Source organism: Lutra lutra, chromosome 3 (assembly GCF_902655055.1).
Source record: "Lutra lutra chromosome 3, mLutLut1.2, whole genome shotgun sequence".
Taxonomy (NCBI): Eukaryota; Metazoa; Chordata; class Mammalia; order Carnivora; family Mustelidae; genus Lutra; species Lutra lutra.
Genome location: NC_062280.1, coordinates 15,049,572 through 15,626,287, shown reverse-complemented (window position 1 = coordinate 15,626,287; position 576,716 = coordinate 15,049,572). Strand labels below are relative to the sequence as shown.

The window sequence follows — 576,716 nt, the reverse complement described above, 5'->3', positions numbered from 1 at the left end:
TATATATATGGACCACATCTTCTTTATCCATTCATCTGTTGAAGGGCATCTTGGCTCCTTCCACAGTTTGGCTCCTTCCACAGTTTGGTTATTGTGGACACTGCTGCTATGCAACTAATGAATGGTTGAACACTACATCAAACACTAATGATGTACTATATTTTCGCTAACTGAACTGAAAAAATAAAATACACACACACACACAAAGTATTGAATGTCTACTGTATCAGCAATCATGCTAGATGATTAAAGTATTTACTTCATTAAGCCTTACAAAATCCTTAGAGATATTTCTACCTGGGCTTTATAGAAGTAAGGCTGAAAAAATGAAGTAATTCCCCATGGTCATATAGGATGGAATAGACATCTATGATGGCCCTAGGGGTGTGATGAGTCCCAAAGGGTTAAAGACAGAGCAAAAGAGTTCAATTTAGAAAGCTATTCTTTGTATTAATAACCAGAGCTACCCAACAGTGAGATGTGCTTCCTCAAAAAGCAGACAATAACACTGAGTGTGTTCAAGTTAAGGCAGGATGATCACTCATTAGGATGCAAAACAATGTCTGAATTAAGGGGAAGTCAGGGTAGATGCTGAGATGACCTCTGAGGCTTATCCCAACCCAGGTTCTTTGGCTCAAGGGTGGGCAGGGAAGCCATTGAATAAAAGCTTTTGTTGAAAGCTTAATAAGTACGTGAATTTATTCTTATGGGCTGTAAAATCTAGTAGAGAACTAGCAACCTGCAGCCCATGTTTCAAAACGGAGTTGAAGTTGTCATGAGAGCATAGTTCCTCTTGAAGACCATTCTCTCTCATCTTTGAGCCAGTGATCCACTTTCCATTTCCCTCCCTCTTGCAAGGACCAGTCCTCAGCATTAGCCCGGACTCCTCCTTATATCCTGATACACACTGGGATCCAAACGATCAGAAAATTGCTTTTGAAAGTTATCTGAGCCTTATAAATTTTCCCAGAGTGTTTTAGGACCACTAGATATTCCATGAAAAACATCGTCTCTGGAGATAGCGTTTAGTTCATAATTACTTGAAGACACTGTATGAATAATTTTTTTCTATCTTTTTTGTAAAATCTCTGAAATGAAATTATTGTTTACTTCTTTCTCCCAAACTTGGACTGCAGAAAATAATATCAGTAAATCAAGAGTTCAGTTGAACTTTGGATCCCCAATCTGATATAACCTTGGCTTCCTTTCAACAGCCAGGGATACTTTGTGCTTTGTGGTTCTCTTAGCGTCCTTATTTAATTGGGCTCCTAACCTTGTTATTTGTCTTCCTGTCATATTCTCCCTATGAGATCATGAGCTACTTGGATACCAAGATAAATCTTCTTTGTTTTTTAATCCTTGCAGTACCTTTCTTTAACACTATTTAGCGTGTGCTATTTGATTAAACTGCTCAAAGTTTGGCTATATTATAATTTTTAATTTATATGGATCTGATTATATTTCACTAATAAATAAGAATTTCTTAGCTGTAGAGTAAATGATACCTTCTGAATTCACATCAATGTGATGTCCTCTCAGCTTGGAAAGATTAACAACTTGTTATATGTGGAAAGCATTACAACCAAGACTTGGAGATTTTTCTTTGTTTTCTGTCAATTTAAAGATTTGCACTTTTTTTCTCGGACACACCCACATACTTAATGATTGCTGTTTAGGTTTTTATTTTAATTTTATTTTCTAAATTAACACATAACAAAGTCTACTCTTTCCATCTATCCATGTGTACAATTCTATGAATTGTTACACATGGATAGATTTATATCACCATCACTACCATCTGAATACAGAACAATTCCCTCATCCCAAAACACTCCCTCATACTACTATCCATTAGTAGTCATGCCCTCCGCCCAGCCCTAACCACTAGCAGCCACTCGCTCCAGCACTATAGTTTTGTCTTTCGAAGAATGCCAAATAAATGACATCATACACTATGTAAGTTTTTAAGACTGGCTTCTTTCACTTAACATAAAACATTTTTAGATTCATCCAGGTTGTGTGTATCAATATTTGTTCCTTTTTATTGCTAAGTTGTATTCCTTTGGGTGGATGTATCTTCCTTTGCCCATTCATTCCCTCAAGGACATTTAGGTTGTTTCCATTTTGGATGATTATGAACAGAGCTGCTATATACATCTAAGTACAGGTTTCTGTGTGAACATAAGTTGTCATTTCTCTAGGGTAAATACCCAGGAGTGGGATTGGTGGGTCATATGGAAAGTGTATGTTTGTCTTCATAAGACAATGTCAAACTGGCTGTACCATTTGGCTTTCCCACCAGCAATGCATGAGAGTTCTGGCTACTTTGCATCTTCACCACCACTTACTAACACTTTTTTAATTTTAATCATTCTTGTAGACATGTAGCTATACCTCATTGTTTTTAGGTTTTTATAACATTTATAAATGGGGTAATTCTATTAAAGGTAGGGGGTGGGCAGAATATGTGGCCCCATAGCTGGTTTTATTAACTTATTTCCCAATATCCCAAGTGTATAATGTAGTATCTCCCTTATAAAATATTTTAAGGTTGAGCTTAGAACTGAATTGCCATTTTCTAAAAATATATTTGAAGTTTAACCGGTGGTATATAGTAATAGAGCTACTGGATACCCCCACTGAACCAAAGCAGAAATTATGACTGGACATATCAGGAAAATGCAGTAACCCCAGAAGAGGGAAAAGGCAAAGTGGTACAGAGTGTAAAAGAGATTACCAGCTTCTATGCCATAATCTCAGGGTTGGGTTCTTCTTCCCAGACCCCTCGCACCCTACACTGCAGCCATGCCCAGCCAAAATCATTCCCACATGAGGGCTTTAGCACATTCTGTCCTCTCTGCCTGAAGTGATCTTCCCCCATATCTTAGTAACGGTTGGTTCCTTCTTATCATTCAGATTTCCATTTAAATATCATCTCATCAATGATATCGATGACATCCATCTCAGTGCAGGCCCACAGGTCACTCTATATTTGCATCATGGTGCTTATCATTGCCTTACTTTATCTTGTTTATTTATGATCTGTCTCTTTTCATCAACTCAATAGTTCCAGTGTCCAAAACAACGCTTTATACACAGTAAACACTCAGTAAAGTTGTGTTGAATAAGTGCATGACTGAATGGATAAACATGCTTGTAGGAAACTTTCTTCCTACAGAGACTGTGGGGGGATGTGTTACTCATGGTACTTTAAACCTAAGCCCTGACTGTAACTTAGTCTTCACATCTTTGAGGCACTGATGGGAAGGGGTGAACAAACTAGACCCACCATTTCAAGGTCATAAGCTCTTTCTGCCGTATGAAGTGGAGACTCAAACAAATCTTTGGTACAGACTATAAGATCGTTTGAGTAGATCTTTCATATCTAGAACAAAGACCCTAATCATAAATACACACATCTGAGATGACGTCACACCAGAAAAGCAAACCGCTCTCTGAGAATGTAAAAGGTTGTCTGTAGGGTGAGCAGACCATGTTTCCTTTGAAGAAACGTTTCTTTTCTAAGAACGAACTTGGATGATTCTGGGTCTGCATACTCACTCTGGTTCCCATGGAACAGTGTTTTGTATGAAGAGAGGCATGCAGAAAATCTGTGGCTGGGACCTTGGAAATGAAGAATGTGTAGACCTACTTCATTTCATTTTAAAGTAAGGTGGGCTGGGCCTGGTGGCACACCATCAGAACTCTATCATTACAACCCAGCTTACGTGTTACTAAAGCCTGAACAGCCCAAACTCTGAGAAAGATTTAAACTAATTAAGTAACCCAGCAAGCAAGCTGTCTGCCCTTTAATTTTGGAATTCAGAAAGGAAACACGAGTACTTGCACACAAGTACACACTTATCCACATATGTATACCTCTGTATGTGTGTTGTCTATAACAATACTGGCCTATTATGTTCTGTTGTGATTGTCTGTAATCAACCCCATGAAGAGGGGTGACCTCCTTTAGAAATACGACAATCTATGAAATAAAAAGAATCCTGGGAAGTTGGATCTTGGAATGAATTACAAAAGAATCATCTCCCATTGTTTGGGACCTACTGCCTGGAAACTGGACCCTGAAAAACTAACATGTATTCAGAATACTCTTTATCAACAGTTTTTCTTTATAATAAAATGACGGTACTTATGACAATAGCATCCTGGTTTTGAAAATAAATCCTTCATCTTCAGAGAATAACTCAGCCCAGCCACTCAGGCATATGATAAATATTTGTTGAATACCCACTACATTCCACCTTATAGGCACTGAGAATAGAGTGATGAGCAAAACAGACACCATCCCTAACTTGTGTCACTCACAATATAGTAAGGAAACAGACATTAGTCAAATACAAAAATCCAATTTCAAATCATGAATAAAGCAAGGAGGCCCTAGAAGCATTTATCAGAGAGACATAGTCTAGAGTAGGGAGCAAAGGAGGTTCTCCCACAGAGAGTAATTATTACTAAACAGCATTATTACCAAGAAGTAATTATTCCCAAGCTGAGATCTCAACATTGAATAGGACAAAACTAGGCAAAGAGGAGAGGAGGAATATCCCAATGTCCAAAAGCCCAGGAGAAGGAGAGAGCATGGCACAATCTAGGACTGGAAGGGAGGCCAACAAAGCAACAAAGAGATCTAGGAGGCAGCTCATGCAGAGTTTATGGGCCATAGCAGGGATCTTTGCCTTTATTGTGATAGCATAAGAAACTTTGAAGAACTTTGGAAAGATCTCCCTTGTGCAGGGTAGAACTCCCACTGGAAAAGTTAAGAGATGATTCAGAAGCATTTAGCAGGCGTGCCAGTCATTGAGATGGTTTCTCAGCTCAAATTGACTTTTCTGTACTACGCAGTGTGGTGCTGAGGCTGGGAGTCTGAAAACATTTCTACATTCGACAACTGGACCCGTTTGGTTCTGTCAATAGAGGCGTTGAAGGACACTGCGAGGCCGAAGCAAGAAGGGTCTTGTTTTTTCCTGTCGGCTCCACATTCGTGTGAACAGCCTCAGTGCCTCCCATTAACATCAGCTGGATCCACTTTACAACTTTCTTCCAAGACTTGCAGAGTCAGCGTCATCGCTCCCACCCCGTCTCTCCAGAGCAAACAGTGCTAACCAACTAGAGACCCCTCGTCAGAGCTCAGGGTCCCAGACAGATGAGGGTCCTTCTGTGAGTTCCTAGGCTTTAGTAATCCTAACCTCTTCATCAGCCTCTTCAGGGAGGTTGCAGTTACCATCTCTCTGATACGTTCTCTCTTGCTTCTCAGCTACCTACTTCCCATCACTAGGCCGGGCAAACTCTTTATGTTAAATTCTTTGTGCTCAAATAGTGTGGTTTCTGTTCCCCGATCAGACCCTGGCAGGTACAGGTGGCTACTGGAAGACCACAGCAGACAGTAGAGGTAACAGAAAAAATAGAGAACTATAGTTTTTTTCCTGAAGTTTCTATTCCAACTTGATTACTCCATAATTGATTTGTCCTTGAAGATTAAGAGGAAAGGGTCTGTCTTCTTTTTAATTTGTAGAAACTAAGTCCATAAAAGGGACCTAATAAATATTTACTGAATAAATTTAAACGGGCTTTATAAAACTGTAAAGGGTCTCAAGGGACAGCTTTATAATTGCTAATTTTATTCTACCATCTTAAAATAGAATATATGCCTATATATGTTCAGTAATAGGTATATTTAGAAATCAATGCCTAAAAAGATATAATGGCCCAGTTTACTCTGCTAAAAAAATAAGAATATTATCAAATAATTTTAATTCAGGATTTTGTAAAACACCCTTTAATCCTACTGGTTGATATGAGGCACAAGTTATTTTGCCCAGCTTGATAACAGACTCATTTCAAAGACTATTTCCTCAGCAGAAATGAAACACACAGCTGTTGTTTGATTTAGGGTACAACTTTAAATGCCTCAGGAGAATAAAATCCATGAGCTTTCATTTATCTGGATTATGAAAAAGCAGACTTATATTCCAAATACTGTTAATAAAGTATTTAAATTGTTGATCCATCTTTGAAAATTTTAATTATTCTTCAAAGGCTATAACTTTTATTAAATTTTTAATTCAATTTCATTTAAAATTGTAATAATGTCTTTTAATGTTTGTGTCATTGTACTGATCAAGGCTACCAGTTCACAGAATCACTTCTCTGTCAATTTAGCTCATTTTTTTTTCTTAAATATCTGAATTTTTAAAATATTTTTGGCATGGAGCCCAACATGGGGTTTGAACTCACAACCCTGAGATCAAGACCTGAGCTAAGATTGAGTCAGACATTTAACCAACTGAGCCACCCAGGCACACCTGAATTTTCTAATAGAAAATTAGTGTATTAGATTGTGGCTCACCTTCTCACATTATAGTATTTCAAGTCACATCATTTTCCCTTCTGAGTTGCCAAGTCCTATTAATTTTTCCTTCCCAGTTCTTTCACATCCATACTCTTCTATCCGTTTCCTCTTGCACTGTCCTGGTTGGCCTTTGTTATCCCTCACTTGGACTATTATAGTAGCCTCCTAAGTATGGTTGCCAGATTTAGCAAATAAAAATACAGGACACCCAATTAAATAGGAATTTCAAATAAACTACAAATACCTTTTTAGTATGTCCCAAATATTTCCCAAATATTGCATGGGACACACTTATACCTTAAAATATTTGTTGCTTATCTGATATTTAAGTTTAACTGGACATCCTGAGTTTTTTTTCTGATAATCCTACTCCTGACTCATGTTTTTATCCTCTCCTTGTCCAAATCCCCCCTTAAATATTCCTACCAATATCTAAAAAATACACATCTGATCATATCACACCATTATTACCTTTCATTTTTCAGGCAAAAAGAATTTATTGATGATTTTAAAACACAGGCACATAAAAAACTAATGGTATACTATATGGTGACTAAAATAACATAACATAACATAATAAAATAAAAGAAAATAAGCAAGCACCCTACCCTCACATTCAAGGCTATAACAATATTCTCTTAAAATCACAATTTGGCATTTTAACTTAATTTTTCTCAGTTATTTTACACTATTCATTGACCCCATAACTCCATGTTTTCCTGTTCCTTTATCTTGTTGGTATAGTCCAACTTCTAGAATACCTTTTTATCCTTAAGGCTTCATACCAGAGACAAGGAGTAGTAATACCTATCCAGAAAGCACTCAATAAGTGTTTATTTTTATATTGTAATTGTATAATACTTTAAAAAAGAAAATGGATGAGATTTTTGAAAAATAGAGCAAAATATTGATCCAATTCTCATTGCACATTTACTACATTGAATCCAGAAGCTCCAACCTGGAGAAAGATTTATTATCCTATAATCAATGTAAAAGTTATTATGGAAACTAACTCACAACGCTAAATCCTTGACACATGAGAAATCAATTAGAGTTGTCTAGAATGGAAAAACTTAAAAACAAACCACCTGGCACCTATAGGTTAGTGAAATGAAAGTTCCCCACCCATACCCATGCTGCTCCAAAAATAAGCTGAAGTTGTTTTTCTACTTTCTATCATCCTTGAATCTTAATTTCTTCTTTCTATTTATATTGTGGAGTCATTCTGAAATTCTGAGATTATCCTTTATGCCAAAATTCGGGTATTTAGGGCTGAACTCATATTAAATACATAGTTTAATTTTCCAGGTGTGCTAAAAACAATAAATAAAATCTCAAATATCCCAATTTTGTTGTAAGTTTATACACACACCCAAAAAAGCCATCAAGATCCCAGCTTTTATATTACATTTCAATGGGTTGTAGTATTAAGCAATATATTTTTTTAAGTTAATATATTTTTTAAGATTTTATTTATTTACTTAAGAGAGAGAAAGAAAGTACAGAGGAAGAGGAAGAAGTGAACCCCTGCTGAGCAGGGAGCCCAATGTGGGGCTGGATCCCAGGATGCTGGGATCATGACTTGAGCCAAAGGCAGACATTAATCAACTGAGCCACCCAGTCACCCCTATACATTAATATTTTTTTTAAAGATTTTATTTATTTATTTGTCAGAGAGAGAGAGGGAGAGAGAGCGAGCACAGGCAGACAGAATGGCAGGCAGAGGCAGAGGGAGAAGCAAGCTCCCTGATGAGCAAGGAGCCCGATGTGGGACTCGATCCCAGTACGCTGGGATCATGACCTGAGCCGAAGGCAGCTGCTTAACCAACTGAGCCACCCAGGCGTCCCTACATTAATATTTTTAATGGTCTTTTTTAAACACTAGTAACAACAGTGTTTGCATTATGGGTTTTTTCCCACTTAAATATCACCTTACTTGGAAACTTAACCTGAGAAAAGAGATTGTCTTCTGAGAAATGACATAAGGCAACTTATAGTATATGAGTTCAGGGACTCAAGATGGTGAAGTAGAGACAACCTACTTTTCCTTGGCCTCTCATTTTACCAGTTTGCACATTTCCAAGTACTCTATATAGACATTTTCCAACCTGTTTCCTTCTACAGTCTTCTGAAAATAGCTTTCCCACTTTGAGAATAAATTGTTTTCTTATTAAGAATACAAGATGCTAATCCTAATGGAACCTCTGGCATCCTTGAAGTGCCCCAGGAGAATGAAGCGTAGACATGACTAGGGTTGTGACCTCAAACAACTGGGAAATGACTCAGGTTCTCACAGGGGCATTCAGTCCCAACAATAATGAATGGATGAGCCAGCACCTTCCCCTCCTTGTGCTGCTGAGTGGGCCTCCAGGAAATGATATATCTCCACCAACACCAAACCCCAAACCAGTGAGAGGAGCAGTATTTCTGGCCTTAATCATACCCCACTCAGCTCTATGGAAACAAGACTGCTGGCTTGCAAAGAAGCTAGAAATAACACTTCCTCTACTGGTTCAGGCAAGAGCCAAGAGATACCTTGAAAGGTTCCTGGGTTCATGCTTCCCTACCTAGAACTACATCTTATTTACCAAGTATCTTGGAGCACTATAGTTTTGGATGGGAAAGGGGAAGAGAGTAAAGATGAGAGCTATGAGCTCCATCATTTCCATCACTGTCTCCCTCATGAGCACTGTGCCTGGCTCACAATAAGAGCTCAACCAGTGGGAGCTGGAGCTGGTTCCCACCATCCCAGGAGACCTGGCAGTTAGCATTGGTTCACAGCTTCCTGATGAGTGATACCATGTTGGTAGTTCAAAATTAACTGTTGTGGGAGTATGTACACCATGGAAATTGCAAACACTTTGAGTCCTCCTCCTCTCCTCCCCCAGAGAGCCGGTAGTTAAACATTTATCAACCTACCACTGGGCTCAGTTAATGTTTATTGTTGAAAGTTATGGAATGCTTATTATATTCCAAGTGTCTTTATAAGTGCCATCTCACTTAATCATCACCATGTTAAAGATGGAAATAATAAGCAGATAAGAGTGTAAAGTAGCTATGCCGTCTGTCATTGCTTTGAATGCCAATGTTCGCCTTAATGGCCTTCATCTTGCCAGATAGGTAAAGAGACTGTGGCTCACATGATTAAGTAGATTGCCCATGGTCATCCAGCCAATATGGGTATATCTGGAACTTGAACCAAGGCTTGGTGAAATGAAAGCTGTGCTCTCTGTCACACACCACTGCCTGATGAGGGAAAACCCCAACAGGGCATTGAGCTACAGTTTATAGAGATATTACATGAATAATAATAAAGTTGAGCTTTGATCAGGTTAGTTGTTGGAAGCAGTACTGCCTTTTCCTTAGAACCTAAGGCCCATGTCCTTAGACCCATCTCGGAGGACCCCTACATTTTAGAATGCCTTCCTTGAGTTCCCCTCCAATATCTGGGAACACCCAGAATCAGTAGTACCATCCAGGCAGGAGCCCAAACAGGAACTTTGTTGGCTCCAGTTTCTGTTCCTCCCTTTGGGGATGTCCACCACCCTACCGGCATAGGAAGTGGACCATATGACACAAAGAGCTCTACGAATGTGCTGTGTGGTAGCCCTCGGCCCCATGGCCAGGCCTCACTCTAAGAGGGCAGCCTGGTGAATGGATATTTCCTGCGGGCCGATAGAGTATTTCTTTCCATGGGTTCGTGCAACACTAGGCCTCCAAAACGGTGCTGATATCCTGAGGTGAAGTGAAGCTCAGTCATATCACATACAGGATGAATTCAGTGCTTTAGGACTACCAGCAACCCTTGTGGTAAGGCAGAATGATGGCCCCAAAGATATCCACGCTCCAGTCCCTGGAACCTCTAAATTTGTTGTGTTACATGGCAGAAGGGACTTTGCAGATGTAATTAAGGTACAGACCTTAAATAGGGAAAGTAACCTACATTGTGTAGGTGGGCCCAATCTAATCACGGGAGTTCTTAAAAGCAGAGAATTTCCTCCATGTCTGAAAGCAGAAGAGAAATGAGGCAGAAGTAAAAATCAGAGAGATTCAAAGCATGAGAAGGACTCAAACTCAACCTGCTGCTGTTGGCTTTGAAAATGGATGGAAGTTGAGGCACATGGGTGGTGCAGTTGGTTAACCATTGGACTCTTGGTCTTGGCTCCAGTCATGATTTCAGTGTCCTGGAATCAAGCCCCATGTTGGGCTCCACACGTAGCATGGAGTCTACTTGAGATTCTCTCTCCCTCTGCCCCTCCTGCTCATGCCATCTCTCTTTCTCTCTCAAATAAATAAATAAATCTCGAAAGAAAGGAAGAAAGAAAGAAAGAAAGAGAGAGAAAGGGAAAGAACGAAGAAAAGAAAAGGAAAGGAAAGAAAATAAAAGAAAATGGATGAGAGGTCATAAGCCAAGGACTGTGGGTAACATCTAAAGGTGCAGAAGGACACCTGGCCAACAGCCAGCTAGGAAACGGAACTTCATTCCTATAGTCACGTGAAACTGACTTTTGTCAGCAATCTGAATGAGCTTATAAACAGATTCATCCCAGAGCCTCCAGAAAGGAATATAGCCCTACCCACACCTCAATTTTGGCTTTGTGGAATCTAGAACATAACCAGCTGAGCCATGTATGCCCAGATTTCTGACATTTATGACTGTAAGATAATAGAGAAGTGTTAAAGTTGCTAAATATGTGCTAATTTGTTATGGCAGCAATAGAAAATGAATACAGACCACCACCAACTGACCCTAGGGTTGGAGCCGCATATGCAGGCCCATGCATAGGCTCTAACTGTCCATGTTCTGACAGCACTGAGGGAAGTGGGAGCGGAATCAGGTGTGTTTTATCTTGTGCAATGAACCCCTCCCACCACCACTCATGCTTCCACCACCAAAGGGCCCTTCCAAGTGACATCTTCCCCTGCTTCCAATTGGCATGGTGGTCTCATGCTCTCCTGGGTCAGTATTAAGCTGTGCCTTATGTAAGGACACACATTGCTTACATAAATGAAACCACTCTTCTCAATCTGCCCATGAGAACTTTCCCTCTCCTCCCAGTTTGCACAGTGTATGGTAGACAGAAATGCACTCATGATTGAAGATCACATTCTAGGAATGCAATGATAGTGACCTAAAAAGTTCAAAAGTTCAAAAGAAGGTGTGACTGGAAGACGTGCCATTCTACCTCATTCTATAAAATTCTGACCAAAACCAAAACCTCTTAAGCTGACTGGGCCTGAGTTTTCTTATCTCTCAAGTAGAGGAAGGAATTAGATCTACTTCATAAATTAGGGTTGTTAGAGGGATTATTAAATGAGGTAATAAATTAATAAATAATAAACATAGCACTTGGTATGTGATGGGGTCTTAGTAAATGGATGGAGTGAATGAACTAATTAGCTAATTAAGTAAATAATAATGTAAGTTAAATATCTAAAATGAGTAATTTTCTCCTACCTCATTGACCTACTCTCTATCCTCCCTTGATCAAGACTTGCTGTTGTCAGTGGGAAGGTGGAAATCATATTAGAACAATTCCCAACTCATTTGTTGCAACAATTTTGGCCTATATTGAACTGTCTAAAATAACCATAACAACATCAGCAGGGTCTAGGTGGGGAGGGCACTCTCCAGGGAGTAAAATGGCTTCTCCAACACAATTTGAGAAGCTCCATTCCCTGGCTTCTCACTCTTCCTGCCACAGCATTCTCTCCTTTTCTCACCGTTATGCCACATGCCCTGCCCTCTGAGACTGCACCTCTGTGTGAGCGTGAACTGAAACAAACTGGAAGTCTTCAGTGCCAAAGTGACACAGTACAAATCAAGTGAGATATGACACCTTTTTTTTTTAATCCCCTAAGTATAAATGGCCCATTTAGCTCTATTTCTGATTTCTTATAAAACCCAAGGAAATATTGCCTGAACTTAGTTAAGGAAAACCTGATTAGCCCCCACAAGGGTTTTAAGGACTGAAGCTCTCCAGTTTAGAAGTTTCTAGAAGCACAACTCCTATGCACAAATCAGCGGTCTCCATGAATGGAAAATACCTGTAACCCATTCCAGTCCAATACCATTGCACACCAATAATGTACAGTTTGAAAAAGAGGAAAAGAAAAAGCAAAATTCCCTTAAAGAAAATATTTATATGAAGCTGAAAGTTTCTAGAATAGCAAACTTTAAACAATTACATTTGAAATCGGTCTCAGAGTAGCAAAGGGTTTCAAAAGTAAGGAACTCCTTGCTATCATGGTTACTATGGGCATGTATCATTTTGTTTTGTTTTTTAATAATCCATGTGGAGCAAGGTTTTTATCCTCCTTGGGGTGGAGGGGTAAACTGGAGAGGGTTATATAGTTTAATTTAGTTCATATCATGGACAGTTGTCATTTCTTCTGGCTGCCTACCATGTGAGTGTCCTGCCTGTATTTGAAGATCTGCCTTTCTTACGAGTTTTCACGGGAGGCAGGGCCCACTTGCAACTCTAAAAACTGAAACGCCAGCTACGACCTTTCTAGGCATCCCTGGCCGGTAGTCAAGGGCGCAGGATCTAACCTCCACCAATCAGAAGCACCCACTCTGGAGTGTGAACCACGTGCTTAGAGACACAACGAAGCTGTAACTTGGAGACCCTCTCCGGAGGTTGGGGCAGTGGCAGCTGGATGCTGTTTCCATGGCAGCAGTTTCCAGTCCAGCTTGGGCAGTGGCCATGGCGACCTCCCCAGAGCAGCGCGCTGCGTGATGGCAGGCTGCGGGCCTTGCTCGGGCAGCTCTGCGCCTAGCTAGCTCTCCAACTCTGCCAGGAACCCTACTAGCCACCCAATGTCATCTTAATAAGTGAGGTAAAACTCAACTGGAGTCTACATTGCCCACAACCAAGACAGAATCTCTGACAGATTGAGCACCGAAGGGGAAAACAAAGATTCAGAAAGCTGGAGCCGGCTGTCCCCACCTCTGGGGGAGCCTTAGGTCTGAAATGGTCTCTCCTTCTTTTCAGACCCACCACCAGAGAGCTGGCCACCTGTGGGGGGCTTCTAATCTCATAGCCCACAGAGCTACATGTTCAGTGGAGCATAAAAGCAAACAGATCAAAGCAATGAACGGTACTGTGGGGCATGCAGAACCGTGGAGAGACAGGAAGCAATAGGCACCCATGAACTGTGAATATTTAAAACCACAAATTAAAAATCTATGCTCCCTTGGGTCTTCTTGGGTCTGTTTTAAATAAGGCCCCCAGTTCTGTGAAGGTAACTCCAGAGGTATTCAAGTAAGTGGTTCAGACTATTTTCTTAAAAAAAAATAATAATTAACTCAACAAAATTTTAGCAAGGATGTATCCTATATAGAGTACCAGGTTAGGTTTGTAAATTAGATTGCAGGCCCTAATATCCCTACATTTACAGAAATATCATGTTAGATGCTCATACAGTACTCCGATTAATTTGAAGTGTTACATTCTTTTGATACTTCCTTGGAACAAATGTTTCATTAGCAAAATCTGGTTTTTAAAAAATTTCTAAAATATTTTTTAATTATATAATAATTTCTTTTTTTGTAAAAAGAAGAATTTATTCTCCTACATAGATAAAATATATTTATGCACTCTTGTATACACTTATTCAATAAAATCCCACACATGCTCTGGAAAATCCAGTATCCTGGATGTAGAAAAATCTCCATCTGGCCCATAGTTTCATGAACAGAAAAGTTTCATGAACAGAAAGTTTTATGAACAGAAAACTCTAAGATGTACCTACTCTTTAAAAATATCTATTTCTATGAGGATTCAGGGGAAAAAACTTCACCAAGATTCTCAGCAAATGCCTTTGTAATGACATTGTGAACTTTGATATAGATGTGTCAGTGCCTAATAGAAGAGAAGGAAATAATTTTGCTTCACACAGAGCTCTGAGAGTATCATATGATAAGTCAGATTTCAGTATGGTCTTTTTCCAAATTAAATACACTTCCAATACCAGGAATGAAAATCAGTAAGATTTCACCACAGGCCCTGGGTATGGCTGTCTGGGGCTGGGGCCGTCCAAGCTCATGGGCATTATGCTCACAGCAGGACCAGACACGGTGTAGTCACAGGAACCTACAGCTGTCCCTTGGCCCTGCATTCTCCACTCCACTGAGTAACAACATCTTGTCACAGCAGGAAAGCCAGGATGAGATATGCCACTTCCCCACAGAAAGCTCAGGGTCCAGATGAACTCCATGGACACTGACATTGCTGTTACTCTGGGTCTTCAGATCCATTAGACTCCCCAAAGAGAGAGCCTCCCCCCATATTTGGTGTCCTGCTCTTTTGCTGCTTGCTCACGGCTGCTTCTCTTCTGTGGGCCCTTGCAACAGTTGGGTCCTGAGAGATTACTCACTGTCCACCTGCTGCCAACTGCCAAACTGGGGACACCCAAGGAAGAAAAGACCGACACACCTGACTTTCCAGATCTCCATGTTCTTTGCCCTGTGACCTAGGTCTTTGGGGTTACCGTGTGGACCTTCCCTTCTGCAAATCCTACAGTCCACTTGTCCCATTGCTGTCTGCTCTATCCAATCACCCACAACCAAAATATTTTGGCAGAAGTTGCAGAAAACTTCTGGAGTCAGTAACATCTTTTCCTGATTTCCATGCTCAATTTTTGCTCAGAAAGTAGCTCCCCAGGCTCAACCACAACCACAAGGGGAACCGCTCAAGACTGAGCATTATATATGTTGGATCTCATAGTATAATAAGCAGTATATTTGGTATTTATCCCTGGTTCCTGACACAAAGCTTCTAAAACCCTTGGAATTTCCTGAGTAATAGCAGTGTATTTTGTTACTCATAATGAGCTCCTTTCAATCACACCTGAGTTTATGCTAATAAACTGACTTAAGATAAGACCCTTAGCTAGCCTCTGGTTGGAGTGCATCACCAAAGAGAGGAAGTGATCAGTGGGTTGAAACATTCAGCCTCACCCACTGACCTTGATGGAAAGGAGAGAAGGACTAGAAATTGGGTTATAAAAACTCTTTTTTTTTTAAGATTTATTTATTTTAGGGGCACCTGGGTGGCTCAGTTGTTAAGCAGCTGCCTTCTGCTCAGGTCATGATCCCAGAGTCCTGGGATCGAGCTCCACATCCAGCTCCCTGCTCCACGGGAAGCCTGCTTCCTCCTCTGTCACTCCCCCGGCTGTGTTCCCTCTCTCACTGTCTCTCTCTCTGTCAAATAAATAAAATCTCTTTAAAAAAAAAAAGATTTATTTATTTTATAGAGAGGTGGGAAGGGACAGAGCAAGAGGGAGAAAGAGTCTTAAGCAGACTCCACACTGAGCCCAACTCAGGGCTCCATCTCAGGACCCTCATAACCTGAGCCAAAACCAAGTCAGATGCTTAACCAACTGCACCCCCCAGGCACCTCAGGTTATAAAAAACTCTTGAATAATGAGATTGAGAGAGCTTCTGGGTTGGTAAATACATTGACGTGCTGGGAAAATTGAGTGCCCGAAGAGGGCATAGAATCTGTGTCACACACCTCCCCCCCACAACTTGCCCCGTGTATCTCTTCCATTGGCTATTTCTTGGTTGTATCCTTTATCATAAACCAGTAAATGTAAGTAAAGTTTTCCTGAGTTCCGTGAACCATTTTTGCGAACTGTCAAAACTCAGTAGGGGGTCATGAGAACCCCTGATTTGTAGCTGGTTGGTCAGTAGTACAGGTGGCCTGGCACTTGCAACGGGGGTCTGATGTGAGGTCAGTCCTTTAACTTGTGGGGATCTGATGCTGACTCCATGTGGATAATGTCAGAATTGAGCTGAGTTGTTGGACACCCAGATGGTGTCAGAGAATTTGTTGGTGTCAGAGAAAAGACCCGAGAGACATCCATGACTCCACCCTGAGAAAGACTTGGTCGCGAGGGCCTTAAGAGACACCTCCTATAAATGCCCCAGCAGAGAAATGTCTTCTTTTCCAGGATGCAGTTTATTTGCTGTTCCTTTGTCAATGGAAAAAAGTTAAATGCAAACTCGCCCAGAAGCCACAGACCAATAAATCCGAGTCTAGTTCTTGAGGGCTGAGGAAATGATTTAGTCTGCTTGGGCTGCCATACAGAATGCCATAGGCTAGGTGGCTTAGGCAACAGAAAATTATTTTCTCACAGTCTTGGGGGCTGGAAGATCAAGAGGCCATCAGGGCTGGTATCTGCTGAGAGCTCTCTTCTTGGGTTGCAGACAGCCACCTTCTTACCAAGTCCTCACATGGTGTTTCCTCTGTGCACGTGCAGAAAGAGAGAGTTTTGCTGTCTTTCTCTTCTTGTAAAGACAACAGTCCTCTTGGACTAGGACCCAACACTTTTGATCTAATTTAACCTTAATTAATTACTTACAGACCCTATCTCCAAATACTGCCACCCTGGGATTTAGGGCTTCAACATATGAATTTTAGGGGGACATATTCAGTGCATCACAGGAGGGATGCCTCTATTTATTTTCTAGAACCAAACCACATCACTACATCTGGTTACTGGATCATAAAATGATAGAATGTTAATCATGAAAGGAATATCAACTCCTTCATCTCTGGGTTCCAGATGGGTGGCGTGACTTGATCTTGGAGATTACTCACAGTGGAGCTGGGAGTGGGGCCCAGATTCCCCCACCAGGTCAGTGCTCTTTTCTACTACCTCATGCAGCCCCTAAAGGATGGGTTCTTCAGAAGAAACTCTGAAGGGCCAGATCTTGATTTATTAGCAAAGGAGGGCTTTAGAACAATGAAAGGAGCCATGAAATGTTGTATGACCCATTGAAACTCATGATATATACCTAAGTCCAACACTTGAGGATTTTCTCTGTCAGAAAATGATCATGGTATTAGTCAAACTGGATTTAAAGATTCTAGTCAACTCTGTGGGTGTAGTATAAGCAACTCCTTCTGAGTCCACGTGGGTTTTCTAAACTATAAAGGGGTGTCACCAACACCCCTTATGCCTTGACCTCATTACTCAGGAAACACACTCCTGCCAGGATACAGCCATCAAACCCAAGTATCCTGCCCTCCCCTTGGTATCCTCACATCTCTTCAGCCAACCAGGAGTCAAGTGACCAGGACTGCATGGAAACTGAAACTCCTATTTTTGTCCCACCTTTGCAAAACTAATTCTTTCCCCCTGGCAGCCTAAAGCAATTCTCTCATGACCCTCAAACAATGCTGGCAAGACACCCACATGGCCCTGAGACAGGTGAGGCAACCATTGCCTACAAAACTCTAGAAAAGTTTTCCAGGACCGTCTAGACACAAGTTATGGAGCCAGGTGCCCCCTGACAGCTGGGAACCCCACTGGTGACCCTGAGCACACCATAGACTTTAAGCCCCAGGTCGTCCTCCAGACGCCGCCTTGTAGATTTGGCTCCAGTCCTAACACTCACCCCCCCTTTCCTGGACTGACCTCCAATTCACCGTAAATACTGCAGCCAAAATCACCTCAGGGGATGCCATTTCTCTTTCCCACCTTCAAAATCATATAGTAGTATGATTCTGAACATAACCCCTAGATTTTATTGTATTCAAAACAAAATAAAAAAGAAGCATAGACTTAGATCTCTTGACCCCTTCCCTTTTTATCCTCTCCCAGTTCGAAATGCTCAGCTCTACCATTGGGCTCCACACACTCAACCTCAGCACAGTGTCCTCTGTAGTTTATTTATAGTTTATCACATATACTACTATATGTTTTAAAGGATTATGTTGCGGATGTAATTTTTCCAATTCTTCTGCACTCTTGGAAATGGCTTTTCTCAACTCACTGATGGAGAAAATGTCTCTCTCCCTTCCTGAGTCCAGTGGTCTTGTCATGCTCCAGTTAGAGGCCTCTCTGCATGGTCACTAAGATAATTCACCCTCGGGGGCAGAAGTTAAAACTCCCCCACCCCCCTAACTCCACCATCCAGAGTGTTTTCCCTTCTCCCCACAAGATCAGAAAACAGGGGCCTGCCCTATGGCTGTGCTGGGAAAACAGTCCACAACATCCCCTCCGCCAACCCAGCCATGAGTTAGTGATTAGGCACATTTGGTTTTCTTTTACTTTGTTTCTAAAATAAACCTCCAAAGAAAACTTAATAATGGAACACGGACACAATTTGGCTGCTATTCTTCCCTCCTGATCGTTCCAGGTGCATCTTATGGAGAATGGGAATATAGACAGGGTGTTGTACCTGCAATACAGAAGACAAATGTTGGACCTATAGTCCTATGAGAGTGACGCTAGATCGGAAGGAGGGGTAGGAACGCAGCATGTGGTACGTGCAAGGGGACCGGGCAAGGCCAGGAAGTGACTGATAAACTGAGATCTACAGGATATAAAAGATTTACCAGGATAAGGAGTGTTTCAAGCAGAGAGGGAAACAGCCGCAAAAGCCCCTAGTGATAGAGACCATGGTGCTTTCTAGAAACGAAGAGACTACCAGCATGGTCCAGCCAGGGAGAGGACAAGGGAGCTTAGCGCAGAAAGAAATAGTTGCCATAGACATGGAGACTGAATGGAAAAAAGCTTCATATGAGACAAGCTCATGAGAAACCAGTTTCTCTTTCTACAGGAGGTCCTCTTGAACTACAGACACACAGGACATGTGGCCTTCTCCTCCTTTCCTGTGACTCTCATTTCCTAAAATCCAGAACCCACCTCATCCCCTCCAGACAGTCCTCCCCGATTTCCCTTCACAGCACCCAAGCGTTCCTTTGTCCTAATCAGCAGACTTCCCTATGCCAGTTGGCAGTAAGAATAAAACATGGGACAATCAAAAGCAGAAATGGCTCTGGCTCCTGGCCCACCCCCTTGTTGAGTGAACTGTGGGAAAATGCAAGCCTCACAGGATTTTTTAAAATGTCATCTTAGTCATTTAATAGAGGAAAGGATTCCCTGGCTATTAGAAACACATCACCAAATGGAAGGGAATCTAGGCATACCCGTCCTTCTTCATGCACATCGGCATCTTAAGGCAAAATTTCTCCCTGGTTACACAGAGAGGATTCTTGAAAGTCACAAAAAGTATTGAATCTACCCAAAACAAAAACAAGTAAACCAACACAGGGAATAAGGCTTTCACAAAAATAAAGTCAACCTCGTTGGATCTGAAGGTGTCGCAGTGGCTTACAGTCCTCAAATTGCAAGGAAACATACTGACCCATAGATGGCGCCAGCTGACTGCCAAATAAATACTTTGTTCCAGATGACATCATAGACTCGGTTGGTTCTGGTAACCCAGCTGCCTCAAGGCTGGAGAGGCTCCAGTCCATCCCCCTATCTTTGCTACAACCACGGACTGGCTGGGTAGCTTCTTTCTCTGTTCCATTGCGTAATTGTGGAGAAAGACAGATGTCACCGTTTTTTTTTTCCAAGAACGTCTGGTATTTTAATTTCAATGCTGTATAAAAATTAGCCCAAATTCCCCAGACCTTGGTGCTGTTTATCCTACGGACCTCCTCAGTGGGCAGATCCTAATCTGGCCCAGTGCGCTGCATGGAAACTCCAACTCTTCGTCATGTCTGTCCTTGGCCTCTGAACCTCCTGTGTGTTTTCCACAACCTCCCTTGGTATTATGCCAAGCATGGTCACAAACACGAAATCCACTTGGACAATGACCGTTGGAGCTGAAGGCCTACTTCATGTTGTTAAGTGTTTATCTTTATTTAGTGAGGATAATTTATGAAGTCCTATCTTTGCCTCTCTAAATCCTCACAATGATACTATGAAAATAGTAGTTATCTCCAATTTGGAGGTGAGAAACAAATTTTAGAGGCCAAGGGATGCCTGGGTGGCTCAGTCAGTTAAGGATCCAACTCTTTTTTTTTTTTTTTTTAGATTTTATTTATTTATTTGACAGACAGAGATCACAAGTAGGCAGAGAGGCAGGCAGAGAGAGAGAGAAGAGGAAGCAGGCTCCCTGCAGAGCAGACAGCCCGATGTGGGGCTTGATCCCAGGACCCTGGGATCAAGACCTGAGTCGAAGGCAGAGGCTTTAACCCACTGAGCCACCCAGGCGCCCCAAGGATCCAACTCTTAATTTCTGCTCAGGTCATGCTCTCAGGATGGTAAGATCAAGTCCCGTACCGTGTTGGGCTCCACAATCAGTGGGGAGTGTGCTTGATTTTCTCTCCCTCTTTCTTTCTCCTTCTGCCCTCTCCACCTCCCCAAATAATTAATTCAAAAAAAAATTCAAGAGGTCAAATAGTTAACATTTCCCAGGCTTGTAATATCAGATCAAAGAGAATGATAAGTGACTTCCTCAACCCATCTGGGTGTGTCTCTCCGTGCTTTGTTCATGTGTGTCCTTCTAATTTTGTTCTTTTTTTTTTTTTTTAAGTTACCACACTGTAAATACTGACCCATAGTTAGTTTGCTGTTAACTGTTATGGTTTATAGAATTTACACTTCCTGCATATAATCATGTCAATACTGCTAACACTACCCTCACTTACAAAGCCTTTCCAGAGTTCAGGCATATTTCTAAAGCACTTCTTAACTGTGTTAACTCAGGTAACCCTCACCACAATCCTATGAAAAGTAAAGCACTGTTATGAATCCTTGATTTACAGATGAGGAAGCTGAGGCACAGAAAAGTTAAATAATTTCCATGAAGATCACACAACAGATTGTAGCGCTGGGATCTGAACACAAGCCATCTGACTTTGGGTCCATATTGTTACCCACTATACTCGTGTACATTTAGAACTATTACTGGATCATGGAATAACTAAGTTCATCTTCCATCTCCTTAATAAATTTGTGACAGGTGGTTTGAGGTCGAGCGTAGGGGTGGAGATAGCTCCTGCCTGGAAATTCACAGTGTGGTGTTCCTAAGTCCACGTCCCCCGAGGGAATCTAGTATAAACCCAGGAAGGCTCCCCACAAGGGCTTGGAGAGGCTTCCTAGGGACGAGCCAGGGAAAGTTAGTGGAGCCCTCATTACCAAGAGAAGAGTAACTGAGCCTTCTTTATGTGTTACCCATTTCTAAAATGTAGATCACTCCATCCAGCTCACTTCAACAACCACTACTCAGATGTCCCCTATCCAGAAGGACACTACTTGGTGGGCAGCATCAACTTGTTGGATCCAGAATAAGACGCTCCTCTCAGGTAGAATTTCCATGTGTGGTCTCAACAATTCCACATTTGTAAAAATTAAATAAAATATAGAATGTAAAGTGCATGTTCTGGTTCCTCAAAAGGCTAAACACGGAATTACCACCTGATCCAGCAAGTCCTAGGTGCGTACCTAAAAAATTGAAAGCGGGGACTCACACAGAATTCTGTACACCAGTGTTCATAGCAGCATGATTTAAAATAGCCAAATGCTACAAGCAGCCTGCGATGGTCTCGATGCTTGTGGCTCCCTAATAGGTTGAAATCCCTATGTCCAATGTGATGATATTCAGAGATGGGGAAGAATCATTACTAAAGCAATAAGACATGAACATACACACAAAGAGAAGAGATGGGGCCTTTGGGAAGTGATTAGGTCATGAGGGTAGAGCCCTCACAAATAGGATTAGTGTCCCCCTAAAAAGAGCCCCCACAGAGATCCCTCACCCCTTCCACCATATACGGACAGAACAAGAAATTTTCTTCTGCAGCCGAGAAGAGTGCTTTTACCAGGACCAGACCATGCTGACACATCCAGCCACCAGAATCAGTATTTTGTTACAGCAGCCCAAACAGACTAAGACAGAACCCAAATGTCCACTGACAGACAGATGGACACACAGTGTGGTATATCCACACAATGGAATATTGTTCAGCCATAAAAAGAATTACTGACACACGCTATAATATGAATGAACCCTGAAAACATTATGCTAAGTTAAGTGAGCATGTCCCAAAAGGAAAATATTGTACAATCACTTATATGAAACACCTAAAATATGCAAATTAATACAGACAGAAAGTAAAGGAGAAGTTAACAGTGGCTGAGAGGAGATGGGAAAGGAGGGGTATTGGTTTAGTGGATACAGAGTTTCTATTTCAAATGATGACATTCCGGAAATGGATGATGGTGATGGTTGCATGACTTTATAGATATACTTAAGTGCCACTGACTTATGGTGACCACGATTCAGATAAGGGTAACCATGTGACTCACTACTCTATGCAATGAGATCTATGTTCCATTATTGAGTGGGGCTTCTGGGAAAGTTCATTAAAAGGTAGGGGTGGAGAATGCTGATTGATCTGGCATGCTCCCTTTTACCTTTGATCCTTTCTTCCTTCTTCCAGCATGGAACATGGGCGTGATGACTAACACCCAGCAGCCATCTAGATACTACCAGGTAGAAGTCAGCACAGGGGCAGCAGAGCAGAAGGAAGTCTGAGGCACCACTGGCAGTGTGGAACTGCTACACCTTTTGTGGAATGCTCTTCTCTGGACTCTGTCACCCGAGAGAAAAGAGAACTCATGTGTGGTTTAAACCAGTGTTTAAACTGCCTGCTGCTGAACACAAATCCTAACTGATTCAGTACGTTACCCTCTATGGTTGGTATTATTGCTATTGGTTCTATTACCAAGAAAAGTGTGCCCAGGCCAGGGTTGGTCTGACAATGTCAGCAATGCTCAGAAGACTGCAGATGTTGGAAAATGAGTTACCCACCGGCCCAAATGATGTTCACTCAAAGCTACAGGATTCAGGAGAACAAACCTGTCAGTCCCACTGCCACAGATGCATCATAAAAAAAACAGAGACATCATCGCCTGTCCCCTGGGGGGGATGTTGATTGATGTACTTCTCTCTCACCTCAAGTGTGAAGAGTTTTCTGCTTCATAGAGAAGAAAGGACTGGTAGGCATCTGGCATCTTTTCCTTGCTAGATTTAAAGGGAAGCTGAGGGGCACCTGCACCTGGGTGGTAGTCCGTTAAGCCTCCGAGTCTTGACTTCAGCTCAGGTCATGATTTCAGGGTTGTGAGATCGAGCCCCATGTGGGGCTCCATGCTCAGCAAGGAGTCTGCTTCAGATTCTCTCTCCCTCTGCCACCCAGTCCTGTGTTTATGTGCTCTGTCTCTCCAAAATAAATAAATAAATCTTTTAAAAATAAACACATAAAATTAAAGAAGATGGGATCAGTGGGAGACAAACCATAAGAGACTCTTAATCTCAGGAAACAAACTGAGGGTTGCTGGGGGTGGGGTGGTAGGGATAGGGTGGCTGGGTTATGGACATTGGGGAGGGCATATGCTTTGGTGAGTGCTGTGAATTGTGTAAGACTGATGATTCACAGACCTGTATCCCTGAAGCAAATAATACATTATGTTATTTTTTTGAAGTAAATAAATAAATACATAAATAATAAAGCTAAAGGTTTCTCTAATTGCATTTCACAACTTAACATAATGACAAACCCCAGGATAGAAGGGCTGGCTCGTCATCCGGCTGTTATTCTGACACCTCACAGTTCCTTGAGTCTGCGTCATTGACCTGTACCTGCACACCACTCAGGGCCAACAACTTCCTGGTATGGCCACACCCTGGACCTTGGCAGGAATGAAACTACTACACCAGAATCTTGATATCTGAAATTTCATTGTCTGACTGCCCCTCCCTCTTCTCCTCCCTATTCCTGTGCTTCTGCTCTTTGGCCTCATTATGATGGTCAATCCCATGGGCGGGTACACTGGTTCAAGGAAATTCAGCACTATCTATCAATATTTTAGATGCACATGCCCTTTGGCCAAACAGTGCTAGTCCTAGATATTTATCCTATAGATCTCTGGAGTGTGCTCGATAAGACACATGTATAAGGATAATTATTTCAGGAAAAAAAAGACTTTAAAAAAAACTTACCGACAAAAGACTCATTAGGTAAATCCATACATAAAATTGAATGCTATGCAATTATTTAAAAAATTGAGACAAATCTTTATGCAATAATGTGAAAGTTTCCCCCAAGATGCACTTATAAAAGAGGCAGAGTATATTATGTGCTACTACTTATATGGGTAATTTATGTAAAAATAAATTATATATATATATAATATGCATACACACACACACACACACACTGTACCTAGTTTATGGATATAATACCTATACCTGTAATATAAACATGTGTATATAATATCTATACCTATAATACATACACACACATAGTACCTACCATACTATCTCTGAAAGGATATACAGGGAACACTAACAACAAGGGAAGACAGAGATGGATGGTGAGAAAACATTTAATTTTCACTGCATATTCTTTCATACTTAGATTTTATTCCATGTGCCAATGTTACCTATTTAAAATAATTTTCAAAAAGATGTTCATCTCACTATTCCCCTGCTCTCCTAGGCTTCTTACAGGTTTGCTACCTCTCTGACCCAACCACAAATCCATGGTCCATCTGTAGCAGACCCTCCTGATGCCTGGTCTTTATCTCCTCAGGCCTTGTTTTCCCAGGGGCACCAGGAGACCAGACTCCCCACAGCCAACATCTCTTTGCCTGACAACTTTCTCTGGCCATCCAAGTTCTCTGTATCTCCAGGTGGGGCGGCTCTCAGCTCCTGTGTGGCTATCCCTGGAGCAGGGAAATTAACTAATGGAAATCCTCTCAGGGGAGATAACTGGCTCCCAGAGTCCCCCCATCAGGGTGAAGCTCCCATCATCTGCAGTGCATACCATTTATTGGCACCTTTCCCTTCCCTGTCACACTCCCTGCTCTCTCCTACCAGTGTTTTTCCTACAATTGTCTCCCAGTAAACTGCTTGCTCTCAAGTATCTGCCCCGAGGTCTGCCTTCAAGGATCCCAAAAGAAGACCCAGTCATTTCAACCGTGCCTTCTTTAAGACTATCAATTTCTCTTGACTTTCTGTGGGCCTCCCGTGGCAAAGTCTACCCCAACCACCAGTTTAGTGCCCCTGAGAAAGATCACTGATCTGTGTTGACTGATCTTTCCCCAATTTAGTATTTACAACCTCAAGCTAACTCTTCAGCACTGTTCAAAATTCCCATCAGTTCCTTTCTCCTCTCCCAGAAACAACATCTTCAGACTATTTCTATTAATGAGTTCTACTTACCCCCATTCCCTGCTTCGGGGTCCCCAGCTACTTCCCTGAGTAAAGGGAAGCAACGGCGGTGAACTGGTAATTTCTATAACTGTGCAAGTATTTCATATGTGTTTATTTATTCTCTCTGATGGAAGATTTTTCCTTTTGGGCTGTCCTTTGTATTTGGTACAGAATGACTGCAGGACTAGGCAAGGCAGGTTCACATCCTGGTCTGCTATTGTGACGTCTTGTGACCTTGGGCAATTGACTCCGTTTCTCTCCTCTATAATAAAGAGATAGAAACAGTACCTGCTTCAAATAATAGATTGAGGAGTAAACGAGTTAACACATGTAAAGCACATAGATCAGAGCCTGAAATATTGCTAAGTACTTAATAAATTTAGTTATTGTTCCAAATGTTCTATAATGAATCCCTGTCAATTTTGAAATCAGACAAAAAAAGAAGAGTATTACTGTATATTTGTTCCTATTTTGGTTTACCTGTTTACCTCCTGACTCCTTTCTTGAAAGACCAGAGGTCTCCTCCACCTGTACTCACTAACCCAGTCTCTAATTTATTATCTAAGACCCTGACCTTCAGTTATCCCCTCTTCTCACTTATATTCCCATCCTTTCCTTTTCCATTGAATCAGCCTCAAATAGGCTCAAATTGTTCTCACCCAGAAAAATAAAGAACTGGCTTCCTTCCAGCCCACTGTCATATGACGTTAACTCTTTCCTGTCTGTGGCTCCTAGATTTCTCACCTCATCTTGCCCAGCAAAATCAGACTTGCCCCCTGCCATTCTAATAATCTCTTCTAGCAGTGGCTACTGATCTCACAATTAACAAATAGACATTTTTTTTTAAAGTTCTCTTTACTGGACTTCTCTTCACAGCATTTGACAATGTCTATTACCACCACCCTTTATTGATTAATTCATCATGGCTTATCGAGCATTAACCATAAATTCTGTATTATGTACAGCATAATACAGTGATAAAGACTGTCTTAGGTTATGTTTCTCCAGGAAGCAGATCCAGAGATAAGAGTTCACTGTGAGTAGTTTATTTGGGGAAAGATTCTAGAAACTCTGGTAGGGGAGTAAGGAAGTAAACAGAGAAGGGGGGAAGCCAATATAGGTGTATTCATTAGCAGTAAGGATAATTTGGCTAAGTCCTGCTGTGGACCTCTCAGAAACAGCAGAAAGCAAATTTCAGCACTGTTCCTGACAGGGGAGAGAGGAAACTGGAGTATTCTGTCTCCTCTCATCTGTCAGTAACTTCTGGAATCTCCAGCCTGCCTCACTAGAGAACCAACATGCTTGAGGAAGCCTCAGATAGAACGTCGCTGAGACTTGCAGAGAGAAGCTGCTGGTATCTATGGCAACAGGGGTATGTCAGGGGCACCAGCAGAGTCTGTTTCAAAGACAGGCAAGTTTCCTGTTCTGTGGAGCTTCCAGAGACAAATAACAAAATGTGAGCAAAAAATGAACAATGTAATTTCAGATAAAGACAAATGCTGTAGAGAAAATGAAACTGTACAATGTGATGACCACTGGGTGTGGGCACTGTGGGTTGAATTATATCCCTTCACATGATGGAATCTTAACCCTCAGTACCTCAGAGTGTGACTTTATTGAGAAACAGTCCTTACAGAGATAATCAATTTGAAGATCATTAGGATGATAATCCAATATAATGGGGTCCTTATAAAATGGGGGAATTTGGACAGAGAAATTCACATAGAAGGAGATGATGGGATGAGACCCAGGAAAAAGACAATCATGTACAAGCCAAGAGAAGAAGCCTAGATCAGATTCTCCTTCACAGCCCTCAGAAGGAACCAACCACAACAGTACCTTCATTTTAGACTTCTAACCTCCAGAGGGTGAAACAATAAATTTCTGTCATGTAAGCCTCCTGGTCTATGACAGTTCATTATGGCAACCCTAGGAAAGGAATACAGTAGGGATGGCCAGAGAAGACCTCTCTTTGGGGGTAGTATGTAAGCTGAGGCCTAACTAAGGGTAAGAGCCAGCCTTGCTTAGGCCTGGGACAGAGCACTTTAGACAAAGGGATAAGCAAAGGCAAGGGCCCAGAGGCAGCATGGACTTGGTATGTTCAAAGAAAGGAGAAAAGGCTGTTGGCTGTTAGTAAGCAGTAGTGGGAGAATGTGCATGATGGGGTTGGAGAGCTGGACGGGAGCCAAATGTGGGTCCACTTGGGTCATGATAAAGGTTGGATTTTAGGCAAAGTGCAATGAGAAACCACTGGAGGATTTCAATTAGGGGAATGACATGATCTTATTTGTGCTTTTGTAAAGGTGTTCTGTCTGCAAGGTAGAGTATGGTCTAGGTAGAAAGAGAACCAGATCCGAAGCAGGAAGGCCACTCAGAAGACTGTTACAGTTGTCCAGGGGAGAGGTGTAGTGTCTTGGAGTCCTGGGGTGCCTACAGAAGGAAAAGTACTGAAATTCTTATATAATTAGAAGCTGAATTGATAAGATTTGCTGATGGGAGGAGGTTGTGGGTGGGAGGTAATCTGAAAGGTACCTGTTTGCTTACTTGAGCAGCTGGGTGGATGATGAGCCATTTAGTGAAATGGGAAAGCCTGGGAGAAGACAAGGTTGGGGTGAGAAAGAAGGAGAATCTGTCTTCCCTTAGTTTTCAGGATCCTGCCCTCTCCTGCTTTTCTCCAACTCTCTGACTCTTCTTTCTGTGTTTCTCCTCTTTCTCGATCCATGGAAATGTTGGCCTTTCACACTCCTCTCTCTTTGCTCCCCAACCCTCCTTGGTTGATTTCATCCAGTTCCAAGACTCTGGTACCACCTCTACACCAGTCACCACCAAGTACATGTTCAGCCCAACCTCTCCCCAGAGCTATCAGAACTGCACATTCAACTGCCCTGTAGATTTCACAAATGGAAATTCCAAGTCTCCCTAAGCCCATCCATGCAGCCTCACCCTCAAATCTGCTTATCCATGTGGATTCTCTAGCTCAGCCAATGGTTCAGCCATTGTTCTTGACTAATAAGTCATTTACCACTTCTGTGTCTGAGTTTTCTAATCTGTCAAATGACTAAGAAAATTAATACCATCTCTTTGCAACTCATAGGAAAAAGAAGATTATTATCATTAAAGATGTCAGGGCAGAAACATAATCAAATAGAACATTGAAAGAATAATCGATATCTATTAATATGACTCACTACATTAACAGATGGAAGAAAAGTAGTCATACAACTATTGAGAAAGATGCCCAGAAGCAATTAGAAAAATTCAACATTAATTTATGATTTTTAAAAAAAACTAAAAAAAAAAACTTATCAAGTTAAACAACTTTTATTTTAATTTTTGGATAGCTAGTTACATTTACTATGTGTTTCTCATAAATGTAGTTTAAAGTAAAGAGTTTCAAAAGCCCTTGCTTTCAAAAAATGCTTTTCTCTCTTCCCTTTTGCGGGCACTGCTAAAGCACCAATACCCAAAATGAAGTTCAATCCTTTTATGACTTCTGACCAGAGTAAGAACCATAAAAGTCATCTCAAGGTACCATCCCATGTTTGCAGGAAGATTATGCCTTCCCCTCTTTCCAAAGAGCTGAGACAGAAGTACAACATTCGATTCATGCTCATCCAAAAGGATGAAGTGCAGGCTGTGGGAGGACACTACAAAGGTCAGCAAATGGGCAAAGTTGTCCAGGTTTACAGGAAGAAATATGTCATCTACATTGAATATGTCTCGGATTCCTGCATAAGTCTGAGGAAAAACACTTCTGGGAGCACTAACACTTCTGGTTAGTTCAGTCCCTTAAGTGTGGACTCTTGATTTCAGCTCCTGTCATGATCTCAGGGTTGTGGGATCCAGCCCCCCCGTCCAGCTCATTGCTCAGCCAGGAGTCTGCAGGAGATTCTCTTTCTCTCTCCCTCTGCCCCTCCCCCACTCTATCTTTCTATTTAAAAACAACAAAAACAACAAACTTCTGAACCGAGACTCTGTGTGTGTGTATGTTTGTGTGAGAGTGTGTGTGGGGGGGGGGTGAGGTGGTAAGATGTCAGCACACTGAAGCCAAGTTTCCCAGAATTCACTGCCCTGTTTAAAAAAAAAAAAAAGGCAAATCTCACCAAGTAGGAAATGAAAAGGCCAAATATAAGGAAGAAATAATTAAGTACATGCAGGAATTAAGTAATCTTATATATGACTCCAAATCAACTACTAAAATAGCTTTTCTTTTTTTTTTAAGATTTTAGTTATTTATTTGACAGACAGAGATCACACACAAGTAGGCAGAGAGGCAGGCAGAGAGGGGAGGGGAAGCAGGCTCCCCGCTGAGCAGAGAGCCTGATGTGGGACTCAATCCCAGGACCCTGAAATCATGACTTGAGCCAAAGGCAGAGGCTTTAACCCACTGACCCACCTAGGTGCCCCTAAAATAGCTTTTCAATTAAAAAAAAAAAAAAAAACTACCCAACAAGCATGAAAGAATAGAATTTGAAGTAGAATTTCATTATTTGGAATCATTTTAAAGGTTTATACTTGTTGCATTATTTTCTTTTTACAGATACTGTGGGTCACAGCCTTGATTTATTGCAACACAGTCTTAAATCAGAAATACAGTCTCTGCAGCGCCTGGGTGGCTCAGTGGGTTAAGCCTCTGCCTTCAGCTTGGGTCGTGATCCCAGAGTCCTGGGATCGAGCCCCACATTGGGCTCCCTGCTCGGTCTCCCTCTCCCACTCCCTCTGCTTGTTCCCTCTCTCTCTGTCTCTCTCACTGTCAAATAAATAAAATCTTCAAAAAAAAAAAAAAAAAGAAAAGAAAAGAAAAAAGGAAAGCAGTCTCTAATAACAGTGTGAAGGAACACTTGCCCCAGGAATATGGATGGGCTCAACAGTATAAGAAGCAAGGGCACAAAATGAATTTTGATTTTTCTTTTCTCTTCTTTTCTTTTCTTTTCCTTAAAGAAATTATCTGCAGACATTCCTATCTCTTTCCAGCCACTCAAACTGACTATTTCTAATTGGAACACAAAGACCAGTCGTTCAGCTATCCCACCCCTGGCCTTTCCTGCTGCTTCCACACCACAGAACGAATGCTGTCAGCCTTGAATCATTTCCAAGTCCCTGGTAGTGCAAGAAAGCTAGCAGAGTTCGTATTTAGGTCTGCTTTCTTCAGTGTAAAAGTGAGTTGCCTGTATTTCAAGCCATGGAATTACAGAGCATTATTATTGAAAGAAGTCTGAGAAACCCAGTCTAAACCAGAAGTTTTCAACCCTGGCTGCACACTGGAATAAATAAAGGACTTTTAAGCAATCAATGATGCCGTGACATCACCCTCAGAGTCTAATTTAATTAGTCTAGGAAGAGGCCCTGCTTTGGTGGTATTTCATTTTTCTTTTTAAGGTAAAATTAGCATACAATGTTCTATTAGTTTAAAGTGTAAAATATGATTCAACAATTCTATATATTACTCAGTGCTCATCAAAATAAGTGTACTCTTGGGGCGCCTGGGTGGCTCAGTGGGTTAAAGCCTCTGCCTTCCGCTCAGGTCATGATCTCAGGGTCCTGGGATCAAGCTCTGCATCGGGCTTTCTGCTCAGTGGGGAGCCTGCTTCCCCCTCTTTTTCTACCTGCCTCTCTGCCTTCTTGTGATCTCTGTCTGTCAAATAAATAAATAAAAATCTTTAAAAAAAAATAAGTGTACTCTTAATCCCCTTTACCTATCACCTCCCCTCTGGCGACCACCAGTTTGTAATAGATAAAGATTGATAGATAGGCAGATAGATGATAGTTTTTTTTTTATTGTTGTGTTGCGTTTTGTTTTGTTTTGTTCTGTTCTGTTTTGTTTTGTTTCGTTTTGTTTAAGAGAGAGAGAGCATGAGCAGGGAAAGGGGCAGAAAGAGAGGGAGAGAGAATCTCAAGCAGGCTCCACACTCAGCACAGAGCCGACACAGGGCCTGATCCCATGACCTTGAGATCATGACTGAGACAAAATCAAGAACCCAACGCCCAAATGACTGAGCCACCCAGGTGCCTCCGTAATCTATATTTAGAGCCTATTTTTTTTCCGTTGTTCATTTGTTTTGTTTCTTAAATTCTACATGTAAGTGAAACCACATAGTATCTGTCTTTCTCTGACTGACTTATTTCCCTTAGCATTCATTATACCCTCTAGGTCCATCCATACATGAATGAATAAAGAAGATGTGGTACACATATTTATAGTGAATATTGCTGGCTTTGATAATTTTTTAAAGCTCCCCCAAGTGATTCTAACATGTAACTGCAGTTATAAAACACTACTCTAGTTTAATTTTTTCATTACCTGAGCAAACACAGACCCAGAGTGACCATCTAGGTAATGGCAAATCTCATTGACTTATAGGTACTACTTATGTTAAGAAGACTTCCAAAACTTGGAAATGAGTCAAAAAAGATAACTGTGTCCATTCAATGCCTTCCTAAAACATGGTCTTGAGCCCACCCAAGGGTCATCTTTTAAGACATAAGGTATTTGTAAGATGTGTTTAAGTCTATAAATGTTAGATATTAATTTGTGGAAATGAATATTATACAAATGAGTTTTTATATAATAGAAATAAAAATTATTTCTATTCAGCTGAGAAGATAACACCAAAGGTTATGATTTTATTGACCAATGGGACATGAATCAGTTTTGTATCTAATTTAACAACCCTATTCCACCACACTTTTTCATTTATATTCTTGTTCACTCTTGCTCCCTCTCTTCCTCCCTCCCTCCCTTCTAATACATCATTTACCTTCTCAGTGTCTTAGTTTTCTAACTGGATTTATCATCTTTCTGGTTGCCTCATTAGTGAGAAATAAAACTTTGATACTTTCTCACTACATATTTATATGAAAATTATGAATATAAAATTATGAGAATTATGTTTTGACACTTGAAAATTATATAAATTTTGCTAAAGTATCCTAAACCATTAAGAAGCTTTAATTGATCATTCAAGATGTAATTTACTCTGTTCTCCAAATGTATTACTCATCAACCACATTCAGAAGCCATAAAGTTGGCAACATTTACTTCTGGCAAAGTGGAATAATGAGGACCTAACCAACACTCTTCTTTAAAAAATAAATAGACAAAATATGTAACCCTATAGTTTTTAAATATTGGACACCAGGCAACGCAGGATAGTGATCCCTGAGAAAAGGGTAAAAACAAGGAGAGCTCTATGAGAGTCCTAGTTTACTGCCTGTAAAGAGTTTCTGAGGGAGGTGGGCTCCCTAAATTAAGGAGATGGAACTGGAATACAGGGATGCCAAGGCAGCTAGAGTTTCACAAGTGAGAGCTTCATAGAGAGAGCTTTAGAGATCTGAGAAGTTCTCCCTGAAATGTTCAGGTAGAAAGTGATCAGTGTATATATGTAAGGAACTACCTGAGGCCAGGGAAAGAATTAGAGGAAAAAATACTTGTTGGTCACTTAAGATTGGAAATAGCTCCTGTTCCCACTGTTTTATATTTCTTGGCCCATTGGGTTGAAGGATTAGTAGTGAGGAAAAATCAGCCCTAGACTAGAAGCAGCTCTGGTCCCATCTAATAGGGTTCAAAAGCAAACCTCAAAAGAACGCAAGTAATTTAGCCCAGAGCAAGCATCAAGAATATTTATAGGAATATAAAAATAACCAGCACCCTACAAGGGAATATTCACAATGTCTGACATTCAATCCAAAATTACCAGGCAGATTATATTTCTAAAACTTTTCCTCTGTATGAGAAAGGATTCTCAAGAAATTGAGATCTTCTAACAAAGTATTATTAATCCAATGGGTAGAAAGGAAACAAAACTGAATGCAAAATTGTATTTATTAGTAAAAAGTAAAAAGTGGAGGGTTGTTTTTGTGTGTCCATTAAGTGCAATTGACATTGAGATTTTTTTGTTGTTGTTTTAATAGGGCTATTGTGTTGCTATGGTTACAAGTTGCACTGGCATTTTCACTAGGAAGTGATGTGGTCTGAACATTCCTCCCACTTTTACATCTGCCCACATGCTCCAGACAGTGATTTGGTAACCTGCATTCTAGCCCTAACCTCCTCCACCCAGTAAGTGTACATTTTTCATCCCCTTCTCAGAAAATTTTAGCTCCTCTGAGATATGAAGTTAAGCTCTGGCTCCTTCTCAGAAAGCATATTGTCAAACCACAAGACCCTGATCAGCGTCCTCTGTGCGGCTCAATAACCTTTTACCTCTTTGGCACAATATATATGCATGAGATCACCATGAGATAATTCATTAATTTTAATAATAAACTCTTTAAAAACACATTTAGAAATAAGTTTAGTCACTACAGAAGATATCCATCTTGAAATTCTGGATGTTTTTCTTAAAGCAATCCTTGTAAGATATTTTTGCAGCCTCTTGATGATTCTTCTGAGTTTTACAGGTTCATATGTCTTTCCATTTCTCCTCTCCCTTTCCCCGTTTCTTATCTCCTCCTCCCTTCTCCTTACCAATTTTTCTTGTAACGGTTATTCCCATCATTCAAGCTTGTATCTCTGAAATTTGATCCTGGAATCAGATAATTGGAATGTCTCCTAAAAAACAGAGGCAGGAGGCAAAAATCATTCCCAGGACTGGGCCTCCTGAGAACTGGCCCAGTAGCAGCAACTGCAACTGATTATCCTCAGGCATAGGAAGAACTAACCATACCCTAGCTCAGGTTCTTATCATTTCTAATTGGTCTTTATTTCTGAACCTCCTTTCCAACCTCTATTCCTCCATACCCTAACCTGAGTGATCTTTCTAAACTGAAGTCTGTCACTTGAAATCCTCCTAACAGATCCTCACTGTTAGTAAGATGATGTCCAAGCTCCTGAAAATAGCATTTGAGGCCCTCAGTGATCTGGATCCTGCCTCCTACTCTGAACTCAACTCTCAGTGTTCATGCCCCTCCCTATCCCCCTGCCAGTCCTCTATCTCTCTTTCTCCCCATCACCCAGCCGCAGCACACTCCCTATGTTTCCTAGGTTCCCATATTTTCCTGTGCCACCATGTCTTTGCATGAGAGGCTTTCTCAGCCTAAAACCCCCTCTGGTCTTCATCCTTCCTCCTTACCAGTCCAGTGATACCCTATTATAAAAATATAGTTTCCAGGCAGATCTTTTATCCTAGAAAAGGGCACATACCACTCTGTCTCATAGCTCCTGTGGTCTCTGATCTTTGCAGCCAAGTTTATTTATAACCGTGAATTGGAATTCTCTGCAGTTGTGGTTTCATGATGTCAGATGCTAGCAGGAAACTGAACACTTAAATCAGTGATCTATGTGTCTGGAAATATGTGAATGCTTCGTACTCTGTAGCTCTGGTTTAAGAAGAAGTTAGTGATCAGTGGGTCATGGGGTTACCACACTCTGAAATCTCCAAGTACTTTCAAATACATCATTGCATTCACTGGCTTTCTCATGGTGACTACAGTGGCTTTGCTCACATTCTGCTGCTCCACACCAGATGTGTTTTACGAGCCATAGTAGCACAATTTCTAGTTGCCCAAGTCATGGACAAGTATGTGGCAGCCTTGGTACTCGCTGATATGTGACCCACCACCTCCCTGGACACACCTGACCAGTGACCGCAAGGCTACTCTAACCCAAATGTATGAACAGAACTGTGATATCCTGGAAAACACACAAAACTACAGGAGACAAGACTTGAAATTAGACCCTCACTCAATACCTCTACCTCTATCGTATAATCCTAAAGAAATCATTTCCCCTTTCTGTGTCTCACATGAGTTGGACAAGATCACTATTCCTTCACCTGGGATCCACAGACTTGCATCAGAATCACCAGGCATGCTTTTTGGCCATACAGACAATTGGGACCCTCCCCATCCTACTGAGTCTCACTCATAGGGGCCAAGAGGGCGGGGGAGGCTAGAGAACAGGAGAAATCCAAAATCAACATTTTAAATAGCTTCTTAAGTAATTCTTGTGTTTATTAAAACTTGGGCTCCACTGCAATAGATGATCAGGCAAGCAATGGCTCTCCACCATTTTCCCACCAGCTAGGTTACTATCTGTTATGAGATGGGTTACAAAGGAAAAAAGTTACTAATAAATTTTAGAAATTAAGTTCAGAACTATATTTACAATATGAAATTTAGAATTGTATTTAAAAGTTAACTATAGAGAACTCAAGGTGATGCTTATAAATTGCACCCTTCCATTCATTTTCCTTTTTATTTGCTTGTGTGGGAGAGCAGAGACTTCCAGCCCTTTCTTAAGTATGTGCATAGTCCTGTACATGCATGTGGCCTTCCAGATTTGTAGGAATACAGCAGAGATTTTCAAAACCTCCTAATTTACCAGTTTTTCCTCTTAAGCTTTGTGGTCAGCCTTGAAATGCCACAAGTCTTACTGTTCTTACTGAGATTTAGCTATTTTTCTTGATTAAATACTCCCAGGATTATTGCAAACATTTAATTTCCAGAGTTCTAAAAAAGTTGACTTTGATAGTTGTTGTCACTCATATGGAAAAGCCGATTTCTGGAGGTCTTTACACCGTTGATTTGTTTCTTTTTATTTTTGTTTTACCTTACTTTTTGTTTTGTTTTACCTTACTTTTTGTTTTGTTTTACCTTACTTTACCTTACTCATGGCCTTCTCTAAATCCGACCCCAACCATGTGCAAACATAATCCCAGAATTTCGGCTGTTAAGCTCCCAGGAAATCCTCAGCTATGGGTGACTGGAGACACCCTTCAGAGGAATGCTTCCAAGAAGCATACTCTATGCTTCTCCAAGGTCCTGGAAGAAACCGACCCCCATAGCTAAATGTGACAACCTCAGTAATGTATCCTTAAGTTAGCTTCTCCTCCTTCCCTACCTCACCCTCCATTCCTTCACTCTTACTTCAAAGAATTGCCTCCCAAATAAACTCATACCCTAATCCTTGCCTCAGGCTCTGCCTCAAAGAGAACCCAAACTAAAGGAGCTGTCAGTTCAGTGAACCATGTATAGTTGTAGCACTCGGGAATTACTGTAATGCTTTGCATCACCACAGTTTTCTGGGTTTTTATCAAATCTGAAAACATTCAATGGGGATCTGTAGCACTCATGTGTATCCCAGAATAAGAGAGGTGTGAGCATTAAGAAAAGCTGTTCTAGGGGCACCTGGGTGGCTCAGTGGGTTAATGCCTCTGCTTTCAGCTCAGGTCATGATTCCAGGGTCCTGGGATCAAGCCCTGCATCGGGCTCTCTGCTCAGCTGGGAGCCTGCTTCCTCCTCTCTCTCTGCCTGCCTCTCTGCCTTCTTGTGATCTCTGTCTGTCAAATTAATAAATAAAATCTAAAAAAAAAAAAAAAGAAAAGAAAAGCTGTTCTAAAGCACAATGATTTCTAGGTCAGAAAAGGAGTTGTCAGCACTTGGATTGAGGGGTAAAAGCAAATGTAACAAAGGACTGTGATGTATGGAGACCTTTGCTTTTTACCCCCAAATAAAACCAGATTTTTATAACCAGAAAAACAGCCTCCTTTACACTAAGTGTATCATATAATTAAGTAGAATGAGGTCTGGGCAAGTTCTTTCTCGGTTAATCACTGCAGGGCTTGATAATAATGATTATGATGCTAACAACAACAGAAATGATAGTGTCCGTGATTGACAGCTGACCATGCTGGGCACACACCATAACCACTTAAAGCTCAGACAACTCCAGTTAATGAGAGTTAGCACCTGATGGGAACATGCATCTAAGTCACCTTCCTTTATTAGGTGCCTGAAGGCCATGGTGTCTGTCTAAATTGAATTTGGATTTACATAAAGTGTATGTTCATTCCCAGACTTCCAAATGTCCTTTTAACTACATAAAATCTCATTTGCAGCATCCTTCCATCTGGAGATTCTTGTTACTATTCCAAGTGGCCATGAGATGCATTAACCACTGGGTCACAAGGTTACCGTTACCAGGTGTTCACAGAAAAACTCCCACCTAGCAGTTTCCAGCCAGAAGCCTAGCAACAGACTCTGGAAGGATTTGAGAGGCCCATGTTATCGTTTCACATGTGGGTAAGGGGTGATTCGCCTACCAGCAAGAAGCTTGTCATCCACATTGGTCTGTCTTTATAAGCTACCATTGGGCCTGTCTAGCCCAGTCATGCTGTCCTGATTCAGGGCCTAAAGGCAGCTTTCCATTAAGGACTTGACACAGACAACACAAATTTGTATAAAACTTGTAGAGAAATACTGAATCCACTTTGTGGGATAAAACCACAGTTATGTACACTGTTAAAATTATAAATAGTATGTAACTCAGTAAAAATAGTTGTGAAACCTTCTGACAAGAGTGGTTAGTGCTTAAAAAAAAAAAAAAAAAAAAAAAGAGTGGTTAGTGGTAAGTTAAGCGCCTAACAAGAAGAATTATGACCACAAGAGGTGCTATTTTTTTTTTTTAAAGTACCAATCATGTGCCAGGAACTTCACATTCATGGCCCCTAGCCTTCAGAGTCACACTGTAAATAGTACTCTTGTGTGACCCCCGTTTTACATGTGGGGATACTGCCAGTCCCAGTATCCTCATCTCATTTAGAATATGGTATTTGAGTGAATGAATATTTGTGTGAATGAATAAATGAGAATGAGTAAGCAAAATCAGCTAATTAAATGAAAGGGGAATTGGGACTGCTTCAGAACAGTCATATTGGTTCAGAAATAATATCCATCTTTTTTTTTTCTTCTCTTCAATACTTCCTGCCAGGCTGGTATTTTCCTGATATTGGATCCAAAATTAATTTTCCTGCCCGCAACTTCTTAGAGTTATTTTTTGACCCGACTAAAGATAACTGACAATATATGTATTTCTGCCTTTGTGTAAGGTTTCACTATCTATGTAATGTCAGAAACAGTGAAAGAATGACTCTAACAATAACCTCCACAAAATGCTTATGAATGGTTGGTGTCACAATAAACTCTTGCACTTGAATTAGAAAAATATTTAAGTTTGTGGATTTCTTTTTTCATTACAAAAACATGTTAATGATGGAAAGTCTGTCAAAAAAAATAGATTAACTTTTTTTTTTAAGATTTTATTTATTTATTTGTCAGAGAGAGAGCGTACAAGCAGGCAGGGTGGCAGGGAGAGGCAGAGAGAGAAGCAGGCTCCCTGCTGAGTGAGAAGCCCGATGTGGGGCTCGATTCCAGGAACTGGGATCATGACCTGAGCCAAAGGCAGAGGCTTAACCCACTGAGCCACTCAGGTGCCCCAATAGTGGTTATTCTTTTTCACACTTTTCTGGGCTATTCTCATGCACTCATTCTTTCATTGGAATATTAAGATCATTTGATGCCAACTGGAAAGAAATTTGCAGGCATTATACTTGAAACTGCATTACATGTATGTATCAGTTTTGAGCTAATTGACTTTACATTCAGAAATATGATGTCTTGGGTGCCTGGGTGGCTCAGTTGGTTAAGCGACTGCCTTCAGCTCAGGTCATGATCCTGGAGTCCTGGGATCGAGTCCCGCATCAGGCTCCCAGCTCCACGGGGAGTCTGCTTCTCCCTCTGACCTTCTCCTCGCTCATGCTCTCTCTCACTGTCTCTCTCTCTCTCAAATAAATAAATAAATAAATAAATAAAACTTAAAAAAAAAAAAGAAATATGATGTTTTTCCATTTGTTGTTCCCTATCAGTCACTAGGATTTTGTAATTACCTTCTGAGACCCTCTGCTTCTTGTTATATTCATTTCTAGGTATTTTATAGGTTTTTGTTTCTATGATGAATGGAGTCTGACTTCTTCAATTCCATTTTTTTCAGAACTATGTTAAGTACTGAAATATATGGGAAAGCTATTGACTTTTTTAATATATCTTTATGTAATTAGTTTACTAAATTATGTCATTAATTCTAGCAGCTTTTACTTTTAATCAAAATCCTTTGGTTACCTAGATCAATTATTTCACAAGGAAAAATGAAATCCTTATTTTCCAATCTTGATTGTTTTCTTGTCTTATTCCAGTTGCTAGTACTCTAAGATCATGTTAAGTAAGAATGGTGATACTGCCATCCATATATGGCTTCTTATTTTAATTAAAAATGGTTTGATGTATTGCTACTTGTGATTATAGTTGCTATTAGCACTTAGAAAACAGAAATAATCATATTTAAAGAACCTCATTTTATTCCTATTTTGCTTATAGTTTTTATTAGGAATCAATGTTATCAAATATCTTCTCATTATCTATTGATATCACATCTTCTCTTTTAATTTATTAATGAAATAAATGAAATTAATTAAATAAATGATAAAGTCTTATTTTTAAATCATTCTTATAGTCATAAAATAAATTTTATATGGTGATACTGTATTATTATTGTGATATATTGCTGGCTTCTGTGTGCTTTTTTATTAGATCTATCTATTTCATTAGTAAGTTTGGTTTATAGCTTTTTGTTTTTCTTTGTACTATATCAAGTTTTGGCATTAACATCATGCTCACATCATAAGAATTATTCCATCATTTTCTATAGTCTAGAATAGTTATATAATATTAAAAGTATCTGTTATTTAAAGGCCAAATAGAACTCAGGTATAATGATATCACATCCTAAAGCTTTTTCTTAAATGGTAGGTCTGCAATTACCTAGCCTGAATCGTCTATGGCAGCATTTCCTAAGTTCACTGAAATTAGAAACCAATGGGGACTCTTAATAAATACAGAAATTACAAGACCCTGACCCTGGGGATTCTGATTCATTGGATCTAGGACACAGTCAGCTGTAGGAATTTATAGTTTCAGCAAGTACGGATGATTTGTATCATAACTCCATAGTACTTAGTCAAATTGTTTGCCAATTAATTTTGGTTAGTTTGAGTAATTACATTTTGCTAAAAATTACTTCTTCTAAGTTTCCAAATTTGTTGCAATTGAGTTATATGTGGCATTATCTTACAATTCTTTCAATCTCTTACATTTCTGTGGTTATGTTTCCTGCCTCATTCCCAATTTTATATATTTTTGCTCTTTTTTCTTTAATCCAGTCTTCAAGGAATTTATCTATTTTATCAACTTTTACAAAGAACCAATTTTCAGATTTATTTAGCCTCTGTGCCATTTCAAAATTTATATTTCATTAATTTCAATTTCCTTCTATATTAGTTTCCTCTTAGGTTATACACATTCAGATAGTTCACAGTTATCCATTTTGATTTAACTACATGGATATATCACAAGATTCCTCATTACCACTGTTTTCTCCCCTATCTTTTCCTGTCTTGAGGTCTTTAAATTTATTTATTGCTTGCTTAAAGTCTTTCCTTCCCCAAATCCCTCAGATTTTAAGTCTGCTCTGATTATTTTATTTACTCTTCTCTATGGCTGCTGGCCCTTGAAGTGTAATGTTATTTTCCTTTGTCCTTAAAGATATTTTAGCACTAGAATCTTTGGAGTGGTAGAAGCGTAGCAGGCTCTGACTTTGGCCCATTACATTAATGAAAATGTTTTACATCCCTTGCTAAGAAATTGAAAGGATGCCTCTCTTCTCTGTGGGAGAAGACCTTGCTTTTTTTGCTTTGGCTTCCTGGGGTGGGTGGGGGGGAGACAGGCACACTCATGCTTGCCAATGTCAACCTTCTCCATGAGTGCTTGGGGATGTCCATGTGCCAAACCCTTCCCAGGAACTGTAGCTTTCAGACTTTCCCTAGGCTTTCTCTGGTCTTCATCTGGCTCTAGAATGGTAGGGGGAAAGGGAAGCTTGGCCTCCACATTCCACCTGCTTCCCAGCTCTGGCTCCCATTTAACCCAGGAATTTTGGCTTGCAGTTATTAGCAATAAAGGGGAAGAGAAGGTGGGTCTTGCTGAGATATAGTGTTCCCAGCATTCCCTATGCCATGTTTAATATATACCTTGATTATAAGTTCTGAAAAGTTTTATAGTTGTCACAGATATGTGTTCTTCCTTTGAGTGGCTCCCTCCCAACCCTACCTGGCCCAGCTCCACCGCCTTGAAGGGCAGTCCTGCTTGGTTGAGGAACCAGGAAATCCAACTCCAAGGTATATGGTCCAGAAAGCATCAAGGATATTTCTCTTTTTTAATCTGAATACCCTTTGTCTGGAAGATAACCCCCCAGCTGTCTGTATCTTGAAGTGAAACTAAAAGAACTGAATAAGTTACCTCAGCCATGAAAGAGAAGTAAAGGGTGAGGTTTCTACCAATCAGATGCTTTTATCAGGGACTTTGATTCTTGTGGTGGTGACACAAAGATCTAGGGATGACTGAGAATTTGCTCGTGGTGACAGTACCAGCATTGTAAGTCCAATGAGGTGGAGGCATTCAGAGGTGGGGAAACTCTGGCCATGTTCACTGCCGCCAAGTCTCTCTTGGTTCGTGTCTATTTTCCAAGCCTAATTTTTTAGATCTTCTATTGATTCTGTGAGTTGCCAAACAGTTCCTTTTTCATTTAAGTTAGCTGGGGTTGATTTCTGATGCTTATAACCAAAAACCCCTGTGAACATAGAATGCCAGAAAACTCCTTTATATCTAAGAACTGGTTAAATGGCTATACCTTAAACCAGGTCAATTTCATGGCAAATTTCAGGATGGCATTCTACACTACACTAGCAGCTATGCTTTTTTTTTTTTTTTAATTTTTTATTTTTTCAGCATAACAGTATTCATTATTTTTGCACCACACCCAGTGCTCCATGCAATCCGTGCCCTCTACAATACCCACCACCTGGTGCCCCCAACCTCCCACCCCCCACCCCTTAACAAAATTCTCAGATCGTTTTTCAGAGTCCATAGTCTCTCATGGTTCACCTCCCCTTCCAATTTCCCTCAAATAAGTGAAACCATATGATAATTGACTCTTTCTGCTTGACTTATTTCACTCAGCATAATCTCTTCCAGTCCCGTCCATGTTGCTACAAAACTTGGGTATTCATCCTTTCTTTTTTTTTTTTTTTTTTTTTTTTTTACAGCTTTATAAACATATATTTTTATCCCCAGGGGTACAGGTCTGAGAATCGCCAGGTTTACACACTTCACAACACTCACCATAGCACATACCCTCCCCAATATCCATAACCCCACCCCCTCTCCCAACCCCCTCCCCCCATCAACCCTCAGTTTGTTTTGTGAGATTAAGAGTCACTTATGGTTTGTCTCCCTCCCAATCCCATCTTGTTTCATTTACTCTTCTCCTACCCCCTCAACCCCCCATGTTGCATCTCCTCTCCCTCATATCAGGGAGATCATATGATAGTTGTCTTTCTCCGATTGACTTATTTCGCTAAGCATGATACCCTCTAGTTCCATCCACGTCGTCGCAAATGGCAAGATTTCATTTCTTTGGATGGCTGCATAGTATACCATTGTGTATATATACCACATCTTCTTTATCCATTCGTCTGTTGATGGACATCTAGGTTCTTTCCATAGTTTGGCTATTGTAGACATTGCTGCTATAAACATTCGGGTGCATGTGCCCCTTCGGATCACTACGTTTGTATCTTTAGGGTAAATACCCAGCAGTGCAATTGCAGGGTCATAGGGTAGTTCTATTTTCAACATTTTGAGGAACCTCCATGCTGTTTTCCAGAGTGGTTGCACCAGCTTGCATTCCCACCAACAGTGTAGGAGGGTTCCCCTTTCTCCGCATCCTCGCCAGCATCTGTCATTTCCTGACTTGTTAATTTTAGCCATTCTGACTGGTGTGAGGTGATATCTCATGGTGGTTTTGATTTGTATTTCCCTGATGCCGAGTGATATGGAGCACTTTTTCATGTGTCTGTTGGCCATCTGGATGTCTTCTTTGCAGAAATGTCTGTTCATGTCCTCTGCCCATTTCTTGATTGGATTATTTGTTCTTTGGGTGTTGAGTTTGCTAAGTTCTTTATAGATTTTGGACACTAGCCCTTTATCCGATATGTCATTTGCAAATATCTTCTCCCATTCTGTCAGTTGTCTTTTGGTTTTGTTCACTGTTTCCTTTGCTGTGCAAAAGCTTTTGATCTTGATAAAATCCCAAAAGTTCATTTTTGCCCTTGCTTCCCTTGCCTTTGGTGATGTTCCTAGGAAGATGTTGCTGCGGCTGACGTCGAAGAGGTTGCTGCCTGTGTTCTCCTCGAGGATTTTGATGGATTCCTTTCTCACATTGAGATCCTTCATCCATTTTGAGTCTATTTTCGTGTGTGGTGTAAGGAAATGATCCAATTTCATTTTTCTGCATGTGGCTGTCCAATTTTCCCAACACCATTTATTGAAGAGGCTGTCTTTGTTCCATTGGACATTCTTTCCTGCTTTGTCGAAGATGAGTTGACCATAGAGTTGAGGGTCCATTTCTGGGCTCTCTATTCTGTTCCATTGATCTATGTGTCTGTTTTTGTGCCAGTACCATGCTGTCTTGATGATGACAGCTTTGTAATAGAGCTTGAAGTCCGGAATTGTGATGCCACCAACTTTGGCTTTCTTTTTCAATATTCCGCTGGCTATTCGAGGTCTTTTCTGGTTCCATATAAATTTGAGGATTATTTGTTCCATTTCTTTGAAAAAAATGGATGGTACTTTGATAGGAATTGCATTAAATGTGTAGATTGCTTTAGGTAGCATAGACATTTTCACAATATTTATTCTTTCAATCCAGGAGCATGGAACAATTTTCCATTTCTTTTTGTCTTCCTCAATTTCTTTCATGAGTACTTTATAGTTTTCTGAGTATAGATTCTTAGTCTCTTTGGTTAGGTTTATTCCTAGGTATCTTATAGTTTTGGGTGCAATTGTAAATGGGATGGACTCCTTAATTTCTCTTTCTTCTGTCTTGTTGTTGGTGTAGAGAAATGCAACTGATTTCTGTGCATTGATTTTATATCCTGACACTTTACTGAATTCCTGTACAAGTTCTAGCAGTTTTGGAGTGGAGTCTTTGGGGTTTTCCACATATAGTATCATATCATCTGCGAAGAGTGATAGTTTGACTTCTTCTTTGCCGATTTGGATGCCTTTAATTTCCTTTTGTTGTCTGATTGCTGAGGCTAGGACTTCTAGTACTATGTATAATAGCAGTGGTGATAACGGACATCCCTGCCGTGTTCCTGACCTTAGCGGAAAAGCTTTCAGTTTTTCTCCATTGAGAATGATATTTGCGGTGGGTTTTTCATAGATGGCTTTGATAATATTGAGGTATGTGCCGTCTATCCCTACACTTTGAAGAGTTCTGATCAGGAAGGGATGCTGTACTTTGTCAAATGCTTTTTCAGCATCTATGGAGAGTATCATATGGTTCTTGTTCTTTCTTTTATTAATGTGTTGTATCACATTGATTGATTTGCGGATGTTGAACCAGCCTTGCAGCCCTGGAATAAATCCCACTTGGTCGTGGTGAATAATCCTTTTAATGTACTGTTGAATCCTATTGGCTAGTATTTTGGCGAGAATTTTTGCATCTGTGTTCATCAAGGATATTGGTCTGTAGTTCTCTTTTTTGTTGGGATCCTTGTCTGGTTTTGGGATCAAGGTGATGCTGGCCTTATAAAATGAGTTTGGAAGTTTTCCTCTATTTCTATTTTTTGGAACAGTTTCAGGAGAATAGGAATTAGTTCTTCTTTAAATGTTTGGTAGAATTCCCCCGGGAAGCCGTCTGGCCCTGGGCTTTTGTTTGTTTGGAGATTTTTGATGACTGTTTCAATCTCCTTACTGGTTATGGGTCTGTTCAGGCTTTCTATTTCTTCCTGGTTCAGTTGTGGTAGTTTATATGTCTCTAGGAATGCATCCATTTCTTCCAGATTGTCAAATTTGTTGGCGTAGAGTTGCTCATAGTATGTTCTTATAATTGTCTGTATTTCTTTGGTGTTCGTTGTGATCTCTCCTCTTTCATTCATGATTTTATTTATTTGGGTCCTTTCTCTTTTCTTTTTGATAAGTCTGGCCAGGGGTTTATCAATCTTATTAATTCTTTCAAAGAACCAGCTCCTAGTTTCGTTGATTTGTTCTATTGTTTTTTTAGTTTCTATTTCATTGATTTCTGCTCTGATCTTTATGATTTCTCTTCTCCTGCTGGGTTTAGGGTTTCTTTCTTGTTCTTTCTCCAGCTCCTTTAGGTGTAAGGTTAGGTTGTGTACCTGAGACCTTTCTTGTTTCTTGAGAAAGGCTTGTACCGCTATATATTTTCCTCTCAGGACTGCCTTTGTTGTGTCCCACAGATTCTGAACTGTTGTGTTTTCATTATCATTTGTTTCCATAAATTTTTTCAATTCTTCTTTAATTTCCTGGTTGACCCATTCATTCTTTAGAAGGATGCTGTTTAGTCTCCATGTATTTGGGTTCTTTGCAAATTTCCTCTTGTTATTGAGTTCTAGCTTTAAAGCATTGTGGTCTGAAAATATGCAGGGAATGATCCCAATCTTTTGATACCGGTTGAGACTTGATTTAGGACCAAGAATGTGATCTATTCACATTGAGAATGTTCCATGTGCACTAGAGAAGAATGTGTATTCTGTTGCTTTGGGATGAAATGTTCTGAATATATCTGTGATGTCCATCTGGTCCAGTGTGTCATTTAAGGCCTTGATTTCCTTGTTGATCTTTTGCTTGGATGATCTGTCCATTTCAGTGAGGGGAGTGTTAAAATCCCCTACTATTATTGTATTCTTGTCGATGTGTTTCTTTGATTTTGTTATTAATTGGTTTATATAGTTGGCTGCTCCCACGTTAGGGGCATAGATATTTAAAATTGTTAGATCTTCTTGTTGAGTTCCTTTGAGTATGATATAGTGTCCTTCCTCATCTCTTATTATAGTCTTTGGCTTCAAATCTAATTGATCTGATATAAGGATTGCCACTCCTGCTTTCTTCTGATGTCCATTAGCATGGTAAATTCTTTTCCACCCCCTCACTTTAAACCTGGAGGTGTCTTCGGGTTTAAGATGAGTTTCTTGTAGGCAACATATAGATGGGTTTTGTTTTTTTATCCATTCTGATACCCTGTGTCTTTTGATTGGGGCATTTAGCCCGTTAACATTCAGGGTAAGTATTGAGAGATATGAATTTAGTGCCATTGTATTGCCTGTAAGGTGACTGTTATTGTATATTGTCTCTGTTTCTTTCTGATCTACTACTTTGAGGGTCTCTCTTTGCTTAGAGGACCCCTTTCAATATTTCCTGTAGAGCTGGTTTGGTATTTGCAAATTCTTTCAGTTTTTGTTTGTCCTGGAAGCTTTTAATCTCTCCTTCTATTTTCAATGATAGCCTAGCTGGATATAGTATTCTTGGCTGCATGTTTTTCTCATTTAGTACTCTGAATATATCATGCCAGCTCTTTCTGGCCTGCCAGGTCTCTGTGGATAAGTCTGCTGCCAATCTAATATTTTTACCATTGTACGTTACAGACTTCTTTTCCCGGGCTGCTTTCAGGATCTTTTCTTTGTCACTAAGACTTGTCAATTTTACTATTAGGTGACGGGGTGTGGACCTATTCTTATTGATTTTGAGGGGGGTTCTCTGAACCTCCTGGATTTTGATGCTTGTTCCCTTTGCCATATTGGCAATAATTCTCTCCAATATACCTTCTGCTCCCCTCTCTGTTTCCTCTTCTTCTGGAATCCCAATTATTCTAATGTTGTTTCGTCTTATAGTGTCACTTATCTCTCGAATTCTCCCCTCGTGGTCCAGTAGCTGTTTGTCCCTCTTTTGCTCAGCTTCTTTATTCTCTGTCATTTGGTCTTCTATATCGCTAATTCTTTCTTCTGCCTCATTTATCCTAGCAGTGAGAGCCTCCATTTTTGATTGCACCTCATTAATAGCTTTTTTGATTTCAACTTGGTTAGATTTTAGTTCTTTTATTTCTCCAGAAAGGGCTTTTATATCTCCTGAGAGGGTTGCTTTAATATCTTCCATGCCTTTTTCAAGCCCGGCTAGAACCTTGAGAATCATCATTCTGAACTCTATATCTGACATATTACCAATGTCTGTATTGATTAGGTCCCTAGCCTTTGGTACTGCCTCTTGTTCTTTTTTTTGTTGTGAATTTTTCCGCCTTGTCATTTTGTCCAGATAAGAGTTTATGAAGGAGCAAGTAAAATACTAAAAGGGTGGCAACAACCCCAGGAAAATATGCTTTAGCCAAATCAGAAGAGATCCCGAATTGTGAGGGGGGAGAAAGGGGATAAAAAGGGGTTCAGAAAGAAAGAAAAAAAAAACTATTAAACTATTAAACTATTAAAACTATTAAAGACTATTAAACTATTAAAAAAACTATTAAAAACTATTAAAAACTATTAAAAAACTATTAAAACTATTAAACTATTAAACTATTAATCTATTAAAAAAAAGAAAGCCGATAAAGAAAAAATATAAAAAGAGGAAAAATAAAATATATATTAGATAAACTATTTAAAAAACGCTAAAAAAAGAAAACGGTAAAAGTTAAAAAAATTTAGCAGAAGAAGAGAAAAAGAAAAAAAATTGAAAAAGAAAAAAAAATTAAATTAACTGCAAGGCTAAAAAATCATGGGGAGAAAGCCATGAGTTCCGTGCTTTGCTTTCTTCTCCTCTGGAATTCCGCCGCTCTCCTTGGTAGGTGAACTTGGTCCTGGCTGGGTTTCCCGTTGATCTTCTGGGGGAGGGGCCTGTTGTAGTGATTCTCAAGCGTCTTTGCCCCAGGCGGAGTTGCACCGCCCTTACCCGGGGCCGCGCTGAGTCATCCGCTCGGGTTCGCTTTCGGGAGCTTTTGTTCCCTGAGCGCTTTCCGTAGAGTCCGGAGGGCGGGAATGAAGATGGCGGCCTCCCGGTCTCCGGCCCGGAGGAGCCAAGAGCCCGGGGCCCCACTCCTCAGTGCGCCCTCAGAGAACAGCGCCCAATGACTCCCGCCACCCTGGCCTCCGGCCGCGCTCCGAGCTGACCGAGCCTGCGACCGGTTCAAGGCAACCCCGAGCTGAGAGTCACTCCTCGGCTCTGTCTCTGCAGCCGGCTTCCCCGTTCTAATACCGGTAAGCTCTGCGACACTCAGACACCCCCGATCCTTCTGCGACCCTGCGGGAGCTGAGGCCGCGCTGACCCCGCCTGGGCTTCACCCCAGTTAAGCCTCTGGAGCGATGTCCCTCAGCGGAACAGACTTTTAAAAGTCCCGATTTTGTGCTCCGTTGCTCCGCCGCTCGCCGGGAGCCGGCCCCTCCCCCCGCGGTCTATCTTCCCGTCGCTTTGGATTCACTTCTCCGCCAGTCCTACCTTGCAGAAAGTGGTTGATTTTCTGTTTCTGGAATTGCTGTTCTTCTTCTCTTCAATCTCCCGTTGGATTTGTAGGTGTTTGCAATCTTTAGATAAGCTATTTAGCTGATCTCCCGCTACCCGAAGTAGTCTCAGCCTGCTACTTCTCCGCCATCTTGACTCCTCCTCCTTTAAATGATTTTATTTGTTTATTCGACAGAGAGAGATCACAAGTAGGCAGAGAGGCAGGCAGAGAGAGAGAGAGAGGGAAGCCCGCTCCCCGCTGAGCAGAGAGCCCGAAGCAGGGCTCGATCCCAGGACCCTGAGATCATGACCCCAGCGGAAGGCAGCGGCTTAACCAGTTCTAAACACCACCAGTTTCTCATCACTGTCCCTTTAAGTCCTACCCTATCCCACACTCACTCTTATCTTCCAGTGACTACATCCCTGGAATGATCAACATTCCTCTCCTGAAATGCAGCCAGATTAGATCATAAAAGTAAGAATATCCAACATTTCAGATTACTTTTTTTCTTTTGCTCATACTTTTATTTTCAGATGAGAGTCATATGATTATGTAATAACATCCTCTGGGATATCATGGGCTTAAGTGCAGGAATATACAAAATAGTAAGAAAATAAAATATTAGGTGGAAACTGGACCAAGCAATCTGACAGAGGTTACTAGAGGTTATTTGGCAAAAATTTTATTTGGCACAATTTTTTTAGATTCACTCGCTTTTATTAAGATCATAATTCATTTACTTCTAACTCCTGTTTCCCCGCCGTCCATACACCTAAGCTAAGAAAATGGCCAATGCCCAGCAAATGCTTCAGCACCAAAAATGTTGGAAAATGAGAAGAGTCAATTTGTTCACTTCTAATATGAAGCTTCTCATCCTACATCAACAGCTCAATACAAACCAAAAGAGGTGTTTTCCCTAAATATGGTTAATTTGATTAATACCTACAGGCATACAGGGTGTATTTGATTTTCTATTAGTTCTGTGCCTGTAAGAGATATGGACTAAATTTTCCAATTTTCCACATGTGCTGGTTTTGACATTTAATACCTTCTGGTTTTCAAGGAAATAAATAAACAAGCAAATAAATAAATTTAATTTGATCAACCCTCATGAAACTGCTTTTAAGCTTTCTGACTCTGTATCATAGAAATCTCTGGTTCTGACTCAACTTTTTAGAACAGTAGATAATCATATTTCTTAACACATCACCTTTATTGAGTCACATTTTGCCTCTTTGAGCATCTGTCAATTACTTGATAATCTTCTAACTTTTATATATTCTACTTTTGCCTCTACAGGAAAGTACCCCCAAAGCATTTGCAAGATCAATGCATTCTCGTTAGTGGCTAAATCTGTCTCCTTTGGAAAATTTCTCTGTTGTCCATCTTCATTTTCACCCTTTGGTTCTAGAGCAAGGTTGTGACCCATCCTTCTGTAAAGTTCAGCAAGTTTCCTCTGATCCTGATGCTGCACCAAGGGCTTATGGAGCATCATCTCATACCAGCCTCACAAATCTATAGATGGAGGTTATTGCTCTCTTCATGTCATAGATGGGGATCTGAAACTGATAATTAGGCAACTTGCCCAAGACCACACTGTGAGTTAGTTGAGCTGGGACCGTCTCTCCGTCTTATTTCATCTGTGCTTGAAATACAATACATTTTGCCACTTTTTGGCTGAGGTGCATGCATGTCATTTCCACAGGAGAAGACAAAAAGGGAAGCCTAATTCCTTTAGCTAATTATTTGCTTTTACTGTCATTATCCAGGAAAGGTTTCAATATACCATTGGCCCTACTTCTAATTACTGTTCCAAAGTAGCTCAATACCAACTTTATCAAAAATATTTTTGGGGTTGCCTGGATGGCTCAGTAGGTTAAGCCAGACTCTTGGTTTCAGCTCAGGTCATGATCTCAGGGTCCTGGGATTGAGCCGCTTGTCTGGCTCTGCACTCAGTGGGGAGTCTGCTTGAGATTCTCTCTCTCTCCTTCTCCTTTTACCCCTCCCACTCCACTCCCCCACTTCCTGCTCTCTTTCTCTAAAATAAATAAGTAAATAAATACATAAATAAATCTTAAAAACCCCATCATATTTGGTAGATGACCACTGCTCTAATATTTAATGGTCTTTTGGCTAACAACCTTATAAAACAAGTCAAGTCAGGACACAATAGCATGTATTTTGTAATCCATTTATATTGGAGGTTTCTCTAGAAAATTTGAAATTATCAAAGAGAGATATTCTATAGGTTATTATTACATCAAAACTTTTAAAAACTAAAATCATTATGGCCATGATCTAATGCTATGGGTATTTAAATTTAAATTAATTTAAATTATATCAAGTTAAAAGAAGTTAAAAGTTCAATTTATCTGTTATTCTAGTCATATTTCAAGTACTCAATAGCTAGAGGCTACAGTATCAGGTAGCACAGATATAGAATATTTCATTATAGAAAGTTCTATTGGACAACTCTGGATCTAAGGCATACACCCTTGGGGCCTTGATAATTGTCTCAGAAAATTGAGATTCTAGGGGCACCTGGGTGGCTTAGTTGGTTAAGCATCTGCTTTCGGCTCAGGTCATGATCTCAGGGTCCTGGGATCAAGTCCCACATTGGGCTCCCTTCTCAGTGGGGAGTCTGCTTTTCTCTCTCTCTCTCTCTCTCTAATAAATAAATAAATAAAATATTTTAAAAACTTGAGATTCACTTATTTGTGGAGCATAACAAATAACATGGAGGACATGGGGAGATGGAGAGGAGAAGGGAGTTGAGGGAAATTGGGAGGGGAGGTGAACCATGAGAGACTATGGACTCTGAAAAACAACCTGAGGGTCTTGAAGGGGCGGGGGGTGGGAGGTTGGGGGAACAAGGTGGTGGGTATTAGGGAGGGCACGTATTGCATGGAGCACTGGGTGTGGTATAAAAACAATGAATACTGTTAAGCTGAAAAGAAATTTTTAAAAAATTTCAAAAAAAATTGAGATTCTATATTGTTTCTTTAATTTTTTATTCAACTTATAAAATGGCTTCTTTATAAAAACAATACATGTTGGTTATGTTTCTAATTTTAAGATGATCTGGAGAGTCTTATTTTGATTGAGTTAATTAGAAGTTAATCAATGTGGTCAGAATCAGGAGATTAGTTAGCACAAAGTTGGTTTATTGGTTAGGATCCTTAGCATGCAAATGATCCCAAAATAATAGTAGTTTAAATAAAATACCTATTTATTTCTCTCTCATATAAATGAAATATGTATATAAAAGACCTTAGACAGGTATGACCCTCTCTATGGGGTCAGAAACCCAGGTTCTTCTATTTTTGCTCTGTATCACTGGAGTTCTGTCTTTGTTTGTATTGTTCAAGACAATTTTCTACTCCATACACATTCCAGATCCCACAAAAGAGGAAGAAGAAAAGTAGGGCATGTCCTTGCCCTTTGAGAACATTTTTATGAGTTTACAAATTACTTCCGCTCGCATCCTATTGGCCATAATTTAGTCCCATACCTATATTCTATACCCTGCTAAAAACTCTATTGTGGGATGCCTGTGTGGCTCAGTCAGTTAAGCATCAGCCTTTGGCTCAGGTGATGACCCCACGTCCTGGGATCGAGTCCCACATCAAGCTCCTTGCTCTGCGGGGATCCCGCTTTTCCCTGTGCCTGCCGCTCCCCGTGTTTTTCCCCTCTCTCTCTCTCTCTCTCTCTCTCTCTCTGACAAATACATAAGTAAAATCTTTAAAAAAAAAAAAAACCCTATTGCTATAAAAGAAGGGGTCAGGAAATATTTGTGCAATAGAAATCCCTTTAAAGTTGATGAATAAAACTTTCTATGGAAAGCATAGTTTTCTACTTAACAGTTTTCCTCATCAAAGATTCCATGAATATAATTTTTATTTCAAGTATTTAAACCCTCAAAATTATAAGTCAGCGGTCTTTGAAACCATTAAAACTGTTAAAATTTCGATATTTTGAAAAATTATTTTCTTCTATTAAAGAGAAAGAAACTCAACACGATGCTAAGAAACAGAATAGGGATTAGATTAACCCAAATTCTGTGGTGACTGATACACAAATTTTTTTAGTTTTATTTTTTTAATTTAAATTCAACTATTTAACATATAATGTATTATTGGTTTCAGAGGTAGATTGTGGAAGTTAAGAAACAAAACAGAGACTCATAGGGGAAGAGAGGAAGAAATAAAACAAGAAGAAACCAGAGAGGGAGACAAATCATAAGACACTCTTAACTATAGGAAACAAACTGAAGGTTGCTGGAGAGGAGGGGGTGGGAGGATGGGGAAAGTGGGTGATGGTCATTAAGAAGGGCACGTGATGTAATGAGTACTGGCTATTATATAACACTGCAAGTATTTTCTAACATAGTTTTTGTCTTTCAAAACAAGATGTTAAGAAGCCAGCTGAATGTTTTTTATTTCCAAAGCACATGTGTCAACAATTCTTCATTATTTCAAGGCGCCAGTTACCAAATCTGATTTCAGCTTAATTTTAATCAGGCTAAATTAACAAATTTGAAATTTGTATTTTTCTTTTATTTCTGTAATTATCCATTCTTCTGTGTGCTGGAGTTGAGTCCAAATTGGGTTTTTTTTTTTTCCTTTTTTAAGATTTAATTTATTTATCTACCAGAGAGAGAGAGCAGGAGCAGGAGGAGCAGCAGGCAGAGGGAGAAGCAGGCTCCCTGCTGAGCAAGGAACCTGATATGGGACTTGATCCCAGGATCCTGGGATCATGACCTGAGCTGAAGACAGATGCTTAACCAACTGAGCCAACTAGACATTCTGAGGCCAATTTGTTTTAAAAGAACATGTAGAAGCTCTCTCCGCAGACCAGTTTTCTCCCCTCACGCATGTTTGGAGAAGGGGATGACTATCTATTTAGATACAGACCCTGAGTGAGTTTCTCTGGTTCCTCACTGCCTTAAAGGAAAAGGCCAGCATAAAATATTCTCACATACCCACGGCGTAACCTAGAATTCATTGCTGTTCAAGAAGTAATATTTGTGAAGGACTTCTTCACTGCCCTGGTCACACTGCACTTGCACACTGTGTTTTGCCTCTTGTAGAATCACTTTTACTGATGTAAGCCTTGGCTTTGTGCCATAGTCAGATATTAAAATACATTGCAAAGATTTGCCCTGTGAAACTTGTTATTATACTTATAGCAAAGATATTAAGAATGGTGTCAAACCATTATTCACTGACTTGCCCTATGATTCATAAAAAATGTTTGTCCCCCCCATAAAGAGCTGTAGGTAGAATCCAGCACACGTCGAGCTCAGCTGCTTATACACCTGAGCCACAGGGTCATTGTCAAGGTGATGACTCAAATCTGCCTGTAGAACATATGTTTGGAAATCATAACCTTTGTCCCTAGAATAAACCCCAGACATGGCTCCCTAAACAAACTTTTGAAATTTCCTCTGTGGAAGGAGTTCCTAGTGTGTATGGGGATAGAAGACAGAAGTGTATCAGGACCAAAGTAAACACGGACTCATGACCACAAAAAAGGAGAAACAGAAAAGCTGCTCAGCCCAGGAGGGAAATGCACCAAGAAGTTCCATTCACACGAGAGCGCTCCTTGCTTTGGCAATATCGGGGACCCAGTTGCCTCCCTGCTTCTGCCAGGCAGCCTAGGGAAAAGGCGGGTTTTGAATAATCGTCAGCCTGGAAAAGTTTTCCCTAACCTTGTTGTTAGAGGCTTGGGACAGAAATAGGAGCTGGAGGGGCGCCTGGGTGGCTCAGTGGGTTAATCCTCTGCCTTCAGCTCAGGTCATGATCTCAGGGTCCTGGGATCGAGCCCCACATCGAGCCCCACATCGGGCTCTCTGCTCAGCGGGGAGCCTGCTTCCCCCTCTTTCTCTGCCTGCCTCTCTGCCTACTTGTGATCTCTGTCTGTCAAATAAATAAAATCTTTAAAAAAAAAAAGAAAAGAAATAGGAGCTGGATTGATTTTTGCTTTTTAACAACTGCTAAACCTGCAGGCCAAAGGTCTAGCTGTATAAGGAAGATAAGAAAATCGGGATTCAGATGGACATAGAAAAAAAAGGGAGAAGGAGGAGGAAGATATGAGATATGAGAGCTAAATGAGGTAATTTGTATAAAGCCTATCACGTGGTAAACCTTGGTTATTAATTATTATAATGATTCTTGTTAATTACAAGGTTCAGTTCTGCCTTTAGTATCAGCCAAAATGAACTGCACTTAATACATCATTTAAAGGGTTAAGACATCCAGTCTAGCAAAGAAGAAGAAAGGGAGAGAAGGAAGGAGAGAGTAAAAGGAGAGAGGGATGGAGAAGGAGAGTGAAGAAGGAAAGAAGGAAACAAAATCTGGAGCCCAGATTTAAAGTTAAAAGATTATCTTACAAGGTGTAGCATTTGTCTTATTACAGGTTAGTCTAAAATTGCTTCTACAACTCCAAATTCAGTTGAACAATGGATATTTTAAACCAGCGCTTCCCAGTCAGAGGGCAGAGAGCTTCTAAAGAGCTTAGGGAATTTTATCAATAGACACACGGATCCATAGATACAGGTGTTGCCACTTCTGGCTTTATGTAGCATTAATAAAAGATGCTGCTGATCATTATATTCATATATAAATAATATATGAACATACTATGTATGTTTTGTTAAAAACAAAAAACAAATTTGTTTAAAAGTATTACCAGGGGTGCCTGGGTGGCTCAGTCGGCTAAGCGTCTGACTCTTGATCTCAGCTCAGGTCATGACCTCAGGGTCAAGGGATGGAGTCTCAAGTTGGGCAGGCTTCACACTCAACAAGGAGTCTGCTTGAGATTCTTTCTCTCCCTCTGCTCCTCCCCCACCTCTCTCTCCAGCTCTTAAAAAAAAAAGCATTAGGGGGGCCTGGGTTGAACATCAGTTGAACATCTGACTCTGGATTTTTGGCTCAGGTCATGATCTCAGCATTGGGAGATCAAGCCCCATATCAGACTATATGCTCAGTGTGGAGTCTGCTTGGGATTCTCTCCCGCTCCCTCTGATCCTCTCCCTGCTTTCTCTCTCTCTCTCTCTCTCTCAAAGATAAACAAATCTTAAAAAATAAAAATAAATAAAAGTATTACCAAAATTTCAGAGGCTTCTTGTCATTATCTCCTCAAGCAAAAGATACCATTACGTGGGAAAGGTGATAAGGTCAGGGTCCATGATATTCTTAAAAGAAATTCATACTTCTATTTCCAATAATGACAAGTTTGGTTTTTTGATCAGTTCTTCTGCTGAAAATAAGGTATATAGTTATCATTTTTATGGACTTTCTTATGGGCTTTTTTTTATAGTGGGGACACAAAAATGAATAGATTATGGTCTCCATGTTCAAAGAATTCATAAAGAACACACAAAAGTGGGAACTACCATAGATGGTGGCAGAGGTAACACAGAAAACTCAAAGTGGGGGTGCCTGGGTGGCTCAGTGAGTTAAAGGCTCTGCCTTCGGCTCAGGTCATGATCCCAGGGTCCTGGGATCAAGCCCTGCATCGGGCTCTCTGCTCAGCAGGGAGCCTGCTTCCCTTACTCTCTCTGCCTGCCTCTCTGCCTGCTTGTGATCTCTGTCTGTCAAATGAATAAATAAAATCTTAAAAAAAAAAAAAACTCAAAGTGGAGTGAGTTTCACCTTTTTGAAAGAACTGAATTTTGATCTGTCCTTGAATTCTGTGAATTGCCAGAATTATGTGGGGAAGGCATTCTAGGTGGAGAGTACAGGCAACTTTCCAGGGGAAAGAATTTAAATCCTGTGGATGGATAGCAAAGGAATTGACTTGGCTAGAGCCTTAGCTCTTGGCCAGAAAGATCCTGATGATGAGTGTAAAAATCTAGATTCCTTATTAAAAAGGATCATAGCATGCACTTCCACGTGATCCCAAAACAGGACATTTCTGAGTAGATAATAAATAATTGATTGATTGATTCAACCTGACTCTAGTGCAACACATATTTTATTCAGCACTTACTCTAATACGAAATGAAGCTAGGGACACCTGGATGGCTCAGTCAGTTAAGTGTCTGCCTTGGGCTCAGGTCATGATTTCACGGTCCTGGGATTGAGCCCCACGTCAGGCTTCCTGCTCAGCAGACATCCTGCTCAGTCTGCTTCTCTTTCTCTCTCTCCCTCTGTCCCTTCCCACCATGCGTTCTCTCTCTCAAATAAATAAAATCTTTAAAAAAAAAAAAGAAAAGAAAAGAAATGAAGCTAAAGAAACATGAGCAGGTTGTTGGGGCGAATCATTCTGTTGAGGGGATACCATTGGCCTTCAGTTCTGAGAAACTGGAAAAGCAAAACTATATGAAAATTTCTGAACAAATTCTTCTTATTATTCCTGTTTATTTTGGTTTGTCAAGTAAAGGCCGGAGATACCAGAGAAATTCCCTCAAGATTCTGTATCAGAAAGAAGTGACTTCACTCAAGTAAGCCTTCTCCTTTTCCCTTTTTCATGCTGTTCTTGGTCTGCTTAAACGATTTTCATGTCTCTCCTTTCCACAAGCTACTTTCCTACACGATAGAGAAGGGGGACAGTGGCACATCCATTATTTGAGCTGGTTTACAGAGAACCTCCTCTTCTCCCTTATTAAATCTGGAATTATTTCTTGAGCAATTGATTCCTGGCATTAAAATAACCAGCTGTGTATTCACCACTAATCTTTAGATTGAACATGCCAATATTTTGTTTTTGCCATCTGTCTCGGCTACTCTGCACAAAATAGGATTTTTGAAGAGAGCTTCAACCTTGTAAGCTAATAATCTAATAAATAACAATTGCTTTTATTTTTTTAAAGATTTATTTATTTATTTGAGAGAGAGAGGAAAAAAAGAAAAAAAAAAAACATGAGCAGAGGGGAATGGCAGAGGGAGAAGCAAGGTCCCCACAGAGCAGGGAGCCAGATTCAGGGCTCGATCCCAGGACCCTGGGATCATGACCCAAGCCAAAGACAGACACTTAACTGACTGAGCCACCCAGGAGCCCTGACAATTGCTTTTAGAAGCCCATCTTGATCTCAGTTCTCGTGTACAAATTCAGAGTTCCGGAGAGATCAGTTGGAATACTCACACCATCACCTTCAGTACAGATCGGAAATCACACATGACCATTTCATGGCTGTAGTACCCCCCCTTTTTTTAAGTCTTCCCTTTTGAAATAAAGGCAGAACTTCTGTGTTGTCATACAAAATGGAAACATCCCAGAAAAAATCAGCTTTCAGGGTTATCCAGATTGCAAGTTTAGCTTTAAGATTCAATGGTTTTCCCTCAAATACACTCCACGGTACAATGAATTATTACGGGGTTTTCCATACTAAGGAAAATTTCAAAGTTGCAGATTGAAAACCTCCATTGAAACAAATGCATTCTGGCACTTGGCAATAAGAGCATCTGTAAATACTTTACAGAATAATGTTCTTTGTTCAGCAGAGGAAGGTCAGATGATGCAATACATAGCTTCCAGCTGTGCTTTCCTCCTTGGGTAATTCAGCCTCCTTTGGTGCCCTGTGAAGGCTTCCGACCCCTTACTGTGCAATCGTGCTGATGTGCTTACACTCAGGTCCTCGTTTCATCACTCATGAGGAAGAAGGAATAGAAATTGTACGAGAATGCATGTGTGTCCACAAAGCAACAGCAAGATGGTTATCTTTCTCTTGGGCATTCTTTTATAAAACACAAATGGTGCCAAAGGAAGAGGGAAATCGGTCAGAGACCTTGGGGAATTCAGAATGAGGAAATCCTTCCACAGGATGAGCCATACATCCCATAGAAAGTTCAGAAACAGCAGTATAAGCTGGATATTGTTGTGATTTCTCTGAAGTTTTACATTCCCTAAGTGTTTAAGAACATTCATCGTTTTTATTGTGCCAAAATAGATGAGCTAATAAGTTGGCTGCCTGCTTGTAGGACGCTAAAAGAGAGGCAGAGAAAAATCCCCTAAATAAAACGTAATGGATATATTTTAGTTGATTTAAACATATTCTTAGCAGTTAAACGTGATAGTATTATCAGGGCTGAAAGTTAAACAATGAATAAAGAAAATCAGAGTGTTGAAGTGAAACAGATGTTTAGTTGACCATTTAATAGAGGGGAAGAAAAAGTGTTTCAATTAATTTTTTCATATTGTAGAGACAAAACAAATGGCTGATAGGCCTTTTAACTTTTCAACCTGGTGTGGGGTAGTATTGTATACACATTGCCATCACTGAGTCTTCGATTGGTGTGAACCCAGAGACTGGACTTTTCCTTTTTTTTCTATAAATTTGTCCCAAGGTCAATGTCCTATACTCCACCATAATGGAAATTTTTAAAAACAAGATTCATGATGGGGAGATCTCCTATGTAGACTTTCAAAGGTTTCGGGTTGTAACACCATTGTTGGGACACGGATTAGACCCTCAGCCATAGTCATGTATCTTTCCTTCTCCTACACATGCTCTCTGACCCGCACCCCAACACAAACAGAGATGCGTATCAACACCATGCCAAAAAGTTAACCACTCATAGAGCCAGGTGGGGTTTTGTTTGTTTTGTTTCCGCCTTCAAAACCTGGATACCTCCTGTGGCGGCAGCAATGGGAAACCTTGAAGGATCTCTCTGATCTTGCCCCAGCATCCTTGCCTCCCCCATCACCCACGTGCCCCTCCAGTTCATGATGACCACTGGCATGTTTAGATTGCTCAGATCTAGAAAAAAAAACTTCAAAAGTGTGAATTCTTTTCATGCTGGACACGGCCTATACATTTCTGGGTTTCATAACTGTGAGCAATAAAAAAAAATGGAACCATTTGAGGGTACACTTAGTAGTGTTGGGACTCTGGACATAAATATACACAAACCAAGTTCACCCAATTCTGTAATTAGTATGAAATAGTAGGCATTCTGCTCCAAACAGTTCATGCAGATACTTTAAATAGGCATCAAATCTAATATGTTGGGAGGTAAACTACTGTTTGAGGCTCCTCATTCCTTTAAATGAGTCAGTATCTGCAAAGCATCTCACACTGTGCCTGATCCACATAGACCTTGATACTTTCTCCTTCCAGATGAGCCTTATCTCTGCATAGGCTATGAAGTACCTCCAGTTAATTTTCCACGACTGTAATCAGCTCTTGATCCAGCACCTGCCCCAAATCCACTTAATTCATCCCCTCTGTGTGTCTCAAAATCAGATCCAGGGACAATCCCCACCTCAAACACTTGGTGAAATGTAATTAAAAAGGCACGAATTGCATGGAGCACTGGGTGTGGTGCATAAACAATGAATTTTGGAATACTGAAAAAAACTTAAAAATTTTTAAAATGCGGATTTCTGGGTCCTGCCCCAGACTTACTGAATCCAAAGCTTTTCAAGGGAAGGGGCCTAGGAATCCACCTTTTTTTTTTTTTAATCAAGCTTCCAAGGTGATTCCCTAAACCTTAAGAATCTCTGATGTAGACTTTCACATTCCATCCTTCTATTGACTTAAACCCTGGAAAAAATAATGTTTGCTCCTTTTCAACAGTCTGTTGCAAAACTGACTTCATTATTACTTCTTAAAATTATTCCTTCTGTTTTTATGGATTCGAGAACCATCTGAGGGTTTGGCTTCAGTATCTTTTATACTAGTGAAGTTAAGATTCTCCTCACTCCATACATTTTTGTGTTTTATACAAGAACCCCATCCCATTTATTCATGATTTCATGTAGTTGCAGAAGGGGAAAAAAATCTCTCCGCTGATGGATTTACTTTCTTCCTGTTGGCAGAAAATGAAAAGTTTGTAACACTGTGTTTCTCTTATAACTTTAGCAACTGGAAATCTTACAGCAATTTTCTTGCCCAAATGTGATAATCTGTTCAACTCTGTGGTCTAAATATATTTATTCTTTTTCCTCCTTGTAGGTGAACTCAGTTTTGTTTTACATTTAAATGACATACTGTACAGATGTGGTTTGTGGTGACCTCTAAACCACTGCAGAAGGTACAAATTTTACGAACTAGAGAGTGTACATTTTCTTGCATACAATTCTTGGCATGCAGCAATTCCTGAAAGGGCACTTGAGTCAAATTTAAAAACCTGCTTGTTTTAAGATGAGGAACTAGTAGTACCGTATTCTGTCCAGTTGAGTCTCGTCATTGGATTGGATGCTTGGGTCCAGTAGTGTTTGTCTTACACATCTGTTTTTACAAGTAAAAGCCAGAGACAGGGAGTTATGATGTGTTTCCAGTGCCTTCAGAATCTATTCTCCCTTTGTAGGCTATGAATTTCTGAAGCAGTACAGCATCTCTATGGCTACTTGACAAAATTACTAAGGCTGTCAGAGCCTTCTCCTATGCGGCTGAGTGTGAACTAAAATCACTACTGCCTACGCAGAAGAGAGGCTCTGTATCGCCAAGCCCTGTAGGGGGAGATGTTGAGTGTCCAATGAGGGTACAACATGCTTGGCAGTGACTGTAGCAAGATTTACTTTGGTGCTGGCCAATCCCTCAGGCATAGGAAATAACACCATGGATCATTTTTAGCCCCCATACCTCCTAATGCTATTCGTCACATAGGGTAACCATAATTTAGGCAAAGTTTGTGTTGGACCAGCAATCCATTTTGTTTAATTCAACCTCTGTTTCTTCTGCTTCCCCAGCCCCCTTCCACACAAAAGCATTAGTTACTTATCAGGGCCTGTCAATGTTCCTAGAAGTTTTTTTATACATTTCTGTCATGAAACACCTTCCATGTCTGTCCAATTCAGACACAACAAAGAAATCCACTTTAAAAAAAAATTTTTTAATTTAAATTCAGTTCAGTTAATATATACTATATTATTTGTTTCAGGGGTAGAATTTAAGTGATTCATCAGTTGCATATAACACCCACTGCTCATTACATCAAGTGCCCTTCTGAATACCCTTTACCCAATTACCCCATCCCTCCGTACAACTGCCCTCTAACAACCCTTAGTTTGTTTCCGATAATTAGGAGTCTCTTATGGTTTGCCTCCTTCTGTTTTTATCTTATTGTATTTTTCCTTCCCTTCTCCTATATTCATCTGTTTTATTTCTTAAATTCTACCTATGAGTGAAATCATATGGTATTTGTCTTTCTCTGACTTATTTTGCCTCACATAATACCCTCTAGTTCCATCCATGTTGTTGCAAAAGGCAAGATTTCATTCTTTTTGATGGCTGACTATTCCATTGCATGCATTTTTTAAATTTTTATATGTATATGTATAAATATGTATATATTGCATATATATATGGGCCAGTAGATGTTTTATGTTATAAATGTATAAATATGTATATACTGCATATATATATGTGTGCCACATCTTCTTTATCCATTCACTTGTCGATGGACATCTGGGCTCTTTCCATAGTTTGGCTATTGTGGACATTGTTGCTATAAACATTAGGGTGTATGTGCCCCTTCAAATCACTATTTTTGTATCCTTTGGGTAAAAACCTAGTAGTGCAATTGCTGGGTCATAGGGTAGTTCTATTTTTCACTTTTTGAGGAAAGTCCATGCTGTTTTCCAGAGTGGCTGCCCCAGTTTGCTTTACCAACAGTATAAGAGGCTTCCCCTTTTTTCTGCATCCTTGCCAATGTCTGATGTTTCCTGAGTTGTTAATTTTAGCCATTCTGACTGGTGTGAGGTGGTATCTCATTGTGGTTTTGATTTGTATTTCCCTGATGCTGAGTGATGTGGAGCACTTTTTCATGTGTCTGTCGGCCATGTATATGTCTTCCTCATAGAAATGTCTGCTCACGCCTTCTGCCCATTTCTTGGTTAGACTTTTTGGCTTGGGGGTGTTAAGTTTGATAAGTTCTTTATAGATTTTGGATACTAGCCCCTTTTCTGATATGTCATTGTGAATATCTTCTCCCATTCCTTAGGTTGCCTGTTAGTTTTGTTGATTGTTTTCTTTGTTGTGAAAAAGCTTTTTATCCTGATGAAGTCTCAAAAGTTCATTTTTGCTTTTGTTTCCCTTGCCTTTGGAGATGTGTCTAGCAAGAAATCCTCTCTGAAATATTCCTGCTGAACTGCATATACACTACCTGATACAAAATTTCCTGAGGGAAGTGGGTTTAAGTGCACAGGCTTGGGTTAAGAAAGATCAGGATTCAAATCCTGACTCTGCCAGCCCCTTACCATCTGTGCATCCTTGGGCAAGTTGCTTAATCTCTCTGAAACTTGGATTCCTTATCTGCAAAGTAAAGGTATTTATAATAATAGCGCCTTAAGAGTGGTTGTTAAAAATTTAGTACATAGGGAAAATGTTTGCCAAGGAGCACAAATGTCTAGTTATAAAATAAATTTAAGTTATGGGGACCTAATGTACAGCATAATGACTATGGTTAATAATACTGTTTCATGTACTTGAAAGTTGCTAAGAGAAAAGATCTTAGATGTTTTCACCATAAAAAAGAAATGGTAATTATATGACATGATGGAGGGGTTAGCCAACCCACGGGAGCAATAATTCTAAGGTCTATAAATGTATCAAATCAATGTATTATACACTAAACTTACACAACATTTTATGTCCATTATATCTCAAAATAAAAAGAATTTAGCACATAGTAAGCACTTAATTAATTATTATTTACTAGCACTCACAAAATATCTGGTCCTGGAATGAACAGTTTGATTGATTGTATTTTTTTATAGTTCTTTCTTATACTAAAAAGATTAAAGTTCATTTCATTAATAATATCACTCTCTGCTCTGAGTTCTGCCTATCTTCCATACAATAGTATTTTAAATATTTAAGGAAGCTACCATGTGCCTCTTTTCATGTATTTGGGAATAGCCACTATTTTTCCTGTTTGATTATCTTGAGTTCCTTCACCCATTCTCCACACACTTTTGAGCTGCCTAGATACTTACCGATCACATTTCCTTTCCTTGGGCCTACAGAATACCTTATTTCCCCACCTCCCTAGACATAAGGTTGTGGCCAGTAAAATGAGGGCAACATATGTGGGCCACTTTCATGCCAGGCCAAATGGCCCGTGAGATCCTCCTTGCTCTTTCACTTGTAGACCTGCTTGATGCCAAGGATCCAGTAGATGATTCCAAGGAGAACCTGGAAGATACAGAGGCCAGAAATGGAAGACACTAGAATCCCTGAGTCATCGCATAAAAAGCTACCTGTCGGACACCTGCCAGTGACACAAGTAGGATATAAACCGTTATTGAATTAAGCAGTTAAGATGAAGATTTATTCACTACTGCAATATATCAGAGCCTATTAAGGCTAATACACTTTTGTAGTTAGCCTTCTCTGGACATAGACCAACATGTCAGTGGCCCTCTTAAAAGATGACACAATTTTTGTATCATCTGAATACAGTTTTTCAAATGTGACCCAGGTCTGATGGAAGAAAATGCCCTCCTTATTTTCCTGAGTATATTTTATCAACACTTTCCAAAGTTGCCTTGTGCTTAGCAGCCACCTCACAGAAACACGTGTGGCACGAGTTAACCTTGTAGCTAACAAAAAACACCAAAGTATTTTCAAACCAACTTCTCTTAAGCTAGGGGCAGGACAGTTAATATTCACCAAATATCCCACCTACTTTCCTACACTTCCCAGCCTCCCTTGTAGTTCAGTTGAACCTAGTCTATATTTCTGAGAGTGGAAATGGCATGTGCCGCTAGAGACAGTGCCCCCCGCCATTGCTCTCTTCATTGCAGTGAACTTGGAAGACGTGTTCCAGATGAAGGTAGACTTCGTAACTTGCATCAGATATTGCATAAATGAGAAATAAACATCTACTGTGCTAAACTGCTAAAATTTGAGAGTTTGTCTGTTATCACATCTACCAGTAATTAACTTGACTCCCCAAACTGGTATTAGTGCAATTCATTTGTTTATACTTTAATTCAAAACTTCATAATTGGGGTGGCTGGGGGCTCAGTCAGTTAAGCATCAGACTCTTGGTTTTGGCTCAGGTCATCATCTCAGGTTCTGGGATTGAGCCCCACTTTGGGCTCCACACTCACTGTATAGTGTCCTGGAGATTCTCTCTCCCTCTCTGCTCCTCCCCCACTCACTCTCTCTCTCTCTCTAAAATAAATAAAATCTTATAAAAACTCTTTATGTTTACCTCTATCAATTTTTAAATTATTTCTTTATATGGACCACAGAAAAGTACCATAACTGAATTAACAACCCAATGAATTTTTGCATAATTAATGCACATGTTTAACACTGAGATCATAAAAGAGAACATTATCAGCATCTCAGAAGCCCCTTCAGCAACCATTGGTATTTTCCCAGATGTTTTATTCTTTTTGATGTAACTGAAAATGGGATTATTTTCTTAATTTCTCTTTCTGATAGTTAATTATAAGTGTATAGACATGCAACAGATTTCTATATGGTGATGTAATCTGCAACTTTAGTGAATTCATTTATTAGTTCTAACAGCTTTTTGGTGGAGTCTTTAGGGTTTTCTATATGTAGTATCATGTCATCTACAAATAGTGACAGTTTTACTTCTTTTCCTATTTGGATGTTTTTTATTTGTTTTTCTTGCCATGGCTATGACTCAAAATACTATATTGAATAAAAGTGGCAAGAGTGGGCATTCTTATCTTATTCCTGATCTTAGAGGCAAAGGTTTCCACTTTCCACCATTGAGTATGTCACTTGTGGGTTTGTCATATATGGCCTTTATCATGTTGAGGTATGCTCCCTCTAGACGCCCTTTGTTGAGAGTATTTTTCATAAATGTATGTTGAATTTTGTATGTTTTTTTCATCAATTGAGGTGATCATATGATGTTTATCCTTCATCACATAGATTGATTTGCAGATGTTGGACCATCCTTGCATCCTTGGAATAAATTCTACTTGATAATAGTCTATGGTCCTTTTAATCATAGGACTGTTGCTGATTATTGTTGAGCTTTTATAGCAAATTATTGAATTCAGTTTGCTAATATTTCATGGGAGAGTCACCTATGTTCTATCAGAGATACTGGACCATAACTTTCTTTTTTGTGGTGTCTTGTCTGATTACAGTATCAAGGTAATTCTGGCCTTGTAAAATGAGTTTGGAAACATTCCTTTGTCTTAAATTCCTTGAAGAGTTTAAGAAGGATAGATATTATGGGACGCCTGGGTGGCTCAGTTGGTTGGACGACTGCCTTCGGCTCAGGTCATGATCCCGGAGTCCCGGGATCGAGTCCCGCATCGGGCTCCCAGCTCCATGGGGAGTCTGCTTCTCCCTCTGACCTTCTCCTCGCTCATGCTCTCTCTCACTGTCTCTCTCTCAAATAAATAAATAAAATCTTTAAAAAAAAAAAAGAAGGATAGATATTAAATCATCTTTTAATATTTGGTAGAATTTACCAGCAAAACTATGTGGTCTTGGACTTTTGTTGATTAATGGTTTGTCAATTTAGTTTATCTTCTCAAGGAAGCAGCTCTTAGTTTCATTGACCTTTTGTATTGCTTTTTTTTTTATTCTCCATTTCATTTATTTATGATCTTTATTATGTCTTTCCTTTGACTAACTCTAGGCTTTGTTTGTTCCTCTTCTAGTTCCTTTAAGTATAAGGTTAGATGACTTATAGAAGATTTTTTTTTCTTGTTTCTTAAAGTAGGCCTGTATTGCTATGAACCTCCTTCTTACAACTGTTTTTTGTGGCATCCCAAAGATTTTTGGAGTGTTGTATTTCCATTATCATTTGTCTTAAGGTATTTTTTAATTTCTTCTTTGGTTTCTTCATGACCCATTTGTTCTTCAGTAGCATGTTATTTCATTTCTAAATATTTGATTTTTCTATTTTTTCTTTTAATCAATTTCTGGTTTCATACCATTGAAGTCAGAAAATATGCTTCATATGATTTGAATCTTTTAAATGTATTGAGACTCATTTTGTAACCCTAACAGGTGATCTATTCTGGAGAACGTTTATATGCACTTGAGGTGTCTGTGCATTCTACTGCTTTTGGATGGAACGTTCTGTACATGTTAATTAAACCCAGCTAGTCTCATGTGTCATTTAAGGCCAATGTTTCCTTATCGATTTTCTGTCTGGATGATGCACCCATTGATGTAAGTGGGGTATTAAAGTCCCCTATATTATAGCATCGCTGCCAATTTCTCCTTATAGGTCTGTTAATATTCGCTTTAGATACTTAGGTGCTCATTTGTTGGGAGCAAAAATATTTATAAATATTGTACACTTTTGTTAGATTGACCCCTTCAGCGTTATGTAATGCTCTTCTTTGTCTTTTATTACAATTTTTGTTTTACACTCTTTTTTCTGATATAACTATAACTATAACAGCTTTCTTTTTGTTTCCATTTGCATGGATTATCTTTTTCCATCCCCTCACTTACCATTTATGTGTGTCCTTAGATCTGAAGTACATCTCTTATGGGCAATATATAGATGACTCTTGTTTTTTTATCCATTCAACCATTCTGTCTTTTGATCAAAAATTTAGTTCATTTATGTTTAAAATTATTATTATTATTATGATTATGATTTTAGAAAGAGATCACAAGTAGGCAGAGAGGCAGACAGAGAGAGAGGAAGGGAAGCAGACTCCCCACTGAGCAGAGAGCCCGATGTGGGGCTCAATCCCAGGATCCTGGGATCATGACCTGAGCTGAAAGCAGAGGCTTAACCCACTGAGCTATCCAGGTGTCCCTATGTTTAAAATTATTATTGATAGGTATGTACTTACTACCCTTTTGTTGATTGTTTTCTGGCACTTTTTGTAGTGTCTGTCTCTTCCTTTCTTCTCTTGCTCTCTTCCCTTGTGGTTTAATGGCCTTCTTTATTTAGTGTTATGTTTAGATTCCTCCCCCATTATCTTTGTGTATCTATACTATAGGTTTTTGCTTTGTGGTTACCATAAGGTTCACATATAATAGTCTATAAATACAACAGTCTAGTTCAAGGTGATAGCAACTTAAATTTGAAAGCATTCTGAAAGCTCTGCATTTTTACCCTCCCCCCAACTGCCAATGTTTTATGTTTTGGATGTCATATCTTGCATCTTTTTTTTTAATAGCCTCCAAGTAATTATTCTAGTTATAATTAATTTTACTACTTTTGTCTTTTAACTTTCATATTGGATTTGTAAGTGGGTAATCCACTGTTGTTACTATATATTCACCTTTACCTATGATATTTTTAATTTCATATGTTTTCTTATTAGTTAGTCCCTTTTCTTGTTTCTCATAAGGCTGGTTTAGTGGTGATGAGCTTCCTTAACATTTGCTTGTCTGGGAAACTCTTTATCTCCCCTTCAAATTCGAATGATAGCCTTCCAGGTAGAGTATTCTTGGTTGGAAGTTGGTTGGATTGTTGGTTGGTTGGTTGGTTGGTTTCCTTTCAGCCCTTTGAAAATATCATGTGACTCCCTCCTGGCCTACAGAGTTTCTGCTAAAAAATCAGCTAAGTCTTATGGTTCCCTTGCACATCATAGCAAGTTGTTTTACTGTTGCTGCTTTTAAGATCCTCTCTTTAACTTTTGACATTTCAATTATAATATTTCTTGGGGTGGATCTTTTTGGGCTCATTTATTTGCAACTCTGTGTTTCATGGGCCTGGATGTCTGTTTCCTTCCCTGGATTAGGAAGTTTTCAGTCATTATTTTTTCACAAAATTTTCTGCACCTTTCTCTCCCTCTCTTCCTGACACCCCTATAAATGCAAGTGTTATTTTGCTTCATGTTGTCCTATAGGTCTCTTAAGCTATCTTCACTTTTTTAAATTTTTGTTTGTCTTGTTTTCTATTCTGTTTGGGTGAGTTCCACTGCCCTGTCTTCCAGGTCATTAATCTGTTCTTCTACTTCATCTAGCCTGCTGTTGAACCCCTCCAGCATATTTTTCAATTCAGTTACTGCATACTTATGCTCTGTGACTTCTATTTGGTACTTTCTTACATTGTCTATTTCTTTGTAGAGGTTCTTGCTGTGTTTGTCCATTCTTCTTCTGAGTTCTGTTCTTTTTGACCATTAATTACCCTGAACTCTTTTTCAGATAGATTCCTTATCTCTGTTTCATTTAGGTCTTTTTCTGAAGTTTTGTCTTGTTCTTTCATTTAGAACATACTACTCTGTTTCCACATTTTGCTTGACTTCTTTGTGTTTGTTTCTATGTTTGGGTGAAACAGCTACTTCTCTCACTTTTCAATGAGTGACTTTGTGTAGAAGATGAAACTTATTGATCAACCTTGCCCTAGCTCTTGGTTGTCTCTTGAACACTTATGATTGTCTATATAGCCTAACTTATTCTCGATGAGTCTCAGTTGTTGAGGGAAAGCTAAGACCTGTCAGTGTTCCAAAGGAAGGGATTCTAGCCAGGTCTCAAATATGGTGTCTTCCAGCCTATATTTTCTTAGAGTACCTCTTAACCTCTAACTGTGTGACAAACCTGAAGTTTATCCCTCATGCTGAAACTCTAAGACAATTAAATGAGCCTTTTTTACAGGCAGACTGGGGATGTGCTTCAGGGTGTGGAAGGGATGTGATGGGTGTGGTAACCCGCCCAGGATTGTCTTTCTAATTATTGTAGTCCTGTGATTCCTAGAAACACAAGCCCCTCTCACCCCCAGTGCCAGGAGATCAAGAGGCATCTCCTGTTGGACTGTTTGCCTGCCAGCTTTGGCAAGGCTACAGGAGAGTTTTGAGGGGGAGGCACATCCTTGGCTTTAACAATGCCTGAGAAGCACACCTGGGGTGGGGCACAACCATGGTTTTAGCAAGGCCTGGGATGAGCACTGGGAGTGACGCATGCTCATAGCTTTAGCAGGGTCAGGAAAGAGTGCTGGCAGCGGGGATTTAGTGTTGTAGGAGAAGGGTATTGGGGCAGGGCATGCCTTCAGATTTAACAAGATTGTGTCCATACATGCCTGCCTACACTACCAAGGTAGAGGGAGAGTGTAAAAATGGTGCCCACCAGCACCTCTGTCCCAAAAGAAAGTCTTAACTGTAGTGTGATTGGCAAATATATTCTGCTATTCTGTGGTTGCCTCTTTGTTTTCCTATTTCCTTTGCTGTGCAGAAGCTTTTTATCTTGAAGTCCCAAAAGTTCATTTTTGCTTTTGTTTCCTTTGCCTTTGGAGACATGTCCTGAAAGAAGTTGCTGTGGCCAATGTCAAAGAGATTACTGCCTATGTCGAAGAGGTTACTGCCTATGTTCTCCAGGATTTTGATGGATTCCTGTCTCACATTGAGGTCTTTTATCCATTTTGAGTTTATCTTTATGTATGGTGTAAGAGAACGGTCGAGTTACATTCTCCTATACACAGTTGTCCAATTTTCTCAGCACCATTAATTAAAGAGACTATTTTTTTTGTGCTTTTGTGCTTTGTTGAAGATTATTTGATGATAGAGTTGAGGGTCCATATCTGAGCTCTCTACTCTGTTCCATTGGTACATGTGTCTGTTTCTGTGCCAGTACCATGCTGTCTTGGTGATCACAGCTTTGAAATAAAGCTTGAAATCAGGCAACATGAGGTCCCAGCTTTGTTTTTCTTTTTCAACATTTCCTTAGCGATTTGGGGTCTTTTCTGGTTCCATACAAATTTAAAGATTGTTTGTTCCAGCACTTTGAAAAATGTTGCTGGTATTTTGATTGGGATGGCATTGAAAATATAGATTCCTCTAGGCAGCATAGATATATTTTACAGCGACTAACACAACACAATTTTTTAAAAAAGTCTTAACTGGTCCCTGCTCTCCTAGCAGATGCTTTAGGATTAGCAAATGAATCTCCTTTACATATAATCCAGGCTTCTCTCATTCTGCTGCCTTTGTGTTGGTTCCTGGTATAAATGAGTCTACATGCAAGCTTTCTTAAAGAAGCATCCTAGATCCCTATGATTCCCAGGCCTCAAGGACATAAATCCTGTTGGCTTCCAAAACCAGATGTTTGGGAGTCCTTGTTTCTCTGGTTCAGGTCCCAAGGGTTGAGATGTCCAATGTAGGACCAAACCCCTCACTCCTCAGGGGAAAGCTCCAAACTCTAAGCTCCGGCCCTATTGTGTGTCACCACACTAGGGGTGGGATTTTTTGGTGAGACCTCATCTCCACCTCTCCTCCTCATCTAGATGTGGCCCTTTTACCCCTTGTTGTGGAGGCAGCTGCTCAGCTACCAGTTCTTTTTCAGAGGGATCTATTCCACATGTAACAATAGATTTGATATAACTGTGAGAGGTGGTGAATCCTGGCTCTTCCTATAGCACCATCTTAAACCCCTATGCTTTACCTTTTAAATTTATATTGGCAACTCACTATAATTAAATTTGGGAGTATGATACGAGGTAGGGATCAGGTTGGTTTTTTTCCATTTGGATATCCAATTGACTCAATGCCATTTATTGAAAAGACCATCCTTTACCCATTGCATTGGAGTAACTCCTTTGTCATATTCAGGTAATAGGTACACGTGGATTCTGCTTCCAGACTTTCTATAATTGTCCTTTGGTCAGTCTGCCTCTCTTTTGCAAATACTATTTTAATCAGTCTTGACACATCTGGTAGTGTATATCCTCCAACTATGTTTTCATGGATCTTAATTTTCTAGAAGCCACTTTCTCCCCCCCACTTTTTTTTGGAACTTTAAGGACTACAGCTGTTCATTTCTAGTTTCCTGTCATGCCTCCTCTCCTCCCACAATCTTTTAGAAATTACTGACAATAATTTCTAGGGTGCTAATGCAAGTGCTGTCAGTTCTCCGGGTTACAATCTGTCTGTGCCTGAGAACTAAAATGCCCACAAAGCAACAAGGAAATGTCTTGTTATATCTTTACTTAGTGTATCAGTCAAGGTCCTGGAAGGACATGGAATCCCCTCCTTACTCCCAGAGGATAATATCAATAGACTTTAACAGGCAAAATACTCACAGGGATGTGGACAGACTTAAGGAAAAAAACAAAACAAAACAGGGATGGTAAAAAGACCAGAGATGGCAGGAAGCTGGTTAGACCCTGAATCAATCAGGGTACCAGTAAGAAATAGATGGCACACTTGAGGGAATGAATAGTTTGCTGACAAAACCCTGGGCAGTGTTTCAGATAAATGAGGAGCGATAGTGTAAAATCCTAGAGCTAGTAAGGGAGGGAGATTAGGAACAAAAGTATCCCCGAAGCCTAAATGAGTAAGTAGAGAGAAGTGCTGCTAGAATCCACAGATATTACAGTGTGGAATAGCTCTGATAGAAGCTATATTTGGCCTTAGGTGGAGGCCCACTACCCAAAACCAACACAGCATGGCAAGGGGAGTGAGGATAGAGAGGGATAGGGGACAGAGGAATAAATACCCCAATCTCACTCTCCCCACCCCCACCATCCGAAATCCTACTGATGCCTCTCATTGATTGAACACACCTGGGAGCCAGAGAAAAGGGGGCCTTTTGGTGAAGTCCCTACAGAGTAGCCTCCTAGACACAGAGCAAGAGGGACAATAGGGGTAAGTAGATCCAGAATTGCAAAGGATAGCCAGCATAGCTCCTTTGGCTGAAAGGGACAAGAGGATGAAATATTACTGGAGCCCCCTGCAAACTAGAACTGGAAAGGAAGAGGGGTCATCTGGTGGAAAGCTGTAGATGTGAAGGAAGGAGGCACCAAAGCAGGGGAGGGTTCAGGGAAGAACACCACACCTTCTCTCTTATCTAGCTCTCAACTCCTGCCCCCTGATTCAAACCCAACAAGAAGCTAGTTAACAAAGGAGCTCTTGTGATATAATCCATTTAGGGCTATCTCCCAGAATAGGGAGCAGAGCAGGAAAAGATAGAGATGGAGACTAACCAGCAAATTCGATCTTAGAAATTATCTTAACCATGTTTATTTTACATATCTCATTTGACGATAATTTTCCATTCTAGAAAACAGGGAAATGAAATAAGAATTTAGTCATTTTGTCTTCTTAATATCATTTCATATAATCCCTGGCCAAAGAGTATGTTTTCCTTCTTTTTTCTCCTTTCTACTAAGTTCTTCAAAAGCTCTTTTTTTTTTCCTTAAGAACTTTTTTTTAAAATTTCTTTCTTTTTTTAATTTTTTTTAAGATTTTATTTATTTATTTGACAGAGATCACAAGTAGGCAGAGAGGCAGGCAGAGAGAGGAAGGGAAGCAGGCTCCCTGCCGAGCAGAGAGCCCGACGTGGGGCTGGATCCCAGGACCCTGAGATCATGACCCAAGCCGAATGCAGAGGCTTTAACCCACTGAGCCACCCAGGCACCCTCTTTCTTTTTTTTAACACTTTTCTAGATATGTCTAGAAATAAAAGCAAAAAGAAACTATTAGGATTACATCAGAGTAAAAAACTTTTGCACAGCAATCAACAAAGCTAAAAGATAATCTACTAAATGGGAAAAGATATTTGAAAGTGACATATTTGATTAAGAGTTAATATCCAAAATATATAAAGAACTTATACAACTCAACACCAAAAGCCACAATGGTTCATCAGGGAGTCCCACATTTTGCAGAAATAGCCTGCATTCGAATTCTCACCCTTTTAGTCATTGGCTGGCAGCAGCCCACAGAAAGTTTGGGCCTCTATGTGAACACAGTGTTAGATCAGGTTAGGGCCAAGTTGGGGACACCATCAATCATGCTCCTTGCAACAGGAAAGCTGAGTGACGTGTTTTCATGTGCATCACAACTACATTAATAGATAAAGACTAGAAAAGCTATAAGATTGACTTTATATAGCAAAAACATTGTTTAAGTTCAATGCCCATTTGTGATTTTAAAATAATCCTTAGCACATAGGATTAGAAGTGAATATACCTAATTGGAAGAGAAAGAAAGAAAGAAAGAGAGAAGAGAAAGGAAGAAACCTAGAGCAAATATCAAGCTTAACAGTGAATATTGAAATCCTTCTCTTTTAAATAAAGACCAAAATAGGAATGCCTGCCCTCACCACTTCTGTTCAACATTGTACTAAAGCTCTTAATTACAACAAAAAGCAGGAAAAAGGAATAAAAAATATTAGACTTGGAAAGGAAAAAGAAGTCATCATTATTCATATGTGAATATATAACATATGAACATATGTAACAAAAAAGAATAGCCAGAAAAATTGTTAGAATTAAAAAGAGGGTTTGACAAGATTGTTGGATATATGGTTAATATATAAAAGTCAATTACATTACTGTACACTACTGACAAAACATTAGAAATTATATCTTCAATAAATTTTTTCTCCTTTAAGTTATTACATATATTTCCCAGATTCATTCCTAAATACCATATTTTTTAAAGATTTTATTTATTTATTTGACAGGGAGAGAAACCACAACCAGGAGGAGTGGCAGGAGAAAGAGAAGCAGACTCTCCGCTGAGCAGGGTGCCCCATGTGGGGCTCAATCCCAGGACTCTGGGATCATGACCTGAGCTGAAGGCAGACACCCAACTGACTGAGCCACCCATGCACCCCAGATACCATATTTTTATTACTTTCTAAAATGGTATTTTTTAGAAGATGAAATACATGCAACATTCTGCCATGTATTTAGATGGGGAAACTTAATATTATAAACATGTGAATTCTCCCCAAATTGACCTTTAAATTCAAAGAAACTGCAATCCAAATCCCAAGAGAATTTTTCTTGGAACTTGACAAAGCAGCATATATAGAGAAGACCAAATAGGTAAGGTACTGCTGATGTAGAAGCCCAGAAATCTATTGCAATTAGGGGAGCACAATTTCAGCTCAGCAAAACAGACAACTAGACAATTGGAACAAAAGAGAAAGCTGAGAAATTGACCCATACCCATGTGGGGGCTTGAGGCAGAGGTGGCATTGGGTATCAGTACAATGATGGGACAAATGGAATCTACGTGGAAAAAAATAAAACTATCTCAACTTTGTACTTTATTCAAAAATCACTTTCAAATAGATTGTGGGCACAAATATGAAAAGCAAATCATAAAGATATTTGGAAGGGAATATGTTTATGATCTCAGATGAGAGGATTTTTTTAAAAGATGTATTTATTTTAGAGAGAGAGAGAGAGAGTGCATGCATGGAGGAGAGGCACAAAGGGAGAGGGAGAGAGAGAGAGAGAAATGTCCAGCAGACTCCCTGCTGAGTATGGAGCACAGAGCCAGATCCCAGGACCCTGAGAGCGTGCCCTGAGCCAAAATCAAGAGTGAGATGCTCAATCAACTGAGCTACCCTGGCACCCTCCATGGTAAGAGGATTTTTTAATGAGACATAAAACACACAAAACCAAAGGGCAAAACTTATAAACACAAATTACCAATTTTATCTTAGCCATGTTTATTCAAAGGCGCTATAAAGATCAGGCAAAGGTAAACCACAAGATAGGAGATCATATTTGTAACACAAATCAGTAATAGGGAACTAGAATTCAGAAAATCTAAAGAATTCCTTAAAGTAAATGAGAAGTCGACACCTACCCCGCCCCCCGCCAAAAAAAAATAGATAAACGGATAAAAGACTTGTCCAGGCATTTCACAGAAGAGAGGATATAAATAGCCAAAAAAGTTGAAGAAATATTCTCATTTGTAATCTGAAAAATACAAAGTAAAACACATTGAGATACTATTTTATACCCATCATACTCATAAAAATTAAATGATAATGATGTTGGCAAGGAGGTGGAGAAACAGATATCTTAAACATTGCTGGTGGGAAAGAAAGTTGATACAATACATACAATACCTGGAAAGAATTTGCCATTATCTACAAAGGTTAGGAATTAACATAACTTGTAACACAGCAATTCCACCTCTAGGTATGTGTTCTTTAAAGAAAATCTTCTGTGCATGCACAAGGAGATACTAGCTTTCTTCCTTAAAATAGGGAAAAAGCAGAATATAACTTAAATTGGAAACTGGACTGATATATAGTCAAACAACAGAAAAACCATAGTTCAGTGAAAATGAATAACATCCTAATGAATAAATACCTTAGGTTGAATAGTGAGCAAAACAGCAAGTTGCAGAAGAAAATGTAAAATGAATCTTTACATAAAGGCCAAAAACATGCAAAACTAAAATGTACCTTGCTTAAAGACACATACATATATAACAAAATTAAAGCAAACCAAGAAAATGACAAAACACAAACCAATATTTATTTCAGATAAGGAAAAAGGGACATAGAATAGAAGATGAATACAGGAAACTCCCAGGATACTGGCTGTGTTCTACATTCCCTTTCTTATTCTAGGACAGTTGTCTGCAGGTTTTCATTATATTATTTTGCTTTGAATCATGTGTGTGTACACACATTACATGTACATTATTTGGAATATTTTGTATGTATGATATAGCTTATAATAAAATAACACTTTTAAGGAAAAGAAGAAGACAAGCTCACACTTCAACCTTTCTCCTTAGTGCTATATAGATATGATTCCCAGAAATGAAGTAAATTACACACAACCTTGAATAGCCACATAAGAAAGATGGTGGCATGGAAAGACAGAATAAGCCTGGGTTTTGTTTGTTTGTTTGTTTGTTTGTTTGTTTAAGATTTATTCATTTATTTATTCATTTGAGAGAGAAAGAGAGCAGAGCATGCAAAACAGAACATGGCTGGCAGAGGGGGTGCAGGCAGGAGGGACAGAGGAAGAGGGAGAAACAGACTCCACACTGAGCAGGGAGCCGGGCTGGGGCTCAATCCCAGTACCCTGAGCCAAAGATGGATGCTTAATTGATTGAGCCACCCAGACTCCCCCAAAACAAGTTTGGATCATGTAGTTAAGCCCCTATATCAGCCCTGGACAGCCTAGGAAACTTCTTGTGATTGAGAAATTTGCTACTAAAGCCAGGCTGTCTTTGGTTCTCACCTGAATGAAATCCTAGAGCAAAGGTTATTGATGAAACCCTCAGGATTCTAGTCCCAACTATGTCTTCTGTCTTAATCCTCTGATCACACTGATGTCAATGAAATATATTGATCCATACCCCATTCTGATATTGATATTAGATATCAAATCTAATAGCAACATGTTTACAACACATTCCCAATTTCTTCACCTGCTAGAACTTCCATTTTCACCTATACTTTCCAATTCAACTACTTGCTTCGTTAATTATGTCTAGACTGGTATAGCTCATTATGTTCCTATGCATCATTACCCAAGCAAAGGCTGAAAATTCAGAAAAAAATCAGTAAAGCTCTAACAGAAAATTATGTTCTGGAATATTATCTGCAAATAGTCTCCTACAAAAGATATCTATAAAAATGTTCTCTGTATCTATAAAGATTATATTTTTAGAGATTCTTTACTTGAAGGAAGAAAAAAGTATGGCTTCTGGGTATATGGTGACCTGAATTTCTCCCCTCTATTATTTATAAGTCTTTTTTCTTGTTTATGATTGTTTCTTGATTCATATTATCAAAAGCTCTCCCACCCTTGACTTCAATAGCTGACCTTAAAATTAGGTTTCTCATGAAGCTCCTGTATCTAACTATATTGTGCTTTGTGTGGTCATATGATCATACAATCACACATGCACATAGAGCCACATGCATATGCATTAGAGATTAAAACTTTGATTTTGAGAAAGTATTGTGAAATTTCTAATTTCACATGCCATTAAGAATTCTTGTTAAAACTTTTGGCTGGGACTATTTAGAAATCTTTCTGGAAACTGACAAATTCTATTGCCCTTGTTTTTAATCCATGATCCAATTATCAAATACAGGGATAAAATATTCTGCAGTTCTGTCGTGGTGCTGTGTCCTTTCTTCCCAATGATTAAAGTGTTTAGTTAAAAAGAATGTTAACTGAATCATTCAAATCATGATAAACATGGAGTCATTATGAAATCCATGTCAATAAACAAAATAAACCATTTTTTCCAACATCCACTGGAGATATTGAAGATGGATGGATTCTGCACCCATTGGTCTGAATTTCCAGAGTAGCCCAGCCTACTCTTCTCTCTTTAAACTATTTTGGTCTTCCTTTAGGGCAACCCCTGGGGCAAAATAGCAGCCTAAAGAGAGCAAGAAAACTCTCCACATCCACATCTGCTCCAGCAGGGAGTGCTGGTTGTCCAGAGAAAGACTAGGACCTTCACTGATGTTTACATAATTGTACCCTTCTATTTCCTCTCCCTCTCAGCCAGTTACATATGCTCAATTAAGTATACAGATTCATTTAAAAATTTTCTAATAGTACAGTCAGTATGGGTCTGTCCTTTAGATGCAGAAGGCTAAGGTTCAACTCCTTTCTCTAGTGCATGTGCTACCATAACAACCACTTCAACTCTCTGTGCTTGGTTCCATTATCTATAAAATTGGAACAATATGTCTACCTTAGAGTGTTGCCATGAAGATCGGCAGAGAAAGTATATGTGACAAAGTTACATAAGCTGAATTGTAATATACAACTCTAGTTTTATTGCTATTATTTTAATTCTCAGCTTCACACTGGGTAAGACAAGTATTAGCAACCTTCTGTAGAGGCCAAGGACAGAAACAAAAAGAATCCTAAACCAGCATCCCAAAATGTGATGTAGAATACTATTTCTATGAGTTACTAATAATTATAGTGTGTTAAAAATAAGTGGAAAGATCAAAATTAGTTGGGAAACATTTATCTAAAAAATAAATCAGTTTTTGGAGAGCATTAACACAACCTATAGAGTTGTCAAATCGCTATGTTACACGCCTGACACTAATGTAACATTGTATGTTATACACCTGACACTAATGTAACATTGTATGTTACACACCTGACACTAATGTAACATTGTATGTTACACACCTGACACTAATGTAACATTGTATGTTATACACCTGACACTAATGTAACATTGAATGTCAACAATACTTCAATTTTTTAAAAAGGTAAATCAGTTTTTTAATTACAAGACTTCTCAGAACATTTAATGTGCTAAGGTACATGGTCACTATCTGAAGGGAATATTATCTGTAGTGTTTCCCCAAATTTTTTGAACCCCATCTGTTTTCTTTTTGCAAAATGCTATCTCTAGCAAGCACAACTTTATCTTTTGCCCATTCTCTTCCATTTTTGCACTTGTATATTTTGTTACTCTTAGGACACGTTAATTTTTTTATGTTAGAAATCTATTAATAGGGCGCCTGGGTGGCTCAGTGGGTTAAGCCGCTGCCTTCGGCTCAGGTCATGATCTCAGGGTCCTGGGATCGAGTCCCGCATCGGGCTCTCTGCTCAGCAGGGAGCCTGCTTCCCTCTCTCTCTCTCTCTCTGCCTGCCTCTCCGTCTACTTGTGATCTCTCTCTGTCAAATAAATAAATAAAATCTTAAAAAAAAAAAAGAAATCTATTAATAGACAGAGACAATAGATTTTCCAAAATACTGTTTTGTTGGAGCAAAAACTACATGGGTAAGCCCATTCTATATGATATATTATAGCATATAAGAAAGTAAGGAAGAGGCACCGGGGTGGCTCAGTCAGTTGAGCATCTGCTTTTGGCTCAGGTCATGATCCCTGGGTCCTAGGATTGAGTCCCAAGTCAAGCTTCCTGCTCAGTGGAGAGCCTGCTTCTCCCTCTCTCTCTCTGCCTGCTGCTCCCCCTGCTTGTGCTCTCTCTCCCTTTCTCTATCAAATAAGTAAACAGACAAAAAAAATTTTAAAAAGGAGAAGAAGAAGAAGAAGAATGCAAGGGAACGAGGATGCCTGGGTGGCTCACTCAGTTAAGCATCCAACTATTGGTATCAGCTCAGGTCATGATCTCAGGGCTGTGAGAGTCCTGAGTCAGACTCAATACTCAGTGGGAAGCTTGCTTGAGATTCTCTTGCTCCCTCTCCCTCTGCACCTACCCCCACTTGCATGAGTGCTCTAAACAAATAAATAAATAAAATCTTTTTTTAAAGAAAGGAATACAAGGGAACAAATTATGAAAAGGAATAAAAAACATGAGTTATACTGTAGTTATACTTTCTGACCTACAAAACAGGTTTTCAAAAAGGTAAATAATCAACATCATAATTTATATTTAATTATTCTTTCTTATGAAATAATAGTATGAAATGAAGTCTTAGTTGTAGGTCCCTTTACTGTAGATTTTCAACACCCACCATCTCAGTTTTTCAAGTTTTGAGTTACATGGTAGTTTAGGTGCCTGCACTATACAACATGGGGTTCAATATAGGCATTGGTTTGCATGCAAATACAAAGACAGAATGCATAGTAAGTTTTTTTCATTTAGCACATTTTAGGCCTTAGCACAATATAAGTGACACTCAGTTCCTAATCTGGGGCATGAAAAAGTTCCAACACGCTCTCAAAGTCACAAATTTGCTGTCCTATGTGTGTCCATTCATATCTGCCTAAAGCACACACCTTCCCCTTCTCTCAAATGTTTTCATGCTTCTATGAGTCAGATCATAAGTTCTTGGGCCAGACCCAACTCCCCTGCCCTGCTTTTTTTCCTTTTGTATTATATTTAGTACTTGTAATCCTTCCCAAACACCCAGAGGCCACCCAGGTGTAATATATTTGTGACTGTGGTAGTTTGTGTTTCAAAATATTGCCCACACCTCCCCCTAGCATGACCCCCACACTCCCACAGACCCTCATGGCTCATTTTCTCCACTCCAGCTAGGAGAAGCAGGCACAAGCTCCACCTAATTTATAAATGACTACATTCTGCAAAGACCCATCTACAGTCAGAAAACAACCTTGGATTTGAGTGTGAAAACCACGTATTCACTTGTTTGTTACAAGAGTTATGAAGATGTATTAATCACTTCAAATTCTGGACTACTCCCCACCCCCCACCCCGGAAAAATGAAGAAAAGAAAAACAAGTGGGAAGGAAAACTCATACAGTATTATTTCATGCCTTGACACAAAAGCTCACCGAATTGTAGAATCTCTGAATTAGAAGAGTTCTGAAGGTCACGATGATTTAAGCACCTAGCCCACAACAAGACTGACACGAGCACTAGTGAAAAGAAAGGATGCTTTGAAGTTGGAGAAAATGGCTGACTTTGCCACTTCTTGACACATGGCCTTAGACAAGTTACTTTACTTCCCTGGGTCTCCGTTCCCTCAAATGAAAAATGCTGAAAATAGTGTTCAGGTTTATCATGAACATAGAAGGTTATATGTTTAAGAAGTTTAACATTGTGCTTAGCACCAAATAAATGGTAGCTATCATCTTATTTATTTACTTGCTTAATTCCTGTATATTTAATAAATGATCATCCACCTATCTTCACTTTAGAGATGAGAAACTCTTTGCTTGCCTAGTCAGTCCTTTCCTTCTTTGGAAAATTATCTAGCAGTTCGTTACAAAGTGTGTCCTTGATGTTGTGGGGGCCAACTGCCCAAGGAGGAAGACACTGGGGCTGGATGGTAGCAAGGGCTATATTGAGGTCTAACAGAGGAGACTGTGGATTCAGATAAATAGGAATAGATTATAAAAATTCAGGCTCAGTCAGGTCAGCATGTGCTCATTAGCCCTCCTACGCAGACATACCCGACCCTCAAGGCCCCTAGGCTTAGTCACAGAGGGTTGAAAGAATTGGACTACATAGGTGCTAGCACAAATGTGAAGGGGTTGGCAGTGGTAAGCACTTCGGAACCGGCAATATCCAAGCAATTCCCAGCATAGCTCATTCTCTAGGTAAGTGACTTGTCTCCACAGGTGAACCTCATGGGGAAAAAAGTCTCAGATTCACATCCAAGAAATTATCACAAGTCACGGGCACCAATGAGTTGCAACGAGTTGGAAGAGACCACATAAAGCAAAATGGTTAAGAATGTGGCTCTGGAAATATATTCCCTGAGTCTGAATCCTTAACAACCCACTTAAATTCTCTAAGCCTTAGTTTCATGGTATCTCAAAGGAACAAAATAATGGAGCCAATCACAAAGAAAAGTTGTGAAGATTGGGTAAAACTATGTATATAATGGACAAGTTACAGTGCTTGGTGCTTGTAAGCATTCTCTAAACATTGGCCATACATCACTATTGAAGATTCAAATATTAACTTCTTGAATGCCAATATATGAAAAGCTACACATATATACATGACATGTGGAAGGAATTTAGAGGTAATAGAGGCTACGGAGATACTGAATGCAGATGAAGGAGTCCCAGCAAACACTGATACTATATTTTGGCATCTTCATCTGCAAGCTTAAGAGAATATAGTGTTAAAGTGAGCTTACATAGCAAACTACCCACCAAGTCAAGTCTCCTGATTCCAAATGTTATACCCTTTCCCCTTTGCCATGCTTTGTTTCACTGCCCCTCCTCCCACCTTGAGATAGAGTTTAATTCTCCTTGCTTAAAAATGGGTTGGTCTCCGTGACTCACTTCTAACCTCTAAGGCAAACTGCTTCTGCTGGATCTCTTGAGGGATCCTTGCCTTTGGCCTCCAGCTGCCATACAATTAGGAATCTTGGGCCATATGGAGAGGGTCCATGTTGACCAACAGCCTCCAGCTAATAACATCCCCTGAAATCCTAGCCAGACAGCAACCTCAGCTGCCAGACTATATGAGGAAGGCTTCAAGTTGGAAAGCCTTGGAAAACTCTGGAAAGCCTGGAAGCTTTCAAGCTTTCAAGAAGCTCCAGAGGCCCACTCACCAAGTTGAACCTAGTCAACTCTCAAACAATAAGAGACAATAATGACAATATACTGTTGTTGTTGTTGTTGTTATTATTGCTGTTGCTATTATATGCCATTAAGTTTGGGATGGTTTGTTACATACCAGTAAATAACAGAATGGAAACAGGGGTAGAGAGTGAGGAGAGAACACTCACACCTTTCAGTACTATTTGTAGATATAGGCAACAGCCCTCAAAGAACCAGTTGATCTACATAAGAAATAGCTCTCCCCATATGTAAAAGGAATATAGTGCAAGCTCTGATAATTTGTCTTTGCCCCTCTGATATCAAGTCATCCTGCACATTTTGCACGAAGAGAAGACTCGAAGAGCTTGCTTTGCAGAAAACAAATCCCGCTTAGTCCATTCCTTTCTATTCAGCATATAGTGCAGCAAAAAGGTCAGGATTGGATGGTTGAAATGGCCTTTCCCCATACTCTAAATGAAATGAATGTTCAGGGCTCTCTGTACACGTATGTATGAGTGAAAGGTGACCAGAATCTCTCTCCAGACCAAGATTCACTGCTCTACCCAGCCCTAGATCCCCTTCCCCAGCACTATCATCCCTCCCCATTGCTTAAGGATCTTTCACCATCTATGACTTCTCTTATTCCTTCAGCTTCCATTTCTGCCTTTCTACTAGTTGCCCTGTTTCCTTAAACAGCTTAAATCTTTGTCTTTTTACAACAACAACCAAACTTTCCTTTACCTAATTATTTCCCTCTTGCTTACAAATCAACAGACATTAGAGGGTCTGCCATGAACCGTTACTACATAGTGTGCTGAACTTTGGAGATACAATCAAGAAGCTCCCAGACCAGTAAAGGAGCTCAGGTGCCAAGAAACTGCTCTTCAGAAGGAAATTTCTTGCCAGAAGTTCTACTCTCTTGATTTACCATTTTTCCCTGTCCAATCACAATTTTTTTTGCTAGGATTTCACTTCCACCCCTACTGTTTCACTGTAAGTAGTCTTACCCAGGCCCCAATTGCTAAATCCAAAGAGCTGATTTCATCCCTCATCTCACCTAATGACCACTGCTGACCACACTGTCAGACTTAGAACTTCCATCTTCTTTAGAGTAAATGTAATGCTTTCTCATAACTGTATTTTTAGTTCAAAAATAGTCAAATAGCCAAGAAAGAAAAGGGTGATAGTAGAATGCAGGGATATTTTTTTAGCACAGTGAAACTATTCCGTATGTTATAATGATGAATACACGTCACTATATATTTGTTAAAACCCATGGAATGTACAACACCAAGAACGAACCCTCATGTGAACTATGGATTTGATCAATAATGATGCAACAATGGTGTTTCACTGATTGTAATAAATGTGCCAGTCTGGTGGGAGATGTTGACTGTGGGGAAGGCTTTTGGGGACACAGAACCCTCCCCATGTATATGTATATGGGATCTCTCTCTACTTTTTCACCTCATTTTGCAGTAAGCCTAAACTATTCTTTCAAAGAATTATGTACTAATTTTTTAAATGTCAAATATTAGCAATTTTACATGATTCAACCTAACAGTTCTACTCCCTTCCTCTCCAGAAGCTCCTTTAAGTTTCTGCAGGTTTTCCTCTCTCAGTCCTTTTCTTAGCTGTTGGTACTCTATAGGGTGCTGTGTTTTCTTCTCACTCTGAAAACACCACAGGAAAACATTTTCTGTCTTGAGGATCCTGCATATCAGGGTGCAGGAAATGCTTTTCTACATCTCTTATCCTATGACCACAAAATGCTGGGTGAATGCTATGAAAGGTTGTAGGTTGCACCTCTGCCCATTTCAGATGCAGACTCTGCTTCCAAGTTTTGAGAATAATTGAATGCCAGGAAATTTTCATCAAAAGAAAAATTAACCCGTTAAATTTTTCCTCTCAGTATAAATTCAATAGACCCTTTTAAAACAAGATATCACTTCCCACTACTACTAAACATCCTTTTTCTTGCTTCTCTTTCAGTTACAGTTTGTGGTTCCAGAGGTGCTCAAATATTAGTACATATTTGCAATAAGGTCACATAATATTTTGGAATATTTTGCAATATTAAACAATTAAAAAGACTCCAAAAATTATGTATCTGTAAGCCTAGACAACATGTATGAAGACTGAGGTTGACTCTTTAGTATCATAGGTTAGGTTTCCTGGGACCAAACTCTGAGACTCAGAATTCATTAGAGCTTTTGCAGGGAAAAAAAAAAAATACTCAGTAAGTAAGTAAGCAATGAAGGAATTACGATTGAGCACAGGGAGAAACCAAACTGTGATGAGTTGCTGTTTTAACAGAAGACTCAGTCAATACTACTAGAAGTTCTGGAGCAGAGATGGTTGGCCCTTCTGAACTCTCCCAATGGTGGAACTTTCAAATTGACAAAGGCTATTCTAAGGGAGAAGGTGTAACTCTGGTAAGGCAATTGCCATCAGCAGAGAGCAATTCCTAGAAAGGGTACTGTCAGAAGCAAGCACTCCAACACCTCAGAAATGAAGGTCTGGTCCTGCAGAGAATCTGGATGGCACATCTTAGCACCCACCACAATTGCGTGGGCAACTAAACGGACATTACGTGGTAGAATCATGAAGTATACAATATTTATAAAAACATTATTACCATTTGGTTAAATCTTCAAAAGAAATAAATAAAATAATCTTATCTTAATAATTTTTCAATAGTCAAAAGAAAGTCTATGAGACTAAGGCTAACATGGTTGGAAAGAAAAATGTAAGCAAGCCAGAATTTTGGTCCAAAATACAGAGGTCATATAAGACTCATTGTTTGTATTTGGCACTATATGAGATATGATTTCAAATATGCTGTGAGTGGTAACTTTCTCTGAAAAAAATTGAAAGACTGCGCAATATTTTATGGATTTGCCAAAAGACAGAAACCTTCATGAAACAGTAAATTTGACTTTACAACTGTTTTTAAACACATGATGGGAATCCAACTAGATACTGTTAAAGCAATTAAAGTTACCTTAGACCTTAGAATCCATTAGAAGAATGAAGTGGAATAACAGAAGATCCTTGAATAAAAAACATATTGTGGTCTTGTTAGAAAAATGAAATTACTTCCATACTTGTTCTGGCTACACTAATTTGGTATGGACTATTACTTGTTACATATTATAAAAAGAAATAGATCTAAGTGTGGATGTTTTCTTTTTAAGAGAAACTTAGAGTATTTTTATTTCAGAGTAAATTATTCTTCTAAATGAGAAAAAAACTACATGTGAAATATACAACAAATGTGGCATTGTAATAAAATATAAAGACATGGATATGAAGAAGATCCACCCATAAATTATCCTGAAACTAATTTCTCTACAGACTACTTTCTGACCATTTGAGATCAAAGCACAATCTCAATTTAGATGAAGAATTACAATGAATTATAATTATGACAGATAAGTTGTCTCATTCAACATTACAGTCAATAATACATACACAAACTGTGTTTAAAATCTTGATTATAACACTTATGATTTGTGCTGAAATAAAAACAAGAAGAATAAATTTTATGGCATTAGTATATGATAAATTTAAAAACACTGTGCTAAGGTAGAACAATACAGAAAAGTGCACAAATCATATGTGTACAGCTCAGTGAAGTTTCAGAGCCAATAATAACCAACCCCACCCCCCCGCAAAAAAACCCAGCACCCAGTTTAAGAAACAGAGCATGATATGTGTTTTAATCTGATTGCTCATCCAGACATCTCAGCCCATTAGCAGAAGACCCAGCCATGTGTGACAAATTCAGTTGTCATTGACAACTGCTAACTCTTGGTCTTCACATATATTTTTCTATTTTATCATCATGAAGGTATATTTGTCCCAGTAGGGGAATAGAACATATTTATTAACACTTTGTTGTCTTGATTTATGATGTTTAGGTGTTTTCTGGGCCCTCCATCAGTTGGTACTTTATCCCGAGCTCCATGAAGATTAGGACTTGGTCTGCCCATGACTTCTAATTTAAAAGGCCCTCTGTTTAAGACCTCCTTAATACTCTGCACTCTGCAGGTCCAATAGAGAAACCTTACCTACCCACATATTTCTTCCCCTGCCCCCAGTTCAGGTTTGTTTTATGCTGTTATTCTATCTCATAAACCATATTCTTTTTTTCGCAGCGCCTACCTCAATCTGTAATTATGCATATTTTTGTAAGTTTTTGTGTTACTATCTATCTCCCACCTCTCTGAAAGCTCCATGAAGTAAAGAAACTTGTCTGCTGTCGCCATTTTATACCCAGCATGTAGCCCATAGAACATACCCAATAAATAAGTGTTGAAGGAATAAATGAGAAAATGAATGAATGGATTGATGTCTGACTCAAAAATCTATCTCCTGGCCCAGGTCTGACTCCTGAGTGCCACAATTCTGTGTCCAGCTGCCTGAGAAGGTATCTCTACCTGGATTCCCAGAAACATGTCAAATTCAACATAACCAAAGTGAAATTCATCATCTTCCTTTCCCACTAAAATCACTGTCTCCTCCTGCATCCCTTTCTCAGTAAGTACCACCTGGTGTAGCACACGTTAGCACCCAGAGAGGACCCTCTCCCCTCCCTCTAATATCTCCTAGTGAGCTTCCATCCTAACCTTTCCAAGTACCTTTCAGTAACCCCACCCTCCATCCCACATTCTTGCCCCAATTACTACAGCAGCTACTAGAGCACCCTTCACATGCTAGCAAAACTCTCTTTCCAAAATGCTAATCTAATTAGGTCCCTTGTATGCTTAAAACTCTTCCCAAAAATTGGGAGGGTGGGAGTTAATGGAAGTGAGCTAAATTCTTCATCTTTCACTGTGGAGAGTCTGTAAGTACTGTAAAGTTTGACAAATCAAGAAATATGAACGTAAACATATTTTTTTTAAGATTTTATTTATTTACTTGGCAGAGAGAGAGAGATTGATCATAAGTAGGCAGAGAGAGAGAGAGAGAGAAGTAGGCTCCCCGCTGAGCAGAGAGCCCGATGCAGGGTTCAGTCCCAGGACCCTGAGATCATGACCTGAGCCAAATGCAGAGGCTTAACCCACTGAGCCACCCAGGTGCCCAAGAACATAAACTTATTTATTACGAAAATAAATAGAAACTATAAAAACTGAAGACCAGAACTAAGGGAAGGGACAAGGAAGTAGAAGACTTTTAGTTTTCATTTTGTGGCTTTCCATAATGTAAGGTTATTAATTATAAATTATAATAATTTAAAGTGAAGATATATATAAATATATGTAAATATTTATATTTATTTACTTATTTTATTAGCTTTCCAGTGCCCTTGGAATAAACTCCAAATTTCTTGGCATGAGTTTGTCACAATATGATGTCAGCCCCATGCTACTCTCAACTTTTACACTCTCCCAAATTTAACCTACTCTCCAGCCACTCTGAATTCACATGCTGAACTCCTCAAAAGCACTGTGCTTGTGTTGTTGTACAAGTTGGTCTCTCTACCTGAAATGTAAATTTCCTTTCGTGTTCTGGCAAAGTCTCCCTTGTCATTTAAGATTTGGTTGTGTCATGTGCTCCACAAATACTTTCCTGAGTCTCCCCCACTCTTCCCATGGGTTAAATGGTGCTGCATCCTTGAGCTCCAATATCTCCCTAAAACTTATTTATAACATATCAATAAAACATGGGAAAGACACTGTATCTCCCATAACCTGGAAGCTTTCTGAAGATGGGGGTTATTCCTAACTCCTGTGCCAAGTTCAGGGCAGGCACCAAATGAGTGTTTCCTAGATATTGAAAAATGAACAATGAATCAACAGCTTACATCTTTTGTCACTATAATGAAGCAGTTACAACCAAAGGGCTAGTTTCCTTAAAGGGTCTCAAATTAAAAGGCAATAGAACAGAACTGAAAGAAATGAACAGAAAATATGAATTGACAGGTCACAAAAAATAAGATATAAATTACTCTTAACCATATGAAAAGATAATGAATCTGATTCATAAAAAAGGAAATGCAAATTAATTCAGTGATATCATTTTTGAACTAACAAATTGGCAAAGATCAAAAGTGTTGATAACACAGTATTATTGGGAATAAATGGGATGAGAGCCTCTCTCAAACATCAGTAGGACCTCTATACAAAGCAAATTGACAATAAAAATTTAAAATGCCTGAGGTTGGGGGCACCAGGTGGTGGGTATTGTAGAGGGCACAGATTGCATGGAGCACTGGGTGTGGTGCAAAAATAATGAATACTGTTATGCTGAAAAAATAAAAAAATTTAAAAAAATAAATAAATAAATAAAAATTTAAAATGCCAACACTCCTCCTCAAAGCATTTCTACTTCACACAAGTTTGAGAAGATGCATATACAATAATATTCATTCCAATCCCGAGCGAGATATGAATTTCCAGTCCACAATCACCTTTGAATTCTGTATCATTTAATCGGAGCTTAGTATCTACTATTTATGACCAGTTACTTCCCCAACCAGATAGTAAGTTTCTGAGGTCAGGACTCTGTGTTAAACCTCTCTGTCCTTCTCAGTGTCTACCACTATCATGAACACATGCGTGTTCAGTGTGCATTCTTTTCACAGGACACATGGCTTCCTCCGGGAAATCCCAAAGTCACTCTAGAAATTCATGTGTCATCCCAAGGAAAATCAGTCTTACCTGAGTAACCACTGCCAGAAGCTAAGAGAAACTGAATCAATCAGGGTCAAGCCCAGTAAATCTACTTTGATCTTCTGATAAGATTTCATTAAAAGAAAGAGGGGCTTTTTTTCCCCCTAATTTTAACCCACTAGTCTAAATTAATTTTTAATTTAAATTTTTAAATTTAAAATATAATTTTTAATTTATATTTTTAATAAGGTATATTTTGATTTTTTAAATTTAATGTTTTTTTAATATTTATTGTTTTACACCTACTATGACCTCCCTCTCTTACTGGTGCCTAGAATTTAAGGAGCATTAAGAAATACAGGAATAGAATGAGACTAGTCAGCTGGAAGAATCTTGAAAGACTTTACTGGTGTGTAATGTCCTATAGTGCAAGGAAGTAAGCCAATGTTCCTGGTCTTCACATATATATTTAATTCAAAAATAACTATGAATTTCCCAGACTCCTTCTAAGAGGTGCCCCTTTTCATTAGTTCATATAATAGAAGGAAAAGAAGGAGAAAATCTTACTGATCTCTTGTGGGGGTCTTGTATCTTCTGCTCTTCTACAATCTATAACACCCCAATGGGTAGTATGTTCGAGGAAGCAAGCATCCCAAGTTTCACATGTCAGCAGATATGAATATTGTCCTGAGTGTGGTAGTAACATTTAGTTATTCAGAGTTATCAGAGATTAATTACTGAGTAGATCAACAACACAAGATACTATTGAGTCAAGGTCTGTTTATCTGCAAGTAATATAATCTATGAGTATTTATGAATATCAGTAAGCATGAAGATGGAGTTACTAATTACATGCTTTAAGAGTCACGAAATAGAAAATCCAACTCAAATACCTTAAATAATACAGCTACTTATTGTCTCACATGACAAGAAGTTGAAGAAAGAACAGCTTCAGTGTTGGTTCAATCTGCAGCTCAACAATGTCATCAAAACCTGGGTTCCGTCCCTCTTCCTGCTCTGTCTACCTCAGCATGTTCTTCTCAGGCTAACTCCCCTCACAGTCCTAAAATGACTGTTCCAGATGTCGCTTACAGACACAACACTCTGCAGCAGAAAAGAGACTTTTTATTTTCGCAGACATTTTTTTTAAGAGCAAGGGAAAACGTAGAAAACACTACCATGGCTATTGGTCCAAATATTGTCACGTATCCCTGCTTAGGACAGTCACTAATGAGAAGATAGGACCACTATTCTGGCTTAAACCAATCATTATCCACTCCCTGGAACTCCCAGAAACACATGGAGGGGAGATACCTGAACACAATTACAGTCTGTTTGTTGCCAAGGAGGGGGAAATGGGTATTGCTTCTGAATGTCTGAACAATGTCTGAAAATGTATATACTAATAGAATACATTTCACCAATTTAAGAGTTGCTGAATCTTCATCAGTAGTCCCCAATCTTCCCAAGTCTTTTCATAGTAGTCAGTTCATCTAACCTGTCAAAGACCAAAACAGGTTGCCGATATTTAATTACACAAAAGATGTGCATTCATTCATCCATTTATTCATTCAGTTAAGATTACCCGAGCACCTGTCATATTCAAGACAGAGTTCAGCATGGGAGACTAAATAATATAAAGTTTATATCATCAAGAAGTTTATTATTTCAGGGGTGCCTGGGTGGCTTACTCTGTTAAGCGTCCGACTCTTGATTTTGACCCAGGTCATGATCTTAGGGTTGTGAGAGTAAGCCCGGCATCCAGGCTTCGTGCTCAGTGGAGCGTGAATTCTTACGATTCTCTCTCTCCCTCTCCTCCCCACTGCTCACACTTTCAGAAAAGAAAAAAAAAAAAAGAAAGAAAGAAATTTATTATTTGTAGAATGACAAACTCTAAAAATGATGTAATAGTTTCTTATGTTATCATGTGAAGGTGCTTTTTATTTTTTTATTTATTATTATTTTTTTATTTATTTGACAAACAGATCACAAGTAGGCAGAGACAGGCAGAGAGAGACAGGAGGAGGCAGGCTCCCCACTGAGCAGAGAGCCCGATGCGGGACTCGATCCCAGGACCCTGAGATCATGACCTGAGCCGAAGGCAGAGGCTTTAACCACTGAGCCACCCAGGCGCCCTGAAGGTGCTTTTTAAACTAAATTCACAAAAAAGCCCACAAGTTCCAAAAATTTTTCATGAGTTCTAGCCTAAACTTATGAATAAAATTCATTATTTTCTTAAAAGAAAGTGATGGAAAACCTTGGTGCTAAATTGTTGAATTTAAGAGTTATAGGAAATTGTAGGTGTATTCAAATAATCCTTACTGACAAATATCAAACATAAAATATTTATATCTATAAAACAGGAATGTGATGGTGGGCAAAACCCCAAAACAATGGCATTTATTTGGGGCAGAGTTATAATAAAGAATATGAAAACTATTATAAGTATCAGGCTTGAGGTTATTTAGTCTAAACCCCTCACGTACTGATAACTATAAAGTAAGAGTAGACTCTGCCATTAACTGAAAAGTTCCAAGGACATCCCCACAACGAATTCCAAACCTAGTGTTCTCCAGGTCACAGATTTTTTCTTCTGAGATCTGAGCCAGGAAGCTCCTTCTTACATTACTCCTAAAAAACAACCTCCCCCTCAAGCCCATCAAGATGCATTTCAGGAAAAATCAACCAACTGAATTAAACTGCGCAGAAAAGACTAAAGAAGGGACCCAGGAAAGAAATTTTTATTGTATTAAGAATCATTCCACTTTTTTGGTTGATTTTTAACTCTTGCTCATCCTAGATAATTCCTGTTTTGAGAATGAAGATCTAATTTATTCTATAGAGAGCTCAGTAACCAAGTGGCAGAGAGCCAAGCATCCTGTCAGCGCCTCAGTAGCCCATATGTGTGGCCATTAGAGAAAGGTGTTCTCTCCCAGTGGACATAGCTCTTGCAGGTGAGTAGCTTAAGGGGCTCCTACTGGATTTCAGCCCCCTCCAGCCCCTTGGCTTGGGGCCCTTGCGTGCGTCATATAGCACATAAATGCACACAGTAGCCCTGAATGATGGAGAAGAAAAATCTGGGAATTCCTGAGGCTGTTCATGTAGACTCAGAACTTGAATACCATCAACAAAGTCAGGATAAATTCATTCTGCCAGAATCTTTATTCATTACTGACATCCTAGACTGCTGGTATAATGATCTTAATCATCTGACCTTTTAGAGGCAATTTCCTGATCTTGGCTGGACAGATCAGGCTAAATGCTCCATTTGGCCCTATTTTTAAATTGCCCAGATGGTGTGAATGGGTGTGTGGCTTAGGGTGCCCACGTATGCTGGACTGCGTCCAGGAACTGTTTGTACCTTGGGTGTAACCAGCAGCTGTAGACGGGAGTCAGGAGTGGGGATGAAGGAATGGTAAGGACCGGGTCAGTGCCCTCCTTATCTGAGTAAAACCGATTTCACCAGTTACCTGTGAAAGTTTGAATTCCAAGGGGGGGGGTCACTCTTGGTCACCCATAAAATGGCAGCCAAGTTCAGACTGAAAGCACAGGCGATGGGCAGAAAGTAGGAGGCTAGTTCTGAGACAGCTGCTTCGGACCTTTGCAGCACGCAGCCCATGTTGAATTTGACTGTGCTATGTGTGGAAGAGTTCACAGGGAAAGTAGTCCTGTTCGTTACATAAGACAAGGCCGTATTTTTTGCCCTCTGCTTGCTGTGACTCAAAATTTACTTTGTTTCCTTGGAGATGAAGAGGATTTGATGCTTAGAAAAGAGCAGAAAAGGCAAACACGACCTGAGAGAAGAGTAACCACAATTCCCAAGATCTGTAAGCTTTAAGCAAGAATGTGCAGGGGACTCCATCGTTCTGAAACAGCTTCTCCTTCTCTTTACTTATCATGTTCCCATTCCTTCCACCTAAAATGGCTTTCCCTCTGATGAAGTTTCTTCTTTCTTCTTCTTGAATGATCCATGCCCTTCTTTCAAAACAGATATTTAACATCCACCACTCCCAAGAAGCCTTTAACACATCCAAACTGATTGCTTCCAGCCCTACAAATGCAGATGGTGGCTGGAACTCAAAGATGTGCTTGTAGCTAAAATTGTGGCTTGGGTCTAAGTCAGCAAACTGCAGCCTGCAGGCAAATCCAGCCCACAGGCTGCCTTTGAACAGCCCATGAGCTAAGAATGGATTTTACGTGATAAATGATTGAAGGAAAAAAATCAAAAGAATACTCATATTGGGTGACATATGAAAGTTATATGAAACTCAAATATCAATGTCTACAAATAAAAGTTTATGAGAACACAGACATGCTCATCTGTTCACATATTGTCTATGGTGGGTTTTGCACTCCAGGGGCAGGAGTTGAGTAGCTGCACAAGACTGTGTGTTTGCCAAGACTAGACTAGTTATTCTCCAGCGCTCTCCAGAAAAAGTTTGCCCATCCCTATCTAAGACATTAAATGTGTTAGCAATGTTAAATAAGAACATCTCAAAGAAATAAATTTCAGGCAAACCAACCAAGCAAAGGCTATCAAAGGGTCGCATGAAGGTGTAAACCCATAATTCAGAGTAAGTGGTTATCCAGAGGAGGAGCAGAGCCCTTCAAGAAGAAGGAGAAGAAGAAGGGCTAGACCAAGTCTACATTTTACACTTGGCAAGGGAGGAAAGAATAATGCCCATGTTGCTCAGTGCCACATCCCCAGGACCTAGCCTGCTTCTTGGAGCTGAGCAGGCAGGTGCTCATAAAGTAGTTATTGAGTGAATGAAGAGGAAGAGAGGAGAAAGAAGCATAAAACAAGTGAAACAAGGGTTGGGAGTGGAAAAGTCTCCCCAACAACAAGCTCAAGTATGTCTACCCTTGTATAATATGCCATGGGTTCTCAAGAGTTCGGAGCTAACATACCATTTGGAAGCTAACATATCAAATGTTAAGTACGCACCCAAGAGACGAAAGATATGACCACACTATGGTTACAGCCATGATGCCCATTCGAGCCCACCTTTCCCCCTCTTCCTCCTTCACCAGACACTTACATATTTAGTCCAGAGACTAAATTGAGACTTGGAGATTAACGAGGGGAAGGAAATCGAATATAAAGCTCATGAAATAAACAGCACCACTTGTTGATCTTTGATTAACTGGCTCTTCTTTCCGAAATGGGGCCTCTTTTTCTTTCTCTCTCTCTTTGCTTGCAGGTGACACCCACACATATCCTTCAGTGTTGGCAGAGATGCTCACTCAGATAACAACTGGAGTTCATGCTGCACATTTTCATCTTCATGTGTCATCATCACCAAGTAAAACCACAACTATAGGAAAACAAAGCTGTTTGCTGCTCTCTTGTCTCAACTGACATTTCCAGCCAGCTCTCACAACTTGTTCTCTGGAGCCAGAGGCACGTTTAATCTGTCATTGAGATAGCACTATCAGATGCAGGGTAAGGAGAATCCAGTCCACCCCTACCCTGAGATAAATTCACCCTTCTGTGACTTTTTGTCCTCTCAAATTCCTGGCATGCCAAAACTTTCACTGTTTTAGTTGGCAAAAAGGATAGGAAACAGGGCTTGGAAAGCTTACAGTTTGGTCTTCAGAGTGGCCTCAACAATGGGGTCAGCTTATAAAAGACAAAGTATTCTTGGATCACCCATATTTCATCCCAAGCTTTTTTTAGTTATGGAACCCAAGTGTCCATACACCCTGAAAAGAACTAAAAGAACTGCCGATAAAGTGTGCTCTGGACAGTGGTCTAGGTTTCTAAGGGCTGAGAACCCATGAATCTTCGAAGGGAAAGCACACACTCCTTTGGGATGTCAAAGCAGAGAAAGTTGAGAGGTCCACCCACTCAGATTTGATCCTGAAGAACCAAACTTCTTTTGAGGACCAGGAAAACTGCCAAAAAGTCAAGAGTTAGAGGGGTACCTCAGTTTAGGAGACACAGATAAGTTACCAAACAAGGGTCTGGTATGACTCCCCTACCCTCCCTTTTGCTGCTGCTTAGTGTGATGGTTAAACATCCTTTAAGATGGATCCAGAAGTGGGGCACCTGGGTGGCTCAGTGGTTAAGCCTCTGCCTTCAGCTCGGGTCATGATCTCAGGGTCCTGGGATCAAGCCCCACATCGGGCTCTCTGCTCTGCGGGGAGCCTGCTTCCTCCTCTCTCTCTCTCTCTGCCTGCCTCTTCACTCACTTGTGATCTCTCTCTGTCAAATAAATAAAATCTTTAAAAAAAAAAAAAGATGGATCCAGAAGTTTCCTTGATTTTTCTCACTCATTAATTATCTTTGTTACAGGTAAGATGAGAGAGGAGAAAGAGGGCTGCTTTAAAAGAAATCCCTATGTTTTATTAGATTGGAGAAAAAAAGTTAATTCGGGGCTGTGAATGATTACACCATTCACATAGTTAGTAGCTAGAACATGGTGGGAGGTCTGTCAGGTGAAGTTATGAAGTTTGCATTTTATTTCTCTTTGAACTTTTCATAGAACTAGGTTACACTATTTTTATTAGCCCAACAAAGGAGTGCTTACTGAACAGATTCATTTAAGGCTAATTTTGACCAATCTTGTCCCTTACCGACTGAATTGTTTCGTCCAGTTGAATTCATGAGTGACTAGCTAATTTCAGTCTTTCTTGGAGTAGAATGACACATATAAGCTCATTTTTTTTTCAAGTTCACCTTTATTTAACTTAATGAGCTCCATTTCAACAAAGAAGAGTCGCTTTGGAGAAGAACTCACAGCACACCTATCTGACTTCAGGCCACTTTGAAAGCACAGTTTGCGATGAAATAAATAGGAGCTTCTATGTAAATTTCAGACCCAGCTCTGTGTATCCTGTTCAAGGACTTTCCCCTACCCACAAGCTCGATGTCTGTGCGTCTATATGTGCATGGTGATTAACATGTCTGATTTGAATTTTCAGCTTACTCCAAGTGCTCCAATTTTGTTCATTGTTGTTCTTTTATTTTTAAATTATTGCAAGCAATTAGAGTGTTCAGTTATGAGCATAACAGGTAAAGCAGCTGAAATTGTCTGTCCCCAGCATTCTCATCTTTGAGCTCTTTTTGAATCATAGCCAGGCAAGGCATTTATAGAATTTGTTGGGGGGGGTGGGGAATAGAGAGGGAGAGAAATGAGTAGCAATTCAATAGTAAAATGGGATTTAAACTAGGCAACATTTTTAGAAGTCTTAGTCTAAAGTAATATTTAAAACATAGTCAAGAGTCCATTAAGAATAGATGTGGAAACTTCAGTGGAGAATCAACCTTCTCTTGACTGGGCTTATTTAGCATGACTTTTCAAAATGTTTCTTTCTAACATTATTAGTTTTCCTCACTGCACAAAAATTTCTAAAATGTGAATGAACTTCCATCCATCAGGTTTTCTTTCACCAATTTCAGCAGTAAATATATATATGTATTACCTCCTGTTTCACTGACAAAATGGATTTGGGTCCTTATTAATAGAAAAGTAGAAAACAGAACTGTCTTTCTCCTTCTCTGAATGTGATTGGTACATTTAAACTGACCATTAATCCATAAGGTATATTAAAGTCATTCATTCAATAAATATTTATTTTATGCCAAGTAGTATTCTAGACATTGGGGATATGGCAATCAACAAAGCAGACAAAGTTCCATCTCTCATGGAGCTTACACTCTAGTTTGGGGAAATAAACAATAAACAAATAAATAAGTAAAAAATCTAGTGTAAGAGAGGGTGAGATGCTATGGAAAAAAGGCAAGTCAGGAAAGCATATAGGGTTCGGTGGGGTGGGGTAGGGAGGTTGTTAACTATGGTGGATAGTGACATTTGAGCAAGGGCCTAAAGGAAATGAGGGAGAAAACCAGGTGGATATCTGCAGACAGACATTCCAGATATAGGAAACAGCATGTGCAAAAGCCCTGAGGTGAGAACATGCCTGTGATGTTTGAGGAGGAATATGTCAGAAAGTATGCATATATCTATAACAGAGATTTCCTAAGCCTCAAATTTCAAGAAGTCACTCAGTCCAGGACTTGAGAAAGTCATTGCCATGGTCCTTGACTTGGGTCAATAACCAGTCCATGGCAGTGATGACCCTGGTTCTGGTCCATCACTGCCACCATCTCCAACCTCCAGCATGTACTTGAATTTAACACTGGGATCAGTCCCTGGGTAGGCCATGGCTCTTATCCAGCAGTGGAAAAAGCTGGAATAAGGGATCTAACATCCATTTAACCATCAACATCCCCATTAAATTTGCTATGAGAACTAGTGGTTCACTTAGTGAACCCAAGGGACCGATGGGATCAAGGCTGAAGTCTGATCTCTCTCACAGAGCATTCACGTCACACAGAATGCACACATCCCAGAGATATAAACCATTGGTTTGATGAGAGATTGTGACTAAAGCCAAGTAAACAAACCAGGAACGTACCTTGCTTGAAATAAAACTAATATATGAAAGTTTGGTATATTTTTAAAAAGTTGAACTGGAGATTTATTAAAAAAAAAAAAAAGATTTATCCCACACTATTTTTAAGTAGCAAGTTTTCTCCAGATTCATGACCAAAAGTTAAACATACCTGCTCTGAAAGATAAATACTAAAGCTCAAATTAAAAACAGGCACATGGTAGTTCAGTAATTTTACCACTGAATACACAGAATATAATGTAACTTGGTCTCTTTAACTTGGCCTGCTCAGCCCAAAATAAGTGAGCTCACAATCAAAAATTATAGAAATACTACTAATTATCAGACTCTTACAATAATAGCAGCAAATGACATCGTTTTCTTCATAATTATCATATCGGAAACTGCAAAAGCATTGCTCCAACCACTGTTTTTAAACCATTTCTTGGCTCATACTAATAGTGAAAATGGACTTCCCTATTAACATTTCTACTTTGGTTCTGTTCAGAGTGAGTAAGAGAAATCTAAAGTGTGATTCATCTTTGGTAAACCTATTTTTCCCATCAGAAAATAAAACCATTTTTTTTTTTACCAAAGATCAGATCTTCCCATTTTTTAAATGTATTTTTTGCCATTGCTCTTTATATAATTCTCTAGCTCTATCATTTTCAAATCCAATTCAGTAACTTAGATTAAAGAACTCTGTGTGCCAAGAGGCTAGCAATGCAGAACGTGTGCCAGTATAAATTCAAGAGTTTTTTGTCACTCCAGTTCTAGTGAGTTTGACCTTCTCTGGATTAATTATTTTCATGGTATGGATGCCCATTTCAAAGTCAACCAAAGTACAATATTTTCTGCTGGAATCATAGGATTCTCCTCTCCACGTCACAAAAAAAATTAAAGAAGACCTCTTTTTATACATAAAAGTGGGAGACAGAACACTGCACATTTCATAACAAGCTAAAATATTCCAAAACAGGAAAATGGTAGAAGTTAAGAGGCTCTTGGATTTTATAGCACCTTATCCCCAGATAGTGGGTTTAAATCTGTTAAAATATTCTCTCCCTTCTTGGGGCATGGCCCAGGATATCTTTTTTTTTTTTTTTTTTAACTTGAGAGAAAGAGAGAAAGAAAGACCACAGAGGGAGAACCACACTCCCCGTTGAGGAGGGAACCTGATGCAGGACTCAATTCCAGGACCCTGAGATCATGACCTGAGTTGAAGGCAGATGCTTAACCCACTGAGCCACCCAGGTGCCCCCCAGTTTAATCTTTATACATTATTTATATGACAATAATAATAGTAGCTAACATTATTTGTCAGATATGGCACTAGTGCCAGGGACAAGTAGAAGAAAAAAAAAAAAAAGACAAACTTGGGCCATGCCCTGATGGTGATTATAGTATAGGGACAAACAATTATGATCATTACCTCCACTTTATAGTTGAAGAGTAGAGTCTTAGAAAGTCAGTGACTTGCTTAAGGCCAACTAGAAAGGGGACTTGGACCAGATCTATTTTACCTGCTTCCAAAACCTAGACTCCTCTAACATCTGAGTAAATCAAAGCACAAAACAAATTGTAAAGGTAGCAGTAAAGCTGTTCTTTAAGGTCCCCAGGCACACACCAGTTGACCCCAACCAGAGGCAGAAAAATATCCATTGTCATGACAAGATCAGGTCTTACAGGGTCCGGCTTTGCAGGATATCTTGAGAACTTTGATGCTGTCTTAAACATACACCAAATACACAAAATATTTTTCCATGTCAATGGAACTCCAGGGTAAACACACAGCTGAACCCACAGAGTTCTGGAGTTCTGAGCCCTAAATCATATAAAGTCCCTGTAAAGGAACTCTCGCCTTGTCTCCTCTGTCTTCTGGAAATCTTCCATCAAATATTGACCACTCCCCTCAGTACATCGGCAAGAGTCACATGATTCCCTTCTATTCTCCTCCTCCAGAAGAAGTTTCTTGGGACTCATCCCCCAGGCCCTCATGAATACCAACAGCCCCTTTTCAGAGTACCATCACTGCTCTGGATGTCCTTTCAGTCTCCCACTTGAGATTTCCACACAGATGACAAAAAGACCAACCAGGCAAACCTGAAATATAGGGAACAGAAAAGCCCCCTATATGATTTGACAGGAATGATCTTCTGAGGAAGTAACCCTTCTTCAGAGTATTCAAATGATTTTGACATCAAGTGGCTTCATTTCCTGACACATTCTTTCTCGGTAAGGGGGAAGACTATTTTATGCTTTTCAAATCATATTGTGAATACTACATTGCATTCCCATCACAGGGAGTAAAGTAGAGCAAGACTGTTTGCCTCAAATTGCTTCAAATGAATTCCATTGGTCAAGATGACTAAATATGACCAGAGTTCATCAAAAAAATAATGTCTATACAAACCAAAAGAGACTCTTAATGTCACAAAACAAACTGAGGAGGGCTGGAGGGAGGGGTGTAGGGAGAGGGTGGTGGGGTTATGGACATTGGGGAGGGTATGTGCTATGATGAGTGCTGTGAAGTATGTAAACCCGGTGATTCACAGACCTGTACCCCTGGGGCTAATAATACATTACATGTTAATAAAAAAAAATTTAAAAATTAAAAAAATAATGTCTATACCTTTCTAAACTAAAACAGTATTAATAGGAACTAAGTGGTTCATTTCAGGAATGAGAGAGAGTGTTTTAATGGTTTTTGAAATGTGTAAGTCTCCGTCCCCTCTCCCCCACTCTAAACTATCCCCACTATAAACCCCCATTTAACCAAAAGGAATGTTTTTCTATCCTTTCTTCTCCATCTAAAACGTCCTTCCATATCGCATTTCACTTGACCACAATGTTCAGGTGAGTGAGAAAGGAGTGAAATGGAAAGCAGATTTCAAGGTTGACAGAATCCATGGATTTTGTTTGTTTGTTTGTTTGTTTGTTTTCTACTATAACCTCTTAAGTCAATAAATACGTGGTAAGTTGGCATTTGGGTCATGGCACTACAAGTTAGAGCCTGCCACAATAATATTCTTTAACTTCATTTCGGAGTCTCAAAAATAATGTTATTTGGTCTAGTCATTCAAGAAAAATTGGCATCAGTGGCTTAAGAAGAGCCTGTAGAAGGAGCCCGTGGCCGGCTGAAGACAAGGCAGGTTTTTCCTATCCAGAGCAGTTGTGTTGGGCGGGTGAAGAGCTGCCAGCCGGCTTGCATCTGGATAGGCGTCCATGTCAGGAACGGTATGCAGCAAAGTCGCGCGCTGGTGCATAGGGTTGATAGTGCCTTCGGGTGGGCCCCGGTCTCCGGGGAGTCATGTTCATGTAGTCACTCTGAAGGATCCTGCTCCTCCTACTCTTCATCTGCAGAAAAGAGAAGTGTCTCTGTGAAGGGGGCCAGGGAACAGAACAAGATGTAGTAGGAGTAGCTCTAAGACTGGGCAGGGGTGGGCAACTACTCAGAACATGGACTGACAAATGAAGCTGAATAAACCTGTATTCATTGAGTGTCTTGGACCAGGATAGTGCCTAATCAAACCTAATTTCTTTGGACTCTTCTAAATTAACATGCAAAATCTGAATCAAAGAAGGTATTTGGGTTGAATGTACCCATGTTACCCTCAATGCAGTCATTTGATCTAAATTCCAAAAGCATATCTAATTAATATATCCACCATTGATGTGTAAATACTCTTAAAGGCCCTTCCTCCTTTGAAAAGGTTAAGCATCCCCACTGCAATATTCTTACATCTATCATTTGCTTAACAAGCCATTTTTGCATCATTAATCCGAGAGAACCTTCACCCCTCTAGAGTCTGAAATAATCATAAATTCATAGCCCTGGAGCCCAAATTAGTGGAGAGGTATAGTTTAAGACAACAAGTTACATTCCTATTCTCTTGTGTGTATGTACATTTCCATAAAGATAATGGTGTCACTTATCTCTGTTCCTCAGATTCACCTCCTTCTCGATGAATTTCTAACAGGGGTGAGGGATGTAGGGGCAATACTAAACCCAGAGCAAGAGTTACATGCACTGTGAATCTTAGTATAGTTTTTACTGGAGGTTAGGAGCATCTTTTCTGAACCAATGTGATGGCAAAATTTACATGTTTGTTAAAAGACCCATAAAAATTCTAAAAATAGCTACCTGGGTTTCTGAATTCAGAATTCCCTATTATGAAAAAAAAAATGTCTATTTCTAGGCACCTAGGCCTGATGCGTAGATACATGGAACGTGAATGACATGAACACTTGAACAAGTAAGTGAGCAAGTGACTTCTGCCCTGGTCTTATTTCCATGCTCCTCCCTGAGGCTTGTCAGATGAGCATGAGCAAGCTGGAAAAACCCCAGCTTCCACATTACTAAATCCAACTAACATGTCCTCATCTTTCTCAGGCCTCATCTTTTGACTTCTTGGTAGCATTCTCTACTAATGATTACTCTTGCCTCTTTGAGATGCTCTTCCACTTTGCCTTCCCTAAGATGGCACCATGATGGTTTTCATCCTACTTGTCTGGCTACTCCTTCCTTGCCTCCTTTGCAAGCTCATCCTTCTCTAAGTAGCCATTCAGTGTTAAAGCTCCTCACAGACCTTCTCCTTTACTTACTCCATCCTCTCTCTCTAGGCAAACTCATCCCCATTTGCAACTTCAATTACCACCTATTCACCCAAATTTATATCTCTGGATGGGACCTCAAAGACATTTCAAACAAAACCTGTCCAAAAGGAAACTGAGATCCTCCCCTAAAGTCTTGTCTTCCCCCAGTGTTTCTATCTCAGTGAGTGACACTTCTGCATATACAATTGCCCAAGACTTCCTGAGCCTCATCCTTGACACTGCCAGCTCCCTATCCCTTGTCCCAGGGGACATTTGACAATGTCTGAAGGTATTTGGGGTTGTCACCACTGGGAAGAATGCTATGGCATCTAGTGGGTAGAGGCCAGAAATGCGACTAAACACACTATGTTGCACAGGGAAGCCCCTGACACCAAAGCATTACCCAGCCCAAAATGTCAATAGTGCCAAGACTGAGAAATCCCGATCTAAGGAATCTGATCATGAAAAAGAATGGGATGAAAAGGAAGTAAATGATACAAAACATGGGACCAAATTTAGAATGAATATTGTCGGATTGCTTGACCTTTCCTTTTTGCTCATCCTCAGAAATGACCAATGATTTGAGCCTGGTAGACTGGAAGGAGGCTGTTCCATCCACGGATATAAGGCAGGACAAAAGGAGAAGTAGATTTTTAAGAGAAGGTTACAAATTCAGCTTTGGTCATTTAGGATATAAATGATGGACGGGTTATCCAGCTGAAACGAAGAAGAGGATAGTGTTCAACAGACATAATTGAGAGATTCATTCAAGAGAGGTAGCCATGGAAACAAAATGAGTGAGGGAAGTTGCTCTTCAAACATCATGGCTTTACATCCTTTCCATAAATAAGGACCAGCATTCTCTCGAGCACAGGGTTATGGCAGGGCAGGATAAGGGCAAGGAAACCTCTGCCTCTGAATACATGTGGAAGGCTGCTGCTGATACCCTGGAAAGCACTTTAGTACTTACTCCTGCTCTGACTTCCCTTGCCAGAACACGAAATGGCAGTCTTTGCCTCCAAACACTCAAATACAACTATAGCTGGTAGAGAAGCCCCGATAAGGTCTTCACTGTTCTATTAAGTCCACTAAATATGTGTGATATCAGGACCATTCCTCCCTTGCCCTCGCACCACCCCCACCCTTACCCACCTGTTTCCTGGAAGCAGCAGCAAGACACAATTCACTTAAAGACACAGTCTTCAAGGGCATGCTTGGTTTAAAGGAAGATACCACCTATCCACACACTGTCCACATTCCCCACATTGTGACTGATCATGGAGAAGAACGTGTTTTCAAAAAGGTTCCTTTAGACTAAGAAAGAGACTAGGTTTTCCAGCTCAGCTGGGTGAGTGGAGGAATGAGTGACAGTAGCAGGTGCTGTTCCCCAGCAGGCTGGTAGAGGGGAGCACTTTATTTATTCAAATGTAAGCAACAAGTCAAGAGCTGAGATAGAATGTGCAGCTGCTCCCAGAAACCCGCTCAGCCTACAACTGCCTACGGTAGCACATCACAAGCCCTGAGGAAGTTCCAGAGAACAGCCCCTCACACCAAGGCATAGAGCAGATCAGCCAAAAATAGGCTCCCAGAATAGGACCCAGGAAATGGCTATCCTCTTGGGATCAACAAGGTGCTGGTTGCTTAAACAGTAACAGCAGCAAGAAAAGATGAGCTGGGGTGGGGGGTGTGATGTTATCTTATAAAATAAAGATATATATTTATTTCACACCCTTTGGGTCAGATAGTACAAAGACCTAGGCAAATAAAGGGTTCTTATTGGACAACCTAATCGACCATAAGAGGCCGCAGAAGATAAGATCATGCCAAGCACTGGCTCTTCCTAATTCACAGGGAATTTACGAAACAAAATAAGACCAAAGTTAAGTTTTATCAAGACAAAGCAAGTAGTGCTACCAAAGAAAAACCTGTAGCATCTATGATGCTTCCAAGTTGAAAGTGAACTGTTTAAATTCACTGAAAATGAGAAGGCTTTTGTTCTTCTGGGTGATGCCAGTCACTGAGCCAATTAGTGCCTGATTATAGTAACTGATATTCTAATGTGTGTTTACAATAAGTTTTAAATGATGAGCAGTACCCTTCTGGCCACCGAAAGTTAAAGTAAGTCTCAAAACTATTTCCTGGGAAGCTGGTATGACACTGACCTAGGTCAGCAATAACAAAGGAAGTGTACCCATAAAGCCACTTCACCTATATTTTAGATTAAGAAGTTGAAATTCCCAAGAGATAAAAATAAGGACTAAGATTCTAACCTCTAAAATCATTTGGCAAACACCACAGAGGTTCAAAGTGGGAACGTAACGTGTATGAAGACCCCAAGATCAAGAAAGATGAGGGACAGAACTGACATCAGAGAAAGAATTTAAGCAATATTTCTCTACATAAAAGGCTCTCAGGGTGGGGCAACTTGGAGGAAGCAAGACGGGTAAATATCAAGTTGCTATCTAGTATAAGGGATTTCTAGGAATCAACAGCCACTTTTTTCCCTATTCTGCAGAAGAGACAGATTAGGCAAACAGGCAGCCTAACCAATGTCCATCTCTGCCCCTAGAGTTTCCAAAATGTTAGCAGCATGTGGGGATCGATCAAGAGGTAGACTTTGGAAATAGGCCAACAGAGTTTAAAAGGAATAGCATGGAGGACATTAGGAGAAAAAAGGGAAAAAGGAAGGGGGAAAATCAGAGGAGAAGACAAACCATGAGAGATTATGGACTCTGCGGAACAAACTGAGGATTTTAGAGGGTAGGGAGGTTGGGGGGGGTGAGTTGGCCCGGTGATGGGTGTTAAAGAGTACATATATTGCATGGAGCACTGGGTGTTATATGTAAACAATGAATCTTGGAACACTACATCAAAAACTAGTGACATACAGTATGGTGCCTAACATGATAAAAATAATAATAATAATTTAATAAATAAATAATTAAAAATAAAGGGATCTCAGGTAGGACACCTGGGTGTCTCAGTCAGTTAAGCATTGGACTCTTGGTTTCAATACAGGTCATAATCTCATGGGTCATGAGACCAAGCCCCATATCCGGTGCTCAGCAGGGAGTCTGCTTGAGGATTCTTGCCCTCTGCCCCTCCCCCTCCACTCTCATACTCATGCTCTTTCTCTCTCAAATAAATAAATCTTTAAAAAAAAAAATCTCAGGCTAGATCCGTCATTTACATGATTGTGAACCCAAGGCTGCCCCCCTCACCTCTGTCCATCCCCTGCCCTGCCCACCCCAGCACCAAGTCTTTAGTAAACAGAATGGTTTCACCAGGTGTGGGTTGCAGAAATCACCGACCCATCTATGGTTTAGTTAAATGTGTAGAATATCCCTTAAAGATATGTTCATTTAAGTCCTTAGTTTGGCCTTTAGGAAGGTTATTAATGCATAAATCTGATAAGCACTCATTAAGCATTAAAAATGCTTAATACCACATGGATGGTATATATCAAGAGAAATGGTCCTTTATCCTTGAGGAGCATACATTGCTTATTGAAGAAATGACTCACACATGCATCTAACATAGGAAAAAACTCAAAGACAACGTGAAACCAATGCAGGAGACATTCTGTCCCACACCGTGTACATGAGAAAGGGAGGTTTCTGAGTAAGGGAAAGACCGTCGGTAAGGGAGTCCCATCTTAACGTTGGATATGGTCATCCAGGTGTGTTCAAACCTTCAACTTTGAAGGAGGTAAAGAAAAATACACCAAGCTCATTACATGAACATTTGCACAAATTGGTAAACTCTAATTCAGTGCTGAGAACTCAGAAAAGTCTAACTCCCATTATGGTTTCATAATGACAGCAACCATACTTGGCCTCACGAAATTCAACTGCTTCAGAGGAGATAAAAATATGACTCAGATAAACAGACCTAGTTTCTTTGCTAGGTTTGAATGCATAATTTCAGTAACCAAATTTCTCACAATTTTGGACCCTGAACAAAAATTGTGCATTGGTTTCAGTGCCTTGATTCCCAAGTTGTTAGATTTTTATACATATATGTATATCAAAACTATTTTATATATCATCATGATATTGCAAAAGGGGGAAAAGAAAAGTAACTGGCCCTAAGACTCGATCCCCACTTCTCAGCTTCTTTTTTTGCATGGCCACCTAATTACTACCTTCTGGAAAATAGAATTCACATTAGATTTTCATCTCAAATAAAGCTAAACAGGTTAAAAGAGAAGGGAAATAACAGCAATAATACTAACAATCATGTATTAAACAGAAAATGAACCACATGGGCAAATTTCTTGAATGTGTTCAGATTACACATGCATGGAAAAGTTACACAAAATAGTGTTGCTTCTCTTACCCAGCAAGCACAAAGAGCCACTGTTACTAGCAAGCTATAGAAAACTAGGACTCCACACACCACCACCAGTGCCCAAAATGGCTTAGAAGATTGAGGAGACGGCTGCACTGGACAAAGATGTTTCTCTGAAAAACAGAACAGAATGGGTTAAACATGGGAGTGGCACTTGTGTATATTCCCTTCCTTCTGAACTTTATAGAAGAATGGGAAATGGATCAAAATATGCAAAATATCACCAGTTTATAATGTGTAGACTTCCTCTCTGGGACTTATCCAACCCCACCATTGATCATGACCTAGTTTTCAAGACTGCCACTGAAAACTCTTACTCTAGAGCGGTGCCCTGGTAGAGTTATGTGTTACCTTTCACATGGATAATGGTCCCATTGCTCTTCTCATTGTCTATGTAAGGAGGTGGATACATGACCTCGATTTTGCAGAAGTAAATATCTGTTTGGTTAACAAACAACTTCCGAAGGTAGAATGTCACTGTTTCATTGCCCAGTTTCCCATCACAGTCGAATCCTGTGCTTGAGTAGAACTGAGGCTGATGGGAGTAATTTCCATTCACAACACAGACTTCCACGGCACTGTCTACTCCCTTATAAAGGGATGCCCGGAACTCCTTTGAGAAGAGGTTGTGGGTATACTTGCAGCTCAGGTTGACCTCATTGTTGTACACCACAAGCATGGGCAACTGCTTCACCAAAATCTTGTTTTCTGAAGAAGGAAAAATCATTTGCTTAGAATAAGAGCATGAGGACTTTTCCCCCACCCTGAAATCAAGACATAATAATTAACAAAATAAACGGATCTCCAGCAAAGGCTTTCTCCTGGCAGATGAAGCTGCAGGAGTGCTTTGGAAGAAAATTATAGTGAGAGTTTAAAAGTTTGCACTTTGATATTATCTGCATCCTCCTCTGACTGGGACAATGCAGTGTGTTTTCACTTGGAGGGCAGAATGTGGCCTTCTGTTGGCACTGAGCACCACAGCTACGCATTTGGAATTTTTGAATCTGTGCTAAGATTCCAAAGATGTTAATCATGCTTAATTGTTTATCTTCCTGATTGAGTGGGATCCTTGGAAATGGCTTTGGAACACCTGACATGGATACCCAAATAGATTTGGCTTTAAGTTGTGATACAGGCTTTTGTGAACTAAAATGTTTTGAAACTTTTGGGCTTTGTTTATTGGCCATTCCAAGAGTAGGATAAAAAGTAAGAGAAGACACAACCCAAAAAGCTTAACTTACCTTCCATAGCAAATTCTGAGAGGAGCCTTCTCAAGAACTTCCTATATTTGTTCTCTTAAATCACAGGAGATGGAAGGGGTGTACAAGAGCTCCCCCTCTACTCCATTTTTCTGCCTCAATGCTATTCCAGTAAATGATCAAAGACTCTGGAGAGCATCCAGTTCAATCTTCTCACTTTTAAAGCAAAGAACCTGAAGCTAGGTATTATAAACCTACATGAGGAAGAGAACACATGTATTCCATCTTGTCTCCCACATTGCCTCTCTAAAATCACTGAATAGATGGTGAGCAAAGCTACGACTAAAAACCCAACTACAACCACCTGAGAAACAGACCATTTAGAACCACCATTCTTAACCACTAAGAATCAACTTTGCAAATTTTTCTAAATTTTCCGTCACTCTTAACAATGAATTTCTCAAAAATAATGAATGGCTTTGCGTCTCTGATTCAAAATTTAATTCCAAAAAAATTGCTGTTATTTTGGGTCATGCTAATAATTGTCTACGTATTTGCATTCTTTAAAAAAAAGTTTTTTGAAGCCACACCCCACGCACCCATACTGAAGGCCCAAATAAAATAAAAATCTATTAAAACCTACAATTTGCCCTGGATTTGCATTCAAGTGCTCAGGTGTTTTGTTTTTGCTTTAGGAGAAAGGAAGATGCATAGAACTAAATTACTAGCCCCTTTCTATCACCTGCATTGTTCTCAATTCTGGCTGTACATCAAAAACTTCAAAAAAAAAAAAAAAACCCTTATATCCAGGTCCCATTTCCAAAAATTCTGATTTAATTAGTCTATGCTGGACACAAGAAGGGATTTGTATTATTTCTTCTCATTTTTTTCACACAACTTCCTGAGATATAATTCATGTACCATAAAGCCACTCTCTTTTTTTAAAGTTCACCTTTTTAAAATATACAATTCAGTGGTTGGGTTTTATTTTGTTTTATTCGAGTATAGTTGACACACAATGTCACATTGGTTTCAGGGATACCACACAGAGAATCAACAACTCTATAGTTACGCTTCACTCACCACTGCATAGCTACCATCTATCACCACACATCAGTATTTACAATACCATGGACTGTGTTCCCTATGCCGTACCGTTCATTCCCAAGTCTTACTCATTCCCCAAGTGGAAGTCGTATCTTCTACTCCCTTTCACCCATTTTGCCCATCCCCCCCACCTCCCTTCCCTCTGGCAGTTGTTTTTTTTTTATTATATTCGCAAATTGCAAATGGATGGCCACTATCTGATTCCAGAATATTGTATTTTTATTGCCCCCAAACAGAAATCCCCATACCCGTTAACAACCACTCCTCATTCCTCCTTCCCTCTAGCCCCTGACAACCACTGAACTATTTTCTGTCTCTATGGATTTGCTTATTCTGGGCATTTCATATAAATGGGCTCATACACTTTATGGCCTTTTTTGTCTGGTTTCTTTCACTTAGCATCATGTTTGCAAGGTTCATCTCTATTGCAAAATGTATCAGGACTTCATTTATTTTCATGACCAAATAATATCCTCTTGTATATATATATATATATATATATATATATATATATACCAAGTTTTGTTTTTCCATTCATCATTTGCTTTCACTTTTTTGCTGTTATGAATAATGCTGCTATGAACATTGATGTATATACTTTTTTTTAAGATTTTATTTATTTATTTGACAGAGAAAGATCACAAGTAGACAGAGAAGCAGGCAGAGAGAGAGAGGGAAGCAGGCTCCCCACTGAGCAGAGAACCCGATGCGGGACTTGATCCCAGGACCCTGAGATCATGACCCTAGCCGAAGGCAGTGGCCTAACCCACTGAGCCACCCAGGCGCCCCGATGTATATACATTTTTGTATGGACATATGCTTTCAGGTCTCTTGGGTGCATACAGGAGTGGAACTGCTTCGTTATATAGTAATTCTGTTTAGCTTTTTGAGGAGCTGACAAACTTTTCCAAAGCAACTGCACTATTTTACATTTTTTTTTAAGATTGTATTTATTTATTTGACAGAGAGAGATCACAAGGAGGCAGAGAGGCAGGCAGAGAGAGAGAGGAGGAAGCAGGCTCCCTGGCAAGCAGAGAGCCCGATGCGGGACTTGATCCCAGGACCCTGAGAACATGACCTGAGCCGAAGGCAGAGGCTTAACCCACTGAGCCACCCAGGCACCCACTATTTTACATTTTACCGAAAGTGTCTGAGGATTCTGATTTCTCCACTTCCTTCCCAACACTTGGTGTTGTTCATTTTCTTTACCATAGCCATTCTGGTGGATATGAAACAATATCTTATTGTGGTTTGATATGCATTTCTCAAATGACTGATAATGTGGAGCATTTTTTATGTGCTTTTTAAGCATTTGTCTCTCATTCTTTTTTAAAGACTTTATTTATTTGACAGAGAGAGAGAGAGTGAGAGAGAGCACACAAGCATTGGGAGGAACAGAGGGAGAGAGAGAAGCAGGCTCTCTGCTGAGCAGGGAGCCCAATCCCCGGCTCGATCCCCGGACCCTGGGATCATGACCTGAGCCGAAGGCAGACACTTAACCAAACGAGCCCAGGTGCTCCATTTGTCTATTATTTTTAGAAAAATGTTTTTATTCAGATCATTTGCCCACTTAACCAGACTGCTTTTAATTGTTGAATTATCAGAGATCTTTACATATTTTTGATGCAAATTCCTTATCATATACAAATCTTACCAGATTTCCAAATATTTTTTCCCATTCTGTGGGTCATCTTTAGTATTGTCATAAAGATTTCCCCCTTTGATTCTAATATTTAGTGAGGGTTGAAAATCACAGTCTTGTAACAGATTTCTCAAGGTGACAGCATATTAGAATCAGCTGCAATTTAAAAACCCTTGATTCCCAGGTCAATTTAAGCAGAATCTCTGTGTATAGAACCCAGACATCAGTATTTTTAGTTTCTCAGGAGATTCTAATTTGCAGTCAAGTTTGAGAACCAGTGACTTAACAATTGAAAATTCATTTCTTATCCTCAATTCCCAGGCCTCCACAGGTTTTTCCAGTCTCATCTCCTCAAACCCAATCTTCCCAATCAGCCAGACTATTTAACATCCCAGCAACATACTGTGCGAGCATTCCTCTTTCCATACTTTGCTAACTAAAGTTCATGGCCTAGAGCGTCTCTCCCTTCTTAGGTCTCAAATGATTACTATCTGTATCACTCATTTGCCATTTGGTCAGGTTCTACATGTGGAACACCTCGTGCTTCATATACTTCAGGCTTTTATGTGTATTTATTTCCTCTAGACTTCCAGTTTCTGGGTCTTCTTTGAGCAAGAACAATCTGTTATGTTTCTTTATATACTTCTGTGTAAATGATAAGATCTCATTAAATAATCAATAAGTGAAAGGTGGTAATCTGACTGTGTCATTGTTATCAGCAGCGAGGTCTGATTACCATCTCATTAAATCCTTATTCAAAATTTGTGTCTCCACAACAACATTAGCTTCATTTATTATTCACTCAAAACCCCCTTAAAGCACTGAAAAGCACATGTAGGTAACCAAAATTTAAACCCATCAAGATAGGGAAATTCATGGGGCACCTGGGTGGCTCAGTGGGTTAAAGTCTCTGCCTTTGGCTCAGGTCATGATCCCAGGGTCCAGGATGGAGCCCCACATTGGGCTCTCTGCTCACCAGGGAGCCTGCTTCCCTTCCTCTCTCTCTGCCTGCCTCTCTGCCTACTTGTGATCTATGTCTGCCAAATAAATAAATAAAATCTTTTTAAAAAATAGGGAAATTCAACTTGTTTTTGTTGTGTTTCATTTTGCTTGGTTTTATTTTTATTTATGTAGAAAGAATCACTGGGCCAGTTCTGATTAAAAGAGCCAAATCCAGCAAGAAATGCCTGCTTTTCAGGGAGTCCGGGTTAGGTGCTGGTATTTCTGCTTACTGACACCTCCAGGGATTGTAACTGTCCCTAATTATCTGGATTCTGTGTCAAGAGGCAATCAAATTCTTCCTACTCTGCCTTTGAGAGATGACATAAGGGGAAAAAATAAGCATAGGAGTTCTTTGCTAGGATAACAAAAGGGAGCATAAGCAGGAAAACCGAGGAAAGCTGGAGAGAAACCCTGGACCCAGTTTGGGTTCCTCTTCCTAGCACCCACAGTGAGGTGGAGAGAGGGAAGGGAGAGGGAAGAAGGAAGAAAAGCTCTAGCATCTATACTCCAGTAGTTTGCTTAACATGTCCTGTATACTCAGAATGTGACACCCTCCCAAGAGGCACACAGAAGGAAAAAGTCTATTTCCCAAAGAGAACAGGGCTCAGTTTCTATCCTTGGGCAACTACAGTCTGGTGGGAAAGAAAGATTCATAAACAGCTACTTTTAAGATAGTGGCACAGTGATCTGTAGGGCATTTCTGCAAGCAACTAGAAAACCAGCTAAGGATTTCTCAAGGTGACTGCTGACCTGACGTGGAAGTATGCACACATTTATTCAACAAGTTTATTAGGTAAAAGCCTTGCAAGATGAGCCTTTGTGTCAGGGTGAAGTGAGGTAGGAGAGTATGTGGTGGAGAATAGGGTGTGAGGTCATTTCTCTTTTTCAACAAGAGAAAAAGAAGGGTCTGTGCAGAGGAGATAAGGAGGTGAGAAAGAGTACAGCAGATGTAAGGAATTAGAGCTGCCTCCATTTTGCCGGACCATGACTTGTAAAAGAAAATATTGGCAAAACAAGCATAGTTCACAGCTTGGGCTCTCTTGCTGGTGATGGGGACCTATTGAAGTATCGTGAGCAGAAAGGTGATTTCATTTGCTATATACCACTTTAGTAAAAATGTGGAAGGCAAATTTGAAGGGCACAAGCGTAAAAACATGGAGACAAGTTAGGATCCAATCATAGTGACCTAGGTAAGAGGTGATAAGCGTCTGAACTATGAGTGGATGAGCTGCACATATTTTGTGCAGGTTAAAACTGACAGAACTCAGTGTTGGCTTAGATGTGGTGAGTAAGAGAGGAGGAGTTAGAAATGATTATCCTCAGGCCATACAGACCAACCAATAAGTAATACTGTTTTTCTTTTACCTACATCTCTTCTTCACTCATTATGAGAAACTGAGGTGAAGGTTAGACATCTGAGTTATGAAAAAGACATTCTTCCAGCCTAAGAGATCACTGCAAAGAGCATATTAGTTACCTCAAAACTAATTGACTCCCTGGAGTTTAGTTCACCGTTTTCTGTTCTCACAAGGGAGAAGTGGTGGTCTTTCTCTCCTGGAACTGGCTTTCCTTCGCAAAACAATGTAGTGGGATAACTAGAAGATAGACTTTACTTCCGCTCATCATGGGGCCTCCAAATTTAAACGTGAGCATGGTTATAGGGGATTTCTCTGAACCCATTCTACCTCAGCACTGCAAATTACACAACCTCTCAGAGAGGAGTAATCCAAGTTCTCAGGATCTTGACTGGGGGTTACATAGTCCATATTCTCCTGGTTGATGGCACATCCAACAACTTCAAAGGGGAAAGAAAAGTCCTGTTTTCTGTGACTCCTTGTACTAAAATTTGTTGGAAAAGAACTTGAAAAATAGTGATGACATGGCCATTTGATAAAAAGAGACATCCAATGTATTTGTCAATGTTTACTTTTCTCTGCCTTCCATGTCAGCACACAAGTTTAACGTTAAGTGCTATGCATGAAGTGGTGTGCCACACTATATGCTAGTGTGTGGCAATGATTCCCTAAGCTTAGGGTTCAACCCAAGTTAAAGATCGGCTGATAAAACTTCTTGTTTTCATCATTTATATCCTGATAGCCCTTGGTCCCACCTTGGTTCATGTCAATCATTTAGAGAAACCTAAGTAAGAAACCATCTCATAGGATTTCAAAATCTACTTCTGCTTTGAAAACACACTAAATGAAGGAAATTCACTTTTGGTGGTAGAAAAAGTGAACCAATTTCTCTAAACGATACTGAATATATGTGATCATTATAACTTACAATAGACACAATAATTCTTATTTTTTTCTTAAAATGGAGCATTGTGAAAATGTGCACCCCTCACTCTACTGGAATGAGTATTAACATGGATAAGTCATAGCTACCAATAACAGAAACATCAAGTGATATTTGGCTTTGAAATGTATTTTTAGTTCTCTGAGTTTCAGGGAATCCGCAAGACATCAAATAATTTAAGAACACATTGCAAAATTTAAGAACATACCCAGGCTCAGAAGACATTAGAGAAATATTTAGCTTCCCTATACTATCTTGTATTTGAGTCCTTTCATGCTAGGAATGAAGAGCACCCTTCTCAGGTTATTTTGGTCTTGCAGACCTAGCCTTTCCTTTCCTTCTTGTGAGTATTTAAGCAAGGTCCACCTAGGTCAAACCTACTGCATTAAAAGAGAAACATTGTCAACCCATCAATTGTATTTGCTTCTGGTATCAAAAGATTCGCTTGGCTGACATTTCTCTAACTGAATTGACAAGTTGTTTTGATGATGAATTTAGTGCTTTGCTTTCAAAGCCTTTCTTAGCAGCTAAATCAGCTAAAGGTGTGGAGACAGGAAGCTGTAACCTCAAACCTCTCCCTCACAACTCCTCCTTAACAACAGGCAACATGAAGAGTAATACTGGAGGTGAAAAGGTACTTATCTGCTCCTTGTAAGTAAGGCAGTGCGAGCTAAAAGATTTCCCACAGATAATCTGTGAATCTTGTGATACAGCTGACTTAGAAAATGGGAAGTTACTTGTGCTTCCATGAGAACTGGTCACCAAAAGAACAAAAAACAAGACAAAACAAAAAAACTTTCCCTTTTTGCCTGTTGTAAATGGGTCAATTACTATATTAATAACCCATCAATTCTCTGCACAGAGGGAGTGGATAACCATCTCTTGGGTGTGGTTCCAAGCACCAGAGAAGAAATCCTGCCCCTAAAAGGACCCTCCTCACCAACTCAGTTAATGCTTGGATTTCAAAAGAAGATGAAGCCTAAAAGGCAATATGGGAAACACATTGACTTAAATTAGTAATTGCGGCCTGCATTCACAGGGCTACAAAGTGCTTTTTCCTATTTTATTTTTCCTATTTTATCTCATATGAACTCCATATTAACCTGTGAAATAAATAATAGGACAGTCATCTCTATGTGCATTTCACAGATGGGGAAACTGAGGTTAAAGAGGTCAAACAAGTTGCCCAAGTTTATAGGACAAGTGACCTTTATGACTTGGCCCATGCTTCATGACTTCTAATCTACTGGTGTTTTTTTTTTTCCCTCTGTTAGTTGGCATCAAAATTTCAACACAATTTCAGTGTTTGATTCTAGATCTTCTCAAAGTTGAAGGATAATTGGATGGTATTAGAAGTGAGATTTAGGGAGGAAAATACCATTGAATAGGGGAGTAGATGGAGTGGAATCAGGACAAAACTAAGTTAAAATTTCATTTTCTCCAACATTTTGCTGGAGTGCTCAGCTGGAAGGAACTCTGGAGGTGACCTAAACCAAAACCTTATTTTATAGAAGAGACAACTGAAAACAAAACAAAACAAAAAAATTGACTTTTTAAGCAAGGTCACACAAATAATGGAAAAGCTAAACTTATTTATTTATTTATATTTCTAGGAATAATGTTTGAAGTCATGAATGTTTTATTCAGAAAGCCAACTTTGTGCATTCAGCAGATTCACTTGATTTCATGGTCCTATTTAGAAAAAGTATGTTCTCAAACTTTCTTGGCTTGTAATGCATGTGCACAAAACATTTTCTTATGATTTCAGAGACTTCCTAAAGGTTATGATGGATCCCAGATAAGGCCTACAGACAATACCGTCACGTGAAATGCCTCTTCTAAATTATTTCAGATCCACAACCAACAATGATGCCATCTCAGCTCTCCTATTTCAGCTTGCCCAAGTTTCTACAAAACACTTGGAACATGAACATTCGTCAGTATATAACGTCACTTTTCAGTCTAAACCTCATTGAGCAAATTCTCAACCTCAGGACCTTTGTGAATTGCATACATTTATCATGTCTAATTTAGGATATGCCATCTTTCCTTTTCTCTATCATAGCACCACAGAGAAACAGAACCAGAGAGTGGAGTAGACCGCACTCAAGACAGAGATTTGCATTGAAACGTTAAGGAAGCGGTAGAAGGAGATATGATAAGTCTTTAATTAGCAATTTGACTTTCTTTCGGAACCTCTTAAGAACTTCATTGGGTTCCATCTCTGCACATCACAATCGGTTTCTTTTGCAGCTTAAAAATCAGATCGTAAGATCCTAATCACGTCGTTTCCTTTTTTAAAATTCTGACTGAACAGAATTTAACATGTCAGGCAGGAACCAGAGCAAATGAAAGCTTTCTATTTTCAACCATCTTGCCCTACGATGTTTGTGAACACACTGTGAAGGTGACACTGGTTTCCCTGGCACAGAGCACCTCCCTCCTGACCACAGAACTGGTGAAGTGACTGTAACTTTCCTCTAAGTACATTTCCTGTTCAGGCCTAGGATACCCTTCAACACGTGGCCCTCTGACCACTTGTTCCTTTTTAGGCTCCAGAAGGGCCAGGCTTGTTCACAGGGCAATGCAGTGTTTGCTCAGAAACCTGCAAGACCAATTGTGCTTTCTGGGAGGAAAGTGGCTCTTTCCTCTGTTGGTGGCTCTGGAAATCTAGCTGGTGGCTCAGCCTCCTACAGATGTGAGAAAGAGGAGTAAAAAACACTCATCAGTCTTTGACCGTCTTCTTTGAGTTACTAGGAAGATAAAAACAAAGCTATGAATGACCTAGCATACCTTAAATGGCTCCAGACCCTCTGAAGTTCATGATAAAGTGCGCAGGGGTTGGGTGGAGAGTAACAAACATCACATTTTCAAAATAACTTTGTGGTCATTCCATCTAGTTTTCTAATGGCCATCATCTTGAAACTCTCCCTGTTTTCCCAAGGCTTAAGATTTAAGGAAAGCTCCGCCCAAAAGGGGCTGTAAAAAAGCATGTGGTGTATACATATGTTATCCCATTCAGGAGCCCAGCAGAAAACAAATGGCATACTCAAAATTGGGCAACAGGAGGAAGGTATATTTTTAAAAGTACTGTTGGCAAAGGTGTGGAGGCCACAAGGCAAATGCTAGAAACTGTAGTTCATGGCAGCAGAGTTATGAGCACCCTTAGGTCTAAAAGTTCATGGGCAGGGTGAGGTTACCAGAACCAGAAGGAAAGAGAATCACATAGAGGGGGCCACCATGACAGATGCAATGACTTTGTTCAGACAAATAGACCAGGGATCACCCCTGCCCAAGATTGTGTGTGTACAACTATCAGTTCTGTCTAGCACATTTATTCTTATCGAAAGGGTGACTTTTATACAAAATCTAGAGACCTTAGTTCAAACAGATGCAAATGATTATAGATAGGTAGCAATAAAAATAGAAATAATAACCTAATTAATACATTTACTCAGCAAGCTGCCATTAAGCAGCACCAGTCTAAGCTCCATAACTATTGTGCTTCTTACAACCGTCAGGAAGTAACTCCGAGATCAAATAGTTCAGTAGCAAAAAGTCCCAAATGAGTATCTAGTCATCAATTATGAAGAGAGAAAAATTACCAAAATGATCAATAAGTACTTTCTGAAAAGAAATTTCAATGTGTCCGAAAATTGTTCTTTGGTATTCTGACTTCTGCCATAATGAAGTCATGGATTTATTCAGTGAATAAATAATAGAACCAAATGTACTGGGTTCTTGGGAGATGGAAGATGTAAAAGATACAACCCCTTTCTTCTAGAAGAAACCCTAAGGTAAATACACCATTAGCTACACTCTAGTGCCATGTATGGTCCATGAGCCCTGTCTTAACAGTCGTATAAAAGAGGCCTTGTTTCCAGTTGAGATGATTTTGGAGGTTTTTATGAAGACAAACTGGCCTTTAGCTGGGCCATGAAGTCGGGGGTAAATTTAGACAGGCTAAGATGAAGGAAATAGCTTTTATTTTTTTTTTTTTTAAGATTTTATTTATTTATTTGACAGAGAGAGATCACAAGCAGGCAGAGAGACAGGAGGAAGCAGGCTCCCTGCTGAGCAGAGAGCCCGATGCGGGACTCGATCCCAGGACTCCGAGATCATGACCTGAGCCGAAGGCAGCGGCTTAACCCACTGAGCCACCCAAGCGCCCAGGAAATAGCTTTTAGTAGAAAGGTTTATTGGGGACCAGCAGAGCATTCCATTTACATAAAGGGGAAATAGGTAAAGATGGTGGCTTCCAATCACAGAGAGACTTTAATGCCAAGAAAAGGCACATGGATTTTGCTAGGAAGGCAACAGGAGACATTGAAGACACCTGAGTTGAGAATAGGGTGGTAAGTGCCCCTTCAGGAAGGTTAGCACAGTAGTGCAGAGCACACTTGCTGGAGAGGGTAGAGAGGAGGCAGAGACCAATTGGGAGGCTGTTGCAATAGCTTTGATGTGCAATCACAGGGTGTGAGGTGCAGAGGAGGCAGCTGGGATGGAAAGGACAGATGAGGAGTGGATACCCGGTTGTACTCACTGACGGTGAACGAGAATCAGAAATGACACGGAGTTTGTGGGCTGGGGAAGGGTGAAAGCAGAGGCATTGTTGGCAAAATTAGGTTTGTTTGGAGAAAAGCTGCTGGGTTCAGTTTCAGATACACTCGGTTTGAGTGGTGGGTAAAGCATCCCGAAGGAAAGGTCCAGGAGTTAGATGTGTTGGACTAGAGCTCAAGAAAGTTACAAATAGATATGTACATCAGGATGTCATCTGTATTAGGATTACAGTTAATATTAAACATGCCTAAAGCCATTGCCTGCACTGTCATCCATCCCAAATGCTCAGACACACTACCCAGCAACGCAGGGTGTAAGCGCTCCAGGATTGAAACTTCCTAAACACAAAGCAACATAAATGGGTATGATGTGACCCAGCCCCTACAGTTTGAAGGTCTACAATTGTCCTCTCAGTCCCTAATGCTAGAAGATAATCTAAGAGGCCAAGAAGGCAGAGCACCTTATATGAAAGCTTCCAAACCCCTCCCAAATATCCAATTTTATTGCCCTAAAAGGTTGCCTGCAATCCAAACCGTAGGTAACTAGGGCTTCATAGCTTTCTACATAAACAGTATAACAATAACTCAATCTTACATCTCCAAAGAGTCTGTGCAGCGCCACCTTGACACATACAGAATCTTCTAGGCAAATGTCATGACTTGGAAGTTTGAAAATAATTACTATGTGGAAACTTAACATTATATAGGAAGGTGGAGGAGAAAAAGAAAAGAAAAAGCCAAGTCCTGCCATAATTTCCAAGCATCTTTGGACCTAACACTCTGGTTTGCAGTCTCTCCAAGCAGTTTCAGATATTGCTGTTCAGCAGTTCTTTATATTTTCTCTCTCAGATCGTAAGAGCATCCACAAAGTGGTGGGGTGGTTGAGTTGTCTTGTTAAAACTGATAAAAGCCAGTTTTATTGCATGTAAGAAGGATGTTTAAGCCAGAAATAGACCTAAGATGTCTTCAAGTCCAACCCCCTCACACATCAGACAAGGAAATGAAGGCCTAGAAAAGATTTTGTCACATTTCAACAGACTAAAACTCCTAATCACATCCCCCCTACCTTGAGAAATAAGTGGTGTTAACTTTTAAGTTTTAAAAAAATAAAAGGGAATGGAGGATAGAAAAACAGACATGGTCTCCCCAAAGCCAACGGCAAGCAGCTACATCCTTGGTCCAAAAAACACAGGGAGATGCTGAGACTCAATTTCCTTACTAGAAACTGGAGCCCTGCTCATGATATTGGGCAGGATTGATCTGAACCTCGTGACCCTCTTATTTCAGCCATGAGCTGAGGCCAGGCCAAGCCATATTGTACATTTTCGAAGGCTCAAACAAATTTAAAATGAGATGGGCGAAGTAAGTCTTCAAAGTCAAGGCATGTGTTATCCAGTGGCCCTTACTGATACAGGTTTAACACTAAAACCTGTTCTGAAAGAATGAAATAGTTATATTTTTTAAGTAAAAGTTTTTAATATCAAGTATGCCAGCATGTAATCACTCATCTATCCCGTCTCCATCCTAACATTATATGGCTGCCTGTATAAATCTCTTCTCTCCCTCCCCATTCTTCTTAGAGATTTGTCCTCTTCTCTCTAATACTCCCATCCTCTGTGCTCCAAATCTTTCTCCCCATCTCCAGGTGACAACTGCCTCTGTCCTTCATTGTTCTCCCTCCTCCTCTTTTATTTCCTAATGGCCCTTCAACATCACATACACACACACACACACACACACACACTCAAGAACAGCACTTGGTTCCTTCTACATCTTAAACATAATAAATGCACTGGGTTTGCAAACATTTATTACACACCTACCATATCATATACAAGAAATGGTGAACATCACAGGTGATAGAACTTCCCAATTGTCTTTACCTAGCAATTTCCTCTCTTTCTACTATCTCTATATTGTTCCCCTCCACTTTTTCTTGACCTTTTGAAGTCTTATCTTCCTTTCCTACCATTCTATCTAAGCTCAAAAGTCCCAACTGGCCTCCTTTTAGTCAAAACCAATAGCCTTCCCAGGCCACTATTCACTTCTTCCCTTATATAATTGATGTTATTAAGCACTGTCTCTTTTTGAAATTCTTTCCTACTTTGGCTTTAGTGATGTTCTATCAAGTCTCTTTCTCCTCTTATCTCTTCAAACATGTTCTTTGTCTCCTTCACTGGTTGATCATCCCCTTCAGCTGACTCCTAACCAGAGCAATTTTCCAGATACAGTTCAACTCTCTCCTTTCTACTGCCATCCTTTCCCATGACATCAGCTTTACTCCAAAGATGAGGATTCCTAGATATTTTTTTCTTACCTGGCTCCCATAGCTTCAGGTTTGTACAGGACATTTTTCTGCCATTTCAAGCCTTTACTTCAAACTCAATGTTCTAAAACGAAACATCAGTTTGCCCCAAAACTCAATTGCACAACATCTTGATTGTAGGTGGTGATACCACCATTCCTTTATGAAGCCAAAAATCTTGACATCACTCTTGATCCCTCCCTCTCTTTCACAAATCAGGCACTATATCCTGGAATTTCTACTTTTCAAGCATCCCTCAGAATAGTCACTTCTTGCTGTTCCCACTTTTGCTACCCAAATTCTAAACTACTACCTCCTGGCCAAGTGTTATAATGTGAGCCCCTTGCCATTAGTCTCTATACATTCTAGACCATCCTGCTTCCAAAAGTTTCCAGCTGCATCAAAATGCCTTGAAAATAAAGTCCAAACTTGGGGTACCAGTGCTCAGTCCTTGGTTTGACCTGATTCTACCCTACCTATCCTCACTTGCACACATTCAGTTCTGGCCAAGAACACAAAACAATATCCCTGGTTTAATTTCTTTATTTGTATTGCTTCTCCCTTCTGAAGTTACATAGAATTGGTTAAGAATATGAATCCTGGAGCAAGGGTCAGGATTGACTCACTTACTAGCTGTGTGACCATAGGCAAGTTGCTCTGTTTACTCCATCCTTCAGTTTCCTCATCATACAGATAGAAGATCATCGCAACTGTTTCAGAGGATTTCAGGGAAGAACACATTATTTAATATAAGGGAAGCCAGGGAGAATAGTGCCTGGCACATTATAAGTGAAAAATCAGTATTATCTAGGAATTATTATTAAAAACATTATCCATTTAAATTGTATCTAGCTTTAATGTCCCATTCAATTCCCATAAATGCTTACTATTCTATATTACTATTCTATATTAATCTTACTAGAATATTGATGTTATGCTTCCTCATTTTAGTACTAACTCATTCATTTCCTTCTTCAACAAATATCTATTGAACACCTAATAATGCTTCCAACACTGTGCTGGAATCTTCAGTTATATCTTTGCTGTGCTGTGAAGTTATAATAATGAATAAGACATGATCCTGTCTGCAAAGAGTTCATAGTCTAGGAGGAGAAACAGACGCATCACTGCACAATAACAATTTTGGGAACCCTGAGAAGGAAGGAAGTCCCTCACTTTGCCATTTAGGGTCTCAGAGAAGGCTTCTTCAAGTGAGAGGTGTAGGAGACATTTCAGATTACAAGCATAATGTATACAAAGTCATTAAGGCATGAAACAGCAGGAGAAGTAGCCAAAGACTTAGTTATCTGTTTCCCCACAGCTATATCATGTCATGTTTGGTCTTCTCAGCTGGATCAAAAAGTCAATGGCTGCAGAGAGAACTTGGTTAATTACACAAGCAGTTCTTGTGTGCTAAGTCCTTATACTTCTTTTTCTCTTTTTATATTCCTTCAGACTCCCATAAAGATTAAAATACAACCGAGGTTTAATAAGTCTTTGTTAGATTGAGTTATACTGCCACTGGAACTCCTCTTTCAAGTCCATAATAAAGGCTGAATACCCAGGGAGAGCTTCCTCAAAAGAAGTGAATCTTGCACTATAGTCATGAAACGAAAGATGAGTAGGATTTGGATAGGTGGAAAGGGGGAGAGAGGGAACCCCAGGAAGGCTATAGCATCAGAAAGGTCAAAAACGCCCAGAGCAGTCTTCACAGGGACTGTGAAGAAAGCTGCAATTTGGGGTTTGAGGGTCTTATATTAGGGTGTGAAAGAAGATTGATTGGATAAGCAAGAGGGGTCCAGCCTTAGATCATCCAAAACATGCCAAGGAACATTGCAAAATCACTTTTCTTTAGCATCTTCCAGGAGCCATCATCACAGCCAACTTTTCAATAGCTTGAGAGATATCTAAGTCCTTGACCATCTCTAAATGTCTCTGGTTGAATTCACCAGTTATATGGATGCTGCTGCTTATAACTAAATTAAATTATTACATACAGAGAATAAATAAAATAAATTACCACAAACAGTGAATCATTCACGATGATGCTAAATTGAAAGAAAAAAATTCTAGAAAGATTTTACAATTCTCACTTTTACTTCATTGAAGCTCAGACTGGGTTTTTTCTATCAGTCTAGAATAGCATCTAGAATATGTTAATAAATACCTATCAATAGCATCTAGAAGATGTTAATAAATACCTATCAAATGGGCACATGAATGAAGACTTGTCCTGCTAACATGTAAGAAGAAGGAGGAACTTTACAGAACAGGAAGCTAGTACTTTAGAGAACAGTAACCTAGTAATACCCTGTTTTAGTCTCCCCGGGAGCTTCAGCAAAAGGAAACATTCTCACCCATATGTGCCCATTCTCACCCAGTTTCTATGGGACAGAGTCCGTGGATCAGAAATGGAACCCTCCTGGACCCAACATTCCTAAAGATGGTCTTAAATTCTGTAGCCTTATTAGTAGTAGTGTTCAATACCAAAGAAAGTCATCGGGTTACATGGAAGCTGATTACAGCCACAGTGATGTTCTGATATTTCAACATCTGTTAGGTATCCCTAAGCAATGAAAAGCACAACCCTCTACCTTCTCAGCAAGTGTTAAAAAAAAAAAAAAAATCAAACAACCACCTATGTTCCTAACAAGGGAATCGATGTCACTATTACAATGTAACACATGTCAGTAATGCAGATTCTTGTATGAATGAGTGGGTGATGAACAGGAATTCCTGCCATAATCAATACATTACATTGTGAATTGTGAGCCACGAAGTTCACTTAGATACTGCAGAAAAGGGTCACCGATTAGATCAGAGGTCAGAGTGAACTATGAGTGGGTGACATTTATGACACCATCAGGAACCATTAACGCAGTTACCGTGGCAGCCAGAATCCCACAGATAATGAAGATGATGACAAATGAAAAGATGACGGTAATGGTGATGCAGAGATAAAGTTGCAGCTCAGAGTTAAGTAAGAAATTCTCCACCACGGTGCAGGTTTTCATCCAGCTCTGAAAACATAAACACACGTAACCTGCACGGTGATACACAGACTCAGTCAAGACGCCAATGACCTTAATATTTAAATACCAAGGGGCACCTGGGTGGCTCAGTGGGTTAAGCCTCTGCCTTCGGCTCAGGTCATGATCCCAGGGTGCTGGGATCGAGTCCCGCATCGGGCTCTCTGCTCGGCGGGGAGCCTGCTTCCCTCTCTCTCTCTCTGCCTGCTTCTCTGCCTACTTGTGATCTCTCTCTGTCAAATCAATAAATAAAATCTTAAAAAAAATAAAGGTAACAAGCAAGAAGTTAAACAACCATTTTGCAACCACTTCCCCATGGGGCCTGTGTTCCCTTCCCCCCGGCTTCAGGGACCCCTTCTCATGCAACAATTCTCAGTCTAAAAGCTTGGGGTACCATGTTTTGATGACAACACCGTGTCAAGAAATCGCCATAAAAGAGACAGATTTTTCTAACTAACACAGATTTTTCGAAAACCTGAGTCCCCTTCAGTCAGTCACAAAACCACCCAGATGTCATTTTTTTCCCAGAAGTTCAGCCAAACCAACTACTGAGAAGAATACTTATACTGGCCTCTGTGTATTTCCATAAGTAACAAACTTCTTGAAGAAAAGAGGCAAGCAAACATTTGACCGAGATGAAAGGGGAAAATGAAAGATTTTATCCTTTTCAGTGACCTGCTGCAAAGTAACTGTGCTTTGAAAGATGGCCTGCGCTCTGATTTGTAGACAAGAAAGTTGGCAATCGTGTCTCCTTATCTATGCCTACACTAGTTAATAAAAGAGCTATTGTTTTAGAGATGATAAACCACAAACGGAATTTTCTTCTAGGATATTGGTAGCATAAAAATTTTCATTTTGTAAATGTCAGCACACTGCCTACAGGAAATACTTGAAGGGAACTATCCACACAGGGTAAAAGCTGAATGGTACTCATGTGGCAATTGTCCACCGGTGAAAATAGAATAAAGACATTAAAAGGGAGGACAGTCTATGTCTTAAGAAGAGACAAGACGCCCCCCCCACCCATAAGAAAGGTTTTATGTGAGAGCTTCAGAGTTATCACAGATTCATTTCTCTTTCTAATCTGTCTGTGAAAATGACTCATTCTATTTCTTGATATTGATATATTGATACTGATTTTACAGTCCTTGCTGTAAAAGTTTTTTCTGGATGGTTGCCTTTGAAAAAAAAAATGTAATATCCTGTCTTAAACAACATCTATACATTTGAAATGCCCATTGAATTTACTTGAGATAACAAAACACCCAGTCAATTTTTTAAGTCAAAAAACAAAACAAAACAAAACAGGCTACTGTGCAGTGGACATCAGGTAGATAGGCAATCTGCGGACGACAATGCCTTTTCAATGCTCATCTCTCCCTCTCTCTTCCTTTCCTAAGCCTACCCTCATGGCAGCTCTTCCCTATAAGAGGTCAGTTACTTGCCATTATGAACAACTACCTCAAAGGAGGCATTTGCTGAACTAAAAATGAACTCTTTCATTACCTTGCTTTGCTGAGGATTTTTTATTAAAAACCAACCATCTTCCTGCCTTCTGTGCCTCTCTCAGGGAAAAAAAAAAAAGTGCCAAGGGAAATCCAGAAGCATTGGAGAAATCAATCATGTTCAAACTGGCCATTTTGACAGTTTATTTGCTGAGGTTTGGGGAGAAATGAAAAGAAATCCTCTCTTGGAAAAATAAGTTGTCCTGATTTTTATCTTCATACTAGATGATTAGCCTTGTTGAAAAATGACCAATATTGGCTGAAAAATCTACGAACAATGCCATCTATTTTAGGCACACTCCTTCTATCATCCATCACAAATTGGTTCCCTTTCAAGGAACTACAGTTTTAAATCAGACTCCTATTTGAAAATCCAACAAAATCCTCTCAATTTATGGATCTCCATTGCATAATTACTCAAATCTGGTAGGAAACATGTGACTTTAGGAAAGAAATTGTGTAAGTGAATTTTTCTTCATGCTCCCTATATGCGTCTTTAAATTAGTTCATAAAAATCTTTCCACAGTGTCATTAAAATCATGAAGAATTAGGTTAGGTTGAACTTTCATAGAATAAGCATTTTAAGCTATGCTGGGAGCCAGTGAGTTAGAATCTTTAAATTAGTGAGGAAAAGGACTGTTCTTCCTTTTTTCCTGTTTCTTAAAAAACTTTTTTTCAAATTCCAGTTAGTTAAGATACCATGTAATACTGTTCTTCCTACACACACACATACACAACACACCACACACATCTCAACACAGCCATACCAGAAAACTTTCTTAATGCTGGGGAGGACCAGAGAATTTTACCTTATCTATAATTTCTTCATGGAGGACAAATACAGACAAAAACATATGGCAGGCAGGCTTTGCCCATTGATTAGAATGGATCATGCATTTTTGGTATGATGTAGTTATTTTATCACAAAAGTTTTTTTTTACTGAGAGAAGCACTTCAAAAGTGCCTTCTCTAGCCCTTTCCTACTTCATTAGATGGCCACTCAGCATCAAATCATAAATGTTGTTTCAGGGGTGAGTTGGTCTTCGCAATGTAGATGTATCTCAAAATAGAAAACAAAGGTCCCACGTGTGTGTATCCTTAACAGGGTTCTGAAGCTACCCCCCTTCAATAAATGTTCTAAAGGAAAAATCTAAAGCTTTGTGTCTTACCAAAAACATCTTCAAAAGAGATTCAGTGAGTTGATGACAGATGGATGTCCACAGAGCACATCAGGAAAGTATTTTGTGTACAAATACTTAAATAGTTTCTGTGAGAATGAGCTTCTCTTTCCTTTCTGCCTATTCTGTCTATCCTTTCCTTGTAATTAATTAAGAAATTTTAAATATTTTACAAAATAAATTCTAAAGATCCCTTAAGATAGACATTAAAGGCCTTCTTTAAAATAAATTTTAAAGATTCTTTTTAAATATATTTGGTAGCTCTAAATGCTTGGCACCAGATAGATGCTGGGGCATAACCCAGCTCACCAGCTTATGTCTTTCACTGAATGGGTACATTTTACTAATACACACAGTTTGTAAATATGCTCACTGGCACAGAAGGCAACAAAAATAGATGGGCGTAATTGTAACTATGTCACTTGCGCACATTGGGAAATTATACCCTTTGGAGCCCATGCACACGATGTTAAGAATAACAGCAAATAATGCAGCCTCTACACCCACCAAAATAAATGAGAAAAAAAAAACTGAAGATACTGGCTTTTCAATGTATCTTCAAGAGAAAAAGAACGATTCTTATTTAAACGTGCTCATTCATCAGTACGAATCTTGAGCCAAGCGAGACAATTTTCTAACTCTGAGAACAAGTCGAACAAATACCTATCTCCAGCCCACCAAAGCAACAAGCTCTTTCCGTTTGGAATTGTGATTTTCCAAAGATGGTTTGACCCTTGGAATTTTCTGGAGCTATGAAATTATAAACCATATCACGTTAGATGGAATAATGTCATGGTCAGTGGCATAGGCTGAAGAGTCAGATTAAAGGTGGTTCAGATCCTGAGTCCCATAACTAATATCTGTATATCCTTGGACAAATTCACATCCCTACCCCTCAGTCTCTTCATCTGAAATGGAGCTCTGTTATAATAGTGTTAGGTATATCCTCCTCATCATCGTTGGGAACGTAAGGGATTTTAATCTAAGATAATAGATTTCAGCCAACTGTAAAAGAAAGTAATTTATTGGCATTTGTATCGTGTCACCTTCTGTAATGACTCCAAAATTCATTCTGACACATTTGATTCGAGTAGAGTCGTACCTACAACTAACATTCATCTTGCAAGACAAGCTCCGACTATACTAAGCATTTCACACAGAATATTTCATTTTATCCCCACAATGAACTTGAGATGAGTTCTACCATCCCCAGTTTATAGAGAAGAAAACCGAGGCTTAGCAAGTCCACATACTAGTCTAAACCTAGCCGGTAAAAAAATGGATCAGCGGTATGAATCTTGGCAGTCTAAATCCAGAACTTTCAGGACCCACCTACTTATAGCAGTTGTCATACAGTTGTTTTTTTTTTAAAAAGCAACATTTTCGTAGCTTCCTGTGACACTATCAATTAATAACTAAATAAACCTCATTTAATTCCAAAGAATGTTTGTTAAAATATTATACTGTAGATGGAGACTCGGTGGATTTCTAAGTAACAGGCTGCCACGGTAGAGCAGAACTACATTTCAAAAGTCCACATTTCATAAGTTGTCTGAAATTTAAGAGAAGCCAGGCCCACCAAAGACTTGGAAAGAAAAACCCAGAGGAGAAAAGAAATAAAAAATGTTTACCTGCTACTTGAATCGAGGGGAAGAAGTTGAGAGCCAGAAGGAGCCTGAGGATCATTGTGCTAATGGTGGGCCAGGGCTCCAGCCCCTCCTCCCAGAGGAGCCCAGAGTGTGAGGGGAACAGAAGATGTACCTGCTGAAGCCTCAGCGTCTCCGTCATCCACAGCCCCCACCAACTTATTTCCCTCGGGGCACATGATCAAGGGACTCAAACCACAAGGCATCATGACTGCAACATTTCACACAGGATATTACATTGTTTTGATGACTTTAGACTTTTCCTCTTCTTTTAAAGACAAGCTTTTCTTGTCACTGAAAAAGAATGTCAGTTACTCTATGATGGGCTCATGAGAATTATTCTCCACACACGTGTATCAGAGCTGTGGAAATAGGTGCTTTGAATTCAGCAGGAATTGAAGGGAAGACAAAGTATTCTAAAGGAGGAAGAAAGCCAATCACAGAGGAGAGGTTTTCGGAGCATGGGGAAAGACTGTGTCAAGAAGACAACAAGAATTACGTGGGATTTGGGAAGCATGCACATCAGTGTGGGAGGAGTTATAGATATTAGGAATTGAACTTTTGTGTGAGGCATAGGTAGCCCTGTGGAGCATTTAGCACACACTGCTCAGTTTATACCGAGCCTTCCCCAGCTCGCTTCCAGGAACACACCCCACCTACAAGTGCCAACCAGTGAGCATTTGGAGGGGGTTTCCTGAGCAAAGGGAGACTCCAAAAGCATGACAAGGAGCCATTCAAGGCTGAGTAAGAGGCATGAACACAGGCTCTGTAACAGGCTCCCCAGGCCAGCAACCGCACCTTCTGCAACCCTCTTCAGCGGGCCGGGCCTTCTACATGGAGTCATCCCACTGGTGGGGCCGACCCTGCTCTCTTCATCTGCCATCCGGGTCAAGATCTTGTACTCAGTGGCTTCCTCAAAACCTTCCTGGTAATTTTTTTCTCCTTCCCTGATAATCTAAGCTTTATATGAGTACCCTAAGTTGGGGTGTTTTTAAAGATAACTTACATGGTTTTTTATTCTGACTGTTAAGGTAGGGTATATTCACATAGAAAACTTAGTAAAAGATACATTTTACATTTTTATATGTTAAAAATAATTATTAAAACAAACTCACCCATAATCTCACCACCCTGATACAAACATTGTTAATATTCTGGCCCATTGCCTTCCATATGTTTTTCTATCAAGATTTTTACATGTTTAATATCATGTTTTATTTATATTTTTCAACAGATATATACTATTATCTGTTACACACTAAACATTTTCCCATGACACTTAAGCATTCTTTATAAACATCATTGTTAGTTAATGCATAATATTCCATCCTATAATTATGTCATAAATTGCTTAACAATCCCTTAGTGTTGTAACCAATTTTTTGGCTATTTTAAAATGTTACCATGAACATCTTTGATGATCTAGCTATAAGTGAAAGAAGGCTTCATGTCTCTTTCTCCTCATCTGAGAAATGATAGATCAGAAGTATTTTGTCTGCTGACAGACCCTCTTTGTCCCCATTTCAATTTTCTCACAAACAGATCTTGGTGACCCTTTTGTACCGACATCCCTCTCTGCCCTTTGGAACAATTCATCCTTGGAAATGGTTCACTTACACTTCTGAATTAAAGGTAAATGATAGGGGCGCCTGGATGGCTCAGTGGATTAAAGCCTCTGCCTTCAGCTTAGGTCATGATCTCAGGGTCCCGGGATTAAAGCCTCTGCCTTAGTCATGATCTCAGGGTCCTGGGATTGAGCCCCGCATCGGGCTCTCTGCTCAGTAGGGAGCCTGCTTCCTGCCTGCCTCTCTGCCTATTTGTGATCTTTCTCTCTGTCAAATAAATAAATAAAATATTTTAAAAAATTTTTTTAAAAAGGTAAATGATAAAGTCATGTTCCCAGCCCTGGGGAAGATTTACTTCTCGAATTTGACCCAGGATTCCCGGCTCTGATCCTCTATATCTTACCCAGGGCCTGATGTCGTTCCAGGCACAACTTACAGAAGGCAAGGTGCCCTTCTCTAAAAGATAATCCCTATTATGGAGCCACCGGACAGCTCAGATCTACCATCTGAGGCTCTGAAGCTCATTACACAGATTAAGAATATGTACAGTAGAAACAAAGACTCCCTAAATTTTCCTACGATTAATAACAAAGGCTAAGGCATGAGTTAATAACTATCTTCAAGTATATTAAAGATGACTGTATAGCATCTAGTTAATATTATATCTATGGCAGTGCTTAATAGAATCAAATTAAGTGGAAAGAAACCATGCAATTATCTGGTCTAGATCCTTTATTTTGCAGAGGAGGAAGCTGAAGAAGCCCAGAGAAGTTAGAAGGCTTACACTAACTCACAAAACAATAATTAAGTGTACTTGATTTCACTACTTGACCAACTTTATTTGGTTTTCATTCTTTAGCATAAAAAGAAACACAGACTTTGAATGTTTTTAACATGTATCCCACTAAAGAAGTAAATCATTTCATTAGAATCCTTTCACATTTCTTCTTGAAATTTAATAGTATTCCCATATACCAGGAAGTAGAAATGATAGAGGTAAAATGATAGAGTACAGGAGTACCCTACTCCATTTCCCATAATAAGAGCAAGTACTAATGTGCCAAGCGCTTTACCCTCCTGATCTCATTTACTTACACAACCTGTAAGGAAGATGCTATTGTTATCCCCATTACACAGAAGAGAAGACTGACCCTGAAAGAGAGAGGGTCAGGAAGGAGTCCAACCAGGATTAAAACCTAATTCTTTTGGGGTGCCTAGGTGGCTCAGTTGGTTAAGTTTCTATTTCTGCTCAGGTCACAATCTCAGGGTCATGAGATTGAGCCCCACATGGGGCTCCGCACTGAGTGCAAAGCCTGCTTAAGATACTCTCCCCCTCCGTCTGCCCCTCCCCTCTACTTGCATGAGCCCTATCTTTCTCTCTCTCTTTCTCAAGACAAAACCAAACAAAAACCTAGATCTTTCAAACCTGAACTGCTGTTCCCTAATCACAGCACTTTACTGATTCCCTACTTTCAATCCTCCCCAGTATTGTAAATTCCTTCAGGATGAAAGAATAAGGAATGCACATTACCTTTCCATTGCAAGGCATATTTAACAAGATGTCTTATTAGAGTCTGTATTCAGAGTCTGTGTGACTGGAGTATGGACAGGAAAAGAGCTAATGGCCCAAAATGGCACAGGGGAGATATAAATCAAACTATGTTTCATAAAACTGCACCTGTACTTTCCTGAAGAAATTCCAGATTGCTTAAATCCACACCTGGTCTTGAAATGCAAGGACATATATATATCATGACGAAACAAATGACCTTAATCGATCAACAAGTATACTGAAGTCCCAACTACATGGCTTGTCAGAAAAAAAATATGTAATACAAGTGGCCAAATTCTATAGGCTATTTGAAACATAATAGGAACTAAGGCTGGGGTTAAGAGCCTTATGGGGGACATAGGGGCACGGAGAATCTCCGAACATATAAGATCATGATATAAGACATATTTTGGTCTTTGTCCTTGGCTCCTGCTAATAACTCCTAAAACATTTGGAACTTCCTACTCAATAAAGGTGCTAGGAGCACTTTTGTTTTACCCTTTGAGTCTTTGACCTAGTTTCTGATGCAGAGCTCCTAAATCCCTTGGAATTTCCTGAGTGACAAGAGCATCTTATATTCGAAGGAGGCAACTTTGTTGGGTTCCTGGATAGCTTTAGGATGGGAGCTGGTCACCAGAAAAATCAAGCCATTATTGAAAGTTTGGAACTTTCAACACCAGCCCCTATCCCCTAGGCAGGGGAGAACAGTTAAAGAGTGAGTTAATAATTGATTATGCTTACGTGGTAAAGCCCCCTAAACTACAGAGTTCAAGGAGCTTCAGGGCTGATAAACCCATCACAAGCTGGGAGAGAGGTGCACCCCAACTCCACAGGGAGAAAACCTCTAGAACTCAGGATCAAGACCTCACCCTATGTATCGCTTCATCTGGCTGTACATTTGCATCCACTATCATATTCTTTATTATATAATAAACTGGAAAATAAGTGTTTTCATGAGTTCTGTGAGCTGTTCAGGGCAATTTATTGAACCTGAGCAAGGAGTGGTGGAAACCCAGTTTAGGGGCCCCTGGGTGGCTCGGTCAGTCAAGTGTCTGCCTGCCTTTGGCTCAGATCATGATCCTGGAGTCCCAGGATCGAGCCCCACATCGGGCTTCCTGCTCACTGGGGAGTCTCCTTCTCCCTCTGTCCCTCACCTTTCTCATGTTCTCACTCTCTCTCTCTCTCTCAAATAAATAAATAAAATCTTTAAAAAAAAAAAGGAAGGAAAGAAGGAAGAAAGAAAGAAAGGAAAGAAGGAAACGAAAAGGAAGGAAGGAAGGAAGGAAGGAGGGAACCCAGTTTATAGGCAAGTCAGATGGAAGTATAAGTGACAACTTGAGGCTTGGAATCGGCATCTGAAGCAAAGGCAGTCTCCTGGAACTGAGCCCTTAATTTGTAGGATCTGACACTAACTAAACAGTGTCAGAACTGAACTGAATTGTAGGACATCCAGTTGGTGTTGAAGAAATGGTAGATATGGGAGAAAAATCACGCATCTGGAATCCCAGCGGCTAAAACTCAGGATTTGCAGCCTTGTGCTTGGGGGTCAAGTCCCAGGTGGGCCACCTCGTAGCTATCTGATCCTAGAAATGGGTAGCCTGAATTCTTCATGTATAAAATGGAGATGAGATTACCTTACTCAACAAGTTGATCATATCTCTCAAAATGTGTAAATTTTGCCCCCCTTAGGATAGAAATCAAGATTTAATGGATTTCCATTTCATACTTATTTACAATGGGCTGAATAAATGTTTGTTGGATCAACCAAAATGGATCATTGAATATATGTCCAATATATTTGTGTGGATTGGTTTTTCTTCATAGCATGAGTACCACCAAAACTCTGTTTTAGAAATTAGCACAGTATTCCTCCTTGGTGCTCAGTGCTTTAATAATAATATACACTAGTAAAAAACTACAAAGTATCATTGAAGAGTATGAAGATTTCTAGTTGTCAAGCCAGTCAACCATAAGAAGCCGTGTGGTTGTCTCTAAGTCATATACAACAAGCCTACCTGGATAATACCTTCTTTGATCTAAATTCCCGAAACTTGCCTTTCATTTTAGTTTCTAATGCTCCCCAAAGCTCTGACTTACAGAGTGTCAAATGCTCACATGGCGATTGTGGGAAAATAATGAAGCCTGAGATTCTCTATGAGCTCTGTGGCATCACCCCAGCTTTTGGTAGGAAAAACTTATTCAAAAAATAGACAAAGATGACATTAAGAAAGTCGTGCATACTAGCACAAGCCAGTAGGACGAAATCCTGAAAAAAATTGCACCTAAAAGAAATGAAAAATAGGAAACTACTGTCATATTTGCTGACTACTCCCACTGAGTAAATAGCTATTACAAAAAGATCTTTCTGCATGAACAATCTAGAAGGCGTTAGCAAGGATTACATGAAAAAATGTGGTTTAAAAAAAAAAAAGTAGCCTAAAACAATTACTTAGGAAGACCTAACACCCCGAGTGGTAAAAGTGGAGCTAACACTTCCTGGAGGCTTTCTGCTAGGAGCTGTTGTAGCTGACTAAGCATTACACTATATTATCTCATTTAATCTCCACAACAAGCCTAGAAAGTGTGTACTATTAATATCTCCATTTTATAGATAAGGAACAGAAACTTAGAAAGGTTAAGTAATTTACCCACCACCACACAGAAAGTAGCAAATTAGGGATTTGAGTGATTTGGTCTAAATCCATGTGTCATGGTAGAAACAGACGCAATCCTGGTCAACCAACAGCTTGAATATGTAATTGACGGTGCAGTGGTTAGGAGCAAGGTTTTTAGAGAGAAAATGTGTCTTTTTTAATGGGCTCATCTGATCTTTAGCACCAACTTCAAAAAGAAGCAAAGAAACAAACAACAGAATAGACTCTACTTTTTATTATTTTTTATTATTATGTTCAATTAGCCAACCAAAAAAAAGTAGACTCTTAAACATGGAGAACAAAGTGGTGGTTGCCAGAGAGGGGGTGGGTGGGAGACAAATGAATAGATAAAAGAGATAAATGGATAAAAGGTACAAACTCTCAGTTATAAAATAGTCACAGAAATGAAAAGTACAGCATAAGGAGTATAGTTAATACTATTATAACAATGTCATATGGTGACAGATGATGACTACACTTATCTTGGTAGCACTGAGTAATGCATAGAATTGTTGAATCAGTATGTTGTACACCTGAAACTAATACATGTTAAGTATACAAAAAAAAAAAAAAAGATTCAGCAAGAATTCTATGTGACTTGCAAAGTCTTCCTGAAGTGAAAAGTACACCGTTCTCATTACCTCCCTGCTGACCCAGCCAAGAGGAAGAAACAAAATGTGTGTAGTTTTGACATCATCAGGAAAGGAATCCACCATGAGGAGACCAGGAATCTGTGTGCCATCAGCAAAGACACGTGGTGAGCCTAGGCAATGCTAAACTGAGCTTTAGGTCAGTTTCATGACCAACAAGTTCATTCACTTGGTAATCTGAAGAAAAAAATAAAAATAAAAAGCAGAAGGGGAGTGGCAAGTACTGAAAATATCAGTCATCATCATAGAAGATTGAGAAAGACTACTACCACTACTACCAACCAGATTCTGGCTAAACTGTTATGACCATGTAAATTTATAGGTTTTAGGACCCTGAGGTATTGTTATGAGGGAAGTCTACTATGCTATTCTCAAATCTTATTTCAGAAACTCTAATGGTCTCATGGAGCCATGTTCTTTCAGTCTCCTATAAGACCCACTGCCTGCCTTACTGCTGGCATTACACAAAGGTACCAAGAGCCCTGAGTCAGGCTGAATTTTTGATTTTTTGAAACCACTGGGACATTTGGATATTTTCTAGTAACGGGAATGTTAATTAAATATGACTGGGGTCATATTTAATTATTTAATTAGGAGGGCAAGGTAAAGAATGTATTTCACTCCACATCTTGTATTAAATCTGATTTGACCCTCGCCTATTCCCTACTGTGCAATCAGCGGAATGGTAAGGAGGAAACCTCTGACCTCTCCAGGAAGTACAATCTTGTCCTGGCCTTGGGAAAACTGTGATGCCTGGTTTTCCTCATTTTAGAAAAAAAGTTAAAGGGCCTTCATCCCCTCACATGTTTTTAAGCACAGAACCTCCAGGAAATTGAACTGTTCACTTCAACAGTATTTTCAGTGATCTCTCATGTTACTGGGCCCCAAGGGAACCTTCCCACCCTCCCCGCTGTGGCATCTCCCTTCCCCCTACCCCTTCCCACTGGTTCCCACACTCACTGAATAAGGAAGGTCAATCCGAATACATCTGTCCACATCTCTGGAATGCCACAGAGGAGTAACAGCTGTTGACCTCTGTTCCAAACACATGATCCTGTTTGTCCCAAAAGTAGCTTGGATGAACTCCAGCTAATATATACAATCTCTACTTCCTATGGAGAATGGAGGCCCAAGTATATTCCCCACATATGCTTTGGTATAAAAACAACCTGCTTTCAGGTACTGGATCCTTTTATACTAATGATAACATTAAAAATTATAAGAGCAATTGTAGCAAAAATTTATTATTTCCTATGTGCCAGATGTACCACTAAGCTAAAAGTGCCTCAAGTTGTTTAAGTTCTAATTTTTCCCTTAAGTTTTAGAAAAAGAAGGATTTTCCTCTCACTACATTTCCACATCTTTATACACACACACACACACACACTTTTACTAACCTTCCATACGTACAAGTTATAAATTGAAGATATGACATTTATGTCTAGAAATGGTGGAGGAGGGAAAAAGAAAGGTAAAGAGGATAAAAAGAAAAAAAAAACTATAACTGAGATGGGCAAGAAGCCCAACAGTAAGGGAGCAAGAATGTTATATGGTGACAGATGACACTTCTCTTGGTAGCACTGAGTAATGCATAGAATTGGGGTGGGGGGGCCAAAGGCTATGGTCTGAGGCAAGGTCCAGACAAATCTACTACTTAGAAAAACCAATTAACACCACAGTATGTATGATGTCTTTCATACACAATCTGGAGGAAAATTTCAGACTGAACTTGTTTAGTTTCTATTTTATGAGAGGCCATATATATTATATATATTATATACATTATATATATTGTATATGTATTATGTATAGCCTATATATGTAGGCTGCTCAGATTTGAAGTGACTAAAAGCTAACTCATCATTCTCTTCAATGAGGGGACAGAATCTATATTGGAAACACAGGGAAATCTCACCCATGTCAAGACCTCTAATCTACTCTGATTTCTCACGCTGTTGTTCATTGTGTGAAGTTTATCCAGCTTTGCTATGCCAAATTGTTACAGGAATTTTCTAGAGAAATGGGAATTATTTAGAGGGCTTCAAAGTGGGACAAGAAGAGTAGGAAATCTAGAATGACCTTGAAAAGGCACTCATTCACCCAATAACCCCAAGCTCAGTGCCCACGATAGAGAAGGCCTTGTTCTACACCCTGAGGGTCCAGGGGAGACTCAACTCTGGAAGAAATCCTGAGGAAGAAGCTCCTAACTTGCTTAGAGAAACTTCTCGGGGCAGGGATGCTACAGTTAGGAGGATAAACAAAATGGGCCCCGTCAGCAATGGGGAAGAATGGTAACTTCCTTCTGGGCAAAGAATATACTATTTGCAAAACCCCAAAACTGCATGGCTTATTTAAGGAACCACAAGAAGCTCTTTGTGGCTGGAGCAGGAAGAACTCTGAGGAAAGGCAATGGAGGTGACAGGCGCTCAGGGCAGTCATGCCACAGGAAGAAGTTTACTCTTGGTCCTGAGAACAGTCTGGGTCGGCAAGCCTGTCTGGGCTGCTGACACAGTTCAAGGAGCATCAGCAAGCGGGGTCCAGGCTTTCAGGTAGGTTTACTCTCTTACATCAGTGCCAGCTGACTGGTATCAGCTTCACAAACCACAGCGATGATCAGGGTTTCTGAGACAGCATCCGGGTTCGGTAGGAGCATGGGGAAAGCCAGGGGAGGGACAGGAAGGGCTCTCTGTGGCTTCCTGACCAGGATTATAATAAAGCCACGAACACAGATCAAATTGCAGCCGACTTTTCTCCACCTGTCCCTTAAATCTTGGCATCGCTCCATTGCTGGGCTTTGAGGAAGCGAACAAATTATTCCCTTCTACTTGCTAATTCAGTTCTAAATCAAGGACAACTAAAAAAGGCAAAGGAATCAGGCCACTGGGAATGCAAATATGGCTGCTAGAGTACTACCCAAGACCGTGCCTAAGACAGGCAGCCCCAACAAGCACCCCAGGATCAGGCACCGGTTGGGGCATTACTGGAAAACTCCAGGCCCCACGTCCAGGAGCAGAGTCTTGACCACTAAGCTACCACTGGGGCCAGAACAGAACACGGCTCTCTGCACACAGATGAGTCCCAATCATAGGATCAGGAGGCAGCAGGAGCCAGAGGGAGGTGTGAGTTCAGGAGGCGCAGCTGGTTAAGGCGGAAGGTACAGGGAAGCAAGCGTATTTTCATGCTCAGACAAAGAAGACACTGCGGAAAGACTGAAGAGGTAAGATGGGATCATCTGAAGGAGGAAAAGGAAGAGGGTAATAGGAACTAGACCTAGATCATAATCTAATACCTCAGCATTAATTTAAAAGGAGGACACTTCTTTGAGACCAGCACATTTGTCTAGGAAGACAAAAGTTACAGCAATCCAGATTAGTGAACACTGACCAGGCACTTTTCAGTTCACACACATGAACTCCTAGAAACCCTGTGTTGGAGCCATGATGGTTGGTTCATTTTAAAGAGCAGAAGACCACTAAGTAGCAGAAAAGGCCTGGAACGCACTGATCTGGCTCTGAAACTGATCTTAGGGAAGTTGAATCCTCCGATCTGGTGTTCTGTGCCATGAAACCATCATTCCATTAACCCGACCCTTTAGAAAGAGCTTCCACTAGACCATAAATCAACAGGAGAGACATTTTCAGAAACCATCCTTCAGTTTGTCTGGTGTAGAGTGGAGGATGGGAGCAAGTGAATGGCCTCTTAAGCTTTAAATTCAATTTTTTAAATCTCTGAAAAAGTGAGCAAACATCTCTTTTTCCCTCTCGTCTCCCTCTCTTCAAGATGCAGAAATAGAGGGACACCTGGGTGGCTTAGTCTAAGTATCTGACTCTTGATCTCAGCTCAGGTCTTGATCTCAGGGTTGTGAGTTCAAGCCCTGCACTGGGCCCCAATCTGGGCATGGAACCTACTTAAAAAAAAAAAAAATGCAGAAATAGAACTATTTTAATTTCAACAAAGAGGCATAAAAGGATTTCTTATCTCTGGGTGCCACCTCAGACTTGGGAAACCAGGCTGAGTTCTCAGGGCTTGCTATCAGTGCTTTGTCTCTGCAGAGAAATTAGACTTCCTAAAAATAGCACCTATCAGGTGGCTAAGCTGTAGGAGGTGGCAGACTGGCTAATAATTTGCATCGTGTGTGTTTTCGATGTCACCTCTGAGACCCTGAGGCTACAGCCCAAGGAAATGGAGAAGGCTCAGGCCTTTTCCAGGAGGTCAGAGTTGTAAGATTATGGTGGCCCTTTTCTGGCTGTCTGCTTAGGAAGGGGTTGTGAAAATGCACTCTTTGTACCCAAAATTATGGACATGTTCCCTCCTCTCTCTGTCCCTAGATTAGTCCTTCTCTTTTCATTTCTCAGAAACTCAGTCTGCACAAACGTGGGGTTGACGAGTACTTACTGCCCCAGTCAGAAAACAAAAAGGTTTCCTATGAAAGTGGACATGTGGACATTCGGTCCCCAACATTCCTATTACACTTAACCGGCAAGACTGTGTCCATGAAGTCTGGTAGGTCTTAGCTTTTTTTATGTCAGGGACCCACTGGCAATCTGGAAGCCTAAAACCCTTCTCACAATCACATTTGAAATGCAAAACAATAAAATACATAGCATAGCAAAGAAAACCAGAAGTACTGAAATGCAGTTTTCAAATATTTTTAAAACATGATATAGTAATAAATGTACTATATTAACACATTAAATAACAAGATCTACCTGTGGTATGATAACTACCGTAATGTTCAAGTAGTGATACACATAAGTGATATTTTGAGATATCCGCAACAACTATGGGATATGAAATATCTGTGATTTCAACTGATGACAAAGTCACAAGTACGGCTGAAATTACTGTGATTTGCGGCCTAAGTATATTGTTGCAATGCAAAATCTCAGCTACAGGGGTTAGTGAGAACAAAGATGTAATTTTTTTCCTGCCCGAGATTACTTCAGAACCCTGGTTAAGAACCCCAGAATAAACCAGTGCATCTGGCTGATGTCAGCAGCTCGTCTACCAACCTGTGGGACACACACACACACACACACACACACACACACACACAAAAGCACTACATGACCCGCAGTCTCAACTGGAATCTGACAGCATCTTAATGACATTCATAGGACACTTCCCAGATGTCTCATAGCCTGAAAGATCAAGGAGCAGAAAGTGCAAATAACATTAGAGACGCCAATGTCAGTTTCTCGTTAGCCTCCAGTTCCCAGGGCCAACCGGGCATGGATGACTACTCCCAGCCACGGTTTTCTCGTGTGGGCCAGATACTGGGCCAGACTTGTAAGCTCTACAGCTCCACCTGCCCTTGTTTTCCTCCTGCATTTTAGATGAATTCCCGCTTTCCTTTCTGCCACACAGTTCCTCAGCAGGGTGAGACCCATAGCACTGAGACTTTCTACACACATGGAAGGACCGCACTCGGGTTCAGACCCCTTGCTCTGCAGGATAACCTCAAGCCCCCTGAGCACTCTACAAGCTTCCCACATCTTCCATTGATATTGTCCCTGGTGTTGGATCAGAAAACCGTTGGAAGGACTTCTGCCAGTTAGAGCATAGTCCTCCCCCGCAACCCCCCATTCTGCTGCAGACCTATTTCTACTGAAACATCCATTTCTTTTAGGCATTGGGTCATTCACATGAGCTTTTTCCTCTGTCTGGAATGCTCTTTCCCTTCTCTCTTCTCAAGATGTGCTTCTCCTCCTGACAGTCATTTCCGGCCACCTTAGATAAATTAGGTACTTCTTTCCTTCCCTACCTCAATATCCAGCTTATTTTTTTAAATGCCCACAATGTATAATTATTTTATATATTTGTGCTTTTGTCTATCTCTTCCATTAGAGGCTAAACATCTTCAGGGCAAGGACCACATTGGGATTGTTCCCCTTTATATCTGGACACCAGTGCAATGCCTGGCACATAATAGGTGCTCAGTAAAAAAAATTGCTAAGTGCATTCATCAGTAATGAGCATTCCTTTTTATAATCTTCAGCTCTATCATCTGTAAGGTACACACTGAGCTCTCACAGCAGAGCAGTAATGGAAGGTAAGGCAGAGTCAAGTGTCGGATAGTATCTATTCAAAAGCATTCCTCTGCTTTATGGAGCAAAAACGGTACCCCATTTGGCCTAGTTTGACTGTCACCTGTTGATCCAGCTGCCACAGTTCACCGGACTTGCTACGTCAGTCTGGTGTAGATGATTCCATGCCTTACTTCCCAGGGAAGATGATGGTAGAAAGTAGAGTTGTTTAATCTCTGGAACCATGGTGTTTGTTGCCTCAGGGATGCTCCAATACTAGATGCCCAGGCACTCCTTTGGGATACTGGTCCCCTCCTTGAAATTCACATCCTTTACAAGCCACATCTTCACGCACAGATGACTAATGAGCATTGTACTCAGTGATGGGCCTGTTCGTGTGGGCTGGAAAAGACAAAGGCAAATGAAGCATGCCCTCACGTGGCTCAAGACAGACAAGTAAACCATTAGCCACTTGTACAAAGTGAGCTTCTGCTTTTACATTGAAAGGACCACAGAGCATTTTCTTGGTTCATATAGACATTCTCTTCCCAAAACATCTGAAACACTATTTAAATGAACCAACATAAGGGCATCAGAGATAGTGTGTGTGTGTGTGTGTGTGTGTGTGTGTGTGTGTGTGTGTGTGTTTACTTCTGTCCATCTCTCACAAGATCCTGAAAGTGAATCTCCCTCCAAGGGGCATGTGAACATGATCACTGTTGCTTTAAGGGAATGTCTGGGGTTGCAGCACCACCCAGCCCAGTAAGCACAATGGAACATTCTCCTTGGAATTACCTCACTCCCAATGACCCACACAGGAAATAATTATTTTGGTAGTCGCCAGTAAACAGTGAAACACACTTACTTGAAAAATAAGCTCTTTTTGGCCCTGCAAGACAGTGGCTTCACAAGCATAGCTGAGCTTAGTTCCTACCCAAATTCAATAATTTTATACGTAAATAGTGCCTTATTCTTGGATTGTGGGTTTCCAGATCCAGGCCACGCTTCAGAGTTCTGCCAAAACACTACAGCAAACAGTGGTTGCCTTGTATTTCTGGCTAAAGAAGAATGTAGCATCAAAGAAACATTCGATTTCTTTCTTGGGAGAGAATATGGAAATTCCATGGATGCCCTGGCAACAAATTCAAACACTATAGTCATGTCTGAGAAAGTACTTCTGCTCTTATAGACATCACTCATGGGGAGTACCAGAGAAATATGGCAACGTTTGGATTAAGTGACAGCTCTGGGAAGGATTTTTGAGTCTAAGTGAGAAGTCCACAGTTCCACTCTCTATTCTAGCTGAGGCCTTTCTTGGAGTGACCTCAGAAGCTCACAGAAAAAAGTCCCGGTTAGCATGTAGCATGTAAGCCTTTTTTTTTCTGTGTAGCCCCCCAAGAGGCAGCACCAGACATGAATTCTACAGAGCTCTGAGAAGAATCATGCTACCTGTTGAAACAAATGAATTGTAATAACGAAGCAGTGTTCTCAATTAAATTGACTCTACTCTAATAAAATCTAAAGTCACTGATTTAGGATAAAGGCTTGACTGTTTTGACAGAGATGTAGGATAATACTGGTTTAACACAATCAGTGGTTCTTCCCTCTCAACTAACAGTCTGGGAGTGAGTGGTCCTGGACTGGTATGGCAACTCAAAGCTCAAGGTCCAGATGCCTTCTACCGTGTAGTTCCTCAATGCTTAGACCCACATGGTCCCAGGGGAATCACCATCACACCAACCTCCTAGGCAACCAGAAAGTATGATGAAGAAAGGAAGTGCTTGCCCCTTCCCTTTAAAGGCACAAACCAGAAAAAACACCACTTCTGCCTATATCCATTGGCCAAAACCTGGTTGTAAGACCCAACAGAGCTTCAAGGCCGTTCCCAGCTACATATGAGGGGTTACTATGGGAAAAAAGGGAGAATCAGTACCAAGAGGCAGCCAGTGGTTTTCTACAATTGTCAATTTCATGTTAATGCTTTGATGACGGTTAAGTCACCAGAAGACACAGCCTCTTTTCCTGCAAAGCTATTGCATTGTGCCACCCTCCAAAATAAGCCCATTAGTCAGACCACCCGTGCCAGTATGGTACACCAGTAGGCCTAAGGAAGGAAGGGCCATGAGAGCCAAATCCCCAACCTGTGCACTTTGTGTGGCGGTCTCTGGCCAGATCGGTACACAGGGCTGTACCTCCTCCTGGGACATTCCTCTGCTGCTTGCTTTGGTTGGTTCTGAGTATTGCCATCATTTATTCAAACCAAAGACATGACTTTGGCTACCTTAAGACCTAGAGGTTATTCCGTGGTTGTAAGGATCACCTTGTCTAGGGGCACCTGGGTGGCTCAGTGGGTTAAAGCCTCTGCCTTCGGCTCGGGTCATGATCCCAGGGTCCTGGGATCGAGCCCCACATCGGGCTCTCTGCTCGGTGGGAAGCCTGCTTCCTCCTCTCTCTCTCTCTCTCTGCCTGCCTCTCTGCCTACTTGTGATCTCTGTCTGTCAAATAAATAAATAAAATATTAAAAAAAAAAAAAAAAAGGATCACCTTGTCTCATTCTGGCTTCTCTACAGCCCTAGTAGGAAAATAATGTAGTGATGAGTCAGGGGCACAAAGTCTCAAACAATTTCAACTTTGGACAAGAAGGAGGATTTCTCCAACCTTGAAACCCCAAAAGAGTAACCTAGAACAAGAAAGGGCTACGTGCTAACCTGGACTTTTTTCTGTGAGCTTGTGAGGTCACTCCAAGAAATAGGTTGTGAGTAAAGGAGGCGGGGGAGTAATTTATCCAGCCCTCTTCCTGAGTCATTTTGGAATGAGACGCATAGACTTCAAAAGGTATAGAAAATTCCTGAGCAGGGACTTCCCAGAGATTTTCATTCATCAAGGAGGAAAAGAGTGAGGGGCTCTATGCTGAATGGATTAGGATCCCACCTGGTGTTTACACCCAACTTCAGGATGTGCTTAATATCCTGGCATGAATGGGGCCATCACTTGGCAGAGACAACAGCACCTGTTGACAGTATGTGATCTGGTCAGATAAACTTAGTGATATTTACTCTAGAATCGAGTGACATAAAAACCAAAGATATGGATGTTTAATGTCTTAAAGATAAGCTGTGAAGTGAGTCATTAAAGGAAGCCAAATTGCAATAATGCCTACCTAGAAGGATGATATGGAAAAGTGAATTTGTTGTCTTATTAGCAGAAATTCTGATATATTACTACTAAATTATGATAAAGTCATAGCAAAAAAAAGTGAGAAAATCCCACACTAAAGGAGAAAATCATCATCACCATTTGCCTTAAGATTTATAAAGTATGAAAGTATACCCATTTACAGTAGATTTTTTAAAGATTTTATTTATTTTTTAGAGAGAGAAAGAGAGTACATCAGCGGAAGGGACAGAGGGAGAGGGTGAGGCAGACTCCCCACTAAGCATGGAGCCTGTCTGGGGGCTTGATCTCAGGACCCTGAAATCATGACCTGAGCTGAAGGCAGATGCTTAACTAACTGAGCCACCCAGGTGCCACTACACAGTGGATTTTAGTGATTTTTTATAGTACCTGTATCATGGCTGATTTTTTAATATAGTTGATCACTCATATGTATAGTATAGGACAACAGAGTCCTAACAACAATGATTTTAATCACAAAACTATTCCAACTTCCAACTGAGATCTCTAGTCAGGGAACATTAGGACATCCTCTTCCTGTTTCTGCCTTGTCCAAAAGCTGGAACAGAGCTCTTGGAAGGGATCCAAGATGTCAGGAAGAAATTATTTTAAGTGCTGTTATGCTTGGGAGAGTCAGCAGGACAACATGAATTGAGCTCTATATCTTCATCTGTGTATAGTAATAATAAAGCATGCCCTAAAATGACTCCACTGTGTTAATTTCTGGCAATGGACAAGGGACATTGCACAAATATGCACCCAGGCCTGTTTAGTCACTTCTTCCTCTGCTCCCTTAGCACATGGTACATCCCTCCAGGAGCACTTACTTCATTCATTACACTGTGACAACTTGTTCACAGGCCTGTCTCTACTGGTCTGTGACATGGGATGAGGTCAAGAAGACTAGCTCTGGGGCCAAACCAGCTAGATTTGAATCCCAGCTCTGCCACCAGTTTCTGTGACTTGGAGCAAGTTCCTGAAACTTGCCAAGCCTCAACTTCTTCATCTACAAAATAAATTTAGCAGTGGTATCTGTCTAATACAGTGGCTGTCAATATTTCATGATGAATGATATGAAAAACATGTCCCGCCTTAAGGTCTACCTTCAACAACTACTGTCAGTTCTTCTGATCACCAGATCACCATCCAGGGATAAATCACATCCTATTCATCTTTGCATTCCCAGCATCTGGGTGTCCAGCTCCTGGAAGTCTGTAAGTTGAATGAGTCAATTAATGAGAAAATGTGGTCAAGAAAAGGCAGTCCCAGGGCGCCTGGGTGGCTCAGTGGGTTAAAGCCTCTGCCTTCAGCTCAGGTCATGATCTCAGGGTCCTGGGATCGAGTCCCACATCAGGCTCTCTGCTCAGCAGGGAGCCTGCTTCCCTTCCTCTCTGCCTGCCTCTCTGTCTACTTGTAATCTCTGTCAAATAAATAAATAAAATCTTAAAAAAAAAAAAAAGAAAGAAAGAAAGAAAAGGCAGTCCCCTCTAATATTCTTATCGCACTCTGCTCCCACAGTAGAGAGAATTCTCTGCCTGGTAGATTTGGGAAGAAGATCTAGGCAGGTGTGGCCCAGTCTCACCCCTCTCCCTTTTGAGAAAGAGCTGCGGTCAAGGGGTACAAGCTAGACTTAAAGCTTCCAGCTCTGCCCTGGTAAGTAGGCCTTTCCTCCTTTGGGGAGAAGAGGCAAATTGCCCACAGGAAGCAGGCATTCTCTACTCTCCTCCAGAAATAGGCTCTCCCCAACACGGTTTGGTGCCAGAGGAGACTGATGAATTCTGGGCTCAGGTGGTAGACTCAGAGGTCCTCACGCTAAGTCATTCCCTACAACCTAAGGTGACCAATCACAAACAAGCTATTTTGGCTTCCACCTGCCATTCATTTGGATTCTGTCCTAGTATATTCTATTTACAGAGCCTTCTTCAAAACCCTAACATTGGCTTAATAACAAAAAGAATCTTTTTAGATTTTTTAATTTTTCAGAATCTTAAGGAAGTGCTGCTTTGGGGAGGAATTGAAAGCACATGAAACTCTGGAGAATTGAAGAGTCGAAAGAATAATGTGCTGGTGGTTCTTTTTTTTTCCTCTCCAGACCTAGTCTTCATTTTCTCTTCTTTGCTGGACCTCGAGAGGCTGGCCATTTTGGCTGCATCATCTGGACTGTCTTGCCGTCCAGCTGGGTTCCAGCCATTTGAGAAGCCCGAGGGTGGGGACAGAGTGAGACTGGAGTGTTTATTCTGTCTGCTCCTTCCCTGACTGGCGAGGTTTGGGCAGTGGCTGCATTCCTCTCCTTATGGCCACAGCTCCTGTTGGCTGCCCTTCCCATGGCTATGTTCATGCTGGGTTCTCTAACACCACTTGCTCTCCATGTCCCTTTAGACCTAGGAGCAGTAACAGCACCCCAACACTGCTAGTTCCCTGGGTGCTTCATCACCTTTGTGAGTACCCTTAACCCTGCCCTCACCCCTGTAGAGTCCTTTTGTTATCCTCTCTTCAGTGATATCTTTGAGTGTGCCATCTCTTTGCCCCCAGGACCCTGATTGGAATAAGTGATGAAGAGTAACAGAAAGGGGCACCTGGGTGGCTGTGTCAGTTAAGCATCTGCTATTGGCTCAGGTCATGATCCCAGTGTCCTGAGATGGAGCTCCATGTACTGGCTCGCTGCTCAGCAGGAAGTCTTCTTCTCCTTCTCCCTCTGCCTTGCCCTCTGCTCATGCATGCGCTCGCTCTCTCTCCCCCTCTCTCTCTGTCTCAGATAAATAAATAAAATCTAAAAAAAAAAAAAAGAGTAACAGAAAATACTTTTGGGAATGGACACATTGGACATGCAGAGCCTGATGTCACAAACAAAAAAATGACCGTTCTTCTAATTACACTTCACCTAGAAACTTTCTGATAACTTGGCTTTCCATGTTGTTCTAGCTAAAAAAAATAGAAGACCCTGGTCAGGCTGTCTCTACCTACAGGTTCTCTGGATGGTACAATATCTCCCCTCAAATCAGAAGATTGTTATTGTGCTTTATAAAAATAGTGAATGGAAAGTCAAAGGGAAGTGGAGGTGGTAGAATTAACTTAGTTCACTTTTAGTTCTATGGAAAAAAAAAAATCACAGAAGTGAAGGAGTGACATTATAAGATAAAGAACTCTAAGATCAGTGTTCAAAGATAAAGAATCTGAGGTTTACCGGGCACGAGCTTCTGCAAACAGCCTCTACATGAACTTGGGCCCAGACTCAATTTTTGTTTTCTAACTAACTTATTTCCATCTGCCCTTTTATATTTCAATGTGTTTGCCTATTTACCAGTGTTTACAAGTATTGACAATTTCTCACCGCCTTAAACTTCAATGCAAGAATGAATTCTGGCTCACAAGATAGCATCAGTAAAGATCAGCACTCTGAGAGGAGACAATAGCCAAACAATAGTTACTTTTCTGCAAAAAAAAAAAAAAAAAAAAGTGAAAAGCACAAAAACAAAAAGCCTCAGTCCAGCATTTCAAACCTTTCACAGTCCAAAGCCACCACACCCAGTAAACTCACCGACCTCAGAAATACATCACACTCCTTCCTGCCATTTGTCCTTTGCTCATTCTATGACCCTCACCTGAAACACCTTCCCCACCCCCTCCGTTTATCCCGACCCTACTCTTCAACCTTCGACACTCAGGCATAACCGCTTTGCTCCACGATTTTCCCAGCATGGCAGACCAGTGCTCTCTCTCTTCTGAGCACCTCCCACACTTACTAAATTGCCACTCACCAAATTGAAAGTCACCTCTTTATTCCTTGAGCCATTTCACTATCTCCCTCCAACCCTATTCCTGGAGTAATTCTTGGTGATTTCAATATCCTTCCAATAGAATGTGATCTCTCATAACCTTTCTATTCACTCCTATTGAGTTGTCCTCTACAAAACTTGGGCCACCCAATCCTATCTTGTCATTACCATTGACTGTACCCCTTCCATAATCTCAATTTCAAGCATTCGTTCTCCAACCAATTACAATCTCCAATATTCCTGATGATTCCAGTACCTCAAACCCCTCTAGTCGACCATGCCTACCATCCTTTCTCTCCTGCCGTTTGTATTCTCATGTTCCTCCTTATCCAGCTTAAAGACAAGATCAGTTACTATACTCTCTAACTCACATACACCTTAACTCCCTAAACCTTCTCTCCTTCCTTCATAGTCCTCTGGCAAAACCCCAAGCCTGGTTAAATTCAAAGCCCTACTTTTTCTGTACCTGTAATTGAGCATGGCTGGGGATAAGCACACAACTCCTTTGACTGTCCTCAGTTTAAATTTAAGACTCTCTTTATTGACTTTTTCTAAAGTATTCAACTTGGTGTTTGTGGAAACAATAATCCTCTTTCTTTTTGTTTTCATAGGCTTACCTGCTATTTCATTAAATAAAAACTAAATATAGGAAAAAATGCAAGTGGTATTAACAGGTTTGGGAATGAACCAAGCTGTTTCTTAGTAAACATATAATCCACTTGGGAGAACAGAAGTGTGGGTTATAACAGTGTAGCCTGCCACTCTGGAGTGTTCAACGTGCCATGGATGTCAGCCATGGAGTATTACAGAGAGTGTGGAGAACCTCTCTTAGTCTGGCAAGTAAGTTTCTTGGGGGTCAGTTAAAAGAATGTCTACTATACATGTACACATGAAAGATATAGATCCTGTCAAAAAGATTCTGTAAATAAGCAAAAAAGGATTTACTTCCTACCACTTCATTATTGCCAATACAGAGCCTATTTGAGCCCAGGTTTGTTAGATTTATAGTGAGGCTGTTAAGAAACCTATCAATTTGCCTCAGCATCTTCCATCATTTATTAACCATGCCTCCACTTGGCCTCATCCCATCATGGTCATTTCCTAGTTACTGCTATAGTATAAACTATGTACTATATATTATAGTATAACTATAGTATGAAGAGAAAGTAAATTTGCATAGAAGTAGATTATCTCCTCTGCACAGCATGAAGATAACATGAAGGGCACTGTTTCTAAACTATTTATTTTCATTATAGCTCCCAACCCAGGAACATTTTTAGACATTTTTTTTCTACTTACTCCCTACACCATGAAAGTTAATATCATAGATATACTTTATGTCTGTTTCTATAAGCCCATATGCTTATACATTAAAAAGTAATATTTTATACACATACACACAAGAACCAGTTGTCATCTCCTTGGGAAGGTTATCACACTATTAAAAATACATGATTTAGGGTATATGAAGTACATCCTATATATGATTTTTTACATAAAAATTGTGTATATTTAAAGTATACAACACAATAACTTGATATACATATACACAGTGAAATGATAACTGTAGTCAAGCTAATTAACATATCATCTCCTCATATAATTACCTTCTGTGTGTGCGTGTATGTGTGGTGAAAGAACTTGAGATCTACTCTCATACCAAAATTTCCATATTCAATACAGTATTCCTAGCTATAGTCATCATGTTGTATATTACATCCCGAGACTCATCATCCCACATGACCACAACTTTGTACCCTTTGATCAGCATCTCCCCACTTCCTTCACCTCCCCACCTTGGTACCACCTTGGTAACCCCCACTCTACTGTCTGCTTCTATAATACAATCCTTATTCGGCTGTAATCTGTGGCTGACAAGGTGAACACAAGGCCTATGGATTTGGGGAAGTGGTCTATTTTAATTGTGGAGCTGTCAGTAATGTTTCATTTCTTTTATTCCATCTTTCTTAATTAGCTATCCTTATTCTTAACCAATTCACTCTCCAGTTTTTATGAAAATGGCAAACAATTCAATCCCAGACTAGACTAAAGATCATATTTTCATCAAGGATAGCATGATATTAGGCAAGAGTAACAAATGAGCCTTTCCATTTTTTTTTTTAAGATTTTATTTATTTACTTGACAGAGAGAGCAAGAGCGCATAAGTAGGCAGAGAGGCAGGTGGGGGGATGCGGGGGGGAAGCAGGCTCCCCGCTGAGCAGAGAGCCCGATGTGGGGCTCGATCCCAGGACCCTGAGTTCATGACCCGAGCCAAAGGCAGAGGCTTAACCCACTGAGCCACCCAGGTGCCCAAAACCTTTCCTTTTCAAATGATCAGCAGTTTCCTCGACCGGAGAAAATACAGCACCTGTGAAAAGTACTGTCCAGTATGACCACACACCACTTCACGCACCCTCCCCTGTTCCATGCTTGTTTACTGTCAGTAACATATGTATTATTAATTATTAGCAACACAGTCCAGAGGTCCACATGATAGCATTCAGGGGGGATAAAAGAAAAGAAAAAAAGACAAACAAGACAAAAAATAGAAAAGAAAAGAATGCTGGGTTTTTTCCCTAATTTATATCCACAATTTTCAAAAGGAGCTATGAAACATCAACTTAAGAGTAGTGTGCTGTCTTACTATATTAAAGAGGTCACTTTGCTCTTCCAGTGTTCACCTTCAGTACTGAAGTTATTTTAAATTATTTTCTTAGATCTGGAGCCAGAAATAAAAATATGCTGTGTCATGTATAATTATTCCATAAGCTTCTAAGAGTAGTCTTCCTGACATTTGAAAAGCAGTGCAAATGACTACTGCACTTATTTTCTATCTCTGCAACTATGTACCCTTTCACAAGCTCAATATGCAAGAATGTACACCCTGATTATAGATGTTGATAATTTTTTGAGCTCCAAAACTTCCATTCAAAACAAGGTTCTGACTCACTAAGTATCAAGACCATTGAGAACAACTTTAGGGAAAATCAGACTAGTGTTTATGAAAAAGTGGTTTTTGTCATTAGCATCTGAACCAAGTCAAGCAGCTGAAATATCTAAAATAAATACTAATTTTTACCCTTTTCCCATAATTTCCCATAGAAATTATGCATCTTGAGTTTAGAAACTTCATCACTGCAGGAGTATAGAAGAGGAGAGAGGAAGAAAACATGAATTACATTTCTTACAGACATCAAAAAATTTAACAAAACTTTAAATGTTCCTGCCATTTTGTGCTAAAATCTTTTATTTCAATATTTTTACCTACATTGTCCCCTTTGGTAGAGTTAGAAATTAGATACCTGTTGATTATTTATATAAAGTCTGTCCTCTTCCGTCAGTCTGTCTGCTTCACAAGAACCAACGCCATGCCTACTTTGCTCACCATGACATTCCCACAACAAAACAGTACCTATGCATAGTAGATGCTCAGTAAATTTGTTAAGGAGTGAATAAATTGTATGGGAGGAAGGACATTTTAATATTCTTTTTTATCAGTGCAAAATGATGCAGCAAGCACATCAATTTATGTTATTCATCCATCTTGACTTCTTTATTTACCCATCGCAGAGCTCCTCTGTGCCAGGACATAGACATTAAGACACAGTCCCTGGCCCTAAGAGACTCATGATTCAGAGGAGGAGACCAGTATATAAAACAATTAATCATAGTACACAGGGATACAAGAAATAATACATCTCCTCCCATGTAAGGGGGCTAGACAGAGAGATAGCAATCCAATTGTCTCCTATTGAAATCAGAATTGTGTCTCCATCAGGCAACCAGTGAAGGGTAGAAAAAAATAAATTTGAACCGGTTTTGTTTGGTTTTGTAACAGGATCACTGAAAATAAAGCCAAACTAAATTGGGGACTCACTGTGTCTGTCCAACTCCATTCAGGTCTTGAGAGAAATCTCCTCTGATTTCTCTTCACACACACACACACACACACACACACACAAACAGACTGGAGATTCCTCTTCACATGCACACACTGGGTTAGGTCTCTTGTCACACACAGCAGGAAGTCTATGAGGCCAAAGAACATGTCTGACTATCCACTGACTTATATCTCTAGAACCTAGACCTATCTTGGGCACAGACTAGGTGCTCAATAAATGTTTGCTGAATAAAGTCTCCCTTGCAATATATTTGTCTTTCTCTTTTCAAACCAATTTATCTCATTTTCCTTTCTATAAATTGAAAAAAAAATCCCTTTCTCTAAAGAATCTTTTTGCCTTTTCCTTCAAGATGACTATTTTTTCTAAATGTTTAAAGATATCATCATTTAATAACTTGAAGCAAATTGCCTTTTATGCATCTATGCACAGTAGGGGATTGGACCTGAATTGTATATTTGAGGCTTCTACCTTCACCCCTGCCGGGTACCCCAAGGACCAGCCTATATATGTAGATTGCCAGGAAAGGTTCCCCATGGCATTTCTACTTACCTTTTAGTCACATAATTTCCAAAGGATTAGGCTGAAGAAGGAAGCCTTTCTTCTAGAGAGTAGTTAAAGATTACTGTCCTCAGGGGAACAATGAAAGTCAGCATTCACTCTCTGTGCCCAAAATTAATTATTACCCTCTGCTTTACTAAAGGGAGGAGGAGAGGGTCAGGATGCTGGTTTCAGGCTGAAAGTGCTCCAGATACTTTGCAACAGAAACTTAGGGAGTATCCTGAAAAAGGTTTCAATCATAAGGCACCAAGTTCTGAGGTCAATGAGTCTTGTGTTTGGTCCTTCCCCAGACCAGGCGGCAGACAGAGAGAGATATTTTAAGTCATGCCAAGGCCATGTGGCAACCTCAAAAACCACACCCTTTGAATTGAGCCTTCTTCACCAATGTTGGGCACGTCTGATAAAAGGCAAGAAATAAGGGCTTTGCTATGGGTAGACAAGCCCCACCGAAATGCTGTTGCTTTAAAAAAAAAAAGTTATTATCATTTCCTTCTTCTTCTATTTACCAAATGTTATGCTGAAAATTGAAAAACTCAGTCAAATTTGGATGTTTCCAATGTCCAGATGTGTCCTAGATACAGACTAGATGTCAGGAAGAGGATTGAATTGATTTAAATAGGAGGTATTTTTTTCTCACTGTAGAAGTATTCTGAATTATCCACAGTCTTTCACATAACCTTTAAAGAAAATAGGGAGATATAGTTACTGGGGAAGAATAATGTTGCCCCCATAAATACTGGCTAAAGCAGACATGTGCTGAGAGGAAAAAAAGTTTCAAAGTTTCTCTTAATAGTGTCTTTTTCAACACACACCATTAAATGATCACAAAAGGAAAATAAGAGGATTTTTAAGTATGTATATATAAATATTTTAAGTATATATATATAAGTGGTTTTTGATGTTTCAGTTGCTACATATAGGATGTTATACCATTATATACTAATGTTAACAAGTGATAGAACTGAAATCTGCTGGAATTTCCTATCAGTTATTACGCTATCTAGAAACAGGGATGTCCCCTTGTTTCCTTAAGTTAAACTAACTCAAACTGAGGGGAGGAGTACCATCTGATTAGTCTGGGGATAGCTGCTGCCACTCACTACTCACTCACCTGGGAAATAAACCAAAGAATCACTCTAAGATTCCTCCTAATGCTAACATCCCAGAATTCTGCAATCCCTCACAATTTCACTGGAGACAAATCAAGGGGGCACTGAGTCAAAGGGCCAAGCCATTTCTGCCTAGATCCATTCTGCAGCTATTTCTTCATTGGATTCTCATCACTTCCCCTTGAGCCTTGTGAGCCTAGAAAAATCTACTTTTTGCATTTTGTATTTTGTTTTTGTTTTTGCAAGGATGAGCAGTAAAGCAATGGAGAAATGAAAATAGTGAAATACATCATCTAATACTTCAAAAATTGCAATAAATTTGGGATTAATAAACTTAAAAAATATTGTTGAAGTTATAAATTTGAAAGAAATCACCATGGGAAAATAATACATAGAAGGAAGGAAGGAAGGAAGGAAGGAAGGAAGGAAGGAAGGAAGGACACTGAGTATTGAAGGAGGTAAGCATAGGAAGAAAAGTCCTACACTGAGTAATGTATATAATTGTTGAATCATTTTATTGTACACCTGAAACTCATACAACACTGTATGTTAATTATATTTCAATTAAAAAAGAAGGAGAAGAGAAATCCTAGAAGGAACCTGAAAAGGAGAATCAATATAGGTATAAAGAAAACAGTAGAGCTTTGGAAGAAACAAGGGAACTGTTTTAAGAAATCCATGGTCAGGGTGCCTGGGTGGCTCAGCCAGTTAAGCATCCAAGTCTTGATTTCTTCTCAGGTCATAATCTCAAGGTTGGGAGATCAGGCCCCATGTCAGGCTCTGCAATGGGGGTGGAGCCTGCTTGGGATTTTCTCTCTTCCCCTTCCTTTCTCTCTTCCCCACCCCATGACCCCACCCCTACTGACCCATGATCGCTCTCTCTCCCTCTTTCTCTCTCGAAAAAAGAAATCAGTGGTCAACAAAGCCAAAGCTTTCTAAGGACATGTAGGAAAGCATTAAAGATAATGATGTAGAGTGCTATTAGCAGTGAAAATTTCCATAGGGTGATGGTAACAGAAGGTAAATGGCAAGTGGCTTGACAAGCCACATGAGAACTGGAGCTGCAGACTGAATTAACATTTATCCCCTCTCCATTATGAACACTCAAACACTCAAACACAGTGTTGCAAAAATATGCAACACATAGTTGAGCTTTATCAGAGAAGGAAAGTGAAGACAACTCCAATTGGTGCTACTATAGTCTAAGAGTTCAGAGTTTACAAGCTGGGCGGCAGAGTGAAGACAGGAGACATGGTCTAGGGCCTGAATAATGAGAGGAGTTGAAACTGAGACCAGTGCATATAGCCACAATCTTCAATGGGCTGCCCAGTCCATGAAAATTGGTCTAGAACCACACTATCTAGTATGGTAGGTAATAGCTGAATATGACAATTAAATTTAAATTAAATAAAATTCAAAATTTTAGCAGAGCTGTGCAGCAGAAGCATGCTGGGCCCATAAAATTCAAAATTTAATTCCTCAGTCACACATTTCAAGTACTTAATAACTACCTGTGGCCAGTGGCTAATACATTAGAAGGCACATATTTAGAACACTTCTATCATCACAAGATGTTTTATTGGACAGTGCTAATCTAGAAAGTCTCTAGCTATCATTCTAAAGAAGCAGTGAGGAAATATGCTATTTGTCTCCATCTTTGGATGAAAACAGAAAAACTCTCCTTATAAGAAATGGGTACACAATGGGCACCTGGCTGACTCAGTCAGTTGAGCATTTGACTCTTAATCTCAGCTCAGGTCTTGATCTCAGGGTCGTGAGTTTGAGCCTGCTCCTCCTCCATGGAGCCTACTTTTAAAAGTCAAGAAGAGGGGGCGCCTGGGTGGCTCAGTGAGTTAAGCCGCTGCCTTCGGCTCAGGTCATGATCTCGGGGTCGTGGGATCGAGTCCCGCATTGGGCTCTCTGCTCGGCAGGGAGCCTGCTTCCCTCTCTCTCTCTCTCTCTGCCTGCCTCTCTGTCTACTTGTGATCTCTCTCTATCAAATAAATAAATAAAATCTTTTTTAAAAAAAAGTCAAGAAGGAAGAAAAGAAAAGAAATTGATACACCAAGCAAATGCCCCACCCAGGTGAGAGGCCCAAATCTGTACTATGCACATGGGCTAGAATCCCAAGCCAAAAATCTAAGAGTGCCAGCAGGATCAAGTGCAGGACATCTCAGTAGGTCACATTCACAAAGCACTGTATAGTACATACTTACAACGTAAATCACACAGGGCTCCATAGGCAAAAGCAAATCCCAGCTAAAAATAAGCTCATCACCAACAAGCACAAACCTCAGAAAGAATCTGACCAGGCACTTCACAAAAACAGATATCCAGATGACCAATAAACATGGGAAGAGGTGATCAACCTAGTCATCAAGAAATAACTAATAAGTGAAAATAAACTACATAGCCTCCAGAATGGCTAAAATTTGAAAGACTCACAATAGCAAGTCTTGGTGAGGAAGTGAGGCAACTGGAACTCTCATACATTATTGGTGAAAGTGTGACTTGTGTATTTTATGACACGGCAATGCCAATTCTCTATGTATGCAACAGAAATGGGCTTATATAAACATATACCCAGAGCATATACCCAGAAAGAAATACAAAAGAAACATACAAGGTGTTTGTAGTGGACTATGTGTAATAGACAAACTGAAGACAACCTAAATGTCCATCAATAGACAACAGATAAATAAGATATAGGTATTCAAATAATGGAATATTTTACAGCAATGGGAACAGACTTTGACTAGACCCAATAATGTGGAGGAATCTCACAAAAATAAAGTTGAGAGAAAGTTCAACACCAACAAAACTAACCAATGATGATGGAAGTTAGAATTACGATTTCCTTTCAGAAGGTTAGTGAGTGAGAAAAGCCACAAGTGGGACTACTAGAATACTAGTAATATTCTATTTCATGATCTAGTGGTTACATGAGTTACATTCCCTTTGAGAAAATGTATCACGCTGTAAAGTTATCATTTCTGCAGTTTTCTCTATATATGTAAATACAATTGATATACATTAAATATTGCACATGTTTTATATAAAATTAAGATTTTGTTAATATAATGACTAGCTGGGTGAAATAAAAAGAAAGTTTAACTAAAATTCTAAACACCAATAACCTGAAATATGGGATGGGTTTGCCACAGTTCAAACATGCCATAGCACTTATATTGTTCTGAGGGAAAATAGAAATATTTTTAATGTTAGATCTTATTAAGCAGATATGTTAAAAATGTAAAAGTAACCATCAAAAAATGAGAAATATATAAAGTTTTAGCATAAATTGAGGGTGAAATAGTTCTAAAGAAAAATTGATACCAAAAAACGTGGAAAAAAAAAGAAAATCATTTAAAATCTCCCCCCACAGTGATATAAATATGCCCAAATAAGTCAGTAATCACAATGAACATAAATGAGCTATACCCACCAATTTAAAAATAGGTATTTTCAAATTGGATTAAAAACAAAACAAAATGCAGCAACAGATATCTTACAAGACACACACCTAAACATAGTAACACATGTTCAGAGTAAAATGATAAAGATTTCTGTCAGATGTTGGATTAAGCTAGGGTTTAGGATTTGTTGGATGAGAGCAATAGGAGGACAGAGGGTCAGAGAGGTAAAATAAAACGGTGAGAGTAGTCAAAAGGATAGGCTACAGAGTATAGGTTGGCTCATAAGGAAATGATGCCAGAAGACAGCTGATAGGGAGAAAATATAACAAATGTGACAGAAATGTAACAGGAAATAAACTATAGGAAACCATAGTCTAATGGGATCCCAATACAAGTGTAATGGCACTGGGAGCAAAGGTACAAGTTTGGTTTCCGTCAAATTTAAATTTAGATCTAACCAGGCCATTCGCTCATTTTTTTTTTAAACCTTGCCCAACTTTTTTACTATAAATAATCTACAGGGCTCGGCAAGACATAAAGAATTAATTCATAGCTATGTCCTTCAAAGTTGAAATGTGTTTTACAAAGTTATCAATCTTTAAACTATAGTCAGCCTTGAATTCTGTTTTAGAGTTGTGCATATGGGGCCCAGCAGAAAAACCAGTCATCTGCTCAACATTCAAAATTTCATTGACTTTCATGGCAATCAGGGCACAGAAATCTAAAAAATATCTAAGCAACTCCTGACCTTTCATGTAACAAACTAAACACACATTCCTTTATTAAACCTCACTTTTTTTTCCTGTGTCATACACACTAATTTGAGGTGAAAATAACCCTTACAAATGTTTATTATCTGAGTAAACTGCCTCTTGTTTTTTCATTGTGACTTTCTTCTTTTAAGATTTATTTATTTATTTGAGAGAGAAAGAGTGAATACAGGGGTAAGGGGCAGAGGGAGAGAATCTTTGAGCAGACTCCCCACTGAGTGCACAGCCCACCACAAAGCTAGATATCATGACCCATGAGATCATCACCTAAGCTAGAACCAAGAGTCAGACACTTAACCACCTGAGCCACCCAGGAGCCGCTCCTTTGTCCCTCTCGGTAACCTTGTGGACCAGTGTGTGAACCAGAGAAATGCCATCTTGGACAGACCCACCATGGTGACCACTCTGACCTGAAGCCTTCTTGAGCACAACTATTCACTGTCCCACATTCTTTCTTTTTGTTTAACCACACCCTTAAGTATAACCTTGGAGCATAACATCTTTGGTCAGTTCTGGAGGTACGACTATGATCCTCAAACATTCCCTCCACGGTGGTCTCCTTGCACGAACTCCCCAGCCTTTAGGGCTACAAAAGCAGTTTTTATAGGAGGTGAGGGTGTGGACACTACTCATCTTGCCCCCACCCAAGACTCACTTCTGTCCCTAAGTCCCTTTAACAAATCATTTCTTGTCAAGCTGGATCCGGCCTTTTTCTTTTGTCTTTCAAGACTCCTCTAGGCTTCCAAAGTCGTTTTGCTTACACCTCCCTTTCAAGGAACAACCAGACATTGTTGTGATTTCTCTCCTATCGGTGAGACGTGAGGAGACTGGGTAATTGGCCTGATATCACAAAGCCAGCTTGCAGAAGAGTCAGGATTTGCACACAGGTAGTTTGACTCTGAAATCTAGGCTGTTAGTCACACCTGTAGCTGTTCTTCTCATAATTCCAGTGGGGTCTTTTTTTTTTTTTTAACCACATTACATTGGTCTCTAAAGGCATTTTCACTCATGAGTAACTCATCAAGCTTTATCCTAAAACTAAAAATAATATACATATATTTTGATTGCATAAATATTTATTGAAGTCTATTGTATAACAATCCCTGAACCAGGTGCCAGCCCAATGAGTGTCCATGGGCACTCGTGCTCAACTATAGACCACAACAGTTAGAACCAGAAATAGACAAGACCACTTAACCCATGCTCTAACTGAAACCCATTGTTCTTTCTTCTTATCGCACTTGGAGGCGTTGACCAAGATGTTTTGCAGTGACCACAATACTCCAGTCACCAGGCCAGAAAAGCCCCGATAGCAATGGAATGTCTAGACCATATTCCCTTCGCTGCCCATGATCACATGCTAAACACTTTCCAGCCCCCACCTATGAGCATGTGCTCTCTCTGCCTGCTCTCTTTCACATAACCACCACCACCATCCAAACCTCTCTCTATAAAACTCTAGGTGTCTATCTTGCAGAGGAGATGTTAAGGCTAAGCCTGTCACCTCCCCTGGCTGTGGCCCCCCAAATAAATGCCTCCCTTTCTTTTTCCAATCCCTCGTCTCTTGAGTTGTTCCTTCTCTTACAGTGAGTTCATCCAAATTTATTCCGCAATGGTGTTGGCAAACCCAGCCAGGGACTTTTTTTTTAATTTTTCTATTTATTATTATTTTTTTTATAAACATATAATGTATTTTTATCCCCAGGGGTACAGGTCTGTGAATCGACAGTTTTACACACTTCCCAGCACTCACCATAGCAAATACCCTCCCCAATGTCCATAACCCCACCCCCCTCTCCCGACACCCTCCCCCCAGCAACCCTCAGTTTGTTTTGTGAGATTAAGAGTCACTTATGGTTTGTCTCCCTCCCAATCCCATATTGTTTCATTTATTCTTCTCCTACCCACCTAACCCCCCACATTGCATCTCCACTTCTTCATATCAGGGAGATCATGTGACAGTTGTCTTTCTCTGATTGACTTATTTCACTAAGCATGATACCCTCTAATTCCATCCACGTCATCGAAAATGGTGAGATTTCATTTCTTTGGATGGCTGCATAGTATTCCATTGTGTATATATACCAGCTCTTCTTAATCCATTCATCTATTGATGGACATCTAGGCTCTTTCCATAGTTTGGCTATTGTAGACATTGCTGCTATAAACATTCGGGTGCACGTGCCCCTTCGGATCACTACGTTTGTATCTTTAGGGTAGATACCCAGTAGTGCGATTGCTGGGCCATAGGGTAGTTCTATTTTCAACATTTTGAGGAACCTCCATGCTCTTTTCCAGAGTTGTTGCACCAGCTTGCATTCCCACCAACAGTGTAGGAGGGTTCCCCTTTCTCCGCATCCTCGCCAGCATCTGTCATTTCCTGACTTGTTAATTTTAGCCATTCTGACTGGTGTGAGGTGATATCTCATTGTGGTTTTGATTTGTATTTCCCTGATGCCGAGTGATGTGGAGCACTTTTTCATGTGTCTGTTGGCCATCTGGATGTCTTCTTTACAGAAATGTCTGTTCATGTCTTCTGCCCATTTCTTGATTGGATTATTTGTTCTTTGGGTGTTGAGTTTGCTAAGTTCTTTATAGATTTTGGACACAAGCCCTTTATCTGATATGTTGTTTGCAAATATCTTCTCCCATTCTGTCAGTTGTCTTTTGGTTTTGTTAACTGTTTCCTTTGCTGTGCAAAAGCTTTTGATCTTGATGAAATCCCAATAGTTCATTTTTGCCCTTGCTTCCCTTGCCTTTGGCTATGTTCCTAGGAAGATATTGCTGCGGCTGAGGTCAAAGAGGTTGCTGCCTGTGTTCTCCTCGAGGATTTTGATGGATTCCTTTCTCACATTGAGGTCCTTCATCCATTTTGAGTCTATTTTCATGTGTGGTGTGAGGAAATGGTCCAATTTCATTTTTCTGCATGTGGCCGTCCAATTTTCCCAACACCATTTATTGAAGAGGCTGTCTTTTTTCCTTTGGACATTCTTTCCTGCTTTGTCGAAGATTACTTGACCATAGAGTTGAGGGTCTATTTCTGGGCTCTCTATTCTGTTCCATTGATCTATGTGTCTGTTTTTGTGCCAGTACCATGCTGTCTTGAGGATGACAGCTTTGTAATAGAGTCTGAAGTCCGGAATTGTGATGCCAGCAACTTTGGCTTTCTTTTTCAATATTCCTTTGGCTATTCGAAGTCTTTTCTGGTTCCATATAAATTTTAGGATTATTTGTTCCATTTCTTTGAAAAAAATGGGTGGGATTTTGATAGGGATTGCATTAAATGTGTAGATTGCTTTAGGTAGCATAGACATTTTCACAATATTTGTTCTTCCAATCCAGGAGTATGGAACACTTTTCCATTTCTTTGTGTCTTCCTCAATTTCTTTCATGAGTACTTCCCAGCCAGAGACTTTGGTTTTGATTTGTCCAAGCAGCTGGCCACAGCAGAGCACCAGTGCTCACCCATTCATTTCCAGAGGTAGCGGCTATGACAGATCGATCAGTAATATAAGTGCCAAAAAAGTGTTGGCTGAACCAATCAATCTGTGAATGACTTTATTATAATGGGCTAATGATACAGGAACAGAGACGAGGTACGTGCCTGCACACATCCTGGGACCTAAGACATTTCCTGTAAATGATGTATACTAAGCTGAACCCATACACAGAGGAAAGATCAACCAGACAAAGAATGAAAGAAAGGAGATTCCAGCCATGCTAAGGAGCTTGGGGTTTATCTGAGGATGATAGAAATTCACTAAGGTATTTAAGGGGGCGATATGAACTCAGACACGTGCAAATGCATATAAATAGAAAGAGTGACACACAATATATTCAAAATATGAAGAATGAACCTCCCAAAAGCCATCAAAACTTCAAGTGGAAAACTAAACCATCAGGACTTAGATTATTCACAAACATATCCTGTTGGAGGATAGGAATGTGTGGTTCATCCCTGTCTTACCTCCCTATACATGGACATGGAAAGAATGGATTAGTGCTCTTAGTTAGTTGCCTGATGGAGGAGGACCAAAAAGAGCTGGAAGAAATGGAGACTTGGCCTGGGAACCATCAGGAAAAAAATGGGAAGTCCTGCCTTAGTTCCAGTATCAGCTCTTAGAGTTCTAGAAAATGGGAGCAGAACTAAATCTGAGTGACACACGAATTTTCTCTTTGACACTTAAGTGAAATCCATTAGGATGCCCTACCCTGAGCATCCCCCAGAAAATAGAATTCTTCTCTTTTTCAGTTTTGTTTACACTATTTTTTAAAAATCAGATGTTCTTGGAACTTTTGTTAAGAATTATAAACACCATAGGGGCTCCCATGGCTCAGTCACTTAAGGGTCCAACTCTTGATTTTGGCTCAAGTCATGATCTCAGGGTTGTAGGATCAAGCCCTGCGTCCAGCTCTGTGCTCAGTATGGAGTCTGCTGGCGATTGTCTCCTTCTCCCTCTGCTCTCCCCTATTCTCTCTCTCTCTGTCTCCCTCAAGTAAATAAATAAAATCTTTAAAAAAAAGAAAAGAATTATAATTTCTATATCTTGGTATCTCTAAACAATAATAGCAAAAAAAAAAAAAAAGCCTTCTCATCTTCCTTTTTGTCCTATTTTTCCTTACATTTTGCTTTATCTCCAAAGAATTCAAAATTTATTAAATAGATTAAATAACAACCATTCAGGGAAACAGGGTTGCTGGTATCACCTGTTCTGTGCATGGAGGATTTTCTTCATCAAAAAAACAAATTTTCTAATGTTCTGTATTAGGGTTCCAGTGGTTTTTTTTGTTTGTTTTTTGTTTTTTATTTATTTGACAGACAGAGATCACAAGTAGTCAGAGAGGCAGGCAGAGAGAGAGGAAGGGGAGCAGGCTTCCTGCGGAGCAGAGAGTAGGGGTCCAGTATTAAAGGTGTTTCCCTTGGGGCGTAAAGCACAGAAAGTTCAGAAGTAAAATGCTTTCACTCCTACTTGCCCAAACCAGTTCAGACTTGTAAGCTTCCTCTTCAATAGAGGGTGTGTTGGAATCTGAACTGGGACACACAGCCAAGCACCCCACAGTCAAAAGTGCAGGGACAGCCTTTCTTCTTTGTCCAGGAGTCCACCAAAAGGGACATGGCCTTTCCCATGACAAAAAAAGAGACATGACCCAAGAGATTAGGGTTGAGCAGAGATCAAAGCAGCCCTCCTTTTTGAGGGCCCCAGCAACGCCCCAGCTGGTCCTTAAAGAACATCATCAACCTCTGTGCAAGGGCACAAGGAAAGGAGGTTGGGGGTGGGGCAGGAGACAGATAGTTCACTTCCTGCAACTGACATGAAAGCCACCAGAGAGAATGTCCATCCACCTGTAACAACCTTGCTTACCCTTAGTCTTTTCTCACCCATATCTTGGCAACCTCGGTGAAAAAAAATTACAAGTCACCCAAACATTCTAATAAAAGACAGAGCAGACTTCGAGTATTAGAAATACCTTAAACCAAACCAACATAGCAGTTAGAAACCCCACGTCACCTGCTCCTTATATAAAGAAGAGATTTGGTTCAACAATCAATTATTGACGTTTTGTCATAGAATCGTTAACCACACTGAAGGGAATTTTCATGAATGAATTTAAATTATCTATAAATTTCTACTACTTCAATACAAATATTTTCACGTATATGTACCTACTGCAGGCTTAACCACACATGGAAGTAAATATTTATATACACAGTTATGGGTCTATTTTTGAAGCTAGCTACAAAGAAACTTTTCTATTTTACAAAATACTAAAGCCAAATGAGGGAACGATCGATATAGAGTATATAACAGTTGTGTTTATAATACCTCAAATTTACTATCCATTCCCAATACCCCAAATTTTGGAGACCTAAGCAAAGCTGATTATTAAGAATAAACTAGCATTTGATAAATATCATCTGCTTGGTTTCCCACCCTTTAGAAAGCCATGTGTTTTTGTTTTATCCCTTTAGAGTTTGATATTCTCTTGTTATATGTTAAAAAAAAATAGTGGGTTGTTGACAAGACTAATATACTCACATTTCATTTTTTTTAATCCCTTTAACCTCTAAGACAAGAAGTTCAAAAGTGACTGTTCTCATACCATGTCAAGTGGCTGATCACCTATGATATTTTGTCTCTCTGGGTGTGTTCCAAATACAAACTGTGTGAAGCCATGGTTGTCCCCCATAACAGTGAAGGATAAATACTCCTCTTCCGTATTCTGTATCAAGAAAAGAAGTGCAGTTCCTCTTTCTAAAGGCAAACCTCTCCTTATGTGTTCTCAATTCTATTTTTTTTTTCAGGGTAATATTTAGTGATTCATCAGTTGCATATAATACCCAGTGCTCCTTACATCAAGTGCCCCCTTCACCCAGTTACCCCATCCCTCCACCCACCTTTCCTCCAGCAACCCTCAGTCTGTCTCCTATGGTTAAAAGTCTCTTATAGCTTGCTTCTCTCTCTGTTTTGATCTTGTTTTACTTTTCCTTCCCTTCCCCTATGTTCATCTGTTTTTGTTTCTTAAATTCTACATAAGAGTGAAATCGTATGGTATTTGTCTTTCTCTGACTGACTTATTTCACTGAGCATAACACACTCTAATTCCAACCAGGTCATTGCAAATGGCAAGATTTCATTCTTTTTGATGGCCAAGTAATATTTCATTATACATACATACACACACACACACACACACACCCCTATATCTTCTCTATCCATTCATCAATCTGTGGACATCTGGGCTCTTTCCATATTTTGGCAACTGTGGACATTGCTGCTATAAACATTGGCCTCTGAGAGCCATTGAGCCATCCCTTATTCTAATCCACCCCACTCCACCCATTTATCTACACAAATGCCCAAATCATAAGGATGTCTCTTCTCGGCCCTCAGCTACTATTTCATCACTTTTTCTTCTCTTTATCAAACTTCTTGGAATCTGTCTGTCTCCACCTTCTCATCTATCTCAACTCGGTCCTTACCATTTGACTTCAAAATCCATAACGATAGACCAAAACATTCTTTTCTCAAAGACACCAGCATGATCAAATCCATTAGCCCCTTCTCAGTCATCATTCCCATCAGCTTTTTTCCTATCTGAAACTGGTACCTCATTCCATTCTTCGGCTCCTACTTTGCACTGTCCACCAGCTACTCTATCTGACTCTAGTTTCCACTATATCTGTCTCCTTTGCATGCCCCACTTTCTCTTATTGTCCCCTGAATAAAGGCATTATGCATGGATCAGCCCTCGAACTTCTCATCTCCCTGGGCTTTGTTTCTCCAACAATCCTTTCTGGACAAAAGATCCCCAAATGCGCCAGTTCTTAGCTTAGCAACAGGTCCACATTTGTCTCTGCTTGCTAGAGATCTCCACTTACATGCATTTCAAACCCAGTATGTCCAAACTGGTTTTAAAGTTCTTGTTAAGCCTGTTCTTTTTCCCCAGATACTAGGAGAGAAATCTAAGAGGAGTCTCTGGTTATGTCCCCTTTCCCAGCTCCCACATTTAATTACTGTGTTGTGTATATCCTGACACATTCCCACTCTCACCCGTGGCCTTTTGTCTGAATTGTTCTAAATGCCACATGTAGATAGTTCCACAGATCCAGTCTCTTTGTCTTCTGACCCCTAAAACATCCTATATACGGCTTCCAAAGTAACCCATTAAAAATGGTTCTTACGGTGTCACTCTCCCGCAAAATGAAGCCCAAATGCCTTCATGTGCTGTTCAAAGCCTCACAAAATGGCCCTGCCTCTTATTACACCTGCTCGCAATACTTCTGATTCAACCAGCAGCCTAACACTTTGCCATTGTTCATGGCTACTACTTCTCCTGCACAGTTTTCTACCTCGCAAGCCCTCTCCACCTACTAACTCTAAAGACATTTCAATTTCTACCTCTTCTGTGAAGCCTGCCCTGTTCTCTTAGAATTCTTCCCTTCTTTGTGAGACTTAGAACTCTGCTACATTAAGGTAAATAAATGTCTTTTATAAGCTCAAAGTGTATGTAGAGATGATATTTTATGCCAAACGTTACATTCAGGATACAGAGAATACACAGTCTCTGGCTTCGGGAAGCTTCTGCTCCTAGGGGAGAGAGAACACTTGGCAGATTACATTGTCATCATGGGTGTGCCCTTCTGTACTAGAGATGCTCGTGTAGGCACAGGGAAGGACCACTCAACCCAAAATGGGGCATCAGGATGACTTTCCAGAGAAGCAACACCTGACCTGAGCCTTGATAGAAGGACAGTTGCCCAGGCAAAGATGGGCGTGAAGTGCCTTTCAGAAATGAGACTAACGTGTATAGAAGTTCATAAGGGACTACGTCCCATTTCAGGAGTTTCAGATAAACCAGTAGTCTAGAACTTAAAATGCACTGGGTTGTTGGGACAGGAAGCTAAAGAGGTAGACAAGGCCATGTGCAAAGAACCTTGAGTGCCTGTCACCATTGTCTAGCGCCCCAATGGTGCTGCAAGCAAACCATCCCCACACTCTGTGGCTTAAAACAGTAGACATTTATGAGTGCTCCTAAGTCTATGGGTCAGCGGGTGGCTTTCCTAGTCTCAACTTGAGTCGCTCACGTGTCTGTAGTCAAGGTATACAGCTGGGGAGCACTTCCGCGGCTCTTCACTGCACATGCTCACCGTTTAGGACTTGGCTGGCTGTCAGCTGGATGTGATTGGTGTTGGTTCTTCTCCACATGTTTCTCATACATCTCAGGTGGGTTATCCTGGGCATGTCCTTGTGACAAGGCAGACTTGAAAAAAGAAAATACGCCCAATCATGCAAGACAGCAAGAAGAAACACACAAGTTTTTCAAATCATTGCTTGCCATTGTGTTTGGGAACATTCCATGGACCAAAGCAAGTCCCATGGATGAACCCAGAGTCATAATGGGAGCTTGCCTCAGGTTGTTTGCCTTCCATGTTCTCCAGCCTGGAATATGGTTGCCAGAGATGCCTACGTGGCTCATCAATCCTCCATTCAAAGGTCACCTTATCCAAAGAACTTCCCTGAATACCCATTTTGAATTAGCATCATGGCTCCCTTCCCACCAGATCATTCTATTCCTCTCTCTCTATCTTTATTTGAATACTTATTTATCATTTGCCCCTCCCACTAAAATTTAAGATCAGTGACAGCTGGAACTTACCTGTCTTGTTCACTGTTTTATTATCCCCAGAGTCTAGGATATAGACTTGGTACATGGTAGACTGTCAACAAGTGCTTGAACCAGGTAGCTTTGCCCGAGCCACACTGCATGTAAGCATTAAACTCAGGCTAACTCTGAATGAAATTGGTTGGGTTTTATTCATCCTTTCTCTTTCAGATCCATTTCTCAAGACTATTCAGCATTTAATTTGGCTACGATACTAAGAAAGTTAAAGAAAATGAATTATGCGTTTTTAAGAGGGACCGACTTTAGACATTGGCTTCAAGGAAAAGGGAAAGTCTTCCAGCCAAATTCCTAAATTAATGTGCATAAGAATAAAATAAACTTGTCTAATCTCCCTCAAATCACTTGAGTCGTTCTGCCTAAGGGGTGATAACACCACAAGCTTTTCTAAATGCCAACCTGATCTTTTCACAATGAACAAGCCCCAGATTTTAAGTACATACATTTTAATGATTTTTCCAACATACCCACCTCAAAATCATCACACTATAAGAATCCATTGCAACTTGAGGGGCGCTTGGGTGGCTCAGTGGGTTAAGCCGCTGCCTTCGGCTCAGGTCGTGGTCTCAGGGTCCTGGGATCGAGCCCCGCATCGGGCTCTCTGCTCAGCAGGGAGCCTGCTTCCTCCTCTCTCTCTGCCTGCCTCTCTGACTGCTTGTGATCTCTCTCTGTCAAATAAATAAATAAATAAAATCTTTAAAAAAAAAAAATAAGAATCCATTGCAACTTGAGACTCATTATCCAGGCCTCACCAAGCTATCTCATGTCCAACTGGGTGTCACCAAAACAAAAAGCAACCCAGCATTGTGGCCCCACAGGAACAAGGCTCAATGCCTGGGCGGGGCCACCTGGCAAAGGACCTCCCACGCATTTCTGTTTCTTTCATTCTGGTCTTTCTTTTACCATGATTTGCTTTTCAGGGGTACCAGGCAGTATTTTTCAAAACGGTATGCTATGGCATCCCGGCTTTGGATCATCTTACCAAATTTTGTAAAAATGATCTTTGCTGCAACGGAATATATCTATACTGTTCCCGAGGTCTGTTGGGATTCATCTTGTAAAGAGTAAAAGACGGGGCATCGGCGGATCAGCAACAAAGAGAGATTGCTTGTTTTCTGAAACACGTCAACACTTTGTTTCACCAAAAAAGTGAGGGCACGAACGGCCTTTCTCAAACACAGGCCATGCGGAGTGGCAAGTCCAGGAGTGGTGCTCCTGCTGGAGTTACTTTTGCAGACACCAAGAGATATTGTTCTATCATCATGGAAATGCTGGGGTAGTTTTGGTTCTTTGAAGCCCTGCGTTGGTGTTGCCGGTACTTCCAGCACTTGAAAGCCTAACGCAGAAGACTGAGAGCCTCCAAGATAACCAAAAGATTTATGCTTGCATGGAAGACCCGGGGCATGCATACAGATTTTGGATATTTTTGTGGTTCTCTGATTTTGGTTTCCTGAGCATATTCGCTCACACAGAACAAGGGGGAAGCTGAATTGAAGGGTGACTCTGCATCCCAGAGGCCATTTTCAGAAATGAGTAGCCCAAGTCAATTAGATCAACCCTAAATCTGATGTCTAGAACAGAGGACATTACATAATCTCAGAAGTTCTCCTTACTCTAATTTGTGCTTTGAGATGTAACTATCCCTCAGGGTGCCCAAAATAGGAGACTATGAGAATCAGAGTGCTTAAAATTCCCCCAAAGTGTTCCTCCTCCTTCTGCCCCTCCATCTTCCAACTAAATTGTACTGGCAGCCGCTTTCGCTCCTGAAGGGTTGTGTCTGAACCAGACATGATGCTGGGGCCTCTTCTGAAGTTGCTTTTGCTTCAGTAAATTTTGTAAGAGAAATAAACGGGAGAGCTTCCCATCTCTGTCAATCATATCAATTCACAATAATAGTGCTTTCGAGGACCAGAGGGGGTAGGGAAGGAAGGGAGGGGGGATGAGGGAATGTCATGAATGGTTCCCTTGCAGCTGGCATTGTTCAGCAACAACTGTTCGTGCAAAACAAAAGAGCACTTCAGAAAACCAGTGACAGACAGAGGCAACAGCAGGAGATCATTATAATCATATTTTAGAGATCAAACGGCTTGAATTACATTTGCTGGAGCCTATTTAAGTTTCCTCCTCGTTTGTATATATAACAATTTAGTGTATCTTCCTATAATCCTATGTGGATACAATGGCAAACATATATAATAGTATCCCCCAGGCATCTAGCATCCAGCAGGTTTCTTCTCTTCTATTTACCTTCCACCCTATGGTGGGTAAAAGATCAAAGATGTTCTAACACAGGGAGGCAGTATAGCACAGTGGTTAAGAACACAGCCTTGGCATCCCATCAGGATGGAGTCCCAGCTTTGCCTCTTACTGCTGTTGACCTTGGGCGAGTTTCGTACCCTTTCCAAAGGTTCAGTTTCCTCAACCGCTACATGAAGGTTGAAATGTACCTGCTTGCTGGTTGTTGTGAGAATTAAGAGAGATAGCGTAGTAAAACATTGAGCACAGTGCCTGGGGCCATACAGAGCACTTACGAGATGTTTGCATTTGTAATCAAGAAATGGATGAATAAACAAATACTGTGTTTTCCCTTTTAGACTTCCCACAGCCTATCCTCATCCCACCACCAATCTAAGCAAAAAGGAGAGAAGGCTTTGGAAGTAGTTGCTACATATTGGCCATGTCATATTGCTAGAGACCGAGATGACTAATTGGCTAGACCCAGTGTTGCTACTGGATCAAAGGCCTGCTACACAGCTGTGCCTGCCCCCTCAGGCACGTGCCCTGCAGGTAGGACTCCAGTCACAGAGCAGCCACTGTGCCTGGCCACATGGGAGGTATTATTTTAAGTGCTCAGGTAGTTCTCGTTGGGAGGTAAGGATTACGTGACTGTTACGTAGAGACAGTCTCCTGGGGCAAAAGTCCACAATGATAACTGGAGCAGGGGCAGCTGGGTAGAGACCTTCTAAAAAAAAATCGTTGTCTAGTTTTTAATAGACAAAACTATGAAGTGTTGCGAGCTTTAGATCTTAGCTATTTCCCTAAGATGTTTATGTAAAGGTCTTACTTAACTTCTTCAAAACATCAGAATGACTACATACCCCATAACCAGAAAAAAGACAAGGCAGTGTTATTTACGTCTATGTAAACAATGAAATCAAGGAGGAATTTTCCAATTACAGGTTTTCTTTGACCAAAGAACCAAAAGGCCTTCTGCACACTCAACTGATTTGACAACTGCTTTGGCCTCAGAAGTGGGTGGTACCATCAGTCAGAGTGGCTTAGAGACTGTCTGACAGCCTAGCCACGCTGGGGAAAGCAAACCTAGTCACGTGCAAAACCTGACTGCTGCTTCTAATGAAATTCTGTCAAAAGAACGTTTTTAAAATGCTTCCTAAACGAATAGAGAATGCATAAACATGAAGGTATTTGCCTGTGTCAGACATTAGAGAAGTGCTAAATGACCCTGAGCCTCGCTGGCTTGGAGCCCCGGGAAGCATTTCACCCTGATGGAAATGAGAGTGCTGTCATCGTGTCGTAATAAGCCTTTAGAAAGTGAAGCATTGTTTTTCTGCTAAGTCTTCAGGATCTGGTTTCCTTCAAGGAAGAGGAAGAAGTGTCTTTGCTTCCATAGAAGAGGATAGTTACTTAATCTCAGGAAGCACGCATTTTGCTGATCCTTTTTAAAACTCTGCCTTTCAAAGAGAGCTATCTTTCACCCAAATTTGAATTCTGTGGAATTCTGCAGAAGATGCTGTGGTCTTTTGCTCCATAGACTTTTGGGTTTTTTTTGTTTTTTTTTGTTTGTTTGTTTGTTTTTAGAAGTGCATTTGCTGTTGATAACTGGCTTTCTACTCAAGAAACCCAATTGGGGGCACCTGGGTGGCTCAGTGGGTTAAGCCTTTGGCTCAGGTCATGATCTCAGGGTCCTGGGATCGAGCCCCGAATCGGGCTCTCTGCTCGGCGGGGAGCCTGATCCCCCCCGCCCCCGCCTGCCTCTCTGCCTACTTGTGATCTCTTTCTCTGTCAAATAAATAAATAAAATCTTTAAAAAAAAAGAAAGAAAGAAGGAAAGAAACCCAAGTAGAGGGTACACTATTGGAAATGAGACACACATATGATGCTGCATTTCCCTGAGCCATTTCCAGCAACAAGTGTTGAAACTGGACGGAAATTTAGTGAGCAAGACTACAAGGTGTTCCACATTTTTAAGACTCAACTGTTCCACGGGAAGTAGGTTCAGCCGCAAATGCTCCAGTGTGGGGAGGCAAACCTGGTGAAAACCAAGAACGGTCCCAGGCCCAAAAAGGCAAAAGTAGATTGTCATTGTAAAAGGTTGGTCACCAGTCAGGAAAGAACAAAGATCACCAGAATTCAAATTCTACATTTTCATTGTTTTGTTTTTTATTCCTGGTGTGGTATAATGTGGTGCTTTACACTAGAGACTGTCCAGAGTAACTTTTTATCTTAATAAAATAACCTTATGGTTATTAGTACCTAGCCCAATCCTATTCTTGCCCTAAAGTGCACCTCTTTTGGTTTTAAAAACATGAATTTTCATCAATGGACATATGTTCCAAGTTGATTTTGTTACGAGCTTCAGATCTAATCCCTGTTAACTTGGAGCTTCTGATGGTGTCCCTTAGAGACGCTGAGGTGTTCACTAGAGTGGAGGGCAAGGAACAGCTGATCTTTTTTTTTTTTTTTTCTTTTAGTATATCTGTACCTTTGAGGAAATAATAATAGCTATAGCTCCTTTTTATCGAGTGTGACCCTAGGCACCTTGCTAAAGTCTTTAAGACATAAGCTCCTTTTGGGGATAAAAATATATGTTTATAAAGCTGTAAAAAAAAAAAAAAAAGAAAGAAAGGATGAATCCCCAAGTTTTGTAGCAACATGGACGGGACTGGAAGAGATTATGCTGAGTGAAATAAGTCAAGCAGAGAGAGTCAATTATCATATGGTTTCACTTATTTGTGGAGCATAACAAATAGCATGGAGGACAAGGGGAGATGGAGAGGAGAAGGGAGTTGAGGGAAATTGGAAGGGGAGGTGAACCATGAGAGACTATGGACTCTGAAAAACGATCTGAGAATTTTGAAGGGGTGGGGGGTGGGAGGTTGGGGGCACCAGGTGGTGGGTATTGTAGAGGGCACGGATTGCATGGAGCACTGGGTGTGGTGCAAAAATAATGAATACTGTTATGCTGAAAAAAATAAAAAAATTTAAAAAAAAAAAAAAAGACATAAGCTCCTTTTATCTGTACAACACTTTTTGAAATAGAACCTACTATCTCCATTTTACGGAGAAGAAAATTAGGGTTCAGAGAAGTTAAGCAGTTTGCCCGGCATCCCAGAACTCAGAAATCAGAGAGCCAAGAGTTAAAGTAGACTGATTTTTACATCTCTTACACAATGTAGCCTCCAAGCCCCGAGTCTATTTGTCTTGGGCAAATATTACACTTATATTTCAAAACCCAAGGAAAAAGAGGGAGGCGGAAGTTGCTAAATGAGGGAGAAGCAAATGGAAAATTTTGTGGCTGTTGATCCATCCTCACAGTTTCCTGAGGAACAGACAAACTTTATAAGATCCTTGCAGGGTGGTGGTACAGTTCCTACCCTCAGGGAACTAACATTTTAATTGGGAAAATACCTAAGAATAAAAATCAAAATCAAATAAGGGCTTCCAAAGAAGTATACACAAAGTATTGTGTGTAAGAACACGGAAGAAAAGTGATTTTTTTTTCCTGATGGCTTGGCAAACAGTTGGAAAGATTTGTTTTGCCTGCTAATCATTAATAGCACATGTTTTAATCTAGTCATTAGGAACATTTGACATTTGTTTGTCAAAAGTATTGAATATTAATTTTGAATATTTGAAGACTTTCAAGTCAGTGAACTAAAAAAATCTGCTTCTATATTCTCAAATGTTTTTGCAGCAATGAAATTTGGTAAAATTTAAGAAGAAAGGTTTTTGGAAAGCACACCAGTGACATGGACCAGACTTCTAGGAATTTATCTACTTTCCTGATAGGTTCTTGACTTAAAGATACATGTGTAAGAATGTTCACTCCTTGCTTGTACCAATAAACTGGAAACAACCCAATGTCTATTAACTGGGGATTAGTTAAATTCTGACATAGCCATATGATGGGCTACTAGAACCTGTTAAAAAGAATTCAATACTCATTTAAGGAAAGAAAATCTCTATGACAGATGGTTGAGTAAAAAACAAAGTATACAAGTCTATGATATCTTGTATATAAATACACACACACACACACACACGGATGGATAAAATAAACACATAGATGTCAGGAGAAATTTTAACATTTCTTGGGTCCAAGATGACTTATTTTTTAAATACTTTTCTATATTGCTTGGATTTTCTACATCAACCTATTATTTTTGTAATCTGAAAAGAAAAACAAGAAAACTACTTTATTTGGGGAAAAGGGGAATATATTTCCTTCTGGACTTACATATCATAAAACGATATATTCCAGAGATAATATTTCAAAATGTATTTCTATTGAAGTGGTTGTAACTCACCCTGAACAAAACCTTTTCTGTATCAGATCATAGATGTGACTTGCTTTGCAGAGTTGTCATCATCAGAAAACCATAACCATGTCAGAGAGAGTGTATATGGGGGCGCCTGGGTGGCTCAGTGGGTTAAAGCCTCTGCCTTCAGCTCAGGTCATGATCTCAGGGTCCTGGGATCAAGCCCCACATCAGGCTCTCTGCTCAGCGGGGAGCCTGCTTCCCCCTCTCTCTCTGCCTGCCTCTCTGCCTACTTGTGATCTCTGTCAAATAAATAAATAAAATCTTTTTTAAAAAAAAAAAGAGAGAGAGGGATGCCTGGGTGGCTCAGTTGGTTAAGCGGCTGCCTTCGGCTCAGGTCATGATCCTAGCGTCCTGGGATCGAGTCCCACATCGGGCTCCTTGCTCAGCAGGGAGCCTGCTTCTCGCTCTGCCTCTGCCTGCCATTCTATCTGCCTGTGCTCACTCTTGCTCTCTCTCTCTGACAAATAAATAAAATCTTAAAAAAAAAAAAAAAAGAGAGAGAGAGAGAGAGAATGGATATGGAGTTGGACTTGGCTGTTTTGGTCTTCGATGCAGAGAGACAGTCAAAAATAGTCAAAGATTCTATTTAGCGTATGATGTATGTTCTAGCAGGGGAAACATAGGTCTACACCTTTTATCCATGTCCACTCAAGCAATGACACTAACTCTGAGGACCTTTCTAAGGTGATTCCACTGACTTGTAACCAAGCTTCATGCCAAAGAGCCCAAGGAGCTGGAAGAAATATGTGGACCTTTGTTCTTTGTTCTTTTTTCTTTTTTCTTTACTAGTATTTCTGTGCTTATAAACTAAATGACTAGAGGGCCCAAAAGACATTTCCAACTTTGCTGCATTATAGTACACACCTCCAAAGCCAAATCAACAAAGGAAGCAGGCATTACAAACTCATTTCATCAGTACTACAAAGAAATGATATCATTTACATTAGGTTATACGAATCCGATTGCTGTGATGAAAGTAACTAATTTGCACAAAGATCCCTGGGCTATTGTTTTCTCTTGTACAAAATTAGACCTCTTTTATGGGTAACAATCTAAGATTCTATTATTTACAACTCTAGCAAATGTCCTCTCAAGGATTTAAAAGTTTTATGGTTCTCAATAGATAACATCTCAGAATAGAGTTTATTCCAATCATGGGAGTGAACTAATTATACGAGGAGTATGTGTTGTTCTTGCTGACTCCGTCATTACTAAAAGAGCACAATTATCAATCTTTCTAAATTATGGTTAAGTGAATTTGATGTAAACGACCTCGAGCCCAGTGCTGACACATAATAAAAACATATATAACTCAGTAATGAGAAGTGGAAGAAAACTATTAAGAGGAGAACGAAGAGAAAAAAGTGTTTTTAATAATGAAAATTATGGAAAAAGAAGATCTTAAAAAGTCTAATGAATTAAACTGAGGGGAAACATCCAGAAAGAGAGAGCTAGCCTCTATAGCCAAAATGATATAGAGGATACGCAATTCATGCTTTTAAATGAATTTTCCTAAATTGTCCCGGGTCCTCTCCTTTGTCATTTAAACTATCCTTACCAACTTTAAATAAATGATATATGATCCACAAGTTCCAAAACAAGGAAAATCCCTAACTCTCATACACATTTCTGAGGTTAAAAACCAAATCATTTTCTACAAAAGCATATAATTTCCAAGTTTTCCCAGGACCAAAATGAAAAGAAAGTTCTTAGACTCTCAAGTGGTTTACCCTTTCATAATGTTTTAACAAATAAATGATGGTACATCCAGGCCAAGGAATAAAAAATGCAGTCATTAAAATGAGGACAGTAGATCATGTATCCTGACATGGAAAGATGCCAAAACATAATTGTTCTGTATTTCTGATGGAATTCAAAATTAATAACAGAAATGATAGAAAGAATGGTAGGTGGAAAGGAGAAGAGAAATATGATGAGTAAAGCTATTTTGACCAAATGTGGCCTCGCTTAGTAGCAGAGGAAGCGTCCAAACTGAAGAAGGCCACCAGTCACCCAAGTTGGAAGACAGCAGGAAGCATCAACAGACCACACACTCACGAAAGCCAATGTGCTCCTCTTCCTCTGACTTGGACACCACCACGTCCTGAGCTGAAATGCTGTGGAGCCCCACTTTCTCCATCCCCATCCTAAGGGGGTAAATGACAGGCAGAGAACCCTTCATTATAGCGTCACCAGGCAATGATATGGACACCAGCACTGGGGTTCATCAAACTCTCCCTAAAAGTCACAGTCAAATGTCGCTTCTTCTGTGATTCCATAAAGAGATGTGCCTCAAAGAGCATTTTACTTGGTGTCGGCCAAAACCAATCTAATGGGACAAGGCTTTGTCTCAGAAAATCCGAACTATCTAATTTGTGCCTAAACCCTCAGATTAACATTTTGTTAATAAATGGAAACCTAAACACTTTTAAATAAGGAGCCCCTGGTTTGTTTTCAAATTTGAATTTGAATTTTTCAAATTTGAATTTGAAAACTACCTTCCTTCTTCCTTTGCATGTGAATGTGAGTGGGTAGACACACCCACAAGGTACAGTAATCCTGTTTCCCCCCATTGCCAGGAAGAGCCTCCAGAGTCTGCTTGTTAATAATCCTCTGGCCCAAAACCTTCTGAAGTGCAATGTAAGCTTCTTTCTTCTTGTCCTGTTATTTGTGGAGATGGGAAACCAATGTCTTTCTTATAATGACCCATCAAATCTGTGAGACCTTTATTCTCTAAACTAAATAACCCCACAGCTCTTTGGCCTTTCCTCTTAGCCCTTATTTTCCAAGCCCTCATTATATTTTTGCTCTTCTCTGGAGTTCTGCCAGTTCCCCACATCCTCCTTCGAGGGTAGACCCAAAGTAGCCACAGTTGGGTTAGACCATGGCTGGGAAGAGCTGACAGGCCACTTCCTGCCTTTTGCCTTTCATGCATCGCACTATCGTATTGGCATTATAAATAAACAGCATTTATTTAACTCCTTCTATCAGGGCTGCCCTACTGAGATGAAGTCCACCTTTCCCCTCTGGTGTGGTAGCATTTTGATTTTGTCCTGTAAACTTTTTGTGCTTACCCCTTTGGACTTTGTCTAATTCAAAACATCTTACCCAATGAATTGTCTAGGTCACCTTACTTTTGATCCCTACTTTTTCCCACTTCTTCACAAAACCTTGGGCAAATGCTGAAAGTGCCTTCCCAGAAGCTAAGGGACTGATCAAGATCTACTGAGATTTTCTCCATCTCCCTCACATCAGCCCCCAGCAAAGGCTGACCCTGTGGTGATAAGAACCACCCTTCACTGAGAGATTATGCTGGAAAAGCTTAAATACATTATTTTGCTATTTCCTCACAATAGCCATATGAAGTAGATCATATTACTTCCATTTTATTGAAGAGAAACCCGAGTTAGGTAACAATTCTGTAGTTGGTTATGGCCCCAGACAGGTAGTGGATTCAGACCTGGGTCTCTCTGACGGCAGTGTTGGCTGTGGACAAGGCCAGGAAATCAGTGCTCATTGGCATTTGGGTATAACCCACTTGGCAAATGTAACTCCAGTTGCAAAGTGTATGGATGCTTTATCCCCCAAATCAGCAGCAATCATGGGTGCCTGACAAACATAGGAGAAGGAAAAAGGATGAAAGTCAAGGACAGGGCAAGAAGGACAGAAAGGGGAAGAGAAGAGGACGTGGTTGACGGTCATCAGAATCCGTTTCAGATGACCCTCAGTGAGACTTTCAAGTGGCCTGTTCTTTCTGATGATAAAAGCAATAATGTGAGACAGAAACAAACTGTTTGATGGTCCTGACAGAGTGTAGCACAGCTCCTACTTTCCCCTGGACACTAACAAAGAATTACCCGACTGTGACCAGGAGTCATCAAGCCAGAGAAGAGTCCCTAATGAGACACCTGTGCTTAATTGGCTGTTTCAACTGTTAATTTACTACTAGCCATTTGGCGGAGATAAACATTATTTGTCCTGTTAAGTCTGCTACTGCTTTATCAAGAAAATTAATGTTATGGAAATAGAATTAAAATGCTAGGGGAAAATTCAAATGTCATAGGTCTCTGTGCCAGCGTAGCCATACAGGTATAGAAACACCTAGAAAGAGGATTGGACAGAACCGGGGCCAGAGACAGTATGGGGAAAGGGGAAGAAGGGGGTTCTTGGCTCTTTCAAACAATACCACCCGGGGGATTGGGGGGGCCTGGCTGGCTCAGTCAGTGGAGCGTAGAGCATGCAGTCTTGATCTCACGGTCATGAGCTTGAGCCCCACATTGGACATAGAGCCTACTTGAAAATAAAGTACATTTCCAAACAATACCACCCAAATTATAAGACATTTGCATATTATATGGTTTTAAATTTTTTAAAGCGTTATTGTTAATATGTTGTCTGCCCAAAACCCATTTTAAGGAATTTTATTGTTTAAATAGAAAAGAAGTCTCAGTTCTATGGGCAAAATATTAAAGAAAATACTGTAAAATAAAGTAAAATTTAATAAGAAATGTGGATTTGGGGAAAGTTGGCTCTTAAAAATTGATTTCACAGAATCAATTTTTAAAACTCCTAAGCAGAAATAGAATTCTTGGTTCTCGATCGATATCAGTTCTTCAAACCGAATATCATTAGGAAGAGTGACCCAAATGTTAAACTTTTCCTCAAGGATTTGCTGGACTTTATCTACTGTTAAAAAACAAGTGTTCTAGTTTTTATTATCGATTCTGACTAAAGCTGGACCCATACTATATCAAATAAGAATGATTTTGAAATTTTGAAACTTGTTTCATGAGTTTTCTAATAAACTTACCCTTACATATCTCAGTAACATATTTTTATAGAAAACGGACAAGTTTATCAAGGCCATCTTTAAATATCGACATTAGAGAACCTCTATTTGCAGCCACTCAGAATTAGATGCTTTTCTTATGATATAAAGACATATGTTTAACTTTCTAAACAAAATGTTTTCCAGATTTCTCAATAGTCTTTCTAAACCTGCTTGCCTCTGTGATCTGCTTGTTTGCCAAAACAAATCTATTCTAATAATTGCCTGGTCAAAGTTTCAACTTAAAAATTTACTCAACAGATAATCAATAAATGGGTTGATCTGCTGATGCAGTTGAGAGCAGCTAGTTAGACCTGACCAGAGGGCATCCTGCTAAAACAATAAACAACTTATTCTTGATTTAATTCAGCACAGAGAACCCAACATAGTAAGAAAAACTACATGATACAGATTTAGTAATAATATGCAAGTCCTCAATCAGTTTTTGTTGAAATTGACATGAATTGAAACACGTGTGTAAGTTCCTCCATTGTAGATATGACCATCATTTGTAAATAGTTTAGGTCTACAATTAAGTATTATCTGTTTTTCTACAATAGAATTCCTTCAATACTGTAGTGTTTGTTATAAAATCATATTTTAAGAAGCAATACTCTAAGAGTCTAGAGCTCTAGACAAAATTAATGTTCTCAGAGTTGGACATTGGCTATCTTTAGCCAATCTTTAGCCAAAGACAATCGCTATCTTTATATAGGAAAGTTTCATAATGAGAAAAATACATATAAATTGTTCTATGAAACCTATATGGAATTACCTTAATTTAAACATGATGTAATTAGGCCACCTTCTGGTTGACTGTGCATCAGACTTTTAAGAGTAGTGTTAGAAGAAACTTAAATGGCAGATCTCTATTCTCAGTTTTGTTCTTACAAAGCTGCTTTGGCCTGGAATATCTGTAGGCTCAAAATGTTTGGGGATCTTTCACAGTAGCTTTGAGAAAAACGTAGTCAGTTTGAGTACACAAGAGATTTTTCTCATCTTATGGTGACTGAAGGATGCCAGAGAAACACCAAAAATTTAGCAAGTAAGTTCCAAAACTCCCATTTTGGAAGTAAATGCATCCTATACCCACTGACCCGAGGTCAAGGTCAAGGAGGACAGGCAGGTATCATCGTCAACATCTGCATTTCTTTCCTTCTTCTGCTAGAATATGATGACTATCCCATGACTTCTCATGATACTAGTATAATATTCATGCCTTATCGTCTCCTACTTTCCTCCCAAGTCTCCGTGGAAATCAAGGAAAGCAATGGCAAATGTTCAGAGTGTCTCAAAGTCAAATACTGGGCAAGCATGCTGTCTGAGGTAGAGTTCTAGGCACAAACATAAGACAATGAGGCAGAGTCATACCAATGGTCCCAGGCTGGGTCCCAGTCTTGCCACTATGTCAGGGGAAGTCCAGAGACCAAGAAACTCACCCACCAGTTGCTGAAAGGCAGTGTAGAGCATGGTTGAAGATGAAGGCTTGCAACCAGAACACCTGGGTTTGCATCCCAACTCTGGTGCTTCCTAACCAAGTAACACTGAGCAACTTTCTTTCCTACTCTGAGACTCAATTTCCTTCTCTAAAAAAAGAGTGATGTTCAATAGCACCAACGTCAAAGTGTTGTTGTAAATATTAACTAATGCTATAAAGCACTTACAAAGTGGTTGGCATATGGAAGCACACAACTAATATTAGCTACTCATCCTCATAACTCAGTATCCCAAGCCTCCAGATGGTTTAATGCTTGGATTTATTATCCTTAATTTCCAAGCCTATGGTCTCTACCACCTCTGAACCACCTTGGAATCTCTGCCAAGTTAAGCTTTCCAAAAAGCTTCTTCCACATTTCACTTCTATGCTCAAAAACTTTCAAGGACTCCCTACATTTAGGAAAATGTCTTTCCTTCTCAACCCAGGTAGCAAAACTGCCTATAGCTGGCTCCAACCTACTTTTCCAACTCCATCCCCACTGATGGCCCTCTTCTTTGTATCAGCCATCTGATACATATTTCTACTTCACTTTTCATATACAACCACTAGATGCACACCAGGTTGTTAGTAACTATTTGCTAGTGCTATTTTTGCTCTAGCCGCCTGGGGTATGGATGTTTATGTGTAATTAGAGCAGAAGATCCTGAAGGCTGTGGTCTAACCAGTGGAAAAATAGGCACGGAAACTCCAGCCTGTCCACAGTGGATCGTGGGAAACTCCATAATAGTAACAGGGGTAAGCTAAGGCCAGTAGCACGGAGCTACCATACTATTTAGCCTCTGATGTGCTAAGGAATATATACCATATATTAAAGCTAATTTGAACAATATCCCTAATGAGGAGTTTAGAGAGAAATTCTCAGGTGAGAGCTCAAAAAATAAGGCTCTAGAGACCTAGAGGATTTTTTAAAAAACGTAGTTATGTCCCTGGCTCAATATTATTAACCCAGCTATAAATCTTATTCATTCAGGCTTTGCCCCATCGGGGCACCCACTTTAGGAGGAACTTATTTTGATTTATTTATACAAAGCAACAAAGTAATCTTTCCTTCTAATCAACAAAAACTTCCGGCCCTATTCACAAAGCTGACTTGAAACTCACTGTTATGATGGTTTGCTTCCTTTGCGGTGCCACTGGGGTTTGGGGAGGACATAAGAGAGAGCAAGCCCAGGGTGCCTGAGATTAAGGACCCGTATGCTGATAACCCCTGAGGTTGGAGTGGGCAATGGAGGGGGATTCTCAGTGTTTATTCCCAGCTACTCATTGAGGAAGTGAAGGGCAGTCCCTCCCGACAACTTCCAAGATGGACAGACATCTTCCTTCCAAAGACATGTCCTTCATTTCATGACAGTAGGCAAAGGACAGGAAAAAAGAAAGAATTTTACATAATCTTAGATCGTGATGGAAAGTTTGGACAGTAGCTTTCCCTCATATAAAATGGATTTACAAGACACTTTTTTAAAAGATTTTATTTATTTATTTGACAGAGAGAGAGGGTACAAGCAGGGGGAGCAGCAGAGGGAGAGGGAGAAGCAGGCAGGGAGCCCGATATGGGACGAGGTCCTAGCATCCTGGGATAAGGACCTGAGCCGAAGGCAGATGCTTAACCCACCGATCCACCCAGATGACCCTACAAGACACTTTCAACAAATAAATACAGCTAAAAAATTCAGACCCTCAATGTTGAGCTCTCACTAGATAGGGTCACAGATTGGTGGTCCTTGGGTACAACACAGCTCACAGGTATGTTTTGTCTGGTCAGCATGCTGTTTTAATTTATTTTTAATTTATTTAAAATCCTTTATATCAAATACATGTTCTGAAGTTCAACACAGTCCCCACCATTCTCTGTGGTCTTCTACTCTCTAGTATTTGTATTTTCCACTAGTTCCTGCCTAGAGGCATTTGAGTTTACAATTCCTACTAGAGCCTGCCTCTTGGATAAGCCTCCTATGGGTGGACTTAGGTGATATATCCAGCATATGGCCCTCACAGATACCTTCATTTCCCTTCTACCTCTATGCCTCATTCTCTCCAAGGCTCTATCAATTTTATACCTGGTTCCTTTTCTGAGCAATCCACTGCAGAGTTCCCTGGAAGCTCTTTTCTTTTTTTTCTTTTTTTTAAATCATGCAATGAGAAGAAGCCATCCCTACCTCACATCCTTAATCCACTCCCACTCCTCCACTCTCACTTAATCTACAAGGCTCTCAGCTAGGTAGATGGGGCTGCGAGAAATCAGTCTCTGCTTTCATGCTGAAAAACCCCACCTTGAATGTGCCATCAATCACTCCTGGCTTCACAGTATCTTAAGGATAAGAAATCGCCTTCTGTAAAAGGACATGGAGAGCACGGTGAAGTGGAATTTTCTTTATAATGTTCAGCCTGTCCTGAAGCCTCTCTAGGACCACCTGCCTTGTCTGGCCCACTAGGAAAGTGAAGCGGGCTTTGTTGCTTTGGGTTTCACCAGAACATTTCATCTAAAGTGAAATGCATGCCATTCCATTTCTTGGCCATGAAAGAGGATAAAGGACAGAGTCAGCCTTTGACATAAACAGGACTCATCCAGTAAGTAGCCAGAGGGAAATGTTGGCAACATGTAATTAGCCGGCTGGTCATCCTCTATTTAAATCCACCCTCTTCTCTAAATGCCAAGTTTTGAAGAATTAACTATTTTTGCATACCAGGCATCGTTCAAACCCAGATTTTTTAAAACGTGTTTTCATGTTGCCCCCTTTCTGCTTAACCAGTATCATGTACAAACGAGGGGTCAAGTAAGTTAATATCTTAAGTAAAAGGGTGCTGAAACTTTTGGTTGGAGCCAATTGTGAAGTCAGTGTAAACTTCTCTGAACTCTTGCTCAAGAAGAAAACTTCTCGGGTCTCAATTATCTTTGAGGCTGGAATGCTCAAATCCAGTCCAGCTCCTTCAGTAGGACAAATATTTCCTTTTTTTCCTGGGTTACAAAAGATAGGCTTGGTTATCGAAAACAGACTCAAAGCATGCATGAAGTAACTGCAAATTACTGTTGCACGTGACACGGTGTGGTTCTCAGTTGGGTTTCTTTGTTGCTGGTTTGTTTGTTTTTCCTTTGCAAACTCCAGTCTGCTGTTCAGGAGGCAGGGAAGAGCAGTAGTCTATCCTGAAATTCTGATAGATCCCCTACTTTTCTGCCTTGTTTGGGTTCAGCTTGGCATGCCACCTACTCTTTGTCTTTCTCCTTGACTTGTAATATGTTTACTTCAACTATACTAAACTCAAAGGATGTGGTCCTCATCCAAGTAGGAACATTTTAACCCCTCAAGTTTTCCTTTCACTTTCTGATATTCAAGACTAAAAAAATCTTAAGTTTGGATATTCTTGGACAAGAAATATGTAGTAAGAGATAAAAAATGCAAGGGTTAAGGACTCTTATCATGGAAATGTTCAGATTCTGTCCTACATCCTTCTCAGGTTAAACAGCAAACAGTTTATAGGAGATTTCGGCGGCGGGGGTGGGGGGGGATGACTCTCACAAAGGAATAGCTTATGGGAGACATTCCACATTGGGGCATTCATTTACTGAGATAGTTTCCAATTTGGCTATTATAAATGCTCTTTACAAGGAATAATAAACATTCTTAAAATTCTAGCTCAGAGAGAAACGACAGCATGTCTTCTTTTGCTCTTCAAGCCCCAGTGCTCTGCAATGCACATAAAATTTACCATAGAGCCACTTATGAGAATTTAATCTCTGCCAAATATGTCACCAATTTATGGGTTTTATTTTTCAGAAAAAGCATGATTAGGACAATGGCAGAGCAGAGTCTGGTGTGTTTCCCACAGAGGCTGTTATGATACTTAGAGCCAACATATTTTCGTTCCTTTTACAACTCAGAAGAGAAAAATGCTTGAATTTTCTTCTTACCTACTTCACTTCATGCCCAAACTCCTCGTGTACATCTGGGGCCAGAGGCTAAGTAGATCCATGAGCCAAAGACCGGCAGATGTCATGTGAGCAACAGCCGAGGACACAATGGAAGTCGACTTTGACAAATTGCTCTTCTCCCTCACAAACCCCAAATTCCTGTCGCCCATGCCTGGCAGCATTGCCAAATTTCTGAGACTCGGTTTCTTCCTTTCTTGTTTTTAGCACCCACCTCCATTTCCTGCCCCACTGTGCCTTCTGGATCACAGGCTGACCCAGCCCCCTGCCCCTGGCTACCAAGGACTAGTAGTGCCTCGCGTGCCCTCTCTGCCTGGCCATTGCCTTATGCTGGCTACATCCACTGGTTCTCTGTAGTTTCTGTTATGGGTGGAATCATGTCCCCCCAAAAGATATGTTCAAGTCCCAACCCCACTACCTATGAATGTGACTTATTTGGAAATAAGGTCTTTGCAAATGCAATTAAGTTAAGATGAGTTCATATTGTGGCACCTGGGTGGCTCAGTGGGTTAAGCCTCTGCCTTCAGCTCAGGTCATGATCTCAGGGTCCTGGGATTGAGCCCCACATCAGGCTCTCTGCTCAGCGGGGAGCCTGCTTCCCCCTCTCTCTCTGCCTGCCTCCCTGCTTACTTGTGATCTCTCTCTCTCTCTGTCAAATAAATAAATAAAATCTTAAAAAAAAAAAAGAAGATGAGTTCATACTGAAGTAGGGTCCTACTGAATTCAGTCTGACTGGTCTCGTCATAAGAAGAGGGAAGCGTGCACACAGGGACACAGTACACAGAAGACACACACACAGATGGAGAACACCACACAAAGACAGAAGCAGAGATTGGATCATACAGCTGCAAGTCAAAACACCACCCAGCAGGGCGCCTGTGTGGCTCAGTGGGTTAAAGCCTCTGCCTTTAGCTGGGGTCATGGTCTCGGGGTTCTGGGATCGAGCCCTGCATCAGGCTCTCTGCTCGGTGGGGAGCCTGCTTCCTCCTCTCTCTCTCTCTCTCTCTCTGCTTACTTGTGATCTCTGTCAAATAAATAGATAAAATCTTAAAAAAAAAAACAAAAAACAAAAAAAGCCACCACCCAGCATGGCCAAGCAAACATCAGAGGCCATGAGAGAGGCATGGAACAGACCCTCCCAAAGGGGCCTCAGGAAGGAACCAATTTCACTCACACCTTGATTTCAAACTTCCGCTGGCTTCCAGAACTGTGAGAGAATACATTTCTGTTGTCTTAAGCCACCCAACCACTGTGCTTGGTCATGACGGCCCGAGGGAGCTAATACACAGTTCCTTTCACAATATTGGAAAATCCCTCAGTTCATTGAACAAATACTCATTCAGCACATGTCATCTGCCAGGGAATGTCCGAGGTACTGAGAAGACCACCATAAGCGAAACAGTCTCGGGCTTCCACTTGTCAGGGACATAAGGTCATGCGATGAGTACGGTGACAGAGGCATGCAAGGGGTGCTGAGAAAGCAGGAGGGACACTTCCTCCAGCGTGGGGTGCAGGGAGGGCATCCTGGAAGAGATAAACGCCTGAGAAGAACCTTGAAGGCTTCACTCCCTAGAGGAAATCTGCCAGACAGCTTCTCTCCTTCCATATCCACCCCCCTCTGAAAGCAGCCTCTTCCTGCAGCAGAAGTGTGGAAAGGGCAAATCCAAGCCATGTTGCGCCACAGCAGGATTCTCCGAATGCTTTTCCACAGCCTCAGACTTCTTGCCTGTCTGGCTTTACAGGAGAAGAATGGGGTTGAGGAGGGAGATCCTTCTTTTTTTTCTTTTCTTTTCTTTCTTTTCTTTTTTTTTTTTTTTTTACCTTTTGTAACTAGAGTTTATATAATTGGAAAGATTAGTGCCATATCGTTTTTATTGATGGATATTATTGCCTTAAAACACAAAATGCTTTGAATTAAGTAAGTTAAAGAAAGTTAGGTGCAAGCTCTTTCAGAAAGGAGAATTTATTGGGTCCTTTCCATTACACTAGTAATATATATAAAACACACACACACACACACAAACGTAAGAGAAAGGTGAGGCACAGATAATCTGGAAAATGGAAAATTAGAAAGATGGTGTTTTAAAAAGATACTCTTAGCCCCACTACCCAGAACCTATAGTCGTATTAATATATTTTGATGGATTGGCTACTAGATTGTTTTCTCCTGCAGTCTTTATTCTGTTTCTCCATTCTCCTATAAACAATCTTGTATCCTGCCTTTCTCACACAGCATTATAGCATAAACATTTTCCCAGGCCTTTAGAAACTCTCTACAAACATAATTTTAGTGGCTATAAAATGTTTGGTTGCACAAATGCCCATCGTTTACTTAATCAGGCCCTGTGTTGGCCATTTAGGTTAGATCATAACTTCTCAAATTGCCTTCAGATAAACTTAATGAGTTTTAAAATAGAGATTTCAAACAATTTCATCAGAGACTGCTGGTTGCATTTTGATACAAAGACCATTTTATCGTCAGGAAGTTGATTTTAAAACAAACAAAAAGACAAAGATGTTGACAACGTCAGCAACTGTTGTCTCCAACCCACCCCCGACCCTGGAGATTTTCCCTTCATTGGCCATTGCTGGGCCCAGTCACATCCCGCTCCTCCCAGTTTCCAGGTCCATCCAGTTTGGTGTGAGTCCTCTGGGGCCTGAGCACTGCTCTCCTTGGGCTGAGTACCGATGAAGTCTCCGAGTCATTCTGGTCCAGGATGAGTGCTTCAGTGCTAACCTATGACATTATGCTGGAAGCCAGCGGATACACGCGCGCATGCGCGCACACACACACACGCACGCACGCACGCACACACATTGATACAACTGAGTTCTGCATCCGTTGCTATTTTTCCAAGTTTCTGTTAGAGTAATCTATTTGCTACCAATGTCCCTTGATGCCCTAGCCTTCGTCTTGACCTCCCCTGATACCTGAGACTCAGACCCTCTCACCTGTGCTTCTTTACCTGGGCTGTTGAGAATCAGCTACCTGTGGAGACACAAAGCCACTTCTTGAATCCCCGGAGCCTGCCATTTATTTGCCTGATGATGGCAAAAATTGCCGTGCATTTTAAGCGAAACACCTCGGGCTCCAGCTCAGAGTTTGTTACTGGAGGGGCCCACCCTGCCCACCTCCCCCAACACAACTCAATGTCCGTCAGTGTCGCCCAGTGTCGCTGCCACAGTGAGAGTGCCGGCAGAGGCTGCAGCCAGCCCCTCCCACCCCCGCCACCACCTTTCTGACTGGCTATGAATTTGAAGGTAGCCTAACAACCACTTTTTTTTTTTAATTCCAGTATAGTTAACATACAGTGGCAAATAATTTCAGGCGTAAGAATCGCTTTGAAAGATATTCAGGTACCAGTCCTAGAAACAGATCCACAATCTATTTCTAACCCACATCCAAAAAACTGAAAACTTCATCTTTTATTTCGTAACTCATTTTACAGCAAAACCTGACTATATTAGTTTCCTGGGGCTGCTACACAAATTATCGCAAACCTGGAGACTTAAAACAAGAGAAATTAAGGGGCGCCTGGGTGGCTAGGTCGGTTAAGCATCCGCCTTTGGCTCAGGTCATGATCCCCAGGTCCTGGGATGGAACCCTGAGTCAGTCTCTCTGCTCAGCAGGGAGTCTGCTGCTCCCTCTCCTCCTGCTGCTCCCCCTGCTTGTGCTCTCTCACTCTCTCTCTCTCTCTCTCTCAAATAAATAAATAAAATCTTTTTTTAAAAAAGGAAAAAAGGCAAGAGAAATTTATTCTCTCACAGTTCTGGAGGCCAGAGTACAAAATCCACTTCACTGAGCCAAAATCGAGGTGTGAACAAGGCTGCACTCCCTCCTGCGGCTCTGGAGAAGAATCTGTTTCTTGCTGCTTCCTGTGACTGCCATCAACCCCTAACTTGTGACTGCATCACTCTGATCTCCGCCTCTGCGGTCACGATGCCTTCTCCTCATCCATGGGTATCAAATCTCCCTGTGCCTTCCTCTTACACGTTTGGTGGTATTTAGGGCCCACCCAGATGATCCAGTAACCTCACCCGTCACAATCCTTCCCTCAAGGATATCTACCAAGATCCATTTCCCTTAAAAGGTGGCATTTGCAGGTTCCAAGGATTAGGACCTGACATCTTTGGGTGGCCATTTTTCAGCCTACTATACTGACCTATGTGAAAACAAGGCTCTCTCTCTCTCATAATGGGAACAGTTGCATCTTGCCAAAGAAATATTCATGTGTGAGATTACAGGATACTATTTTCCCTTCTAAAATCAGAAAAACTCTACTCCCTTCTAAAACGTATTCAGCTACAAAGGTGTCAGATAAAGGTCTATAAACCTGGGGTTCCTGGGTGGCTCAGTGGGTTAAAGCCTCTGCCTTCAGCTCAGATCATGATTCCAGGGCCCTGAGATCAAGCCCCACATCGGTCTCTCTGCTCAGTGGGGAGCCTGTTTCCTCCTTGCTCTCTCTGCCTGCCTCTCTGCCTACTTGTGATCTCTGTCAAATAAATAAATAAAATCTTTAAAAAAAAAAAAACAAAAAGGTCTATAAACCTGTTTTAAGTCCACATTGCCTGAAGCCTGACATACGGAGGTGGCTCTGAATTCCCCTTGAGAAAACTCAAGCGACTGGGTGTTTTGTCTTGTCTAAATCCCGTAATTTGTTAATAGCAAGAACCAGAACCGAACTTTGTGCTTCCAATTCTCAGTGCCATGTTTTCAGTTCATCAAATCTCCCTCCCTGCAGAGAGACAGTCTGAAGTGAATTATTCTTTAAAACATGTGATTTGAATATTTTTACTGCCGAAGATTAGAAATAGCACTTTGAATCCTGTCAAATGATAAAACAGATAGGCCGTGAGCCAAGATTACACAAAGGAGACAGGCAAGGTGTAATAAAATATTGCCTAGAAACTAAAGGCAGCTATGAATGCTGTATTGCTTATTGACTTGCCTTTTTATTTCTCTGTATTATTTGACTTTCTATTTATGCGTTAGCTGGTTTTAGAATTCAGGGAGGAAGTCTGCATTCATATAGAAATTCACATCATGTCGCAGACATGTAGACATTTATAAAATGAGGATAACGGTGCTGCTTTTGCAAGATTATCATGAGAATTAACTAAAAATATGTGAAATTTCTAACACGGAGCCTTAATAAATAGCCCTTCCTTGGAAAAATTCATTATATGCCTCATTCTGTACTTCGACTTCCTCATCTCTCAACACCTTTCAACTTTTTAAAATAGGAACCTGTTCTATCTGATGCCACCAACGACCTCCGTATTCCCACTCCCAGTGGACACATTTCAAGCCTTGGCTTACTGGAATTTTCTGCTGCATTTGATGCTGTTGACCACTCTGCCTCTGTGAAACTCTCTACTCCCTCAGTTTCTGTGGAAATATAAATTTGGGGGTGATCATAAATGATCACTATGAAAAGAATGAACTCACCCTTCGTGGTAGCTATAGGAGAAGAACAATCAGGTCAGAGCAAACTTGAACTCTAGAGAAACTACTCTGGCCCTCTTTCAGTGATGCCCCTTCTCTCAGGGTGAGGAATCTGCAAGACCCAAGACCAGGATCCTAGAATATTACCCAAGTAGCCTCCCAAGGCATGAACAATCCTCTTGCCCAAATCCTTGCTCACCACCAGGATGCTCAGAACTAACCCTGAGGGATCGAGGGGGGACAGACAGTTGTTTACAGCAGTGTGAGATGAACTTAGACACATAGGTTGGGGTGACCAACACTTGTACACAAGGTGCTTCAGAATTTGACTGCAGGTATTGGAAGGAAGGTGATAAGCCATGGCCAGTGTCTGATCTCCCCCCTGCTGCCATATTCCAACATGGAACGCTGAGGAGTAAGAGAATTCCAGGTTACGATGAAGCTGTATTTTTTTTTTAAGGTAGGAAAGGAAAACATATATTATTTAATAGTTTGCTAGCTTGACCTATAACTTTTAAATATTTAGACATAAAGTATGTGGCCTCCATGTGCACTCTTAATCCCAGACCACAAATGTTAGGCATAGGCCCATGCAGGAGCTGAGTGTCCGTATTTACCAAGACAATGACTAGCTTTCCCCTTGGCTGCCGCCTGCAATGCATCCACTGAGCCTACGTGAGAACTGCTTTAAGAGCCAGTGGGGAGGAATTCCTAGACAGATTAGTGATGGGCACAACTAACACCTTCCTTGACCTGTCACACTTCTTCATTCGATGTAGGAGAAAATTAAATTCAGGAGAAGCTAAAATACTCTCCCCTTCTGGTAGCAGGATAGCACTAGGACTCAGGTCCTCTGACTCTAGGTCAAGGCATCCGTTCTTGCAATGCTGGAAGCAGGACACGTCTCCCTGAGCTGCCAGGCTCAGAGGCAGAAAGATGATCTAACAGAATGATCTAACAGGATAATTAAGGGCACCTGCATGGCTCAGTGGGTTAAAGCCTCTGCCTTCGGCTCAGGTCATGATCCCAGGGTCCTGGGATAGAGCCCCACATCGGGCTCTCTGCGCAGCGGGGAGTCTGCTTCCCACCCCCTCTCTCTCTGCCTGCTTCTCTGCCTACTTGTGATCTCTGTCTGGCAAGTAAATAAATAAAATCTTTAAAAAAAAAAAGAATGGGATAATTAATTTAAAAATGTGCCATGTAAAGAAGATGCAAGTACAGGGATTTTCTAACAAAGCCAGAAGTGTTCTAAGTTATGTAGAAATTACCCTGGTTTAATTTTAATGAAAAGGATGTGAACAATCAGCTTGGAGACATGAGGAAATATTTTAATAGCAAGACTGAGTATGAGGCATCTAAGTGGGGATAAACTAGTTGCGTCTCCTGAGGGGACTATTTTAAGAGAACACACGTAAGCAAATAGTGTTACTCTTGTGACAGATCCTAGGACGTAAGTGGCAGATATGAGGTGAACAGAGGAGCATGACCGATGTGGTCTGGAAACTAGGTGCACAGCCCTGGAGAGGCGAAAGCCCTTACTTATTCTACACTTCGCCTTCTTCAGGTGTGACCCAGGGGCAATCCTGATGGCTTATACTGTTGCCATGATGATTAAAGAGCATTAGGAGAAAAGGAGATAGAAAACAAACGCAGAGAGCAGGCATTTGTGTCCTTGTCTAGGTGGATTCCACCATTCATTCAGCCACACAACAACCCTTTAGTGAGTGTCCCCTTTACCCCAAGCACAACCACAAGCACAGTGGGTCCCAACTTCCGGGTCAAGGGGAAGAGAAACGAAGCCAGAGCACCAAGCTGAAGCGGGTACCCACCACGCTGGACTACAGTCCTCGTTTTGCAGACTTGTCACCCCTGCAAACCAGATGCATTCTGAGATTGCTTCCAGTCTTTTTCGTGGGAAGGTAACAAAACCTCTGAGTTTAATCCCGAGAGAGAGTGCTTTGTTTGGTGTCAGAGGCAGCTCCGTGCAATGGTTAGAGGCACTCTGTGCAGCCCAACAGCTTGGGGTCAACGTTCAGCTGTGCCACTTAGGAGCTCCCTCAGTTACGTGATCTCCCTGTGCCTCAGCCTCCTCATCTGTAAAATGGGAATAATAAAAGTGCCTCTCCATAGAGTTGGTGTGAGGTCTAAAGCAAGGAGCATATGTTATCGATCATAGTTTTAAAAGGGCCCCTCCCCACATGCTCACTGCTATGTAAATGTTAATTATTGTTATTTAAATCTCGACTGATACCCTATCCAAGAGTTTCCTATTTCCATTGTAAACTGTGGGCCTGGCCCCTTTGTAACTGTTCTGCCCTGGCACTGCGAGATGCTTAGAAGAACTACAGTGTGAAAAACCTCAAACTATTGGCACTAAACAGATAAGCAAATTATAGGTACATAGAAAAATTCCAATACCCACCCTGGTACCACTTAACACAGGGTCTAGCTTGCCCATAACAACCTGTTACATCCCTGAGTTAGCCCAGCCGTTCCCCCTTCAGTCTCACAGTTGAAGAAAACAACCAGGCATTTAGAATGAAAATACTTGTTCCAAGTCCTTCCAGCCGATGATTCCCCTTCTGGAAAGCCATCTTAAATTGCCATCCTAAGAGAAATTCAGAGGTATACATACAAACATCTTTGTAGCCGGAATTAAAACTGAGGCTTCACCTGAAGCACAAAGATTCCAAAGGAGGTGTGAGTCCAAATGCAAAATTTCTCAAGGATTTAGCTGAAAATTGGTTGTATGTGTCTCTTACATTCCTGGCTCACAGTGGAGATAATAAATGGCAGAGAGAGAGTGAGGAGAAGGAGGGTTTTTGAAGAGAGTGTCTTGAGAGCAATTGTGCCATCGAACAAGATGTGAAACTCCTAGAAAGACTATTCACAAGAGGTCATGTTAATAGGAATGCTATGCAAGACCACCTGGGTGCTCATGACGGAACCCCAACAGAGAAAGTCTGTGCAGAGTGGGTAGCTGGGAAAAAAAGGGCCACGGGGAGAGCTGCCAGCCCAGGGGAATCACCTCTCCTCAAGGCAGAGCATCCCTGGGAAGGAGTCAGATGTAAACTGCCTGTTCATCTTTTTTTTTTTTTATTTTATTTTTTTTCACTGTTCCAAGATTCATTGTTTATTCACCACACCCAGTGCTCCATGCAATACGTGTCCCCCTTGATACCCACCACCAGGCTCACCCATCCCCCCAACCCCATCCCCTCCAAAATCTTCAGTTTGTCTCTCAGAGTCCACAGTCTCATGGTTCGTCTCCCCCACCGATTCCCCCAACTCACTTCTCCTCTCCTTCTCCCAGTGTCCTCCATGTTATTCCTTATGCTCCACAAGTAAGTGAAACCATACAATAACTGACTCTCTCTGCTTGGCTTATTTCACTCAGCATAATCTCTTCCAGTCCCATCCATGTTGATCCAAAAGTTGGGTATTCATCCCTTCTGATGGAGTCCTAATACTCCATTGTATATGTGGACCACATCTTCTTTATCCATTCGTCCATTGGCCACAGCAACTTCTTTCAAGACGTGTCTCCAAAGGCAAAGGAAACAAAACCAAAATGAACTTTTGGGACTTCATCAAGATCAAAAGCCAGTTCATCTTAACACAGTAGGAACCTTCCCATGCCTGCCCTGACCCCTTATTCTTCCCCCACTCTGGGTCAGAAACAGAAGCTATTGAGGAGAGAAGGTCAGCAAGAAAAAACTGATCGCAACCTGCCACTGGCCTACCTGCCATGGGAGGGGACTGGCTTTCAAACGAAGACTGGAATGTGGCTTCTTATTCCAGACTGGATTTTTTAATTTCTGAATGGAGATCAGGAGATCTGTAATTAGCAAAGTCGCGGAGCTACCCAAAGTTTTCATTCCGGGTCAGAGGAATACTTTCCCTCACTGAATAAGTTCTTTAAAGTCAAAATTTTGAGGGGCAACCAAGTGGCTCAGTGGGTTAAGCATCTGACTCTTGATTTCGGCTCAGGTCATGATCCCAGGGCATGGGATCGAGCCCCACATGGGTGCTCAGCAGGGAATCTGCTTAAGATCCTCTCCTTCTCCCTCTCCCTCTGCCCCTTCCTCCTGTGCTCTCTCTCTAAAATAAATAAATGAAATCTTTTAAAAAATAAATAAAGTATACATATTAAGTCTTAAATTTAAATGTGGAATATTAAATTATATATGTGGTATGATTTTTGTCACATAAAATACATACAGTTGCATAATGAATATATATATGGAAAATATATTACAAGTTAACAATAGCTATCTCTGGAGGTATGAAGGAGGAATTTTTATTTTCTGCTGCGTACTCCTTTGTCTTTTTCTAGTCATTCATAATGACAATGAACTAGTTCTGGGGTCCATTCTCTGATATTACTTGATGCAAGCTGTTTGGCTGGATTCTACCTCCAGAAAGTCTTGAATGAATTTCTCTCTTGGTCTTCCCACGCTATTCAATCCCTTCTCCCCTTTCTGCTGTGGCCTTTTCTTCACCATTTCTGCCTTCTAAAGCCTCCTCTCACTTTGCCCACCTCATACCCCATCTTCTTGACATCAGAATATCTTTATTCCCCTTGCTTCTTTACTCAGTGAACTCTTGCTATGGATTTACACCCAAATATCCATGACTTGATGTACTATCCAGGAGAAAACTCAAGTTCATGGCCAAAAGAAAAGATGGTAATTCTACAATATACACATTTTTATACACATAACTGAGAAAAGAGAAGCCATCTTGGAAAAGGAAGCCAACCCCGATTAAAACACGGAGGGCTATATCATCCAACGCCATCCTCCCCTGGTGAGGTCAAGTCAGTTTTGCTCCACAGCAAGAGTGGAAGGAACGCTTCTTACCCAAAAGGGCCCCCAAACCCAGACACACAAGAGTCAGAAATCTAAGTCACTGAGTACCTCTATCACCTAGTCATTTCTGTTTTATCCTGCTTCCTCTCCTCCTTCTCCTCTCCTCCAGTCACACCTCTGGCACTGCCTAACCCCTGGCAGTCAAAAGGTCAGTGACACCCACGGTCATGGAAGCCAGTATGGACCACTTCTCTACAGGTCCTCTCCCTTGCTCCATGTCTGAAAACTGTACTCTGCAAACCATTCATTCCAAGACATGTGATTCAGGTTAACACATTAAATATTTGTTAATGCCTTTCAGGAAAGTAATGCCTTGAAATTTGTTCAACCTAGAATTTTCCACACTTTTTTTTTTTTTTTTTTTTTGGACCATACGCAATGGTTAAAAAGCAATCAAATCCAGTAGCGGTTTAAACAACCCCTAGTGTTCTGAGGGAATCCTGTTTGAGAAGTGCCACCCTGACTTCAGCTGGAAAGTGATTGCTAAGGAAGCAGGTGGCTTTGGGAGGCCACATTGTTCTTTCCAGCAAGTCTTCCTGACATAAATCTTACTACTGTGCCCATTAACTGGGGAGAAACTGCCTATTGTTGTCCAAAGAGACTCACCCCACCCATTTTAGCCAGAGACAGCTAAAATGAAGGGAAAACAGTCCATGATTGGTGGATGCAAAGGTCAGAGCACTTCAGAAACATAGGTACGGCTTGGAGCGTTCTTCTGGGCTTTATTACTTTGCATTTCAATGCTTTATTTTTTTGAAAGTGATTTCTCCACAATATTCCTGGAAGATGCCACCATTTGTCTTGTTGAAGTCCAAAACTGGATTGACTTAAATGAGCCCCATAACTGATAAAAGCCTATTACCACAGGCAGGAAGGGCAAGTTGTGTAATGAAAAGGGAAATGAACATTTATCTAAATCTATAAATTCAGGCACAGGGACCTCCCTGGTCCTCAAAGTTGCCTGGAAGTGATGACTCCCTGACTCTTTCCCTGTTAGCAACCACCAAGGAGTCATCTCCAAGGCCTGAATACCTGTGACAGCATGAAAAACCTTTAGAGCCTCCAAAACAGCAGAGGGCCTAGAGGGGACCCAGAGCACCTGATAGATCCTTTTTATTTTTCCAAACAGACAATTTTCCATAGGGATTCCTTCTGAGGACCTAGGGTCCTCTGCCAGATTGACAGATCACTTGGAACAGCATCCCCACACTATAATCTTAACCCTTCTGAGCACACTTCATGCCTCCTGATCGCAAAGCAACCAAGCCTTGTATTCTCTGACACAAGGAGTTTGGTTTTTTGCTGTTGTTGCTATCTGATTTTTTGTTTTTTGTTTTTGTTTTTGTTTTTGAGGGCAAGCATAATTTCACTATATGGTGCTCAAAACTTTCCTCTTATACATGTGCGATATTTATTTCATCCAATTTTATGTTTCTCAGATACTAATCTCTTAAAATATTGGCTTTATCTGCATGTTCCCACTTTGGACACTGAGCAGGGGAAGTCCCAAGCGCTAAGCATTAGCAGATAAACGCTTACATCCAGGGGGAATCGGAGACAATTTTAAGACCAGCTGGAAACCATTTCTTCAATGCACGGGAAGTGTTTCCTTTTATAATCTGTATTTCATTTTGAACCATGTGACTGATAGTGGCAGAAAGTTTGTGGTTAAAACACAATACATGAACAACAGAATGCTATAAGCAGAGGGGATTAAAAAAAGATGCTATATGAGAAAAAACACAAAAGGCATAAATAATATATTGAGGTGGTCACTCAATGGGAGCTGCTAAGTCACCCAGAGTCATTAAAATCATTTGTTATTTAGGGATTCATTCTTGCAAACCACCAGTCTTCTTTCCTCCCAAATGTGCTCTGAATGAATGACAGAGGGCCCATGCTGTCCTTCTCTTGCTACTCTGGAGGTTCGGTAATTTTCCTAATTAAAAAAAATCAAATTCACAAAAAATGTTCACTGACTACCTTGGCAGAGGGCCTAAGACCATACTCAGGATGTGATACAACACATTTATGCAATTGCTTTCTTTTTCAATACACATTGGAGCTCTCCAAAATTGGTTTTGCCTCTATTCCAAACTCTGTTGGCACAGCTCTTTCCTAGGTCCTCTGATGGAGTAAAAGTACCCACCATTGGAGTCTTATCCAAGGAAATAGATGATGTGAGTGAAAATATCCAAATGGTGACAGTCTAATACGGATGTCATGTGGGAATTTACCTCTGAGGACCCTACCAAGTAAGTCATCCCCAAGGCTACAAGACAGAAAGACTCAAAGCCTCAAAACTGAATATGCTCAGAATTGCATGGTTTAGTAAATCTATTTAAAATACACCATGAGAGGGGGGCACCTGGGTGGCTCAGTCGTTAAGCCTTTGGTTCAGGTCATTGTCCCAGGGTCCTGGACTTGAGCCCTGCATTGGGCTCCTTGTTCAGTGAGAAGCCTGCTTCTCCCTCTCCCCCTGCTTATGTTCCCTCTCTCTCTCTCTCTTGCTTTGTCAAATAAATAAATATAATAAATAAAATCTTTAAATTAATAAAATCTTTAAAATAAATAAATAAAATATATAAAACATTTTAAAAAATAAAATACACCATGAGAAGGGCATGTGGGTGGCACAGTCAGTTAAGTCAGTTAAGTCAGTTTCCACTCAGATCTTGTTATCAGTGTCGTGATATCCGGCTCTGCGCGCAGCACAGAGTCTGCTTAAGACTCTCTCCCTGAGACAAACCATAAGTGACTCTTAATCTCAGGGTGCCTGGGTAGCTCAGTGGGTTAAGCCTCTGCCTTCAGCTCAGGTCATGATCCCAGGGTCCTGGGATCGAGCCCCACATCGGGCTCTCTGCTCAGGGGGGGATCCTGCTTCCTCCTCTCTCTCTTTGTCGGCCTGTCTCTCTGCCTACTTGTGATCTCTATCTGTCAAATAAATAAATAAATAATCTTTAAAAAAAGAGAGAGAGACTTAATCTCACGAAACAAACTGAGGGTTGCTGGGGGGTGGAGTGGGAGGGAGAGGGTGGCTGGGTGATGGACATTGGGGAGGGTATGTGCTATAGTGAGTGCTGTGAATTGTGTAAGACTGATGATTCACAGACCTGTACCCTGGGGCAAATAATACATTATATGTTAATTAAAAAGAAAAAAAAAAAAAAAAACTCTCTCCCTGGGCACCTGGGAGGCTCAGTCAGTTAATCATCTGCCTTTGACTCAGCCAGTTCATGATCCGAGGATCCTGGGATCAAGCCCCAATCAGGATCCTACTCAGCCAGAAGATCACTTCTCCCTCTTTCACTCCCCCTTCTTGTGATCTCCTTCCCTCACCCTCCCCTCTCTCTCTGTGTCAAATAAATAAATAAATCTTTAAAAAATAAAATACACCGTGAGAAACAGAGGGGAAGAATTGAAGACACAGAATAAAGTACAAGTCGGCAGAAGGACCACACTCATATCTCTTCTCTCTCTTCCTCTCTCTCCTCTCTCTTTCTCTCCCTCTCCCTCTCTCTCCCACATCAGCCTGTCAGTGTGATTATGAGGACCAGAGATGAGGTTGCAGCAAAGGGGCCAACAGACAGAGGGTGCCCTGGAATAATGACACACACTTTTTCTCCCAAAGAGATCCAGGTGCAATTTCGCTATAGCTTCCCAATTAGCCTGCAGCAGCTCTCGCTTTTATGTTCATTTCTTGGGAAGAAGACATGGGGGACCAAAATGGGTGTCACCAATGAGCAGTCATCCAGGGATGACATAGCTGTCAGCCCAGAGGTGGCATGATCATGACTTGATCTCTCCATCCCTTTCTATCTACAAGTAACATTTGTATCTTTTCCCATCATATAATTCATTTATTCTTTCTTTAGCATGTTTTATAGACTGCTCACTTACTGTCTATATGGAACACATCTTATGACTTCTGCCTGTCTCACAAGCGATTTCCTTACACCTTATCTATACTTACGATTCTAAGATAACATCCTAGGAGTTTCACCCATTTCTCAAAACTGCTGGCTCACATTCTATGTCAGTCAATGTTTCTTGTGAGCTTAACCTTCCCATTTGCTTTCTTGTATTCCACAGAAGAATCAAATATACAGAATCAAACAGACAAAACCATATACAGAGTGTACAAGTGGTACAGCAAATGTGCACTATCCTTGAACTTTTTCTTGTGCCTTTCAACAGAACCCACAGGGAGTATCACAAGAGGCAGTCTAACACTTAGCATGGTCTTCAGGCTTTCTCTTATATTTTCAAACTGGTTCCTTCCAAGAAAGCATGAATAACTGTGTCAAGTGAATTTTGAGTATTAGTCTTGGGGGCTTGACCTGAAACAGAGAAAACTGATGATCCTATGAAATCCCTGGACCACAGACCACTTCAACTCAAACATGGAGTCCTTGAGTTGAACATATACAGAGGACAGCCCTTAGCCCAATTCTCCTTGGAATATTTATTTAGTGTAAATCCCCATGTAGATAGAAAAAGAGCCTGGGACTCTCACCCCACTGAGATAAGATACAGAACGAAGAGTACAGAATGTGGCTACGCTAATGCTCCCAGCGATCATGGGACTCGACAGTCCTTGTGCTGGGATGTGAGAAACAGAATCATTCCATTGCTGCTTCTACAAAGTGGAGACTTAGTCAAGGCATCACTTCTACCTAACCTCATGTTGCATGGCAATGTGTGCCAGAATGGCAGGGAAACCTGCAGAAAGAAAGAAGGTAAAGAGAAGTTCTGGCCTACTTCAAAAGGGTCCCCCCCAATAGGTTAGTTTTCTCCAGTATGGGACGGAGGGTCACTTCCTGCCATCTCTGAAGACACACCCACCTAGGGTCAAATCCCAGCTCTTTAACAGTTACCTGCTATATGATCCTAACAAGTTCCTTAACCTCTCTGAGCCTCAGTTTCCTCATCTATAAATTGAGGAGGATAATAAGGATAAATAAGGCCCGCCTATAAGGGTTGTGGTGAGGACTGAATGCAATGTTTTACACAAAGGGCACAGCACACTAAACCCTAGCACAAGCCGTTCCGATGGTTGTTGGAATCATTGAGATTATAACTGTTGTTCTTGTTGCTACTGTTATTAGCAAGGCTAGCCCTCAAGCAAGAATTACATTATTTTGTGAGTAGTGTTCTGAAAATGCATCCCTACTTCCTGAATAATGCCCCAAACCCCTTCAGTGAAATAAAACCTTTCGTTTTAGAATTGGTAAAGGACCGTAAAATGAGATTCTCCCTGGAATTGTGACACATCGATTTAAATTCACACAAAGACTCAAATGTCTATGGTAAATGCCTTTTCTGGTGGAGGTTTTGAAAAGAACAGAATAAGGAATAGAAGAAATCTTCAAAAAGAGAGGGTCAGAGAGAGACGACTGGAAACATTCAGCCCAGGGCACAGGCTTTGAAATCACACAAAATGGAGTTTGATCCCAGACTCCTGTCACACCACTGTCAGTGTGACGCTTTTTAACCCCTCTGAATCTCAATATTCTCACTTATAAAATGGGGATAATTCTTGCACTTACTTCCTTGGGCTCTCATAAGGGTTCAAAGAGAGACAGCGTATAAAACACTTGGGCTGACATATAGCGAGTTCTCATGAAGGAGCGGTTTCCTTTCCTGCACTCACCCTGCTACCATTGCTGAAAAAAAGCTAATGTCTATACCTCTGGATGAAATTCTGGTCTGGAAGTTTTCTCCAGATTATACAGCCATGGGTGATCTTCCGAGCCTTGGATCTCCCCAGACCGTGGAATTCACCAAGGTCAGGCTGGTTAGAAAATGGAGGGGCACCTGGGTGGCTCAGTTGGTTAAGCGTCTGCCTTTGGCTCAGGTCATGATCCCAGAGTCCTGGGATTGAGCAGGCTGAGCAGGAAGCCCGCTTCTCCCTCTCCTTCTGCCTGCCACTCCCTGTGCTTGTGCTCTCTCTCCCTCTCTCTCTCTCTGTCAGCTAAATAAAATCTTTTCGGGAAGGAGGGACATAGGGAGGGAGGAAGGAAGGAAGGGAAAATGGAGCTGGGAGTTCTGCTCTGCTCTACAGTCTGGAATCCTCTCTGAGCCTCTGGGTATGTTCAAGAACCTGGTCTCAGTTGAAGCACTGGAGCTCCAACAGGTCCCCCCCCCGCCAGATCCTTGAGGCCACCCCAGAGATCCCAGGGTTAATCTGGGAAAGGGGAAGGGCTGGCAGAAGCTAACAGGGCCCTTGCACAGCTCAAGTTTCCGGTTCTACGACTTTCTCACCACTGGATGTGTTCCTGCTCGGGGCCACAGGAGAGAGAGAACAGTGTCCCACAGGTTTTGTGAATTGAGGTTTTTCTAGTAACTCAAATTTTAAAAAAGAGAGAGAATTCCAACATTGGGCTCAGGGAGTAGAGAGAAAGTAGGAGAACCAAAATGCTCTTTACAGAAAAATGAAAGTAATTACCACATTATACCATCCTCACCTTGTGCCTGGCAGTGATCACAATAACCTTACAAGACAAGTGGTAATCTTTTCCCCATTTTACAGTTAAGATAACAGAGGAGCAGGGAAGTTGAGTCACTTGCCAAAGGTTGCATCATCAGTGAGCAGTCAAGACAGGATCCAAAGACAGACATGCGGCCCTAGAGTCTGTGGACTTGGCGCTTGTGCTGAACCATCCTAACAACAAAAGTCTATCAGCCCTATCTCCCAGGCACTGCGTTTTGCATGGAATGTGTCATTGGATCCTCGCAGTGACCCCATAAGGTATCACTTTAATCCCCATTTCGCAGAGCAGTTAACTGGAGTTTGGAGACATGGAGTGATGATTTGTCCAAAGCCTCAGAGGTTATTTTGTTCAGGTCTACGAAGAGGAAAAGTACTAAACTGAAAAAACCTCTTTGCCATCCCACAGAGCAAAGCAAAAGCGCTGGGTTGTTGCTCATGAGCGGACAGTCGGCAGTTTTCGCAACATCGACTTCAAGGGCTCTTCATTTTGCTATTTATGGGTATTGGGGCTTATTTAAACAAAATGGGTCTATTTGGGGATACAGCATTTTCGCGCCACGCCTTCTTTTACTGTTTAGTCTGCTCATGCTACATCATACCACAGTTGTATTTGTGTTACTTCTACCCAGATGTGAAAGACATTAGCTAACGAGGTCTGGGCTTCTGTCAGAGAGGGAGGGGACTCCATTTCTCCCGAGAGTAACAGCAGCTCTTTCTGCTTCCTCTGATGGTCCAAAACCCATCCCAGCTGCTGAGGCTTGCCTATCGCAAGTGGTTCTAGTTTCTTGCTGCCTAAAAATAAAGCAACTCTCGGCGTTCTGTACTTTCTATGAGCTTTTTTTTCTTTCTTTCTTTTTGCAATGGGTATTTGGCTGCATTCACGCCTTAAGCATGCCCATGTTCATCCTGTGGCTTCCTCAAGAGTGGTGAGTTGATGGTATTTTTGGTTTGGGGTTTGAGGTAGAAGTTTCAGGGAGGAAGTAACAAAGCAGCCTGTGATTGCTTCTTAAGTCACGTGCACAAGTTACATTGACTCTGAAAAGAGTGAAAAAATGTAAGGAGGTCAGCCAAGCTTGACTCTGACATGGGAGTCTGAGGTAGGTGGCCCCTGAAATCCTAGTTTGAAATCACAGCTGTGCCTGAATGATGACAAAGGATAACTTCTTCTGAAACATAAAGAGGGATGTCATTGGGGATGGGAAGGATTTTCTTGGGGGTTCTCCGGTAGGATCCAGTGCAATATGTCAGGCCATCTCCCACAGATCTCTGTTGTTTTCCTTTTGCAACTCCAAAACTATGCTGGGCCCTGGCCTCATCACTCAGACCTCCAGCCCGGCCCTGACAACCAGCTGGAACCAGACATGGCTAACAGAGACCCAACAGGCTCAGCTTCTTAGACCATGAAGAGCCCTTGCTTGTGTGCTCAATTGTTGTTGGCCAGAACTAGAGATCAGAAGCCAGAAATGCCGTGGAAAACCAAGGTACCCTTGAAACACAAGAAAAAAAAACAAGATCAAGAAATGATGGTCTCTGCATTTGCAAACTCTTTTGCTTCAGCTTTCTTTCCCTGGGACTTCTCCCTTCTCTCTCCATTGTAGAACATCTTCCCTATGCTTCACTTCTGGAGTGAAGGCCTCCTTCTATTCCTTGTCTCTGTTCAAGCCACAGGAAAGAACATTTACCCAAGACCAGGCCCTCCGGGGAATGCAGAAGTAGATCTGATAGGCCCCCTGCCCTCAAGGGGTATACAAACTCATTGAAGAGATTTGGCAAACACAAGGGAAATACTTAGGGGACAACCAGGGCCACCACTAATCCATTTGATGTTCTGTGAGAATCTGAAAAGGCACTCTATCCTCTACTTGGGCTATTGGCATGGAGAAAGGAATATGGCTGGATTTCAGTCCCTACTCACCCTGTTGGCCAGACACTCTTGAACAGAACACAAAATGCCTGTGGGGCAACCGTGGGAGCAATAATAAAAATGTTCAGTCTAATGTAATCCACCACAGAGAGGCATGGTACAGAAGCCATCTGACATGGCCAGTCACAAAAGGGAGAAATAAATGTGAGTTATTTTTATTGGGAAGGCTTTGTGTAGAAGGTGGGGGAGGCTAGGAGAAAGTCACCATTCTAGATGGAGAAGGGCATTCCAAAAGGAGAAGACTGGACAAAGAAACACGGAGGTGAGAAGAAACATCAGTCCCCATACTTCTCCAAGCCCTTTCTTTCTCCCTTTTGCACTCATGAGCCTTCATTTAAAATATCTCCTCAGATTCCTCAGTTCCATTCATCCAGCTTCCCCACAGATTCCCTTAATAAAGGATAAGCAGATCCTGTTTACATGAGGAAGTCTGTTCTGATTGTGTCAGTGCTAAACCTCCTCGGTGGTAAATAAATCACTCCAGTCTCCATAGTTACTAACCTCAATCATGTCATGAGCTTCAGATACACGGTAAAAATAAAGACACTTGAGGCTGCATAAACATCAGACTTGACGAGCCTCTGAGGTGACTAGGACTTAGCCCTCAACCCAGGCAAATCTGTTCCCAGAGCCTGATTTGTCATGATTATTCTCTTATTCTTTTGTCTGTGTACAACTGGTGTTAAAGAAAATGGCTGAAGTGCAAGAGACATTGACACCAATGTACTTCTGATCAGGGAATAAACAGAAATAAGACTGACATAAATATATCAGTGATTCATTTATCTGCCACCAGCCAGAATAATATTTTTCCAAATGGAATTTTATTTTCAGATCTTAGCTCTAGTTAGCAAACTGACAGATGAAAACATAGCAGGTTGCCAGAATATTTATATGATTATTTTCTTCTTGGTCCAATACATAAAATAACAGTTATGAAAACAAAGAAGATTGTCCAATGTTTTTTTCCATAGAGGAATCCTTTCTACAGTATCCCTGAGGGGCTATTATCAAACCTCCACTGGAAGAATATCCATAACAAAGTTCACCACAGCTTTGGGGGCCACCCCTTCCATTATTGGAGAGCACTTGCTGGATGTGTGTGTGTGTGTGTGTGTGTGTGTGTGGTCTTCTTTACATTGATTTATTGTTTTCTGGTTTACTAACACAATTGGTCCTGGATTTACCTTCCACAAGAGCACAGAACATGGAGCCTTAAGTTTGGGCAACTGAAAGAGCATTAAACACAGGTCAGGAGACCTCTATTCTAGTCCCAGCATCCCTCTTCAACTGACAGGCTACTTTGAGCAAAATGAAGTTAACAACCTCTTAGAGTCTCAGAGTCCTCATTTTTAAAATGAGAGCAATAACTACGTGGTCTACCTCACAAGGTCAATGGAAGAATCAGGTTAAATAATAAAAATGAAAGAGCTATGAAAATTGTGAGGTGCTACATATAATGGAAGGTGTTACCATTATTCACATGCAAGCCTTCCAAATATTTAAAAACAGCTAGTATTATCTTGGTGTTTGCTGACATGACAGGTTCTAGATTTCTTTTCCATGCCAGTTGTCCTCACTTCAAAGCTTCCCACTTGTCATTGTCTCTTTTAAGCCCAGTGCTCAGAAAAATCCCCCAGAGATGGTAAAACTAGCAAAAGAGAAGGGACTGATTCCTCTCCTGCCTCCCAGGCTGAACACAGCACTCCCCTTCAATTCCTGCTGCCTCCGGTTGCACTGGGGCTTCCAACAGCTTCTTCCAACTGTTGTTACTCATTAAGCTAAGGTCACTTACCACCTCCGTCTCCTTTTCAAATGAATTGCTGTCAAACCAGGACTGCATTTTCCTGAACCCATTCAATGTTAGGGTTAACATCAATGAATAACTCTAGATTTATATCCCTTGAATTTATCCCTATTGAACTTCATCTTATCACACTCATTGTCAAGGAATAGAATGCTAATTCATTATTCTTCAGCTACTTCGACTGACTTTTGGGTCATGAGTGGGAGTTTTCTGCAGCAGTGTATGACAGGAAGACTTCTGAGAAGTCCCCAAAAGTTCAGTAAACAAAAACATTTGGAGAAAGATCTATGTACCACAGAAGGAAATCTCCGTAACCAAGGCCTCATAACTTACATTCCTGTGGTGAGAAAATATTGTTTTAATAAGATTTTATTGTTAAGATGATTGATCTAGCGAAGTATTTTTAGCATTAATAGACATTTCCGTTTCTAGGGAGTCCCAAACATAATTGCAGTTCCAAAGTTTGGAAACATTTCTCTATGTTCAGAGCATTTAATATGGATTTTTTAAATTAAAATACTTTTTCAGTAAAACAACACCTACAGATTCTCATTATCCAGCGTGTGAACCAGGGGTGATGAGACTTTTCCCAAAGGAGAAGCCAGTTACTGTTCTGAAAACATGGATGGACATCAGAAATGCTGCTTTATTATTGACCTCACCAAAGGGGATTAGAGGAGGCCAGGCAGAGGGGACAAGATGCCCCTCACCTCCAATAGACAAGAGTAGGTAGGAGTCCTTTGGTTACAAGTAACACAAATCCATTGCCAAGTGGCTTAAGCAAAAGAGATAAATTCATAGTTTATGTGGTAACTGAAATGTCCAGAAATTCCACTTCTAGGAGTAACCCTGGCATATATGAAATGTCAAGGGCAGTACTGTGTATGGTGTGAAGCAGCCTGAGTCAACCTAGGAGCCCCACCCACAATCAGGTCAATGAGCAACTTACAGTAATGCTGTTAGAACTTAAAAACACAGTATTGAGTTTTTTAAAAAGGGGGGGTGAACTTAGTGAAGTCTATCATACAATGCCATTTATTTATATTAAAAATACATACAAAACCATGTTAATATATATTTGCTAATATGCATGTACCTTTGAAAAACTTGAAACACATTTAAGTAGGGGCATGTAATGGGAGGAGAATGTGAAAGGAGATGGGGGTTAAGAAAAGGCAATAATTTCTAAAATGAAAGGTGGTTGGGGGGCACCTCATTGACTCAGTTGGTTAAGGGTCCAATTCTTCATTTTGGCTCAAATATTGATCTCATAGTCTTGAGATCAAGCTCCACGTTGGGCTCCTTACTGGGCATGGAGCCTGCTTAAGATTCTCTCTCTCTGCCCCCCTTTTCCCCTCCCTCCCTAAAAAATAATTTTAAAATGAAATAAAATAAAATGAGAAGTGGTGACCGTTGGTGATATATGCCGAGAATTGAGGGCTATGATTAATTCAACTCCATGCCCCAATAGTGCAAGAATTTTTTTTTAACATTTTTCAACATTTTTCGTCAAACACTGTATTGTGAATCAGATAGTCTCTGTCTCTTAGCTCACTTCTCTCTGGATTGGCTTCATTCTCCAGCAAGCTCTCTCCACATGGAGGGAAAATGATTTAGAAGCAGTGAGTTAGTGTGATGTTTACAGTTCATGGCGTCAGGAGGAGAAACACTTCCAAAATCAGGCACCTACCTTTGTCGCAGGGGTAGCAATGTCTTTTGATTGACAAACCCTTGTACTGGATATGACCAGCAACTACAGCAAAGCATCTCTAGCACAATTCTGGGATCCAAAGAAGTCCTAAGCAGTCTGAATGAAGTCCAGAAATAACATTACTCTAACAAAGACTTGTAGATTCATTGGGCTAGACTCTTTAGAGTGCAAACAAAAAAGCAGGTATAGTTTATTTTTTCCCCATTCTTGTGCTCCAAACCTGCTCTGTCAGATCTTTTTCCTGACCCCAGACAATACTTTGAGAAAAATGTATGATTTTTCTAGGCCCTTTTTCATTTTTCTAACAGTCATATTTCAAGATATCATCTAGTTTCAATCTTTTCTTATATCCAAACTTCTCTCTTTCCTCTTCTTCATATCTTCCTCCCTTAAATTCTATGTCCTAATGGGTTCCAGTAACCTGCAACATGGAAGTGAAACACAGTCCTTGGAATAAGATTTGTTTTTGTTCCGCCCTGGTTGAGGGGTGGAGGAGAAAGGAGAAGTAACGAAACAAAAATGTCTTCATTATTTAGCTGGTACTATCTTGTTTGGCTATTGGTGTGCTCTGTGACTTTTCTGACTCTCCTGTGGGGAATTTATGTGTGTTCTTTAGAAAAATGCTCACTCCCCACTGGGGATCTCCAATACTTTCCTGTTCCCTCAAGTGGAGAATAGATTATATTGCTGACCACTAATGATTCTCCCTTAGCTCTTGCTCAGCAGTAACTCCATACACAGAAAAGTATTCTTGGTCATGGTCTTTTTAAGATGGCTGCACTTTCCATGGTGTCACTCTACTCCCTAGTGTCACTCTACTCCCTATAAAACACAATCTTTACCCTGCTTACCATGGACTTGCAGCTTACTCCTACTACAACCACCTCTCTTCTCTTTGTTATAAAGGGCAGCTCCAGCCAGCTTCATGTCTACTCAAGGATCCAACTCCATACTCTGTGCTCACAAACTCCAGGGGACAGAGGTTCTATGCTTCCAAGACCACACAAAAATGTGTACATGAATGTTCACAGTAGCGTTATCCATAACAGTCCTAAAGTGGAAACAACCCAATATTCATCAACAGATCAATGGACAAAATGTGGTAGATACATACAATGGACTATTATTCAGTCATTAAAAAGTCGCATTCTGAAACATGCTACAACACGGATGAATCTTGAAAATGATGCTGAGTAAAAAAAGCCAGAAACAAAGGACCACATGTTATATGAATCCATTTAAATGAGATGTCCAGAATAGACAAATCAATAGAGACAAAAAGCAGACTCATGATTGCCAGGGCCCACAAGAAGGAGATATGGAGAGTGGCCACTGTGAAGACAGGTGATAAAAGTGTTCTCAAACTAGACTTGAGATTTGAGATTTTATCACAGGTGATAAAAAGTGTTCTCAAACTAGATAGTTGCAGTGGTTACGCAGCTCTATAAATATGCTAAAAACCATTGAATGGTGTCCTTTAAATGGTGAATTTGATGGAGCGTGAATTATATCTCAATACAGATTTCTTTTTAAAAATTCTCCCAAGAACTCTCTTAGAGTTGGATGAGGGACAATAAAAATGGTTTAGGGCATCTCTTAGCAAGCCCTTATGCTGGTCTAGCTCCTCTCAATAGAAAGTGGAGGCACTTGTCCCCTACTGTGCTCTACACTGGGGTCTCAACCTGAGACCACAGCAAAATCCATCCAGCAATTTTACCCTGGGTTCTATTTCCAGGTCCTAAGAGTAACCAAGATGCATATGGTATCCTCACCATCCTCTGCATGGGCTCTTTGCTTTGCAATATTTTCACAGAAGTCAAAACTCCTGATTACACAGCTACAGAAACTATCACTGTCTATTCGAAAACCAGGGACACTTCACTCCTTTGTGACCACAGAAGTAAAGGAATGATATTGACTGAATATCATGATTGAAGATACAGCATGGAGCCCTGGTAGTTACCTCACACAGCGAGGTTGTTTCTTAATTCACTCATCTTGTGGCCTCATGCAACTATTTCCACTACGGATCATTACAAACATTGTTATAGTTTTAGGAGGAATATGCTTTACTCATCCACAATTTTATGATGTCTACTGTCGCTGGGCACGCAGGGGACATGGGTGAATAACATAGGCAGCCTCCTTGCCCACACTGAGCTTACCTCACTTTGGATTCAGTGAAGTGTTCCAACGATGCTTCCATGAAATGCTTCTGTCAGCAGTTACCACTGATCACGAGAAGAGGATGGCTCTAGCAGATGCTGATGGCTCATATCATAGGATCAGCAAAAGCATCTAAGCTCTTAAAAAAATATAAAAACACACAGACACACAAAACAAACAGCACTGTTTTAAAGCACTACAATTGAAAGCCTTCAAGATTATTATTTATGTTACAAAACAGATACTCCTGTGGTTAATCCTTTATTGACTAAGTGTTAGTGCCATAACATTGTAACTAACACAAGGAGAGGAAGAGAAAGGCTTCCTCTTCCCAAAATGTTACCACAAGATTCTTGTGCAATGATTAATAAATAAATCCATTGTTTTTTCAAAAGGCATTTCACGGTTTTGCACTTATCGAGGTAACTCTATGTCAAGATTTCCAAAATTATGATAGGGGACATTTTTACTGAGGGAGTCTATATGCAGGAGTAGCAGGTATATGGTAAATCTTTGTAGCTTCCTCTCAATGTTTCTGTGAACTTAAAACTACTCTTTAAAAATATATATATTCTTTAAAACAATTCTGATGGTCACCACATTTCTATTAACCATCATGCAGTGAAACTTTGTAATTAATGTCCAGTTTGTTTCTCCCCTAAAAAGACATACTTGCCAACCTTCCCCAATCTTCTAATTCCTCCACGTTTGCATTGAACTGGATCAAACATTGTCCCAGCTAGGACTTGCCACCTCAAATCTACCTAGAATGAACATTACACCTTTTTAAGAACAAATCATCTTTGCCTACATTCCCAGTTCCCTTATTCTCCCAGCCAGTAACACCCTTCACTTTGGGACTGGTGAGCCTCAACTCTAAGTCCAAAGGAGTCCACTGATGTTTGTGTGTGTCCGCGTGCATGGGTACACGTGTGTCTGTGTGTTCATATTCCTCACTCGTCAGAGTTTGAGTAGGGGAGGTAAATATGAATGTGTCTGTTTAAACAAATGTTATCCAGACTTAGAATTGGAAGAAAGCCTATGGAGCATGGAAGTCCTTCGATTTCAGACAAAGAACCTGAGGGGTGGAGAGATTAGGTGAGTTCCCCAGAGGCACACAGTTAGGAATCAATGTGCCAGAGCTGCAAGCAAGACTATCTCCTCAGGTCCCCCTCCAGGGCACTGCTTTCCAAATGCCCCTTCCACTTTACCCCCCTGCAATCTTTCTCTGTGCCGTTATTTCCTCATCTGTAGAAGCGGAACAATATGTGCCACCTACCTCATAGGGCTGCTGTGAGAATTAATGAGATAACATATGTGAATGTGCTTGAAAACGCTTGCAAATGTCAGATGCTATTTAAAATGAAAATTATTTCAACCAAGAAAATAAATGCAGGTCATTAAAAAAGGGGGGAGAAGGGGGATAACAAAATAATTCACAAATGAGAAATACTCTGCAGATGACTTCTAGCACTTATAATTAAGTTTTCAATTAAATCTAAGTACCAAGTAGAATTGAGGGGAAAATGAGATTGTCTTCAATGTGTGGGGCTGTAAGGAATCAGCAGGTGCCTAATGGAAATTAGGCAGCTACATGGCGCCTAATGAAAATTAGGTTATGTTGCTAAAAGCAGGGGATTATACTATGCCCTCTATTTCCCTTTCACTATTGTCTCACTTTCACACCACCCTCGTCAGTCATGGAGCTCTGAGGTTATTATCTTAATGGAGATGATTAGATTGTCTTATTCAAGAGGAACGTGGCCATGTTCAACAGAAGTAAGTCCACGGAAAGATAAATTCTTTGGGCTGACATTTAAATTACATCTGAGATTTAGAAAAGTCTGAGGAAGCAAAAATGGGAATGAAGGAAAACACAGATGAAACCCATGGCTTCCTGAAATAATTGAAAGCCCATGTAAACACGAAGAATGAAAGATATATGGCAAGACCGGAAGTAAAAAATCAGAACTGCAATGTTACGACTTCATTAATTGATGATGAGTAGTGGAACAATATACATGACTGGTATTGAGCAAGACTAGCTATTCAGGGAGATAAATTAGCAAATAAATTTCCCTAACTTGGGCGTCAAGGAAAGAAAGTCCCAAGTAGCAAACTTTATATACAGCATCCTACTCCTAAGTATACCGATGCCAATGCACTTTCATTACAGATACCTCCTAAGACGCACTCCAAAAATCCCTTTGAACCAGCAAGTAAACTGTGTAAGTCACTTCAGGAGCAACACAGAGATTGTCTGACTCAGCCCTTCTTCCTTCCTACCTTCTTTCTGTTCCTAGGGAAAATTAAGTGGAGACAGAACCGCCCTTAAGTGAGAGAAGACCAGACACTAAGAACCTGCTTGTGAGGTCAGGCTAATGTTTGGGAAACAGGCACTAAGAAGGGACCCCCATGTAGGCAGGGTGTAGTGTCAGGAGAGTAAATTAATAGGTAATTGTCTGAGCAAGTGGAAGAAAAAAAGCAATGGAGACTCCTTGAACAAGTAACAGTTAGAGATCCAAGCAGCAGGAGGTCTGGCAGCTGGTAGCTAGAACCCTACCTGGAGAATGGAGTTCAAGGACAGACTGACAAGATCAAGGTAGAACCTCTGCTCCAGAACAACTGAAGTCTTGACCAGACACTAAGGGCAAGACTAAGGATGCAGGAAAGTAAGACAAAGACTCAGTCACTGCGGGATGCCTGGGTGGCTCAGTTGGTTAGGTGGCTGCCTTTGGCTCAGGTCATGATCCCAGGGTCCTGGGACTGAGTCCTGCATTGGGCTTCTTGCTTGTAGAAAGCCTGCTTCTGTCTCTCACTCTGCCTGCTTGTGCGCTCTCTCTCTTTCTCTCTCTCTCTCTCTGTGTCAAATAAGTAAGTAAAATCTTAAAAAAAAAAAAAAAGACTCAGTCACTGAAATAAAGATACGGGGAACTGAAATTCAAATTAAAACTTAAATTAAAAAAAAAAGATACAAGGTAGAAGTTCAGTCCAAGGATCAGGGCAAAAGGCTCATTTCTGGAAATACAGCAAAAGATCAGGACAGGCTGACCTGTACTAACAGTGGTCCTGAGGCTCAACAGTTAAACTCTGGCCTGAATAGCTTGCTTGCTTGCTTGCTTGCTTGCTTGCTTGCTTTCTTAAAGATTTTACTTATTTATTTGAGAGCAAGAGAGTGAGAGAGAGAAAAGTGAGTGGCAACTGGTGGGGGAGGGAAGGCGGGGTAGGTGGGGAGGGCAGAGGGAGAGGGAGAAACAGGCTCCCTGCTCATGGCGCTTGATCCCAGAACACTAGGAACATGACCTGAGCTAAAGGCAGATGCTTAATGACTGAGCCACCCAGCCACCCCCTGACTTGTTTTCTTTTCTCTGTTCTCCTGAGTAGGAAGAGTTCCTCAAACCTGGGACAGAACGAAGTGAGAACAAAATTTTGATCTTGCTAGTGGGACCAGTTGCTCCTATAATTCCCTGTGTATATTACTATCACTTATTACTGTCATTGCTTAACAAACACCTACATAGCACTTACTATGTATTTCAGGCATTCTCCTATATATTTCATAAATATTAACTCCCACCACAATCCTATGAGGTAGGTCCAATGATGCTCCCCGTCTTACAAATATGGAAACTAGGCATAGAAATGGTAGGAAACTTGTCCAAGTTCACACAGATAGGAAGTGGCAGAGCAAGAATTTGAACCCAGTCACTCTGGTTCCAAGTCAATGTTTCTACCAATTGTCCCACCTCCCATTTTCTTACCTTTGTCATGATCTGTCTGTGTGTCTCTTACCCTCTAGAGTCTAGGATGTAGCCCCTGCCACCCAGAGCTTGGGAAGCCTTTGTATCCCCAGGGCCTACGGCAGTGCCTGTAGTACATAGGAAGATTTAATGAATGCCTGATAGGTGGTGAATGGATGAATGAGCAAATGAACATGCGCCTGGCATAGGAAACACACAAACACCAGGGACTGCAATGTCCTTGACAGAGGGGACAACAAGGGAATATTGGATTCCGATAACGTGATCTGGGGGGTGTATTAGCTCAGTGGTAGAGCATTTGACTACAGATAACGTGATCTGTGCGACTGTGACAGAAGGCAGCCAGGATCCGAGACAGGGAGTGGCTAGTGGAGCTGCGCAGGGGAGGTGCTGGGGTTATGGTTCATAACAAAAGCTGTGGATCAGTGGCTTTAAAAAGCAGCTGAAGTCAGAGCAGGCCAGGGCACAGGAAATGATTATACAATGATCTGCTACTTGTAAATGCCCCACCTCTCACTTGCGATGTGGTGTTTTAGAGGTTCCACCCACATCTGAGAGAATATATAGATTTGGTCAACCACTGTTTGCATGTGAAACGGGCTGTTCCCATAGGTCATTGTCAGTAGTCTTATAGGACTGGCACACGGTAACTTCTGGGTAAGGTTAAGCTATAATAAGCATGGCTTATACTATCAAAAGGACAGAATGAAATTAAACAGAACAAAATTAAAAACAGAACTGATCTGGCTAATAAAACATAAAATCCAGAAAAGTGACTTCTGAGACAAGTCTTGATACACGTTTGAGCATTCAGCAGGCCCTATTTTGCTTCTGTACACAGATATGGGTACATATAGATATTAAGGTAGACCAGATGGCCCATCCACAGATTTCTCACTCTTGTTCATTCCCTCTCCAACCAGAACCATCAAGCTAGACAATGAGTCAGTCATCAACTGGCATCACTTACAATGTCAAGAGAAGGAGAAAATAAAGGTAGCTTGGTTTTATCTTAAGGGCTCCACATACATTAACTTATTGAGACCCTATGACAATCCTCCTTTTACAGAGGTGAAGAAGCCCAGTGAACTTAGACAATTTGTCCAAGGTCACCTATCAAATAATTGGGAGAGGCAGGACAGGAACTCAAGGCAGCTTATCTCTAGAGCCTGGGTTTAGAATCACAACTCTTACAGATCCTCCACTCTTGAGTACAGCAAGTAATGGAATGACTAGAATGTAAAACTGGCTTCTTTCTAGCAGCTACACCCAGCTTTCCTTTGTCTACTCACCTGGACCAGCGGATGGGCTGCGTATATGCTCCTGATTGGACTAAGTCACCCAGAATGCTTATCCCCTAGGTTTAATAGATAGAAGGAACTGTAAGAATCCTAGAGGTTTCCATAGATGTACATTATAGTCTCAGGGTACAGCCTTTCCTAACCATTGGTGGGGCAAAAACAGTTTCAAGAAATATTCAGTCCAAGATATGACAATGGATTCTGCTCCATGCTATGTTAACAGAAGCTCTTATTTCAAGCAACTGTTTTTTCAAGCCACTACTACTATCTCCAGACTCCCTGACACACTTTCTTCAGACCAAACTTATTCAAATCAGAGGATGCCTCTACATTACTAGGAAGCCTTCGGCATTAAATTTCCACCTTGGCAAGAAACCAGACTAAGAAGGCCTTCCTCAGCCCGTGTGGACCAAGCCCATCCAAAGCAAACAGTTCCCATAACTGTTTACGGTAGAACAAGCTTCTTCCTTTAAGCAGGGCCAATGTGGAAAATCACCCAGCCAGACACTGCTTGTTGTTTTAGCACTTCTGAAATTCAGGGAGGAGGCCATCCCAGCCAGAGATCCAGCCCTCTTCAAATGGAGAATGCACAAGTTGGGAAACATATTGAATGTCCTACTGGAGTCTATAAAGATTTAATTATTCCCTAAAAGCACGTTTTTATCATCATTACTTAATCAGGGACCATGTTTATTATCTCCACTTAATAACACCTCCTGGCCCAGCTTGCAAATTCTCCATTTTTCTGTGACACTACCCAGAAGAAAGTCATAATCTGTCTGTGTTCCTCTGGACTGACACTGGCAAGACAGAGAAAGAAGCTTGGTTGAGTTGTTTCCCATTTTTGGCTTCCATAGTTGGATTGTTCTAGCTTTCTACTTATTATTAAGGACTGTTACATTATTACCAAAATACTTTGAGACAATCAGTAATGTAAGCTCATTTTATATATATATTTGTGGGGCACCTGGGTGGCTCAGTCGGTTAAGCATCTGCCTTCAGCTCAGGTCATGATCTCAGGGTCCTGGGATCGAGCCCCAAAATAGGCTTCCCACTCGGCAGGCAGTCTGCTTGTCCCTCTCCCTCCTTGTGCTCTCTCTGTCTCTCTTTCTCTCTTTCAAATAATAAATAAAATCTTTTTTTTTTTAATTTGCGAATATTCACAGTCCAATCCTGAAATTTGGTGAAACCAAAACATCTGGATAATATGCAGATTAGCTACTTCATTAAGATCAAAAGCTTTTGCACAGCAAAGGAGATAGTCAAGAAAACTGAAAGACAACTGACAGAATGGGAGAAGATATTCACAAATGACATATCAGATAAAGGGCTAGTATCCAAAATCTATAAAGAACTTAGCAAACTCAACACCCAAAGCACAAATAATCTAATCAAGAAATGGGCAGAGGACATGATATACTTATCTTCAAAGAAGACATTCAGATAGCCAACAGACACATGAAAAAATGCTCCGCATCACTCGGCATCAGGGAAATACAAATCAAAACCATAATGAGATACCACCTCACACCAGTCAGAATGGCTAAAATTAACAAATCAGGAAACGACAGATGTTGGAGAGGATGCGGAGAAAGGGGAACCCTCCTACACTATTGGTGGGAATGCAAGCTGGTGCAGCCACTCTGGAAAACAGTATGGAGGTTCCTCAGAAAGTTGTAAATAGGTAAATACCCAGCAATCGCACTACTGGGTATTTACCCTAAAGATACAGATGTAGTGATCTGAAGGGGCACATGCACCCGAATGTTTATAGCAGCAGTGTCCACAATAGCCAAACTATGAAAAGAACCTAGACGTCCATCAACAGATGAATGGATAAAGAAGATGTGGTATATATATATATACAATGGAATACTATGCAGCCATCCAAAGAAATGAAATCCTGCCATTTGCAACAACGTGGATGGAACTAGATGGTATGCTGAGCAAAATAAGTCAATCAGAGAAAGACAATTGTCACATGATCTCCCTGATATGAGGCAAATGAGGCAATTTGGGAGGTTTAGGGGGTAGGGAAGGAAAAAATGAAACAAGATGGGATCAGGAAGGAGACAAACCATAAGAGACTCCTAATCTCACAAAACAAACTGTGGGTTGCTGGAGGGAAGGGGGTTATGGAGAAGGTGGTTGCATTATGGACATTGGGGAGGGTATGTGCTATGGTGAGTGCTGTGAAGTATGTAAGCCTGATGATTCACAGACCTGTAGCCCTGGGACAAATAATAAATTTTATGTTAATAAAAAAAAAATGTGTAGATTAGCTGACAGCTTCATGAAACATCAGATAAGCCAAGTGTAAGGATTATGGCATGCCTATCATCATTTATGTATGTTGGTGGTATGAATGAATCTAAATGGACTTAAATTTTCTCTTTTTTCCAGTTTCCCAAGAGTAAAACAACCCTTATGCAGGCTTAATTGAACATTCAGTTTTAAATTCTGAAATGACTAGAGCAATTAATAGACAGTACTAAATGTATTGGGAATAGCAAAACAACATTTAATTCTTATTTATATGGAATCCATTCTAGAAATGGAATTCAGTACACAGAAAAATCACCCACTTAAATTTCCATCTTCCTCCATCATAAAAAGGTAGCAGGGGGCAGGGAGCAGAGATCTTTAAGACAGGATTACTTAACTTAGTTTAAAATAAAGTAGGATCCATGTACCTTACAGGGGTAAATGCATCACTACCCAAGATCCTGGCAACTAATGGCCCAGAAAGAAGGAGGCTAGGAGGGAAACAATCGGCAGACTCTCTAGTTTTCCCTTCTCTGTGTGCAGTGAAGACGGGGAAGGCCCTTTGGCAACATCTGCTTCTCTTTGCCCTGAAGAGAAAAGCTGAGAGTAAACGTCAATGCTGCTGTCAGACTGGCTAATGAGCTGGCATGCGCCTGCAGCAGCTGCACGTGCCTCCAGAAAACTCTCCTTCTCCCCCACAGATCCACTTTTGTATTCCTAATCCCGGGAATCAGGGTACCATGCATGGAACCACAAATTCTGCTGTATCAGCCTGGCCAATAAATGGCACAAACTCCAGGCCCCAGAGCGATTAATCTGTTTATAATCCCAAAAGGGGGTGAAAGACAAATACATAAGCCTCTGGATATATCTTTTAAATGAGGATTGCTTGAAATGTAAAAAAAAAAAATCACGTGACTCAGCTGTTACTACTTCTATGTTTTCTTAAAGCAAGGGAGATGAATTGTGAAGAGCCTTTTTTTTTTTAAGTGAATTTTTAGTTTTGAGCATGGGGGGAAAAATGAAGGAATAACTTTATAATAAATGCTAGATTGTTTACAATTAAAGCACTTTGGAAGCATATACAATGAGTACTTCATACTCCAACAACTACTAGTGTGTTATTTTGTTTTATTAAAATGCCAAATACTCTTCTCTACTATCATTTCATGTTCTCATTTGCCGAGCACTATAATTATCATTGTATTAGTCACATGATTACAAGTTTCAACACTGTTTATGATTCTTTTAGATGATGTTGAACAGTGAATGCATATGTGTAGAATCTCTAGCTTTCTCTCTTCGACCAGGTTAATTCCATCCACCACATCAAACCAAAGCCACAGATTTCAGTTTGAGTCAGTTGTATTTGTTTTCTATTTACTTGTGAACCCTGCCTCCTCCAAGAAAGGATTTGAAGTTGCTGTTAGAGTCAGTTAGTCACACTAGTCCTCCAGAGTCTAGCGGTTGGTAGAAACCAGTATTTCCGGTTCCGCTGCTCAGGGAACCTCACACAATCTGATTCACTGCAATCAGAGACCTGTGCAGACTGGCTCAGACAACCACCAATGGAACTTGCCATTCTAGTTTGCTTTATCAGCCATGAGTAGAGCCAGCCAACCTGGTGAACTTTATCAGGACTATGTCAATTGGTATAGAATAGGCCCTTACCACCACCACCAATAACTCTCCCTCTACCAGTAAAAAATATATACCCAACTTGAGCAGTTGCTCAAAGACATTCTGTCCTAGACTCTGTCAACTGTCAACACAGTCAACATAACCACATTTCTGCCAACTCACAGAATACACATTGTGTTCTGTCATCGGTGTGTTTTCTTCTCAGGCAGCTTTCTGAATCTAGTCTTTTGATTCACATATTTTGACTATTCAAAACCAGAGATTTTCCAGGGAATCCCTGTTAAATGGCTGGATGGATGATTGATATTTTGATATCCCAGAGACACAATGTTCCCTCTGGGCTATGAACTTGTCACCTCTCATTTAACTTTGGACAATTCTTATATAAGAATTTCAGAGAAGGGGTGAAAAATCTGATCCTACAAAAACTGGGATTGATGATCCAAGTGGCAATTTTCTCTCTTGAGTAAGAATTAAATCAAAACACTAGCGAAACATGACCCTCTAGTCTTGGAATTTCAATTTTTTTGAAAATACACCAGTGCTCTCTAAAGGAATATAATATTTTGATCAATTCTCAAGTTTTCTCAAAGTTTCAAGTTAGGAGCTGCTCTTAACTTTTCTTTCTTCGAAGTTATCATAAAGTCTTATTGGTACCCAGCATAGTTCCCCAACCGTTTACTGAAGTCCAGGAGTGTTTCAACTCAATGCTCTACCTGAGGGTTCTCCAGTCCTCACCTGCAACCATCTTTTTCTTCCTGAGGCTTAGCAAGATTCCTGATGGAAGGAGAAGTTGACAGTAGCAGCCCACTTCTCACATCATCCAGCAGTTTCACTGCTGGCTTTCCCGTTCCTTCTCCACTCTTTTGGCAGGGTGTTCCCTCAAAAGAATATTTTGTCCTGTGGCACCTGGGTGGCTCAGTCAGTTAACCCTCAGACTCTTGGTTTCAGCTCAGGTCATGATCTCAAGGTCGTGAGACAGAGCCACACAGGGCTCTGAGCTCAGTGGGGAGTCTGCCTGGGATTCTCTCTCTTCCTCTCCCTCTCCCCTTCCTCCCTCTCATGCCCACCCCCGAAAATTAATAAATAAATATTTTTAAAAATACCTGCCCTTCACCAAAGGAATTGTATACCCCAGACGTCACCTAACACATGGCACATAGTAAGATCAGTAAATGTTAAATGAATGAACTCATGAATGATTTTCTTCCTCTGTAACTTTACCTCTCTTATATCTAACCCCCCCAAAACACACTCCTTATTAACTCTAAATACCTTTAACTATTATCCATTAACCATAGTGTCTTTTACAGAAGGATTATCCAACTGAAAGGAGGAAAGTTTCTTCCGAATTGAGGTAAAGTCAAATTGCCTCAGTCTCTTCCCTTACACTGTGGGGCCATTCCACTTTCAGTATGAATTTCAAAAAATAAAGATAATTACCCGGGTGCCTGAGTAGCTCAGTGGGTTAAGTGTCTGCCTTCCCCTCAAGTCATGATCCCAGGGTCCTGGACAATCAAGCCGAGACAGGCTCCCCACTCACCAGCCCTCTGAGAGCTCTCTCCTTCTGCCCTGCTTGTGCTCTCTCTCTCTCTCTCTCTCAGTCTCTCTCTCTCTTTCAAATAAATAAATAAAATCTTTTAAAAAATAGAAATAATTACCTAATTTTATTTCAATGTTTCCATTGTTTATTCTTTTACACAGAGTATTAATGTGGGATGTTTTAACTCTCACAGATGTCAGGGACTATATATAATTACCCAGTCTTTATGAGCACATAAGCTTGTTTAAAATAATAATACAGTAATACTGGCTATCTACACACCTTCAATTTAATCAGAGAAGAAAGATAGCATTTAAAAAAAAAAAGGAGATGGAGTTTACAGTAGTGCTGAAAAAAATCAATAAATAAATCATATATTTTCACTTCCATCCCAAAGAGCTATGTTTATCCCCATAGAACTGGTTTGAGGTCAAACGGAAGCCATATGCAAATAGGGTTTGAGAAGTGAGAGGCAATATAGAAATAAAAGATACTGTTGTTGTAATCTTATTGTTGTTTCCATAATCACCAGCTGTTTAATCCTACTGAAGAAGGCAAAAGAGATGCTTGCAGTATAATTTTGTAACCATAGTCCCATTGCTTAGTCTGCAAGCACTTAAGACACCATTAAAGAAAAAAGCCTGGGATCCAAAGAGAAGCACAGAAATCAGGAGGAGAAATCAGCACTCCAAGACAGAGAAAAATCAATGACTAAAGGAGTGCCACATGCCAAGCTCTTTCAAGTGACATCTTCTCTGCTATTTTCCTTCACTTATTCTAGACTTCTGCCTCTTCAGTGCCTAGCTATCTACATGTAATTTTCATTCATTGTATTAGCAAGTATGAATAACATGGAAGACAAGCCACTCAATTATCTCAACAAAAGGTTTACATTAACATGCGTGAGAAAGACTCAGATAACCTCATCAAGTGTGGTTTTTTGAATGCTTAATCTATTGTAAAATAATTTCCTCTAGCTATTGCATTATTTTCCTGACATTAAGAGCAGAGTAGTTGTCCGAACAGGAAAATGTGTGATCCTTGTATAATTTGTTTTGTGTACTTCCACATACGTTTAATAATTAATCTGGCTTCTGCCCCTGCCATTCTGCTGAAACCTCTCTCTTAAAAGGTATCCAACACCTTGTAATCACTAAACACCCTTTGGTCGGCCTCCTCCTAGAGCCCTCAGCAATCCTGAGTGTTGTTCCATTGCTTCCTGAAACCCACTCTTAATTTTCAATAAACTCCATTCTGTGGAATGAAGCTCTCCCACTGCTCAGACCATTCCTTCGGTGCCACTCCCTCTTCTTTCTCCTGTCCTTTAAAAACAGGTTTTCCCTAAAAGTTTCCAGTGCTCTTTTCCTTTTATTTATTTATTTGTTTGTTTGTTTGTTTGTTTATGTTGCTCTCTATGGCTTTTCTTGGTGATCTTATCTCCTCCACAACTTCCACTCTTATACTTGCATGTCTGTACACATCCCTCTCCTCAGATTCTGTCCAGACAGTCTTCCAACTACCCTGGGATTTCCATGTTTCACTGCTTTCTCAAACTCAACACATTCACGGGCAAACCTACTTTTCCTCCTCACTCTGTATTTCCATGAATGGGGCCACCGTCTTCCTGGACACCCAGATTCTTGGAGAGTCACACCTATTGCCTCCATTTAACTTTTCCTGATGTTTTTCTGCTCCAAGCTACTGTGGCATCTTGGTTGTAAGCTCACTTATGGCACTTAACATTTTCTCCCTTGTAATTTAGTTAATTGTACATTTATCTTCTGTTCCCCTATTAGATATAATCCCCTGAGAAAAAGACTGTGCTCTCCTCAACTTTGTACCCCTGCAGACTCTAGCAGAGTCTGGCACAAAGTAGGTATCTCTCACTGAAAAAAGTAAAATTGGGCATTCATTGATACAACTTATCTACATCTTCCACTGTTCTTTGTCATCGATAGTCAACAACGCTGAGCTAAAGTTATACTTAATTTCAGTACCCTGAGGAAACATACCAAAAAAAAAAAAAAAAAACCCTCTAAGTAATACCCTAAAATACAGAGTTCTTCATGCACTGAATTTATTGTGTGTGCAGCTTACATTTTCAGTCATTGGCTCCACATGGAAAAAAAAAATCTGTATTTGGAAGGGACAACGGAATGTGTGGGGAACCAAATTCACATGTCATATAAAAGCTAGGCCCCTGATTTGCTTCCTCCGTAGTGGAATCACTTTTCCAGTTCCCTGTAATTTGCTTGTTCTGTTATTACTACCACACTTGGTTATGAGAGGTCTGTACAGTTAAAAGCTACGCTCAAAACATTGCAACTTTAATTCAGTGAAAGCACGAACCTCTGAGAGTGACTCAGCATTGTAATGACGCCCACGCTCCTACTTTTGATCACTTCACTGACTCCTGGTTTGTTGTTAACGAGCACAGGTAACACGTTTTAAGTGTAGGGACTGGTTTTGGTTTTGCTTGAAAATAGAATAAGCAGCATCATGGAGGGTAACATGGTCAAGCTGTCTGATATCCGGAATTGCATTCCAATGCCAGATATATTGGCTTTATATCCACCAATAAGAAGAGAGCAGATGTTGGGTTTATTGTAGCCTGGGGAACTAAAAAGAAGCTTGCACCAACCTGCACTCTGATGCAGACAGAGGTTTAAGAAAATTTGAACAAGTCATTCCTCCTCCTACTTAAAAGGTTGTAAACAGGTAAATGAATAGAGTACTACCTCTGCCCTAAGGATTTTTCCAGATTCATCATTTTATAGGAAAAAAAAATAAGCAATTCATGCCTGAACCTGCATTTTTGAATGCACTTCATCTGCGATTTTTTTTTAATGTCCTGCTAGTGGACAGTATAAAACTAACACATTTACACCCATGCCATTCATGTGTGAAAAGTTTAATTTAGTAAGTCAATCAGGAATGTTACAACGACAGAATTAGAGATGCATTTACAACTCATGTTTGGTTCACATCTAATACGGTTGATGACATCTCAAGCTAATGTTCCAGTACTAGCTAATTATTGAACATTAGGTGAAAGAGATCTCTCCCCACATTACCACCAGATTGTTTTTAATGAAGCAAAGTTCAAATGGTATCACTCATCTGTTTACTCTTCCCCACTCCCTCCAATCTAAAGCTCATCTACTTCTACCTACTTCCATCCCCTCCTTCTCACTCTCTCACATTTCAGCCTGCTCAACAACTCACTCATTCCCCTACCATCTCATGGATTTTTGCTTCTACATATTTAATGTGCTGTTCTCTGATCTCATTCTCAAATCTCAGATCAAATCTTTCTTCTTCCATAGAACATTTCTCGACTCTCCTTCTTCCAACCTCATTTTGCTTTACCTGCACTTCCCAGATAATTATCATCACTTTCTACTGTGCATTTTTTAAATTATTATTTCTGCCTAACCTGATTTCCTGGCTACCATGTAAACTACCTTAGGAAAAAATCTAGAAAGAATTCTTTTCTTGTATATTTAGGGCATACACTATACTTCTTCATCTGTAGAAATCCATTAGTATCCTTGGAATAAAAAGACAAATCTTTCCCAAGGTATACATGATAATGGAAAACTGTCAATGGCTTGTACTTTGTAGGACAACGATCTATGAGTCTTCCTCTGGGCTCATAGTCACTGGTTAGCAAGCCCTCTCCTGACTTTCTTTCCTCCAAATGAGCCACTCCAATGTTGCTTTGTGCCAAATGTATCCACCATTAGTGGTTGCTTGTCAGGATCCAGTGGCTTCACTATACAACACACTAACACAACAAGCTGTGTTAGAAGTAAACATAATGCCCATATTTTACAAGCTGCCATATAAAAAGAGCAAAAAAGTGCCAATAAATAGCAATTTTACCCTTTCTATTTTAAGGCAATGCCAGCCCTCCTGAAGCAACCTGCACATGGTCACTAACATCTTGCCAAGTCTTCTTATATTATCAACTCCATTGGCATCAAAGCCAGTCACCGGTATCATCTACTATTGATTCAGTTGCCACAAAATGCTTGGCATCATACCAAGCACTTGAGTAAAAATGTATCTTAATCGTTGAAAGCATAGTCCCTGGGTTCTTGGAATTTCATTGAGTCAGGCCACAATGGCATAAAGTCTCGCCAGCAAGTTATAAGGCTAAATTTTCACAAAATAATCAAAAGTTGTATTTTTAACGCAGTCACCTTGGAAGGCAATGCAATTCCAATAATGTTGGCATTGCCTGAAGTTGTTTCAGAACTCTTTTGAATTGTTTTTAAAGTCCATTTATGTGCCACATTTATCATAATCTTTTATGAGATTTTATCACATTTATCACTTTTTGTTTTCTTTTAGCTTCAAGTGGAATCATCCAACTTGATTGCCCAGCCCTGGCTCCAAATAACCACGGGTGATTCGGGTTTTCTGGGTTTTGTTTTGTTTTGTTATGTTTTGTTTTTGGAATTCACATCCATCTTCAAAAGTTGTGATTTTCTGCAACTGAGGATATTACAAAGAAAATGCTAGAGGCCCTGAAGGCTGTTCTGAACATATTTTGAACAGCACCATTATTGCAGCAAATGTATCATCACACTGGGAAGGGGAAAAATCTTAGAGTGTTTGTGTTTAGACATATTTACTATATAGTCACACTCAGCATGTTTCCAAAAAAAAAACGATAAAAGGCAAATAGAAAAACCACTTGGAGTTTTTTTTTTTCCTTGCATTTATGCATATTGTCTTTAAAAGAAAACACCCAATTAATAAGAACACATCCTTCTTTTTTTTTTTAATTTTTTTATTTTTTCAGCATAACAATATTCATTATTTTTGCACCACACCCAGTGCTCCATGCAATCCGTGCCCTCTACAATACCCACCACCTGGTGCCCCCAACCTCCCACCCCCCACCCCTTCAAAATTCTCAGATCGTTTTTCAGAGTCCATAGTCTCTCATGGTTCACCTCCCCTTCCAATTTCCCTCAACTCCCTTCTCCTCTCCATCTCCCCTTGTCCTCCATGCTATTTGTTATGCTCCACAAATAAGTGAAACCATATGATAATTGACTCTCTCTGCTTGACTTATTTCACTCAGCATAATCTCTTCCAGTCCCGTCCATGTTGCTACAAAACTTGGGTATTCATCCTTTCTTTTTTCTTTTTTTTTTTTTTTTACAGCTTTATAAACATATATTTTTATCCCCAGGGGTACAGGTCTGCGAATCGCCAGGTTTACACACTTCACAACACTCACCATAGCACATACCGTCCCCAATATCCATAACCCCACCCCCTCTCCCAACCCCCTCCCCCCATCAACCCTCAGTTTGTTTTGTGAGATTAAGAGTCACTTATGGTTTGTCTCCCTCCCAATCCCATCTTGTTTCATTTACTCTTCTCCTACCCCCTCAACCCCCCATAGAACACATCCTTCTAAAGAAAATTATCTTCAGTGGGAGCCAAAACATTGGATCTGAAGGCTGAATAGACTGAGCAAAACCTTCAAACGCACCACAGGGCTATGTAGTTGTTGGAGAATGGTTCACAAATTTTAGTTGTTTCTTATGATAACAATACTATTTAATTTGGTTTGGGCATTATAGGATTGCTCTGTTTTTCTAAATTATGCCAAAAGTTTAATGAATCAGGGCCTCCAGCATGGATGTTTTGCATCTCTGTAGGCAATCTCCAAAGCTGATACTTAAGCACTGGAACCTTAGTTGCACTTGAACTTGAGGCATTAAGATGACACAATAGTGGGATGCCTGGGTGGCTCAGTTGGTTGGACGACTGCCTTCGGCTCAGGTCATGGTCCCGGAGTCCCGGGATCGAGTCCCGCATTGGGCTCCCAGCTCCATGGGGAGTCTGCTTCTCCCTCTGACCTTCTCCTCGCTCATGCTCTCTCTCACTGCCTCTCTCTCAAATAAATAAATAAAATCTTAAAAAAAAAAAATAAAAGATTTAAAAAAAAAAAAAAGATGACACAATAGACTCCACAGCGTCCTTGAGAGAGCACAGCTGAGCCATACCCTTTGGTCACATTATTCTGTGTCATCTCATGAGAGGAAAAGACTTATCAAGGAATAAAGGTGGATAGACCCAGCTTCCCATGTCATATAAATGTTTATTTATAAGTATCATATGTGTTACAAATACCTGTTGACTTTTCAAATGCTTAGCTGTTCTAGTGGTACATAAAGAACCTGGGTGGCTCAGACGGTTAAGCGCTTGCCTTCAGCTCAAGGTCATGGTCCCAGGGTCCTGGGATGGAGCCCCGAATCCGAATCCAACTCCCAGCTCAACAGGGAGCCTGCTTCTCCCTCTCCCTCTGCTGCTCCCCCTGCTTGCTCGCTCTCACTCTCTCTCTGTCAAATAAATACATTAAAAAAAAGAACCTACCTAGAATGGTCAAAACAATCTAAGCTATGAGTATGCTAAATAAAAGTCCAGCAAGTAATACATCACAATTGAAAATGTGCAGAATTATTACTATATCATCTTTCCACAAATAGTGCCTCCAATATTATAAAGAAAATATCTCCATTATGATAAAGGTCATGAATGACTTAATGAAGAGTTCTAAATCTAACTAGTGGTGATTATAACAGCTCCATTTACTGAGCACCTACTATGCACAGGTAGTACCTGCTTTAAGGGAACTATTAAGTGTCCTCACTTGGCAGGTAGAGAAATGAACCTGAAGCACACAGCTAGAAAATGTGCAAGGTCTATGCTGTGGGGCTAGACCCAAAATGGTCATCCCTAGAGCCTGATTTCTGTAAACCGATTTCAGTTTTTAGGAATAATTTGAGTGGTAATAAGAGAAAGAAGGAAAGAAAGAAAGAAGGAAGGGATGGAGGGAGGAAGGAAGGGAGGAAAAGAGAAAGAAACACGCCAACATAGGTATCCATGCTGGTACTCTATTCGTGGCTTCAGTCCATCTGCGAACCCATAACCCATACATATTCCATTCGTTCCCTGTTGTTACTGAGCCCAAGGGAATACACTTGTCACTCGCTAACGTGAGAACGAGGCTGTGGTTGGCAGAGAAAACAGTGCCAACGCCATACACTACAGACCCTGCCTTCCTGGAGCTTCTATTCTGTAAGAGAGTATGTCTGCTTTCTCAGTCACATATCCCCAGCATTTGGTATCAGGCCTGCCACGAAATGTGCCCAATAAATATGTGTCATTGAAAGTGTGTTCGAGGAGTATTTGGAGAGAAATAGACTCAAGTTTAGGGATGTGGCTGCCGGAAGTAATCACAGAAGAGCAGGAACTGTTCCTACTTAAAAAAAAAAATTCTCAGGGGACATTCCACCACTTGGAAGTCCAATTGTGTTCATAGGTTTCTTTTCTTTTTTTTTTTTAAGATTTTATTTATTTATTTGACAGAGAGAGAGAGATCACAAGTAGGCGGGGGGGGTAGTGGGGGAAGCAGGCTCCCCACTGAGCAGAGAGCCCGATGTGGGGCTCGATCCCAGGACCCTGAGATCATGACCTGAGCTGAAGGCAGAAGCTTAACCCACTGAGCCACCCAGGTACCCTGTTCATAGGTTTCTTTTTGAAAAAGTAAGCACAGGGGCCTATGGGTGGCATATGGCTTGAGCATCTGACTCTTGGTTTTAGCTCAGCTCATGATCTCCAGGCCTTAAGATCAAGTCCCACATCGGGCTCCATGCTGAGCAAGGAGTCTTCTTGAGACACTCCCTCCATCTCCCTCTGCTCCTCTCCCCACCCCTGCATGCTCACTCTCTCTCTCTCTAAAATAAATCTTAAAAAAAGAAAAGAAAAGGTAAGCTTAGCGGTCATTAACATCTCGGTACCAATGCTCTTTTTAGGTAAACATCTTTAGGTGGGAGAAGAGAAGTCAAAGAGAAGGGAGTGGGGAGTTAGAGAAGATAATTAAGAAAAAAATAGAGGGATGCCTGGGTGGCTCAGTTGGCTAAGCGTCGGCCTTCGAGTCCCTCATCCAGGCTCCTTGTTCAGCAAGGAGCTTGCTTCTCCCTCTCCTGCTCCCCCTGCTTGTGCTCTCTTTCTCTGACAAATAAATAAATGAAATCTTTTTTTAAAAAACTGAAAAAAAATGAAGAAAAGAAAAAGTAGAGAAAGATCCCTCTTTCTCCCCCAGTTTCTTCCCCACTCCATTCCAACTTTTTAACAAGTAGTCTTCTCAGGCAAGAGAGTCCTTTATTAAGCATGGCTGAAAAGCACCTAATTACATCATCAACACTACAACAAGATACCCGAGTCTGTAGTGACCTCAGATCTAACTTCTGCCACTTTTATGCACCACCACAAATGTATACTCTTGGCCTCGGTTCTCTAATTCACTAATACACTACTTGGTCTTTTTACGTTGACTTTAATTGTGTAACAACATCGATGTCTTAAACTGTGCTTCTCACAAGTTATTTTTCCAAGTGTATGGGTTATAGAAATATAGAGTAACAGATGAACACAGAACTTGGTACAAAACCATCTGCGTTCTTCTAAACAGGAATTGGTTTGCTCCAAGCCTTCAGTAGTGTCATGGAGAAAGTGATGACCTTTCATTTATAAGTCTCCAGGTCCCAGCCGTGCTATTATGTGTTTGACCTTGGGCAAGTCATAGCTTCCTTGAGCTTCATCTTTCACATCTGTAAAATTTTATAATGGTGTATACCTCATGGAGCTGTTGGGAAAATTAAGGTGATAACATTTGGGAAAGTGCTTTGCAAATGATAGAGCTCTGTATAAAATCCAAGGTGCTATTATTGTTTGAAGAAGCAGAATGATAGGGGTTAGCAAACTGGGTTTGCAGTCATGGCCCCACTGTGTGAGTTGTGCGACATTAACCAATTATGTAATTTGAATGACAGTTTTTTCATTTGTAAAGTAGACATAATAATAAAGATCTAACAGGTGTGTTTGGAGGATAAAAGCGGAAAATGTTCCTGGAATACTGCCTAGAAGCCAGTAGGTCCTCAGTAAATGTTAGCCCCCTTTCCCTTCTCTGCTGAAGATTCAAATGCCTTATTTTCCTTAATTCAGAATAATTTCCTCTATTCGCTTGCCCAGAAATAGCCAAGATGAATCATGACAATAGGATGAAACAACTAAAGCCGCAAATCAATGATAAGACACAAATTATGGTGTTTTCCCATCCAGTAACAATCTCTCATTGTGCTGGAACCATCTACAGCAAATTGCATCCAATGCCAAGTAAACAGCCAAGGATACAGCATGAGGCAACCATGGCAAGGTAAATTAACCTGGAAAGCTCCCATAAAAATATGAGAAATAGTCCTCAAAATATCCTTATTTATACTCAAGAACATAATTACAAATTGCTTAGGCAAGCAGAGTTATGTTCAATTAGGTTCTTGAAATTTTACCAACAAATGGTTTTGGCTTCCTAAGACCTTGTGGTGTCCTGGGCTCACAGTACACAAGCTATTGTGCAATTTATTTAGGACTGCTTCTTACCAAAATTTTTTTTAAATGCATAATACTGCATACTCTGCCACTAAGCTCTACTGCATGGTATTTCCTAATTAGGGATGCAGACAGGCTGTGCAGTAACGATGATTGATGTCTGCTGCACGTCTTAGTGAGGAGGAAGGTGAGGCTGAGCATTAGCTGCAGCCCACAAGAGAAATGTGGTAATTGGTTTTGCTCACTGCACCGCAGATCCCATCTTCCTGGAGTCACAGAAGAAACACTTAAGAATAGAGAATTATCTTGCAAACAATTGTAGTTTTTGCTCATCCTGGGGAACAATGCTATGAGGCACTGTTTTTAATTTTTCTCAGTATGTAAATTAATGACAATGCGATTTTATCATTTCATTTCAGTTGGGGCATCACAATACCACTCCTACTACTAATTCATTTTTTTTTTTTTTACTTTCTGACATGGACCTCTTTCCATTCCTTATGTTTTACGCTTCTTGTGTCTTGAGATAGATCAATTTTCCAGTCTGTATTTATACCTTCTAGCTCAGAACCAGCTGTTTTAATGGTGAGGGTAGCTGTCCTTGCAACAATGAAAGATAGTTAAGGAATAAAGAGCCAGTTCAACAGCTCAGGGTTGGCTGTAGGCCCACTCCCATCATCCTGCAGCTTGGTCTCTCAGTAACTTACTTCTTTCCTCTAAAATGAGACACTGTAATTATCACCAATTAACAAATGCCAAGCATGGGTAATTCAAGCGACTGTACCCAGTATGTAGATTTCACAATGTAGGAAATCTTTGCCTACAGAGACTGTGCCTACCACTTACCAAGAAACACAAAAAGAGGTCTCTGCTATGAAGATGTGTTTTCTACCGGAGGTTAATCTTATAAAGCCGACTTTCTAAAAAAGTCTGAGTTCTTTATCTATGCTTCCTGACTAATCTAACTAATACATCAAAACATAGAATTAAAAAGTTTATCAGTTGGGGACTGGTTCAGTAAGTTACAGCATACCCAAACAATGAAACATTATGGGGGGAGGGGGGAGGAGGAGGGGGGGCGGGGACAGAAGTAGATGAATAGTATGAGCTCATTTATATAAAAAAAAGATGAAAGAGAGAGAGAAAAGAAAAAGAAAAAGAAAAGAGAAATAAGGAAGGAAAGGGAAAGAGAGAGAAAATATACATAGGCCCTGATTGGGAACCACCATTCACTTGAGACAACTCCAGGTAGGAGTACAGAGCTGAGGAAGTATTGGAAAGCTGGGGCTTGGCCTTCATGTTCCCTCATTTTGCAGAGACAAAAATATCAGGGACATCAAGGCTCGTTGTTTCGAAAGCCCGGTTCCATCTCACTCTGCCTCCCTTTCCTTAGAACAGTTGTAGAAATTTAGAGCTGGGCAATTCCTTCATTCTACCGATATGGAAAAAGAAGTTAGGGGCTTGGGGGGTGGAGAGGTGGGGAGTCATGTGCTCAAACTCATACAGCAAGGTATGAGCAGAGCTGTAAATAGAGTTTTGATGCCCTTAGTCATCTGGCCAGTGTGACTATATCAGTGACCTCCAGTTCTTGGGTCTCCCAATGTTTCCCAAAAAATAAGTGAATTGCTCATTCCCCCAGGGGCTCATTGAAGACAATGGTCCAACGTTGCAACTCTTCCAGAGGCTTCTGAATTTTTTTCCACCACTCCTAGAATAAAGTATCTTATTTCAAAGGAGTAAATCTCAAATGATGGGAATTCTAGGGAGCACTGCTGTCGGTTACTCGTGTTTGATTTTATTTCTTGCCCGTATGATGAGTGCTACACAGCCAGCACTGATGTTAACAAAGCTGAATTTAACTGAGTTGGAGGGTTTCATGGCATGAGTTTCCGTAAGCAGATCCAAACTTCAAGTTTATACAAATTATGTATGATTTTATAACTAGTTGTGTTTCCAACCCCTGTAAGTGCTGTTTTTCTGAGTCAATTTCTTTATTTGGAAAGTAGGTAAAAGAAGTATTTTCACTCCCAAAGATATAATTTTCAATTCAGATGTTTAAGAAAATGTCATAAGAAACAACTGCAAACAAGCAGCGCAGGGGAAAGCCATTTTTTTTTTCCCAACAAAGGCTAAAGAGTTCTTTTACTTGCAAATGAAGAAAGTGACTACATATTGACATTGTTCTTTACTGTAGTTACAATTATATATACACAAAATGATTGACTCTCCACACATCAGACAAAGCATACCTAAAGCAATTGTCTTTCCACATGTATAATAAGAAAGGATGACTGCAAGCAAGGTATTATAGACGTGTAGTCGCCATGACTCTGAATTAGCAAAAGTTACCCAAGATTCTTCACCAGTAAAAAGATGATCTCTTGGGTTCTCCTACAGCTCACAGGGAGTTCCTCTTCCTTGCATGGGAAAAGATTTAGTCAAATCAGCTAATTGCAAAGACTCAGTAGCAAGGTGACTTTCACCTTGGACCGTTCTTCCATGTCTTTCCACATTAACAAAGTCCCTGGACTTAAGTGAAAACACACATGGCTTAATTTGTAACTTAAGAAATCAGAACAAGATACTTTCCTTATAATAAGCTATTTGTCTCAGAAGTAGAATAGCTAAGAAACTTTCTAGGTCTTTTCATATTCTTTTTACAGTTTCTATTGTGTTGAAACTTGTTGACTAATAATTCAAATAGATCACTGTCATAGGGTAGATCTCCTAGAAGTTCCCCTGTGGTTAAGAACACAGAACAGCATGTTTGGTGAGAATACTGCCTTTCCAAAACAATGTGTGAATTCCCTTCCCATGAGAAAACAGTTTTCTTAATTCAGATAGCTATATTCTTCTGACCATTTTCCTCTTTTTCTTTTTATCACACTTGACTTTCAAATTAGAACTTACATAGGGTAATTAAATTGATTCCAGTAAACATTTTAGTGCCCAATACTCATAAAAACAATCTGATTCTTACAAATAGCCTTTTCTTAAAATAAACATTGAAAAGTTTTTGTTCAATATACTTCCCACCCAATTAAATGCATGTCCTATTTGGAGGGAAGTTTACCACTCCTCCCCAACAACAAAGTTTAGATCACAAATATAATGATAACAGTAATTTGGGGAGAGAACAGAAACTCAGTAGTTCCCTATAGCTTCTCAAAAAGTTAAACTTGAGGGGCGCCTGGATGGCTCAGTCGATTAAGCCTCCAACACTTGGTTTCAGCTCAGGTCAAGATCTTATGGGTCATGGGATGGAACTCGTCAGGCTCCACACTCAGCAGGGAGTCTGCCTGAGGGTCTCTCCCTCTCCCCCTACCTTTCCCCACTCAAATAAATAAAGAAATATATTTTTTTAAAAAGGTAAAATTGTTTTGTTCTTTGAATTTGGATCAACGTTATTGTTTTCTGCCCAAGGAGGGGTAATATCTAAAACATGAAAAATAGGGGCACCTGGGGGGCTCAGGGGTTAAGCCTCTGCCTTCAGCTCAGGTCATGGTCTCAGGGTCCTGGGATCGAACCCCGCATCCGGCTCTCCGTTCAGCAGCAAGCCTGCTTCCCCCTCGCTCTCTGCCTGCCTCTCTGCCTACTTGTGACCTCTCTCTCTGTGTCAAATAAATAAATAAAATCTTTTAAAAATAATAAAAAATAAAACATGAAAAATAAAATTGAACATCTGACTATAATGCTTCAAGTATTTATTAATGCTATCATCCTGGTTTTATTCTATAATTCTCTTCTTCAATAAGTTATCCCTTCTGAAAAATTAAATTATATTTTTCTGGTCCTCTGCAAATAACTTCCTTATATATTATCTGATTTAGCCCTAACCACAGCCCCACCTTAAATAGGCCATTATCATCCCCATTTTACAGATGGCAGAACTAAGCCCGAGAAGGTAAGGGCCACTTAAAGCAGAACTTCAATCTAAGTTGACTATACCAACTGCTTCAAAACTGTTAGAAATACCAATTTTGTATGAGGTCAGTCAGTGGTGAAACATATTTAAGAAGAGTTATCAGTAAGGAGATTAGTGAGTATGAGTTCCAGAGAACATGACCATGCTCATATCTATTCGTGAGTTCCTCAAAGGTTAATCACCATAGTGTCTCTAGTATATAACACTGGAGGCTCTCTATAAATCTTGATTCAGTGAATAAGAAATAATTAAATGAATACAGGATTTATAATTAAATAGAGCCCTTTTGAACCTCTAAACAAGTGCCTTCCAAGCTGTGCTACTCAAAAGTCCCAAAAGATGTTAAGAAGTATACTATAAAAGTGGGCTCTACTGGAAAGTTCTACAGACCCTAAGAGAGAATTTTCTATGCATATTAGCTTACTAAGGGTTCTGAGAGATCCTGTGGTAAGGAATCTAATTTTATTTATCAAAGTACTTCCCAAATATTTGCCCACAGAAATCACTCTTCTTTCTTTTTACAGAATGATTTTAACTTCCCTTCACACACCAATGTTCTATGGAATATGGTTTCAAAAAGGAACACTTAAAATAAAATCCCAAAAGCTAATAGTGGCAGAAGGATATCACAAAAGAGGAAAAAAGTATTCTAGGCATAGGGGCAATATTTTCAAAAATTTAGGGGACAGGAGTGGAACAACATAACTGAAAGTCGGCTGGTGTGAGGTGGACCAGATCAAGAAGCACCAGAGAATCTAGGATGCAGTGTCCCATCAGACAAGTGGGCCAGGAGCTCTGGGACTGTTCTAGGTTAGACATTAGACAGAAGCCTGGGTAAGGAATAGATTAGTGTCAGGAAGATTCCATGGAGGTACAGGTGACGGTCAAAGAATAAGACCCCAAGCATCCGAGGCATTCAGGAGTAGGCTGGAAGCAGAGACAGAGGATGATGGCCATCAGGAACAGAGAGGTCTCACAAAACACCAATTTTCGTAGGGGACTAGGCCAAGGGCCAGAAATGTAAGTCTAATTGCCCTATTGAGTAAGGTAGGACTCCAACTCCAGAGAGGGTCAAGTCCCAAGTCAAGGATGTTGATGAAAAGGAACAAGTTAGGGCTAATGACTATAAGTATCATGTACCTATATTGTATTATATTGTATTTTATTATATTGTAGTATATGTTGTATTATATTATGTATATTTATTATATTACATGTATATCATATTCTACTATAAATATAATGAACAAGGGGGCATCCCTGCAAAAATTTGGAAGTCCTCCATTCACCCCATCTGTCTACACTTCTAAACTGCATGACCCTCAAAATAGGGACTGTGTCTCTGTACTTGTTGGGTCTTCATTGTGTTACACTGTGCCTGACACATGGTAGGGAATGAACGATGGGGGATCCATTTTGAATAAATACAAGGAGAACGTTCAGACGGCATCAGCAGACAGAAGGACTTGAGGCTGACTTGTCCAGATACTGGCCTGGGGCTCTTTAAATTGCCTCAGACCTAAGAGTTCTTCCTAAACTCAAGTGCAGGACAGAACCTGCAAGTGAGGGCTTCCGGATCCCAGCTGTTGGGGCCAAACAAAAGGCGACTGCAAAATGCCAGGAAGAGACTAAAGCATTAGCTTTGATAGAGCCCAAGCAGGTCTTATAAAGTGGATTAGGATATAAGAAAAAAAAAATGAAAGCAGATAAGCAGGCAGGACAGCAAAGGATTAAAGAAAGCATTACTCTGGGAGGTTAAAGTAAAGAGTGAGTGTGGGAATTTGATATGGGAGCTTGATCTAAATTTAAACTGGGGAGTTAAATATCCCCACCCCACACAACTGACTTGGAAAATGTGACCAAGTTGATTGGCAGTCATGGTGCGTTTAGAGGAAGAATTTCTGTATGATTTGGAGTGTGCTCTGAAGTAAGTCTGTAACGATTTACTTCCTGTAGGTAAGGGCAAGCCTGGTATTTTTGTGTTTATTTACAACTCTAGAAAGTAGGGCTGCAGTCGACATGGCAGGGGATAGAACGCCTATCCTAGCCAAAGTTCCATTAGCATCCCTTTAGTTTGCTTTCTGGATGAAGATTGATCCTGGGTTATAATCACTCTGTTCACCAGCTCCTTTAATAGATGCCTAAGTCTAGGGCAGAAACATTCATGTACCATGGCAGTCCAGGCTAAGAAAACCATCTTAGTAAGAAAAACCAATAGTTACCACCACAAGCAGTAAAATAATCAGAAATATCAGAAACATGTCTTGTTTGTGTATCTATTTTAATGAACATTTTACATTTATAATAAATCAATAAATCATCTTACAATTATTTTAAATATCCTCCTTTATACTAAATTTCATTATTTAGGATTCATTAATTTAAAATATGTAATAATCCAGGTTTATTATTAAAAGGGAGTTCTGCCTCTCAGTACAGTTTAATTTTTCCTGCAATTGAAGTCATATATATATAATATTTAATTTTGTATATGTATAAAATTATATAATTTTAGATATATATCATTTTTTGTTAGATTGGAATAATATATAAAAGGCACTCAGAAAAGTGCCTGGCACATAAAGTGTTATACAATGTTAAATGTTGTATTATGCTTGTGCTGAAATTAAGACTTCTAGAAAATAGTTTACCTCCTTAAGAACATAAGCAGTTATTAAAGAGTTTAAAAACATCTCTAGTGGGCGCCTGGGTGGCTCAGTGGGTTAAGCCGCTGCCTTCGGCTCAGGTCATGATCTCAGGGTCCTGGGATCGAGGCCCGCATCGGGCTCTCTGCTCGGCAGGGAGCCTGCTTCCCTCTCTCTCTCTCTCTCTCTCTGCCTGCCTCTCTGTCTACTTGTGATCTCTCTCTGTCAAATAAATAAATAAAATCTTTAAAAAAAAAAAAAACATCTCTAGTTGTTGTTCATGGGTATAAAGTTTCAATCACGCAAGATGAGAAAGTTCTCGAGATCTGATATATAACAATGTACAACATAGTTATCAATACTATAATGTACCCTTAACATTTTTTCAGAGGGTAAATTCATGTTATGTGTTTTTTACCACAATAAAAAAACAATCTGTGTCCCCCCATCCCCGCCCCGGCAATCCTCAGTTTGTTTTGTGAGATTAAGAGTCTCTTATGGTGTGTCTCCCTCCCAATCCCATCTTGTTTCATTTATTCCTTTCCTACCCCCCAAATCCACCACTCTGCCTCTCAACTTCCTCATATCAGGGAGATCATATGATAATTGTCTTTCTTGATTGACTTATTTCACAAAGCATAATACCCTCTAGTTCCATCCACATCGTCACAAATGGCAAGATTTCATTTCTTTTGATGGCTGCATAGTATTCCATTGCATATATATACCACATCTTCTTTATGCATTCATCTGTTGATGGACATCTAGGTTCTTTCCATAGTTTGGCTCTTGTGGACATTGCAAGAGCACACTTTTCTTGATGAGCCCTGAGTAATGTATAGAATTATTATATACCTGAAATTAGTATAACACTGTTACTATACTGGAATTAAAATTAAAAACTTAATTAAAATATAATAGAATAAAATAAAAAGAAATATTCAACACTGACAAAAATAGCCTCCAAAACTTCTTTCTGGCTATAAAAACTTATTATTTTATACCACGCCTACAGCACATATTGAATATACAATAGGAAAAACAATGTCAGCCAAATGCCAACTTCATTTATGCAGAGCACTCGTTTATTCAAACTTTTGCTTTTAGCTTTCCATCAAATTCACAATGCAGATGCATAGAGCAATAATTCTCTGATAAAATAAATACTGTAGGCAATATTTAAAAATCATTTATTCGGGGATTAAAATGGAAAATAAAAGCTCCTGAGTTGACATGAGAGGTGAATTTCCAAGAAGTAAAAGTAAATGGAGACAGGACATCACAACTATGAGGAGGGTTAATAGGATTCCAATTTCTTCCTATTTGAAAAATGAATTGAGCCAACAATTTGAGTGAATCATGTGAATTTGCACATTCTCAGTGTTTTTGTTATAAGTAACCTGTGGTCATATGTATATTTGTATCATCATTATTATTCTAATTAATAGAAATGATAACTAATAATAATTAAACAGTAGCTTACTATGGAAACCTGGAATTATCTAGTCTAGAATTAAATTGCTTTTAGTGAAGTTGGACAATTTAAATCCTCCTCCCCACATAATGAGAAGTGTGCATTATATAATTCAAAAGAAATATTCTTGAGTGGAAAAATGACATTTGCTTTTGGAGTCTTCATCTCCTTCTTCTTAGAAAAGACTCACCGGACTCTTTCTGCTTTCCTTCTGGTGAGAACTCCTTTTCTTTTTGTTTTCTAGTGTGGAATAGAAGCATGCTGCATCAGTACATATAGTCATTGAAGGCAATGCTAAGGATGGTGGAGAAAAGAGACTAAGAATAAGAGATGAGGCCTCTCTCCACCTCATCACCCATGTCAAGGACCCAGTAGCTTGTCCCAAATCAGTCACTTAAGCTTATTGATTAACTGCCTTATTATCTTGGTATGAACGAGTTTCAGTCAACGTATGTCTTCGACTAGGCCTTTGTCTTTTATTCTACCTGTCCCTGAAAGGAGTTGTTAAGGAAAGGAATGCCAACCATAATCAAGCAAGTAGAGGTCTTTGTAGGGTCAGGGAGACTCTGGAATCATCTATGACCACTCTGAATGAAGAATTTGGTTTTTTCCACTGTATGTTTAATGTGGAAGGATCTCGGTTGGGCTGAATCCTTCTTCCTGGCCTTGAAGAAATAGGAGTTTTCAACTGAGAAGAATTCCCTTGATAGGAGGAGGACAGGGCTCCTGAACCAACTTATTCAATCTCCCTGAGAAAGGGGATCACATTTATGCAGCTTCAAATCAGGTGTGAAGCTGAGACCTCCTGGTTTAGTCATGTTCCTAGTCAGATTTCTCAGAAAGGTCAACCATTTGGTCAGTGGGCTGAAAAGCTATTGGAGACCCAGTCTGAGGAATCAAGTCTGACATTGAAAGTAAGAGCTTTTGAAGAGCAAAAGGGCTCTGCATAAGTACAGAGTCAATAAAGAGGTCAGGCTTTCTAGGACTGAGACCTCAGTAGGACCTTACACTTTGGAGAGACAATTCACACCTCAGGACCTATCCAGTGGATCAAATTCCTTCTAGATGAAGGATTGTGTAACCCAGCAGATGAGAGCTTTCTTTGGGCAGGCCTGGAAATTTGATACCTGAAATATAGAAAGCCTGGGGGAAAGACATCTGGGCCAACAGAGTTAAACTCCAAGACCAACAGCGTATCCAACCCATACCTGGCCTGACCTCAAGTAACCTGCTTCCTGCTACCTCACCCCATGCCTGGCCTCACCTTAGATGCTACTGCTCTGTTGTTCCCACCTGCAAAACCATGTCTGGTACAATTTCCTAGCCACTTTGTTCCCAGAATAGGGAAATGTCAATAATGACTACTTTCTTCCCCCTAAAGTAAATGGTTTTCTGCTCTCCTGGGAAAGGATGCTGGACTCTGCCTCCCAGAGATCTATTCCCAGAAGAAGAATCTCCCGAAGCAAGAATCTCATTTTCACCACTAATGTTTAGGAGGAGCCCGGTCTGTCCTCAAGGCCCTCTGTCTCCTAGAACTTTCTACTCTGTCCAACACAGTGATGTCCTCACTTCTCAACCCTAAGTTTACCCCTTTCCTTCTTTTTTCCCAAATATATATCATGTTTTCTTGAATTCCAGATAGAATTGAATTATCCATTCAGATGACAAGTCTTTCTTCCCTACATCTTATACCTTCTATATTGTTTCTACTTTTTAATAATAAAGGTTTTAGCCCTATTTAAATGTGATATTTTATTTGCTAATATAATACTCCATTTATATTATTGTTTTACTTTCTCAGACTGAGAAAAGGTATTCTCATAGGACTTAGTAGAGAGAAGGTATTCTTGTAAGGCATAGGACTTACCTTCACAGGTGTTAGTCCTGTAAGATCTCTTGACTCTCGTTTTTGTCATTTAGATCGATTTGTCTTTAATAGACATTTTAATCAACTCGTTAGTGGAGAAAAAAAACTTTGTGATGTTCCATGAACTCCAGAAAAACAGTGTTTATTTTTTGGTTTATATGATGAAAGACATTATTTTTTTTTAAGATTTTATTTATTTATTTGACAAAGGGAGAGAGAGATCACAAGCAGGCAGAGAAGCAGGCAGAGAGAGAGGGGAAAGCAGGTTCCCTGCCGAGCAGAGAACCCGACGTGGGGCTTGATCCCAGGACCCTGGGATCATGACCTGAGCCGAAGGCAGAGGCTTAACCCACTGAGCCACCCAGGCGCCCCGAAAGACATTATTTTGATCATTTTAAACAATGGGATGAAATTTTAAGAAGACTTTGACAATGAAAGACAAGACTTTAATACTTCTCTGTCCTCTCTGCCCCCAAAACAGTGTATGCCCTAACCTAGACCCCTTGTCCTGTCTTGGGTTCTGGGTCCAGTCTGGTTTTGGCACAGGGGATTTAAAAAGCCTGAAAACCAGCCTTCTACTGGTTGTGCTCTGTCTGAATCCATTTCCTTGTTCTAATCACTGAATTCTGATCTAGTTCCCTATAAGCTATCTCCCATCTCTTACTCCCTTCAACAGCTAAATCACGACCTCTACCCCTTATTTTCCATGGAGTTTCTACCTTCCATTTCAGTTAAGAATGTGTTTGACTGTAAGCAACAGAATTCTCAACAGTGGCTTAACCAAATAAGTGGGGCTTGTTTTGTTTTGTCTTTTAATTACAAGAAGCCTGGAGGTGTGGCATCCGGGGCTAGGATTGTGGCTGCACAGTATCAAAGATGTAGCTTTGGGACTCCGGGGTGGCTCAGTCAGTAAAGCCTCTGCCTTTGGCTCAGGTCAGGATCCCAGGGTTCTGGGATGGAGGCCCTGCTCAGCGAGGAGTTTGCTTCTCCCCTCCCTCTGCTACTCCCCCTGCTTGTATGCTCACTCGCATGTGCTCTCTCTCTCCCTAACAAGTAAATAAATAAAATCTTAACAAAAAAAAAAAAAAAAAAGCCGTAGCCTTACTCTCTTTTCTCCACCATCCTTAGTATTGCCTTCGATGACTATGTACTGATGCAGCCTGCTTCTACTCCACACTAGAAAACAAAAAGAAAAGAAAGAGTTCTTGCCAATAATGCTTAACCGTATTTTTCAGGAAAGCAAAACATTTCCCAAAAACCTGTCTGTTACTTCCAACAGACATCCTTTAATATGTCTTGCATTAGAGTTGGATCCCATGGCCACCCCCGACTGCCAGGGAGGGAAATGAGGGTGCTTTGGGGTAGCAAGCCATGATATATGTTGTAGTTCCCAGTCTGGTTTATCTAGCCCTGGGATCCATCTTGTTCTTGTCCTTCTGGGAACCAGAACCTGTGAACCCCAGACTTATCACAGGGGCAGTGCTACCTGCTTCCAGGCCTCCCTATTGCTAACCACCTGCCTGGGGTTCCACTACTTGTTTCTCTGACATGATTCATGGCTGTTGCTCTCAGGATTTGACTAGACAGCTTCCCTTTGCCTTGGCTGACCTCATCCTCAAAGCACATACTCTATGTCCACTGCTTGGGCAGACATTCTGAGCGCCCCCACCCTGACTCTGAGCTCCAATACTGATCCTCTGAGATAATTTAGCTTTTCAGTCCTACATGGCCTTTGAGCTTATGTTTCTAGGAGTATAGCTGACACATGGTAAGCCCTAACAAAAGTTTTTCTGAAGGAATGAAAGCCCAGGTCTACCTGATACATGGATTAGAATGAGAAGTTAGCCAAGCCAAAAAACTGGGAGGAATCATCTATGTTAATTCTTTGTTTTATATGACAATATTTTATATAATCAAAAATTTATTTGTTCTTCAATTGCTATGCTGCTTAAGAAGAGCTGGAGGAAAAAGATTTTTCTCCTCCTTTCTGGAGCCTTAAGGAAAGAATCAGGCACACATCCTCAAATTACACCAAGAGCTAGTAACTTTTTTGTTGTTGGCCTCCCCTACATGCAGTTTTAACGTCCCTGACTCTGTGAACCATGATATATAGACATGGGTAATTGGTGTCATATCTTCTCTAGAATAAGTTTATGGAAATATGACCTAATTGAGGAACAGTTCAAACAAGCACTAATATTTAATTAAAGGTCACGTTCCCCTTGAATAATACTTAAAGAAAAGAAGGTTTTGGTTATACAAATAGAAGCATAAAACATAAATAGGAAATATGGTAAAAATATTTAGGACAAAAAAAATCTTTCACTTCAAGTCTGACAAATATTCTAAAGGGGCAGCCCCTCAATTAAAAAAAAAATACATAAGAGGCCTTTGTGGTTTCCCATTATTTGTTGTGGTAACAGCAAAGAACAGCAAAGATGTATCTCATCCTACATTACCATGATATTCTAATTATAACTTTTACTTAGCATTGCAATCACATGCATAAGTGTATCCAAAATTGGAGCAGAGGAACAGAGAATAGGAAATCTCCAGACAAAATGGAAACTCCTGTGTTTCTCTTTGTTAATTTCTACACTTCTAGGAAGAAGAAAAACAATAATTACACAGCAAAGATTATTACAGAGATTGCAAATATATTATAGGCGAAACTACTGGTAGCGACTTGCCTTACTCTTTATCAAATTATTTTAGGAGAAAACAAAAATCAGTGAATGAGTTAAATATAAATACATGGGAAGGGATTTGCTACAAATCACCTAGTGATTCTTCTTACGGTATAACGGTTAACTGTCTGAATTACATTCTCATCAACAGTTTAGTTTTGTGTGTTTTTTTTTATGATTTTATGTTTCTATAATCTCTATACCAAATGTGGAGCTCAAACTCACAACCCTGAGACTAAGAGTTCCACGTTCCATGGACTGAACCAGGCAGGTGCCCCTCATATCAACATTTTTTAATGGGAAAATCAGGCTCTCAAAGGATGAAGTCTCTGGTGAAATTTTCTAACTTTATCAATTAATCCATATTATTGATGTTCATACTTTGAACATTTTACATGCTGGAATTAATCTTATATTAATAAACATCAGCTGTGGAGATAATTCCATGCGCCCATTTTCCTCGCATCTCCGAACTTTGACTTCTCTTTCTGTCAGAATTTCAACTGAATTTGTGAAAGAGGGGAGCTATCATGTAGCTTACTAGGAGTTGATGATCCTTTTGCATTAAGGCTTCCGACAAAAAATTCTCATTGAGCTAAGCAAGCTTGGGCAATCTAACTGTGTGGGAGGATGAGGCTTTTAAGATATGTATTTATGGCTTCTTCGTGTATTTTCCTCTTTCTCATCCTAAATTCAGGAAGGTAGTAGGCCACATGCTTCTTTGCCTCGGGGGAGTATTAAATATGTCACAAGGAGGAAAGCAGAAGTTGCCTGCAAGATACTTTCCTAGTTGGGTTTATTTTCAAATGCCGAAAATGCCCCTCCTACCTCCTCCAGAAATCTATGCGAGATTCCCTGGAGGGAAAAAGAGAACTGAGTCTGCCTGGGAGGGAAAAGGTTGTGCCTTGAGGAAAATTAGAGATTTCTGTGCACCCTTGTTTTCCTGCCCTCTCTTCCCTGGTAGTAGCCTAAAGAAGTGGCCAAATATTTCCAGCCCATCAGAGATGCCTGTACCCAAAGATTGAATGAAAGCAGCTAGAGTCACAGATCTGAGGCTCTGAGAACTAAGGCAGTGTAAACACAGAGTGGTGGGATGACAGAAGGGACCTCCCCTGTGCTTTGAGGTTAGGTGAAGCCTCTAGAGGTCCTTGGCAAGGGATGGGGAGCAATAAGGTAGGAGAGTGCAAAGGATGACTGAGGTTGAATTTCTTGCCTACACTGTGGAAGAGGAAACTCCGAGTCAAAAGTAATTCAAGAAAACAAAGAAATGTGGTATTTTTTTGCACATAGAGTTTGAGGACTGAACAACTGAATATGGATGCTTAAAAAAAAAGATAAAACGGAAGACATACCTCTTTCCCTTACTGAAAAAGGGTAGTGGTTCCTTTCACCAACAAATGATACTCTTCAGACACTGCGGTGAGCCAGCCACACATAGGAACTAGCTGTGTCCATTTGAGAATGTGATCTTGAAATACATATGAAGCATTTAGTGGACCAGCGTGCGTTTGAATATACAGTCCTACATCATTGCTCAAACCTCCCCATTGTTTCATTCAGTCATTCCATTCTTCTTCATTCATTCCCTGAGCATATGCCCTCTTATGTGCTCCCATAGGAACTTTTACTTGCCTTCGATAATAGTGGCCAAATTCTGCACTCATCTGTAATGTCCATAAGGGAAAGAGCTTTGAAAGGAATCGTTCTTTCCAGAGGACTGGAATCCCCATTATTTGTTCAAGTTTTAAAATATAGTGTAATGACAAGAACAGTGAATGGGGATATTTACTACTTTTGATCCATGATGGGCCAGCATTGATGCTGATATGGCTTTGTCCCCCTACACCTCCAAAATTAAAGCTGGAATGGATACTGGATTATTGTTGAGGTATAAAAGGAGAAAGGAAATTTTGTCACAAGTACTTCAAGTTTCTTATGGAGGACAATCAGACATTCTTCCTAATTTCAGTTCGTAGTAAGCAAAACCACACACACACACACACACACACACAATGTTAATGGCTTCAAATTTAACTTATTTTCAATGAGACGTTGATCATTAGAGCAACAGGATTTTCCTCGGTGTTTAAAAGATTGGAAAGGCAATTTATTACAGATAGATATTGGTTATATATAATATTTTTAACAAAAGATAGAATATAGCTATTTTATGCTTCCTTTCTTTCCCTAATTAAGGACTAATTCAGGTGTTTGGACTCACTTTTTAAAAATTAGGCTTTTTAAAAAGATTTATTTACTTGAGAGAGAGAGAGGAGCATGAGTGTGGGTGGCAGAGGGACAGAGGGGGAGAGAGCGTGAGTGTGGGTGGTGGGTCAGAGGAAGAGAGAAAGAGAGAATCTCAAGCTGTCTCAGGGTTAAGGGCAGAGCCCAATGGGGGGTTTTAATCTCATGAGGCTGAGATCACAACTCCAACCGAAACCAAGAGTTGGAGGCCTAACTGACTGTGCCACCCAGACATAAAATTAGGCTATCTTTTAAGAGCAGTTTTAGGTTTACAGAGAATTTGGAAGGAACTACAAAATTCCTAACCATTTCCCTTTACCACCGCCCATGCCTTTTTCTCCTCCCAAGTCTCCCTATGATAAACATCTTGCCTTAGTGTAGTATGTTTGTTACAACAGATGAGGCAATATTGATACATTATTGTTAACTAAAGTCCATAGTTTCCATTAGGAATCACTCTTTGTAAACATCCCATGGTTCTGACAAATGTATAATGACACCTATCCACTATTATAGTATCATACAGAATAGTTTTACTGCCCTAAAAATGCCCGGTGTTCCATCTACTCAATTCTCCCTCCTCTGGAATCACTTCTTAGCCTGGTAATAGGTATATCATTGGTGTTCTACTGTTCCTTGGGGACAGTGCTGTATAGAATTGGGTTATTTCGTGCTTATGTTAGAATTATTGTGAGGGGCGCCTGGGTGGCTCAGTGGGTTAAAGCCTCTGCCTTCAGCTCGTCATGATCTCAGGGTCCTGGGATCGAGCCCTGCATCGGGCTCTCTGCTCAGCGGGGAGCCTGCTTCCCTCTCTTTCTCTCTGCCTGCCTCTCTGCCTACTTGTGATCTCTCTCTCTCTGGTCAAACAAATCAAATCTTTAAAAAAAAAAAAAAAGAATTATTGTGAGAAGAGTGTCATGGTCCAGGTAGAAAATACTTTCAAGGGGCACCTGGGTGGCTCAGTCGGTTAAACATCTGCCTTGGCCTCAGGTCGTGATCCTGGGGGTCCTAGGATTGAGCCCCACCCTGGGCTCCCTGCTCAGCAGGGAGTCTGTTTGTTCTCTTTGCCCCTCCCCCTACTCATGTGCCTGGACATACACTCTCTCACTCTCTCTCTCTCTCTCTCTCAAATGAATAAATAAAATATTTTCAGAAAAGAAAGAAAATACTGTCAAAGGTTATTTTTAAAATACCTGACTTGGGGGCGCCTGGGTGGCTCAGTGGGTTAAGCCGCTGCCTTCGGCTCAGGTCATGATCCCAGATCCTGGGTTCAAGCCCCACATCGGGCTTTCTGCTCGGCGGGGAGCCTGCTTCCTCCTCTCTCTCTGCCTGCCTCTCTGCCTACTTGTGATTTCTCTCTGTCAAATAAATAAATAAAATCTTTAAAAAAAAAAAATACCTGACTTGGACTTAAAATTTACACATACTTGAGGCAAAAATTCAGAAATAATTTCAAAGGCAGAAATTGGGTGATATCTCACATAATTAAGTTTTCCTTTGGAAGAAAGCAGATGGATAGATCAGGCAAAGTTTTCAACTCATCCTTGCGTGTATTTGCAATAAGACATTCTCTTTTCATGGAGAAAACAACAAAAACATCTGCATACCTAGCTATAACATTTGTCATTCAAAGTTTTTCCCTCCTCTGCATAAGATTAAAGTTTTATAAACTAGATCCTTATAGTTAGTAAGAATTTTTCTGTGGTCATTTTACTCAACTTCTTGCCTTTAGACAAGATATCCCTTAAGCCATTCCCCCCTCCAATTTTTTTTTTCAGAACTACCATAGAAATACATTACATGAAGTTCAGAAAGAATTTGTTTCATACTCTTATGGTGATAAATCTATCTAGGCACACCTAAATTTCATCATGTGGTTGTATGATCATTTCCTACCTCAATCTCAATTCCAAGAACCCTTCTTCTGTATAGCAAGTTTTCACAAACATTAAGATTATTGTTAGGTTCACTTCCATTTTTTTTCTCCTCACAGCTAAATATTTCTGGCTTCGTCATCTTTTCCCATCAGGTCTTACTTCCCACTCTTAAATTATCTCTGTGGAAATGATGAGAAAACATGCAACAATATAAAAGGATGACGATGAAACTATCTTTCCAGTGTACCAGTGTACCAGGCCATGTAAAACTTATAACTTCACAATGGCCTCTGCTTTCATCCAAGAGGAACTACACCTTAATATTTCAGAGCTTAGACTTAACACACAATTTATTCAATCAACATGGAGAAGGAGTTCTATGAATGCAATTTGTAAAACGTGGTATGGTTCTCCACCTCATGGGGTTTATGAAACCATAAAAAGTGGATGTAGGTGTTGAATGGATGGTGCAGATCTTGCATGTTATAAACATCTAGAGAGGGAAGATTTCTCTGGCTATCTTGATGGGTATTTCATGGAGTGTCCTAGAGGTGGCTGGGAAGGTTCGCCAGGATTTGGATGGGCAGGGCAGCGAGGTGAGGACAGCCCAGACCAGGAGAATGAGAGCCAAGCCCTAAAAGCAAAAGCCATTAAGTGAGCGGGGAAAGATGAGAAGGCCCACCAGAGCGTAACAATGTTGAGAAGTGGAGCCAGGGAAGGAGAGGGGGGTGAATAGCTTTGAAGACAGCCAGAAGAGCTATTTTGAGACAGCAACAAGCAACAGGGAATAGTTGTGGGCTTAAAAACATACCTATTTTAACCTGACTCTTTTGTTGCAAATGATAGTAAGAGCCAGTTTGGGCAGAAAGAGGAATCTATTGGTTTATATATCCAAACCTACGGAAGAGCTAGAAGTTCCTTAGACAACTCTAACCACACATGCAAATATCACTGGGATTCTCCCTGTTTTCCTCATCTCTGCTTTACCCTCATGTTTTCTATGATATTAGAACCATAGTACCAACATTTTCTAGTTTGCCTTTTCCTCAGTGCCCCATCAGAGAAGAATTGCTCCCCCCCTCCAAATTCTAATTAAAAGAAAGAAAGTAATGCTTGGGAAGGTCCCTGGTTACCCCAGTGTGGATCACATGCTCTCATCTGTAACCAGTAAAGAGGTACCATGATTTCCAGTTGTCCTTAAAATCACACCGTTGAGGTGGAGGGTGGGTTAGGAGGAGCAGTTCCAAAAGAAACATATTGTCTCCAGAAAAATAAAAGAGGACAGGGCAGAGAAAATAGCAAATGTCCTCTATAATGATACTAATTTTTTCATTGTCATTCTATGAATAAAAAAGTAATGCAAGATCATTTTGAAAACTTGGAATATTGATTAAACACAAAGAAGTAAAAATTAAAATCACCAGAAGTTCTTAATCTGGAGTTAATGAACCTGTTAGTATTTTGGTATACTTTGTTTCAGTTTTTCATGCAAATTTGTGTGTATCCATGTATAGGTGTGGTAGACAGGATAATCCTCCTCCCCACAAAAGATATCAAGGTCCTAATTCCTAGAACCTGTTACTTTACACAGCAAAAGGGAATTTGTAGATGTAATTAGGGCTCTTGAAATAAACAACCTAACTTTATACCTAAAAGAGCTAGAAAAAGAAGAACAAACCCCAAACCTAGGAGAAGGAAGGAAAAAACAAAGATTAGAGTATAAATAAATAAATTAGAGGCTTAAAAAAATGGAAAATTGCAATGAAACCTGGAGCTAGTTCTTTGAGAAGGTAAACAAAATTGATAAACCTTTAGCCAGACTCACCAAGGAAAAAAAAAGAGAGAAGACTCAAAACTTTGAGATGGAAAGATTATGCTGAATAATTTGGTTGGACCCAAATTAATTACAATGGTGCCTATAAGAGGGAGGCAGGAGGGTCAAAGTCAGAGAGAGACACTGGAAGATGGTATGCTGTGGCTTTGAAGGTAGAGAATGGGGCCATGAGCCAAGGAATACAGGCACCTCTAGAAGCTAGAAAAGGCCAAAAAAACAGATTCTTCACAGAGCTTCCAGAAGGAATGCAGCTAGGTCAACACCTCAATTTTAGCCAGATGAGACTGATTTTGGACTTCTGACCTCCAGAACTGAAAGATAAAAACTATAACTCTAGTTGTTTTAGGCAACTGAGTTTATGAGAATTTGTTATAGCTGCAATAGAAAAACTAAACAATGGGGGCACTTGGACGGCTCAGTAGGTTAAGGATCTGACTTTTGATTTTGGCTCAGGTCATGATCTCAGGGTTGAGATTCAGTCCCAAGTCAGGCTCCATACTGGGAGCTCCATGCTCCATTCTCTCTCTGCTTCTTCCTCTGCCCCCTCCTCCCGCCCCCCACATGCTCCCTCTCTCTGTCAAAAGAAAGAAAGAAAGAGAAAGAAAAGAAAGAAAGAAAAAAAGAAAATTTAAACAATGGATACATATATATGTATGTATGTTGGGTTTTTTGTTTTCAACAAAGTCAGGATCATACTGTACCTGATGTTTTGTGATATACAGTTTTTCAAAATAAAGGTTGTAATTTTGTTTGTTTGTTTGTTTTTAGCAGAAAAAATGACCCAGTGAAAGTGGTCCTGATATTACCTGAGACTGGTTAGAAGTATTATGCAGGGTGTTTCAAAGGAAGAAGGGGGAGGCTAGTGGGAACAAGTGCACAGACTCTTGCAAAATGCTGGTTTGAGATGCTGAAGATCTTGAGAGGTGTAGTAGCAGAGAGAAGAGTGAAGAAGGGACAATTAGGACAATTAGGGACATTGGAAGAGCATGACTGATGGGATTCACCCAGTGACAACACTTTAGGTGACGTCATGATCTTTGGCATAGCCTTGCCTCAAAGCACATAACTGAACAAAAGTTCTAGTGATCAGCTATTCATCTGTTTACTTTGTTTTTCCATGACGTATTTTTCAAATGATTTTTCTCAAGCAGTTCAAAGAATCAGGCAAATATAACCATGAGACAGCAAAGAGAGAGAGCCATTTCTTAACACAATCATCAATCCCCTAGAGGATTTATAAAGGAAAAGAGTGTTAAGTGATAAATATATAATAGAGGAATCTAAAATTGTTTCTGGTAAAATAAAACTTGTGTTTCAAAAAAGCACATTTTGTCTCTATATTGAATACTTACATGTTGACCATAAAATTTGAAAACCTAGATAATATTTTATTTTTTTACAGATTGAACACTCTCAATTACTTCTTCTAGGGTGTGCTAAAGATGTATATTTATTCAAAGAAAATGTGAGACACAAATCATCTGAAGCCAAGAATCACAGATGGGTGTGCAAGGGTCAATGGAAAGACTACCTTAATGTACTATGTTCATTGCAACTTTGCATGATGAATTGAAATATACATTGCCAATAAGGAACAATATATTGAACATATTGTGCAGTATAATTGAACACACCATGTGTGATAATATCTATAAACCATTTATTACATATAGAAAATATATATGTGTATGTGTGTGTTTCCAATCTTTCCTTCACCCAGTCTTTTTTTTTTTTTTTTTAGATTTTATTTATTTAAGTGGGGTAGGGAACACAAGCAGGGGTAGGGGCAGAGGGAGAAACAGACTCCCCACTGAGCAGGGAGCCTGATGTGGTTCTCAATCCCAGGACCCTGGGATCATGACCTGAGCCAAAGGCAGACACTTAACGGACTGAGCCACCCAGGCACTCCCATCCCTAGTCTTTAATTACTATGTTTCCAGTCATTGTGGCCACCAGGTGTGTTTGTCTTTATTTACTTCTTCAGCCTTGATTTCTCCCCTCCGATGGAGTCCTTTCAACTCAACAAATATTTACTGGCCAGCAGTCATGGCCTGAACTGCATCCTCCTCCTGTCTTTACCATCCCCCCATCTGGAATGTTTTTCCCTGTTTACAGTGGCAACTCTAGACCTGGCAATAACCCACACTAAAGGGATACTTGATGAAGGTCCATGTTCTGCCCTGTGCTTTCCCATTGCAGACATTTTTGAGATGGGCGTAGCGTTCATAGTTTATTATTAAGCACTAAACACCAAAGTCACTCAATCTTTCAATTAGTGTGTGTAGCTAATATTACTACCACTAATTTAGTTACTGTGCTAGAAAGCTGGCTCCAAAGTAGCACTCTGTAACATGTGCTTAATCAGAGGATTGCTGAGTTCTAATTAGCTGAATTCATATGTGGTCTGATTGCGGACGTGGACATTCATAAGAGTGCAGGTTGTGATCCCTGCTCTTGCATAATAGTTGCTGTTTTTTCTAAATAAATATCTGGAAATGTCCAGTTCTACCTATTTTGCAGATAATATGTCCCCCCAAAGGGCTATCATAAAAAATATATATAATCTTTAAAAAATTATAAAGGATATGTAATACTCTACTATGTATTTATATTACATAGGACATGTAAATCCTACTTGTGGGAAAGAAACAGACATACTTTCAGGAAAAGATCAAGTGTTCTGCTGTTGTTAATGTTCAACTATGAGGGGTCAGATATGTTTAGTATGGACCACTGGAGGCCCTTACCTCACCTTATACTAGTGCCCCAGACCCTGTTTTTCCCCTTGGCATTCAGATTCTAAGAGCCACCTAAGTCTTACTTCTTCCATGAAGTCATCTTTTTTTTTTTTTAAAGATTTTTTTCTTTATTTATTTGACAGACAGAGATCACAAGTAGGCAGAGAGGCAGGCAGAGAGAGAGGAGGAAGCAGGCTTCCGCTGAGCAGAGAGCCCGATGCGGGGCTCTATCCCAGGATGCTGGTCGTGGGGCATTGGTGGTTCAGTGGTAGAATTCTCGCCTGCCCAGGACGCTGGGATCATGACCTGAGCCGAAAGCAGAGGCTTAACCCACTGAGCCACCCAGGCGCTCCTCCATGAAGTCATCTTAACCTGGTTCAACCCCACTTAATTTCTCTCTTCTCTTAACTCCTGTTGTATTTACAGTCTGTGTTAGAAAGGAGTATTGTTCTGTTTTTTTCGTACATTCTTGTCTCACTAATAGTATCTTGAATGCAGAGATCCCTTTTTAAATTAAAATTAACTTTATTTTCTATTAAAAAATATATGTGCTGTGTGCTATTTTCCTCAACATTTTTAGATTTTATATTTAAATAAATTCTAAAAAAATTAAATATAATTTCATTTCTCTTCATAAATATCAACTTGGTTCATTCATTTTAATTGCCAATTAAAGAATACAAATTCATTAAAAGACAAAGAAATAAAAGAAAGTACCATAATCATACCACTCTGCAATAAACATTTTTGCCTTCTTGTTGGATTCTCTTCTAGATTTTTTCCTATGTAATATTTTTTTTCATGAATTCATATTGTACATGTTTGTAATTTTGTACTGATCAATATATTGTGCATATATTTTCATATCAAAAACTATTTTCCTAGAAATCATCATTTTCTTAATCTCACTGTTGGACATTTAGGGAATTTCCAGTTATTTGCCATCATCCCACAATATCTTAACTAATGTTTTGTTCTTACTTCTTAGAATAAATTCACAGAAGAGAAATTGCTTGATCAAAGAGACACAGCTTAAGGTATTTTAACGTCTGTTGCTAAACTGCCCTCCAGAATAAGGTTGTAACAATTTACATTGCCGACAACAGGATATAAGGGTATGTTTTTTCCCATTCAAGAATGGGTGAGATCATTTTCTTTTTTGGGGGGGGGGGTGAGATCATTTTTTAAAATCAGAGACTATATCTTGTACTTTTCTAGTACTCCTTAAAGTGACTCAACAGAGCTGGAGACACAGTGGACACCAAAGATAGTTTTGATAAATTGGTAAATAATGTTCTTTTCACTACTTATGACTACTGATTTTTTTAAGTAAATAATTATTCATTCACTCAGCATATTTATACTACATGGGATTGTCCTTGGTGTGCCTACTAAAAATCAATATAGTATCTAGAAATGAAATAAATACTTTGTTTGAATTACTGAAACATAAGTCAGTGGTGACTAGTTTCAAAGGTAATATGTATAAAAGCTACTCTTAAAAAGAAAGTGTCCTATTGTCCAAGAAGTCTCTTGAGAACAAACAATCCGTCTCATTTTTCTAAGAATAGGAAGTACTAAAACTTCTCCTCTGGGGAAAAGGACTGTGAATTTAGGATACGAAAATCTTCCCATTCATTAACTATTACAGCCTTCAGAATCAGGGCAATTGTGTCAGAGAGGAAGCCAAGATCTGGTGTGGATTTTCATAGTATCAATACATTTTAGAACCTGTCCTTCCTTCAATATGAAGGGGGGAAAAATCAGCACTAAAATTTCTGGGGACAGTTTTTATGTTTCTACTCATTCCTGAAAGTTTGTTTTATTTAAAGATACCTCAGGGCTAGGGCAACTAGATGGATGTCCTATTTAGTTAGGTGATTTAGTATTACAAGACTCCTGCTAAATTACCAGAAAGACCATACTAAGGTAATAATTGGTCCCACTTTTCCAATGTACAATTCTTTCCACCTTATGTAAAGTGGTAATCATTAAAAATTAGCATAGCTTTAGAAATTACTGATTTGAAACCTCCATTAAAAGATTATATCCCATAATCCTTTTATAACATTTTTCTATGATTTGCTGAAGGTACTAGAATGAGTTTGTAGCTCATAAAGCATTATGTGGTAGAAAGAGCATGTGAGTGGGGTCAGCAGATGTGGATTCTAATCCAGTCTCTTCTTTTTTTTTTTTTTAAGATTTTCTTATTTATTTATTTGTTCGAGAGAGAGAAAGAATGAGCACAGGCAGACAGAGTGGTAGGCAGAGGCAGAGGGAGAAGCAGGCTCCCCGCCGAGCAAGGAGCCCGACATGGGACTCGATCCCAGGACGCTGGGATCATGACCTGAGCCGAAGGCAGCTGCCCAACCAACTGAGCCACCCAGGCGTCCCTAGTCCAGTCTCTTCTAATAGTTATTGAACTTCAGGCAAGTCACTTCTCTTGGGGCTATAGTTTTCTTTACTATAAACCAAAAATCTGGCTTAGGTCAGCATTTCCCTAAGTGTGTTCTGGAGAACGCATGTTTTATGAGCTGTTCCACTGAAAAAAAAAGGCAGTTCAAGGTTGAATACATTTGGGAAATACTGCATATAACATGTGTCTCTTAGAAATTCAGTGAACATTAACATATTAAAACCACTGAAAATCACTCTAGCTTAGAAACCCACTAAATTTTGGTTAGCCTAGCTTTTTTCACTTATTCGATTAAAGGGAAATTTTTATGTTTGGGGATCATATCAACAAGAGGTCCAAATAACACACTTTTGGGAAATAATGGACTAAGATCCTTTGATATGCCTTGATTTATGATACTACTATTTCTCCTACAGGTATTCAGCCTGTCCCCTGAAATCTGCTCCTCCTTCCAGGATCTCTACTTCACGGAGATGACCATGACATTCCAGCCTGCCTCCCAAACCAAACTCCTGAGGGTCATCCGCGCTCTCTCCTTCTCCATTCCCTCAGATCCAATTACACACCAAATCCTAGGGAGTCCACCTCCTTCATATTTCTCTCATCTAGTCCCTCCTGCCCACTTCCCTTGTAGCATATCTTATCCCAGTTGTTGGCACCACCTCCTAATTTACTCCTGCTCCAGTCTGGTCTCCCTGGTTTCCAAAGTGCAAACTCAGTTGTTCTGGGGCTTAAAATCTCCATTAATATTTCCTAGAATATCAAGTTCAAACTTCTTGGCTTAGCACATGAGCCCCACCCACCACCCTCTTTTTAAAGAAGCCCTTCTGAGCTTTTCCTCCCATCTCTTTGACCCTTTTCTGTGCCTGTCCTGACAAAATGGAACTGCCTGCGGAGTGTTGTTCTGTTTGGTACCTCCATTCCTGCGTAGGTATTATTACCTTTGTCTGAAACACCAGTTCCCTCCTTCCTCATCAGGTTAGCTCCTCCCTGTCACTGAACATTCAGTTCAAGAATCCCCTCCAGTGGCACTTGGTGGCTCAGTTGGTTAAGTGATGGACTCTCCATTTCAGTCCAGGTCATGATTTCAATCTCGTGAAATGGAGCCCCATAGCAGGCTTTGTCCTCTGCAGGTAGTCTGCTTGGAATTCTCTTTCTCCCACTCCTTCTGTTCCCCCCACCCACACTCTCTCTCTAAATAAATAAATAAATAAATAAAATCTTAAAAACAACAACAACAACAAAAAAAGAATCCTGTTCCCTGGAAGGTTTTCCTGAGCAGGGAGTGAACTCTGCAATAATGACTTCCTTGCATCTTTACCCACCAGACTATGTACTTTTTGAGGGCAGGAACCACCTTTCTTGCCCTTTCTTGTCTTTCTTGCCCTTGTATTCCTAGGCTTTAGTTAAAACTCAATAAACCCTTGTTGAATGAATGAATGGTTTCATGGTTTAAAGAAAATGATGAGAACTTGCTTACTTTCCTCAATGGCTGAAAGTGACTTTTGTTTTATTTTGTTTTTCTTTCTTATTAACCTTGACCAACCTAAGCCCTGGGAGGAAAGATAGTTGACTAAGAGCTATCTAAAAAGCGCTCAATAATCTATTTTTTTAAAGGATGCTCAATGAGAGGAGTATCTTCCTTGGATAGTATAACTCAGTCTGGTAATAGCATTTGATGACAATAGAGATTTATTAGGTCTGGCACTCAGGTGTGTATAATCTCAATATACCTGGTCAAGAGGGAAATGGGAATGAAAGGCTATAGACAGATATGTATGAATTATCACTTATCAAAATGTTTGCATTTGTTAATTTAAAAATATTTATTGTGCAGGGTACCAAGCTAGTATTATGGAAGATAAAAGAAAAAGCAAACTGCTGTATTACATTCATTAGGAAAGGTCATAACTTACTGAAATACTTATAATTAGAGGTAATAAACGATGAATCCCACAAGAAAGGAACTGGTCAGCAGCACCATCTTTATTTATGACATTACAGTATTCTACCCAAGAATATTAAAGCACCTACAAAACTTAAAATACAAAAGTGCAGTTATATTTCCAAAGCACAAATACCTCAAGAGTGAAATGCATTTGTCACTATATCATATGGTTCTAAATACCAGTTTGAAACAGATTGTGTACCAGTTTGGAACAGATTGGAACCCTTTGAAAATCTTCAAGAATATCTGAAAAAAGGGGATGTAATCAACCAAAACAGGATAGGGCCCCAGGACAGAAAAATGAACACTCCGGTTCTTAGAAAGGGAGCCCAGGTGTCAGAAATGTACAGTCAATTTTTTATCTGTGAAAATTCAAGCTGCAGATACTCTTACTTAGTAAGCAAATGGTAAGACATGATAAAGGAATGTTCACTGCAGCGAATTCCAGGTCACATGTATGACTGGTCAGCTGCTTTAGTGCTGTCAACAAACTTGCTTTGCAGGGAGCCAGGCAAAAATGATTTAATTCTATTTTTCTCTTTGATCAACTCTAGGAGAAGGTCAAAATAAAGATATAAAACCTTAAGATTAGGGGCACCTGGGTGGCTCAGTGGGTTAAAGCCTCTGCCTTCAGCTCAGGTCATGATCTCAGTGTCCTGGGATCGAGCCGCATCAGCGCTCTGTGCTCAGCGGGGAGCCTGCTTCCCTTCCTCTTTCTCTGCCTGCCTCTTTGCCTACCTGTGATCTCTGTCAAATAAATAAATATGTTTTTAAAAATACACTTAAGATTAAAACTTAGACGTCTAAGACAAGCCTGCATCAAAATAAGCAGTATCTGAGGAATTTAGAGCTTGGTGACCAAGAAAAATGCCAAAACCTTATTCCTAAACAATGTCAGTAAGAGGGTGACAGAAATCAAGAACGAAAAACAAGCAAATTTCAAAAGTAAAAAGTAATTAAAGATAATGGAAATGCCCAGTTTCTAAAAGCATCTCAATACAGCGCATGAAAATACAGAGAGTTGTCGACCAAAATGGGTTTTCCTAAAAAAAAAAAAAAAACGCCTCACAGACTGCAACGACAATGGTCCTGAGGCATGTGGTGTGTTGCTGGGGACCACATGCATGTAGACAGGTCCCTGACAGATCTGCTCGACGCTTCGGTGAGTCCCACGGCCCTGGGACAGAGGCCACTGGGCCTGCGTCCAACGAAAGGCGAGCAGGGGGTGGAACGGCACCGGGATTTTCCTTCCTCGCTCATTCATTCTGATTCACTGGTTCCTGGAGGCGGTTCACAGGCGCGCGCGGAGGAAAGGCGGAGCACCGCGGGGAGCCGCGTCTGGGTGCGGTCCGGCGCCTGCGGGGAGGGTGAGCGGGGCCGGCACAGGGGCGCGGGCAAAGGGGCGCGGGCGGGGGGCGGACGCCCGGGAGGGGCGTGCGCGGCCGCCTGCGCCGGAAGTGAGTGGTTGGCGGCGGGCGGGGGCAGCGAGCGGTCGGGCGCGAGTCGGTCCGCCCGTCCGCCGCCCGGCCCTCGGCTCCGCCTTCTGCGTCTCGGCCGGACGCGGCCGCAATCGGATCGGCCACGGCTGGGCGTTGCGGCCGCCCCGCCCGCTGCGCGCTCCCGCCCCGCCTCCGCCGCCGCCGCCCGGTCGGTCGGTCGGTCAGCCAGTCAGTCACGGTGCGCGCGGCGCGGGAGCTGCGGGCGCTCACGGCGTGTCCGGGGAAGGAGCGCCGCGCCTGAGGAGGCGGCGGCGGGAGCAGCGGGAGCGACGGCTACCCGGCCCCGGGCCGCTGGAGGATCGAGCAGCTGCCGCGGTGAGTGCTCAGCCTCGCCCTCGAGGCGGGCGGAGAGGCCGGCGGGGCGCGGACTGTGAGGCGCTGCCGCGGCTCCCGCCTCCATTTTCCCGGCGCCCGGCCCGGCCGTCCGGGCGCGGTGCGGGCGGCAGAGCCTGGGGCGGGGTCGCTGCCGGGCGGGAGCCGGGCTCGTTGAACCACGCCCAGCGCGGCGGCGGCGGGTAGGTGGGGTCGGTGGGGCCAGGGCTGCCCCCCGGCGCTCCAGGGGGCAGCGACGGAGGGAGACAATGAGATACAGGACCGCCGGGGGAGGGTGCGGTTGGGCTTGGACCTGGCACCGGGTGCTGGTGGCCCGGGACCGCGAGGAGGAAAGGATTCTCCCAGATTAGCCGCAGAAAGCGGTGATTCGGTGTCTGGGGTTCCTCGGGCTTCGGTGCCCCCCGCCTTTCATAAACGAATTCAGTGCAGAGATCTGGAAATGCGGGGCGCCTTCTGCGCCTCCTGATGAAGCGGGCTAAGTAATTGCTCCCTGGCTTTTGAGCCCTCTCTCCTGTCGCCGTGTCTGTGTGCATTCCCGCCGGAAATCCAAACTGCGGGTCATGGCGGGGGAGGGGGGCCGTGGAAGAGCGTTCGGATGCCTTCATTTGAAAACAGTCTGAAAGATGTGGTTCTCTGATTCAGGTCTTAGGGGTCCCCGCCGTGCGAGCTGGGAACCGCATCAGCCCTAAGTGCTCGTGAGCACGAAGACGTTGCGGGGTATGAAATAAGAGCTTTTTAGAGGGATATAGGCGTCGCGTCACATGTTGTCTCGTGTGGGGGGGTTTCTTATATTCTGTGGGAAGAGCGGTTGGGGAAATCTGGGAGAATTGAAAGATTCTCCACTTCCCCGCCCAATGAGGGTCGATGTGCCCGCAGCATTTCTCCCGGAGATGGGGAGAGCAGCCCGTGTGTATGTCAGAGCTGCTGTAGAGGAACCGTGAAGGTAACGGGCTAGGGATAGGGCGTGAACAGCTTATTAAAAGGGTGGTAGTGAGCTCATAGGAATATTCAGTTCGGCGGATCTTTATGGAATACCTGCTCTTTGGTAGCGTGGGGGACACAGAGTGGATAAGACCTGCAGCTCGGCGTGGTGGAAAGAGCTCTTGGAAGCCAGGCAAACCAGAGGCGGCATGAACCCTGGAACTGGCTAGCAGTAAGACAGCTAAGCTATTAACTCTCAGCGGTACTTTCCTATCAGAGAAATGGGAATGACACCACCTGTTGTTGACCTTTCCGGGTGTTGTCAAACAGATTAAATGAGATAACGTATGCAAAATGCCTAGCACGTTTCAGGGTTCTGGGGTGTTGGCAAATGTTGATTCTTTTCTTCCTGAGCCTACTGCTTTTGGGATTTTCCTGAGGGTAAGGAGCGGGAAGAAGTTTTAAGGTAGGTAATCGTAATGCAACGCTAAAATGTTGAAGTCAAGTTACAAAATAGGGGAGCAAAGAGGAGAGATAAATTCCACATTGGGAGCACTGGGGGAAAATTCACGGAAGCTGTGGGATTTCAGTGGAACCTTTAAGAATGGGTAGGATTAAAAAAAGAAGGGATAGGATTTCAACTGATGTAGATGGCGAGGACATCTCAAGCAGAGGTGGTACTATCCTTTGAGAGCCCAACTGGAGAGTAAGACCAATGGAGGAAGGGCAAAATAGAGACGCTCAAAAGCTTTTTAGCTCTTGTTGAGTCTGACCTTCAAAGATTCTCTGTTATTTTGCTTTTTGTGTTGTGAATTTCCCGGAGACCAGATCTAGCCCTATTCAAGTAAGTACCGAAATGTCTACAAAGCTTTAATACATGATTTTTTGGGGTTAGACATTTTGTGCTATTTGGACTGCTGCTCTCTTCTGTTTGAATTTAATAAAGAATTATTTGTAGATGTCTCCTCATGGTGAATATTAGCTTTATTTGGTAGGAAAAAAGCAGCTGATTTTTTAGATTGAGCGGGTCTCATTAAGATTATGTAGTAAGTAAAAGGAGTGGAGTAGTGTGCCTCAAACTCTCAGTCGACATAATTTGTTTTCACTAATATTTTAACACTGTTCTCTGAAGAGGTGTTCTTAGTGTTTGAGGATGATTAGAATGACTTTTCTTTTGGTTTTGCTTTCTTTGGGTTTTCACCCCTTACATAATTGCTGTATTTTTTAGATTAGCATTTTGGGGAGGCACCTGGGTGGCTCAGTCAGTTAAGTGTTGGACTCTTAATTTTGGCTCAGGTGGTGATCGTAGGGTCTTGAGATCGGTCTTCCCACTGGGCATGAAGCCTGCTTAAGATTCTCTCTCCCCCTCTATCTACTCCCTCTCTAAGAAAGAAAATTAGCAAAAAATAAAGATTAGTGTGGTGGATGATTTCACACTATAGATCCTGTAGAATTTCATGGCTTTGCCATGGTTCTGAAGTAGTTCAATGTCAGCATTGTTTTGTAGTATTGTTAATCCCGAACTCTTAGGAAGATTAATATTAGCAAAACAAGATATGTGACCTCAGACAAATCTCTTATCTTAGATTCTCAGTTCCTTTACCTATAAAATGAGAAATTTGGATTAGGTCACTGGTTTTCAGTGTGTGTTTTACTGAACTCTGCAATTTTGAGGAGGATCATCAAGGTTCTGTAGATGTTTCACTCAAATCTCATTAAAAATGTATTTTAAACTTAGAATAATTGAAAGTGTCTACTAAGTGACATGTCCTGTTTTAAATGCTTTACATGTAAAATTTATTTAATTCTTGCCATAATTCTATGAAGTAGGTTGTGTTACTGTCTGAGCAGACAAGCACAGACTACAGAGCTGTAAAGCGACAGAGCTGGGTTTGAAACCAGGCAGAATAATCTTAAGCCTGTATTCTTGCCGCCATAATAAAATGAATAGCACACACAAGTTTTTTTAATTGTAACATACAACATGAAATTTACCATTTTAATCATTTTTAAGTGTACATTTCAGTGGTATTAAGTACATTCACAAAGTTGTGCAACCAGCACTATCTTCAGAACTTTTTCATCATCCCAAACTGAAATTACTCATTAAATAACTGCACCACCTCCCCCTCTAGCCCCTGGTAATCACTTTTCTACTTCCTGTTTTTATGACTTTGACTCTTCTAGACGTCATGGAAGTGGAATCATGCAATATTTGTTCTTTGGTATTTGGCTTATTTCTCTTAGCATATGTCTTTGAAGTTTATCCCTGTTGTAGCATGAATCAGAATTTCATTTTTTAAGGCTGAATAATATTCTCTTGTGTGTGTATACCACAGTTTGTTTGTTTATTCATCTGTGGATAGATGTTTGCTATTTCCACCTTTTGGCTATTGTAAATAATTGCTGCTCTGAACATTGTCATACACATACCTCTTTGAGTCCCTGTGTTCATTTCTTTGGAATATGTACCCCGAAGCGGATTTGCTGGATCATATGGTAATTCTCTTTGATTTTTGAGGAACTGCCATACTGTTTTCCACAGCAGCTGCAGCATTTTACACTCTAGTAGCAGTGCACAACCGTTCCAGTTTCTCCAAATCTTCAGCAACACTTGTTATTTTCTCAGTTTTATTTTGTTTTGTTTTAGAACAGTCATCCTAATGAGTGTAAAGTGGTATCTTATTGTGGTTTTGATTTACACTTTTCTAATGATTAGTGATTTGAGCATCTTTTCAAGTACTTATTGACCATCTGGTTCTTAGTTTTTGTTGGTGGTGTTGTTTTGGTAGAAATGTCTATCTAGGTATGTCTATCTAGGTCCTTTGCCCATTTTTGTTTATTTTATTTTTTTTAAAGATTTTATTTATTTTATTTGATAGGCAGAGATTACAAGTAGGCAGAGAGGCAGGCAGAGAGAGAGAGAGGAGGAAGCAGGCTCCCTGCTGAGCAGAGAGCCCGATGAGGGACTCCATCCCAGGACCCTGGGATCATGACCTGAGCCCAAGGCAGAGCCTTTAACCCACTGAGCCACCCAGGCGCCCCACTTTGCCCATTTTAAAATTGGGTTGTTTTTGTTGTTGAGTTGTAGGAATTTCTTATATATTCTGGATATTAAGTTCATATCAGATCCATGTTATATAAATATTGTCTCCCATTTCCATGGGTCGCCTTTTATTCTGTTGATGGTATCTTTTGATGTACAGAATTTTTTCATTTTAATGAAGTCAACTTTATTTTTTCTTTAGCTGCTTATGCTTTCAGTGCCATGTCCAAGAAGTCATTGCCAAATCCAATGTCATGAAGCTTTTCCCTTGTTGGTTTTTCTTAGCAGTTTTATCTCTTATGTTTAGGCCTTTAACCCGTTTTGAGTTAATATTATGTATGGTGGTAGGTAAGGGTCCAGCTTCATCCTTTTACATGTGCGTATCCAGTTTATTAGCACCATTTGTTGAAAGGACTATTCTTTCTCCAGTGAATGGTCTTCGCACTCTTATGTACAGATATAAAAAATTTTAGTTCAGAAGCATTTGGCATCGATGGGTGTCTGTGTTGGTGTGAAAGTGACTTTCCATGATTGGATTCAGTGTCCTTGCATTCGCTAGCAGGTTAAAATGCAAATCTTCATAAAGACCTTGACTGGCAAGAGTATTGCCCTGGAGATGGAGCCTAGGGACACCATCAAAAATGTGAAGGCCAAGATGCAAGATAGGACATTACCCTCTGCCACACAAAACACCAAAGGCTCATCTTTGCAGGCAAGCATTTGGAAGATGGCTGCCGTACTCTTTCTGATTTTAGTATTGAGAGTCAGCCTTGCACCTGGTCCTGCATCAGAGGGGTGTTATGCAGATCTTTTTGAAGACTCTGACCAGCAAGACTATCACTCTGGAGGTAGAACTCAGTAGCACCATCAAGAATGTGATGGCTAAGATCCAAGATAAAGAAGGCATCCCCCCCTGATCCCGCAGAGGCTCATCTTTGCAGGCAAGCAGCTGGAAGATGGCTTCACTCTCATTACAACATCCAGAAAAGGTTAACTCTGCATCTGGTTCTCCATCTGAGGGGTGTCTGTTAATTCTTTAGTCTTGAATTCATAGTGCCCTATGATGACATTACTTTGCACTCTAGCCATTTGTCCCAATTTAAGCCTAGAAATTACAGTTTCAGTAATAGCTGAATCAGTGGTTTTTTCGATAGCTATTCAAAATGTTAATAAAGATTTTGTTGGCATGGTACACACACATTGAAAACCATAACACATTCAAGGCCAATTTTGAAAGAAAAAATTCTTACTTAAAAAAATTTTTGAATAAATTTAATTGAAGCTTATCCTGAGACTACAGAAGCTGCTACCAAAAGAAACAAAAGCTACTACCTACTTGGAACAACTTACCTAGGTGAAATCAAAACAAAACTTTATAGGGTTGCTTAGGTTGTTATAAGACTGTAATGTAACTGACATACTTAATCCTTAATTTGTCTCTTTGAGTTGGTAATACATTAATGTATTTGAACATAGACTAGTATTAGCAGCACTTTTGTCAATTTTACATATTTGATACACTGCATAAAGATTTCATCTGGGAAGATTTTGTCAGGAAATGTTAGAAAACTCCCAGGTTGTGTAATCTCTGAAGCTTTATCTCATGCTGTTACTTTAAGATACAATTTACCGCATGTTAGGGCAGATGTCTTAAAATACATAACTCTTGATTTATAGATTGGCTTTTAGAACAGTATATATTTTTCTATTAATAGAATATTAATAAATATTTAAACAGGGGCCCCTGGGTGGCTCAGTCAGTTGGGCGTCTACCTTCAGCTCAGGTCATGATCCCAGAGTCCTGGGATCAATCCCGGTAGCAGGCTGCCTGCTCAGCGGGAAGCCTGCTTCTCCCTTTCCCACTCCCCCTGCTTGTGTTCCCTCTCTCACTTTCTCTCTGCCAAATAAATAAAATCTTTAAAATATATATATATTAAAACATAGTGTTCTCTGCTTTAGACAGAGCTTGATGTAATGGAGAAGTCAAACAGCTAGGTTTTCTGCCCTTCAAAACAGAGAGGATTCCAGTTTAAGTGCAGGATAGAAGGAATCTGTAGAGAATGTAATCAAGGGAGCCGAATCCAAGAAGAAGCACAACGTATTGGGATTTCAAAACAATGTGAAGAGTTGAGGTTCGGAAAAGAAGAGACAAGCAAGCCATCCCTTTACATGAGGAGAAAAGCAAGGTTGGGAGGTTCATAATTGATGTCTTGTCATCATGTGACACAATTAAGTCCCCTAGTGAATCTGGAGAAAGTTAGAACTAGGCCCAAATACTGTAGAATTGCAATAAATCAGTTTTGTCACTATACTTAAGAATTAGATGCTTCTTAAAAAAACACCTTTAAAAGGATCTTGCTAAGTTTGATATGTGAAGAAAAGGGTTAGCTAAGTCAGGACAACAAAACAACTAATAATATGACTTGAAAATACAGTGTATTCTTTATGTATCCAAGCTTATACATGCCTCTATTCCTGGTTTTCAGTCATGCTTTGTTCTTCTAATTTTTGCAGTCAAAATCCCACTTGCCCTTTGAGACCCAAGTGGGTCCTTTGTGAAGCTGTTAGACACCAAGAAGCTGTTAGACACTGAGCAGAATTAATTGCTTTCTTCTTCATTTCTCTAGACCTTACTCGATTTGCCTTGTGTTATAGATAATTGTGTACTGTCTCAAATCCCCCTGAATTTTGAGAGTATTGGACCTTTCTTCATCTGAAATATCTCTCAGTCCCTTAAATAGAATAGAAATTCAATAAAAAGTTTTAATGAAAACTGTTATTTGAAAAATTATTTGCAGTTGGCATTACATCTCCTGAAAGCATTCATTAATATCTAGTAATGTTAATTTTATTTATAAAGAATAATTCTTTCTTGGCTTATTTGGCTTATTTTATATTTTAACAAATGACTTTAGAGACCAGTGAGGGGAATCAGTGATCCCCTTATTTGTGACTAGAGTACTTTATAAATGCTATTAATGGCTCAAAAACCTTTTTGTTTACTCTAAATTTTAAAAAAAGTATCTTTTAAAGCAGGAGCAATGAATATGCAGCATTATGCTTGGAAAATCTTGGGTTTACTACTTGGTAATGCAGAAATTCCAAAGTCTGGATCTTATATCTGTTTAATTTGATACTCGGTTTTAATGTTTGTCTTAACTAAAAGGCAGCTCATATAGGGACATACACCCAAAAAGAGTAAGTACATATTTGGCTATGCTTTGTTAATGGAGACACTCATTGTTTAATTTCCATCCATCAGTTTTTTGTTTGTTTTTTTAAGATTTTATTTATTTATTTGACAGATCACAAGTAGGCAGAGAGAGGGGGGAAGCAGGCCTCCCACTGAGCAGAGAGCCCGATGTGGGGCTCGATCCCGGGACCCTGAGATCATGACCTGAGCTGAAGGCAGAGGCCCAACCCACTGAGCCACCCAGGGGCCCCTCCATCCATCAGTTTTGAAGATTTGGCTAGTACGCTTTGCTTTAACTGTGCATACCAATGCAAGGATTTGCATATATATGTCTGTGTGTGTGTGTATGTATACATATATGTATAATTAAACATTAATGTAATATATGTTATAAGTTTGTAATATAAATATATATACACACATACATATATATATATGTATATATATATAAAGATTTTATTTATTTGACAGAGCATAAGCAGGGGAGCAGCAGGCAGAGGGAGAAGCAGGCTCCCACTGAGCAGGGAACCCGATGCTTGGCTCCATCCCAGGACACTGGGATCATGACCTGAGCCCAAGGCAAGCCACTTAACCAACTGAGCCATGCAGGCGCCCCTGCACTTATATATTTTTAATAAATGCATTCAAAATCCATAGAAAACTGTGTTTGGGAAGCATTTAAAGAGTTAGAAAATGTTTTCTCTGTTTTTAGAGGGTCAGGTACAGTATTTCAAGATGACACACATGGTTTTCTTTTGGAATACAGTTATTTTCTTACCAAGTTTTAAAATGCCTCATTTATTTTTAAGGTACAGATTAACCACTTTTTTGTTTTTAAAAACAATGGCTGTGGGGCATCTAGCTGGCTCAGTGGATTAAGCCTCTGCCTTCAGCTCAGGTCATGATCTCAGGGTCCTGGGATTGAGCCCCGCATTGGGCTCTCTGCTCAGCGGGGAGCCTGCTTCCCCCTTTCTCTCTGCCTGCCTCTCTGCCTACTTGTAATCTCTCGCTCTCTCTGTTAAATAAATAAATAAAATCTTTTAAAAAGTAAATAAATAAAAACAATGGCTAGGTAGCATACTACTAATGGTCACCACAGAAAGTAAGCAAATTTAGATTTCTTTTTGTAAAAGATAAATGCTTAACTTTTTGACACCTCTTTTTAAATACTTTTCCATGAAACAACCAATAAACCTGTTTGGTACAAGATGCTATGGTCACTCCTCAACTACATCAATAAATAACACTTTGACGGTCTTCTTACTTCAGCTTCTCTTTTGCTTCAGTAGTAGCTTTTGAAATTAAACCTATTTCCCCGTCCCCAACTGTTTTTTGTTGAGGTCAAAATAGCTGCTTCGTGAAGGATTATATAATAGGCTTTTTCCATACAATATTGTTTTGTGTTTTTTTTAAGGGGGGGGGGTGGTTGCAGAGGGAGAGAGAATCTCAAGCAGGCTCCACACCCAGCATGGAGCTTGACATGGGGCTTGATCTCACAGCCCTGATATCATGACCTGAGTCAAAATCAAGAGTCCAGCGCTTAACCAACTGAGCCATCCAGGGGCCCCCGTAAAGTATCGTTTCTAATAAGGAAATCATTACTCTGGTTCACCTGTCTCTTCCAGCAACTTCCAAAAAAGGTGTGTTCTTTATTTCATTATTGAAAAAGAACCTAGCAAATACTATCACTTTCTCCTCAGAATACTTAGAATTGCTTAGAGTACTTTGATAACTTTATGTGATATGTGATTGTCAGACAGGTGGCCATGGGGAAGATACCAGTGTCATTTTGTGTATTAAGGAAACCTGTGTATTCTATTACATTATGTTATACTTAAAGTACATATGTATATTATAATACAATTAAATCTAAAAATAACTAATATGTTCTTATATCCTGTAGATCATCACTCATGCCTCCTGGGATACAGTCACCTCCATTTTGGAAACCACTGTACAGTTTTACTTTTGTTAATGAGTCTTTCACATTAAGTTCCATTTCATAGTGTATACTATTATATGAAGCCATCTTCAAAACAAAACACTCAGAGCAAGACATTCTCATTCTCTTACTAATTGTAAAGTGATGTTTGTGGAAGAAAAATAGATAAATTTCAGCAAAGTGAGACCTAAATAAAATTTATTCTTCACCACAATTGAAGTTCTGGCTTTTTTCAGAAGCTTAAATTTGGATTTTGCAGTATGCTTTTGGGAATTATTCAAGGTCAGTTAAAGGCACTCATTAAACATTTAGTTACTCACTAGTTTGATAGACATAATTTTTTCATGTCCATAGTGAGCATTTTTTCCCGAATATTTCTAGAGACATAGAGAACATTTCCCATGACTCTACCCTTCACCTTTTTCCACTCTCTCTACTTCTCCCCATCCCAGAAGCAACTGTAACCACAGGTAAATTTTGTCTTTTCTATAACTTTGTATTAGTTGTTTGTATCAACTGGAACTTTATATATGAAATCATTCAGTGTTCCTCCCCATCTCTCTCTCTCCCTGTAATCTGACTTATTTTCTTTTTTTTTTCTTTTTTTTTTTTAAAGATTTTATTTATTTATTTGACAGAGAGAGATCACAAGCAGGCAGAGAGGCAGGCAGAGAGAGAGGAGGAAGCAGGCTCCCCGCTGAGCGGAGAGCCCGACGCGGGGCTCGATCCCAGGACCCTGAGATCATGACCTGAGCCGAAGGCAGCGGCCCAACCCACTGAGCCACCCAGGCGCCCCTAATCTGACTTATTTTCAAGCAGAATAATGATTTTTAGATTGGCCCATATTATTGCTTATTTATCCATTTACCTCTTGATATTTGGGCCGCTTCCATTTCTAGCTCTTATAATTAAAGCTGTGCTGACTTGTGTACAAGTCCTTTCATGGATATATGTTTTTATTTCTCTTGGATAAATACCTGTGAGGACATGCTGAGTTATATAGGGTAGGTGTATTTTTAATTTTTTAAGAAACTGGCAAACTTACCCAAAGTCGTATCACTTTATATATTCAACAACAGTACTTGCCACTGTAATGCATATATAGTAGTATCTCATTGTAGTTTTAATTTACATTTTCCTGATTGCTAGTAATGTTGAGCAATTTTCCAGGTTCATATTAGCCATTTGGGAAGTGACCACAAGTCTTTTTAAACGTTGGGTTACCTTTTTTATTATTTATTGGTAGCAAGTCTTCATATATTGTCAATACAAGTCCTTTATCAGATATATTTGTGAATATTTTCTCTTAGTCTGTGGCTTGCCTATTTTTTTTTATGGTGCCTTTAAAAGAGCAGAAGTTTTTATATTGGACTTCATCAAAGTATTTTTACTTTTACGGTTTAGTGTTTTCTGTCCTAATAAATCTTTACCTACACTAAATTTGCAGAAGTTATCTTCTCACGTTTTTTCCCAGAGCTTTATAATTTTAGCCTTTATAATTTTAGCCTTATCCATTTTGAATTAACTTTTGTTTATGGTGTGATGAAGAAGTCAAGGATCCCTTGCCCCCAATATTTATATCTGTTCAGCATCATTTGTTAAAAAACGCTTTGTAGGGGTGCCTGGGTGGCTCAGTGGGTTAAAGCCTCTGCCTTCAGCTCAGGTCATGATCCCAGGGTCCTGGGATCAAGCCCCGCACCAAGCTCCCTGCTGGGTGGAAAGCCTGCTTCCCCTTCTCTCTGTCTCTGCCTGCCTCTCTGCCCACTTGTGATCTCTGTCTGTAAAAAAAAAAAAAAAAAAAAAAAACCAAAAAACAAAACAAAAAAAACTGCTTTGTACTTTAATTTATCAACTATATCTCATTAAAGCTAGAAAAACAAAACAGTGGCTGGGTGGCTCAGTTGGTTAAGTGACTGCCTTCCGCCCAGGTCATGATCCTGGAGTCCCAGAATCAAGTCCCTTGTCAGGCTTCTGGCTCTGCTGGGAGTCTTCTCCCTCTGACCTCCCCTCTCATGCTCTCTCTCACTCTCAAATAAATAAATAAAATCTATAAAACAAAACCAAACCTTTCCTTTCCTTCTTCCCTACTTTGACATCTATCAAGAATTTACTTAGAACACCTTTTTTGTTCTGTTGCTTAAAGTCCACATTTGAATGAGATCATATGATATTTTACTTTCTCTGACTGACTTATTTTGCTTAACATTATATTCACTAGCTCCATCCATGTTGTTGCAAATGGCAATATTTCATTCTTTTTTATGGCTGTATAATATTCCATTGTATATACCATTCATCATTCTTCTTTATCCATTCATCATTTGATGGGCATTTAGACTGCTTCCATAGTTTGGCTATCATAAATCATGCTGCAATAAATATAGGGGTACATTTATTCCTTTGAATTAGTGTTTTGGTGTTTTTTGGGTATACCCAGGAGTGTGATTACTGGCTTGTAAGGTCATTCTAGTTTTAATTTTTTGAGGAACCTCCATACTGTTTTCCACAGTGGCTGCTCCAGTTTGAATTCCCACCTGTAGTGCAAGAGGGTTCCTTTTTCTCCACATCCTCACCAACACTTGTTTCTTGTATTTTTTATTTTAGGTGTGAGGTGATATCCTGATGATGAGTGGTGTTGGGCATCTGTTCATGCATATGTTGGCTGTCTGGATGTTGTTTTTGGAGAAATGTCTGTTCATTTCTTCTGCCCGTTTTTTAATTGGGTTTTGGTTTTTGGGTGTTGAGTTATATCCGTTCCTTATACATTTTGGATACTAGCCCTTTATCAGATATCATTTGCAAATATCTTCTCCCATTCCATAGGCTGCTTTTTAGTTTTATTGATTGTTTCCTTCAATGTGCAGAAATTTTGCATTTTGTTGAATTTCCAATAGTTTATTTTGCTTTTATTTCCCTTGCCTCAGGAGACATATCTAGAAAGATGTTGCTACAGCTGATGTCAGAAAAATTACTGCCTGTGTTCTCCTTTCAGGTGTCAGTCCTCACATTTAGGTCTTTAATCCATCTTGAGTTTATTTTTGTGTATGTTGTAGGAAAGTGGTCCAGTTTCATTCTTTTGCATGTAGCTGTTCGGTATTCCCAACACAGCTTGTTGAAGAGATAGTCATTTTCCTATTGGATATTCTTTCCTGCTTTGTCGAAGAGTAACTGACGATATAATTTTAGGCTTCTTTCTGGTTTTTTTGTTTTATTCCATTGATCTATGGTTTTTTATGCCAGTACCATACTGCTTTAATTTCTACCACTTGATAATATAATTTGAAGTCCGGGATTGTGATACCTCCAGGTTTTTTCTTTTTCATGATTGCTTTGGCGAGGGGCACCTGGGTGGCTCAGTCATTAAGTGTCTGCCTTTGGCTCAGGTGGTGGTTCTAGGGTCCTGGGATTGAGCCCTGCATTGGGCTCCCTGCTTAGTGGGGAGTCTGCTTCCCCCTCTTCCACTCCTCCAGCTTGTGTTTCCTCTCTTACTGTATCTCTCTCTGTCAAATACATAAATAAAATCTAAAAAAAAAAAAAGATTGCTTTGGCTATTAAAGGTCTTTTTGATTACATACAAATTTTAGGATTGTTTGTTCTGGTTCTGTGAAAACTGCTTTTGATATTTTGATAGGAATTGCATTAAATCTGTAGATTGCTTTGGGTAGTATAGAATTTTAACCACATTTGTTCTCCCTATGTGCATGGAATGTCTTTTTCCTTTTCTAAGTGTTGTCTTGAATTTCTTTCATCAGTGTTTTCTAATTTTCAGAGTACAGGTCTTTAACCTCTTTGGTAAAGCTTATTTCTAGATATTTTTTCAGTTTTGGTGCAATTATAAATGGGATATTTTCTTAGTTTCACTTTCCACTGCTTCATTACTAGTATATAAAAATGCAACAGATTTCTGTATATTGATTTTGTATCCTGCAACTTTATTGAATTCATTGATCAGTTCTAGTAGTTACTTGGTGGAGTCTGGATTTTTCTATTGATATTACATGTCATCTGCAAATACTGAGAGTTTTACTTCTTCCTTACCAGTTTGGATGCCTTTTTTTTTTTTTAAATTTCTTTTTATGTTGTCTAATTGCTGCAGCTAGGAATCTAGTTCTGTGTTGAATAAAAGTGGTGAAATTGTACATCCTTGTCTTGTTCCTGACCTTAGGGGGAAAGTTCTCAGTTTTTCACCATTGAGTATGATGTTGGCCATGAGTTTTTCATGTAAGGCCTATATTATGTTGAGGTATGTTCTCTCTAGACCTACTTTGCAGAGGTTTTTTTATTATAAAGGAATGTTGTACTTTGTCATGCATTTCTGCGTCTGTTGAAGTGATCATATGGTTTTTATCCTTTCTTGTATTCATGTATCACTTTGATTGTTTTTGCAAATATTGAACCGTCCTTGCATCCTGGGAATAAGTCCCACTTGATCATGGCAGGTGATTTTCTTTTAAATGTATTGTTGAATTTGGTCTCCTAGAATTTTCTTAAGGATTTTTGTATCTATGTTCATGAGAGATACTGGTCTGTAGTGTTCTCTCTCTCTCTCTCTTTTTTTTTTTTTTTTTTTTGGGTGTGGTGTCTTTATCTGGTTTTGGCATCAGGATGAAACTGGCCTCATAGAATGAATTTAGGAGTTTTCTTTCCTCTTTTATATTTTGGAATAGTTTGAGAAGAATAGGTATTAACTCTTCTTTAAATGTTTGCTGGAATTTGCCTGTGAAGGTGTCTGATCCTAGACTTTGGTTGTTGGAAGCTTTTTGATTACTGAATGAATTTCAGTACTCATAATGGGTCTGTTGAGATTTTCTATTTTTTCCTGCTTTAGTTTTTATAAGTTATATCTTTCTAAGAATTGATCCATTTCTTCTGAGTTGCACAATTTATCAGCATATATAATTTCATAATATTCTCATACAGTTGTTTGTACAGTTGGTGTTGTTATTTCTTCTCTTAGTGATTTGGGTCCCCTCTCTTTTTTTTTTTTTTTTTTTTTTTTTTTTGATGAGTGTGGCTAGAGGTTTATCAATTTTGTTGATCTTTTCAGAAAACCTGGTTTCATTGATCTGTTCTGTTGTTTCTTTAGTTTCTATATCATTTATTTCTGGCCTAATCTTTATTATTTCCTTCCTTTTACTGGGTTTGGGTTTTGTTTGTTCTTTTTCTAGCTCTTTAAAGTGTAACATTAAATTGTTTGAAATTTTTCTTTTTTCTTGAGGTAGGCCTATATTGCCATAATCTTCCCGCTTAGAACCACTTTTGCTGCATCTCAAAGATTTTGGACCATTGTGTTTTCATTTTCATTTGTTTCCATGTAATTTTGGAGTTTTGACTTCTTGGTTAACCCATTCATTGTTTAGTAGCATATTATTTATTTATTATTATTTTTAAAAGATTTTATTTATTTATTTGACAGTTGGAGATCACAGGTAGGCAGAGAAGCAGGCAGAGAGAGAGGAGGAAGCAGGCTCCCTGCTGAGCAGAGAGGCTGATGCAGGGCTTGATCCCAGGGATCATGACCTGAGCGGAAGGCAGGGGCTTTAACTTACTGAGCCACCCAGGTGCCCCAGTAGTATGTTATTTAATCTCCATGTATTTTGCTCTTTCCAGATTTTTTTCTTGTGTTTGTTTCTTGTGTTTCTTGTGTTTTTTCTTGTGTTTTTTTTCTTGTCTTTTCTAATTTATAGCGTTGTAATGAGAAAAGATGCATGATGTGACTGCAGTTTTTAAAAATTTGTTACGACTTGTTTTATGGCCTAATAGGTGATCTGTTCTGGAGACTGTGCTTGAAAAGAATGTATATTCTGCTCTTTTAGGATGGAATATTCTAAATATGTCTGTTAAATCCATCTGCTTCTGTCTGTCATTCAAAGCCACTGTTTCCTTGTTGATTTTCTGATGATTTGTCCATTGATGTAAGTGGGGTGTTAAAGTCCCTTACTATTATTACTGTTAGTTATTTCCTTTATGTTTGTTATTAAATGTTTTTTGTATTTGTATACTCCCATATTGGGTGTGTAAATATTCAGTTATATCCTTTTGTTAGATTGTCCCTTTTATATAGTGTCCTTTTTGATCTCTTGTTAATCTTTGTTTTAAAGTCTATTTTTCTGATGTAAGTATTGCTACCCCAGCTTTCTTTTAACATGCATTTGCACGATAAATGTTTCTCTATCCTCTCACTTTCAAAATGCATGTGTCTTTTGGTCTGAAATGAGTCTCTTATAGGCAGCATATAGATGAGTCACCCAGCCTGTCTCTTTTGATTGGAGCAATTAGTCTATTTACACTCAAGGTAATTTTAGATATGTATTTATTGCCATTTTGTTACTTGTGTTGTAGTTGTTTCTGTAGATTTTCTCTGCTCCTTCTCTTGTTCTCTTTCATGGTTTGTTGGCTTTCTTTAGTGATATGCTTGGATCCCTTTCTCTTTATTCTTTTTTTTTTAAAGATTTTATTTATTTATTTGACAGAGATCACAAATAGGCAGAGAGGCAGGCAGGGGGAGAGAGGAAGGGAAGAAGGCTCCCTTCTGAGCAGAGAGCCCGATGCGGGGCTCGATCCCAGGACCCTGAGACTATGACCTGAACCGAAGGCAGAGGCTTAACCCACTGAGCCACCCAGGCGCCTCTCTCTTTATTCTTTATTACTGGTTTTTGATTTGTGTATTAGGTTTGTATATAACATCTTCTGTGTATAGCAGTCTATATTAAGTTGATGGTAACTTAAGTTTGAACCCATTCTTTACTCCTCTCCCCCTGACAATTTAGGTATATGGTGTCATACTTTACATCTTTTATTTTGTGAATCCCTTCACTGATTTTTGGAAATATACTTATTTTACTGCTTTTGTGCTTCCTACTTTTCTTACTCCTATTTATGGTCTTTCCCCTCAAAGGGTCGCCTTTAACATTTCTTGTAGGGCTGCTTACTGGTAGTGGATTCCTTTAACTTTTGTTTTTCTGGGCAACTCTGTCTCTTCTGTTCTGAACGATAGCCTTGCTGGATAGAGTTTTTATGGTTGCATATTTTTTGCTTTTGGCACTTTGAATATATCATGCCACTCTCCTCTGGCTTGCAAAGTTTCTGCTGAAAAAAATCAGCTGGTGGCCTTACGGGGTTTTGCCCTGTATGTAACTGTCTGCTTTTCTCTTGCTGCCTTTAAAATTCTTTCTTTATCACTACTTTTTGCTATTTTAATTACTAGGGGTCTTGGTGTGGACTTCCTTGGGTTGAATTTTGGGAGGAATCTTGTGCTTCCTGGATCTGGATATCTGTTTCTTTTTCCAGATTTGGGAAGTTTTCAGCTATTATTTCTTCAAATAAGTTTTCTGTCCCCTTTTTCTCTTCTTCTGAGATCCCTGTAATGTGAATGTTACTGTGCTTGAAGGAGTCACTGAATTCCCTAAGTTTATTTAGACTGAAGTCAGTAATTAAGAAATAGAACTTCAGATAAAAATGGGTTGGAAGAGATTGGGGGAGACCTTTGGATTTGCTAGTCCATCTTTTCTTTTGCATATTAAGAAAATGAAAACTAAGGATTTAAATGATTTAGCCTGAAGTTGTAGTTATTTAGTGGTAGAGTAAGAATTTCTAAACTCTCCTGACTCCTTATTTAGTCCTAGATGGCTTGGGCTAGGAAGATCTTGCAGACTGTCTTTAAATGAATCCTTTTAGTGGTATAAGATAATGAAGGTTCTGTCTTTCCTAATTTAAACACAGGGCATTAAAATAAAAAAGACTTATTTACTTGAGTTTTTTTTTTCTTCTTTTTCTTAAGTAGGCTCCACACCCAGCATGGAGCCCAACGCAGGACTTGAACTCACAACCCTGAGATCAAGACCTGAGCTGAGATCAAGAGGCAGTCTCAACCGACTGAGCCACCCAGGCACCCCAACTTGAGTTTTCTTGTTAACCAGTTTGTATTAAAATTTTAGAGGATGTTTTAGCATTTGTTGTTTAAATACCCTACAAAGTCATTCTGAAAATTTTAGTAAATATTCACCCTGTCTTTTCACCCAAAGCAATCCTTGACCATTAAATATTATCCATTTCTGTTTGTGGCTGGTTAATGTCAGAAATAATGAGCCATCTCTGGTTGGATTTCTGACTCCTGCCAGAGTAAAATACTGATATACAAAGATGGAGGAAGAACTACAACTGTATGTGGGATTTACTAGTAAAGTGATTTCTCCCTAACCTTGAGTTTGTATTCAGAGTTCTGGCTAATTCTGAAAATGTGTTTTAGCAATTGTGTGAATTCAGAGTTCTGGCTAATTCTAAGTCTATTTTAGCAATTGTTTTGAAACTTAGGATTTGAGAGTAGCTTCTTTCACGGATATGGGGAGAAAAAAATGGACAGAATGAGAAGAGAAGAACCTAAAGAAATGGAGATAATGAAGCAGGTTGCAGTACAGCATTTTGGAATGAAACCTTGGAAGGGAGAGAAAGGGAGGTGAAGAAAGTTGAAAGAAGAGATATAATGTGATAAACATATTGATAAATTTCCTTATACTTTGATTTTGATTAGATTCTTTGTTTAAAATTAGAGTTAAGTTTTTTCTATTCTGTACAGGAACCCTTACTATTACTTGTTACTTTCTAGGAGAATCATATTATTAACATAGCTGTTGAATCAAATCCTGTCCCTAGAAACAGATAGTCTTATAGAAATATTATCAAAAATTCTGCCCAAACCAAAGTAAATTGTAGAAATTTCTATGATATTTTTAAAAAACCATTCCTCGTTGATAGAGAAATTAATTTTAAATGTGTTGGTTCCTTGAAATTAGTATTTATTGAGAATTGGATAAATTCGTCCATCCATCTGTCTTTTTTTTTTTTTTTTTAAAGAAGTGCACTTTTTTTTTTTAGCTTTGAGTTCTCTGAAATTAAGATATCATCTTACGTTCAGGCTCATCTTAGAAGTGTTTAGCAGAAAAAAATTGATATTCAGGTGAAGAAAGAATATGTCTCTTCGGTAGGTGCTCTGGGGTGACAAATGAAAACCATATGGTCTCTCTCCTGATTCTGCAACCTAGTTGGGTGGGGAGGGTGATAAGACAAGTGCACAAATAACAACCATATAATATAAAGCTGATTTGCTGTAAGTGCCTTAGAGAGGTACAAAGTTCATGGGCCTCTTGGAGGAAGTAACATCTAACTTTTGTTTAGCAGATATGCTTAAACTTTCTTAGTTACATTTTTTAATTAAGATATAATACACATATATAACTAAGTTTTTTTAAAACTTATTTACAAGGTTGTACAACTTCACTATCTAATTCTAGAATAAACTTTTTAAAACTTTGAGTGTTTTTAGCTGATGTTATACCCTCTAATTTTCAGGCCCTACCACTCCCTATTGTTTTACATCTGGCTATTGCTAGATTTGTATTGGTCACCTGACCCCTGAAAGCATTTAAGTTTATGCGAAAGAATTGTTTTTTCTATTTTCATTAACCCTGAAGCAAATGCCAGAATTTCCCTAGGAGTGCCAGTGTGGGGAATACTGGCTCTTGTCCTGCATTCTTTTTCCTACTTCTATTCCTTTGCCCATTCTATGTTCTAACTCCACGAATGCTCCCCACTTCTGCGGCAGCCTTTTGTGAGGGATGACTTCTCCTTGCCCTCAAGAGGGCTTCCTTAGAATAAAAACCAAACTCTATTTCTTGGTTTACAAATCCTTGAATGACCTGGCCCTCTATTCCTATCAGACTCTGTTCCCTAACACACTAGACTTGTACCTTCTACTTGGAATGTTATTCTCTCTGATCTGTACATATGTGATTCCTTCTTGTAACTCATATCTCAGTTTAAATATCACTACTTATAGAGGCCTTCTCTGTACATCCAGTCTAAAACAGCTACTCTGTCACTTTTCATACAACCCTAATTTAATTACCACCACACTTGTCATGGGTCTTACTTGTTTGTTTGTTTGTTTTTGTTTACTATTTCTCTACCTTGACTAGAATCTAAGTTTATTGTTGGCAGGTCCCTAGTTGATCATCTTTGTTACAGTGTTTCTTGAACAGTGTTTGGCACGTAGTATGTGCTTAATGTATATTTGCTGAATAAATATTGAGTGAAAATACTTGCTTTGATGGCTTCTGCTCTGGTTCATCTCCCTGTTTCTACCTGTCCCTGTCTTCCAGAAATTTGCCAGAATCTCTGATCTTTGGATGCTTTTGCCATCTCTAGCTTTCATTGCCTTTGAGTTTATTCCCTCTTATAATTGTGTACTGTCATTGTAGTGGGATTTTAGGGAGAAAGAGAAATGTATTCTCTCATTCTTTTGACAGGTTGAGATGTTCCAGTCAGGTTGAAAACATGAACAAAGACCAAGTTAAGAAAGCATAGGGGTTTTTTTGTTTTGTTTTGTTTGTTTGTTTGTTTAAGAATATTGAGTAGTTTAGGTTGTTTGAAGGGTAGAAAATAAGGTTGAAAATTTAGGTTGAGGCCATGTAAGAGAGGGTGTGAAATCATTTGGTGGAGAGTTTGTACTTAATTCAGAATGTCATGGGGAAACCCTTGTGGGTGTTTGAGCAGAATCGTGGCATGAAAAAAAGTTTTTAAGGAAGATTAGTTTGACAGTGATGGATTACAAAAAGAGAGGTAAGTTAGGAAGTTGCTAGAATAATCTAAGGACATTACAGTATAGATCTGAACCAAGATAGTAGTAGTCATCAAAATAAGGAAGAGAGCAAAGGCACAGAAAAACAGTTGAGCCTCCTGGTGCTGACACTGATGAATTGCTCTGTGATAATTACAGTTTAGTGACGTGAATTTTATTTAGATGGATTGGTTGATTGTATGAGGGACTGTACTGAATGTATCTTCTATCAGCAGTGTGTTAAGAGTATCTTTCCTAGGATTTATAGGTTTATGAGGTAGAAGAAACAAAGCAGACAGTTCAGTTTTGTTGGATAAGGGGATATTGAGCACGTGCCATCTGAATGTTGGGCAAGAGGTCAGGGAATATGCTAATGAATAATGCGGGGTACAGGTGCTTTACTCCATTTGTTCTCATATTTAATAACAAAATTATTAAAGCAACTTAAAAACCCATCTTGAAGTCTTTATTTAGCTTAAACCTTCTTATTTGATTAAATACAGTTGACCTTTGAATAATGCAGGGACTAGGGGTGCCAGCCCCATGCAGTGAAAAGTCTGAGTATAACTTTTGATTCCCCCAGAACATAACTAATGGCCCACTGTTGACTAGAAGCCTTATCACCAATGTAAACAGTTGATTAACATATATTTTGTATATTGTATGTATTATATGCTATATTCTTACAATAAGATAAGTTGGAAAAGAGAAAATGTTACTAAGAAAATCATAAGGAAGAAAAAATACATTTATAATACTGTACTGTATTTATCTTCAAAATCTGTGTAAAAATGGACCCACTCAGTTCAACCTGTGTTGTTCATGAGTCAAGTGTATGAGTCTTTGATTCAGAATGAATTCTCATTTCTTCCTGACCTGCTGTGACATTAACCAATTTTTTTTTAACTCGGTTACTTGTTTTTCTCATCTGAAGGTTAGAAATGATTATCTTTGCCTCTGTGAAAGAATTATCTGATGAGTAATTATTTTTCAAAAGTGATAACCTTTTATTTGGATTAAAACTAATTTTATGATGACCAAAAATAAACCAAAAACATTAACTGAGTAAACCAAGCAAATGCAATTTAGGAACGGTAGCACATGCATATGATAACAAAGATCACATGTTGGAGAAATATGCATTGTTCTTCAGGGACCTTACCTGCATTATTTTATTTGGTAAAAATGTTTTTTGACCTACATGGGTTTTTTTTTTTACTTTATTTCTGAATTTTAAATGATCCATTAGTTGATATACTGTGTTTTCCTAACTAAACTACAATTTTCTGAGACACACTTTCTTTATCTCCCCTCCCACCCTCCCTCTCTTTCTGAATTTATTTTGATGCAGTTTGGAACTTAAGAAATTTTAAGAGTGCAAACAACTCCCACATTCCCTTTACCACGATTCACTTATTGTTTACTGTTTGCCTAGTTATTATTCCTCTCTCCCTTTTTATGTATTTACACGTACTCAAATACACACATACATTTTTTTCTGAGCCATTTGAAAATGAATTGTAGACATTGTGCCCCTTTATGACAATTGTTCAGTATGTGTTTCCTAAGGGCAAAGATACTGCCTTACATAACTGCAGTAGTATTATCAAAATCAGGAAATGTAACATCAATACAATACTGGAATCTAATCTGCAGCCCATAGTCAGATATTGGCAGTTATTCCAGTAATGTCCCTTATAGCTATATTTATATGTTTACATATTTTCTTCGGGTCCAGGATCCAGTCCAGGATCAAGCATTGCATTGAGTTGTCAGGTCTCTTTTTAGGTCTCCTTTTTTTTTTTTTTTTAAGATTTTACCTATCCATTTGACAGAGAGAGACACAGCCAGAGATGGAACACAAGCTGGGGGAGTGAGAGAGGCAGAAGCAGGCTTCCACTGAGCAGGGAGCCCGATATGGTGCCTGATCCCAGGACTCTGGGATCATGACCCGAGCTGAAGGCAGATGCCCAACGACTGAGCCACCCAAGCGCCCCATTTAGGTTTCCTTTAAATTAGAACACATCCCCAGCCTTTGTGTTTTTAGCCTTCATGTTTTTTAACCATAGGCCAATTATTTTGTAAAATGTCTTGTGATTTGATTCAGGTCATGCATATTGTCAAGAATACCACAAAAAAGTGGCGCCTGGGTGGCTCAGTCATTAAGCATCTGCCTTTGGCTCAGGTCATGATCCCAGGGTCCTGGGATCCCAGCGTTGGGTTCCCTGCTCAGTGGAGAGCCTGCTTCTCCCTCTCCCTCTGCTGCCCCCCCTGCTTGTGCTCTCTCTTTTTCACTGTCTCTCTCAAATAAATAAGTAAATAAAATCTTACCAAAAAAATACCGCAAAATGATAATGTATCTTCTCTGCATTATTTCTCAAAAAATATATGATGTGGTTTGCCTCAATGTTAATGATGTTGAATTTTATCACTTGGTTAAGACAGGGTCACCCAGTAATTTGTGGGGAGATATTTTAATGATACGTAAATAGTCTTATCAGATTTTCGCCCATGATTTAGCATCTATCAATGATTCTTAAGCAAATCAGTTATTACAAGGGTTGCATATGGTGATCTTCTGTCAGTTCATCTGCATCATTTAATTGGCATTCTGTGAGGAAGAGCTTTCTTTTCCCATGTATGTATTTATATCAGTATGGGTTCGTGGATTCTTATTTTATTCAACAGTTTATCGTTTCTTCCTGTCATAATTGATTTTTGATGCCTAAATTGTCCCATATTGGGTTCTGTGGATCCCCTTCCGGCTGGTTTCTGTATCCTTTTGACATGTCCCCATCTTTATTGAGCACTTTCTGGCATAGAAGATATTCTCATCTTACTTTTCGCCAACCCCAACCCTTGAATCATTACTCCAAGGTTCTTAGTTACTTTTTGGGTAGAATTTGTATTTAGAAACCGAAAACTGGGTGTTAGGTATGGTAATTGGAATGTCATTGCTACTGGAATGTCATCGCTACTAGGCCCTTTGAGTGGACCTACCTACAAACACACTTAAATGTATATCTATCTTTATTCCTACCCCTTCTGTATTTCCTCTGTCTCTTTGAAACCTTGAGTTCATAATGATGATTCAAAATATAGTCAGGGGCACCTGGGTTGCTCAGTGGATTAAAGCCTCTGCCTTCAGCTCAGGTCCTGATCCCAGCGTCCTGGGATTGAGCCCTGCATCAGGCTCTCTGCTCAGCAGGAGGCCTGCTTCCCCTCCCCACCGCTGCCTGACTCTCTGCCTACTTGTGATCTCTGACTGTCAAATAAATAAATAAATAATCTACAAAATATAGTCCAAATGGCTCCTAAGCCACAGGCTACTACTGTCTAGCACTCTCCCTCCAGTTGAAGCTGGAAAGTGCATGTACAATATCAGCAATCTCCAAAGATAACTGGTATGTAGGTAGTATAGCAGGAAAGGTCCTAAGTGTGGAGCAGAATAAGCAACATGAACATCTCTGGAAGCAGTCATGGAAGCCCCATTTCTACAGGTAACTTGTAGTGACCGTGTGTTTCCTAGGACTACTATAACAATTTACCACACACTGGGTGGTTTAAAACAACAGAAATTTATTCTCTCACAGTTCTTGAACTTGGAAAGGTGGAATATAACAAAAGAATATTACATTTAATATTACTTTTTGTTTGTTGGGTTATTTATTTATTTTAGTTCTCTGATTTCAGATTATGGCTTATGGTATACTGGATAAGTAGTAATTTTAAGATTGATCATTAGAACTTCTTATTTATTAAGAATGTTAGGAGTTTCTTTGTAAACCATTGAACTTAGATTGTTTTTTTCCACTTCAGTTGAGTTCCTGTTTGGGATTTAATAGATAAACAATATCCACTATTATGAAAAATCCAATGTAAATTAAGAAACAAATATGGTTCATTATTCTGTGAAGGGAATTCCTTTGCCAGGGGTGCATTTACGTGCTTGGTAAATAAAACATTAAATTAACAAATCAGCTTTGATTTGATTTATAGCTTTCTTTAGACATAATAACTTCTGTCGATTGTTAAAAACAGTTCTTGGGGTTTTTTTTTTTTATGCTTCTTTATGTGATCTTTGGTTACCTTAGAATTAAGGTACATGATAATGAAGAGGATGTGTTAGTTACATCTTGGGTTGTCAGAAACTGCAATACAAATAAAAGATTTATTATAAGGGGTGAGAATCACCTTCCCTAGTTTTTCTCTTTCCTCTTGGTAAGGAAAGATGGCCAGCCCACAAACAGTACACCTTTCTTGTTTATTAGGGAGGTTTCATTCTATGTAGAAATTACAAAACTTGGTTCCAGACGTCAGTTCCCTCCCAGAAGACTAGGCCGTGCAAGTTTCCTGGTGGCCAGTTTACGCAGATTGCTCCTGTGAAGCCTTGGAATGACCAGTACATTTCTTCCTTCTCAGTCCCCTTTCAACCCTTCAGAGACGATAGTTCCCTTTAAGTTTGCTTCATGCACAGACCTACAGAAGGAACTTTGTTCTTAGAGACTTTTTAAATCAAGATGCTTCAGTGTTTACCATCTCTGCCACAATTAGGATTAATGTTCTTTGAAATCATAGGGTGTGTTTTTTGCCACCTTTGTGTCACAGTACCTGGCATAATGCTGTTTGTAGGCAAAGTCTTGGAAGGTTAGACTCTAAGTCAAACTTGGGCCATTTCTGTGGAGGACCACTAACCTTAACAGAGAAAACTTCAGTGATCGATTTACAAAAAGCAACTTTTGACATTTTGACTTATCTGCTCTATAAATTGATAAAATACAAAGTGATGTTTACTGAAAAGTAGGCACACAATGGAAAAGGATCCTAAGAAAAAGAACCTACTGTATATATAGAAAATAATATATAAATTCAAAAGAATTAAATTTTGGCAAAAATCAGTTTAAGGTTCTGTAATGCCAAACTAAGCTACCTATGTTAAATGTAATAACTACAGAAAAGAATGAATAATAAAATAAAACTAAAAATTTACATAAACATTTATCAGATTTCTTGGTTGAGAAGAATTTACTGACCAAAACAGTGCAAGACTTCTCCCAGAAAAGAATTTACACATTTGATAACTTAAAAAATAAAACTTTTAGCAGTATCTTAAAAAAAGAGAAAGAAAGAAAGAAAAAAAGACCATCCAAAATTAAAAGATAAAACCTGAGGAAAATGTTGCTATACATACAACACACTTAATATCTTGATTCTGTGAAGAACAGAATTCTGGAAATTCAGTCGGTTCATTCAATTCCCAATTTCCATTTGGGCACTTTACAAATGATGTTATTTAGTTCACAGCAGAACTGTGTTCTGTGTTGAAGAGTTGTAGGTCAAGAGAAAAGTAAATCAAGCACGCCTCTCTCTGGGTGCCCTAGTCAGATGAGCAGCTAATGACCCCCCACCCCCCACAGTTCTCACTTCATTTTATATTATATTGTGTCCTATTTCTCTCCTTTTCCTTCTCTGCTCTGACTTCCTCCCTCCTCCTTTTGATGAGTCTTCTTCCTCTCTTTGTGCCTTACTAATTTTAACAGAGTTTTTTTTCCTTACTGTTTCTTTTGTCTGATTTAGGTTTCCTTCCTCCTGCTTTATTTTGCAAGAGTTGCATCTTGCACAGTTGGGGGGCACTCCGTGAACCTGGAAGTCTTTATAGCCTCCATTCTCTAGTGCTTGTTTTTCTTTGGAATTATTTATCGGAGTAGAGCAGCTTAGGAGGTTTTCCAAAAGCTGTTTTTGTGATAGAATTACTGAAATGTAACTGGGCATAAAGAACTAAAAATTATAACTAAATGAGTAACTCAGAAGAATCATGAAACTGTGGTAATGAGGGTATGTTAATAAAGGGATCTTGTCACTGCCTAATTTCTTAATGGGCTTTGGGTGTACGTGTCTTACTTGGCCTTTAACCAAGTTGTGGTTGTGTGAAACTGCATTAATTTTGTCTTGCAAGTTCTCTTGGTAATTAGAACACAACACACTGCAGCAGTTGTCAGACTTCAGTAGGCATAAGGAATACCTGGGGTGACTTGTTAAAAATGTCCCAGGATCCTGGAAATTAGTATTTGGTAGATCTTAGGCCTTTTTAAAACTGACTTTATAAGAAGCACCCCAGATAATTTTTTTTTTAAGATTTTATCTATTTATTTGACAGAGATCACAAGTAGGCAGGGAGGCAGGCAGAGAAAGAGAGAGGGGAAAGCAGGCTCCCTGCTGAGCAGAGAGCCTGATGCGAACTCGATCCCAGGACCCTGAGATCATGACCTGAGCCGAAGGCAGCAGCTTGACCCACTGAGACACCCAGGCACCCCATCCCAGATAATTTTGATGTAGGTCATCAGCAGACCCAATTGGAAATACTTTGCCAAACACCATCAAGTCCAGACTCCATTTCATATGGCTTATAATTTTGCCCCTAATTCTTCTCCAGCCCCAGTTCTCCCTTGGGTCTATACCACACATCTTTTGCATTAGAAATGTTAAGTCAGAGGGGCGCCTGGATGGCTCAGTGGGTTAAAGCCTCTGCCTTCGGTTCAGGTCATGATCCCACGGTCCTGGGATCGAGCCCCACATCAGGCTCTCTGCTCAGCAGGGAGCCTGCTTCCTCCTCTCTCTCTCTCTCTGCCTGCCTCTGTGCCTACTTGTGATCTCTCTGTCAAATAAATAAAATTAAAAAAAAAATGTTAAGTCAGAGTTCTCAACATGTCTTACTTTGTCACAGCTTTATACCCTCCCACATACTGGTCCCTTTGCCTAAAACACCCTTCCTCTTCTCTGCTTTTGCACATTCATTCTTCAGGTCTGAACTGAAGCATCATCCCTTTCTTCTGTCCTCAAACTGTTAAACTATAGTCATATAACATACCTCTGTTGCACTAACACTTTTATCATTGTTTGTTCCCTTGTCTGTCCTCTAATAGATTATATATTCATTTTTTTAAGATTTTTTTTTGTCAGAGAGTGCACAAGCAGGGGGAGTGGCAAGCAGGGGGAGAAGTGGGCTCCCCACTGAGCAAGGAGCCTGATGGGGGACTCAATCCCAGGATCCTGGGATCATGACCTGAGCCGAAAGCAGATGTCTAGCTAACTGAGCCACCCAGGTGTCCCTAGATTCTATATTCCTTAAAGACAGAGGTTATCATGTCCAACTCTATTCCCCCAGCATCTGGTATACAGTAGATGTACAGCAAATATCAAACTTCTCTTGCTTCTGTGGAATATTGAGCATATTAGACCCAGAGAAATGCTCTAGTAGCAACTTTGCACTCCTCCTGCATTCTCAGAATTTTCATGTGGCTTTAAGTATATTTATTTTTACAAAAAGTCATTATTTTTGAGTTAAGAGGACAAAATAGGTCAGTAATAAATAAGGCACCCTCATTCAATACCATGTATTTTTCTTGCCACTGTCTGTTTGGCTTGTGTAAGTTGTATTTCCTGAGGACTTCAGTTTGCATTTCTGTAATTATCTCTGCATAATATTTACAGTAGCCTTCTGTTGGCCTTTCCCTTCTCTAATAACTCTTACACAGGCATTGTGTCCTCTGACCAAAATACCATTTCTCTCCCTACCCCTTCACTTCTGTGTTCAAGAATATGGTTGTCTCCTGGAGGAAATAGACTTGGCTCTCAAGATTATCTGTCTGGCCTTAGTCCTTGACTTTTAAAAGCTCTATTTTTCCTCTTCTCTTATTTGAGCCAATCTCATGACAGTTTACAACACAGACTTTCTCCTTTGCTCTTTATAATTTCCCCTACCTGGAATATATTTATTCAAAATTACTAAGCCCTACTCTAAGCCCAGCCTTTATAAAGATCACCATTCTATCTCACAGTGAGGAAACTGAGTAGTAAACCAAAATATCTCCCAGGAGGAAGGCTAATAGGGAAAATATGCTGAATAATTAGCTTCATAGAAAATATAGTGGAAATAATATTGTTTTATACTGAGGCATACTAAATGGATAGTTTTGTTACATGTAGTGGAGCTTGTCATATATAACCTTTAACCTGTAATAATTGAAGCACAGTTATTAACTGTTATGTGTGAAATGAAACCAGTTGGCATATAAACAGTGGTGGATCATTCCACCATTATTTGTCTTTACTTTATGAAAAAAATAAGTGTAAATTACTTTAAAATATTAGTTCCCTGCAATCTATGATTATTCTGTAATAAACCTAGGATTTTGAAATAATCAGGTTAACTAACCCTTTTCATTACCTGAGTCCTAATAACCCTTCCTCATTTTTTTTTTCCAGTTGGATATTTACTGGCATCTCTCAGTCTATCTTCAAAACAGAATTCACATCCTCTCAACCCCCAGGCTGCTCCAAGGAACAGCAGGCAGGACAGTGGCTGGAAGGGAGAGTGGGATGAAAGATCAGAGAGGTCCCTGAAGGCCAGGACCATCCAGGGTGTTCTTGATCTGCCACTGACTGTGGATTTTATTCTGTATTCATTAAGTGCGCCCTTTGGGAAATAAACCTTTTCATTTGTGTTAGGGTACATTCATTCTTTCAGGACATAGTTTCCCTCAGATGTAATGGAGAAGGGAATTAAAGTGAAACTTTAATATACTCCCCCCCATCACCAAGTACCTAATCTAATAGTCATAGGATAATTTAATAATATTTGTTCTAGTATGTATTATGGTTTCTTTGGGCCTATTTCAACATCATTATGGAAAAGCATCACATTAGAAGCTATTCTTTTAAATCCAAATTATTTTAAAAATAAGATAAGTTCTGTTTTCTTTTCCTTGATTTTTTTCTTTCCCTTTGGAGGGACAGTTGACTATTTTATTATTTTATTTGCAGTTTCTGCTGTCATCATTTCTAGTCAGGGCATTTCAGATTTAGAATTGTCATCTAATTGGAGGTAGGTATCAATATGTAATAGAGGATAAATTTCTGTACAGTTTTGCTGATTTTAACAGTACACAGTGTGTAAGAAAACTTTTGGGGATGCTCTCATTTGGTGTGTGTAGTAATCAGAGATTATGTCATTTAAATAAGGATCAACTTCAGCTTCTAGAGAAGGGAGACTGCTATTTTAGGGTGCAGATCTGTTAAGAAATGTTGTAGGACCTAAATTTTTATTAGAAAAGTCTCTGAATAAGTGTCTTAATTTTTATAAAATAACTGACATGGTGACAAATTCAAGAATGGAAAAAGTTGGCAAAGGTTACATAAATAGTAAAAGTCCAATTTTATTGTTTTATTCAAAATAATATTATTTTGATATTTTAATATTTAATATTTTGAAGTGCTTCAGAATTTCCATTTATTTTATGATTCTCTATTATTACTCCCTAGCCATATTTTCATCTACTTTGATGTGCAGTAGTCTAGATAAAATAAAACTATTAATGAAAATATTTAAGGAGATATTTAAAAATCCAAATAATCACTGGGTTTGAATAATAGAAAAAAACTCAAAAAGCGCACCAGTCTTTGATGTGCACTCTGTAGTTCATTTAGCACCATAATAATTCAAAATACATTCATTTTCAACTATTTTGCATATGCTCTACAAAACTATATGCAAAATCATATTCCTATTTCATTCTTTGCAGTATGGCCTCTTACGGACATTTATAATGTGTGCTCAGAATGGAAGTGCAGGCATAAGTATCGTTGTCTGAAAGCAGAATTCCTCCTAGAATATTTTATCTTCTGGGTTATTCCAGTGTGTTTAGTTTTAAAGATTAGGGAGGAAGAGGAAGTTGACTTTTAAAATATCCAGTTCTGTTGCTTGTTGGCCTTCACTGTGAAGACTGGATATTCCTACTCTTAAATGTTCTCAAACTAGCAACTACTATATGAGTAATTAAGTTACCTAGTCAGATGAGGTTTTTCTTTGTACTAACATTTTATATTTCCTGGGTAGAAAAATGAAATAATGGTATCAGGTTTCTATTGAGATAGTTCTGTAAATAGTTAATTAATGAATAAAAATCCTAGAACTAGTACAACACAAATGAATTATAAAAACCAAATCTCTTTAAGAGTCAAATTGTGATTTGGGGAATTGATGGATATATTTTCCATTTGTCAAGAGAATTCCCTGATTTATATATACATGCTTTGAGTAGTGAAATTAAGAAAGGAGAATTATTGGGACGCCTGGGTGGCTCAGTTGGTTGGGCGGCTGCCTTCGGCTCAGGTCATGATCCCAGCGTCCTGGGATCGAGTCCCATATCGGGTTCCTTTCTTGGCAGGGAACCTGCTTCTCTCTCTGTCTCTGCCTGCCTCTCTGCCTACTTGTGATCTCTCTCTCTCTGACAAATAAATAAAATCTTTAAAAAAAAAAAGAAAGAAAGGAGAATTACCAGTTTACATTAGAGATATTGATAAGCTGTGTTCCTTTGTAGTATTAAGCTTAAGAAAATTATTTCTGTTAAGTGATTAAATGGTATATGATCTGATTTTCCATATCTTTAGAACTAAGTTGTTTGATTTTTTTTTTTTTTTTAAGATTTTATTCATTTGTCAGAGAGAAAGAGAAGGAGAGAGCACACAAGCAGGGGGAGTGGCAGGTAGAGGGCCCTGGGATCATGACCTGAGCCAATTTGACTGACCGAGCCACCCAGTTCAGATTGATTTTGTGACACTGTTTTACCGTTTCTGCAGAATTTTATATAGTAAAATAAGGTTTAACATTTAGCTTCATGACATCCCATTAGATAATTAAATTCCTCACATAGCTCATAGCCACATTTTTTTTATTTATTTTTATTTTTTTTTTAAAGATTTTATTTATCCATTTGACAGAGAGAGATCACAAGTAGACGGAGAGGCAGGCAGAGAGAAAGAGAGAGAGGGAAGCAGGCACCCCGCTGAGCAGAGAGCCCGACGCGGGACTCGATCCCAGGACCCTGAGATCATGACCCGAGCCGAAGGCAGCGGCTTAATCCACTGAGCCACCCAGGCGCCCCTCATAGCCACATTTTAAGGATCACAATTACTTCTGTGGATTGTTGCTTTGAGGTGTAATATGTGTACGAATTCTTATTTGAGATTAAGGATATCTTTAATCTTGGAGGAATTCTTTAAACAAATAGGCAGGTAGTATTTCAAATAGTGCCTAGATCCACTGGAACAAAATTTGTATTTCAGAAATGTGAGTCAAGAATGGAATGTAGAGGGTGCCTGGGTGGCTCAGTTGGTTGAGCGACTGCCTTTGGCTCAGGTCATGATCCCGGACTTCAGGGATCGAGTCCCGCATCGGGCTCCCAGCTCCTTGGGGAGTCTGCTTCTCCCTCTGACCTTCTCCTCTCTCATGCTCTCTCTCACTCACTCTCTCTCAAATAAATAAATAAAATCTTTAAAAAAAAAAAAAAAAGAATGGAATGTAGAATGGTAATATTCATTGTATCCCGAGGAAAGATAATAGATATTATTCCAAGTTGAAGGGAAAGGATTTGTGGTCAAATTAATCTGGAATATCTTGGTTTAAGCAAATGCAGGCTTTACTAAAGATTTCTCAGAGAAAGACAAACCAAGAAACAGACTCTTAGCTATAGAGAACAAACTGATAGTTGCCAGAGGGGAGGTTGGTGAAGGGATGGGTGAAATAAGTGGTGGGGATTGAGGAGTGCCCTTGTGATGAGCACTGAGTAATGTATGGAATGGTTGAATCACGACATTGTATATCTGAAACTAAGATAATACTGTATGTTAACTATATTGGAATTTTTAAAAAAGGTTCTCAGCGCCTTTAATATTGAAATATTTTATATTAATCAGATTAATCTTTAAGAACTTTAAGTATCTGGTCAGTCATTGATCCTATTTTGTATTGCGTAATCTTTTCTTCCCTTCACAAAACAATATGCAGATTCCATGTCAGATACCACATAATTAATGAGAAGAGAGAAAATTGTCTCTTCTTTTCAAGACTTATACTTGAAGAGTAATTACATACAGGAAATCTTAGTTCTGGTTCCTTGGATTTTGTCAGAACTGATGAGAAAGTAAGGTAGAAAGAATGCTATGAGAGGAGGAACTAATGCAACAGACTAAAGTAGATTAACAATTTTGTCTTTTCTCTGAAGTGATTCTTGAACTGAGGTTTTGCAAGATACATACTTACTTGTATTAGATTGTTGCAGAATAAGTGAGATAATAATGTGCCGGATTGAAGTCTTAAAATTATTTCTCTGTGGGTTTTGGGGTGTTAAGAAACCGCACTACCATAATATCCTCCGGTTATTGGGAGGGCTCTGCAATTTTAAATTATTGTCACCTGTGATTCTAGTTGTAATCTGGTACAATCTTTTCTTTCACAATTGCCTAAAAATTTGAGACATAGTTACTCATTCCTACTTGCTTGTCAACCCTGTCTCCATAAATGACTTCTAATTTCCTTGTATAATATAATCTCTGGTTTGGGGGCGCCTGGGTGGCTCAGTGGGTTAAAGCCTCTGCCTTCGGCTCAGGTCATGATCCCAGGGTCCTGGGATCGAGCCCCGCATCGGGCTCTCTGCTCACCAGGGAGCCTGCTTCCCTTCCTCTCTCTGCCTGCCTGCCTCTCTGCCTATTTGTGATCTCTGTCTGTCAAATAAATAAATAAAATCTTTAAAAAATATATATATATATAATCTCTGGTTTGGAAGATTTGACTCCAGAGAGTTACAATTTATATCAGAGCATGTGCTGCATAATTTTTCAAGTTTAACCTGTTAAACTTCATTCTGCCTAAATGTCTGTATTTCAGATGGATCAGCTATCAGATGAAGAAATTGACCATGGAGCTGAAGAAGACAGTGATAAGGAAGATCAGGACCTTGACAAAATGTTTGGAGCCTGGCTAGGGGAGCTGGACAAACTCACTCAGGTTAGAAATAGTGCTTGAAAAATTGTTCAAGGATTTCAAGCCATCACTGTGTGCTAAAAATTTACTGTGTAGACATAGGGATATGGATATAGGTTCCATTTTTAAATACTGCTAAAGGGAAAATGTCCAAACCTTTAACAAGTAAATAAATGTTAACTCTAGAACACGAAGTATTATATGGTTATTTAGAGAGTCTCAAAACAAAACAAAAACTTAAGACAGAGGTTCTGTTCCTCTGGAGGGATTATTTAAAATCTCTTTGGTAAACTGAGATTGCTGGCTAAAAAGGTTTAAAACCCAGAATCTAAAAGTCTAAATTTTAGCGACTCTTATTTCATAACTTAATATATGTGAATATTTACTACATTTTACATTTTATGATGTAAGTAATAGCCTCACATGCAGGTATTTTCTATAATTCTAGAATATTGAGAAAATTTCATTTCTGGCTGCATTTTAAAACCATGGCAAAGCTTTTTCATCCTGTTTCACTGGATCTTGTGTTTTTAAAAAAGGTAGAATAGTAGCTCTATGCTATTTCACTGCAGATGGCTTTTCTGCTGGTTTGGTACTTTTATTCTTCCCAGTATTTTAAATTCCTTGCCATATAATGTGAAGAGCCACTCACCAAAAAAGTTGGCTTGTAAACTAATACTGTGACTATTTTGGGGTTGTTTTTTTTTTTTTTAATTGTATAAATCTGTCTTTAGAAACAAAACATATTAACCACTGGGTAATGGTGGCTCTCTGCTAACAAGTTGCTTTTTACACTTAAGATGTTTCCAAAAAATGTTTTATGTACTTTATTAGTGGCTAATAAAGTTTGTTTCATTATTTTTGTTTACTACAAAGTGTCATCTGTGCACCCACTCATATTACACATACCTTGTTAATGGAATTTTCAGCTTTATATTATATCAAGTTTATGTTTTAAGTGGTTAATGAATCTTTTAAAATCGTTTGTAAAGTTTTTGTGTGTTTGCATTTTCTTGCAAGAAGGTTCAGAGCTTTTACCAAATTCTCATGATACTCACCCCACACTCTTTACCCTCCCCCACCCCCCGCACACAAAAAGTTTAAAAACCACCTACTAGGTTACCATTTCTTGGTGCCAAGGAGTATTTCTTTTGTTCTCCCAGCACTGTGGTCACAGCAGGTAATTTTAACAAGTATGTTTATTTGAACTGGTAAATAGACTGAATCTTAGTATGTCCTCAATTATATTCAAGTTATTTAACAGAAAATATTAAACCTACCTATTATTTTTCATTTCTACTGGGAGAAGCATTGGGACTTAAATTGCAGCAGAAGAACAGGGTTTGAGGTTGAAGAATTTCCTATTTTGTGAAACATTGAAATAAGGCAGTGAATGATTGTGGATCCTCTTCATAGGATAGCTTTGAAAACTGGTTGGACACTGAATGGATTCCTTTTATCTTGAGACAGATGAATAAAGAAGGCACAAATATAATTTAATTCCATGATTCTACAGACTGTCTAGCATTCTTTTTTATTTGAAATCTATTCAATAATGATAAATAGAAGTTAAAGTTTTAAAAGGCTGTTCTTAGTATTTGCAAATTTATTTATTTATTTATTTATTTATTTGTTTTTTAAAGATTTTATTTATTTCACAGAGAGAGAGAGATCACAAGTAGGCAGAGAGGCAGGCAGAGAGAGAGAGAGAGAGAGGAGGAAGCAGGTTCTCCGTTGAGCAGAGAGCCCGATGTGGGACCCGATCCCAGGACCCTGAGATCATGACCTGAGCCGAAGGCAGAGGCTCAACCCACTGAGCCACCCAGGCGCCCCGCAAATTTATTTAAATATACGCTAACTGCTGACCTTTTTCCTGCATTTCTCTGTTATAAGCAGCTTATATTCTTTATTACAGAGAGGAAGAGGAAAAGTGTCATTTAAAAAGGTGGCGAGATAACTTACAAGATACTCTCTCCTGAAGTACAGTATAATTCTAGACTTACCATAGGCAGTATCATAGCTGGGTTACAGTTTGTGCTCATCTTAATAGAGCTTGAGAAGAACAAGGATATTCCATCATTGTCTGAAGTTGTAGCCACTCTCTGTTAAGATCTTGGGTCTTGGGACTTCCAGGGAAGACAGGAGAGTAGGAAGATTCTTACCTCACATTGTATCTCATGAATACAACTAGATAACCTAAACCTCAGTATAATGACCCAGAAAATGACCTAAAGACTAGAAGAACAAACTTTCCACAGCTAAATGTCGAGAAGGAAGAAGGGCAAAGACATGAGGGAAGGGGGTCTTGGGCATACAGAGGAGAGAGGAACAGACTCGGACAAGGGAGCCGGCATGGGGAAGATGTGTCCCCCTAACATTTGGCTTTGAAAACTAGCTGGACCAAATTTTCCTTATCTTCTTAGAATCAGTGAGACTCAATACTTGGAACTTTAAAAATCAGTGGGGTTGGAACTGGACACAGTCACAGCAAGAGAGCTAAATAAAACAGAGGTAATAGTATGCCCAATAGACAATTTAAAGTAATGGTCATAGAGATACTCAGTGGACTTAAGAAAAGAATGGAGGATCTCAGTGAGACCCTCAACAAAGAGGTAGAAAAATAAAAACCAATCAGAGATAAAGAATCCAATAACTGAAATTTAAGATACAGTAGATGGAATAAATAGTAGAACTAGAAGCAGTACAACAGATCGGTGACATGGAGGACAGAATAATGGAAATCAATCAAGCTGAATAGAGACAAAAATAATAAAAAATGAAAATAGACTTTGGGAACTCAGTGACACCATCAGATGTAATAACATTTGCATTTTAGGGATCCCAGAAGAAGAGTGAGAAAGGGGAAGAAAACTTACTTGAAGAAATAGTAGCTGAAAAACTTCTCAAATCTAGGGAAGGAAATAAGAATCCAGATCCAGAGGCACAAAATGCCCCCAACAAAATCAATCCAGGGAGGTCCACGCCAAGATGCATAGTACTTAAAATGGCCCAAAGTAGTGATAAAGACAATTTTAAAAGCAGCAAGAGAAAAGAGTTGCAAGCAAGGGAAACCCCATAAGGCTATCAGCTGATTTTTCAGTGGAAACTTCGTAGGCCAGAAGGGAATAGCTTGATATGTTCAGAGTGCTGAAAGGAAAAAAAACGTGCAACTAAGAATATTCTGTCCAGCAAGGCTGTTGTTTAGAATAAGAGAGAGTTGCCCAGACAAACGAAATTTAAAGGAATTCATGACCATTAAGCAGGTCTATGAGAAAAACTAAAGGGGACCCTTTGAGTGGAAAACCATAAATAGGAATAAGGAAAGTAGGAAGCACAAAAGCAGTAAAATAAGTATATTTCTAAAAATCAGTCAAGGGACTCACAAAATAAAAGGATGTAAAGTATGATACCATATACCTAAATTGTGAGGGGCAGAGGAGTAAAGAATGGGTTTAAATGGCAGAGGAGTAAAGAATGGGTTTAAACTTAAGTGACCATCAACTTATTATAGACTATTATATGCAGATGTTATATACAAACCTAATACACAAATTAAAAACCAGTAATAGGCAAAGAATAAAGAGAAAAGGATCTGGGACACCTCGGTGGCTCAATTGATTCAGCATTGGCCATCAGCTCAGGTCATGATCCCAGGGTCCTCGGATCAAGCTCCGCATCAGGTTACCTCTCCCTCTACCTACAGCTCCCCTACTTGTGTTCTCTCTCTCCTCTCTGTCAAATAAATAAGTAAAATCTTTAAAAAAAAAAAAAAGAGAGAGAGAGAGAGAAAGGGATCCAAGTAATCATTAAAGAAAGCCAAAAACAAACAAATCACCGAAAAACTGACTCCAAACTATATAAAACAAATTGATGGTTAACAGAGGGGAGGGGGAATGGTATAATGAGCACTAAGTAACATATAGAATTGTGGAATCACTGTCTTGTACACCTGAAACTAATATAGTAGTGTAGGTTAACTAGAATTAAGATGAAAAAAATTTTTAATAAAAATAAATATGTAAATACAAAGGAAAAACTGATCTTGGACCTCACTCATTTTGAATTCAGAATTGTGCCTTATCTTCAGGGTACTTCATGCCAAGAATGAGACTGACCAAAATCAAATCCCCTTGAGGAAAAAGATAACAGAATTCTCTGCATTGGGGCGCCTGGGTGGCTCAGTGGGTTAAAGCCTCTGCCTTCAGCTCAGGTCATGATCCTGGGGTCCTGGGATCGAGCCCCACATCGGGCTTTCTGCTTAGCGGGGAGCCTGCTTCCCCTTCTCTCTCTCTCTCTGCCTGCCTCTCTGACTACTTGTGATCTCTGTCAAATAAATAAATAAAATCTTTAAAAAAAAAATAATTCTCTGCATTGTTCCTTTCTATTTTGTATCTTACCATGCCTATATTCATATATTTAGCTTATAGTGAATTTATGTAAAATGAGCTCAGTCAGTATACTTGATGTATTTGGAAAGATGTTCATTCCAAACTAGGATGGTCTTAAATGCCTTAAGTAAGCATTTATCTAAAAATTGAAGCAACTATAACCAAAATAACATGAAAAACAATTTGACTTGTCCTTAAAACTAGAATCTAAACTTTGGTTTTAACTATTATATGACAGTTCACCTAATCAAATAACAAGCTTTATTTCTCTTTTTTATAATTGAAACCTGAAAATAATATGACTTATTAAACTTTCTTTAGAGTTTGGATTCTGATAAGCCCATGGAACCCGTAAAAAGATCTCCTCTTCGTCAGGAAACAAATATGGCCAATTTTTCTTATCGATTCTCCATATACAACTTGAATGGTAAGATGTAACTGGAAATAAAATGTAAAATAGTATATTAAACTATATGATGCAGAAGCAACGCAGCTACAGTTCCAAGTAGCTCAATATAAAAACTACATGCATAACTTGAGTGAATTCTTACATTTCTAGGTTTGTGCATTTTTTACTAATTCAAATGATCACAGAAAAATACCAAACTGGAACATAACTGAAATAGTTTTCTAGTTACTAATAACTGTCAAAGTACATACTCAAGTGGTACCCCGTGACAAACTTAACTTTCACTGTTGTATTTTCATTGGAATAAAGTCCAGTGAAATTACTTGTTAGTAAGTTTTAAATCGGCCCCTCTGGCCTTTATTTAATGTATTCTGCCTAATTAACTTTCTACTATTTGGGATTGACATAAAAATCTGTAATTTTTTAGGCTTTACATTTTTCTCTCTAAGCTCCCAGCTCTTTAAGTGTTGACAGCTCTACCAGGGCACTGATCATATTAACAACAGAAAGCCTATGATAAAAAGTTGCATGGGGGGGGATGTGGCTAAAACCCCACAGGACAGTATATGATCTTTGCATTATTTTTAATCTTTCAACTCATAATGTTATCCACTGATTACTACAAATCTTAAAAGATGGACTATTTGCTTTTAAAAATTTCTCTGTTGAATTTAAAACAAAAAACTTCTTAGAAAAAGTGTATTCGATAGGCTTTAGGCCCAGTAAGATAAATTTTCTTGCTTCTGCCCTTGCATTCATTGACAGATTTATAAGAGAATGTATGAATTCTGATTCAGTGTATTCTGGAAACATCATGTACGTATTGTTCATTGCAGAAGCTCTGAATCAGGGAGAAACTGTGGATCTGGATGCCCTGATGGCCGATCTTTGCTCCATAGAGCAGGAGCTCAGCAGTATTGGTGCAGGAAATAGTAAGCGTCAAATCACAGAAACAAAAGCCACTCAGAAGCTACCTGCTAGCCGACATACATCAAAACACGGCACTTTGAAAGGATTGTCTTCTTCATCTAACAGGATAACGAAACCATCACATGCCAACTACTCCCTGGATGACATCACTGCACAGTTAGAACAGGCTTCCTTGAGCATGGATGAGGCTGCTCGGCAGTCTGTACTAGAAGATACGAAGCCCTCAGTGACTAATCAGCACAGAAGAACAGCGTCAGCAGGCACAGTGAGCGATGCCGAAGTGCGCTCCATTAGCAACTCCTCTCGCTCCAGCATCACCTCCGCGACCTCTAGCATGGACTCTTTGGATATTGATAAAGTAACACGCCCTCAAGAACTGAATTTGACACATCAGGGGCAGCCAGTTACCGAGGTAGGTAGATGAAACTTTTTTCCCTGCTATTTTAGTACTTTAAAAAGGAAGGAATGGTATTTTTAATTAACTTATTTTTTCTACATTGAAAATTTGTCAGGATCCTTCTAAACTAAGTTGTAAAGTCACTGCAGAAGGAATATATCACCAGATACAGCAATGTCAATGATTAAGAGAGTTTCTTCATTTTATTCTTAGGCTATTTGAAGCCCTTGAATTAATATCAGTTGTTTCATATGATTAAAAACTTGAAATGTGGTTTATACTTGATAACATTTTGCAAAGCTGTTGTAATTGTTATAATAGTAACTCCTGTTTAGTGTACGTTTATTATAAAACAACTTGAGAAAAAAATGCCTACCACCGCTATCGTCCTCCAGGATTCTATTTTATTATCGAAGATTCAGGGTACTGTAGTGGAAAGAGCCACTGGGCTTGGAATCAGAAAACTGGGTTCCAGGTGTTCCCTTTGCCACTCACTACCCACCGGGCCTTAAATGAGTGATTCAGCCTCTGCAAACATCAATTTCTCATAAGTAAAATGGGTCTAATAGTACGTGGTCTAATCCTCATACGGTAGTTCAGGTTATCAAAAGTGATAATATATTATGTGAACAGGTTTTTAAAGGACAGAGTTCTTCTGGATGTGATGGGGTGAGGGCAAAGAAATGAATTTGTGTTAAAATAACTTTAGCAAAAGCTGAGTTTGGTGTAGGTAGATTCTTTATCGAATATTTTTGTCAAGAAGGTGGCAATATTGTTACAGGGTAGCAGCAAGAAAGAAGATCAATGTGGGTCAAATAAAGCCAGCCTTCCGTTCAGTTTATGTTTACAGTCCTGTCTACCACAGGGTAAAGTAATCTATTTATGAATGATCAATACTAAGGTAAAATCTTGTAAAACACAGTTTAAAGAATTACAGAGAAATGTAAAATTTACACCTATTACTCAACATTATTAATTTTCCCCCCCATGGATTTAATTTCACTAGATTAATTTCCACCAGTTAGTAACTCTGCACCCATTAATGTACTCAGTTTATTCTGGGTGCTGTGAAACATAAAAGAAGCATGAATCATGGTGGTTTGAAGATAAATATGAGTTTAACTGTGAAGAAAAAGAGTATATCAATCTAAAAAATAAATTTTCACTTAATATGAAGGTCATCTAAGTGGTATATATTCTGTAGAGAACTTAAAAATTTTTTTCTCTCATGATACCTAAGGATTATATTTAACACCAGCTATATAGTATTTGTCATTTAGGTCTTTCAGATTCACTTGTTGGGATATGAGCAATATTTTTTTAGGGGCGTGCTTTCTTGGTTATTCTTTGTTTCGTATGTTGATATTCCTTCTTTCTTTTTTTTTTTTTTTTTAAAGATTTTATTTATTTATTTGACAGAGATCACAGGTAGGCAGAGAGGCAGGCAGAGAGAGGAAGTGAAGCAGGCTCCCTGCTGATCAAAGAGCCTGATGCGGGGCTCGATCCCAGGACCCTGGAATCATGACCTGAGCCGAAGGCAGAGGCTTTAACCCACAGAGCCACCCAGCCGCCCCAATATTCCTTCTTTCTAATGAGATTATTTTGAGTTGGGTCAAGACGCATGAGGTCAGGTGTCCTTTCCCAGCAGACTCTTCAGTTGTGACCTAGTGGTATTCATGGACAAAGATACCAGTGTTATAATGTTTAAAATAAAGTTCGGTGAGTAAACCAGGAATAAAGCAGGAAAGGAGGTGAAATCTTCTCTATCCGTCCTATTCTTTTGTCTTGTTTGGATGAGTAGAAAAGTGGGTTAGCAAACCTGAAGCTTGCTTTAGTGTACTTTTTAATGGATCTGGTCTGTTCTTCAAATCAAGAAAACCAGTTGAGGCTTACTAGATTCCAAACCCATGTATCCAGTTGTCCCTACACTCGAATATAATCTCTAAGAAATATTTTAATTACTTTTGCATGTGTGGAGTTTAAAGAGTCAAAATAGTTCTCTGAGACTTGTTACAGAAAACTTTGCTCTACCATGCCATATCCTCTCAGAGGTCAGAACTTTCTACTCTTAGCTGATTCTCAGGGTTTTTAACTCTGTGTCATTAAACTGTATTTATATTGGTATTTCTTGATATTTTTCAGTTGTATGTGTTATCTACTGATTTCTCACTCTGGAAGATTAGGGTATAGACACCTCTTCTTTAGACAGTTCCTCTCCCTTCTCCCCTTATGCTCTCCTGGCCTCCCAATATATTTTGGTTGGTTTACTGTTCAGTTTTTATATTATCATTACTATGTACATGCATGCAGTTTGGTGCTAAACTATATGTTTTTATTATATTTCCTTTCTGCGACATTACATTTTACTTACCTGGAATTAATAATTGTCTTGAGATTTTAAAATGTATAGGTTTTTGGTATGTTTATCACTGTTTCGATTCCAAACTTTCCCCAGTTGATTAAGTCTCTTAGTTCAAACAATATTAGTGTCTGTTAATATCATCTTAAAATTCTTTGCTGTCTTTCATATTCTTTGCTCTAGAATCATTCTTAGGTCTTTTCTCTCAGGTGTGTGAGCTTCTCCAGAGAATACGATTCCTCCATCCTCCTGCATATGTCAGGGCATATGTCAGCTGTGCTTTCACAGCCCATTGGGGAAAGAAGGCTTGCAGTGTAAGGTGGTCCTCAGTGTTCAGTATGTGAACTTCCATCTAATCCTTTTAGGTCAGGATTTCTCAACATTGACTACTAACATTTTGGGCTAGATAATTCTTTGTTGTGGGAGCTATCTTGTGCCTCGTAAGACGTTAGAAGCATCATTGGCATCTCTCTTGTCCACTAGTTGCCAGTAGTGTACACACCTCCTTCAGTTGTGACAACTAGAAATGTCTCTAGACATTGCTACGTGTTCCCTATATGGCAAAAGTCCCCTGAGAATCACTGCTTTAAGTAGAAAAGATTATTAGCAAGTCTGAACCCGTTTTCTTCATGGAAAATGATCTTGGGTGTTTTCCTTCTCCTGGCATTTATTTTTATTTTATTTTTTTTTACTATAGACTTGACTAATATAGACGGTTTCCAGGTAATATTGTATACTATAAACTAACTCCTGATTAGTGAGTGCATATGGACCAGGAAGACTGTGAGTGAACTTAAAAGAAGCCTATGAAAAGACACAGACCTTTGTTTCCTGGTGTGAAATTTTTCAGTTTTGTAAGTGAACATAAATACATCCCTTGAGGGTTCCTGGAACCTGCACTCATTGGCTGTTAAAATATACTGCTGGTTCCTGTGGAGTATGAAGTTTCCCAAAGCCAAGGTGGTTTCTGTACTTACCGCCATGATTTTTGTGCCTTAGAATGGTGGGCCCAGAAAAGGCTTCTGGTGGCCTGTATAGATTCTTTTTAAAGATACCATGTCTCGTGCTAGCATGCTTTATCTTTCTGTGGAACTAAGCGAACTTGGTGCCAAGCTATGGCCTTTTGGGTCCTGTGAGTGACTCTCAGTCTGAACCTGAGACCCCTGTTGGTCTGCGAGTAAAGGAAGCAATCTGTGAGTGAACTGCTTGCTTAAGTATGCTTTCAACCAGTCCTTCTGCTTTTTCCCACCACCACTTCTATTGAGATGCCCTTCTGCTTTTCTCTAGTGTTGGCTTAACATTCAGCTTTCCTTGGGCCTAAGATGGTTACCACTCAGCCATATCTAACATAACCTCCTTTTCCTGCCTGCAGTCTCTTGACTTCGGTGTGCCCCAAGGTACAGTCCTGACTCCTTTTCTGTCTATATCCACTCTTTTTGTGAGCTTAAGCACTGACAACTCCCACATTTTAATACCCTATTTCATTTCTCTAAGACACACCTTTTCCCCACATTTTAATGCCCCTAAAACAATGGTTCTCAACTAGGAGCTATTTTGTCCCCCAGGGGACATTCAGCAGTATCTGAAAACATTCTTGGTTGTCACTGATAGAAGGACGCTACTGACATCTAGTGGCTGGAGGCTAAGGGTGCTGCTGAAAGCCTACGATGCGCAGGGTAGCCGCCGCGGTGACCGGTTATCCAACCCCGAATTGTGCCAAAGTTGAGAGACCATGTTTTAGAAATAGGTGGCATCTGTCACTGTTAGCAAAGTGGCAGTTCTGTGTGAAGTTTTCTTTTGACAGTTCCTGATAAAGATCAAGAAAGTACCAGCATTAAGTCATCTTAGAGTCGAAGAAATACAGGTATCTTTTGCCAGTGCCTCTCCCCCGAACTCCAGGTTCATACATCCTGTCTCTAATCAGTATCTCTATTTGGATGTCTAATAGGTAGCTCAGATTTAACTGGTCTAAAACCAAAGCCCTGGTTTCTCCCAAACTAACTCCTCCAAAGTCTTCTCCATCTTAGTTAATGGCTCTTCCATCCCTCCCGTCCAGCAGCAGATTCTGTTGCCTTTACCTTCTGAGTATATCCAGAATTTGATCACTTCTCACCACGTTCACTGCCACCAAGCTGACATCATCTTGATGTAAGTTTTTGCAATAGCCTCCCACTTGGGTATCCTATATTTACCTTCTCCTTAATAGTCTACCATCCATACCGAAGCCAGAGCGGTCCTATTAAAAGTTAGTCAGATATTGCCCCTCCTCTTCTCAAACCCGAAGACTTTGTATCCTATTATAAAACTGAAATCCCTGCAGTGGCCTGCAGGTCCTTACGGGATTTGCTTTCCCCTTACCTCTGCCTCTGTTTTCCTTTCTTTCCTCCTCTTCTTACTTGGCCAGTCACACTGCCTCTTAGTTCCTTGCCGGACATCTAGCCAAGTTAGAAAAGTCATTTTGAAGTTGGTAGTGTTCCATTTTGGGACCTGGGTAGTTAAACTGCCCGTCTGAAGATGAACTAATACTGTGGCTTACCTTCTTGTCTTGTTGCTCTCTGAAAGCGAACAGGGATAGGCACAGTACAATTTCACATCAGGAAGAGTAAGTCTTTTTTCCCTGCCTTTCTCTTTTCTGACTTTTGTTGAAATACTGTGTTTTCAGGCACTTCACATATACTGTCTCATTGAAGCCTCCCGTTATCCCTTTGGTAGGGGCATTTATTCCAAAGAAGAGATTTTAAGTAGGTCAGGTAACTGAGAAACCTGTATTTGAATTAAGAAACTACACTTGCCTCCCAGTTTTTATCAGTATCTTAAAAATAAAGTGAAGCTGATTGTTAAAAAATGATTTCCTACGTGTTAAAAATGTTGTAGTATAAAATATTTTCTTTGGATAAGCATAAAAATGTATTACAGAATAATTTCAGTCAGTGTTCTTTTGAAATCCATCAGTGATGTTCATCTACTAAGTTTATAACCCACTGAGCCACCCAGGCACCCCTCATCTACTAAGTTTTTTGTTTTTGTTTTTTAAAGATTTTATTTATTTATTTGACAGACAGAGATCACAGGCAGGCAGAGAGAGGAAGTGAAACAGGCTCCCTGCTGAGCAGAGAGCCTGATGCGGGGTGGGGGGGGGCTCGATCCTAGGACCCTGGGATCATGACCTGAGCCGAAGGCAGAGGCTTTAACCCACAGGCGCCCCTCATCTACTAAGTTTTAAAATTGGAATTCAGTGTGGTTGAAATAAATTCTATTAAGGTCTGTTTGTATCTTAACCAATGTGAAATAAATGTTGCAGCTGATTTCCTGGCATTGTTATGGTACATTTATTCATGTTAACTGATAAAACAATAGTTTTCAGTTAGATAGAAGTTTGCAAATATAAATGGTAATTGAATGTTATAAATTTTACGTAAAATAAAGTTCATTGATAAAAAGTTAATGCTAACACATTCCTTTATTTTCTGATGAGATTTAAACCTTAATAATGCTTCTAAATTTGGAATTTTATACATGAAAATGTACTTCTAAAATGAAAATGCTTTTAAAAGCTATTATTGTAGGGCATAGCAGAGTTGGTTGAGCGTCTGCATTTTGCTCAGGTCATGATCCCAGGGTCCCTCCCTACTCAATAGGGAGCCTGCTTCTCCCTCTCCCTCTCCCACCCCCCCGCTTGTTCTCTCTTGTGCTATTTCTCTCAAATAAATTTTAAAAATCTTAAAAAAAGGTTTTATTGTAGTTTATGGCAGAGTCCAAAGGTTTTGTTGAGTCTTTTTAATACTTGATGATTGTTCCATAAATATTATAGGAAAAAATTCCTTAGTATCTGAGCTACTAAAACTTCTGAATGTTATAATTGTTTCCCTCATATTTATAGTTTTTTCCTAAGTGAAATCTTCCATGGATATACCATTATAACTTGTGATATGCCAACAGCATATCATAGGTTCAGTGCAATAAATTTTTCCAGTTCCTTCACTTTTCAGAACTATTTCAAGAATTAATGTGTGCAGAAATTTTGAGGTAGTGGAAAGAAAACAGCAATTGTGTTTATTGTAGCACTGGGGGTGGAGAGCCCCATCGGCATTTAAGTCCTAAATTATTCTTATCAAGCAACCTTTGGTCTGAAGTATTAGCTGGATGAAAGCACAGGGCTTCCTCAAACTTTTAGTGGCCTACATATCTAAAAAGGTTGGGATTATTAATTGACTTCTCAATTATTGTAGCTACATTATTCTTAAAATTCTAATGGCTGTGTTGCTACATTTCACTGAAATTTATTCACATGTACCCATCTGGTGTTTAATTCCAGATTTCCCTGGCCTAGTGAGGTTAATAAATAGCAAAAAGAACAGGTTTCAGATGAAAGAAGAGGTGAAGATTTAGTGAAAAGCATGGTGAAAGTTTAGTTCTCATACTTTTCAAATACGCTACTCCAGTCGACATTGGCATATACGCCGGGATTCTCGTTTTGTGTATTATCTAGTAATCTGTGTCATTTTTCATCTCTGAAGAAATAAAACATTATCATTATTTGATTTTAGGTCTGTTTTGTCATCATTTTGTGTTGCGGAGGGCTGGTGAAGGGCCTTTTTTGGGAACAAGAATAGAAATGTATTCATCTGTTTTTAAAATGGATGAGTACTATAAAATATAAATAATTTTTATTTTTTTAAAAGATTTTATTTATTTGAGAGAAAGAGAGTGAGAGAGAGAACATGATTAGGGTGAGGGGCAGAGGGAGAAGCAGACTCCCTGCTGAGCAGGGAGCCCGGGTCTCCCAGGATCGTGACCTGAGCTGAAGGCAGATGCTTAACCAACTGAGCCACCCAGACTCCCTAAAAGAAATAATTTTAGAAGGAATTCAGACACATACTGGCTATATAGTGGCTAGTAAAAGGAGAGAAGGAAAAAAAGAGGGAGTAAAATAGAAAAATAATATCCCCTACTATACTGAGTGCTTATTCTGTGTTGGGCATTGTGCTTAACAACGAGCTGAATCTGCACGGTGTCTTGTGGAATAGACACCATTACCTCCATTTTCACAGTGGAAGGAACTGAGGCAGAGAGGGACTAAGTTCCCCAGGATTTGAACCCAGGCAATCTGGTTGTAGAGCTCACACTGCAGGACCATGCTGCTTCATCACAGAATTGAAGAACAAGACAAGGCTAGACTGGCCAGTGCTCTTAGACCCAGACCTAGAGATAGAGCTGTAAGGGCGGAAGGAAAAGGGCAAAGAGATTTATGTTTATGCAGTAACATCCCCATCTTGTGGTGTTTTAGTATATTCCTGCATGTATTGTTAAAATTTAACAACTCTAAACTAGCTCTAATTTAAATGAATCGAGGCTTAAATGAAATTCAGATGACGGCTGGTGGTTTCTCACTTTTGTAATAATAGTAATGTTATTCACTTAATTCTTTTGGCAACTTTTGGAGAAAATGCTGTTATCCCTCTATTTTACCCGTGAGAAAACAGGTTAAACAGTAAGCCTAGAGTCACATTGTCAGTGAACAGCTGGGCTGAAGCTCTAACCTTACTCCAGCCCTAAGGTATGCTCATTTTTAATGTTTGTGAAAAGTGCACACATGTCAGCAAAGGATAAATGTAAATCTGTTTTATTGAAATACTAATGCATGTTCACAGATCTCCACTTCTTTTTTCCCGTTGTAATCTAAGGTGTTAGCTATCAAAAGGAAGTGTTTTATTTTGTTCTTTGGTATAAGACCATTTCTTGATTATGGTTTGGCTCCTATGTGAGATCAGTTTTTTCTATACACCTGCCATCCCCCACCCCCCAACACCAGCATAAGATTCTGACTTGAAAATGGTACTTCTCTAACATGTTACAGATTCAATTCAAGAAAATGGTGATCCATAACTAATTTTGCAGAGACTTTTGGAGTTTTTGAGGGATTTTTGGAGAATTTGATAGCTTGATAACAAAAGTCTTTAGAACTGAATATGTTTAGAGCAAAATTGATGTGTAGAATTGATCCTCAGATTCATTTTGAGGTAAAAATTGGGTTTGGGGTAGGTTTTTTTGTTTTTTGTTTGTTTGTTTTTATAGAAAAGTGTTTAAATATTTTGTAGAAATGGAAACTAATATTAATAAACTGTTTATATCATCCCATAATTCCTTTCCATCTTTATTAATGTAACAACATTGAATCTTCACACATGTACTATTTCTACTGTTTTTGTCACCTTGCCTACGTTCATTTTTGGTGAGGATGTGTTGAATTTTAAGAACTAATGTTCCATCATACTTTTTAATAACATAGTATATAGGTAGTCATCTCTTTTTTTGAACACTTCAGATGTAGATTTTTTTTTAATTAACCAATAAGCATTTGGAAATATGGGGAGTTTGTGTGAGATTGAGTCTACAGAGAATAGGTTTTTTAAAAGCTTTTTGTTTTAAGATAATATGAAACTCAAAAAATTGAAGGAATAGCACAAAGAACTCAGAAACTCATTACTCAGATTCACTGATTTTTTTAGCATTTTGCAACACTTGCTTTATTGTTCTTTTATATATACATTTGTTTTCCTGAACCATTTTAGAGTCAGTTGCATTTGTTAAGTTTTTTAGCCTTTAATAGTTCGGTCTATATTTATTTATTTATTTTTTTATTTTCCAAGAATGAGGATAATGACAATATTGATTTGATAGGCCTGCCATTGATAATAGTGATTTACACAGTGCTATTGAATATGTTTAAGGCGATAATGTAGAGAAGGCAAAGCGAAAATAGTCTTGATCTGGCCAAGCTTGTGGCATGAAGTTCAAGAAGAAATAGTTATTCACACATGCCCTAAATATTTGAGTACCTCTGCAGTACACTGGGCTGTAAGGGATGAAATGTGAATGTAATACACAATGTGCTTACGAGTTTATGATTTATAATGTGAGAAGAGGGTGTCAATACAGACAACCAAACAATTTCAATTTCAGTACAGTGTGATAAGTGCTATGATAGGAAAGACAGAAAACCTCAGTTAAAAGGTCACTGATGACTTTGAGAATGAATTACAGAATGCATTACAACCCAGAGTATTCAGACTTTGGAGAGGGATGGATGCTAGATTGTGGGAAATTGAGTGGTATGTGGAGGGTAGCTGAATTCAGGAAATTTGGCAGTGAAAAGGAGAAAACACTAGTTTAACAAGAGGTGTGTACCCAGAAGTATTGAATATTTTTCTGTCTTTCACACTCCCAATAAGCTGTAGTAGTTGAGTATCAGAAACTTGAGAAAGAGGGGCAATGAGTGGTATCTAGGACATGCTTAACTTTAGAGGGAAATACATATTTATTCATATAGAAATGGAGAGAAGGATGAGAATAGGGGTGCACTTACAGGATTCATTTTAGTGATGAAAATCCTCTTAATGGATGTGATGTTCTTAGTAACAGGAGAGGTAGGGAGTGAGGTCATCTGAAGAGATAAAAGGGTGAAACTAGAAGCTTGACCAACTTGGAAACTACTTAGAATGATCTTAGAGGGAGGTGAGTGCTGTGAAGTGTGTAAACTTGGCGATTCACAGACCTGTACCCCTGGGGATAAAAATATATATGTTTATAAAAAATAAAAAATAAATTAAAAAAAAAAAGAATGATCTTAGAGGGAATGACTTAGGGAGTGACGGGAAAAGAGGACTAAGAGTACTGCTAAACAGTAGTCAAGGCCCAGTTAAACCAGGAATTGGTACTGGACTTGGTATTCTCCCATAGAGCTCTGCTGTCCAGAGTGAGGTTATCCTGAAGATATCAAGGGTTAGGATCATCTGGTTCTTTTTTATTTTTGCAAAATATAATGAAAGATGCATGCAACTTTTCATTACGGTTTTGTTTCAACGATTCATTTCAGTGATCTTTTTCTCTTCCTGCATGATAATGAGACTGGCCCTTTTCCACCTCCTTTACCTATCATTTTCTTCCTTCCTGCATTTTCACAGCATGCTATTTCTCTGAGATGTTCCAGCAAGCAGGCCAAGCATCATACTGACTTCACAGAAGAACAGGCTGAGCTGACACCTGTAAGTTCTGTAAATGTGTCCATGCGGCTACTTACATAGCAGTGCAGAATACATTCTTTAGAACTTCTGATGATGAAATCTGGTCATAAACCTTAGGGTTTTTTTAATAAAAATTAAACCAAGTTTAAAAATAAGTGAGCAGAAAATAAATGAACAACTGTATGATACAACACCATTGACTGTTACTACTTATGGTAAGATTATATAGGTGGTAGCATATCTGATATAGAAAAATTGTGTATTGGAGCCTAAAACCACATGCTTTCTTTTCTATTCTGAAGCTAAGGGCTTTTGTAAATTTCTTAAGATACAAATGTAGCTGTTTTTCAGAATGGGGTTATCTAGTAGAATGACTTTTCTCCACTGATGATTCACTGAAAACCTAATTTCTTTCTTCAAAAATGTATCCTCTGGTCAGTGGTTGACAAGTCTGGGTGCTTCACATCTGTGCTGTTCCTTATGGTAGCCACTAGCCACATGTGGCTGTTAAGCACTTGAAATGTGGTTAATCCAAGTTGAGATGTGCTATAAAGATAAAATACCGTGTGAATTTCAAAGATTTAGTATTTAAAAATGTAAATATCCTCATTAGTATTTTTTATTGATTACTTTGTAAAATTATACTACTTTGGATATTTTCAGGTAAATAAAAGATACTAATGTTTATTTTGCTTTTTCTTTCTTTTCAATGTAGTTACTAGAAAATTTTGTATTTGTGACTTGTATTCAGTTGGACAGTGCTGCTTCAGAATCATCTGTGAAGTGTAAAAATCCCCCAAGTTCCCGACCCCCACCCAGCTGAATCAGATTCTCTTTAACCTCCCTTCCTTTCCTTGTCTGGTAATAACCCAGGAACCCAGTGAGTTGATTTCACAGTCTACTAATGGCTTGTATCCAGCAGAGTGAAAAACCACTTCCTCGCCTCACCTTCAGCCCCTCCCTTACATTCCTCAGCACCAGCCACGCTTGCCGTAGCCCTTCATTGTCATCTCCTTGTTTCACTTCCCAGTCCTTTCAGTCCTCGAACCCCCATTTTATAACAAATAATTTAAATCACTGTCTTTGGCTCAAAGAAATTCATAGATAATCTCACCTACCCACATACCTGCTTTTTAAAAGGAATTTAATGCTCTAATACCCATGATGGAGGAGAATAACCAAAAAGTTACTTATAATAATGTATTTCAGTTTTTAAATGTTTGGCCGCCACTGTAGTAAAAGACACAGTGACATAATTATACACCCACTTATAATTTGGGTTTAAGGCAGGTGAAAAGATCAGAAGTCATTTTTTACGGGATAGAGAAAGCAGAAATTGGGTGGACCTGGAACTAAAACATGTTGTGACAAGTAATAGCAGACAAAACATACCTCTATATGTTAATAGAAAAAGAAAATAGCTTTAAACAAAATAGGGATAATGTGCTGAGACAATTTATAGACTCCAACAAAAGAAATGGGAAGTATAAAATTTTTATAAGTGAGCCTTATGTATAATTTTTTTTTAAGATTTTGTTTAGAGAGAGAGAAAGAGAGAGCCTGAGTGGAGAAGCAAGAGTCCCCTCTGAGCAGGGAGCCTGATGCAGGACTCTATCCCAGGACTCTGAGTTCATGACCAGAGCAGAAGGCAGACACTTAACCGACTGAGCTACCCAGGCGCCCAGGTCTTATGTATAATTGTGATAAAACCATTCCCTATCTTACATCTTTGGATGAGGCAGTGATAAAATGATTTTGATATTTATTTTTATAGTTTAGATTTCTCATTGTGTTGTAACTATTTTAAATAAGACAGTAACGTGGAAGATTTTTAAACCTCCTTTATTAATAAACCTCAGGAATTCTTGCATGGCATGTCTTTTCATTAATAGTATTTAGTTATTTTGTGAAAAAGAATTTGAGCTGTCTCCTGTCAGGTACTGGCATGTGACCGAACGCATATCGATGCTGCCGGTTTGGGCACTGGCACCTTTTCAAGCTGGGTTTCCATTGGTGAAATGATTTTCCAACATAATAACTTTTGGTAAATTCTGGACAAAAGAATGCTGGCTTCCCTCAATTTGTTTTGCAGGGTAAATAGCATTCTTGGAAAAGTCAATGAATATTAAAATCATACAGAAATAAATCGTATTTAAAATACACTGTACATTTAAATAGACTTAGGTTCTAAGCTCAGATTGTGTTATGAACAGCATTTCCCATCTATGTGATTTTTCCGTATAAAGACAATAAAAGTTCCTGTGTGATGTGGGACTTTACTTGCTTTATGTGACATTGTTCCATGCTGCAGGGCATCCAGCATTCTCATTCTCTTCTAAAAATACCTGTGACACCCCCCTCCTCTTCATTGTGACAGTCCAAATTAACCCATTTTCTGAAAGGTCACCTTGAAGGCAGTACTACCCTCTTTTAGATCCTCTGATACCCCTAGTTGCTCTCTGTCTCTACCTCTCACTGCACTCCTAGCTACTCCTTACACATCTTCCAGGACTCTAAGCTTTTTCAAAAATAGTTCCTCTGAGTCCCTGATTTTGCGTTAAGTACTGTATCTCCTACTTGCTTCCATACCACGTAACACGTTGTACTGTAATTGTCATTTAATTTCCCCATTAGACTCTAAACTTTGTGAGAGCAAGGAATGCCTATCCTGGTCACCTTTGGATCTCCAGTGCTTTGCATGGTTCCAGGGTCAAGGTTGCAACCTAATAAATAAATAAAGTGGAAAGTGGAAGAGAGAAAATAAGCTAATAAACCAGTGAAATGGATTAAAAATAAGCCACTGACTTTGTGTTGTTAGTGGTGAATGAAAGAAAATGTAAGAAGGCCCTATTTAAATGAAGTGGTGTGTATTTTTGTTATCAGCAAAATGTTGCAAGACAGAAGGTTGAGTTCAAGACGTGCCCAGATCACCGTGTCCTTTGCTGTTTTCAGTCCTCCAGCTGTACGCCACTCTTCTCATCCCTCTTACATCTTTCTCCAGTAACAAATTCTCCCGACCCCTTGACCCCCTTTCTAAGGAATTCTAGAGCAACGTATGATTAGCACCATTAGGGGAAGATAGATAAAGGAAGGATATTTTGAAGGAAGGAGTTTGCTTCTTGTGGTTTCTAGGTTTTTGTTTTTTCTGCTACAAATACCTATAGCTTAGATAGAGGAAACATGCTGGCCTGGCTTCCCTCCCTGCTAGTGAGTGAGCTGTGAGTAGCTACCTGACTGTCCCACGCCACTTTATTGTCATGTTCAGCTATTCGTGGTCTCATTTTTTTAGATGTGGATTATTTTTGGTACACTAGCTATAATAATATAATGATTATCTCATTTTTATTTTAGGCTGTTTAAACCTTTTAATATTTTTAAATGGATAACTTCCACTTTAGAGTCTTTAAACAAATACAGTTAGATATCATTGTTTCTTACTGATCAGAAAACAGTTGTTTTTTGGTTTGGGGTTTTTTTTTTTTTTTTTTAAGTGATTTGAAGTCTTGAGGTGATCTGAGTTTAGGACTCATTGAGTAAATCTTAAAAGATTTTAAGTTTAAACTTGAACTTAATGTCTGGAATTATATTTACCAAAAAAAATTTGTTTTCATGGCCTGAAGCATATTTATTTTTTAGAATTTAAAATAAAGTGATCGGAATATAGATATTTTACTTACTTGGGGGATCTTTTTCTGAGGAACTAATGTTTGAGTAAGATAAAGGAAATAGGAGTAGGTTTTTCATAAATTATTTTTTACGTATTTGTGTAAGAATACACTTGTCCCATTACATATGAATAGCAAAAAATGAATGGGAATAAGAGCAATAAAATTGTCCTTCCCAGTTTTCTCCCTCGTCTTAGCAGGTTGTTAACCTCAAATTAAATTGAATTTTTAGAAATTTCTCTGTCCTCGTGTCTTTTGGATAAGCCAACTAATCTTTACCTTCAGGAGGATTATACCATTTAGGTAAATGGTATAACAGAGATAATTATAAACAGAGATAATTATCTCTGTTCTTGTTATTGTTTGACCCTGTTAGTGCTGATCTTGATGAATATGTCCAATTTTTTTAACCTTGGGTTTTTTTTTCCTTTGTTGTTCTTTTTGCAGGAGTGGGTGAAAGGGCAGGTATGCTTATAAGGTTCATCTTATATTTTTTTAAAAAGGCAAAGAAAATGCATAGGCAATAAAATTCTATATAGCAAACTCAACATAGTGTAGATATGAGCAAAGATTAATATATTTTTTTTAAGATCTTACTGATTTATTTAACAGAGACAGCGAGAGAGGGAACACAAGCAGGGAGAGTGGGAGAGGGAGAAGCAGGCCTCCCACTGAGAAGGGAGCCCCATGCGGGTCTCAGTCCTAGGACTCTGGGATCATGACCTGGGCCAAAGACAAACGCTTAACAACTGAGCCACCCAGGTGCCCCAAAGATTAGTATTCTTTAACAGTGTTTCTAATCTTGAAGTAATGTGTTTTATTATCTGTGACAGTGAACTGTCTAAGAGTGGGTACTGCTCTAATACTTCTTTCCAAAGAACATTTTTCTTAAGAATAACTTGATACATCGTTAGATTTAAAAAATACAACATCATAGAATATTTTCTATAACATCACTCAGCTGCACCATTGTATTTTTTTTCTTAAGATAGATTTATTTATTTCAGGTTTGGGGGAGGGACAGAAAGGGTGGGGAGAGAGAGTCCCAGGCAGACTCCACACTGAGTGCAGAGCTTGTATGGAGGCTCAGTCCCATGACCCGAGGTCAGGACCCCAGCCAAAACCAAGAGTGGGATACTCAACTGAATGTGCCAGTGTATTATTTTAAATGGTGGTAATTACATCGCATTAAAAAATAGTTCCTAATTCAGAATTATTTAGGGACAGGCAAGTCTGAATTACGTTTATATGGAAACAACTCTGATTTATACTCTGAGTTTAAATACAATTGCATAAACTTACCTTAAACCTGTTACTAAAAAGTTACCAAGGGGGAAAACAGTAGTTAAGGCCTTTGTTATTCACAGATCATTTTTATGAAAATATATTAATTGCTTAAATTAACAATTTAAAGGAGCTCTACTTAATATTTGTTTATGTCATTTGTTTGCTATGTAAGTCCTTTACTGTCAGTATAGTCTTATTAGTATTCTGATGTAATGAGTGAATTAAGATTTTACTGAAAACAGGTGATATCCATTAGGCAAAATATTTATGGACTTTTTTTTCTCTTGGAAAAAAGCTGTCATTGAATTGATCAGAAATACTTGCAGAGTTTTAAAAAAGTTTTTAAAAGTCTTATTCTGTTTTCATAAGAATATACTACTTAAAGCTATATGGATCTTTATCGGCTTTAATATGAGGAAGGCATCTGTTTAGTCATTGGTCTCAGCACCTGTTATCTGTGCTGTGTGCACGGCACTTGGAAAGGCCTCCCTAGAAGACAGGCTGGCTCTGTGATCTAGGCAGCGCACGGTCCGTTTTTGCAGTGAGGGACTGGCACGAGTTGGCTAGGACATGCCTCTTGGCATCGATGGTGTCTGTCTCCCCATCCTTTTCTTTCTTTTTTTTTTTTTTTTTTTTTTTTTTTCTTTTTTAAAGTTTTCTTATGGACACATTTCACTGTAGGAAAAAGACATGAGATTAATGATAGAGAAACATTCTTTGTCTACTTTATATTTTAAACACATAAAGCCTCCACTGACTTCTTTTGCCTTTTTTGTTTTTCTCTCTCTTTTTCTGCACAAGCACTCCTATCTGGACAGGGAAACCTCCCTTCTTCTGAGAAACATTGCAGGAAAACCTTCTCATTTGCTGACCAAGGTGATACTACTTCTTTCCACCTGCATGTAAATATTTATTGTCTTTCAGGTAGAATATAATTTCTGGTTTTGATTGTGTTCGCAGATTTCCCAGATTATGCTTTCTTATTTCAGCGTCTTTGTTGTTATAGTTATTTTTTTCTCTTACTGAAGTAATTATTTATTGATCTTAATGACTTAAGATACAATGACTTAATATTCTACTCTCAATATCCGAAAATACTGTAAATATTGTAAATACCTGGCCATCTTCCCAAGTATGTTGCACTTTTTCTAGTTTAACACTTTATTTTAAAGTCCAAAAACATTGCTCTAATTTAAACTTTTATTACTAGTGGTTATCTATCCATGCTGTGAGTTTCTTTAGCAAATTTTGTTTTCTAATTCGTGCTTGTATTATAAATTAAAACATTTATTTATATAAACAGAACCTTACTTTACATTAGCTTAATCAAATTGGAAGAGAAGACTGCAATTTTAATTTCTCAGTTACCCGCCCTCAGAATGGTTTCAGTCAGTCCAACGGGATTTTCACTGGGCTAATATTTTACATCAATTTAAAATTGTTTAGCCATTGTCATTATTAACTAAGCAGTAACAAAGTAGGGAAGCTAAATAGATTCTGACCTCTTTTCATGTCATGTTTTTATTTCATTATCTTATTTAAATGTTAAATTCAAGAATATTGGACTTGGTTATAGATATTTTCTTTGGAATATGATGGTAATTATGGGTAATGTCTGTAAGTTATTATTGTGTCTAAGGTGTTTTTTTTTAATTAAGGTTATAAATTTTTGAAAGGGGGTATTAAGGCTATGACTAAAACCTCCCTGAGAATTAGCTCAAAGAGAAGACCCAAGAGTCATCTTGCTTTCTCTTGCTTGAGTTTCTCTTTAAAGTAGATCTAGAAATGGGGTAGAAACAGCTTAAGATTAGGGAAATGTAGAAGTCTACGTGAATAATAGCCATATTATACTTTATAACCATAGCAAAGGTCTTTCTTTTCCTCAGCTCCTCCTCTGTTTACTCTCTCTTTCCCTGCAATTTGCACTGATGACTTCAAGTAGGATCTCTGTTCTAGATGAGATCAGATCTCTCTACCTAAGAGCAATATATTTCCTGGTCACTCAGGTATTTCTTGGAAGATTACCAGGATTTTACCAGCACCTCCAGTCCCACAGATCTTTAGCTTCCTTACCTACATTCACCCTGCTGCCTCACAATTTATATTCTTCTTGTGACATAGCTGTTTCTATTCGGAATGCTGCCACTCTCCCGGTTACCACGGTGTGAGCCCTCTACCATCCATGGTGCTTTTTTCTTCTCAGTTATTATCTTAAAGCTCTAGTGAAGAATTTGCAGGATTAAATTCACTCATCCATTTTGTTCCCATTGCCACCAACCTAAATTGGTTCCTAACCTCTTATCAGAGCTACCACACTGGTCTTTTCATTCTTACCTCCCCTTCCTCCAGTCCATTTTGTACAATGCTCTCAGATGTAATAGTTTTACCATTTCCATTGTTTATTTATTGAACAAATATTTGAGTCATATATTATCCTGGGGCTGGGATATAACTTTGTATAAAATGGACATATCCACCTCCCTCAGGAGCTCACAGTCTGCTTAGGAAGATAGATAAAAAATATTAATGGGCAAGTGTAAACAAATTTAAATCATGTTAAGAGCTGTGGAGGAAGCAAAGGTTCATTAGGACAATACTGGGGGCGGAATTGGGGTACATTTCCTTTAAATAATAAGATCAGAAAAGGCCCTTTTTTTTTTTTTTTTAATTTTATTTATCCATTTGACAGAGATCACAAGTAGGCAGAGAGGCAGGCAGAGAGAGAGGAAGGGAAGCAGGCTCCCTGCCGAGCAGAGAGCCCAATGCAGGGCTCGATCCCAGGACCCTGGAATCATGACCTGAGCCGAAGGCAGAGGCTTTAACCCACTGAACCACCCAGGCGCCCCAGAAAAGGCCCTTGTAAGGGGGCGCTATTTAACCTAAAGGTTGGGGGGTGAAAGCCAGCTTGAAGGTGAAGGTTAGCGTTCCATGTAGATAAACACAGGGAGAAGAATTTGGCAGGTTTGAGAAGCTGAGAAAAGGCTATGTTGCTGGAGCCACAGTAGTTGAATGAAGATAGGAGTGAGTGTCTTGATTTGAGGTTGGAGAGGTAGGCAGGAACCAGATTATTGAAGGTGTGCTAAGGACTTTGTATTTTATTTTATTTTATTTTATTTTATTTTTTTTAAAGATTTTATTTATTTATTTGTCAGAGAGAGAGAGGGAGAGAAAGCAAGCACAGGCAGACAGAATGGCAGGCAGAGGCAGAGGGAGAAGCAGGCTCCCTGATGAGCAAGGAGCCCGATGCGGGACTCGATCCCAGGACGCTGGGATCATGACCTGAGCCGAAGGCAGCTGCTTAACGAACTGAGCCACCCAGGCGTCCCAGGACTTTGTATTTTTTTCTAAATGAAGTGGCAGACTGTTGAAGAGAATAACTTCATCCATTCAACAGATACTTCAATACCTACTGGGTTCACAACCCTGGAAATATAGCAGTGTACAATACAAAGTTCCTACCACAGGGAGAGTTTTTCTTTGCAAGTTACGGATAAATGCAGTCAGTAATTTCTCACCTCCCTGTGCCCAAGAGACAGTAATACCAACTGCAGCACCAGCCATCCCTGCTTGGATCCACTCTTCTCCCATTACCCAAGTGTTGGAATTGCTGGTGTGTGTAGCCAACATCTGGCTCCAGCTTCCTCCTATATACTACCCTGCTTACATACATGAAATTTGAGCAGGAATGTGATTCACTAGCATAGAGCCTAAACATTTAGGCTAGAATGGGGCATGGAGCCAAGGAGGTAGCAGAAATTCCTAGATAACCCAAACTATAGGAGCCTGTCAATGTCAGTGCCGTCAATACCAGGGCACTTGGTTGTTTTTAAACTAAAATGGGTTTACTTGTCTTGCATGCCATCTGTGTGGCAGTCTGGCTCCCCTTACCCAGAAAGCATGGTACCCCAGTTACCCATCTCTGATACACAGTTTTCCAAACTAAGACATTGTAACACCCAGTAGTTAGTACACAGTAGAATGAACATAGTAGCACTGCGCTTAGGCCAGAGCACCAAAAAGATGTTTTTGTTTATGGGTTGGTTTTTTGTTTTTTTTTTTTCATCCAAAATCCAGTTGTCACTATACCACTATTAATGAAATAACTATCCCACATACAGCTCTGAGCTGGGAACCTCTAAAAACAGTGCCAACCAGTTTCTTCTAGGAATGGCATTAGTACTATAAATGGGTACAGTGGGCAAAGGGCATACTGCTGATTGGTGCCCTTAAATCTCTGGTTACTTTTCTAAATGCCTTTCCTAACCTCTTCATCTCACAGTGCATTTTTTTGTCATCCTTCACTCCTCTACCCTGCGTTATTTTTTTTCCATATATTTTTTTTCTGACTAACCACACATCTATTTCTTTATTGTTTTGTCTCTTATGAAATGTAAGCTCCTGTAGTCAGACCCAATCTTTCAGTCTCAACACACATCTGTCACAGAATGGTCCTTTAGTAACCTTCAGGAACTGTTGTAATGTTAACCACCATTTTCTTTGCTTCAGAGAAGTTATAAAAGTGCTATTATGTTACTGTAAGTCTTTCATTTTTTGACAAGTGGTTTTAATTTACTGCTATCCCATTAGTTTATGCTATACCTTTATGACATAGTGGAGAGAGCAAGTAGTCAGTCATTTGGTAACTGCCTGTATGATCTTAGAAAGATTAGTCTTTCTGAGCCTTAGTTCATCAGTACAATGTATATAATAGTGATATTGGCCTTGCATTATTGGGAATTAAATGAGATACCGTGTGTAACACACCTCATTGTGTGTGGTAAGCTTTAGATGTTCAGTTGATGTTTGTTCTCTTCCCAATGAGAGTCTTTTTCAGTGTCAGGGAAGTAAAGTAGTTATTATTTTGGCTCTAAGTAATTTTATAGAGTAGAGCATTTCATTGGCAGTGAACTAATTACCACTCCAAGTTTTCTTTGAACCTTTTAAAATTGATATAACTTTTTATTGTTGTAAAATGTAAAATAAACTACATCCTACAGAAACTGTTAATTCATTTTGAGCCCCTTAATTTCAGCTGGATTTGTTCTGAACCAACAAAGCCTTAATAATTTCTTGGTTGAAGGAATTCACTAGCCGTCTCTTAGCAACTGTCACTCTTTCTATCAGTATTCTAATTTTTACACTCAAGAGAGTGCTTTAACACTTTGTAACCACAGCATTGGCTTTCATTTAATCATAAGATCTTCACTGAGTTTTTGTTCTTTATGTAAATTTGAGGAGACTTGGCATTTGATGGTTAGTGATAGCTGCGCAGGAGTTTTTCAGGTAGAAAATGGGTTGTCTTTTGCTCTTTTAAGAGACAGGGTAGAAGAGAAAGTTGTTATATGTGTGAGATATCTTTTACTTACGTTGAGGATGGCTGAGGAACAGACAATGTGAAGAAAGGGATAGTCAGAAGATAAGGGGACAGAAGACTTAAGACCTTGAGGTTGTCTGCATTAGCAAAAAGAGGAGAACATGAGATGAATAAAGCTTTGTTCTTTGTATTGAAATTAGGCTGCAGACATTGAACATAGACTTATATTGCCTTTATAAGTAAACTATCAAATATCTTCTTCCTGTACAGTCTAATCACATCAGCAAAGATTTATTGATCTTGCACGCTTTATGAGCTTAAAACAATTTCTTCCTCTCCTGGGTTGTAATGGTTAAAAGTAAAGGTATGAATATATCTACCATGGTAATGTAGGTAAAGGTCGAACTTTCTGAGAAACAGGTTATCCATGGGAAGCATAAAACACTATGACTCTTGCAATTTGATATAAGTATTTATATTTTCAGTTTTGCTCCGGTGATGATATTCAGACTCTAAAAGTAAGAAGTATCTTGATCAGTTTTTTCTTCAAAAAGCTTCTAGCAAGGATCATCCTTGTTGATAAACTGGAGAAGAATAAACTAAAATTTGCCTACACTGAAATTAAGCACATTGCTCCTAAATTTGAATTTGATATAGTTTTAAAACAGATCAATTTATGTAGTTATTAAAGTATTATTTTGAGCAAATGAAAGAGCTAAATTTGGGTGTTAAAATAGCCCCACCTAGGTGCTTTCCAAAAAGATGGTTTCTTATTGATGGCTAGGAAATCCAATTTGTTTAATGTATGTTAAATGGTTGCACTGAATCTCTTATTTCTTTACTCCTTTCTTCCACAATGTCAGCATTTTTCCTGTTAGCCTGTAGAACAGAAACTTAGTTTGAACTAATCTTAAAATTAAATGACTTTTTTTTTTAATTTTTTTATTTTTTTCAGCATAACAGTATTCATTATTTTTGCACCACACCCAGTGCTCCATGCAATCCGTGCCCTCTACAATACCCACCACCTGGTGCCCCCAACCTCCCACCCCCCACCCCTTCAAAATTCTCAGATCGTTTTTCAGAGTCCATAGTCTCTCATGGTAAATGACTTTTTATATCAGTCCTTCAGAAGATAGCACTGGTTGTGTTCTGTTGTATTTGGCAAGTAATATTACAATAAAATGGGAATATGAAAGTACTATTTTTATATTTCTAACCAATATCAGAATGTAATTATTTAAATTTGTATATGTCTTTTTAAAATAAACTGAATTCTTTTAGAGCAGTTTTAGATTCACAGTAAATTAGAAGGGAAGGTACAGAGATTTCCCATAGACTACCTGCCCCCACACGTGCATAGCCTCCCTGTAATCAACATCCCACACCAGAGTGGTATATTCGATACAGCTGATGAACCTTTCCTGACACATCATTATCACTCAGAGTTCACAGTTTACATTAGGGTTCCCTCTTCATGTTGTCCATTCTGTGGATTTGCACAATGTGTAATGACATGTCCTACACAGTGTCATGCAGTATAGCTTCACTCGGACGAAAGTGCTGTGTTCCACCTATTCATCCCTCCTTCTCCCCAGCCCCTAGCAACCACTAATCTTTTTTTACCATCTCCATAGTTTTACCTTTTTCAGAACGTCATATTGTTAGAATCATACAGTGTGCAGCCTTTTCAGATTGGCTTCGTTCACTTAGTAATATGCATTTAAGTTTCCTCAGTGTCTTTCCATGGCTTGATCATTTCCTTTTAGCACTAATATTCCATTGTCTGGATGTAGCACAGTTTACCCATTCAGCTCCTGAAGTCTCTCTGCATTGCTTTTAAGTTTTAGCAATTAGGAGTAATGCTGCTAGAAGCATCTGTGTGCAGATTTTTGGGTGGAGGTAAGTTTTCACCTCCTTTGGGTAGATCTTAAGGAGCATGATTACTGGATCATATTGTAAGAGCATGTTTGTTTTATTAGAAACCACCAATCTATCTTCCATTGTGGCTCTGTCATTTTTCATTCCCACCAGCAATGTATGTGAGTTCTTGTTGATCCTCTACTTCACCAGCATTTGATGTTTTCAGTGTTTTGGATTTTGGCCATTTTAATAGGTTGTATAGTGATATCTCGTTTTAATTTGCTGTTCCCTAAAGATATATGATATTGAGCAAATCCTTTCATGGGCTTATTTGCTATCTGTGTACCTTCTTTGGTGAGTTGTTCGTTCATGACTTTTACCTGTTTTTTAATTGGATTGTTCATTTTCTTAAATTCTAAGTTTCTTTGAATATTTTAGATAGTCTTTTATCAGATAAGTTGGATAAATTGCAAATATTTTCTCCTAGTCTATAGCTTTTCAAAATTCTTACGCTTTTGAATATTTTTCTTTTAAAAATATTCTTGGCTTGGGGGATTTTTTTTTAATTTCTGCAGAATAATTACAAGGTTATAAAAGAATTTAGCCTTTTAGAAGTTCATGTTTATATTCCACATACACAAAGCATTGATTTTATGTATCAGTCTTTCCTTATCAGACTTTGAGATTTAAATTTGCTTTTCAGAGACATGAAGTAAAACTTGAAAATATGCCTTGGTAAATTTTTCCTCTCTGTAACAGCCGTTCATACTAATACAAAGATGTGTCAAATGAGCCATGAGAAACAGAAGATCATTATCCTATTGAGAAGACATTCATAAAGCTCCTGCGTCCCTTTTTCTCTTCAAAAAAACAAACAAAAAAAACCTGTCAACTGGTTTCATGAAACCACTGGGAAATGATAGTATTCAAAAGTCCTTTCTAGAGTAGTGCTATACTCATCAAAAACACAGGGTTTGGTAATTAAACTAACAATGATTTGTTTATCTAAAACGAATTATTCCTGAAACTGAGAGTTTTAATGACTGTAGCGTAGTGATCTCGTTGTATAGCCTGCATTAAAAAGGAAAAAGAATTATTTTACAACACACAGGCAACATATTTTATAATTATGTTATTTGTTTATTTGCATAAAGGTTATACAATGATTTGATCTTTTAATCAAATGAATATATCTATAACAGTCTTAAGAATCAAGTCTTACCTTACCCCCTCCATTGTTAAAATAAAGTTCTTTGTTCTCTAATTGGGTTTACAGATAGTATTTCCACACCTTGGTTATTATGTTAATTTACTGGCTCCTCTCATTGAAAAGGATCCGATTTCTGGCAAATAAGCTCCACTGTCTGTAACTACTGTTTTCTCTGTTCTCCGGAGTAGTAACTACTAAGCTTGAAATGAAGGAAGATAGCTTAGAGTATGAAATGGATGGCTTTTAATCATAATCCAGAGCAGATAAAAGTAGCTGATATAACTAGATCTTTTTTTTGTTTTAAGTCTTATATTAAATATAGGACTATGTAAGATGGCAGTGTATATTTTCCTTAGATGTTTTCAAGAGTAATCAAAAACTTAGAGTTGGAAAGTAATCCTTCATACAAAGTGAAAATTTACTTTAATGAGTTTTTCTCAACTGGAGATTAAGACTACAGTGTACAATGGCCTATTGCTGGAAAGTACAAGTAAGTACTGGTGTTACAATACTATATGTTATTTTAGGAAAAAATAAATGGTATAATTATAGTTCTTGATAATTTTATTACTATTTATAATCTAAATTTTATAAAGAAGTTACTAGAAGTTAAATATTTGGAAAATTATATTTAGCATTTAAAAATTTCATCAGTGAATTAATAGAAACAAATTTGAGTTTACTAACATGAGACATTGATTATCTTGTGTACTTTTCAAAGCAGAATGAAACCTAGAGTATAATGCAGACTTCTCTCTTTGCATTAGTATATTGATAAGAACATACCTGGATTTTTTATTAAGGATTTTTTATGTGGTTGCAAAGAAATAAATTGACTTTTTTCTGCTGTTTGATGATGATAATACATTTTCAGTATAATAAAACAAAACATTAGTATGCAAAAGATTGCCCGTGCTTCAAAGGTGGGTATAAATTCAGAGTCGAGGGACTTGACTGTGCAGGTATGGCAAACTGGCAGGCCAGCACATAGCCCATTATACACTCCTTTTTCTCCTGTCTCAAATTCATCTGCTTCAGATTGACAGAATCAAACTCATTAATTTGCTATATCACAGACTTCTTTTTCTCTAGAAGATGGAATCTAGTCTTACTATAAGAGATCTTCAAGTCTGCATCTTAGAAACGTTCCTTTGCACTATGTCTGTTCTCACTTTGTGAATAGGGTTATTTTTTAAATGTGCTCTCTCTATAAGTATCTGAAGTTATATTCTTCCTGAAATTCAATACTGGCAACATCCTTAAGATAAAAAAACTTACCAGAAATTCTCATTGTTTTATTAGCATTAGTTTATCTGCAGTGCTTGTGTTCACAGGAAGAACAGGCTGCAAAATTGAAAGCTGAGAAGATCAGAGTTGCCCTGGAGAAGATTAAAGAGGCACAAGTGAAAAAGGTGATATTTGGGCTTTTTCCTCATTTGGGATTTTTTTTTACCCGTTTTTATCAGATTTATAAAGAATTGCCTTGTTTATATAACATGCCTTGAAGATACAGAAAGGTAGAGGGATATTTCTTCCTAATATATTTTTCACTTATGTTTTTTGTAGATAAAATGTTTAGAAAGAAATAACTTTCTGTTTTAAATTCTCCTAAAAAAGTAAAACAAAATTATCTTATTATAATCTTAAACCTGTTATTATAATTTTAAAAATGCTTTCCATTTGTTTAGATGTGTTATTTGATACCTAAATTTAGAGCATCTTTCTTGCATAATAAAATCATTTGTGTTTTAATTTATATTTAACTAAGAACATTGCTCAACATTACTTGATATTGGAAGAAATTTCTAGAATGCCTAGTTTTTGGTTTGTATTTAATTTCCTTTTTACCTGTTATAGTTGGTGATTAGAGTCCACATGTCTGACGATAGTTCTAAAACAATGATGGTGGATGAGAGGCAGACAGTGAGACAAGTGCTGGATAACCTAATGGACAAATCCCACTGCGGTTATAGTTTAGACTGGTCGCTGGTAGAAACCATCTCTGAATTACAAATGGGTTAGTAATCTAATTGCTTCATTTACTTTTTAATTTCTATGCAATCCTAACAGTTTTCATGTTAACTAAAGCACTTTGAGTCATCTTTTTTGCCCCCCTATATATAGCCTTAGCTTTTTACATTATCTTTTTTTCCTCCAAGTATTTTGAGATTTCTTTGGATACAAGATCATTTCCAGTTCACTTCAAATCTTCTTATGGCTAAAACAGTTTTTTTTAAAGTAACAAAATACTTTTTCCCTTCTAATTACTGCATAGATAGACACATTTACTAAGACCATTCTGTTTATTCAGATTTGTTCTGAATTTCTTTAACCAGCATTTGACTTTCAGGGAAAACATAAAGCCCATGTTTTTTATTTTTAGCTAGATGTACTAAATCTTAATTTCCTGTGGTTTTGTAGTTTAGCGTGGTATTCTCTAGTTTTAAAAATTACTCATTTTTAATGCCATAATTGACTCTTAAAAGTTTCCTTATTATAATGTGTGATTATGGCAATTTTTATTTTATTAGGTATTGCTGATTCTGTAATCAATGTCAACTTTATATTTTATTTTAAAAAGTACTTGCATTGCTCTTAGTACCTATATATTTAAATATTTCACAGTGGTTTCCAGAGCAATAAAAATTTAATAACCCTTTTGTCTCAGAACACACATACATAGCCCCCAGAAACTGAAACATGTTATTAGTTTATTAACATGTATAAAATGTATTCTAATAATACTCAAAACTATTTTTAGAGAATTAGAAAGGTTTGAGTTCAGAGATGTGGCATCATGATACACAAAATGTTTGGATACTAATTTTTGGAATATGTCTATGGCTGTAGGTTAAAGACCCACGTATATAATATTTCTCTACTACCTTTTATGTAATTGGCTACAGTGTCTTTTTTTTCTTAAGATTTTTATTTTTTTATTTTAGAGGGAGAGAGAGAGCACGAGCTGGGGGAGAGGGAGAAGAGGAATCAGAGCTCTGCTGAGCAAGGAGCTGGAGGGAGGGGCTTAGTCCCAGGAGCCTGAGATCATGACCTAAGTTAAAGGCAGATGCTTAACTTGCTGAGCAATCCAGGCACCCCTGGTTTTTGTTTTTTTTTCAGGGGTGGATGGGAAAAAGCTGAAGGCTGAGGAAGACCTAAGAGAAAACCTAGATTTTAGTCCTAATTCTTCCATGTAGCAGTTGTGTGACTTTGCTAAAATCCATTAACACAGTGGGCATGTTTCTATATTTGTAAATAGAGGGAAGACTAGATCATTTCTAAGGACTAAGAGCCATAATGTCGAGTAAAATTCTGTGATTCTGCTTGGAATTACTTCATAAGGGTTTCAGGTCTTTGATGCAGCTCTGATGAATACTAACAAAATATTGATATTTTATCTTGGGACAGAGAGAATCTTTGAAGACCATGAGAACTTGGTTGAAAATCTTCTTAATTGGACAAGAGACAGCCAGAACAAGCTTATATTTATGGAACGTATAGAAAAATATGCACTTTTCAAGAACCCACAGGTGAGGCCAATATCTTACAGAAGTCATGATTTCTAAATATTCATCTTATATTATTCTATTACTTTTAAGTTAATAGAGCTAAAAAACTGGCAACCTCCTGGTTGGAGTGTTACGGTTGCAAAACCCCATGGGAACATTTACTACTGCTGTGGTGGAAGGTCTGCTGGACCCCAGGTGTCAGACCTCAAAGAGATTACCCGCCACCCAGAGCCAGATGGGGTGAGCCCTTGGGGCAGCAGAAGTGACTCCAGGGAGTTATCAGGTTTTTGCTTTTTGTAATCCAGCCTGTTGAACCCAGCTATTTACTGGGTGAGCTTCTCATCCATCAAAGAAAAGTACTTACATGTGTAAGTTCTCTACTTCCTCCATTTATCCAGTTGACACTTTAATATCTTTTTTTAATCTCAATAACCTTGATTATAAATGTTTCCACTTTTAATATATGTTACCTTGATTTATTTGGCATCTGTTTATTCCAGAATAATGTGTGAGTTAACAATTAATAGTACACAAATATTTTATAAAAAATCAGTAGGTGAAAAAGGAGTATTAAAAAGTAGTAATGAAAGATAATAGCATTGTTAAAAGTATTAAATATCCTTCAGACAGCTTAATCATGACACATCTTTACTGGATAATTTTAGTTGAGTAATACACGTTTGGGAATACCAATACTTTTTTTTTTTTTTAAGATTTTATTTATTAGAAAGCATGAGAGGGGAAAGATCAGAGGGAGAAGCAGACTCCCTGCCATGCAGGGAGCCCGATGTGGGACTCAGTCCCCATATTCCAGGATCATGACCCAAGCCAAAGGCAGTTGCTTAACCAACTGAGCCACCCAGACACCCCTACCAATAGATTTTCTTACAGGTGATTGGAAAAAAGCATTTTATAAAGCTAATAGTTAGAATTCAGATTTTAGTCAAGGTAAGCAAGTAATATTATGATAGTCTCAGAGAATTAGGGATTTCTTTTTTCAAAGCCAGAACATAAATTAAGTGTTCTGCATCTGGGTCAGTTAAGCTTAGCATATTTTAAGGAAATTTACCTTACTCATTGTACTTAATTTATAAACTTTTCAGGTCCCTTCATTAGTTGTACATAACATTTGTCAGCTGTTGGATGTAGTATTATCTCAGGATTTGGGAGAGGTCAGTTTATGGAATAACTCAAGATATTGGCTAAAGTAAAGAGAAGCCAGCATTAAGCATTTTAGCAATGATGCTCAGGCACAAGTTAATGTTCAAAGCAGTAATCCTGTCATTCTATAAAGGCAGACACAGTTGCTGTATCTCTAGAAGAAATCAGATATGCACCTGTGCCAAGGGAATAATAGGATGGGTTTAACTTTCATTTATTTATTTTTCCAGAATTATCTTCTGGGGAAAAAGGAAACTGCTGAGATGGCAGATAGAAACAAAGAAGTGCTACTGGAGGTATGACTCTTCAGTCCCCCCACCCCCTTTTTTCCTGCACATTACATATTAAAATATTAAGTACCTTTTTTGAAGTCAAGTATGTCAATGCTATATATTCATAATTACACTTGGAACTAGAGAAGCCTATATTCCTCCATAGCCTGGGGGGAAGAGTTCAGCTGTGTGAATGTTCGACTACTGAAGAACCTCTTAAAAACTGTTATTTTGCTAAGTAATATATTAGGGGACTGAAAAGAGTCATGAGCTGTTAGGGGCAGACAAGTGGGGGAAAGGACTAGTCAATGAAGGACATGATTGTGGTGCTTTATTTGCTCACCCAAGAGAAGTTTGAATATACTAGTAATTTACAAAGTATTTCAAGCTTTAATTTAAATAACTCAGTTTAAAAAATCATAATCATTTAAATATATATCTACATCCCCTTATTTTAATAAACCAAATTCAAATATAATTCAGTTTTTAGCTTTTTGGCCTTTGCCGATTTTAGAGAACTAAAATCAAAGAAGTTAGTATGTTTGAAAACCAGAATAAATTCTTAGCAACAAGGCGCTTAGGAAGATGAAGATCAGCACTCAACTTTTCATAGTGATAATAGCTACAATTAAAAATCCTCTTTATAATTCCTAGTTTCTCTGTACTTTGGGAAGAGATAACTTAATTTAGGCTCAAAATGTCCTATGTTAATATTTAATGAGGATTTCTGTTTTTCTTTTACTAACTACATGGTTGATTTTCAATTACATTTTTATCTTAGACATTAGAATTCATAATTTTGAGTTTGTTTACATTCCTTTCAAATTAGTTTGGTTTTTTTTTTAAGTTTTTTTTTTTTTTTTAATTTATTTGACAGCACTAGTAGGCAGAGAGGCAGGCAGAGAGAGGGGGTGGGGAACCAGGCTCCCTGCCGAAGCAGAGAGCCCTATGTGGGGCTCTATTCCAGGACCCTGGGATCATGACCTGAGCCAAAGGCAGCGGTTTAACCCACTGAGTCACCCAGGCGCCCCCTTTCAAATTAGTCTTAAATATTTAAAAAATAAATGCCCTCTTTGTTTTAGAATCATGTAAATTGATAGTTTTAAATTGTGAGCGTTTACTCATTTAGCATGTTGCTTTTTTAAAAAAAAATTGTTTGACAGCTAATCTAAATGTGTTATTAATTTGGAGAATTAGTCAATGCTTTTGTTAACTCTGACACTTACTAAATTTAGTGTTACTGTGCTCTACAGATGCATTTAGATCCTGTTGTATGCAGCTCAGCTGACAACTCAACTCAGATTCTTCAAAACAGTGTTAGGGAAAAGTTCATAAGGACTGCCATAGTGGTTTCAAAATGGATCTATATGATGTTTAGAATACAAAGTTCTAATTGAGGTAATAGTAGCAGTGTAACCTTATTACCAAAGCCACTTCTGTGGTTTAGTTGTAGTATGAACTTCACAGGAATAAACACAATTTTTTTCTGAGAATCCAAAGATCGCATGTTTTTCCAAATCTTCTTCTTCTTTTAGGAATGTTTTTGTGGAAGTTCTGTAACTGTGCCAGAAATTGAAGGAGTCCTGTGGTTGAAAGATGATGGCAAAAAGTCCTGGAAAAAGCGTTATTTTCTCTTGCGAGCATCTGGTATCTACTATGTCCCTAAAGGAAAAGCAAAGGTGTGTCCCTCTGCTGACTTTTGAGCTTCCTCATTATGACAGTTGATTTTAATTTGTAGTTAAGTATGCTGACAAGATGAATCCAGGCTCTGATTTAGTTCAGTTCTTTTTTTGTTTTTTAAAGAGAGAGAGCACAAGCAGGGAGAGTGGCAGGCAGAGGGAGAAGCAGGCTCCCTGCTGAGCAAGGAGCCTGATGTGAAATTCGATCCAAGGACCTTGGGATCATGACCTGAGCCAAAGGCAGACACTTCACCAACTGGGCTCCCCAGCTGTCCCTTGTTTCACCTCTTATAGGACACACAGAATATTGCTTTGCTTTGTTTATTGATCTGTTATAAAGAAGAAGAAACCTGGAAGTGTTTGCTCTCTGGTCATTCATTGGGCCCATTTCAGTTGTCTTGGCACATTTGAAATCATACTTTTATTTATTATTTTCAGAACTTCTGTCGGAGTAGTTTTTGCTTGTTATTGTTTGGGGAGGATAGCTTTCTGGGATTACAGGCATTTCCACCTTTCTTGGATACTAGCTCCTGCTGAGGGACCCCTTGGTAGAGGCCATTTCTGTGCTTAGCGGGACCTGCACTGTTTTAAACTCCTTATAGCATCCTCTCATCCAGGCTTTACCACCCTCCCAAGAGGCATATTTTGTTGCCTCTTTAAGGTGAGGAAACCCTGACTTTAGAATCATTGCACTTGAACTATGCATTATGAGCACTGAACTATATGATACTTTCTTATTTTTTCCCAGAGTTCTACTATATTGTATTTAATATTATATTATATTTAAAGTCTCCTTAAATGCCACCCTTTCCAAGCAAGTCTGTGTTCATTGTGAATGGCAGACAGTAAGTGAGATGGACTGCTTTTTTGTTGTATCCTGGGTTAAAGAAGGAACATTTTTAGAGAATCTCACTGTCTTGTCATCTGCCACTAGCAACTGTTACCAGGTATGATATTTGCTTATTTATACATTATTGTTAATTCAGTCTTATGGGTATTTTTATCTTAGGTCTCTCGGGAACTGGTGTGCTTTCTCCAGCTGGATCATGTCAATGTTTATTACGGACAGGATTACAGGAACAAATACAAAGCACCTACAGATCATTGTCTGGTGCTGAAGGTAAACACATTTCCTTTTTAGGAATTTTAATTGATGTTAGACATTGAGTTATTGCACATTTTAGAATAGTTTGTAGCTCTATCAAGTATACTGTTTTTGCTTTTTCTATAGGCTTTAAAAGGAATGGTGAAGAATGGTAAGGAAAAGAAGTATATGCTCACATCACAGCTGACCTCTAGCTAAATAGTGCTAATTAGATTTATGCTACTGATAAAGATAACATTTTAAAATTCAAGATAATTATGGAGATGATTAAATTTTTCTCATTGGCTCTGTTCTTGTCACCTCTTGGTAACTACTTAGGTCTCCATGTTTGTATCATGTCAGTTGGGTTTGGGGTTTTGGGGTGGAGTTTTTAATTGCTTTGATAAAAATAAAAATACCATTGTAATGATGCCCCTTTATTAAATAATCTTTTTTGGAGAATATCACTGCATCATTTAGGTTATAGCAGCAAATAATTTTCTAAAAGTCATTACAAAGTAGCTTAATCTGGCAGTTTTGAAAATTAAGTCCAAGCTCCCCTGGGAATCCCAGACTTTGTCAAAGGGGCTGTGATGTCAAAATTATTAGTCCAGTAATGCTGAGATGTTACTTGCCTTTTATACTCATTCTCTCAAAATTGTATAGTAGAGTTTCCCGGGAGATTACATGATATGATGATGATATCTTTGCTCTCTTGGGTAGTGGAACAAATACTTGTATATTCTCGTATTTTAAATTTTTCATAGTTGTAATCTTCGTCAGTGGTAAATATCAGTGGACATAGTAGATGTAAACCATATATGTGAAAGTTACTTGGTGTGGGGGGTGTCCTTGTAACCTGAAAATAGCAAGAGTCAGTTATTTCAGTGGTTCAGGTTTGTCAGTAAGAAACCAAATTCTTTCCTTCTTGCCCTGTTTCATCTTCTTCGCATCAGCTTGTCCTCAGGCCGGCTCACCACACACTCGCAGGTGGCCACTGCGGTTCTAGGTATCACATGGATGATGGATCCATGCGATGGATCTAGCAAAACCCAGCAGAAGCGGAGGGATTATTTCTCCCTATATTTGTCTCTTTCCAGCAGAAGAAGAGGAACTGGTTCTCCCTGTACTTGTCTCTCTCAAGAGGGAGGAAGTATTTCCCAGGGGCTACCTCCTGAGCCCTCCTCTTGAGAGTCAGTGGCCTGAGTACATGCCCACTTTTTTTAAATTATTTTTTAAATTGAAGCATAATTAACATAGTGTTGTAGTAGTTTCGGGTATATAATGTAATTAATTCAACAATTTTTACATTTCTCAGTGCTCATCAAGATAAATGTGTACCCTTCATCTATTTTATTTCATCCTTTCATCCACTGTCCCCACACCCCCACACCCCTCCACCCCGCCACCCTGTCCTGGCTAATCACCAGTTCTTTGTATTTAAGAGTGTAGTTTTGTTCTTTTTTCTCCTTTGTTCATTTGCTTTGTTTCTTAAATTTCACAGATGAGTGAAATCCTATGATTATTGTCTGACTGACTTATTTCACTTAGCATTATATATTCTAAGTTCATCTGTGTTGTTGCAAATGGCAAGATCCCTTTTTTTTTTTAAGATTTTATTTGTTTATTTGACAGAGATCACAAGTAGGCAGAGAGGCAGGGTGGTGGGGTGGGGGGAAGCAGGCTCCCTGCTGAGCAGAGAGTCCAATTCCAGACTCCATCCCAGGACCCTGGGATCATGACCCGAGCTGAAGGCCGCAGCTTAACCCACTGAGCCACCCAGGGCCCCGATCCCTTTTTTTTTTAATGGCTGAGTAATACTCGTGTGTGTGTGTGTGTGTGTGTGTGTGTGTGTGTGTCCCATCTTTATCCTTTCATCTATCAGTGGACATTTGGGTTGTCTCCCTAATTTGGCTATTGTAAATAATGCTGCAATAAACATAAGGGTGCATATATCTTTTTGAATTAGTGGTTTTGTTTTCTTTGGGTAAATACCCAGTAGTGGAATTACTGGATCATATGGTAATTTTTAATTTGGGGGGAACTTCCATACTGTTTAGCATAGTGGCTGCACCAGCTTACATTCCGACCAGCAGCGCACAGGGTTCCTTTTTCTCTATGTCCTCGCCCACACTTTTTATCTTTTGTTTTTCATTTTAGCCATTCTTACAAGTGTAAAGTGATATCTCATTGTGGTTTTCATTTGCATTTCCCTGATGATAAATGATGTGGAGCATCATCTCATGTGTCTGTTGGCCATCTGTATGTCTTCCATGGAAAAATTCTCTTCTGAGCCTCTGCTCATTTTTTAATCAGATTATTTTGGGGGGGTTGAGTTTTATAAGTTCTTCATATATTTTGGATATTAACCCCTTAATGGACACATCATTGGCAAATATCTTCTTCCATTCAGTAGGTTGCCATTATGTTTTGTTGATGATTTCTTTTGCTGTGCAAAAGCTTTTTATATAGCTGCAATCCCAATAATTTATTTTTTATTTTTCCTTGCCTGAGAAGACATATTCAAAAATAGGTTGTTAGGGTTGATGTCCAAGAGATTATTGCCTGTTTTAGGAGTTTTATGGTTTTATGTCTCAAATTTAGGTCTTTAATCCATTTTTAGTTTATTTTGTGTATGGTTTCATCCTTTACATGTAGCTGTACAATTCTTCCAGGAAGCATCATTTGTTGAAGAGACTATATTTTCCCCATTATATATTCTTGCCTTTTTGGGGCATAGATTAACTGACCATACAAGCATGGATTTCTGAACTCTCTGTTGTGTTCCGTTGATCTGTGTCTTTTTTTGTGCCAGTACCATGCTGTTTTGATGGTTACAGCTTTGTAGTATATCTTCAAATCTGGGATTATGATACCTCCAGCTTTGTTCTTCTTTTTTAAGACTGCTTTGGCTATTTGGGATCTTCTGTGGTTTCATACAAATTTAAGTAGTATTTGTCGTAGTTGTATGAAAATGCTGTTAGTATTTTGATAGGGATTGCATTAAAGCTATAGATTGCATTGACTAGTACGGGCATTTTAATATCTGTTCTTCCGGTCCATGAGCAGGGGATGTCTTTCCATTTCTTTGTGTCATATTTCATTTCTTTCATTAGTGTTCTCCGGTCTTTCACCTCCTTGGTTGTTTATTCAAGTGTTTTTGGCTTAGCCTAGTTAGAATTCACACCCTGACATACGGGGTAGACGGACATCCAAACAAAATTGGGCTCTTTTAAGAAAAGTAGGGAAGAGGGGATAAAGTGTGGGGAAGGCAGCCAGCAGTGTGTTTTACAGCCAAAATTAATTATGACCATCGACTGTTATTTAATGCCTTTTGCAACTCATAGAATTCTTAGGTTAAGAATATTTTTATTCTAAGGGGGTTTTGTTTGTTGGCTTATATAATAATTTATGGATTTCATATTTGCTTTTAGTGAAGTAGGTTAAAGTAAATTCGTATTTTCATATTGCCTACTTATTTATGTTTAGAAATATTCAAGGTATTGAAATAAACTATACCACTAGGCACAAATAGTAGTAAAAATAATGGCTATCATTTATTGAAGAACTCTAGGGTGGCAGACACTGCACTAGAAGCACTAGGCGCATCAGTGTCACATATCTGTTCTAGAGTCCCTATTTTTCAGATGTGGAAACTGAGGTTCAGAGAGATTAATGTTCCTGATGCCACACAAGTATTGGTATTTCTTTTTTCCTGAAAAGTCTTTACCAGATTTTGCCTATGTAAGTGTTTTTATTCTTGTGATATGAGTTCTAACAAACCAAAAAAATGCTGCCACACAAGATCTGTGCAAATGTAAATATTTATAGGGTTTGATCCTATTTATCAGCTTTGGGCTATAACAATTGAGTCTGAGTTCTTCCAGTAACATGCAGGATACAGAAAATAGATGCTCTTCATGAAATATGACAATGAGGGAATAAATAGGGTATATGTTATCTATTATTTGAAAGAGGTATGTGCTTGTTGCACACATCTGTATGCATGTGTATGCATGTATGTAAGTTTCTTAAAGGAAACCTGTGTTTTTAAAATACATATACCACAGTAATTGTTGGAATACAGCTTACCTTAGCCATGTCTAGATTTTCATTCCTGAAGAAACGAAACAAAATAATTTATTTTAGTATGTGAGGTAAGAAGGAAAAAGTGATTAGAGATTAGAGGTAGAATATGAACATGAACTTTTCAAACAGTGTTATTAAAAGAAAGATGTTGTATATGATAATGGTAGAATAAGGTTGGAGTGTTACATATTTTGTTTTTTAACTTCTTGGATGTTAGTGAGAGAATTAATTTTCATGCCTATTTGTGTTCCCAAAGCAATAAGGGGGTAGTATATATTCAGAGGTTTTCCTTTGGCACTTGGACTGTGATTTTAGACCATTGCTTTTAGAGTTTTAAGAATTATCTGTCTCAATCTAATTTTTGGCATAAATAGAAAAAAGTAATCTGATAGCACAACAGTAATCTGGAATTTCTTACTGTATTCTTAGATTTTTTTTAATTCTCAAGTTTTTTATCTTTTATCAGAGAATGCAGACTTTCCAAATCCACATCATTTTAAAAATGGAATAATGACCTTTCTTTCTTAATAGCTGATAATTTGTTAAGGGGGGAACAGTTTGATTATATATTCTCTTTGGAATCTTTAAGAATCTAAATGTTAAACTTCTCATTTTTGGCAAAGAATGTCTCCTTCATACTTGCTCTTAGCTCTTGTGTGAATTTTAATTTTTTAAAGATTTTATTTATTTATTAGACTACAAGTGGGGGGAAGGGGTAGGGAGAGGGACAAGCAGACTCCCCACTGAGCAGGGAGCCCGACTCGACTTGGGCTCTGTCCCAGGACCCTGGGATCATGACCTGAACCAGAGGCAAATACTTAACCCACTTGAGCCACCCAGGTGCTCCTCTTGTGTGATATTGTGGGGGAGAAAGAGAGGCAGCATGTTGGGAAGATGATTTCATTCCTAATAAGACAGAAATATGACATTATTATTAAGAGCATAGGCCCTAGAATGAGATGGCAGGTTTCAAATCCTGGTTTTTTCACTAATAAGCATGAATATGTGAGCAACTTAAAGTTGCTGTCTTAACCCCTCTGTGCCTCAGTTTCTCTTCATTTGATGAAGATAGTAATATGTAACTCACTGGGTTTTCCTGAGGAGGGAATAAGCTAATTAATATATGTGACATATTTAGTAATAATATACCTGGCATATACTAAGTGCTCAATAAATGCCACATTTTTTAAAAAGTTCTCTCTCAGGGCTCGAACTCACAAGTCCAAGATCAAGAGTCACATCCTCTCCTGACTAAGCCAGCCAGGCATCCCAATAGATGTCACCTTTTTTTTTTTTTAAAGATTTTATTTATTTATTTGAGAGAGAGAGACAGTGAGAGAGAGCATGAGCGAGGAGAAGGTCACAGAGAGAAGCAGACTCCCCGTGGAGCCGGGAGCCCGATGCGGGACTCGATCCCAGGACTCCAGGATCATGACCTGAGCCAAAGGCGGTCGTCCAACCAACTGAGCCACCCAGGCGTCCCAGATGTCACTTTTAATGAAATAATACACTGGTGGAATTGGTGCAGAGCCTGGGTGACCATAATGAAGGCTATAGAAAGTGCCTTTATTATGCGGGAGGTTGAAAAAGACAAGTTGTGAGGTCCTAAAATGAAACTAGCAAGTGATCTGCAAATACTTAAGCATGTCATAGGGGCACTTGGATGCCTTAGTTGGTTAGGTGTCCAACTCTTGATTTCGACTCAGATCATAATCTCAGGGTCATTAGATCGAGCCCCATATCAGGCTCTACTCAGCATAGTCTGCTTGGAATTCTCTTCTGTCTTCCCTCTCCCTCTGCCCCATCCCACTCCTGTGTGCGTTCACACTCTCTCTCCCCCAGATAAGGAAATAAAATGTTGTTTGTTGTTTTTTTTTAAATCATAGTATTCTTCGTGGTGTTCTTTCGTTTGTCAGGTAGGAGAAATGAGGAGAAAAGGATAGAGAATTGTTTCTCTTTTATTTTCTCTGATGTTGTATTGATAAAAACACTCCCTTAGTGTATGGAATGAGTGGAACGAACTCAGCAGGCCCATGGCTGCAGTTGAACACCCATGCATGATGGGTAGCCCTGCTCTCAGGAAATGGAAGGAATCAGTCAAGAATGGTTTGTGAATCGCCGTAAAGAGGGGCTGATGGTAAAGGCTGAGAGCCATCCAAGAGCCCCTTGTTGAGATGTCCAAACTCTGTCCTATAGGTGGTGCCCAAGTGACACAGAAAATAGAACAGCCACTCTTCGAGCCCTCGCTGGTAACACCAATGAAAGCCCCTTCTCAGCCATCCCATTTTATCTTCCGCATGAACTGGGGCTGCTTCTGTTTTGCTCACAGGCTATCCCAATGCCTACTTAAAGATCTGGCAAATAGTTCTTATTCAATAAATACATGAATTATACGATAAATGCATGAATGAATGAGATAAAATTCCCTTTCCTTCTTCTATGGAAAAATACATCTTGTCTACCTGTCTTCCTTTGCTTTTTTGAGATTGTTATGGTGGTTTATTATAATGTGATTTAATAAGGGTGAGGGAATATATTCCATGAGAACGCTGTGGGACTTACAAGGAGAGAAAACTGTTAAGTATTGTTTGGCTAACCTCTTTTTTTTTTTTTTAGTTTTGGGATAGAATTTAGTGATTCGTCAGCTGCATATATCACCCAGTGCTCATTACATCAAGTGTCCTCCTTAATGCCCATTGCCCAATTGCCTCTTCCCCTGACCCACCTCCCCTCCAGCAGCCCTCAGTTTGTTTCTTATAGTTAAAGTCTCTTATGGTTTGCCTTCCTCTCTGTTATCATCTTATTTTTCCTTCCCTTCCCCTATGTTCATTGTTTTGTTTCTTTAATTCCACATATTAGTGAAATTATATGGTATTTATCATTCTCTGTTTTGCTTAGCATAATACCCTCTAGTTCCATCCACATCATTTGCCAACCACTTTTTGTTGATGATTTATTGTTTAAAACTTTCACTCTAGCCTTTAATAACTAAATTGGTTTTGGTATTAAATATTTTATTATAGGAGCTGAACTCTATATAACAACGTATAGAATAGAATAAATGGATTTAAATTTCTCCCACTATAGACCAAAGAGATTACTTTTTTTTTTTTTTTTTTTTTAAAGAGACCACATATAGGAATGAGCAGGGTTGGGGAGGGGCAGAGGGAGAGAGAATCTTAAGCAGGCTTCATGCCCAGCCTGGAGCCCGACTCAGGGCTCGATCTCACCTAACCCAAAATCAAGAGTCTGATGCTTAGCCGACTGAGCCACCCACGTGCCCCAAGATTGATTTATAACAATGCAGATACATATACATAACTTAGATGGGTGATCATATATTTCTGCGGCATTGAGAACTTATCCAAATTGCTTATTTTATTGATCTCATGGATTTCCACAACACATGTGGTTAGAGAATCTTTAAAGCCTCTTATAGGGCACCTGGGTGGCTCAGTGGGTTAAGCCTCTGCCTTCAGCTCAGGTCATGATCTCAGGGTCCTGGGATCTCAGCAGAGAGCCTGCTTCCCTCTCTCTCTCTCTCTGCCTGCCTCTCTGCCTACTTGTGTTCTCTCTCTGTCAAATAAACAAAATCTAAAAAAAATAATAAAGCCTCTTATAATTTAACATAATCTTAAATATTTCCCCAGGTATAATGTAGTCATTTAAAAGAAATTTTCCAGAATAATTGAAAAGAGAAGTAATAATTAACAACCATAACATTCAGAACCAAGTATGATTTAGGGTTTTTTCTTTCCAGGGAACTAGTGGTTGTGGCCCAGTAGAGTTAAAAGACCTTAAGTCTCCGGGCACCTGGGTGGCTCAGTGGGTTAAAGCCTCTGCCTTTGGCTCAGGTCATGATCTCAGGGTCCTGGGATCAAGCCCCGAATCGGGCTCTCTGCTCGGCAGGGAGCCTGCTTCCTCTCTCGCTCTCTCTGCCTGCCTCTCTGCCTACTTGTGATCTCTGTCAAATAAAAAAATAAAATCTTTAAAAAAAAAATACCTTAAGTCTCTTCTAATAGTTGCATTGTATAGCTGGTCTAGTCCGTCACCTCCCATCCAAACTGGGGCTGGAAAGTGACAACTGAATCCAGTGATGCAGCTGAAAAGCTGCTCCTTCCCTGGAGGACATGTGCTGTGGGCAGATAGTGTGCAGTGCTTAGTCCACAACAGGGGGCACCACTGCACCAGTGTGAGTGCCCACTCATGTCCCAGGTGCTGTGCCCTCACCCACCCCACCTACAGGTTCACCCCCACAGAAGCGCTAGAAGCTTTACCAAACACCCTCTCAATTCCTGATTCCAGTGGGTTCAAAGTGAAATCAAAGTCTTCCCTTTTCATAGTCTTGTAGATGAAGAGTTCTCTTGAGTTTGTTAACCTTGATGGACTGTGTTTCTCTGAAATATAGAAGGAGTATTTGGGGATTTGGCATGCTACAAAGGTATTTTTTAATTTGCATATCTTGAGCTAAAATTTAACCAGTTTCTTTGTAGTTTTTTTTTAATTTTTAAAATTTATTTTAATTTATTTATTCATTAGGGAGAGAGCAGGGGGTAGGGACAGAGGAAAGGAAAAAGAGAATCCTAAGCAGGTGCTTGATCTCACAACCTTGAGATCATGACCTGAGCCAAAATCAAGAGTCGGCTGCTAAACCACTTGAGCCACCCAGGCACCCTGCTTTGTAGTTTATTTTATAAAAATACTTATGGGCCATTTTATTTGGCCTTATGGCCATATAAGAGGTACAAATTATTTTTGGCCATGACTCTGATGGCCTATAACTTGTCAGGGTTGTTTAAGCTTTGATAGGTTTTTCTTTAGTTCTTCAGGGTACTGAATTGGACTTTGCCTTTAATCTCATAGCACCCACAGATCCAGAAGAAATCTCAGTATATCAAGTACCTTTGCTGTGATGACATGAGGACCCTGCATCAGTGGGTCAATGGTATCCGCATTGCAAAGGTAAGGTGTTCTTTTTTGGTTTGATGGTAGAAGAATTAGGTGTTTTATGATATGGTTTTGATTATCATGACAGTTATTCTAATCATTCATGTTTATTTTTTCAGTGTTTCCTGAGGCCTAAGTTTTTTGTTTTAAATGTCTTAGGGAATAAACGTTTAACAGTTGGTATCCATGGAATAATACTGCTGGTAAAAGCTTGTGTAGATTTATTTTGGCTCTGAAGAACACGGTATATGATTCTTATATAGCAGAGTTTAGCCTAAGCAAAAGAAATTTTTGGAGAATTAAATTGCCTCAGGGTGGGAATAGGGGAATGAAGGAAGGAAGGAAGAAAAGAAGGAAAGAAAGAAGGTGGGGGAGGGGAAGGAAAGGAAGAAGGGGAGGAAGCAAATAAGCAGAACACAGGATTTTTAGGGCCGTGGAAATATTCATACTCTGTGTGATACTATAATGGTAAATACATGTCATACATTTCTCCAAACCCATCCAATGTACAACACCAAGAGTAAACCTAAGGTAAACTGTGGGCTTTGATTATTTGTCTGTTAATGTAGGTTCATTGATTGAAACAAATGCACCCTCTGGTGGAGAATATTGATTAATGAGAGATTGGGCATGGATAGTGGCACAGGGCACATGGGGAGTTTTTCTACCTTCCTCTCAGTTTTGCTGTGAACCTAAAACTGCTCTTAAAAAAAAAAGTCTTTGAAAAAAATTTTAAGGACATCTTGAAGATGATTACACATAAAACATGAAGGAATATTTATGTGCATTAAGTGAAAATAAAATTTATGATAGTTATAAAATCAAAATTGCTTTAGGAATAACAAAAAAAAGTCTTTATATTGATAATGAACAAATCAAATGTTAACTTCTTGCTACCTTTCTTAAAATGAGGATAAATAAGAGTTGATGGTAATTTACTGGTATTAAAAATGATTTTTGAAGTATTATAGGTATTAATTTGAATGCAAACTCTGAATCAGTAAACAAAAAAGTATCCCCCTTTCTGACGTCATCCATCTGTATCATATCCAGTAATGTTCAGATGTCATCATTTACTGCCTTCTGTTTAGTACGGGAAACAGCTCTACATGAACTATCAAGAAGCCTTGAAGAGGACAGAGTCAGCTTACGATTGGACTTCCTTATCCAGCTCCAGCATTAAATCAGGATCCAGTTCTTCGAGCATCCCAGGTAGTTTGAAATCCTGACAGCAAATATAAAGACCTCTCTATAGACTGATGGCAGGCCTGGTTCTTTCAGCAAGGTTCTTAAAACCAGAGCTGGACCTGATGTCTAAATTATAATGTCTTTATTATAAAACCACCAAATATTTGGTAGTTAGAGGGAACAGTATCATGGGCTAGTTCACAAATGTATTTGATATGGAGCACCAGTATATAGACTTTTAAATCCAAGAGTGTTGTTAAATACATTTATAAAGTTTATTTCGAACTCAATCATACTGCTGAATAGCAACTGTTAATGCATACCTGGGGATAGAAAAATTGCTTGGAGAAAGTCTCCATACCCAGAATCCATGATGAAACTGCCTTCCTTCCTCGTAGGTTTCCCGACATCTCAGCAGAGTGGAAATAACTGGAACTAGTTCAGTATCACAGTTAAGGAGGCTGTTTAAGTCATCAAACTTATTAAAGTTTTCAGAAGAAATCAGTGATACTCAGAAAGTGCTTATTTTCAGATTTCTACATCCTTCAAACAAGTATGCTATGATCACACCTTAAAATGAATGCTTCTTTCCCTTCAGAATATTCCATGAATGATAACTGTGTCCTCTAAAAGCAAAATATTTTTGTTCCGACATCACATGAAATAACAACTTCAGGAAATACTTGACTTAAAAAAACAAAACAAAACAAAACAAAAAACCCTTTCATTTTATTTACTAGTACATCATATAAATTAATCTTTCAGTGTATGTTTTTACCTGGCTATGTATGTACACTCTAAGGAAATTCTACATTCAGAATCTATTTTACTTTAGGATAAAATAAAAAATATGGACTTTTTAAAAAAAGAAGTATTTGACTAAAAAGTTGTATAATTATTTCATCTCTAAGTAAGTAGAAACAAAATGAGAATGTGTATAAACATGGGTTAGTATACATGTATTTCCTAGTGCTGTCCACTAAGAAAAGTAGGAGCAGTGACATCCCAAGAGCAGTGAAAATACAGGGTATCTTGATCTTGGTCTTCTAATACCATTTTCCAGAACAAAGGAACTAGGGCTATGGCAAAGAATAAGATGAGCCTGAAGCAGCTTATGATGAAGGAAGTGCTCAAAAAACACGGTGATGGGGCTGTGCAAAGGGACACAGGAGCCAACCTAAGAGAGTGTCCAGGGGCCAAAGCTGAAACAGTTTGAGCAACAGAATAACATAGTATAAGATTATAATCCAAATTATAAATAGCCATCAGTCCATACTGATAAACATTATTAAATAAATAAATGGGGAAGAGACAGATCTTCTGTGTGGAATATTTTCTAAACGGTTTATGCAGATACTCAGCCCTCAGGGAGATGGAGCTTAATTCCCCCCTCCTTAAGTGTGGGTCGTGCAGAGTGACTTGTTTCCAAAGAGGCTAGTTGGGTGTGGAGGAAAGGGGAGTAACTTCACAGTGGAAAAATCTGACACACAGTACCCCAGCCGAGTGATCAAGGTCAGTACCTTCAGTAATATATTCTACTGGTAGCGTGTACCCTTTACCTGATGTGATGAGATTGCCACTTCCCCTCCTCTTGGTCTTCCTCTCCAAATTTCATAACTCAGTCTAATCAAGAGGAAAACATCAGACAAATCAAAATTGAGAGACATTCGGTAAAATACTTGATCCAGTACTCCTCAGAACTGTCAAGGTCATCAAAAACAAGGAAAGCCTGAGAAACTGTCATAGGAGACATGACAGTTAACTATAATGTTGTATCCTGGATCCAAAAAAACCAAAAGACATTATGGAAGAACTAGGGAAATTCAAATAAAGTTTGGAGTGTAGTTAATAGTAATATATCCGTGTTGGTTCCTTAGTTGTGACAAATGTACATGGACTGTAGCAAGTTAATAATGAGGTCAGTTGGGTGCTACGTATGTAGGAACTCTTTCTAGCTTTGCAACTTTTCCACAAATCTAAAACTACTCTGAAAATGTTTATTAAAGGGGAAGAAGACACTTGAGATAATGAATTGAGAAAGGCAAGGTAAAAGTATGTCACAAGTTAAGATGTTTGAAAAATTAAGGGAAAGTTTGGGGGAAAAGATGCCATAATATTTTTTTTAGTTCATATAGCATCAGTGCAGGTGCATTAATCTTCATTTTTGAAGTGGTGTGGTGCCTTTTCCTAGGCCAGCATCATCCCTCCTTATACAGTGTTAAGTATTATGCAGACTTTTAAATATAAATTGCAAAATCGTATACATTGATGATGAAGAGAGCTCAAGGATTCACATGTTCCAGCCTCCTTTCTTATAGGCTCTTGTTCTGGTTGGTAATTAATTAAGGATGTAGGACGCTAATGAGGTTGCAACTTTTTAAAAAAACACTCAGCAGTTACACAAGAAACAAGTGTTGGTGAGGACGTTGGCGAGAACCCTTATGCACTTTGGTGGGAACGCAAATTGGTGCGGTCACTGTGGGAAACCGTATGGAGGTTCCTCAAAAAGTTAAAAACGGAAGTACCCTACGATCCAGGAATCACACCCCGGGGTATTTACTCAAAGAATACAAAGACATTAGTTCAAAAGGATATATACACCCCTGTGTTTATGGCAGCGTTATTTACAGTAGCCAAGCTGTGGAGCTGTGAAAGAGTCCAGATGTCTGTAGATGGATGAATGGATAAAGAAGATGTGATGTGGGGGGTGTACACACACACACACACACACACACACACAGAGGAAAATTATTCAGCTGTAAAAAATGAAATCTTGGCCGTTTTCAGCAACATGGATGGAGCTAGGGAATGTTATGCTAAGTGAAGTAAGTCAGAGAAGGACAAATACCAAATGATTTCTCTCAAACAGAGAGAGAGGCAAACCAAGAAACAGACGGTTAATTATAGAAAACAAACTGATGGTTACCAGAGGAGAGGTGGGTGGGGGGATGGGTGAAATAGGCGATGGGGATGAGGGAGGGCACTTGCTGTGATGAGCACTAAGTAATGTGTAGAATTGTTGAATCACTATATTGTAAACCTGAAACTAATATAACACTGTTAATTATACTGGAATTAAAATCAAAAACTTTAAAAAGACTCAGCAACTGAATGATGAAGAAAGAAGAAAACAGAGTAGGTTTTATCCTCTATTTTTGCCTGAGGATGTCTTAACCTTATCCGAAGGATTTTGTGGCTGTTACCTCTGTACTGCTTCGGCTGACTTGGCGGACTTGATTAGTAAAGCAATCTAATAATACCCCGCTCCACAGAGTCCTTGGATAGGATGAGCTTTAACACCTGAATCTCCACCAGGTGTCTGTCGGCCATTAGGCTAGGTGCTTCCATATTTTACCTGACGTGGGGTCCAGTGACATAATCTCCCCAGGTCCCTCACCCTGGATGTCAGACAGACATCCAGTGTGTCTTCCACTGTTCCCAGCAACCCTGAGCTCAAGTGAGAAGTGGGATTCAGGTACTGGCTCCCCCAGGCAACGGTTAGCACTACAGCCTGGCCTCCAGCCAAGGCAAGAACCCCTTCCCAGGGTTGTCAGGACACCAGTAATGTTACGCGAACCTTTCCTCATAACGTGCAGGCTGTCGTGGTGAACTGGTTTTTTTTTTGTTGTTGTTGTTTTTTTAATTTGACAGAGAGAGAGATCACAAGTAGGCAGAGAGGCAGGCAGAGAGAGATGGGGGGAAGCAGGCTCCCTGCAGAGCAGAGAGCCCGATGCAGGACTCGATCCCAGGACCCTGAGATCATGACCTGAGCCGAAGGCAGAGGCTTAACCCACTGAGCCACCCAGACGCCCCATGGTGAACTGTTTAAAAAAAATCAAGATTTCCTATTAGCCCTAAGATAAGGGAAGCTTTCTAGAGGAAAGTTCAGACTGTGCTTATATGGAGTGAATTTAGTAAAAGTAACTTGTTACAGTGCTGCATCTGGTCTTGTGTGAAAGAGCTTGCTGGGAGTCCATATTCATACTGTCGGAATAACAACTTATTTAATCCTATTTTTCTAATCTGTTTTAAACAGAGTCTCAGTCAAATCATTCTAATCAGTCTGACAGTGGAGTATCTGATACTCAGCCAGCAGGACACGTCCGCTCTCAGAGTATTGTGAGCTCCATCTTCTCTGAAGCCTGGAGACGTGGTACTCAGTTGGAAGAGTCCAGCAAGGTGGGTAACACACTGCTGTTAATTTATATTAAAAAAAAATCTCTGCTGTTCCATGGGTTAGTCTGTTGCTCTTTTATTCCTTAATTAGAACTCTTTTGGGCCCTATTTCGGTATTCTTACTTTGACTTCTCTTCAGAAATGAGTATCTGTGAATTGGCTCTATTGACCTAAGATCTCAGACTGGCAATTTAACAACTTACCGATGGCTCAGACTTTAAGAAATAATGACTTCTTCCTTTTCACCCTTAATCAGTTGGGATGAACCAATGCCATTTAATGCCAGTGCCCTAACATTGTTTCAGAGAAGCTGCTAATGGTTCATTATTATTAATTTAATTTATTCAGACTCGTTCCTTTGTCTTCTGTTCTTTCATGCTTTTGGGCATTTCTCTGCACATTGATGAGTTTTCTCAAATTTTAGTACATGCAGAAGACTAAATTTAGATTAATCCCCTTAAAATTTTGGATCCCTGGGCTTTGTACGGTATCTTATTCAGTGACACTGAAGGACGAGTTATAATTGCAGGACTGTTGAGGGCTATGTAGGTTCTTTAGCCCGGGTGAGAGACAGCACAGAGGCCTGCCTTTGAAGTTCTGTGGGCAGCTTCGTGTCCTGGCCGCACTTGCCCTCTGAGCAGGAGGCGCTCGGGCCATCACTGAGGGACCAGTGGCACAGCTGGCCTCAGTGTTGTGTTTTTACCCAGTAACCATTGTGATTTTTTTGTTGTTTTGGTTTGAATCACTTACGCAGGAACACTCACCAATGAGAATTAAGTGGATAATTTCCCTTAATTTATTCCTTAATTTGCATATGTAGTCTACTAACTGCCCCTCAGCAAGAGGCGTTAATAGCCCAATGTGGGGGTGGAACACTTTTGTCTTAGAAAGAAATATTTGGAAATTGGCTCTGATGACATGAAGTCTCAAAACTGTTTAACTCCCTTATCAGGGGCTCAGATTTTAAGAAGTAATTCCATCTCCCTTTCCGTACTTAATCAGTTGGGATGAAGCAGCCCTCTCTGGTGCTAATAACTGTATACCCAGTTAGAGAAGCAGATTTACACAATTCAGGTATCTAAAGAAAGGTCCTCTGCCTTACTAAATTTTTAGTAGTGTTGACCATGTATATATTAAATGAAAGGCCAAGAGAAAAAATAAAAGGTCCGAATGTTCCGTGCTGAAGCAGCAGAGTTGGTCGGGGTAGTTTCTGGCGCGCGCACCGTGCCGTGCAGAAGCAATAGTCTGTCTGTCTTGACCCCACCTGTGTTTCTTCTGTTACCTCAGCCTCAGGTGCCAAATGAGAAGGCCAGCACGGCTAAGGTCTGCATCCCCGCAGCAGCCAAGACAGGGTCAAGTTAAGGTCAGGGGCTGTTCTTTGGAAACACATTAACCTGGGTGACTCCTGTAACCAAGTCTCGCAGACTAATGCTTTTACTTCTTGCAGTTTTTAAAGAAACGTGAGTGTCCTGGTGGGCCTTAGAATTCACCCCATCCTGAGCCTTCTAGACTACTAACCTGAGCATTCTTGATGCTAATAGATGTCACTTGTAATTTGGAAACAAATGGTTTCTCTTGGATCTTCACAGTCTGTTCAGAGAACCTAAAACATCTGCCCAGACTTCATTAAACCAAGGGACCTTCCTTCGCTCTTTTCAAAAGCACTTGAACCACATTCGTGCATGCGTGGCTCCATGACACGACCAGATGTGGTAATCCGGGCAGTGCCTGAGGTACCCCCAGGGGCTGGTCAGCAGATTGTTGGCAAACTCTAGCAGCCTTTTCTGGATACATTTCCTTTAGTTTTCTGAGGTTTCCTCTTATTTCCTCCTGCCTTTTTCTGTATGATGTTTTTATAATCTTTTGCTGTAATGTTTATAAGGATTTCTTTATGTATTTTCCAGTAAAACAAATGTAAAGAATGCCCCCCCCCTTACCTGCATTGCTGGACTTCTGTGCATGTTGGATGCAAGTGTCTCACACGAACACGAGTGTGTGTGTCAAGCTCATTCATTCCTGTGTGACTGTGCACGCCCTGCTGAACATTCTCCTATTTCTCACGTGTCTGCTTGCTAGCATCACAAAGCCATCCGCGTGCCTCAGGAGGCCCTCCGCCAGGACTCCTAAACCCAGTTATGGCATCTGCTTGATGTGGATGCAGCCATGGACTGAGGGGTGAACTCGAGCCATCACATCTCTGCTTGCCACAGTGCGGGGGTGGGGGGAGTCAGTGCACGGAGGTCCTCCCACGGGAGCTCCTGTTCATGGCAGGTGTGTGAAACGGCTCAAAAGTCAGCCCGTCACTGCTCAGCAGGACGTCTTCCCTGGATTGTTAGGCAGTCTTGCCACTTGAGAGTATTGCTGGGTGAACAAATTCCCTGTGCCTTTGTTGCCCGGGGATCCGATTTTCACCTTCCTGACATTGTTCCACTGCTGAATCCTTTCTTGCACGTCCCAGATTCCTTGCTGTTGGTTTGACGCAGTCAAAGCTTACCTCTGTAACTGTTGTGTTTGTTGTGTTTTCTCTCTCCCCCCACCCCGCCCCCTTATGCTCCTTTTAGGCCAGAATGGAGTCTATGAACCGACCCTACACCTCACTTATGCCCCCTTTATCCCCACAGCCCAAGCTGGTTACCCCCTACACTGCCTCACAGCCTTCCCCACCTCTGCCGCCCCCGCCTCCCCCCCCTCCCCCACCCCCACCTCCTCCCCCTCCCCCTCCCCCTCCTCTGCCCAGCCAGTCTGCACCTTCTGCTGGCTCAGCAGCCACCATGTTCGTCAAGTACAGCACAATAACCAGGCTGCAGAACGCTTCTCAGCACTCAGGACCCCTGTTCAAGCCTCCACCACCCTCAGTGATGCAGTCTCTGACATCCACCTCCCAGTCAGGAAAGCCTCAGATCCTGGTGCCCCCCAATGGAGTCGTTCCCCCACCCCCTCCTCCGCCCCCGCCCCCCACCCCAGGCTCAGCCATGGCGCAGCTCAAACCGGCACCCTGCACCCCATCCCTCCCGCAGTTCAGCCCTCCACCCCCTCCACTGAAGATTCATCACGTTCAGCATGCCGTCCAGGCGGCCCCTCCGACACCGCCACCACCCCCTCCTGTCCCTGCACCCCTCCCTCCCCAAGCGCCCCCCAAGCCCCTTGTGACAGTGCCCCTACCAACCGGCACCAAGACCGTGCCACCTGTTATGACACAAGCTGTGCCACCCACGCCTACTCCTCCAGCTCCCCCAGCAAAAAAGCAGCCCGCTTTCCCTGTCTCCCACGTGCCCCCCTCTTCCCCTGCTCCTCCTGCTCCAGTCCCCCCCCCAACATTGCCTAAGCAGCAGAGCTTCTGTGTAAAGCCACCTCCGTCTCCGCTGTCTCCGGTGCCCTCGGTCGTGAAGCAGATCGCCAGCCAGTTTCCGCCCCCTCCAGCCCCTCCTCCCGCGGAGCAGCCCTTCAAGCCGCCCTCAGCAAGTGTGGCCCCACAGTCCCCTCCTGCTGTAAAAGCAAAACCCAAGTGGCAGCCCAGCTCTATCCCTGCCCCCTCTCCGGATTTCCCTCCTCCTCCACCCGAGAGCAGCCTGGTGTTTCCCCCTCCCCCTCCCGCCCCCTCCTCCGCCCCCGCCCCCGCCCCCGCCCGCCCCGGCCCCGGCCCCGGCCCCGCTGCCTCTGACAGCTACACCCCCAGCTTCTGCCTCTGACAAAAGTGGCTCTCCGGGGAAAAAGACCAGTAAGACGTCCAGCCCTGGGGCCAAGAAACCTCCCCCGACCCCACAGCGCAACTCCAGCATTAAGTCCAGCGGTTGCGCAGAGCACCCTGAGCCCAAGAGACCCTCGGTAGACAGTCTAGTGAGCAAGTTTGCATCGCCAGCAGATCCCTCAGGGTCTCCCAGCAAAGAGACCCAGTCGCCTCCGGCAGCGCCCCCCAAACCCGGAAAACTAAACCTTTCTGGAGTGAACCTTCCCGGAATTCTCCAGCAAGGGTGTGCGTCGACAAAAGCCTCTGTCCTGAGTGCGCGCGGAAAGGACTCTGTGGTAGAATTTCCTTCTCCTCCGTCCGATTCTGACTTCCCCCCTCCTCCGCCGGAAACAGAGCTGCCTCTGCCCCCCATCGAGATCCCCGCTGTATTCTCGGGAAACACCTCTACAAAAGTGGCCGTCGTCAATCCTCAACCACAGCCGTGGTCCAAAACATCGACGAAGAAAGCCCCTCCACCCACACGACCCAAACGGAACGACAGCACCCGCCTCACCCAAGCAGAGATCTCTGAGCAGCCAGCAATGGCCACCGTTGTGCCACAAGTGCCCACCTCCCCCAAGTCCAGCCTTAGTGTCCAGCCTGGATTCCTCGCTGACCTCAACAGGACACTGCAACGGAAGTCCATCACCCGGCATGGCTCGCTCTCCTCCTCCCGCATGTCCAGAGCAGAACCCACGGCCACCATGGATGATATGGCATTGCCGCCGCCCCCCCCGGAACTGCTTTCTGACCCACAGAAGGCCGGTTTCGGAGGTAGTCACATATCGGGCTATGCAACGCTGCGGAGAGGACCCCCTCCCGCCCCCCCCAAAAGAGACCAGAACACCAAGCTCTCAAGAGACTGGTAGTGGCTACCGTTGGACTTTATTTTCATGGTATCTGTAACCAGTTCTTCAATCAGCTCACCTGATCATCTGTGATTCTGGTGTTCAGAGCCTCCTAGTATGATGATGTGGTTATTCAGGTAGAACCCAGCTGTATGTGTGTGTACGTGTGCGTGGACACGCATAGCTCTGCATATATAGGTAGTGTGTGTATGTATATGTATGTATATGTACACATATATGTATGTGTATATGTATATATATAGCTCAGAGTGAGTCTATTTATTCCTTTTCTCTCCTAATCTGAAAATGGGTTGTGTATTTTGGGTGGAAGAGACATGGAAGGGGATGTGTGTCCTGTCCCTTAACGATTTCTGTTATGTATCATGTGGATTGGACCAAAAACTCCCAGTGACTGACTGAGAAGGCATTTGTAAGTGTCCATGTGCAGCCTCTCTGTGCATGTCGTGTGTTATATATTAAGGATTAGGTGTATTACGTGCTGTTTCTCAGTTGGAGAAGACAACAGAACGTTCGGTGTATCGATGGGGCTTTTGTGTCCGTTTCTCCCCAGTCGGCTGAAGTTCGAACTGCTTGGCTGACACTTGCTCGCTTACACGCGATGAGCACTTTAAGTCGGGAAGCGGTCAGCAGCCTGGGGGGTCCCTGGCGCGCGGGCAGTTTGCACAGCTGCCGCGTCCGTCCGCGCTCGCGCACGGGGAGTAAGCACGTGTGTGACCGAACCGTTCTAGTTGCAGTAGTGCCGCCCTGATCCCACCTGTGTCTACGATGTGTTCTGTCACAGGGAAGCTCTTTGTCTACAACACATGGATAATTGAGTACTGTAATCCCGGGTAGTTCTTTTTATACTGTTGGACTCTGTTTCCTGAGCTTTGCGAAGCCTCGAGTTTGGCTTCGTGATCCTTTGGTTTTGCTTTGTGGTTCGAGAGTATCTGATGCAGTCCCCTTGGAATGCTCCGTCCCCGTCTGTCTTTGGTCCCCAGGTATCGTGTGTGCTTTAGGTAGACGTGGATACTAGAGATCTGTGGACAGTTGCTATTTCAAATATACATATCCCATGTCCAATACAGTGCATCATGACAAAAAACAAAATTAGCTTCTGAAATAAGTCTTTTTTGTGTGTTGCTCTAGGGTGGGTGATTAGGAAAGAACAGAACTGCCCCCTGTGTGGGTATCATTAGGTTGTGTGTGGACTGTGATGTGTAACAAAGAATTCACTGAAGTGTGGGACTATCCCAGAGGGAGGGGAAGCGGGGAAGCTTTGGACCGCTTCATCCTTAGCCGCTGGCACGCACTGGGACTCTTGCTCGCTGTGGCCTGGTTGTGGAGATCCGTCCAGGTCCCCGGGACTCTGACGGAGGAGTGTAGTCCGAGTACAGTGAGTGACATTACATATTATGCATGTGCAGTTTGGTATGAAATGAAATCATTAATGACCCACTACAATCCTGTATGCTTCACACTATGCTTAATGCCTTTGTTTTTGTCCTGTGAGTTTTCCTTGGTATATGAGAGAATCGTGTACTGCCTCATCAGTGTACGATGGTGAAGTGACCATTACAAATAAACTGCGATCTCAGAGCTGCTCTTAAACAACAACTAGCCATCCCAGCAGTGACACCCGAGCACATCTTGTCATGACCTCTCTACCTGTCGTGAATAAGGATTTCCAGTGCAAACTGCAAAAATCTTTGGCGTTGTCCCATGAGGAAAAAGTGATGTCAGTGCAGTGGGGCAGTTAGTAAATAATTTAAGAATAAGCAGAAGTTGTACCATATACACAAGATACTGCTGTAAACCCACCTCCAAGAAAGGACTGCATCACAGAGAATTCCAAGTGCGCCTCCCCGTTCCTAGATCTCTAGGACACTTGGCAGTTCACGTGCTTATGGAGCAATAAGAATATGTATCATTGTGCGTTTTTTAAAGCCCTGCTTCTTTAGAAGATGACTTTTTGGATCTTTTCATCTGTTCTCGTAGTTCTGTCTGCTCGATGGGCTTAGGAAGCGACCTTTCGCACATCCGCACTGTTGATTCCAGCGGCACAGCGCTCTCGGCAGTGGCTCCGCGCCGGCGGCCGCGCTGCGCCTGCGCGGGAGCCCACAGCTCCGCCTGCGGCTTTGCGGGAGGGTCAGCGCGCTGAGGGCGGCGCAAACAGGGGCCTGTTTCAGCTAGTGGCTTGGTTAATTAGTGACACCCCTAACTTCCGCCACAGATCGCTCCAGAATTGGCGATCGCCCTGTGCTTAGTCTGGGTACCGACTCTGAAGGGCAGCAGAGCCTGTTTTGTTAACAGATATCACAGGTTCTAGGTAAGAACATAAAAGCTAGATTTTTCTGTACTGAAATTTTATTCAGCTTGGATTTTACTACTCACATTATTTCTTTAGCTGCTCTGATTTCCCCTTAGGAAAGGTATTCTTATGATTTGTATAGGTACCCACTTAACTGTAAATTGGATTTTTTTAATTTCCGGGACTTTTTAAGAGGAGAAAGATTGGTGACTTAAAAATTACAGGAAACCGTTTTCATCAGAAAATGTCTAATATCGTGTAGACGTGATGCTGTTGTATAGCTCCTGCCCACTGACGGCATCCTCTGAGGGCTGGGAACGATCGTGGAAGTCCCCTCTCTGAATGTTGACTTGCCACTAAAAACAATGCTGAGTTTATCAAAGTTCAAACAAAATTGGGAGATCATGATCCAATACAGTGACAACTCTGAGATCAAGATTAATAGGAGCTGTGCACCCAGTTAGTTTCAGAAGCTGCTCTTCTGGGAGAATATACCATCGTTAGTGAGCTGGCGTCAAGGATGTAAGGTGACAACGGAGCCTGGGAAAAAAGTTCAGATAATGGTACGGACCAGTTTTATTTGACTCTCAAGCCGCCAGCAGAGAACCCTTTGTCACCTTTTTTTCCTCAGCTAAAAACAATTTCTTACAAACACAAGGTGAATTTAAACAAAAAACCTTTTCCCTATTTTTTTTTTCATATACCTTCAGAGCTAACATGATAACTGATGCAGTGTCTCAGATTTTACTCAGGTTTAGACTAGTTAAACCTGTATGGCCCTGTAGGATTATGGGTGTAATGACTTGCTTTAGGTAAAGTAGGTATGATAATTTGGATCACACACTTGAGGAGAAGATGTCTATTTCTAAAACTCCCTTTTAGGTTGCCAGTTTCTTTTGGCACTTTTGCTTTTATACACGTTACAGCATTTATATAGGGTTATCCCTAGTCCTCTAAGAATATGTGCTCACTCACCAAACTGAGATTTGATGCACAGAGATGCGAGTACAATGAAATATCCCACTATCTTTTAAGATTTATTTTCCTTTAAAAATTCAGTAGAACATTTCTCTACTTTTGCCGGTCTGTCCCTCCAACTAAACAAGTGCTCTATTCTTATTGTGCCCTTGGAAGGTCTGTATGTAAAACAAACCTGAAATTTAGCTGTAGAATAAATTTGCTAAAGAAAAACAATGTGCTTGATAAACACATAAGGGAAAAAACCTCCAGATTGTTTGCTCTTTGTTGAAGAGAAGACACCATCTGCTATAATCCCCAGTGCCTTGAACTCTCTTGGAGGAATAGCATTTTTTTAAAAAAATCCAACAAAAGTAAACTTTGAGGTGCTAATGAAAGGAAAGGAGGATGAGTATTTGTAGTTTGCGCAGAAATAGAGAAAGTGTCTGTCTCACAAGAGATGGCTTCATCTACCTGAATGGGGTCTGGCCGCTTTCTACCAAAGACATTTAGAGAAGTGAGTCGAGTCAGGGTGATGGCGAATACTACATACTAAAAGACGGCAAAGTTCAAAAGTGACCACGTTCATCACAGATGGCCGTTAGTACCACGCTCTTAACTGTCGAAGCCTCAACCTCTCCTTAGGCAGAACATGCTTGCAGCACTTACAGAAAGTCTTTGCATTTTGGGAACTGTCCATTGTTTGTCAGATTTATTAGAACCTAATACCAAAAACTGCCATTTTTCATGATTCCTACTTCCTATATATTTTGTTTTCCTACTTGTAAATAATCCCTCCTAGAAAATAAGCATTAACTGGAATGTTTCAAATGGTTTTGCTTAATTTTATCATTAGCCATCAGTGAACTCCTTTTATAGAAATATACATTTGCAATATCATTAGCTTGTGCTAAATGTTGTAAAAACGTTGTTTACTGTTTTAAAGGAAAGTTGCACATATTTAACTGGGATTGATCCTTTTCCCATTTCTTGAAAAAAATGGAGTCAAGGCTTACACGGATATCTAGGCTGTGGGAGCTTTGCCATAAACAGATACAATGTAGGAATATCGTTTTTTAAAGCATGAGAAAGCAGGCAAAGGAACTACATTATAACGTACCTGATAGAGAACATTATTCAAGAGTATGATTATGCACAGCTCGGTAAAGGTGAAGTTACCATTTTTCTTTCAGCTTTGTTGCTATTTTCTTCTGCTTAAATGTATGCTCTCATTTCATTATGTGCCTTGCTCCCTGATTGTGCAAACCTATATATAGATATATATATAGATATATATATATGAGAGAGATATATTCAGTACTACTGATGATGTTTTTTTGTTCTACTGCTGGATTAAGTTATTTTCCAAATTACGAGTTACTGTCGGTGAACTATTGTAATGGCTTAGGACAGTAGTCATACAGTCAGTGTAAATTTGTTTTCTTTGTGTTTTCATTATGTCAGCTTACCCAATCCTTAATAAAAGGAATACATAGATTTCATTTAAACATGGGGACTTGACTGTTTGTGGATTGGCATCATTAAGAAATTGGGTTTTTTGCTGGTTATCTTGGGGGGCCCCAAAGGAGCTGTGCAGTAAGGACAAATTAAGTGGGAAGGTAAATTGAGCTGCAGTTTGGTATGTTCCCCTGGTTACCCTTCAGTTTGTACCAGCAGAGAAGCAAGCAAGCTTTGGGTATTTAAGATTTTCTTCTTTAAAAGAGGGATGCTTCTTGTTTCAAAGCTTTGGTATCACAACAATTACATGTTGGCCTCCCATGTCAAGGTATGTATAAATGTGTGCATTAACAAATCACTATTGTTTGTAAAACAAAGAGGAAAAAAAAGCTCTCCTTTTTGTAGTAAAAGAATTGTACTGAAAACCCTCGTGTTAAGGTAGAGCAACAGGGAAGGCTTCTCCGCAGTACACTTCGATTTACCACCTTCGTAACCTCTTTGGTTACTTGCATAAAAACATTCACAAGACACTTGGACATACTTTGTAGAATTTTATTTAAGTCAAGTTCTTAGTACACAGCAACAATTTCAAATACAATTTCAAAATTAAAAAGTGAAGATTCCCCCACTCAGCTGGAGGTGGCTTCATGGCACACACAAGAAACATGACTGGCAACAGACTGCTCCCTCGAGTCTTCCTGCAGGATTTCTACTCCGCTCAGGACACCAGCCCTCTCTGGAGGAGCTTTAAAATACAACTGGCCAAATCACACGTTGTTTTAACATTCTTTTTTGTAAACCATCTTAAGAAAAAAGATGCATGGACACAAAATATGAAAAACTGCTTTTCCAGAGAATTCTAAAGTTGCAAAAGACACATTCATCGTAATGTGAAAATAAGCTTTTTGTTTTTGTGTTTTTTACAAAATATTGAGCAAGGATCATTTGTATACAGCTAGGCCCTATCGTTTCATTTGTTAACTTTTTTTTTTTAAGAATTAGGAAATTCTCAGAAACAGGAATAAAGATCAGCATAAAGTAAATGTAAGGTTATGAGCACAATGCCTCCGTTTAAGAACTATTTTATAAGGCTCTCTCAAGTAAGGCTGTTTGCTGTGCTCCTGCCAGTGCTGAAATCAGGTAACCTATTTTTGCTACAGAGTACTGAGTGGAGTAGTACAAGGGTGAACATTATTTTCACTAATTAAGTTGTGCTTAATACACTTTTTAAACAGTTTGAATACTGATGGTATTTATCAAAACAGCATATCTTTTCAAGTATCTTCCTGAAGACATCAAGTAGCACTCATAATTTAAAAAAACAAAACATACAGCATATTCAATTAAGACAGCTGTAGAAAGAGTACAGGCATTGACAGAGTCAGGAACTCTACTGCTGTTAACTAGCTGTTACCTGAAACGAAACCTCTAACTTCCTCAGTCAAAATCAAAATGAACTAAAAATTTTTAAATCTCATGTAGCTCTAAAATTCTACGATTCTAAGTAAATCATGTGAGGGAAAATCACCTTAACACCAGTCAGGAGTTCCTGGGAAAGAAGTTCAGAAGGGAACAGATGGCAAGTGATTCAGATCCCCATTCTTTTCAAAGACTTGGCAGTCACCTGCCAATTCCTCCAACAAACCCTGTTCCAGGGGAAAGGTAGCCTTCAGGACAATGTCATGCTTCTCCACCAAGGAGAAAAGGTAATAAAAATAAAGGAACCGTTCTTAATGCAGAAAGGTACCTGCTAAAAGAAAATGAACACAAAAAGATAAAAGCAAACTACCATCATTTTGATGCCTCTAAAGCAGAAAAATCCTAAGTAATCATCACCTTAAGACTGCTGGGGAGCACAGCTCCATCACAGACGTCACTGTCAAGATGCATAAACCTTCTGTCTAGCTGGGTGATGAAGGGAAGCAGGAGGGGGGAAAGAAAGGGAGGGATGAGAGTGTCTCACCTAGTGACTGCAAGGAACACCGCGAAACCAGCAGGCCCTTGCCAACCCTAAGAGGGGAACGGCAGTTGCCCCGAGGGAGGGCGAAAGCAAGTAGCCCAAAAAATGGCGAACACTGAACATGTCATCTTAAAAGATTCGTATTTACTGCAAATACAGCAGGCTGAATCTCTCAGGTCTAGATCTTGACACTATTTTGGCTTTTGATTGATTGCCTTGCCATAAGGTCAACAAAAAAGTGTATTTTCATTCATTTTCCCGTGGCCTTTCGAACAGTAGTACCAAAAAGGTGTGGGGTGGGGAGGGGGGGAACAGGGACTCTTAAGTCACTTTTTTTTTTTTTTAAAGGAAAAGCACTTCAGATGGAAAAAAATCCCCTCTCCCTTTAGATTCCCTCTATCCTGTTAAAATGGTTGCTTACAAGTCAGCAGAGTCTAGACGTGGATCATCTCTGCCGCAATATTATATATCCTGTAAGAGTTCTGCATCCATTTGGAATTCCTACTACCAACCATCCTGTAGTTCATAAAAAGACAAATAGGGGGAACCTATGATAAATCAAGAAATACTACCTTCACAGACTATTAATAGCATGCAATCTGTGAAATATTACATACATTAAAAGTCTCCAATTACTGTAGGCCTGGCCCATCATCATCATTACATAGCATCCTTCCAAGACAATATATAGAATTCAAAACTGTACAGAAAATTAAAATATGCAGAAAACTCAAAGGTGTTTTTAAAACAATTGTATATATTAGTACTAAATAATACCGAAGAAGTCAGCTGACCCCGGTAGCCCCCTCTGCTGCCGGTCTCCAGTATGAAGGACTGCGCCAGCGTCGTCTGCGCGCCACAGTCCAGCCGGGACCAACAGGCGAGCTGACCGCCACCAACTTTTCTGCACAATTATCTTCTCTGCTTCTGTAGGTGTGAGCTGTGAATACTATACCGGATTTCAAAATACGCTCTTGCCTTAAATATCCACTAAGCTTTCTCAGCACAAAGCTATTTAAGTAAAAACTGGAACACATCTAAATTTCAAAACAGTTTCCCTAGTTATACACCAACACTAAGAAGAGCTTAACCTATCCGGGTAGATAGTCTTGGTCCATAATGAACCTGAAGGCTCAGAGGACACTCGGGGCCACTGCTTTAAAGGAAAACAGGACATAAAGAATGTCAAGACCTAACAAAAGCCTGAAGTGGAGGCAAGTTAATGAACGCTAAATTCCCCATTCGAAGTGTCGGAGAAAACTAAAAGCAAAATCGCTAACTTGCAATGTGTGGGGGAAAACCCCTGCAACTTTAAAACGAAAAGTCTTGATACGGGAACTCTGTATCTAGGCCTGTTAAACGGCGATGAAGTTTTGTGCTCAGAGAACATAGCTACAAGTGGAATACTAACTTCTGCTTCCCTCATACACGAGTGCTCTTGTTCCATTTTTTAACCGAATTCCTCTGCCTGCACTATCCTGTCCAAGGCCTTCATTTGAAGTAAATGTGGTCACTGGCACTGCCTTTCCCCTTGTCCCCCAGCACTGGGAAATGGCCTGGCAAAGTTCCTGGGACGGGGACAAACCCACGGCCGCGCTGGGCCCGTGAGCTCGGTCCTGATGCTGGCGAGCAGCAAGCCCTCTTGGATCTTTCCAGTATTTCGCAGATGATGAAAGCCGTCTGCCTTACAAACGCCACTGAATGTGAAGCTAGAACTCGTTCAGACAGAAAAAAATACTGTTTTGCTCCAAATTATCTTAATTTTTATCTACGTAATAGGATGAATATTTGGCCTTGTACCTTTTATCCCACTAGTCTTAGTCCACGATCGAAGGTTCACATTCCTACCGAGAGCAGCGACTTCAGAAGCCAGTCACAAGACCGGGACAGTATTTACCTTTCTCAGAACTGAGTGAACTCAGCAGCAGCTGACACTGGCCGTTACCAACATTCAGGGAGCACAGCGCAAGCCTCAGATTCCCAGTGACTGGCAAGAGGCTCGGAAATGACTGCTATTTTCCAAAAAAGAATGTTTTCCTAAATAGCGAAAGGAGGAAAGGCTGGTCTGCCCTCCCGAGGTTCTACTCCGGAAACAGTGCCTAAGGCAAGAGTCTAGGGCGCCTGCGGACACACAACACTCTCCCGCCTGGCTTCTCCCGCCTGGCTTCGCACGCCCGCTCCGGTGTGCGGACCAGGCGACCACGCGTCACACGTCTGGGCCCACAAGCATCGGGGGCAGTGCGGCCTCATGCAGCAGCAGCAGCGCATTAAAATCAAACCAGCAATTAGTAACCACCCTCAGGATGTCTGGGGACTCACTTCGTCATCCCCCGTCTACAAACTGAAAAACACGAAGGGATGCAAGTCAGCAGCATTAACTCGCGGAGCGCACTCCAGTGCCGAGGGAATGCAGGATTTACAGTGTTACGAGGAAAGAAGCCATCGAAACAGTTATAAAAATGCTAAAGTAGGATAGTTAAATCCTAGTTCACTCCTCCTCATCCAAGTGGAAGCAGCTGGGCTGGGGCTCGGCACTAGGGCCAGACGCGGCCCGTCCAGCACAGGCACTGGGGAACATCCAGCGCCCCGGGTTCTGCAGAAGGAGAAATCCCAAGGGTGTACAGTATTCCTGAGGAAAATCCCAGATTTTCTGATCAGTCTTAACCTGATTTGTTTTACAGAGTTCTATGCCGTTATGCCTCGGACATATTTAGAAACGGTCACTTTATTTTAATGCAAACAGCTCAGCATATAGTACAAATAATGGCAGAAAGATCCGTTTGTTCAGATTCAGCTTGCTTTTTTAATACTGGGGAGTAAACCAAAAAAAGTAAGCAGTTTGTGTCATTTGTATCCTTCCTTCATTTCACTGGAGGGGTATCCCCAGGGCCTTTTGATAGTCTGGGAAGACCTGACTATTCCTGTGAGGGAAACACAGCCCTGCCGAGCTTTACTCAGAATAATGCATGATCGACTCCACGTAATTGCCCGGGAAGAGCCCAGTCACTCCGTTCATAACGCCCTCATACCAACCATCATCGTTCTTCTTGATGACGTAAATGATGGCTCCTTCCTGAAAGGACAGCTCGTCTTCCTTGTCTTTTGTATAATCATAAATTGCCACAACTAGAAGGGGAAAAAAATAGGATGTGAAAAGAATGAACATCCCCAGAAAGACAGAAACAAGTAAGCGAATATCCGTCCTTGCCCAACGGCCGCGGCTCTGCGGTGACTTTCTAAACACGGACCAAAAGATGCTTTTCTAATACTCCGTTACGTGCAATGGGGCCCCGTCTCGGAGAGGTTAGGTTCAAAACAGTATAAAGGAAAAAAGACCGCATTTAGTCGGACTTATGGTTCAGGAGCCGAGGGGAACTACCTTACTGCAGAGAGAGGCCCAGTCCCAGACGGGAAGGACGGCGGCTACTGCAGCTGAGCTCGCGCCGGGCACCACGCTGTGCCCAAACGGGTAGCTTTAAACAAGTGAATTATTCTCGTGCGGTAACACGCACCATAAAGGTCAAGTGAGACAGTGAGAGTAAGGGAATGGCAGATTTGCATCTCCTCCGACTGTCTAGAACCTACACCTCTTCATGAAGTAGAAGGAGGAGTTGAATTCCCAGGAGTTGTGTGTGTCGGCAGTGGAGTCTCCAATATACATTCTTTCAAAACGCAGGCCGCGCTGTGCCATTGCAACATATCCACAATGAGGGGCCAAAAGTTTTAAGAAAACGAAGATACCTGTCCACTCCCCTGTCATCTTCACTGCTTAAATAACTTGGTTAATATCTGAGACAATCTCTGGTGGCTAATCATTAGAGCTCAACAGTTCAGTTCACTTGGGATACCTTCAACTTGCTCAACTCCACATGAAGATTTATTTTTATAAAAGGGTCCTCTGTACCTTTATTATACCACTCAGAACTTCACTCAAAATCTCCATCTAGCTCTCGTTCTGATAAGTACATACTGACTTCGTTAGTTTCTCGTGCAAACTTAATCCTCAAATAAGAAAACAAAACTACAACAGAGACTTACGACTTAGTGTGACTTGCCCTAGTTAATTTGTCTGAGAAACTCCTACTCATCCTTCAAGACACACCACAAATGCCATGTCCTCTGAACAGCTTTCTGGAATCCCCAGATAGAATAATGGCACTATTCACTTTTTAAAAATCGTTAATGGAACATCCATGCTGATTTTTAGAGATAGGTGAATAAGACAAGGGACTGTCATAGTCTTGTGAGGACAGAAATGTATCTGATAAGTTACCATACATTGTTTATACTTCTACCAAGAAGTTACATCATTGAGCTGGAAGAACACAAGAACAGATGGCTTGATAGAAGGAAGGATATAAAATGGGCACTGACAAGTTGGAAGTTTGCCAGGAAGAATTTAATGCTAATAAAAAGTACAGCTAAGACTCAATCCCAGATCTGAAATCAAGCTGAGTACAGTGGTTAAGAACTTGGGCTCTAGGGGAAACTGAAAAAAAAAAAAAAAAAAAAAAAAAAGAATGTGGGCTCTAGGGTTATACCACCTAGTTCAAATCCCAGCTCTAGCACTTGTGAGTTTACAGAATATACTTAACTTTCCTAAGCTTCTTTTTACTCAGCTGTATAATGGGAATTACATAGTTCTCACCCTCAAAACAATATAGTTGCATTAAACGAAGCAATGAACATACAAGATACAGCCCTGGGCCTTGTTTATGGTAAGTGAACATCTATGTAACTGTTAGCATATTTTATTATCTTAATAACTATTATGATACTTTTTTGTAACACTAACATTTTCTGTTATATAAATTTTTTTTGAACCTCAATTTCCTAGTTTGCAAAATGGGGAGACTAACTGCCTTACATACATAGTAACTCTAGCATTATGCCAAGCACATAATAAATACATAAAACTATCTGTTCTTTTAAATCAAGATACATATACACCTTATCTCCATTTGGCTAGTATGGGCAGTAATCAAAGGTTAAGATTAAGATAAACCACCAAAGGTTAAGATAAACCAATGGCAATGGTTCTCAACCTTGGAATTATGGGAAGAACTTTAAAAAATTCTGATGCTGGGATGCACGCCCATGGGCTTCTGGTTTCTTAGGTCGGAAGGTACAAACATACGGAATGCAACGTAAGTGACTCAAATGCAGGCCCAACAGTCTCAGCTAACAAAATGAGTCATTAGGCCACAGGCTTAACACTGATGTACACTCAAACGAAAAAGCAACCATAAGCAAAGCACGGTTGATTCTTTTTGTTTTGCCGGAAAGAGTAAGAAAGCGCTTACTTGATTTTCATGTTTTAAAAGAGCTGAACTTAAGGACAAATCAAACTTTGAAAAACATCTTAGAGAACAATTCAGACATACTCTTAAACTCCAAAGAGTTACTTGGACTGAAAGTAACTTACTATCTTCACTTACAAATTTCTGCAGATTTTTAACATATTCAATGAAGAGTACATTGTTAGAAAGCAAAACCGTTCACTGTGCTGTTCTCTTAAGGAATAACTGACCTGGTTTTTCAGAGTGGAAACTGTCATCACTTTATCTAGGACAGTGTGAAAATCAGGTAGGGAGTTTGTAAAACATGTCAATGCCCAAAGTCATACCCTACTACTGTAGGACTTCAGGCTATTTTCCTTAAAAAACAGCTTTATTAAGGTGTAATTTAGACATAAAATATAACCACTTACGTGTAGAGTTCAATGAGTTTTGCCAAATGTATGCACTGTATACATGACAAATACATCACCGCCACCACTGCAAAGTTTCCTTTTGCCCCTACATAAATTTCCTCACCCACCAGCATTGGTCCCTGAAAACCACTGATTTTCTAGATTTCATTTAAATGGAACCATGAAGTATGAGTCTTTAGTGTCCAGATTCTGTCATTAGTAGAATGCTTGAAATCCATCCATACTGTTGCTTGTATCAGTAAGACTGTTCCTTTTTCTTTGCTGCACAGTATTCCATTGAATGGATGGATATCCCACAACTAGTTTATCCATTCACTAGCTGAAAGACATGTGGGCTGTTTCCAGGTTTTATCTATTATGAATAAAGCAGCTATGAACGTTTGAGTTCAAGTCTTTGTGTGAACACAGATCTTCATTCCTCTTAACTTATATGTAGGAAAGGACTGCCAGATCGGCTTGGCAAGTGTATGTCTAACTTCTTAAGAAATTGACAGCTGGGGGCACCTGGGTGGCTGAGTGGGTCAGGCCTCTGCCTTCAGCTCAGGTCATGATCTCAGGGTCCTGGGATCGAGCCCCACATCAGGCTCCCTGCTCAGCGGGGAGCCTGCTGTCCCCTCTCTCTCTGCCTGCCTCTCTGCCTACTTGTGATCTCTGTCAAATAAATAAATAAAATCATAAAAAAAAAAAAAAAACAACTGACAGCTGTTTGTCAAAGTAACTGAAACGTGCTGCACTCTCACGGGCAAAGCCTAAGCGCTCCAGCTTCCCCACACCTCCTCCAATACTGGTATCGTCCGGGTTGCTAACTGTAGTCACTCTAGAGGGTGTGCAGTGGGACTTAGTCTGGTTCACTGTGGCTTTAATCTGCATTTCCCTAATGATTAATAACGTTAAGCATCTTCTCGTGAGCTTATCTGCAACTCATGCACCTAAATGAAGTGTGTTCAAATTTTTTTTCTACAAGTTTTTTGCCTCCTTACTGAATTATTTTGCTAAAATTCTTCCCAGTCTAGGCTTGCCTTTTTATAGCATCTTTGAAGAAGAAAAATTTAATGATATTCAGTCTATCAATTTTTATGTGCTCTCTATAATTTTTTTTCCTAATCCCAGAACACAGAGATTTTCTCCTATATTTTTCTCCAGAAGTTGTATAGTGTAGGTTGTACAATAGGTCTAAAATACATTTCAAGGTAATCTTTGTGTATGGTGAAGTAGGGTAGAAATTACATGAACATTAATTTTTTACCTCTACCTTGGCCAGAAATGGAAGTCCACTATTTGTTAATATAAGCTCCCCAAATGATGGATATCCAGTTGTTGTAGCACATTTGTTGAAAATACTACCCTTTCCCCACTGAATTACCTTGACACCTTTGTTAAACAACATGTGTGGATCTTTTTCTAGATTCTATATTCTATTGATTTATATTTCTATACTTATATCAGTACCACACTGTCCCAAATATTGTAGCCTTAGTTTAAATCTTCCAACATTAGTTTTTTTTTTTAGCTGTTTTGATTCCACTAGATCTTTTACATTTCCATATAACTATTAGAATCCCCTTGTCAATTTCTGTAAGAATGGCTCGCAGAATTTTTACTGAAATTGCATTCAATTTACAGATCAATTTGGGTAAAACCAATTATTGAACAATTAATGATCAAAGAGCATAATATATCTCTTGATTTATTTAAGGCCTTTATTAATTTCTCCTAATGTTTTACAGTTCTCATATAGGTCTTACATATATTTTATGAAGTTTATCCTTAAGTATTTCATATTTTTGATGTTACTACAAAAGATATAATTGAATAAATTTCAATCACCAAGTGTTTGTTGCTCATATATAAAAATCCAATTAATTTGGGGCAGCCAGGTGGCTCAGTCCATTAAGCATCTGCCTTCAGCTCAGGTCACGATCCCAGGATCCTGGAATCAAGCCCTGCATCGGGCTCCCTGCTCAGTGGGGAGCCTGCTTCTCCCTCTCCTCCCCATTGTGGTCTCTCTCACTATCTCTGTCGCTCTCTAATAAAATCTTTTTAAAAATAAATTAAAAAATAAAATCCAATTAATTCTGCACATTGGCTTTGTGGCTTACAATCTTGCTGAGCTCGCTTTTTAGCTCTGTCAGCTTCTTTGTGGATTCCTTATAGGATTTTCTACATATAAAATCATATCTTCTGGGGCACCTGAGTGGCTCAGTCAGTAAAGTGTCTGCCCTCGGCTCAGGACATGATCTCAGGGTCCTGGGATCCAGCCCCATCAGGCATCCTGCTCGGCAGGAAAATCTGCTTCTCCCTCTCCCTCCGCTACTCCCCCTGCTTTTGCGCTCTCTCAAATAATTAAAAAAAAAATCATATCTTCTGCAAATGAAAACTATTTGATACTGTCCCACATATCTGTTGCCGTTTTTGGTTTTTCTCCACATCTCATTTTTGATAGTTTTTATTGTCACATCATCCAAGTTGCTGATCTTTTCTTCTGAACTGCCCCTTCAGATATTGTTATTTTTCATTTCTAGAAATTCTAGGTGGGTCTCTTTTTTTTTTTTTTTAAACAGACATTCTGCTCCTCTTTTGTGTTTATGTTTGCTCTTACCTCCTTGGACCCATGGGGCATTTGTAATATAAACACCCTTGTCAGGTAATTCCCCCATCTCAATCATTTCCGTTTCTTTTCACTGACTTAGTTATATTTTCCTGCTTTTTTACATGCCTTGGAATTTTTGATTGGATGTTAGACACTGTGGATCTTACCTTTTGCGGCTCTGGATTTTTTTTTTTTTTTTACTTTTCTGAGCAATGTTGGATTTTGTTCTAGAGATCAACTAAGTTACGTGGAATCAGTTGGACACTTTCAGGGTTCATATTTAAGCATCTGTTAGGGCAGTCTGGAGTAACCTTTAGTGTATGGCTAATTTGGTCCCATCACTAGAGGCAGTTTTGAGGCCTCTTCTCTATACCCTGTGCATTGCAAGGTCTTTCTGTTGTGGCTGGCTCAGGAGCACGAACCATTCCCAGACTTGTTATTTCCAGTAATTTTTTTGCGAACTCCTTTCTGGTGGTTCTCTCTCCAAGCTCAGGTGGTTTCCTCACATGTACACAGAGGACTGTTCGCTCAAAGACATACGGGGACGCTTCTACAGATCTCCAGAGCGCTGTCCTCTGTCTTTGTGTAACTACTACTTCTCTGTGGCCTCCTAAGACTCTGATCTCTACTTTGCCTGTGCAGTGAGATCTCCAGGCTCTGTTTGGGTTCCACCTCCTTGCATTGTGGCCCAGAAATTTCCCCTAGTTAGCAAACTCAGACAATCAAAGGTTTCCCTTGTTTGACTTCCTTCTCCATGGGGTCATAATCTACCACTGCCTATCATCCAGTGTCTGAAAATCATTATTTTTGTATTTTTTTTCTGGATTCATTCCTGCTTTAAGAAGAAGGGTAGGGCGCCTGGGTGGCTCAGTGGGTTAAAGCCTCTGCCTTAGGCTCAGGTCATGATCCCAGGGTCCTGGGATCGAGGCCCGCATCGGGCTTTCTGCTCAGCGGGGAGCCTGCTTCCCTTCCTTTCTCTCTGCATGCCTCTCTGCCTACTTGTGATCTGTGTCTGTCAAAAAAATAAATAAAATATCTTTTAAAAAAAAAAAGAGGAAGGGTAAATCTGTCATTGTTACTTTACCTTTACTCTATGTGTTAGAGTAAGCTCCCCAGGTGATTCTAATGTGGTCAGTTTTTAAAATCAGTAAGTTAGTAGCTTCGATTCCCTTAACAGAAAATTTGAAGATAGCATACATTTTTTCTGAGCTAGTCTTCGTGAGATTTGGAAGCCTATGTCCCAAAAGTGTTATGTCAGAAAAGTTCCATTCAGAAAAACTTTTCACTTAAAAAAATGCCCAACAGTACTTTGCAAAGAAACTGAGAAACCATTATTGTTTGGAAGAAAATTTCATATGCAGATGCTTAACCTAAAATATCTGAAAGAAGATACCACAAAAATAACTAATAATTTGGAAATATCATCCTCTTCCAGAGACATTCCAGAAAAAGTCTATTTTTAAAATTTGTGTCTTATAGAAACCACTCATAAAAAAAGCATGTTCAGTAGGAACAATAAATAACCATCAGTATAAAATCAGAGAGTGACAGAATTTTACTAGTGTGATTTTCAAAAATCATGAACCTTGTAAGCTAAATTAATAAAATGTTGCATAGATTATACAAGCAAAACTTTACCTATCAGTAAAAAAATAAGTAAGGTTTTCAGTATGAGTAAATTCCATTTCCATGTCGAGGTTATCTTCCCATCCCTCTAGATATCCCTCTGAAACTTACCCTTTTCCAAGTAAGATCTTGGAGCCCATGGTGGGTCCTCTTCAGCATAAGGATCACTATACTCAACCACAGCTGCTTCCTCCTCTTCATAATCTTCTGGGGGAGGAGGAGGGGGAGGGGATTCATCAAAGACCGGTTCTTCCACAGGTGGTGGTGGAGGTGGTGTATCTGAAACTAAGAATGTATCAAGCTGATAACAAAACTACATGTTATGCAAAGTTCAGTATTTTCTATCCAAGCCTCTATATACATGGAATGTAAATCTAGACGAAAATAGTGATCTTTTGCTGGGTAATGGACACTGGGGAGGGTATGTGCTATGGTTTAGTGCTCTGAATTGTGTAAGACTGACGAATCACAGACTTATACCCCTGAAACAAATTATCCATTATATGCTAATTTTAAAAATGATCTTTTCAAAAAATAAGTGGGCAAGAGAAGGCTCCCCACTAACTATAATGTTTCAAATCTCCAAGCATGACTTTCTCCTCCCTCTGGGTCAGGGCAGATGGGTGTTAAATAAAGCTTAACCAAAATAGTATTTATTAAATGAGTCTCCTGGAACCTGTTTATGCTAATACACAATCCTCTTTTTCAAAGAAAGAGTAAGTACAATATAGTTTGGTTTTATATTATATCCAAGGAGCTGTGATTATCAAAAATATTAATAATTTGGACATTTGCAAGCATATTTAATTTTTAATAAATTAGAATGCACTTGTAAATAGTCAAATATTAGTAATCTACATTCCTTTCAATGAATTTTCTTTTAATAGCATTTTACCAAATTAGTGGAATGGAAATCACAAGACTTTGGGTAACTTCGTCCATGAAGATGTTCGTCTTGCTGTTTGATAGAGAGAGCATTTCACCTAGTTCAGACTGATTTGTGATCCAGAATTTCCTCATGCTAAGTATGCAAGAGTGACTTAAAAACCTGCTCCCGCGGCTCAGGTATCAGCATATACCCAAACTCGGGCAACTCAAAGCTTTTCAAAATGGTTGGTACATAACTGGACACAGCTCAACAAAATAAACTGAGTAAAGCTGCATTTATCAGCTGCCCAATTTCATTTATTTATTCTTATTCGTGAGGTACCAGTACTGTTTCTGTGAAACTCTCTGAGCAATCCTGTTTATTTTCTAGCTTTCATCTGAGCCTACTGATTCAACCAAGTGGCCGTGAGAAGACTGCTGGCGTCTGGTGGGGACTGGGACGTCGGTATCCTCCTCTGTCCTGTTCCAGGTTCTCCCGTGCGCTGCCAGTCTACTTCCCAACCTGACTGCCTGATGCACTTCCAAACTTTACTCATTAAAAGTGATTCCTTTACTCCTAATGGGTTTTTAAGATAAAAACTACAGATATGTGATTGAGCATATATTTCATGACAAATTACATAAGGTTGGGAATCAATAATATAACCTATTTGCATTTATAAGGTAAAGAGGCTGACTTTAAACAATTACATAAAAACAAAGATCCAAAGGAATGCTGTCTTTCAAAACAATCACCTTGAAAAATTACATTATAAAATTACTCAAAGATTCTGCCATTGCTCATTTTTACTATTTCTTATAATGCCTCAGAGTTAATGAGACTGACATAAGCTGCCATTTTAATCCTCATTTTATGTGGAAACGGGCCTTCCAGGATTAAGTAGTCCTACACTAAGTAAGTGGAAAAGCAGGAATTTGAACTTCAATGCCTGTTATCTTAAAAGACACACTATTATGGGACAAGATCAGTAACTTTAAAGTCACATTTCATGATTACTCATTCAACAAACATCAACTGAGAGCCGACCATGGCTAGCCACTATGTTCAGCACTGAGACAGAGCAGTAGGCAAAAGTCATAGAGACATGGACAACAGAATTTTCACTTGTAATTACATGCGGTAAGTGCTTTAAGTCACTATGAAAAACACAGCAACAGACCAAAACTCTTACATAGGTCAGGAAAGGCTTCCTGAACCTGAAGAATAAGTAAGAGTTAACGGCCAGAGGGCAGGATGGAGTGAGGGTGGATATTTCATGTCAGATGTGAAGGGAGAAAAAAAAATACAAAGGTAAGAAAGTAGGAACCCTTCAAAGAACTGGCCAAAGTTTAGTAGAAAGAGGCATAAGGAAGCTGAAGAGGAAGGGCCTTCCAACAGTTTGGATTCTATCCAAAGAGCAATGGGGAGCCATAGAAGGATTTTAAGAATAATAGAATCATAGCTGCACTACTCAGCCCAGTATACCTGGTTCCGAGTAATTCCAGACTGTTTACAAGTATCACTCTTATTATAGACTATCTGCTAATATACCTGAAAACTAAGCAGATAATTCTAAAAGACAAGTACACATCTTTCCAAGGTGAATGTTTTGAAGAGAACATTCATTTGAATGCAGAAGTCCTGCTGTGTCCGCAAAATCAGCCACAGCTCACCTCATACACAAAGTTTTCTTATTTTTCTACATTTTGTAGGTGAGAAATATATGTGACTATGGAAAGAAAGAAAAGACTATCCCAAAAGGCAATCACACTGCTGAACATTGGAGGTGCTCCTGGTTTACCTTCCAATAAGCGGAAGTCAGACTATTTTCAGAAGCGAACAGAGATGCAAAGGCACCTGGAAGAGGCCGTGAGCCCTCAGGCAAGTGGGACAGGATTCTCACCAGTTAAAATGCAACAAAGAAATGTGTCCATGAAAAGGCGACATTTGGTTAGATACAAAAGCACAAAAAACAAACAAATAAAAAACCCCAAAACAAAAGAGCAACAAACCAGGGACTAAAGTGTCTGCTTTGTGTCAGATGCTTCTCTAAGTGCAGGGGAAACAGCCAGCCAGCAGAACCACCGAAAATTCCCGCTCTCCTAAGAGCTCCCATTCTGGTATCAGCAATGCCCACTGAAGAACCAGGAGTCCTAACCAACACAGTGCAAATATTTCTGCCCCTCTGGTCAGGCCACCCCTGTTATGAGATGCATACAACTGGGCTTTATCATATTGATGGCATTAAACTTTTCATTAATGGAAACGCCTAGCTCAGACTCCATGTCCGTCGTGCAACTGTGTGATTGTGATGTGGGCTCCTTGCATAGACCTCTCCCCAGAAAAGAATTCATCTTACGGCCTATTTCACTGGTCTCTGTAACAACAGTTCCTCACTGAGTGTGACACAGGCCTCCTGCTTCGGAGACATCAGTCCCCTGAGCTTCCTTAATGCTTTCCTAGGAGACGACTGAATAGGTCAGTAAAATTAGTTATCTGGTCGTGCATGCCTCGACCCCAGACTACAGGCCAATGGAAATTCACTGCCAATCTACGAGGCCTCCTAGGAGAGACAGACTGGCAATTTGGTCCCCTGAGACCTACCACGGCATGGCCATTTTTACACCTGGAATCACAAGACTGGAGGAAGATTCTCAAGCCCGGCCACCAGACCCTGCGACTCCGGTGACAGCAAACGAGGCTACTAGCTATCTGAGCAATGCAGAGAAAGAGACGGGCTATCTGGGGGACTAAGTAGCATCTCCTTGGTTAGATGTGGTCTTTCTTTTCTTAGATGGGCTTTATTTTATTCTTGTCTCATCTTCACTACCAGATTTTAAGTTATCTGGAAGCAAAGAACTTCATCTTAATTATTTTATCACACTAGCTGCTCACCCAGGAACTTGCCCATAATATGCAAATATGTGAACTCTCAGTGAATGAAGGACTATGCAGCCAATTATATATAAATGACATTTTATGCCTATAATCTGATCTACAGCATAAAGAAGACATAAACTTACTATTTTCTTGGACTCTGGCCACAAATCCCATTAAAGGTAACTGAGGAGTTACCTGTAGGATGGAGGGAGGAGGAGGAGCAAGAGATACTGCGAAAACAAAAAGGTGTGGAGGGTAAGGGCTAAGGGCGAGTCACATTAAAAGGAAAGGCTAATACAATAAAACAAACATATAAGGCGGGAAACCCCTAGGTACAAATATTTTTAAGCTATCTTAAAGGCACTCTTTTGAGGGATAATACATTAACACAAAAAACAAAGTATTAGGGGGAGTTTAAAGAAAGTTCTAAAAATTGTAACAGGAAGCATTTCTTATATACAGATCTATTCTAACATGTAATACCAAACTGATCTTGTCATATCACTAACAACATATTTTCTCAAAGAATTTCTGCAAATTATCATGAATAATTTGGTTTTCAGGATTTTAAAGGTTACGAGTTTAAATGTTCAATACCAGAGAAAAAAATTGCATCCCAACATCCTAAATTTATACTTTCCATGACTTAATTAACAGGCAAATTAATTGGTTCTTCATTCATTAATTAAATATTTACTGACTTTCTAGTAAGTGGCAAGCACTCTGCTAGGAAGCCAGTATCAAACCATTCTGAGAGTTAGGTCTGTGTCATTACAATTCCAATTTATACCAAAAAACACCAGACTCATTCAAATCACTCTCTCCTCCCCAACGTGTCTTTCCTTCTATCGCAAACACCTGGTACAGTGCATAGCACTAGTCAGCCTGCAACGAATGTTTAACGTATGTAAATAAATAAACCCGGTACATGCCAAACAATAGCCCAAGATTAATTCTACAGTTACGCTTTTCCTTCAGAATGAGTGTAAAGCACAGTATGTATCTTCTTATGAAAAGAAAACACCTTTATTAACTCAAATTACAGTTAAGACTAATACAACTGAAAAGATGAAAGAGTCACTGCCCTCAAAGGTCTCATATTCTAACCGGAGATACCAAAGAACATAACCTGAGCCCAGCAATGTTTGCAGCAATCCGCTGGGGGGCGCTGTGCTGGGAGAGTCGGCATGGGGATGGTGGGGTGGGGTGGGTATTTGTAGGGAAGGCCACAGAAACACTCAAGAGCGGGCACTAGAAGAAAAGGAGTTCAACAAGCGGAGAAGAGAAAGACAAGACGAGAACCAAGTGAGGGGCAGAGGCTCACAGGTCTAGAACAGCATGACCAGTGCAAACCTGGAAAAGTGAGTAGGTAGACAGGAACTAGGGAAGTGCCTTAGGGGGAAGAGTGCTCAGTGGTGAGAGACTGGACTTCAAAGTCACCCAGCATCAAACACCTGATTCGCCATTTCCTTGTTGTTAAACACCTAGTAATCATTTCTTTGGACCTAATCCATAAATGTGATGAAAAAAAGCGGTTTGCTTTACAGAGTGGTTGCAAAGATTTAAAAAGAACAAAAACCAAAAACTAATGCATGCAGAATGCCTAACCTAGGACCTGTCACCAAAAAAAAAAAAAAAAAAAACAAACAAACAAAAAAAAAAAAACCAATACAGCATAAACATAGAGAAAAGAAGAAAACTTAGTAATAGTATGAAAAAAGTACTACTTGGTAGCTAAGAAACATACGTGATATATAGACAAGAGTTAAGCTATTAGTTAACACTGAAGAGTATCTAGCTGTAAGGGACAGAAGAATAACCCTAGAAACAAGTAACTTTCTTAAAAGGTAACTTTTGATTAGGTTTTTCCCTAAAGTCGTACTTCTTGGTAGTAAACCCTTCGGTGCCTTGTCTTCCCCTCACAGAGGCTTGGAACAATTGCTGGTATGTTCCCAATACCCTGTGTTTCCAAACTTGGAGGAAGAAGATGACATAATAAACATAGAAGTAGCAGAGACAAAGCTGATAAAAGAGAAGGAGACAGCAACTGGTATTCTAGAAAAGTATTTACTGGGTATATGTTCCCATCAAATAAGATGAAAATGTTCCTCTTCTGTTACCAACAGTCCCATAACAGAAAAGTAGGGAATTCCCCATTTCAGTCACTATTTCTCATCCTTTTTTTTTTTTTTTTTTAATGACCTTCTGGTGCTCAGCTAAACCAGAATGATTAGGTGTTTAACTCACAACAGTCTTTTTGTAGGTAGATCAAGTGTATTATTATTTTTTAAGATGAGTATGTTCTATTTCTTTTCTAGTTCTGAAAGTGAAAATCTGAAATCATATGGTTTTAAGAAGTCCACCAACAACAGCCCAGGTAAAAACCAATCCCAAATCTTCCTAAAAAACATTTACTTCATAACAAAACAAGTTGGATTTTTCTCAAAGCTAGACCATGTTTAAAAAATTCAGTTCTCAGTTCCAGGGTCACCTGGATGACTCAATGGGTTAAGCCTCTGCCTTCGGCTCAGGTCATGATCTCAGGGTCCTGGGATCAAGCCCCACATCGGGCTCTCTGCTCAACAGGGAGCCTGCTTCCTGTTCTCTCTCTCTCTTTGCCTACTTGTGATCTATCTCTCTCTCTCTCTCTCTCTGTCAAATAAATAAATAAAATCTCAAAAGAAAAAAAATTCAGTTCCAAATGGAGTTTACAAAGGTCACCCCAAATACTACTTTTTTCCCCCAGGGCAAAAATTTAATGTGATGATCCAAATTAATTTCGATACCACAGCATTTTCTTTCTGGACCGCATTAAGATTTTATCTGACAAGAACTTCTGTGAACCACAACATCCTACTTTAGACTAGATTTATTTTCCTTAGAGTTGAGCTGAAAACAAAGCATTCTAGAAGACTGAAGTAGGATTTTGATGAGAAGAATCATCTGCATTATTTGGTGCTAGTCCTAGCATCTCATGAACAGGGAAGAGAAGTAATCAGACACTTAACTTAGTTAAGATGATTCTTCATTTGACAAGACCCTTTCCCTATAGCCACCAAAAGATCTCCAAACTTAGATTCAGGAGTTTTACGTTCACAATACGTACTAACGATGTTAATGTGAAGACATGGCCTCACCAGATGACTGGAGTTTTAGAGAGGTCTTAAGTTCTACACACAGTAACAAGTAGGTATGAATATAGTAAAGGCTCTGCAAGCAAACCACACTTAGAGGATGAGTCTGTGCTGACGAAACATACAGACGTTCTGAACATGACCTTCCTGGTTATTTATGAAATCCTGTGGAGCATAATCTTCGAGGCTTATTGTTTTAAAATGTCTACTTCAAAATGTCTACTGTTTTGAAAAATAACTTGGAATTTTACAGCTTATTTCTACAGATTTGTAGATACTCTGAGAAAATCAGACAAAATGAACATTCCAAATGTTCTAAATGAATACTACTTCTAAAACCATTAATGGATACCACTGGGCACCTGGGTGATGCAGTCAGTTAAGTGTCCCACTCTGGGTTTCAGCTCGTCATGATCTCAGGGTTGCACTGAGCGCAGAGTCTGCTTAAGTTTCTCTCTCCTTTTCCCCCTTCCCCCCAACCCAGTCCCTAAAATAAATAAATAAATAAATCTTTTTTTTTTTTTAAGAAAAGACTACTACCTTTGGAGGTTACAGACATCTGAGAGTGCATTCAAATTTAGGTGCTTCTATTTTACATTACAGTAAAGGAAAATATTTGAGCAATTCATTTTAAGAGTGAAACTTTCCTAAACATGAACAGCAGGGAGCATTTAAAAGTGAATTTAACTCATCATACTGAGTAAGGAGGCTTCTTTGATGGAAAAGAATACGGTTACCAAATAATTATCAGTTCTGTAGTTTCAGAAGGGTTAAAAGAATTGGATCATTGTTGTCATTCCCTTCCAAGCAAAAAAAAAAAAAAAATCACAAGATGTTATGGTAAGAAAAAGCAGCAAATTAACACAAAGTTTAAAAACACAGCTTGTGTTAATAATCAGTGTTAAGGGTCTATCTGGCTTACTTGGTCATTTGAGAATATTACACTTTTCAGTTGTTTTCTGGCTTTTTTGCTCTCATTACAGTAAGCATTCTTAAAAAATAAAAAATAAAAAGAGTAAGGATTCTCTAACAAACCCTAAAGACTGCCTAATATAAGGATTTGAAAAATGCTTCTTGCTACTGCTCTTTATTCATACTTTGCTAAAGTCTTACCACATCTGTATTCTTCTGGAAATTTACGGTAATGCTGTAACTTAACTTTCATTTAGAGGATATACGTTATTGGCTTCTCTTCTGCAATACCACCAACCCAATGTTATTTTTTCAGTTTCTTTGTAGCTGTTTTCGTAACATTCAAGGTAAACCTTGACATTTTCCCTGTGTAAAACACCATACTCGTTCACAAATTCCTCTCTCATACAACTATATACAGTCACATATCTTGGAAACAACATTTCACTTTATGAATTAGATTTTTTAGTCTTTGCTATAAGGAACTGTGAGCAATAAAATATAGGATTATCTATTACCAAAGACGGTACTTAAACACCACATTATCAATTCTTTAACGTTATGGACTGAATATTTATGCATCCCTCAATTCAAATGTTGGAATTCTCATGTGATGGTATTAGGAGACGGGGTCTTTAGGAGGCAATTAGGTCCTGAGGGTAGACCCCTCTAGAATGGAATTCGTGCCCTTATAAAGGAGACCTAGAAAACTCCCTCTTTTTTTCCACCATGGGGGGTACAAGAAGATGGAAGTCAGCTACCTGGAAGAGAACCCCAGACCTTGACCATGTTGGCGCCCTGATCTGACTTCCAGCCTCCAGAACTGTGAGACATAAATTTCTGTTATTTGTAAGTCACCTGTCCTATGGCACTTCACGACAGCAGCCTGAACTAAGACATTTACCAAACTAGGTTGAGATCTGTAAATGTACAAATACACAAGTGTGTGTGAGTGTGTGTGTGTATGTGTGTACACATATTTCTTTGCCACCAAAGCCTTCACACTCATATTTAAGGCAGAAACTGTTAACTTACATTTAGCTCTATTTATTTCAGTTATCCTCTTAGCTGCTGACATGATGAGTGGTAAGTCTGTGCTCCTGTTTCTTTGGTTAAATTCTTAAGAAACAATGGGAGCCAAAGAGGTTTCAGTTATTCCCTGATCGAAGTGTTCCTTTCATTAACTTGCTTCTGAAATAATATCATTAGAAAACAACTATTGCACCCTTAGGATCATTAGAAAACAGTTACTGTACTCGGAGGACTTGGCACTAGACACTGGGTGTTCCGTATTTTAATTCCTATGTTCTAACGCCCTTTCAAACTCAACCAAATACAGAACAGTGCTGCCAGATTTCCATCTCAGAAAAGCACTGTTCCCAGCATAACACTGTATAAAGACTGATAAGGTCTCTGGCTCTCATGCATTTTCTATCGCGATGTGGACATCCTCTTCACCACCCCTCACCCCCACCAAAGAGAAGACTAGGAGATTCAGAGAGATTTTTCTTTTAAATCTGAAGGTAAGGAGGCTAGGACGAAGAAGAACACGGAACTTCGAGGCATATGACCCAAGTTCAAATCCTAACGGGACATCACTTCAGCCTCAGTTTCTCATCCTACAAAATGCAGATGAAAATGATCCCATGATTATGAGAATCAAATGAGATAATACATATAAAATCATTCTTTAAACTGCATTTATGTAAAAGTAGAATCAAGTTTCTTCTGCATGACTCCAACGGAATAAGGTTTCACCAAAAGGTAGTAGCCACAGCAGACTGGTTCATGATGGAACGGGTTGTCCCCTAATATTAAAGATACACAGGCTTAGTGGCCTGTGGGCAAAAATACAGAAAAACACAGTAAGTTGATACACCATGTCCACAATAGTCAGAGAGTCTAATATTTGCTCTTATCCTCTCTGGGGAAGAAGCAAAAATAATGACTACCTGTGGTATTAAATATGTGCCAGATTAATTTTTTATGGATGCATGATGCAACTGGAAGATGACTACAGTATCTAGATTGACCTGTCCAAGCCCTAGCCTCCCCACCACGGGTTTGGTATGAGAGCTGAGTACAACAGTGTAACTGCCGAGCACAAAACAGCTTCAAAAATATCACTTCTCTTTCACGTATATATACCACTTACAGACTGTTCATGAACACTCAATTTTCATTATTTGGTATTCACAGAGCAAGGGTATCGGGTTAAATAAGAAGGAAATACCGTTCACCACAATATTATTCTTAAAAGCAAGTAATCACCAACACAATCAAAGATTCTGCTCAGAAAAATTAAGTTCTACGCTTTACACAGAAACCATGTACTGATTTAAAAAAAAAAACTGGATGACACAGCACTAGCAAACCTTGTAGTCATTCTTCTATTCATTCAACAAGTAGTATTTAACACCTATTATGTGCTAGTAGTTTGTAACTAAAGGCTTTTCCCCTGTAACTGAAAATTTTAATTGGATATATTCTACAGAATGAAAAAGAAAATCTAACCTGGATTCTGGCTATAAAAAGGTCCTCCATTCATCTGATTCTGAAGGCTTGTCTGTGAAGTTATGGAAGGAGGGCGTCTATAGGGCAATGAGCCCCCTATTGTTGGAGGAGTATGGCGAGAGGCGGGTCTGTTCATGCTATAGAACTGAACAGGATGACCTGGAAAAGGGACAGAGCATAAATTTGTCATTAAAAGATAAATTACCTCAGGCAATGAAATGCTTTTGGCACACTGCCTGAATCTTAATAAGATTATTAAAAATTACAATATTTAGTTAATTTAATTGCTATCTGTTAAACATCATGCAAGGTCAGAGTTATTGGTCAGCTAACATATCAAAGTGCAAAAGCAGGAAACTCTCTCTGTAAAATAAATAAATCCTTAAAAAAAAAAACAAGAATGACATTTGGGACAGCAAAAGAAAAAAAATGTTTCACACAGTCTTATTCAAAATAATAAGAGCAGTAAATTTAAGGTGGCAAAGCAGTCAGTTTAAAGGAAAACAAAGTATTTCAGCAATCAAGTGACATAATTCCAAATCAAACACATCTTTATTCAATCAAAAATCTCCAACACTAGATTATTTTGTCTTAAAATTAGAGCTTAAGAAATTTATAATTAAGAAAAAAGCTAAGGTAAAAAAAGGGAATCAAAATGTATCTTATTTGTAATACCATCTCTAAACCTATAATATTTATTAGCAATTTCACTCAGTTTTGCTGAGTACTTAAACAGCTAATGCCAACTAAAGACATTTTTTTCTTTATCTACCCAATTACCTAATGCAATCCAGTTCCTAAATTTTATCTTGACTCCACTTCCACTTAAAATCATTCAACTGAAGGCCTACTCTTACAGACAGATCAGACAGAGTACTGGAGCACCCTTAAGAGACCACTCCAACCAGAAAGAAAGGAGGGGAAGAGAGAAAAGGGAAGGGGAGGAGCAGAAGGCAGAGAGGAAGAACCAGGGGAGGAGAGGAGAGATAAAGGGAAGAGGAAAGAGGAGGAGAAAGTGCAGGGAGGAAGAAAGGGAGGAGGAAAGGAGAAAAGAAAAAAAAACACTTCTGGCAATTTTTTATCTTATCTATGACAGTACAAAGGGTTTACATGAGCAAAATTGGTCTTCAGGAACTCTGTAACTTTATCCAACTTGGATTCATGTGAATTCATATAAAGAATATTATAAAAGTACTCAAGATCTTCTATATCATTTAATTTTACATATGATAGCATCAAAACCTAAAAATCAATTCTGTTGTATAAAAAATCTGGAGTATTCAAGCTTTTACATAATCTACGGTCCCGTCTCTGCAACAATGATAAAAAATGTAAAAATACATAAATGACTGTTTAAAAGGTACATTTTGTCATTTGAATCACCAGATAGAATACATTATTGGCATTTTCATAATCAATCTGTAACAAACTAATACAAACCTACTATCTTCAAATTAAAAACATCTGATAATTAAACCATTATGGGTTTTTTTTTTTCCATTATGGGTTTTATATAGTTAGATCCAGTCTAAAATCACACATAAGTCCTCAGTAATTCAAAGACAAACATTAAAGACTCTCTATTCATTCCATTAATAAGGCATTTACTTTGCTTTGGGTTAAAAAAGCAAACAAAACTATAGTTTAATTAACACAGACCTAACTATCCCGCTAATGTTCTCTCTCGCTCTCTCCCTCTCAAATAAATAAATAAATAAAATATTTTAAAAAATTATTTAAAAAGTTCTAAGAAAAAAAAAAAAAACAGAACACAATCTTTGACCTTGTGTAAGGTAACAAGTTTGAAGGTATGACACTGAAAGCACAATCCATAAAAGAAATAGACTCAATCAAAATGAAGAACTCCCCTTCTAAAAGATATCATTAAGAGAATAAAAAGGTAAGTCACAAATGGAAGAAAATATTTCCAAATCGTATAACCAATAAGGACTTACATTCAGCAATAAAGGAATTTGGTAAAACAATCCAATTCAAAAGGTATGTGGAGGGGAACAAAACAAAGAGACATTTCATCAAAGAAGATGAACAGATGGCAAAGAAGCACACGAAAAGAGGTTCTACATCATTAGTCATTAGGGAAATGGAAAAATCAAAGAAACTATTATATACCTATTAGAATGGCTAAAGTTAAAAAAAAAAAAAAAAACAAAAACAAAAAAGCAAACTGACAACAGCAAGTGCTGACAAGTGCGCAGAGCAACAGAGACCACCCCCTGCGGTGGGGTAAGGCTGCTCCGGCCCTTTGGGACACAGCCCACAGCCTCTCCTAAAATCTCTCACTCGCCACACAACCCGGCAAGCCTACTCCCTAGGTGTTTACCCAAACGAACTGAAAACCGACACTCACACAAAGTCTGCGTGTGTACGCTAGTCAATTTTATTCATAATAACCCAAAATGGAAATGATCCCAATGTCCCTCCGCGGGGAAGAGCTCAACAAGCTGCGGCGCCCCCACATGACAGAACGCGAGCCGGTAATAAACGGGAGCAAAACAACGAACCGTCAAACAACCTGAATGAATCTCAAATGCGCCAGCGCCAAAAAGCCAGACCCAAAAGACCATTTGCTTCTGTTTATGTGATATTCTTACAAAGGCAAAACTTTAGAGACAAAAAACAAAACCAAAAAAGCCACATCAAAGAGCCCGCCAGGGGTAGGAGGGAGCAGGAGGAACGGACTACAAAGAACAGAGGAGATCTGCAGGTGATGGGACTATTCTACAGCTTTTTTTTTTTAAAGTCTATATGATCTTAGAGTATTTAATACATTATGCATCTCCTGTTTAGATTGTCTAGATTTTCTTCAAGCTAGGTGGGCTGCAGTTGTATCACTGTATACGTTTGTCACAAACATACACGTGAAAAAGGGTGAATTTTACTGTATGTAAATCATACCTTAAGAAGAAAAGAAAAAAGTACTTGGTAAGTTGAAGACTGTATAAAAGAGATTATACTGATATAAATTATTAAGGCATTTACACCTTTCTTTTTGTTAAGAAAAACTATACTTACCCACTCATATAACAAATGTTTATTCAGTGCAGACTACAAAGCAGTACCTATTAAATTATGATTTTATTACTCAAATGTTGACTCCTGGGTGGAAGTGATTTGTTCCTTCTGGGCCTACAACCAACTTCAAGCTGTAATTTTTACTCCACTGGTGCCGGAGCATAAGAGAATTCCCATATTTAACTAGACAGTCTGGCCTAACAGAGATGTGCGTAGATCAAAGACTAGCCCACGCTTACATTTACATGGAGAGCTTTTCTTAAAAAGTTCTATTATAGAAGCTATCCCATGAAACACCATCCAAAATCCATTTTAGCCAGAACTGTCTTTTAACACATTTAAACATCTGGTTATAGCAGCAGAGCTAAATATATATTCTATGAAGTATTTAACAAGCTGGGGCGCCTGGGTGGCTCGGTGGGTTAAGGCCGCTGCCTTCGGCTCAGGTCATGATCCCTGGGTCCTGGGATCGAGCCCCGCGTCGGGCTCTCTGCTCAGCAGGGAGCCTGCTTCCCTTCCTCTCTCTCTGCCTGCCTCTCTCTCTGCCTGCCTCTCTCTCTGCCTGCCTCTCTGCCTACTTGTGATCTCTGTCTTTCAAATAAATAAATAAAATCTTAAAAAAAAAAAAAAAAGTATTTAACAAGCTAAGATGATGTGTGTCCAAACACATACATTTTTATAATAGATGAAGAATTTGTTTGCTAATCAGCATCATTATTAACTGTGCAAATATGTTTTGTAGCAAATGAACCTTTTTCCCCTTCCCCATCAAGACAGATTTTAGGGGGCACCTGGGTGGCTCAGTCATTAAGCGTCTGCCTTCAGCTCAGGTCATGATCCCAGGGTCCTAGGATTGAGCCCCTCATCAGGCTCCCTGCTCGGTGGGAAGCCTGCTTCTCCCTCTCCCACTCCCCCTGCTTGTGTTCCCTTTCTCCCTCTCTGTCAAATAAATAAAATCTTTACCAAAAAAAAAAAAAAAAAAATTTTAGGTTGCAGTTTTAAAACACTAAAACACCATTCAACCTTAAGTAACACTTACATAAACCTGAAATTCTTAAAAAGTCCATTGTCTATATGTTTCCAGTGCTGTCTGACAGACTTACAGAAACTTCCCAACTGTTACATCAAACGTTTCCTATAAAATTGTATCTTAGAATTATTTCCATAGACTTTTCTCTAGTTAAAGACTTAATCTGTAACAGTACTTCTCACAACTTCTCAAAACTGTACAGAAGATCACTCCGTACTAAATTCACAAATCTCCAGAAAATGAAATTCAAGCAATTAAAAAAATGTGTATTTGTGTTACTCTACACATGAAAAATATATGTGAACTTTACCCTGATTTCCTCAGGAAATTCTACTCTTTGGTCACATGCCATTTTCTAGTCAGTCCATTAATCTTCAGAGTTTACACACACACACACACACACACACACACACACACAGCACAAACAAAAGTCATAAAGCCGGAGTTCCAGGAAGAAGAGCCGGATGCCTGGATGTGCCTGCCCAGGAACAAGCCATACTCACCTGTCGGGGGAGTGGAAGAAACAACAGGGGGAGTTGGAGAAGTGAAGCCATCAGCAAGGGTCTGGGACCCCCCAGCAGCAGCCTCTGGGGCGGTGGAGGAAGGGACAGTAGCAGGAACAAGAGGGGCAGGGGCGGATGCAGAAGTAGCAGGAAGGGGAGGAGGACCAGCAGAGCCAGCAGGGGCTGAGGGAAAGAGGAGTGAGAGGCAGCATTAATGAGGCAGACCTAGTAGGCAGGATTAGAAAAGGCATTAGAGAACCTAATGTTAAATATTCAGTGCTTAACACTAACCCAAGAATAGAAGGGAATGGTTAAAAAAAAAAAAAGAATGAAGCTTATATTAAAGGATTATTAGGTTTGCAGCAGATAATTCAAAATGCTCAGGGTAATGTACAGATTTTTTAATTCATTAAAAACAGCATTCTATTTTACCTGAAAGCTACTACTCTGGAAGAAAGATGTTCCCTTTATAATTTTTAGCATAGTATTTTGTAAATAGTATATAAAACTAAACATAATACATTAGGAAACAGTATTCCATTTTGACATATTCCAGACAAAAACATCTTATTAGGTTAAAAAAAAATTTTTAGAAAAACATAAATCTTTTCATCATTTTTAAAAAGATATTATCCATTTGGTATCAGTGAGTAAGTTAAATACAAAAAAATTCTATCCCTAGGTCTTCTGTGTCATGCTTTTAAAACTAAAGTTTAGCTCTGATGTCTTCACATTAAACAAGGACATTTTTATGTTCCAGGAAAAAAAAAGGGGTGGCATTTCAGAGAGTATTAAGTTCCAAAAGTGCAGTAAATTTAACTCCCAAAACTTCTTCTGTATTTGTCCACTCTGTTGTTACCAACGTGATTCGCACACTGTGTCCAAGCACGTGCAATGTCATAACACCAGCTGGCATCAAACATATAAGGTACCAGGTACCCAGGGGTACATGAAACCTCAAAGCACCAACTGAGCCACTGCACCAAAGACACAAAGCCAAATAACAGAGAAGTCTGTGAGCATAAACTCAGAAATCGCTTGGTTAAAAATAACAAATGCTTAAAGCTTTCCCAACATTTATGGAGTCCTAAAGGGGAAAAAAATCCAGATTCTGAAGAAAACCCACTGTAATTAAACCAGAAGTTGAATTCAAATTCAAAAAAGACAAAGATGAGACACCATTCATGTGTTACCTGGAAAGACACTGGGAGGAGAGGGAGTGGGAACAGCGATGGGAACCCCCACGCTCCCGCTTCCGCTGTTCTCCCGACTGCTGCTCCGACTGCTCGGGTGGCTTCCTCCACTACTCCCACTGCTGCTGAAGAAAGGAGAGCCACCGAACATGAGCATTTATATACACTAAGATGCCACCAGCATGTCCCAAAATTTTCTGAGATGAACACAGCTAAATAAAGAGGATTCAAAAAACCCTCCACTTTGTGTATTAATTCGAGCAAAGCAGAAAAACACTGAGTTCAAGCAACTTGTTCTGACCACCTTTTAATAAGCATCTATGACGGAAACGGAAATTGAGAAAGAAGGAAGGCTTCTGTAGAAATACAAGAGGTAAGTGATAGGGCTCAACACATGAAAACCGTATTAGTTTTACTCTCTGAAGAAAATTGTTTTATAATAAAAACACAGCTTTCCTGAACAGGTTGATTCTGTTTGTAATGACATCTTGATGTACCATCCTGTATTACTGTTTTGTTATGTATAGTTTTTCATCTGTAAAGTTCCACCAAAAAACAACTTGCAATTTCCCACGTCTGGTCCAAAACTTTTTTTCAGGCCAAATGTAACTATTAATTTTGTAGAGAAGTTTTTATTTTAAGATGTCTGGTTTTTTCCTGGTTTTTGTTGTTGTTGTTGTTTTGGTTTTTTGTTTGTTTGTTTTTTCCATTTCCTGACCTCAAAGCTGCATCAGAACATGAGGAGAGAGAGGTGGATTCAGATGAGGTTTGGGGCAGTAGAGTGAGGAAAAGAACTTAGTGCTTGGAAAATGAGAGAGATTTAACTGAAGGAATCTAAACAAATTATGGTACTATGACCATCACATTTGCACTGAGGTAGAGAAAATACCTGTAAGTTCGATTTCTTTGATTCACAGAAGCTGTCCTCACAGGGCTCTGCTGCGAGGGAGCCATATTACGGGTTGGGCTAGGTACGTAATCATTTGGTACCACTGGAGGACGCACTGGCTCCAGTGTGCGATAGGGGGAGTGCCGCCTACAAAAAGAAGAGCGTATGTATCGTGTGATTAGCAAATTTCGGCACAATAAATTCAGAATTGCCAGTAGTGAAATACAATTTGTATTCAGAGACAGGAAAATGTTTTAACATAACCCCGCTACCGATTTCAGTCTTGAGTATCACTTCTCTGCCATGAGGGTTCTGATGACTATTGCTGTTCTTCAGTCCCAAACCTCATTTCCCTGAACTGATGCAATTTTGTTTGCTCATTCTCAGAGAGCACAAAGATTCTCCCACCAAGTTAAGTCAGTGCTTCCCAAACTCTCTTCTCCCTTTTTTTTTGGCGGGGGGAGGAAGAGTTCAAATTATTTTAGTACCATGTCAAAGTTTCCCAACTGCACTGCATGAATGCACTAATTATCTTCCTCACCCCTCTCTCCCTAACCAAAGATACTCAAAGATCAGATAAATCAATCCATAACTGGGCTCCACAACCCCCGCACTGAAGATCAATAACAACTACAACAAGTTACTTCCCTTTCTATATAGTAAATACACAGAAACTAAACTATATCCATACACAGAAATACACCAAGTTAATCTCATCTCCTTCCGTTCTCACCTCACCTCCTCCTATTTTCACCTTGCTCTCTGTTACCTCTTATCTTCCTCAGAGGTCAACATTTTAAAAGGAGAGAAAAAGAAAAGACCATCTAAATCTTTCTACCTTATTTGGACTGTAAAGCACAAAAAGGCCTGGATTTTATTAAAACATTCCCTTCTTCTTCTCAAAATTTCCTTTAAAAGGAAGAGAATGAGGAAAGTAAGCAAAGCAGTCTGATCGGAAATAGGATGCACCATGGCACATTAGTGATTACTAAGTTGGTTCCCATCCCTAAGTTTCTGAATTCTTTATGACAATGAAAAATACTCAACTGACATGAAACAGCATTTTGCAGTAAGATTCTGGTTTCTAAAAGAATCAAAACTGGAATTTCAAGATGTGAAAATTAAAAAGCTTTCTTTTCCTGAAATGATGTCGCTCGCTCATAAAATTCTCAATAATTCACTCCCCGCAAAGTCCCAGGGTTCCTTTAAATACAGCTCTCCTGGGCTACTCAAGTTATGGTTCATTGATTTTTGATTCATTATGGTTCACTGATCACTTTGCACTCATCCTGTTCACTCCAGCCTGTTCACTCCTCAAAATCTTGCATAATTACATGTATACATTAGTAATTAAATATAAGTAAAGGGCAATAAATGAGATACTGGGTCCAAGGAAGAAAAAAGGAATGTCAGGAACTTGGATTTAAAATACTAAAAAGTGGGGTGCCTGGGTGGCTCAGTGGGTTAAAGCCTCTGCTTTCAGCTCAGATCATGATCCCAGGGTCCTGGGATCGAGCCCCGCATCGGGCTCTCTGCTCCGCAGGGAGCCTGCTTCCTCCTCTCTCTCTCTGCCTGCCTCTCTGCCTACTTGTGATCTCTGTCTGTCAAATGAAATGAATAAAATCTTTAAAAAATAAAATAAATAAAATAAAATAAAATACTAAAAAGTTTAGGCATCTCTGAAATTATAATTTAAAAAAAAACAAAAAAAAAAAACCTAAGACAGGAAACTGATTATTTCCAAACAACTGATTTCTAGACAATTTTCCCAGACAATAAAAATGTTCTGTTTCAATGGAAGAAAAAACCTTTGCTGACTGAGAACAATACAGTGAAGGCAATGATAAAAAACAAAGTAAAAAATTAGGGGCAAAAGAACAAAATATGATGGCTAGGCAAAGACTATGCAAAAAAGCCAGGTTGTGACTATCAACTGGCTTGTGGTGTTCAGCAACTCTGGTCTCCAAGATCCTGCAGAACCCTTGCTAATACACAAGGGAAACAAATTCTGGTATATGAATAAATCTCCAAAATTTGAGAGCAACACGAAGTTTTATTTTACTAGAGATGACAGTGGGTTACCCTGCGAACAATCTTGACTTAAAACCTAACAAAATCTGAAAAAGAAAAAAAACAAACAAAAAAAAAACACCTAACAAAAGCTATTAGGCACTACAAATGATAAAAATGTAGACGTTCCATAGGAAAATAAATACTTCCTCTTCATCTCTCTACTCTTGCCTCTTCACAATTACACCCTATCATCTCATCAACATTCTACCCTGAAGTTTAAATCTTATTTGATCTACTAATTTTCTCTCTAATCTTAAGCAGAATTTGTTTTGCTGATCCCAAATAAAATGATCTTATTTCTAGCTGGAATTCATTTTTATTCTTTTATTTCCCACTGTCCTAACTGTAACTCCTCTTCCAGAATTATCCTCCTTTACATTTTAACTCATCTTTGTACTGTCCTGACCCATGGTGCTTAATTAGGTTTTCTGTCATTTTCTTTCTCTTTTTTTTCTTTCTTTTTTTTTTTTTTTTTTTTTTGGTGAGGGGGCCAAAAACAACATCTCCAATTAAAAAAATTTTAAGAATATATCATAAAGCCAATGGTTGTCAAAGCATTTTGTCTTTGTCTTATACATTTTTTAAAAATCCAATTTGTGGTATAATGACTCTGAAAAGTTGATAGAGGACAAATATTACCCCCTTTTACAGATGAAAAAACTGAATTGCAAAGAGGCTGACTACGCAAGACAGAAGAGCAGGAGCAGAGCTGGACCAGTCTTAGTCATCCGGCTTCTGGGATATATTATGTCCATCTGATCACAAATCTCCATAATAAAATTTTTTTAAGATTGATTTATTTAAGTAATCGCTATACCCATCGTGGGGCTGGAAATCCCAACCCTGAGATCAAGAGCTGCATGCTCTTCTGCTGGAGCTAGCCAGGCACGCCAGTAAATCAAATTTTTATACTATGATGCTACAGAAGAAAAATGTTAGAAGCTTTTACATTAATTGGCCATTTCTGCCCGAAGTTAAATCCAGAGCTCACTTCTGCTGGACTAAATTAAGCTTGATATTCTCATATCAACACAAGATATACGGAATTTTGTAAATCCACATGGTGTTTTTCACAAGAACAGTCTAACTATTCTTTTGTGAAATGAATATGAAACAACTCTAAAATGTCTCAGAAATTAGAGTGCAATTTATAATAAACCATGAACTTGGGCTAGGATTTTACCTCAAATTCAAAATTCAGTAGAAAAATAACTTTTAAACAAAATCTTTTTAAAGTATAAACATGCTTCCCAGAAAAAGGGAAAGTTACACACAAAAAAGTTAATGTTAGGAAGAAAATGTTCTTGTTTCAAATATTAAAAAATAGTTTAAATATATGTAGTGTTTGGTTTTCAACAACACTACATGAAATGGTTTTCAATTATTATTTAGTTACATACTTACCCAAGTGTCCCCTTCCCTGACATGGGGGGACTGGGGGGTTTCTGAGTTGGAGGTGTCGTACGCGGCAGCCCACCCATCTTCATATTCTGGGTACTCACCTAAAAAAATTTTGAGGAACAATCAAAACTTGTACGTAGTGAAACAAAGTGTCACTTGTGGGAAATAACGTTATGCTATTTAACAAAGGAGGGTAAGGTTTAAAGAGGAAAAAAAAAAATTAGAGGCCATGCATTTCATATGCAATTTCTACTCTACTATTATTCTACAGTTGTACTCAAAGGACTCTTCCTAACATGAGATTTTCAAATGATTGTAAACTTATATGCAAAGACTGTATTTGCCATTAGGCCATCACACCAACAGATCACTGGTTAGATTACTCGATACTATATTTAATTGAAATTCAATAGGATAACTATAAGAACTTTAGTTCTAATAAAGAGAAACTCAAAAATGATGGCTTTAAATAACTCTTTTTAGATAGCAAGTATATTATTAAAAAAATACATGTTTCCCAATAAAATATGCACTACAGTTTTGATCCCTTGTAACTAGAGAATATAAAATAATTAAAAGGTATAATATGCTGAAAAAATTTTCAGTTTTTAAAATAGTGGATCAGCCTTACAATTCAGATTTCTTTAATTGGTTCTCTTATGAAGGAATCACCCACCTGAAAACTGCCCAAAGTTAAGGCACGCTCCTAAACCTCTGAACTAGAAAGTTAGGGCTGAGATATCTCATTCAATTATAAGCAATACAGGGGTCACAGACAATGCCCTAGTTCCACTGGGAATTAGACCCACTCAGATCCAAAATAAAGATTCTGGGAAAGATGTAACAGAGTCCTAAGTCAGAGCTGGGCCATGACTCCTCACTATTCTATATCTAACTGAAAATGCAAGGGTAGGAGACTAGTGTCATCTGGGAACAACTGATGCCACCGAAGAAGTAGATCAGCACTTACACCCAAAGCTCTAGAAATCGGCATGTCTTAAAGCGGTAATAGAAGTCATTCACAAATACAGTCTCAACCTGTTTGAAATTACCAATGGGTCAGAGTAAGTGTTCAACAGATAGATTCATACCTGACCCTATTTCAAGCCCCTAATATTCTGGATAGCCAAATACTTAAAAAAAAAAAATCTTTTCTAATAAGAATACGTCTGGAGTATTCAAGTTATACTTATAAAATGAAACTGTAAGATACTCCACCACTGAAATCAGGATACATTTATAATTGTATTTCAAAATATAAATTTTAAAACTCATAATTGTATGCAGAGTACTAAGGCTATCAAAATTAATTCTGACTTAAATGCAATTTGTAAAACTCCTAAAAGACTAGTTGTTATCTGAATAGACAAGAAATAATGTATCAAGAAACAAACTCTTCAAATGAATAGCCCAGTGAACAAGTTGTGTGTGATGTTAAAACAATCTTTAATGACAAATGATACCTTTGAGATGTCAATATTTTTAACGTGAAACATTCATCTATAATCCTTTTGTTACTTTTAAACAAATACAAACAAACCGGTTATTAAGTAAGAATAAAGATTAACTTATCCTTGTTCTTCCCCTCATTAATAAGCAGAGGGTATACTAATCATATCTTAAAATGAAAATGCCAGAAAATTTTTGAAAAAAATCAGTCCACATTTGGGGAAAATTTTAGGAGTAATATGACAAAAAACCAGTAGCTTTTCAAACTGTAATCTTCATTTATGATACCAGAAGATTTTTTATAGTATAACCAAAGTCCTTTAAGCTCAACCTTAAACAACATAAAACCCAAAGTTACTTTAAGTGACGAGGGAGAAGTAGGTGAGCCACACTAAACTACATCAATTTGCTAGAAACGGGAAGGAAAAGGAGCAGGGACAGAAAAAGTAAAAGAGAATTTTATTCTATACATGGAATAGCTAAAATACTTGAAAACAGCTTTCCAACTTTGATTCAAGGTTTTGGTATCTAAAGTGTTTTTATTTAAATTGCAGTATCTTCTAATCAATTAAAAAATATAAAATAAACATTCTATAGTTAAAATCTGATGGACAGTTCCATAAACAAAACTTGACACATTTTATGATCTGTAGGGTCATCAAATGACTGTATCTGCTTGGTTAATGGGGTTTGGATACCTAACTTAAATCACTGAAGAGACAAAAAAGGCCCTGCCGAGTGTCCAAAAAACTGTAATTTTATACGTCACTGATACTGTACTCTTATATTAAGCTAAAAGAATTTTTCAATATTTCTTCAAGGTGGTCTTCCTTTGTGGAAAATGCTCCCATGCTAAGTAAAACAATGGCTCTGCTCTGCAGAATATAAACACGGGGGGCACCTAGGTGGCACAGGTGGTTGAGCACCCACTCCTGATTTCAGCTCAGGTCATGACCTCTCAGGGTTGTGGGCCTGTGGGACTCTGTGCTCATTGGGGAGTCTGCTTCTCTCTCCCCCCACCCGTCCCTTTCCCTCTGTTCCCACTCGCACTTGTGCTCTCTCTCAAATAAAGAAAGAAAGAAATCTTTAAAGAAATATAAATGCTGCTGCAATCTAATGTAAGGAGAAGGGGACCGAACAGGAGTAACGGCCGGATAAAACTTAATTTATCACAGGTGGGCTCTGTGTTGTAATTTTAAAAAGTATATTTCAAAAATAAAATCATTTGATAAAAATTTACTGGAGAGCGATCACGGTTCTAAACACTATTCTGAGGGAAGTTTGTGGGGAGACAACATCTCACAAGCAGCAAAACACAGACTAAATTGTGTGTATGGTGAAGGGGACCTCCAGGGAGAGAGATCAAAAGACAGAGACAAAGAAAGAGAACAGACCATCAACTCGGGACAAAGAAAGCAAAGCAAAACTGTACCCACTTTATAACAGCAATTCCACATGAAACTTTAAAACAAATTGTAAACATAAACAGAACTATCGCTTGGCATATAAACATGTAGTTAATGGTCCTGAAGCATGGGGATTGCTCATTATACTTTTCAAGTTTTATTTGGGAATCAGAATGCAGTTTGGTGGCTGACTTCAACAATTACTCAATTACGTGGGTATTTTTTAATTCCATAAAGGAGAAAGTCATCACTGAAAGCTAAGTAAAGCAGGTATTAAGTACAAGGAGGAAGAGTAGGAAACATCCCCCTTTTTTTTCCTACAAAAAAAAAAAAAAAAAACCTCAAAGCAGAAGAAATATTTCATTCAAGTGATGAGGCTCTAATACTTTGCAACTGGACTGTGACTAAGGAATGCAGATAAAACTGGAGGGAGAGAAGAAGTTCTTTATGTTCAAAGAATGGTCCTCTTTCCCAGGCTTTGGAGAGCTCTACAATTAGCAACAAGCATCAGGTCCATTCTCATGCCTTAATATTTTTTCTATAATGCTCCTACCTTTCCTGCTCTATGCCTTTTTGGGACATTCAGTATCTCCTTGAATCTTGATACGTCATAATATAATGTTCACTATAAACCGCAGCGCTCTCCGGGACCCTGAGCACTTCAGTGTTTTTGTCAAGCGGGCTCGCCAGTATCTCTAGTGCACAAAGGACATCACTTCTGCTATGAAGAAATCCCCCCTCACATACGTCCTGCTGTGACAGAATAGCGGCAGACTCAGTCTAAAATGATATCTGAAGTACATCCCTCATTTATCAAGCACTTACCACCTACCAGACTACGAGGGACAAGGGTAAGGAATATGAAAACTAAGGGGGACATTTGGCGCTGGGGGCAGGGGAGGTGGAATGGGACACAAAGGCCCATAAAATGATGCCTCTGCTTTTAAGGATTTTAAAGTACTTTGGAATAAAATAGGACTCCTATGTTTTAAACAAAAAGGAATGTCTATAAATTATCTAGAAATCTCTAAAAAAGAAATATCAATATGAGAAGGAAAAACTACAGAAAGGTTCAGAGAAAAGTCTAAGCTGGACTGTTTAAAAAAAAAAAAAGCAGGTTTTAAATACACACAGAGGGGGTGCCTGGGTGGCTCAGTGGGTTAAGCCTTCGCTTTCGACTCAGGTCATGATTTCAGGATCCTGGGATCGAGTCCCGCATCGGGCTCTCTGCTCAGCAGGGAGCCTGCTTCCCCTCTCTCTGCCTGCCTCTCTGCCTACTTGTGATCTCTCTCTCTCTCTGTCAAATAAATAAAATCTTTAAATAAATACATAAGAAAATAAATATACAGAGAGAAGAGGAGTACTACAGATAGCTGTATCTGGATGTGGAATAGTGAGGATGGGCAGAAGCTGTGGTCAAGCACCTCTGGGCCCTTCATTCACTGTCCAATATTATTCCCCACAGTCTCACCCAATACATAATTTTTTGTCTTCCTATAGATCTCTATCCTTCTCCTCAGAGTAGATACATGTTCCTACTTCAATTCCCAGGGCTAGCAAGAAAAGGACTAGGAGAGGGGCACCTGGGTGGCTCAGTGGGCTAAGGCCTCTGCCTTCAGCTCAGATCATGATCCCAGGGTCCTGGGATCGAGTCCCAAATCAGGTTCTCTGCTCCGCAGGGAGTCCGCTTCCTCCTCTCTCTCTGCCTGCCTCTCTGCCTACTTGTGATCTCTGTCTGTCAAATAAATAAGTTCAACTTATTTAAAAAGAAAGAAAGAAAGAAAGAAAGAAAGAAAGAAAGAAAGAAAGAAAGAAAGAAGGAAGGAAAGGAAGAAAGAAAGAAAAAGAAAGAAGAAAAGGACTACGAGATCCTTCGAAGGAAATCAAAGCTATAATTAGGAGTTTGACCATAGCATGTTCTCACAGTGGTTCATGGTCCTTTTCATCTGAAATTTATGTTATTTTTTTTTCTTTAGTTGACTGTGGAGAACATGCTTTATAAAATGTTAAAAATTCAACTTTTAGTATGGAGAATTCTTCTGAGTCAAATCCCATGTGTCTGGCCTCAAAGTGTGATCTTTTAGAGTCTGTCTGAAAAGGATCAGAAGTCTGACAGCAACAAGAGCAAACACAGAGTTCATGAAGAACTGAGGAAATCAAAGTAGCAGATAATTCTACCAACAAACATCAGGGGACCTTTAGAGCACTTGATATAATCCACAGGTCTCCAAGATCAGTTGGAAACCACTTAAACCACTAAGCCACTGCAGCCCCTGCCAACTGTAACATTTTCTCTTTAATTCTATTTTCTACCTTAATGTATTAAATTATTCCATTAATCACCCTTCCAAAACCACTCCATTTTTTAATACCAGAATAAAAAGAGAAATGATTTGTTAGACACTAAACATCTTTTTCACTCTACTTTGTTTTGGTTCACCTAAAGTTATTAACCATGTGCTTGCTACAAGTAAACAGAGAAGACAGACATTCACAAAGCAGAGAGAAAGAAAAGACAGAGCACGGGTGCATTCTAGCTTCTAGGATGAATTCAGGGTACTCTTTTCACCGGGCAACTCTACCCAGATATTGCAGAAACACCTACATAAAGCCACAGTACTCAGGAGTGAAGCCTTATGGTTGGTACAAACAGCAAAGACTTGAAGGAGTATTATACAAGTGTGATATTTCCTTTCTTTCTAGGGGCTTCTCTCATTTCCCACTCATTTTGATCTATCTCCCGGATGGAACAGATTCTGAATCCAGGAAGGTCAAGAAGGAATCAGAGTTGGGTTTGGAGGAAATGAGCATGGCAGAGTAGGATAAGCAAGCTGGTCTAAGCTTAGAGGGGAAAAGAACTGGTCCATTTCTGTGTTTTTCCTTCAGGTAATCTTTCTGTGCACTTTTATCACTTTGGAAAAAAACACATCAATAGCTAAAATTTAAATACAATATTTACAGGAAAAGAGCTAAGGTAGTCACACACTGCTTTGGGTTAGTTCTTTGTATATAATGCAGAAGGAGTGTCCTCACAAATTCCACATGCCCCACTCACCAAGACTAAGGGCGTGGACCCAACATTCTACTCAGTAACACAAGAAGTTTATTTGCTTGACCCCTCTAGTCTCATCTCTCTACCAGGATCTGTTAAAATGTCTGAGGCCATGGCTGGTATTAGTAGCTAATGATTCAGATCCAGTTATCGTCTTGTTATCACTTTCTTTGAAGTCTTTGTCTTTGAAGACAAGGCAAATAACAGGGTTTTGAAAGAAAATGTATTTGAAAAGAAGTTATAAAGTTTAGCTAAGAAAAATAAGAACAAAAAGGAAATACATGCTAAATTTGATGAAAATAATTTTAGTAACATTCTATTTAAATGCTTCTTGAATACACTTGAATGTCTTTTACCATTAATTCTCCAAAATACTAAAATGTATAAAAACAAACAAACCCTAAAGTGTTACTAAAATAAATATTTCTAATTCTTAATGTGTATTTTGTTAAACACTCAAACTTTTGATGTTTTGAGATCATTAATGCTCAGCTAGTAAAACTCTTAAAGTGAGTTTATATTGAAATATATATCTTATATAGCAATTTGAAAAAGAAAAACTAATTTTGCTTCTTGCAGAATACATGATACTGCAACTTAAAAAAAAACCCATAACACTGAATATTTTCCACTTCTCAATTTCTTTACATTGACTAAGAGTCAAGAGATAATGACATACTGGCCACAAGGTGTATAGTAAAGCACACCATTTATAGAATAAAAAGGCTATTACACAGGGGGAGGGTTAAATAAAGCACATTAGTTGGCCCTCCAATCCGTAACACAGGTTTTACATTTACAAAAGTCCACCTAATTTTACTTATAATGACATTTTATGATAGGGTAACATATTTTAGTTCCACAAAATATATTAACATTGCAAAATAAGCATTTATTTAAAAATATTTACTGAGCACCTAATGTCTGCATCAGGTACTGTTTCAGGCACACAAGACCGGGTGGTGAACAAAACAGACAAAAAAAAAATCTGCCCTCACAGAACATGAAGACACACCACAAAGCTGCATGACAAAAATTTTTAAAAATTAAGAGGATTTGTTGATTTTAGAAGGCCAAGTGCCAAATATCTCTTCACTCCCCGTATGTAATATTCTACATAAGAACAAAGAATGGAAATCCAGCCCTGGAATCTCTTACCTTAAATCTAAGCAACCACTTAATGCATAAATGGAGCAAATAAAAGAGGTAAGGAAAAAAAGCATTGAAAGGTTAGTTGGAACTTCAGGATGTGAAGAGAAAGGAAAAAAAAACAAAGAAAAAACAAGTTAAGCATTCAGCATTAAAAAATAATGTTTCAGTAGATCATAGAAAGAGTGGTCAAAGCAGAATGTGTCATGAACAGGAGGGTTTTTTGATGAAATTATATGACATTGTTTTATTCAAAAACTTTATTAAAGATTTCTTCAAATTCGTGACCCCTAAACACTGAAAGTCCAAATAATAAAAAAAGAATACAGAGTCCCAAAAGAATAACCTTTTACTTGAATTAAGTTAAGAACTGGAGTGGGAAGGAAATCATGTGTTTATTATGCAAGCGGACAAGCACAAATACGATGCTTTACGTTCTAAGTGCCTATTGCGATCAGGTTCTGGCATTACCCTAAGATTTTCTATCAGCAGTTATTAGCCTTGAATAAATCTCAAATTATAAAATTTTAAATATTTTATAAAATTAAATATCAAACTCCAAATAATGCTTATATCAAAATTCTAAGAAAAAGACTTTTCTAAATTCACATTGTATGTTTTCTTTTACCTAGATCTACATTAAATTTACATTTAACCGATTTCTAGCCATAACAGTAGGGTATTTTTTCAGTTTCAATTTGCTTTTGTAGGCATAAATCAACTGTATATAAACTATACAGTTTCACACGTATGTAAATATGTATTCAAAGTCACATTTGATAAGTCAATGCCTTTCAAATCACTGGTTAAGATGAAAGCTTTAAGTAACTTAATACTTAGTGGAAGCTCCAAATAGTTACTTAAGTATAAATACCAATTTAAATGAAATTTATATGCACCTCAGCTTTGATCATGGCAGTATACAGCAGACACTCCAAAACATTTTAAAAAATAGTCTATATATATAAAATGGCTGCATATTCAAAAGCGGTGGAAATGTTAATTCACATGTTACTTTCATCTACACTATTCTTACCCAAAATATTTAGGTAAAATTATTTTAGAAAGATTCAAACTACATGGCTGTTTATACATGTTCCTTCTGAACACTAATGCCAAAGCTTTGCTGATAAATGTTTGAGATAAGGTACCTTAAGAACATGCTGAGGAAATTTTTAATTAGTCATATTAAATCATTAAAAGATTAGAAAAATTATGCCATATTTATTTGCCCAATCTATATAAGGTAGTCTCATAACCGATTAAGTAAATGCAATTTATTTAAAGATGACTATTTAAAACTTGAAAACACAGCACTAAGAAGAAGCAAGAAAGATAAAATAGTTATAGTAGTAAGGAATCTTCAGAACCACAACTGGGCCAAAACTTGGGCTTCTAAGAAAGAAAAGACAAAAGCTTAATTTTCTAAAGAGTTAGTTCCATTATGGGCTACTGTTTTTAAAAGGTTGACAAAAATTATACTTACCTTTACTCCATGTCCAATATCATCTAGAATTGTATAGTCAATAGGTTTTCTAATATAACGAACTGGTCGTTCAAGATTGGCCGGAGCAATAATTTTATGTGTCCTTGAAGTGTTTTTATTGGTAGTCAAAATACCGATCTCTCTTCTTGCAACTTTCTCTTTATGAATATCAACAGTCTGCAAAACATAATATAAACACAACACAAAAATGTATAGCTCTATTATTCAGAAAAATAAAAATATAAATCCTCAGAGATTTAACATCATTTTTCAAATACTTAAACTCCACTGCTAAATTTTGTCCTTTGGGGACCTATTGGCTTTCTCCATTCTTATGCTAAAGCAAGGGTCGCAAATCATGGCTGGCAGACCCAATCTGGCCCACAACCTGTTTTTTTACAACCTGAAGTTTTTGTTTTGTTTGGTTTTAACAACCCAGGAGTAGTGTTTACAAGTTTTAGTGGTTTTTAAAAGTCAGAAAAAGACAATGTCATAACATGAAAATTATACAGAATTCAAATTTCTGTTCCCATAAATAAAATTTTATTGGTCCATAGCTATTCTACTTGCATACATATTTTCACAGTACAGAGGCAGAGATGAGAAGTTAAAACAAGGACTGCATGGCCTGCAAAGCCTAAAATATTTATTAGCTGGGCCTTGACAGAAAAAGTGTGCCAACCCTTGGGTTAAAGCATGCTAACTTTTCCCCAAACTCCATTAATATTTAAACTAACATAATGATTAAGAAAGCCCCAGGTATTAATTTGGTTACATTTTAAAATGACCTATTAGTATAATTTCCATTGGTGTTCAAATGCTTCTTTATTTACCAAAAAATAAGAGGCTTAAAATATACATACAATGTTAACAGTCATCTTTTTACCAAAACAAACCGAAACACTTAAGTTTGCTTAGATTTTAGCATGACAAATATTTATAAAATATTTCATTAATTCATCCTATTTATTAAATGTTCACATAGGATAAATGTGTTTTTTTACTTAGTCTTCTATTTGCTAATAGATGGTGACTTTCTGCACAAACACAGATAACTAATACACTTAAACAGCATTTTTTCAAACAGCAGGTTGTAATTTAGTGGAATATGAAGAGCAATGATTTTAAATAAAAAAGAACAGAAATACTAGACTGTATATACATATATTATTTTTTCCTGAAACATTTATTTATGTACATAACTATATATATAGATATACAGATATACAGAATACATACAGAAATTGTGTATTGGATGCAATGTAAAATATATTTTTTACTGTGCGTTGCAGTCAAAAAAGTTGGAAAAAACCTCGTTAAAATTGTTCATATCTCTCACACCACTCCTGGCTCAAGCAGCAATTAACAGACATTACTTCCTCCCCAGCCCTACTTCACTTTCCCCTGTCCTAAAATAGAACCCGGTAATAACATAGAAATGAAAAGATGATAACCATTATGACAGTATTAACTATCACTTTAAGAAATCTGAAAACGGGGGCACCTGGGTGGCTCAGGAGATTAAGCATCTGCCTTTGGCTCAGGTCATGATCTCAGGGTCCTCTAATGGAGTCCCACACTGGGCTCTCTGCTAGGTGGGGAGTCTGCTTCTCCCTTTCACTCTCCCTCTGTGCTCTCTCAAATGAACAAATAAAATCTTAAAAAAAAAAAAAAAAGAAAGAAAAAAGAAAAAGACATCTGAAAGCGGGGCACCTGGGTGGCTCGGGAGGGTAAGCGTCTGCCTTAGTCTCAGGTCATGATCCCAGGGTCCTGGGGTTGAGTCCCACATCGGAGTCCCTGCTCAGTGGAGAGCCTACTTTTTCCTTTGCCTGCCATTCCCCTGCTTGTGCTCTCTCTCTGACAAATAAATAAATAAAATCTTAAAAAAAAAAAAAAAAAGAAACCATAAGAATGCAAACCCAACTGTCCAGAGTAGAATTCTAAGTTTATTGCAAATTGAACCTTCAATTTCAAATTTTTGTGGTGAAAATATTAACAAATTTCCGGAGAATAAAAATGGGAAAGCGACTTTCCATATCTACATTAATACACAATTACATTTTATACTAAGCACATATTTTTTAACTGTTTGAGAAAACTGATACTTTTTTTAAAAAGCACTGAAAACATCTGATCATGCCTGGGGCCTAGAGACACTTACATACTACTTCTCTGTTCACTTTATATACACACAAACACACATCCAAAACCCACAGATCACTACACTAAGGATAAAACAAAAACCAATATAGCAAAGGAAAATATCTCAGAACTATAAACCTAATGTGGGCTCTTCCAGCTTCCTGGGAGGGAAGGCAAAGTGCAAACAATGAGTTTCAAGAAAATACATCCCTTCATCAGGAAGGATAATTTTCCCAGCACTAAACTTTAAAAAGAATTGGCTGGAGGAATTCTGAAGAGAAAAATGTTGCTTCTTATATTAATTCTAAGTAAAAACTGAAGGCATGTTTAAAACATAATTCTTGACAGCATACATATCCATGGAAAATCAAAAGAATTTAGTTTGGTTATATAATATTCCTAGCTGTCTACTCTAAAATAATTCCTACATCTTAGAAAACGAGAGCAGCTTCTCAACAGCGATACTCTTAACATTTTGATAATTTTGTTGTTGTGGGAGGCTGTCCTGAGTATTGCGTGATGTGAATAAGTACCCCAGCAGACCTGCAGCACTCCCCGGAACCAAGCTCTGAGAACCAAAACTGTCTGACATTGCCAAATGTCCCTGTGGGGGTAAAACTCCCTGCTCGAGAACCAGTGATGTAGAGGAAAGACAAATTCACTTGTCCTTACATTATACCCTCTCAAATATCAATTGTTTCCAAACTTGTTACAAGAGTTGACTTGAGAGATTAATGTCTCTAGTGTCTGGCTACGTATAGATATTCGGTTTCATTCGCTTTTTAAAAACATCTACATAATAAAAGAATAAATGGTTAAGATAACCAAAGAGCATAATTTGTATTCTTGCCCTCTTACTACCACACTAGGCTGAACTGTGAGTTCTTGTGAACAAAATCAAATATATATTCAGAAAAGAGCTACAGTTTTATTTGGAGTCTGAATAACAGAGAACAACAAATCTAATCCATAAGGAAGGAGGAGAAAGTTTGGTCCATAACATTCTGAAATTTTCAGGAATCACCTACTTCAAATTTTTCAAAGCTTTCTCTTGGGGAAAATCATATTCAAATTAGAGTAACAGAATGAACACTCCTCTCTCTATATCCAGCTACCATCCAGCTTCAGCACTCATGAACTCACAGCCAACTGCAAGTATTAAAAGAATTTTTGTAAAGCTCCTATGATGTTTTTAATTAAAAATATGGCTTCTCTGTTTTTCCTAAATCAAATTCATAGCTTTCACTAATCACCACTACATTTGCCTTCATAATATTCTTTGACATTACAAAACTAGAATACATTAAAGTTAAATTTTGAAAGAACTAGTTCAACATTGATATTTAGGAAGAATTTTAATAGTAAGAAAAAAGTATTCCAAATTTGTCCTGGATTTCTGAAATAACTAGTTACATGACAATAAATTTATTCTTACTTAGCAGAGATCTCAGTAACAGGTCTTACCTGTGGCAAGTAAGATATGTGTTTAACACACAAAGATGACCAAAACTAATGCAAGTACACTTCTAATAAACACTATTGTTTTTTGCTACCTGTTAACCAAAAACACACCAAGTAGTATCACTGCAACTGTGTGGACTATTCTTACTGAAAGATCCTTATTAATGTGTGTCTCTATCCTCCTCATTCCAACTGCCGGGTCTGATTTCACATGCTGCGGGCCTCCCCATGACATCTCAGCTCTGCAGTGCTAAACCCAAGGCCTCGAAAACACCTCTTATCACCTTGAGATAGTCATACTGGCTCCCAGCTCCCTTGTAAGCCTGAGACCCATTCTCACATCTCCTTCATGGATCCAAACACATACAGGCCACAACAGATATCGAGAAGGTACTCTATCAAGTACTTTGTTTTAGGATTATCCATGCGCTGTTGTGTCCCATTAACACAGATAATTGAGAGGTGACTGTACTGCACAAGTACCTCAGACCACAGACCATCAGTGTAGGAAAACATCTGCAAACAGCTACAATGGATTAATTCAACTAAGTTGAGTGTTTTCAAATGTTTCCATTTTTTATTAGTAAGTTACTGTTTCAAATAAGTATTTAATTATTTAAATGACAAATATGCTTTAAATTATTCATGTCCCATAAAACAAATTAGTTACTACTAAATGGTAATTTTCAGTTATTCATTTTTTAATAAAATATATAAACTATACATAAGAAGTTAATTTAAGGGGCGCCTGGGTGGCTCAGTGGGTTAAAGCCTCTGCCTTCGGCCCGGGTCATGATCCCAGGGTTCTGGGATCGAGCCCCGCATCAGGATCTCTGCTCAGCGGGGAGCCCGCTTCCTCCTCTCTCTCTGCCTGCCTCTCTGCCTGCTTGTGATCTCTCCCTGTCAAATAAATAAATAAAATCTTAAAAAAAAAAAAAGAAGTTAATTTAAGAACTGTATAAATCCTATTTTTTATGCATAATTACATACTGATAAACTTTAGTACAATTTCCTTAATTTAAAATTGAATTTTGGGGGTGCCTGGGTGGCTCAGTGAGTTAAAGCCTCTGCCTTCGGCTCAGGCCCTGATCCCAGGACCACATTGGGCTCTCTCAGTGGGGAGCCTGCTTCCCCTCCCCTCTCTCTGCCTACTTGTGATCTCTGTCAAATAAATAAAATCTTTTAAAAAAATAAAAATAAAAATAATAAAAATAAAAGTAAAAAAAAATACATCTTTAAAACAAAATCTGCCATTCTTGGGGCAGCTGGCTGGCTCACTCAGTGGAGCATGATCTCAGGATTGTAAGTGCGACCCCCACAATGGGTGTAAGGGATTACTTAAAAATTAAAATAATAATAATAAAAATAATAAAATTGCCATCCTTAAAATACCTAAGGTAGTCCACATCAAGAACCTATCCTAATACTTCTGATGGTGAGTGTGGTATAAATTAGTATACTACTTAATGCTATATTATCATTTACTACAAAAAACGTCTGTCACTAAATAGTTGTATTCTATCCTGTTTGATATTTAGAGAAGGAGTTATTACTCTGTTGTGTTGAAAACAAAACAACTATGTATGTTCCTAACACATCTTCAGGATACATAATTGGTAGAGTCAATGGAATTCCCATCCTCAGATTCTAATTCAGAATAATTTAGGAAATAATTGTTACATCAGAGTAATAGAAGGTTGAGGTCAATGGGGCACAGATTGAGGTACACAGCAAAGTCGGCAGAACAGAAAGAAAAAAAACAAAAATTCATTTGTGAGAATCTCAAAAGAAAAAAGAATTCAAAATGGAAGATAGCTCAGAAATCATCTAACCAGTCCTACCATTTTACAGATGAGAAAACTGAAGTTCAAGTTGGCCAAATGTCAGGCAAGTCAGCAGAAGAACCAAAATAAAAACTCGATCCCTGACCTTCCCCATTCCCAAACCTATGGAGAAAAGAGCTAGTTCACAGGAGGCTACAAAGTAAGAAAGTTCTTACCGAGGAGACAGGAAAAAGATACTACACTAAGGAAAGAAATAAAATACCTCAGAGATCTGTTATCTCCTAGTTGTCAACCAGCCTACCAAGACAACCCTTACAGAATAACTCTGGACCAATCAATCCAATAAACATGTAATCTTGTCTTTGACCTGACTGAACCTCCCTTTCTTTGCTTCTCTCCAAATTCTCAAAACCTAATATTTTTGCTCAAATTCAAAAAAAAAAAAAAAAAAATCTAGTCTCAAGATATTTGTAAGAATTTCCTGGCTCCCTCTAAAAATATAATATTTTTAATAAAGCATAAGAATAATAAAAAATGTAAGTATCAAACATTTGGAAAAAAAAAAAACAGTATTTTAAAACAAGGGCTTGCAAGCTATAGCTTACAAGTCAAATCTGCCCTGACTGCTTTTTTATCACCAGCTAAAAATAGCTTTTTACATTTTTAAATAGTTGTTTAAAAACATACACACAGGGGTGTGTGTCTGGGTGGTGCCTGGGTGGTGCAGCTGTTAAGCAGCTGCCTTCGGTTCAGGTCATGATCCCAGGGTCCTGGGATCGAGCCCCGCATTAGGCTCCCTGCTTGGCAGGAGGCCTGATTCTCCCTCTCCCACTCCCCATCCTTGTGTTCCCACTCTCGCGGTCTCTGTCAAATAAATAAATAAAATCTTAAAAAAAAAATACACACAGAGAGAATATGAGACTGATACCACATATCTGGCCCACAAAACCTAAAATATTGACTTCACAGAAAAAGCTTGCCAATCCTTGTACTTAGAGTATTTACTGAGTATTTGCTTTGTAAACAGAAAACGTTTTCTCATAATATAATTTTTCAGTTCAAATTCATTTGACTTTTTAAAAAAGATTTTATTTATTTATTTGACCGAGAAAGAGAGATCACAAATAGGCAGAGAGGCAGGCAGAGAGAAAGGGGGGAAGGAGGCTCCCCGCTAAGCAGAGAGCCGGACACGGGGTTCGATCCCAGGACCCCGAGTTCATGACCTGAGCAGAAGGCAGAGGCTTAGCCCACTGAGCCACCCAGGCGCCCCTCATTTAACTTTTAAAACAAAGGACTCTACCTATATATTAAACATAGCTGAAAAATATTTCAATCCTTAAAGCAAATAATAAAAAATATGTAATTTTTAAAAATTTACTGATTTCTTAGATATAGCCTCCATCACCCCATTTCTCTTATTCAACCTCTCACTCAACATACTATTTTGTATAGACTTAACAGGTCTATACAAAAAAGCTGCAGATAACCTCACCCATCCAGGGACTGTTCAACTCCAAATGAAGATGATTCAAAACAAATAAAAATATAAATAAATAAATAAATAAATAATTGTAAAAAAGAAGATTCAACATATTCAGGGCTCTGACTCAGGCCCCTGTTATTTCTGATCTTCTAAATCTCTATCCACTTACCCTTCCCATTTTTCACTCATTCCATTAAAATATTTTAAAAGACCATACTAATTAGACCTACTCATTATATGCAGATTTACGTGCTGCTCAAAAATAAAATGTCCTGGGCGCCTGGGTGGCTCAGTGGGTTAAGCCGCTGCCTTCGGCTCAGGTCATGATCTCGGGGTCCTGGGATCGAGTCCCGCATCGGGCTCTCTGCTCAGCAGGGAGCCTGCTTCCTCTCTCTCTCTCTCTCTCTCTCTCTCTGCCTGCCTCTCCGTCTACTTGTGATCTCTCGCTGTCAAATAAATAAATAAAATCTTTAAAAAAATAAATAAATAAAAATAAAATGTCCTCATTAATGAATACATGATAATTACAACTTAAGGTGGACTTACTCACCTTTCTCCTCAAGACTGCTACCTTCTCTACCAAAGTAGTACAGAATTATCAAAAAACAGATGACTATTGCAGAGCCTGGACGGCTCAGTCAGGAGAGCATCCGACTCTTGACCTCAGGGTCATGAGTTGGACCATGCCACACACTGCATATGGAGATTACGTAAAAAATAGATGATTACCTTTCACTGTCATTTGCTTACTGTCTACTACCTTCACAATCACTCCCATTTTCTCTTACAAATAACAAGCTGTTCATCCTCTTTAGGAACTCTAATATGTTCATTTTTCTTCTGTATTCGCACTTTTCTTCTTTCTTTTTTAGGTCCTTTACTAAGACTTCAAACACGCAAAAATTTTAAGACTTTCAAACTTCAAAATTCTCTATCAGATTAGCAATTTGTCAACATTCCTCCTATAGAAAACTAAGTTCATCTATTTCATCATTATTGTTTCCTCCAAGGGGTCTCTGCAGAATAAAATGTACATCTCATTCATTAAAACTCACCAATTCAAAAAAAACAAAACAACAAAAACAACAACCTCATCAATTCTTTTGGGGTTTTGTTTGTTTTTTACTTTAAGAGACACAGCACTGCGACAAGCAGCAAATCATACAGTCTACAGGAGTTTATTTATTTTTTTTTTTTTTTAAAGATTTTTATTTATTTATTTATTTGACAGAGAGAGATCACAAGCAGACAGAGAGGCAGGCAGAGAGAGAGAGTGAGAGAGGGAAGCAGGCTCCCGGCTGAGCAGAGAGCCCGATGCGGGACTCGATCCCAGGACCCTGAGATCATGACCCGAGCTGAAGGCAGCAGCTTAACCCACTGAGCCACCCAGGCTCCCCAGTCTACAGGAGTTTAAATGGGGGCGGCATCTGGGTGGCTCAGTCAATTAAACCTCTAACTCTTGATCTCAGCTCAGGTCTTGATCAGGTTCATGAGTTCAAAGCCCTGCACTGAGCTCACACTGGGCAAGGAGCCTACTTTAAAAAAAAAAAAAAAAAAGTGTAGGGGCACCTGGGTGACTCAGGCTGTTAAGCGTCTGCCTTCAGCTTCAGGATCCTGGGATGGAGCCCCAGATCAGGCTCTCTGCTCAGTTGGGAGTCTGCTTCTCCCTCTGACCTCACTCCCGTGCTTTCTCTCCCTCTCTCTCTCAAATAAATAAAATCTTTAAAAAAAAAAAAAAAGTGTTTAGGGGTTCCTGGGTGACTCAGTTGGTTAAGTGGCTGCCTTTGGCTCAGGTCATGATCCCAGGGGCCTGGAATCAAGTACCCCATCTGGCTCTTTGCTCAGCAGGGAGCCTGCTTCTCCCTCTGCCTGCCACTATCCCTGCTTGTGCTCTCTCATCCTCTCTGTCAAATAAATAAAATCTTAAAAAAAATAAATAAATAAAAGGTTATACGGAATATAAAGAAAATGTTACAGTAGTAAATTCATATTTAAGATTAAATTTAGTATTAAATAACAACAAATCCCTCTAAATTAGTCTGAAGGAACTTTCAAGTAACAGAAATAATATGAGTATCTGATTTGATTATCTGGACTATATTTTATTTAATTATACAAGTTAATTTTCAGACTTTGAAAAATTGTTTATTAGTCAATTTCAGAAGAGTCCTAAACTCTTAAGATAAACAAAAAGAAAATATAATGTCCTTTTTTATAATGCACATCTTAAAACTTGTTATTCCAGAAGAGTTCTAATCATTTAGTTATAAAAGAGTGTTGAATACTACATCAAGGGACGCCTGGGTGGCTCAGTCAGTTAAGCTTCTGCCTTCAGCTCAAGTCATGATTCCAGGATCCTGGGATCAAGTCCCCACATGTGGCTCCTTGCTCAGCAGGGAGCCTGCTTCTCCCTCTGCCTGCGACTCCCTGTTTGTACTCTCTCTGACAAATAAATAAATAAGTAATCTTCAAAATAAATGAATACTATATCAAGTCACTCAAAGAACAGTGCTGAACTAGAAAATCCCAAAGATCTCATCAAAGAGAAGCAGGCAGATCAAAACTTTATCTTTTTAATGTTTTTTAAAATTCATTTTGCAATTACAAATTCGCTTTTCAGTGAAGTATTTAAATGGCTCCAAAATACAAAAATGGATATGAAAGTAATGACATATACATGCAACATAATGCAGCCATTGAAAATGTTTATGAAGAGCTTTTAACACCATGGGAAGATGTCTGATAATCATGGGAAGATATCTGTTATCATAGAAAGTTAAAAGAGTAAAATCCAAATTCTATACATAATACAATCACAGCTACATTTTAAAAACTATAAGAAAAAAATATTGGAACAAACTAAAGCAAAGTAGTAAAGGTGAAAAGTTTGAACAGTAGAAAAAGGTTTTTTTTTCCATTTTATTGTTTCTATATATTATGAGAACATATTTTAAAATGGAAAAAGTATAACATTAATTTTTTTTTAAGTTTTATATAAGGATAATTTCATAAGTTCACTTAGGTTAATATGTCCATTATGTAGGTATGGTACCATCCTGGTAAACAAAAATCCTACCAGGAGCATATGTGCTGCCGAAGTGAGCACAAAAATCCTACCAAGAGAAAAAAAAATTAAAGAATTGATAAGGCTATCATATTAATGTCTTTTAAGAAAGATAAAGAAACATGAAATCTGGTAAAAGTTGGAAGAAACCAGACAGATTTTTACCTCAATGCTGATTATTTTCATAGGACTACTGAATTTTAATAGAAACCATTAAAATCTTCTTCCCTGTCAAAATCACAGAGAAGATAATAACTCCACAAAAAGAATAAAAAACAACGTGATACTGAATTTGTATTTTCCAAATCATATGTGTGAGTAAATCACACAGTAAAGGCTGCCAGCATGATACAGATAGCTTATGTTTAACAAGGTTCCACAGAGGCAAAATAGAAAAACAGTGTTGTCTCACTTGAGAAATATGATTGATTGAAGATTCCATCCTTCGCAGCTGGGATGCCTGAATATCCAGCATCTGTAGGACATTGTTGGCCAAGGTATTTATCAGATAGGCAACACTTGCTAAGGACTGGGTGGTGTAGGCTTTGGTTTCTTCTAGAGCTCGCTGCTTATCTGCTGACTAAGGGGGAAAAAAAATCATTAATTTTAAGATAATCCATTCTATCAATCTACTCTACAAAAATACTCACCAAAACCATTGTTTCCAAATCTATACACCCTAGTTAAAAAGGTTCTGAATGTTAATTATCATTATCATGTAAACCCAACAAGTACTGAATGAGTTGACTAACATTTTCATGTTGAATATGTACCTCTTTGTATAGATGCAAATAAAATCCTATACCCATTATTTTAAAAATGAGATCCACTGGATATTTTGAGCAATGGCAGCAGTATATAGCTTCTCAAGATTACTGTTTGGAAAGGTAGCACTGATTTGAATATATAAATTCTGGCATCCATTTTCCTACTTTCCTGAATTTGTTCTTTCCTTCCCCTCTAAGTATGAAATCTGTCTATAATGTAATATCTCATTAAGGTAATAATAATTACAAAACAATTATGATAATGAAAAGTAAAAATAACAAAGTAAACAAAAATGGGTACAATGCTGTAAATAATGAGAAATTAAAATAAAAATAATTAAAGGGGCACCAGGGTGGCTCAGTCAGTTGGGCATCCTACTCTTGATTTTGGCTTGGATCATGGTCTCAGGGTCATGGGGTCAAGCCCCACATTGGGCACCATACTCAGTGCACAGTCTGCTTGAGATCCTCTCTCTCCCCACCTCAACCTTCTTCTCCAATGCTAATAAATAAAATAAATCTTTTTTTTTAAATAAAATAATCAAAGAAATCTTTCTTCTCAAGCATTTTAAGTGTCACAACTCTGTAAGACATAAATTACTAAGTATGAAAACAGAGTGCACGGTAAAAAGTGGTTAATTCATCATTTCCAAGGCCCCAAGGCAAAACAATGGTACAGATATATATTCTATGCTGCTAAATGCAGGACACCATCTTACTGTGCCAGTACTGGATAAAGACTGTGGTTCAGTAGAAAGCACACAAGCCTCTGAATCAGAAATCTTTTATCTTCATGTAGGCTCTACTATTTACTACAACACATCAGTTTGGACAAGAGTAACAGTTTCTCAATTTCCTCAGTTACAAAGCAGAGGAAATAAACCTCCATATCAACCATTCTAAGTAGTGTGAACACCAAATAAGATAATGAATGTAAAACCACTTTCTAAAACTACAAATCCTTCTATGTAACAACTGTCATTATCTCTTTGAGTGGTCATTAACTGTTCAAAGTCCACCATGTTCCACTCTTCTCTCCTATACAATAAAGGAATCAAAATTAACAATCCCATATATGTTTTTCCAGGGAGAGCAAAATTCTTTTGAAGCAGCAGCAGTCAACAAAATAATCAAATCATACCCAGTTTAACGTGCAAAGAGTTAAGGATAACTATATTAGGTTTTTTTCTTTTCTATTCTTTTCTAATCCGTAGTAATTTCACTCTCTTCAATACTTGAATTAACAACAGAGTTGAAACCAAATTTGGCTGAAGATAAATACTTCTCAGAAAACACGATAAAGACTTCTAGATTCTGGTTGTGCGTTTAAGGAGCTTAGAAGTCACCATTCCATCCTAACAAGTGAAAAGCTCAACACAACGAAAAAATCAACGACTTTTCTTGAATTCATAGTAAAAGCAGCAAGTCATTAATTCTTTTCAGATATTACTCTAAATCAGAGTATTCACTATAGAGAATAATTCAGAACTGAAACAATTTATTTGACAATATACTTCTTCAAAGGATCAAGAGGACAGATATTTGGGTAGATATAATTATTTCCAATGCACCCTTTTTTATATTCATGGTATCTGAGATTTTCTGAAAAGCAAATATTATCATTTCATGCTCCACTTTTGTTCCTAGTCTATGTGTGAAATCACAGAGCTGATTGATCTGCATCAAAGATATGAAAGACCCTTTTTAAATAGGCTTTGTGTGTATCTACTTTTCTTTGGAAGATTGAGGACCCTGAAATGTAAAATGTATGAAGAAAACCTAAATAGAGATGCTGTTTGTGGCTGACATAACACTGATATAAATCAACATAAAGTATGTATTCAAGGCATCACTGAAGTAACACAAAGGAACACTCTGAATTTTATAAACATATTGCTATAAACATATCAATCTTTAGGAAAAAAAGTTGGCAATCCATTAAAATCCTGATGTATCTTCCTAATGGCAATTATGTCACAAAGTCATGAATATATAGAAGTCCTAAATATCAGCTGATGAGATTGAAACAAACAAACAGAAAACTTCAGATATCAAAGTATAGCTAACTCTTTCCTAAAAGGGTATACATTTATTTTATATCCACGTTTACTAAATAATTTGCCTCAGTCTAGAAAACCAAAGAAAATACAACTCTCTGGTCATTATATGAGAAGAACAAGAATGCTTCTTGATTGCTTATAATCTGTCTTTTGACCAGGGAGCACATAGTGGATTTTGAAGTGCTTTATTTGGACTATGTATGGACTTAATATATTTTATTTAATAAAACTATACAGTTTCTTATGTATTAAAAGAAAAAAATATTCCTGGAACCCTTGAGAGGAGAGGACACAGGTGATATGATCACTATAGAAATCCAAAAGAACTGAGAAAAAACCTCTTGGACCTAATAAGACATTACAATAAGATGGCAGGATACAAGGTTAACAGACAAAAGTCAATTGCTTTCCAGCAGTGAACAAGTGGAATTTAACATTAAAAACACAATATAATTTATATTAATAACAAAAAATATAAAACATGTAAGTATATATCTAATAAAATATGTGCAAGACTGGGGCACCTTGGGGCGCCTGGGTGGCTCAGTTGGTTAAGCAACTGCCTTCGGCTCGGTTCATGATCCCGGAGTCCCTGGATCGAGTCCCACATCAGGTTCCCAGCCTGATACTCCCAGGGAGTATGCTTCTCCCTCTGACCTCTCCCCCTCATGCATGCGCGCTCTCTTTCTCTCAAATAAATAAATAAATAAAATCTTTAAAAAAAAAAAAAAAGACTGGGGCACCTGGGTAGCTCAGTTAGTTGTTTGCCTTTGGCGTGGGTCATGGTCCCAGGGTCCTAGGACTGAGGCCCACGCTGGGCTCCTTGTTCAGCAGGGAGTCTGCTCCTGCCTCTCCCTCTCCACCCCCACCCATCATGCTCTTGCATGCTCTCTCTCTCAATAAATAAAATCTTTAGAAAAAATTTTTTAAATATGTGCAAGATCTATATGAGGAACACGGCAAAATTCTGATGAACAGAATCACAGAACTCAGTAAATGGAAAAAGAGTCTATGTATGGGTTGGAAGACTCAATATTGTCAAGCTGTCCATTCTTCCCAAACTGAAATATAGAGTCAATGCAATCCCAACCAAAATACCAGCAAATTATTTTATGTTTATCAACAGATTCTAAAATGTATAAAGGGAGGCAAAAGACAGAATAGGCAATACAATATTAGAGAACAACAAAGTTGGAAGACGAACACTACTCAAGTTCAAGATTTACTCTATAGCTATAGTAATCAAGACAGTATGGTACTGGTGAAAGAATGGACAAAAAAGTTCCACGGAACAAAACAGAGAGCCAAGAAATAGACCCACATAAATATAGCCAATTGATCTTTCACAAAGGAACAAAGGCAATGCAATAGAGCAAAGATAGTCTTTTCAACAAATTGTGCTGGATATCTAAATACAAAAAAAAAGAAAAGAAAGAAAGAAAAAAAGAAAAGAAAGAAAGAAAAGACTCTAGATACAGAGTTTATACTCTTCACAAAAACTAACTCAAAATGGATTACAGACATAAAAGTAAACTGGAAAATCATGAAACTCCTAGAACACAACAAAGGAGAAACTCCTAGAACATAACACCCATATCTGGGTGACCTTGGGTATGGCAATAACTTTTTAGATACAAAATCAAAGCCATGATCCATGAAAGAAATAATTCATAGGCTAGATTTCATTAAAATTAAAAACTTCTACTCTACAAAAGACAATGTCAAGAGAAATATTCAGGAAAAATAAGACAAGCCACAGACTGGAAGAAAATATCTACAGAAGACACATCTGACAAAGTACTGTTACCCAAAAAATATAAACAACTCTTAAAAATCAACAACAGGAAAAAATTTTCATTAAAATATGAGCCAAAGACATTCACAAACACCTCATCATAGAAGATATACAGACCGAGAAATAAGCACATGAAAAGATGCTGCATGTCATATGCCAAATGCAAAATTGGTACAGCCACTTTGGAAGACAGTTGGTGGTTTCCTACAAAACTAAAGATACTCTTACCAGATGATCCAGTAATCCAGCTCCTTGGTATTTACCCAAAGGAGATGGAAACTTCTGGGTACACAAAACCTATACATGAATATTTACAGTAGCTCTATTCATAACAGCCAAAACTTGGAAACAATCGAGTCTGTCCTTCAGTAGATTAAATGAGTAAAAACTGTGGTATATCATACAATGGAAAACTACTCAAGAACTAAAAAGAAATGACTTATCAAGCCATGAAAAGACATGGAGGAACTGTACATGCATATTACTAAATGAAAAAAGATGAATCTGGGGATGTCTGGTGGCTTAGTCAGTTAAGCGGCTGCCTTCGGCTCAGGTCATGATTCCAGGGTCCTGGGATTGAGTCCCACATCAATTGCTCTGCAGGGAGCCTGCTTCTCCCTCTGCCTCTACCTGCCACTCTGCCTGCCTGTACTCTATCTAACAAATAAATAAATAAAATCTTAAAAAAAAAAAAGATGAATCTGAAAAGGCTACATACTGTATGATTCCAATAATATGACATTCCAAAAAAGGCAAGACTATGAAGATAGTACAAGATCAGTGGTCTTCAGCGGCTGGTGAGGGGAGGGATGAATAGGTGGAACACAGGAAATTTTTAGAGCAGTGAAAATACTCTGTATGATACTGTAACAGATACGTGTCATTATATATTTGTCAAAATCCACAAAATATAAAACACAAGTGAACCCTAAAGTAAAGTATGGACTTTGGGTGGGTAATAATGATGTGTCAGCATAGGTTCAACTGAAATGTACCAATCTGGTGGGAGAGGGTGGTATTGAAATCTCTGTAGCTTCCTCTCAATTTTGCTGTGGATCTAAAACTGCTCTAAAAAAAGTCTTTTTTTTAAATATTTTATTTATTTATTTGACAGAGAGAGATTACAAGTAGGCAGAGAGGCAGGCAGAAAGAGGAAGGGAAGCAGGCTCCCTGCAGAGCAGAGAGCCCGATGCGGGACTCGATCCCAGGACCCTGAGATCATGACCTGAGCCAAAGGCAGAGGCTTTAACCCACTGAGCCACCCAGGCGCCCCTAAAAAAATAGTCTTAAAAGCAAACATACAAACATACATTCCAGGATTCTGTTATCAGCTACTTTCAAGACAGGCATATCTATGTCAAATTTCACAAATGTTGATGCAAACAAAAGATGTATAAATTGAAACAGATGCTTACTACAGAGAATGAACTGATGCCTACCTCGTGGAGGCGGGCTGGGGGATGGTGAAATAGACGAGGGGACGGAGAGTGCACTTGCGATGAGCACTGAGCAATGTAGAGAGAGAACTGCTGAATCCCTACACCTGAAACTAATACAACACTACATGTTAACTATACTAGAATTAAAATTTAAAACTTATTATTTTTTAAAGATTTTATTTATTTATTTGAGAGAGAGAGAAAGCATGAGAGGAGAGAGGTCAGCGGGAGAAGCAGGGAGCCCGATGTGGGACTCGATCCCAGGACTCCAGGATCACGACCTGAGCCAAAGGCAGTCGCTTAACCAACTGAGCCACCCAGGTGCCCCTAAAACTTATTTTTTACGATTTTATTTATTTGAGAGAAAGCAAGCAAGCAAGCAAGCAAGCACAGGAGCAGAGGGAGGGGAAGAGGGAGAGGGAGAGAGAGAGAAGCAGATTCCCTGCTGAGTATGGAGCTGGACACAGGGCTTGATTCCAGGACCCTAAGATCATGACCTGAGCTGAAATTAGATGCTTAACTATATGAGCCACCCAGGAGCCCCTAAAATTAAAAATAAACTTTATTTGAAGATGTAAAGATTATACTGTCATTAAACTTACAATATTTACTTAAAATTAGAATTATGCTTATAAATTACACCATAAACTGAAATTTATTTTTAAGAATTTAACAAGGATACCCTATAAAGATAACAATATTCCAACTCTTCTATTCTAGCTAACGTTTGCCAAAATTTTTCACACTATGCCTAAACAGATTATTCAAACAAGAGCCACAGATTGTAGGATTTTTAATGTATCAGATTGTATCTTTTCAAGAATTATGAGTGATACTAAATCACTCATTCCCAAATGGAAGTTCATGGATATTCTCTTTAATAAATTTTTATAGTGTTTTAATCTTCATAATAATCTATTTACAAAATTTTAAAATTCACACATTAACATTACATAATATAAATTACCAAATAACTAAGAGAAAAAGCAAATTCAGCACTGCTTTGAGATTCAATTATGTTAGGCGCAAGTTATCCTACTATAATTATAAAGTAAATTAATGAGATAAAAGAGGCAAACTTAATATATACATAATGCACTCACACCAAATGATGACCAAGTATACATTACACTTGCTGTACAAATTAAAGTGTTTTGTTTTTTTTTTTAGATTGTTATTTATTTGACAGAGACACAGTGAGAGGGAACGTAAGCAGGGGACGTGGGGGAGAGAGAGCAGGCTTCCCACTGAACAGAGAGCCTGATGCAGGGCTCGATCCCAGGACCCTGGAATCATGACCTGAGCCAAAGGCAGACACTTACCTCCTGAGCCACCCAGACGACCCAAAAGTTTTTTTTATAGAGTCTGCGATTGCTTAAAGAATTTGAAGATGTAATTCATCCCAAGAAACCACCATAGGGCAAGTTCATCATAAACAAAACAACCAGTAAACCTACCACCATATTTGGGGCGCCTGAGTGGCTCAGTGGGTTAAGCCTCTGCCTTCGGCTCGGGTCATGATCTCAGGGTCCTGGGATTGAGCCCCGCATCGGGCTTTCTGCTCGGCAGGAAGCCTGCTTCCGCCGCTCTCTCTGCCTGCCTCTCTGCCTACTGGTGATCTCTCTCTCTGTCCAATAAATAAAAAATAAATCTTAAAAAAAAAAACCTACCACCATAATTAAATTTCAAGGACAACAGAGTTTTTGCAAAGTATCACCCAGGACATTACTGTTTCTGACTTATTTTTATTCATTTAGTAGTTTTGTTTGTTTATAAATCTGCTACATATTTATAATTGTTACAAGAGAGCTGTAAGTGGTTTATATCTAATTTTATGTTTGATCATTAAATAACATTAGCATAAAAATTAAATGTATTTTTCAAAATAAGTTAACACAAGAAGTCAGATTTTTTTCTTTCCATATAAAAGGGTCTGTCCTTGGGATGCCTACGTTGCTCAGTCAGTTGAGCCTCCAACTCTTGGTTTCCACTGGGGTCATATCTCAGGGTCGTGGAATGGAGCCCCTCGCGCTGCACTCTTGTTGTAGAGTCTGCTTGAGAGTCCCTCTCCCTCTTCCCTGGCCTCTCCTCCCTCACCAAGCTCTCTCTCAAATAAATAAATCTTTTTAAAAAGGTGGGGGAGGTCTGTCCATAAGCAGACTTGTCCTTTACTCAAGCCTAAGAATTATGATATCAGGCCGGGGGTGCCTGGGTGGCTCAGTCAGTTAAATGGCCAACTCTTAATTTCAGCTCAGGTCATGAACTCTAGATCCTGAGATGGAGCCCTGTACCAAGCACCACCTCTGGGCGTGGAGCCAGCTTAGAATTTTCTCTCCCTCTTCCTCTGTTCCTCCCATAGCTTGTGCTATCACTAAAATGGGTAAAATCTTAAAAAAAAAAAACAAAAAACACTATGTCAATTCATATGTAAATGTAAAAAAAAGGATGCAAATACAGTCCTGTAAACATTAAGGTAATAGCTCCAGAACACATGCAGAGTAAGGGAGATAAATACTTTTTTCTTGGTCCCACAGAGTAAGATTACATTCAATGAAGTAGAAATAATTCATTAATCTGTGATACTCATTCTTACACAAAATTCACAGACAAGTTAGCAACTATTTTCATTAATAGAAGAGGCAAAAATCTTGGGGCACCTGGGTGTCTCAGTCAGTAGGGTGTGCAGCTTCTGGTCCCTGCTCAGCTCATGATCTCATGGGCTCATAAGACTGAGCCCACTGTCAGGCTCTGCACTCCACAGGGAGTTTGCTTGAAGAGTCTCTCCCTCTGGCCCTCCCCGCAACTCAGGCTCTCCTGCTTTCACAGGCTCTCTTTATCCCTCTCTCAAATAAATAAATAAGTAAATATTTAAATAGAAGAGCCAAAAATCTGGTTCTCATAAACTGTGAAACAAAAATAACAAAAACTGACCTATAGAAGTAAATGCTGAGTATGAATGCTACAATGAAAGAGAGCTGTGTGGCCACTGTTGACCAAAAAAAAAAAAAAAAGTTCAATGCAACATATTTACCCTATATATAAGACACTCTGCTCAGAGCTGAGGAATTTTAAAACATTGTATCTGCTCTCAAGGATCTATTATGGGAGAAAATTCACACGAATTAAACAAGATGAGTAAAAACAAAAAAGTACAGTGAAATAAGAATATATGCTAGGGGCACCTGGGTGGCTCAGTCGTTAAGCATCAGTCTTCAGTTCAGGTCATGATCCCAGGGTCCTGAGATCGGGCCCCACACAGGGCTCCCTGCTCCAAGGGAAGCCTGCTTCTCCCTCTCCCACTCCCTCTGCTTATGTTCCCTCTCTTTCTGTCTCTCTCCCTGTCAAATAAATAAAAATCTTTAAAAAAAAATTCAACTTGCTTTAAGAAAAAAAGGAGACTATGATAGGTGCTATGAGGAAAATGGCAGGTTGAAAACAATGTCAATTATGTCAAATGCCTAGACAGATTTTTAACCAAGAAAAAAAAAACTGGATTAATATAAATACACAGCTGATTCAGAAAAATAATCCCCACAGATTACCTGTATTATATTTTTAATAAGGTAAACCATCTGAAGCCAAATCTTAAGTAAGTGTGTAAAAAGAACTCTATTTCCTATTAATCTTCAAATACCAATGTCAGGAAACTTTCACATCTTTATTACTTTGCACTAAGAATCAAAACTGGCTCACAATGGGGACATGAGTTAATTTTTTTCATGGGATAAACACCCCATATATCTACAACTCTCTATATGAACAACCATCTATATTTTTTCTTTTTAATCTGTAGAAAGCTTATTCTGTCTTGGCTTCTAAATCATGAGATTATAACAATGGAATAAGAACTTATTCAGAAACCCATAATTTTTACTTAGCCATTAATTCTACCCCAACCTATTTCCAACGGGCATATTTGAGAGCAAAGCCATATTCACCATCTTCTCTATCAGATCCTCCATCACTCAATTTGAATATTAAGAACATTCATTTTCAAATACATAGCTACTCCTCAATCCCATCAATATAGTAATCCTAGAACCACTTTAGTACATGATCAACTAACAGTAAGCTGACACACCTGAGCCTGACACTATGAACCAATATTCTCCGCCTTCATCAGGCCATAACTTACCCTAAAAACATACCTCTATTCCAATGGTCTAAGCGTATATAAATTCCATTACACTTGTAGTTCTAAATCTATCTTAGAAAAATAATCAAATATGAAAGAAGGCAGAGACGAGGGTGTTCACTGACACAGTGAATGGCAAAAGAGAAAAAACACAAGACTGATAAACAATACATTTATATAGTACTTCATATAGTAATGAAAATAATGCTATGTATTACTGAAATGGAAATACACCTACAAAATAATTAAGTGCAAAAGGGCTGGTTACAAAGCAACTTGAACATAATCATCCTACTTCTGTAGGTGCCTATGTGTAAGTAAATATGAGCACAAGAAAAAAGTCAGAAAAAAATAAGCCCCACAATGTTATTGTAAGTTTTCTCTGAATATTGACAATACAATTTATTTAGGTCTTTTAATAAAGATTTTTAATATGGTCCAATTTTTTTTTTTTTTACTTCAGGGAAGTATTACTTGCCTTTTCAGAAAAAAATAAAGCTATTAGTTTTTTTTTTAACTGTAACACATGCATTAATATAAAAGTATAGAAAATTAAGAGTTCTGTCCTAGTCAATGCTAAGGAAAATTTTTAAGGCATACAAGGTTCCAGAACAATTTTTTAAAATGTTTCTGAAATGTATTTTACATCTGTATGCTTACTAAAACAGTTATTTTGGGCTCAAAGTTTTTTTCTTTGTTCTATCTTCAAAATGAAGTTTTAAAGGACAGAGGTTCCTACACATCTACACTATGGATAAATCAAGCCAAGGATATTAAGGTTTTATAAGAACCTAGTATAAGAAGAGCTGATACTCTAAGCTTGAGATTTCTGTGCTCGCTTCAGCAGCATATCTACTAAGTTTGAGACCCCCCCCCCAATAAAATGTTCAATATAGATTGGAATAAATGTAGATAGATACTATTTCAGTAAAACTGAAAAATTTCTACTTTATCTTTAACCTAGAAGCCTATTAATGACAAAAGAAGATAAAATATTTTATTTCATGTAAAAGAAAGTCAACAGCAATTTAATAGAAGTTGTTTTGCAGTTCCTAAGCAGCAAGGTCTGATAAGTAAATACTTGTGACATACAACTTTTGCTATAAATTTAACTATTGACTATATTATGGTTATAGGTCATGCACTAAAGGCAGTATGACACTTCAACCCAGCTATTTAATATTCCTATTTAAATGAGATTAAGTTACTGAAAAAAAAATCACTTAGATAAGAAAAAAATTATCATAGGTTTATAGAAAAACATAATGTATGTTCTGGTAAATACTAATAAGTCCCATGAAGACAGATTCTTACACAGAATCGCAACCTTCCTGGCAGGTCCATATTATGCTGTGATTAAACCTTCCCACCTTGCTATCTCTTTACTTCCCTTCATGATACCAATTACTTTCTACACGGAGATGTTCCCAAAAATTCTGTCTTCAAACTACTTTTCTTGCTGTACTTTCATTCCTTAAAGAGAAACTTCAGTCCTTCCTCAGCTATCAGTTCCAAGCACAAATTTTAAAATCTATTTACAGCTAAAGTAAGCTGTAAACATCTCTCCCAAACCCATATTTTTGTTTACATGGCATTTCATCTTGCATATTGTAAAAGCCCAACGTACCGCTAACTCATCACCTTCCCCAAAACCTCTTCTTCCTGATTCTGTTCACAACATCATTACTCCAACTCTATATCCTACACCTTAACAGCCGCTAAGATACTTATATTCTAACTGTGCCTTACATTCTTGCAATTCTACTGCCTACATTCTACTCCAGGCCCTCCTTATATCTTGCTAGTACTACTTATACTAGTTCCCGGGTCAGCTGTGGTATCTTACAATCTGAAGATTGTCCTGAAGATGCATCTTCCTAAATCAGTTCCAAAGCCCCTACAGCTATCTCCTATGTACTTCTATATAAACCCCTCTACTATCACTTCTAGTCTCCCTTAATATGGCCTAGAATTTATCTCCCATTCAACCCTCCTGGGACCTTAGATTACAGTTTAATGAGATTTATGGTTCTCAAAACACAGATCATGATTTCTTACCTTTGTTGTGCCTTTCCTTATTTACTTCATCGGTAACCCATCAACTTCACCAACCTACCCCTGCCTCTTCAAGGAAATCATCCCTCATTGTGATACTCATCATTTTTGAGAATTCCCACAGCATTTTATCAGATTTATAGCATGTATCTTATAATAATGTGCATGTTTCATTGACACAAACTCCCACACTGATAAGCCTTCGAGAGTAAGTACTATGCGTTACATATCTTCATATCTCATTACACACAGAAGTTACATATTATTTATTGAACTGTATCTACCCTAAGGTTCCAGAGAATCATGATTACTTCTCTCACCCAATGGAAGTGGAGGTGGAATAAGAGAAGAAGTGATATAAGGGTTATTTCCTGGATTTCCGGAAGGTTTAGCACCATCCAGGCTATTCATGGTTATTGTATACCCCTAAGAAGAAAATTTAAATTTACTTCTTTTTCTTTTTTAAAGACTTTATTTATTTATTTGACAGAGAGAGAGAGATCACAAGTATACAGAGAGGTGAGCAATGGGAGAGGGAGAAGCAGCCTCCCTGCTGAGCAGAGAGCCCAATGCGGAGCTCGATCCCAGGACCCTGGGACCATGAACCGAGCCGAAAGCAGAGGCTTAACCCACTGAGCCACCCAGGCGCCCCTAAACTTACTTCTCAATTTGGTGTTCTGTGATTGGTACATGGAGATAAAAAGAATAAGAACTTTATACCCTCTAGAGGAACTCAAAACTGTACTATCATTACCACTAGGTTCCTACCATTATTTACCTTTCCTTTCTACTTCTACTAAATAAAATCACAGATTTGGCAGATATATAAGTGTATAGATAATGGGGAGGAGCAGGAAGAGAATGACAATATTTAGGGAGCATGAGTGCAAACATGCAGGAGAGAATTCTTCTCTACAGATAACACCCTTGAAATCCATTGTCTGTTTCCTTCTCTTCCAAGTACTGAATCTCTTGTCTAGTCCAGTCCAGTATATTACACTACCTAGAAAATACATAATTATTTTTGTTCTGACTATAACTATGACCAGATTAGGTAAAGTATAGATGCTTAGTTCTCAGTAAATGTTATCCCATCTAAAGAACTAATAAACAATTCCTTCCAGACCCTCCATGATTTAATTCTATCAGTTTGTTTCAGTAAACTCTTATTCACTGAACACATATTACATGACACAAATCCTACTATGCAGTAGGATATCAGAATGAATCCATGTTCTCTGCACTCAAGAATTTTTCAGTCTTGGGGCACCCGGGTGGCTCAGTCAGTTACACATCTGACACTTGGTTTCAACTCAGGTCAGGATCTCAGGGTCATGGGATTGAGACCCATGACAGGCTCCACACTCAGCATGGAGTCTGCTTGTCCCTCTCCCTCTGCTCTTCCCCCTAATTACTCTCTCCCTTTCTCTCTCTCTCTCTCTCCCTTCCCCCCAAATAAAATCTTTTTTAAAAGTTTTCATCCCAATACAGAGAAAGGCAAACAGAAAACATCAATGCAAAATGTTCAAGAATATGAATGAGATCCAAGTAGGACCACTATCTTAGATGATCATCCAGATAGAGTCTCAAGAATGGAGTTAGTACTGCCAAGCAGGGGTGAGAGAAGTTATTCCAAGCAGAAGAAACAGCCTGAGGGGCGCCTGAGTGGCTCAGTGGGTTAAGCCTCTGCCTTCAGCTCAGGTCATGATCTCAGGGTCCTGGGATTGAGCCCTGCATCAGGCTCTCTGCTCGGCGGGGAGCCTGCTTCCTCCTCTCTCTCTCTCTCTGCCTGCCTCTCTGCCTACTTGTGATCTCTCTCTGTCAAATAAATAAAATTAAAAAAAAAAAAAAAAAGAAAGAAAGAAACAGCCTGAACAAGGACAAAGAGGCATGAAAAAGATTCCTTGGTTCAGAAAACATGTATTTCAGTATTATTAACCTATCATTAGTTTACTACCACTTCTGCATTAAGACTGAAATGTGCTGGAATTTAAGACTGAAATGTCCTGGTATTTCCTTCTCATCAACCTGTTAAGAAATTAAAATATCACACATGTGGGGACACCTGGGTGGCTCAGTCAAACATCGACTCTTGATTCCAGCTCAGGTCATGATCTCCCAAGTCATGGGATCCAGCCCTGTGTCAGGCTCTCACAAGTGCATAGTCTACTTCTCTCCCTCATCCTCTGCCCCTCCCCTCTTCTCGTGCTCACTCTCTCTCAAAATAAATAAATAAAATTTTTAAAAAATATATCACATATGTAATTAATCTAGTTAGGTCATGGCAGAGTCATGGCATCTGACTCAATAATGGGGCTAAGGGGAGTATTCTTAGAATATCTATTTACTGAGCTTTCAATTCTGTATACCAACAAATCTCATAACTAAACCAAATTTGAAAGACCCCCATCACTAAATTTCATGGAAATTCCAATAATAACATCTAAAATATAGGACAATCATTACATACAAATGGAAATTTTTTCCAAAGGACCATGCAGAGCATTAGAAATATACACTTATTATGCTTTAGAATCATTCAACTATTAATTTTTATGATATGAAAGAATATATTCATGCCTTGCTTTCAGATTCCTGGATGGAGAAAACAGCCTTAAAAAAAAAAAAAAAAAGCACAGCATTCAAATTAGAATGAGTCATACATTTCATAGTGAAAAACAGTAAAATATAATTAGATAAACATGGACAATTTACCAAAAAAAGAACACAAGACAGATGTGAACATGGGAAAATAATTCAGCTACACAAATGATGGGGGGAAGGAAGAATGACAAATCAAAGCACCATTTTTATCAAGTAATTAACAAGAAAAAAAGTTTTAAAAAACATACCGACAACTGTTTTAAATCTGCTTTGTGATTATCTTGTTTTGGCAGATGAAGAAAGAGAACTCATAACAAGGATGCCAAATACTCTTAAGAAAGCTAATTACTGAACTTGTTAGTATATACTTATGATCAAATGTGCTGAATTCTTATGATGTTATATTTTCCTAAATTCTTAGGGTAGCACTAAAAAATAAGCTTCTAGTTAGAAAAAAAACAAAAAAAGGGGAACAACCCATATATGCAAAAATAAATTAAGCAAACCTATTATGCATCATTAAAAATGTCAATGTTTATGTAATATTTATACTTGTTACTGCATTGTTACATATTATTCATTATATCTTCTTTAATCATAGAAAAAATCCATAAATGACTACAAAGAAAACAGAGCATTATGTAAAAACCTAGCATAGGGCTAGAATGGGGAAAAGGGAAAATTACATCATTTAAATTGTACGGTAATGGAAGAATAACTTTTTCCTTTTGAAGCATACACTAAGCAAACAGAGATTTTAAAAGGTGACAAATGACATTAAAAGCATAGGCAACAAAAGATAAAGCAGATAAAATGGACTTCATCAAAATTAAAAAGTTTTGTGCAAAGGACCCTATCAAGACACCTCACCGAATGGGCGAAAATATCTGCAAATCATAGATTTGATAAGGGATCAACAGCCAGAATATATAAAGAACTCCTGGGAGCCTGGGTGGCTCAGTTGGCTAAGCAACTGCCTTCGACTCAGGCTATGATCCCAGAGTCCCAGGATCCAGTCCCACATCGGGCTCCCTGCTCAGCCGGGAGTCTGCTTCTCCCTCCGACCCTCCCCTGTCTTGTGTTCTCCCCCTCTCCTCAAATAATAAAACCTTTAAAAAAACAAACTCCTACAACTCAACAAAAAACAAGCAACCCAATGAAAAAATGAGTAAAAACACTTGATAGAGATTTCTCCAAAAACATACAAATGGACAAAAAGTACATAAAAACATGCTCAACATCACATCATTAGAAAAATGCAAATCAAAACCACCTGATACTACTCCATACACATTTAAAATGGCTATTACTTAAAAAAATTAACAGACAGTAACAAATGATGGCAGGGAATCAAAGAAACTGAAACCCCATCCTCTGCTGGTAGAAATGTAAAATGGTGCAGAAACAAAAAATAAATTAATTAATTAAAGTGGTGTGGAAACTGCTGAAAACAGTTTGGCAGTTTCTCAGAGTTAAACACAGAATTACTACATGGTCCTGCAATCCCGCTTCCAGTATATACCCAAAAGATTTGAAGCAGGTATTGAAAAGGATACTTGTACACCATTGTCCATAGCAGCATTATTTACAATAGTGAAAAGACAGAAACAACCTAATGTCCCTCCACAGATGAATGGATAAATAAAATCTGGTGGATACAAACAATGGGATATAATTAAACCTAAAAAGAAATGAAATTCTGGTACATGCTACCAGATGAACCTTGTAAATACAACACTAAGTGAAATAAACAAGATATGAAAGACCAATGCTATGATTCCACTTATATAAAGTACCTAGAACAGGCATATTCATCCACATAAATTATAGTAGAGGTACCAGGGACTAAGGAGAGAGGACAGTGGGGAACTATTGTTTAATGGGTACAGTTTCTGTTTGGGATAATGAAAAAGTTCTGGAGATGGAAAATGGTAACAGTTGTACAATACTGCAACTGTACTTAATGACACTGATATGCACACTTAAAAATGGTTAAAATGGTTAATTGTATGATATGTGTATTTATCACAATAAAAACCACTAAACAAAAAGATGATAGAATGATAATCTCTTAAGGGTACTATATATGTATTTTTAAACACATATCCTTTAGGTTATGATAAGGGGATCAACTAAGAATGAAGTTTGTGAATTCATGGTCTATCATTCGGTTTTACCAATTTTTGAAAACTTTCAAATTGGAACCTTCAGAGTCATTTTCAGACCTCTGGATCAATGCCACTCCAAAGTATAATCTAATATGTACTAAGGTCTTTCATTAGGTACAGGGAAAGGGTGTTTAGTAACAATGAACTCACCAGCATGAACACACTTCCCATATCAACAAAGACTGACTTCTATTTCTGATAATAAAATCAGCAAAAACTACTTTAACTTCCTAGTGAAGCTTTACCATTATGGTGTTAGCACTGTACTTAGCCACAATACATCAAGAAAATGCTGAAGTAGACAGAAATGGCTTACTACACATGTACACATGTCATCTATTAGAAAGAACTCAAATCAAAATTGACACAAGCCTCTGCTATCTCAAAAGCTAGGAATTTTACAATAATGTGTAAGATCTCATCTCCACGATTACTATTTACCACTAGTCTCTTTTCTAAGGATATAAGGCTAAATATCCTTAATTCTGTCGCCACTTATGCATTATTAGAATCATGTTGAATCTGAGTTGTCTCTAGTAAAGTCAAAAGGAAGTGGAAACCTATTTGGGACAGATTTCAAGAAATTTAGAAGAAAATGGAAAATATGCAGTGTTTAAGAGCATGGAAATGCAGAGCACTCCTGTATCCCCAACAATGGCTAGAAACTGTGCAATACAAAGCAGTTGCCAAAAAACTAGTTAAACAAAATGAGAAAATGAATGAGGTGTAGAGTACAAAGAGAAGAGATGCTTGGGAACTATCCTTCAGAACCCAAGCTTCAGAAACTAGATAATGAGAAAGTAAAGACTCTAAATGACGCATGAGGTAGAACACTGGAGCCTGCAAAGTCATAGAAACCATGAGGGGAAACTATTTCAAGAAGGAAGACAAGGTCAATGCTACTGAGAAATCAAGAAAGATGAGGTCAGAAAAGCACCCAGTGAATGGCTGTAGCAATATGGAATCACTTGACGAATTTGAAAAAAAGACATTTTGTTTAATAGTACTGTCGAAACCAGATCAGAATGAGTGTTAAGAATAAAGGAAGCAGGACCCCTGTGTGGCTCAGTCGGTCAAGGCACTGGGATCGAGCTCCTTGCTCAGCAGCGAGCCTGCTTCTCCCTCTCCCTCAGCCTGCCACTCCCCCTGCTTGTGCTCTCTCTGGCAAAAAAATAAATAAAATTTTTAAAAAAGAATAAAGGAAGCACAGGTAGATAAGTCTTCAAACAATGTCTGTTCATATAGGGAATTAAAGAAGGGGGACCACAGCTAGAAGAGAATATAGGGTTGAAAAAATAGTTGAAGATGGGAGATGATAGAGCATGTTTCCATGCTATATAAAAGTTCCAATGCGGGGGGAGGAGTCAAGATGGCGGAGAAGTAGCAGGCTGAGACTACTTCGGGTAGCGGAAGATCAGCTAAATAGCTTATCTAAAGATTGCAAACACCTACAAATCCAACGGGAGATTGAAGAGAAGAAGAACAGCAATTCCAGAAACAGAAAATCAACCACTTTCTGCAAGGTAGGACTGGCGGAGAAGTGAATCCAAAGCGACTGGAAGATAGACCGCGGGGGGAGGGGCCGGCTCCCAGCGAGCGGCGGAGCAACGGAGCAAAATCAGAACTTTTAAAAGTGTGTTCCGCTGAGGGACATCACTCCAGAGGCTTAACTGGGGTGAAGCCCAGGCGGGGTCAGCGCGGCCTCAGGTCCCGCAGGGTCGCAGAAGGATCTGGGGTGTCTGAGTGTCGCAGAGCTTACCGGTATTAGAACGGGGAAGCCGGCTGCAGAGACAGAGCCGAGGAGTGACTCTCAGCTCGGGGTTGCCTTGAACCGGTCGCAGGCTCGGTCAGCTCGGAGCGCGGCCGGAGGCCAGGGTGACGGGAGTCATTGGGTGCTGTTCTCTGAGGGCGCACTGAGGAGTGGGGCCCCGGGCTCTTGGCTCCTCCGGGCCGGAGACCGGGAGGCCGCCATCTTTATTCCCGTCCTCCAGAACTCTACGGAAAGCGCTCAGGGAACAAAAGCTCCCGAAAGCAAACCCGAGCGGATGACTCAGCGCGGCCCCGGGTAAGGGCGGTGCAACTCCGCCTGGGGCAAAGACGCTGGAGAATCACTACAACAGGCCCCTCCCCCAGAAGATCAACGGGAAACCCAGCCAGGACCAAGTTCACCTACCAAGGAGAGCGGCGGAATTCCAGAGGAGAAGAAAGCAAAGCACGGAACTCATGGCTTTCTCCCCATGATTTTTTAGCCTTGCAGTTAATTTAATTTTTTTTTCTTTTTCAATTTTTTTTTTCTTTTTCTCTTCTTCTGCTAAATTTTTTTAACTTTTACCGTTTTCTTTTTTTAACGTTTTTTAAATAGTTTATCTAATATATATACTTTTTTCCTCTTTTTATATTTTTTCTTTATCGGCTTTCTTTTTTTTAATAGTTTCTTTTTTTTCTTTCTTTCTTTCTGAACCCCTTTTTATCCCCTTTTCCCCTTTCTCCCCCCTCACAATTCGGGATCTCTTCTGATTTGGCTAAAGCATATTTTCCTGGGGTTGTTGCCACCCTTTTAGTATTTTACTTGCTCCTTCATAAACTCTTATCTGGACAAAATGACAAGGCGGAAAAATTCACAACAAAAAAAAGAACAAGAGGCAGTACCAAAGGCTAGGGACCTAATCAATACAGACATTGGTAACATGTCAGATATAGAGTTCAGAATGATGATTCTCAAGGTTCTAGCCGGGCTTGAAAAAGGCATGGAAGATATTAAAGCAACCCTCTCGGGAGATATAAAAGCCCTTTCTGGAGAAATAAAAGAACTAAAATCTAACGAAGTTGAAATCAAAAAAGCTATTAATGAGGTGCAATCAAAAATGGAGGCTCTCACTGCTAGGATAAATGAGGCAGAAGAAAGAATTAGCGATATAGAAGACCAAATGACAGAGAATAAAGAAGCTGAGCAAAAGAGGGACAAACAGCTACTGGACCACGAGGGGAGAATTCGAGAGATAAGTGACACCATAAGACGAAACAACATTAGAATAATTGGGATTCCAGAAGAAGAGGAAACAGAGAGGGGAGCAGAAGGTATGTTGGAGAGAATTATTGGAGAGAATTTCCCCAATTGGAAAAGGGAACAAGCATCAAAATCCAGGAAATTCAGAGAACCCCCCTCAAAATCAATAAGAATAGGTCCACACCCCGTCACCTAATAGTAAAATTTACAAGTCTTAGTGACAAAGAAAAGATCCTGAAAGCAGCCTGGGAAAAGAAGTCTGTAACGTACAATGGTAAAAATATTAGATTGGCAGCAGACTTATCCACAGAGACCTGGCAGGCCAGAAAGAGCTGGCATGATATATTCAGAGTACTAAACGAGAAAAACATGCAGCCAAGAATACTATATCCAGCTAGGCTATCATTGAAAATAGAAGGAGAGATTAAAAGCTTCCAGGACAAACAAAAACTGAAAGAATTTGCAAATACCAAACCAGCTCTACAGGAAATATTGAAAGGGGTCCTCTAAGCAAAGAGAGACCCTCAAAGTAGTAGATCAGAAAGAAACAGAGACAATATACAATAACAGTCACCTTACAGGCAATACAATGGCACTAAATTCATATCTCTCAATACTTACCCTGAATGTTAATGGGCTAAATGCCCCAATCAAAAGACACAGGGTATCAGAATGGATAAAAAAACAAAACCCATCTATATGTTGCCTACAAGAAACTCATCTTAAACCCGAAGACACCTCCAGGTTTAAAGTGAGGGGGTGGAAAAGAATTTACCATGCTAATGGACATCAGAAGAAAGCAGGAGTGGCAATCCTTATATCAGATCAATTAGATTTTAAGCCAAAGATTATAATAAGAGATGAGGAAGGACACTATATCATACTCAAAGGAACTGTCCAACAAGAAGATCTAACAATTTTAAATATCTATGCCCCTAACGTGGGAGCAGCCAACTATATAAACCAATTAATAACAAAATCAAAGAAACACATCGACAAGAATACAATAATACAATAATTTTAACACTCCCCTCACTGAAATGGACAGATCATCCAAGCAAAAGATCAACAAGGAAATCAAGGCCTTAAATGACACACTGGACCAGATGGACATCACAGATATATTCAGAACATTTCATCCCAAAGCAACAGAATACACATTCTTCTCTAGTGCACATGGAACATTCTCAATGTGAATAGATCACATTCTTGGTCCTAAATCAAGTCTCAACCGGTATCAAAAGATTGGGATCATTCCCTGCATATTTTCAGACCACAATGCTCTGAAGCTAGAACTCAATCACAAGAGGAAATTTGGAAAGAACCCAAATACATGGAGACTAAACAGCATCCTTCTAAAGAATGAATGGGTCAACCAGGAAATTAAAGAAGAATTGAAAAAATTTATGGAAACAAATGATAATGAAAACACAACGGTTCAGAATCTGTGGGACACAACAAAGGCAGTCCTGAGAGGAAAATATATAGCGGTACAAGCCTTTCTCAAGAAACAAGAAAGGTCTCAGGTACACAACCTAACCCTACACCTAAAGGAGCTGGAGAAAGAACAAGAAAGAAACCCTAAACCCGGCAGGAGAAGAGAAATCATAAAGATCAGAGCAGAAATCAATGAAATAGAAACCAAAACAACAATAGAACAAATCAACAAAACTAGGAGCTGGTTCTTTGAAAGAATTAATAAGATTGATAAACCCCTGGCCAGACTTATCAAAAAGAAAAGAGAAAGGACCCAAATAAATAAAATCATGAATGAAAGAGGAGAGATCACAACGAACACCAAAGAAATACAGACAATTATAAGAACATACTATGAGCAACTCTACGCCAACAAATTTGACAATCTGGAAGAAATGGATGCATTCCTAGAGACATATAAACTACCACAACTGAACCAGGAAGAAATAGAAAGCCTGAACAGACCCATAACCAGTAAGGAGATTGAAACAGTCATCAAAAATCTCCAAACAAACAAAAGCCCAGGGCCAGACGGCTTCCCGGGGGAATTCTACCAAACATTTAAAGAAGAACTAATTCCTATTCTCCTGAAACTGTTCCAAAAAATAGAAATAGAAGGAAAACTTCCAAACTCATTTTATGAGGCCAGCATCACCTTGATCCCAAAACCAGACAAGGATCCCAACAAAAAAGAGAACTACAGACCAATATCCTTGATGAACACAGATGCAAAAATTCTCGCCAAAATACTAGCCAATAGGATTCAACAGTACATTAAAAGGATTATTCACCACGACCAAGTGGGATTTGTTCCAGGGCTGCAAGGCTGGTTCAACATCCGCAAATCAATCAATGTGATACAACACATTAATAAAAGAACAAGAACCATATGATACTCTCCATAGATGCTGAAAAAGCATTTGACAAAGTACAGCATCCCTTCCTGATCAGAACTCTTCAAAGTGTAGGGATAGACGGCACATACCTCAATATTATCAAAGCCATCTATGAAAAACCCACCGCAAATATCATTCTCAATGGAGAAAAACTGAAAGCTTTTCCACTAAGGTCAGGAACACGGCAGGGATGTCCGTTATCACCACTGCTATTCAACATAGTACTAGAAGTCCTAGCCTCAGCAATCAGACAACAAAAGGAAATTAAAGGCATCCAAATCGGCAAAGAAGTTGTCAAACTATCACTCTTTGCAGATGATATGATACTCTATGTGGAAAACCCAAAAGACTCCACTCCAAAACTGCTAGAACTTGTACAGGAATTCAGTAAAGTGTCAGGATATAAAATCAATGCACAGAAATCAGTTGCATTTCTCTACACCAACAACAAGACAGAAGAAAGAGAAATTAAGGAGTCCATCCCATTTACAATTGCACCCAAAACTATAAGATACCTAGGAATAAACCTAACCAAAGAGGCTAAGAATCTATACTCAGAAAACTATAAAGTACTCATGAAAGAAATTGAGGAAGACACAAAGAAATGGAAAAATGTTCCATGCTCCTGGATTGGAAGAATAAATATTGTGAAAATGTCTATGCTACCTAAAGCAATCTACACATTTAATGCAATTCCTATCAAAGTACCATCCATTTTTTTCAAAGAAATGGAACAAATAATCCTAAAATTTATATGGAACCAGAAAAGACCTCGAATAGCCAAAGGAATATTGAAAAAGAAAGCCAAAGTTGGTGGCATCACAATTCCGGACTTCAAGCTCTATTACAAAGCTGTCATCATCAAGACAGCATGGTACTGGCACAAAAACAGACACATAGATCAATGGAACAGAATAGAGAGCCCAGAAATGGACCCTCAACTCTATGGTCAACTCATCTTCGACAAAGCAGGAAAGAATGTCCAATGGAACAAAGACAGCCTCTTCAATAAATGGTGTTGGGAAAATTGGACAGCCACATGCAGAAAAATGAAATTGGATCATTTCCTTACACCACACACGAAAATAGACTCAAAATGGATGAAGGATCTCAATGTGAGAAAGAAATCCATCAAAATCCTCGAGGAGAACACAGGCAGCAACCTCTTCGACGTCAGCCGCAGCAACATCTTCCTAGGAACATCACCAAAGGCAAGGGAAGCAAGGGCAAAAATGAACTTTTGGGATTTTATCAAGATCAAAAGCTTTTGCACAGCAAAGGAAACAGTGAACAAAACCAAAAGACAACTGACAGAATGGGAGAAGATATTTGCAAATGACATATCAGATAAAGGGCTAGTGTCCAAAATCTATAAAGAACTTAGCAAACTCAACACCCAAAGAACAAATAATCCAATCAAGAAATGGGCAGAGCACATGAACAGACATTTCTGCAAAGAAGACATCCAGATGGCCAACAGACACATGAAAAAGTGCTCCATATCACTCGGCATCAGGGAAATACAAATCAAAACCACCATGAGATATCACCTCACACCAGTCAGAATGGCTAAAATTAACAAGTCAGGAAATGACAGATGCTGGCGAGGATGCGGAGAAAGGGGAACCCTCCTACACTGTTGGTGGGAATGCAAGCTGGTGCAACCACTCTGGAAAACAGCATGGAGGTTCCTCAAAATGTTGAAAATAGAACTACCCTATGACCCTGCAATTGCACTGCTGGGTATTTACCCTAAAGATACAAACGTAGTGATCCGAAGGGGCACGTGCACCCGAATGTTTATAGCAGCAATGTCTACAATAGCCAAACTATGGAAAGAACCTAGATGTCCATCTACAGACGAATGGATAAAGAAGATGTGGTATATATACACAATGGAATACTATGCAGCCATCAAAAGAAGTGAAATCTTGCCATTTGCGACGACGTGGATGGAACTAGAGGGTATCATGCTTAGCGAAATAAGTCAATCGGAGAAAGACAACTATCATATGATCTCCCTGATATGAGGGAGAGGAGATGCAACATGGGGGGTAGAGGGGGTAGGAGAAGAGTAAATGAAACAAGATGGGATTGGGAGGGAGACAAACCATAAGTGACTCTTAATCTCACAAAACAAACTGAGGGTTGATGGGGGGAGGGGGTTGGGAGAGGGGGTGGGGTTATGGATATTGGGGAGGGTATGTGCTATGGTGAGTGCTGTGAAGTGTGTAAACCTGGCGATTCGCAGACCTGTACCCCTGGGGATAAAAATATATGTTTATAAAGCTGTAAAAAAAAAAAAAAAAGAAAAAAGAAAGGATGAATACCCAAGTTTTGTAGCAACATGGACGGGACTGGAAGAGATTATGCTGAGTGAAATAAGTCAAGCAGAGAGAGTCAATTATCATATGGTTTCACTTATTTGTGGAGCATAACAAATAGCATGGAGGACAAGGGGAGATGGAGAGGAGAAGGGAGTTGAGGGAAATTGGAAGGGGAGGTGAACCATGAGAGACTATGGACTCTGAAAAACAATCTGAGAATTTTGAAAGGGTGGGGGGTGGGAGGTTGGGGGCACCAGGTGGTGGGTATTGTAGAGGGCACGGATTGCATGGAGCACTGGGTGTGGTGCAAAAATAATGAATACTGTTATGCTGAAAAAATAAAAAAATTAAATACTAAAAGTTCCAATGGGACAGGAGCAGATGAAGAGGCAAGACAGTTAAAGTAAAATATTTGAGGAAGAGCTCAAATGGAGCAATTGGTCTTTGAGAGAAGGAGGACAGTTATTTCAACAGAAGAGAAAAAGGAGAAAGTTGCTGCAGGTGTAAAGTTTACAATTTTTAAGGTGGAAAGATGGAGGAGATTTAGTATAGTGGTTTTAATCTCTGAAGTATGAGGCTGGGTAATCAGGAAGATAGGCTTTGGATATAAGAAGAAACAGATGAGGATATGACAGAATTATCACAGAAAATTATCACAAGAAAATTAAATGAGATCGTGCATGCAAAAATTTTAGCACAAAGCTTGGCACAATGGAAAAGCTCAAAAAATGACAGTCCCTTTTATGTTATCTGATCCTTAGATGGAGAAAGTCTGCTAAATATAAAGAAAGCAATGGTCAAAAAGACAATCATGATCTCCAAAAGTATTACATCACAAAATGTTTTAAATTACAAAATGAAGTTTCAAAGTGGAAATAAACTGCAAATTGAAACAATGAGACACCACTACACACCTATTAGAATGGCTAAAATACCAAACACTGACACCACCAAATAAATGCTGAAGAGGATGTGGGACAAGAACGGTCTTCTAGTGCTGGTGAACGGAAGGCGGTTTGGCAGTTTCTTACAAAACTAAACATACTTTTACTATGTGATGCAGTAAGCATGCTCCTTGGTATTTACCCAGATGAGCTGAAAACAGGTTTATACAAAAACCTGCACAAGGATGTTTTGGCAATTATAATAAATTGGAAGCAACAAAAATGCCCTATAATAGGTGAATGCAGGGGCGCCTGGGTGGCTCAGTGGGTTAAGCCTCTGCCTTCGGCTCAGGTCATGATCCCAGGGTCCTGGGATCGAGCCCCACATCGGGCTCGCTGCTCAGCAGCGAGCCTGCTTCCTCCTCTCTCTCTGTCTGTTTCTTTGCCTACTTGTGATCTCTGTCAAATAAATAAAATCTTAAAAAAAAAATAGGTGAATGCAGATAAACAAATTGTGGTATATTGTACAATGGAATACTATTCAGCAATACAAAGAAATGAGCTATTAAACCATAAAAAGGCATGGAGGAACCCTAAATGTACATTGCTCAGTGAAAGAAACCAATCTGAAAAGGCTCCGTGCTATATGATTCTAGCTATATGACATTCTAGAAGAAGTAAAACCATGGAGAGAGTAAAAAGATCAGTGATCGTTAGGCGTTTGTGGGGAAGGAAGGAGGGTTCAACAGGTAGAGCACAGGGAAATTTAGGGCAGTGACACTGTTCTTTATGAAACTGTGATTTGTGAAAACCCACAGAACATGTAACAGCAATCATGAACCCTAATGGACTTTAGTTAACAACAATTACAGACATTGCCTCATCAGTTTTAACACATGTACCACACTAATGCCAGATGTTAATAATAGGGGCAGCTGGGGGAAGGTGGGGCGGGGTTAGGGGTATATGAGAATAATCTACACTTTCATTTTTCAGTAAACCTAAGACTGGTCTAAAAAACAAAGTTTACTTAAAAAAAAACCTACAACCAATAAAGACATAAAACCATTTAGAAAAACACAAACATAGAGAAAGGGATAGATCAGAAAATTCATGAAAAAATTAAAATAAGTCAAGAACAAGAAAAAAATGTTTAACCTCACTAGCTTCATGCTTAAAGCCTGGAATCAAACATATTTGGGCTCCACCATTTACCAGCGATGTTAATCATAAGCAAGGTTTTAAACTTTTCCAAGCATCTGTTTCTCAAAGTGTAGTCTACTGACGAGCAGCAACAGCATCGTATGGAACCCACTTATGAGAAATGCAGAACCCTGGACCAAACCCTAGAATCTCTGACATAGAATCTGTTTTAACAAGATGCCTAGGGGATGCCTGGGTGGCTCAGTGGGTTAAGCCGCTGCCTTCGGCTCAGGTCATGATCTCAGGGTCCTGGGATAGAGCCCCACATCGGGCTCCTTGCTCAGCAGGGAGCCTGCTTCTCCCTCTGCCTATGCCTGCCACTCTATCTGCTTGTACTCACTCTCGCTCTCTCTCTCTCTCTGTCTCTGACAAATAAATAAATAAAATCTTTTAAAAAAAATTAAAAAATAAAAAAAAAACAAGATGCCTAGGTGATTCATATGCACTAAGTCTCAATTTACTCACTTCTATAATGAACATGAGATTAGTATTTATCTCAGAAGACTTAAAATTAAATAAGGTGAAACACAAAAATACTTCCCAACCACCAAAAACTTGATAATAGGGCGCCTGGGTGGCTCAGTGGGTTAAGCCACTGCCTTCAGCTCAGGTCGTGATCTCAGGGTCCTGGGATCGAGTCCCACATCGGGCTCTCTGCTCAGCAGGGAGCCTGCTTCCCTCCCTCTCTCTACCTGCCTCTCTGTCTACTTGTGATATCTGTCAAATAAATAAATAAAATCTTAAAAAAAAAAACTTGATAATATTTGCTATTACTAGGGCGCCTGGGTGGCTCAGTGGGTTAAGCCGCTGCCTTCGGCTCAGGTCATGATCCCAGAGTCCTGGGATCGAGTCCCGCATCGGGCTCGCTGCTCAGCAGGAAGCCTGCTTCCCTTCCTCTCTCTCTGCTTGCCTCTCTGCCTACTTGTGATCTCTCTCTGTCAAATAAATAAATAAATAAATCTTTTAAAAAAAAATATTTGCTATTACTATATCAGCAACTGAAGCAAAGTAAATTAAAAGATACACATTTCTTTGTAACTTTTAACTAACAAAAAGGGGTGCCTGCGTGGTTTAGTGGGTTAAACATCTGCCTGAATTCAACTCAGGTCATGATCTCATAGGATGGAGCCCCGCATCGGGCTCCCTGCTCAGTGGCGGGTCTACTTCTCCCACTCCCTGCCCCTCCTCCTGCTTGAGCTCTCTCTTAAATAAATAAATTAATTAATTAATTAATAAAATAAAATAAAATAAAATAAATATAATCTTTAAAATAATAATAATAATAAATAATGAGATTTCGAAAACAACAATCAAGTCTGGTGAAGGTAAAGCAATACAGATAATCATCCACACAATGGTTAAAATGTATTTGAGGTATAATCTTTCTGGAAAGCAATTTGGCAGTATGTACCAAATATCTTTAAAATGTTCATACTCAGGGAGCCCAGGTAGCTCAGTGGGTTAAGCCTCTGCCTTCAGCTCAGGTCATGATCCCAGGGTTCTGGGATCGAGCCCCGCATCGGGCTCTCTGTTCAGTGGGGAGCCTGCTTCTCCCTCTCTCTCTGCCTGCCTCTCTGCCTACTTGTGATCTCTGTCAAATAAATAAATAAAATCTTAAAAATAAATAAACAAATAAAATGTTCATGCTCTTTGTTCAACTTTTGGGAAACTGATAAAGAGTCAAAGAGAAATGCAGACAAAAACTCTGCTCACAGATGTTCTCTGCACAGTTATCTATAATAGCGGGTGTAATATAATGAACTCCACAGGGTAGAAGCACAAACTAAATCTTTCCTCCTACCCATGCTATGTTGGGGTCTCCTCTCCTAGATTATGTCACCAGCTAATTTTGTCGCTTTTCTAGTAATTTCCAGGTATCAAAATAGTTTCATTTTCAAACATTAAAAAGACCATTTCAACCTAAATCAGAACTTCAATTTTCATTTGAATTCGACTCAGGCCTAAACTGAAAACTGCACAAACCTGAATGAGAGAGCAATGTGTGTTCTTTCATGATTCCTCTACCTTGCCCCTGCACTCCTCAGCCTTCCTCCCCATGTCACAACACTGCTTACAGTTCACTTCTCCAGAATCAGGAGCAGCAAGGTAGAAGAAAGCACGATGAGCAGTGAAAGTACAAGTGCAAGGATTTACATGACTGTTTTGCAGCAATCTGATGTGACTTCACTTAGAAGGCACAAATCACATAGCCTCTTTCCATTAGTGCTAACTCCCCAGAGCAGTCCGTTTTCTTAGGCAAGAGTCTTATAGCTCTGTGACCTTCCTTCTGCTCTGTCTACTTTTGTCCAGGGGGAGAAAAGTCAGCATTTTTACCCCTCAAAAATTCTAGAAGTACTAGGTCTTTCCATTACAGCCTCCTTACTTGCTCTACTTCAGGCTGGATCTAACCTTCAGACTTTTCTCAGGGAAGTTAGGCAACAATTTCATGCCCACTCCCATGCTATGCTCAATTCAACTAGGGTCAGGATCTACCCAAAACGCTCTCCCTGTACTTCAAACCTCAAGCACTTCTACAAATTAGCAAGCCTCAAGCTGGGGGTGTAATCTCAGTCCTTTAACAGGCAACCCAATGGCTATGACTGATTTTCATAAAATTCTCTTAACTTATTTGAAGATGAGGGAGAAGCACAACATTTCTACACCCTCTTTAAAAAAAAAAAATGTTCATTCGGGGTTGCTGGGATGACCTAGTTGGTTGAGCGACCAAATTTTGATTTCAGTTCAGGTCATAACTTCAGGGTCAGGGGATGAAGCCCCACCATGGGCTCCACACTCAGCGAGGAGTCAGCTTAAGATTCTCTCTCCTTTCCTCCCTCTCCCTCTGCTTCTCCCCCATTCATATGTGTACTCTCTCTCTAAAAACTAAAATCTTAAAAAAAAAAAAACTTCATTCATTTGCATACATATATGTAAGTGAATGGTTTATATATTTATATGTATATTCAGATATACAGAGAACAAAGGGTTTAAAAAGTAGTTTCATCTTTCAGCAAGTCTTATAGGAGTAATTTAACACCCTTTATTAAAATATGGAGGTAACTGTTGGATATTGTCCTCACCTCTGGAGTCTGAACTGTAAGGCTAAGAAAACAGGAAAAACCTCATTTAAGATCCTGTTACACAAATAACTGGAAACCATCTAAACATCAAACAACTGAGAAAAGGTTAAACAAAGTTAGCACAACCATATCATTAAAAAAATGTGTATTAAAAACTGCATATGAACAATCTTTAGGACATAAAGAATACAAAACAATTTTAAATATATTAAAACCCTAAATAACACACCCCAATAACATAAATTTGAATATAATGAAACTATTTCCAGAACCTTTAAACAACATGACCTTACAACTGTATGAAAATTTATATTTTTAAACTTCATGTTATTGTTTAACCTTTTCAACTTTTATTTTTTATTTTTTTTTAAAGATTTTATTTATTTATTTGACAGACAGAGATCACAAGTAGGCAGAGAGGCAGGCAGAGAGAGAAGAGGAAGCAGGCTCCCCGCCAAGCAGAGAGCCCGATGCGGGACTCGATCCCAGCACCCTGGGATCATAACCTGAGCCGAAGGGAGAGGCTTTAACCCACTGAGCCACCCAGGAGCCCCCCTTTTCAACTTTTAAACTTCAAGTCATCATGATAGGGACTTACTGTATTTCAAATATGTAAAATCGTATGCGTAAAATGTTATAAATGCATATGTATACAAAATTATATATTGATAGATATTAGAAGGAAAATACTAATTATGTAATATCAGTACTTACTAAAGGGAAATAAATGTTCAGTTTTATTGGTATTTAAACTACAGGTAATTTTCATTTATTCTTTTTTTTGATATTTTATTTATTTATTTGACACAGAGAAAGAGAACACAAGCAAGGGAACGTGCAGGCAGAGAGAAAGGGAGAAGGAGGCTCCCCACTGAGCAAGGAGCTTGACATGGTGCTCCATCCCAGGACCTTGGGATCATGACCTGAGCTGAAGGCAGACACTTAACAACTGAGCCACCCAAGGGCCCCTTATTTATTCTTTATACTCTGCCATTTTCTATTATGTATTCTTCTTACAATTAAAAATATTTTTTTTCGGGCACCTGGGTGGCTCAGTGGGTTAAGCCACTGCCTTCGGCTCAGGTCATGATCTCAGGGCCCTGGGATCGAGTCCTGCATCGGGCTCTCTGCTCAGCGGGGAGCCTGCTTCCCTCTCTCTCTCTCTCTCCCTGCCTTTCCGTCTACTTGTGATCTCTCTCTGTCAAATAAATAAATAAAATCTTTAAAAAAAAATTTTTTTTTCAATAACCACCTCTCATGCTTCTGTAAAAACAAGACCAATAATAGCACGTTCTGGACACCATGTTATCTGTATTTTCACATATTTTAGTACAAAAGTCTATGCCACAACTATGGAACTGGACTACTTGGGCTACTGCCACCATAATCAACGTCACAGGAACTGTGTCATTCAAGGTCCAGCATACAAACTAGAAATGTATTAATATGCTGATTAACTAACTATACAGTTCTTTTCTTTCTAAACCAATCTGACACAGCAGAACCCATTAGAAACATTTGCTCTAACAAATAAATTATTTTTAGCTACATCTCCACAGGATACATGAAGAACCACAAAGGAAACAATTCTTCACTGGCCTCCTCAATAACAAAGTAGAATCACTCAAAGTTTCTAAACCCACTAATTTAGTGCAGACACAGCTTTGTAAAAGGGTACTACCCTGCTCAATAAATAATGCCAATTATAAGGCACAGGACACAAAATTAAAATGAGTGAAGGGATGGGGAATGTCTTATGTTAATAGCTTATTTAAATTCCTGTGTTTGCGTGCAGCAGCCATTTTCTCAAGATTTTTTTTTTTAAGATATTTTTTATTTGGGGCATCTGGGTGGCTCAGTGGGTTAAAGCCTCTGCCTTCGGCTCGGGTCATGATCTCAGGGTCCTGGGATCGAGCCCCGCAACGGGCTCTCTGCTCAGCGGGGAGCCTGCTTCCCCTCTCCCGTCTGCCTGCCTCTCTGCCTACTTGTGATCTCTGTCAGATGAATGAATAAAATCTTAAAAAAAAAAAAAGATTTTATTTATTTGCCAAAGAGAGAAAGAGAAAGTGAGCACAAGCAGAGGGAGTGGCAGGCAGAGGGAGAAGCAGGCTCCCCGTGGAGCAGGGAGCCCAATGTAGGACTCGATCCCGGAACCCTGGGATCATGACCTGACCTGAAGGCAGACGTTTAACCAACTGAGCAACCCAGGGATCCTGAGATTTATTTATTTTAAAGAAAAGGAGAGAGAGAAAGAGCGCAAGTTGGGGGAGGGACAGAGGGAGCTAATCTTCAAGCAGACTCCCCACTGAGCAGGGAGCACGACGGGTGCTCAATCTCATGACCCATGAGATCATGACCCAAGCCAAACCCAAGAGTGAGACACTCAACTGACTGAGCCACCCAGGAGCCCCCAGCAGCCATTTTTTAAGCAGCAAAAAGGACTATCTAGTTGAAATTGGGTTCATTCCTCATCTGTTTTTAAAGTCATGCAACCAAACAGGTTCTGCCTTCCTGTTTGCTTTAGGGTTTCATTATATTTTCATCCATATTTTAGTTTCTTCTATCCTGTCTCCACCCAAAATAAATTCCATAAGCAGTATTACAGGTATTATTTTTTTCTTGTTCAGTATTCATTACTATTCTTCCGGAAACAGAATTCTCATGTGTGGAATTCAGTTCATGTGGATGGACTCCCCCCTTCCTCACCTATGACACAGGTATGGATCCATGACCCGAGCCTACCAAAAGTACACCAGTCCTTTGGACATTGAATGATTTAGAGAAAGGCACTGATTCATGCCACTCAGTTTCTCTGCAACTTTTCTAACAGATTTATTGCTAAATATTATTTAGCAAGGATTGCCAGGATGGCCAAAGACACACATGCTCTGATCTCTCTTCAAGGGAATATGATTTAGAGAGCACAGCTGACTACCAGCCACCAGCTGCTCCATTTGATACGGTGCACATTCTATGGTCACACTTCTCCTAAAAAAATGTATTACCCCTAAATAATAAAGCATAGGCCATAATTGAAAACAGTTACCTTGATTTTGGTCCTCCCTGGTTTCAAAAATTCTATTAGCAAGATGTTAAGAGCCAAAAGAGACTAACAAGCGTCCTATTTAATCTTCGTGTTGGGTCAACATCCTCAACTAAGAAGTTTCTTGATCTTGGAAAGTCATACCCTTAAATCCTGGCCCCATCTGATTGTCAAGCGAACTACTTTTCTTCACGCTGAGCTTTTCCCTCACTTGTTGCTTCTTACCTAGGCCATATCCTGAGCCCCAATTCTATTGATCTCGAGCAAATTCACTTGTTTCTCTGAATTAGGTCATTCCTGGTATCTTTAATATTTTCCTTATGCCCCTCTTGCTGAAATGCTCCTCTGGTCTGTTCAGACCTGGATAAGCTTACCATCTCTGTCCCCCACTGCCTGCAGTGTTTTAATTCTCACCTCACATTTACATCTCAACTGTTCTAATGTAAACTACTAACTTGCTTCCCCTTATATCCCATTTCTCCTTTCACCCTCTCAAAATTCTAAGTCAAATAATCCTCTCCACTCAAAACTTCACCTTCTTTAACCTCTTATCAGTCACAACCGTTGTTATTCATGACCTTACATGGCAATACAAATCATTTTTATTTTTATTTTATTTATTTATTTGACAGAGAGCATGTAAGTGCATGCATGTGAGCACGGGAGGGAGGAGGAACCAGCAGAGAATCTCAAGCAGGCTCCACGCCCAGCACAGAGCCTGACATGGTGCTTGATCCCCAGAACCCTGAGATCATGACCACAGTCGAAATCAAGGGTCAGATGACCAAGCAACTAAGCCACCCAGGTGGCCCAAAACAAATCATTTTTAAAGATTTTTTTTATTTATTTATTTGACACATAGAGATCACAGGTAGGCAGAGAGGCAGGCAGAGAGAGAGAGGGGAGGAAGCAGGCTCCCCGCCGCGCAGAGAGCCCGATGCAGGGCTCGATCCCAGGACCCCGGGATCATGACCTGAGCCGAAGGCAGAGGCTTTAACCCACTGAGCCACCCAGGCACCCAACAAATCATTTTCAAATCATTTGGAAGTTAAAATTATTTCCAAACTGTAATTCTATACCTAGTCAAATCATTCATCTAGGGAAGTTGAGTAAGATTTTCAGCACAAAGGTGTCAAATTTTTTTTTTAAGATTTTATTTATTTATTTGAGAGATGGAGTTCACACGTACGCAGAGAAGCAAGCAGACAGAGAGGAGGAAACAGGCTCCCTGCTGAGCAGAGAGCCCAATTCGGACTCGATCCCAGGACCCTGGGATCATGACCTGAGCTGGAGACAGAGGCTTTAACCCACTGAGCCACCCAGGTGCCCCAAGGTGTCAAATTTTTTAAGAACTTTCCATGTACCCTTTCTCAGGACCCTGCAGTGCTTCCTCAAAACAAAAAAAAACAAGAAGGAATCATGGGATCCAGAAAATAGAATCCACAACAAAAGGCAAAAAGGTAAATCCATGGAGCACCTGGGTGACTTAGTGGGTTAAAGCCTCTCCCTTCCGCTCAGGTTATGATCCCAGGGTTCTGGGATTGAGCCCCGCATCGGTCTCTCTACTCAGTGAGAAGCCTGCTTCCTCCTCTCTCTCTGCCTGCCTCTCTGCCTTCTTGTGATCTCTGTCAAGTAAATAAATAAAATTTAAAAAAAAAAACAAAAAATTAAAATAAAAAAATTTAAAAATTTTAAAAAAGGTAAATCCAAAAGGCAAAGGAAATCTCTGAAATTAAAGCTGTGCAGAACCAAAACAATAATCCAAATAATCCAGATTGGAAAAAATGGCAAAGGGCTCCAAGAAATAGGTCCTGAGAGTAGAAATGAAAGTAGTAATTGAGAGATAATTCTTCATGGGTCTTTTGCATTTCTGTACATCATGTGAGCAAAAGCATTTTGTTCCAGACTATCTTTTCAAAGTGTTTGTATAGAAAACAGTTTTAGAAGAGAGGCTGTTTCCCTCTGGAGTAAAGGGCAGGCATGCTTACTGACAAATATAAAACATTCAGGCTCCCTCCCAATAATGCAATCCACTGCATGCAGAGATATCAGGTCTCTCTTCATATCACACTGAGAATTGGGGTTTGGGGAACTAGCACACTGCAAGAAAATGCTGGTACTCTGACTTATGTCATTCCTGTAAGTAATAAGGTCCTTTGTCTCTGACCCTAGGGTCTCATATCGTCTGCCACTGCATTCTGCCATTGCATGTGGCAATCTAACCTCATAGTATAGAATTAAATTTCAGACTTTTCACAGTTCTTGACAACTGACAGGATTACGGATATGTTTTAATATGTTAAGATTTATATGTCCAGGGGAGAGTTTAGAGATGAATCAGAAATAGATGCATAAGTAATGAATCAGCTCAAAATTAAGATAATTATTAGTACCAAGGAAAAGAAAACATTTGAATAAAAAGTATAATCATAGATCATTCTAGGCCTCAACTGTGAATATTTATTTACATAGATATAAAGGACAAAATGAATAAATCCAAAATTGCTAAAATTCATATTGAAAAGATAGAAAATGTAAGAAAACAAAGTCTCCATTTCTCATAGTAGAAAGTCCAAAACATTAAAAACAACAATATGAGCATGGACATACAGAGATAAACATCAGAGGAAACAAGAGTTCAAAGTGCCTCTGGACAGAGGAAAATCAAAGGCTAAGAGGTAGGTTTTTCTGGTTTTTTTAAATTGTATATCCAATAGATTTGCAATGCTGGAAATAATCAAATCTGTGCTACTCAATGTGATAGTAACTGGGCACATGTGATTATGGTGCACTTAAAAGGTAGCTAATGGAAATGTAAAATTTTAATTTAAATTTAATTAATTTAAAGTAACCATATGAGATCAACATACAAAAATCAATTGTATTTTTATCCAATAGCAATAAACAATCCAAAAAGGAAATTAAAAAATCAACTTCATTTACAACACGATAAAAAAATACTTAGAAACAACTTTTTTTTTAAGATTTTTTTTTTAATTTATTTGACAGAGAGACACACAGAGAGAGAGGAAACACAAGCATGAGGAATGGGAGAGGGAGAAGCAGGCTTCCTGCTGAGCAGGGAGCCCGAAGTGGGACTCAATTCCAGGACCGTGGGATTATGACCTGAGCCGAAGGCAGACACTTAACAACTGAGCCACCCAGATGCCCCAGAAACAACTTTTAAAAAAGAAGTGTAACACACTGAAAACTAGAAAACATCATTAAAACAAACTAAAGAAGTCCTGGAACACTGAAAAAATTTAAATTAAATTAAATTTTAAAAAAACACTTGGCGCCTGGGTGGCTCGGTGGGTTGAAGCCTCTGCCTTCCGTTCAGATTGTGATCTCAGGGTCCTGGGCTCAAGACCCGCATGGGGCTCTCTGCTCGACAGGAAGACTGATTCCCCCTTTCTCTCTCTGCCTGCCTCTCTGCCTACTTGTGATCTCTGTCAAATAAATGAATAAAATCTTTAGAGAAAAAAAAAAGCTAAAGAAGACCTAATTAAGTGGAAAGACATTCCATGTCCATGGTTCAGAAGGCTTAATATCATTAAGATGGCTCCTCAAGTGTACCTACAAATTTAACACAATCCCTATCAAAATCCCAGCAGCCTTTCTGGCAGAAATTAACAAGTGATCTTAAAATTCATATATGAATTCAAGAGACAGAATAACCAAAATTATTTTTTTTAGAAGATTATTTGCCCATTTTAGAGAGAATAAGACCAAGCATAGGGAGAAGGGACGGAGGGAGAAAGAAAAAGTCCAAGCAAAATCCATGCTGAGAGCATAGCCCCACCAGGGGCTCAATCTCATCACCCTGAGATCACAACCTGAGCCAAATTCAAGAATCAGATGTTTAACCAACTGTGCCACCGAGGTACCCCCAAAATTATCTTGAAAAAGAACAAAGTTATTTTCAGAGACATAAAACACATTCATCGGAATCTCAAATCTACAAAAGACTCTGTAGTACAGGCATGAGGATAACATGGATCGACTTTATAGAATTAAGAGTCCAGAAATAAGACCATACACTTATGGGTAGTTAATTTTCAACATAGATGCCAAGATAATTCGATGAGGAAAGTCTTTTCAACAAATGATGAGACAATTAGATATCCACATGCAAGGGAATAAATATTATAGACTTCTACCTCACAACATATGTAAAAATTAACTCAAAAGGGATCAAAGAACTAAATGTCAAAGTTAAAACTGTAAAACTCCTAGAAGAAAATATAAAAATAAATCTTTGTGGGGCGCCTGGGTGACTTGGTCATTAAGCATCTGCCTTTGACTCAGGTCATGATCCTAGGGTCCTGGGATTGAGCCCCGAATCGGGTTCCCTGCTCTGTGGGGAGCCTGCTTCTCTCTTTCCCACTCCCCCTGCTTGTGTTCCCTCTCTCTCTGTGTCTCTAACAAATAAAATCTTAAAAAAAAAAAAAAAAAAAAAAGAGGATAAATCTTTGTGACCTTGAAATAGGCTTTGGTTTCTTAGATATAACAACTAAAGTTCACAAAAAGGTAAAAAATAGATATCTTAGACTTCATTAAAATTAAAAACTTGCAGGTTAAAGAATACCATCAAGAAAACGAAAGGAGGGACACTTGGGTGGCTCAGTAGGTTAAGCATCTGCCTTCCGCTCAGGTCATGATCTCAGGGTCCTGGGATCCAGCCCCGCATCGGGTGCTCTTCTCAGCAGGGAGCCTTCCTCCCCACTCCCGGGCTGTGCCTGCCTCTCTGCATACTTGTGATCTCTGTCAAATAAGTAAATAAAATTTAAAAAAAAAAAAAAAGAAAGGAAGAAAGAAAATGAAAGGAAAATGCACAGAATGGGAGACCGTATTTGCAAATCATGTACCTCCTAAGGGACTTGTATCCTAAATATCTGAAAAACTTTTGCAATTAAAAAACTTTTTAAAAGACAAATAATCCAATTTTTAACGTGCAATAGGTTTGAAAAGCCATTTCTCCAAAGAAAATATACCAATGGTCAATAAGCACATGAAAAGAAGCTCAACATCATTAGTTGTTAAGGAAATGAACACCAAACCTACAGAAAGGTCACTTCACATCCATAATAACGGCGATCCTCAACAAGACTGTCAGTAACAGGTGTCAGTGAGGATGTGGACAAACTATGGCTCTCATACAATAGTATACAACTACCCTGACAGCTCCACAAATAGTTAAACATAGAGTTATATGATCTGGCAATTCCATTCTCATTTCCAGAGAAATAAAAACATATGCCCATAGGAAAACTTATATATGAATATGTGTAATGTTATATATTCTGCATGTGTGGTAGCATTATTTGTAATAGCCAAAATGTGAAAACAACCCAAAAATCCATCAGATGATGAACAGCTAAATAAAGTACAGTACATCCGTTCTGTCATCAAAAGGAATGAAGCACTGACACATAATAATAGAACACTGATGAACCTTGAAAACATCCTAAATGATAAAACACAAAAAGCTACGTGATATATGATTCCATTTATACGAGAAGTCCAGAGCAAACAAAAAAAAACACAAAAAGCATTTTATTAGTGGTTGCTTAGACCCAAATGAATAGCTCAGGGACTAAGACGTGAGAGCTAAAGTGTACAGGGTTTCTTTCTGAGGTAATAAAAATGCTGTAAAATTAACAGTAGTTATGGCTGCATAGATCTATAAAGACACCAAGAGCCCCTGAATTTTATATGTTGAATGAGTAATCGCACAGTATGTGAATTATATATATATAAAGCTATTTTTTTTAAGATTTTATTTATTTGACAGAGAGACACAGTGAGAGAGGGAACACAAGCAGGGGGAGTGGGAGAGGGAGAAGCAGGCTCTCCGCTGAGCAGGGAGCCCAATGTGGTGCTCCATCCCAGGGTCCTGGGATCATGACCTGAGTCAAAGGCAGAGGCTTTATGACCAAGCCACCCAGGCACCTCTCTATAAAGCTATTTAAAAAGAAAAGACAAAAATAATAATAATAATAAAAAAAAAAAAAGAAAAGACAAAATGATGTACTGACACACTACAACATGGTGACACTTAAAAACATGTTAAATGGAAGAACCTAGACACAAAAGATCACATGTTGTAGGATTCCGTTCATATGAAATGCCTAGAATAAGCAAACCCACAGAGACAGAAAAATTAGAGGTTGCCAGGGCACAGAGGAAGGGGGGATGGGAAAATAACTAACAAAGGGTTTCTTTTTAGAGTGACGAAAATGTTCTAGATCAGATCATGGTGATGGCTGCACAATCTTCTGAGTATACTAAACCCCACCAAACTGTAGTTAAGTGGGTGAATTTTATGGAATGTAAAATAGATCACAATTCAAAAAAGTCAGATAGCCACAATGACCAGTGACTACTATACTGGACAGGAGAGCCACAGAAGGTGCCTACATTCAGAGCAGGCCATCTAAGAGCAAGAAATGGACTTCTGTTTTAAACCATGGGGCAGTATGGGCTGGACAAGGAGGGAAAACAAACTTATGGCAGCAGAGAAGGGTGAAACATATGGGCTGTAATTGTTTAAAATGTTTCTTTTTTTAAGATTTTATTTATTTGAGAGAGAGAGACACAGCAAGGGAGGGAACACAAGCAGGGGGAGAGGGAGAGGAAGAAGTAGGCTTCCCACCAACCAGGGAGCCTGATGTGGGGCTCAAACATAGGACCCTGGGATCATGACCCAAACCGAAGGCAGACGCTTAACGACTGAGCCACCCAGACGCCCCTGTTTTAAACTTTTTAAAGTTTGGAGAGAGTAAGAGTCTGTGTAAGCAGGGGGAAGGGCAGAAGGAGAAAGAGGCTGAGAATCGCAAGCAGACTACCTGCTGAGCACAAAGCCTGAGACAGGGCTCAATCCACACCCTGAGATCCTGACCCAAGATACCATCAGTCAGATGCTAAACTGAGCCACCAACGCACCCACGCTTAAAACTTCTGAATGTAAACACAGGTGAAAGCCCAAAAACTGTGGTCCAAGGACAAATGACTTCAAAAGAATATTCAGGGGCCTGGGTGGCACAGCTGGTTGAGTGTCTGCCTTCCACTCAAGTCACGATCTCAGGGTCCTGGGATTAAGCCCCACTTGGGGCTTCCCGCTCTGCAGGGAGCCTGCTTCTCCTTCTCCCTCTGCTCCTCCCAGCGGCTGCTGCCCATGCATGAACACGCTCTCTCGCTCTCTCGCTCTCTCTTGCTCTCTCTCAAATAGTGAAAAATCTTTAAAAAAAAAAAAAAAAGTTCAAATTCTATGGACGTAAGCTTCAAGATTTATTTAAAAAAACAAAAAGAAAAAGAATTACGACAGCATTTCTAAGACCGTACTATGGTATTTATTCATAGCTGTTGGGCTTGCAAAAATAGTTTTAAGGACTAATAGATTTTGTGAAATACTACATTCAGGTAAGTTAAACAGGTTTCTTTACTACAAGACATACCAGAAAATTTTAAATTACATTATGCCTTGTTGGTTCAATAGGAGGCGCATTTTGCAGTATCCAATTTACAACGCAAGTATTTTTACATATTATGCAATACTAGTTTGGAAAATACTAGACTACACAAGCACAATGATTCTGTCAATTTCAAAGCTGTATGATTCTTACCAAGTTTTGACTTCATTTTTTTGTTTTTTAATTTGGTTTGTCATAAAGATAAATTAGTAATTTGTAAAAAAAAAAACATAGTTACTTCTATATAAAGTGATATATTTCTCTAAGTTCTTAACGTTCTAGTTCTAAGACTATAGAGAAATAAACCATCTCAACTAGAACATTCAAAAAAGATCATATTTCCTGATTTGGATGGTTATTTTGTGACTAAATTAAAAAATATTCTTGTTTCTAGGAAAAACACACCCAAGTGTTTAGCAGTGATAGGACATCGGGTCAGTAAGTTATATCCAAATGGTCCAGAAAACAAAAAGTTCTTTAATTTAAACTTAAAAAAAAAAAAAAAAGATTTATTTAAAGAGAGAGAGAGAGAGAGAATATACACATGGTGGGGAGGGCCAGAGGGAGAGAGAGAATCTCAGCAGACTCCTTACCGAGCAGAGTCTAATGTGAGGCTTGATCTCACAACCCAGAGATCACAACATGAGCTGAAATCAAGAGTGGGACACTCAAACAACTGAGCCACCCAGGTGCCCTAATTTTAACTTTTTAAATTAAAGTTAAAAGGGGCTCCTGGGTGGATCTGCCTTCAGCTCAGGTCATGATCTCAGGGTCCTGGGATTGAGCCCCATGTCCTCGGGCTTCCTGCTCAGCAGAGAGCTTGCTCCCTCTCCTCCCCACTCATGCTGTCTGTCGCTATTTCTGTCTCTCTCTCCCTCTCTCACTCTCTTTCTCTCTCAAATAAATAAATAAATAAAATCTTAGAAAAAAATTTAAAGTAAAAGAAATTCCTTACTTCAATTGATGGAATAATATTAAATTACTATTGAGCTAAAAAAAAATTGAGAAAAAGTTTCCAGTAACTTAAAAGTTTCACCATCACTAAATTTTGCCTCATAAATCTAACATGCAACTTTTAATTATGCTGTCAACACGTAGCTTATAATTAAACATGTTAAAAAAAATCTTCATAGTCACTTCAGCCTATAAAAGGTATGAGTCTAAATTATGCATTTTTTTTACCACTACCTCTTAAACTAATTATCCCCTGCATGCTTTGGACCAATTAAAATAATGATTGAGTTTTAAAGAACTTTTCATGTTTAACCTGGAGACTATTACTCACCAGGAATGAATAAACATGAAAGTACTAGACTGAACCTTAACGACATTATTTTTACTTAGGATGCAGTTATTAGCCTTTCCTCTTTCAAATCATTTCTCCTGCATGTTAATATATAATCACCTGGTTAATACCAAATTCTAAGTATCTAAAAAACATCCAAGTTGTAGAATTCTGAGAACATTACAAAATGTTAACTCTTGCATGTGAATGTTCCTGTCACAACTATCAGGCCTTAAACTGCCAAACCAAAAATTCATTTCCAACGTATAATAACTAAAAGCAACTATAACACCCAGCTTGAAACCAAAGAGTGGTAATAGTTAGATGTCATATAATACAGTTCATTCAGAATAAACCTAAAGTATTTCAAAAGTACAGTTTCAATCCTTATCTAATTTCTATTCCCAGCTCTAACACAGGGACTTACGTTTGTTCTCTTGCTGACCAGTGAGGCTAGAATATGGTGGAGGTCTATGAATTTCTGCTGGATCGAACGATCTTCCAACTTCCCACTGTACTTTTCCCTGGGAAGTAATTTCATCATGCCACTTAGGAATGCTACGGTTGTGCACTGGATCCTATTTCCATTATGGGATTAAAAGACTATACTAGTGTATCTTGAGAACAAGAATCACTATTTATTAATAATTTCTTTTTAATTCCCTATGCCACCAGAATCTCACATGAAAGAATATTAGTTGAAAACCAGTGCATCTTTGATCTATGGACAAAATTTGAATAAAATAAGAGGATATCGGGGCGCCCAGGTGGCTCAGTGGGTTAAAGCCTCTGCCTTCAGCTCAGGTCATGATCTCAGGGTCCTGGGATCGAGCCCGAAATCGGGCTCCCTGCTCAGCGGGGAGACTGCTTCCCCCGCCCTCTCTCTGCCTGCCTCTCTGCCTACTCGTGATCTCTGTCAAATAAATAAATAAAATATTTAAAAATAAAATAAGAGGATATCATCCTTCCCATTTACAGATGAAAAAAGAAGAAAAAAAGAATTACTAAATGTAAGCCTGTAGAACTAAAGTTTAGATCTCATGATATTCATACTACAAAAAGTTTTTCACTCAATTCACCTCCACGGTTTGGCCACAAAACATACCCATCACTTTCTTACGGTTTACAGGATGACTCATTACTCTCTGAGGGACTTGCAAGGCCTCTAAACAAACTACCAACAATAAAAGTACCTAACGTACGCCTTGTGGCAATCGCTATTCTTAATTACAATTTAAAGAGCAAAACTCCATTTCATACTCAAGAAAAAAAAAATACTACCTAAGTAAAGGAATACTAAGCAAAATTAAAACAAACTGAAGTTTAGTAAATAATAAATGGCTGAATTAATTTAAAAGCTACTCTAGCATATGAGTGGGTAGCAAAACCAAGAAAGGGCTCCAGGTACAGGGTAAATAGGGTCAATTTTAAAAGCCAATACTATGGGGCGCCTGGGTGGCTCAGTCATTAAGTGTCTGACTTTAGTTTGAGTCGTCCTGGGCTCCATCCCAGAGTCCTGGGATCGAGCCCAGGATCGGGCTCCCTGCTCTGCAGGAAGCCTGCTTCTCCCTTTCCCACTCCCCCTGCTTGTATTCCCTCTCTCACTGTGTCTCTCTCTGTCAAATAAATAAATAAAATCTTTTTTTTTTTTTTTTTTTTTTTTTTTTTAATGAAAGGAAAGTTGTCCTGTGAGGGAAATGCTACAGCTGAACGCGGAGCAGAAGGTGGTGGTTGTTGTTGTTTTTTAAGATTTTATTTATTTATTTGACAGAGATCACAAGTAGGCTGAGAGGCAGGCAGAGAGAGAGAGGTGGAAGCAGGCTGCCCACTGAGCAGAGAGCCCGATGCAGGGCTCGATCCCAGGACCCTGGGATCATGACGCGAGCCGAAGGCAGAGGCTTTAACCCACTGAGCCACCCAGGCGCCCCATAAATAAAATCTTAAAAAAAAAAAAAAAAAAAAAAAAAAAAAACTAATACTGTAAGATTAGAAGATGAAAATGTGAAAGAATGACATTTCACAGTAGATGTTTCCCTTTCTGCCAGAGGTTTACTATCTTAGAACTTGCTCTCCCCAGAGTAAGGTAGGTCACTGTTTCCTCCTTTACAGGTCAATGTCCCTTCCATCAAAGACAAAAATGTTAAATGAAAAAGGTAACAGATGGGCGCCTGGGTGGCTCAGTGGGTTGGGCCGCTGCCTTAGGCTCAGGTCATGGTCTCAGGGTCCTGGGATCGAGGCCCGCATCGGGCTCTCTGCTCGGCAGGGAGCCTGCTTCCCTCTCTCTCTCTCTCTGCCTGCCTCTCTGTCTACTTGTGATCTCTCTCTGTCAAATAAATAGATAAAATCTTTAAAAAAAGAAAAAAAAAAGAAAAAGAAAAAGGTAACAGAAAGATGGGATAAGAAAAAAGAGCACAGGGACGCCTGGGTGGCTCAGTTGGTTAAGCAGCTGCCTTCGGCTCAGGTCATGATCCCAGCGTCCTGGGATCGAGTCCCACATCGGGCTCCTTGTTTGGCGGGGAGCCTGCTTCTCCCTCTGCCTGCCATTCTGTCTGCCTGTGCTCGCTCGCTCTCCTCTCTGACAAATAAATAAAATCTTTAAAAAAAAAAAAAGAAAAGAAAAAAGAGCACAAGTTTATATACCCTTAAGCAAAAAGTGATGGTGAAAAAAATACATATAGTTTAACCAAAGGCAATAAAATGGAGACAGAGAAATAAAGGACCACAGGAACTACAAAAAGAAGAAATGTGCTGTATTTATGACTATAAGGCTCCGGTAATGGATAAACCCAAAATGCAGCAGATTATGATTACCCCAGTCCTCACATTCCTTCTTACAGCTGATGTATCCATTCAGCCAACATGGTATATCCCTCACAATGGTGACAGACATGCTCACTAGTTCCTTAGGTCCACAAGTAAAATTATTTCCCTCAAAGATACTACAAAGTATTTTTTTTTAAAGATTTTGATTATTTATTTATTTATTTAGCAGAGAGAGAGAGAGAGAACACAAGCAGGGGGAACGTGAGAGGGGGAAGCAGGCTTCCCATTGAGCAGAGAGCCTGATGTGGGGCCCGATCCCAGGACCATGAGATCATGACCTGAGCTGAAGGCAGACACCTAAGCACTGAGCCACCCAGGTGCCCCTACAAAGTATTCTTTTTCGTTAGCACAAACTTGAAAAAGATGTCAAACACAAAGCCTGGGTGGCTCAGTGGGTGGAGCCGCTGCCTTCGGCTCAGGTCATGATCCTGGGTCCTGGGTTCAAGCCCCGCATCGGGCTTTCTGCTCAGCAGGGAGCCTGCTTCCTCCTCTCTCTCTGCCTGCCTCTCTGCCTACTTGTGATTTCTCTCTGTCAAATAAATAAATAAAATCTTTAAAAAAAAAATAGCATTTGACAGACTTCTCTGGTTTGTGCATGCCTGCAACACTAAATTTCTCAAAGATATAAGTAGTTGGGAAAGAACTATTCTGTGGGGAAAAGTCCACAGAGAGTTATATTACAAGCAAATTTTTATCACAAGCAATCTCATCTCATGAAAAAAGAAAATACATAGGGGCACCTGACTGGCTCAATTGGTGGAGCATGTGACTCTGGACTTTTTGGTCATGAGTTTGAGTCCCAGGTTGGGTATAAAGAGTAAAAACGAAAATAAAACAAAATTTTTTTTTAAGATTTTATTTATTTATTTGACAGTTGGAGATCACAAGTAGGCAGAGAAGCAGGCAAAGAGGAGGAAGCAGGCTCCCTGCTGAGCAGAGAGTCCCGATGCAGGGCTCCATCCCAGGACTCCGGGATCATGACCTGAGCGGAAGGCAGAGGCTTTAACCCACTGAGCCACCCAGGCACCCATAAATCAAAACTTTTAAAAATAAATAACAATGCTTAAAAAGGAGAAAATACTTATTTACAAAAAATTACATGGTTCTTTAGATTTTCATTACAGTATGTTGTCACTACTTGCAAGCAATTGTTGGCCCAGTTGGAATTTTTTTTGAATTATCATTAGAGATTAACTTCCCTTTCTAGGAACAGCAATATCAATGTCAGTCTTCTACTTCCAGTTGCAAAATGGTAACATTACACTACTAGGTGAGATTCTATCTAAACAAAGATTAAACACAAAGCTTTATTATTAACAAAAGGAATGTGAAATATAACAAATCAATGGTAACACTTAGCATTTCAAGTCACAGGAAAGTAAATATACATCTAAATTCTTTTGTTAGAGGAGGGAGGGGCAGGTGGAGAGGAAGAGAGAGTATCTTAAGCAGATACCACACCTAGCATGGAACCTGATGCAGGACTTGATCTCACAATGCTAAGATCAGGACTAGAGCAGAAATCAAGAGTCAGACACAATTGACTGAGCCACCCAAGTGCCCCAAAATACATCTAAATTCTTAATTGGCTTTATTTATACTTGGATTAACAAAAACCTAAAAATACTAAACTCAAATCTAACAAAATGAGGCCATTTGAGAATCTGTGTATTTTCTTCACATTTCTGGAATAACTTATAAGTACAATTACAAACACTGAAACCATTATTTACAGATTGATTTCTCTTTTCATATTTATGCTTTTCTACCTACAAAAAAAAAGTTGTCCATGATGAGGAAAAACACTGAAGCATAGATGATTATAAATGTAAATAAAAATTAAAGACAGAAGGGACACCTGGGTGGCTCAGTCAGTTAAGCATCTGACTTTGGCTCAGGTCATTATCTTAGGGTCCTCAGATCGAGTCCCACATCAGGCTCCCTGCTCAGCTGGGATTCGCTTGTTCCTCTCCCTCTGCTGCTCTCTTCAACCCCCCTCCCCAACCTGTGCTCTAACAGATAAAATCTTAAAAATAAAAATTTCAAGATAAAAGGCCCAACAGGCTAGGTGAGTCATCAAAGACCTTTCAACCATGATCCTCCACCTCTACCTTATAAATAGGAAAAAAAAAAAAAAAAAAATGATGCTACTATGCTCTAATTCAAAGGCAAGAGAGATATTGGACATTCAATAACCAGTAGCACATAAATAACTCCTAAGACTGGAATGTACAGCATGGTAACCATAGTTAATAATACTGTATTATACACTTAAAAGTTGCTAAGATAGATCTTAAAACTTCTCATCACAAGAAAAAAATTTCTGTAAGTACATATGGTGATGAATGTTAACTAGACTTACTATGGTAATAATTTTCCAATATATACAAATATCAAGCGATTATGTTATACACCCAAAACTAATATAATATTGTATGCTAGTTACACCTCAATAACAAAAATAATAAGCAGTAGCACAGAACAAACTTAAATACATCACAGTTTCTTTCCATACCCAGAGACTACTGACAAATGTCTTAATACTAATCTACCAAGTATCACAATGCTTCCAAAGGCAAGGGAAATAAGAAGCACAATGACAATTCAATTAAATAGTGACCATTATGCAAGATCTTGGGGAGCAGGGGGTATAACACTCAGATTCAGCTATAAAAAATAGTGCCACATTTTTCACAGAAATAGAAAAAACAACCCTAAAATGCATGTGAAATCATGAAAGAACCCAAATAGTCAAAGCAAACCTAAGAAAGAAGAACCAAAACTGAAGGCATCACACTTTCTGACTTTAAACTACATTATACGGGCACCTGGGTGGCTCAGTGGGTTAAGCCTTTGCCTTCAACTCAGGTCATGATCCCAGAGTCCTGGGAAGGAGCCCCGCATCAGGCTCTCTGCTCAGCAGGGAGCCTGCTTCTTCCTCTCTCTCTGCCTGCCTCTCTGCCTACTTGTGACCTCTATCTGTCAAATAAATAAATAAAATATTTTTAAAAAAAGAAAGAAAATAAACTACTTTATAAAGCTACAGTAATCAAAACACTATGATACTGATATAAAAATAGACACACCAATGGAACAGAATCAAGAGCCAGAAATAAATCTTCACATCTACAATCAACCAATATTTTGACAAATAAGCCAAGAATAGTCAGTGGCTAAAGGATACTCTTTAATAAATAGTGCTGGGAAAACTGGATAATCACATATTGAAAAACGAAACTAGACCCCCATCTTATACCACTCACAGAAATAAACTCAACATGGATTAAAGATTAATGTGGATCTTCACAACTATTTTTTGGATGTGACACTAAAAGCACAGCAACAAAAGTAAAACAAAAACAAAAAAAAAACCCAGGTGTGACTACATCACAATAAAAGCTTCTACAGACAGAAAAAGAAAAAAAAAAAAAAAAAAAAAAAACATCAACAAAATGAAAAGGCAACTGACAGAATGAGAGAAATGAGAGAAAACATCTACAAATCATACATCCAATAAGGGGTTAATATTCAAAGTATAAAAGCAACTCAAACAAATCAAGAGCAAAAAAGAACATACAACTGGACCAAAAATGTGTAGAGAAATTGAATATACATTTGTCCGAAGAAGAGACACAAATGACCAAAGAGCACAAGAAACATTGCTCAACACATCACTAATCATCAGGGAAATGCAAATCAAAACCACAATCACATATCACCTCACACCTGCTAGAATGGCTACTATCAAAAAGAAAATACATAACAAGTGTTGGCAAAGATGTGGAGAAAGGGAACCCTTGCACACTGTTGCTGGGAATGTAAATCAATATATCCACCATGGAAATGAGGATGGAGGTTCCTCAAAAAGTTAAAAATAGAACTACCAAATGATCCAGCATTCCCACTTCTGTATACATAACCAAAGAAAATGAAATCAATATCTCAGAGGGGTATCTGCGGCACTCACATGTTTACTGAAACATTATTCAGAAGCCAAGATAAGGAAACAATCTAAATGTTAATATACAGATGAATAAAGAAAATGTTTTACACACACACACACACACACACACACACACAGGAATACTATTTGGCCATTAGAAAGAAGGAATTTCCACCATATGCAACAATATGGGTAGACCTGGAGGACATTATGTGTAGTGAAATAAGTTAGGCAGAGAGAGAGATAAATACTCTATGATCTCACTTAAATGTGGAATCTAAAACAGCCAAACTTAGGAAATAGTGAATGGTCCTACGAGCCAAAATGGAAAAGCTCCCAATTCACTGGTTACACTACACAGAGTAGCAGGGAATAATTAGCCAGACTAAAAAACTCCACTGTTCATACCAAACAAATCATGAAAGGGACAAAAGGATCAAATAGTTTCCAAGTAACTTAACTGCATTCAAGAATAAAGCTTAAGGGCACCTGGGTGGCTCAGGGGGTTAAGCCTCTACCTTCGGCTCAGGGCATGATCTCAGCGTCCTGGGATAGAGTCCCACATCAGGCTCTCTGCTCAGCAGGGAGCCTCCTTCCCCCTCTCTCTCTTCCTGCTGCTCTGTCTACTTGGGATCTTTCTCTCTCTGTCAAATAAATAAATAAAATCTTCTTTAAAAAAAAGAATAAAGCTTAAGAACATCTATAGGAAGATAAACAAAGATCAAGCACCCAGTAAATTAATAATCACTACGAGTGATAATCAAAGTTTACCAAACATAAAAAGTGAGGAAAATATATATTGGTATATTGATAATGAGAAGAAATATCAATTAAAGCCAATCTAGAATGGACACAAATGTTAAAATTAACAACAAACATATTAAAATAATCATTATAGCTGTATTCTATGCATTTAAAAAAGTTAACCAAACACCTGACCAATATAAAATGAACCAAACTGAACCCACAGAAATTAAAAACTATAATGTCCAAGATAAAGAATACATCTAATAACAAAAGACATTACAACAACACGACAAAAAAAAATTAATTAACTTGAAGACATAAGAAAAGAATTTCTCCAAAATGAAAAAAGAAAAGCAGAAAGGAAAAAAAAAATTTAATGAAAAGAGAATCAGTGAGCTATGGAACAACCTCAAATAGCATAATATATATGTTATCAAGGTTCCCAGGAAAGGGAGTAGACAGGAAAAAAAAAAAATACCTGACAGAATAAATGCATGAAAAATTTTAAAATCTGATGGAAGTTCTACATTCACAGATCAAAAAGGTGCAATAAATCTTGACTACAAGAAGCAGAAAGAAAACTACACCAAGGCATTTCAAAATCAAATTGCTAAAAAAGTGAGAGAGCAAATCTTCCAACCAGCAAGGGAAAATTAGACATAACCCTACAAATGAACAAACTACAACAGCAAATTTTTCATTTCAAACAATGTAAACCAGAGCATAGTGGGGGTACCATCTTTTTTTTTTTTTTAAGATTTTATTTATTTATTTGACAGAGATCACAAGCAGGCAGAGAGGCAGGCAGAGAGAGAGGGAGAAGCAGGCTCCCCGCTGAGCAGAGAGCCCCATGCGGGGCTCGATCCCAGGATCCTGGGATCATGACCCGAGCTGAAGGGAGAGGCTTTAACCCACTGAGCCACCCAGGCACCCCAGTGGGGTACCATCTTTACAATACTGACCACACGGCCCAAATGGTTAAGTGTCCAACTCTTGGTTCTGACTCAGGTTGTGATCACAGGGTCATGGGATTGAGCCTTGCATCAGGATCCATGCTCAGAACAGAATCTGCTTCAGATTCTCTCCCTCTCACTCCCTCCTTTTCCCTCTGCCCCTCCCCCGACTCATGCACCCTCTATAAAATAAATAAAATCTTTAAAATACTGTCTACACAGAATCCTATACCCAGCAAAATTACCTTTCAAAAATAAAAAGGAAAGATATTTTCAAACATACAAAAGTAAAAAAGTAGTAATAATAACCACCAACAGACCTGCACAAGAATTGTTAAAGGAAGTCATATAGGATAGACAGAAATGGAAAAAAACACCAGATAACAAATACAGATCTACACAAAAAAATGACAAGTACCAGAAATTGAAATTACATTGGTAAATATATGACTTGTTAAAGTTAAATTTTTTAAAGGTAATGATTTAAACAAAAATTAAGAAAAATGTATTACAAGGCTTATAACAAATGTGAACATAAAATGTATGATGACAACAGTATAAAAGATGGGAAGGGAGAAAAAGAAATATAAAAAGTAAGACTTTTCAAGCAATGCAAAAAGTGCTATAACATCACCTGAAGGGAGACTGAGGTAAGTACTACAAAATTACAATTAAAATCGGAAAGCAAAGAGATCTAATAAGCCAACAAAGGAAATACACTAGAATTATGAGAATTACTCTAACCAAACAAAGGCATAAAAAGGGGAACAAAGGATAAGACAAACAAAATAAACAGTTGATATAATTAAACCTAAAGGTATCTATAATCACACAAAAAAGTAAATAATCTAAACATCTAAACATGCCAACTAAAAGACATTGTCAGAGAAAATAAAACAGCACAACCCATCTATACGCTCCTTTAAAAAATACACTTTAGGGGTTCCTGGGTATCTCGGGTCATGAACTCAGGGTCCTGGGATAGAACCCCATTTTGGGCTCCCTGCTCCATAGAGAGCCTTCTCCCTCTCCCTCTGCTCTCCCTCTGGCTCATGCTCACTCTCACCAGCACATGCACTCTCTCTCGAACAAATTAAATCTTTTTTAAAAATACACTTCAAAGACACAGATATAGGGCGCCTGGGTGGCTCAGTGGGTTAAGCCGCTGCCTTCGGCTCAGGTCATGATCTCAGAGTCCTGGGATCGAGCCCCGCATCGGGCTCTCTGCTCAGCAGGGAGCCTGCTTCCTCCTCTCTCTCTGCCTGCCTCTCTGCCTGCTTGTGATCTCTCTGTCAAATAAATAAATAAAATGTTTAAAAAAAAAAAAAAACAAAGACACAGATAACATAGAAACAAAAAAGAATGAGAAAAGATATACTATAACAATGCAACCCAAAAGAACATGGGAGTAGCTACATAAGTACAAAGTAGATTGCTGAAGGAAAAAAATATTACCACAGATTTAAAATTTGATAAAATGATATAAATGATAAATTTATAATGATAAAATGATAAAAATGCCAACTCACAAAGGGAAAAGAAATATAAACATTTATATGCATAATAATAGAGCTTCAAAACACATGAAGCAAAACTTGATAGATTTGCAATAGACAAATCCATAGGTATAGTCAAAGATCACAATCACCCTCTCTCAAATTGACAAAATACACAGAAAGTAAACATAATAGACTTGAATACCACCATTAACCATTAACCACTTCGATCTAATTAACATTTAGGGAACACTCCAAGCAAGAGCAGAATACACATTTTTTTCAAATGCACACAAAACATTAACCAAATTAAACCATATTTTATAGGCCAGTAAAAAGTCTCAGAACAATTTAAGAGAATTCAAGTCAAACAAAGTGTTTTTTGACCACAGAAGAATTGTATTAGAAATCATTATCAGAGAGGCACCTGGATGGCTCAGTCAGTTAAGCATCTGCCTTCATCTCAGGTCATGATCTCTCAGGGTCCTAGGATTGAACCCCAAATCTCCCTCTCCTCACCACTTGTGTGCATGCATGCTCTCTCTCTTTCTTGCTATCTCTCTCTCAAGTAAATAAAATTCTTAAAAAAAAAAAAAAGAGAGAGAGAGAGAGAGAAATTATCAGAAAGATCTATGGAAAATCCCCAAATCTTTGGAAATTAAATAACACTTCCAAATAACTTACTGCTCAACAAAAGCCATTAAAAGAGAAACGAGAAAGAGAAATTAAGGAGTCCATCCCATTTACAATTGCACCCAAAACAATAAGATACCTAGGAATAAACTTAACCAAAGAGACTAAGAATCTATACTCAGAAAACTATAAAGTACTCATGAAAGAAATTGAGGAAGACACAAAGAAATGGAAAAATGTTCCATGCTCCTGGATTGGAAGAATAAATATTGTGAAAATGTCTATGCTACCTAAAGCAATCTACACATTTAATGCAATTCCTATCAAAGTACCATCCATTTTTTTCAAAGAAATGGAACAAATAATCCTAAAATTTATATGGAACCAGAAAAGACCTCGAATAGCCAAAGGAATATTGAAAAAGAAAGCCAAAGTTGGTGGCATCACAATTCCGGACTTCAAGCTCTATTACAAAGCTGTCATCATCAAGACAGCATGGTACTGGCACAAAAACAGACACATAGATCAATGGAACAGAATAGAGAGCCCAGAAATGGACCCTCAACTCTATGGTCAACTCATCTTCGACAAAGCAGGAAAGAATGTCCAATGGAACAAAGACAGCCTCTTCAATAAATGGTGTTGGGAAAATTGGACAGCCACATGCAGAAAAATGAAATTGGATCATTTCCTTACACCACACACGAAAATAGACTCAAAATGGATGAAGGATCTCAATGTGAGAAAGAAATCCATCAAAATCCTCGAGGAGAACACAGGCAGCAACCTCTTCGACGTCAGCCGCAGCAACATCTTCCTAGGAACATCACCAAAGGCAAGGGAAGCAAGGGCAAAAATGAACTTTTGGGATTTTATCAAGATCAAAAGCTTTTGCACAGCAAAGGAAACAGTGAACAAAACCAAAAGACAACTGACAGAATGGGAGAAGATATTTGCAAATGACATATCAGATAAAGGGCTAGTGTCCAAAATCTATAAAGAACTTAGCAAACTCAACACCCAAAGAACAAATAATCCAATCAAGAAATGGGCAGAGCACATGAACAGACATTTCTGCAAAGAAGACATCCAGATGGCCAACAGACACATGAAAAAGTGCTCCATATCACTCGGCATCAGGGAAATACAAATCAAAACCACCATGAGATATCACCTCACACCAGTCAGAATGGCTAAAATTAACAAGTCAGGAAATGACAGATGCTGGCGAGGATGCGGAGAAAGGGGAACCCTCCTACACTGTTGGTGGGAATGCAAGCTGGTGCAACCACTCTGGAAAACAGCATGGAGGTTCCTCAAAATGTTGAAAATAGAACTACCCTATGACCCTGCAATTGCACTGCTGGGTATTTACCCTAAAGATACAAACGTAGTGATCCGAAGGGGCACGTGCACCCGAATGTTTATAGCAGCAATGTCTACAATAGCCAAACTATGGAAAGAACCTAGATGTCCATCTACAGACGAATGGATAAAGAAGATGTGGTATATATACACAATGGAATACTATGCAGCCATCAAAAGAAGTGAAATCTTGCCATTTGCGACGACGTGGATGGAACTAGAGGGTATCATGCTTAGCGAAATAAGTCAATCGGAGAAAGACAACTATCATATGATCTCCCTGATATGAGGGAGAGGAGATGCAACATGGGGGGTTGAAGGGGTAGGAGAAGAGTAAATGAAACAAGATGGGATTGGGAGGGAGACAAACCATAAGTGACTCTTAATCTCACAAAACAAACTGAGGGTTGATGGGGGGAGGGGGTTGGGAGAGGGGGGTGGGGTTATGGATATTGGGGAGGGTATGTACTATGGTGAGTAGTGTAGTAGTAGTAGTAGTAGTAGTATGATGTGAAGTGTGTAAACCTGGCGATTCGCAGACCTGTACCCCTGGGGATAAAAATATATGTTTATAAAGCTGTAAAAAAAAAAAAAAAAAAAAAAAAAAAGAAAGGATGAATACCCAAGTTTTGTAGCAACATGGACGGGACTGGAAGAGATTATGCTGAGTGAAATAAGTCAAGCAGAGAGAGTCAATTATCATATGGTTTCACTTATTTGTGGAGCATAACAAATAGCATGGAGGACAAGGGGAGATGGAGAGGAGAAGGGAGTTGAGGGAAATTGGAAGGGGAGGTGAACCATGAGAGACTATGGACTCTGAAAAACGATCTGAGAATTTTGAAGGGGTGGGAGGTTGGGGGCACCAGGTGGTGGGTATTGTAGAGGGCACGGATTGCATGGAGCACTGGGTGTGGTGCAAAAATAATGAATACTGTTATGCTGAAAAAATAAAAAATTTTTAAAAAAAAGAAAAAAAGAAAAAAATTAAAAAAAATAAAAGAGAAACAAGAGTGGGGGGGCAGATTTAAGATTTGTGGGATGCCACTAAAGCAGTACTTAAGAGGAAAATGTATAGCCCTAAAATGTCTATATTAGAAAAGAAGAAAACCAATGACATCAAGAAGAATACTTTAAGAAGAATACTTTAAGAAGAAAATACAGTACAAAGTAACCCCCAACCAAAGAAAAGCAAATTGAAGGAAATAACACCTGAGAGCACAGTCAATAAAAAGAAAGTTACTGAAGAAAATCATGATACCAAAGGTTACAATACAAATGACAAACTTTTAGCCAGAACTAATCAGGAAAAAAAAAGAGAAAGAGGGAATACACAAATAATCTGTATCAAAACTCAAAAGGGGGCGGCTGGGTGCCTCAGTCCAGCATCTGCCTTCGGCTCAGGTCATGATCCCTGGGATAGAGTCCCACATCGGGCTCCCTGCTCAGCAAAGAGCCAGCTTCTCCCTCTGCTTCTCCTGCTCCCTCTGCTTGTGCTCTCTGTCAAATAAATAAATAAAATCTTAAAAAAAAAAAAAAACTCAAAAGGTGACAATTGAACACCCAAAAAACAAATAATCCAATTTAAAAATGGGCAGAGAACATGATTAGACATCTCTCCAAAGACATGCAGATGGCCAACAGACATATGAAAAGATGCTTCAGTGGGGCTCCTGGTTGGCTCAAGCAATCTGAATCCTTACCTTATACAAAATATACAAAAATTAAGTCAAAATGGATCAAAGACCTAAATAAAACACACTAAAATATTATATACAATGGAATATTATTCAACCATAAAATAGATTAAAGTACTGATAAATGCTAGACAACATGGATAAACTCTAAAAGTACTAGGCTAAGTGAAAGAAGTCAGATACAATAAACCACATATTATTTGTAGCTAAAACTATACAACTCTTAAAAGCAAACAGAGGTATAAATTTTCATGGCTCTGGTTCAAGCAATGTTTCTTAAATATGACACCAAAAGCACACACAAAAAATAATTTGGACTTCACAAAAACTAAAAATTTCTGTGCATCAAAGGACATTATCAAGAAAGTGCAATGACAACTGACAAACTAGAAACAAATATTTGCAAATTGTATATCTAATAAGGATATGCTATCCAAAATATATAAAGAACTCTCACAACTCAACCAAAAAGTAAACAACATAGTTAAAAAGTGAACAAAGAAAAAAAGAAAAGAACTTGAGTAGACATTTCTCCCAAAATGGTCAATAAGCACACGGAAAGATGCTGAACATTATCAGTGATTAGAGAAATATAAATCAAAACCACATGGCATACCACTTCACCCCAACTTCAAAGGCTACAACTTTAAGCAGAAAATAACAAATATTATCAAAGATGTAGAGAAACTGGAACTCTCATACACTACTGGTAGAAATGTAAACAGTGCAACCCAGGAATTCCACTCCTATGTATACCCTAGAGGATTTAAAATATAAGGTTCAGACAAAAGCTTATAAGCAAATGTTCAAAGCAACATTATCCATAATAAGCAAAAGGTGGAAACAACCCAAATATCCATCAACTGATGAATGGATAAATAAAATATGGTATATCCATACAATGAAATATTTGGCCATAGAAAGAAAGGAATGAAGTGGGCACCTGGGTGGCTCACTGGGTTAAGCCTCTGCCTTCGGCTCAGGTCATGGTCTCAGGGTCCTGGGATTGAGCCCCGCATCCAGCTCTCTGCTCAGCAGGGAGCCTGCTTCCCTCCTCCCCCTGCCTACTTGTGATCTCTCTCTGTCAAATAAATAAGTAAAATCTTTAAAAAAAAAATTTTTTTTTAATAAGAAAGAAAGGAATGAAGAACAGGCATGCCTCATTCTACTGTGCTTCCCAGATGCTGTTTTTTTACAAACTAACATTTTGCAACAACCCTGCTTCTAACACGTCTATAGGTGCCATTTTTCCAACAGCATCTGTTCACGTCATGCCTCTCTCCATTTTGGTAATTCTCACAATTTCAAGCTTTTCCTTATTATATTTGTTATGATAACCTGTGACCAATGATTATGACTCCTGGAAAACTCAGATGATAGTTAACATTTTTTAGCAATGAAGTTTTGTTTTGTTTTTTTAAGATTTTATTTATTTGTCAGAGAGAGACCAAGAGAGAGACAAAGAGAGCACAAGCAGGGGGAGCTGCAGGAAGAGGGAGAAGCAGGCTCCCTGCTAATGTAGAAGTCTGACGCAGAACTCAACCCCAGGACCCTGGGATCATGACCTGAGCTAAAGACAGGCGCTTAACCACCTGAGCCACACAGACATTCCCAGCAATGAAGTACTTCATTTAAAGTGATCTCTAGGTCTGTGGGGCCCAAACTCACAACCCTAAGATCAAGAGTCACATGCTCTACCAAGTGAGCCAGGCAGGCACTCCAGCATTAAAGTATTTTTAAACAAAAAGTATATACAATGTTTTTTTAGACATAATGCTACTATAGATTTCATAGACTATAGTGTAAAAAGAACTTTTACATGTACTGGGAAACCAAAATATTCATTTGATTTGCTTTATTGCAGTATTGGCTTTATTGCAGTGCCCTGGAACCAAACTCCAGTATCCCCCGGGCATGCCTAGACTGAAACATGTTACAACACGGATGAATGTCGAAAATATTATTATGCTAACTGAAATAAGTCCCAGAAAAGGCCACATATTACATTTCTATTTATATAAAATGTCCACAATAGGCAAATCAACAGAGACAGAAAGTAGATCTGCAGTTGCCAGGGAGTACGGGGACATGGAGTGACTATTTAATGGGCACAAGTTCTCTCTGGGACAATGAAAATGTTCTGAAATTAGATTTGGTAATGGTTGCACAATTCTGTAAAAACATTCAAAACCACTGAACTTTACACTTTAAAATGGTTAAATTGGTGAGCTTTATGTTGTATCAATGTTGTTTAAAGTAAAACAAAAAAAATCAATTAAACAGGGTTTTTAACAAACTGATGACAACTGTTACATTTGGAAAGACGGAGAGGCAGGATTAAAGTAGTAGCCAAAATGACCTGATCTAATTTACACATCTTGTGTCAAAAGAGTCTATGTATAACATCAAATAATATTAAACCTATCTGAATTAATCAGACTTTAATTTTTTTAACTGTCATGTTAATAATATGAGAGATCAAAAAATAATAATACAAGAGATCCAGTCTTTATTCACTTCAAAAGAAGAAAAAATTGAGATACAGTGCCCTGTCATTACATGTACATCCACACCACAAACCAAACTGCTGACATTAAATTTATGTTATATGAGGTTCTGTTATTTGCACATAAATAAAATTCATAAGAATACATATTACATTATAAGCAAACATGTAGATGATAAACCCCCAAAATATGAATTTAATGTCAATAAATTTTAATTTCTTCTTCTCTCAAAAACAGTACTATATATTAAGCTAAGCTATTCAAATTCTTTTTCTGAACCTGGTCTGCTCTTCTACAATAAGCTGTTTTAAGGGAGAAGAGAAGGGATCATTATTCAAATGTAATCTCCCAGAAGACTTGTACTACATAATGAAAAAGGCTGGCATCCCTTGTTGCTTCCTCTATTCAGTCTTGTTTTGCAGGTTCTGGAAGTTCCTAACAATGCATCTCCTTGCTCTATTCAAAGTCTTCAATAGATGAATAGATAAAGCCAAATAACAGCAAGAAAAGGAAAAGCAGCACCGCATTATATTTAGTCCAAACCCCACTACTTCAGAATTTACTGAACACAGGCTCTTCATAGCAATCAAAATGGTAATAGAATTAGACTGTTAGCTCCATGAGTTACCATGATTTCCCAGCATGAACAGATACTCAATAAGCATTTCTTGAATAAAGAAGAAAAAAAACAGTCATATATAAAAATTTTAAATGGTATGAGTCATGATTTCAATCATTTTACTCAATAAAGCACAAGGGACACAGGCAAAAAACCCAGAAATGAACACAATTTTTATCTTTACAGAATTTTAGTTTAACAGAGTCAGAACTAAGCTTGAGTTTACTTAACTGATTTTTTTTTTAAGATTTTATTTATTTATTTGACAGACAGAGATCACAAGTAGGCAGAGAGGCAGGCAGAGAGAGAGAGAGGAGGAAGCAGGCTCCCTGCAGAGCAGAGAGCCCGATGTGGGGCTCGATCCCAGGACCCTGGGATCATGACCTGAGCCGAAGGCAGAGGCCTTAACCCACTGAGCCACCCAGGCGCCCCTAACTGATTTTTTAAAATAGGAATATCTCAGGGCACCTGGATGACACAGTCAGTTGAGCATCCAACTCTTGGTTTTGGTTCAGGACATGATCTCAGGGTCATGGGATCGAGCGCTGCATTGGGGTCCATACTCAGCACTAAGTCTGCTTGGGTTTCTCCCCTTACCCCGCCCCTACCATTCATTTTCTCTCTCTAAAATAAATCTTTTTAAAAAATAAATAAAAATAGGAATATCTCCCTTGATCACTACCCAAAAAGTGAGAGAGCCACCCATACATTTGAGTTTCCCTATTGAATAAGCCATGAACTAAATGAAAGCAAACCAACTACAGAATTAACTCCAAAGTACTAGTCACATGTGAAATACCACTTGCAATTCTGTTGGTCACATCTCTATTAAATATCCTAAACAAATTAAAAGTATTCACCAACTTCATTTACCTATAAACACAAACTCTTCCATTTTGGAAAACTAATCTATTTTCACTACTCTCATGGGTATTTTCTACTGCTTTCACAAAAAAAACCCCTAATTTATTCTTTTAGCAAATATTTATTGAATGCTTATTTTGTCCCAGGCACTGTTCCAGGTATTGACAATGAAAAATACTCCCTTTGGGGTGCGTGGGTGGTTCAGTCAGTTAAGCACCCAACTCTTGATTTGGGTTCAGGTCATAATGTCATCAGACCTGCATCAAGCTCCGCACTGGGGTGGAACCTGCTTAAGATTCTCTCTCTCCCTCTCCCTCTCCATCCCCTTCCTCTCTCAGGTGGGTGGGGGGTGGCAGGGTGAGGGAGACCCCCTTCCCTCATGGAACTCACCAGCCAGGGAAGACAGAAGCAAATAAGTAAGATTCATTGCATGTTAAATGCTAAGTAAAACAAAGAAAAATAAAGCATGTGGTGGGGGAGGAGTACAAGCAAAAAGGAGAGTAAACAAAGTATGTTATAACTTTATATAGACCAGGAAGGATCATCAAGGAAGGTGACATCTGGACTAGATGGTTCCAAAGGTGAATTTCACCAAACAACCGAAGAAGAATTGGTAACAGAGCACCTGGCTGGCTCAGTCAGTGGAGCATCCAATTCTTAATCTTGGGGGTTTTGAGTCTGACCTCCACTTGGGACACAACGTCTACTTAAAAAAAAATTTTTTTTAATTAAAGAAGACTTAGGGGCACCTGGGTGGCTCAGTGGGTTAAAGCCTCTGCCTTTGGCTTGGGTCATGATCCCAGGATCCTGAAATCGAGCCCCAAATAGGGCTCTCTGCTCGGAGAGGAGCCTGCTTCCCCCTCTCTCTCTGCCTGCCTCTCTGCCTACTTGTGATCTCTGTCTGTCCAATAAATAAATAAAATCTTTAAAAAGAAAAAAAGACTTAATACTTACTCTTCTCAAATAAAAAAAAAAAAGGGGCGCCTGGGTGGCTCAGTGGGTTGAGCCGCTGCCTTCGGCTCAGGTCATGATCTCGGGGTCCTGGGATCGAGTCCCGTATCGGGCTCTCTGCTCAGCAGGGAGCCTGCTTCCCTCTCTCTCTCTCTCTCTGCCTGCCTCTCTGTCTACTTGTGATCTCTCTCTGTCAAATAAAGAAATAAAATCTTTAAAAAAAAAAAAAGAAAGAAAGAAAATCAATGAAAGCTTCCAAATTCATTCTATGAAACCAGCATGATCCTGATAACAAAACCAGATAAAGACATCACCAGAAGAAGAGAATTATGCCAGTATCTCTGATGAACACAGATGGAAAAATCCTCAACAAAATATTAGCAAACCAAATCCAACAATCCATTTAAAAAATTATTCACCGTAATCAAGGAGGATTAATTCCTGTAATGAAAGGGTGGTTCAATATTTGCAAATAAATCAATGAAATACATCACTTCAAAAGAGAAAGGATTAAAACTATATGGTAGTTACAATAGACACAGAAAAAAGCAGTTGACAAAGTACAACATCCAATCATAATAAAAACCCTCAACAAAGTTGGTTTTGAGGGAATATACCTCAACATAATAAAGTCCTTAAATGAAAAACTCACAGCTAAAATCATCAACTGTGAAACACTAACAGGTTTTAAGGAACAAGATAAGGATGTCCACTCTCACCCCTTATATTCAACATAGTACCAAAAGTCTTAGCCTCAGGAACCAGACAACAAAAAGAAATAAAAGGCATCCAAATTGGTAAAGAAGTAGTAAAGCTTTCATTGTTTGCAGATCATTTCACTGTTTCTATGTCATCTGATACTATATGTAAAAAACCCTAAAGACTCCACCAAAAAACGATAGAATGAATTCAGTCAAGTTGCATGATATATTAGTATACAGAAATCTGTTGCGTAACTATATACCAATAAAGCAGAAAGAGAAATTAAGAAAACAATCCCATATACAGTTTCACCAAAAATAATAAAATACCTACAAATAAACTTAACCAAGCAGGTGAAACACCTGTACTTAAAAACTATAAAACACTGAAGAAAGAAATTGAAGATGACACAAATGAATGGATTGGGAGAACATATTGTTAAAATGTCCATACTACCCAAAGCAATCTACAGATTTAATGCAATCTCTATTAAAATACCATTTTTCACAGAAGTAGAGCAAACAATCTTAAATTTGGGTATTTAGATCCTAAATACCCAAAGCAATCTTGAAAAAGAAAAACAAAATTGGATGTATCACAATCTCAGATTTCAAGATATATCATAAAGCTGTAGTAATCAAAACAATATGGATCGGCACAAAAACAGACACACAGATCAACAGAACAGAAAACCCAGGGATGCCTGGGTGGCTCAGTCATTTGGGCTTCCGACTCTTGGTTTTGGCTCAGGTCATGATCTCAGGGTCTTGAGATGCAGCCCATGGTGAGGCTCTACCCTCAACAGTGAATCTGCTTGAGATTCTCTCTCCCCCTGCCATCCTCTCCCCACCCCCTGCACATGTGCGCTCTTCCTCTAAAATAAATAAAGCTTTAAAAATGTTTAGAGGGATATGCTGAAAAAATTTAAAAAAATTAAAAAAAAAAATGTTTAGAGGGGCGCCTGAGTGGCTCAGTGGGTTAAAGCCTCTGCCTTCAGCTCAGGTCATGATCCCAGGGTCCTGGGATCGAGCCCCGCATCAGGCTCTCTACTCGGTGGGGAGCCTGCTTCCTCTTCTCTCTCTGCCTGCCTCTCTGCCTACTTGTGATCTCTGTCTGTCAAATAAATAAATAAAATCTTTAAATAAATAAATAAATAAATAAATAAATAAAAATGTTTAGAAAGAACAGAAAACCCCAAAATAAACCCACAACTGTGTAGTCGATATTTGACAAAGGAGGAAAGAAATATGCAATGGGAAAAAGACATTATCTCCAACAAATGGTGTTGGGGAAACTGGACAGCCACATGCAAAAGAATGAAACTGGACCACTTTCTTACACCCTACATAAAAATAAGCTCAAAATGGGCTAAAGACCTAAATCTGGGACCTGAAACCATAAAAAAATCCTAGCAAATAGCAGTAATTTCTCTGACACTGGCCATAGCAACATTTTTCTAGATATGTCTCCTAAGATAAGGGAAACAAAAGCAAACAACAACAATTAATAAACAAACAAAAAAAAACTACTGGGACTACACAAAAATAAAAAGCTTTTTCACAGCAAAGGAAACAATCAACTAAACTAAAAGCCTACCGAAAGGGAAAAGATATTTGCAAATGATATATCCAGTAACAGATTACTATGCAAAATATATAAAGAACACCTACAAATGAACACCAAAAAAACCAAATAATCCAATTTAAAAATGGGCAGTTGATGTGACCAGACACTTCTCCAAAGATAACACAGAGATGGCCAACAGACACATGAAGAGATGCTCAACATCACTAATCATTAGGGAAATGCAAATCAAAACCACACTGAAATATCACCTCACACCTGTCAGAACACTAAAATCAGTAACACAAGAACCAAGTGTTTGTTGCAAGCATGTGGAGAAAAGGGAACCCTGTACATTTTAAGTAGGACTGTAAACTGTAAACTGGTCTAGCCACTATGGAAAACACTATGGAGATTCTTCAAAAAATTAAAAATAGAATTACCATATGATATAGTAATTCCACTACTGGGTATTTACCTGAAGACTATGAAAACACTAAGGCAGAAAGATATATGTACCCGTATATCTACTGCAGCATTATTTACAACCACCAAATTATGGAAGCAACACAAATGTCCCCTGATAGATGAATGGGTAAAGAAGATGTAGTATGGAGAGCCCGGCTGGCTCAGTCAGTAGAGCATATGACTTGATTCCACGGTCATGAGTTCAAGCCCCATACTGGAGCCCCCACACAAAAAAGATGTTTTCTATATAAATAAACATATATTTATATATGTGTGTGTATATGTCTGTATACATATATATATAATTCTGTGTGTGTATATATATGTGAACACACACACAAAATGGAATTTTACTCAGCCATAAAAAAAGAATGAAATCTTGCTATTTGCAACATGGATGGAGCTAAATGGTGTAACACTAAGTAAAATAAGGCAGAGAAAGACAAATACATGATTTCACTCGTATGTGAAGTTCACTCCTTAAAACTGAATTTAAGAAACAAAACAAATGAAGAAAGGGGGGAAAAAAAGACACAAAGAGACTCAAATATAGAAAACAAACTGATCATTACCAGAGGGGAGGTAGGTAGGGAGATGCGTGAAATAGGTGAAGAGGATTAAGAACACTGACTGGGATACTTATCCCAGTAGGTAACATATAGAATTGTTGAGACACTATTATACATCTGAAACTAATATAACACTGTATGTTACACTGGAATTAAAAATTAACTTTTTAGAAGTTTATTTATTTATTTTGGTCAGATAGAGAGAGAGAGAGAGAGCGCGCGCGCACACAGGCAGGCAGAGAGGCAGGCAAAGGCAGAGGGAGAAGCAGGCTCCCTGCCAAGCAAGAAGCCCAATATGGGACTTGATACCAGAACGCTGGGATCATGATCTGAGCCAAAGGCAGCTGCTTAACTAACTGAGCCACCCAGACACCCCTAGAAGTTTTTTTTTTTTTTAAGTTAAAAAAATAGAAGTTGACATTTGGTCAAAAGCATGAAAAAGGCAAAAGAGCCAGTGATACAGTTATCTGGGGAATGAGTACTCCTGGGGAGGGCATGGTAAATGCAAAGTAAGAAAGTCCTGCGGCACCTTTCTCACATCTAGCTACTGTGGCAGCTGCTCTTGGTTGGGACCATCCTGCACCTAAGGGAGGAAGTGGGTGGCCACAAAGAAGATGAAAATCTGCTGGAATTGATCAACTCTAGACTCCAATTCCTTATGAAAAATGGAAAGCACATTTGGGGTAGAAGCAAACTCTGAAAATGATCAGACATGGCAAAGTAAAACTGGTCACCCTCCCCAACAACTGCCCAGCCTTGAGGAAATCTGAAATCGAATACTACACTACGCTGGCCAAAATTTGTCCATCACTACAGTGGCAATATTAAATTGGGGTGTGCCTGGGTGGCTCAGTGGTTAAGCATCTGCCTTTGGATCAGGTCCCAATCCCAGGGTCCTGGGATCAACCCCTGCATCAGGCTCCCTGCTCAGTGGGAAGCCTGCTTCTCCCTTTCCCACTCTCTCTGCTTGTGTTATCTCTCACACTGTCTCTCTCTCTCTGTCAAATAAATAAGTAAAATTTTTTAAAATAATATTTTTATATATTTTTATTAACATATAATGTATTATTTGTTTCAGGGGTACAGGTCTGTGATTCATCAGTCATACACAATTCACAGCACTCGCCATAGCACATACCCTCCCCAGTGTCCATCACCCAGCCACCCCATCCCTCTGACCTCCCTCCCCTCAGCAACCCTCACACTGTTTCCTGAGATTAAGAGTCTCTTATGGTTTGTCTCCCTCTCTGGTTTCCTCTTGTTTCACTTTTCCCTCTCTTAACCTATGATCCTCTGTCTTGTTTCTCAAATTCCTCATATCAGTGAGATCATATGATAATTAATCTTTCTCTGGTTGACTTACTTCACTCAGCTTAATAATTCCATCCACATTGTTGCAAATGGCAAAATTTTGTATCTTTTGATGGCTGTATCGTATTCCATTGTGTGTGTGTGTGTGTGTGTGTGTGTGTGTGTGTGTCTCTGTATGTGTCTGTGTGTATACCACATCTTCTTTATCCATTCATCTGTTGATGGACAGCCAGATTCTTTCCATAGTTTGGCTATTGTGGACATTGCTGCTATAAACATTCAGGTGCATGTGCATCTTTGGATCTCTACATTTGTATCTTTAGGGTAAATACCCATAATGTGATTGCTGAGTCGTAGGGTAGTTCTATTTTCAACTTTCTGAGGAACCTCCATATTGTTTTCCAGAGTGACTGCACCAGCTTGCATTCCACCAACAGCATACAAGGGTTCCCCTTTCTCTGCATCCTCACCAACACCTGTTGTTTCCTGACTTGTTAATTTTAGCCATTCTGACTGGTGTGAGATGGTACCTCACTGAGGTTTGGATTTGTATTTCCCTGATGTCAACTTTTCCCTGATGTTGAGTACTTTTTCATGTGTCTGTTGGCCATCTGGATGTCCTCTTTGCAGAAATGTCTGTTCATGTCCGCTGCCCATTTCTTGATTGGATTATTTGTTCTTTGGATGTTGAGTTTGATAAGTTCTTTATAGATTTTGGATACTAGCCCTTTATCTGATATGTCATTCCTGAATATCTTCTCCCATTCTGTCGGTTGTCTTTTGGTTTTGTTGACTGTTTCCTTTGCTGTGCAAAAGCTTTTGATCTTGATGAAGTCCCAAGAGTTCATTTTTGCCCTTGCTTCCCTTGCCTTTGGCAATGTTTCTAGGAAGAAGTTGCTATGGCTGAGGTCGAAGAGGTTACTGCCTGTGTTCTCAAGGATTTTGATGGATTCCTGTCTCACACTGAGGTCTTTCATCCATTTGGAGTCTATTTTTGTGGATGGTGTAAGGGAAACGGTCCAGTTTCATTCTTCTGCATGTGGCTGTCCAATTTTCCCAACACCATTTGTTAAAGAGACTTTTTTCCATTGGACATTCTTTCCTGCTTTGTGGAAGAATAGTGACCATAGAGTTGAGGGTCTATTTCTGGGCTCTCTATTCTGTTCCATTGATCTATGTGTCTGTTTTTGTGCCAGTACCATACTGTCTTGATGATTACAGTTTTGTATAGAGCTTGAAGTCTGGAATTGTGATGCCACAAACTTTGGCTTTCTTTTTCAACATTCCTCTCGCTTATTCGGGGTCTTTTCTGGTTCCATACAAATTTCAGGATTATTTGTTCCACTTCATTGAAAAAAGGTGATGGTATTTTGATAAGGATTGCACTAAATGTGTAGATTGCACTAGGTACTGTAGACATTTTAACAATATGTGTTTTTCCAATCCATAAGCATGGAATGTTTTTCCATTTCTCGGTCTTCCTCACAGTTTCTTTCATGAGTATTCTATAGTTTTCTAAGTACAGATTCTTTGCCTCTTTGGTTAGGTTTATTCCTAGGTATCTTATGGTTTTGGGTGCAATTATAAATGGGATTGACTCCTTAATTTCTCCATTTTTTGTCTTGTTGGTATATAGAAATGCAACTGATTTCTGTGCTTTGATTTTATATCCTGACAGTTTACTAAATTCTAGCAGTTTTGGAGGGGAGTCTTTTGGGTTTTCCACATAAAGTATCATATCATCTGCTAATAATAATAATAATAATAATAAATTGGGCACAGCATGTGGTAAATACTACAGGGTACATATACTGGCTATCATTGTGATTCTGATATCATTAGAAACATGCCAGAAGAGACTAGTGAAAGTAATTCATGCAAAATTTTTTTCTAAAAGTGGTCAGAACTTGTTTTTAAAAAATTGGGCGTGGGGTGGGGACTGGGTGGCTCAGTCAGTTAACCAACTAACTCTTGATTCTGGCATGGGTCTCTATCTCGGGATCGTGAGATAGAGCCCTACAAAGGGCTCTGTGCTGGTCGTGGAACCTTCTTGGGATTCTCTCTCCCTGCCGCTCCTGCTGCCCCTCCCCACCATTTGAGTGCACACAATTGCACAATCCTGCTCACTCTCTCTCTCTCTCTCCAAAAAAAAAAAAAAAGTCTTGAGGCAGAAGTATGCCTGTTATGTTCAAGAAAAAGAGGCAAGGTGGCTTGAATAGAATAAACAAAGGAGAGAAGAGCAATTAAATTAGGAGAGGATTCAAGACTAGAAAACCAGATCATTTGGCTTGTAGGCAATGTTAAGGACTCTAATTCCTATACTAAGAAGGGAGGTCTCTTGAGTGTTTTGAACAGAGCATGATTTGACTAAGATTTTTAAAAGACAAGGCACCTGGGTTGCTCAGTGGCTAGGCATCTGCCTTCAGCTCAGGTCATGATCCCAGGGTCCTGGGGTCAAGCCCCCACATCGGGCTCTCTGCTCATCAGGGAGCCTGCTTCCTCATCTCTCTCTGCCTGCCTCTCTGCCTACTTGTGATCTCCGTCTGTCAAATAAATAAATAAAAATCTTAAAAAAAAAATGATTATAGGGGCGCCTGGGTGGCTCAGTGGGTTAAGCCGCTGCCTTCGGCTCAGGTCATGATCCCAGGTCCTGGGTTCGAGTCCCACATCGGGCTTTCTGCTCGGCAGGGAGCCTGCTTCCTCCTCTCTCTCTGCCTGCCTCTCTGCCTACTTTTGATTTCTCTCTGTCAAATAAATAAATAAATAAATAAATAAATCTTTAAAAAAAAATGATTATAGTAAAAGCAAACTCTCACACATCATTTTTCACTGATTGCATGATGAACATTTTTTCCTATTTTAACATAACTGAAATCAAAATGCACTGTGTCAGGTAAGTTGTAGTATTTTAAGTGTTTAAGAGGCAGTGTTCATCAATTCAGTAGCACATAAAATAATGGCATATCTTAAAATTGATAGTCTTAGCTTTGATTAAACATACACTGTTTTAGCTATATTAACTCACTCAATCTTCAAAACTACCCTATAAAGTAGCTGCTGTAACTCTACCATCTTACAGATAAGAAAACTGAGACAGAGGGCTTAAACAGCTTCCGAGTCACATATCCACTAAAATTAAAATTGTCAGGGAGCTGCAGTGGCTCAGGGTCCTGGGATAAAGCCCCACTTGGGCCTCCCTGCGGGGCAGGAGCCTGCTTCTCCCTCTTCTTCTGCCCCTCCCCCTGCTTGTCCTTTCTCCCTGTCAAATAATCAAATAAAATCTTAAAATAAATTAAAATTATCTTTAACACATGAGAGTATTTAATTATAAAATTACTATTTAACCCATATCATATTCTCAAATTTTCATAACTACTTTAGTGCTCTCAACATGAAAACAAAAGGTTTTTTAACAAAGTTGTAAGCTTTTATAAACAATCCTTTTGCACACACAAATATAGCATCTAGCAGAGTGCATAAAGAGCAGCCAATATACAACGTACACGCATTTAACCAAGCTTGCTTATTGTAGCAAATTTCTAGACATTAATATAAATCCATTTCTTATAAAAGAAAAATGTTCTGTAACTCAAAATGCCTATTCACTGATCAAACCTTCTGTAACTATTTTTTAATATATTTCACAATCAAATGATTTACCTTATCAAAGACTAAAAGTAAAATGAACATCTTAATAGATGTGGAAAAAGGCATATGACAAAATATAACATCTATTCATGGTTTTTAAGAAAATCTTTTCAGCCACCTAAGAATAAAAGAGAACTTCCCCGATCTGACATAGGGCACCCACAAAAAATCTACAGCTAATTTCATATGTAATAGTGAAAGATTAGCTGTTTTCCCTCTAAGTCTGAGAACAAGTGAAGAACACGGGCTCTCAGCATTCCTATTCAACATCATACTGGAAGTCCTAGCCAATGACGTAAGGCAAAAAAGGGAAATAAAAGGAAAAAAGATTAGGAAAGAATAATTAAAACCACCTTTATTTGCTGATGAAATGACTGCCTACATTAAAAAAAAAAATCTTCAACAAAAGCTACTATGCTTAATATATAAATTTAGCAAGGTCATAGGATAAAAGATCCATATACAAAACCAATCCTATTTCTGTACATTAGGAATGAACAGGAACTGAAAATTTTAGAAACAGTACTATTTACTATAGCGCCAAAAATCATCAAAAAACTAGGAATAAATGTAACACTACCTGTGCAAAATTTGTATTCTAAGGCCTATAGTGACAAGAGAAATCAAAGATGACCTAAATAAGTAGAAATACCAAATCCACAGATTGGAAGACCCAATTTTTTTTTTATTAACAAACAATGTATTATTTGCCCCAGGCGTGCAGGTCTGTGAATCGTTAGGCTTACATACTTCATAGCACTAACCATAGCACATACCCTCCCCGATGTGGAAGACCAATATATATTGTCAAAATGTCAATTTGTCCCAAAATGATCTACAGATTCAGCGCAATTCCTTTCAAAATCTTAAGTAGGGTTGCAGAAATTAAAAAGCTAATTCTAAAACATGTATTTAAAAAGCAAGGGCCCAATAATACACTATATGTTAATAAAAATAATTTTTAAAAAAAGCAAGTGCCCTAGAGGAGCCAAAACAATTCTGACAAAGAGCAAAGTAGAAGAGTCACACTACTTGACTTCAAGACTGAGTATAAAGCTATAGCCTGATATGAACAAAGAATATGTACACAGATCAAAGGAACAAAACAGAATCCAAAACTGACCCACATATATATAATCAACTGATCTTTGGCTAAAAGTGCCAAAATTGTTTTAGATATGACTCTATCCTTTAGAAGCTTTCTATGTGGAGAAGGAACACAAAGTAAATGAAAAATTCAAAGCAGGTGTTCTCCCACATGCTACTTCATGAAGCCAATCTATCCAGAAGTCCCATAAAAATCCAACCGTAGGGGCACCTGGGTGGCTCAGTGGGTTAAAGCCTCTGCCTTCGGCTCAGGTCATGATCTCAGGGTCCTGGGATCGAGCCCCGCATCGGGCTCTCTGCTCAGTGGAGAGCCTGCTTCCTCCTCTCTCTCTCTCTGCCTGCCTCTCTGCCTACATGTGATCTCTGTCTGTCAAATAAATAAATAAAATCTTAAAAAAAAAAAAAATCCAACCGTAAGTTGTCAAAGTTCACAAATAGTCTAATTTTCAGGATATTTCCATTCATCCACTGAGATTACATTTAGACATACTGCCATTGCATGCTATTTAAATTCTTCCCATTTTAAAAGGAAAGTAACACCAAAAGGATCCCATGCTCAAAAATATCTCCACGGTATGTTCTACACATAAGTAAATCAATGTGGTGATTAACTATTCTCCAGGAGAAGAAAGATGACCCTGAGTAAAGCAAGCCTATCACATGTTCAAACACTAATCAAACCACAGTAAGAAGAGAAAGTAAAGGAGAGTTTATGAATTGTTTGAGTAAAGGTCATTTCATACCAACAAGCTCTTCAGGATAGGGCAAAATTAAATGCAATCTCAGTCCTTGGATCAATAAAGGGAATTAAAAGGCCAATTAAGTGCATTGGAGAGGAAGAGGAAGAAAGTGCACAGATGACAAAATTTTAAAAAGTTATTTAAAAAATTAAATTTAGGGGTGTCTTGGTGGCCCAGCTGGTTAAGCATCTGCCTTCAGCTCAGGTCAGCTCCTGGGATTCAGCCCCGCATTGGGCTGCCCACTCAGCAATGAGTCTGCTTCTTCCTCTCCCTCTGTGATCTTTCCCTCTCCCTCTGTGCGCTCTCTCAAGTAAATAAATAAAATCTTTAGAAATAAAATAAATGAATAAATAAAATTTTAATTTAAAAATTTTAATTAGAAAAAAGAATAAGGGTCTCAGAATATAATTTAGTCTGTATTTGCAATTTTATCAAAGGTCTTGATAATGACTGGGTTATTACTAAAAATCCAACTACCAAATATCTGCTAGAAAGTCAAGACTAGTCTCTCGGAGGATGATAAACCTTAGTCAAATCCTGATGAATTAAGTCTAGGGAAATTCAGTCTCCCAGTCTGATATGCACTTAGGCGGTTCACTCCTCTCTGTGGAGGTAAAAGATAAGAGTCACAGAGAAGGATGTAAATATTGGTCTTCAAGTATCTACTCTCAAATGACTTTGTCCTTCTTCACACCAAGTACCTTTAAGATTCCTCTATTTGTGAGAACAAAAGAACTCAAACACATAAAGACAAACCTCTTTGGTATACTCTGTGACATCTACTAAAAAAACAAAGTCAAGGGACGCCTGGGTGGCTCAGTTGGTTGGGCAGCTGCCTTCGGCTCAGGTCGTGATCCCAGCGTCCTGGGATCGAGTCCCACATCAGGCTCCTTGCTTGGCGGGGAGCCTGCTTCTCCCTCTGCCTCTGCCTGCCATTCTGTCTGCCTGTGCTTGCTCTCTCTCCCTCTCTCTCTGACAAATAAATTAAAAAAAAAAAAAAACAACAACAACAACAACAAAAAAAAACAAAGTCAAACAAATCATCATTAAAAGATTCTTTTTAGGGGCACAATGCTGGCTCAGTGGACTCTTAATCTCCAGGTTGTAAACTGGAGCCTCATGCTGGGTGGAGAGATTACTTAAAAATAAAATCTTTTGAAAAATAGTAATAGCAGGGGCGCCTGGGTGGCTCAGTGGGTTAAGGCCTCTGCCTTCGGCTCAGGTCATGATCCCGGAGTCCTGGGATCGAGCCCCGCATTGGGCTCTCTGCTCAGCGGGGAGCCTGCTTTCTCCTCTCTCTCCCTCTGCCTGCCTCTCTGCCTACTTGTGCTCTGTCTGTCAAATAAATAAATAAATAAATCTTTAAAAAAAAAAAAAAAAAGAAAAATAGTAATAGCAGGGGCGCTTGGGTGGCTGTGGTTAGGCGGCTGCCTTTGGCTCAAGTCATAATCCAAGCGTCCTGGAATGGAGCCCCCCATCAGGTTCCCTGCTCAGCGCGAGACCTGCTTCTCCCTCTCTCATTGCTCCTGCTTGTTCTCTCTCTCGGCGTCTCTCTGTCAAATAAATACATGAAATATTTTAAAAATAAAATAAAAATAATAGTAATAAAGTTTCTTCTTAAGGCAAGGTACAGAGGTAATAAACAACATGAACCCATTTTTGATATATAGTCATGTATAGCAAAAGATTTAAAAGTATAAATACCAGATGTATATTCAAAAATTTTAGGGCGCCTGGGTGGCTCAGTGGGTTAAGCCGCTGTCTTCGGCTCAGGTCATGATCTCAGGGTCCTGGGATCGAGTCCCGAATCGGGCTCTCTGCTCAGCAGGGAGCCTGCTTCCCTCTCTCTCTCTCTCTCTGCCTGCCTCTTTGTCTACTTGTGATCTCTCTCTGTCAAATAAATAAATAAAATCTTTAAAAAAAAAAAAATTTTAAGTTTCTTCCTTAGTAATTTTTCCTAGTAATTTTTCAACAGTGAGCATGTATTCAAATAGTTTTTATTAAATAAGAATTTTGAATCTTTACACTGTTTCAGTAATGGCTTTTTTATGAATCTGGTAACAACTCATGATTCTATTAGCTCCCTATAATAAACTTTTCACACAATTTTTAATGAATTCTGGGAGTATCGTTGTTAATAAAGACGAAAAGGGAAGCCACTAATGACATCTCTCCTATTATTCAAAAGCAAAATACAAAAATATATTTCACATAAATATCAGAAATATATATATATATATATTTCCGCTAAAATTTAAGGTATATTGTTTGAAAAATTTTTATAAAGTATTTTTTTTTCTTATTTTTTAAGGAAGCTCTGTGCCCAAATGGGGCTCTAACTCATGACCTTGGGATCAAGAACTACATGCTTTACAGACTGAGGCAGCCAGGCTCCCCTTAAGAAACATTTTTAATTTCTGTTCTTCTAAGCAAATCCATGTTACTGGATGATTTTGCTCTTACTCCAAATGATGGACAATAGGATTTTACTGTTTATCTAATGTGAATTAACACTCACAAAAAGCACTAACTATTTTATCTAACAAATGGGAAAAAGGTAGGGGTGCCTGAGTGGCTTGGTCAGTCAAGTGTCTGACTTTCGTTCTCAGATCAGGTCGTAATCTCAGGATCTTAGGATCCAGCCCCAAGTGGAACTCTCCACTCAGGGAGGAATCTACACATCTCCCTTTCTTCCTGCCTCCCACCACTCACATATGCGTGCCTGTATGCTCTCTCTCTCTCTCTCAAATAAATCGTTTTAAAAAAGCATGAAAAACAATCTGAGGGTTTTGAAGGGGGTGGGGGTGGGAGGTTGGGGGAACCAGGTGGTGGGTACTGGAAAGGGCACGAATTGCATGGAGCACTGGGTGTGGTGCAAAAACAATGAATACTGTTACCCTGAATAGAAATAAAAAATTAAAAAAAAAAAAAAAAGCAAAAATGTAACTAGGAATAAGTTAGTTTTAGGATGCCTGGGTGGCTAAGTCCCTTAAGCATCTGCCTTTGGCTGGGGTCATGATCCCAGGGTCATGGGATCAGGTCCTACATCCCTCCTTGCTCAGCAGGGGGCCTGCTTCTTCCTCTGCCTGCTCTGCCGGCTGCTCCCCCTGTTTGTATTCTCTCTCTCTGACAAATAAATAAAATCTTTTAAAAAAGAAAAAAAAAAGAATTAGTTAGTTTTTCAGATTACTCTAGGAAAGTACCAACTAGAAATTTATTTCATCTACCAAAACATTAAAACAACTCATATTATTATAAAATTCTTCTATTTGTAAAAATGTAGATTCCAAGTCAATCAAAATACTGTTTAAAATTTCTGGACACTTAGTTTAGGTATCAATGTTTATATTAATAAATGAAAAAAGGAAACACAGGTCTTACACGTATCTTAAAAAATCCTAAATAATTACTAAACCCTTTTTTACAGAGAAGAGATAAAATCAACCAGGTAAACAGCAGCAAATGTTAGTTACAACTTTTCATCATCACATTCTAGAAAAAATATGTTTACTATCACTTTTTCTAGAGGTTGAAATAATAAAAGAAAGCCATCTAAATTTTTACTAAGGATGATTTTTAAATTTTTAACATTAGCTGCATTAGTAACCTGAAAAACTACTACTTAACAACACTGCTGTACCTGTAGATTTTGTGTATGTGTGTGTGTTAACACAGGCAATACCTAGTCACTCTTAATGCTGGTAATATATATGAAGGATGTTTTTATTAGCAACAATTTAAACAGAGTATAGTTGTTTCCAGAAAGACAGCACAATCATTTTTCCTTCCTTTGCTCAATATCCACACTAAATACAATCCACATTTAGGATATTCTTATTTAACCTAATTATTTGGATATTCCTATGCTTAAAACCAGCTATTTAAGAACACGCAACAAAGAACCTTACCCTTTGTTATATATAATCAACAGATTTATCTCTTTCTACTTTACTGGCAAAAATTATTTCCACAAAATAAAATGAGTGTTAGGTTAGTTAACTCGAGCTAGTGGTTAGGGCACATTGCTATAACAAGGCTAAACTGACTACGTGATCATATAAGTAACCAATTAACTTTGCAGGGTAAGAGGCAGCATCAAAACCCCTGCTGGTCAGTTCTCTGGTCACAAAAAGAGCCAGTTGGGTCAACTGTACAGCTGGGTCAGCACAAACATACAATCAGTATGTTCTATTTATCAACTTTACTACAAACAAATCATCCAAAGAGCTGTCATCTGGGAAGAGAAAAACACCAATAATACACCCACTGGATCATGAAACAGATGATAACCTAGGAGGTAAAATCTAAAGTGTAAAAGCTATTTTAGATGCTAAATTGAAAAAATATTTTCAAATCCATTTCTATTAATATCTATACTATGAATTTAAAATGCCAGGGGCGCCTGGGTGGCTCAGTCGTTAAGTGTCTGCCTTTGGCTCAGGTCATGATCCCAGGGTCCTGGGATCGAGCCCCATATCAGGCTCTCCGCTCAGCGGGAAGCCTGCTTCTCCCTCTCTCTCTCTGCTTGTGTTCACTCTCTCACTGTGTCTCTCTCTGTCAAATAAATAAATAAAAATCTTTAAAAAAAATTTAAAAAAAATAAAATAAAATGCCACCACACTAAATTTTTAATCCTATTGCTAAAACATAATGGTGGCAGTAATATTCTCCTCCTCTCAACTAGAAGAAATATATAAAATATTTAAAAAGAGGACAATCCCTAAGCCCTTTAACCTCTCAGTTTTATTAACCCATATACTTTACCTTTATGTATCAACTGTAATCTAAGAAAAACTATGCCTTCAAAAATAAAAATTATTTTCCAAAGAGAGACAAATCTGTTCCTTATTTTTGACTACTGGTAATAACTGCTACCAAACCACTTTTCCACTCCCACGGTCTCTTCAGACCTATAATCCCATAATATGTTGCAGGAGGCAATGGAATTACCACTTCAGTCCTTTAGATTTGCCACTCCTAAGAGACTGTGAATTCCCTGAGAATAGCAGAGCTTCCTCCAGTCCTTCTGTCCTTACAGAGTATAAATTGACACACTACATTATTCATCTGTTCACAGATCAGCCTCTCCTATGAACTACACTACGAAATTCTATAAACACTAGGTGTGTATCATCAGCCCTTTACACTGTGCCAGGCTGCAGAAGACTTTTGAATAATATTCAGTTGAAAATTGAGCAACTAATCATTTGACTCTTTCCTAGCCCGCTTGGTATTAGCAAAGCACCCTCCAAATATGGACCACTGTATATTTTGTATGAACTCTGACCTAAGACACATTTTTTTCTGTTCCTACTAGCCATACTTTCAAGTGCCCCTTTGGAGGGAAAAGCCTTGGATTATGCCTGGTTCCTTCCCCAATACGAACAGTCCCTACAAGATAATAGAGAATTCAGTACATATCCAATCAAGTAAAATCAACACCACCCTTGATTAACTATGCGATCCTTACAAAATTTATGAACCTATAAATCCTAACATCTTTTTTTTTTTAATTTTTAGTTTATACTAAGACTGAAGAATGCTTCCCAACATAGCTGATAAGAAGAAGGATGCCTGGAGAGATCGAAATGGGAGAAAGAAAAAAAAAGGAAAAGACGGTAGTGAAAGAGCAATTTAACATACTTCTTCCATTTCCACCTTTATCCCAAGAGAATTTAAATGGGAAGGGGGAAAAAAATGAAGGTAGAACCTGTGATTCAGAATAAGCCACAGAGAAAACAAAAGATGCTAAATTTGCAAACTGTGTTTTAACCTATCCTTTCAAATAATTTTTAAAGAAGGATTTTTTTTTTTTTTCTTTAATCCACAGCATCTTTTGCTTCGTCCGGGCGCAGCTGGATCCCATCTCACCCAATATACCCCACCTCCATATACATACACACAGCGTTACCACTACGAGTCTCCGTGCCAAACCAACCATCTCCGGAAAAAATTAAACCATGAGGATCCTTTCCTAATCCTTGCTGAAAAATACAATTCTTTTTCCCACAGGAAAATGAACTATTCTAACGGGAATGGGGGGGGGGGTGTTATTATCATGCAATTTCACATTCTCCATAGGGAGGAAAATGGCAATAACTTCCAACAAGAGACAACTGCTCTTCTACTGTATCCCCGGCTAGAAACTAAAAAAAATAAGCAAAATTACCAGTCTCCCGAGACATTTATATGAATATAAAACTAAGGCACTTTACTTCGCAGCAACACAGCCCCTTAAAAATCCTCCAGAGCTTGGGGGAGGGGGGTGATCCATCAATCCCCCCACACCCCTGCCATATGGGGGAGCAGGATTCTGTCAAATAGAAAAAGCCACTCTCCGCCTCCTCCGCCATCCCGAACACTGACGGGTACCGAGAGCGGGGGCGGCCGAGGGGAGAAGCAGCGAAGGGGCTGGGACACGACACGACACAACACACACACACACACACACACACCGCACCGCGGACTGATTCCCCGTTTTTTAAAATGTATTAAAGCTACAATTTCCTCCAGCCGCAGGTTTCTCACCAATTCACCAGCCCCGGCTCCCACCCTACTCTCCCAATCCCTCGCCCTCGGGGGCTTAGCTGGGCCGGGTCCCCGCCGCGGCCGCGGCCTCGGCCCCGCGCGCCCTACGCCCCCAGCGCGCGCGGCCCCCGGCCCGGGGATCCCCCATGCGGCGTCCACCAGCCGGAGGCCCAATGCGCCCAGGCCGGGACCTGCTTCGCACCTGGATGTAGTTGTTCTCGCAGTAATCTGCCACCCGTTCCAGGTTCGTGTAACTGTCGAAGAGGGCCCGGCGGCCCCCCGGGATTTCCTCCTCCAGCAGCATCTGCAGCTCCGCCATCTTCACATCCTCCTCCTCCTCATACAGACCGCAGAGGTAGCGGCGGCAGCAACGCCTGGGAAACCCAAGACTGGGAGAGGAGGAGCGGCGGCGACGGCGGCGGCAACTCGGGAGGAGCGAGAAACACCCCCCGCGCGCCACAGGGGAGGGGGCAGCAGAACGGGGGCGGGGCGCGAGCCGACGGACTCCGAGGACGGTCACCGCGGCGACGGACGGCGGGCGCGCGCACGCGCGCTCCCCTCCCTCCGCCCCCGGGCGCCCGAAAAAGATTCCCACCCTCGGCCGCGCCGCCTGCCCCTCCCCCACTCCCGGCGTTTCCTAGCGACGGTGGGAGTGGGGGCCGGGAAGCGCGCGGGAGTCGTGCGCGCAGTTAACCCTTCGGCCCCCGCAAGTTGCGTGACTCGGGAAGTGTCCCCGGCCGCCTTTGTTGGTCCGGGGAAAGCGCTACCCGGCCCCGGCGTCTTCCCGCCCGCGCCCTGCGCGACTCCCCTCCGCGTTATTCCCAACCGGAGGCCGAACCCCGTGGTCGCCGGAGCCCACAAAACTTCCGTGCAGCTTTAAGCGCCCGCCTGCTTTCCATTTTTTTCTTTGACCTCATCCATTCTCTTTGGTACGGATAAGTAAATTCCAGTTTCCTAATCCCAAATGTCCTGCATCCAGGCTTTTTTGCACTTATTTGCCCCTAAAGCTGTTGCCCTCCGATGCCCCGCCAGGTTCGTCTCTGTCCTCTCAGTTCCCCCTCCGCGGACCCCAGCTTTTGTGCTGGCCCTGGCTGCGACTCGCTTCCCCACTGACATCCTCTTCTGTCATTTCTCTGGTTCTGCCAACTTCTTCGCCTTTTTTCTTCGTAGATCCAGTATTTAAAGTTTCGAAAAACGATTTTGCTGATGCGGATTTCCTTCCTTACAGGGTTGTGACATGGATAAAGTAAAAGTTTATGTGAAAGTACTTTGAAAAACGTTAAAATGCTGCAAAAAAATCAAGGTAGACCATTTTGATCTTGCAGTTATTTTGTTCTTGTTCCCAGATACCGTATCTGTTTTCCTCAACCTTGACTGCTCCACACAACGTAATCTTAACGAAAATTCCAGACAACTGCTGAGTTGTCCGTGACCTTAATTTATGCCGCACAAAGTCAGGGTTGACTACATTTGTAGGTCAGAACAGGATCCATTATTTAAACTCTTGTTCTTGCTTTTGTGATGTCTTGGCCCTCCTACAGTGACTTCCCCCTCCACCTTTTTCTTCCCCAAATAATGAGAAAACTGTATTGCACTTTTTCAAAAAACCATTTGAATGCTATCTATGCCTTTACAAATTTCCGGAGCAAACTCTGGTGTTGTTATATTGGCTGTATGATAAACACATTAGTGAATTATTTGGAATTTTCAATGTGGAACCCAAATTAAAGAATATTGAAAATGTTGGTCCAGTCCCTGTAGTTCTTTCCTTAACAACTTCAAACATCTTCTGTATTAGTGATCCTCAAACTTAAGTGTAAGGAGCGTGTTAAAAATGAAAGCTGTTGGGGCGCCTGGGTGGCTCAGTGGGTTAAAGCCTCTGCCTTCGGCTCAGGTCATGATCCCAGGGTCCTGGGATCAAGCCCCGTATGGGGCTCTCTGCTCATGGGGAGCCTGCTCCACCCCCCACCTCTGCCTGCCTCTCTGCCTACTTGTGATCTCTGTCTGTCAAATAAATAAGTAAAATCTTAAAAAAAAAAAAAAAAAAAAGCTGTAGGGTCACAGTAGGGAGTAATTAGAGGGCAGTAGTGACAGAATGGGGCAGTTATTTCAATGATATGAAAACTTACTTTGGGGAATAAGATACATATGACTAATCAAGGGACTAAAACAAATTAGATGAAACTCTTCTCTCAGACTAAACTTCAGTGAATCAAAAGGCTACTGTTGAATTGTAACAAGCCCACCAGGTGAGTAAAGTGGTAAACAGATTCTCCCCCCATTACACTTTTTTCCACCTACCATTCTTTCAAATACTGTTTAGCAATTAGCCCAATAAACAGATCTCCCTGAGGCATGTGGTCATCCAGGGAATCACAGCCTGAAGATTCTGGTGCTTTTTTTTTTTTTTTTTTAAGATTGTATTTATTTATTTGACAGAGATCACAGGTAGGCAGAGAGGCAGGCAGAGAGAAAGGGGGAAGCAGGCTCCCCGCTGAGCAGAGAGCCCAATTCGGGGCTCTATCCCAGGACCCTGGATCATGACCTGAGCCTAAGACAGAAGTTTTAACCCACTGAGCCACCCAGGCACCCCGATTCTGGTGCTTTCTTAAATTGACTTGTGACAACCTCTTTGGATCTTAGCTTCTCTATCTGAAAAACGCAAAGGGTTTAACTAGGTCAGTTGTTCTTAAATTTCAGTGTGGAGTGAAGTCACCTGGAGGGGTTATTAAAACACAAAATTACTAGGTCCCACCCCCAGAGCTCTTCTGATACGGTTGATCTTTCCCAATTTATAGTTCTACCAAGTTCCCACATAATGCTGATGAAACTGGCCCTTCTGGCTCTGAAGGTCTTTGATTATAATTTCTGGCAGCTGAGAATCACCACTAAGCAAGGAGCTTTTAACACAGCGGAGGTAGAATGAAACGCCGCCTCACACTTGTTAGAATGGCAAAAATCAACAACACAAGAAAACAACAGGTGTCGAAGTTGGGGAGAATGGCCATACAAGCCGATGCAGCCACTCTAGAAAACATGGAAGTTTCTCAAAAAGTTAAAAATAGAACGACCCCACGATTCAGCAAGAGCACTACTGGGTATTTCCCCAAAGAACACAAAAATACCGATTTGAGGGAACACATGGCCCCTGATGTTTATAGCGGTATTACTTGCCACGGCCAAGGTATGGAAGCAGCTCAGCTGTCTATCAAGTGAGGAATGGATAAAGATGTAATATATATGATACATATATAATGGGACATTATGCAGCCATAAAAAAGAACAAAATCTTGCCATTTGCAAAGACATAGAACCTAAGAGTATAAGGCTAAATGAAATAAGTCAGTCAGAGAAAGACAAGTACATATGATTTCACTCATGTGTGGAATTTAAGAAACAAAACAAACGCGCAAAGGGGAAAAAAAAAAAAGAGAGACAAACGGAGAAACAGACTCTTTAAATTATAGAGAACAAACTGATGGTTACCAGAGGGAAGTGGGCGGTAAGGGGGGGCGGGGCGGGGGGAGGAGATGGATGAAACAGGTGATGGGGATTAAGGAGGGCACATTCGATGAGCACCCAGTGTTGTATGGAAGTGTTGAATCACTGTATTATATACCTGAACCTAATATAACACTGTATGTTAACTAACTGGAATTAAAATAAAAACTTAAAAAACAAACAACAACAAAAAAAAACTACTCAGCAGAATTTCAGGATCCAAGGATTTAGATATGCATCTACTGCCACAAAGATAATTTAAGCAAAAAGGAAAACAACCACAAGGTCTATAAAAGTACATGTACCATGTGTGTGTGTATATTATCTGAGTGGTGGGGTTGGAGGGGGTTTTTTTTGGTTTTGATCATCTTTTTCCAAAAATGAACGTGGATTCTTTTTCTTTTTCTTTTTTTCTTTTCTTTTTTTTTTTTTAAGATTTATTTATTGGAGCACCTGGGTGGTGCAGTCAGCTGGGATCCAGCTCTTGGTTTTAGCGCTGGTGGTGATCTCAGGGTCATGGGATTGAGCCACATGTTGGGCTTTGGGCTCACAGCAGAGTCTGCTTGAGTTTCTTGCTCCCCCTGCTCCCCAAATAAATAAACAAACAAATCTTTATAAATTGGAGAGAGAGGGTGTGCATGTGAGCAAGGGAGGGACAGAGGGAGAAGGAGAGAGTCTCGAGCAGACTACCAGCTGAGTGCAAAGCCCTACTCGAGGTTTGATACCAGGACCCTGAGGTCATGACCTGAGCCAAAACCAAAAGTTGAACGCTCAACCGACTGAGCCACCCAGGTGCCCCAAACATGGATGATTTTTCTAAGAGTCCAGTGAAACTATTATCTCCCAAATATTTTGTATTAAAACTGCCCAAGGTAACATTTTTAACCAACTGAGCACCCAGGTGCCCCATTCAAGGCAACATTTTTAAAGCAATTTAATCATCAACTTGATTTAAAGTAAGCATTAAACATTCCTAGATTTTTTTTTTTTTACATATTAACCCACTCACGCCAAGTACAGTTGACTCTTTCTTTTTTCTAAAGGTTTTATTTATTTATTGGACAGACAGAGATCACAAGTAGGATAGAGAGGCAGGCAGAGTGAGGAGGAAGCAGGCTCCTTGCTTAGCAGAGAGCCCGATTCGGGGCTCGATCCCAGGACCCTGATGTCAAGACCTGAGCTGAAGGCAGAGGCTTAACCCACTGAACCACCCAGGTGCCCCCAGCTGACTCTTTTAAAAAACCTAATTGCAATTCTTTATAGCCAATAAGTTATATCTTGGCTTTAACCCAAATTTTAATCCTCATAACCATCTCTTGAAATAAATAATCTTGTTTCACATCATCTACAGATTTGATAAGCAAGATTTTGGGGTTCATCATTGCCTTTTGTTGAATAAGTCAAGGCAAAGAAGAGAGCCTCTTGGCTTGCCCTTCTAAATCTCACTTAGTTGTTCAGACCACTACCAATATATGGTAGCTCCCCCTTCCCCTTGGGGAATGTATTCCAGGACCCCCAGTGGATGCCCTAAACCTTGGCTAGTAATGAGCCCTACATGGACTGTTTTCTCCTATACATACATAACTAGACAAAGTTTACAAATTAGGCACAGTGAGAGATTAACAAGAATAACAACAGAAAAATTATACTGTAATAAAAGTTATATGAATGTGGTCTCTCTTAAAATATTTTATTTTGGGGCACCTGGGTGGCTCAGTGGGTTAAGCCTCTCCTTCAGCTTGGGTCATGATCTCAAGATCCTGGGATTGAGCCCCGCATCAGGCTCTGCGCTCAGAACGGGGCCTGCTTCCCCCGCACCCCCTCTCTGCCTGCTGCTCTGTCTGCTTGTGTTTTCTCTCTCTCTGTCAAATAAATAAATAAAATCTTTTTAAAAATGTATTTTATTTTACTGTACTCATCCTTCTTATGATGATGTGAGATGACGCCTAGGTTAAGTGTGTAAGGTAGGCACTGTTTTGGTTTTTTTTAGATTTTATTTATTTGAGAATGAGACAGAGACAGAGACAGAGCATAAGCAGAGGGTCAAGGAGAAGGAGAAGCAGACCTCCCGCTGAGCAGAGAGCCTGATATGGGGCTCCATTCCAGGACCCCGAGATCATGACCTGAGCCAAAGCTGCCCAGGCACCCTCTAATAACTATATCCTTAAGTGAAGAAATTAAGGAAAAGTTCATAATACAATGCCTGATTGTTGGCGCCAAAGAAATTAATGTTGTTTAACAGAACTGTTTACTTCACATGACTTACAACATCTTATAAGACAGACCCATTCAGGGACACCTGGGTGGCTCAGTCCATCACGCACCTGCCTTTGGCTCAGGTCATGATCCCAGAATCCTGGGATCAAGCCTGGAGCAGGCTCCCTACTCAGTGGGAAGCCTGCTTCTCTTTCTCCCTCTGCCTGCCACTCCCCCCTGTTCATGCTCTCTCTCTGTCAAATAAATAAAAAAAATCTTTCCGGGACACCTGGGTGGCTCAGTTGGTTAAGCCGCTGCCTTCAGCTCAGGTCATGATCCCAGCGTCCTGGGATCGAGTCCCACATCAGGCTCCTTGTTCTGTGGGGAGCCTGCTTCTCCCTCTGCCTCTGCCTGCCACTCTGTCTGCCTGTGCTCGCTCTCTCTCTCTCTGACAAATAAATAAATAAAATCTTTAAAAAAAAAAAATCTTTCCACTCATTCTTTCTGCACACCATTGACATGCTAATTAACCATAATCATTGTTTTCACTATTAACTCTTTGTCCCCAAATTTCCTCTTTTAAATGGCATCAATCTATCAGCCGTAGTATCCTTAACATTATTAAGTGTCAATCAATATTTAGTGCAACTGCATTTTCTCATACATTCTTAAAATCTATTAAAGAGTAGAATCTACAGGACCTAAAGAATAAAACCAGCTGTTTCATATCTGTATTTCCTGAAATATTATCCCTTTTCCTCATTTTATGTTAAATGCTTAAAAACTATTAAATATTAATGTCTTCCTTCTTCATGAGGATACTTTGTGTTGTTTAACTTTTTTACCTTGAGAATTTCAAAACTAGTTTTCTGGCTGTTATTTTATCAGACAATACCAAGTTGGATATATATGTGTGTATATATATATACACATAAATATATATACATATATGTATATAAATGTGTATATATGTATATAAAAATATATACACACACGTATATTTTATATACATATATACATATATATTGCAATGAAGTAATATATATTTCAATGGAATTTAAAAGAACTCCTTTTTGTGCAATTATGTTTCCTGTTAGAGATTTTACAGTCCTTGGAAATGCAAGCAGAGGTTTTTTAAAGCTTTTATTTAAATTCATTTGTCAACATACAGTGTAATATTTCAGGTGTACAATATAGTGATTCACGCTTTCATACCTTACCCAGTGCTCACCACATCAAGTGCCCTCCTTAATCCCCATCACCTACCTCACCCATCCCCCCACACACCTTCCTTCTGGTAACCACCAATTTGTTCTGTATAGTTAAGAGTCTGTTTCTTGGGGCACCTGGGTGGCTCAGTGGGTTAAAGCCTCTGCCTTCAGCTCAGGTCATGATCCCAGGGTCCTGGGATCCAGCCCCGCATCGGGCTCTCTGCTCAGCAGGGAGCCTGTTTCCTCCTCTCTCTCTCTCTCTGCCTGCTTCTCTGCCTACTTGTGATCATCTGTCAAATAAATAAAACCCTAAAAAAAAAAGAGTCTGTTTCTTGGTTTGCCTCTTTTTTATTCCCCTTTGCTCATTTGTTTTGTGTCTTAAATTCCACATAGGAGTGAAATCGTATAGTATTTGTCCTGACTGACTTATTTCACTTAGCATACTATCTCTGGCTCCATCCATGTCATTGCAAATATCAAGATATTATTCTTTTCTATGGCTGAGTAATATTCCATATATATTGAATCACAGTAATATTCCATTATATATTCCATTACACACACACACACACACACACACACACACACACACACACACACACACCATCTTCTTTAGCCATTCATCAGTTGATGGACACTTGAGCTGTTTCCCTAGTTTGGCTATTGTAGTAATGCTGCTATAAATACCAGGGCACATGTATCTCTTTAAACAAGTGTTTTGGGGTAAATACCCAGTAGTGCAATTGCTGGATCATTTTAACTTTTAGTTTTCATTTTTCACTTTTTGAGGAACCTCCATACTTTCCAGAGTGGCTGCACCAGTTTGCATTCCCACCAACAGTGCCAAAGGGTTCCTTTTTCTTCACAACTTTACCAACACCTGTTGTTTCTTGTATTGCTGATATGAGCCATTCTGACAAGTGTGAGGTGATATCTCTTTGTAGTTTTGTTTGTATTTCCCTGATAAGGGATGGTGAGCATCTCTTCATGTGTCTGTTGGCCATCTGTGTGCTTTGGAAAAAGGTCTATTCATGTCTTCTGCCCATTTTTTAATTGGATTATTCATTTTCATTTTGGGGGTGTTGTATTTATTGATTTATTATTTTTTAAAAGATTTTATTTACTTGAGAGAGAGAGAACGAGAGAGAGAGAGAGAGTGCATAAGCAGGGATGAGGGACAGAGGGAGGAGGACAAGCAGACTCACCACTGAGCAGGAAGCCCAATTTGGGGCTTGATCCCAGCACATGAGATCATGACTTGAGCCAAAGGCAAACACTTAACTGAGCCACCCAAGGGTCCCTACTGATTTATTTTTTGAGAGAGAGAGTGTACGCGAGTGGGGTGTGTGTGTGTGTGTGTTGTATTCTTTTCCATTCATCTGTGTCTATTTTTGTACAATCACCGTATTCTTTTTGATTACTACAGCTTTGTAATATAACTTGAAGTCCAGAATTGTGATGCCTCCAGCTTTTACTTTCAAAGTTTGAAAATAGCTTTGGCGGGGCACCTGGGTGGCTCAGTTGGGTCAGCATCTGCCTTCGGCTCAAGTCATGATCCCAGGATCCCAGGATGGAGCTCTACATTGTCTTTCTGCCCCTCCCTCCTGCTCTGCTCTCTCTCTCTCTCTCTCTCTTGCTCTCTCAAATAAATTAAAATCTTTAAAAAAGAGAGAGAGATTAGAAAGAAAATAGCTTTGGCTACTCAGAGTGTTTTGCAGTTCTGTATACCTTTTAGGACTATTTGTTCTGGCTCTGTGAAAAATGCTATTGGTATTTAATGAGAAAGAGCATTAAATGTGTGGATTGGTTAGGGGAGTACGGACATTTCAAAGATGTTTGTTCTTCTGATCCATAAGCATGGAATGTCTTTCCATTCTTTGTGTCATCTTCAATTTCTTTTTTTTTTTTTAAGATTTTATTTATTTATTTGACAGAGAGAAATCACAAGTAAGCAGAGAGGTAGGCAGAGAGAGAGGAGGAAGCAGGCTCCCTGCTGAGCAGAAAGCCCGACGTGGGGCTCGAACCCAGGACCTGGGATCATGACCTGAGCCGAAGGCAGCGGCTTAACCCACTGAGCCACCCAGGCGCCCCTCATCTTCAATTTCTTTAATCAGTGTTTTATACTTTTCAGAGTACAGGGCTTTCATCTCTTTGGTTAGGTTTGTTCCTGGGTATCTTACTGTTTTGGTACAATTGTAAATGGGATTGATTCCTTAATTTCCCTTTCTGCTGCTTCATTATTGGTGTGTAGAAATGCAACTGATTTCTGTGCATTGATTTTGCATCCTGCAACTTGACCGAATTCTTTTATCAGTTCCAGTAGTTTTTTGGTGGAGACTTGAGGGTTTTCTCCATGTAGATCATGCCATCTGCAAATAGTCAAAGTTTTATTTCTTCCTTGCTGATTTGGATGCCTTTTATTTCTTTCGGTTTTCTGATTGCTGTGGCCAGGACTTCCAGTACTATTTGAATAAATGTGGTAAGAGTGAACATCCCTGTCTTGTTTCTGACTGTAGAGGAAGAACTCTCAATTTTTCCCCACTGAGGATGATATTAGCTGTGGGTTTTTCATGGCCTTTATTATGTTGACGTATGTTCCCCAACCTACTTTGTGGAGGGTTTTTTTTTTTTTTAATTTTTTTAATTTTTTTATTTTTTCAGCATAACAATATTATTTTTGCACCACACCCAGTGCTCCATGCAATCCGTGCCCTCTACAATACCCACCACCTGGTGCCCCCAACCTCCCACCCCCCACCCCTTCAAAATTCTCAGATCGTTTTTCAGAGTCCATAGTCTCTCATGGTTCACCTCCCTTTCCAATTTCCCTCAACTCCCTTCTCCTCTCCATCTCCCCTTGCCCTCCATGCTATTTGTTATGCTTGTGGAGGGTTTTTTATCATGAATGGATGTTGTACTTTGTCAAATGCTTTTTCCGCAAGCAGAGTTTTTTATCCAAGTAATGACACAGTTAATTGATTTCCCACTCTCACCCCCACACAAGAAAAATAATTATCGGTGATTAATATGTTCATAGTATTTATACACGTTTTTGTGTTTTAATCTTATTTAAGACTATCAGGAAATTTTAATACCAAGTGCATATAATTTGGACATATTAAACCTTTGAGACATATGTTCTGCATGTGATCAAAGAGAAAGGGCTGGAATCTAAACTTTACTTTTTTTTTTTTTTTTGGTAAGTAGGCTCCATGCCCAACATGGAACTTGAACTCATGACCCAGAGATGGAGAGTCATATGTTCCACTGATGTACAATCAGGAGTCCCTAAGCCTTACATTTTTAGGCAAGCTTTATCATCTGAAACCTTGTGATAGTGATAAAAGCTTTAGTCTCAATTCTAGGGGTATTTATTTAATGGTTAAAAATGTTCTAAAGCATTTCTTTTTTCAAGAAAAGCTTACTGTACCATAGAGCATTCTGTGCTTTATAGCTGTATGAATATACATTTTATAAAATAAGTTTAAAGTTATTGAAAAACACATCCTCCAAAATTAGTTTGAAAAAAAAAATTCATCTTCAGAAAGTCAGTAGCTACACAGCCCACAAACTCATATATTTTTTTTGTTTCATTTTTATTGAAAATCATTATTTTTTGTCTCTTTAGCATGGAAATTATAAACATGGTATGGAGAATGGTATGATAAATACATAAATACACATTAATTAGAATAACAATGGCTTCTATTTTACCTTATCTTCTCATAGTAGTTCATTACTAAAGAACTTTAAGCATGTAAACGTGGCATTTAACTCCTAAATACTTTAGTATCTATCTGTAAAAAAACATTTTGCTATGTAACCACAATATTGTTAGCACATCAAAGTCAGCGATAATCCTCTCGTACTATCCAATACCCAACGAAAAACATTTTTTGAGAAGAAATTACTCTAATAAAGAGAGGAAATATCCAGAAAATTATCCAGAAAAATCCAAAAATATACGTATCCAGAATACAACATGGAGAGACTTTATTTAAATACTTAGTAATCTATAATAGTTTTCTTTGAAAGACAACAAAATAGTTCCCCTCCTTGTGAAAGATAAAAAGAGAAAATTTTTTTAAACTTTTTATGTTAATTACTTGGTGCTCATCACAAGTGCACTCTGTAATCCCCATCACCTATTTCACCCATCCCTCCCCCCACTACCTCCCCTCTGATAACTGTCAGGTTGTTCTCTATAGTTACGGAGAAAAATATGTTTTCAATTAAACTATGAGAGTGGGCAATATAAACCTGAAATTGTTCACAGTAACATATACATCTGTGTATAGGTTTATCAATGGTGTAGACAATTTATCTTGAAAGATAGATGTTTGTGAAGAATAAAAATTCTTTAGTTCCTCCTAAAATTGGCTTTAGGTATTTTTTCCCATGAAAAACACTGAATTTCAGAGCTAAAACATAAATAGGTAATAGTTTCCTCACAGCAGACAAAAACTGCTTTCTAAAATTAGCTACTTTGGTTCACACCTTTGTTTAAATTATGTTAAAGATTTTATAAAACTTCAAGCCTCCAAATGTGCTGGGTTTTTATTACTGAAAACTATACAGTGCTGCCCTTCACTTAATAACATGAATTGCTAATGGTTTCACATGTATCAGTTGATTATGCCTTAAAACCATTAGAACCTTTATGCTGAATATTAGCTGACCTACAGCATGCATGATTTCCAACACTTGCTGACTTTTATTTATTATAGTCTGTTTCTTGTCGCTTTCAGTAATAGTGCAAACAAAGAGGTCATACTTTCACAAAATTGCCAACTAAATAGTAGAGTGCATGGTAGTAAGTGTTACAGATCAACACAAGGTTGATGAGAATAAGGATATTCTTGGCCACTGATTGCTATGTTTATGAAATGCAATGTAGAAGAGGTTAATGGCAAAAAATGATTCATGATCTTGTCAAAGTAATTTTATGTAGCCTCTTGGAAAGAAAGGAGAACAGAATAATTTTGATATTTTAAAATGGCAGGGAACACTGAATTTAACTACACTTAAAAATACTTCAGTAGGATTTCTTCCTTCCTCCTCCACAGGAATTAACAATATATTTCTCACAGATTTCTGTTAGCTACTTCTATTATCTAAATGTCTACCCCTATGAATAAGTGAATGACTCATATCACTGAAATATTTCATAGGGTTTTATAATGATATTTCACAGAAAATTTCCATTTTACCTTTCATCTGAAAAATCTTTGGCAGTTATGATTAAAATACAGGAAAAGTAAAAGTTCTGTCAGTGAAATGGGGGTTCAAGATGAGATTTGTACTGTACTAGAACACTTCTGCAACTTCGATATACACGTGTACTAAGAAATTGCTTCTGTTTTAGGTTTGTCATCTCTGTATTGCTTATTGTGTATATAATTCTAAGACATCCTACGGAAGTCTAAACCACTTAATGATAAGTAATAAATAAAACATTTATGGGTATTTGCAAGACAAACTGGCATACTACCAGGGAGTATGGCACTCGGGACCACTGAGTCACAGCTCCATGCCGTGTAAGGTCGGATGTGTACAGGGCTGGCCTCATGGGCTGCAACCAGCGCAGTCCCACAAAGCCCACTGCTCAGAAGGGCCCTGTGCTTGGGGAACTGTAGTGAATTCTTACAAATTTTATTTTTGAATTTGTGCTTTGTAAGTGGAGTCAATGGGACCATATAGCATGCACTGGGGGCCTGGAGACTACTTTCTTGCCTCCCCTGACAGGTTCTCAGTGACCAGCTCCCAGCTCCCTGGTGCCCCATCTCCCTACCCCTACCAGGGAGCACTGCTGCCTTTTGCCCAGGGCAGCAATAGGATTGCTTTAGCAGGGGAGTGGGTGAGGGAGGCCCACTTTCTGCCATGGTCATCCTCCAGTGGGGGCCTGGGTGCACTCTCCATGGGGAGGTCTGGGCTCCCACAAGCAGTTCGTCTGGAGCATCTTGAGGAGGGCAAGGAAGCAGCAGCCCCGGCTTGGGCTGGCCACACCACAGCACATTCTCTGGCTGGTCAGGGCTCTCTGGCCTACCCCTGATCCCAGTAAGTAATGAGTCCTGGAGTGGAGATTTCAAACCCATCCTAGTTTGAAGAGAGCAGGCCCATGGGAGGGGAGATTGAACTTCGTCCCCAGCCAAGGCTCCATATTTTCATTTCGTACTGGGCCCTGCAAATTATGTAGTCAGCCTTAATTTATGCCCTTACAATCAAGATAAACTAAAAAATCTTTATAAACATCACAGCATGGGGATGCCTGGGTGGGTCAGTGGGTTAAGCGTTTGACTCTTGATTTTGGCTCAGGTCATGATCTCAGGGTTCTGAGGTCAAGCCCAGGGTCAGGCTCCATGCTCAGTGGAGTTTGCTTGAGATTCTCTCCCTCTCCCTCAGCCCCTGCTCCCGTTCCCACATGCATGTTCTCTCTCTCTCAAATAAATAAATCTTTAAAGAAAAAACCACCACTGTGGGTCATCTCTTTTCAAGTGTTTTCTGCTGTTAGAAGACTATCCTATTTCTCTCAGTTATCAACACATCGTACACTAAAATAGCCAGTTCTTTTTGCTTGGGGGCCTTTCCCTTTTTTTCATTTTTTAAAAAAATTCTTCCTTTAGAGAGTAAGATGAAACAAAAAGGAAATCTAAACATGTTATTTAAAAAAAGCATAATCCTGAGCATAATTCCCATACAATAACCTCTCCCAGTTTAAATTTTCCCCGTTTACATGGGGACTGGATTAAAAAATTTCTAAAGATTCTCTTAAATATAACATAGTAATATAAAGCCTATTAAAGACTAAGGAGAATCAAAGCACCAAAGCTAATAAATTAATAAATCATACTTTTGAGCTCAGTTTAGTTAATTAACTGTCTTCAGGGATTCTTAAATTACTATAAACATTAATTTTTTAAAACTGCAAACCAGAGGAGCTACAACATAAAACACAAACAGCTCTTCTTGGCAAGCACCTCAAAATTTCAGGCATCCATGTTAGGATTAAGAGTTTTTGTTTTTGTTTTTAACTTAAAGATTTGCATTTATTTATTTGAAAGACAGAGACAGCGAGAGAGGGAACACAAGCAGGGGGAGTGCGAGCGGGAGAAGCAGGCTTCCCTGGGAGCAGGGAGCCCTACTGGGCACTCGATCCCAGGACCCTGGGATCATGACCTGAGCCAAAGGCAGACGCTTAATGACTGAGCCACCCAAGTGCCCCAAGATTAAGAGTTCTTTTTTTTTTTTTTAAAGATTTCATTTATTGACAGAAAGAGATCACAAGTAGGCAGAGAGGCAGGCAGAGAGAGAGAGAGAGGAGGAAGCAGGCTCCCCACTGAGCAGAGAGCCTAATGTAGGGCTCAATCCCAGAACCTTGAGATCATGACCTGAGCCGAAAGCAGAGGCCTAACCCACTGAGCCACCCAGGTGCTCCAAGATTAAGAGTTCTTAAATAAAAATCATAGTTATTGTTATGAAAAGGTCACTACCCCCTTATTCTACTGCTTAATAAATTCACATTTTCAAAATTAAGGGTGAGAATTCCTTCCTCCTAAACTTTGGTTCTCTGAAATCCTACTATTCTTTTCCTGGCCCCTGATGCGCAAAATAGAACTTGACAGACAAGGGTACCTGAATTGGAGTAAAAGGAAGTGAAAAGGTCTGTTAATGGTACCTGTCTAGCAGTGCTGGATTGGAGCTCAAGCCAGAAAGAGCTTCTGAGATGTCTCTATACACATGCCTGGCCACTGCAGAGAAGTCTCTCATGGTTCTGAGGTGACCTATGATAACAACTGTGGTTTAGAGCTAGAGGAGCTCAGGGACACTGCATCAGTTTGCGGGTCAACCAAGAGATTTGGTCCAGAATTTCCCAAGCTTCCTAGGGCCCTCCTGTAAATCTTCCAAATAAGAAAAAGCAGAAACTCATAATGGACTCATGGTTCTACTTCAACTCAAAGTTCACCTTGGGTTTGAAACCAGATCAATCTCTGATCATGGAGAGAACAAGACAACATTTATCTTGGTGGGACGGCTGTGCCACAGAGCTGCCCTATTGCTTGATTTGCATTTTCCAAAATTACAGAATTCCCACAGGGCACCATGCAGATAGAAACACACCATAGTGCCCAATTCTTGTGATTAAACCCTATACTGGGCAAGATGAAAACCTCAAAGAGACAGACATAAAATTTATACACACATTATGAAAGGTTGTCATGGCAACTTTGCTTGAAGATATGTATTTTTAAATCTAAGTAAATTTAACATTCAAAACACATTTGCATCTCCCTCAAAGGTTCTGTATCAAGAATATTTTTTTAAATTTTCCAATTCCTTCTGAAGCTACACCTCCTTGAAAGCTTAACAAAATCCTATGAATATAATAGCAGCATACTTAAGCACATATTTTCAGAAGGATATGAGAAAAATCCAAAGTAAAAGACCAATAATCTTACTAGTTCCAGAAGCCTTAGGCTTCTCCCTCTAAAATTTAAAATTATGAGCAGGCTATTCCCTATAATCTCGACAAGGCCCTTTTAAGCTCTAAAGATCAAATTTCTTTTTTTTTTTAAAGATTTTATTTATTTATTTGACAGACAGAGAGATCACAAGCAGGCAGAGAGGCAGGCAGAGAGAGCGGGGAAGCACGCTTCCCGCTGAGCAAAGAGCCTGATGTGGGGCTCGATCCCAGGACCCTGAGATCATGACCTGAGCCGAAGGCAGCAGCCTAAATGACTGCCGCCACCCAGGTGCCCCTAAAGATCAAATTTCTATTAGCTGATGATCTTGCAACACAAGCAACAAATCATGAAAGTTGAAGACACCTAGTGCGGCCATATAGGTAAGCAACATTCATACAAATCACTACAATAAATATCGCTCCTTAACTAGTCAAACCACATCTTATTGTTTCAACTCACCCTGGAAGTTCTGTGGGATTGCTAAATGGCATTGGTGTGGACAATTTTCCTCAGTAAGACCCCTAGATTCTTCTCCTGCTCATACACTAAAACTAGCAAAACTAATGGTTTGCCCCCAACTGTTCCTTGTGCTTCTTCCCTCCCTACAGCCTATAACTGAAGGCTTTCATATTGTCGTGTAATCATCTCTAAGTTCTTTCCTATGTCTCTTTCAGCCACTAGCCTAAAGGATTCTTGAGCTACTTCCAAACTCAGGACCTGGGAAGTTGAGTGCTAGAAGGTTAAACTCTGGAATTTAAGACTTTAGGGCTCTCTCTCCTCGAGTAGAGCACAGAAGAGAGAGAACACAGTTATAATGTCATGTCTGTTTTGTCGGTTGCTATATTCCCAATGCCTCACATAAGACCTGGCATGCTCAATAAAACACTGTTGCTGAACTAAGACAGTTCCATTTCTTTAGACAGGAATATAAGTCAGGACAGGGGTATGAGGGAGAGTCAGTAGAGCTCGGAGTGCTGTGGCCTCACAGGGAAAAGAGGGAGAGATAAGGGAGTGAGACTGGAATTCGGGTGGTTTGGTTCTAAGCCTACAATTGTTCCTCCTCTGGAGAACCTCTGGACCTGCAGAGTTTACGGAACTAGCCAAGACAGATGTTACCTGAAACTACTTTTTTTTTCAATATTTAAAAAAAATTATTTTTAAGACCTTATTTAGTTTACAGAGAGAGAGCGAGAACGAGCAGGAGGAGCAACAGAGGGAAAGGGAGAAGCAGATTCCCCACTGAGCAGGGAGCCCGATGTGGGGTGACCTGAGCTGAGGGCAAACGCTTAACTGATTGAGCCACCCAGGTGCCCCAGTGAGACTCCTGTTTGTCTCTAGGTCACGTTGGAAGAAATGGGTTCTGTTCTATAAAAGACTCATTCCATGAAACAGTGGGTTTACAGGATAAAGGGTGTAACTGAAAAAAGGGAAACCTACATAAATACATTAGGAACAATCAGGGTTATATCAAGTGAAAATAGGTTTCTTTACAGTTGAGTCTCTCAGCACTACTGATATATTAATATTAGAAATATCGGAGAGAGAATATAGTATCGAGAATCTGAGAGTGAACATGATCAAGCAACCTCTTCCTCAGACCATCTCACAGGACAGTGTTCCATGAAACATGCTTCGGGAAATAATGCTCTCGCTAAACTAACTTTAAAAAACTGTGTTCCTTGGGGCACCTGGGTGGCTCAGTGGGTTAAAGCCTCGGCCTTCAGCTCAGGTCATGATCCCAGGGTCCTGGGATCGGGCCCCGCATCGGGCTCTCTGCTAGGTGGGGAGCCTGCTTCCCCCCACCCTCTCTCTGCCTACTTGTGATCTGTCAAATAAATAAATAAAATCTTTAAAAAACTGTGTTCCTTAAACATTCCCAGTTTAATGATAATCTGGTGATAGATACGGAGGAAGAAAGGACTACTTGCTTACCAACTATTTTAGTTGATCTTTGTACAACTACAGCCTATTCTAAATAAATCTATGTTCACACCTGATACAGGCATCACTGAAAGATGTCCACAAAACATCTTAAATACTTCTAATAATGGGACACTTAGCATATCACAAAGTACTATTAGGATTAGAGGAAGTTTGGCTATCTAGAACACTTTCTCAACTATTAAATAATCACCTTTACTTTATTCTACATGCACAGAAAACTATATGTAAGAGTTCATTCATTTTTTCAAAAATATTTGTTGATTGCCTTTTTAGAGACAGGCACTTTACATTATCTATAACATGGTTACAATGGTCAAGTACACAGTTTTATTTCCTAATCTCCCATGTTAAAAATTACAACAGGAATTTGCAAGTCTTTTAGATATAATTTTTTTTTAATTACCAAACAGGATGTTATTTGCTCATGCCATCTTATTATCTGCTCTAACAAGATCCATTCCCAGTCTCTAGATTAAATGAGGGAGTGGAACTGGAAGAGGACTGTCATTTTGTGCCCTTTGGTCTATTGCCTGGATGTTTTACAGAATGGCTCCCCATTCCAATTTTACAATTATCCATTCACTCGGTGTCATCGAAATAAATGTAGTGTTTGATTTATAGATTTTTAAGTCTATTCCTCATCCTACACCCCAAATCAATTCCCCAAAGCCCTTACAAAAGTAACAAAGGAAAATGTTTAAAATTCAGTAAGTGAAAAGCAAACCATATTGTTATGATTGCAATGTGTAAAAATATATGTATGTGGAAATACGAAAAGAATTAATCAGTTATACAGATATGGCTGAGTTGGTAGCATTAGATTTCTTTAAGTTTTTTTTAAAGCTTAACTTAGCTTTTTTCTTTTAAGATTTTATTTATTTATTTGACAGAGACAGTGAGAGAGGGAATACAAGCGGGGGGAGTGGGAGAGGGAGAAGCAGGCTTCCCGCTGAGCAGGGAGCCCAATGTGGGGCTCAACCCCAAGACCCTGGGATCATGACCTGAGCCAAAGGCAGACGCTCAACAACTGAGCCACCCAAGTGCCCCATAAGATTTCTTTTAAAACTGCTCTTACAATACTCTTTTTAGTAATTTTCTTTAGTTATTATGAACACATCATTTGAACCTATTGCTTGATTCCCTCTTAAATAACAAAATACACCAATAAACCCCACTGAAGATACTAAGATAATTCGAAATTTAGATCTTTTACTTTCTATTTCTTAGCAAGTATATGCCTATATTCATTTATAGTATTCTTCCAGCAGAAATGAAAAACTATTTTAGCTTGTCAATGAACCTACTGTCACACTCTAAAAGACTAAGTAAGATAGGTATATAAAATGTTTGGTTTATAACAAATGCTCCTTCTACTCCTTTTCTTCTCTGAGCTTAACTCTTGCTACAAATTCAGTCTCATTCCTTTGTATCAGTGGAGGTCACTCCCCGGGCCTCAAAGCAACATTGAACGAAGCCTTTCTGGCTGTGCTGATTTCCTCTGACTTCTGTACTAACAGTAACTGCTTTGTTGTCCTACTTCCCCCCTCCATCCAACCCTTCTACCTTAATCGTTGGTCTCAGTAACTTAGGAAACAGGCATAGGGCTGGCTAAGAAGAGAAATAAGGTCATTCGTATCAATCTGTTGATATGATATAAACCTGCCCTTGAAAACAGTGTCCACTTCTCTCACAAGCTATCCTCTCACAGCTACTAAACTTACTCCCTGATGTTTACTTGTCTTGTCCTCAGTTTTACAGACTCAGTAGAATTGCATTTAAGCAATTTTCAACCTGTCAACATAACCACACATGAGAAATGAGAAAAGTATGCTTTTTGGTTAACTGCACTTTTCATGAATCTGGAGGGGAAAAAAAATGAAGATGGCTTCAAGGGAAGAATCTTAATTTGCCCCAGGGTCCAAAAACAACAATAGAAATTCTTAAAATTTCCTCTTAAAAGTTGAAATGCCGTCTCAATCTGAATTTAATTATATTCTTTTTTTTTTTTTAAGATTTTATTTATTTATTTGACAGACAGAGATCACAAGGAGGCAGAGAGGCAGGCAGAGAGAGAGGGGGAAGCAGACTCCCTGCCAAGCAGAGAGCCCGATGCGGGGCTCAATCCCAGCACCCTGAGACCATGCCCTGAGCTGAAGGCAGAGGCTTAACCCACTGAGCCACGCAGGAGCCCCTATATTCTCTTATAATGGAAGAGTAATTTCATTTCTTAAATGCTAATTGCAACAGTACAGACTACTCTATGGGTTTAGCAACTCAGATGTACAAACATATAATTTACTATTTCAATATATGGAGGAGGAAATAAAGCCACTTTTAAAGGTGAAAAGAACAGAGGTGCCGGGGTGGTTCAGTCCATTAAGCAGCTGCCTCTGGCTCAGGTCATGATCCCACAGTCCTGGGATCGAGTCCCACATGGGGCTCTCTGCTCAGTGGGGAGCCCATTTCTTCCTCTGTCTGCCACACCCCTACTTGTGCTCTCTGACAAATAAATAGAATCTTAAAGTTGAATAGAATAACAATACCCACAATGGGAAAGAGTATATTCTGAGAATGTTAGTGTTTCAGTTGTAGAAAACACTAGTAGTTCGTAAGATATTACATGAAGAGAACATTGTATACATCTGTAAAAATTACAAGTGGATATAAAAGAGAGTAGAAGCATCTACCCCAGGAATTTACAACTAACTCCAAGTAGTGGGACTACGGTTGACTGAATTTCTATTTCTGTGTTTGTGTATTTCCAAGATTTTTCTACAGAAAACCTATGTGATTTTCATGACAAAGAAATAGAACATTTTGTTTTTAAAATATAAACTATTTTAAGGTAAATAAGACAAACAAATTTTTACATAGGGTCTATAAGTAAGATAGAATCTACTTATATAAAAAATGGAACTGCACATTTATGGGCCAGATAAAACAGCATGTGAGTTTTGCATTTTTCCCAGACACATGCACAGAATCAATTCTCCCTTGAATTTTATTAGCACAAAGTGTGGAAGATCCCTTTCTATAAAAAATGTGCTTTTTTTTTTTTTAAGGGGGGGGTGGTAGGGGGAGAGAAAATCTTAAGCAGGCTCCATGCCCATCACAGAGCCTGACTCCGGGCTCGATCTCACAACCCTGAGATCACAAGCTGAACTGAAATCAAGCGTCAAATGCTTAACCGCCTAAGCTACCCAGGTGCCCCATGCTGTTGTTTTCAACAGCAAGCTTCTCAACAGTCGAAAAGAATGCAGATCAAAATCAGGTAAGAAATAGTTTTTAAAAACCCCAAAAGCTACAAAACTTAAGAGTCCTGCTCAGACCCATGCTACGAGCCATTAGTGACACTGAGACCACTTTAATTTCAGTCACTTGATAAATACAAAGGGTCAAGTAAGAACAACAGGGCATGGATTGACAGCATTTTTGTTTTTAAAAAATCCTCTAGAATGTATGTGAAATGTTTTAAGTCCGTCATGTAACCATGGATAAAATGTGCTTATTTAGCTGATTCTCTTATTTTCCTTGATTCAAATCATTATGAGTAATAACGCCTTGTCTCATATATTGGCAACAGGCCAATCCACTGACTCTCTGGCTCAGCTGTCCTGGTTTTGCCTTGATCATTGCTGATCAGGTCTCACTTGCTTTAAAATTCTACTTATCTCATCTAATTTTACTGACACTCAGTTTACACATCAAGTGCCCACTCTAACTCTCCACTGCCAGTTTCCAAACCAATTAAGGTACTTGGAGAACAAAGAAAGATGCTCTATATACACAAAATCATACAGAATTATAGGAGGGAATTTAACAGTGTGCCTTTTTGGAAACAACATGATGTTGGGAACTAAGAATACATTTCACTTACAGTTTTAGAATTTAAATTATTCCATAAATTAAATATTTTTGTCAGAAATAAAAGCTGCATGTAGTTGCTTAAATTCTATCTTAACCACTCCTAACTAGTTCTAAATTGTTAGCTACCTGACCATAAACACAGCATAAAATAACTCATTAACTAGGGTACAATCTTGAAACTAAAATTACAAGAGGAATTCAGCAGTGTCAAAAAAAAATGATAACTTGCAACAGTTATCATTTTTCTTCCTTTCCTCTCTATCTGCACTTGGCATATTTCCTCCAGTTGTTGTCTTAAAAAAAAAATTCTTCAAAAACAATGTAACAAAAAAAAGCGGACTCAACTATAGTGCTATCAATATAAAAGTATTAAACATAAAACTTATCAGTACTTAGTATAAATTTCCAAGATACTTAAAAATATTTTTTTAAATAGTTCCAATATTTCTTTGCTTACTAGTGAGGCTGACCCTTTTTTCTGAAAGTTGAATAGCTATTTCCTCCTCTAAAAGATGTTTATTCATGTCTTTTGACCATTTATCTATTATGTTTTCTTACCAATTTATATAAGCTATTTATATATCATATGGATATTATCCCTATCATATGTTCTGCAATGTTTTTTTTTTTTTTTTTTTTTTAATTTGGGTTTTGGTTTTTTGGTAAGTGCTTTCTTGTTTCTTAATCATTAAGTTCATTATGTGACATAATATGATATGATAGTAACGTATCAGGAATTCAGTTTTTCCCACAAATGAGAATTGGTGAAATAATATAGTGCTACTAAAATTTCCAGCAAAACAGAAGGAAAGACAAGCCTCAGAAGGAGCACTTCAAAATACATTCAGTCATTTCCAAATGACTCAGAAGCATTCAAAATGAGGAGCCTTGTATAGGTAAAGAAATGAACAGTATTACCTGGGAGGCATAAAAGTAAGCAAATACTAGGTAGGTTATTCAACCTAATAACAATGATTAAATATAAGCTAATTTATATTTAGAAAATAAAAATATTAATCCAAGAAACAAAATTATGGGAAGTCTTTGTTTTCTCCTTTTAAAGAGATTTAAAGTACGAAAAGAAGTTAGGATTATGTTTCCCTTTTAAGAATATCCAGAAAACATGATTCCCCAAAGTGTGCAAAATAACGTCTGTTTTCAAGAATACTACAGATCAAACTAAGAAAAATAATATAGAGATACTATCATAGAAAGTGACAGAACAAAACAAAAAAAGTGACAAAACAAAAATTAAAACAGAGAGCTTCCCATTAAAATTATCATTATATTGAGGCAATAAAGTATAAATGTCTATCATGCATTAAGAAAATCTGAAATGCAAAAGTCCAAATTTACATAATGAAGTACCAGTAGGTATTTATATTCCATAGTATAACTTGATTTATAAAAGGATTCAATACAGATTTTTGAAACCATCATTCTCCTCAAGAAAAGTTAAATGTACAAAATTTTAATATCTCTTTGAGACAGTGATCCAAGCTTCTTCCTTGGATGATGTTACCAGTTCATACTTAGTTTCAATAAGTTGACCCTCCACGGAAAGCAGGTGCAGCCTCCTCACCAGTACACTCAAGAGTACTGTGGTCACCATGTATGCAAACCTAGTCAAGGAGAGAGTCAACTGGTTACTAATGATTAACAATTACGCTTTAATTATATAGATTGCTCATTCTCATCAGCAGTCATCACCAAAACTCTGAGTATGAAGTCTGGCATCTTTCCTTTCACTTCCCTTTCTCTATCACTTACCTCAATTCTGGGCATTCCTGCGTGCCTGAGAATCCAAGCAAGGAGAAAGTTTTCATCATCGATTCATCATCAAACCGGTCTGGATCAAATCTAAAAAGGTTTGGGACAAATAACAACAGAGCTCCAATGGCACTTTACATGTTTGTACTAGAAGAACACAGGTATCTAATAAAGTCTGAAAAGTACTGAAAGTAAGAACTGCCGTCACAATTGTATTTAAATTTCACCTGTTAGGGGCAGCTCAGTTGGTACTGAGTGTCTGACTCTTGACTTTGCCTCAGACGGCGATAACAGGATCACGGGATTAAGCCCTGCCTCAGGCTCTGTGCTGAGCAGTCCTCTGCATGAGATTCTCTCCCTCCCTTCCCTCGGGCCCTCCTCCCCTTGCCCCGTACACCTGCACACTCACCCTCAATCTCTCGCTCTCGAAAATAAATAAATAAAAATCTTTAGTAAGTTTTACCTATTATATTCTCAAACTAGTAAACATATATATTTTTTCTATTACTTTTTTAAAAAAAGACTTTATTTATTTGACAGACAGAGAGAGAGAGACAGCGAGAGAGGGAACACAAGCAGGGATAGTGGGAGAGGGAGAACAGGCTTCCTATGGAGCAGGGAGCCTAATTCGGGGCTCCATCCCAGGATCCTGGGATCATAACCTGAGCCAAAGGGAGACGCTTAATGACTGAGCCACCCAGGCACCCCTAACTTATTACTTCTAAACAATAGATACAGAATACATTTCTCTGGAACGAGCAAGGAGTGAAACTGTAACACAGGTGTGCATCATATTATGAGATATAAGGATAAATCATACAAAAGCACATAATGAATATTTAAATTTAAGATGTTCAAAACAGGGCACCTGGTTGGCTCAATCGTTAAGCATCTGCCTTCTGCTCAGGTCATGATCCCAGGGTCCTGGTATCGAGCCCCACATAGGGCTCCCTGCTCCATGGGAAGCCTGTTCTCCCTCTCCCACTCCCCCCGCTTGTGTTCCCTCTCTCGCTGTGCCTCTCTCCATCAAATAAATAAAAATTTTTAAGAAAAAAAAAAGTGTTCAAATTATCTATTACATGAGACCCATCTCATCAATATGCAAAGCATTTTACACTGCCTCTTCAATTAAAATGTATTTCCTAAAACTGGATACACCAGACTTAAAATTATATTCATCAATTATATTACATCCAGACTTATTAGTAAGTGACAGAAATGAAAAGGCTAAGAAGGGTTTTTTTATTGTACAGAATTTCATTTTGTAAAAAGTCACTGGTAAAATGGCATACATAGAAACAACCAAAAACTCATCCACTACGGAACATAGAAATTCCTCTCAAAAACAAATGTTAGGTATACCTGGGTGGCTCAGTCAGTTAAGCATCTCCCTCTGGCCCAGGTCATGATCCCAAGGTCCTAGGATTGGGTCCCGCATTGGGCTCCTTGCTCAGTGGGAAGTCTGCTTCTCCCTCCCTTTTCCCTCCTGCTCAGCCCCTCTCCCCCTCTCTCTGACAATTAAATAAAATCTTAAAAAAAAAAAAAAAGACAAATGTTAAAAGACTTAAACTGTGCTATGAGAAAAAAAAGAATTCTACTTTATTTTCTTTTTTAAAAAGTGTAAATTACCTTCCACTAATGGAATATACTAGACTCACATTATAGTTGACATAAAAATTATATAAAATAATTTTCCTTTTAACTATTTATTTATTTTATTTTTAAAAGATTTTATTTATTTATTTGACAGAGATCACAAGCAGTTAGAGAGGCAGGCAGAGAAAGAGGAGGAAGCAGGCTCCCCGGTGAGCAGAGAGGCCGATGCGGGGCTCGATCCCAGGACCCCGGGATCGTGACCTGAGCTAAAGGCAGAGGCTTCAACCCAATGATCCACCCAGGGGCCCCTTTATTTATTTATTTAAGTAATCTCTGGGGCACCTGGCTGGCTCAGCTGGTGAAGCATAAGACTCCTGATCTCAAGGTCATGAGTTCAAGCCCTATATTGTAAGTAGAGCGTACTTAAAGTAAGATTTTTAAGAATTAAGTAATCTTGGGACTCCTGGGTGGCTCAGTTGGTTGAGCATCCAACTCTTGGTTTCGGCTCAGGTCATGGTCTCAAGGTTCCTGGGATCAGGCCCTGAATCAGGCTCCACACTCAGTGGGGAGTCTGTTTGGGAGTCTCTCTCTCCCTCTGCCACTCCCCCTGCTCTCTCGCTTTATATCTAAAATAAATACATAAATCTTTTAAAAATTAAGTAATTTCTATACCCAAAGTGGGGCTTAAACTCACAAGCCTAAGACCAAGAGTTGCATGTTCTTCCAACTGGGTCTCCCAATCAGCTTTTCCTTTTATCAACTATCTTGAAAATTGAGACCCCAAATTTTACCTGCAGATATCTATGTATTTTTAGATTTAAAAAGAATCAAACTTGGGGCACATGGGTGGCACAGTCGGGTTAAGCATCTGCCTTCAGCTCAGATCCCAGGACCCTGGGATCAAGCCCTGCATCAGCCTCCTTGCTCAGGGGGTAGCCTACTTCTCCCGCCCCATCTGCCTGCCACTCTCCCTGCTTGTGCTCGTTCTCTCTCTTTCAAATAAATCAATAAAATCTTTTTAAAAAATCAAACAATTTCCCAATTATTTTATAAAACACCTCACAACTGGGTACCTGGGTGGCTCAGTCGGTTAAGTGTCTGAATCTGGGTTTCAACTCAGGTCATGATCTCCCCATCATAGGATTGAGCTCCATGCTGGGCTCTGTGCTGAGTGCAGGGTCTGCTTCAGATTCTCCCCCACTCCTGGTCAGCCCCTCCCCCACCTCAACTAATAAATAAGATCTTTTTTAAAAAAGATTTTCTTTATTTGAGAGAGAGAGAGAGAGCGTACACATGAGTTGGGGGAGGAGAAGAGGGAGAAGCAGACTCCCTACCAAGCAGGGAGCCCCATATTGAGCTGGATCCCAGGACCCTGGGATTAAGACCTAAGCCGAAGTTCATCAGATAATCATTTGATGATTTTGTGTATGTGTATGTGCATAAAGAGATAATATATGTACGTGTATATAAATATACACAGACATATAGTGGAATATTCACTTCTTCTTTATCCATTTAACACGTGTTGGGATGTCTATTATCAAAAAAGATAAGAGATGACAAATGCTGGCAAGGAAATGGATAAAAGGGAACTCTTGTACACTGTTGGTGTGAATGTAAGTTGGTACAGCCTTAAGGGTAAAGAGTATGGAGAGTCCTCAAGAAATTTAAAACAAAACTACCATATGATCCAACAATGCCACTTCTGCATATATATTCAAAGGAAACAGTGTCATTATCTCGAAGAGGTGTCTGTACTCAGATGTTTATTGAAGTATTATTGGGCCACAAGAAAGAAGGAAATCTTGATATTTGCACAACATGGATGAACCTAAGCCAAAATCAAGAGTCTACCACTTAACCAACTGAGCCACCCAGGCTCCCTGGTTTACCCTTCTATTTATGGGTATTACCTTCAATTTCTTTCATCAATATCTTACAGTTTTCAGAGTACGGGTCCTTCACTTGGTTAAATTTATTCCTAGGTATTGGGGGCCTCTTGTGTAATTTTAAATGGGATTGTTGTCTTAATTTCTCTTTCCTCTAGTTTGTTATTAGTATATAGAAATGCTACAGATTTCTGCATATTAATTTTGTGTTCTGAAACTTTACCAAATTTATTTATTAGTTCCAATAGTTCTTTGATAGAGTGTTTAGGGTTTTCTACATATAATATGATCTCATGTGTAAATAGTGACAATTTTACTTCTTCCTTACCAATTTGGATGCCTTTTATTTATTTTTCTTGTCTGATTGCTGTGGCTAGGACTTTTATTACTATATTGAAAAAAAGTGATGAACTGAACATCTGTCTTGTTCTTGATCTTAGAGGGAAAGCTTCCAGCTCTTCACCACCGAGGAAGATGTTGGTTTGTGGGTTTGTCATATACGGCCTTTACTATGTTGAGCTATATTCTTTGGCCTCTCGAGGTTTTTAATCATTTCATACAAACCTTAGGATTATTTGTTCTAGTTCTGTGTGAAATACTATTGGCATTTTGACAGGGACTGCACTTTGTTAATGTGGAAGGAGTCAAATCCCTTCCTGAGAAAAGACTGGAAGATGGGCATTTGCCTGCCCCCTTTAGATTGAACCTTGGGGGCTAGCCACAGTAAATACCTGCATGCCTATTAACAAGTACTTTTGTATGCTATTTTCCTTTGGTACTTATGGATATAAGACCCCCTGGCTATCAGAGTTAGGTAATTTGGGGCATGTCCCTCAGACAGCAGCTATAAAGTTGGGGCACTAGATGTGTACAGGATGACTTGGTTTTATTGTGGAGTGAACTCGGTTGGGGTTGTGCCCACTGGCTCCCCCAGGCTTCAAGGAGGATCACGGCCATTACACAGAGATGTCTGCTAACCAGAAGCTGGACCCGCAGGCAGCAGCTTCTAAAATACGCAGTTAACCTCCTTCCAGGAAAAGAGTTTTTGCCTTGCCTGCCCCCTCTTTGCTGAACCCCAGAGGAAAAGCCACAGAAAACGTCTGTGTTCCTATCATGCACATTAAGAACTGCTTCTTCATTTTTTACAAGCCTGTGGGACTCATGAACACAAGCCCTGGTGGCTTTCAGAACTAAGTGTTTTAGAAACCCATATCTCAGGTAGGAGTCTTCAATTTAGGGCAATAGCTGTGCAGTCCAAACCCTTCGATTCTCAGGGAGAAGCTGGCAGTTGAGGGTTCCCTTCAGATTATATGGCACTGTGCTGGGTGTGGGTTTATGGTAAGAGTGTGTCTCAGCCTTTTACACATTTCAATATGGGTATTTTCTCGTTTTCCCAATGTGTGTAAGTCACTCAGCTGGTTTCTGGATTTCTTGCAGAGGGAGCTGCTCCATGCATGGCAACACTGAGTGTGCCCGTGAGAGGAGGGAAATTCAGGAGCATGCTCTATCACTATCTTGGTCCCAGTCCATATGGAGATTTTTGGTACTTGCCTTCATTCTTTTCAGCTGAGAATTTTGTATTAGTCTGGTTTTTTTAAGTTGATAATATTTCATAGTTTAGAGTAATATTTACATTATTATATACTGAAATCATAGAACTTGACCCAGGTTTTCTTGCTCTGAAACATGCCAATATGGTAATAGTAATAACATATTTCTATCATTTCTTTTTTTTTTTTTTAAGATTTATTTATCTCAGAGAGAGAGTGTGTGAGCAGGGGGAGGGGCAATGGGAGAGGGAGAGAATCTCAAGCAGACAACCCACTGAGTGTGCAGCCTGAAGCAGGGCTCGAACTCATGACCCTGAGATCCTAACTTGAACCAATATCAAGAGCCGGCTCGACAGAGCCACCCAGGCACCCCTGTGTCATTTCTTCATATAAATAAATCATATCCAGACATTTTTTTTCTTTAGGAGAATACGTTAATGTCAGTTACTCAAAAAGACAACCTTTAAATGCATAATGAAACACCACCTCACATCTAAAATAGAAGCAGCGATAGCGGTCAGCGCCACCGCGGCTGCAGAGGCGAATCTCTCAAACGCTGCTGCTGATAATCTCTGAAAAACAGCCTGGCAGTTTCCTGCAAAACTAAACACGCACTAACCGTCTGACCCCAGCAACTGCACCGTTGGGCATTTATCCCAAAGAAATAAATCCTATGTTCACACAAAACCCCTTACATGACTGTTCTTTGCGGCTTCATTGTTACCAAAACAACCCAAATGTTCTCCGGTGGGTGAAAGGCTGAAAAACTCTGCAGCCAAAAAATGGTATGAAACATACTACGTTGACCTCAAGAGCATTAAGTTTATGAAAAAAGTTAATCTCTTTCTCCTTGTCTGTGTGACAATTACATTAAACAGTAATCAACGGTCTCGACAAGGTCTATCTCAGTCTATGTACATTTTTGTTAGTGCGAGTTGTCTCTCAAGAGGGAGGTGCCCAATTTCAGAAAGCTTTTCATTAGTATGCAACATTATTACTAACATTTCCTAAATCTGATTCTATTTGATACATCAAAATGAGTTCCACATTTTAGCATACATATTTTTTAATATTTTCAATTTGTAACCTAGATCATCTGTTTTGAGGGAAGAAGTAGTGTCAAAAGTTACAGCAAATTTCTTATATTTTTCATATTACATTTCAAATTTATCAAAAACTTGGCAAAAAAAGCCGCACAAAACAACAACAGCAACAACAATTTGGCATTTTCCAAATTTTTTTTAACAATTTAAAAACTGGAAATATTAGTTTTTCTAAATCATAAGCATAAATATTCCACTAATATAGATCTTCGATTTTGTTATAAGTCATTTAGAATATAAAATATAGTTTTTACTCATAGCAAATTTTGGAGGACTGCTATTTCATTTGTTAATAGATTTCTTTTAATATCATTATAATATTAAAAACTGAAACAATAAGAACACTTAATAAACCCATCATTATCCTCCAGAGATAGGTATGAGTACTTCAACCATGCCACCAACTCTGTCCTACTACACTTCACACAGCTGTATTTTTTTTTTTTTTTAAGATTTTATTTTTACGTAAACTCAGTATCCAATGTGGGGCTAAAACCTACAACCCTAAGATCAAAAGTTGGATGTTCCAATGACTAAGCCAGCCAGGCACCCCCACACATCTGTCGTAACCCCAATCAACTCAATCAATAACCTTTTACCAGGGCAATAAATCTTAACCCATTTCTTTAGGGTGGATTTTACTTGATGCCTATCCAGAAGGCAAACAGTAGCAGCTTTGCTCTTTGCTTTTTCCTTTCCCTGCCATTCTTACATACAACATGTATAGAGACAACATCTACTTTTTGAATTTGACTAAAGAGATTAATAATTGAGACCAACAGCAGGAAAACAAAGAAGCTACATCAGAACACTCACTTACCAACAAAAGAATTCTGAATTTCCATTGAAATCAAAGGACAGTTGTAGAGATTAAATAGATCTTAGGCTAGAAGTGGTAATAGGAGAGACAGAGTAGCAAGCAGACAGCAGATTCATGAAAGAAAGAATAGTGAACAGAAGATACCAAAGAGAAGGCAGTGGCTTGCTTATATCATTGTCACATATTGAATTTTCTCCTCAAAACTTAGAAAAGAAATGCAAAACACACAAACACGTAAAAATCAATAATCACAAAGATAAACACAGATATTTCATACTTGTGTGGGGACGGCCAAGTACTGGGATCCTGCAGTACCACGCCAAGAGCATAAAGGACAAGGGTCTGCAAAAAAATTACTCTAGTTAGTCAAGGCCTTACAGAGACAAAATGACTGTCAGAGAGCCAATTCCTCCTGAATGCTCTTTTAATACAGATAATGAGTACAAAATAAAAACAGAAAATGATCAAAGACAATACAGGCCATTATTTTGATGACTTAACATTGGAGAAGGCCTCCCTAAGCATGTCAAAATCTGACAGTCATAAAGAAATAAAAGACTTTACTATGAATATTTAAAACCTGCATCCAGTAAAAACAAAACACACCAAAATCACCAGTGAAAGATAAATAATAGGAAAAATATATTTTCCATATAATTAAGTTAGCATGTGCAACATAAAATATATATATATAAGCTCACTAGAAATAAATGAGTTACAAGCACATAATTCACAAAAGAAGAAATACAAATTGATAAATATATATGAAAAGCTGCTCAATCTCTCCAATAATCAGGGAAAAGCAAATTAAAATAATGAGACAGTATTTCATATAAGAAATATGTTGGTGGGAATGCAAGTTGGTGCAGCCACTTTGGAGAACAGTGTGGAGATTCCTTAAGAAATTAAAAACAGAGCTTCCCTATGACCCTGCAATTGCACTACTGGGGGATTTACCCCAAAGATACAGATGTAGTGAAAAGAAGGGCCATCTGTACCCCAATATTCATAGCAGCAATGGCCACGGTCGCCAAACTGTGGAAAGAACCAAGATGCCCTTCAACGGACAAATGGATAAGGAAGACGTGGTCCATATACACTATGGAGTATTATGCCTCCATCAGAAAGGATGAATACCCAACTTTTGTAGCAACATGGACAGGACTGGAAGAGATTATGCTGAGTGAAATAAGTCAAGCAGAGAGAGTCAATTATCATATGGTTTCACTTATTTGTTGAGCATAAGGAATAACATGGAGGACATGGGGAGATGGAGAAAAGTGAGATGGGGGAAACCGGAGGGGGAGACGAACCATGAGGGACTGTGGACTCTGAGAAACAAACTGAGGGTTTTGGAGGGGAGAGGGATGGGGGGTTGGGTGAGTCTGGTGGGTATTATGGAGGGCACGTATTGCATGGAGCACTGGGAGTGGCGTATAAACAATGAATTCCGGAACACTGAAAAGAAATTTTTAAAATGTAGAAAAGTAATAAATCTAGAAGTAGTAAGGATATGGAGAGAAATAGCATTCTCATACATTGTTGCTAAAAATATAAATTGCATCTTACAGGGCAATTTAAATTTAACATAAATAACACTCTGACCCCAAAACTCAATTTCTAGGGCTCTACTCAACATCTATACAAGTATATAATATGTAATAACAAAAAAATTGATGTAATCTAAATTTTCATCAATGGGGACTGCTTAAATAAACTGTAACACACTCATGCGATGGGATACTATGCATCCATTAAAAATAAGCTGGATCTATATCAAGTCCCAGTTGTACTCATAACCACACTACACCTAAAGAAGCAAATTAATGAATGATGCATGAAAAGCAACTTTTCACATATAAATTCAGTTTTTAAAATATATATATGTGTATATACATATACAGAGTAACATATATACACAAAGACCTACAAAAATACATGCCAAAGTATTAACAACAGTACATGTGAGGAAAGGAGCCTTTTATATTGTTTATACCCTAAAACAACATATATTATTGTCATTTAAAGTAACTATGTCTTTGATTTAATAATAGGTATTTATTAAACGTATTAGACAATATAATTCAAAAACACACACTAAAAGAGTTGAAAAGAGTAACTGAATAAGTATACCAAATGTTTCTTACCTCTCTAGGAATAATAAATTTGTCAACCTTTCCTTCAATATCTTGAAGCCGGGCAGAAACTGGGGTCAGTTTGGCAGCCCGAACAGTTTCACAAAGTACTTGCCGACAATACCTGTTTTAAAAAAGTTTTTTTTACAGTTCTTAACTCTGGGAAAGGCAGTTTGAAATGCAGGTGCATTTTGTAACAACTTTAAAAATCTTCCTAATTGGAAATAGGCACATCATAATTCTAATTTGCTTGAAAATTAAGTTATATATTAGAGGTATATAAAGTCCAGGTAGGTTAAACAAATAAAAACAACTTCAAAAGTACCAGAAGAAAACTCAAAACATTATTTATATAATTCTTAAATAGAAAAGTCCCTTATTTTTTATTTTTTTTTTAAAGATTTTATTTATTTATTTGACAGACAGAGATCACAAGTATGCAGAGAAGCAGGCAGAGAGAGAGGAGGAAGCAAGCTCCCTGCTGAGCAGGGAGCCTGATGCGGGGCTCAATCCCAGGACCCTGGGATCATGACCTGAGCTGAAGGCAGTCACTTAACCAAGTGAGCCACCCAGGCGCCCTTCTATTAAATAGTTTCTTTGTAGTATCTCATTTAATCCTTACAAGAACCTCAGGGGTGCTATTATTATTCTAATTTTACAGATTTTTAAAATTAGGCAATTGCTTAAGATCACCTAGCGGGGAGGTGGTGTCAGCAGGATTCAAACCCAGGTCTGCCTTACTTCATAGCCCCTAATCATAAATACCAAACTACTGTATGTATCCTTCAATAACAATCCCACTTCTAGGACTTTATTAATAGCAACAACTGGAAATATAAAAAAAAATAACAAGCACAGGAATGCTGATTGTTTATAATACTTAAAAACAACAAAAAACAAAAAAGGAAAACATCCTTCCTTTTCTCTTTGAACAACTATTTACTGGGACTATTTATTGAACAACTATTTATTGTTTCATTAGAAACACCATGTTAGACTCTGAACTACAACAGTAAGACAGAAACCCACAAAGGGATCCAAGGTCTAGTTGGCAGAGAAAGTGAGAGGTGGGGACAGCAAGGATAACAATTTAAAAACCACAGTAACTATTATGATAAAAGCAGCTCAGGATTTTGGAGAACACATGGCAGGAGCACATAACTAAAGAAAGGACTTTGCAGAGAAATAAGCACTTGAGGCGGAGACCTGCAGAAAAAACTGGACTTTGCTAATAGAGGAAGGAAGAGAGAATCTAGACCAAAAAAAAGAGTAGTCTGCAAAAGCCCGATGAGAAAGAATACTACAGCTCTGAAGAAACAAAAGAATTTCAGTATTGCTAAATCCAAGGTAGGAAGAGGCACAAATAATGAGAGATAAAGTCGGAAGGGAATAAGCAGCCCAGCTCTTGAAATGCCTCCTAGGCCATGCTGGTGAGTTTAAATTCTATCTTAAGGGCAACCAGAGGTCACTGAAAGATTTTAAACTGGGGACTCATCTGCCCAGATGTTGACTCCTCAGGTACAGAAATATTACTAGGACAGTGATGCTCAACATTAGAATTAGAACAAATCGGAATCATCTAAGAATCTTTTGAAAACTTCTGATGCCCAGAGACTGCTGATTTGGCCTTGGTCCTAGGTTATCTGTATGGTTGAAGCACCCACAGTGTTTACTGTGTACAGTCATGGGCTCCAGGAGCAATTTGGAGACGGGATTAGTGGCGAGCAAGATCTAAAGCTGTTGAAATATCCCAGGCAAGCTGATGGTGATCTGAATAGTGAGGACAATGAAAAGAACTAAAATTCAACTTCCAGGGACACCTGGGTGGCTCAGTCAGTTAAGCGTCTGCCTTCACTCGCCTCAGGTCATGATTCCAGAGTCCTGGGATCGAGTCCCTCCCTCTCCCTGCCACTCCTCCTGCTTGTGTGCTCGCTCTCTCTTTCTCTCTCTCTCTCTGACAAATAAATAAATAAAATAAAATAAAATAAACTTCCAACGAAAAGTTGTTTGGAAAGTCAAATCAACAGAACTTAATCTCTGACTGGGCATAGTAGAGTTATATATATAAGAATATTGTCCACAAAATATTTAGAGAAAAGATGGAATTTACAGAAGAATTATATTTTTACATTTTAAAACATCTTGAAGTTTTTTATTTTGAATATATATGCATATATATGCATACATATGCATATATGTATATACACATAGAAAAATTTAAATATATAATTTATGTATATATAATAATAAAAATTTTTATATATATGTATATATGCATAGAAAAACCTGGAAAAAGATAGTTAACAATTGTTATCTCCTAGGGATACAGTTACAAAAAACCTTTACCTTCTACTTCATACACTTCTGTATTATAAAAACTTCAAAGGACAAGTATTACTTTTAAAATGAAAAATAGTTATATTCAAGGTAATTAGGAAAACTTCCAAATTTTGAAGAATTTGTAACAGAAGTCTCGTTATCTTCTTTTCTATAGTTAAAAGAGGCTCCAAGGTAGGGTTGGTTGCCTGACTTCCAACACCCTAAGCATTCATAATTGCTATCTTTTTTTTTTTTTAAGATTTTATGTATTTATTTATTTCACAGACAGAGATTACAAGTAGGCAGAGAGGCAGGCAGAGAGAGGAGGAAGCAGGCTCCCTGCTGAGCAGACAGCCCGATGCAGGGCTCGATCCCAGGACCCTGGGATCATGACCTGAGCCGAAGGCAGAGGCCTTAACCCACTGAGCCACCCAGGCGCCCCCATAATTGCTATTTTTAAAAAAATCTTTTTAGAATGCCTGGGTGGCTCAGTCAGTTAAGCATTTGCCTCAAGTCACAATCCCAGGGTCCTGGGATCAAGTCCTGCATCGGGCTCCCTGCTCAGTGGGGAGTCTGCTTCTCTCTCTCCCTCTGCTGCTCTATCTCTGTCAAATAAATCAGTAAAATCTTTAAAAAATATAAAGAGAAAAAAAATCTTTTTTTCTTTTTTGTAAAGATTTTATTTATTTATTTGACAGAGACCACAAGTAGGCAGAGAGGCAGGCAGAGAGAGAGGAGGAAGCAGGCTCCCAGCTGAGCAGAGAGCCCAATGTGGGGCTCAATCCCAGGACTCTGAGATCATGACCTGAGCCGAAGGCAGAGGCTTTAACCCACTGAGCCACCCAGGCGCCCCGAGAAAAAAATCTTTTTAACTAAGGTATTATCTACATATAAAAATTCACCTATTTTACCTATACAATGTGATGAAACTTAGTAATTGTGTATAATTGTGTTACCACAACCACCGTCAAGATATAGAACAGTTCCCCCTAAAAACTCTTCTCATTCCCCCTGCTAGTTGATCCCCTCCCCATTCCTGGCCCCAGACAACCACTGATCTCCTTCCCATTACAATAGTTTTGCCTCTTCTCAAATTTCACCTTAAGGAAATTATATTGTATGCAGTCTTTGAATTTGACTTCTTTCACTTAACATAATGACATTTAACCACACTGTTGTATATATTGATATTATATTACTTTTAACCACTTGGTAATATTCCAAGGTACAGATATAACACAATTTGTTTATCTACTCACCAGCCAATGAACATCTGGACTATTTCCAGCTTTTTGCTATCATAAATAATACTGCTATGAACATGTGCATAAAGGTCTTTGTGTATGTATTTTTTTCATTTCTCTTGGATAAATGCATTGGAGAATTTCTGGTTTGTATGGTTAAGTGTATGTTTAGCTGCCACACTGTTTTCTGACAGGTCTATACCATTTTGCATTTCCATCAACAAGATGTGAATGCTCCACTTACCTGAATATCACTGATACTATTATACATAAATCTAATGTAAAGGTTTCCCAAAACTATCTTATGATTTTATTTATTTGATAGAGAGAGAGAGCACAAGCAGGGGAAGAGGCAGAGAAAGAGGGAGAAGCAGGTTCCCAACTGAGCAAGGAGCCTGATGAGGGGCTCAATCCCAACACCCTGGGATCATGACCTGAGCTGAAGACAGTCACTTAACCAACTGAGCCACCCAGGCACCCCCAAAACTACCTCATGATTTTAAAGAGCAAATTAAGTTATCTAATAAAATCTGTATTTACTTTTTTTTAAAGATTTTATTTATTTATTTGAGAGTGAGAGAGAGAGAGAGCATGAGAAGGGGGAGGGTCAGAAGGAGAAGCAGACACCCTGCCGAGCAGAGAGCCTGATGCAGGACTCCATCCCGGGACTCCAAGATCATGATCTGAGCTGAAGACAGTTACTTAACCAACTGAGCCACTCAGACACCCCTAAAATCTGTATTTAAACATTTTAAGTCCTGTAAAAATATATACCTTTCCTAGATATTATCATTAGCTTTAAATAAGACAGTTAAACCAACTCAAATTTACCTGCTAATGATCTCTTCTTTTTATTATATTCTTACCTGAGCTGCTCAATTTTCTCTGGAGTAATAGGATCCTTCCCAAAAACTTGGTCTATCTCTTCATAAAGTTTTCTCTGAACCTCTTCAGAGGTGGTTAAAAAACAGATTGCCCAGGTGCACACTAAATAAAAATTTATATTAATAACAATGAAAATAGCTAATTCATAGTTTGGGTGCAGAGTAAGATAGAACATACTATTATTTTTTTCTTGTATTTTCCCTTTTTTCTGATATGGAAGACAAAGAAATGCTACCAAAATATACGACGACTGTTCACATGAATTTTTTTTTCAAAGATTTTATTTATTTATTTGACAGACAGAGATCACAAGTAGGCAGAGAGGCAGACAGAGAGAGAGAGAGGAAGGGGAGCAGGCTCTCCGCTGAGCAGAGAGCCCAATTCGGGGCTCGATCCCAGGGATCATGGGATCTCAGGGATCATGACCTGAGCTGAAGGCAGAAGCTTTAACCCAGTGAGCCACCCAGGCGGCCCTGTTCACAGGATTTGTACTTCACTGAACAGAGCATGACTACTCCTAAGGAGATCTGCAATTGCTTTCTTAAAACTGGCAAGTAATTGAAGCCAAAAATGCATTTTTACCTTCAGTAAAATAGTAATGATAATAAATAAACCTCATTATCTGGAGGAGTGTTAAATGTTGGTTAACTGTAATGGATTGTCTGGTTCACCCAACCTTGTGTAATAAAATACGGATTTATTAGTTCCTTCAGGAGACCTAATGAAATGATTCATACAAATCAAAGTAGCAGGAGATTTACCTATAAATCAGTGTTCTAAATTTTTACTTGTAAAGGTAGATAAACTGGTTCAAGAATTGGTATTGGTTATTGCTTAGGACAACGGTTCTCTAAAATCACCCAGGAATTGATTGATGGCACAATTCCACATTCACAGATTCTGATTCAAACGATTTAGGTGAAGTCCAGGCATCTGTACTTCCAACAAATACCGTATTTATTTTGATGAACAACAAGACTGGAAGATGACTAAGCTTACAGGCTTACTTTTGCTTAAAATGGCCTATGTATTATATGCACCGAGGAAATGAAGAGGTAAGAAAATCACATGATGAATATGAAACAGAAAATATGAAAAGTTCTATTTCCTTTAGAAATCCACTGGGATTACAATTACTCAAAGAATGGAACTATCCAGATACCATCCAGATACCAGCACCTCTTACCCTAGATGTTGCTTGAGATGACTCTATATTACTTTTTCTGAGTCAAACACTTATAAAAATGTATTTAAGTAATTTCTACTTCTACTTATTAATTATCGCCTTCTTGAGCTAAGGGCGGACTTAAATTTGTCTCAAAGTTACTTTTTATTTTAATGTTTGCCTAATTCACATATCCAAATCTTATGCCTGGAAAGGACACAATTCATTTTCTGTACTAAATGTTGTTATCAATAAAATTAATAGCTGCTTGGTACTCAACTCTTTTTATAATTTACTCACATTCAGAGTTTATAAAAAGGCACAGGAGTAACTGCCTGTATTTAACTTTTTCCTACATGTATTTCTTTATTAGGGCTTTTGAAGGAACTATAGAATTTCTGCTTCACAAGTGATAATGGAAACTTGTGCAGTGTACAATATGTACATGTTTGTAATTTTACAGCATACAGTAATATACAATATTGAAAGATTTAGTACAAGGATGTGTACACAGTGAGCACTCTTATACCCTGCTTTACCATATTATCACTTAAAGTTACCATAACTGTATGGTTTAATAATCTCAAAAATTGGTTCTTTGGTAGAACTCTAAAGTATGACTGGGCATAGCTTAAAAATAAGATTTTAAGTCATGAACGTTCTTTAAACATGATACTGAACCAAAGACACAATTACAGACTTGAGAATATCTTGGAGGTCAACTAGAGCTAAACTGTTATTTGAGAGAAAAAAAAAATGCAGAGCCAAATATCTTGCTCAAGGCTAATAAGTAGCAGAAGATTAAAGTTTCCTGCCTATTTTGACTCTCAAAAAATTCAGAGGTATCTTAAAAAAATAACCAACCCACGTGCAAAGAAACAGTGATAATGTGAAATCCCCCTTAAAAACTGTGATAAGATTAAAATATTAACCCAACTTTGGAAATGGTCACTTTTTTTGCTCTGTTGTTGTACTCCAGATTTTTTGAAGGTCTTTGGCAAATATATAATTTAATGTAGTAAATTTTTTAAAAAACAAGTTAAGCACTTTTTAAAGAAGTTCCATACATTATTTTTGACACATGTACAAATTCCATTTAATCTATAATACCTGGACATCTCTAGATGTCAAAAATTTTATAAAGAAGAACTTACGGGCAGTTTACGTCTTTAATTATTGTTTTTCAACAGAAAGAGTTGTAAATGAAATCCTTCAATGAGTATCGATTTCTTCTATTTCAAACTGAAGTTTTGATACTTCCTTTAGCATTTTAGCATATTTTTATAAGTGTACACAAATTTCACACATTTTAGAACTTTAAGTAAAAATCACCTTCAATTCCACCAAGAGAGGAGTTCTTTTAAACTGTGATTTCTGTGGCCTATATCCTCTGTTGGTAGACCTTAATAATAGCAAACTGAACTTGAGTCAAAGTGAAAACCACAGCAGGAAATTGAAAAGCTCACTGCTCTGCTTGGAAAGGTGTCAATAGCAGTTCATTTTAAAGGCACTAACTAGAATTCACAATCCATAAACTGTGTCAAGAAATTTATGGCAATGTTCAGAGGTGGCATAGAGCACCTGGGGGTTTCAAAAAAAAAAAAAAAAAAAAAAGGTAGCTGTGTGAATCAAGCCTTTCAAACAAAAATAAAAAAGAAAAGAGAAGGGAAATTATAAAGAGGTCTTGCAAACAATGTTTCCTTTATTTTACCCATGTGTATTTTATAATCTATCTCAAGAAGAAATCAATTTATACTCACATTTTGCAGTTATGACACAACTGGCCAGAGAAAATATCATACTGTCTTCAAGGATCTAGGAGAGAAAAACTAAGTTTAGAAAGTGTAAAATGTAAGGTGGCCTGTATTAGACCCCACCAAAATAACCTATAGTACAGAATTAAGGTTAAGGAAAGGAAAAAATGTATATTATTTCTTTACAATGTTTTCACCTAAAAAAAACTAATGTAAAAATCAACCTAAATATGGCATTGCCTTTTTGATGCAATAAACATTTACCGGTAGTTGTCACCGGCTGGTGCCATGTTTTTGCAAACAAACTGCCTCAGGGCTGTCTTTCTGGGTTAGGCTGGTGCAGCAGCAAAGCCTCAGAACAGTGAAGAGGCTGCCACTACCCTTGAAGCCTTATTCGATCCTGCACCTGTACATACCCGGAAAACCATTCTGTCTCTGAAGACTCATATGTGTAGACTGGGCATTCATTATTCCTGTAGGGAACAGGCGTGGCAATAATGGCTCCGCTCTTGTCCTTTGCCTGACAAGCCCGCAAACACAGCGGCGCGCTGGGGTAACAGAGGCACTCTGAGAGCAAGTCAAGCTGCCAACCTAGTCAGTTAAGTCTCCTCTTTTATGATCGGAGAATTTGATTCAACATTTGCTTACCCAATATTAAATAATATACAGCGGCTTCAAAGAGCTAAATAAGAAGACACTAAATACTTGTACTATTTGTGGACGATATGCTAGAAAAGTAAAGTGAGTACAAAGCACTATACATGGGTGATTATTATTTACTTAATCAACTTAACAATTACACCACCTGTTGGTCATTAAGGTTCCCTTGTACTAAGGAGTCAATGAAAATATGTTGACTGAAGTTCCCTCCTTTTCGTTCTTTTATGATTTTCTTTAAAATAGATTCCAGTTGCCTAAGAGCTTAGAGAAGAAATACAAAAAAAGATTTTAGAATATAAGCATTTGTAAAGATTGAATATCTTTTAATATTTCTGTACAATGTTGCTATGTGCAGAATAAAACTTTTAAGAAAAAGAGCTGTAACCAAAAATTTTTACAAAGCTAATTTATGTTAAAATTCATCAATTTTCTTTTCCTTCTTTTTGCTAAATTTTACATACAAAAAGCTGCAAATGCCATATATGTACAATTTAAGGAATAATTATAAAGCAAACACCCATAATATCAACAACCAGGTCAAGAGCTAGAACTAACACCAGCTTCTTGGAGACCTCCACACACATAAACCTCTCCCTTGATACTTCCCTTCTAAATTCTTTTTTTTTTTTTAAGATTTTATTTATTATTTGAGAGAGAGAGAGAATGCGAGAGAGCACAAGCAGTGGAGAGGGAGAAGCAGGCTTCCCAATGAGCAGGGAGCCAGATGTGGGGCTTGATCCCAGAACCCTGATCAAATACTCTCTAGGGTTAAGATTCTCATTTGGATCTTGGGATTCCATGCCCTACTGGACCCTATACTTCCCCCTACTTTGCTGCCTGCTCATTCTCAGTCTCCTTTCAATGATTCCTTCTCATCTCTTGAATTTCTTAATGATGGAATGTCCAAGGTCAGGATTCAGTTTTCGTACCTCTTTTCTTTTTCTACTTACATTCATTACCTTGATGATCACTAGTCTCAAGGCCTTAAATACAATCTATGGACTGAAGATTCCCAAATTTATATTTCCAGGCCGGACCTCTTTCCCCTGAATTCCAGATTTCTAGGTCTAACAACCAATTTAGCATCTCCACTTAGATGTCTGAAGCCTATTAAACATACCATATCCACAAATGAACTCTACATCTTTCCCCACCAAAACTGGATCTTCCCAAATCTGCCCCATCTCCCCCAAAACTTCATTTTCCAAACACTCAGACCTAAAACCTCGGTGTCTCCTTCCCTCTTATACCATACAACTTAAGCTGTCAGATAATGTTGGTGTTCTAATTTCAAAGTACAGAATTATTCTTCCTTACCTTTTTTTTTTTTTTCATTATTTTCTGCTGCCTACCACCTAGTCCAAGTCACATTATTTCTCTTGCCTGATTCATTGCAACAGCCCCTGAATTAGTCTCCCTGCTTCTGCTCCAGGTGCCTATAATCTGTAACAGCAGCCAGACTGACCTGTTGAAAACATAACTGAGACTGGGGCACCTGGCTGGCTTAGTCAGTAGAGCATGCAACTCTTGATCTCAGGGTTATAAGTTCGAGCCCCATGTTAGATGTAGAGATACTTAAAAATAAAATCTAAAAAAACCCAAAACAGGGGCACCTGGGTAGCTCAGTGGGTTAAAGCCTCTGCCTTCGGCTCAGGTCATGATCCCAGGGTCCTGGAATCGAGCTCCGAATCAGGCTCTCTGCTCAGCAGGGAGCCTGCTTCCTCCTCTCTATCTCTGCCTGCCTCTCTGCCTACTTGTGATCTCTGTCAAATAAATAAATAAAATCTTAAAAAAAAAAACACACCAAAAAAATAATAACTCAGATTATAACTGCTAAAACCTTCCAGTGGCTTCCTATCTCATAGTAACAACCTAATCTTACAATGAGCTATAAGCCAGACAATATCTGTCCCTCCCCTCAGTTTTTCCTGCCTCATCTCTTCTATTCCTCTTCTGACTGGCTTCACTCCAGCCAAAAAGTTCCCTGTACACCAGAATCCCACCCCCAGGACTTTGCAATTACTCTCCCTCTACAGAGAATCCTCTTCCTTTGGACATGTGGAGAGCCTCAATGATCTGCACTGAATGATTTCCTTATCTCTTGCAAGTGTAGCTCATAAGTCACCTAATCTTAGTGAGGCCCTTCCTAGTAACCCTATTCAAAATTGCAACCTCCCCATCCCTAGCACACCCCATCCTCCTTCCTGATTTAATTTTCTCCGCAGCACTTTTCATCTTTTAATACACTATTCGGTTTACTCATTTAGATTATTGTCCGCTACTTCCCACTAGAATGTGGTGCCATGAAGACAGGAATTTTTGTTTCTTTTGTTCATGGACATCTCCCCAGCACCAAAAACATACCAGAATACTATAGATATTCACTAAATAGTTAAAGATTTGCATGAATGTAACACATTAGTGATTAAAATTAAAAATTATTAACACTGTGATGCAGTGGTTCTCAACTCTGCTACAAATTAGAAGCACCTAGGAAGATTTTTTTTTTTAAATCGTAAAGTAGGGGTGCCTGGATGGCTCAGCCAGTTAAGCGCATGACTCTTGATTTCGGCTTCGGTCATGACCCAAGGGTCACGAGATCCAGTCCCGCACTGGGCTCTGCACTGGGCATGGAGTCTGCTTAAGATTCTCTCTCTCTCCCTACCACCCACCACTTTCACTCTCTCTCCTAAAAAAAAAAAAAAAAAAATCATAAAGTGTAAGTCACACCTCACACCAAATAATTCCAAATGTTTAGGAACGGAAGCCTGATGTCACTATTTATTTTGTTTTATAGTTTAATTTTTTTTTTTAGTAATCTCTATACCCAGTATGAGACTGGAACTCAGGACCCCAAGATAAAGACTCATATGCAGGGCACCTGGGTGGCTCAATTGGTTAAGAGTCATATGCTCTCCTGGGGCGCCTGGGTGGCTCAGTGGGTTAAGCCGCTGCCTTCGGCTCAGGTCATGATCTCAGGGTCTTGGGATTGAGCCCCGCGTCGGGCTCTCTGCTCGAAGCAGGGAGTCTGCTTCCTCCTCTCTCTCTGCCTGCCTCTCTGCCTGCTTGTGATCTCTCTCTGTCAAATAAATAAATAAAATCTTTAAAAAAAAAAAAAAAAAAGAGTCATATGCTCTCCTAACTGCACCAGCCAGGCACCCCCATATTTCTTAAAAAGATTCAATGTTTAGCAAAGTTTGGGAACTACTGCTCTATATTCTCAGCTCTACAAGTACATCAGCATAACATGCATGGCTTTCATAGAAATACCTGACACCCAGGGCGCCTCTCTCAGACTCTGAATAAACTGGCTTAGAGTGGGGCCTGATCTTCAGGTTTTTTTTTGTCTTAAGTTCTCAAGGTGATTTTAATGTACAGATCAGTTTAAGAATGACTCACTTAAACACATGACCCACTGACCCAGCCATGGCTTCCTACTCACATAAATTCCAAAAAAGAATCTTTTTTTTTTTAAATTAACATATAATGTATTATTTGTTTCAGGGGTACAGGTCTGTGATTCATCAATCTTAAACAATTCACAGCACTCACCATAGCACATAAAGAATAATTTCCAATAAAAGCACAAATTTGATTTATGCCAATGTTACAACCCAAGGAACTTATGTGAGATAATCTAGTTTTACTTAAAATCAAAGAATATAAATTACTAATTTTCATTTTGTATTAATTGAACAAATACTTGTGAAATACATTTTTTATTAAGGGAAATTAGTCCTATTGCATCCATGAAGATACTCACAATGGCAAGAAAAACCAGAGTGTAGAAAATGTGTCTGTTAAATTGGCTCTTTTGAACTTATGTTGGACGTCAAGGGAATCACTAGAATTCTAAGCCCCACGAGGTCCAGGATTTTTTACTCCTACGCACAAAATAGTGCCTAGCACATATATTCCTCAATAAATACTTACTGAAAGAATGAAGGATTAGAATAGTAGAAAGGAACACAATTATATATGGAAAATAATCCATCATTCCAACACAGCCCATGTATTTTAATTTACCCTACTTCCAAAAAAAGAATTGAAATAGCTCAAAATACAGGTATTAAAGAATTACAGTCATTAAATTACTGACAGAAGACATACCAACCAAAAAAAGGGAGAATAATTTTTTAAAAAGATTTTATTTATTTATTTGACAGAGATCACAAATATGCAGAGAGGCAGAGAGCAGGCAGAGAGAGAGAGGGGGAAGCTCTCTGCTGAGCAGAGAGCCCCATGTGGGGCTCAATCCCAGGACCCTGAGATCATGACCCCAGCTGAAGGCAGAGGCTTAACCCACTGAGCCACTCAGGCGCCCAAGTGAGAATAATTTTGTGCAGTCATCTTAAAACTAAAACTGCTGTTTTTCTGAGCAGATTTTATAAAGTTGCAACCAATGCCCCAAAATACTGAAAATACTTTTACTCAGTGTTACAACAGCAAGAATTCTTATGTTGCTACATATTTTTTTTACAGACATCTTTTCAACATGTAAGATGGTATTATTTCTTCAGCAATTCCAATATTGTTGGACATTTAGATTGCTTCTGGTTTTCTATTTACAGAAATAGCACTACAAAAAAAAATCTGTCATTTCTTTTTTCTCTTAATTTCACCAATTATTCATGACTTTTTAAAAAAGTTTTTATTCATTTATTTGAGAGTGAGAGAGAGAGAGAGAGCGCACGTGCACAAGAGAGCACAAGGGCTGGAAAGGAAGAAGCAAGAAGCAGCTCCCTGCTGAGCAGGAGCCCGATGCGGGGCTCAATCCCAGGAACCTGGGATCATGACCTGAGCTGAAGCAGCCACTCAACTGACCGAGCCACCCAGGGGCCCCCGTTATTTATTACTCTTAATGTGTATTATAAAACTGCTTTCCCAGGATTGTACCCTTACATTTTTCCTGTAGGCCATACGAGCCTCATACTATAGTGAATACCAGAGTTTCATTTACTGATTCACTGCTTTTCCCTCTCTTTTAAGAAAAACCTTTAATATAGGAAATGTAGGGGCGCCTGGGTGGCTCAGTGGGTTAAAGCCTCTGCCTTCGGCTCAGGTCATGATCTTAGGGTCCTGGGATCGAGTCCCGAATTGGGCTCTCTGCTCGGCAGGCAGCCTGCCTCCTCCTGTTTCTCTCTGGCTGCCTCTCTGCCTACTTGTGATCTGTCAAATAAATTAAAAAAAAAAATCTTTAAAAAAGAAAAAAATATAGAAAATGTAGGAGAAAAACATAAAGATAGAAAATATACATGACCCATAATCTCATGATTCAGAGATGACCTTATTAAAATTGGGGCACATATCCTGTCCCTACTATAATTTAAGAGTAGCAAAACTTACCATCTTCATATTGTTTTTTCCGAGTTGTACTTTTATCAAGTGATCCATCTAAAAAGCCTTTGCCAATCTCAGACCAAACCTGAAAACAGGAAAATATACTAATTATCTAGTAAAGTAGATTTTCTAAGTAACATGAAGCAATCTAAGCCAATAATTGAGAAATTCCTATCTTACTAACAGATCTAATAATTAAACTCTCCCTTTTAAGTGGGCTGCAAAATCATTTACTCTGTAGTCTCGGAAGATAGAGTGCAAATATGTTTTAATAATTTCATTCAGGGCACTTTAAAACTAATTTTAACAAGGAAGTCAAAAGTTTCTTTTCTTTAAAAGGTGTAGGAATGGGGAAGAAAAGAACATGGCAGTAGAGTCAATTTTCAATTTTTTATTATAATAGCACCAGTGGATGAATAAAATTAATAGGGAATTCTAAATTTTTACTTCACTTGTGATACTGATAATCACTGTCTGAAATTCAGAAAAAAAAGTTAAAAGTTAGTATAAGGTTTGCAGATAGTAAATAATAAAACTGCCTTCCAATTATTTCAAAATTGGGTAGCCCCTGGAAAAAACCTTAGCTTATTTAATTTAAAAGTTGTGAAAGAGTGTAGGGAAAGAATACAACACTCACTAATCAGAGCTAAATAACTGAATAATTATTAATCTTTAGGAGTCCTTAACTCTTACCTTACAAAGATATAACTTAAAGATTTTTTAAATGTGAAAAATTAAACCATTTAAAGTCCTGTGAAGGGGCACCTGGGTGGCTCAGTGGGTTAAAGCCTCTGCCTTCGGCTCAGGTCATGATCCCAGGGTCCTGGGATCGAATCCCACATAGGGCTCTCTGCTCAGCGGGGAACCTGCTCCCCTCCCCCCACTTGGATCTTTGTCTGTCAAATAAACAAATAAAATCTTAAAAAAAAAGTACTGTGAAAATGTATAATAAATGTTTTTATTAGGAATAGCCTTAAAGCAAGAAAGGAGGTTTTTTTTTTAAGATTTCATTTATTTACTTGAGAGAGAATGAGTGAGCCTGAGCATGGGGGAGGGGCAAAAAGGAGAGGGAGAAGCAGACTCCCCAACGACGTGGGGCTCACTCAAACCTCAAAATCATGACCTGTGCAACTGAGTGACCTAAGAACCCCAGGAAAGGAGTTTCTAAGCATGACACAGAGCAGAGGGCAAAAATTCATGAGAAAGCTGAACTAATTTAGCAACTCCATCTCAATGACAAAAAGCTGAACAGAATGAAAAATCAACAACTCTTCTTGGACCCTAAGACAGGAGAGGACCCAGGGATTAAAGAAACTAGGGAAAACAGGAAGACAGGAAAGGGCCCAAGATTAAAGAGACAGGTCAAATCGGGGAGTGACCGCTTACCCAAGCAGAGACCCACAGGCGGAAACCACCTCAGGAACCAGTCCCAGGGGAGGAAAACCTGAACTGTAATTAACAAACAGCTGGAGGTTCAGTAATGCACAACTCTGAGAATTAAAAACTCCAGGGAAACCCAATCATAGACCCAACGTTCCCCCGCCAAAATATTGTGAGATTTACCTCCAAGAGCTCAACCAGGTTCCCATGGTAAATAATGAAGAAACTCCCTCTAGGGCTTCTAGCAGGGAAACTTGAAAAAAATTTCCTTTGAAAAGGAACTGATCTGAAATAAACCAGAGCACTCTGTTCTTGTTAACAAGGCCTGCCTTGACAGCCTAAACTGCTGGGGTTTTGTCAGAGCCCAACCGCCTAGAAGAAGGGAACTATCCAACTCCAGCCAGGGCTAGCGTTTCGTGTAGAAGAAGGAAAGCATCAAACTCCAGTCCACTTAGCCATCCTGTCCCACCCAAATGGGGGGAAAAATACTGAGAAACACTTATGAAGTTCACGATCCAGAGGCACAGGCTCACTGAAAGACTGACACCTACTCATAGGACTATGGGATGCTCCCCCTTTCCCCATAGCTCACCGTCACAATTCTTTTTTTTTTTAACTTTTTTTTTTCAGATTTTATTTATTTATTTGACAGACAGAGATCACAAGTAAGCCGAGGCAAGCAGAGAGAGAGGGGGAAGCAGGCTCCTTGCTGAGCAGAGAGCCCGATGTGGGGCACAATCCCAGAACCCTAAGATCATGACCTGAGCCGAAGGCATAGGCTTTAACCCACTGAACCACCCAGGCACCCCGCACCATCACAATTCTAAAGGCCTATTTACACCAGTTTCTTTTACCCAGTATATCATGTCCTTTATATATTATAATGATAGATATATGTCATCATACATTTGTCCAAACCCACTGGATGTACAATACCAACCATGAATCCTTGGGGTAATTATATGTCAATATAGGTTCATCCTTGGAAAAAAATGTACAATTTTGGTAAGTGATGTCAGTAATGGTGAAGGCTACGCATGTGTGGAAGCAATGGGTATACAGGATATCTCTGTATCTTCCTCTCAATTTTTTTTTCTCTTTTTGAGAGGGAAAGGGAGAGAGAGAATCCTAAGCAGGCTCCACACCCAGCACGGAGCCCAATGTACGGCTCAATCTCACAACCCTGAGATCATAACCCGAGCTGAAATCAAGAGTTGGACGCTTAACCAACTGAGCCACCCAGCAGCCTTTCCTCTCAATTTTACTGTAAACCCAAAACTGCTTTAAAAAATAAAGACTTGGGGTGCCTGGGTGGCTCAGTAGGTTAGAGCTTCTGCCTTCGGCTCAGGTCATGATCCCAGGGTCCTGGGATGGAGCCCCACATAGAGCTCTCTGCTCTGCGGGGAGCCTGCTTCCTCCTCTCTCTCTCTGCCTACTTGTGATCTCTGTCTGTCAAATAAATAAATAAATAAAATCTTTAAAAAAAATAATAAATAAAGACTTTTTTTTAAGCCCTATAAATGAAAAGTGAGATAAAAATAAAGAACTTTTAGGGCATCTGGCTGGCTTAGTCAGTAGAGAATACAACTCTTGATCTTAGGGTCATGAGTTCAAGCCCCACACTGGGTATACAGGTTACTTTAAAAAATAAAGATAAAATTTAAAAAAAAAATAAAGAGCTCTTTTTTTAAAAAAAGACTTTATTTATTTATTTGACGGATCACAAGTAGGCAGGGAGACAGGCAGAGAGAGAGAAGAGGAAGCAGGCTCCCCGCTGAGCAGAGAGCCCGATGCGGGGCTCGATCTCAGCACCCTGGGATCATGACCTGAGCCGAAGGCAGAGGCTTTAACCCACTGAGCCACCCAGGCGCCCCAAGAGCTCTTTTTGATTAGTAAAAAACACATCAATAGAAATATGGGCAAAGGACATAAGAAAGTACCCCACAAAAGAAACACAAGTATTCAATAAAAATTTTAAAAATGATGTTTAGGGCGCCTGGGTGGCTCAGTGGGTTGGGCCACTGCCTTCGGCTCAGGTCATGATCTCAGGGTCCTGGGATCGAGTCCCGCATTGCATTCTCTGCTCAGCAGAGAACCTGCTTCCCTCTCTTTCTCTCTGCATGCCTCTCCATCTACTTGTGATCTCTCTCTGTCAAATAAATAAATAAAATCTTTAAAAAAAATGATGTTTAACCTCATAAATGATAAAAAATGATAATCATGAAATGCCATTTTGACTTATGACATAGGCAAGTATTTATTTATTTATTTATTGGTAAGGATTTTATTTATGTGTGAGAGAGAAACAGCAAGAGAGGGAACACAAGCAGGGGGAGTGGGAGAGGGGAGAAGTAGGCTTCCCACTGAACAAGGAGCCTGACATGTAACTCAATCCCAGGACCCCAGGACCAAGACCTGTGCAGAAGGCAGACCCTTAACGACTGAGCCCCCCAGGCGCCCCTATACAGGCAAATATTTAAAGGACCAATAACTCTAAATGTCAGGGAAAGAGCACACTAATATTGGTGGGAAAAATAACTGGGACAGTACTTTTGGAGGGCACTTCAGAAACACGGTATGCAACTAATGTGAGGAATACAGTTTCCAGTTTGACACCTATGAAATCACTATACATCCGACACGTGATGGCATCTCTCTGTTGAGAACCAAGCAGTAGCATGCATAAACTGGTTATTATTCCTGGTGGCATGACAGGACAACAGCAACACTGTGGTGGTTCAGATATTAAAACATCATTTGAAGAAGGAATTTAAGTCATGTTTATTGTCTGAAGACTTTCCTTTGACAACTTCTAATACTGTTAAGAGAATACCAGATTCCCAAAGTATATAATTTGAATCTACTCAAACCCCAAATTGAGAGACACTGCACAAAATAACTGGCCTGTATTTTTAAAAAATATATCAAGGCCAAAAAACAAAGAAAAACCAAGGAATTGTTTCACATTAAAGAGGTCTAACCATTGAACATAAAGAAATTTGAATATGGGCTGTGGGTAACAATATTGTATGAATGTTCAATTTCCCAAATTTGAAAACTGTGTTGTCACTATATAAGAGAATACCCTTGTTTTTAGGAAATACAAACTGAAGTATTTAGGTGGGAAAAGGCAAAATGTCCACTTTTCTCTCAAATGGTTCAGGTAAGGGTGGGAGCAATGAAAAGTCAGATAAACAAAGAGGTAGATAATGAATGACAAAAGCAAATGGAGCAAAATGTATACAACAGATAAACCTGGGTTAAAAGATATATGGGAACTCCTTATCCTAGTTGCAACTTTTCTCTAAGTTTGAAATTATTTCTATTTTGAAGTTCTAAGGAAAGAATGAAAGATGAAGAGAAAGAAAATACCAGCATAAAAACATACACAATAGGTCATCTTGGAAATAACAGTGGATGTCACTTTTAAAAAATGCTATCTTGTCAACATGAAAAAAAAAATCAGTAATAATGGAGTCAAAAATTGATTCTTCATTAAAATATGAAGACATTTTAGGAAATCCTTAACCAATTTATTTGCCTGAGTACACAGACTAGTTTACTCTAGAAAATGGAATTTAGAGCGATTTTTTCCACCTTTATTTTTATACTCCTGAATGTTGATAAGAAACATGTATTTTTTCATCAGATATATGCAATTAAATCATTTTATCTTTTGAAAAATATTTTATTTATTTATTTATTTATTTATTTAAGAGAGAAAGCACAAGCAGTGGGGAAGGCAGAGGCAGAGGGACAAGCAAATTCCCTCCCCACTGAGCAGGGAGCCCAAGGCAGGGCTCAGTCCCAGGACCCCAACTCGGGCTCAGTGCCAGGACTCTGAGATCATGAGCTGAGTGGAAGGCAGACACTTAACCAACTGAGCCACCCAGGTGCTCCTAATTAAATCTTTTTTTTTTTTTTTAAGATTTTATTTATTTACTTGACAGAGAGAGAGACAGCGAGAGAAGGAACACAAGCAGAGGGTGTGGGAGAGGGAGAAGCAGGCTTCCCGCTGGGCAGGGAGCCCCATCCTGGGATCATGACCTGAGCCAAAGGCAGATATTTAACAACTGAGCCACCCAGGTGCCCCTAATTAAACCATTTTAATGGGGGAAAAAGTATATTATACAATAACAAGGTGGTAAGCCACAGTTTCTAGTGATTTTTGTTCTAAACACATTATCCTGATTATTTAACCAAAATGTTTTTATACATTTGAATAAAATAAGGAATAATTTCTCAGAAACACAAAATGACCTAAGTACAATTTGAATCAAATAAACTCATTTAATATTGGGATTAATTAATACCAAGACTGGTAAAAATAGAGACTAATAAAATAAATTCCACATACGAATCTAGGGAAAAAAAAGTGGATCAATTTTAGACTGAATTAGCCTTTCTTCAAATCATATTCATTTCATTAACATTTTAATGTTCCACTGGCATTAATTTCTTTCTATATGGGACACAGTCTAGTTCTATTAAAGCTTTTCTCTTTATTCTAGAATCTAGTGTTATTTTATAACATATTTGGTAAGTATTAAAAGGAAATTTCTTTGGGGACGCCTGGGTGGGTCAGGTGCCTCTGCCTTCGGCTCAGGTCATGATCCCAGGGTTCTAGGATCGAGCCCCACATCGGGCTCTCTGCTCAGCAGGAAGCGTGCTTCCTCCTCTCTCTCTCTGCCTGCCTCTCTGCCTACTTGTGATCTCTGTCAAATAAATTTTAAAAAATAAATATATTAAAAAATAAAAATAAAAGGAAATTTCTTTGGCCATCCACTTTTTAAATTTCAAAAATTGGTTAAAAAAAAGTAAATCTTACATTTTTTTAGAAATACAATTATCTTTGCTTGCATTGCTATTTTAGCCCAAAACAAGGAAATTCTACACTACAGGATCTTAAACCTTCTTCTTGAGAGGCAAAGTCTACATTATTAAACTATCCAATTTGATTAAAGAATAATTTTAAATTTGTCCCAACACTTACTGTGCCATGATTCTTCTGGAAGTGAATGACTTCCTGGTCATCTTCAAATGTACTACCCAATACCATTTGTGTAACAGACTTCATAGCAAAACCAAGCATATGTTGGCAGAGGGGTACATGCTGGGCCTCTGGGTATGAGAGCCATTTATCTAACAATTCTTCTGAAAGCTGAAAGAGAACCGAAAAGCACAATGATTTATTATTTCCTCTTTTTAAATCTTGAAAAACCCAGCAAGTAGGTTAATTTCACAGATGAACTCTAATCAAAGTAAACATTCAGGTGTTTACTTGATTTGCCAAGCTAACACTGGTTTTACCTACAATTATACCTTCAGTGGTTCAGGTTCAGATTCTGTCAAAGGGTTGATTTGCTAAACAAAACAGAACCACCACAATAGTAAAAACAAAAAATATAAATTAAAAGTTCAAGAGCTGGAAAAACGTTAAACCCAAAAGAAATTAAGAAACTAAAATCTTAGTCTCTATTTAAAAATAATAAAGGTTCAGGGCACCTGGGTGGCTCAGTGGGTTAAAGCCTCTGCCTTCGGCTCAGGTCATGATCCCGGGCTCCTGGGATGGAGCCCGGCATCTGGGCTCTCTGCTCAGCAGGAAGCCTGCTTCCCCCTCTCTCTGCCTGTTTCTCCGCCTACTTGTGATCTCTCTCTCTGTCAAATAAATAAAATCTTAAAAAAAAATAAAAATAAATAAAGGTTCTAAAACTTAAAAAAATAAGAAATTAAAAAAATAAAGTTTCATCACAGTGCCTGTGATGTAAGTAAGCAATAAACATATAAAGATGTAAAACCTTACACATGCTTCAGTGACAGAAACTTCTCAGTCTCTTTGTCATTCCTTCATTCAACAAATATTTTTAAATCCCTTACGGAATAAAACCGGTGAGTAGTAAAGAGATCAAAAGCTATGGAGTCAGAAAAACCTTGCTTTTCCTTCTAGCTCTGTCACTCAGAAGCAATGTGACTTTGAGCCATTTGCTTGACTCTTCCAAGGTTCAGGTGTCTCAACAGGTAAAAGCAGATGACATCTGCTTCGTGTGGCTGCTGTGATAGATAATTATACCCATGACACACAAGGGAGGAAAGGTTTTTTGAGATAATATACTTATTTAAGTTCCTTTTCATATCAAAACCATGAAAGTTTTGTCACAGTATAAAGGATTAAAATTAAGTGTTGTGAGAAAGAGAATAAGATGAAAAGAATCTCACCACGTAGGTTTATACCAACTTAAAGTATGTATCTAGAATATAATACCTTCTTTTTGGAGAAAGGGAAGCTTTAATGATTCCATAGTATCAAGATCAAGGAGTTGAACCAGTTAATACACTTTTTTTTTTTAAGATTTTATTTATTAATTTGACACAGAGGGAGAGCGAGCACAAGCAGGGGAACAGCAGGCAGAGGGGGACGCAGGCTCCCTGCTGAGCAATGAGCCCAATGAGGGGCTCGATCCCAGGACCCTGGGACCATGACCTGAGCCAAAGGCAGTCGCTTAACCGACTGAGCCATGCAAGCACCCCGTACCAGTTAATATACTTTAAAAGAACTCTTTGAGATGGGTGAAAGATGAAGAAAACAGGAAGATAATGATCAAAACAGAATTTACTTACATAATTTAAAAATTACTTTCATGTTATGAACAAAATAATCCCAGATACTTTAAAAACTTAGAATTCTATAGTTACGGGGCACCTGGGTGGCTCAGTCATTAAGTGTCTGCCTTCAACTCGGGTCATGATCCCAGGGCCCTGGGATCCAGACCCACTTCAGGCTCCCTGCTCCGTAAGAAGCCTGTTCTCCCTCTCTCATTTCCACTTGTGTTCTCTCCCTGTCAAATAATTAATTAAAATCTTAAAAGAAAGAAATTTTAGGAATTCTATAGTTATTACTGAAGTTCACATAACTTCATACTAAAAGGTGAAAAGGGATTTTGGAAACAAACCATTAAAGTGAGGCTATTTCTTGGCAATGAGAAGAGCCAATTTAAGTCTGACTACAGATAATCACAGAAGTTCCAAATGTGGAAGGTAAATATCGAGGGTTAAAAAGCATTCTTGTAGAAAAAATAAAACATATTAATGGATATAAAGTAAATCCTTAAGATTTACTTTATCTAAACATCAAGTTCTTTTGCCTCAAAAAACATTATTTTCCTTAATATGGGATTTTACCTAATGGGATTTTACCTCAAAGCTCTAGGAAAAGTATGTAACTTGCAACCATCTCAGATGCCAGCATAAAGCTGGGAAACCCAACAGAGTGTTCAGTGTTCACGCACTAAGACACTGAAGTGCCAGATCTTACCGTCTTCAACACTCGGTCTACTCCTGAATATCTAATCCATTTTAAGTAAGTTGTCAGGCCAAACACCGTGTGTCAAAGCTACATCCTCATAATTTATGCTCTTAGTGTTGAACCATATGTTTGAATTTATTCCAGGTAGCACATGTCAATGCTGGGCCTTTACCTTGATCCTTACATTTAAAGGATAATTTGGGGTGCCTGGGTGGCTCAGTTGGTTAAGCGGCTGCCTTTGGCTTGGGTCATGATCCTAGGGTTCTGGGATCGAGCCCTGCATTGGGCTCCCTGCTCGGCAGAGAGCCCGCTTCTCCCTTCCCTCTGCTTGTCTACCTACTTGTGCTCTTCCTGTCAAACAAATAAATAAGAAATCTTTAATAAATAAATAAATAAAGGAGAATTTACTTTGGTATAAAGTGTGCATTCCATTGATTTATTTGTTCACTTAATTTTCAAAATGCTAACATTGTTGTCTCACTATTAAGTACATGTCTTTTTCCACTGATTTGAAATGCCATTCATTATACAGATTCCCATATGACCTTGGAATTTTTTCTGAACATTATTTTGTTGACTACACATATGCCACTATCACAACTTTGAAAATTTATTGTTATGTTTATGCTTTCTATTACTACTCTCTTTTTCTTCTGAAACTCTACTTAAATTCTAGTTAGTTAACATTAGTGTAATATTGGTTTCAGGAGCAGAATTGAATGATTTATCACTTACATGTAATACCCAGTGCTTATCACAAGTACCAGCCTTAGTAGCAATCATCTATTTAGCCCGTCCCCCACCCACCTCCCTCCATCAACCCTCAGTTTGTTCTTTATTGTTAAGTCTCTTAGGGTGCCTGAGTGCCTCCATTGGTTAAGCGTCTGACTCTTGATTTCGGCTCCGGTCATAACCTCAGGGTTGTGAGATCCATCCAAGCTAGGTTCCACGCTCAGTGGAGGGTCTGCTTCTCTCCCTCCCCTTCTCCTGCTGCCCCTCTCCCCCCACTCATGCTCTCTCTCAAATAAATAAATGAATCTTAAAAAAAAAAAAAGTCTCTTCAGATGCTGGCGAGGATGCGGAGAAAGGGGAACCTTCTTACACCGTTGGTGGGAATGCAAGCTGGTGCAACCACTCTGGAAAACAGCATGGAGGTTTCTCAAAAAGTTGAAAATAGAGCTACCCTACGACCCAGCAATCGCACTACTGCATATTTACCCTAAAGATACAAATGTAGTGATCCGAAGGGGCACGTGTACCCGAATGTTTATGGCAGCAATGTCCACAATAGCCAAACTATGGAAAGAACCTAGATGTCCATCAACAGATGAGTGGATAAAGAAGATGTGGTATATATACACAATGGAATACTATGCAGCCATCAAAATAAATGAAATCTTGCCATTTGTGATGACGTGGAAGGAACTAGAGAGTAGGGTATTATGCTTAGCGAAATAAGTCAATCAGAGAAAGACAATTATCATATGATCTCTCAGATATGAGGAAGTTGAGAGGCAACGTGGGGGGCTTGTGGGTAGGAAAAGAATAAATGAAACAAGATGGGATCGGGAGGGAGACAAACCATAAGAGACTCTTAATCTCATAAAACAATCTGAGGGTGATGGGGGGGCAGGGGGGAGGAAGAGGGTGGTTAGGTTATGGACACTGGGAAGGTATGTGCTATGGTGAGTGCTGTGAAGTGTAAACCTGGCAATTCACAGACCTGTACCCCTGGGGCTAATAATACATTCTATGTTAATAAAAAAATTAGTCTCTTATGGTTTGCCTCCCCCGCTTCACTACTCCCCCCTTCCCACACGTTCATTGGTTTTGTTTCCTAAACTCCACATAGGAGTGAAATCATATGGTATTTGTCTTTCTCTGACTTATTTTGCTTAGAATACACTCTAGCTCCAACCATGTCGCTGCAAATGGCAAGATTTAGGGTATTTTGATGGCTGAGTAATATTTGTGTGTGTGTACATTGCACATATGCATTGAATGTGTAGATTGTACCGTTTTTTGGCATAACATTTTTCATAATATTCTCTTATGATTATTTATATGTCTGTGGTGTTGGCTGTAGTTGTAATCTCTCCTCTTGCATTCATGATTCTTTTATTTGGGTCTTTTATTTTCTCTTCTCTTTTGGTAAGTCTGGCTAGGGAGTTACCAATTTTATTAACTCTTTCAAAAAACCAACACTTAGTTTTGATCTGTTCTACTGGTTTTTTGATTTCTGTATCATTGATTTTTGCTCTCATCTTTATTGTTTCCCTTCTTCTGCTGGCTTTAAGCTTTATTTGCTGTTCCTTTTCTAGCTCCTTAAGGTTAGCCTTTTCCTTTTCTTAATTCTTTTTTTTTTTTAAGATTTTATTTATTTATGGGACAGGAATCACAAGTAGGCAGGGGGGCCTGGATGACTCAGTCAGTTAAGCGTCTGCCTTCAGCTTAGGTTATGATCCTAGAGTCCTGGGATCAAACCCCACATCAGACTCCCTGCTCAGTGAGGAGCCTGTTTCTCCCTCTTCTTTGTCTGCTCCCCCTGCTTGTGATCTCTCTCTCTCTCTGTCAAATAAATAAAAAATCTTTAAAAAAAAATAAGAAACTTACTGATAATACAATAATAGAAGGAGACTTTAACACCCCACTTATAGCAATGGACAGATCATCTAACTAGAAAATCAACAAGGGAAAATGCGTTTGAATGATGCATGGGACCAGATGGACTTGACATATATTCAGAACATTTCATCCTTAAAGTAGTGGAGTATGCATTCTTTTCATACGCACATGGAACGTTCTCCAGAATAGAACACATACTGGGTCACAAATCAGCCCTGAAGAAATACAGAAAGATTGAGATCATACCATGCATATTTTCAGACCACAGTGCTATGAAGCTTGAAGTCAACCACAAGAAAAAATTGAGAAAGACCACACATACATGGAGATTAAAGAATGTCCTAGTAAAGAATGAATGGGTTAATTAGAAATTGAAGAAGAAATAGAAGAATACATGGAAGCAAATGAAAATGAAAACAGAACAGTCTGAAACCTTTGGGATACTGTAAAGGCAGTCCTAAAAGAGAAGTATATTGCAATACAGAACTAACTCAAGAATTAAGAAAAGAGGGCGCCTGGCTGGCTCAGTGGGTTAAAGCCTCTGCCTTCAGCTCAGGTCATGATCCCAGAGTCCTGGGATCGAGCCCCACATCGGGCTCTCTGCTCAGCAGGGAGCCTGCTTCGCCCCTCTTTCTCTCTGCCTGCCTGTGATCTCTGTCAGATAAATAAATAAAATCTAAAAAAATAAATAAATAAAAATAAATAAATAAAATCTACTTTTTCTGCATAAACATGACCACTCTGGCTTTCTTTCAGCATCCACTAGCATGATAGATGGTTCTCTATCTCCTTACTTTTTTTTTTTTTTTTAAGATTTTATTTATTTGACAGAGATTACAAGCAGGCAGAGAGGCAGGCAGAGAGAGAGAGAGAGGAAGCAGGCTCCCTGCTGAGCAGAGAGCCCGATGTGGGGCTCGATCCCAGGACTCTGAGATCATGACCTGAGCCGAAGGCAGAGGCTTTAACCCACTGAGCCACCCAGGCGCCCCTCTATCTCCTTACTTTGAATCTGCAGATGTCTTAGGTCTAAAATGAGTCTCTTAGAGGCAGCATATATAGATGGGTCTTTCTTTTTTTAATCAATTCTGATACCTTCTGTCTTTTGATTGGAGCATTATTCTTTTTACCTTCAGAGTGATTACTGAAAGATGAATTTAGTCCCACTGTGTTACCTATAATATTGGTGTTTGTGGTGATATTCTCTCTTACTTTCTAGTCTTTGTTGCTTTTGGTCTCCACCCCCGCCCCCACAAAGAGTCCCCTTTAATATTTCTTGCAGAACTGGTTTAGTGGTCACAATCTCATTTAGTTTTTGTTTCTCTGGGAAACTTGTTCTCTCTCCTTCTCTTCTGAATGACAGCCTTGCTGGATAAAGTAGTCTTGGCTGCATATTTTTCCCATCCAGCATGTTAAATATATCATGCCACTTTCATCTGGCCTGCCAAGTTGCTGTGGAGAGATCTGCTGTGATCTGATCTGTCCTTCCTTGGAGGTTAAGCACTCTTTTCCCCTTGCTGCTTTCAGGATTCTTTCCTTTGTCTGTGTATTTTATGAATTTCACTATGATATGTCTTGGTGATGGCTGGCTTTTGTTGAACTTAGTGGGAGTTTTCTGTACTTCTTAGATTTCAATGTCTGTTTCGTTCCCTAGATTAGGAAAGCTTTCAGCTATAATTTGCTCAAATAAACCTTCTGCTTCTTTTTCTTTCTCCTGGGACTCCTATGATACAAATGTTATTACACTTTAAGGAGTTTGTGAGTTCCCTAAGTCTACAGTCGTGATCCAAAACCTTTCTTACCGTCTTTTTTTTTCAGCTTTGTTGTTTTCCATAATTTTATCTTCTATATTCCTGACTCATTTCTCTGTCTCATTCATCCTGTTGTCACTGCATTCAGTTGGTTTTGTATCTCCATTACAGCATTTTTTATTTCGGCCTGACTAGTTTTTAGCTCTTTTATCTCTGCAGTAAGGAATTTTCTAGTATATTATGTGCTTTTCTCAAGCCCAGCTTATCTGTATGATTATCATTTTAAATTCTGGTTCAAACATCTTACTTGTATGTATTTGTGATAAATACTTGGCCATAAATTCTTCCCGTTCTTTCTTTTGAGGTCAATTCCTCTGTCTTATCATTTTGTACCTGCTTTTGTGTGTGTGTGATAGTTATGAAAGCCTACTGCATTTCTGCTCCTGAGAGTAATGGCTATATTAAGAATAGGTCCAAGGGGCACCTGGGTGGCTCAGTAGGTTAAGCATCCAACTCTTGATTTCGGCTCAGGTCATGATCTCAGGGTCATGAGGCTGAGCCTTGTGTTGGGCTCCGCACTCAGCGGGAAGTCTGCTTGAGATTCTCCCTCTCCTTTTTCCCCTCCCTCTGCTCTCTCTCAAAAATAAATAAACCTTTAAAAAAAAAAGAGGTTAAAAAAAAAAGCTAGATTCTATTTTCTCAAGAACTGAAGTTTTGTGGCACTCTATGATCAGTAGATTTGGTGCATGCAAGGGGTTTGTGATGGCCTCCTGGGAGTGGGGCCTGCTGCGCTTCCTTCTCAGGTACACTTGCCCTAGTGGAGATGCAGGGCACAGGGGCGCAGGGCTTGTTGTAGCAACTCTGGTCTCCACTGGGTGGCGCTGTTTTGCTCCCTGAAGTTGGTCAGTGCTGAGGGCGGGACAGAAAATAGCGTCGCCAGGATCCTTCCTCCCCATGTTGCAGCATGTTGGCAGTTAACAAAAACCCGGTGCCCACTGACAAGTATCTATTCAACAGAAGCTGCACCTCGGTAAAACAGTGGAGTCTGATGTTTTAACTCAAGGTTATTTCCAGCTTTCTTCTCTCCCCAGCTCAGTAGTAGCATGGTGGCCAAAAGCCAACAGCATTGTAGATACCACAGAGACCTGACATCTTTGGAGTGTTATTAAAAGTGTAATCACCGCTAGTCACCAAAATGGTCACTGAAAATGGAGTAGGGAATCCCAAGATTCTCTCTTCCCCAAGAGCAAGTAATGAGCTGGCTAAAACTATCACAATCAGCTTCCAAAAAAACTCTATAATGCAGTAAAAAACTTACAACAGCCAGGGTAGAGCTTAGTGAAGAAAGAAGCTGTGACTTTGGTAAGCTCTGTGGCATTTTAAACAACTTGCCTACAGCCCCAAACCCCAGATAGGCAGCAGCTGTGAGAACAGCAGTCCATGTCCCTGGTGCAGAGCGCTAGGAAGAAATAAAGACATTATTCTCCAGGAATTGTAGTTATGAATCTCAACCTGCCTGGCAGCTCCCGTCAAGTACTGGTGCAAAGACCTCCCTTTGTTTTGGACAACCCAATATTCCTGGAGCGTTCCCAAGGACACGTTCTTGGGTGGCTTCTGCCGAAAACATTTAAAGGCACAGGTACTGGGCACAGCAGCTGGGGCAAGGAACAACACTTGGAACAAGCAATAAACAGACCAAGAAGCCTGGAAAGGAAGCGGTTAGGACAAAGAGATAAACGTGGGAATCTTTTGAAAGTTTCTGTCTATACCAGGGGATTAAGAAAGCCAGACACAGGGGCGCCTGGGTGGCTCAGTGGGTTAAAGCCTCTGCCTTTGGCTCGGGTCATGATCCCAGAGTCCTGGGATCGAGTCCTGCATCGGGCTCTCTGCTTGGCAGGGAGCCTGCTTCCTCCTCTCTCTCTGCCTGCCTCTCTGCCTACTTGTGATCTCTGTCTGTCAAATAAATAAATAAAAATCTTTAAAAAAAAAAAAAAGAGGGACGCCTGGGTGGCTCAGTTGGTTGGACGACTGCCTTTGGCTCAGGTCATGATCCCGGAGTCCCGGGATCGAGTCCCACATCGGGCTCCCAGCTCCATGGGGAGTCTGCTTCTCCCTCTGACCTTCTCCTCACTCATGCTCTCTCTCACTGTCTCTCTCTCAAATAAATAAATTTAAAAATCTTTAAAAAAAGAAAAATCTAAAAAAAAGAAAGACTTTCTTTCTTTTTAAAAAAAAAAAGAAAGAAAGAAAGAAAGCAAGCAAGCAAGCCAGACACATACCAGCAGGACACATGCTTGAAGAAGGCCTGAGAAGACTAAACTTTCACATAGGACGGGTCCTCCGGCTCCATACAAGTAGGAAGTAAAAAGCAGATTTATAAAAGGCCCAGATAAGTGTTAAAGGAAGGCCCAAAGGCAAAGCCAATCTACAAATAGTAGAAGAGAATTTTTTCTTTTTACTTTTCTTTTGTCAAGTGTTTAAGGTTAAATCTGTCAAAACGCCAGCTGACCATGAGGCTAACCGAACAGACACTTCAGTGGCCACACAGGAGAGGAATACAGACCTTACAAAAACAGTTCAGGAAAGACACTCAATAAGCAAGCAGCCACATCCCACAACAAACACCAAGAGCAAACTCTGAGGATGATAAAGAATCTGATTTCAAGAGTTGCCATCCACAGCTGTGCCCTCTCCAACAGTCTGGAGCTCAGTCCTGGGCACATGGGATCTCTCGTGGGCCCTCTCAGCCCTAGAATCAATGACTGCTCCTGCTACCTGCTATTCCCATTTCCTTTAGAGTTCTCGTCACTTCTGACCAGCCAACCTCTCACTACTCCAAGCCCCTGTTGTACTTAATAATTCTTTATATTGAACGTTCCCTGTTTAAGTACTTGTGTGCTTTTTTCTCTCTTCTGATTGGACCCACTATGATAAAGACCTCTAGAAACACTAACCAAGCTTTTCTTGGGGAAGGTACTCCAGAGCCTAAAGACATCAAAAATGTCACAGAATGTCTGGCAATAAAACAAGAAAAGAAAGAAAAGGCATTAGAATTGGAAAAGAAATGAAACTGTTCATTAATCTCAGACACTAGGCTAAACCATTAGAGTTAATAAAAAAATTCAGCAAGATGAATGACTAACAGGTCAATATGCAAAAATCAATTATATTCATCAGCAAAAACAAAAAACGAAGTTTAAAAACATTACCGTTCATGATGGCATCAAAACCCCACTAAGTATCTAGAAGTAAATTTCATAAAGAGGTACAAGACCTATACACTGAAAAGAAAAAAAAATTATTAAGAAAAACGAAAGACCAAAGTAAGTGGAAGGGTACTCTTCCACATTCCTGGATTGGAAGTTTCCATTACATGTGAAGATAACTTCACATAAATCAAGTGACGTACACAATCACCTAGTTTATGATAAAGGTAACATTACAGTACAACAGAAGAAAGATGATTCTCAGAACATGTCTCAGAACAAGTCTCAAAATAAAAATTCAATGACTATCTTCATGACAATTAGGATAAAAAAACATATCTTACACAGGACACAAAAAGCAGTAACCATAAAGGCCATTTACACGTTTTCTTGAATGAACTGCATGTTCACTTCTTTAACCATTTTTCTTTTGGAGCTTATATTTCTTTTTCTTTTTCTTTTAAAGATTTTTTTTATCTATTTGACAGACAGAGATCACAAGTAGGCAGAGAGGCAGGCAGAGAGAGAAGGGAAAGCAGGCTCCCCGCCGAGCAGAGAGCCCTATGCGGGGCTCGATCCCAGAGCCCTATGCGGGGCTCGATCCCAGAACCCTGAGACCATGACCTGAGCCGAAGGCAGAGGCTTAACCCACTGAGCCACCCAGGCACCCCTATATTTCTTAATAGTGTGTAAAAGCTTCTGTACATAGCTGGTTTTTAAATGAAATCCAGGGTGTATCTTTCCTCAGTCTTGAGTGATAGGTAGTCAAACAGTTTTCTGGTGAGCCTTCTTATATGAGACATTACAGGAAAAAAAGCTATAGATGGTATTTCTGAACACCAAATTTGGGACCCAAATGGTATCCTCTAGCCTATTAAGACAATGGGTTACTTACCAGAGATTTGAACTGTGACTATTTCCCCACAGATCACTGCTAATTATGTAACTAACTGATTAAGTGCTCGTAAAGTCTTTTTTTCTTTTTTTTTTTGGCCATAAAAATTTTGTTACCAGTACCATCACTTGCGTCACATAACTGCATAGTGATTGCCCATGGCTACATCTACTTGTTTTGCACAGTCCTCTACAAAATAATGAAAATATAAAAGTCTCAGGCAGGATTTTTCTCTAGGCACATATACCTACTACATCTGCTAGAGGATTGCAAGAATCTTTTTTAGTTTGTGAATCCTGACCAGTTTATGGTAGATGAAAATTCTAACTACCTGCTGATGAGCTTCATTTGAGAGTTCAGTGTTCCATACTGACTTATCATTCGTAGTAATGTCTAATTCTATGGTAAATCCTTTCATTCCTAACAGACTGCTTTTTTTAGACAATCCCTTCCAATTTTTTCATGTGTGGCAGATGTGCATTTACATGAAAGACAAAACTACCCAGTGGCTGGATGAGAGGAATGTGTCTACCCTAAACGGTTCCTTCACCAACTATATTTATATGATATATAAACTGTAAAGACTATCTATAATATACAAAGTATAAAGAACTGGAAAGTGTATGCTATTAATCTTATCACATGTCATAGAATACAATATAATTTAGACATCTTCAGGATGTTCATATTAAAATACCAAGCCAGAGCCCGCCCAGCTCCCCGGCGGAGAGCAAGGTTTCCTCCTGTTTCATAATCAGCCAGAACAATGTTCTACGCACATTTTGTCCTCAGTAAGAGAGGGCCTCTGGCCAAAATTTGGCGAGCGGCCCATTGGGCTAAGAAGCTAACCAAAGCCCATGTGTTTGAGTGTAATTTAGAGAGCAGTGTGGAGAGTATCATCTCACCAAAGGTGAAGATGGCACTCCGAACATCAGGACATCTCTTACTGGGAGTAGTTCGAATCTATCACAGAAAAGCCAAATACCTCCTTGCAGACTGTAATGAAGCGTTCATTAAAATAAAAATGGCTTTTCGGCCAGGTGTTGTTGACCTCCCTGAGGAAAATTGAGAAGCTGCTTACAATGCTATTACCTTACCTGAAGAATTTCATGACTTTGATCAGCCACTGCCTGACTTAGAGTATGTCCCTCCTCCCTCTTTTAATTGTTGACTTGGTCTACAAATAACGTTACTTGCATCAAAAAAAAACAAAAACAAAAACAAAAAAACAAAAAAAAAAAACCAAAAAACCAAGCCAATTTCAACTAACATAAAATTAATTATATTACAGAGAAATAAGGCTTGAGATAAAAGTGTACCTGGAGGCAGACTTACAATTCAACAGATAAGATTTTAGGGTATATATCAGTTGTTCAGAAAGAATACAAACTTGCTTTTCACAAAAAATCTTTACGTAATTATCGTAAACTTATTAGAATTTCTGAGAAGCAAATGATTTTCAACTCCAACTTATACTAGGGTATTACTGTGACCACAAGCTTAAAAAAGATTTTGAAAAAAGAAAGGAAAAAAACTAGCCAAGCAAAGTTACATCCCAGGGTTGCAGAACCAAGCTAGAGAAACAATGTGCCAGACCGGGATGATATCCTGGTCCTACTCTTTACTAGTTATATGACCCTGGACTAAATAATTTAACCACTTTTTAAAGTGGCAAATAACAATACCTACTTCTAAGTTGTGAGGCTTAAATGAGTTCATACAAGCAATTAAACCAACAAACTCAGTAATTTTCACTATTAACTATTACAAGCTGTCAATTAAGAGGATTCTGGACAACAGTCCTAAGTACTAAAATCCAAAAATACTTGTTAAATCAGAATTTCCCCCCAAAGATAACAGGAGAATATGGGGTTTTAGCACAGGGAAGAGAGAAGTCACACTCACAGAATAAAAGTGGAGCTTTATGCACAGCCTTGGAGCAGAGACGGTCAGGACAGGAAGGAGCCAGAAGTCAGAGGATGAGGTTTGAGAGGATTAGAGAAGAATCAGAACACAGAACTCAGATCTAAACAAACAAACAAACAAAAAACAAAGGCAAAAGGTTTATTATGTCAACATGAAGTATACAAGTTATTCTGGGGTGGTGACTCTGGTAGCAGAGTCTCTGGTAGAGAGGAGGACGGTGCTCTGACGGCTGCACTGTTCAATCACTTTCTTCCCGATTAAGCATTTAGCGGCACTTCTCACTAATGCCTAAGCTGAGTAACTGGCTTGTACTGTGGAGTCGACAATATGAACCCAAAACACATTTCTTACATTTGGACCCAATCGATGGACCAAAATTTAAAAATGTGATGGAACAAACATGAAAATGGGGAAATAATTTTCTATCTTGATTCGCCTTTAATTAGACAAGAGGAGAAAAATCTGGAGTACAGAGCAACAACACAAAGGAGTGAAAGCCTGGGAAATGGAGCCTATGACAGAAGATTAAAAAGTTAGAAAAACTGGGGCGCCTGGGTGGCTCAGTGGGTTAAAGCCTCTGCCTTCGGCTCGGGTCATGATCCCAGGGTTCTGGGATCGAGCCCCGCATCAGGCCCTCTGCCCCTCTGCTTGGCAGGGAGCCTGCTTCCTCCTCTCTCTCTGCCTGCCTCTCTGCCTACTTGTGATCTCTGTCAAATAAATAAAAATAAAATCTTAAAAAAAAAAGTTAGAAAAACTTAGTTTGAAGCAGAGAAGAAAGAGTAATTAAGGCTTTTAACAGTAAATATTACTAAAAAGAAAAAGGTAGCCCTAACAATGAAAACAAGGCAAAGAGAAATGGGCCAAACTCCTTGGAGATAGTAAATACAATTAAATACAAAAAGATGTTGTTTACTGACAAATGTTAGGTGTTTAAACAGAACAGAAAGGAAGATTCTGACTGGCGAATGCTTAGAGAGAAAGGCAATGTAACTGCTTCCAGGGAGGACAATGAGGGATGACAGAAGAGTCATGACAACCCAAGAAGTCAGCCCAGAGGTTTAGAGACCATGACGTGAACACAGTCAATACAGAACCTTGAGACACCAAATGGGAATGATAATAATGAGGTGGGGATTTGGTATACAAGTATACAAGTCTCCTGATGGCCCTGTAGACATAAGAGCTGGAAGGAAAGAGACTAATCAATATCCAGCCATGGTGAAAGGCCTTGTTTTTAGGAGGAAAACTGTAGAGAGGAGCCAATGTATTAATTAATGCTTCCAGTAAACTCAGCAAGCCAGTCTCAAGCCTTGAAAAGGAAGTACGAGTTTCAAATTGAACTCTGATAAGGAAAAAACGGCATTAAGCATTTATTAAATGCTATTTTTAAAAAGTGGCTAAGAGTCAATAACACATCCTTCTTAACAACGATCAGGCATTCTATAACTCAAAAAAGTTACACTGCTAGACCATTTAAAGAGCATGTCCTCATTACTATGATGTCTGGAATTTGCTTTAAAATACTCTGGAGAGAAGATAAGGGAGGTAAGTAGGGGCAGAGATAAAGTAAGACTGAGTCTAATTTGGTAACTGTTAAAACTGATGAGAAGAATATGGATGGTCATTATACTATTCTATAACTGTTCCTTTAAATTTCCCATGATTTAAAAAATTATTTATCTTATGTAATGCAAGAATAAGTGGGGGAAAAAAAAGAAGCGGGGTGTGTTTATGCTCTTGGGAGTGAATGTGGATTTAACTCTACAGAACAGAAAAGTCAGAAAAGTCTTCTATGTAACCCTCTGAGACAGCTATAGGCCCATCAACTATAAAAACCCTGCATGAGGGGCACCTGGCTGTTGGAAGAGCAGGTGACTTGATCTTGGGGTTCTGAGTTCAAGCCCCACATTGGGCATAGAGCTTACTAAACAAAAACAACTCAAACATGAAAGAGGGAATGTGTTATGCAAGTAGGAAACATTAAAAAGGAAGTGTTTCAGAGAAGCAGGAAAAGCAAGGAGAAATGTTAAGAGAACAGAAGAATTGGGGGGAGGAGGATGATCAGGAAACAAATGGCAGGAAAATCCACTTCTCAGAGGGGGTGTGGGGAAGGAGAGGTATTTCTTGAGAAGTTATTGTGTCCTAAATCCTGTTGTTAGGTATTTTACATCATTGTCTCACATAATCCCCACAGCAAATTTGTAATGTAGTAAATGTTGTTAAGATGAGGAAATGGGGGTGCGTGGGTGGCTCAGTGGGTTAAAACCTCTGCCTTCGGCTCAGGTCATGATCCCAGGGTCCTGGGATCGAGCCCCGCATCGGGCTCTCTGCTCAGCAGGGAGCCTGCTTCCCCCTCTCTCTCTGCCTGCCTCTCTGCCTACTTGTGATCTCTCTCTGTCAAATAAATAAAACCTTAAAAAAAAAAAAAAAAGACAAGGAAATGAAAGCTCACAAAAAAGCTAAGTAACACACAATCATGCAGACACTAAATGGCAGAAGCAAGATTCAAAGCTTCTCGGCCAAGCTTCACCTTCACACTATAAAATAATGCTCTTTCCAATGAGCTTCATTAAACATAGGACAAAATAAATAACTTCCTATGAAGCACACATATTAGAAAAAAGTAGACGGAAAACACAATCGAAGAAGGGAGAGAGATAAGAAAATCAGTTTTTGTCATATAAGTATATACAGATCGTCACTGTAATTTAGAGAAGGTGCACAGAGAAGGGTACATCACTATACTGGGGAATAAAGGAGGAGTTAGCCAGGCTAGATGAGAAAAATGTTTCTTGAAAAAAAAAAAAGAGCTAGACTCATTTTTACTGAAGGTCTATTCTACACCAAGAGCCAGATATACAGACATAATTGAAACAGACCCTCCCTCCATGGAGCACACAATTTAGGACACAGACATTCAAAGAATTACCCAAAATGTAATTAACAAATTGGAAAGTGTTGTGAAGGGTAAGTACAGACTGTCATGACAGCAGCTAAAAGAAGACCTACCTAGGGACAGTGGAATGATCAGAGACAGCTTCCCCGGGGAAGTGACATTCAAACTAAGAGCTGAAAGGTGAACATGCATTTACTGGGTGTGGGTGCTTAGAACTGACAATCCAAGCAATGGGAACAGGATATACAGAGGCCTTGAAATGGGAGAGAAGAAGAAATAGAACTAAAAGAAAACCAGTGTGGTTAGAGTATAAGCAAGCACAAAGGAGAATAGGAAATGAGACTGGAAAAGTAGGCAAGCTAAATCATAAATGGTCTTTAAAACTGCATTAAATAGGGGCACCTGAGTGGCTCAGATGGTTGAGCGTCTGCCTTTGGCTAAGGTCATGATCTCCAGATCCTGGGATTGAGTCCGTGTTGGGCTCCTGGCTCAGCAGGTAGTCTGCTTCTGCCCCTGCTTGTGCTCTCTGTCTCTCTTTATTCATTCAAATGAATGAATAAAATCTTTTTTAAAAAAATAAATAAATAAAACTATTTTAAATATTCAAGAGTTTATTCCAAGAGCAAAGGGAGGCCAGTGGAGGTTTTTGATCAAGGGAGAAATAAAATAAGAAATGCATTCTGAGGGGCGCCTGAGTGGCTCAGTGGGTTAAAGCCTCTGCCTTCAGCTCAGGTCATAATCCCAGGGTCCTGGGACCGAGCCCTGTGTCAGGCTCTTTGCTCGGCGGGGAGCCTGCTTCCTCCTCTCTCTCTGCCTGCCTCTCTGCCTACTTGTGATCTCTGTCAAATAAATAAAATCTTTAAAAAAAAAAATTAAAAATTAAAAAAAAAAAAGAAATGCATTTTGAAAATATCTATTTTCAAGGGTTTTGAACCTCAAGTCCACAGATACCAAAGGGTCTATGCCTAGAATGCAGGAGTTCATGAACTTGAATGAGGGAGAAAAATCTTTTTTACTAACTTCTAATTGAAATTTAGCATTTCTTTTAATTGTGAATATAGGCCCTTGGCTGTCAACAATATAAATTTCAAATATGTTTATATCATCTTACACTTATTTTAAAACTGTCAAAATAATGGTTTTGTCCCTCAAAATATCATTACTTTAAAGTTATAGAAGTTTTGTACCCAACAATCCAGCAATCACATTACAGGTATTTACCCAAAGAATACAAAAGTACTAATTCACAGGAATACATGCATTCCTGATGCTTATAGGAACATTATTTATAATAGCCAAATTATGGAAACAGCCCACGTGTCCACTGGTTGATGAATGGATGAGATGGTGTGTGTGCGTGTGTGTGTGTGTACATATAGACATACACATACACCATATATATACACAATGAAGTATTACTTAGCCATAAAAAAAAGAATAAAATCTTGCCATTTGCAACAACATGGATGGATCTATTATGGTAAGCAAAATAAATGAGTATTATGGTAAGCAAAATAAATCAGAGAAAAACAAATAGTACATGATTTAACTCATATATGGAACTTAAGACACAAAATAAACGGACAAAAAGGGGGAAGAAAAAAGAGAGGTAAACCAAGAAACAGACTTATTTATTTATTTATTTGGCAGAGAGAGAGAGCACAAGCAGGGGGAGTGGCAGAGGGAGAGGGAGAAGCAGGCTCCCGGTTGAGCAGGGAGCCCAACATGGGGTTCGTCCTAGGACCCCAGGACCACAACCTGAGCTGAAGGCAGACATTCAACTGACTGAGCCACTAGGCACCAAAGAAACAGACTCTTGGGACGCCTGGGTGGCTCAGTGGGTTAAAGCCTCTGCCTTCGGCTCAGGTCATGATCTCAGGGTCCTCAGATGGAGCCCCACATTGGGCTCTCTGCTTGGCAGGGAGCCTGCTTCCCCCCCTCTCTCTGCCAGCCTCTCTGCCTACTTGTGATCTCTGTCAAATAAATAATAAATAAAATCTTAAAAAGAAAAAAAAGAAGCAGACTCTTAACTATAGGAACAAACTGATGGTTACCAGAAAGGAGGTGGGTGGGGGGATCAAGGAGCACACTTGCTGTGATGAGCACCGGGCGATGTACAGAATTGCTGAGTCACTATACTGTACACCTGAACCTAGTATTACACTGTCTGTTAACTAACTAGAATTTTAAAAAAAATTAAACAAAATTAACAGAATCCATTTAATGTAAAAAAAAATAAATTAGTTAAAATTATGGAAATTTTGGAAGCACTGCTGGATCTTGTTATTTATTTATTTGCTTGAGAGAGAGAGAGAGAGCAAAAGAGATCCCAGAGGGAGAGAAGCAGACTCACCGCAGGTCAAGGAGCCCAATGCAGGGCTTGATCCCAGGAAGGACCCTGAGATCAGGACCTGAGCCGATGGCCGCTTAACTGACTGAGCCAGCCAGGCACCCCGGATCTCGTTATTTAATGCATTAATAATGATACACGTATATTAAAATACTGCAAGTTTTTAAAAAATAATATTTTTGTAATTATATTGTTTTCCTTTATAGTCACACATTTTAAAATGTTGTTCTCAGAAGGAATCTACAGGTTTTGCCAAAACTACAAGGGGTACGTGTCCTAAAAAGAAATTGAGAATCCCTGTAGAGGACAGAAACCGAGTAGGGGAGAAGGGCAGAGAGAAGGTAGGAAGATACACTATTAAGGTAAGCTTATGGAAGCTTAAACTAGGATGTGGCCGCACTGAAAGACAGAAGTAGACCAATCTGAAAGATAGACCAGTTTGAAAGATATTTGGAAGGTAAAACTGACATCAGAGACTCTTTCCAAATGTATTTATCAAAGAATACTTAGTGCTATAAAAATGCTTATAATAAAATGGCAAATAAAAATGCAGGATCTAGGGGCACCTGGCTGGCTAAGTCAGTGGAGCATGTAACTCTTGATGTCAGGGTTTTTTTTTTTTTTTTTAAGATTTTATTTATTTATTTGTCAGAGAGAGAGAGAGCACGAGCACAGGCAGACAGAGTGGCAGGCAGAGGCAGAGGGAGAAGCAGGCTCCCCACAGAACAAGGAGCCTGATGTGGGACTCGATCCCAGGACGCTGGGATCATGACCTGAGCCGAAGGCAGCGGCTTAACCAACTGAGCCACCCAGGCGTCCCTTTTTTTTTTTTTTTAAAGATTTTTATTTATTTATTTATTTGACAGAGAGAGATCACAAGTAGACAGAGAGGCAGGCAGAGAGAGAGAGAGAGAGAGAGTGAGAGAGGGAAGCAGGCTCCCTGCTGAGCAGAGAGCCCGATGCGGGACTCGATCCCAGGACCCTGAGATCATGACCTGAGCTGAAGGCAGCGGCTTAACCCACTGACCCACCCAGGCTCCCTTGATGTCAGGGTTTTAAGTTCAAGCCCCATGTTGGGTGTAGAGATTACTTAAAAATAAAATCTTTAGGGACGCCTGGGTGGCTCAGTTGGTTAAGCAGCTGCCTTCGGCTCAGGTCATGATCCCAGCGTCCTGGGATCGAGTCCCACATCGGGCTCCTTGCTTGGCAGCAAGCCTGCTTCTCCCTCTGCCTCTGCCTGCCACTCTGTCTGCCTGTGCTCACTCTCGCTTCTCTCTCTATGACAAATAAATAAATAAAATCTTAAAAAAAAAAAAAATCTTTAAAAAAAAGTGCAGAGTCTGTAACTATCCATATAGTATGACGCTGACTAAAATTCTACTGTGTAGAGAAAAGACTAAAATGATAGGAAGGATTTTAAGACATTAAACATGGTTCTAGCTGAATAATGGATAACATTAAAATTGTCCATTTTTTCCCTTAGGACTTTCCTAAATGTTTCCATATTTTGTAAAATGAGTATCAGAAAAAAGTAAGCGTAATTTTAGTTATTTCTGGAAAAAATTTTAATGACATGAGAAAATGTTTATGATTTTTTTTTTTAAAGATTTACTTATTTTTAGAGAAAGAGAGAATGAGAAGATGAGCAGCAGGAGGCGCAGAGGGAGAGGGAGGGGGACAATCCTCAAGCAGACTCCACACTCAGTGTGGAGCCCAATGCAGGGCTCGATCCCAGGACTCTGAGATCATGACCTGAGCAGAAATCAGGAGTCAGATGCTTAAGCAAACGAGCCACCCAGGTGCCCCATGAGATGTTTTAAAGTGAAAAAGTATGTAAAATTGTACGTACAGTATGATCTCTTCCACACATACATCTATAGTGAAATTATGGATGATTTCTTGAAAGTTCGACTTTCCATGTTTTCTACAGCAACCATTTATTAATAATTCCACAAATGGATGGAGTTTTGAACAGAAGAAAGGATTCTTTAAGATTTAAAATGAGAAGTAAGAACAAAAGATTGAGATGGATAGAGTTTGTTGATGGGGAAATAGGATATGGGGGAGCTTACAGGTAAGGGACTCTGGTCTCAGTGAAGCAGGAGGCAAGGCCACCTGTGCCAAGCAAAGAGGTCGTCAGGACTGGCAATACTAGAGTAAGGGTGGAACAGTCCTATTGGGACATAGAGAACTGTCAGGCAGCACACAGGGCTCAGCTAAGGATCTTTAGGGTCAAAAGGAAAATAGTATGGATTAGTATTGTTCTCAAACTTTGTATATCATTTGTGGAACTTCTTACTTACTTATTTATTTAACAGAGAGAGAGAGAGAGAGAGAGCGCACATGAGAGAGCGCACAAGTAGGCAGAGAGGCAGGCAGAGAGAGAGGGGAAGCAGGCTCCCTGCTGAGCAGAGAGCCCGATGCGGGGCTCCATCCCAGGACCCTGAGATCATGACCTAGCTGAAGGCAGAGGCTTAACCCACTGAGCCACCCAGGTGCACCATTTATGGAACTTCTTAAAAAATTCAGGTCCCTCTCCCAGTATGACTCAGTTTGTCTATGCAAATGCCCAGTAATCACATCATTCCAACTTACACAGGGAATACAGGTGTTTAGATTTTTTGTTTGTTTGTTTCAGAATTTCAGAAGAATAAAAATCACCTTGGAGAGACAAGTAAGAGGGGGGCCTGGCTGGCTCAGTCAGTTGAGCATCTGAGTCTTGACTTAGGCTCAGGTCATAGGCTCAGGGTTGTCAGATCAAGCCTGGCAGGGGGACCCACGCTCAGCAGGGAGTCTGGTTGCGACTCTCCCTCTCCCTCTGCCTCTCCCCCTTGCCATGCATGCTCATTCTCTCTCTCTCCCACTCAAATAAAAAAATAAATCTTAAAAAAAAAAAAAAAAAAGAGAGAGAGACAAGAAAAAAAGTACCCAAGGGAGACACACTAATAGTCAAAAATATACTATTATCTGTATTATAGAATTCTGGACCAAACTTCTTATCACCTTACCTTCAGCAGGAGAGCAAAATTACTCCGCAGAGAGTTAGTCACACCACTTTCATATAATTTTTTCCTTGTGTGGTTTTCACTTACATTTGCAACACCAGAGTGATACCTTAATAATGACTTAAGCATGGTTTCAAAAGGGTCCGCTGAAACAGACAAATTAAACATTTGTGCGTCAAAGTAGTGACTCAGAAAACAAAACTGTAACAATAAAAACTCCAGCAGTAAAACAAACACATCAGGGAGGCAGGGCTGCAGCTGACAGCATAGCAACTTTTTCCCAACTCCTCTCATTATCTTTCCTAGGTATGAACAGTTCAAGAGGCAATAAAAATTGGCAAGAATACCATATCCTGACTGGCAATTCCACCATAAATCATTAATACTTAACATAAGTTTTCTACCTACATGAAAACAGTATCTTTGACTTTATTAAAAGCTCACTCCACTGATGTTAAAGGAAAATTGTTGTAATGGTCAAGTGTTAAGGTTAAAATTATTTAGCTGAGTTCAGAAACGTTTTTCTTCTTCATTTAATTTTTAAGTATTTCTTTAATGACTATATTGTTTTCATACAAAAAATACATTGTCATTATAAACAATTAAAACAGTAAAATAAAAAGAATACAAAATTTATCTAAATTTCACCACAGAGATTCCACTGAACATTTTCAAGATTGTTTTTTATAGCTGTTAACATTACTTAACAGAGAGAGACAGACAAAACACATGTCAGATTTTGTAAAGAATACAATCCCTTCTTTCAGAGCACTTTACCCAGTTCATTAGTGTGGTCATTTAAATAATGTTTACATGCTTCCCCTACTACCCAAATTACACTATAAACTCCACAGAAGCAGAGACCATGTCTGGTTTCACTCATCTTTGTACTTCCTGACAGAGCCATCCTTCCATGTTGTGGAAAACTTGGTGATTAAGAGCACAAACTCAGACCAGACTGCCTACCTTCAAGTCCTAGCTCCACCACTATTTAGCTGGGCAACCTTGGGTCAATGACTTACCCTCTTTGTATCTCAGTTTTCACTAATATCTATTTCATAGGGTTGTTCTAAGGATTAAATGAGATAATATGTATAAATGGCTTATAACCAGTGTTGGCATATAGTGGGCTATAACAGATACTGGTGAACAAAATAAAAATCTACGTTATCATATTAAAGCCTGAATATGTTTTTTTTATCCAGCCACTGAAAAATGTTTAGGAGTGCCTGGATGGCTCAGTTGGTTAAGCATCTACCTTCACCTCGGGTCATGATCCCAGAGTCCTGGGATCCAGTCCCACATCAGGCTCCCTGCTTGGTAGGGAGCCTGCTTCTCCCTCTCCTGCTCTCCCTGCTTGTTCTCTTTCTGTCAAAGAAGTAAAATCTTAAAAAAAAAAAAAAGAAAGAAAGAAAAAGAAAAACATCTAAGTTTGCTTCAAATTTTTTTAAATTAACATATAATGTCTTGTTTGCACCAGGGATACAGGTCTGTGAATCATCAGGCTTACACATTTCACAGCACTCACCACAGCACATGCCCTCCCCAATTTCCATAACCCAGCCACCCTTTCCCTCCCCCCATCCCCCAGCAACCCTCAGTTTATTTCGTGAGATTAAGAATCTCTTATGGGTTGTCTCCCTCCTGATCCCATCTTGTTTCATTTTTTCCCCTCCCTACCCCCCACGACACCCCTGCTCTGCCTCTCAAATTCCTCGTATCAGTGAGATCATATGATAATTGTCTTTCTCTGATTGACTTATTTCACTTAGCATGATACCCTCTAGTTCCATTCACATCATTGCAAATGGCAAAATTTCATTTCTTTTGATGGCTGCATAGTATTCCATTGTATATATATACCACATTGTCTTTATCCATTAATCTGTTGATGAACATCTAGGTTCTTTCTCAAATTTTTATTGTAAATAATACTAATACATCTTTTCTCATTTACATGAATATCAATTTATATTATTTACATGAATATTTATATTTACATAATTTATTATTTACATGAATATCAATTTATAACTTCCTTATGGTATCACTGCTAAGCCAAAGATCCTGTCAACGCCCTCTCCCAAGTTTATAAAATATTTATATTCCATGTTTCTCCATCCCCTCATCAACAATGAGTTTTTCCAATATTTTTCATCTATTCCATTCAGGTAGGTAAAACTCTTTTTTATTTGCATCCCGCTAATTATTAATGAATCTGAAATCTTCATTTGCTTACTGGCCATTTTTATTTCTTCTTTCTTAATTACCTTGTTTTTTCTCATTTTTCTACAACTACATTTTATTTTTATTTTCTCACTAGTTTTTATTTACTTTATATATAATGGGTGGTAAATAGGTTCCCATATCTCTTTTAAACTTCTTCATGGCACCTTTTATTTTAGAGAAATACAGTAATCAACTATTACACAGTATGTGTAGTAATATGTGGCCAACACTTTCCCACCTCTCTCTTTTTCATCCTTTTTTAAGGTGTTCTTTTACTGAAATTTCTCATTTTTATGCAGACAGTTTTACCTGTCTTGTGCTTGATGCCCTAGATCTCATGTTATGGTAAGAAAAGGTTTATCAACACCCAACCCCAATTTAATACTTAACCATGTTTTCTCCTAATACTTTCAGGACTTCAAATTTTAATCACCCGGAATTCATTTTGATGTAAAGAGTAAGGCAGGGATGCAGATTTATTTTTCCCCAATAGCTAACCAGTTTTCCCAAACCATGTATTACCTTTATCCTTTATCATAAAATGCTCTCTTTATCATGTATACTTGGTTTGTCTACTGGACTACCTACTCTATTTCATCAATCTGTCTAGTCTTACAAGATTCTTTAAATTAATCTAGGTTTATAGCACATTGCTCTGCCTGATAGTAGAAGAATTCCCCTCATTAATATTCTTTTCTAGATGTTTCCTACAGAAGCACCCTGGAACTATTTAAAAAAAAAATCCTGTTGGAATTTACATTGGGATTCTATTGCATATACCTATAAATTGAAGGAAAAAATAATTATTTTACAGTACTTTGCCTTAAATGAGATAAGGACCTTAGCATAATGCCTAGCACATAATATAAAGCAGATAATATAAAGCAGATAAAGACCTTAGCATAATGCCTAGCATATAATATAAAGCAGTCAATAAATGTTATCTCTTCTTACCCATGAACAATGTATGGCTCTTCATTTATAGATGTTTATTCTTAAGAGATAAGGATCAACCAATTAGAAAAATAATTAAACTTACATGTCTTATTGGGGTTGATATGCTGCTTCAGTACATCAACGGTGCCCAAACTAACCACAAGGCGCCTGCCAAACCAGAAAGAGACCACAGGCCCATATCTCTCATGCAAATTAACCAGGAACTCGTGCAAACTTCCACTATTCACAATATCTGGAAGATTACCATCCCTGAGAAAAGAGCAACATTTGACAAAACAACTTGGAAAAATAAGTTTAACATGGAAGAGCCAGAAAAACAATAGTTGACTCTGAATTAACTGTGTCAATAGATGAGAGCGGAGGTGCATGAAATGCAAATTACCAAACTGCTTGGATATATTTAGATATGGATTTCTCTGATATTTTGAGAATTTGTAACAGTTGAAGCCAAGTAAGAAAGATACACAAGGAACATCTGACTTAGACAATAGAAAATGACCCAATTTCTGCAACATCTCATTCTGAGAAAGCAATGAACATCATCATAGGCTATTTTAAATCATCAACCAGCTACGGCATTCTTTTCTTCTTACCTTCTATCTTATCTTTCTATTTTTAATACTCTCTGGCTAGAGAAAGTGAAAAAATATTTTTTAAGGTTTGTGTGTTTTAACCTTTATTTATTTATAAGTTACCTCTACATTCAACATGGGGCTCGAACTCATGACCTTGAGATCAAGAGCTGGATGCTCTACTGACTGAACCAGCCAGAAACCCCAAAAGCAATTAAAGTTTTTGATTTATACAGCCCTCCTTTCTGTTAATAAAGTTCAGGTTGTATGCCTAGAGATAAATTTAGAGCACACAAAGGAATTAAATAACCTGTGTAAACGAAAAATAGGTTTTAGTTTTGATACTAAAAATTAAGAGTTAACTCTATTGATTTCCCAGAAAAGTAACTACTCACTTTTCTTCAGTTGGAGTAATCCCCGGAATTCCTGCAGCTTGTCTAGAAGCCTTGAGGAGAAATTTAAAAATAGTTTAGTATAATGATTTGGTATTTAATACATAATTTAGTATATGATATATAACCATATATCCCGTAAGTCAGATGTTTTGCCAAGACATCTGCAGGACCTTAAGTGATGGCTTTCCAACTTGGTTGAATCTCAAGAATTCTTTCTATATTAAAATAGAAAAAATGGGTGCGTATTTAAAAGAATAATCTTTTTTTTTAAAGATTTTTTTAAAATTTATTTATTTGACAGACAGAGATCACAAGTAGGCATAGAGGCAGGCAGAGAGAGAGAGAAAGAGAGAGAGAGAGAGGAGTAAGAGCCCTGGGACCATGACCTGATCCAAAGGCAGAGGCTTTAACACACTGAGCCACCCAGGTGCTCCTAAAAGAATAATCTTAATACCCCTCCTGTGTCAATTAAATTAACAAGTTTGAAAAATTTAATATCCATTCTAATCAACAAACACATAATTAAGCACTTTTAAAAATTGTTTTTCTGAGTCTATATACGATCCCATCTGTCTTAGTTTAAAAAAAAAAGTCATGGGGCACCTGGGTGGCTCAGTGGGTTAAAGCCTCTGCCTTCGGCTCAGGTCATGATCCCAGGGTCCTGGGATCGAGCCCCACATCGGGCTCTCTGCTCAGTGGGGAGCCTGCTTCCTCCTCTCTCTCTCTGCCTGCCTCTCTGCCTACTTGTGATTTCTGTCTGTCAAATAAATAAATAAATACTCAAAAAAAAAAAAAAAAAAGTCATGCTTAAAATAGACTCCTTCCTAAAATAGTTCTTTTTCTAGTCAAAGAATTTACCAAAATACAATACGATATTCATCTTTTACTTTAATGTAGTCATTACTGTGAGGGTCAGATAGTCAGTGAGGTGTGTGGCATACAAACAAGTTAACAAAATAATTCACAGCAAATTGTTCAAGTAACAACCTCTAAGAAATGAACTGGGGAAAAGTTTGGGGAATTTTAGTATTTTACAATTTTGTACTGGGTTTACAGTTGCTGTGTTTTGGGATCAGTGTTATTTTTTATTTAATTTTATGACAGTCATATTATTCTTTACTTTTGAAACATTTTTTTGAATATTTTATTTATTTATCTGAGAGAAAGAGACACAGCAAGAGAGGGAATACAAGCAGGGGGAGTGAGAGAAGGAGAAGCAGGTTCCCCACTGAGCAGGGAGCCAGATGTGGGGCGATGCGGGGCTCGATCTCCGAACGCTGGGATCATGACCTGAGCTGAAGGCAGATGCTTAATGACTAAGCCACCCAGGCACCCCGAAAGTCATATTATTCTTATAATTGTAAGATTTTTTACAAAATAATTTTTAAATAAATATTTACAGAAACAATAACCTAAAATATTTACTTCAGAATCAATTCTGAATTTTGTCAGTGATTTTGACTAATGCTAATCAGAGTTTACCTATCTGACATTCTGCCCTTTTTTACCTAATTAATATTATAAAAGTAAAGGAATAGAGTTTCTTTATTTGAACACTTTTTACAAACATTTTAATGAAAGGAAAATATTTCTTTTTTAAAATTTTAATTCCAGTATCATTAACATACAGTGTTATATTAGTTTCAGGTGTACAACATAGTGATTCAACATTTTTTTTTTTAAGATTTATTTGAGAGAGAGAGGGGGCACCCACACACATGCACACAGAGAAGAGGGGAGGGAGAGAGTCTCAAGCAGACTCCACACTGATCACGCAGCCTGATCTGGGGCTCCATCTCACAACCCTGAGATCATGACCTGAGCCAAAACGAAGAGTCAGACACTTAACCAACGGCTACACCCAGGCGATTCAAGATACTTGAACATTTAAAGGCTAAACTATGTACCATCATGTAGCTGAAATTGCTTAATCATTTTCCTACTACACTGCTACTAAACATCTGACGGTTTCTTTTCTTTCTTTAGTTTTTTCATTAATACAAGTAGTACTAGAAAAATCTTTGTACGACTTTACTTTTTTTCTCCTTTGGGGTAGGTATGCCAAAAGAGAAATACTAGATTGAATGGTACTAATTGAAGAGTTTTACTCTTTCCGCTAAATACTACAAGAACGCTATCTAGATACCAGTATGTGTAACTTGTATTTAACTGATAACAGTTAAATCCACACTGTATTTTGTCCCACAGTCTCATCAATGACAGAACCTTGTCAAGTTTAACATAAATAGAAGGGAAAAGGATGGAAAGAACTCCATAATTAGAAAGAAATAAAGTCAGTAGTAGAAAAAAAAAACCCTACCTTTTTTTTCCAGGCTAAAATTACTAATGACAAAACAAGTTTCTGGATTTGTCTTCAAACATGACAGATTGATAGCATTCATCAACTATCTCTTCTTCCTGAAATCCCACTAAATGAAAGTGAAAAAATAAAAAAGGAGAAAACAAGGATAAAGAGAATGGGAGTGGAACAATTCAACACATTTTCTGAAAGTGTTAAGCTGTTGGAGAAGTGATTAACTGACATTGTAGAGGTCTCTTCCAGGGGTCTGCAGAGGAGAAAGGAGAATTCCTACAAAAAGCAATCAGATTTGTTTTCAGTAACTAAAAGACAGGATAAGAAACAAGGCAAGACACAGACTCTAACAACTATTGAAAAGCTGGTGTACAGATCCCTTAGACACCTTAGATGTCTTTCTCCATTCCTGTGATCACCATCCTTCTAGAAGGAGACTTGGAGACTTCAGACTCAGGAGATACAGGCCGGGGGTGGGGGGCGGGGGGGGGGCGGGAAGCAGCCCCTATAATTCTAAGGGCAAATTATTTCCAACCTAGAATTTTATTCAAAGCCAAACTAGTATTGAAGAGTATAACTTGAACAGAAAGATTTTCAAACAAGCTAGGTCTCATAAGATGTATTTTCCACCCACACGTCTTTAGGAAGCTTCTGGAAAATTATGAGCTGCAGCACATATAGAAAGTGAAATAAGAAAGAAATGTGGGTGGGGCGCCTGGGTGGCTCAGAGGGTTAAGCCTCTGCCTTCGGCTCAGGTCGTGGTCTCAGGGTCCTGGGATCGAGCCCCACATCGGGCTCTCTGCTCGGCGGGGAGCCTGCTTCTCCCTCTCTCTCTCTGCCTGCCTCTCTGCCTACTTGTGATCTATCTCTGTCAAATAAATAAAATATTAAAAAAAAAAAGAAAGAAATGTGGGGCATACAGGAAATAGGTTATACAACACAGGTGAAGAGAATATCCACCATGACAGTAAAAGGACAACAGCTGAACTGAAAGAGACTGTAACCAGTAACAACTGGGAAAGGATGATGGAAAGCTCCAGAACAGGTATCTTCATGGGAAAGAAAACGCAACTGATATCTTTGAATATCTGGACAACTTCACAAAGTGGTGTTATGACAGAAATGTTTAAATATGTGGAAATGTTGAAATATTTGGAAAAAAACTACTGATAGGCAAGAGTGAATAAACTCTAACAATGTGGAAATACTAGTACAATCCCTCCCCAACAAGTCTAATACTGGCTTCTACAACTCCAGCCAACTGGAAGAAGGAGCCTTAGAAGTCTGTATATACTGTAGATAAAATGGCTCCTGTAGCAACCTCTATACTTCATCAGCAAAAATGAAGCATGAAGGGTACCTGGGTGGCTCAGTGGACTAAAGCCTCTGCCTTTGGCTCAGGTCATGATCCCAGGGTCCTAGGATGGAGCCCGACATCGGGCTCTCTGCTCAGTGGGGAACCTGCTTCCCCTCTCTCTCTGCCTGCCTCTCTGCCTGCTTGTGATCTCTATCAAATAAATAAATAAATAAAATGTTTTTAATGAAGCATGAACCCCAGAATTCCAGGTAAAATGCTCTCCCACCCTTTACAACATCCACATCTCCCAGATGGCTAAATTGATGAGGGATCCCCAAACTGGCATGTACCCAGACAAGACCCAGCAAAACTCCCATCTCCCCAATTCATAACCTCACCACTACCATGTGTCTTGAGACTACCCGGAATGCTATTATGACCTTTCCCTTATAGATATTAGACACCAATGAAGGCCAAGACCACCATCCCCAGGTCTTCCCTCATCCCGCAGACTCCTGTTCCTATAGAAGTTTATCCTCTTCCCGGATCCATCTCTCTTCTACTCAAGTACCTACCTCAACAACATTCCCATGGTCATACATTAGAACTGGGGGGGAGGGGGCAGCCGAAGTTTATTCTTCAATAAGACAGACAGCGTCAGCAGGTAAAGCTACAGGGGTTTCTCCACAGAGCATACATTCACAAGGGCATTATTTGCTTAACAGTGAGAAAGCCTCTGGTGTATTCTCTGTAACAATATCCATTTCACAGTTTAAGCAGGTTCTAGCATTGTGTTCACTTACAGTTCCAGGAGGAAAGGCACAACGTGGCATAAAAAACTTTTTTTTTTTAGATCTTAAAGTCAGGTGCAATAACACAGGCAAACTTTTGATAATCGTTTTTTTTTTAAAGATTTTATTTATTTATTTGACAGACAGAGATCACAAGTAGGCAGAGAAGCAGGCAGAGAGAGAGGAAGGGAAGCAGACTCCCCACTGAGCAGAGAGCCCGATGAGGGGCTCAATCCCAGGATCCTGGGATCATGACCTGAGCCGAAGGCAGAGGCTTTAACCCACTGAGCCACCCAGGCGGCCCTTGATAAGAGTTTTGATCTACTTTTCCACAGAAGGAGATTTTTCCACTCAGAAATTAAGGTCCTGAGGCGCATGGGTGGCTCAGCCGTCAAGTGGCTGCCTTTGGCTCTGGACATGATCCCAGGTTCTGGAATCAAGCCCCACATTGGGCTGCCTGCTCAGGGGGAAGCCTGCTTTTCTCTCTGCCACTCCCCTCGCTTGGGTCCCTCTCTCACTGTGTCTGTCAAATAAATAAATAAAATCTTAAAAAAAAAAAAGGAAGAAATTAAGGTCCTTCTCTCTCCTTCCTTGTTAAACCATTAGAGGATGTTTCATCCTTACATATACAAAAAGGGGGGGGGGTTTGAAACAAAAAAAAAGAATCATGAAAATATCTTAATCAGCTGCTCCCACTACACATCAAGTCAGGTTTAAGACAGGGCATCAGGGGTGCCTGGGTGGCTCAGTGGGTTAAAGCCTCTGCCTTCAGCTCAGGTCATGATCTCAGGGTCCTGGGATCGAACCCCACGTCAGGCTCTCTACTCAGTGGGGAGCCTGCTTCCCCCTCTCTCTCTGCCTGCCTCTCTGTCTACTTGTGGTCTCTGTATTTCAAATAAATAAATAAAAACCTTAAAAAAAAAAAAAAGACAGGGCATCAGAAGACTTTGGCGGTCAGAAAAAGAGGAAAACAGGCATTATGGCTACAAAAATAGAAAATCAAGTAGATAAATTAAAGCTGTCACACTCATGGCTTCCCTGTTTCAACTTTGTAGCCTTCATGCAATACTCAAGAACAATCTTCATAATAATTTGGCATAAGCTGCACCAAGAACATTTTTGTACAAATTAGTATGTGAACCTGTGAGAAATATGCCCTTCCATGAGTTTCTTCAAGAATGAAATCCCAGGGGCGCCTGGGTGGCTCAGTGGGTTAAAGCCTCTGCCTTCAGCTCAGGTCATGATCCCAGGGTCCTAGGATCGAGCCCCACATCGGGCTCTCTGCTCAGCAGGGAGCCTGCTTCCTCCTCTCTCTGCCTGCCTCTCTGCCTACTTGTGATCTCTGTCTGTCAAATAAATAAATAAAATCTTTGGAAAAAAAAAAAAAAAAAGAATGAAATCCCAGTTCTTCAACTGAGTAGACACTGATGAACCAAATTAAGTCACCGCTCAGGTGCCCACCCCTCCTGGCGGCTGAGGAAGAAGGCGTCTGGAAAGCAGGGTACACCAGCACTTCTGGGGCTCCAACTGTACTGTATTTAAATAAGCAGCAACAACACTGACTCCCTAAGGACTAAAATCAGTCCATTTGCCCCAGGCCTCTAAGTCCCTTCTTAACATAGCAGTCAAAATGATTCTTTTAAAATTTAACTAGTAAAACGAGGGGCGCCTGGGTGGCTCAGTGGGTTAAGCCGCTGCCTTCCGCTCAGGTCATGATCTCAGGGTCCTGGGATCGAGCCCCGCGTCGGGCTCTCTGCTCGGCAGGGAGCCTGCTTCCTCCTCTCTCTCTGCCTGCCTCTCTGCCTGCTTGTGATCTCTCTCTGTCAAATAAATAAATAAAATCTTTAAAAAAAAAAATACCTTAAAATTTAACTAGTAAAACGAAATTTCAATTCCCTTACATTTAAAATGTCACTCTTCTGTTGAAACCCTCCAGCGCTTATCTCAGAATCAAAGCCAAGTCCATAAACTAGCCTACAACAAAAATCTGCCCTTCCTCCCCATCATTCTAACAGACTAGTCTCTCCCTCACTCCACTCCAGCCACACTAGTATTCTTATTTTCCTGTAAAATACTAGTTTGGTTCCCCCTGAAGATGTGCATTTGCTATTCTCTTTGTCTGGAATGCTTTCCCAGATAGCCGAAAGCCTTGTTCCCTCATCCCCTTCGGGTCTCCGCTCAAAGTTCTCCTTATCTCTTGACCATCCTACTTTTTCTTTTAATTCCACTATAATTAACATACAGTGTAGTATTTGTTTCCGGTGTACCATACAGTGACTCAACACTTCTATGTAACACCTGGTGCACAACTGTAATCCTTCATCCCCATCACGTATCTGACCCCTCCCCACCCACCTCCCTTTCTGGTATCCATCAGTTCTCCATAGTCAAAAGTCTCTTTCTTGGTTTGTCTTTTTCCCCCACTTGGTCATTTATTTTGTTTCCTAAATGCCACCTGTGAGAGAAACCATATGGTATTTGTCTTTTTCTGACTTACTTCACTTAGCATTATACTCTCTAGCTCCAGCCATGTCATTGCAAATGGCAATAGTTCGTTCTTTTTTTATGGCTGAATAATACTCCGTTGTGTGTATATACACAGCTTTATCTACTCATCTACCAACGGACACCTGTGATGCGTCCATAAATCGGCTATTATAAATAATGCTGTTACAGAATAGAGGTGCGTGTATCCTCTTAACTAGTGTTTTTGCTTTTGGGGGGTAAATATCCAGTAGTGCAATAACTAAATCACAGCGTAGTTCTACACAAGAAAGAAGTGTTGGCAAGGATGTGGAGAAAAAGGCACCCTCTGGCACTGTTGGTGGGAATGAAAGCTAGTGTGGCCACTCTGGAAAACACTACGAAGTTTCCTTTAAAAACAAAACAAAACAAAGCAAAACAAACAAACAAAAAAACTGACCGTCGTACTTGAAAGGAACAACTCTGTTACCAACTTTATTTTGCTCCATAATACTTAACACTAAAACACTATCTGTGTGGGGAAGGTATGTGCTATGGTGAGTGCTGTGAGCGATTCACAGACCTGTACCCCTAGGACTAATAATACATTATATGCTAATTTAAAAAAATACTATCTGTGTTTCTCGTTTATCTATTTCCTCTCACCAGAATACACATTCCGTGAGTCAAGAATTTCGGCTGTTCACTGCTGTAGCCCCAGCACACGGAACCCTACTTGGCACACGTATTTGGTTGAAAGAAACAGTGTGGTTTTCTATTAACTAATCAAAGGACAGTCTCATTCACAGATTATCGAAAACTCAAGATCTGGAGCCATGAAAGGTTTAGTTTCTCAGGAAGGGGGGGGGCGGCGGAGGGGAGGCTCTGGATGTTCCGGATTGTGTAGTTGCAATACTTCAGCCTGCTCCATTTGCCAGCTCTGGAAGGAACACTGAAGGTGTTCGGTCATTATCAGTGATGCGTGCTCGGCAACTGTACAACTTTTTCCACAAAAACACCCCCTTGTTTTGTAGACAGGTTAAGAGATGACGGCTCCCCTACTCGCTCCCTACGTTCTCAAAATCACTCTCTGAGGGCGACAAAGTCAAGCAGAGGAAGAGACTAGAACGAGGCTCGGAGCTGAAGCGCGGCCGCTACGTCAGACTCACGCACTAACCCACGGTAATGCTCACTGCACGGCTCCGCCGGCCGCCGCCGCCCTGCAAGAGCAAGCCCCGCCCGGACCTTAAAGACTTCGGGTTTCAGTCGTTACAGAGGGAAAGATGGATGGCAAGGCAGCCGCTGCAAAAAATGCTGGGAGAATCCTCGGGGAAGGACCAAGGAGTGGAGCATCCTCAAGTTTCCTCCCGGACGCACTGGAAAATGTGATTTGGGTTTGGCAGAGTTACTGCCGAAAAGCCGCCCAAAAGTACTTCTCGCGCTGACGGCAACAGAAGCGGGGACGACTGCGAGAGCAGGGAGGAGGCAGGACCCGGGGGACGGCCCTGAGAACCCGAGCGGACACGCGCTCTGGACCTCTCGGCGCCTGAGGGGTCGTGGGGCCGCCCACGGCTCGCCTCTGCCTCTCCGCGCTGCCCGCGCGCCCGCGGAGCGTCCCTCGCTCGGGAGCTGCCCCCGCGCGGAGCCGGAGCGGGAGCGGGAGCGGGAACCCTCCCCTCGGGCCCGCCCCCTGCGGCCCGCCGTGTGCAGAGCGACGTGGACGCGGGAAACACAGAGGCTGGGGCGGCGGCCAGAGCCCCCGAGACCCCGACGGCGGTTACCGGGTAGAGGTAGAGCACCGCGGCCACCAACGCCAGCAGGAAGGTAACGGCGAAGATCGCAAAGTCCAACATGGCTCTTCCGCCCGGGAGCCACGTCTCGGATCCCGCGCTCGGGCAGCAGCGCCTCGGCCTGGCCCGCTGCGCCGAATGGGCGTGTGGGCGGAGGCGCCCGGCGAGACCTGCGAGCCAATGGGTCGCCGGGGGCGGGGCCGGGGCCGGGCGGGGCCGACGGGGAGAGCAATAGAGCGCCGAGGGCGGGCGGCGGGGCTGGGGCCGCACCCCGGGGCGGAGGTGACGGCCGACGCGGCTCTGGGGCACCCCCAGAACTTGGGGTCGGAACCGCCCTGGTAAACGGAGTTCGGGCTCCTAACTCACGTTTGCAGTTACCCTCGCTCTGCCCCGACACTTGTCCCTGTGGTTTAAATGAAAACCCGTAAACCAGAGATTCTCACGCTGTGGCCCCCGGAGCAACAGCACCCACAGCAGCCCCGGGGAATTTGCTAGAAACGCTGATTTCTCTACCTTATCCCAGAGCCACAGGATCGGACTCCGGGAGCGAGGGAGTGTGTTTTCTGGAACACAGCTGTTGTCATCCGTGAGAACCACCGACCCAAGCGAACCTGGCCTGGCAAGTGTCAGAGTCTAGCTCTGGTAGATGCTCCTTGTTTCGCAAAGGAATTTCTGTGAAGCGCTAATAGTGTGACCCCCAGAAGCTTCCTCGGGAGTGGAGCCGCGAACTGCTCAGGGACGGGTTCCTCACGCTAGACTTGCAGTAAATTGGAATTTCTAAGGTTCCATCTCCTTCATGTAAAACAGTGGAAATAATACGACAGAGAGTGGCCCGCAGGAATAAATCGGATATTTTATGAGAAGCACTTAGCACAGCTCCTGGGAAAATGCTCGTTAGTATTTAGCATAAAAATACCCTAAGATTCCCCCTTCTTTTTTTTTTTTTTTTAAGATTTTATTTACTTATTTGACCGAGACAGAGATCACAAGTAGGGGGGGGGGGGTGCGGCGGATGGCGAGTAAAGCAGGCTCCTCACTGAGCAGGGAGCCCAATGGGAGGCTCGATCCCAGGAGCCCGAGATCATGACCTGAGCGGAAGGCGGAGGCTTAACCCACTGAGCCACCCAGGCGCCTCTATGATCCCTCTTCTTTCTCACAAGTTTGAATTATGGACAATGTAAGACAAGGCCCGTTACTTACTGGTGCTCCATTTTGTGAACGCGTCCTAAAAGTATAGATTTTATCGTTTTAACGGCATAAAGTCTGTCTCTCTCTCACTCTCTCTCTCTCTCTCTCTCTCTCACACACACATACACACTAGTGTAAGAAATCATCCGAGATTGCATTTTAGAACGTCTGTGATAAATGACTTACTGCTTAAGCATGAAACCGATCTCATTGAAGACGCCAACTCTTTCGGCGTCTATAGCAAATGTAACAAATGTTGCTATGTGATATTTCACTTGGCAGAAATTGTACTTTTAATTCTAGTTCTCTGTGTATCGATGTGTTTCGAACGTTCATTTTTAAATATCTTCTTTGGAATTTTAAAAACATTTCCCGTGTCAATCATACTCCAAATAGGTTTTCAAAACAGTAAACACCAGATTTTTAAATGCCTAATATAGTTAAGTAACAGTAACCCTAGGCACTAATATTCAAGGATATCTGGACTCTCCTTTAGGCTCTAAATTAACCTATGTATGTTACAGAACCTCTGAACTTTGAGGGTCTGTGAAAAGAGACAAAAATTACAGAGGATGAGTGGGACACACAATATTTTACAGATTGAGTCTCCAAAACTATGCAGCTACCTCCTCTTGCGTTCAGACTTTTGCCCAGATACTATCTAAAAATATTTTGTAAAACTATGTGTATGTTTTCACACATTTTTGTGTTGACATCTAAAATTTTTATCTTGACTTTAAAGGATTAAATTTCCAGCATATTATATTCACATTTTGAAATTATTATATCTCTCTTTTTAAATGTATAAAAAGGAATTTAAATACTATAGTGATGTGAGGACTATCATCAAACATTTTTTAAATACACAGTTTCTTTGTGAAGAGCTGGAAATTTTTCATGGTTCCTTTTTCTTTCTCCCCACCCCATGGTTCCTTTTTCTGAACTTATTTCCATTTCACTTATCCTACAGAGTTTTATCCTAAAGTATGTTTATTCTTTAAAGTAATTTTTAAATCACCTATCATAGTTCTCAACATGTACACATTTTGTGCTTTAAAATACATTTCCATTCTGTGACTCTAAGACTGTTTTAAAACTCTTATGAAATATTTTTTGAAGATTTTAACTTTTAGGGGTGCCTGGGTGGCTCAGTGGGTTAAAGCCACTGCCTTCGGCTCAGGTCATGATCCCAGGGTCCTGGAATCAAGCCCCACATCTGGCCCCACACCAGGCTCTCTGCTCAGCAGGGAGGCTGCTTCCTCCTCTCTCTGCCTGTCTCTCTGCCTACTTGTGATCTCTGTCAAATAAATAAAAAACTTTTTAAAAAAAGATTTTAACTTTTAAATAAAATATTTCAAAATTTAAAGTATTTAAATTTTTAAAACTTTTTTTTCTTTTTAAGGTTTCATTTATTTTTTTTAGATTTTTTTATTTTTATTTATTTGACAGAGAAAGAGATCACAAGTAGGCTGAGAGGCAGGCAGAGAGAGAGAGGAAGGCAGAGAGAGAGAGGAAGGGAAGCAGGCTCCCTGCCGATCAGAGAGCCCAATGCGGGGCTCGATCCCAGGACCCTGGGATCATGACCTGAGCCGAAGGCAGAGGCTTAACCCACTGAGCCACCCAGGTGCCCCAGGTTTCATTTATTTATTTGACAAAAATAAAACAAAAGCCAGGAGGGAAAGCGAGAAGCAGACTCCCTGCTGAGCCTACACTCCCGTTGGCAGGGCCTAAGCCGACTCTTAATTGACTGAGCCAGCCAGGTGCCCCTTAAACTCTTAAATATTTCTTCAGGATCAAGTTGTCATTACAATTTTGTTACATAATTGGTTAAAAAAAAAAAAAACCACACACACACAAACCCCCCCCCCACACACAAAAATTTGATAAAGCAGTAAACATAAGCAAAATTCTACTGGAAATGCATCTCTCCAGATGGACGGGCACTTTTTCAATTAGTTCATGTATTTATGAGTGAATACTGTTTGTTGTAGTATTAGCCATGATTCAATATCAACTCTATTCCTGTTTTTTGTTTTAATACCTATAAACCCTAAAAAACCTTTTTCACAAAAATAATAAGATGGGACACTGTTATAGCAACATTATTTAATTTTTGGCAGTGCTTTTGAGAGACAGACCAAAAATCATATGAAAATATGATTAACTAGGCTTATATATATATATGATTATGTTTATTTTATATTTTTGGTCTGTTACCTCACCTTCACATCTCAATTAGGTCCTCTTTACATTTTACTGGAAAGAAAGAATTAGAAACATCTTTTTGCCGATTGTTCCCCATTCTCCACCCTCCCCACATATCCTCAGATCATTCTCTGCATTCTTTGTCCTGTATTGTGACTATTGGAGCGAATTCCCACAGACTACACCCCCTGGGCTCCCTTGTAAACTTGCCTCCAGTTGGGTTCCACCAACAGGGAGCATCAATATGCTGAGCCTGAGAAGAAAGCAGGTTTAGAAGCTTCCTTTTTGCTCCTCATCCAGCTGTGAGCCATGTTATCCCACAGACAACGTATCCCTGTCTGCCCACCGCTGAGGTAGTCTCCTCCTCTGGTCCTCCAGCCCTCTCTGAGCCACAGTACTATCATTTTCTCTCCTGGACCTCTCAGATCTAGGGTTGATGATAGTTTCCCCTGCTGCTAGTCTCTGCATAGTTCAGCATCCCTTGTTGGTGTCATAACCTTGCTCACACCCCTGTGCATCATTCCTTCATTAAAATCTTTTGAACCGGGGCCCCTGGGTGGCTCAGTGGGTTAAGCCGCTGCCTTCGGCTCAGGTCATGATCCCAGGTCCTGGGTTCGAGCCCCGCATCGGGCTTTCTGCTCAGCAGGGAGCCTGCTTCCTCCTCTCTCTCTGCCTGCCTCTCTGCTTACTTGTGATTTCTCTCTGTCAAATAAATAAATAAAATCTTTAAAAAAAAAAAAAATCTTTTGAACCATCTGACTTACTGGAACAGGAACGGGCCCTTGAATCAAGATGGAATTCTGGGCCAGGTTAAACACGTATTTGACAACCTCATGAATGACAGACTCCTGCCCTTGATAGTCTGTGGAATGCAATGGCAACAAGATTATTCAGATTGTCGCTGAGGTGGCATGGGATGGAATGCAGGTAGGGGACAAAACTATGGGTGGTCACATACCTCTTTTTTTTTTAATTTTATTTTTTATAAACATATAATATATTTTAATCCCCAGGGGTACAGGTCTGTGAATCACCAGGTTTACACACTTCACAGCGCTCACCATAGCACATACCCTCCCCAATGCCCATAACCCCACCCCCCCCAACCCCCCTCCCCCCATCAACCCTCAGTTTGTTTTGTGAGATTAAGAGTCACTTATGGTTTGTCTCCCTCCCGATCCCATGGTCACATACCTCTTGATGACAACAGTAGGGATTATGAAAGATTGTGAAGTGGAGGCTATTTCCAACTGCATTATAGATCTTAGCGAAAGGGGAAAAATAAGTTCTCAAAACAAGGTAGAGATGAAGAACCAGAAACCCTCCATGGTGTCTCAAAAGGATTTCCTATCTTGTGCAGCTGCAGGACTGATACGGCCGAATATCAGTCCTGTCCTAGAATCTAATTGTGCAGGTTGTAGGGTTTCAGTGCCTAGTTAAAAGCACGACCTTGCCGAGTCTCTTATTCTAAAGTTAGAGCACTGTTGGAAAAGGGCTAGGACTCTGCGATCAGGACATTTGGTCAGTGCAAGACACAGCCCAAACCCCAAGTTCCTCTGAACCTCGCTCTCTGTCCCCTTATTAAGGAAGCTGCCTTTTCCCACATAAAAATCTTTCAGAAATTTCTCTTGGGTCGGTTATATCACAAGGGGCTGCCTGTCATCCTGAAGAACTCCCATTTCCCCTCGTTATCTCCAGGCCCATAAAGAAAGTTAAACTCCTCGTGACCCAGGAAGAGAAACGCCTATTCAGTTCCTAGAGGGAATAACCCAACATTCTGCTGATGAGGCACCCCCAGCAGAATGGAGGAATTTATTACCGACATTTTTACAATTGCCACCACATCGTGATCATAAAAAGCAGAAGACAGTTAGTTGGTTTATTATTGCTTTAAAATTCTCTACACACAGCGCTTGCTTCGGCAGCACATATACTAAAATCAGAATGATACAGAGAAAATTAATGTGGCCCTTAGGCAAGGATGACACTCAAATTTGTGAAGTGTTCCATATTTTAAAAAATAATAAAATAAATTTCTTTCTTTACACACAGTGCACCCCCTTTTGTCTGAACCTGGGGCAGAACACTGGCTTATACAGCAAACAGTAAGATCTCGTTGTGTCAGAGAAAAACTAGGAAGCATGCACTGGGGTGGATTCTAGGCATATCTGTTTAAAAAGGATTAAACAGTGGCGTCTGATTAGCTCAGTCAGAAGAGCATGCAACTCTTGATCTCAGAGTTGTGAGTTCGAGCCCCACATTGGGTGTAGAGATTACTGAGGTAAAAACTTAAAAAAAAAAAAATATATATATATATATATATATATATATATATATGAAAATAGTAAGGGCCAAATATATTTATATGGTTTCATTCATTCGGGATTTGAGATTTTAGTGTTAGCCTGAGTACCCCCCGATACTGGATCTGAATATGTGCTTGTTTGGTTAACTGAAGCCTGGATTCACCACTGGTCGAGACATTCTAGTTGAGATGCTGGATATATCCTGGCATACTGTTTTATGGGGTCAGCAAACTAAGGATTGTGGGGGCCCATCTATCTTTGTAGATGGAGTTTTATGGGAAGACATTTATGCTCATTTATTTTTGTATTGTCTATGGCTGCTTTCATGCTACAATGGCAAAATTAAGTCGTTGCAACAGAGACCTGATGGCTCTCAAAGCCCGAAATATTTATTATCTGGTCCTTTCCAGGAAAAGGCCTGTGGGCTCCTGCTATAGAGGAAGGAAGTCCACAGTTTTAGGGAGATGGGGATGTTGGTATGGGTTTTGTTGACATGTCAAAATACAACTCACAAAGGAAGTTAACAAACTGTTACATAAATGATATTCTATCTTTCTGCCCTAAAAATATACCTTCATAATGACAAATTTAAAACATGTGTAAAGCTATGGTTTTTACAAAAAAAAAAAAAAAAGCTATGGTTTTTATGACTGAAGGTTAATAAACTAACAAAACTAGCTTTACTTAACTATTGCACATGTCCGGGTATTCTATAATGGTCTAGTGTGTTTGGGCAAAAGATAAAATAGACACGTAATTCATTTATTCCATAAAGTTAATTTTCTTCCCTTCATCTCAGCAATATTCCTATTTTTGTAATCAAGATCTTCATATCTTTTGTGTTCTGTTGGCACTTATGCCAGATTAGCCTGCTTTGGGTCATAGTATTTCTTGGATAGATTTTTTTAAATAATCTTTTCAGGTTTATCGAGGCATAATTCATATAAAGGATAGTTTTAAAATTCGTTTATTTATGTATTAATTAATAGGATTTTATTTATTTATTTGACAGAGAGAGAGAGCCAGAGAGCATAAGTTGGAGGACTGGGGCTGGATCCCAGGCCCCTGGGATCATGACCTGAGCCGAAGGCAGACGCACAACCAACTAAGCCACCCAGGTGCCAATTTTTTTAAATTGAAGAAATTTTGCTCTGTTGAGACAGTAGCAACTGGAATTATCAATAAAATTTTATTTTATTTTTAAAAATATGTTATTTATTCATTTGAGAGAGAGAGACAAAGAGAGCACAAGCAAGGGGAGAGGCAGGGGGAAGGGGAGAAGCTGACTCCCCACTGAACTGGGAACCCAAGATAGGTCTCGATCCCAGGACCTGGAGATCATGACCTGAGCTGAAGGCAGATATTAACCAACTGAGCCACCCAGGCACCCCTATCAACACAATTTTCTTTTTTTTCGTTTTTCTTTTTTACGTTTTACTTATTTTTTAAATTTCTTTTCAGTGTTCCAGAATTCATCGTTTATGCACCACACGCAGTGCTCCATGCAATACATGCCCTCCATAATACCCACCACCAGGCTCACCCAAAACCCTCAGTTAGTTCAGAGTCCACAGTCTCTCATGTCAACATAATTTTAAAAGCAATATTTACATTCAGAAATGAACCATAAATTTTACCTATTTTATTTGACTGTAATGGAATTATTACAAGTGGTAACATTTTTATTGCAGGAAATATTATAAAATAATTTAAATTCATCATAACAGTTGTATCACTTACATTGTGATTTTTCACCATTTCTCAAAGCATTAACTGTATCTTTGCAATAATATAAAGTAATATAAAGAATTTTGCTCCTATTATGTCTAGATCTGCATTAAAATGTAAGAGTAGTTTAATATAGAAAATTGATCCTAAGCTGCCTGTTATAACCATTGTGGCCACCACAATAATTCTTGAGGTCTTCTGTTCATTAATTGGAACCCAAAGAGAAGAGAATGATTGCTGAGCACTGCTGGGAAATGATCTTTCATTATGCAAGAATCTATTGTGTTTATGCTACTGAGAACAAAGACTTGACAAATTAATTTATCTATTTTATCTACTTGCTCAAATCCTCTTTCCACTGATATATTCTTCTCCAACTTTAGCAGAAGCACAGCCTACAAACCTTTATAGCACTTAGATGCAGTCACATTTTATTTCAAAGATAAAAGACATGAGATGTGAAGTATTTCCCCGAAGCCTGAGCAGTATTCACCATGAGAATAATGTTGAAAGTTTAGTTTCACTGTACAAGTACAAATACTGACCACTAAATCCTGATAGGACACTAAATCCTGATTTACTCATGTGTTCTTTAATATTAAGTTTTTTAATGGATTCATGATATGTGGGCATTTTTCAAGCATGGGACCCATTATATATATAATATTCCTATATATATATATATATATATATATATATATATATATATATAAATTTATATAATTTAATATATATTTAAATATAAATATAAATATATATATATAAATATATATATATTTATATATATATATAAAACGTGTCTTTATTCATTAGTTGATGGAATATTGTTTCCATAATTTGGCTGTTGTAGATATTGCTGCTATAAACATCGGGGTACAGATATCTCTTTAAATTGGTATTTTCGTATTCTTCGGTAAATACCTAGTAGTGTGATTACTAGATTATAGGTAGTTCTATTTTTAACTTTTTGAAGAATCTCCATCCTGTTTTCCAGAATGGTTGTACTAGTTTGCATTCCCACACTTGGTAGTTAGTCTTAAAGAATGATCTCTTCTGAACTCCCTGAGCCTCTGGTAATCATATACTTCTCAGGCTGTAATTTCTCTGTCCATTTGCAGTCACAATGGAGCCAAGTCACAAAGGAGTCCAAGTTATGCTCAAGTAGATCGCCTGGATTCTATACATATTTCCCCTGTCCCCATTATGGAATACCAGCTTTACTTTTTCCTAATGATCTAGATCAATTACTCCTCACAGGATGGCGACTCCTTGCCTGCTAGTCCTTGCACAAAAGGAAACCAAGTAAAAAAAAAAAAAAAAAAAAAAAAAGGAAACCAAAACGTCCAGGAAACAGCTATATCTTAAAACTCAGTGGGACTCTTGATGTGTTTTCTAATAGAAGTGTGCCCCTTTGGGGGACTAGGACCCCAAAGAAACTAGATTTGTGTGGCTGGGAAGCACAAAGTCTCCCCATGGATCATTAAGAGTAAAAGTCGGAGGGGTGCCAGGGTGGCTCAGTTGTTAAGTATCTGTCTTTGGCTCAGGTCATGATCTCGGGGTCCTGGGATCCAGCCCTGCATCGGGCTCCCTGCTCAGAGGAGAACCTGCTTCTCCCTCCCCCTCTCCCCCTGCTTGTGTTCCCACTCTTGCTGTCTCTCTCTGTCAAATAAATAAATAAAATCTTAAAAAAAAAAAAAAGAGTAAAAGTCAGAGGGCTTACTTCCGCTCCCACTTCTTGATTCCCAGAGCCATGTTTTATTCTATTTGGAGCCATAAGACCATGTAAAAATCCTTGACTCAATGAGAATAGTGAATCCTGAAGGACAGCTCCTCATCTTTGTACAGTATTGCATCTAAGCCGATGCTTCAGCAAATTGTTCCGATACTTCGCCAAAATGGCAGCTTTGTGGGTGATGCATGTGGTAGGACCAGTGGATCCCATAGTCATGGGCTGTTTCCAGCACCAAAATCAAGTGGGCTCTTTGGTCCAAGGTGACGTTATGTGGGATCCCTTGCCAGTGAATCAAATACTCCACAGTCCTTAAAACAACGGTGCTAGCTAAGGTCCTGTAGACACATAAGGTAAAAATACGTAAAATACATGTCTGTTCCTATGAGAATGGATCTCTAGCTCTTCCAGAATTGAAAGGATCTAAAATAACTGACTTGCCAGCAAGTGGCCCATTGAGCTCTTTGAGGAATGGTACTGAGTGCTAAGCATTGATCTTTGTGGCTGGTAAGTTGGACAATAGCTAGACCAGCCTCCGTAAATGGAGGGTTCATGCTGCTGAACCCATGTATAGCCTCCATTTCTGTCATTGTGGCTATTTCTTCCATGTACCATTTTGCCAACTCTGGGGAGGCCAAAGCAGGGGCTACCTGCCGTTAACTGGAATGGTTGTTTTTTTTTTTTTTTTTAAAGATTTTATTTATTTATTTGACAGACAGAGATCACAAGCAGGCAGAGAGGCAGGCAGAGAGAGAGAGGGGGAAGCAGGCTCCCTGCTGAGCAGAGAGCCCGATGCGGGGCTCGATCCCAGGACCCTGGGATCACCACCTGAGCCGAAGGCAGAGGCCTCAACCCACTGAGCCACCCAGGCGCCCCTGGAATGGTTGTTTTATCCACTTGATCGTTTAATGCCTCTTTAATGGTGGGTGGGCTCTTAGTGTTAATATGTGACTCAAAGATTTTAACCCTTCTTTCCCACTCCCACATGTCCATCTACATACCTCTTAACACAGACTCTTTTGTCCTCAATCTTAAAATCATTCCCCATTCATGCCTCTGACCAGCTGGCCAGGCCTTTCATCACTGCCCATGATTCCGTATATATTCTAACCTAGAATAGTTTTCTAGGTTAGAATATATACGGAATCTTTTCTTTCCACACTAAGTGAATGACCAGGTGCAGCACTGAAGATCTGAGACTGAGATGGTTTCCCCTTTGCCATTGTCTTTCAGGACCATCCGTAAGTAAGGCTTCAATTCACCTGCTGCCCATTTTTGGCTTTACCCACATACTGAGTGATTTCATCTATAAATCAGGCTTCGGCTTTTTATTCCTCCTACATCTGGTCATACGGGATCACCTATAAAATAAAACGTCTCAGCTGAGGAAGGGGCACTGGTACTAGAGTAGTAAATACTTTGGGGATCAAGGCTACTTGCTCATGCAACTTGCCTCTGCCCTGTGGTCCTTAAGACTTGATGGTCCGATGAGACCTAAATCGAGGATCAGTGGTACTGGTAAACTAAGTCTTTACAAGAAGGGCGTTAACTGTCATTTTGTCCTGGAGATATCTTTTCAATGATGTTTGTACAGCAAAACATTAGAAGGTAAAGATGGTCTTCCTTTGGAAGAGAAGGCAGGTTTGCTTACCTATCAGTAGAAATCTCCTTCCAGGGCAAAGGTCAGACAGGTTTTCTTGCAGCTTGTTATAAAAGATTCAGCTTCCCTAAACTCAGAGTCTTCAGTTGTGATGCAAGATTGTGAAATGTATTCTTATGATTTCATTTACTTTATAGTTGTTGGTTTGACATTTAGGTCTATCATTCACTTCAAGTTAATTTGTAAGGTAAAGGTAAGAGATTATTTTATTCCATATGGATAACCAGTTCCAGCACCATTTGTTGAAAAGACTTTTCTTTTCCTTACTGATTTTGATACATGTGTAGACAACTAATTCATCATATTATGTATGGATGTGTCTAAAGGGTTTCTATATTATTCCATTCATCTACTTGTCTTTAAAAAAAAAAAAAAGCGATTTAGGGGCACCTGGGTGGCTCAGTGGGTTAAAGCCTCTGCCTTCAGCTCAGGTCATGATCCCAGGGTCTTGGAATCGAGCCCTGCATCGGGCTCTCTGCTCAGCGCGGAGCCTGCTTCCTCCTCTCTCTCTGCCTGCCTCTGCCTATGTGTGATCTCTGTCAAATAAATAAATAAAATCTTAAAAAAAAAGATTTATTTTAGAGAGAGAGAGAGAGCAAGTGGTGGGGGGAGGGACAGAGAGAAAGGGAGAGAGAGAATCTTCAAGCAGGCTCCCCACTGAGAGTGGAGCCTGACACAGAGCTCAATCTCAAGACCTTGAGATCATGACCTGAGCCAAAACCAAAAGTTGGATGCTTAACCAACTGAGCCAACCAGGCATCCTGAATAGCTCGTATCTTTTAAAATATTTGAAATTAAATTCTAACCTTTGGATATTGATAGAACTCAGATTTTCCTTTAGCAAACACCTTTTCATGCTGGTTAACTTGCTGGCTTACTAGCTAAAAACAAAATGTTTCATAAATGATACACATTCACATTTCAAATCTCCATGTTCTTTTACTGTGTAAGATTTGTGGACACTAATTACAAAGTGAAACTAATTATATCAGTTTGTAAGGAAATAATCTGGTTCAAGTAGTGAAAGAGAAAAGAATGCAAACTGGTATCTATTATTGGCTTTTTGTGTTCATTACTGTGTCAGGCTGAATAATGGCACCCAAATACATCCTCATCCTAATCTCTGGAATTTGTGAATGTTATCTTACAGGGTAAAATAAAGTCACCTTTGTAGATTAGGTGATTATGCTAAGAATCTTGAGATGGGGAAGACCAATTTGGATTATCCATGTGGGCTCAACATGATCACAACAGGCCTAATAGGAGGGATGAAGGAAGAGTCAAAAGCAGAGAAGTTGGCAGTGGGATGATGGAAGCAGAGGCTAAGGTGATGAGCTTTCAAGATGGAGAAAGTGGCGACAGACCATGGAACACAGATGACCATGAGAAGCTGGAAAAGGAAAAAGATTTTCCCTACCGAGCCTCCAGAAAACAGCCCTGCTGACACTCTGACCTTAGCTCAGTTAAATTGATTTTGAATTTCTGACCTCTAGAACTGTAAGAGGGAATTTATGTCATTTTAAACCACTAAACTGTGCTAATTTGTTACAACAGCCATAGGAATGTAGTATAATCATCTTTTAAATGAAATGACATAAAAGGAGAAGAGCCAAGTTATCTAATGTTGTGATCAATAATACCCATCAGTTAAATATTATTTTATAGTAAAGGTAATTAGATTCACGGTGTCAGCTATCCACTTCAAAGCAAACTTACTTTCCCTCTCTTATTAAGATTACTCCTTGCCTACAAGTCAGACTATCACTCTTTGCAGATGATATACTATATGTGGAAAACCCAAAAAACTCCACTCCAAAACTGCTAGAACTTGTACAGGAATTTAGCAAAGTGTCCGGATATAAAATCAATGCACAGAAATCAGTTGCATTTCTCTACACCAACAACAAGACAGAAGAAAGAGAAATTAGGGAGTCAATCCCATTTACAATTGCACCCAAAACCATAAGATACCTAGGAATAAACCTAACCATAGAGGCTAAGAATCTATACTCAGAAAACTATAAAGTACTCATGAAAGAAATTGAGGAAGACACAAAGAAATGGAAAAATGTCCGATGCTCCTGGATTGGAAGAACAAATATTGTGAAAATGTCTATGCTACCTAAAGCAATCTACATATTTAATGCAATCCCTATCAAAATCCCACCCATTTTTTTCAAAGAAATGGAACAAATAATCCTAAAATTTATATGGAACCAGAAAAGACCTCGAATAGCCAAAGGAATATTGAAAAAGAAAGCCAAAGTTGGTGGCATCACAATTCTGGACTTCAAGCTCTATTACAAAGCTGTCATCATCAAGACAGCATGGTACTGGCACAAAAACAGACACATAGATCAATGGAACAGAATAGAGAGCCAAGAAATGGACCCTCAACTCTATGGTCAACTAATCTTCAACAAAGCAGGAAAGAATGTCCAATGGAAAAAAGACAGCCTCTTCAATAAATGGTGTGGGGAAAATTGGATGGCAAAACATGCAGAAAAATGAAATTGGACCATTTCCTTACACCACACATGAAAATAGATTCAAAATGGATGAAGGACCTCAATGTGAGAAAGGAATCCATCAAAATCCTCGAGGAGAACACAGGCAGCAACCTCTTTGACCTCAGCCGCAGAAATATCTTCCTAGGAACTTCGCCAAAGGCAAGGGAAGCAAGGGCAAAAATGAACTATTGGGATTTCATCAAGATCAAAAGCTTTTGCACAGCAAAGGAAACAGTTAACAAAACCAAAAGACAACTGACAGAATGGGAGAAGATATTTGCAAACGACATATCAGATAAAGGGCTAGTGTCCAAAATCTATAAAGAACTTAGCAAACTCAACACCCAAAGAACAAATAATCCAATCAAGAAATGGGCAGAAGACATGAACAGACATTTCTGCAAAGAAGACATCCAGATGGCCAACAGACACATGAAAAAGTGCTCCACATCACTCGGCATCAGGGAAATACAAATCAAAACCACAATGAGATATCACCTCACACCAGTCAGAATGGCTAAAATTAACAAGTCAGGAAATGACAGATGCTGGCGAGGATGTGGAGAAAGGGGAACCCTCCTACACTGTTGGTGGGAATGCAAGCTGGTGCAACCCCTCTGGAAAAGAGCATGGAGGTTCCTCAAAAAGTTGAAAATAGAACTACCCTATAACCCAGCAATCGCACTACTGGGTATCTACCCTAAAGATACAAACGTAGTGATCCGAAGGGGTGCACGTGCACCCGAATGTTTATAGCAGCAGTGTCTACAATAGCCGAACTATGGAAAGAACCTAGATGTCCATCAACAGATGAATGGATAAAGAAGAGGTGGTATATATGTACAATAGAATACTATGCAGCCATCAAAAGAAATGAAATCTTGCCATTTGTGATGACGTGGATGGAACTAGAGGGTATCATGTTTAGTGAAATAAGTCAATCGGAGAAAGACAACTATCGTATGATCTCCCTGATAAGAGGAAGTGGAGATGCAACGTGGGGGGTTGGGGGGGTAGGAGAAGAATAAATGAAACAAGATGGGATCAGGAGGGAGACAAACCATAAGTGACTCTTAATCTCACAAAACAAACTGAGGGTTGCTGGGGGGAGGGGGATCAGGAGAAGGAGGTGGGGTTATGGACATTGGGGAGGGTATGTGCTATGGTGAGTGCTGTGAAGTGTGTAAACCTGACGATTCACAGACCTGTACCCCTGGGGATAAAAATACACTATATGTTTATTAAAAAAAAATTACTCCTTGCCAAGATAGAGATTTTTCTTTTGTGAAAGATAATATAAGCAATGAGCTCCTTGAATAAGATTTGTCTCTATATTTTCCATAGCATATGTATCATATATTCCCTTAATAATTTATTAATAACCTTTTTGTACATATTTATTAAGAATCCCATACTTGTTACCTAATATTTAAACATATGTCGCAATAATCTGGATTCTTATAATTAATATGTCAATTGGCCTTTCATTAAAGTGAAATTAAAATTGTTTCACAATGGTATATTTCCTTAAAAAAATTTTTTTTGGCTTATGATCTTATGAATCACAACTTACCTAAGAGCCATCCTGATACATCTCATCATTCTTCAGATGACTGCCTGTGTCTGCTCTGATTAATGATATGCTGGGCTTACAATTTACATTCACAGGGCAATCAATGATCCCGCATTTCCTTGTTGATTTTTATTTTTTTAGTAGTCTTTACACTAAAGTGGGGCTTGAACTCATGATCCTGACTGAGATCATGTCGCATACTCTTCCAACTGAGCCAGCCAGGCGCCCTCAATAGTGTA

At 39.4% G+C, this 576,716-nt stretch overlaps 4 protein-coding genes, 1 long non-coding RNA gene and 1 other non-coding gene across 39 annotated transcripts; 2 read left to right on the top strand and 4 right to left on the bottom strand.

Moving 5' to 3' along the window:
- Positions 1-99,648: 99,648 nt before the first annotated feature.
- CD28 (CD28 molecule) lies at positions 99,649-127,734 on the bottom strand. 2 transcript variants are annotated; one of them, XM_047723224.1, is made up of 4 exons: positions 127,644-127,734; positions 106,410-106,766; positions 106,047-106,171; positions 99,649-100,469 (listed from the first exon to the last, which is right to left on the bottom strand). In XM_047723224.1, exons 1-4 carry the CDS (start codon positions 127,732-127,734, stop codon positions 100,341-100,343), a joined length of 702 nt encoding a protein of 233 aa, XP_047579180.1. In that variant the 3' UTR covers positions 99,649-100,340. The 2 variants fall into 2 exon arrangements, with proteins under 2 accessions (XP_047579180.1, XP_047579179.1); XM_047723223.1 differs by having other exon boundaries at positions 127,514-127,672.
- A 126,653-nt stretch (positions 127,735-254,387) lies between these two features.
- RAPH1 (Ras association (RalGDS/AF-6) and pleckstrin homology domains 1) lies at positions 254,388-347,195 on the top strand. The gene is given in 17 exon segments (XM_047720798.1): positions 254,388-254,493; positions 286,953-287,072; positions 291,758-291,863; positions 292,682-293,187; positions 303,496-303,576; positions 309,309-309,383; positions 318,229-318,306; positions 318,752-318,911; positions 320,303-320,424; positions 321,795-321,860; positions 323,372-323,515; positions 324,525-324,635; positions 333,552-333,650; positions 334,727-334,847; positions 338,860-339,002; positions 341,561-342,588; positions 342,590-347,195. Coding segments are annotated over 16 exon segments (3,966 nt in total). The 5' UTR covers positions 254,388-254,493; the 3' UTR covers positions 343,596-347,195.
- LOC125095025 (uncharacterized) lies at positions 309,151-341,123 on the bottom strand. Of its 4 annotated transcripts, none has more exons than XR_007125771.1 (6): positions 340,937-341,123; positions 336,344-336,446; positions 335,147-335,258; positions 332,966-333,085; positions 318,173-318,273; positions 309,151-309,182 (listed from the first exon to the last, which is right to left on the bottom strand). It is a non-coding gene; the product is annotated as an uncharacterized LOC125095025 (long non-coding RNA). The 4 variants fall into 4 exon arrangements; XR_007125770.1 differs by lacking the exon at positions 309,151-309,182 and adding an exon at positions 316,603-316,755; XR_007125769.1 differs by lacking the exons at positions 309,151-309,182; positions 318,173-318,273 and adding exons at positions 332,422-332,484; positions 332,692-332,823.
- Positions 347,196-348,838: 1,643 nt separating the features above from the next.
- On the bottom strand, positions 348,839-476,629 carry ABI2 (abl interactor 2). Of its 28 annotated transcripts, none has more exons than XM_047720823.1 (13): positions 476,228-476,629; positions 399,508-399,675; positions 389,162-389,338; positions 387,685-387,702; positions 380,623-380,720; positions 377,146-377,292; positions 376,257-376,378; positions 375,064-375,246; positions 370,498-370,656; positions 364,081-364,167; positions 360,301-360,474; positions 353,294-353,386; positions 348,839-353,069 (listed from the first exon to the last, which is right to left on the bottom strand). In XM_047720823.1, exons 1-13 carry the CDS (start codon positions 476,342-476,344, stop codon positions 353,005-353,007), a joined length of 1,608 nt encoding a protein of 535 aa, XP_047576779.1. In that variant the 5' UTR covers positions 476,345-476,629; the 3' UTR covers positions 348,839-353,004. The 28 variants fall into 28 exon arrangements, with proteins under 28 accessions (XP_047576779.1, XP_047576778.1, XP_047576756.1 ...); XM_047720822.1 differs by having other exon boundaries at positions 376,257-376,381; positions 476,228-476,626; XM_047720800.1 differs by having other exon boundaries at positions 348,839-353,386; positions 476,228-476,614.
- A 20,126-nt stretch (positions 476,630-496,755) lies between these two features.
- Positions 496,756-561,726, bottom strand: LOC125095019 (cytochrome P450 20A1). 3 transcript variants are annotated; one of them, XM_047720795.1, is made up of 13 exons: positions 561,570-561,726; positions 552,924-552,973; positions 552,039-552,205; positions 548,774-548,916; positions 527,810-527,977; positions 521,443-521,521; positions 516,242-516,357; positions 515,443-515,497; positions 512,499-512,619; positions 508,082-508,193; positions 506,212-506,276; positions 498,977-499,066; positions 496,756-498,828 (listed from the first exon to the last, which is right to left on the bottom strand). In XM_047720795.1, exons 1-13 carry the CDS (start codon positions 561,639-561,641, stop codon positions 498,678-498,680), a joined length of 1,389 nt encoding a protein of 462 aa, XP_047576751.1. In that variant the 5' UTR covers positions 561,642-561,726; the 3' UTR covers positions 496,756-498,677. The 3 variants fall into 3 exon arrangements, with proteins under 3 accessions (XP_047576751.1, XP_047576752.1, XP_047576753.1); XM_047720796.1 differs by lacking the exon at positions 561,570-561,726 and adding an exon at positions 560,970-561,126; XM_047720797.1 differs by lacking the exons at positions 548,774-548,916; positions 552,039-552,205; positions 552,924-552,973; positions 561,570-561,726 and adding an exon at positions 540,499-540,598.
- Positions 561,727-566,880: 5,154 nt separating this feature from the next.
- LOC125096600 (U6 spliceosomal RNA) lies at positions 566,881-566,987 on the top strand. The gene has a single exon (XR_007126279.1). It is a non-coding gene; the product is annotated as a U6 spliceosomal RNA (small nuclear RNA).
- The last annotated feature ends 9,729 nt before the right edge of the window (positions 566,988-576,716 follow it).

Excerpts from the sequence above, each read along its gene's own strand:
- CD28 (XM_047723223.1), bottom strand. The coding sequence starts at position 127,670 with ATGACGGAGACGCTGAGGCTTCAGCAGGTACATCTTCTGTTCCCCTCA. Across the intron at positions 106,767-127,513 it reads CCCCTCGATTCAAGTAGCAG|AAAACAAGATTTTGGTGAAG; the intron begins GTAAACATTTTT and ends TTCCTTCTTCAG. Across the intron at positions 106,172-106,409 it reads GACCATTATCCATGTGAAAG|AGAAACATCTTTGTCCAGTG; the intron begins GTAACACATAAC and ends TCTGTTTTTCAG.
- LOC125095019 (XM_047720795.1), bottom strand. The coding sequence starts at position 561,641 with ATGTTGGACTTTGCGATCTTCGCCGTTACCTTCCTGCTGGCGTTGGTG. Across the intron at positions 515,498-516,241 it reads GGAACCTTAATGACCAACAG|ATCCTTGAAGACAGTATGAT; the intron begins GTGGTGTAATTG and ends TTTCTCTCCTAG. Across the intron at positions 499,067-506,211 it reads ACTTGGCCGTCCCCACACAA|ATTTGATCCAGACCGGTTTG; the intron begins GTATGAAATATC and ends AAACCTTTTTAG.
- ABI2 (XM_047720799.1), bottom strand. The coding sequence starts at position 476,344 with ATGGCGGAGCTGCAGATGCTGCTGGAGGAGGAAATCCCGGGGGGCCGC. Across the intron at positions 370,657-375,063 it reads TTCTTCCACTCCCCCGACAG|GTCATCCTGTTCAGTTCTAT; the intron begins GTGAGTATGGCT and ends TCCCTTTTCCAG. Across the intron at positions 360,475-364,080 it reads GGCCAGAGTCCAAGAAAATA|TTTCAGATACACCACCTCCA; the intron begins GTAAGTTTATGT and ends ATACATTCTTAG.